Source organism: Balaenoptera ricei, chromosome 16 (genome assembly GCF_028023285.1).
Source record: "Balaenoptera ricei isolate mBalRic1 chromosome 16, mBalRic1.hap2, whole genome shotgun sequence".
NCBI lineage: Eukaryota > Metazoa > Chordata > Mammalia > Artiodactyla > Balaenopteridae > Balaenoptera > Balaenoptera ricei.
In genome coordinates this window covers 110,650,394-111,168,515 of record NC_082654.1, presented here as the reverse complement: position 1 = coordinate 111,168,515, position 518,122 = coordinate 110,650,394, and the positions used below count along the sequence as shown (strand labels likewise).

Genomic DNA, 518,122 nt, shown 5'->3' with positions numbered 1-518,122 from the left:
CATCTTTGTGCGCCCCCTCTCCTTTCCTAGGATTGCGGGGATCTCCCAGAAAGGGGGGTGTGCACGTCTGGGGCTCCGGATTTGGCGCTGCCTGCCCGGGGGGTGCCCTCTGACCACCTGGCTCTGGTGGCCAACCAGGCTTACGTTCCCGGGTCCCACAGAACTGTAACAAGGGGAAAACAGTTCTCAACCAGCTACCACCCAGGCCAGAGCCCAGAGGCAGCAAACTCCCCGGTCTTTCCGTGAAAGAGGCTGTGAGCTTATCTTGATAGCTGCGTCGGGGTGGGGTGGGGGTGCTGGGGTGCGGCTAACTAAACACACATCCTGAGGCTGAGGGCAGCTCTCTCCAGAGACGGGAGCCAGTGGGTGTCACGTTCGTGCTCTCCCTCTGCCCCGCCAGGTCTCCAGTGTCTCAGAGAAAGGAGCCTGTGGCATCTCTAGCATTGCCACCCAGAGGCCACATCCCTTGAAAGCCTGGCTCTGGTGGCCAGCAGGGCTTGTGTTCACGGGTTCAATGGGATGGTAGCAAAGAAACAATTAACTAACACCCCAGGGCTCAGTGCAGAGGGAGCAGACAGAAACGCCCATCCTCCGGTCTTCCCCAAAGAGAGGTCTGTTTGTGTACTTTAAAAGCTGCTGCCTGAGGGTCCAGCTTCCAATCAGCCTTCAGAAAAAAGCCTTTAGTCTCCTAGGCCTTCGCTGACTTCCAACGAGCAGACTCAAGCAGTTACTGCTCAGAACAATAGACTCGCGGGAAGCCTAGTTCCTCCTGAAGGGAAATGCACAACAATTTGATGCAGACCTTTGAGCTGTTCTACAGAAACGACGGCCCCCAACCCGTAGACTCCAGACTAGTTGGAACCGGAAGGTTGAGATTCCGGAAACATCACCCTATTACTTCACCACCAGCCAATCCAATGAAGGTCCATGAGCTGCTCACGCACCCTACAACCTTCTCCCCTAACACTGTCTTTAAAAACCCTGGCCTGAAAGCCATAGGGGAGTTTGGGTCTTCTGAGCACGAGTTCCCCTTCTCTTTGCTTGGCCCTGCAATAAACCTTTCTCTGCTCAAAACTCCAACATTTCGGTTTGGTCTCCCTGTGCACGGGGCACACGACCTTGTGTTCAGCAGCAACTTCTGACAAGCCAGCCAGGAGCCTGTGCCCGTGGCAGGTCGACCTTGACTGGGGGCAGCCCCTTCCCTGGGTCCCCAGGAGCTACTGGGGCTCATTTTGCTCCAGGGAACTCTGGGCAGATGCATTCTGACCTACCATCAGCCTTCTGTTTCATCTGCGGGTAAGTCGCTCTGGCTCGTGCAGGCTGGGAATTACCCTCCTTCATCCAGGCTCATGTCCTTTCGAGAAATGAGCCAATCTGGGCTCTTCTCTTTTGGGAGCGGGGCCAATCTGGTCTTGAGGTCTGCATCTGGGAGGGGGGGATGGAATTGTTAGGCTACAGTTCCATAGTCTGATCTTTTGTCTGTGCGAATGTGTTTGTTGTTTGTATTTCTGTGTATCAGTACTTGCATTTTCAACAAAATGGGAAATACTAACTTCACCCCTGTCTGCCTGAGTCCTGGAGGCTGATCGGGACCCTGGTCACTAAAGGCTTCAGTGAAATAATCTGGGTCCCTCTTCCTGGTTTTGACCCTCGTTAGGGGGTCCTGGCTTTGACAACCCAAAGAGGCCCTGGTTATGACTTTTGTTAGAGGGTCCTGGTAACTTGAATTATTTGTAGAGGGGCGCCAGTTTGCTGTACCTGAACAACCTGAGTGTGCACTTTTAAATTATCAGTTGGAAGAACTTACCAACTCTCTAGAGAAGGAAATTTTCAGTGGGCTGAGAGCAGCCGAATCTGTGTCTCCACCAACACTTATTGTAGAGCTCTTGGTAGGTGAGGGCAAATTCTCAGCCGAGATCCAAGGATGTGGGCACCAGACATCAGTCCCCTCGGACAGCCCATTAGCGTGCATTCTGAGTCATCAGAAACTCTGTGGCTCTACTCCAAATGACAAAAATACCCACTTATTTTCTTTTGTAATACTGTCTGGCCGCAATAACAACTAGGTGACCAGGGAAAATGGCCAGAGAATGGCTCATTAAATCATAGCACCATGCTCCAACTGGACTTACTCCGTGACAAAAGAGAAATGAGGTGAGACTCCCTATGTACAGCGCTTTCTGGCCCTTTACCAGAGCAGAGGCTGCAGAAGAAATGCAGACTTAAGGCTGCTCAGCAATTTAACTCAGGGGGGAAGCCCTCGCTCCCTGTTTTGAAAGGATCCCCTGAAGACCCCTTAGATTTTCCTTTGCCCCTAGCGCTCCAAATACTCACTGCAAACTTCAAAAGATTGCTGTAGGGACCTATCACCCCCACCTACCAGCTGGTTTTCAATAACTAAGATGTGGCAGAAGAAGAAAAAGAAGATGAAGAAGCAAGGCGCCTTCCTTGCAGTAGCGCTGCAGACCACCCCAGGTACCCGGGAGGAGAGAATAAGAAGACTCCACAGGTGAGCGCCCCTGCCCACAACATGGGACTTGGGACACACAGGCCACCAGCAAAGCTGGGACTTAGTCAGTGCACTTACTGCAAGAAAGTGGGAAGGCCCCGACCAACCACAGAGGGGGAAGGCCTGAGCTAAACCCCCTTCCTTTCAGCTCCTGCTAACTGAAGAAGCAGCCTGGGGGCTCCCCAACTGGCCCCTCAAAACACCACCCCCCATCTCCCCCAAGGAGCCCCAGTTACCCCAGAAGTCGGGGGAGAGCCAACTGAGTTTCTGGTAGATACCAGAGCCGCATTCTCAGTGCGGACAACCTGAAGGGGCTCCCTCTCCAAGACATCAAAGGGGTGTCAGGAAAGGAAGACACAAGGAAATCTTGCCCTGAAAATTCCCCAGACGAGCCTCATTTGACAAGAGAAAACTGGCTTTGCACACAGGCATACAAACAACACCAGGAGCTAGGGCAGGGTTGAACAAGATTTATCTCCTACACATCTGCTCCTTCAGGACTGGGAGAGGTGGCTGTTTTATCTGATGCATAGAAACCAACACAGGGAGTCCAGGAACATGAAGAAACAGGAATATGCTCCAAACAAAAGAACAAGATAAAACCTCAGAAAAATACCCTGATGAAACAGAGATAAGTGTCTTACCTGAAAATAGTCATAAAGATGCTCACCGAGGGCGGGAGAATGATGCACTGATGAAATAAAAATTCACATTTTAAGGCAAGACAAGAAAAATATAAACATAAAACGATTTCTCTGCCCGTTTGGGCTTCCTCCCCGACCCCCACCCCCAGTGTGCATTGTGCATCTGCATTATGTGTTACCCAGGCCTCCCCCATGGCCTCCTTCTGGCACCAGCCACATAACTGCTTAGAAGATAGCGTTCGTTTCTCAATCCTGTAAGGGGTCACAGTGACCCACCACTCACCTTTTACATGATGTGGAGAGATACTGGACTGCACCTAATGGAAGTTCTTAGCTTAATTACTTACTTATGATCTCATTAATGTCACTAGCTATATTCCTTGTATTCTGCCTAGTTTACATGCTTATTGTTTCTTGCGTTACCAAATGTGTGACTGAGCCTCAGATAAAATTAATGATGATTAAGCAACTTGCAACAATTGACCAGATATATAGTTCTATAAGAGCAATGATTGTAATAGTGTACTCTAGATAGGGGAAGAAGCAACAAGAGGGAATGATTTCCTGGCCCGTAACAGACTGGCGAGACAGCTGGTCCAGAGGCTTTTGGCTACTGTTAACAGAGCCTAGTCCGGTAATAGCACAGGAAGTGGCCTATCCACAAAATCCTTGCCTGGCCTGGGAATGAGCATCCCAAGCACCGTGGAACACATTGGTCATGAAATGCCTCCCAAACCTTGGCCAAAATTAAGAGCAAAAGGGAAGGGGCTGTAAAATAAAGAATATTGCTTACCACCCAGTTCTACGAGAATCAAGCCATTAGCCACTGCAGTCACCGACCTACAATACACTTTGAAAGGAGTTCAGGGTGAAGATCAGGATGAGGCACTCTGCGCTCTGGGAAAACTGACAGAACTGGCCCTATGATAGATATTTTCAGGAGAAATTTTGTATGAACCCGGATTCTTGTATCTTTCCATACTTAGAAAAGTACTAAAACCATTAACTAAGGTGTCTGTTCCTCATGGCTAGCAGCAAGCTTCTACTGAGACGTGTGTTTGGTTTCATGCACCCTTCACCAAAATCACATATATACTGAACCTCCCCGACCCTCCACCGCTTCGGAACAGTTCTCAGAGCTCTCTGAGAGACTGTCTCCCAGATTATGATCTGCAGTTTGGCTTGCAAAAAATTTTCCGTTTCTTTCTTAGATTGACTATTGATTTTTTGTTGTTGTTGACATTTACAAGAATGATGCATGAACAAAGTGAGAATGTCAACAAAAAAAGAGAAAGAAAATATCAGAAAGTACCAAACAGTTATCACAGAGCTGAAGAATATAATAACTGAACTGAAAACTATAATAAAGGGGTTCCACAACAGACTAGATGAAGTATAAGAAAGGATCAGTGAATCAAAGACAGGAAGGGCAGTGGAACTCATCCAATCAGAGCAGCTAAAAGAAAAAAAGGAATGAAAAAGAGTAAAGAGAGCTCAAGGGACTTGTGGGAAAGCGTTAAGCAGACCAATATTTGCATCACAGGGATCCCAGAAGGAGAAGAGAGAGACAGGCGGGTAAAAGACTTATTTAGAGAAATAATGGCTGAAAACTTCTGCGACCTGGGGAAGAAGAAAACAAGTCCATATCCAGAAGGCCCAGAGAGTTCCAAATAAAATGAACCCAAAGGAACCCACACCAAGATACATTATAATAAAATTGCCAAAAGTTAAGGAAGGGTTACAAGGCAATATTTAGAAAAGTGAGTAGGGAGGAAAGAAATTCAATAGCTTAACATTTGGAGATTGAAACTACTGGAGGTTTTGAATTATCCATGTTACCCTTACTTTGCTGATTATCCTTCAACTATTTCCAGTTTGTCCCAAATTGGGGGCAAAATATCCCCATTTATTTCCAACCTGTCCAATCCTTGGACGGCTCTGTTATTTTTCAATATCCTCCTCAGGATAACACTCCATATACTATGAAGCCAAAGCATTTCAAAATGTTAACAGGCTTAAAACATTGCAGGAGCAGTTGGGGTGGGGAGGAGGGGAGATGGGGGATAAAACAAAACAAAGAATTGCCATTTGAAATAACAATTCCAGATTGAGATCAAAGGGAAACAAAAGAGGTTTCAGGTTCAGCACAAACTGGTATTTTGGAGTATCACACAAAGAGTAGCAATACACACGGTATTTATCAGCTTTTCCCCCCAGGTTATGTCCAATTTTAAACTCCACAATTTAAAAAGCAGCTACAAAAAAATAAAAATAAAAAGCAGCTACATTTGTCAATACAAAATATACACACTTGACTGTACACTGAGTTGGGAAGGAGGTGCCACTAATTTTATTGTGTTATATGAGCTGAACAGAAAAATACATCCTGCCACTTTGGGGATGCTGGGTTGCAACTCAGCTATTTGAGAGAAACTAAATAATACAGTGTGTCCTTTGAGGCCAAAGTGACTAGAAGATCATTTGAACCTGGGCTGCAGTATTCTTGCTCTAGTGCTGAGCTTGTTTTTTCTCTCATGACCAAAGTTAATGAGAGATGAGTTTAGAAAAGAGTGTTTTGTGGCAAAGTTTGGCTGATTTCCAAAGTAAATTAAACTGGTCTTACCAAAATTTCTGAAGGCTGATCACAATAAGTCATTCGTTCATTCTCAGATCTTAATTTTATTAAAAGAGCTTTAAAAATCATTAGAATCCTGTTTCAAGCATTAAGATAAAAGACCATCCTTTCTGAGATTTTAGGAAAAAACTAAACTGTAATTATCATACTTGTTGATATGACCTAAACACAAATGGTTACTTAGCTAATTTTATTATGTGCTTTCTACAGATAATATTGTACATACAGTTTTATTACAACTAAGTAAAATCAACTCGTGTACTCCTAGTTAGATAAGAATTACACATCTGCTTTATATTTGATGGTGGTCTGGAGAACACAGTTGTGAGGTCTGATGCCTCTCAGCCTGTAGTTGAGACTGAAAGAACAGGTGTCTTCCACACCTTTCTAGCCTGTGCATCTTTATACACAAGCATCGTTCTTTGGTCCTCAGTACAGGCATCATTTGCATCATTGCAACTTCAGTTCAGCTGCGTTAGATACATGTGCTTCATACCAGTGCTCACTTAGTGGGCCATCCTCTTCCCCACTGCTTTATGTTAGACTGGTGGTCTCTCTCCTACTGCATTTTCCTGAATTTTAAATCTTTCAATTATTACAATTGATTGTGTTGAATATACTCAGTGTTGAGAAATCTTTCTCCTGTGAACATATATGAGTTTTGAAAACATCCAAAAGTCATTCCGAACTGAATCTGATAAATGAAATATTTGATAACTGTTTTAGTCAAAAACAAAGTACAATTACAAGGTATAAAAAAAAAAAGTGTGTGATTCTGCAGGTAATTCTGAAAGAGGAATTTTTAAATGTTTTGAGCAATTTATAGTATCATTGGAATAGGGTAGATTACGTATATACTGGGAAAGAAGGATGGATGGATGGATGGAGGGATGGAGGGATGGTTGGGTGGGTGAATGGGTAAGTGGATGGGTGGGTGGACAGATACAGTATGTCTCATTTGTTTGTTTCTTTGCTTGTTTTTATTACAGTATGTCTCATTTGTTTGTTTCTTTGCTTGTTTTTAAGAAAACGTTCTAACTCAAAAGAAACAACTAAGTCCTAGGTTACCCTTCCTTATCTTTGGATAATGTCTTTTTACAGAACCTGAAGCCCACACTTGGGTTATCTTCACTTACACATTTTCCTAAGTTTCTTCTTCGCTAAGAAACTCCCTACCATGCAGTGAACTTATTTGACTTCCCCCAAAGAGTCTCTTACCCTCTTTCTTGTCCTCTGTTTCAGTAGATCCATGTTTATCTCAGGATAATTATTACACAAATATAAAAATAGGATAAGAATGACAGAGTTGTGTACACGTGTCCATTCAGGGATCACAATAGCTCCTTATAGATCCACCAAAAAAGGCTCATTTAGACCCCTGTTTAAGACCAAAAAATTTGCTTATCACTCAGAGATGAATTGTGCCAGAAGCAATCAGTCTCTTTCAATCTGGTAATCCTTGTGTTTTCTTTGTGCAACAGATCACTCCATATCAGACAATATTTTGCAGTCTTTATTTATCACTCTATCACTGATCCTTGAAAACTTTTTATCCAGGAAAAATGTTCAAAAGGCAAGGCTTTTTGTAATTTTCCTCCTAAGTGGGGCCAGTCATACACCAAACCGCCTTTGCCAAATCCTTAAAAATATTTAAAATTAAGCAGATTAATAAGGACATGGTTTTTCTTGATGTCCCATTAAACATGGAGTCCCATTTCACATTTCTTAAGCCTCTACAACATACCACACGCAAATATTTATAAGATGGGCTCTTAAAGAACTCATAGTATAGTGGAAAGAGGTATGGTTGTTTTTTTTTTTATTTTGATACAATGAAGTACATTTTATAATAGAGGTTTTATAGATCAGACCGGCTAAAATGGAAAGTGGGGAAGCAAACAGGTCAGGTTTCCCAAAGATATTAGTGATTTAGCCGAATCTTGAAGAAAACAGAAATTTACTAGATTTGGGCCAGGGTAGAAGGAAACCAGTGTTACTGAGACTCAAAGGTGTAAGAAAGCAGGAAGTAGAAGCAGTCCGTGTGTCAGGGACAGAAGGTAAAAGTGAAGGGATGAGGGGAAATTAAACCAAAAAGATAGGCCAAGAACTCCTGCTCCTATCCACTCTGGGGAAACTGGGATCAGACTCACCCTTCCATCATAAACAACTGGAAACTGGAGATACTATGTGAAACAAGGATTTTCAAACAGTGAAAAACAGGCAGCACAGGTCTGCGATCCCTGAGAAAAAGGCTGCAAACTAAGTGAATCCTGTCATTGCCTCAGCTTTCTGCCTGGGGGCACTTACCAACCACGGTGCAAAAGGGGATCCTAAGAAGAATACACAAGAATACATCTTGAGATGAGGATCAGAGATTAGAGTTTGGGGAGGCTGAGAAACTGGAATTTGTGGCACAGAGTTCCATCAGAAGGTTGCTGCCCAGACCAAGAGAACTAGGTTCCTGGTTGTGGAGCCCCCGGAGGCTCTGGCTGAATGCTGTCATTTGTACAGAAGATAAAATGCCCTAGGTCTGAGCAAAGAATGTCCAAGGAGCTGTAAACTGAACAATTCCCAGAGCTCCCGGGGAGTTGGGATACATTTGAGTTCCAACCAATCAGAGAGGAAGAGTTCATTGAACATACAGGCACCCAGTTGAGACCTCAGAAGAGTCATACCATAGTAGGAAGGCTAAACTAGTCCTAGAATAAAGGCTAAAGTCCTTTAAAATAAGTATCCGAACTATCAAACTGATCCATAAGGAAATTAACTGCCTGCCAGGACAAAGTCCCTACTCTTTAAGTCAACAAAATCTAGGCACACAACAACATATATTTACAATGTCTAGCATCTAATTTAAAAATTACTAGATATAGGAAGAAATAAGAAAATGTGACCCAAAACAGTAGAAAACTTATTTCAAAGAAAGAGACCAAGAAAAGAAAGAATGCAATTCACAGAGAAGCATAATAAAATAGCTATTAAAAATATGCTCAATATGCTCAAGGATTTAAAGAAAAACAAATCTAATGAGAAAAAATGGAAGATTAGAAAAATGAAATGCAACTTCTAGAGATAAGCATACAATATCTGAAATTTTAAGAATTTAGGTTTTATGTGACTTATCTTTATTTTTTTCCAGTTTTATTGGGATACAATTGACAACAAACAACCCAATCAAAAAATGGGCAGAAGAACTAAATAGACATTTCTCTAAAGAAGACATCCAGATGGCCAACAAGCACATGAAAAGATGCTCAACATTGCTAATTATTAGAGGAATGAAAATAAAAACCACAATGAGGTATCATCTCACACCCGTCAGAATGGTCATCGTCAAAAAGTCTACAAATAACAAATGCTGGAGAGGGTGAAGAGAAAAGGGAACCCTCCTACACCATTGGTGGGAATGTATATTGGTGCAGCCACTATGGAGAACAGAAGGGAGGATCCTCAAAAAAATAAAAATAGAACTACCATATGATCCAGCAATCCCACTCCTGGGCATATATCCGAAGGAAACAAAAACACTAATTTGAAAAGATACAAGCACCCCAGTGTTCACAGCAGCATTGTTTACAATAGCCAAGATATGGAAGCAACCTAAGTGTCAATCAACAGATAAATGGATAAAGAGGATGTGGTATATATATACAATGGAATACTACTCAACCATAAAAAGTATAACATTTTGCCATTTGTAACAACATGTATAGACCTGGAGGGTATTTAGTGAAATAAATCAGATAGAGAAAAACAAATACTATATGTTAACACTTATATGTGGAATCTAAAAAATAAAACAAATGAATGAATATAACAAAACAAACAGACTCACAGATATAGAGAACAAACTAGCGGTTACCAGTGGGGAGAGAAAATGGGAGAGGGGCAAGATAAGGGTATGGGATTAAGAGATACAAACTACTACTTATAAAATAAATCAACTACAAGGATATATTGTACAGCACAGGGAATATAGCCAATATTTATAATAAATTTAAATGGAGTGTAATCTATAGAAATTTTGAATCACCATGTTGTACACCTGAGACTAATATAATATTGTAAATTAACTATACTTCAATTATAAAAAAAGAGAGACAGGATAAAAGGAATGCACAATAATAGGACAAATAGAAAACAAACAAATAGCAAGATTGTAGATTTAAACCCAACCACATGATAATTACATAAGAAGTAAATAACCCGAACACTCCAATTAAAAGGCCCAGTTTGCCAGGCTGAATAAAAAAGCAAGATCCAAATCTATGCTGTCTGCAAGAATAGAGAATCCCACTTTAAGAATAAAGATACAGATAAGTTAAATGTAAAAGGATGGAAAAAGATACATCATGCAAACACCTATCTAAGAAATCTGCAGAGGCTATATCGGTATCAGACAAAGCTATCAAAACGGGGGGGGGCAAAGGAAGGAAAATGGATGTCCAGGGTCTGGAGCCGGTGTCAGGTGATTGCTGCTAATGAAATAAAATTTAAATTTTAAGGCAGGACAAGAAACTTTAAACACAAAATTGTCTCATTCTGTCCCTTTATGCCTCCTTCCTCCCTCCCTAATGTGCAGTGTGCATTTTTGTTACACGTTAACCAGACTTTCTCAGAGATGAGAGTGCCTGCTGGGCCACAGGTCATTTTTCTCCCCCTCTTTCTTCTAATTTTATCAATGTAAAAGAATAGCCTTCTTTCCCAATGCTAGGGGGTCATGGTGACTTGCTGCTTTGTATGGGCTTACCTGGACTGCATTATCCTTGGGGAACTTTATGTAAAATATCAATATGTCATTTTGATATACAATCTTTTGTCTCGAAAATGTGTATGACTGCGCCTCTGACTTCTAACAGGTGGAACAGTTCTCAGAGCTTTCTGAGAGTGTGTCTCCTGGGTTATAATCCTCAGTTTGGCTCGAATAAAATTCCCTTTTTTTCTCTTTAGTTTGATTGCTAATTGAATTTTCGTCAACACAGCAGTCTTGGGTGATGGACAGAGATAGACAGAATCAGAATCACCTACAGGGCTTAAAACACCAATTGCTGGGCCCCAGCCCCAGAGTTTCTGATTCAGTAGGTCTGGGATGGGTCCTGAGAATGTGCATTTCTAGCAAGTTCCCAGCTGATGCTGCTGGTCTAGGGATTCACTCTGGAGCCACGGGCTCAAACTGACCCTCTTCTTTCTCTTTAAAATGGACATAATTCTACTTTAAGGGGTATTGTAATAAATTAGAAAGATAAAATAAGTGAGTGAGGAATCTGAAAGGGTGGAAACTGATTTCCCTTACAATTGCCTGATTGGGATTGATTGAGATGGGAGTTGGGATAAGAATGACACTGAGGATTCTGCCTTAGCCAACCAACCGGGGAGTGGTGCCTCTGAGTCAGGAAGTACAGGAGAAACAGATTTGGGAGTGGAAATAATGAGCCCAATTTTGGATTTGTTGAATTTTAAATGCAGTTCTCATATATCTTTCTCACTTTTTTAAAAAAGGTCAGTGTAGGGGCTTCCCTGGTGGCGCAGTGGTTGAGAGTCTGCCTGCCAATGCAGGCGACACGGGTTCGAGCCCTGGTCTGGGAGGATCCCACATGCCGCGGAGCAGCTGGGCCCGTGAGCCACAATTACTGAGCCTGCGCGTGTGGAGCCTGTGCTCCGCAACGGGAGAGGCCGCGATAATGAGAGGCCCGCGCACCGCGATGGAGAGTGGCCCCCACTTGCCGCAACTGGAGAAAGCCCTCGCACAGAAACGAAGACCCAACACAGCCATAAATAAATAAATAAATAAAAATAAAGTCAGACAAGAGAAGCGTCTAAAAAAAAAAAAAAAAGGTCAGTGTAGTGGGTATTTACTGGCTGAGTCGCTGTACCATAGTTTAACTCTGTGTCTTTAAATGGGCACTTCCAAGCTGTGACAAAAACCCGTGTGAGATGTTGGCTAGCCCCAGGTGAGGCTTTCTGAGCTCCACATTTGCACTCTATCAGACACTTGGAGTCTCGGAAGGTGAACATTTGTCTGGGGCAAATGTCAAAGCAACGGGGATCAGAGATCCAAGAAACAAGTGATCCTCTAAGAAACAAGCCATTCCTCCAACAAGGAATGGCTGCTGATGGTGGATGAGGACGGCGAACGCAGGTTTTCAAGAAATATTTCCTCATTGTCAACCACGATTTTCTGCTGTTCCTATAAAGGAATTAACATTGGCCTCCTTTTCCTACCAATCTTGCTAACACTGCTCTAAGTGTAACGTAGCTTCCCTATTCCAAAGGTTTTGTATTATTTTACCAGGAGTTGTAACATGGACGGCGCTTAAGCTGTTTTTCCCTAAAGGAAAAGGATTATAACCGAGAGCTTTTTAGTATCTCGATCGCAAAACGCTTACAGTTCAGAAGGAACGAGGAGTCGCCAAGGATTTCCCCGTGGAAACAGCTTCTGCCCTCCACGAACACTAGGAATGTGCTCCCGCCTTCTCGGTCGCAGCCAGGGAGGAGAGCTCGCGACTCGTTCCCACTCCCAACGCCTTGGGCTGGCGTGGCCATCCCTACATTTCCAGTTACTTAGCAACGTCCGGGTAAATGGAGACAATGCCCTGTGAATCTTTACGGGTATTAAACATTTCTCCTTTCACTGCCCCCCTTGGGGGTGGGGTGGGGTATACTGTGTATTCTTTGGTGATGGATGGCAACCGGCCGCGCCTAGCCGGGTTGGTCCACGGAGCTAACCCGCTGGCAAGGAAGAAGATGCCAGAGGCCGAGGTCCCCGAACCCCGCGAGGACCACGGCCCCAACACCCCAGCGTCCCCCATTTCCCCTCCTCCAGCCCCTGGGCGATGCGCGTCCCAGGCGGAGAGCTGGGACGGGCGGGGGTCGCGGAGCCAGGCACGGGGTCGTAGATGGGAGACTAGGGGCGCTGGGAGTGCGCGGAGCCCCGGTGCGGGAGCCCCGGTGACGCACCAGTGACGTCGACGGCGGCGGGAGGGATTTCCCGGCCCCTCCCGGGCGCCCGGCGAGACCCTGCTGCGGAGTGGGCGCGACCAGAGTGGACGCGAGAAGGCGGGGGTCGGCGACACGCACTCTGCACCCGCCGGACCCGGACGCACGCCTGGAGCCCGGCACGGGGGGGTGCCGAGCAAACAAAGTACTCGGCAGCTGGGTGACCGCACTCGCCAGCGGGACACGGGCTCGCCCACCAGCACCGCGCGCTCGGCCTCACGTGGTCTTTCCCCTGCCCGGGCCTGGAGGCACGGGACGGGGCGGGGCGGGGCGGGGCGGGGCTGGTGACGCGACGCGGAGACCCCGGGGGCGGCGCGCGGCGCGAGGCGCGCGTTTCCACCGTGAGCCCGTCCGCGTCCAGGCGCGGGAGCCGAAGCGCCGAGCCGGAGCCGGAGCCCCCGCGAGCCTTGCGCCCGGATTGAGGGGCGATGCCGTTCGGTCTGGCCACCCCCCGTGAGCACCGCTCCGGAGACAAAGCCCGCGCGTGAGCGGCGCCCTCGGCCCGGGTAAGTGCCGGCTGGGGCGTGTCGGTGGGGAACGAGAGGCACCGTCCTTGCTCCGGCGAGCTCGGGGCGAGCCAGAGACAAAAGGGAAACTCGGGCGGGACGGTCTCTGGAACTGGAGAGACGGTTCTGGTGCCTGCGTCTTCCTGCAGCTGTCAGCGGAAGCTCGCGAAACGAATACCTGTGATCATCTTGGCCGCCCGCGGCGAACCCGGCCTGCGCGGCGCCCGCACAGGTGGGCATCATCGGCGGCCCGGCGCCGGCGCGTGCGGGGGCTCCTCGAAGCCAGGACCCTCCGCCGAGCCCTTGGGAAACCCGAGTGCAGGTTTGGACAGACAGCTCGGAACGTCTGAGGGGTTTCCTGGGGGTCGGGGTCGCCCGATCTCTCCGGCTCGAGGCGGGGGAGGCTTCTGGGGACTCCTTTTTCGTATGTAGGTCACGGCCGTTCGTTCTTGTCTCGGCAGGGGCGTCCCCCGTTGAGGAGCGCCGTAATGGGAGGGATGGAGTGGCTAGTTGGTCATTTTATTTGGAGAAATGCTTTGGGCCTGAAGAAGCCCTCTTGATTCCCCAGCACCTGGGACACCTGCCTCGGGAACAGTTCGGGCGGCGACAGTGGACGGAGGGGCGACGGTTTGTCCCTCCCTTATGGCGTCTGTCCCCGAGTCTGGTGCTGAAATGGGCTGCGCTCGCAGCGCGCGCACCCAACGGCACTGGGGGAGCTTTGGTTTAATTTTTTTAATTACCTTAGAAATAAAAACAAGAGGATGGGATGGGGCGGTGGACAGAGGTGTGACTGGAGAAGACTTCTTAATTTAAAAACAAGGAGGACTTATTTCTGTGTATCTTGAGCTAAGGTGTTAGGAAATGCAGAAATGGTAAAGTTTGATCAAGTGATAAAGTGGATCCTGGACACGGGTTCTCCCACCCTCTTCCCAGCTCCCCACCGGCGCCTGTTTTCTTCTCTCTCTGTTGCCTCCCAGGACTGTAAAAGGCTGGCGCAGGGCCGGCTGGGCTGCGCTGGTGTTTCCCATTAAACCGTGTGAGTCTCATCATCTGCTCAGGAGTCCTCACTGTGGTGCTTCCTTCTCATGGTGCGACAGGAAAATTCAGTGGCAAATGCCTCAAAGAGGCAGGGAGGGGACCCGGGCCCTTTGGCTGGCTTCTTGATCCTTTGGGGAAATCCTTTTCCTCGTTTCTGCATGCTGGGGGGGAAGGAGGCAACCGCCATCTGATCTGGCCCCGTTCCCTACTGTGGGAACAGCCGAGGTGATAAATGGAAAGCCTTTTTCAATCCTGAGAAACAAGACACGGTACACTGTAAACTGTGAATTATTTTTGAAGTGTGGGGTTGGCTGCATTATCAGTCGTGATGAGACATGGCTATAGCCGGGCATAACGAGTAGGCGTTAATGTAAGGTGTATTGTGATGCTTTGCTAGTTAATGAGTAGCCGCACCATGGGGTTATTAGGCTGAAATGACTATTTAGGACAATGGGCTTCCTGTTTTCTCCTCCGCCCACACATGGCTCCTATCCTTCAGCCTCCTTAACATAAAATTGTTCAGAGGAAACCTCTAGAAGATGTTTGGGCAGCTGAGAAAAAAAGCAGTGCAAAAGGGTCATTCCCAGTAGTGCAATGATTGGCGGGGCAATCGCCTTTGCCGTTTCTCGTGCAAGTTGATGGTGGAGAAACGAGGAAAAAGCTTTTCCTGTATTCATCTTACAGTTTTTAAAGCCAAAAGGACAGTCCCTGAAGCCCTCCAAATCTCAGTACGTTCTTCGAAATGGTGGAACATCAGGTGGGAACTGGACACTGTCCTCTTGTCCCCTGGTTCCCCGGGAAGCTAGTGCCTGGCAGCTGCCTCAGGAGGATGGGGCTGAGCTCACGGATGATTGTGAATAATGTCGTCTCTCTCACACACGCACACACTGACTCACCACATAGCTACTCCTTACTGAGAAAAGCAGCCGAATGGCTGAGAAAAGACTGAAGTCTACTAGACGAATCCTTCTCATTTATTTATAGCCACATATCACTGTCACATTTTTCTTACCTTGTCTAATTTTTTTGTTCTAGTTGAAGAAGGGAGAATGCCTAATAATGCAATGCATGTTAGTAGATTGACCTTTTTTCTTCATGGAATTTTGAAACAGTGTCTTCAAGATATTACCTGATTTGTTCTCAGAACACCTTTATGAGAATTTACTATCAATATTATCTAATCTTGCAGATTATTCCTGTTTTTTTTTTTTTTCACTCTAGACATATTCTGGCTTGCAGAGGAGTATTATTCAGGTAGAGAAATTGTTCATCAGTTTTCTTAAGCCAGAAGCTGAAATTTAACTTTTTTCATGCACCAAAAATACTACCAAAATATCCTTTCAACAGCTTCAGAGAAGCTGAATGAATGTCAGAAAAGAAAAACAGGGAGATCAATTATAGTATAGAAATTAACATAATATTACTGAAAGGTTTTAACTAGCTGGTTGAAGCCACATGAAGAATAAACAAATATCTTTTAAAAAATGATGAGAAGTGAAAACATGCAAATGAAATTTCCATTTAGGGAAGGAAGTAGAGGCAAGAAGTACTGCTGGAAGAAGAAAAATTACTGCAGAGAAAACAATGGGTACTTAAAAGGAGCTCCATTCAACAAGCTAGCTGGAGCATTCCAAATCACTTTAATTGTCAAGGAGCTTTTGTTAGGTCAAATGGCAGCTGGTGTGCAATCAGTTTTTCTGGTGGAACTTGGCAAACAAAATGGCAGGTCCTGGGACTTCCCTGGTGACTCAGTGGTTAAGAATCCGCCTGCCAATGCAGGGACACAGGTTCGAGCCCTAGTCCGGGAAGATCCCACATGCCGTGGAGCAGCTAAGCCCGTGCGCCACAGCTACTGAGCCTGCGCTCTGGAGCCCGCGAGCCACAACTACTGAGTCCACGCGCCTAGAGACTGTGCTCCGCAACAAGAGAAGCCACCGCAGTGAGAAGCCTGCGCACCACAATGAAGAGTAGCCTCCACTCACCGCAACTAGAGAAAGACTGCACGCAGCAACAAAGACCCAACACAGCCAAAAATAAAGTGTAAATTAATTAATTAATTAATTTTTAAAAAAGTTAGGTCCTGTGCAGATGGGGGAGTGCCGGGTGTGTTGAGGATATGGTGCTTCTGGAAGGGGCCCTGGGTGTGGAGAAGCTAACTCTGTCCCTGAAGCCCTGAGGTTCCCAGGTATCTGCAAGTGAGTCACCAGTGGCCCAGCCTAGGAGGACCAGACAGCAGAGGGAGCAGCGGGGTGGAGGGAGGGCCAGGCTTCACCTGGATACCCCTCGTGGATGAGCCCATTTAATCCTCCCAGCGTACCTGGAAGCTTTCTCTTCAGCAAAACAAAAAAACCCAACAGTGTCCGTAGTGTCCTTTTTATCCAGGGGTATTCGGGCAGGGTACTTGGGGTGGGTGGTGACTTTCTTAACTAACCAAGGAAACGCACATACCAATGGGAGGCGAGCGATTGAGCTGCGTGGAAGAGACCCGCCCCCAGGGACTGCACTTGTGCTCCCTTCCCAAAGAAGAAGATGTGTTCCTCTCACTTCTTAGAGTTCTCAAACCATTTCTCCCTGGGCAGCTGGGTTGACTCTCTCGTGGGACATCTGCTGTGAGGCTGAGGAAGTAGATGGAGGAGACAGAAGATAGAAGAAATGCTTTAAACATCCCTCTGGGGCCCAAGTCACCCTCTCTGCCCCATCAAACGCATGCACGACGCGGAGCAATGGCCCTCCACCCAGTAACTGGCGCGAGCTGCGCTTTCTGCTTTTCTCATTTGTCCCTGTGCTTCCTCCTGGTGCTCCTGTGTAACTTGCCGCTCTGGGGCCTTCTCTGCCACCCCCTGCCCAAGGTCGCCACCAAAGGAAGAGGGGCAGGACGGTAGCAATAGGAAGAAGGAAAACATTTAAAATTGTTTCCAAAATTCTTATTAGAACACCTTTACAACTGCAGCAAAAGGGGTTACCGTGAAACATACATGTGCCCCCACAGCCCCACCACCCGAATTCAACTGTAATTACTTCTTCTGGTGTTTTATCACACAAATATGTAAAACTGAGAGATTTTCGCCAAAACAATACACGAGTATAAAGGTCCAAGTAGGAGAAACGGAATTAGAAAACAGGAAGGAAAGAGCAAGGGAATACTGACAGGGGGTAGAAAGAAGAGCAAGGTAAGGGATTGCTGAGGACAGTCTGTTACAAGTAGGTGATTTTCCACGATGGCCCCTCGGGCTCTGTGGCTCAGCTTCTGGACGCTGTTGGAGAGGCAAGGACAGGGATGGCAGACGGTGGTGTCAGGACCCTCACATCCTGGAGGGATCCCCTTTTTATCTGTGGGACCCACTATCACAGTGGCCTCCACCTTCCCATCTTTCCTTACCTGTATGAGGGTCCAGGCATATCCAAGAATTGGAATTCTCCTCCGGCGTGTTTTTCCAGCCTAATTTGGGCAGGCATCTGTCCTGTTGCTCTGTAGTACCTGCTATGCATACCCTTTGTGGAAACTGTAGGAGAGGAAAAAAACTTCTCCTCTATCTGCTTATGTTCTGTGCCGCCTGGGAATTAAACTGAGGACAGGCAAGAATAACAAGAGAAAAGAGCCAGATTAACAGGGGAAAAGGTTTATTATGCACGTGCACAGGACCTTCACAGGAAAGAAGAGCAAACCCAAAGAATCGGTTAGGCTTGAGAACATATGTACCATTTTAACAAAGGGACATGAGTTGTGGGAAAGTGACAAGACAAAGAAAAAGGGCTTTGAGCTTCCAGGGGTGGTAAATTTTGGGAAGGTAAGTATGTGGCGAAAACTAATGGCAGATAAGGGATATTTTATTTGTGTAGGTTTATTTGTGCAGGCCCATCTGGGTGGTGTCTTTCTCCAGTGATACTGGTGGTTTTTCTCCTCCTGGGTGATGGGAGGGGAAAACACCTTCACAAAGGGAAATTTATATCCTGCTTTTAGGTAGAAAGGGGGAGGCCAGAGATTTCCTCCTGTGTCTGCTGTTTTCTAATTGCCTTCAACTCAAAATAATCCTTATGCCAAGGTGGCATATTTTGGGGTGGTATATTCTGATCCCCTTCAGAATTTCCGGCAAAGTCGAGAGCCCAAAACTGGTGGCCTGCTAAACCAGTGTGAGTAATCCCTCTTTGCTTTTAGTCTCTGTTCCTCAATCTTGGGAAAAATCTGTTTTCTCTGTGCCCCAGTTGACTTCACTTACAACCCAGGGTCTCCAGCTGGTCTGTAGATGCTTATTTAGCCCCTGACACCTGTGGGACCACACAGACAAGGGAGGGTTGCATCTTGGCTAAGGAGACAGATTACTTAAGTGTGTAAGTGTCTGTTTGGTGGTATATATGGGGGAAGCAGATGTTGCAGGGATGTAGAGACACAGTCAGGCTTCTCAAGTTTTAAGGGCTGTGTGGCCAGGAAGGGATGATGGAACTTGAGTGGAGATTTCCAAAGCGTTGAACCTCAAGGGAAGTAACACAGGGAAGCTGACGGTGATAGCAGTCACCAAATTCTTTCTGGAGCAAGGTGAGGCGTAGATACATAAATCAGCCTTCATCGGCATCCCGTATTCTCTTCTTCAGCTGAATTTTAACTAACAGGGACAGGGTCACCGGAGTCTTCTGCTGACTTAGATCTTTGGGTACCCGGGTGACCCCACTACCCCGTCCCTGTCTCTGAGTGGCTTTGCCTCATCTCCCTTGCAGGCGGGGTTTGGTGTTTCAGCTGCACTCGGTCGGTCTTGTAGAATCGTGTCTTCTTCTGGCTGTTTCCCACAGACCTTTCTGTGCTCCGTCCGTCCGTCCACATTGCAGCGAGTGTGACCACTGCCACCACTCTGCCATGTCTCCATGTCCTCAGAACTGCTAAGAGGAGGTTAGAGACAAGCACAGTGTGTCCTGCACGGGGCGGGGTGGGAGGGGACCAGCCCTGACACCCCCCGCCCACCACATACTCTAATGGGTCAAAGTCCTCTGAACTCCCCAGTTTCTCTCCAAACCCTCTCCTCGTGCTAGAATCTGTTTTAGTAAATAGCGTCTGAAATAAGTCGATCGTTGGCCTGGACCCAGGCGCGTTTTCTTTGTCATGGGATTTGTCACCACGGAGTTCTGCCAATCCTCACCGTGACCAGCCTTCCCAGGGTGGTCAGCCTTTCTCTGCTTTCCCTGTGTGTTCCTGCTGCAAACCACGTTCAGCAAGCTCAGGTCTGCAGCAGGCCCTGGAAAGCTGAGTCCCATTTTTGAATCCAGACAAACGAGAAAGGGCTCTCTAAGCAAGAGTGACCAGCCTGTGTGAAGGCTCAGAGTTAGGAAAGTGCAGTGAGGAGAGTGGAAGAGGCAGATGGGAGCCCGGTTAGGAAGGCGCATGAGTGGCATGTGGAAGAGTCTTTTGTAGGAGGAATGGGGATCCAGGGCAGGTGTTTAGCAGATGCAGGATTTAGCAGGTCCCAGCCTCCGCGCCCTGTGCCTGCTGCGCGGGGTGAGTCAGAGGAGCGAGCGGGAGGTGGAGTGCAGGGGGAGCTGGCAGGTGCCTCCAGGTGAGCAGAAATCTGCCTGGAGACAGAGCCAGAGCGGCGGGTACCCAGGTGAAGCCAGGGGGCGGGTGACACTGCCCACTTGTGGGGGGGGCGGTGGTCCGAGGGAAACCAAGTAGGGAGGCTTCAGAGAACAGATACGAAGTTTGGGGCAAAACAGAAATGATTCTGTAGAATGCATACTCTTTCTACTGCAAGTTCTCCTGTTCTGAAGTCCCTTAAGAGGGACCCCCTGCCTAGCAGTTCCTGAGGCTGCTCAGCCCGCCGGCCTCTGCGAAGCAACAGCAAACCGCCGCCACCCCGCTTCCCTGGATGGCTCATTCTCTCTGCGCGCAAGCAGTTGCAGCTCTGCTTCTGGTTTGTGATTCCTTTGTCCCCCTAACGTTACGCACTTGATCCGACGCTGCTCACACCATCTCTCGCCAGTCGCTGACGTCGGGGATTACGGTTTCTTAGCCTTCCGTGAGAACGTGTCTCTGTCCAAGGGTGAGTCTCTGTGTTCTGTTTTTCCCGAACCTCCTGGTCCCCCTCTACCCACCCCCAAGGTCTGGTGGCCCGAGGCAGGAGCTCTGGGCCCTGGCCCAGCTTCACAGTAACCATGGCAACTCACCTAAACCACCCACAGATTGGCCCAGGGCCCCAGGCTAGCTCGGGCTCCCTCTGGTTGTTAGGTGTGAGCTGTGAAACACGCCCCGTGGTGGGGTTTGCTCTCTTTCTTTCTTCCTTTCTTTTTTTTTTTTTAACAGTCCTCACTCTATCCTGCTGTTTTTCCTCACTGCACCTTCTACGTGGGAGGGATACAGCAGTGGAAAAGGCAGGCAGTGGACGGGGAAACAAAAAAATCCCTGCCCTCGTATATGTCATAGTAGAGACATCACACCATAATAATAAGTCAGAAAATGGAAAGTAATTTAAGCAAATAAATAAGCATTTAACAGTATAATCAGTGCTTGGGAGAAAAATAAAACGAAGAAGGGAGATAGGGAATGCCAGGGAAGGGTGTTATGAATTTAAAATGGGCTGCTCATGGAAGGATTACTGTGTTGATCCAAGATGCAGGTGAGGAGGTAAATGAACTTACCTGATCTGTGTGGTGCCAGTGAAAATGGAAGCAGCTGGAAATGTGGTAGACCCACAGGTTATTGATGCTCAGCGGCCTTCCTTGACGGAACAGGGCTTCGTTCCCCTCCTTGCACACTCCCACCGTACAAGGAAGCTGCATTTCCCAAAAGGAGCGTTTGGTAGTGTTGACTGAAAAAAAATGCACAACGTGAGAGTTGAGAATTATGTTTTATTCGATGGATTTACTGAGGACTTAAGCCCAGGACACAACCTCTCAGATGGCTCTGAGGAACTGCTCTGAAAAGGTCAGGGAGGACCAAGGCTCTACAGGAGTTTCTGCAACAAAAACCAGGTAGTTGGAACATCAAAAGATTACTGTGAATTAAAGAAAACCAAACATCTCAACTTAATGAATTTAGCACTTTTCTTTGTGTGGGCAGATGCAAGAGTCTGGGCTCATTGAAATCATTCCTTTGATACGCGCCGTAACTCTCTAGGGTCAGTATCCTGCTTTTCTCCATCCTGAAACCCTTCAGGGTGCACAGCTGGGGGTGACTGCAGTGGCTGCTGGTTTGAGGGTCGCAACATCCTTTGTTTACTGATACGGCAGGTGACGTTCTTCATCCCCAGGAGTATAGCTCGGGGCAGAGGCAGAGACTCTCAGCAAAATAACACACAGCACAGAGATGTCTCTCACTCCAGAACAGCCTGTTTGGTGGACACCCCACCCATCCAGGGACGACCAATGGGCCAAGCAGCTCCTGATGTACCAGGCTCCAGGTAGAGCCCGGTACCGGGGAGTTTACCCATCCCAGAGCCCTCCAGAGGGTGCCCTGAGAGGCTGGATCAGAGACCTGCACGTCTTGAAGATCTGGGGGCTCGCTAGAGTAGAGAGACCACCCGCAGGTCCACTCTTCTGCGGGCCTGGACGGGTTAGGGGACACAGCTCTGTAAGACGGGTTTCGTATGTTCTGGATGCGTGGCCTGCCTCGTTCACAGTAAGTTTGCTTAATGATGAGCTTCACTGGCTGTTCCTTCCATTTTAACACGCCTGTTTAGGGAGCCATTTATTTGTAGCACAGTCTGTCTGTAAAATTCAGGGTAGATCCATCCGTGGTTTCCAAACCTGGCTGCGTAACAGCATTGCTTTGGGTAGTTTTCAGAAATACTGCTTTCTTGCCTCACGCCTGGACATTCTGATTCAGCAGGTCTGGGCTAGAGCCTGGGACTGTGTCTTGAGTTTTACAAACCACGGAACCAGGTGATTTCTGTGGGTCTTTCTTCCTTGTGTCTGATCACCCCCAACCTGCCCAAGCGTCGTGGAGCCCGTTTCCCATGCTGGTCCCTCCCGCCCACCTGCAGCCCTGAGACGTGACTCCCGGCAAACGCCACCCGGCTGCCACGCGTGCTGGAGCCCAGGTCTCCCTTCCAGGATGAACGCATGCATCTGTCGTCCCGGCATTTCATGCGAGAGCCTCCTCGATGGGGAAACCAGCTACTCTCCCTGAATAACTGCCCCCGCGCGGAGCACGATGACCTTGGGACACAGACATTCCCTCCACAGCTCCCCTCCCGCAGGGAGCAGCAACCCGTGGTCTGGAGCACCCCGCAGGTCGCACCCTTGTTTGCTGTGGAGTCAGGAGGGACCCTTGGTTGTTGATGAGACGTGTGAAGGCTGCTGCGTGCCATGTGCCGGGGGTCGGGACGCAGAGGTGAGGAGAAGGCATCCCAGCTCTTGAGGAATTTACGATCTAGTGAGACAGGCGGATGATTATAACACCACAGGGAACTAAGAACGGGTCCCCCCGATCACAAATCTAGCCTGGGTCATGGAAGGCTTCCAGAAGGGTCTCAGGATTTGGCCAGGTGAAAGGGTTGGGGCAGAGCCAGGGAGTGGTGGAGGCTTTCCAGGCTGAGGGTTTCTGCTTGAGCAAATAATAGTAATAATAGTAGCAAACATTTATTGAGTGCTCACTATTATACATGGCAGACTCTAAGTGCCTTCTATTATACTACGTATTTGTTCCTTGATAACTGTTGTGTTAGGAAAAATAATCCCCCCCCCCAAAGATGGCCACACTCAAATACCTAGAACCTATGAATCTGTTAGCTTAAGGGTAGAAGCGATTTTGCAGATATGAGTAAGAATCTTGAGGTGGGGGAATCAGCGTGGATTATTTGGTGGGCCCAATGTAATCACAAGTATCTTTTTAAGAGGAGGGTAGGAGCGTCTGAGAGATTGAAGGTGTCATGGTGCTGGCTTTGAAGGTAGAGGAAGGCCACAAGCAGGGAATGGAGGTGGCCTCTGGAAGCTGGAAAAGGCCAGGAAATGTTACCAAACTCAGTTCAGCTGCTCACCACTCAAAAACCAATAATCGAGAGGCAAGTGTTGGTGAAAAGGAAAGTTGTTTTAATCAGAAAAGCCAGTGATCTGGGGAGAAGGTGGACTCATGTCCGAGACCAACTCCACAAAGATTCTGCTCAGCATGACAATTCTTGAAAAGGGGAAACAATCTCAGTTAATCATTAAGGTGGGAGGTCAGATTCTTCGTCGTTTTTTTTTTTTTTTAGGTTTAATTTTATTTATATTTGGCTGTGTTGGGTCTTTGTTGCTGTGCGCGGGCTTTCTCTAGTTGCAGCGAGCGGGGGCTACTCTTCGTTGTGGTGCATGGGCTTCTCATTGCCGTGGCTTCTCGTTGCAGAGCACGGACTCTAGGCACACGGGCTTCAGTAGTTGCAGCACGTGGGCTCAGTAGTTATGGCTCACGGGCTCTAGAGCGCAGGCTCAGTAGTTGTGGCACACGGGCTTAGTTGCTCTGCAGCATGTGGGATCTTCCCGGACCAGGGCTCGAACCCGTGTCCCCTGCATTGGCAGGCGGATTCTTATCCACTGCACCACCAGGGAAGTCCCCTCGCCATTTTTCCATTGCTGGCAGACTGCTGACTTCTCCTGATCTTCCTTTGGATGCTGTCTTGCCTGCCTGGTTCACCTGCACTTTTGCTAAGGGGGAAGCTGGGGGTACAGAGTCAGTCATTCTTTAACTACTTAATTCTTCATTCTCATGCCTTTTAATCCAGGAAAGGAATCAACAGGTTAGGTAAGGCATTGTGTATGTTCAGTAGGGCAGAACTCAGGAGGCAGGTTAAATGTTACCGAGTGATCTCATTTCTATAAGGTTCGAGGGGAACAGAAATGGGCAAACAGGAAAGGGACAAAAGAGCTGCTTATAGGAACATTCTCCCCCAGAGCCTCCCCCAGCAGCCCTCCTGATGATGTGGAGTTCCAAACTCCAGCAACTATAAAATCATGAATTTGTGTTGCTTTAAGCCATGAGTTTGTGGAAATTCATTGCAGCAGCGATAGGAAATGAATACAGCCATTACTTTTGCCATCTTGCCACTGAAGAAACCAAGAGGTTAAGTAACCCGCCCAAAATTGCATAGCAAGTAAGAAGTAAATCCAGGAACCAAAATTCATCTGTCTGGCCTCAGGTCCTGCGGTTACTTGTTCGCTTTCATTTCTCTCCTGCCTGGCAGAGGTTAAAGAGCATCATGGACCCTGGAGGTTGGCAGTAGATAGCTTTTCTCCGCTATCTGATGGTTTTTACACTCCTCCTTGGCTGAGTGGTTAAGGAGAGACTCGGGTTAAGCACAGCATCCTTATGCATTTAAAATTCTCCTATCTTCAAACATCTGTTCCTACCTCGTAATTCCTTTGTTCATTTATTCTGACTCGTTTTCTCTCTCATATAAAGCATCCCCTATCCCTCTATCTTTGACTGAAATAAGTGGTGAGAGGAATTTTAAGGCAGGGTTATAGGTTTTTTGTTTTTTTTAATATTAAGCACAGTAAGCATTACTTGAAACCACAACTCCAGATACATCTGCTTCACTTATACTCCAGGTATTTTACAGGCTGTGCTTAGATTTCCAAAGGAGCAATAGCTAACATTTCGGAATTTACTAAAAGCATTCATGTCCCCTGTCCACTTGATCTTTTCAGAAATGCTGGGGGGATGTTTATCCCCATTTTTCAATGAGGAAACTAAGGCTCAGAGAAGTTCAATGTGGGGAATTCCCTGGCAGTCCAGTGGTTAGCACTCCGCACTTTCACTGCTGAGGGTGCAGGTTCAATACCTGGTCAGGGAACTAAGATCCCACAAGCTGTGCGGCGCAGCCAAACTAAAAAAAAAAAAAAGTTCAGTGTGGCCGGGATGGAAGCTCTGGGCCTCCACACTTTCTCTACTGTGTTCTTTTGCCTCTTAAAGGAAAAAGAAATTGACCCAAAACATCCTTACAAGGAAATAGGATGCCAGATCCCAGGTCAGATGTGCCCCTTTCAAGTGTAGAAGTAAGATGCTGGGGTATCCACACCAACCCCTCTCGGTGTTTCTGGGGCCCCGCCCTGCTGGAGGGGATGCGTCAGATCCCTGGGCCTTTGCCATGAGAGTGTCACGTGGTGTAGTTTAGTTGAGACTCACTAGTATCTCAGGGCACAGGCGGGAGTCCTGATGAGGACCCACGGTGACATGCAGGTTGCTGCAGGCCTGGGCTCCCAGTGGGACGAGGACAAAGGCCTCAGGTCTGCTTCTCAGTGCTCACTGCTCTCCTTACACGTGGGCCCCCCAGGCCCCTCGGTGGTCCTGTCCTGCTCACCGCCCCTCTGCCAACACAGGGGTCCCAGGGACAAGTCAGTCCTGGCCTTTCTCTGTTCTCTTTCTAGGTGCCTTTGGGGGCCTCCCATAGATGAGAGACCCCTTCATACAAATCAAGAGTTTGGCACCCAAAACTTCTTCCTGAGGAGGGCTCTCAGAACTCACTTTGGAAGTGAAAAGCAGGATACCTCTGTCTTTCCCTTTCTGCTTTAACAATCCTGGTTCCCCTGGAGGCAACACGGATACCCCTGGCCAGCTGAGAAGGGCTAGGTACAGGGAAGCGTGGAGAAAAAGCACAGACCAGAGTGGCAGGATATTCTCTCTCTACACCGAAGTCTGCACTCACCTGTTCAGGGAAAGGAAGGACCCTCAGTGTCCCCCAGATGGAGGTGAGAGAAAAGGTCCCTGGCTTGCTACCTGGGCTGTGTGGTGATGCCGGATGCTCAACCACTAACTGTCTGGTTAAAGGAAGTTAAGGAGGTTAGGTTACTTGCCCTCTGCCAGCCTTCAGCTTCCTCAAGGCGGTACCCAGAATTACTGCAAGAGGTCTCTGAATCCAGGTCTGCACCAGGAACCCTGTGTAGACTGAATGCAGGGTGCTGTGCTTTTGCATAAAGCTAATTTGCAAGTGTACATAGACGCCTCTGGGATCAATTAAGACAAAAATGAATTTAAGTGTACTGCTGAGTTCTTTAGATCATTTTATATCTTCTGAGTCAGTAGATATCAAAAGTACAGCCATAAGGGAAGCTGCATTTTTATTATTATTATTAGGGACCTTATGCTTGAAACCATTGGAACCATGGTCTGCGAAATCCCTTCCATTTCTAATACTCTGTGGTTTATGAACAATGTCATGTTATGGTAAATTCTCTGAATATACCAGAAATGTAGGTGCTGTCGACTTCTTCCACATTGCTTTCTGGCTTCAGAGCAGGAAGCCTCTGTAAGCAGCCGTACTCCTTCCACAGGGCATTGAGCGGAGACTTTCCAGGGGATAGGTCTTCCCTGTGTAGGTGTAGAGGGCCATTCTGAGACTGGCTGTTGGTCCCTCACCGTCCCTGGTAAAGTGGAGGCTAGTTAGTGGCCGGTAAGACTTAACTGTGCCATCATAGGACAGCTCCGTCCCCGGCAGCCCTCTCAGGTTTGGAGTCTCCTTCCACCCACAGGTGATCCTCTTCTTGGACCAGAGCTTCATTTTATCTGCTTCTCAGACTTGGATACTGGTCTTTGCATCCTTCTCTATTTACTTACAGAGACTTTGGGTGTGAGCCAGACCACGTGTACCTTTTTTCTTGCATTTTATAGCCTTTTCTCATTCGACTTTTCCCATCTCAGGTGCCTCTTCACAACAGCTAGTTGACTGCTGGTTAAAAGGAGAAACAGCCAGAGCCAGCCTCCCTGGCACACTGTCTTGCTCAGAGATGGCTCAGAGCTTTCCCAGCATGGTCCAGCCGTATGGTACAGGAGGAGCTTTTTCTCCGTAGGGGTGCTGGCACAGGTCAGATCAGCCCAGCATCTCCTGTGGGCTCTGGCTTCTTTGGCTGCCAGAAGAGGTGGAATATATCCCTGCTTGCTTCCAGCCCCAGCTCCACCTATCACCACGGCCACCTCTCCTACTTAGGGACAATTCACCGTGAACAACTACTTTCCTGGGATCATCAGTGGGCTGTTGACACGTTAACGAAAACCTGGTGTCAGACTCTGCATCCTTTTTCTTGGAAAAAACCCAGATTATTTTTAGGCTTATTTAATGAGTCCTGTTTGGGTTTTTTTTGTTTGTTTTTTTCCTCCACTGCTGCTAACATATGTTCCTCCATGCATAGTTCACTTGAGCCACACAAATCTTTCTGTCTGCAAAGTATGAATAACCACCTTGGAGAAATCCCGTTAATTCGCGTAACAAAGGATCAGCCATGTTAGTGGGTAGCAGCCTTCAATGTCAGTTCTTCTTCTTCTTTTAAAGACAACTGCCTTTGAGTCGTCATTTGGTCTTACAGATTCTTCTCCTCTAGAAGGAAAACTACATTACTGTGTTCTTCTTTCTTTTTTTTTCCCCCAAGATCAAGCCATTAAGTTGTTAACCTAATCTCAAAAAAATCTAACTAGACAAGGTCTGATATTCTACGAATGTGCTGAGTTGTCCTATGGGTTTTGTTCCCACCTGAGGCATTTTACTTGATCCTCATCTTTTGGGGGTAAGAGTATCATCTTACAAAGGGAAAGACAAATGCAGAGAGACAGAAACTTGCTTGAAGTCATACAAGTCACAAATAGCAGGATGAGAATAGGATAGGCTACCCTTCCTGTCTGAAAAAACACTCTTTTTCTGATTGTTTAAGCTTCTTCTCCGGAATAAGCATCGGGAGCATTCTAACTACTTCCCTTGAAGGGGGAATTCTCTGCTTTGGTTCTGGCAGCTTGTTCTGCAGCCCAGGTGTTCACACCAAGATGCAAAGCGTATGAACTCGGCCTCGCCCCTGCACAAGACGCTGTTCATCAGCACAGCCTGCCGACCCTCTTCATGTGGTCTTCTGCGCCCTCTCAGGGTTTATTTTAAATTCTTCCATGATGTGTTCACAAGAAGGAAGTTTTCTTGTCAGTAAAGTGCCTTCTTGGGGTTAGCTGAGAATTCATCCACACATCCCCACTCTTAGAAGAATTAGAAAAAAGTAAATTACGCCGGATGTGTCAACAGTCGCAAGTCAGAAGCCACTTGAGAGCCCAGCAGCGCCTCCTGGGGGCGTGAGCCTCTGTCCCCCCAAGGGCTGTGGGTTCCTAGAGGCTTCCAGTGGGCAGAGCAGCGGATAAGCGGCTGCGACACTGTTTCGGAGTTCCTCTCCCCTAGGGTCCTGGGCCACGCTTCCTAAGTGGTTCTGAGCTACGCCCACACCCCACAGTGTGGCCATCACACAGCCCTTGTCTATGGCACGCAGACCTGCCAGAGGCCTTGAACTGCCGTCAATTTACAAACCCCTGGCTCTTGCTCGAATTACAAGGATGAACAAAACACCCGGCTTTGGCTGCTCTGCCTCGACGGGGCTGCCGCTGCGTGATTGCACTCCAGGGGTCTCTGCCGGTCTTGACTGACCATAGGCTGCCGTCCTCAGCAGCAAAGCTAAGTACTTACGATACTTTGAAGGTGTGTTTCTGACAGCTTGAAGATGCTGATGATTCGAGGATCTTTCTGAAACAGCGTCACAGGAGAATTCTTAAATGTCTTGAGTAAAGAGTAACAGCCTCTTTCATGAGCTTGTGGTTGGTGTATGTGAAGTTACAACACATGGAGGCTTCCAATATCTTACTATTTTTGATAGTAGATTGATAATGTATTTGATAGTATGTTATTGTCGTCCTATTTAAAAAGAAAGGGAGGAGGGACCTCCCTGGCGGTCCAGTGGTTAAGACTCCACGCTTCCACTGCAGGGGGCGTGGGTTCAATCCCTCGTCAGGGAACTAAGATCCCACGTGCCGTGCCACGCGGCCAAAAAAAATTTTTTTTAATAAAAATAAAAAAATAGAGAAGAGTGAACATGAAGAATGTATATAATCTATAACCAAGTTTCTTCCTGGTATGTACCCTAGAGAAAGTCTCTCTCAAGAAACGTATTTACGACATTACGGTACAAATATTACAATATTTGTACAATATGGTACAAAAATAACAAAATATTGTAAATCACCAGCTCTACATCTACAGGAGGAAGGGTAAAGAGAGGGTAAATATACATATATATGTATATATACATATATATGTGTATATATATGTATATGTATATATATATATGGCAGTGAACTGGATAAATCTCAGAAAAATAGTTCAAGAGGATACATAAATATTTTTAAATAGGAAAATAATTGTATTGTTTAGGAACACATACATATTTTTTTTAAACTATAAAGACGTGTAGGTATAAAAAACCAAATTCAGAAGAGTGGGCACACAATTAGGGAGGAGTACCCGGGGAATTTCGACCGTATATTTTTTATTTATTTCATAGGCTGGGTGGGAAATAGTCCAGGGTGTCCGTTGTATGATTCTCTAAATTGTATTATATGTCTGGAATATTCCATAATAAAAAGCAGGTGGGAAATCTACCCAACGCTTTGCTCAGGAGCATAGGGGAAAAAATAATGAACAGATTATTAGATCATAGCAGATATTTATGTAAAGCATAGTACATATTTAGTTTTTGGCTGTTTCCATGCACAGTGGGCCTTAGCTGCCCAGGGACCGTCTCCTGGTCACACAGCCGCGAGGAGAGCAGATCACAACCACGCCCTGGCAACCTGGGGACAGAACCCAGGAACCAGCGGCCAGACTGACGTCCATACAGATAGGTGGACGAGTGGAGATGGGTCCCTAATGCAGCTGTCGAGCACCCAGTCCTAGTTTAAGAACACTCCGGGTCTGTTCCAGACAACAGAAAGCAGCTCTGGAGTCTTAAGCTAAAGGAAGATTTATTGTAAAGTTATGGGCAAGTTCACAGAATCAACAGGAATGAGCTGGCTCGGAGGCCGGGGCTGGGGAACCATCGGCAAGTTCTCCACGACCTGTGAACAAGCCACCACTGCCGGCGGTCACCACCCCTGTGAAGAACATCTCAGCGTCCTTTTGTCCACAGGCCTTGTTAGGAGCGTGCTGGGGCCAGGCTGGTCATTTGGCCAGGCTCTTGCAGGGGCACTGAAACCTGCTCCAACACAGAGCTTTGGGATTCATTCTGTCCTTACGATTCCATGGATTTTTGCAGATGTGGTTGCCACGATCTTAAAGAAGCTAAACAAATATTCCCATTATCTCATTGCACTCTCGCCTTCTAACAGTCTGAAATTCCTCCACCAAATATTGATTTTTTTTTTTTTTTTGGCCTTGCCCTGCGGGCTTGTGGGATCTTAGTTCCCCGACCAGGGGTTGAACCCGCACCCTCAGCAGGGGAAGTGCAGAGTCCCAACCACTGGACTGCCAGGGAATTCCCTAAATATTGTTTTTTAAAGGAGTCATAATACTGGAGCAAATATATGCATGTTTTTCATGGAATTAAGTCAAAGAATGTAGACAAAAATCTTAATTATCTTACTGAAATAACTTAATTAACTTACAGGTGATTTTAACTTTATATTTTCCTGTGGAGTTTGGATATTTTTGTAATGAGCACATAATTAGGAAAAAAAAAATAGGCTCATTCCATTTGGAAACAAATCTACCCTTCAAAAGAATTATCGAGACCTGGAACCTTTGCAGCTGATGTTATTTCAACCTAGGCCACCATCATTTTGGCTCCCATGGTATTGACTCAGAGAAAAGAGCAGACGCTTGGTATTTTAGTTTGGTTGGTTTTTGGTTTTGCATTCGATTCAATTAAGTAAATAGCTACTCGGTGGTAATCCCTTTGCTCGATGTCCTGAGGGTATAAAAATGAACCTAACACACTCCCTGCCCTCAGAAAAGCTGGCAGTCTAGAAAGGAAGAAATTATTTGAATACAAGATTACACGGGCTAATGCGGAAGGCTAGAAGTGTCACAGTAACAGAGGGGAGAGCTTGGCCCCAGGGGCCGAGATGACAAGCCCGCTCAAGGAGCTTGTTTTTGAGAGGGTGGTAGCATCTGAAAGGTACCTTAAAGATGGGTAGAAGCACCTTGTAACAGGAGGAGTTGGGATGGTGAATAAATAAAACACCGGAGGCAAAAACATGACTGGAAAATTTCTAGGCACCTGAGACTAAATAATTCCAAGCCAACTCTAAGGTTGGATTGCAATTATTTAATTTTGAATATTATATGGAGGAAGTTTGGTACCAATTTTTTTGAAGTCTCTTGTATTTGACAGTCCGGAAGACTCAACCCAGCCGTGACGTTAAATGTGGTTAAAAAAATAAATGTGGGCTTCCCTGGTGGCACAGTGGTTGAGAATCTGCCTGCCAGTGCACGGGACACGGGTTCGATCCCTGGTCGGGGAAGATCCCACAGGCCGCGGAGCAACTAAGCCCGTGCGCCACAACTACTGAGCGCATGTGCCACAACTACTGAAGCCCGTGTGCCTAGGGTCTATGCTCCGCAACAAGAGAAGCCACCACAATGAGAAGCCCGGGCACCGCAACGAAGAGTAGCCCCCGCTCGCCGCAACTAGAGAAAGCCCGCGCGCAGCAACGAAGACCCAACACAGCCAAAAATAAAAAAATAAGATTAAAAAATATATATATATATATATAAACGTAATGGCTTTATCTGGGCCTCTGCTTTTTCTTGCCTCACATCGACATCTTCCTCACCTGGTTTCTGATTAACTCCCGGCTTGAAAAACCAAGCAGGTGTTTGACTTCATCACCTCTCCATAAAGTGTGTGCCGACTGTGTTCAAAAAGGGATTGCACAGTAGCCTCTGGTCCTGCTCGGTTCTGTACGTTCGATGGAATCATTACCTCGAGGGACCTCTGGCCGCTGGAGGGTCTGGCACAAAGATTCCAAGGAAGTAAGCCTTCAGAGAGGCAGCCTGGTAATAAATGGCTCATGAGCTACAGAGAGCTGGATGAGGTGCTGAGGCCAGGCGCCCTTAACCGGGTGGGGCTCGTGCGGAAGCCCCGGAATCAAAGGAGGCTGAGGATACAGAACACAAAAGTGAAGGGAAACAGCGGAAGGGGAGGCTCGGCTTGCAGTGGGGGAGCCGTCATTAACCAGGGCCCCCGTCTAGTGGCAGGAGTCAGGGTCAAGGGGGCTGGGGTGACTCTCAATCCACAAACTCAGCTGTAGGGGGAAAAGGTGGTTCTTCTAATTTTCCTAGAACTCAGCTTCCCCTGAAGTGTGTGTCCCATAGCCAGCAAGGAACTTTTGTCCCAGCCTGGACCCTGGGGTTGCCTCAGGGCTCCCCCAGAATTTATGTAGAGCCAGGGTGTTGGGAGAGGTGCCTCTCTGGTCCTCAAGGCATCTGTCCACCGGGTGACCAATGAGACACGGTAGCTGGGATGAGCCCTTGGGACCGGTGGCTTTTGGTGGCCTTGTGTCCCACACTCCTCAGGGCTGCCCGTGACCCTCTCTGCCGCAGGGCATCAGGTGGCCACTCTGTGCTGGGGTCTTACCAGCCCTTCATGCTCCCCCTAAGAAGGCTTTGCAGCCCCCCTGCCACCCAGCAACCCTGGTCCCGGGGGCAACGCCACCCTTCCTCCTGCTTCTGGCCAAGACATTTTCCCCCCTGCGTGCTGAGTTCTTTATTTCCCACCTCCGAGGCGTAGGCTTTTGGAAGCAAAAGCCAGAAGGCCTTTCAGCAGCTGTGTCTGCTTTTTAACCTACCACACCCATCCCTCCGTGCAAGGGCAGGTGTAGATTAATGTCTCAAAATGCCATCCAATTACACGTGTTTGAAGGTAAGAGACTTGGGTTTTCTTTCAGACTTCACTCTACTATGGGTGGTCTAGCTTTCCTCCCTAAGGATATTAACACATAGAAGACTTGCAGTGAAAATTTAAGGAGACCTTGGATCTTTGCAGTGTCACTCTTGCAGGATCCTGAGATGAAGTGCCTCCTTAAATTCTGCACTCTGGGATGCCTTACTAGTCTCCTGATAGTCCAGGCCCTGCACACAAGCATTGGAAAGGGTGGGAAGGTCAAAAGAATGAGAAAACAAGCCACAGACTGGGAGAAAACATTTGCAAAATATATCTGATAAAGGACTGGTATCCAAAATACATGAAGAACTTTTAAAACTCAACAGTAAGAAAACAAACAACCCTATTAAAAATGGGTAAGAGTTCTGAACAGGCATCTCACCAAAAAAAGATACACAGATGACAAATAAGCACGTGAGAAGATGCTCCCCGACATATGTCATCAGGGAAATGCAAGTTAAAACAACGAGATACACACGCCTCTTGGAATGGCCAAAATCCAAAACACTGAAAACACCAAATGCTGGTGAAGATGTGGAACAACAGGAACTCTCATCACTGCTGGTGGGAATGCAACATGAAGAGACACTTGGGAAGACAGTTCAGCAGTTTCAGACCAAACCAAACTTACTCTTACCATACAATCTAGCAATAGTGCTCCTTGGTATTTACCCAAAGAAGTTAAAAACATATAACCACACAAAACCCTGCACACTAATGTTTATAACAGCTTTATTTATAAATCCCAAAACTTGGAAGCAACCAAGATGTCCTTCAGTAGGTAAATTGATAAACTGGGGTACATCCATACAATGGTATATTATTCAGCACTAAAAAGAAATGAATTATCAAGCCATGAAAAGACATGGAAGAATCTTTTTTTAACTTATTTTATTCAAGTATAGTTGATTTACAATGCTGTGTTAATTTCTGCTCTACAGCAAAGTGATTCCGTTTTTTATGTATATATATAAACACACACATTCTTTTCCATATTCTTTTCTATTATGGTTTATCACAGGATATTGAATATAGTTCCCTGTGCTATACAGGAGGACCTTGTTGTTTATCCATCCTATATATAATATAATAGTTTGCATCTGCTAATCACAAACTCCCAATCCATCCATCCCTTCCCTACCCTCCCCCCACCTTGGCAACAAGTCTGCTCTCTCTGTGAGTCTGACTCTGTTTTGTAGATAGGTTCATCTGTGTCATATTTTAGATTCCGCATATAAGTGATATCATATGGTATCAATATTTGTCTTTCTCTTTCTGACTTAACTTCACTTACTATGATAATCTCTAGTTGCGTCCATGTTGCTGCAAATGGCATTATTTCATTCTTTTTTTGTGGCTGGGTAGTATTCTATTGTATATATGTACCACATCTTCTTTATCCATTCATCTGTCGATGGACACTTAGATTGTTTCCATGTCTTGGCTATTGTAAATAGTGCTGCTATGAACCTAGGGATGCATGTATCTTTTCAAATTACAGTTTTGTCCGGATACATGCCCAGGAGTGGGATTGCAGGATCATATGGCAACTCTATTTTTAGTTTTTTGAGGAAACTCCATACTGTTTTCCACAGTGGCTGCACCAGTTTACATTCCCACCAGCAGTGTAGGAGGGTTCCCTTTTCTCCACACCCTCTCCAGCATTTGTTATTTGTAGACTTTAATGATGGCCATTTTGACCGATGTGAGGTGGTACTTCATTGTAGTTTTGATTTGCATTTCTCTAATAATTAGCAATCTTGAGCATCTTTTCGTGTGCCTGTTGGCCATCTGTAAGACGCAGAGGAATCTTAAATGCATTTTACTAAATAAAAGAAGCCAATGTGAAAAGTTAATATACTGTAGGATTCCAACTATATGACATTCTGAAAAAGTCAGAGTTATGGAGACAGTAAAAAGATAAGTGGTTGCCAGGGATTAGGTAGAGCACTGAGGAATATTTTTATAGACAATTTTTTTAGAGCAGTTTTAGGTTCACAGCAGAATTGAGTGCAAGGTACAGAATTCCCATGTCCCCCGACATACATACAGCCTCCCCACTAACCAGCATCCTCCGCAAATGAGGCACAGTTGTTACAAGCGATGAACGTACATGGACACATCATCGTCACCCAGAGCCCACAGTTGACATTTGGGTTTATTCTTGGTGGTGTACGTTCTATGGGTTTGGACAAATCCTCAGAAGATTTTTAGGGCAGTGAGACTTTTCTATACGATACTGTGATGGTGGATACATGTCATTATACATTTGTCCAAACCCCTCCTGGGAGCTACTTTTCAAGATCAGTTCCTCCCCAGGTTCAAGAAAGTCAGCAATGTTTTACAGGTTTTTCCCAAGAGCTGCAATTTACTAACAGTGCTCCTCTTCTGGTGTTCAGGAGCCTGTTTGTAAATAGCACCCTTGACCAAGACAAATAACAGATTGCTGAAGGTGAGAGGAAAACTGTGATGGAGCCAAAGACAACAAAGAAATCTTATTTGACCTGTTTTACTCCTAAAATCTCATAGGAAGTAAAAAGCTGAGAAATAATTGACACACACACGTGCGCGCATGCCCACACAATGTAAAGTAAAATCGGATGCTTTGTAACAGAATCATCTTATTTTTTTTTAAAAGATGAATTCTCCAGGAATGTGAAAATTATTGGTTTGCCCTAAGAATGCTAATAGAAAATTCATTCTTGAATAATGCTAGGAGCGGACATATGACAGCAGTTATCCTTTTCTTGATCAAAAATTACATGGAAAACTCAAAAGTATCACCTTTTCTGTCAGTCACTTCCCACTTTGGAAAAGTAGCTTTTCTGTTGAAATAATGTCATGTCAAAATGAGATTCAACATAGTCTGACGTATACCACGTTCTCTTTCAAAGGACTTGCCTGGGCCCCATGACCCCGCTCTTCTTTCTGATTTCTCCCTTTTAGAGTGGGAATGTCTATCCTATGCCTGTCACTGTGGTATTTTGGAAGCAGATAACTTGTCTGGTTTCACAGGTTCACAGCTGGAGATGAATTTTTGCCTCCAGATGAATCATAAGTCTTACCCATACCTGATGTAGATGATATTTAGATGAGATTTTGGACTTCAAGTTGATGCTGGAATAGATTAAGACTTTTGGCCTGTTGAGATGGGGTGAATTTATCTTTCGTGTAAGAAGGACATCAATTTTGGGAGATCCAGGGGGTGGAATGTTATGGGCTGAATTGTGTCTCCCACCAAATTCAGAATGACTTTATTTGGAGATAGACCTTTAAAGAGGTAACGAATCAGGTCATGTGGCGTTTTTATAAAAAGAAGAAATTAGGGCACTGTCACACACAGAGGGAAGACCATCTGAGAACACAGCAAGAAGGCAGCGATCTGCAGGCCAAGGAGAGAGTCTTCAGAAGAAACCAACCCTGCCAGGAGGCTCTAAGCGAAAACCCATTTTCTTGCCTTTTCCAGCCTCTAGAGGCTGCACGCATTCCTTGAGGCATGGCCCCCTCCCATCTTCAAAGCCAGCAGTGTAGCATCTTCAGATCTCTGGCTGTGGCACCAACTCTTCTGCATCAACTCAGCTTCCTTCAGCATCATGGTCCAGCTTGACTAACTTGAACATGTAACCCAGCAGGCAGAAAAAAGTTGGCTTCATACTCTGTGAGGGCTGACGTAAAAGCAGCAGAGCACTATTAGGTTTTTTAATGCTTGTTCCTCTCGATTAAGACTTTGGACTCCATTTGCAATGCCAAAGAAATACTTAGGGAGTGTCTGGGGTGGAGGATCACAGGGAAGATGGATCTCTTGTTTATTCTGCGCCAACCTGTCAAATGCCCTTTAATATCACAGCTGGTCTGCCAACCTTCTCTAATTTTCTTGACCTTAGTAGGGACCAGATAAGGGCAGTCACTGGGTGACTGGCGACCAGCAGGCTGCAGCATTGTTCAGACTCAGTGTGCTCTTCCTAAGGATCCTTTGTCTCTCAAGTCCACTCCAGTACATGCCATGCTGAATGCTTCTTACCCCTGTACCTGCTTAGCAGCAGTGTGATTAGATGTTATTAGATCAGGCAGATGCTATCAGGCAATCAAGATGTAAACTGAGTAATGGAGGCTCAGATCGTAAAATGCATCAAGCTTGACTATCACTGTATTTAATTTGCAAAGTGGCTGAAACAGGAGTGGGGATGGCCGTGCCCCTGACCAGGGGACCAAGGGGACCGTGTTCCCACCACAGACACGGAGCCAGAGTGGTCTGTATGTGTGACAGCACATGATTCTCTGCCACTCCCCTCAGGGGTTGGGACTTTCAACTCCATCCCAGGATGACTGAGAAAGAGCAAAGTTTGTCAAGTGAGGTTAAAACACCACTTTGTGCTTCCATCTGTACATAGAGGAAGTCTGCACCCTTTGCTGCTGCAGCAGTTATGACTCTTTGGGTGAATTAGTGTCTCCCTCCCTTTTAGAGCCTTTGTTTCGAAGCGAATGTGACCTGCATTACTGGGTGGGGTGGAGGGGGACACTCCAAAATGTGAACTCAGTGTGTGAAATCTTTGTGACAATTCCAAACCATTTCTCCTAAAGCTGGGGAAGAGGGACCCTAGATGACCACTCTGAATGCCAGGAGAACCTGTCCCCAGTTTTCCTGCCAGAAGCAGTGTCACTTGTGGGATTTCAGGGTGACAAAGTTCTACAGGTAGCTCCTTTCACCTATGGGGATTGGACCAGAGAGGAAATCTACGTGAAGACAGGACCAGAAATTGTGGCTCCAGCCCAGGGCATGGCTATTAATTCAGGGTTATTGTTGGGCTCTCTCTCCAATGAGGTGATTTTTTCCTGGGGACACGTGGGGCTCAGCAGGCCCGCCCCACCAGTCTGTGCCCAGAAATGTTAAACCCAAACATGAACACAGCTTCCCAAGGTGGAATCCTTGCTATAATTGATGCAAGGATTGTATTGTATTGGGTTTTCCAAATAGAATTTAAGTTAGTACTTTTTAAAAGAAATTTTTGTCAAAGTATAGTTGATTTACAAGGTTGTGTTAATTTGCACTGTACAGAAAGGTGATTCAGTTATACAGATATATATTGTTTTCATATTATTTTCCATTATGGTTTATCACAGGATATTGAATATAATTCCCTGTGTTATACAGTAGGACCTTGTTCTTTATCCGTTCTATATATAACAGTTTGTATCTGCTAATCCCAAACTCCCAATCCTTCCCTCCCCCCTCCCCCTTGGCAACCACAAGTCTGTTCTCTACGTCTGTGAGTCTGTTTCTGTTTTGTAGGTAAGTTCATTTGTGTCATATTTTAGATTCCACATATAAGTGATATATGGTATTTGTCTTTCTCTTTCTGACTTACTTCGCTTGGTATGATAATCTCTAGGTTCATCCATGTTGTTGCAAATGGTGTTATGTCATTCGTTTTTATGGCTGAGTAATATTCCATTCTATATATGTACCACATCTTCTTTATCTGTTTATCTGTTGATGGACATTTAGGTTGTTTCCATGTCTTGGCTATTGTGAATAGTGCTGCTATGAACATAGGGGTGCATGTATCTTTTTGAATTGTAGTTTTGTCTGGATATATTCCCAGGAGTGGGATTGCTGGATCATATGGCAACTCTATTTTTAGTTTTTTGAGGAACCTCCATACTGTTTTCCACAGTGGCTGCACCAATTTACATTCCCACCAACAGTGCAAGAGGGTTCTCTTTTCTCCACACCCTCTCCAACATTTATCATTTGTAGACTTTTTAATGATGGCCATTCTGACTGGTGTGAGGTAGTACCTCATTGTAGTTTTGATTTGCATTTCTCTAATAATTAGTGACTATGAGCATCTTTTCATATGCCTACTGGCCATCTGTATGTCTTCTTTAGAGAAATGTCTATTTAGGTCTTCTGCCCATTTTTCGATTAGGTTGTTTGGCTTTTTTGTTATTGAGTTGTATGAGCTGTTTGTGTATTTTGGAAATTGAGCCCTTGTCAGTTACATCCTTTGCAAATATTTTCTCTCATTCCATAGGTTGTCTTTTCATTTTGTTTATGGTTTCCTTTGGTGTGCAAAAGCTTAAGTTTGATTAGGTCCCATTTGTTTATTTTTGCTTTTATTTCTATCGCCTTGGGAGACTGACCTAAGAAAACATTGGTACGATTTATGTCAGAGAATGTTTTGCCTATGTTCTCTTCTAGGAATTTTATGGTATCATATCTCATATTTAAGTCTTTAAGCCATTTTGAGTTTATTTCTGTGCATGGTGTGAGGGTGTGTTCTAACTTCATTGATTTACATGCAGCTGTCCAACTTTTCCAACACCACTTGCTGAAGGGACTGTCTTTTCCCCACTGTATATTCTTGCCTCTTTTATTAAAGATTAATTGACTGTAGGTGTGTAAGTTCATTTCTGGTCTCTGTATTCTGTTCCATTGATCCATATGTCTGTTCTTGTGCCAATACCATGCTGTTTTGATTACTGTAGCTTTGTAGTATTGTCTGAAGTCTGGGAGGGTTATGCCTCCTGCCCCCTGCATTGGAAGTGCTGAGTCTTAACCACTGGACTGCCAGGGAAGTCCCATCCTGCTTTGTTCTTTTTCCTCAGGATTGCTTTGGCAATTCTGGGTCTTTTATGGTTCCATATAAATTTTAGGATTATTTGTTCTAGTTCTGTGAAAAAATGTCACGGGTAATTTAATAGGGATCGCATTAAATCTGTAGATTGCTCTGGGTAGTACGGCCATTTTAGCAACATGAATTCTTCCAATCCAAGAGCATGGGATATCTTTCCATTTCTTCGAATCATCTTCAGTTTCCTTTATTTATGTTTTATAGTTCTCAGCATTAAGTTAGTACTTTTGTCTCAGGACTTAAAAATATTTTCAAGGCCACAGTGTTTCCCTCGCAGTCTACAGACCTCTGTTGAAACACTGTATTGGTTAGGGAGATGCACAGCTGCTGTGACAGAGAGCCCCAGAAAGACAGTGACGTAAAATGCACAGAAATATTTCTCTCCATCACCTCCGAGCCCAGAGGCAAGCAACGCAGGTGGACAGGGCAGCTCAGCTGTAAGTGCGTTTCAGAGATACAGGCTCCTTACACTTTGTTTCTCTGTCCTGCCCCGGGACTGTAGTTCTTAGTCTCTCCTGGGCATCCCAACCCCGTGAAGGGCTGGTTAAACCACCTCCCACTCCCAGCGTCTTTACTCAGCAGGTCCAAGTGGGGCTTGAGAATTTGCATTCCCGGCAAGCTCCCAGGTGATGCTGGTGCTGCTGGCCCAGGGACGGCGCTTGGGGAACCAGTGCCCGAGGCCCTGTGCTTGCCTGCCCTGGCTGATCGCAGACACGTCCACGGTCCAGATTATGGGGTGGGGAACGAGCGTGGAGGCATACACGCACAGTTTGTTCAGGCCCAGGCAGGAAGTGGCGCTCTGCATTTCCACCCAGTTTCCACTGGTGAGAAGACTCGCAAGGCCCCACCTACCTGCAAGGGATGCTGGGGCAAGTCTAGTTCGTTGGCCGTGTCGATGAAGATAATCAATAAACAATCTATAGCAGGAATAGAAGAGAGTTTGATTGGATCCGAACTGAAGACTATAGCCCGGAAGACAGCATCTCAGATAATTCTGAGGAACTGCTCCAGAGAAGCATGGTTTTCAGCACAGTTTTACATCTTGTCAGAACAAAGAACATTAAACAAGTCGGGGATCCATTCCTTCAAGCTTTCAGAAAAAACAGACCAGCACATACACAGTGAGTCAGCATGGCCTTGGCACCTGGGAAGGCGGTGTTATCATCGAAGGAGTCCCAGCATTGGTGTCCCAGGAAGGGAGGCATTTAATCTTTATTTTTAACATGGGCATTCTTTACGTCTGGTCAGTGTGCCCTTTTCTTTAAAGCAGATGTGCAGTGTAGGTTTGATAGGCCACAAACAGGCTGTTTCAGTTAATATAAAATTGAAGTTAACGCATGGGGACTCCTGGTGGAGGACCTGCTGGACCCCCCTTGGCTTCTCCAGTTAGGACCCCAATGGGCCCTCTCAGTTGGCTAAGACCAACCAGCAGTCGAGATCCCATGCCACTTGGAAAACCAAATACTTGAAAACAGAGAATGAAGTGGGTTTTGAGAGCATTAATAGGAAAGTGAAAAACAAGGGAATAGGCCAAAAATGGTTTTCTTTTTTTAAAATTTATTTTATTGAAGTATAGTTGATTTACAATGTTGTGTTAATTTCTGCTATACAGAAAAGTGATTTACTTATACATATATATATTCTTTTCCATTATGGTTTATCACAGAATATTGAACATAGTTCCCTGTGCTATACAGTAGGACCTTGTTGTTTATCCATCCTATATGTAATAGTTTGTATCTGCTAATCCCAAACTCCCAATCCATCCTTCCCCCAACACCCTCCTTGTAACCACAGGTCTGTTCTGTATGTCTGTGAGTCTGTTTCTGCTTCGTAGAAAAGTTCATTTGTGTCATATTTTAAATACCACGTGTAAGTGATCTCATGGGATTTGTCTTTCTCTTTCTGACTTATTTCACTTAGTGTGGTAATCTCTAGGTCCATCCATGTTGCTTCACATGGTATTTTTTCATTCTTTTTTGTGGCTGAGAAGTATCCCATTGTATATGTACCACATCTTTTTTGTTTTGTTTTGTTTTTTTGGCCACGCTGTGCAGCATGGGGGATCTTAGCTCCCCAACCAGGGATCAAACATGCATCCCCCCGCATTGGAAGCTCAGAGTCTTAACCACTGGACGGCCGGGGAAGTCCTACCACATCTTCTTTATCCGTTCATCTGTCGATGGACATTTAGATTGTTTCCATGTCTTGGCTATTGTAAATAGTGCTGCAGTGAACATTGAGGTGCGTGTATCTTTTCAAATTATAGTCCAAAAAGGGTTTTCTAATAGCAGAGGATGAGAAAACAAAACAGGGAAGGAGATGAGAATAAAACTCCATAAAAGTCTAACGATCTGGGGGGCTGGGAAGCATCCAGATGCAACAAATTACTGTGACAGGAAGAAACAATCACTTTGGGAACAGCAGGCGTGGGTGTTTGTGAAGCCGTACAACGGGCCCAAACGACCTCAAACCAAAGCGCATTTGGATGCCCCTCTAGCTGGGGGAGTAAACAGCACTGTCGGTCCATTCCTGTCTGGCCTTTGTTTTTGGTCCAAGTTCCCTGGGATCCTGGGAGATGGATGCGCTAGGGCAGGATGCTGGGAGCCCCGGGGGAGGGAGCCCATTGTCCCAGAGTCAGCCTTTCTGGGGGAGAGAGTCGGCGGGGCTAATTGTCTCTCCATGGGGAGTCCCCTGCCTTAAAGCCATCTAATCAAATCATCTCTTCTAAATGTCCTCTGGTTGGAATCGGGTTATTTCCTAGTATGCGTGAGAATAATAAGCATCAGCATGTTAACCAAAATTGTCTCTGGCAAAATGCATTATAGGGCTTCCCTGGTGGCGCGGTGGTTGAGAATCCGCCTGCCGATGCAGGGGACACGGGTTCGAGCCCTGGTCCGGGAAGATCCCACATGCCGCGGAGCAACTAAGCCCGTGTGCCACAACTACTGAGCCTGTGCTCCAGAGCCCGTGAGCCACAACTCCTGAAGCCCGGGTGCCTAGAGCACGTGCTCCGCAACAAGGGAAGCCACCACAATGAGAAGCCCGCGCACCACAACGAAGAGCAGCCCCCGCTCGCCGCAACTAGAGAAAGCCCGCTCGCAGCAGCGAAGACCCAACGCAGCCAAAAATAAATAAATAAAATAAATAAATTTTTTAAAAATGCATTATAATCTGTCTTTATTTTCTTTGCTGTAATTTTCTCTATACTCACATTTTTCTACAATGGACATATCTTTTCATGAGAAGAAAGAAAACATCTGTTCCTGTTTGGCAGAGGTCTGGCTGGAGTGGGGAGGGCGAGCGGGGGTGGGGGAGGGCAGCGTGCAGGTACGGGAGGCCCCAGGTGGCCTGTGGCGTCCAGATGTTCCCCTGTGCCCTTTGTCAGATTGGGGCCTTCTCTTTCTGCCTCTAGCTCACCGTCTCCCCTGCGGTCTGATACAGGAGAGACAGCTGCTGAGCTCGAGGGCAGGGCACGGAGGGAGCTGGGGCTGTCTGGGAGATGCCTGGCTTCTGCCGCACCTGGTGACCCATCTCTGGTTGTGCTTCCAGGTGAGCCTCAAAGCGGGAGCCCTGACTCAGCCTCTCATCTGACGACTGTCAGCTGCCACTGCCGCCAGCCCGTCCCCTGCCCAGGCCTGTCTCTGTGCCATCTCTCAGCAGGTGAGGAGGTGACGTACCCTGTCCAAGCGCAGGGTCTGTCTGGAGAGCAGGTGTCTCTGCCAGCAGTGCACGTGTGGGCCTGGGGCGAGGCTGGGCTGGCAGGCTCCTTGATGGGTGGCCAGGTCCTCACGCCGTCACTTTCTTCTAATAGCAGTTGTCATCGTCGCAGATGTAGGGCCCTCGTGAAGCCCGGTTTACCCCCTCCTCACGTTATCCCTCCTGCTAGTGGATGCGCCCCCTCCTGGGGGAGCATCAGGAGGAGAACCAAGCCATCTCCCTGGGCTGCTGGCCTTGGCTGGGGAATCACGCTGTGTGCTATCCCCACTAGGAACAGAGATGTCACTCAGGCAAGCACCCTTGTCCAGCACCTCGCTGTGACACAGGGGGTGAGGGTCAACCAGCACTCCCACCCAGCCCGCCTTGCAGTCTAAGCTGCTTGGTCCCTTTAGGCCTAGAGGGCTATGCTCACTGGCAACAGCTGTTTTTCAGGCATTTCCCAGAGAGACAGACTGCAGCACTCTGCCAACCGACATATATCAAGGGCTTGTGGAGAGAAGTCATGTTAGGGGGGATGGCTGAAAAGGCACGATGACGTCCACTCATCTAGAAATTCTAAACACTGTATCCCGAGTCAGGTCAGATCGGCAGCACCGGGGATTGAACCACCTTGTGCTGCCCCGCCCCCGACTCTGAGTTTACCCGGTTACACACCACAGGATGCAGCCCGTCAGAACCTCCCTGGGAAAGCTGTCCGTGAGTGTATCCCGTGTGCCCGAGGAGAAAGATGTCTGACCACCGAGGTGACAGCGCCAGTCTCCTGAGTAGTTGGCTCGTTTTCCCTTCCTTCTGCCTTGTCTTCTAAAAAGCCAAGGGTCAAGTTAGTGGTCCACCAGTAGCCAGTATTCATGTTCAGCTTCATTCCGTCTCCATTCTTCCCTACCTCCACGTTTCTTCTTGGGTCAAGGGGGGTGTACATGCACACATACGTATATGGAGAGAGACATCCATCTGTTCACGTAGAGGTACGGTGTCTGGGTAGTCTTGTTACCAAACCAGACTTAGGTCCACTCTCCCGCCCACAGTAAAGCCAATCTGCTGACACCGGGTGGTGGTGAAGGAAAGTGCAGCGTTTTTTGCAGGGCGTCAACCAAGGAGTCCAGGGCAGCTAGTGCTCAAAACACCCGAACTCCCTGATGGGTTTCAGGAAAGCATTTTAAAGGCTGAGTGAGAGAGGGGAGTCCCAGCGTATGTGATCAGCTCATGCACAATTCTCTGATTGACTGACGGTGAGGTCACAGGACGGTGTCACATTATCAAACCTCAGGCCCCAGTAGGTCTGGGGGCTTCATGCTCATGGTCGTCAGGTAGTTAATTTCTTCCATTTGGTGGGGGTTTTAGGATCTACAAAACAACTCAGGAAATGTGCATCAGATACTGTTACCTAGGTGCTTCAGAGAGGAGCTAAAGTGGAGGATATGGGGGAGGGGTCTGTCCCGGGAAAGTCCCATAGGGTCCTTCTGAGTTACAGTCTTGAAAGGGCAGAGATGTGGAACCTAAGAGGTGCCTGACCAGGTAGGGGAGGGAGGCCCTCAGAGACCTTCCCATGGGGTCATATCTTTAAAAGGTTCAGTTGCCTTTAGCTCCATTTGACAAAAGCCATTTCCTTCTCCACGGCCGACTATGTCCCTGGGTTATCTTGCCTACCACAGCGGGTGGGGGAATCCTCCCTGCCATTGCATGCCCAAGTTAGGCTGGGTTAGGATCACTCGAGGGGTGAGTGTGTCCTGGGAGAGCCGGCTAGCCCAAGTGCACGGGTAAAGGCCTCTTAGTGCCCGCCAGGCTGAGGAGGGGTGACCAGCCCGGGCAGCATCGGGGAAATGCTTCCTTCCACTTCCATTAAAGATCTCTGCAAAATTAAGTTCTTTAACCTCCTTGAAAATTCGAAAAATAAAGGGGTAGGACCTGGACCTCTGAGGTCCCTTCCAGTATTAACGTTTGGTGATTCAGAGCCTTGCTACTCAAAGTGTGGTCCCTGGACCAGCAGCAACTGGGGGCTTGTTAGAAAGGCAAAATCTTGGACCAAACCCCAATTCATTTAATCAAAAAATCTGCATTTTATCCAGATCCCCAGGGATTCATATGCCCATTAACATTTGTAAAGGACTGATTAAAGAGTCCTGAAGGTACACGAACACCTTCCAAGGTGATCTGATGGACATACAGGAACAACGGAGTGGAAACGATTTACAGCCAGCCGTGGTTCTCCACCTCTGGGACGTGCCAGAATCACCTCGGGAGGTTGTGAAATACAGGTTCTGGTCTGCGGCGCCACAGTCTGGGTTCTGGGTATGCATGCTTGAGAAACCTTACTGGCCACTTGGAGAAAGAACAGAAACATGCACGTGTGAAGTGGTTTGTAAGTCACTGACGGCAACAAGAGTGACATCCTATAAATGGGGTCAGCGAGCCCAGGGGCAGCAGAGCAGGGGGGTGACGTGGGCAGGCTTGTCATCCCTGTACTGGGGACAGTGCTTTGCATCCTTACTTTTAGCATCTCCACGTTTAGTTACTTAGGGGGCCCTTCTATGTGCATCTGTAGTTACCTCTCCACCTCCTTCCTGAGCAAGAGTGGAAATGGGGGAGAAGGGAGGGTTTTATGTTGTGTTGTTGTTTGTTTGGAGATGATGAAAAAGACATAAAACGTATTTTTATGTGCTGAGAAAGAAGGCACCCAGAGACACTGATGTTACAGGAGAAAGAGGGGTGAGTGGCAGGGCAGAGCCCCAAGGAGGGGAGAGGTCCACCACAGGTGAGGTATCAGGCTTGGGTAAGGAGATGCTTTCAGCTGCAAGTGACAGATGACCCAAGAAATGTGGCCTAGACCGTGAGGAATATATTCTGTCAGTATCAGGGGCCCAAAGTAGAGTGTCCGGGACCCATGCGTCTCAGGGCTCTGGATCTGTTTCTCCATGAGTCTCCTGCCTTTGCCCTGGGTCCATTCCCCAACGTCACTATGGCAACTCTCAGTGAAGCCAGCCAAAGACTGGGGCTTCTCCTGGCGGGCCTTGACTAGGAAGAAAAACCTTTCCTACAAGTCCCCTGCAGATTTCCCCGCATGTCGCCTTGATTAGGACGGGCTTGTGTGCTCTGGTCCTTCTGCAAGGGAGGTGGGAAACGGGCGTGTGGCGTCATGGGCCCCTGGAGCAGAAGGTGGGAAGCTCTCAGGGGCAGCAGGGAAGGGGGCAGCCATGGGGAGGGCCCGCAGCGGGTCCTGATGCAGAGGCACGGATGGAGGGCAGGATGCGTGTGGACGCCGAGCAACCGTGAGAGGTGGAGCTGGAGTCAGGGAGGTTCTGCCCGACGGCTTTTCCTCTATTCCGTGGACGCTGAGGTCGCCTTCCAAGGGCGAGAGGACAGAGGTGGTGAGGAGGTGATGGAGATTGAAGTGGTCAGGAGGGCAGAGGGAGGGGTGATGGGCACGGGCTGAGGTCGCCAGGCTGCCTTGAGGACACGCTCAGGCTGGCCTCTCATGTCTGTGGGCACCAGTCCCCAGCTTTTGGGGGCGTTTCTCCAGCAGCCCTTCCGAGGGGGCTGGGAGGGGAAGGAGTTAGATTGAAAGTGCTGGGTTTTGGGGACAGAGGGCAGAAGGCAAGCCTTGGGAGAGTGATGACGATGCGGGGCTGTGTCATCGAGGCCAGCGGTGGGACTGAACGGGGCCGGGAGAGGCTGTGGTCTGGCGGACACTGTGGAGGCCCCGGGGCTTTGAGGCTGAGGAGGAGGAAGGGGGACACCGGGGCCCGGGAGCGGAGCCCTCCTGGCTGTGGGCGGACGCAGTCTGGAGGGGGACCCGGTGGGGAGAGCGGGGAGGCGGAGGGGCCCGCGGAGGGGACGCAGGAGGGAGAAGACGCGCGGCGCCAGGTGCTGGGCCCACCCCACCTGCTTATTTTATCTCTCGGACATGAAACGGAAAAGGCTCTTTGTCCGATATTAAGCATTTGGCCAGACTTCTCGCTCTGTGTTGAGGAGAGGGGTGAAAATGTGCCCTTTCTCTGTGACCCGGAGAAGGATGAGAAAGCGGCGGAGCAGGGTCAGGGCCGGTCCCGGGGCGGCGGGGAGGGAGAGGGCGGTTCCAGGGGGTCGGACGGGGATCCAGTTCTGCCGGTAACGGTTTTCTATACGCTCACACCCACCCTCACTCACACACACACTAACACCCACCCTCACTCACACACACTCTGTCACACACCCACCCTCACACCCACACACACACTCACACCCACCCTCACTTACACTCACACACACACACAAACACCCACCCTCACTTATACACACTCACACAAACACACCCACACACTCACACACCCACATGCAGTTCAGAGCCCCCTCCCCTCCTCTGCCCTTCCCCCACGTCTTCCTTTCTTCACTCCTGCTGACCCCGGGCTCAGCTTCCTCTCACGAGGCCGCCCTGGTCCCTGCCACCCCTCCACTTCCCCAACTCCTGAAGCCCCCAAGTCAGTGATGAGGGAAGCGAGGGGTGGTTTCAGGAACGGGGCTGGACGATCCGAATCTGAGGACAGTGATCTCAGGGTCCTTCTTCACTTGTCGGTCAGGCTGAGGAGGCTTGGGAAATAGCCTGCATCTTCTCCCTCCTTTTGTGTGGACACAGGGGCACGTACACACGCACGTGCACAGAGGGACCGCCCCGCGCACACAGGCTGGCAGAGGGCATGCGCATCAGGCACGTGGGCACACAGGGCCACAGCCCTGAACACACGTGCAGAATTGCACGCGCATCTCGGTAGAGTGCGGGGGTGGGAGGCTGCCCCCCCGGGTTTCAAAATCCTCAACTACTCATGCTTCTCCTTCCCCTCCTGGGAAATAAAAGTTCCCGGCCAAGGTAGGAACACACACCTGTTACACTCTGGTTTTGGTGGCTGCTCTGTCTTAGAAGAAGAAAGTTTTATTTTTCGAACATTGCCTGTGGACAGATGAAGTTGCCATCCGGCCTCACCTGGGCCAGAGAGTCAGTGTGAATGAGAAAAGCCAGAGTGTGGCCTGCCCACCACGGGACCGGCCTAGCCTCCTGCCGCCTCGCTGTGCACTGCTGAAAACCCCCAGCTCTCGGGCTAGCCCGAGTAGACCTCCTCTGGGTACTTTCTCGTTAGATGCGGTAACGATAACCTACGGCATGTGCTTTGCTGTGGAGCAATTAGCATCACAGGGGTCTTCTGGCAGAATGACATGTTGGGTCAGGAAGAATTTCTTCCCCCTTCTAGAAAAACAAATCTATGCTTGGGATAGGTGTGTATGTGTGTGTATGTGTTCTTGTTTAAAAACGAACTCCCAGGGGCTTCCGTGGTGGCGCAGTGGTTGAGAATCTGCCTGCCAATTCAGGGGACACGGGTTCGAGCCCTGGTCCGGGAAGATCCCACATGCCGCGGAGCAACTGGGTGCGTGAGCCACAACTACTGAGCCTGCACGTCTGGAGCCTGTGCTCTGCAACAAGAGAGGCCACGATAGTGAGAGGCCCGCGCACCACGATGAAGAGTGGCCCCCGCTCGCTGCAACTAGAGAAAGCCCTTGCACAGAAACGAAGACCCGACACAGCCAAAAATAAATAAATACATTTATTTAAAAAAAAAAAAAAAAAAAAAATAAGACGAACTCCCAACATAAAGTCTGTAAACGTTTTGGAATGACAGCAAATTAAAATGAATAATAAGGCGGGACTTCCCTGGCGGTCCAGTGGTTAAGACTCCCTGCTTCCACTGCAGGGGGCGTGGGTTGGATCCCTGGTCAGGGAACTAAGATCCAACATGCTGCATGGCGTGGCCAAATAAATAAATTAATTAAAAGAAAAGAATAATAAAGCAAGCTCATTCAGGGGGAAACTTGCACTTTGCAGTGTAGCCGGCTAGAGGACACCGTGTGAGACAGTGGAAAGAACCCTCAGCTGGGCTTCAACGCTTTGCGTTTGCGTTCTGGGTCCACAGATTGTGGCTGTGGGACCTTTGACTCTTGGCTTCATTTCTCGTGAGTTTTGCACTTTCTTTACTTGTAAAGCAAAACTCAGTCTATTTTGCCAACTTTCAGGGCTGCTAGAGGAGTGAGTGAACAAATGTGTATGAAAATGATTTATTACTAACAAAGCACTGTACAAATATCAAGGTATTACTTACGGCCGTGGGGGTGCTAAGGTGACTCTGGGACCATCTGTTATCTTCTGCTTCCTCTCGCTGGGGCTGAGAAAGTCTGACAAACAGGAGCCTGACGGCTTGCTCCCATCACTCGGATGAAGCCCTCCTTCCTCTTCTCGCAGGAGGGTCTGCCCCCATGTCTCCCTGGCCTGGGAAGAGAAGCGGCAGGGAGTAGGAGGCGAGAAAGCTGAGGGGGGTTCTGCCTGACGTTTGGAACAGCAGCTCTTTCAACCCCTTAACTTTTGGTTGTTTCAGGGGCAGCAGGATGAAAGAAGTCATGTCCAATAATAGCACTGCCAGCATCTCCCAAGCCAGGAAGGCCGTGGAGCAGCTGAAGATGGAGGCATGCATGGACAGAGTGAAGGTAAGCTCACACAAGCCGGCCTGGCCCTCTGTCCAGCGCTCAGCTCTGAACAGTGCCCCCCGACCCCGTGCTCAAAGCAGCCTCACGAGAGCAAGTGCGTCGCCCCATACAGCATCCAGCCAACACTGGCGGCTCTAACATTGACACACGAGCGTTTGCTGTGGAGTTCTGAGCGTGCCTGAGCATCCAGGGGACGCAGAATACACAGTGTGTGTGAATTCCGTGAGGAGTCGCCAAAAATAGACCCATATTCATCTCAGCTCTCTTTAGCTCCGTTGTCATGCCAGTAAGCGAGAGAGAGTTGAACCGTGAGATCCGTCATAGTTTTCCTGCCTGATCCAGGGACTTTGAGGTTCAACAACATCGGGTATTTTGACAGGGGCGCTGTCGGGAGTGCAGCATCAAACCATATGCACGGCATTTGTCATACGCTCCTTTGGGGAGGGAAGGGAAGAAAGGTGCCAGCCGCCGCCCACCATGTTCATTTCTCGGAGGAGTGTAGTTGTCTGCACGCTGGGGGAGCTGACGTGAGATGAAGCCAGCTCTTCTCCAGGTGCCACTTTGAAGCGAGCAGGAGGCCAGGCGGAGCAAGGGGCTCTGAGATGCCACTTAGTTAGGTTCATTGACTGTAATACACCTGGAGGCCCATCGGGAATCTGACAGCAGGAAACACGAGTCCAATGTGTCTGTGGCCTTCTGGGACCCAACACAGGGCTCTCACCCAGGCACTGGGATTCAAATAAGACAGAATCCATGGGGCACTGGGGGACTCCTAAAGCCTTCTGTTGGCAGAGCGAGCAGTCCCTTCCCCAGGCTCCCACCCCCGAGAGCTGTGGCCAGATAACACCAGCTCCTGCTTCCATCAGGATGGTTATCCCCCTTCCCTGGGGACCTCCAGGTACGAGCTGTCCAAGGAGGCAGTAAACGAGTGCAGTAAGCGACACAGTGTATATACCACGCGAGAAGGGGATGCAGGATGATATGCATCGGTCTAAGTGGACCGGCTATGTGTGCACGTACTGATACCAACTACAAATTAGACCTCAGTCCTTGATCCCTAGGCTAGAAGAGGAAGCAAGAAAAGAAACAGTTCTTAAAGAGGGGGAGCCCCAGTGGTGTAGAAATGGGTCTAAGGATGAACACTGCAGACAGTCAGCAGGCTACTGGTTCAAGGATAGAACAGACCTTGCTGAGAGGACGAGAATGCGGTGAGATTCGCTCTTTGGACAAAGATGCCTGAGCGCCTGCTCTGGCCTCAGCGCAGTCCTGGGATATAAACACGAATGGAATGTTCCCGTCATGTTGCTCAGAGAGGACTCCTGGGAGTCGTAAGCTGGGAGTGGGTTGTGAGGTGACACGGGGGAGAAGGGAAGGCTAGTGTGAGCTGACTGTGGCTCATCGCGAGCACTTGGACTTGACGGAAGAGCTGGTAGTTGTGCTGGGAGGGCAGCTGGGGGATGCTGTGTGCACAGGTACAGTTCATGAAAACGACTGGGTGTGCGCCGAGGCTACGTACGGGATGACCAACAACAGTCGATAAAGTTGTCAGAGGCCGAGGTACCCGGGAGAGGCCTCGAGGGGAAGAGAGCGGAGGCAGGATGGAGAGGCTGGCGCGCGAGAAACTCAGCAGAACTTAGAGGGTAAGTGTGGGAGCCGCCAGGAAGAGAGAAGCTAGACCTCAACTGTCAAGTCCATGGCCTGAGGACTGGAAAGATGGTGGGTACCGGTTTTGGCGATAGGACAGTCACCTTGCTGGGGAGTTTTACTTTGGCAAGGAAGATACACTCGGTGATAACAGATCTCACCTGTGACCATCACCACCCAGGAGTCATGGTGGGGACCACATGTCCCCACGAGGAAGGGCCCTTCAGGAGTCATTAAAGGCACATGCACAGTCTCCAAAAGAGGCGGGAGAGATGATAAGGCAACTCAGAGTCTAGTTCGTTACTCAGGTGGCTTCAAGGGATGGGCAGTCCCGTTCTTGCGGTGAGTGGGTTATGGAAATGCGGCTCCTTGATCCTGGGAGAAGCCGCCCAGGGGGATCTGCGGCCTCTGTGGTAATTCCAGGGCCAGTGACAGCCGTGTCAGATTTGGTTCAGAGCTGGCAGAGTGTCGTCACAGCAGAGATGATCCAGGGCTGCCTGAGGACAGAGGTGGCCGTGAGGAACCGCATGCCGGCCGTAGCTTCACAGTCACGTGTGGTTTTTTGGCTTGGGTTTTGCTCACACAACCTTGAACTTTTTGTTTGTTTGTTTGAAATTGTGGTAAGATACATGCAACATGTAATTTACCAGTTTAGCCACTTTTAAGTGTACAGTTAACTAGCATTGCTTACATCCACGGTATTGTGCAGCCATCCATTTCCAGAGCTTTTTTCTTATCCCCCAAAACAGAAACTCTACCCATTAAGCTCTAACTCCCTGTTCCCCCCCTTCCCTAGCCCCAGCAACCTCTCTTCTACTTTCTGTCTCTATGAATTTGACTATTCGAGGTACCTCATTGATGTACATGGAATCATGCAGTATTTTTCTGAATTTTGTGTATGGCTTATTTCACTTGGCATATGCCTTCAGGGTTTGTCCAGTGTAGCACGTGTCAGGATTCCATTCCTTTATAAGGCTGAATAGTATTTCATTATGTGCATGTACCACGTTTTATTTACCCATTCATCTGTTGATGGACATTTGGATTGTTTCCCCCTTTTGGCTATTGTGAAGAGCGCTGCTGTGAATGTGAGTGTGCCCGTGTTTGGGTCCCTGCTTTCAGTTCTTTGGGGTATATGCCCAGAAGTGGCATTGCTGGATCATGTGGTAATTCTGTGTTCAACTTTTCTGAGGAACCACCATACCGGTTTCCGTGGTAGCCGTACCTTTTTACATCCTCCCCACCCCCCAAGCAATGCACAAGAGTTCCAGTTACTCCACGTCCTTGCCAATACTTGTTATTTTCCTTTTTTTTAAATAATAGCCATCCTCATGGGTGTTAAGCTCACACTTTATTTGATATTACTGTTTTTAAGATTTTTTTTTGACGTGGACCATTTTTAAAGTCTTTATTGAAGTTGTTACAGTATGGCTTCTGTTTTATGTTTTGGTTTTTTGGCCGCAAGGCATGTGGGATCCTATTAGCTCCCCGGCCAGGGATCGAATTCGCACCCCCTGCATTGGAAGGCAAAGTCGTAACCACTGGACCGCCACGGGAGTCCCTCACACTTGATTTTAATCACTAGACGCCCCTTGCTTCAGGGCACAGGATGGCTTTGGGGAAAAACCTACTTGATGCAACTCTTTGGCGAAAAAAAAAAAAAAAGTGTGTATTAATATCAATTAGCCAGACAATAAAAACAGAATGTGGAAAGAAAGAGACTCCATCAAGGATACTCCAGACTGACCTTGATAAGGACCTTGAGGAGGGTGGAAATAGGAACAGTGTCACCAGGGAGAAGAAGTGGCCTTTCTAGGGTGGGTGAGAGTTTACTGCAGGAGGGGAAGAAGGAAAAAGGGAGCCTGGGGGTAAATGACCGAGGAAGCTGGAAGGAGGAGAGGAGCAGTACCTAGAATTCACTGACCTCATCCAAACAGTGAGGGGAACGCCAGGTCCAGATGAAGGGGCAAAAGGACAGGCTGACTGCATGGTGAGGATGTAGAAAAAGTGAGTGTGCCGGGCCCGGAGAGAGGGAAGAACAAGGGGAAACAGCTGGAGGCCCCGTGGAAGAAATAACTGCAGTGACAGGTCCCACAGAGCCGGCTCCCAGGTGGAAGCATGACAGAGGGGGACCCAGAGGACAGCCTGGGCAGGACACGTGTCGGGCATGAAACCAGAGAGGAGCCCCATGGCTTGTACGGTGTGTCGCCGACTGCAGAACCCACCTCCGGGCTTCGTAGTTTGCTCTGCTTGGAAGAGCATCTCATGGGGAAGGAAGGATGGAAACTATGGCGTTTGCAGCTCAGGGGAATAAAGGAGAGGTCTGTTAAGGGGAGAGAAGGGAAAAACTACGGCATTAAGCAGTTGTTTGGGTTGCAAATATAAGAAAAAGTATTCGTGTGAACTCAGAGGTTTGGGCAGGTCATGGAGGAAAAATGTAGAAATATCCACTGTCTTCCTGTCTATCCCCCTCAAACATCATCTGTACAAAAGCACTAGTGTCAACATAGACTTTGTTCCAGATTTTGCAGGACGTAGAAGAGAGGCTTCACCATATAGCCCACAGCCAGCCCTCAAACCCACACATACCGCTGCGTTAAGAGACCCTCCCCACACACACCCTCAGCATCCTTCTTGCCTCTCCTTACTGTTACCAAATCGGGTCCAGCTGCTTGCCGCTCATAAATCACTACTGGAGAGAGACAGAGAGACAAACGTTGGTAGAAAGGAAAGTTGCTTTTAATCAGAATGCCGGCCGTCTGGGGACACAGTGGATTCAGTGTCCCCCCAAAACCACCTCCAAAGATTCTGCTCAGCCGTGAAAGGTTTTAAAGGGAAATAATAATCTCAGTGAACCATTGAGATAGGGGGTCCGAGTCCTCGCCGTCTCCCACTGCGTGCAGGCATGTGTGCAGGCTTGTTGATTCCTCGTGATCTTTCTTTAGATGCTGTCTTGTTCACAGCGTTTGTTGTCGAGATTACTGAAGGGGAAGCTAAGGAAGAGATCTGGTCATCCGTTAATTCTTCATTTCGACTTCTTTGATCTATGGAAAGAACCAACAGATTAGGCAAGGTATTGTGTGGTCAAACGATGTGAAAGGGGTGCTAGGGCCGGAGATGAATAGAGCATGGGGAGCATCTGGTGGAAGGTTAGTGACAAGACAAAGGGGGCCGCTGTAGAGAGCTCTTTCCTGTCAAAAGGTGCTTATACTACCTTCATTCCTTTAATGTTTGTTGACTGCCTTCCCCAACTCAGCCGTCTCCCCCAGCATCCATGTGACTCTTCTCCATCCTACCTCAAAGCTCACCGGGGCATTTCCCAACAAAGCTGCGTGTTCCTCTTTGCGAACCTGTATCAGCTGCTTAAAAGAAAATGTAAATGTGTTCCATGCATCGTAAGCACAGGGAGGATTCAGCATAGAACCTGTATGGCCTCCCCAAAAGCAGAAAGTTTAGCAAATAGTACTCAGGATCCTAAAAAATAAAGAAAGAGCACAGGGGCTTCCCTGCTGGCACAGTAGTTAAGAATCTGCCTGCCAGTGCAGGGGACACGGGTTCGAGCCCTGGTCCAGGAAGATCCCACATGCCGCGGAGCAACTAAGCCCATGCGCCACAACTACTGAGCCTGCGCTCTGGAGCCCGCGGGCCCCAACTACTGAGCCCGCGTGCCACAACTACTGAAACCCACGCGCCTAGAGCCCGCGTTCCGCAACAAGAGAAGCCACCGCAATGAGAAGCCCGCGCACTGCAACGAAGAGTAGCCCCCGCTCGCCACAACTAGAGAAAGCCCGCGCGCAGCAACGAAGACCCAATGCAGCAATCAATCAATCAATCAATCAATCAATGGTGAGCACATAAAAGATGACTTGGAAACTGTTTTGGTACCTTGGAAAAGGGCACCCATAACCTTATTCTTACTCTCACCCTTTAGAGGTTCAAGCAATATAAAGTTCTATTGGGAAAGCACATATATGACATGGGTCATCAAATAGGGAAAATTTGTTGAGAAATTATGGCAGATATGAGCTGAGCAAAGTATAAGATTCTTTTTTTTTTTTTTTTTAATTTTATTTATTTATGGCTGTGTTGGGTCTTTGTTTCTGTGCGAAGGCTTTCTCTAGTGGCAAGCGGGGGCCACTCTTCATCGCGGTGCGCGGGCCTCTCACTATCACGGCCTCTCTTGTTGCGGAGCACAGGCTCCAGACGCGCAGGCTCAGTAGTTGTGGCACACGGGCCCAGTTGCTCTGCGGCATAGTGGGATCTTCCCAGACCAGGGCTCGAACCCGTGTCCCCTGCATTGGCAGGCGGATTCTCAACCACTGCTCCACCAGGGAAGCCCAAAGTATAAGATTCTTAAGTGGAGAAAGTGGTTTCTGGAGCCTGACTGTCCAGCCCAAGAGAAGACTTCAGCTGCAGAAAAGGCGTCCCCTGGGGGAGATACAGAGGCCCTGAGCAGGCCAGGTCCCAGGCTCCCAGGAGGGCTTCTGGGAGCTTCCTCTCCACTGGGTACCCCTCAGGGTGCCCTGATTCTCCTGACACTGGACCAACCCCATGGGCTGTGGCCTGTTAGGCTCTGGGGATGGATGCACACCTTGAGCAAACCGGTACCTCTCAGCCAGGGACCAGGAAGCTGACAGACTTGCCAAGCAGCATTAGGCCCATCTCTCTCGCTTGCCTTCAGTAGATAACTTAAACAGCTGTGGGTGTGCTGACAACCCCGAAAAGCGCTGCCCTTGGGATGAAATTAATCTTGTCACCACAAGCTTACAGATGAATGGGTAAAGAAGATGCGGTACATATATACAATGGAATACTACTCAGCCATAAAAAAGAATGACATAATGCCATTTGCAGCAACATGGATGGACCTAGAGATGATGATACTAAGCGACGTAAGTCAGACAAAGGCAAATATCATATGGTATCACTTATATGTGGAATCTAAAAAAATGATACAAGTGAACAGAAACAGACTCACAGACTTCGAAAACAAACTTATAGTTACCAAAGGGGAAAGTTGCCGGGGGTGGGGGGGCGGCGGGTGGTGGGATAAATTAGGAGTTTGGGATTAACATACACACACTATTATATGTAAAATAGATAATCAACAAGGACCTACTGTATAGCACAGGGAACTCAATATTCTGTAATAACCTAAATGGGAAAAGAATCTGAAAAAGAATAGATATATGTATATGTATGACTGAATCACTTTGTGGTGCACCTGAAACTAACACAACATTGTAGGTCAACTATACTCCAATATAAAATAAAAATTAAAAAAAAAAAACAGCACAAGCTTGATTTGCTGATTGTTGACAGACAGATCGCCCTGTTCTATGTCAGCCTCCCTTCTATAGACTGCTGAAAAAATGAGGGCAGGAAAAGAAGAATGGCAGATGACAAATGTGCATAAAGTCACCCAAAGAGATGGCGGCAGTAGTGAAACTAGTGCTGAAAGAAGGAACTGCCATAAAAGAAGAGAGATTCTATCGTGAGAAATAATGACAGCTGTTCACAATCTTTCTCCATAAAAGGTATGAAAAATTTGGAGAAAACAGTGTGGAAAAGGGGAATAGCTTTAGAGAAAGGAATATTCCTACTTACTTTTGGTCTTGGAGATTTTCTCATTTGACGCTTAAAAGCAAATACATGATCAAAAAATATTTTAGTTAGGAAATACAAGGACACAAAAACTGAATTTACGAGTGTTCAAGATAGAGGTTACATATGCTCTACTTATTCCATTTAGAACTTTTTTTCAAACCATAAATATGTGAGAGTGAACTAGACATATCCCAAAGCGTGTAGCATACTTAAGGCTCTTCAAAGAGAAAGGGAGAACTTAAAGTGAGAATGTGAGAAAGTAGGCATCCTTATCTGGGGGCTTTAAATCTTGTCTTGAAAATAATGCAATTTTTCTGTTTATAAAAATAGTACTACTATATATAAAATAGATAATGGATAAGGACCTACTGTATAGCACAGCGAACTCTACTCAACACTGTGTAATAGCTTATATGGGACAAGAATCTAAAAAAGAGTGGATACATGTATATGTCTAACCGAATCACTTTGCTGCTGTACACCTGAAACTAACATAACGTTGTAAATCAACTATACTCCAATAAAAATTTTTTAAAAAAGAAACATATAAAATTTAAAATAAAAAAAAGTACTCATTTATTTTAGGAAGTTTTGGAAAATATAGAGAAGTATGAAGAAGAAAATTTAAATAATCTGTAACCACTACATTTTCATGTTTTTCCATCCAGCTGTTTATCTATTTTTCTTTTTATAAAATTATGGTTGTAATATACATTTTGTTGATGAAAATTCAGTTAACAACCAAGTTAAGAAGGAAAAAAGGGGAATTTTATTTGAGCCAAACTGAGGATTGTAACCAGGGAGACAGACTCTCAGAAGCTCTGAGAACTGTTTCACCTGTTAGAAGTTAAAGGCACAGTCATACATTTTCGAGACAAAGTATCATACGTCAAAATGACATACTGATATTTTATGTAAAGTTCACCAAGGATACATAGTCCAGGTAAACAGGTAGGGAGCAGCAAGTCACCATGACCCCCTACAGCCCTGGGAAAGAACTCTCTTCTTTTAAGAAGTTACATTGCGAACCTCAGAAGAAAGGGAAAAAAATTGATCTTTACAGTTGATCAAGCATTCCCACCTTTGAGGACCTTTGCTTAAACGTGTAATGCAAATGCACACTGCACATTAGGGAGGGAGGGAGGAGGCATAAACGGACAGAGAGGATTTCATGTTTAATTTCTCTTGTGCTGCCTTAAAATATAAATTTTATTTCATCAATTTATTACTTTTTGCAATCTGACTTCTCACTGAACGGTATATTGTGATTAGTAAATACTCTCCTAAAATGTCATTTTAATATCTTCATCTGATGTGCAGTTATTTAACTGGTCTCCTATCCTTGGGTATTTCCATTCTTTCCAATTTTTTCAGTATAATTTCCTTTTTTTAATTGAAGTATAATTGAGTTATAATATTGTGTTAATTTCAGATGTACAGCAGAGTGATTCAGTTATATATATATATTTAAATATATATAATTATATTTTTATATATTTCAGATTATTTTCCATTATAGGTTATTACAAGATATCTAATATAGTTCCCTGTGCTATACAGTAAATCCTTGTTGCTTATCTATTTTATGTACAGTAGTGTGTATTTGTTAATCCCATACTCCTAATTTATCCCTCCCTATCCCTTTACCCTTTAGTAACCATAAGTTTGTTTTCTATGTCTGTGAGTCTTTCTGTTTTGCACATAGAGTCATACGTGTTATTGTTTAGATTCCACATATAAGTGATATCATATAATATTTATCTTTCTCTCTCTGACTTACTAGGTGTGATAATCTCTAAGTGCATCCATGTTGCTGCAAATGACATTATTTCATTCTTTTTAGTGGCTGAATAACATTCCATTGTGTGTGTATATATATATATATATATATATATATATATATATATATATATATATATATATACCACATCTTTTTTTTTAATATAAATCTAATTCCTTTTTTTTCTTTTTTTAATTAATTAATTAATTAATTTTTGGCTGTGTTGGGTCTTCGTTTCTGTGCGCAGGCTTTCTCTAGTTGCGGCGAGCGGGGGCCACTCTTCATCGCGGTGCGCTGGCCTCTCACTGTCGCGGCCTCTCTTGTTGCGGAGCACAGGCTCCAGACGTGCAGGCTCAGTAGTCGTGGCTCACGGGCTTTGTTGCTCCGCGGCATGTGGGATCTTCCCAGACCAGGGCTCGAACCCGTGTCCCCTGCATTGGCAGGCAGACTCTCAAACACTGTGCCACCAGGGAAGCCCTATACCACATCTTCTTAAACCAATTATCTATTCACGGGCACTTGGGTTTCCATGTATTGGCTATTGTAAATAGTGCTGCTATGAATATTGGGGTGCATGTATCTTTTCGGATCAGAGTTTTCATCATTTCTGGATATATGCCTAGGAGTGGGATTGCTAGATCATATGGTAACTCTATTTTTAGTTTTTTAAGGAACCTCCATACTATTTTCCATAGTGGCTGCACCAATTTACATTCCCACCAACAGTGTAGGAGGGTTCCCATTTATCCACACTCTCTCTAGCATTTATTGTTTGTGAACTTTTTGATGATGGCCATTCTGACCGGTGTGAGGTGATGCCTCATTGTGGTTTCGACTTGCATTTCTCTGATAATTAGCAATGTTGAGCATCTTTTCATGTGCCTCCTGGCCATCTGTATGTCTTGTTTGAAGAAATATCTATTTAGGTCTTCTGCCCATTTTTTGATTGGATTGTTCGTTTTTTCCATATTGAGTTCTATGAGCCCTTTATATATTTTGGATATTAACCCCTAGTTGGTTGCATTGTTTGCAAATATTTTCTCCCATTCTGTAGGTTGTCTTTTAGTTTTGTTGATGGTTTCCTTTGCTGTGGGAAAGCTTTTAAATTTTATTAGGTTGCATTTGTTTATTTTTTGCTCTTATTTCTTTTGCCTTGGGAGATGTCTAAGAATGTTCTCTTCTAGGAGTTTTATGGTATCATGTCTTATATTTAGGTCTTTAAACCATTTTGAGTTTATTTTTGTATATGGTGTGAGGGAGTGTTCTAACTTCATTGATTTACATGTAGCTGTCCAGCTTTCCCAACACCACTTGTTGAAGACACTCTTTTCTCCACTGTATATTCTTGCCCCCTTTGTCATACATTAATTGACCATAGGTGTGTGCGCTTATTTCTGAGCTCTCTATTCTGTTCCATTAATCTGTCTGTATGTTTTTGCACCAGTACCATGCTGTTTTGATTACTGTAGGTTTGTAGTAGTTTCTGAAGTCTGGAAGGGTTATGACTCCAGCTTTCTTCTTTTTCCTGAGGATTGCTTTGGCAATTCTGGGTCTTTTGTGGTTGCATATAAATTTTAGAATTATTTGTTCTAATTCTGTGAAAAATGTCTTGGGTATTTTGATAGGAATTGCATTAAATCTGTAGATTGCTTTGGATAGTATGGCCATTTTAACAATATCAATTCTTCCAATCCACGAGCATGGGGTATCTTTCCATTTCTTTAAATCATCTTCAATTTCCTTTATCAATGTTTTATAGTTTTCAGCATACAGATCTTTCACCTCCTCATTTAAGTTTATTCCTAGGTATTTTTTTATGTGATTTTAATTGGGACTGTTTTTTACTTTCTCTTTCTAATATTTCATTGTTAGTGTAAAGAAATGCAGCAGATTTCTGAATATTGATCTTGTATCATGCTACCTTGCTGAATTCATTTATTAGTTCTAATAATTTTGTGTGGCGACTTTAAGGTTCTCTATATAGAGTATCATGTCATCTGCAAATAGTGGCAGCTTTACCTCTTCCCTTCCAATGTGGATACCTTTAATTTCTTTTTCTTGTCTGATTGCTGTGGCTAGGACTTCCAGTACTATGCTGAATAGAAGTGAGAATTTAATGGGAAGGCTTTCAGCTTTTTACTGTTGAGTATTACATTGGTTGTGGGTTTGTCATAAATGGTTTTTATTATGTCGAGATATGTTCCCTCTGTACCCACTTTGGTGAAAGTTTTTATCATGAGTGGATGTTGAATTTCATCAAATGCTTTTTCTGAGTCTGTTGAGATGATCATGTGGTTTTTGTCTTTCCTTTTGTTAATGTGGTGTATCACATTGATCGCCTTGTTCCTACCCCTGGCCCAACTTTCTGTTGTACTTATCTTTTTTGTATTGATTAGTAAGAGTTTCTTGTATATTATATATTACAAATAGTTTTCCCAGTTTGTTGTGTGTGTTTTAATTTAGTCTTTGATTATTTTTGATGTACCAGTGTTTAAAAATTTTAATATGGAAACTATCAATATTTCCTTGTGGACTCCTTTGCTTTATACATAAGCCTCTCCATGATGAAATTAGATCAACACTCACCTATAGTTTTTCTATTTCCTTTATTATTTCAGTTTTTACATTTAACTGTCTAATCCATCAAAATCTGTTATGTCATTTACTTAAGAATCGATATAAGAATTTTTTCAAAGTTTTTTAAAAATTTAAACCAGTTCATAATTAACAACCCATAATTCCCCCTCTTGATCTGAAATGTGGTAACTGATTCTGCTCTCCCACTTTTGAGCAGATACTGACTCTTCAGAGTATTTCTGTTCCTACTTCTGGTCACTCATCCCTGTTTCCATTACTGGATCTCTATCTGCCATATTCACGCTAGTGGTCTCTAGTTTTATCCCTAGCCCGCTTTGCTTTTAAACCTTCAGGGTCTTCTTGGGTAAACTCATCTGCTCCTGTGACTTTTTAATATATGTGTCTCCAGCCCAACCCCCTGAACTTTTATTCTGTATATCTAGGTGCTTACTGGCCAATCCCCCAAAGCCTTAAAATCAGCACATCCAAAACTGACCTTTTTTTATTTCATCCTGTTCTTTTTGTGTATTCTCTCCCTCATTTCTTTATACCACCATCTACCTGGTCTCTCAAACCAGAAACTCTCTTTCATCCCACATAGCTGATATATTTCCATATACTATCAGTGTAGCTCCCTGAACATTTCTGAGATCTCTCCCCTCACCTCCATCCTCATGGTCACATTTATTGTCTGACCAACTGCAGAAGCTGTAGGTGGTTGATCTGCCTCTAGTCTTGCCCCTTCAGATCTGTCCTTCCCCTTTCTCTAAATTAGTCTAGTATAAAAATCTGACTTTGAATCCCTCTATTTAAAACTGGATAAAATAGGAGCTCCTTAGCATGACCTACAAGTGGTCCACTCATGGTGTCCGAGGAACTATTAATACCCCTCCAGGCTCATCTCTTTGTACTCACTTCCACATGTCTACACTCACACTTTCTCCAGCAATTTCTTAAATATGCCCTGCTGTAACATGCTCTTTTGCCTTTTCACATGATAGTCTCTTCATCTGGAAGACTTCTTTCACCTCTGCCTGGAAAATATCTATTCATTAATCATATGCCAGTTTAGGGGGGAAAAACAGACACTGGTCTGTGAGCCTTGGCATTCCACCCACCTGGCTTTTCACAAAGGTGGTCTGCTTGCCCTAAAGTGGGAATTGGCCAAAAACCGAAGATTTCCACCGTGGGGTTGGACAAACTGGGGAGAGTATGAAACATCTTTAAACATCTTTAAAGCACTAAAGAATAACTTACCTGAACTAGGACTTTCCACTGCCTCCGGTCTCATCACCCACTCAAAGCACTGAATGAGGATGTTCCAGCCACACTGTAAAGAGAATATTCAAATATTGCTTCAGCAAACAATGAAGGGGGTCAAAGAGAACCTCCCCATACTGTTCTTGCACAAATAGCAGACTTGGATTAGAACTGCCCTCTTAAGTATAAAAGAAAAAAAAAAAAAGAAACATTGGACCTATGCAAATATTCTGCCAAGGTATCAAGGACCAGACTCTAGTGTATGAAAGGCTAATGGAGCACTCACTTAGGAAGAAGTCTTCTTCCAAAAAAACCAAAGAACATTTTAGGTGACTGCTTTATAGTCTCCAAAAAATGTAAAGCAAACATAGAATCTGTGAAACAAGAGCTCAAGGGAGAGATAAAATAATGAGTTGAAAGGGAGGTAGAAAAGCTAAGGAAAGAATTTGAGAGGGGGTGGGGAACACCATTAGAAGGAGCAAAGAGTCTTTCTTTGTCTGGCTTACTCTACTTAGTATGGTAATCTCTAGGTCCATCCATCTTGCTGCAAATGGCATTATTTCATTCTTTTTTATGGCTGAGTAGTATTCCATTGTATATATGTGCCACATCTTTAGCCATTCATCTGTCGATGGACATTTAGGTTGCTTCCATGTCTTGGCTATTGTAAACAGTGCTGCAGTGAACATTGGGGTACATGTATCTTTTCAAATTATGATATCGCTTATTTGTGGAATCTTAAAAAAATGATACAGATAAACTTATACACAAAACAGAAATAGGCCCACAGACATAGAAAACAAACTTATGGTTACCAAAGGGGAAAGGAGCAGGGGAGGGATAAATTAGGGGTTTGGGATTAACAGATACACACTACTATATATAAAATAGATAACCAACAAGGACCTACTGTATAGTACAGGGAACTATACTCAGTATTTTGTAATAACCTGTAAGGGGGAAAAGAATCTGAAAAATACAGATATAAATGTATGTATAACTGAATTACATTGCTGTACACCTGAAACTAACACAACATTATAAATCAACTATACTTCAATAAAAAAATAAAATAAAAAGAAGGAGCAAAGAGTATAACACATGCTACAGAAAACCAAATTAATGACATGGAGGACAGGCTTAAGAAACTCGCACAGTAAGCAAAAGAAAAAGACAAAGAGTCAGATCAAAGCAGCTAGAGAGAAGATGACAGAAATGAAGACTGACAACAGCATTCCAACATTTGGATACTGATGTTCCCAGCAGAGAGAAGAAATGGAATAGAAAATACTCCTAAGGATAGAATATTAAAAGGTTTCATTGGGGCTTCCCTGGTGGCGCAGTGGTTGAGAACCTGCCTGCCGGTGCAGGGAACACGGGCTCGAGCCCTGGTCTGGGAAGATCCCACATGCCGTGGAGCAACTAAGCCCGTGCGCCACGACTACTGAGCCTGTGCGTCTGGAGCCTGTGCTCCGCAACAAGAGAGGCCGCGATAGTGAGGGGCCCGTGCACCGCGATGAAGAGTGGCCCCCTCGCACGGAAACGAAGACCCAACACAACCATAAATAGATGAATAAATAAATAAAAATAAAAAGGTTTCATTAAACAGAGGAAGATTTGAACCTGCAGATCCAAACAGCTCGTCATAGTCCAGGAAAGAATGCGATAGAAAATGATCAACCATGAAACGCATATACAGCTGAGGTTACTTAACCTCAAAAGAAAGAGCACATCAAGTATACAGGCAGGGGAAGCGATCATTTAGGACAAGTGCACCTGACTTAACACGTGTCAGATGCTTGAATCCTCACGCCAGACCTCCAATATTGGTACTACTGGTACCCCAGACGGGAAAACCGAGGCCCACAGTTGTTATGTGTTGAACTGAGGATACCAACCCAGATCCTTGATTATCATTGCACTACATTGCCCACCACCACCCCCCCCCCAAAGGGTGGAAATATCAGTCTGGACAACATTGCACCTCAGTTCAGAAGATGCCAGCCTAAAATTCTGTAAACATTCTAAAATGCTGCAAAGAATTTGCCACCCAACCAAGTGGTCACATGTGTCCTAGGAACATAAATATATTCTCAATTAGGCAGAAAGTTAAATATAATGCAAACACATGCTTCTTTTCTTTAGCAAAATTATTTCATTCTGTACAGTTGCATTTCACTAAAGGAGATAACAGATGTGCATATTTTGTGATCATTTACATGTGGTGATATTTATTAGGACTGTAAGAAAGTTTCTGGCGAAGTTCCCACTAGATCAGGAATTCCTTCGAGTAGGGGCTGAGTGTCATCTTGTCTTGGGATCGCACACACTACTTGGGTCATAGCAGGTCACACTGAAGGATGGACTGGCTTAGAACAGCCCAAATCAATAGCAGAGAATCAGGGTCAGGTGAGGCCATCCGTGTATCATAGGCTTCGTTCCTACCAAAAAGGGATAGGAAATCTGCAACTACACTGGCTCAGACATCACAAAGAAACAACACAACACCTGCAGGCATGCTTTTTTATCAGGGCTATGAAACAAAGGCCCTGCTTTGGGGAGGGTGTCCACTCTTGCCTTGTGAGGTCTCTAACTTTGTGCTGAGCTGCTAGGACCGCTTCAGTGTCATCTGCCCTACACATCTTCTGGGCAAGGATCCTTCAACTGAAAGCTCAGCCTCTTAAAGGAACTGGACTTGCAGGGTGAGCCCTCTGAATAGCCTGTGCCCAGACCAGTGAAGAGCTCTTCAGGACATCAAAAGCCCCATGTTCATTGGTGAGGCAACAGCTAAGGTCCACTCGACCTCAGTATCCCTTTTGACTGCACTGGTCACTGCTACTGGATGCCCAGATGTCTGGTCATTCTTGATTTGTTTCTTCAAGATACCAAAGCCTTTTTCCACCAAGCCTCAGAGTTTCCTCCGTGTAAGCCTTTGGTGGAGTCCTTCCAGCTGTATCTTTGGGCTCCTGCTTGCATTTTATAGGTTCTGACAGTAGCAACAAGCCCTACCACAGGAGAGATGGGACTAAAATATCAGCATTTGGTGTTAAAAACCTTTTTCATCACCTCACACCCATCGGGACGGCTACTATCACCGAAACAGAAAAAAACAGGTGTTGATGAGGATGTGGAGAAATTGGAACCTTTGTGCTCTATTGCCAGGAATGTAAATGGTGCAGCCACTGTGAAAAGCAGTATGGCAGTTCCTCAAAAAAAATTTTTTTAATGAGTTACTTACAGGATCTATCAACTCCACTTCTGAGTATACATCCCAAATAACTGAAATCAAGCTCTTTGAGAGAGATTTGTACACCCAGTTCATAGCAGCATTATTCAGAAACGCTAAAAGACAGAGGCAACTTAAGTATCCATCAGCAGATTAATGGATAAACAAACTGTATACAGGCATACCTTGGAGACACTGCGGGTTTGATTCAGGTCAACGCAATAAAGCCAATATCGCAACAAAGTGAGTCACACAAATTTTTTGGTTTCTCAGTGCATATAAAAGTTACGGTTATGCTATACTGTAGTCTATTAAGTGTGCAATAATATCACTATGTCTAAAAGAAATGTCACATACCTTAATTTAAAAATACTTTATTGCTAAAAATTGGTAACCATCATCTGACAATGCGTGGTTGTCATAAATCTTCAATTTATAAAAAAAATGCAGTATCTATGAAATGCAGTAAAGTGAAGCACAATAAACAAGATATGTCTGTATATCCACACAGCAGAATATTATTCAGCTTAAAAAAGGGAGTAATTCAAAAATAAATAAATAAAACTAAAAAAAAAAGGGAGTAATTCTATCACTGTTTTTGAAGAAAGCAAACTTAAAATTATTGTAAATTTCAATTAGATAAATAAATGTAAGGGTATCCAGGAAGTTAAAAAAAAAAAGTATATATTTGAGGAGGAAGATATGTAGAATATTCCTACTAGGTATTGAAGTTTATTATAAAATCATAGTACTTAAAGATTTATGATACTCCTTTAGGAATAGACAAATCAATGGAAAAGAATTGGAAGTCCCTAAATAGACCCAAGTGTATTGGGAATTTGAAATACAATCCAGATGGCATCTCAAAGCAGTAGAGAACAGAGTATTAATAAGTGTTGCTGGAAATGGCTTGCACTTTGGAAAACAAAGCTGCATACACCACTAATTTTATCCAGATAAATATCAGATGGATTGTATTCATCCGCTAGGGCTGCCATAACAGAATACCACAGACTGTGTGGCTTAAACGATAGAAATTTGTGTTCTCACAGTTGTGGAGGCTCCAAGTCCAAGGTTAAGGTGCCGGCAGGGTTGTCTGGTGAGGCCTCTCTCCTTTGGTTGCAGACAGCTGCCTTCACACTGTGTCCTCACATGGCCTTTCCTCAGTGCTCATGTCAAGAGAGAGCCTTCTAGATTCTCTTCCTCTTCTTATAAACACACGCAATCCTACTGGATTGGGGTCCCACCCTTATGACCTCAGCTAGCCTGAATTACAGTCATCCCTTGGTATCCCCAGTAAGGGACTGGTTCCAGGACCCTCCTCAGTTACCAAAATTCAAGGATGCTCAAGTCCCGTATATAAAATGGTGTAGTATTTGCATATAACCTACACACATCCTCCCATATACTTTAAATCATCTCTAGATTACTTATAATACTTAATACAATGGAAATGCTATGTAAACAGTTGTAAATACAACATAAATGCTGTGTAAATTGTTGCTGGTGTGCAGCAAATTCAAGTTTTGCTTGTTGGAACTTTCTGGATTTTTTTTTTTTTTGAACATTTTCCATCCGTGTTTGGTTGAATCCGCTGACACAGAACCCATGAATACAGAGGACCGACTGTATCTCTGTGAAGGCCTTCCGAATACAGTTATGTCGGGGGTGTTGTCCTTAAAAAGAAAAGTCAGCTATTTTACCAGCAAAGATGGGTTTATTTGGGAATAGTACTTAATAGACTTGCAATTCAGGACAAGCATGCTACAGCAAAAACTATAGGCAAGTCCAACAAACAAAGGAGAGGAATGTTATTTTATAGAGAAAAAGGAAGACACTGGGAGGGTTGTTTTGAATGGAAGTCCTTTGGAGAAAAGTGAGAGTTCAGGGTGACAGTAGTTTCTCATTGGCCGAGTTTGCTGGGGTAGTTGATTTCTTGTAGGAGATGTCCTGTTGGGACTTGTAATTGAGGGGTCTTTTCCTGTTGCTGATTCTTCTGTTGGGGTTTGAAATTGACAATGCTTCCAGTAATCGACTTGAGTGGTACTTTATGACTTCATGAGAGCTCCCCCTGCTGGCCGCCTCGCTCCATTTTAATGAGGCTTCCCTTTATTAATTTTTACAGGGGTATGGCTTCACCCTCTGAGTTTGGGGAAACACATTTCAGTTCATAACTTCAATCAGAGATTTAAATATAACAAATAGAACCATAAAAATACTAGGAACCAAAAATCAGCATCACAACTTTATAACCCAACACACAGTCTATATATAAATATACTTTAACAATAAATAATTAAAATATTTATTGAACTCTTAAAAAAAATACTAAGAAAATAGGAGCAAGTATTTTTATAATGTGAATTTGGGAAGGCCAAGCATGTTACAAAATCCACAGTTCATTAAGTGAAAGTTTTGACTGGATTTTTAAAAAAATTTTATATGGTAAAAATCTCCCAATTAACAAATTAAGAAAAATATTTGCTACCTGAATAACAAAGGTTAATTTCTTTAAATTTAATTTCTCTGAAAAATCAATAAGATAAAAAAAGAGCCCCCTTTTCTTAAAAAAAAATGCACAAACAGCATGAATAGGCAATTTAAAAAGGAGAGATGTAAAGGGTCAAATATATGAAGAGACATTTACCTTCAAAACTAATATAAGAATTGTGCCTCCGAAAAACACTGAGATCCGCTTGAAAAAACAACAACAACAACAACTGAGATCCAGGCTATTGATGTTTTTCATTTTTGCTGAAATCCAGTGTCATCCATCAACTGTTAAAGGAAGTGAGCAGTTGTTTTGATAGCTGGAGTGGAAACTGGTACCATCTTCCCAAAGGGTAGTTTGGAATATGTGTCAAAATATTTATTGTTCACACTCTGACCCAGCATTCTCACTTCTAGGAATTTACCCAAAGGAGAATCTCATAAAAAATAAAGGACAGTAAGAATTTCATCAGAGCACTATTATAATGTCAAAAAATTGTATTTTTGTCCATCAATAGGGATTGGTTAAATAGTGTCGATGAAAAATTAATCAGTCGATCTAAGAAAGAAATGGAAATTTTTATTGGAACCAAATTGAGGATTATAACCCGGGAAGAGCATCTCAGAAAGCTCTGAGAACTGTTCCACCCTTTACAAGTCAAAGCAGAGTTATATAAGTTTTTTGAGACAGAGGGTTGTACATCAAATGGTGGATTATTGACAGTTTGCATAATACGGATCTGCAGGTACAAAGTGGTGGGTCATGTGACCCCTTACAAGATCAAGAAGGAACGTAATCTTTTTTTTTTTTTAACTAATTAATTATTTATTTATTTTTGGCTGTGTTGGGTCTTCGTTTCTGTGCGAGGGCTTTCTCTAGTTGCGGCAAGCGGGGGCCACTCTTCATCGCGGTGCGCGGGCCTCTCACTATCGCGGTCTCTGTTGTTGCGGAGCACAGGCTCCAGACACGCAGGCTCAGTAGTTGTGGCTCACGGGCCCAGTTGCTCCGCGGCATGTGGGCTCTTCCCAGACCAGGGCTCGAACCCGCGTCCCCTGCATTGTCAAGCAGACTCTCAACCACCGCGCCACCAGGGAAGCCCGAACGTAATCTTTTAAGGTGTTGTCTTGTTGATGCTAGGAGAATGTTGCACTTGATGGTTGCGAGGTATTTCTGTGGAAGGGGAGGTTTGCATGATGCATAATGTGCATACACAGTGCACAGTGCGGAGAGAGAGGCAGCCAAATGGCAGAGAAAATTTTTTATGTCTCAGTTTTTCTTGTCTTGCCATAAAATATGAATTTTATTTCACATAAGTTATATATAGACAGTGTTATACTATAGCATCATTAAATGATGTACATCTGTGTGTACTGAGTGAAAAGCATATTGCAGAACAGGCTGTGAGATTGTATGTACAAAGACGGAAAGTAAGATGTCTGCAAAGATGTTCACCAAGATGTTCCCTCCAATGGCGGGGTTTCCGTTGATTTTTATTTCCGTCTTTCTACGTTTGGAGTAATTTTACAAACAAATAAGGATTATTATTGTAATAAAGGCAACAAAGTATCACACCCCCCCCACCCGGGAAATCAATTACTCCCTCCTCTGAAGAGGGTGGGGCGGGGGGGGGCGGGTTGCCACGTGAGGTGACCACATAGTGCAGGAAACAGAAACAGGGACTCCTTTCCACTCAGGATCTCACCACCGCACCATCAGCCTAAGCCACTTGTGTTTCAAACCCAGGAGTGGTTGTTTTTGTGTGTTTGTTTTTTACTACTGTCAATTAGGTTAAACAAATTCAGTTATCTGCACGTGCATTATTCATTTCGTGTACAGTCTCTGTCTTCCTCCCTATTCCTTAGGTATTAACAGCCAAATGCAAAATCTGACCATATTTTTAAGTAAACACACGGCATAGAAATCATAAACGATATTCCGAATTTAAGTGTGAATTCGCTTGGGATTGTCTTTGTACTAATGGTTCTCTCCAACAGCCTGGATAGCCCAGAGCTGTTTGGTGGAGCCAAATGGTAAGTGTCCGGAAATTTGCCGACACAGCCCTTTGGGCATCAATGTTGTGACTCTTGCTTCACATTTGTTTGTTTGTTTTTTAAATAAATTTATTTATTTATTTATTTTTGGCTGCGTTGGGTCTTCGTTGCTACGCGCGGGCTTTCTCTAGTTGCGGCGAGCGGGGGCTACTCTTCGTTGCGGTGTGCGGGCTTATTGTGGTGGCTTCTCTTGTTGCAGAGCACGGGCTCTAGGCACGTGGGCTTCAGTAGTTGTGGCTCATGGGCTCTAGAGCGCAGGCTCAGTAGTTGTGGCGCATGGGCTTAGTTGCTCCGCAGCATGTGGGATCTTCCCGGGCCAGGGCTCGAACCCGTGTCCCCTGCGTTGGCAGGTGGATTCTTAACCACTACGCCACCAGGGGAGTCCCTCACGTTAGTATTTGAACCGTGGCTCTTTCCTCATAATTCTTCTAACAGATATGTGTTTAACACATATTATTCTTATGTTTTTCTAGCACTTCCTAAGAGTTGTGGCTGTGCTGCCAGTTTGTGAATTCTTTGGAAAGAACAAAATGTGTTTTTATGGTTTTATTTTTCCAGAAGATAAAACATGCACTATTAAGTTTCTGAAGCCAAAGCACAAAATTCTGAAGCCAAAGTCAGTAGTTTTTCAAACAAAAGAAGAGTGAGGCTCGAATATCATGGTATTCCCTGTGAACAAGTGAGAAAGGGCAAAACTGGGGAGATCATCATGTTCTGATAGGTCATAGATGGACGATTAAAAGGGTCTGGCGAAATCCAGGAAAGGGATGTAATTAAGATGATAGATGATATTAAGGTGGAAAGAATGGCATTTCTAAAAGAAAATAAATATAAATTATGTCACATGACCCGCCAAAAGTCTAGAGGCAGTGCTAATAGATTTTGCCTTTTCGATAGGTCTCGTCTGAACTCTGTAGCAACCCTTTCTCACTCCAGCTTCTGCTAGTTTAACAATTTAGGTTTAACCCTTTTGTTCATTTTCCCTTCCTCTGCCAGAAGCATTTATAACCCTCACCCAGACCTTTAGAAATTCAGTGATTCAGATGATAACTTTCTACAATCAAATTTAGAAAGAAAATCAAAAAAGGGGGATACGAATGAGCACTTCTAGAACAGGTATCAGATAAGAGGAAAGGACTCTTTGAATTAAATCAGAGAGTAGAATGTGAGAGTAGAACAAGAACGTGAAGGACTTCCCTGGTGGCGCAGTGGTTAAGAATCCGCCTGCCAATGCAGGGGACAGGGGTTCGAGACCTGGTCCGGGAAGATCCCACATGCCGTGGAGCAACTAAGCCCGTGCGCCACAACTACTGAGCCCGCGAGCCACAGCTACTGAAGCCCGCATGCCTAGAGCCCGTGCTCCGCAACAAGAGAAGCCACTGCAATGAGAAGCCCACGTACAGCAATGAAGAGTAGCCCCCGCTCGACGCAACTAGAGAAAAAGCCTGTGCGCAGCAACGAAGATACAATGCAGCCAAAAATAAATAAATAAATTTATTAAAAAAAAAAAAAAAAAAGGACGTGAAGAGTGCATCCCACTTCAAGAGGACGTTTTGGGTGGAGGCACCACAGGCATCAAATTGCCCTGATCATTTCTGAGAAATGACTTCATGTCTATGGCTCAAACACCCTTCCCACCCTACCAGAAAGTAGCCAAGTGAATAATGAAACAATAACACACTGTATGTATAATAGCGTCTGTTATATCATTTAGCCACAAACCACCAGGTATTGCTATTCCCGTTTACAGGAGTGGAAACTGAGTGCCCGGATGACACAGCTCAGCAGTGCTGAGTGCAGCTCTGTCAGGGACATTGCTTTTTGACTCACAACCCCGTGCTTCCTCTCTAAGACATGCTGTTGCTTTCTAGAATCCCTAGAGCTAGAACCCGCTTGTTATGTTCATCTTTCACCCCTGCGTCAGCCCCAGAAACCTCTTGAGAGACTCACTAGTTTCTGTCACCAAATAAATTACTCTTTTGGCGAACTTGCAAAATGACTGAATTATGGCTTCCTTTGTGGGAAATTGAGATATGTCAAAGCTAAGAGGTGGTCAGAGTCATACAGGACACACAGCAACCTGTTGGAAGTGTTTGGTTAAGTCAAGGTCCAGGGTCAGTCATTCTAAACAAGCTGAGAGCTTTGCGGTTCTGGTGGTGAAGACCATGTAATGACAAGCTCTTACTTAGATTAACTTGGAGATATTAAAACTCTCTTTCAAGCATCTTAGAATTACCTCTTAATGTGCAATCAACTTTTGATGTGGAAAAAAACCTTTATGCTGGTGATAGGAAACAGCAGCTAATCCTCTATTCTGGACATTTGACTTTAGAATTCAGAGACGGACTCTCTGTTATATTATTAATTTATTCACACGTATCTCCCAACCCCTCTGGTGTCCTCTGGGAATAACCTTACTCACAACTAGATGCTGTTTGTGGCCTAGAACCCAATGATTGAGAATTATCTATATTGATCTGGGTCAATACAGAATAGTTGCTGGGAACCAGTGGAAGCCAAATGTCTGCTATAACAGAATACCATAGACTAGGTAGCTTAAACAGCAGAAATTCATTTTGCACAGCTCTGTAGGCTGGGAAGTCTGAGACCATGGTGCCAGCATGGTCAGGTTCTGGTGAGGGCTCTCTTCCTGACTTACAGATGGCCACCTTCTTGCTATGACCTCACATGGAAGGGAGAAAGAGAGAGAGATTCTCTCTCATGTCTCTCGTAAGGGCACTAATCCTGTTACCGACCAGGGTTCTTGGCCTTCTTAATCAATAGAAATTGATCAGAGGCCAGACAAGAAATTCAGGCAAGGCTCTATTGGGGGCCCTGCTGCAGCTGGGGGGTGGGGGTGAGAACAAATAATAGGTTCCCTTGCTTGCTCGCTCCCCAAGGTGGGACGAGCTGGTTCCTTATATGGGGTGAGGGTAGGGGCAGGTCCAGGGGTTGGGCTGGAGGGGTGGCTTAGGTGGTCTGCCCACCCCTTTGGTGATTTTGTGTGCAGAGGGCATGTGCAGACCCTGCTTTTGCTCCTGACACCCTTTTTTTTGCTCCCAGCTCTGCAGAAGTGGCAGTTGGGTTTTTGGTCTTTTTGCCTCTTTCAGTCCATAATTTTCCCCAACTGCACTTTGTACAGTTATTTTTAGTCCCTTATAGTTTCCCTGCTGCTTGGGGAGACGTTTGTCCAGGTGCAAACATTCAGCAAAAGGTCCCAGGTCCCAGGCCTGTCTCAATCCCATTCATGAGCTTTCAACCCTCATGACCTAATTACCCACCAAAGGCCCCACCTCCAAATATCATCACATTGGAGACTTAGGCTTCAACATGTGAATTTGGGGGGTGGTGGGAGGACACACACATTCAGCTCATAGCATAATAATTTGGAAGTATCTTGAGAATGCCCTTAAAAACTGGTACGTTGATCTCAAATACTCTCCAGCATTAGAAGAAAGAAAAAATTCACAAGGATTCACCCTGTAGTGTTAGCTCAGGACTTAGAGGTGAGGCATAAACCTGTGATGTCCTCAGGATTCTACTAGGGATAAACGGCGTATGATTTCTTCTGTTGGAGTGTGTACCAAGTTTGACCTTGTGAAAGATACCATTGCACAATGGGGGCTGCAACCTGGCTGTGCTCTTGACTGTGATCCTGCTTTGTTTTCTTGGGGTGGAGGGAGGAACAGGCAGAGCCATCAAGGATGATTGTAATTGATTCCAAGTAGTATTGTTAAATGGACCAGGCTTGCTGAGAAATAGGTGTGAGTCGCTCTACTTTAGATGCAAAGGATAAATGCAGGGGGTGTCACAGCCAGAATAGTAATTATGTCATCTGCCTTGTCCAGGAATGTGATTTAGTAATTGCAACATTTTCTCCCCATCATTGAAGCTTGTAATTATAGTGCAACTAACGGGATTATGTGCTAACTTGGGCTGTTTCAATCACCTCTTTTATTTTGAAATGTAATGGTAAAATTCCACAGCTGTTCCCAGGCTGCTGATTCTTTTCAACATCTGTTATCTTGTAACTCTTAACAGAGTTCACTACTAAGGAGAGGAGGCAGAAATGCTCTGGGCATTTCATAACAGAGGCCTTTAGGCAGAGCAGACTTCAGGCTTGATGAGAAAGCATAAACAGGAAGGGAGCTTCACATTTCCAACCAGAATAAAATTTTCCCTTTGAAAGTGAATCGTCTATTTTATGTTTCAAAGATGGCAGATGTTTCTGGGATATGGCGAAGTCTGCAAGCCATGTTTTATATGCACTGATTAAGGAAACCCTCCCTTTCAATCTAAGGAGCAGATTTAGGTTAATTAATGCCTGGATACTAAACTGTGTGTTAGGATGTCACCTTTCATGTGGAAGCCTCATCAAGATGTTCATTACGGGACTTCCCTGGTGGCTCAGTGGTTAAGAATCCGCCTGCCAATGCAGGGGACACGGGTTGGAGCCCTGGTCCGGGAAGATCCCACATACCGTAGAGCAACTAACCCCGTGAGCCACAGCTACTGAGCCCGCGAGCCACAACTACTGAAGCCTGTGAGCGTAGAGCCTGTGCTGCGCATCAGGAGAAGCCACCGCAAGGAGAAGCCCGCACACCGCAATGAAGAGTAGCCCCCGCTCGCCGCAACTAGAGAAAGCCCGCGCGCAGCAACGAAGACCCAACGCACTCAAAAATAAGTAAATAATTTTTTAAAACCTATATAAATAAATATTTTTTAAAATACCTGTAAAGGTGTTCATTACATGTATGTATCTTTTCAGATCCCATTACAGCAAACTTCAGGGGTTATCCAAGATACTTTGGTTATACAGGAATAAAGGGACCTTAGACACTGCATGAAATAAAGCTGATAGCGAAGGTGGAAAAAGGTGGAAAACTCCCTTTTGTTGTAAGATGACTTACTCGCTCGTATACCGTACTGTACAGTGTTCTCAATAATCTGAGTGCATCTAGGAAGCTAATATTGCGTGGAGCCAACCCAGACCCACACATTTGGTCTTAAACTGGGCGCCAATTACTGGGCGCTAATACTGACTTGATTCCAATTTCATTCCTGTTGTACGGGTGCACGGATGGAACTCTGCAGTCCAGAGGCGTGCAGTTATAACTAAGCAAACACATCTGTGATCCTAAAATAACAACAACAACAACAACAAAAGGAGGCAATCTAAGAACAGCTTGTTTTCTTGAAAGAAAAATTGTGGCATCAAGTGCAGTGTCACCTTTGGAGGTGACAGAAAAATCCCTAAATTAGACCTGCTTGGAGCTAGCGAGGCCAGACATTAACAACATGGTTTTCAGAGTGTCGTAGACACGGGGCTGGGAGGGGAGCAAATACACAACTGTGAGACCGGAAGGAGACCCAGCCCCATCTCGCCTCCGCGGGCGTCCCCCAACGCCCCATTTTTTTGAACCCTCTCCTCCCATGTCCTGGCCTGATGGTTGGCGATGCAGCGCCCCCTTGCGGTTGCTCCCGGGAAATTACACTTGTCAAATCCACCCACGATGGATGGGTGTTGACAAGCATCTGAACATGTAAACTGATCAAGGGGAAGGAAGCTGTAATGTTGGGATTGGTTGTTAGCAAGCCAACTTCGGACCAGCTGGATCGTGCTGTTAATAGGTAAACTGAGGCGCACTAAAATTTTTGAAGAGTTTATTTAGGCATACGTGGAGTCGAATCCAGCAACGCCAAACCAAAGGTAGTTAGCGGTCCACCGACAGCCATAGGGCAAGGTGTTTATAGAGAAGATGCTGAAGCAAAGCAGCTATTAGGTATAGCTTAAGCGGTTGTCTTAGGTGGGAAGACCCAGCTGGCTGTTTGTGATCGGTCTTAAGTTTCACTTTCTCAAGTTCTCAGGCTTCTTGGTTTTGGTTAGTTTACGAAGGCTACTAAGGAATTAGAGCCAACTCAGTGTAATAACATCCTTGTTTAATTCTCTAACAGCATGTAATGTAGGTCACAGCCTCGAGGGAGGAGTCTCAGGGTGACATTGGCAGCGTCCATCCGGTCACTCCCCAGGGCACGGGGAGAGAAAGCCAGTCCCAGCTGAGGACACTCACCTGTTAGGGTTTCCTTGGCAAGACTGTCCCTGGATTAAACAAATGACCTAAGAAACTTTAGTTGCAAGACTCTTCTCCTACTGGTCACGTGAGTTCCCTGGTAGCTGGTCTACAAGGAGAGTGTGCTGGCCCAGCAGGCGAGAACTTTCCAGACCACCTTACAGTTAAAGTTTTCATGAGCAGTTGATCAGGCAGTTGCTGCAGCATTTAGCTTCTGTGGCCAGACTTCTTAGCTTCAAATTCTGGTCCTCTCTCTTACTAGTTGTATGACCTTGGGCAAATTTCTTAACTTTCATGCATCAGTTTCCTCATCTGCAAAGTGGCTTTAAGAATAGTACTTAGAAGAATTAAATGAGGTCATACATAGGATGGTGCATTTAGCACAGGGTCTGGCACATAATAAGCACTCAGTAAATGTTAGCTATTGTTTTTATTAATGGTTTTATACAGCTGTCTCTTGAACTTGTTTAATATGGATCTGCCACAGGAGATGAGCCATTCTTGGCATGCCAGAAAATCGTGTTTCTGGGTTCAGATGGCTGGGACCAGCCTCTGGATAAAGGAGGCAGGTTGACCAAGGTATCTTCCCCTGTGTGGAAGTGGATGGGGTACTCAGACACCCCTGTCTCCCTGCCCTTGTTCATGGCCCTGCAGTGGTGTGCAGCTATTCTCCTGTGATGTTTTAGCACATACTAATTATTCTAGTGACTTTATAATTTTTGAGTCTTCTCAGTTAGATCTTTAGAGGACAAAAATCCTGCCTTATTTTTTCCCCTATGCCCTCTCAATTAGCTAAAAGATGGACACTCAGTAAATACTTCCCAGATGAGACGATAAGGTTTATAGAGAATTCAGAACAAATGGAAGCATGTCCCAAAAAATGAAATAGATGGGAAAAATGAAAACTAGAGAGGGAATGTTAAGACATTCTTATATTTATTTATTTATTTATTTATTCTTTGCTGTGTTGGGTCTTCGTTTCTGTGCAAGGGCTTTCTCTAGTTGTGGCGAGCGGGGGCCACTCTTCATCGCGGTGCGCGGGCCTCTCACTATCGTGGCCTCTCTTGTTGCGGAGCACAGGCTCCAGACGTGCAGGCTCAGTAATTGTGGCCCACGGGCCTAGTTGCTCCGTGGCATGTGGGATCTTCCCAGACCAGGGCTCGAACCCGTGTCCCCTGCATTGGCAGGCAGATTCTCAACCACTGCGCCACCAGGGAAGCCCAAGACATTCTTAAATGAACCATCTGGAAGAGCTCACTAAAGTCACAGCTAAGAGGACAGGTGGCTCTTAGGGGAAGAAGGTCCCAAGACTGCCGCCCTCTTGTGTGTGCTGGCCTGGGCAGCAGTGTAGACCAGTTCGCAGTGGTTGCCAGAGAAGCCACTGGATGACTTCCGTGGTCACCCTAACAAGGTGGCCACGGAGAAGACCCCATGCCTTTCTGGGCCCTGGGAGAAGCCTGGAACGGAGAGTAGGGGATCGTGACTAAGGCAGTCAGGGGAGAGCACTTGGCTTTGGGTCAGAAGGTGGAAGTAAGCGTGCTGTGTGCCGAGCTCCGTCTCTCGGCTCCACGCCCACGTGCTCGCTCTGTGATTCTGGTTCTCTCGTGTGTCCATCACAGCTTTGTGGGCTTCAGAGTCAGCTTCCCTGCTCGTGTGCTCTAGTTCCTTGTGATGGCTTCACGGGTCCCCTGCAGGCCTATATTTGTGGCCTCACCTGGGAGATTCCTGTATGTGTGTCCTGTAAATCACTGCAAGCTTCACTCTCATTCAACCCAACATCCATTTATTTAGGATCTAAAATATTGCCGTGGTGCTATTAGAGCTCAAATTATAGACTGTTTAGAGTAAACAGGATCTTGGAGATTTCTAACTCACCCAGTCTTACAAATGAAGAAACTAAATAAAGCTCAGAGAGTTTGAGTTACTTACCCAAGGTCACACAGCCATCTTGGGGGCGGAGATGAATGGGGAAGCCTGATGCCCCATTCCACACTCTCAACAAATGTAGACTTTCTCAGGATTCAGGTTGACTCATCGGCTCAACTTTTAGTTGTTTCATTCAAAGGAAAAATTCATTACATATCTCTACTGGAATTATTTGTAGGATTCCAGGCACTGCTAAAATAGGTAGGTCTGGGCTGGAAATCAGAAGAAGAATTTCTGTAAAATTTTGGAAGATGGGCCAGTTTTTAAAACCTGATGGAAGGTGTATGGCTTGTACGTACTGGGGCTTTCAAACATCTTTCATTCACTTGTGGAGTGTTTTTTCATTCTGGAGAAGATTTAGACATGGAATGTACAAAAAGGATTCACTTTGCCTGCTATATACTTACCCTGGCCTGTAGCCTCTAATAAGCACAAGCTAATGGGCAGGATGTTAATTCACAGACCACTCATTTGCCAGACACGTGACACGGACCACGGGCAAAATGAGCTTCCTCTTAGCGAATCCTTCTCGGCACCTGGCCTTCTCCCAGCAACTCCTCCCCTGGAACTCCTGGAGTTGAGCTGGGGGATAGTTTGATCCACAGTTGCCAGGTGTCAGGAGGCTTCAGATAAGCCTGGAAGGAAAATGGAAAGGGTGTTCCGGTCAGGAGCAACTGTCTCCTCAGGGGAGTGGCCATTCCAAGTTCAACATGTGCTTATATGTGCGTTCTATATAATGTGCTTATGATCTGTGTTCTGTTGAGGAGGAATAAGTGGCTGTGTTGGTCACGAGAGTGGATTGCAATAAAACAATGACACTAATAATAATAACTACAGTCACACTGGCTTGGCTTGAGCCAGCACTCGGCTTTATCCGTCTAGAAATGGTTTCGCAGAGTAATAGTGAGGCTACTGGCCTGGAGCTTCCACTTACCCCTCAGTTGACAGGAGGACGAGGCTGTCTGGACCTTCCTGCTGGCTCCTCATTCCTCTCTCGGTATGGATCTACTCTACCACCAGGCGACATCTCTTTGTGTTACCTAGCCTACGCTCATGCTGCCCGATGCACAGCAGGCCAATAAATCGAGAGATAAGGTGTTGGGGCATGGAAGAGTGACTTTATTCAGAAAGCCAGCAGACCAAGAAGAGGGTGAACTACTGTCCCAAAGAACCATCTTCCCGGAGTGAGAATTCAGGCTTCTTTTATACTAAAGGGGCAGGGGGTGTGGCTGGTAGTTGCAGACTTCTAGATGTAGGAATCTTTTGTTTTTGCACCTGTCCCCATAGGTCAGGTCACGGTGTTCCTATAAACCTCCAACAAGACAACTGTTGTCCTCTGTTCTGCAACTTTTTATCTCTATATGAATGGAAAGGTGTTTTACCTTTAAAGGTCAGAGCTTTGAGAATAGGCTGTCCTGTATATTTCAGGCTCTAGGCAACATTCTTTTACAGAAGGTGCAGAGCCAGCATGCCTAAGCACAGGAAACAGTGCACAGGGGTTAGAGCTAAAGGAACTGATCCAATATGGAGTCACGTTTGTTCTTCTCTATTACATTTCCTTGGAAGCATGTTTCAAAACCTGTCTCCTCTGGGTTTGCACAAGTCTACTCTCCAGGCCACGGAATGGCCTTGTCGGTGGTGGTGCACACGACACAGCCTGTCCTTGGGCTTGTCCGCTCTCCAAATGGGCACCTCTGCCTCGGACCCACCGTGAACCAGCCTCTAACCCTGCACCTGTGCTGTGTCCCCCCCCCCCCCCAGGTCTCCCAGGCAGCAGCGGACCTCCTGGCGTACTGTGAAGCTCACGTGCGGGAGGACCCTCTCATCATTCCAGTGCCTGCGTCAGAAAACCCCTTCCGAGAGAAGAAGTTCTTCTGTACCATCCTCTGACTCCGTTTGCTATGAAAACGTCTCCTTTTCTGTCCGTAAAATCCCTCGTAGAGACCGCGCATGCTCTTAGCTTTAGGGAGCTCTGCCCACACCCGCCCCCGCCCAACCAGGATTGCCCAGGCCTGTCTCCTCTTTTCATTGGTTTTCTTCACTGCATTCTGTTTCACTTTTTTCTTTTCGTTTTCATGTTATTTTCATTATTAGAAAAGGAAATAGGCATTTTTGTAGCCAAATAACAAATGTGCCAAGTAGAAATAAGTATGGGTTTAAGGGCTTAAATTTTTTTAACATCAATTCCCAAGTTTACATAGGTCAAGTGTATACATTTCAGTGGATAATTTATTGAGAAGTGGATAATTTACTGAGAAGTGGATAATTTATTGAGAAGAGAAAACAATCCCCCATTCGTGATCATTCAGTGTCAGATTAGATCGTTTTGACCAACTGAAGTATATGGGTAAAGTTTCCATCTCTCTTCCTGGAGAAAGCAGTTCTGGAAGTTCTCTATTTCCTGCTTTTCTGTCGTCCTATTTAAAGAAGAAATAACCTACATCATCGGGTGGTTTTCTAAACGTGGGTCATCCTGGGGCCTTGTGGCCCAGCCCCTGAGGGAGGGTCCAGACCCCTGTTTCCCACTGATTGTCATTGATCCCTTTGGAGGTGGTCCTTCTCCGAATGTAGGTGTTGGGTGGATATTGGAGTGAGCTTAACTGGAAATGTCACACCATTACCTCTGTTTATGTGCGCCAGCCAGGCGGGCCAGGGGCACATGTCTTCTCTCCAAATGCCACCTCATCCTGCTCCCTCCTATTCTGGCTCCTGCTCTGCATGGGCTGCATTAATAAGGGCCTGTTCTGGGCACAGCACTGGGTCCTGTGGGGTTTCACCAGGGTGGCCCCTGCCCCAGAGGAGTGAGCGAGGGGCAGCAGCTCACCACGTAGCTCATCCAGTGATCAGAGCATTCACACATATCCACTTATTTAATCCTCCAACAATAAATAAATGCCGTGAGAGTACGTCTGTTCTAAAGAGAGGGAAACTGAGGCACAGAAAGACCATGTAGTTTCCCCGAGGTTATAGATGGTGAGCCGGAAGACTGGGACCTGAGCCCCTGAGCTCCACTGCTTTCCAGGCTTACCTGTTTGCAGGCAGGTAGGTAGACCTGCAGACAACCTGAGCCACATGCCACAAAGCACCGTTGCCGGGGTCCACCCAGCAGCACACTTCTCTTCCCATCTTCGCCAGGAGCAGGCGTGTTGGGCCCGTATTCTGGCAGCTTATGGAAGGTGAAACGTGGCCTGCTGCTATGGAAGGCTAGGCGGCTCTCGATTTTTCTGAGACAGACTTGCAAGCCCCACCTCAAACAAACTCCTACCACCCCGGATGAAGGAAGGGAATAAACCGCAGGGGCAGAGAGCACTCTGTCCAAGTATGTCCTGTTCCATTTGTTTGGAAACTGTCTCCCGTCCTGGCTCTGGCAGTGGCTTCACTGTAGGGCAAGCCATTGTGTGCCTGGAACCTGCAAACTGGGGATAATGGCAGTTACTCCTCCTGCCTTTCTGTCTAGGACAGAGGGAGGTGCTACATAGATGAAAGCTCTGATTATCATTTAAAACAAATGTGCTAAATGCCAGGCTACAGTATAGGGAAGAATGCATGACTTCAAAGATCCATGGTTCAGTTGGAGGAATCATGTAAAACCGCCTACAAAGAGGCAAATGTCATTTTCAGATCAATTAATGACTTGCTACCCTCATAAATGGTTTTAGTACATTTTTATTCTTTGCTGCTTTTGTTGAAACCCACGCTTTGTTTCATGAAAGCTCCCTGATAATAACACTGTTGTTAGGAGGCTGTGTGCTCAAACTATAGCAGAATTGTATGCTGTCTGTGATAATAGGACTTCCAATCCTCCTCTGTTTTGGTTTATGACCAGGATCTGTTCATTCTGTGGTCCACATCAACATCATGAACCCGATAAAGCAAAGCACAATCCATAAAAGCACATCAGAGAAGCTGGGAAAGTGGGACAGCACGGAAACTGGCTAAATCAGGTCAAGAGAATAATGTACTCCTCCTTGTCTTCACCAGACTTTCTCCCCTTTGTTTTCACTTCCAACATCCCTGCATATTCTGCCTCCACTTTTTCCCTCTTTTTCCTTCTCCTCCTCTCTTCCTTGCATCCCTCCATGAGATGCTTTTTGTCCTTTTACTACGCCTTTTCCTTCCAAACCTATGGCGTTTTGTGTGGCTTGCCCCTTTTAACGTATCCCTGAAGTCATTGCTGCCCTTAAAGGCAAGTTCGTGAACATGCGCTGTGAGACACGCAAACGTGTGGATGAGCCCCTCCCCCGCTAGCAATCGCCGGGAGCTGATGAAGCTGCCTGTAGCAGGCAGTTGTCATATGGTGTTTCTAGCTTGGCTGTCCAGCACCTGACCCCTTTCCTAAAGGGGGAAATCATGAAATCACCCCTATGTATAAATGTAGGGATGCAGTGCCCCCAGCACAGTGGATGCTGAAGTGGGGAGGTCTTCTCTGTCTCTCAGGTGCATCCCCTTTTCCAGCACCAGACCGGCCAGTGACCCAGGGTGAACTCCTTGGACTCCCATGCTTGGGATTGTGAGCCTGGTGCAAGTGACACAGAAATTAAGGGATGCTGAGATTCGTTTCATGGGAGCTGTGGTGGTCCAGGGGTGGCAGTGGTCCAGCAGGGAAAGTGTCTAGGATTGGCAGGCTGCAGGGGTGGTGTGTCCAATGGTAGTAATGTCCAGGGATGGCAGAGTCCTGAGCAGACCGTTCCTGCTTCGTTTCTTGGCCCCCATCCATCTTCCCAGGTCTCCTTTCTAGCTTTCTGTCAATTTTGTGAGCCGCCATGCTCCATCCAATAAATTCCTCATTCTTCTGTGAAATAGCTTGGGTTGAATGTACATATCATATGACCTAAAAACTCCACTCCTCTACCCAACAGAAATGTGTACGTATATTCACCAAAAGAAATGTACTAGAATGTTCACAGAAGCACTGTTCATAATAACCCTGAACTGGAAAGTACCCAAATGCCCATGTTGAATGGATAAATTAGGGTATATTTGCACAGTGAAGTCCTACACAGCAAGGAGAAGGGGTGCTCCTGCCGCCACACACACGGCACCATGTAAGTCTCACAAGAGGAGGCAAGTTCGTACTGTATGGTTCCATTTATATCAAGTGTGAAACCTGGCAAAGTTCGCCTCTGCTGTTGCAAGTAGGGATATGAGTTACTCCTGGGGGAATGGTAACCAGAAGGGCACAAGGGAGATTCTCGGACCTTCTGTTCCTCGATCGGGTTGCTGGTCACCTGGGCGTATCTATAGTTTGTGAAAATTCTTCGAGCTGTACCCTTGTGGTTTGTGCCCTTTTCTGTATGGATGTTGTACTTCAATAAAAAGTTGGTTTTGTGCCTAGCAATGGGGAAGCCTACGGTTATTTTTTTTCCTGTTCTTTTTTTGGCACTTTGCTCAACTTTCTACTCCTGTTTAGGTACAACATCATTAGTGGGGCATTTAAGTGTATTTAACAACATTCTGAAATACGAAATACTTGTAATCCACAGCTCTCTGGACAGAGAATAGCTCTCAGCACAACGCAGACGGTTGCCTATGAATGGGGCATGTGAGTGCCGTGCGTGGAATCTGTGTCTTTGGGGAGAACGGTTGAGGAATCCTCCTGGGATTTCCCACTCGGCTCAGCCTCTGTCAGTGAGGCCGGTGACCTACCCTGAGCCTCTCCTGCCTTCCGACCACTGGAATGAATGGAGGGGATGGCCGGCCACAAAAACCTATTATCAGACACCACCTCTGGGGGAAGGAGCTGCTACAGGCACCAGCTGGCTTTGTGGTGATGCATTTTCTGAATGCAACCCGGTCTCCCAAATACACTGAAGCAGACATGGCTCCCTCAACTCTGCTCCCACCCACGGGGGCACTGGGCCCCCTTCCAAACCTCTGATTGAGTCCGAGGTCCCCCAGGGCTGTCTCCTCGGCTCTCAGCTCCCAGGTGGCCTCAGCATTCTCCTTCTTGCAGCTCTGAAACGTTGAATCCCAGGGTGATCACAGAGTGGCTTCATGCTGGGACTCCTGCTACATGAATCCACAGGTCTTACCTTTGATTCTGAGCGCCAGGCCCACGGAACTCGACAGTGAGTCTGAATTGTAAGCAGCCTCCCTCCGAGGGAGCCGCGGGACGGGAGCAAACCAAAGGTCAGAAGGAATTTTGTTCTGATGACTGTTCCAATTTGACATGAAAATAATGATAACAGCTAGTGTTTGGGGAATTCCCTGGAGGTCCAGTGGTTAGGACTCGGCACTCTCACTGGTGTGGCCCTGGTTCAATCCCTGGTCAGGGAACTAAGATCCCACAAGACGAGCAACAAGGCCAAAACGACAACAACAAAAACAAAAACACAAAACAACTAGTGTTTTGACCTGAGAAGAACATGGTTGTCATAGATTAGACAGAACTGACCTACACCTCCATCTCCTTCAGCCCTTCAGGGTGGCAAGAAGACACCAGTTTTTATGGAGGACCCAAGCGATGCTCTCCACCCCACCCCATGCTTCAGCTCCATCTCTCGGGGGCACGCCCCTCCGCCCTCCCTGGGACACACAGCCAGAGCAGCAAGGGTGGAGGATACGCTGGGTGTCTGCCCAGTGTTTCTGGAGGTACGTGTGGGTGAGCTGGTGGTAACTCCCACTGGTCAAAACCTGACAACCCATCCAGTTTCTAATAAAACCCTTACACTTGATTCTGCATTAGCTGTAAATAAGTTACTGACTTGTAAGATGTTCAGGCCCATGCCTGGTAGTTAACCAAATGCTGGAGTTATTGTGACCACTTAACCTTTAAAATGGATAAACAAGGTCCTACTGGATAGCACAGGGAACTGTACTTCAATAGCCTATGATAAACCATAATGGAAAAGAATATGAAAAAGAGGGTACATATATGTATAACTGAGTCACGTTGCTGTACAGCAGAAAGTAACACAACACTGCAAATCAAGTATACTTCAATAAAATAAATTTAAAGAAAAAAGAGATTTCCCCAGTGACATAGAGTGGCCTCCGAGGCCCCGCCAGCTCTGGCCCTACTTCTCACCAGAGTCACTTTCACACCTCACTCCCCACAAAACCCTGTGCTCCATCCACACTGGCCCTGTTCCCTGCTGCCACAGGATCTTTGCATCTGCTGCTTCCTTGGCCTAGCACGTTCCTCATTCCTCTCTTGGCCAGGTTGACTTATTTTTCAGATCTCAACTCCGGAGGCGCAAGCCTTCCCTGAACTCTCTGACCAAGTCAAATCTGTTTATAGGTTCTTCCTGCGCTGTGAAGCCATCTGTCATTGCCGCAGTTTTACATTTGTACAAGTGATCGCTCAGTGCCCATCTGCCTCCCTGACTATGCTGTCAACGCCACGAGGGCAGAGGTTTTATCCCCGGCACCTAACATACCACCTGGCACATGACGGGCACCCGATAAGTATTATCCCGATGAATGAGTGCAAGTCACTACCAGTCCCCTTTGTGACCCTGAGCGCTTCTCCTTAGAGGTTCTCATAAGCTGCAAACCAGTGCGGATGAGCCCTCAGAAAACACTGAAATAGTAACTAAGGGAAGGAGTGAGGGAAACCGTTATTTGTTGAGGGCTTACACGTGGATCATTTATTGCAAAGAAAAAAATGTACTCAGCCAAGGAGTTCACGTTCTAATCCTCACAGCAATTGTGTTGTAAGATTAATTATCCTGATTCTGGAGATGCATATACCTCAAACGTAAATGAAGAAGCTAAGTTCAAATTAAGTAACTCGCCCAAGATCAGACAAGTACTAAGTGACTGGATTTGAATCCCGATCAGTCCTCCTGACTTACCACCGCTATAGCGCCTGTAGTTAAATCAAGGAGTCTAAGAGCCAAAAGGTTTTCATATCCTCCACCCCACATTTTTTTTAAAAAAGCTTCTTGGAAGCCAGGGAGAATGCTCTTGACTTTATAGTATGATTATGCTTCCTGGCCATTTAAAAACCATAAAGCACCTGCATGCTATAAACCCACCTTCACGCTGTGCAGCTGAACGCTGGTTTAATTGTAGTAATTCAGGCCAGGGGAGGGCAGCTCCTGGGTAAGTGATGAAAGAACAGCTTGAAGAGGAAAGCAACATTGTCCCGTGAAGCATGAAGGGAACATTAGTCAGCTTAGTTCATGCCTAATGCCCATTGTTTGGAGTTAGGGGGTATTGAAGTGTTTCTGTGACAAGAGTGACCTATTATTACCATGGCCAGGTGTGTGCATAAGTACTAGTTCTCTGACTTTTCCTTCCAAAGCATTTGGAAAATTCTTATCATTTACTTGGAGCTTTTACATTTGTTATATTCTTTTTGTTTTTAAGGTAAATTAAACTTCATTTAACTTAATTTTACGTAGAAACCAATCCCCAGGCAGAATATAAGAAACCATTGCCCCGATGAAGTCAGTGCCTTGTAGTTGATGCCACCTGTATAAAACCTGTTTTCTGATCAAATAAGTTATTGTTTCATCTTAGCCCTGCCTGGTCTCATACTCAGAAGTACAGATCGGCATCAGCACATCTTGCTGCGGTGAAAATTACATGAGAACAAGAAAATGCAAGAAGAAAGGAGAGGCCCCACTTGGTCAACAAATAATGATTGAGCCAGGAGGTATTTGGGAGACGAACAAAAAAAACAAAAACACACACACACACATACACAAAAACAGAATGGCAAGGAGCCTGGGTCATGGAGTCAGAGGAACTCCGGTTCAAATCCTGGCTCTGCCACTAACTATCTCGGCCACTGCTCTGAGCTTTCATTTCCTCATCTAGTAAAATGAGCGAGCAACACCTATTTCAGAGGAATTCAATGGAATAAGGTAAGTATTTAGCATTGCCTGGGACATAACACATGCTCAATAAATAGGGACTGACTGTATATATCTTTTATTACTGTGGAAACAAAACCGGCTTCAGAATTTAAAATAAGGCTTTGTCATTTATTGTGGAAACAAGACCAGTTTCAGTATTTAAAATAAGACTTTGTCATTTACCAAAGATGCACCAAAGGAAGGAGAGAAGGTAAAACTTACCAGCCAGTAGCTGAGTACCCATCATACTCCAGTACCTTGATACATCAAAATTCCAGGCTTTTCTATGCATAAATACAACGTAGGAGGCTCACATTCCAGGAACAGCCTTGTGGAGAAGGGGCCTCATGGCAGACAGGGAAGATGGAACTTGTGATAATGACCAATGGAGCAGGTGCTCAAGCCTATAGCTGTAAGTTTGCAAACTTCAGAACTGGTATTTAAAAAGGCAATAACAATATTCATCTGAAGGAGGTCAAAATATTTGCTTGGTAAAACATTCAGGGACCACAGTATTCACCCAAGGAAGTAAACCATTAAGGGTCTCTCTGATGGCTAGAACTTTCTAACTACGACCAGGTAGTGCTGTCTTTGTGTGGTGAGCTGATTTTTCTCTGGTTTTTACCTCTGACAATTTTGAATGAATACACACTGGACCGAGATGGCAGAGGCTGGACTCCTGCTCTGTGATGCCAGGTCACGCAGGGCATGGAGGAAGGGCTCTTGGAGGCCAGGCTGGGCTGGTGAGGAAGGTCCCCCTGCTGTCCCAGCCGGATGCTGGAGGACAGATGGCTGGAGAAAGAAACCAGGGGTTCGAATGCCAGGGAGAGTCAGGGGCATGTCATTGTCCAAGCACAAATTATTTAATTATTGTTACAGACTGAATTGTGTCTCCCTAAAATTCATATGTTGATGTCCTAACCCCCAGTAACTCAGAATGTGACTATATTTGAAGACAGGGTCTTTATCGAGGTAAATCAAATCAAAATGAGGTCTTTAGGGTGGGACCTGATACAATATGAGTGGTGTCCTTATAAGAAGAGATTAGGACACAGACACACACAGAGGGAGGACCGTGTGAGGACACAAGGAGACAGCCACGTGCGAGCCAAGCGGAGACACCTTAGAAGGAACCATTCCTGCCAACACCTTGATCTTGGACGTCTATCCTGCAGAACTGTGAGAAGATAAATGTCTGTTGTTTAAGCCATCCAATCTGTGGTACTTTATTATGGCAGCCCTAGCAAAGTAATACCATTTTCTTTTTTTAAGATTTTTTTTTTTTGATGTGGACCATTTTTAAAGTCTTTATTGAATCTGCTACAATATTGCTTCTGTTTTATGTTTTGGTCTTTTGGCCCCGAGGCATGCGGTATCTTAGCTCCCCGACCAGGGATCAAAACCGCACCCCCTGCATTGGAAAGCAAAGTCTTAACCGCTGGATTGCCAGGGAAGTCCCATAACTAATACCATTTTCAATTTTTATTTTTCGGCTTGCAAAATGTTTTATTTAAACATTTTTTTCCATTTTCAAATTTTTATATAGAGCTTACCAGGTGCTAATCCACCTTCTAAGCACTTTGCAAGTATCACTTTCTAGCTCCTCTTAACAATCCTTAGAGTACTATGATTACACCCATTTTAAAGATGGCAAAATGAGGTACAAAGAAGTGGAGTGACTGTCTTGTCACCTGAGTAGGAACAGGCAAAGCTGGAACCCAGGAAGTTTCGTGCCAGAGTACATACTTTAACCACTTTGCTATACTGCCCTTTAGAGTAAGTGGGAAATATTGATAGTCGATACCCAAGGGTTCAAATGAAAATAGTGGGCAGCTGAACAGGGGTCAGAGGATGCAAGTGATGCCGAAGAATCCCAGCAGGTGGTCAGTCATCACCGGGGACAGGAGACATGGGGGCAGGGAACACATATGCCTTCAGATAGCTGGGAGAAAGCCACAGGGCAGATCACAGGGCCAAGCCCCAGTTGTTATGGGTCTGGTTAGTGTAAGATCCGGATTCATGTAATGTCTGGAGAACTAAAATTTGCCAGAAAAGAATTTGGGGTAGAGACCACAGTAGAAGCCTAGTCCTGCAAACTGGGACACACCAGAGGCAAGAGAACTCAGGCCTGGGGACCCCAGGGCAGAAGCCTCATGAGCAGAAGAGGTGGTGGACGTGTTCAGAAGAACGTCACAGATTTCAGCCAGGTGACAGGTACTGTTTTCCAAGTCAGCCTCATCAGGACGGAATGGGGATAAAAGTCTACACATGAGGGCAGGGCTACTTGAGCACAGATTGGAACTGACTGTATGGGACACAGGAAGCCCAACTCTGGGGACCAGAAAAAGCAGGAGGAGGGAAAAGTAGGAGAAAAACTTTTCCGGGAGCAGCCAACATCCTCTGAGAATGTCCTTTCCTGCCTATGGAGAAGGAGACACCTATTTATATTAATTATCCTGAAGCTTATTGCCGAAGCCGGACTCAACTCCACTAACAGAGAAAGACTTGGAAAAGGTTTACTGCTGCAAGAAAAAGGATTCCCAGAAGCAAGCAACGTTGACACCAGAGTATCAAAAAGAGAAAGGAAACAGGATTCCATGTCCTCCAAATGCCGTTATCTTTCTCCATGTTGACATCTGGCATTTTGTAAACATCATACAAGCAGGCTATATTTTTTTTTCTGAAGAGGGGCACTGTTTGAAGAGATGAACTTCTAAGCATCTTGGTTGAAGAGTTCTCCAATACAAAGAATCCTGGGTGCAGAATCTATAATGATTTTGTGATGATCGACTCTGCATTAATAACACTTTCTTCCTATAATGCAAATGCTGATAAAGTTAAATTAAGATAAACATATTCCACTAATCATGAAAACTAAGAGAAAATAAGTTCCCCCAAATCTACTGAGGATAAATGAAGGACTCATTTAAGAAAACATTGAACTTAAGCTTTGCTAGTAGAATATTTATATTTAAATACACATATGTGATTAATTCATTAGTGATCAGTCAGATATTTATAATATATATTTTTAGCACTCAGATAACAGCAATACATTACCAAGAGTTTATTTGCTCACCAAAGTCTTGACTAACTTGTATATAATTAATGTGAATTATCAGCACGTTTTACTTCAACACAGCTATTTCCATTTTTTAGAACACGTTTGTTTACTGAACTACCAAATGCTGTAATAAACTATCTTTAGAGCCTTTGCTTTAATTGGGAGAAGAAGAATAGAAATTCCAAAGAAGAAATTCTAACAGCTAGCCAAAGGAAATGTATATAACAAAAGTAATCAATGCTAGACTTAGAAAAATTCTAATTTTATAATCATCAGTGCCTCATAAACATTAGACCACACATTTTCTATCAATTATGAGCTAGTTGTTTTAAGGCATTAATTAATCTAAGTGATTTTTTTTAAATGTACCAATGTATGTGCTGGATCTGGCTGGTACAGTGTTTGAAGTAATGGCAAAAAGGCTCTGGACCATGTAAAATGGGAGAAACACCCAGAGCAGCTCACAATTATTGAGTATTTGCCAGCACAAGTAAGCATATTTAATTCAACTCTCCCAGAATTCTCCATGATGTATTCACTGTTACTACTCCTATTTTACAGATGCGGAAACTGAGCAGGGGTGAGCTGGTAAATGGCGATAAGCAGGTTAGGGAAGGGGGCAGGTACCGATTTGCATCGTTTGCCAATTTCCATGGTGTAAATACTTCCCTCAAGGCTGATGTCAAGTTACCAACATGACATCAACAGGCTTGCAATGTTCCTGAAAATTTAACAGTTGGCTGTCATTAGCCAATCAAGTCACTTGCTCAAGTTCACAGGACACAATCAGTAAATGGAAGAGCTGTGATTTGAACCCAGGAAGTCTGACTTCAGACTATGTTCTCAACCACTATGTTAGCTTTTTTTAGAAAGAATAATTCACAAGGGTAAAAAGAAGACAGGAAAAGGACCCCCACTGTCCCCAGAGCTGCACCTGAGCCACAGGCACAATCAGGAGTAAATAAGTGTCGAACGGCTCTAACTGGAGACTTCAGTAAGAAAAAGTAGATTGTATAATGTAATGACCTCTCAGAGGAAGAAAAACTGACAAATTGGACAGCCCTTAAGTGTGAAGAGATGCTGTATCTTTTGTTTCTATTGTTTCATAAAAATGCCCCATTCCAGAGAGATCCTTAGATGGTGGGGCAGACAATGAAGCTGCCTTTATTTGTGGAGTTGCCACAAATTCCTTTAACCTCTAAGAAATGGAACACAATCACCAGTGCTCAGCAGACACCTCCCAGGGCAATGTTCTGGAGCTTTCTTCTTGCTGGCCCCCACTCTTCATTCCTGTCAGAGGTTTTATGGAATACCTTGGGAAGCATAAAAGGCATTGTTTCCCCAAATCAGCTTATGAAGGGCATATACAGGCACACCTCAGAGATATTGTGTGTTGGGTCCCAGACCACTGCAATAAAGCGAGTCACATGAATATTTTGGTTTCTCAGTACAAATAAGAGTTATGTTTACACTATACTGTAGTCTATTAAGTGTGCAATAGCATTATGTCTTAAAAAAGTGTACATACCTTAGTAAAAAAATAATGCTGTTGGAAAAATAGCACGGATAGACTTGCTCGACGCAAGATTGCCATAAACCTTCAATTTGTAAAAAAAAAAAAACCCCAAAAAAAGGCAATATCTGCAAAGTGGAGTAACGCGAAACACAATAACTGAGGTATGCCTATATTCACCACATTTTTATTTACTATCTACTATGCACTTTGCAGCTTGGCACTCAAACGGCAAAGACAGGTGAGATTCCTTTTCTCTAGGAGTTTCAGGCCAAAATGGTTTGTAGGCTGTCATGGGCAGGGCTGTGATGGGGGAGGGGAGTGGGGGGAGGGGGAGGGGTGGGGTGGGATCAGTGGATTCATGTAGGAGATCAAGATCAAGATCCCCATTTTAAGGAGTTAGGAAGGTGGGATTGTATACCCTGAGATACAGACAGAGACTCAGGTTTTGTGGCGCCTAAGGCTTATACACCTCGGCAGACCCACTTTAAGAAAAGGAATACCAGCTTACAAATTAGGTACAAGGGCTTGGCACAGACCTTGAAGCTTCAGCTTCATTAGCTTCATGGTCAATGCTCCGTTTCTGCTACGACTTGAAAAATAAGTAGGAATTAGCCAGGCTGTAGGAACAGAGAGCTGGCCGAGGACCCGACAAACGCAGAAACAAAAGTCCGGGGTGGGAGGGCGGTCTGGGAGCTCGAGGCAGTTTTGGAGCCCTGGACGAGGAGTTAGAAGTGGCCAACGGGGACCTGAGAGAGGGTGGTGATGAGGGGTCTGGTAAACCGAGGCAGGGAGTGTGAACTTTTCGCGGAGAGCAACAGAGAGCCACAGAGAGTTTGGGAAAGGGGTGTGACAAGGTCTGATTTGCACTTTTGTTGTTTTTTGGATTTGCATTTTGGACCCTCACGGCCACCGCAGTAAGGGGAGAGGATTGAAAATCATGTGATTATTCCCCCACTGACCTGACCTCCATTTTCTCTATCCTCCTCCTAAGTTGATCTTTGTTAACACGAGCTGAGTAACCTCGGAGCCGGGCACATGGACCCATGCTGGACCACGTGACCCTCCAGGTGGCCCTGTGCTCACACGTCCTCAAGGAGCTGAGAATACTCTTACTTGCAGGAAGCAGGTGGATGGAAAGTGGAGAGAGAAAGAAGCGAAGTGCCCAGGACCTTCTCCAGGTGTTTCCCATGTTTGGGGAGGGGTGCGGGAGGAGGGCTGCAGCCAGGATGCTTGGTAGGGGATGCGCATGCGCAGGGTCTCCGTAATGCCATTTCCTACCTGCCTGGCGTGCGAGCTTCTTCCGGGCCTCAGAGGCCGAGGTGGTTTCCGGGTGGAGTCGAGTTCTTGCAAATCGAAGACAAACCCCGGAGCAAGATGGACAATGCGGGTTGTCTCAGAGGGCTCAGCGGAGATGCCAAAAAAGATCCAAAGGACCTTGAAAGCAGACAAGCGGGAGAAACTGGAAGGTAGGAACTAGTCGTACCCAACATGGGGAACTTTAGAGCCGAGACTCCCTTTGTGTGTGTGTGTGTGTGTGTGTGTGTGTGTGTGAAAAAACACATAACGTGGGCTTCCCTGGTGGTGCAGTGGTTAAGAATCCGCCTGCCAATGCAGGGGACACGGGTTGGACCCTGGACCGGGAAGATCCCACATGCCCCGCGGAGCAACTAAGCCCGTGCGCCACAACTACTGAGCCTGTGCTCTAGAGCCCGTGCTCTGCAACAAGAGAAGCCACCGCAATGCGAAGCCCGCGCACCACAACTAGAGAAAGCCCACGTGCAGCAACGAAGACCCAACGCAGCCAAATATAAATAAATAAATAAATAAATTTTTAAAAAAATGTAAATTTACTCTCTTCCCAGTTTTTAAGTATTCACTGCAGTATGCTCTATGCTCATTGTTGTACAACAGATCTCTAAAACTTTTTCATCTTGCAAGACTAAAATTCTGTACTCCCGTTTTTCCCTGGCCCCAGCCCCTGGTAACCACCATTTTGCTTTGTTTCCATGACTTTGATTAGTTTAGATGCATCACAGAAGTGGAATCATACAGTATTGTCCTACTGTGCCTGGATTATTTCACTTAGCATTATGCCCTTGAAGTTCATCCATGTTGTAGTATAAGACAGGATTTACTTCTTTTTTGTTTGTTTTTTTAAAAATTTATTTTATTTTTGGCTGCGTTGAGTCTTCGTTGCTGCATGCGGGCTTTCTCTAGTTGCGGCGAGCGGGGGCTACTCTTCGTTGCGGTGCGCGGGCTTCTCATTGCGGTGGCTTCTCTTATTGTGGAGCACGAGCTCTAGGTGCACGGGCTTCAGTAGTTGTGGCTCGCGGGCTCTAGAGCGCAGGCTCAGTAGTTGTGGCGCACGGGCTTAGTTGGTCCACGGCATGTGGGATCTTCCTGGACCAGGGCTCAAACCTGTGTCCCCTGCGTTGGCAGGCGGATTCTTAACCACTGCGCCACCAGGGAAGCCCTTTACTTCTGTTTTAAGGCTGGATAATATTCCATTATATGGACATATCTCAGTTTGTTTATCCATTCATCCCTCCGTGGACATGAGGTTACTTCTGTCCCCTGGCAATTGTGAATAGTGCTGCAATGACAAGGGTGTCAAGACTCCTCTTATAAAGGCTCTAGGCATCTGTCAGTGGAGTGAGCTGTCAAGATTACTGTTAGAATCAGAACATTATGCTGCAGGCACCAGTTCATCTACAAGTGCTGGGGTCCTCCCTTCAGAAAGGGAATATCCAAGTATCCACCCAATAGGATTGTACCTCTTGTAACCTACTAAGAAATTTAAGATTTCCTCTCTAGCATTACATGTACACAAGTACACACATTTATTTCCCTCACTGTGAGCAACTTGAGAATAGGAACTTTGGAAACTTAGTAATTGTTGAATTGATACATGAATTTCCTAGTTAGTCAATAAAATGGTGGTATTATCCCCATTTTACAAATTAGGAAATGACAGTTTGCAGAGATTAAGGGACTAGGATTGTTACCGACCCGGGTTCTTGGACTCTTTAATCAACAGAAATTGATAAGAGGCCAGTCGAGGAATCCAGGCGAGGCCTTATTGGGACTTGCGCTGCAGCACAAGGGAGTGAAAACAAGTAACAGGTGCCTTTGCTTGTGCTCGGAGCGGGGCGGTCTGGTCCCTTACACGGGGTGAGGGTGGGAGCAGGTCCAGGACTCGGGCTGGAGGGGTGGCTTAGGTGGCCTGCCCACTACCTTGGTGGTGCTGTGTGCAGGGATCACACCCAGTTCCCTGCTTTTGCTCCCAGCTCCTCAGAAGTGGCAGTGGGTTTTTGGTCTTTTTGTACCTTGTTTTTCAAAATTTGCTCCAACTGCGCATGCATGCAGTTATTTTTAGTCCCTTATAGTTTCTTTGTATTTTGTTGCTCAAGGAGACGTTTGTCCAGGTGCAAGCACTGCAGCGAAGGGTCGCAGGTCCCAGGTTTTAGGTCCCAGCCTGTCTCAGGACCACTCTACTGGTGAGCTGAGAGCCAGCCTTCAAACACCAACCCATGGAGGCAGGATGTACCTGAATCAGATGCACAAATCAGTTCTTTCCCATGTCCCCCCTGAAGCGGCCCGGAAGTGGACCAAAGAGGGGGAAGGAGCAAGCATGGACCTCACCATTTCTGAGGTGCATGTTATGGTCTGTGTGTTTGCTATTTCAGACTCAGCCAAAGCAAAAAGCCTTCAGAAAGGGTTAACAAAAAGCTCCCAATTCTATTTCCATTTGATGTCTAAGCTCATTGGGGATATCTCATCTGTAAGACAACTTTATTTGTTGAATTTAATGAGTGCCCTTGGTGACTACAGCAACACGTGTGTCAGTCCTTTTCAAACGAGGGTGCTATAGTTTGTTCCAGGATGAGAAGAAGACAATGGGAAGATAGTACCTACACAAATATTCTCAAAGATTTACACCAGTTGTACTGGACATTTATAAAACCAAAAGCTATTCTGTTCTTACGGTAGCAATAGTGCAAAAATGTGTTGAACGTTGTTGGTTTAGGCCAATGTATAGAGTGATATATAGAGTAATACAGAATCCCCTAAGTGGTTTAGCAGGCTAATAAGTGAAATTTACCGGCTGAAATTATACAGAGGAAATGTCCAATTCCTGGATAGAGCGCGCAGCAACATACAGTTGTGTGACAGTGCATTTGTGATGAGAAGGAAGGAATTCAGAAGATTTGACGTGGGCCACTGATATGACGTGGGCCCCTCTGTCTTCTCTCAAAATATTTTCGTAGTCTATTAACCTCCTCTTGGATGATCACAGTGACAGAACAGAGCCTGTAGTTAAGAGCTGGATAAAACATTGAAGAACTATTTAACTGCTCTGAATTCTGTCAAAGCCTCAGAATTGTTCTTCTGATGCTTTATTCCTCAGTCTAGTTAATGCTGTAAAAACTCATCACGAGGAGAGATCTCATCTGGACCCAGCAATCCCCATTCTAGGAAAGAACCTCCGCTCATGTGCATAAGACAGTAGGCATAACAGTAAGTACAATAAGACTTTAATAGGGAAACACCTTAAAGAGGCAGCACAGCTCAGCCGTTAGGATGAAGACCCTGATGTGACAGATAATCTGGGTTTGAATCCTAGTTCTACCACTTATCTGCTGTGTGACCTTGAATGGGTTACTTAGCCTCTCTGTGTCTCAGTTTCCTCATCTGTAAAATAAGAATGGTAATAATAGTACCTGCTATGAGGATACATGACCGAGAATTTGTAGAGCCCTTAGAACTGTGCCTAGCAGATTGTAAATATTGTACACATGTCCATCCCGTGGGAAAATGCCAAAATAAACTGTGACATAGTCATCCAATGGTGCAATCTCATAGTAAACAGCAGCCAAAATGAACAAATTAGGTCCACACATATCACATAAGACAGGTATTAAAAATAGAACGAGCAAGTTATAGAACAATAATTAAAATATGCTGTTTTGGTAAATGTGAAAAGCAAAACAGTATTACATATTTTGATGGACACACACAGAGACATAAAGTGTAAAAACATGAGCCAGAGGCTATCCCCCAAATTCACTATGTTGGATAACTCTGAGAAGGGAACGAAGTTTCAGCTCTACCTGCGACAAAGTTAACATCCCCTGGGACAGAGGGTTTCAAACGTGTGCAGGTAGATGGGCTGCTTTGGAGGTGGTCCTGAATCAGAGTGGCTCTGCCTTTATCTGCTGTACGTATTTGCATGCCACTTAAGGTCCCCACCCCCAAGAGCGCTGCCTTAGCACCCTGCATTGTGTTTCTCTTTTCACCGTTAGACCCAGGGCCTGCCTCAGTGTCTGACTCTCAGCAGCTCCTTAATTACTTGTTGAATTCAATTTTAAAACAGGATATTTTAATTTTTTTTTTTGCGGCAAAGTAAGGATTTGTTTTCAGGGCACCAAGCAAGGGAGTGGGAGACAAATCTCAGAGCCACTCCAACTTGGTCTTTGTGTTAGGGGTTTTTTTAAAAGGGGAAAAACAAAAAGGCTGGGATTAATCATCATCTAGTGACATTCCTTTAATTAATTAATTAATTAATTAATTAATTTTTATTATTTTTGGCTGTGTTGGGTCTTCGTTGCTGTGCGCGGGCTTTCTCTAGTTGCGGCGAGCGGGGGCTACTCTTTGTTGAGGCGCGTGGGCTTCTCATTGCGGTGGCTTCTCTTGTTGCGGAGCACGGGCTCTAGGCGCGTGGGCTTCAGTAGTTGTGACACATGGGCCCAGTAGTTGTGGCACACGGGCTTAGTTGCTGTGCGGCATGTGGGATCTTCCCGGACCAGGGCTCGAACCCATGTCCCCTGCATTGGCAGGCAGATTCTTAACCACTGCGCCACCAGGAAAGCCCATCTAGTGACATTTCTGTGACATTTCTTAGTTATAGTTTCAGGAGTCAGGGAGTCTCTGGTTTATGATTCTCAGGCCAGGTGGTCCGTGGCTCGGGGATCAAAGCAGGACATTTTATGTTTTTTTTAATTTTCTTTATTGAAGTATAGTTGATTTACAATGTTGTATTAATTTCTGCTGTACAAAGTGATTCAGTTTTACATATGTATATACTCTTTCTTTTAATATTCTTTTCCATCATGGTTTATCACAGGATATTGAGTATAATTCCCTGTGCTATACAGTAGGACCTTGTTATCCATCCTCTCTCTCTCTCTCTCTCCATATATATCTAACAGGACATTTTAGTAAAATGTTGAAGCAATTTGAATGTCAAGACATTTATAAATGTGTAGTATAATGAAGTAGAAAGATATGAAAACCCATGCTAAAAGCTGTGAGTTAGCTGTGTGATGGGTTCATCACAAAGGAGGGGGTGGTGGGTTCAAAACAATGAAGGATGTCTTCGCACAATGGATTTCCAGCCATTGCAGAGACATGGAACGAAGTGCTGAGAACTAAGCGCCAGGATGATGGACATGCCATTAAGGCGATTCTGAACCGCAAATGCGTCATCACTTCAAGGTTGTACAATAAACAGAAGGCACAGATTACCTTACGTCTATATGATAAGCATAAGGCCCACATTCCACTAGCTCATCCTTCTGGCTTGTCACTCACTCACGGCCACGTTCATCCCTCCTCTTCATCCCCTCGGAGGGGAGGCCTCCGGCGCACAGATCCCTTACTTCCTCGCAGTCACACAATCCTTTCTTTTCCTCATTTCTCTGCCTCATCAAATTAGAGTCTGCGATCCATCACTTCAACCCCCCTCTTGCCGATTTCCTAGATTCCCTGACCCTGCCTTCTTTGAGCCCACCTGGCAGAATCCCAACCCTGGATAAACCCAACGATAATCTTTTCGGTGCCCTTCACCCTCAGGCTGCTGATCTGTGGAAGAAACTCACGAAGCACGATGTGATGCAGGAAATAACTCTGACGCAGTGGTGGCCTCCAGCTTACCGCCATGCAGACCCTCCCAGAGGCCACAGAACAGAAAGCCCTACATACCACGTGAAGGAGCTTGCGTGGGTTATCAGATCCACTTAAAAGACACAGGAAGAAGCAAGGGGAAAGACAGAGGGTAGGTTAGCACCCTGAGAATGGGTTGCAGGCAGGGCAGAAGGAGCACACCACCGGAACCCTGTGTTCTGCACATTGGGTGTCTTTTTTTTTTTTTTAACCATTTTTAAAGTCTTTATTGAATTTGTTATAGTATTGCTTCTGTTTTATGTTTTGGTCTTTTTGGCCTCGAGGCATGTGGAATCTTAGCTCCCCAACCAGGGATCGAACCTGAACCCCTTGCATTGGAAGGCGAAACCTTAACCACTGGACCTCCAGGGACGTCCCCCCCACATTTGGTTGTCTTGTTTCTCCCTCTGCCACACCATCCTTCCTCGCTGATGATGTGGTTACAAGGGCCAGAGTAGGGGTTGGACGAGAGGATTCAGCAGGTGAAAGGTGCCTGGAGCCAACATAACCTTACCTATCAGAGACTCGGGACAGTACACCCAGCCAGTGGAGCTCCCCAATAGCCTGATCCTCCTCCAGGCCTTTTACCTGCATTTGGGGGGCAGAGCATACATGAGGCAGGGTAGGTGACAACAGGTATGGCCAATGTAGGAATGGCATCACCGTCAACCTAGAGGTGGCAGGACTCATGCCTTATGAATATGTAAGGTCTATTTTGGTGCTCCCAACCCTTCAGTGTATCACTGACACCCTCAGTTGCTTCATCCTTTTTATCTATATTTAGCACCCATGTGCTTCATTTATTCTATCTTTAACATGTCTTACAGTTGAGTCCTTAAAACATTTTATAGTTTCTGCCTCTGCCTCACAAGCTAATTGCTTGTTATCTATCCCAGTTGCTTTTCTTATTTGCTGTACAGCAGAATTGAATTTTCCTATATAATGCTTTAAGCATCTATATTTCTGGGATGCTCTTCCCTTGCCCTTGCTTCACCGAGCTTGCTCCTTCTTCCTCTGCCAGTCTTTCCTCATGCTTTACGCTGGTCATGCCCCCTTGCTAGAGGCTCACAAACACCTTGTCCTTCCTCCGTGGTGACACTGATCGTCCTTTCCTGGACTGGCTGAGCTCCTTGAGGGCAGGAGCCATGTCTGTCTTACACTTTGCTGGATTCAGGCACATAATAATTGTTAAATGATTGAAAAGGAGTTAAACCTATGAGAAGTGGCCAGGCATATAAACAGGAGTTATTACAAGTAAGTCCCTGTTCTCTTTCCCTGTTAGAGTTTACGTACTATCACTTTCTCATTTCTGGTGTGCATGGGCTGTGCTTGAAAACTCCTAAAACATTTCACCTTTTCTTATGGCCTAGAACTTGTACTCAACTCTCATACCGACCCTAGGAGTCGCACCTCCTCTCCGAAGCCTTCCTTAACCTTCCCAAGCTTGGTGTATTCCAACAGCACCTGGGTTTCCTTTTCTCTATAGTGCTGATCACATTTTGTGATTGTTTATTAGCCCATCTATCTACTAGTCTTTGCCTCGGTAGCGTTTCCACTCAGTGCTTGCTACACAGCAGATGCTCGGCTCAGCGTTTACGGAGGAGTGTGCAGAGGCAGGCCTAGGCATCAGTCCTCCTTTCTCTTGGGCTTCCCGATGATCCTGTTTGCCTTCAGAGGTCCAGGCTCTCCTGAGCTGAAGACAGCCTAGGCCAGGGACTTACCTGGTGGTCCAGTGGGTAAAACTCCACACTCCCAGTGCAGGGGGCCCGGGTTTGGTCCCTGGTTGGGGGACTAGATCCCGCATGCTACAGTTAAGACCTGGCACAGCCTAAATAAATAAATAATTTTTTTTAAAAGTTATATTAAAAAAAAATAAAGACACCCCAGCCCAGCCTTGTCCCTCCAAACTCATGGGCAGCTCAAGAGAAGCCCAAGTTGAGGAGGAGAACAGTGGCCCTTTCCCTCCTCCCGCCCAAGACTCCGCCACCCCCGAAAGCATCCTGGCACGTGTCCTCCAGAAGCTCATGTTTTTCCTTGAATCATATCAGAGGTCCTCCTGGGGAGTAAAATGAGGGGTCAGAGGGAAGCCTTTATGTCCTCCCTGAGGCCAGATCAAAAAGAAGAGAATCTGTGTGTGTCCATTAATTCAGGAAGCAGATATTCACAATCAACCTCTTTGTGAATGTCATTCGATAAATGGGTGTTACAGCAGAGAAGTGATTTTCATCGTCATCGTTTGTCTATTTTTAGACCAAGGAGCTCATCTGACACTGCAGGGGCCTCTGTACTGTGTCAATCTCACTGTCCCACTGTTTACAGCTTTGCAAATGTGGAGTGGCTGACACTTTCATGCCACCTTGTCCCTTTGGACCGCACGGACCTCCTTCCTGATCCCTTCACTCAGAGGGTACAAGGCCATTTTACTAGCCTGACCTTGACTGGCCCAGTCCCCTTCCCATGAGGTCTGGGGGCTGTTCTTGCTTCTCTAAGAGGTTGCTTGTTTTTCCCAATTCTCACCCTCTCTGCATGCATGCCCTTAGCACGTGGCGTTCACAGCTCCCCCTGCTGGAGGTGGCATGTATTTCACCGCACGCTGACTGGGCGTGGCCTGTGGGAGGAAGTGACGTCACACCAGTTCTGAGCCTTGACCTTAAAGAGACCTCGCATGTTTTTGCTCAACCCTCCTGTGCTTCTGACTCTGCCATAACAGGGACAGGTAGTGGCTGTCCCTTCAGCATGGTCCCCAGAGCAAGACAAGGCACAGCCACCCCAACCAACTCACAATCTGCAGCTGTCGCCCCTGCTGACTTGCAGGTACATGAACAAGAGGGAACACTGAGCTTTGGTGTGGTTTCTTACGCAGCCGTTGCTAACTAATACAGCTCTCTACCCTCTGTGTTCCTCTAGCCTCGTAGAAGAAAGGAAACTAACATTTTCTAAGCACCTGCCAAGTGTTTTCACATACAGTATTATATTTAACTTTTCAAATGTCCTATGAGGTAGGCATTCTTTTTCACGTTCTACAGACAAGGCAACTGAGGCTCAGAGAAATTAAGTAACTTATCCGAAGTTATAATTTTAGCAAGTGACAGAATTAGGATTCCAAACCAGGTTTTCAGACTTCATGAGAAACACCACTTGCACTGCCGAATCCTTTATAGAAATCAGATGAGGTCACTGGAGCATCTGACTGTCGTCTCCATGGCAGGTAATTATAGGTTTTGTACCCCACCCAGCATGAATTCATCAGGGGAAAGACATAGTCACCTCATTGTGTATAAACCAGAAGGAAAAACTGTTTTAACATTGTGTAAGATGGGATCTGGCACCGCTGTCACAGAGGAAACTCACCCTAATACTTATGTCAATACGAATAATGATCCCCATGCATAATTAGCTATTTGGAATTACCTTTTCTTTTTTTTTTTTAGATTTTTAAAAATACATTTATTTATTTAATTTATTTTTGGCTGCACTGGGCCTTCGTTGCTGCGCGCAGGGTTTCTCCAGTTGCGGCGAGCCGGGGCTACTCTTTGTTGTGGTGCGCGGGCTTCTCATTGCAGTGGCTTCTCTTGTTGCGGAGCATGGGCTCCAGGCACACGGGCTTCAGTAGTTGTGGCTCGTGGGCTCTAGAATGCAGGCTCAGTAGTTGTGGCACACAGGCTTAGTTGCTCCGCGGCATGTGGGATTTTCCCGGACAAGGGCTCAAACCCATGTCCCCTGCATTGGCAGGCAGATTTCTTAACCACTGTGCCACCAGGGAAACCCTGGAATTACCCTTTTATCTTTTAAAATCAAAATATCATCCTGTCCTCTGACTCAGAATGGCTCTAAGATATGCTTGCTGAATTAATGTAGTGTCATTTTGGAAACATAGTACCATCCTCCCTGCTAGCATTTGAAATTCATTTCTTATAAAATTATCGCTCTGCAGTTCACCACAAGGCTTCTCTGTAAAAATTTTGGTCAGAAAGCTTTGAAGTAATTTTAATGGTGTATCTTGGGCAAATATAAAAACAATGTTGATTTTTAACCTAAACAAAACACAGAAGTGTGGGAGAAAAACTTGTTTTTCTTTTTCTTTGATCTCCTAAAAGCAGGATTCCTAACATATCTCAAGGTACCAAATGAACAAGGAGAAACAAGGTGAAAAAATCAGTGCAGAGAAGAGTACAAATGAATCTCTTCCTGTGTGCATAAACCCAAGTCACTCTAAGAGTATTAAGTTATGGAATTTTGTAATTTGAGAAATGTGTACACTAGTCCCCCCTTATACACAGGGCATTATGTTCCAAGACCCCCAATTTCAGCAGTCTGAAACCACAGCTAGTACCAAACCCTGTATATACTATGTTTATTCCTATCCATACATACTTATGATAAAGTTCAGTTCATAAATTAGGCACAGTAAGAGAGATAGAAAATATGAAATAGAACAGTTATACCAGTATACTGTCATAAAAGTTATGGGAATGTGGTCTCTCTCTCTCTCCGTTTCAATATCTTACTGTACTGTATTCACCAGTCTTCTGCTTGTGACGATGTCAGATGATAAAATGCCTGCATCATGAGATGAATGAAGTGAGCCAGTAGAATTTCCTAGAATAAGGGCATTTTCGGGAGTCTTACAGAGACAGCGGACACTTCTTGTTTGTTGTCAAAGCCATTAGTGACTCTAGCTTTGCCAGTTCCAGGCTGGCCGAAGGATCCATCTCCACAACCGTGACCTCTGTAATGTAGCAGGGCATTGGTCGGGGGTAGATCCTCCAGGACTGAGACCACCAGCCATGAAATTTGCTATGGTTGATATTGTGGATGGCTTTTAGCATTTCCATTAAGCTGAAGAGGAAATGGAGGAAGTGACAGAGTAATGCAGCTCCTTAAATTTAAAAAAGGCAGAAGACTCAGCCCTCGAAGTTTGAATTCTGGCCCTAGTCCAAACGTTGCAATTTTTGTCCCCAAATTCCCTTGTAGGGAAACTTGTCCCTGGGTCAAGATGTACCTGAATAATTGGGATCAAGTTGTAAAGTTGAAAAAATTGAATTAATGTATGTCCAGTCCTTTTGGGGGTTTTGTTGTTGTTGTTTGTTTGCTTGTTTTAAAGCAACTGTTAGAATTAATTTCATTTTCTTAACTTTGTGATACATTTTCCAAGGGTTAAGGTTGCATTAGCCTCATTTTAGTCTAGCTGTCTTCATATTCATGCTTAGAGGAGAGCAGGAAACACATTTATCGACTTTACCCATATGTCTTCTTATTTAATGTTCAAAACAACTCACTGAAGTATGCCCTCTGAGTCTCATTTCACAGATTAGGAATCTGAGACAAAGAGGTTAAGTATTTTCCTTGCTCAAGGTCACATAATTCATAAATGCAAATCTGGGTTTTGAACTCAGCTTTGTCTAATGGGCCTGCAAAGAATTATTCCAATTCTGTTTTCTTTTTTTTTTTCTTAAGAAGTTTTCTGAATTTTAAGTCTTTTGATAATTAGATTCTGCCAGAATGGCCTGAATAATGTGTGCTCTTTCACTTTACCATTCTCAACTTCTAAAAGTTTTTCTCTTTTGACATCTCCAGTCTTATCTTTACAGCAAGAATTTTGGTATCATATGTAATCATTTAAAAATATTTATAATCTCTCCATAGCAAGGTCCCCCAAGATCTATCAAAATTGGACTTGGCTAAAAATTTATGTATACGAATAAGAAGTGTGTTCATAGAGCAATGCACGTACTGAAACTGAACTGCTGAACATTGGTAGAAGTTATTCTGTATTAGGAGGAAGAGAGACGTTCATCTTTTAAAGGTAGAATGACTCAGAAAATACAACACAACTAACATATTTTATAATTGCTCAAATATTATTTCCTCTTTGAGAACTGATAGAGATGTTTCTTTTCATAAAAAGGTACAAAATGAATTTTCCCAAAGTAAAATCTAAATTGAAATCTGTTTTCAGCATACGCCTGGGGCTAAACTGACCTTTATCAATACTTAGTTGCCTTTTCAAAACAAAAACAAAAACAAAAAGGCAAAAAGAGGCAAGCTTTTTACTGCCACCTACCGGTAGAAAATGCAATCGCCTGCCAAGTGCAAGGAGGAAAGAGTTGGAGGGAGAACCTGAGCTTTGGATGGGGTGACCCTATGTCCACATTTACAGAAATTCCCCAGTGTCCTGGCATCTATCCAATTTAGCGCTTGTTCTGTCCCCTTTTTCTCTCAAAACTCTGATGTGGATGATAAGTTATATGGCTATTACTGGCTCTTTCCATACATCATATAAAATACTCAAGTTAGTCTTAGACTCCCACCTAAATGCACATACACTTCTTCATTCTGAGCCCTCCTCCTAGCTCTGATCTTCCTCTTTCCTGTCTTCACAACCAAGCTTCGTGAGAAAGTAATCCGTATACCATTTCCACTTCATTACTTATTATTCTTCCCTCAGCTCACAGTACCCTAACTAGCTTAAAACTGTGAGTTACCTAGCAACATCAAATTAGTAGACACCTTTCTGTCTTTGTCTTAGTTAGTTTGGGCTGCTATAACAAAGTACCATAGATGGGATGGCTTATAAACAACAGAAATTCATTTCTCATGGTTCTGAAGGCTGGAAGTCTGAGATCAGGGTGCCAGCATGGTTGGGCTCTGGTGAGAACCGTCTTCCCGGTTGCAGATTGCCAACTTCTTGTTGTAGAAACCGGTAAAAGGGAATGACCTAGCTCTTTGGCCTCTTCTTATAAGGGCACTAATCTTGTCATGAGGGCTCCAGCCTCATGGCCTTACTACCCCCAAAAAGCCCCACCTCCAAATACCATCACTGTTGGGGGTTAGATTTCAATATATGAATGTGGGGGACACATTCAGTCTATATAAGTGTTTACCTCACTTCATACAGTGACAGCACTGTTCACATTAGCTTGTCCTCCCTCCCCACCTCACCCTTGTCTTCTGTGACACTTTCTCCCGTTTTCCTCCTGTATTCTGACTTCCTCTCAGTGTCCTTTGTAATTTCCTCTTCCTCTGCTTGTACCTATAAGCTTGTGTCCCTGCTACACTATCCCTGGGTAACCACACGCCATGGATTACTACAGTTAACTTGGTAAGGATTTTTACATTCATTCACTCAGTCATTCATTCAGAAATATTTATGCAACTCCTACAAAGTGCCATGTTTTGGGATATGGCAGTGAACAAAATGGAGGGGGAAAAGCTCCTGCTCTATGTGGGACAATTAAAAACAAATAAGTAGATCGGACAGTATGTTAGAGGGTGATAGTGATGTAGAATAGAATAATGGAGGTTAGGAGTGGTGGGGGGAGGTTGTAATTTTCAGTGGAAAGGATGGGGAAGGGTTCCTTGAGAAGGCAGCAATTTAGCTGACTTGAAGGAGTAGAAAGAGTGAGTCATGAAGATATCTGGAGAAAGAGCCAAAGGAGCAAACAGTGCAAAGGTCCTGAGGCAGGAATGTACCTGTCATATTCAGGGGATGGCAAAGAGGCCAATATGGCTCTGGAACAAAGGCAATGAGGTGGAGGGCAATAGGGGATGAGGTTAGAGGACCTGTAGTCCATTATGAGAACTTTGGTTTCCCTGTGAGTGAACTGATGACCCTTTGCAAGATTTTAGGTTGAGAAATGGGATGGTCTTATTTACGTTTTAACAGAATCACGGTCTTAGGTCAGGTTTCCCGGGAAACAGACTCAAACTCAGGTAGTGTGCAGGAGGTTTACTGGGAACTGCTCTTGGAGACATGTATAAGGGAGTGAGGGAAGCAGGATTGGGCAGAGGAAGAAGTTGAACTGGGATGCAGTTGCAACAGAGGCCATGGTATGGTTCTTTAGTTACCCCGAATCTTTTCACCCCTATTTAACTCGTCATTGGACGCAGGTTGCCTCAGGGGAGAGAGCTGTACCCTTGGGCAAGGCAGCACCCTTCAGCTAAGAGCAGTTCCCAAAAGGAGATACAACTGAGAGTCATCGGAAGTCCGCTCTCCGTCCAGAAAGGGGGATCTGGGTGGTACACCACTGCATCCCCTCAGTCTACCCTTTGCACCCCTCAGCTAGACCTGGTCCATTTAGTTCCCGTCTGGATGCATTCTTCCACCTTCTGGTTGGCCCTTGCTTCCGTAGCTTGTCTCAGAGTGCAGATGACACTCCTCTTCTTCCTCTCCTGCTCCTGGTAGATACCACCCCCCCCCACCCCCCGTCAGCCAGTCCATTCTCCACACAGCAATGTGAGCGATCCTGCTAAAACATCAGTCAGATCGTGCTACTCCTCCACTCAAAGCCATCAAGTTAGTACTCTCCATTTCAGGGTGAAAGTGAGAATCCTTTTCATGATTTATATCATCTTCTTGCTGGAGACTACATCTCTAACCTCATCCCCTGTTCTTCTCCTCCTTATTCATTCTGTTCCCCTTACACCAGCCTCCATTTTGTAAGACAATTTGGTAGTATCTATTCTCCTATTCTTCTCGGAGAAGCCCTGAACAAGTAGGATAATCAAAATACAAGAGTCAAGATGCCTCAGACTGAGATGTTGAAAGAGTTCCATCTGGTGGTGGAAAAAAACGCTGTCTTCTGCAAAGATTATCTGCCACATCATTTAAATTAATTCTTAACTTAAAAGAATTCAACTATTGGCTGAAAAAGAAAGAGAAGTAATCATTTAAATAGTACACATTACTTGGACAGTGTGTGCCCTAGGCAAAGGCTGTCAAGTAGTCCTAAAACCCTTGAAAAGAATGTGATTGGTTTTAAAGGTTTCCTAACTATTGGCCCAAAGAAGTGAACTTTATTGTTTAAGTGACTAAGCAAGATGGTTTCCTTGGGGAAGAAAGTGTATGATTGAAGAGCTGCAGGGAAACATTAATGACAAAGAATTAGGAGAAAAAAATCCACAGATTTTTGCGTACACAAAATCACACATACTATGCTTTTTTGGCTATTTAAGAGATATTCAAGGGTAATTTTTCCTTCGCTGTTGGCAAGTAAGAATTGGACCCTGTTTTAAAAAAAATGGGCAGAGGATCTGAATAGACATTTTTCCAAAGAAGGCATATAGATGGCCAACAGGTACATGGAAAGGTGATCAACATCACTAATGATAAGGGAAATGCAAATCAAAACCACAATGGGATGTCACCTCATACCTGTTAGAATGCTTTCATCAAAAAGACAAGGAATAACAAGTGTTGGCGAGGACGTGGAGAAAAGGGAACGCTTGTGCACTGTTGGTGAGAATGTAAATTGATGCAGCCCCTATGGAAAACAGTATAGAGATTCCTCAAAAAATTAAAAATAGAACTATCATATGATCCAGCAATGCCACTTCTGGGTATTTATCCAAACCCTGAGTTGTCAGATGATGGTTAGCATTTTTTAGCAACAAAGTATTTTTTAATTAAGGAATGAATATTTTTTTTTAGAGATAATGCTATTGCACACTTAACAGACTACAGTATAGTGTAAACATAACTTTTATATGCACTGGGAAACCAAAAAATTCATAGAACTCGCTTTATTGCGATACTTGATTTGCTGCAGTGGTCTGGAACAGAAACCACAACATCTCTGAGGTATGCCTGTATTGATCAGATCTCATGGTTAGAAATATCCTAAAATATGGAAAAAATGAAAATATTGATTATTTGAATTCATAAAAATTTTAAATGTTTTATGTCCAAAAAGTCATAAAATTAAGACAAGAAAAATGAGAAAAATATTTTCAACAAATATAATGGATTAATATCCTTAATATATAAAGGGCTCTTACAAATAGGTAAGAGGCAAAATACACAGATAATTTACAGAAGAAGAAATAGAAGCACCTAATAAACATAAAAATATTTAATCTCACTAATGAAAAAACGTTTCGCCCCTTGAATTAGAAAAGAATTTTTTTTAAATGCTAAGGTAGGTAGGATGAGATAGAAATGTACTTGTTAAAGGCAGACATACACATTGATACAATGTCAGTATGTACAAAGAGCCTTAGAATAATATTTAAAAAGGAAATCATCTGAAATGGAGGTAAAGTATTATGCGCAGAAGTGCCAGTATTATTTATTATAGTAGAAAAATGGAAACAACCTATACATCTAATGAGAGGAGAACAGGTAAGAAATTATAGTGTGAACAAATGATTGTACAGTTAAGTTATATTTTCTAAGACTACTAATTAAATGCGAAAATGCTTATGTTCTATGTTAGGTGAAAATAAATGGATATAAATTTGTATTTACAGTCTGATTGCAAATATTTTTTAATGGAAAAAAGCAATATATGATTGGTATTTGGTGTGATTTAATTTCTTCTTTATATTCTTCTGAATTTTCCAAATTCCTGTTTATAATTATGTATTACTTTTGTAGTCAGAAAAAAAAAAAATGCTCCTCAGAGCCTGCAGGATAAAATCTAAATTCCTTAGCATAGCACATGATGATCACCTCCTCACCATTCCCCAGTCCTAACTTTCTTAAGGTCCTACCAGATTGCTTGCATTTCCCTAATTGCCATGTCATCACTGTCTCGGGGTTGTCTTTTTTTTTTTTTTTTCCCTCGGCATCTGGGGGGGTTGTCTTTATTATTTATTTATTTTTGCCTAGGATGCTCTTGAATGCCTCCCCACCCTCTGGTCCCTTTTATTTCAATCCTGCAGCCACTCCGTGGGGTGGGTCAGATAACTCCTCCTTTGTGCTGCCATCATTCTCTGTGATTCCTTTCTCATAGCCCTTCTCACACTTAATTGCAATCAGAGTGACCAACCCCCTTTGGTTTGCCTCTCCCTAATTCTAATTCTCTGTTAACTTGTTCACTCCACAGACTGTTTACATTATCTCTGGGTTTTACATTTTTTATTCTTTCCATTATATGGGTTGCCTCTCTTACGATCTTTACCCACTTACGTTTTTCAGGTGGTAAGAGATAACAAGTAGGTGGAATGATGACTGATGATCCTATCAACAGTTGATACAGGCAGCTCCCACTGTGGTGAGAAATGAAGATGCTAAAAAGGTCTGTCAGGTGCCAGTGAAGTTTCCTTCATAGGTTAAATCGTCTTGGTAATTGGAAGGAACATTGTGATTAGTTAATATATTAGGATGGTTTTCTTTATTCCTCCCTTTAGTGCTCCTTGTAATTCTGAACAGTTGTTTAAATACTGCTATTTAATACTGCAACCTGCCCCATGTCAGTCCCACATTCCCAATTCCCGTACCCTGCTCTACTTTTCGTATTTTCTGTAGCAATTACCATCTTCCACGTGCCAGTAAAATGTATTTCTTTATTATATCTATAGTCTGTAGTCTGCCCCTGCTGCCACCATCACAGGACAAGGACCTTTGTTTTGTTCATCAGTTTATCCCAAGCACCTACAAAAATGCCTGGCACATAATAGGAGCTCCATAAGTATCTGATGAATTAATAGATCTGCCTAAATTGGGGATTATTCCTCTTTTGGGGTTAACTCGTTATAAACCTTTAATCACAAAATGAAAATTTTTGGATTTCAAGAGAAGCATTTTAATACTTTTCTTGAGGATAAAAAACAAGACACCCTTAGTGATAACCAATTATTACTTTCTTGACAATTTCTTTACTTGAAATGTAGAAAGCAGGTTAGCATAGTTTCTAAACAAAGAACTTCTAACAGGGAGTATGTAGACATTACGTATTCTCCTTCCTTATTGCAATATGTAAACATTCTGGGAAAAGGGCGCACGGATCTTGGGGACGTTTGCTCAGGAGCCACAAAGATCACAGCCTACTAATTCCATGTTTCCCACAAGAATGACAAATTGTTCTTCATTGTCTTCAGGGTATTCAGGGGCCATGGAGAATACGTAGGGGCCCTGAAGACTCCCAAAACTGTTTACAAACAGTATTGTTTCTCATATTTGCATAACATACTGCCACAGCCGACAGCCGCCTCTAAGATGACCCCCAATCACCCTTGCCTCCTGGTATTCACAACCTTCTGTGGTCCCTCCCACAGTGAATCAGGGCTGGTCTGTGTTGACTGCAGAAGTGACAGTGTGTGTCTTCCAAGCATTCATCATAAAAGGCATTGCACCATCTCCGCCGGTCTCTTGGGTCTCCAACTCTTGGGGAAGCAAGTCGCCATGGTGTGGGGACTCTAAAGCAGCTCATTGGAGGGACTTTCCTAGTGGTCCAGTGGGTAGGACTCTGAGCTCCCAATGCAGGGGGCCTGGGTTCGACCCCTGGTCGGGGAAATAGATCCCACATGCATGCTGCATCTCAGAGTTTGCATGCTGCAACTAAGAAGCCCGAATGCCACAACTAAAGATCCCACATGCTGCAACTAAGACCTGCATCCTGCAGCCAAAATAAATAAATATAAATATTTTTTAAAATAATAAAGCAGCTCACTGGAGAGACCTACTTAGAGAGGAGCTTAAAGAGGCGGAAAGGCAGTACCAACTTGCCAGCCATGGAAGTGAGCCACCTAGGAAGTGGATTCTCCAGCACCAGTCAAGACTTCAGATGACTACCGCCCCAGCTGACATCTGCCTGCAACTTTATGGGAGATCCTGAACAAAAATTTAGCTCTCCAATTCCTGGCCCACAGAAATTGTGAGACATAATAAATGATTATTGTCGTTTTAAGAGTTTGGGAGTAATTTGTTAGGTAGCAATAGATAACCAATGAATATACAAATCTCTTTAAAGGGGAAAAGTTACTTCTGACCCCTTATTAATTAAATTATTTTTATTATTTTACTTGAATAGTACAAACATACAGTAGTAACTCTTTAGGCTTATAGCTTTTATACAACTTATAAGAAATTTTAAAATTAAATATAATACAGGCCATATTACAAAACAATCAAAAAGTAATTTTAATTTCTGCTGAAATTAAATTGCCACTCGAGGGGACTATGACGGTGCCTAAGACGTCTCCTCCTGGACTGTTCAGTGACTTGAACCAATTACCCTTTTTTCCTTAAGCCTGTTTGAAGTGGATTTTCTGTGGCTTTCAACCAAGACTTTCCCCAACAATCTAGTTAACTTCTGTTTCCACAATTTGGGAAAACTTAAAAAGCAAATAAACGGAACACCACAAGCCAGGCGCTCATTTTCCTCCTCTCCTCCGTCTTAACATCGGTACCTTGACCGTCTCGCCCCTTCACCCACACGGCCTCAACCAGGGCACTCGTGCGTTTGGCCGCAGGCGGGTGCGAGGGGTCAAGTCCTCGAGCCAGTGGGCAGTACTTTATCCTTAAGGAGCGCTGCAGGGGTCCTGCCCACAGGTGCTTCGGAGCCCGCGTCCCCTCGGCCCTTCCGGCTCACGTCCTGTAGCAGGTGTGCGTGCGCCTCGTTCTACTCGCAACTTTCCAGCGCTGGTTGGACACCCGGGCACGTGAAATTTTACCCTCGATTGGACCGTCGCTGTGGTACTCCACAGCTTGATCCCCTGGGCGCGGTTTTACTCATCCTGAGTTGCTAGAGGACAGGACCGGGCAAAGAGCCGGGTACACACTGCACCAGAACTAATATACTCGATGATTCACAGCTGAAGGCAACTGGGCTGCCTCGCCCCGATCTCCGGCGTCCGCAAGATCCCATCTCCCACACAAGGCTAGCATTCGGCATAAGGAAGCTCCTGCGTGATTTTAAAAAGCCTTCCCTTAGATCTCCCTTTCAATCTTGGGCAATCAGCACCTTCCATCTCAGCTGTGTTTCCCTCCCGGGTGGGGGCGGCCCCGAAGCGCGGGGTCGCCCGGCACTACCTCCCTTCGGCCGCCGGGGGGCAGTAGACGTCGAAAAAGGTTGCGCATGCTCTGTGTGGGGCCTCGCGCTCTGCCTCCGCAACCGCCGAGTGACGGAGGCGAGTGCGTGCGGTTATGGGAAGTGTGGTTTTCCAGTCACTGGATCACTGGGGCACTCCCTGCTTGATCCCAGAGCGGGACTTCAGCTCCCGGCTGGCCGACGAGAGCGGGAGGGGACGCGAGGGAAGGGGGCGGGGCGAGCGAGAGAAAAGGTGGGCGGGGCCGGGGGGAGGCCAAGGGGAGGGGGCGGGGCTCCGCCCGGCTGAGCCGCTGCCGCTGGTGTTCTGAGGAAGCCGAGGCGCGGGGCCCGAAGCCGAGAGGAACCTGGACGGCGTCGGGCGCGAGGGCGGGCGTCCCCGGAGTCGTAGCGCGGGAGTCGGCCGCCGGCACTCGGCCTCCCTACTTGCAGGTTCCCTCCGGGGACGCGGGAGAGCCCGGAGCGCGGCGGGGGTGCGAGGTGGAGCAGGCGGGGGCGGCCAATGCGAAACTGGCTGGTGCTGCTGTGCCCGTGTGTGCTCGGGGCCGCGCTGCACCTCTGGCTGCGGCTGCGCTCCCCGCCGCCCGCCCGCGCCTCGGGGGCCGGCCGGGCAGGTGAGGTCCTGGGGCCGGGCGGGGCGGGCCGGGCGGCCGCGAGCGGGGGGGGGGAGGTCGGCTCCGAGCCTCCCGGCGGCTTCCTTCGCGGAGCTCCGCCGGGAGTCCCGGGCGGGGGGAGGCCCGACACGACGGTCCGCCGATGAAACAAACGGCCCTTTTCATCCTCGAGGCGTTAATATCAGGCAAACTTGAGGGCGCTTTTCTCGTTTCGCGTCTCGGCCGCTTCTCACCTCCCCGCGTTTCTTAATGGCCACAAAGCCGGTGCCCGCGACTGCAAGCCCTCCGGCTGTCCCCAGGCCTGGCCCGAGTCTCCCGGCGCCTGCCCGCCTGCCCGGGGAGCAAAGCCCCGCGTGTCCTTCAGCCGCAAGCGGCAGCTGCTCACGCCCGGGGTCGGACTACCAGGTTGCTTTCTTCCTCCCCAGGTGTTGGTCTTATTCGGTCAAGACTTTTGAGGTCTTCGGGCCGTGGATCACGTTTGTGCGTGTTTTAAAAGGTGGCTGGGTTTTGCTTTTAAGGAATAACTTTGCTTTGAGAGTATACTGTACTTTGTGTTCCTTGAAAACTGTGATGTAAGTCGGTTGAACAGATCGAGGCATGGCTGCGAGTGGAGTTGTTCCTGGGAACTTGGTTTGCAAAAGCCTGCGAGTGAAATATACACGAAAACATCAAGTTCTTTAATGGTCTTCCCCATTTGCTCTAAAAGTTATTCTCTCGTGAGAAAGAAACCTTTGTTCATGTTCACATCACAGCCTGAGAAATAGAATGCTGTGCCCACAGCCCAGGGGGTTTTCTGTTGTTGTTAATGAATTCCACCGCTCTTAAGACGTCTTCAGGTTTCCCTTTTTTTCTTGTCTTCTTTTTTAAGGGCTTGCCCTAGGACGTGTAATGAAGCCTAGAAGGCTGTTTTAAAGATGAGGTAATAGTCGTTTTTGGTTTTTAACTACGTTGGGAGTTTTTTTCTTACCACTTCTCCCCAAGACAGTTGTTTTCTTATGCAATACTTTTAAGAATTAGAGTTGAATATTTGCAATTCTGAGATGGCTCTCTGCCTTAACTTAGAAGTAGAAAGTACAGAAACTAATTTGGCAATCCTCAAAGCAATCTCACTGTTATAATTGGAGTTCTTTATTCTGGTAACCGTCTCTTAAAATCCTTTTCTATTAGAGAAGCCACAAGTTCTTTGAAAAGGCTGTTTGTGTGACCTGAATGGAATTAAGATACTATTTAAATGATTTAATGAAAGTGCAGTGTTACAGGGCATTTAACTTAACAGGTTAGGATTTTTTTTGTTTGTTTTGTTTTTTAGAGTCTTGTAAATGGAGCTGAGGAAAGTGCTATAGATATATAGTGCTCTGTAACACCTGTTGGGTTTTGCATTTTACAAGTTTCTTTTCTGTCTGATGAGTGAGCTCTACTGGAATTTACTTGTAGAGCATACTTAGGATATTTATGATCTAAATATCTTTTAGGGTCCATAAACAAGCGAAAACCGTACGTTCAAGCGGAAAACTTAGTAGGCCTCCCTGACAATTTCTTAGTTTTTTAAAATTTATTTTTTATGTTTTTATACAATTTTAAAAGGTTACTTTGCATTTACAGTTATTACAAAATATTGGCTCTGTTCCCTGTGTTGTACAACACATCCTTGAGCCTATCTTACACCCAGTAGTTTGTCCCTCTCACTCCGCCACCCCTATATTGCCCCTCCGCCCTCCACTGGTAACCACTAATTTGTTCTTTACATCTGTGAGCCTGCTGCTTTTTTGTTATATTCGCTGGTTTGTTATATCTTTTAAATTATTTTTTTATTTTTTAATGCTATTCTTGTCTGCTTACATTCTTTTTATGTATGTATGTATGTATGTATGTATGGTATGGCTGTGTTGGGTCTTCGTTTCTCTGCGAGGGCTTTCTCCAGTTGTGGCAAGTGGGGGCCACTCTTCATCGCGGTGCGCGGGCCTCTCACTATCGCGGCCTCTCGTTGCCGAGCGCAGGCTCCAGACGCGCAGGCTCAGTAATTGTGGCTCACGGGCCGAGTTGCTCCGTGGCATGTGGGATCTTCCCAGACCAGGGCTCGAACCCGCGTCCCCTGCATTGGCAGGCAGATTCTCAACCACTGCGCCACCAGGGAAGCCCCTTGTTATATCTTTTAGATTCCACGTGTAAGTGATATCATACAGGATTTGTCCTTCTCTGACTTATTTCACTTACCATAATGCCCTCCAAATCCATCCATGTTGCTGCAAATGGCAAAACTTCTTTCTTTTTTAAGGCTGAGTAGTATTTCATCGTGTGTATATATATCACATCTTCTTTATCCATTCATCTGTTGATGGACACTTAGGTTGTTTCCATATCTTGGTAATTGTAAATAATGCTGCTGTGAACATTAGGGTGCATGTATCTTTTGGAATTAGTGTTTTGGGGTTTTTTTTTAGGTTATATAACTGGGAGTGGAATTGCTGGGCCATATGGTAGTTTTTTGAGGAATCTCCGTACTGTTTTCCACAGTGGCTGCACCAGTTTACATTCTTACCAACAGCGTACAAGGGTTCCCTTTTCTCCACATCCTCCCCAGTATTTGTGTTCTTTTTGATCATGGCCATTCTGACAGGTGTGAGGTGATGTCTCATTGTGGTTTTGATTTGCATTTCCCTGATGACTAGGGATGTTGAGCATCTTTTCATGTGCCTGTTGGTCATCTGCATTTCCTCTTTGGAAAAGTGTCTGTTCATTTCTTCTGCCCATTTTTTAATCGGGTTGTTTGTTTTTTTGATGTTGAGTTGTATGAGCTGTTTATATATGTTGGATGTTAATCACTCATCAGTCATATCATTTGCAAATATTATCTCCCATTTGGCAGGTTGTCTTCCTGTTTCTATCGGTGGTTTCCTTTGCTGTGCAAAAACTTTTAAGTTTAATTAGGTCCCATTTGTTTAATTCTGCTTTTATTTCCTTTATCTTAGGAGATGGATCCAAAAGCGTATTGCTGCGATTTATGTCAAAGAGTGTTCTGCCAATTTTTTCCTCAAGGAGTTTTATAGTATCCAGTCTTACATTTACGTCTTTAATCCATTTTGAGTTTATTTTTGTATATGGTGTTAGAGAATGTTCTAATTTTATTTTTTTACATGTAGCAGTGCAGTTTTCCCAGCAGCACTTATTGAAGAGACTGTCTTTTCCCCATTGTCTATTCTTGCTTCCTTTGTCATAGATTAATGGACCATAAGTGTGTGGGTTTATTTCTGGGCTCTCTGTTCTGTTCCATTGACGTATGTGTCTGTTTTTGTGCCAGTACCATACCATTTCGATTACTGTAGCTTTGTAGTATAGTCTGAAGTCAGGGGGCCTGATTCCTCTAGCTCTGTTCTTCTTTCTCAAGATTGTTTTGTCTATTTGGGGTCTTTTGTGTTTCCATACACATTTTAAAATTATTTGTTCTAGTTCTGGAAGCTTTGTGGCTTCATGTCCAACCCTTTTGCCCTTTGCCTGTGTGCCTGGAGCCAGTCCCACCATGCTCACATTTTCTCCTGTAGTGCTCACAGCTCCCAGCCCCAGTGACATTCCCTTTCCCTGAGTCTGCACGGGGTCTCTTTTGTGCTTCCTTCCCCTCAGGTAGCCAGTCTTCCCCTGGGCCACTCCTGGACGTGAGGGGGTTACCTCTTCCCAGTGTTTTTTATTCCTGTGGGGCTCACCTAAAAGTATTAAAAGTAACTTTGTAAAAAAAATGTTTCTTCTTTTTGAGATAAGTTTTTCCCCCTCCATTAGTGTTTCAGTGATACCGTATCTGCTGTCCTGTGAGACCAGGCTAGATTAAGGAAACTAGGAAGTAGACCTTGGAAAGGGCAGGGCTGTCGGTGAGGAGATCAGTACTAGTTGTGTAAATTAACTTTGACTTTAGATGGATATTGTGCATCTAGTCAAATAATAAATTAAATAGAGTATTTAATCTAAGTGAAACCTTGCAGAGTCCTAACTTTCGTTTTGCACTTTTGGTACTTTCAAAACTAAAAACAGTAGAAGCATCTTGATTGCTAAAATTTCCTACAAATTCTTTTCTCATTGTGTTGTCACCAGTTCAAACCAAAAAATTGGAGCATTTTTACATTTTAGCCCTTATCCCTTAAGCCTAGAGTGAGAGAGAAAACCCAAGACTTTGTTAAGTATTCTTCCCTTGAATTTACATTTTAAATTTTGTTTTTGTTCTCTTTTCTCTCCTGCCTCTTTGTCTGTCTTCAGTCTCATTAAGTCGTGGCAGTATTTTTCAAAAGGGAGATTTACCTCCCCTGAATGTTAAAAAAGGCCCTCTGACTTGCAGTTGATTCTACAAATATTTGAGAGCCTCCTCTGTGCCAACTCCTGTTGTAGGTGTGGGATTACAGCAGTAATCAAGATAAAGTCCCTGCCCTCATGCAGTTTACAGTTCAAAAGGGAAGGCAGAACATAAGAAAATAATTATTAAATATCATAGGGGAGAGTGATAAGTGTGGTGACGAAAATAAAGCAGTGTAAGAGGATAGAGAATGATGTGCTGCTGTTTTAAATAGAGAGGTAAGGGGCTTCCCTGGTGGCACAGTGGTTAAGAATCCACCTGCCAGTCCAGGGCACACAGGTTTGAGCCCTGGTCCGGGAAGATCCCACGTGCCGCGGAGCAACTAAGCCCGTGCGCCACAACTACTGAGCCTGCGCTCTAGAGCCCGCGAGCCACAGCTACTGAGCCCACACACCTAGAGCCCAAGCTCCGCAACAAGAGAAGCCACCGCAACGAGAAGCCTGTGCACGGCAACGAAAGAGTAGCCCCCGCTCGCTGCAGCTGGAGAAAGCCCGCGCGCAGCAACAAAGACCCAGCGGAGCCAAAAATAAATAAATTTATAAATAAATCAGTAGAGAGGTCAGGGGAGGCCGCTCTAAAGAGGTCATAGTTGGGCAGGAACCTGAATGCATGAATGAAGTGTGTCAGTTGTGTTAGTACGTGGTACTATTCTAATGTAGTAGCTCACTTTGCACAGGTGAAACCCAGTCAGGGAGAACAGCTGCTGAAGAGCCAGCAGATCTCCTGTTGTGAAATCCAGCACAGCTAGGGGGTGAGGAGAGGAAAATGGAGGTGGAGACAGCCATTTGGGCTAGGGAATAAAGATACAGGATATCTCAATGATAACGTATTGATTTGGGGTTATGCCTTAGCAGGAATTATTTAATAGTTAATTTAGAAAAATGATGTACCAAAAGAGGCTTCTCTTTCTAGGATATTTTGAAAGAAGGAAACCAAAGAGAAAGGAAAGAAACGGATCCATTCAACAAATGCTTAGAGCAGTAGGTATTTAGTCCCTGCTCTCAAGGTGCTCGCAGTTTGTTAAATGGAAACCGACATGGGGCAAGCAGAAGGTCAAAGACAAATTGAGCTTGCTTTGCAGTTTCGCCTAGGGCTGCCTCGTCCAAAATGATCGCTATATGCTAATCTGGTCTCTGTGCTTCAGTTTCCTTATTTATAAAATGATGACCTCACGGGGTTATTGTGAAGATTCAGTTAATAAAACACCCAGAACAGTGCCTGATTCCTCGTGAGCACTCTGAATTTTAGAGAGGAATGGTAGTGTGGAGGTGGCTGATGTCCTTGCTGGTGAGGTGTTTGGGGAGGTACCTGAAATTGGTGAGAGCACGCTGGTAGTGTGTATAGTGATTGTCCTTATCAGTAGATATGTGGTGAACTTGCATGTTTTCTTCATTTCCAAGATTCCTGCCTGTTTGTGGTTGGTGTCATGTGAGACATGCACATGAGAGTGGAAATTTTAGTCTAATTTTTAAGAATCTTTGGGCTTATTTTGAGCAGTCAGTTTTGGAGTCTTTAATAAACTTCTGGATGTCCACTTTCAGTGCAGAGTCTAGCAGGTTGCCAGACTCTCAGGATATACCACGTATTAAAGAAGAGAAATGGTCATTGCCTTCAGGGAGCTTGTGTGGGGTTTTAATTATTCTTGACAGTATGAAGATTTGTTTATTGCTATGTATTTGCCATCTAAAGCAGTGAACATAGGAGGTGCTCAGTCTTGAAGGAATGAATCAAGAGGAGAAAACTGGGAAAGTATGAATGAATTTGTCACCAATAGATCGTTCACATTCCATGATTTACATTTTTTTCTTATAAAAGTAAAATTTTTTATAGAAAAGCTTTGAAATTATTTTTTAAAAAGGAAAGAAAAATGATCTATACTGGGCAATTTTTGAATGTATCAATACATGTAAAACATGGTTGGGGGAATTATTTAGTATTAAAAATTTTTTTTTGATATATAATGTACATTCAGAAAAGTGCACGTAAATGTGAACTTGATGTAGTTTCACAAACTGAATCACCCAGCTAATCAGCACCCAAATTAAAAACAGAAAAACTACCAACACCTTAGAAGCTTCCATTATGCTCCCTTCTTATCGCTGCCAGGAGTGGTACGCATGATCCTGATCTTTAGTGGCAGAGATTTGCCTGCTTTGTACTTTATATAAATAGAACCAAATAGTATCTACATAGTTCTTACAGCCTGCTTATCTTACTTAATAAGATGTAGAACAGCATTTAATGAAATGTTTAAAACAATTTTAATGGCTGTATAGTATTCTAGCATATAGATACACCATAATTTATGTAACTGATGCCTTATTTGTGCATTCATGTATTTTGCAGTTTTTCACTGTTAAGAAATGACACTGTGATGAATAGAGATCTTTTAGTGCATCACTGATTATTTCCTTAGCCTATAAAAAAGTATTCTTAGCCAAGGACAAAAGTTATACAATTCTGAGGTATTTGATGTATATTGGCAAAATTTCCTGCAGAATACTATACCAACTTACATTGCTATTAGCAGCATAGGAGAGTAGCCATTTCCTTGAAATAACTACCTCTATCAAAACATCAGTCATTTGGGTATTATCATTTAAGAAAATATTTGTCAGTTTGAATGTAGGAGAAAACTGGTGTCTTATTATTGCTGTAATTCAAACTTGACTCTTAGTGAAGTTGAACCATTTTTTCATAGGTTTGTTGGCTGTTTGCATTTCTTTTTCTGCGAGTTGTCTTTATTCTTTGTCTCATGTTCACTTCTTAGTTTTTTTGTTGTTTTTGTTGCCTGTTTTCAGACACCAGAATCAAACTAGGTACCCTGTACTTGCAACATTGAGCAGAGGATGATGAAAGTGTAGGGGGGGAACTGGAAAGCTGGGCAGCATTCTTACACAGCATCCACTTTGAGGAGTTTTTGTTTGTTTGTTGGTTTGTTTAATCTTGGCTGTGCCACGTGGCTTGCGGGATCACGGTTCCCCAACCAGGGATCGAACCTGGGCCACAGCAGTGAAAGTGGCGAATCCTAACCACTAGACCACCAGGGAACTCCCCACTTTGAGTTTTATACTGTGTGACACACTACTCACAGGTCTGTTGGACTGATTTACATTGATGGTATGTGGCAGAAGAAACCAATATTTTTTAAAATTGAGATATAATTGACAAATTACATTAGTTTCAGGTGTGCAGCATAATGATTTGATACACGTATGTATTCTCTAATGATCACCACAGTATGTATAGTTAACATCTGTCACCACACACAGTTACAAATTTTTTTTTCCTGTGATGAGAACTTTTAAGACCCACTCTCTTTAGCAACATTTAAATACAATACAGTTGTTTGGTTTTTTTTTTGGCGGGGGGGTCATGCCGTGCAGCTTGCGGGATCTCAGTTCCCCAAACAGGGATTGAACTCGGGCCACAGCAGTGAAAGCCCAGAATCCTAACCACTGGACCGCCAGGGAATTCCCTGCAATACCATATTGTTAACTATTTGTCACCATGCTGTACATTACATCCCCATGACTTGTTTATTTTATAACTGGAAGTTTGTACCTTTTGACCCCTTTTACCCATTATGCCTACCCTCTAGACCCAGCCTCTGGCAAACACCACTGTGTTCTCTGTATTTATGAGTTTGCTGTTTTGTTTTAGATTCTACATATGAATGAGTTCATATGGTATCAGCCTGTCTTTGTGTGACTTATTTCGCTTAGCGTAATGCCCTCAGGGTCTGTCCATGTGGTTGCAAATGGCAAGATTTCCTTCTTTTTTATGGCTGAATAATATTCCATTGTGTATAAAGAACACATTTTCTTTATTCATTCATCCATCAGTGGACACTTAGGTTACTGCCATGTCTTGGCTGTTGTAAATAGTGCTGCAGCAAACACCCCCATGTTCACTATCATGCATATCATCCCCATTCATATGTCTTTTCTAGTGAATGTTTTCATTTCCTTCAGGTAAATACCCAGAAGTGGTTTTGCTGGATCATATGGTAGTTCTATCTTTAATTTTTTGAGGAACCTCCATACTGTTTTTCATTTTTTAGTGGCTGCATCTATTTACTTTCACACCAACAGTGCATGAGGGTTGCCTTTTCTCCACCTTCTTGCCAACACTTGTTATTTCTTATCTTTTTCATAATAGGCATTCTAAGAGGTGTGGTGATGCTTCATAGTGGTTTTGATTTGCATTTCCCTGATGATTAGTGATTTTGAGCACCTTTTCATGTACCTGATGGCAGTCTGCATGTCTTCTTTGGAAAAATGTCTATTCAGATCCTCTGCCCAATTTTAAATGGGATTCTTTGTTTTTTGGTATTGGGTTGTATGAGTTCTTTATATATCTTGGATATTAATCAGATATATGATTTGTAAATATCTTCTCCTATTTGGTAGGTTGCCTTTTCATTTTGTTGATGGTTTCCTTTGCTGTGCAGAAGCTTTTTAGTTTGATGTAGTCTCACTTACTTATTTTTGCTTTTGTTGCCTTTGCTTTCAGTGTCAAATCTAAAAAAATTATTGCCAAGACCAATGTCAAGGAACTTACTGCCTATGTTTTCTTATAGGAGTTTTATGGTGTCAGGTCTTACATTCAAGTTTTTAATCCATTTTCAGTTGATTTTTGTATATGGCGTAAGTTAGTGGTTCAGTTTCATGCTTTTGCACGTGGCTGTCCAGTTTTCCCAACGTCATTTATTTAAGAGATTGTCCTTTCACCGCTGTACATTCTTGGCTCCTTTGTTGTAAATGGATTGACCGTATACGTGTGGGTTTATTTCTGGGCTCTCTCTTCTGTTTCGTTGATCTGTTTGTCTGTTTTAATGCCAGTACTGTAGCTTCATAATATGGTTTGAAACCAGGAAGCATGGTGTTTCCAGCTTTGTTCTTCTTTCTCTAGATTGCTTTGGCTTTTCGAGGTCTTTGTGGTTCCATACAAATTTTAGGATTTTTTTTTTTTCTATTTCTGAAAAATGCCATTGGAATTTTGATAGAGATTGCACTGTATCTGTAGATTGCTTTAGCTAGTATGGACATTTTAACAATATTAATTCTTCTGATCAGCAAGCATGGAATATCTTTTGTTTCTGTATTCTTCAATTTATTTCATCAATGTCTTATACTTTTCAGTGTACAGGTCTTTTACCTCCTTGGTTAAATTTATTCCTAGGTATTTATTCTTTTTGATGTGATTGAAATTGGGAGTTTTATTAATTTCTCTTTCTGATTATTTATTACTGTGTAGAAATACAGCTGATTTTTGTATATTGATTATGGATCCTGTAACTTTACTGAATTTGTTTATCAGTTCTAACAGTTTTTTGGTCAAGTCTTTAAAAACCTATTTTTCAGTATTTCTGGAGGTAGAAGTTCTCTAAAAGACCAGAATCTGCCATGTACTTCTCTTCTGCAAGAAAAAGAGAAGTGCATGTAAAAAGTAACACAGTTCAGTAGAAGCAGCTAAGATGTGGATGAGAAGCAGAGAGGATTGGCAGTGGCAGAGAGAGGTGGAATAAGATTAAAGTACTTTTCAGCGATAATCCATGAGGTTTTCACATACCACGTGGTTATCTTCGTGTCTATTTATGTATTTATTTTTAGAAAAATCTCATGGAGAAGTCTGGGAGAAACTATTAGGATAGCCTTGTAGGTCCAGGTGAAAGGTAAGAATTTGAACTGAAGCTGCGACTAGAATTAATGATAAAGAGAGAAATTTGAGAAAAATTTTAAGAAGATTTTGTCATCAAGAAAAGGTTAAATGATGTTTCATGTAATCCATCTCTAAAAGATTTATTTTGATTACCCGTCAAAAATAAGGTAGTGATGTTTGGCATTTAAAGGGATGTTTCAGTTATTTTGAAATTTTACTTTTGTGCAGCAACCTTGTTTTCTCATGAAGTCAGATAAATGAGGCATTTGGGATGCATATAATTTTTGCTCTTCTAATCTTTTAAAGCTTTTTAATCTTTTGAGAAGACATTTTGAAACAGATGAAATAGAGTATCTAAAGACTGTTTACGGTATCAGCTTTCTCTGATTAGGAAACTGAGGCACGAGGATTTAAGTAACTTCTTACTGATACTGTGCAGCATGTTGGCTGTAGAATCAATGTCAGATATGTCTGGTTACTGCATTTTCCTCACTCCTGTCTATAAAGTGTACTTACCACTAATATTTATCTGTGAAAAAGTAGGGGGAGGGACTAGGTTGTCGTTGCCAATTTTACATAAGCATTTAAATTATTCTCCCTTGAAGAAATATCAACATGTCTGTTGTCTTTTGAATACCTAGATTCTATGGCATATAAAAACATTTCATTTAATACAGTAAAGCTCTCTGGCCTGCAGTAATTTCTTTTTGGAAACATTGTGGGATCAGTTTCCACCGCAGAAGAAAGAGATGAAATGGGATCCCTAATGAGAGCTATATATTAGCTTGTAGCTCTCAAGCTTTGAAACTGGTGATGAAAAACAGGGACAAAGTATCTTTCCCTCTGTCTTTCTCTAAGGACAGTTTTTTGGGGTGGGGGTGGTGTGCGTCTTGTGGGATCTCGGTTCCCTGACCAGGGGTTGAACTGGGGCCACAGCAGTGAAAGCCTGGAATTCTAACCACTGGGCCACCAGGGAGCTCCCTCTAAGGACATATTTTTAAAATGTAATCCTGTGCATTAAATATGATAGTAAAAAATGACTTGTCCCTTGATTTTTTTTTTTTTTTTTAACTAGAAACGTTTCCCCTCCTTCATCCTTTGCACTATTCAAGTGATAAATATTTGCTGGCTGTAGAATTTATTGGCATGAATAAGAGTTCTGATTCTTTCCAGCATGGTAGTCCTTCAACTTCATCTCCCAAACTTAATAACTAATATTCATGTAGGACTTCACCTTTGACAGCACATTTGTTGTTGTTGTTAGTTGCCATTGAATGCCCACTCTTTGCCTGCTACCAAACCAGAACCTTTATACACATTATATCATTTAATTTTTACAACAACTCTGAGAAGTATTATTACACCCATTTCTACTTGAGGAAACTGAGGCTCAAGGAGTTAAATAACTTTTATAACTAAAATAAAAAGCCAGCATTTTATAATTGGCTCTTACTGCCTACTGTTGTATGGTTTATGCCACATTGACCTTCCAAACTGATTCTTACCAGAAACATCTTACTTGTTTTGAAGAATTTACATATATACTTGGGTGAGCACGAATACATACATAGGTGTGGAAGCAAAAAGACTCTGCACCAAAATGTTAGTAGTGGTTATCTCTGGATGGTGAGTTTTATGAGTGCTTTAGGTTTTTTATTCTTTGTATTTATTTGTATTTTCTGCAAATATGAACATATATTTATATTATCTTGTAATAAACATTTTTATGTTACATATTGAACTTAACAGTAATTGAGAAATGACATTTCTAATTTACTATTGCTTATTTCTAGATTGGTTGGCCTTACTTCCCCAGTGGAAATCTAGTCATTATGATGTGGTAGTTGGTGTGCTGTCAGCCCGCAATAACCATGAACTTCGCAATGTGATAAGAAGCACCTGGCTGAAGCATTTAGTACAACACCCAGCATTAAGTCAACGGTACGTTTCTTTTTTTTGTTTTTTGTTTTTTTTTGGCTGCATTGGGTCTTCATTGCTGCACGTGGGCTTTCTCCAGTTGTGGCGAGCAGGGGCTACTCTTCGTTGCAGTGCGCAGGCTTCTCATTGCAGTGGCTTCTCTTGTTGCAGAGCATGGGCTCCAGGTGTGTGGGCTTCAGTAGTTGCAGCGCATGGGCTCAGTAGTTGTGACACGCAGGCTCAGTAGTTGTGGCGCACGGGCTTAGTTGCTCCGCGGCGTGTGGAATCTTCCCGGACCAGGGCTCGAATCCGTGTCCCCTGCATTGGCAGGCAGATTCTTAACCAGTGCGCCACCAGGGGAGCCCCAACGGTAGGTTTCTTGGGTTCACACCTTGCATGACGTATTGAATAAGTGTTCTGAAAAATCTCTTCTTGGAGAGTCAGAGATGTTAATTCAGATATGTGACCTCTTTTCCTCAGAGAAATGACTATTTCATTTTGCTTTTCCTCCACGTAGTTGAGCCCAAAAATTAAATTTAACAAAGATTTTAAGCCAAAAGAGATATACTTAATTTTTTTCAATTCTGTATCATTTGGTTGGTTGTGATCTGCAGTTTGTACAGTTTGCCATACTCTTTTTCCCGACCACCCTTCCAGGCCTGAGCTTCGGTAGCATGTCACATGTTGACATTAGATGGCTCGGTTGTTGGTTAGGAACCCAAGGCCTTAGTCTTCTCAGGGAAAGCAGCCTCTGAAGATTATATAGTGAGGGGCTAGTGGAAGCGAAGCATGGAGTTTGGACTTCTAGTTATGTGACGATTCTTCTCTGCTTATGCAAAGTCACTGATAAGCAGAGAAGGCCCTCAGGATTGCATTCAGCTGGCACGCTTGTGACTGAGTAGCTATACGAGGGAATCGCAATTGTGAATTTTCTTGTCACCAGTAGTGAACATTTATAGATTTCCTATCTTACTCATAGCAGCTTTCATTCCTTTTCAAGACAGGTTTCTCTAGTTCAGGATTGCAATGATAATAGAACCTATTACCCAGCAAGTGAAAAAAAGGCCTCGGAGTCATCACGGCCATCAGAACCACCTTGAAAACCTGCACTTCCTCTAGCCTTTCCCATCTCAGAAAATAATGACCCATCTCTTGCAGTTGCTCAGATGAAAACTTTGGTGTCTGAGTTGTGAGTGGAGGAGTGAGTCCCCCTTGTGGGGTCTGTAAGGGTCGCTCCAGCACGGCAATGGGAATTACACTGGGAGAGGCATCGGAAGTGAAAGGATCTGTCATACTCACAGGTCCTAGAGATGGAGGCCCGGCACACCACACGGGGGGCCAAATGGGAAGAGCGTCCAAGGAACGGGCTCACCGAAGCAGGCGGGGAGCCAAGAGAGAGTGACGACCCGTGGGCAGGTGTCTTTACTTGGGGTCAGGGTGGAGTGTACAAGCAAAAGGCATGAGGGATTTCATTGTTGGGTTTGAATGTCACGAGGTCACTGTCAGGGGAGGGCAAGAAGGGGAACTTGTGGCAGGGAGCAGCCTTGTCACCCGAGTGGACCTGGTCATCTGGGCGGGATGCTCCAGCCTGTTTGTGGGGATGTTGAGGCGTCAGGAAAATATGAGGTTTTTACAGTTTACCGTACAGTGTTATCTTGATCCTTCTTTGTCTCATATGCCACATCGGATCCATTAGCGTATCTTCTCGGCACTGCCTTACATTGTATCCAGAATCCAACTTCTCAACGCCTTTACCACAACTATCAGAACCACCGTCCTGGTCTAGACCACCATTACCCCTCACCTAGACTATTGCAGAAGCCTCCGTATCTGAATTTCCTGCTTCCACCTTTGATCCCCTGTGTTTTATTTTCCATACAGTAGCCAGAGTGATCCTTTTAAAATTAGTCAAATTATGTCAATTTTCTGTTCATACTCCTCCACTGACTTCTCTTCTTGCTCAGAGTGAAATCCCAGGTCTTTACTGTGGTCTTTGACCTTATCTACATCTACTTCCCCGCCCTGGCCACCTCACTGGGCTTCAGTACCCTAAATGTGCTCCTGCCTCAGGGCCTTTGCACTTGCTGTTCCCCCTGCCTGTACCATTCCTCCACTGCATGTCCTCATGGCTCACTTCCTCACTTTCTTCAGGTCTCTGTTTAGATATCATAGCACTATTCCAACTCTGTCTTCCCTTACTTGACTTTATTTTTCTTTGTAATACATATCACCAACTAGCATGTTTATTATATTTAGTTGTATATTTATAAATTGTTTGTCTTTCCCCACTTGACTATGTTTTTATGATCGTAGGGGCTTCAGCTTTTTTCATTGATGTATTTCCAGCACCTTGAACCTAACTTGGCACAGAGTAAGACACTCAAAAACTATTGAGGGAATGACTCAGAGCTAAATATAACGAGTAGAATTAACATTCAGGCATTCACCAGTAATTTATTTGTTATCATAGCATTCTTACTTTAAATTTAGAAGCTTGTTGACTTGTTTTATAAAAATGATGGGATACCTATATAAAAATAGATATTAGCCAGAAACTTCTTCCTGGGGCAGAGTAATTTTGTGGATCTAGTAAAACTATTGAAGATAGCTTAAAAAAGCAAATTTGGTAAATATCTGCAATAATTTAACACATTTATTCATTTCTGTTTATACTTTTATTCTAAATGCTAGTTGTTTATAAAAGGTATTCTGCCTTAATTGGCCGTTCGTAAAAGAAAGCTTTTGCATTTCTGTGGTTATGGCTTACTCTCAGGTCTTGCATTTCACTGGAGCCAGACTCCACATATATTTCAATGACGCTATTTAATTAAAAGCCTTTGTAGTGAAGCTGTAAGTTGTCAATTTCACAAGTATTTATTAAGTATCCTCTGTATACAGGTAGTATATACTATGTATAGTAGAATACATAGATAAATACTTATAGCCTGAGTCTTTATGGGGGCTTGGAGTTTAGTAGAAGGAAATAGATGTAATAGTGTAATAAAATGTTATATGTGCTGTGAATTAAATAGATACAAAGTAGCTTGGAGTGTTTGGGAAATTCCATACAGTTCTGTGTAGCTGGAGTGCAGAGATTATGGGGTAGGGAGTATATGTGTTTGTGGGTGAGTGTGAGAGAGAGCACTTAGGGAAGGAAAGAGAGGCAGAGAGAGCAAGATTATCATATAAAAAGGAAAGAAGGGAGGGCTTATAACTGTTACAACTGTTAGAGGTAGGCAGTGACCAGATTGTGCAGAACAACGTGTTGAGAGTTCAGGGGGCCGGTGAGACCTATTTAGCTCAGCCCCTTAGCAGTCCTTGTCTAAAGTGGTGACCTTTTAAGGAAATACGGTAATTGCATGTAGAACGAGGAAGAAGACTCTAGGATGGTTGCTAGCTTTCTAACTTGGAGAATAATGAAATCATCAATCAAGACAAAATGTATTGATACTAGATGAGAAGAGCAGGTTTCTTGGGGAAGGAGCTTAGTTGTGATTTGTTGAGTTTGAGGTATCTGCAGGTACCTGTGCTGGTAAATGTTTATTCACTGGCTCTCTGAAGAAAAGCATGCTTATATGTATGTATATGTTTATTATAAATTTTATTGATATAAAGACTGGAGCACATAATTGACAGATAATAGGTATATAATGATGCTCTCTATTATAACTTCCATATTGATTCTCAGAATGCGTCATTGTTTGCCAGACTTCTGTATCTATAACCAACCTGTGGCTGCTGTTGACGAGAGTGTAGTTCTGACGTGAATATTTCCTTTAAAGATTAAGACTAAAGTGACAACTAAGGTATGTGACAGAACTCTACTCTTAGTCAATGAAGTGACTTCTTTGCTGAATCAGATGATAGGTTTTGAACAATGGAAGAGTATTTCCTCAATTTTTTGTACTATTCACAATGGAATGGCCACAAACATGTCACATTTTTAAGTTTGATCTGCAATACTAACATTTTCTCCATCACTTTAAGTCTAGACAATCAACAGAAGAATAAATCAAACCCTTATTTGTAGTGCTTGCCAGTTTCCATGCTGTAAGTGTTCCCACCGTGGCCAGTTTCAAGCAACTAATGTGATGTCTCTGAACACAGAGTTGGGGAAGATAGGCAGTGGCACACCATTGTAATATCCCCACCATACAGATACAATGGATACATATAACCTCAGAGATGATAGAGAAATAAGTAAGAAATGATGAATTTGAGCATGTATTTCCTTTGTTTTTAATATAATGTATTTAATTGTAAGTTTATAAATTTAATTTTTAATAAAAGCTGTGCTTAATAACCAGCTCACAAAATTCTTGAAAATTTTGCAGTTGGCCCTCATGACCCAGTAGGAGCAGGCTGTAGCACACAGCTGTCTGTGGGCCGTCTAGGTGAAGACGTACAATGAATTCATGGATCTTTTCCTTAGAAGTTGGGTCTAAACTAGAGATGCTAATTCAGGAATCATTCCCAGGCTGGTTGAAGCCTTGTGGATAGAAATTGTCCAGGGAGAGCAAGTGAAAGAGTGAGTCGAGTGAGAAGCGATCCCAGGCAAAGCCCTGGGGTGATATCCACGCTAATGGATGAGCTGGGCAGGAAGAGCCAGGGAACCCACTGAGCAGGGCCACGTGGAGAAAGAAGAGAGCTTTCTAAGGAGACCTGCATTGTCGAGCCCCAGAGAAGCCAAGTAGGGAAGGGTTGAAGAGGGTCTGTTGACTGAACAGCAGATTGCTAGTTGTATTGGCGGTAGACATCTCGGTGGAAGTGGTGGGTACTGAAGCTAAAATTTCTGTTTTATAAAATGTGTGGGAAATGAGAAACCAGAGGCTGCAATTTTAGATGTTCCTTTGTAGGACTTCACTGTAAAGGAAATGATGGGGACAAGGACGGATAGTAGGTGGGTAGAAATTAATGTCACACTTCATTGTATTTATAATGTGTAGGGAAGGAGCCATGGGTTACAGGTGGCTAGTGAAGCAAGGTCTAGGAGAGGAGAGGTCCTCTTCTGGGATAGAAAGACTACTCAAGCAAAAGGAACACTTTGTGAAATAGAAGAAAGCGAGTGAAGGAGATTGCAGGTATAGATGTGTTTTTAGGTGTGGGCATGAGAAGTTGACTTTACCGTAGTTTGTTGTTAAATGGCATGAGCATTTGCTGGTGGCCAGGCCGAACGTACTCACGCTTGCTTTAATGTAGTCCTGCAGTAGAGGGCTTACACATAAGTCACTTGGTAGTTAGTGACTCCTAGTTTTCCTGTTCCCCCTTTTTGCTAGACTAGAAGAATTAAGTTAGTATTAATCCTAATAAATACTTGTGTCTCAAAGTAAAAGCTCTGCAATGGGCATGAGGAAACGTGCATGTGCAAGGTGAAGATCAGTAACTGATGTTAATGCCAACACATCTCTCAGTGTGCTTGTGAAGTTCATAATAGGTGCTCATGGCTGTGAGGTGCCTGTGGAAGACAGGGAAGATCCTTATTCCTGCAAACTACTCAACATCACGAATCCAGGTAAGTCTTCTTTTTCCTCAGCCTTACGACTGCTGTATACACTGGTCTTCCCTTACCCACGGGGGATACATTCCAAGACCCCCCGTGGATGCCTGAAATCCTGCTAGAACCAAGCCCTGTGTATACCGTGTTTTTTCCTGTACATACGTACCGATGATAAAGTTTAATTTATAAATTAGGCACAGTAAGAGATTAATAACAGTAAGTAATAATAAGATAAGACAATTACAACAACATACTATACTAAAATTTATGTGAATATGGTCTCTCTCTCTCAAAATATCTTACTGTACAAATTTAATGCCTTTTCCATTTAACTAAGCACTTTTCCCGCATGTAGTCATAACTTTGGCCGTTTGAAGTGTGACAGCAAAATTAGCACAAATTTCTTTTTCCTTGTTTACAATTTCACAGATAGAATATTTGTTCTTGCGGTAGATCTTAGCAATGTCAGCATATGATTTTTTTTTCTCCTTATTAAGTGGAGAACTTTTACCCGTTCACTTGAAGGAAGCACTTCATGGCTTCTCTTTAGCATATCTGAATTGCCAGCACCACCACTCTTGCGCTTTGGGGCCTTATTTAAGTAAAATAAGGGTGACGTGAACACAAGCACTGTGATGCCTCGAAGGTCGATCTGACAACTGCGGCGGCTACTAAGTGACTCACGGGTGGGACGTGCTGGACAAAGGGATGAGTCACATCCCAGGGAGGACGGCGATGGATGGCATGAAATTTCATCATGCTGCTCAGGACAGCATGCAGTTCAAAACTTAGGAATTATTTCTGGAATTTTCCATTTAATATTTTTGGACCACAGTTAACTGTGGGTAACTGAAAAGGAAAACCGCAGATGGCAGGTGGGGGAGGGGGGATTACTGCACAGGTTTGATGTTGAGGAAGAGTTGTTGAGCTGAATAGTACCGTGGTCTGCTTTTAGCGGACTAAAATCAAACTTGCCTCAAAATGTAGCTTTCATCCTTCCTGACAGACTAACCACTCTGGGCATCTGTGAAGATTCTTCATAGATAGATATGTAATTTTAGGATCCAGGAGAGTTTATTTTTCAGTATGATTCAAACGCATCTGGAAATTCCTTAAGCATAGACAAATCCTGAGTTACTGAAGTTTAAACTTAAGGAAAACTGCTGATTTCACCAGCCTGCTGATTTATAATAGCCTTGATACAAATATTGTGACTCAACTTTCTCTAAGAATTATTGCCTAAGCTTCTGCAAAAGAAACAAATAGTAAAAAAAATTGAAAACACAAGTAATATTTTTTTATTCCTTACAGTTAAAATTTTGTGGTAGTTCTGATGAGGATGAAGAAAGGTGATCCTAATTAGGTTCTCCGTGTTACCAGGGAACCAATTTTAGAAAGTTGATAACTCTATACCTGTATATCTTTATTTATTAGCATTTCCCATTACGTTCAGCTGTGGTTCTAAGGGAGATGAAACTTTCCCAAATCTTAAATGTACTGATTATGACTTCAGGTGTTTTAAGATTTGTCACACCTCTATAATTATGTGCACCTTGCCTTTGTAGACAGCTGTAGTGTAATGGTTAAGAGTGTGGGTTCTGGAGTCAGGCCTCCTGGCTTTAAATCTAGGCTGCGTCATTTTCTAGCTATATGACCTTCGAACAGTTATTTACTACTCTGTGCCTCAGTTTCGTCATCCGTAAACTGGGGGTAAAAAGTACTTACCTCATAGGGACTGACTTGAGGATGAAATACATTGATACATAAGAAATATTTAGAATAGTTCCTGGGACATGTTCAGTATTTAATATTGTTATTTTTAAAGGACCTGCCTTTTTATAAAATTGGGTTGCAATCAGCTTTTTTAATAAATTTGACCATATTTTCAGGCCTGCATTGTAAAGCAGAGGTTTCTTACTTAGGATGTCTATGAATTTAGTTAACAGTGTAAGCAAAATTTTGTGTATGATTGTTTTTTTCTGGGGAGAGGGTGCTTTAGCTTTCACTGGGGTCCCAAAGGGACCATGAACCTAATAAAATATTGTATCACTGATGATGTAAGAGTAGCCTAGAACAAATTATGTTTGAAATCCAAAACCAAGCCAAACCAAATTTTAAGAAACCTTACCTTTAGATTAACCAGACTTTTACTATTTTAAGCGCTATTATTCATTAATAGTAAAGGAGTGGAGTTTTTCACTAATAGAAAATTTTCATATATATAATACCTAGGTTACCAATTTTTAAAAATAGATATAACTAAATTACCATTGAACCTAATTTTATCTCTTTGATAATTTAAATGGCATTTAGATTTATTTAAATACCTTAAGGTCACCGTGAACATTAATCATCATGATACTCTTGGATGTATAGAAGTGTGATTAATAGCATTATCAAAGCAGCAGGCTATCTTGTGTCCAGGTAGCTTGAAGTTCAAGGTACATTTGTTTTAGATAGAAAATAGTTGTGTTATAATGTGCTTAACCTACTGCCTTTAATGGACATGCTTCACTTTGGATATCCTACTTACTGAGTATATTAAAGAGAAAAACTTTTGTTATTATCCACTATATTTGGAGTCTAGACTCTCCGGCCAGTGCTTGCCCCAGCCCATGACAAAATCTGTATCCTCCTTTTTTCCCTCCTGCTCATGTGTGTAATTGGGAAGGAGCCATCAATTCCATTTAGTCACATGTTATTGAGCATCTTCTAAGTGTAAAATAGCGTTCTAGGAACTCTGAAGTAGGGTTCCAAATGATCTGCTGGAGTATGGGAAGAAAACAGGATTTCTTTTTATCTGAAAATAAAATGTAATCTTTATTAATATTGAATATATTAACTGACATTAATATGTGTACCAATGTTTTTAACTGATTGAGTTGTGTGATCTGTAAAGTTGGAAAACCACAGCTCTAAAAAATAAAAAGAACTTTGATAGAATAATCTTTTAAAATAAGTTTTTATGTTATTTCTCAAGGTGACACTGATATTCTCAGCCATATTAGTTAGCTGCTTCATGTAATCTATCCTGATTCATTTATGGTAACTGAGAAAATTTTCCAAAAAGGACTGTGTTTGGCTTTGATTAGACAGCTCTGCGGGGATAGAAAAAGCACTGAATTCTAAGTCAATAAATCTGGGTTTGATTCCTGGCTCGGCCATTTTCTGTGACCTTAATCAGATGCATCTCTGGGCCTCATTTTCTTAATCTGTAAACTGTAGATAATGTCACAACCACATAGAGTAGTTGTAAAGATTAAATATGATGGGAGATGGCACATAGTAGGTGGTCAGAAATGCTTACTGTATTTGATGTGCTTTTTTTTTTTAAGTCAAGAGAAAATGATATGCTTATCATCTTTTATCAGTACTGTATAGCGCTATAAAGAGTTTTTCAGTGTTATTTGAAGTGATTTCAGTTACTTTCGTACTGTGATAATTGCCCAACATCACAAAAATTGCTCAACAAGACGTAGGATTTTTGGAATTTGCAGAGCAAAACTAAATTTACTCATTATTTATGACTGCAATTAGTACTGTTTTTATTATCCCCATTTATCCAACCTTTCCTAATAGATGCCTTTAAATTTAATATTCCCCTGTAGCGTTTATACATACAGACGCACACATGTATAAAAAAGTTTATTAAAGTAGTTCTTATAATTAAATATTTTACTTAGATGTGGTTGAAAACTTCATTCTTAAATTTCAAAATGAGGTTTTTTTTATGGAAGCAGCCATATTTCTGAAGCACTTTAAAAATTTATTGCCATTTGTGAAAGAATTATATAACATATAATTATCTAGATTTTGCTATCAAGCCCACTTCATATTAGTAAAATAAAAGGTTGTTTTCGTTTGATTATGTAAAACTCCTTTTCTCATTCCTTCCTTAGTTTTGAATCAGGAAATTGAGGCGTTCAGTCTTTTGGAAGACACTTCATCAGGGCTCTCTGAGGACCGAGTTGTCAGCGTGAGCTTCCGAGTTCTCTATCCAATCGTTATTACCAGCCTCGGGGTGTTTTATGATGCCAATGATGTGGGTTTCCAGAGGAACATCACCGTCAAGCTTTATCAAGCAGAACAGGAGGTATGCACTGCTTCGTACATGCTTTTCCCCACTTTTCTCTTTCAAAATCATCAGCTTTTCCTCATGGCAATGAGTAGGTTGGGAGACTTCCACCTTTCTTCCCTTACTGATTAGACACATTATAGTGTAATGTATTACAGTGCTAGTTTGAGGAGAGAATTCCAATGAATAAATGTGTTATACCTAGGAAAGGAGGAGTTGGACCAGATTAGAAATTTCCAACCTAAAATCCCCTAAATCCTAAGGAATTTCAAAAGTTGATAACGAATATTTAAAGTTTGGGGCTTATAGGTATAAGCAAGTCTTACTGCCTCTTTCTTCCAACCCTAAAAGTCTATCACCATAATACAGGCTAACAGCAGCTTTAAATCTTTTTTGTAATAAGGGTGTAGAGGGAATAAAAGTTTAAAACAGCTAAAGTTACTGTTTCTGATATTTGAGAAAACCTAATTTGTTCACAGAGTGTATCTGAAGGAGTGTAGCAAGGAATTGTATTTGAAAAGATCTGTCCCTGGGTTTTAAACTGCAGAAATCTTGAAAGAATTATACAATGAGCACCCATATATCCACCACCTAAATTCTACAATATTTTGCTGTATTTGCTTTATGACATCTATAGTCATTCATTGATCTATCTTTTTTTAAAAATGTATTTTAGATTAACTTACAGGCATCAGTAGCCTTCAACCCTAAACATTTTAGTGTGCATATAATTAACTAGACTTTAATATTTGTTTATGGTTTAAAAAAATTTACACAGTGTAAGGTGCATTCAGTTTTTTAAACTGTGTAAACCTGTGTAATCCAAACTCCTGGTACCCTACCCTGTTACCTAGAGGCTACCACTGTTCTATTTTTTTTTTTTTTTTAACATGGACTAGTTTTGCCTGTTGTAGGATTTCATGTATAAATAGAATCATATACTAAGCACTCTCCTGTGTAAGGCTCCTTTCACCCAACATAATGGTTTTGAAACTCATCCATGTCATTGTGTGTATCAGTGAATTTTTCCTTTTCCTTCTTTTAATTGCGAAGTTGTATTCCAACAATATATGATGTTTATGTGTTCTGTTGATGGGCATCTGGAATGTTTCCAGGGTTTTTCCTCCTTTATTCTGTTACTGTGATGAATTACATTTATTAACTGCAGTGTTAAATCAATTTCCTATTCCTCTTGATCACAACATATTATTCTTGATATATTGTTGGAAATTGTGTTTCTTGTGCATGGCATGTAGTTGGGTCTTCCTTTTTATCCAGTCTGGGAGTCTCTGCTTTTTACATGGAGGGTTATTCCATTTATATTTAATGCATTTATTAAAGTGGTTGGATTTCAGTTTTTCATTTTGCTATTTGTTTTCTGTTCTACTTTTTTTATTTGTTTCTCTTTTCCTCCGTTTCCTGCCTGCGGGTTAATAGAGTATTTTTTACAATTCCATTTTAATTTTTCTGTTGTTCTTTTAGCTACAGCTCTTTGTACTGTTATTTTGTGGGAGCTTGGTTGACATAAGAATTACAATATATATCCTGAACTTTTCAGTCTTCTTTAAGTTAACGTTGTACCCCTTCAAGTAAAATATAAGAACCTTGCCACTATATAATTCCATTTACCATCCCCTGTCTTCTTTGCTCTAGTTGTCATATGCCTTATATCTATATGTGCTATAAATCCCACAACACAGTGTTACAATTTTTGCTTTAAATAGCTAACTGTATTAAAGTAATTTAGAGGAAAAAGCCTTTTATATTTGCCCACTTACTTACCATTTCTGGTGCTCTTCATTCCTCCTGAATGTCTCCTTTAGCCCAAATCAAATCCTTTACCAGTTTTTATAGTGCAGGTTGACTGGTGATGATTTTGCTTAGTTTTCATTTTTCTGAAAATGTTTTTAATTTGCCTTTATTCTTTCCCTCCTTTATTTTTGTGGGATATTTTCTGGATGTTGAAATTCTGGGTTGACATTTTTTTCTTTTCAATATTTTGAAGATGTCATTCCAGTGTTTTCTGGCCTCCATTTTTTCTGGTGAGAAGTCAACCTTCCTTCATACTGTTCCCATGTATGATGTATGTAATACGGGTTCTGTTTTGTTTTGTTTTTTTCCTGGCTGATTTTAAGATTTTTCTCTTTATATGTATTTGGTTTTAAGCAGTTTGGCTGTGTTGTACCTTGGTGTGGTTTTTCTTTGTTCTGCTCAAGGTTTGCCACATTTTTCAATCCATAAATTTATGTCTTTTACCAAATTTGGGAAACTTTCAGCTCTTATTTCTTCAAAAATTTTTTCCCAGCCCCATTTCTCTCTACTCATTCTGGGATTCCAGTTACATGTATGTTAGACCTTTTGGTACTGTCCCGCAGATCACAAAACTGTTTTTTTTGTTTTGTTTTGTTTTTTTCAGTTTTTTCTCTCTGTTTTTCAAATTTGATAATTTCTGTTAATCAGTATTCAAATTTATTGACCCTTCTGTCATATCAAATCTGTTAAGCCTAGCCAGTGAATTTTTTTTTTAGATATTGTACTCTCTAGTTCTAGAATTTCCATTTAATTCTCTTTTGTAATTTATATTTCTCTAAAATTTACTATTTTTCTAAATTCATTTTGAGCATATTTTCTCTGTGGGCTTGACCTTACTTGTAATAAGAGTTTTAAAATCCTGTGTCTGCTATTCTAAATTGGAGTCATCTTGGCCTGTCTTCACTGATTATCATTGTTTCTCTTGCACATGGTAACATTTTCCTGTTTTATCTTACATCGAGTAACTTTGGATTATATCCTAGATATTGTGAATAATTCATTATAGGATCTCTGGATCCTATTATATTCTTTGAGGAGTATTGACTTTTTGTTTCTTTTAGCAGTCAGTTAAATTAGCTGGGCACAGACTCTAAACTCTGTCTTCCTTGTAGTGAGCAGCAGCTGAAATCTCTAGTCTATTCTTTTGGACTTAGATGGGCTGCTTGGATTCTGCTTTGAATATGTAATTCGTGAGTCAGCCACAGATTAGGACAGAATTTATGTGAAGAATTGAGGATTCTCTCTGTGACTCTTTCCTTTCTGGGGTTTTCTTCCTCACTTGTTAGCTGATGTGTTTGTCTCCACCCTGCCTTCTGATTTGCAAACAGAAAGACTGCAGTTTTTATTTCAGAATTTTAGTTGCCCCCTGAGGTATGCCTCAGACAAAGAGCCATTAAAAAAAAAAAAAAAGTGGGGGGCTTCCCTGGTGGCGCAGTGGTTGAGAATCTGCCTGCTAATGCAGGGGACACGGGTTCGAGACCTGGTCTGGGAAGATCCCACATGCTGTGGAGCAACTAGGCCCGTGAGCCACAACTACTGAGCCTGCGCGTCTGGAGCCTGTGCTCCGCAACAAGAGAGGCCACAATAGTGAGAGGCCCGTGCACCACGGTGAAGAGTGGCCCCTGCTTGGCGCAACTAGAGAAAGCCCTAGCACAGAAACGAAGACCCAACATAGCAATCAATCAATCAATCAATCAATAAATCTTTTAAAAAAAAAAATGGGGGAAGCATACCCAGTGTCTTTCTCATCTCCTTGGTATTGCTTTTCCTCCTATTTCTGCCTGCTTTGTGTGCATTCCAGTGCCTTCAGCTCTTTCTTTTTTTTTTAATGTTTTGTCTACTGTTCATAATTGTTATCTATAGGAGAATTGGTCTGATATCACTGGAAGCAGAACTCTGTTCATTTTTTTTAGGCATCTTTTAAAATGTTTTTGTATTTATTTCTTGGCTGCGTCGGGTCTTAGTTGTGGCACACGGGGTCTTAGTTGCGGCATGCGGGCTCTTTGTTGTGGCATGCTGGTTCCAGAGCCTGTGGGCTCAGTAGTTGCAGTGTGTGGGCTCCAGGGTGTGTGGGCTCTGTAGTTGTGAACAGGCTCCAGAGCACATGGGCTCTGTAGTTGTGGTGCGCAGGCTCTCTACTTGTGGCGCACGGGCTCAGTAGTTGCGGCACGTGGGCTTAGTTGCCTCATGGCATATGGGATCTTAGTTCCCCGACCAGAGATTGAACCGGCGTCCCCTGCATTGCAAGTTGGATTCTTAACCACTGGACCACAGGGAAGTCCCCCTGTATTATTGTTAATGTTGATTGTTACTAACAGGTACAATGTTAGAGTCACCAATAAACACACAAATCAATGAAGATTAAATTTCTTGTTTGCAGTTTATCCTATTCCTTTGTCCTCTAAAGAATTTATGTAGGGCTTCCCTGGTGGCGCAGTGGTTGAGAATCTGCCTGCTAATGCAGGGGACACGGGTTCGAGCCCTGGTCTGGAAAGATTCCACATGCCACAGAGCAACTAGGCCCGTGAGCCACAACTACTGAGCCTGCGCGTCTGGAGCCTGTGCTCCGCAGCAAGAGAGGCTGTGACAGTGAGAGGCCCGCGCACCGCGATGAAGAGTGGCCCCTGCTTGCCACAGCTAGAGAAAGCCCTCTCACAGAAACGAAGACCCAACACAGCCAAAAATAAATAAATAAATAAATAAATAAATAAATAAATAAATAAATAAATAAATAAATAAATAAAAAAGAGATCTCTCCACCCCATTGAAAAGTAGCAAAGACAAAAAAAAAAGAATTTATGTAGTTTGTAAGTGTGCTTAATGACATAAATATAAATATAAGAGAGGGAACAAATCTTAGTGATGATTCCAGCCATTATGATTCCAGTGAGAAACGCTTTGTCATGTTACTCAAGTATAGGAGTTCATATATTATTGTGGGTAAAGGTTTCATTGATATCGAAGCTCAAATAGGTAACTGGAATAGCAGTACTCTGAATTCCACTGTCAACCTTATCTAGAAATTAGGATCAATCTTGAATTTTTTTGATAATTAATTTTCTTAGTATATATAGTCTTTTTTTAAACTATTCATAATGTTTGAGTTGTCACTCAAGTAGTTTGATTCAGATGTACAATATTTTGATCATGTTGATTTAGCTTTTAGTTGCCATATTTTTACCCAAGGAGAGGTTAATCTTTGTCCTCAAGGAAGGCCTAATCTCAGGTGGATCATAATGGGTTCACAGGTAGTCACAATGTAAAAAAATATTACCACAGCATTGCCAAGAGCTGATGTTAATGAAAGAACTACGCTAATTCATTAACCCCCTTCATTCTGAACTTCTGCATGGTCTTGGTGGCTTTAACAGAAGCGTCCCCTGTGGCAAATGGGTGTCTAGAATAGGTGTGAGAACAAGGAAGTGTTCTTGCCCAAAACAAGAAGGGCCCAAAGCAAACAGTAGACATAATGAGAATCAGTTCTCTTTTATGTTCCCTTTTTTGTTTTTGTTTGTTCTTCTAAAGGCTCTTTTTGAAGGGGGATTCCTGAGTACCTTTGTTCTATGTAGAAATCTGTGATCTTTCAGTTTATTCTTAACCCTTTGGGGCTAAGCCTACTAAGTCGGCTTAATTTAACACCTTACACTTCCCCTAATGCTCCTCATTTCAAGGTGTCTTTTTTTTTTTAAGGTTGTCTGGATTATATTTAGTGTTTTAGAACTTCATGACAACTTTGGTTATCTTCAGTAGCTTTATTTAATAACCATGATTGCATTAGAAAACCCAAATGATGCCTAAACCACAGTAGAACAATGTTAGTGACTGTGGTTGGGGCCACTGAGAATTTAGCTGACCAACATGTAACTTGAAAACTTGCTGCATGTGCCGTGTCTGACATAGGGTATTTCTTCTTGTCTTTTCCCCCCCCGATCTGTAGGAGGCCCTCTTCATTGCTCGCTTCAGTCCTCCGAGCTGTGGTGTGCAGGTGAACAAGCTGTGGTACAAGCCTGTGGAGCAGTTCATCTTACCAGAGGTACAGGCTGTAGTAAAGAGACTCTGGTCCCAGTGCAGGCTGCTGTCGGCCTGAATACGTGCTTCCAGAGGCAGACTCTGCATATTCTCCTGCCAGGACAGCCCTCCAGAGTGGTGGATGAGGCTACCAGCGGGGATGTACTAAGCTGTAGCACTCTGCATTCCTCCCTCCAGAGAGCTGCATCATGCCCCAAAGGTTCCAAACCGCACTTTGAAAAGCGTTGCATGTTACCAGGGTTTATTTAGTGGAGTAGAGAACTGCATGAGTGCTCTAGTTACAAAGGATAGTAACAGGTGTGGTTGATAGGAAGACCAGGCACAGGTACCATTTGAGTAAATCAAATAGTTTGCTTATCTAAGGAATAGGGGGGTGGAGGGAAGTGCAGACAGGATAATGGCAAAGAGATCGGTCACATTTCCAAGATAAATAAAACTTCTCCAAGTAGTGGAAGATGTTTGAAAACATAACTCTTAGGTAGAGACCACTCCAGCTGCCAGGTGCCCTCATCAGCCCTGGAGTTAAGCCCAAATGTGGTTGTATTACACTGTGTATTACACAGTTGGACATGAACAGATTGTTCATGCATCAACCTCAGCCTTTCCAGGCTATTGCAGTCTTGTCTGAGTACATTTCTGAACGGCATGCTTTGGAACCACAGTGTAGGGGTCAGTTTCCCGGTCACCTCTGGCGGTCACTTTAGATGAGCTCTAGTTGACAAGTTCCCCTGGCGACATGAACGCTGAATTAAGATGTGGAAGCTGGATGATTGACCAGCCCTGCTGGCTAACCGGGAAACATCTTCCTACCACCAGGCGTGTGGGTTGCTGTTCACACTTATGCAACAGCAAAGTCACACATTTTATAAGGTGCTGTGGATCTTTGGAGATGAGTACAGGTAGTTAAACTTTGCATGTTGATTCTGTGACTGTCAAAGAGAGCTCCTTTATTTCACCTACGGGAACCTCTGTTTAAAAGCATTTTACAGAAAAGCAAAACTAAAACATACTGGAAAAAATTTTCCAGTTTCTCAGTGTTATAAAAAAGACTGTAGTGAACATCCTTACACTCTGTTTTGTGTACATAACTGGTTATTTTCTTAGGATGAATTGTTGGTTCAAATTTCTACACATTTTTGAGGCAGGTAATTTCTTTCTGGAGGACAGTTTAGCAGTTTGTATCAATTTGAATAATCAACATTATATGAGAATGCCTACCTATATGACCTTTTCAAATTTCATATACGAACTTTTTTCCTTGTTAAATGAAGTATGTACCATCAAAGGTATCTCTTACTCTTAATTAAAAGTAGTGGCTCAACTAAGTAGTATTGGCCAAGTGTTGGATCTCAGTTTTTGAAGGAAGCTACTCTTTGGTTTGTTTACTCATTGACTCAGAAAATATTTATTGAGAACTTAGTATATGCCAAGCACTGGGGCTATTTGAGACATAGTACAAAGATCCCTGCCCTTAAAGCAGCTTATGTCCAAGTGAGGCTAGAAGAGCCAGCACTGATGTTCTGCTTAACTTGCTGTGTCCCAGGCACAGCTGTAAGCAGATTTCCTGCACTGATTGGTCCGCTCCTTTAGGATTGAAGCAAGGCATCAATGAGAGTCCCGCCTTTCTACTGAGAACCAGCATGGGCGGAACGTCACTCAGACTTTGTGACTCCCAGGGGCGAGGAGTGGGGTTCTGAGGGGACCAGGAGCACTAGCATTGTGTTAGGTGCTCTCCAGAGAGGTCTGGAGCCTGCTGGAGGATTGATTTTCACAGACGGCTCTCGCGGGTTGGCACGAGTAGGAAGGGAAAGGCAGCCGCGCCCGGAAGGCAGCGTGGGGCGGCACGTTCGGGGGCAGGTGCCTGAGCAGCCGCCTGAGGGTGAGTTGAGTCCCTGCGCTGCCTCTCGGTGGCTCTGTGACCTGGAGCAAGCGCCTTCGCCTCACTGCGTCTCTTCCCTCCGTTGTAAGAGGCACGCAGTTCAGAGGGTTACGCTAGGGCATAAATGATTTCCCAGATGGAGAGCGTTTAGAACATGCCGCCCCACGGTGAGCGTTCGGTGAATCAGTGTGTGCTGGCCTCTTCACTGCTGGTCCTCCTCTGGACTTGGGGTTCCTGTTCTTCAAAAGCGGTGTCTCTCCCGCGGGCCGTTTGGCCCCAGGGCACACTTAGCAGTGTCTGGAGACAACCCGATGTGGGGCAGTGCCGCATCTTGTGGGCAGAGGCCAGGGATGTCCGAACATCCCACATCGTACAGGACACGTCCCCACAGCAGAGAGTTATCTGGCCCCAGATGTCAGCGGTGCGCAGGTAGAGAAACTCTAAGAGGAGGGAGTCACAGCGTGGGGCAAGGAGAAAGAAGATAGGCTGTAATATTAACTTCAGGCTCATCACAGTCTTATGGGGCCTGCTCCATTATCTTGGTCAGCCTCATAGAAAGAATTACAGTTTTTGATGAGTCCACAAAAAACCATTACTTTCCCTTAGAATGTCCTTGTCCTTAGGAAATACATGCTGAAGTCAAGGTGAAATGTATTTTTCAAGGGATTCAACAACAAAGAACAACAGAAAAGTATGTGTGTCTAGAGACAGAGATAAAGCACGTGTGGCCAGGGACTTCCCTGGCGGCCCAGTGGTTAAGGCGCCACGCTGCCACTGCAGGGGGTGCAGGTTTGATCCCTGGTCGGGGAACTAAGATCCCGCCTGCTGTGCGGCGCGGCCAAAAAGTTAAAAAAAAAAATAAGGCACATGTGGCCAAATGTTAACAGTTGGTGAGTCTAGGGGATTTGGGTAGTAATTTCAACTTCTGTAGGTTTGAAGCTTTTCAGGATAAAAATTAGGTTGGGGCAAGGAGCTGCCTTCCTTGCCAGTGTTCAGGATGGTATATATGGCAGTAGGTACTCAGGATGGGAAGGACTCAGCCAAGTCAGGTAGTGGCCGTTTTAGTTATTAAGACTTTTACTGGCTAAAGCCTTGTGATCTTTATTTCCCTTGACGCTTTCAGCTAAACTGGCTTTTGGTTTTTCATTACATCTGAATAACCTTTTTTCCTTTTATAAACACACAGTTATTTAATAGTGTCTGCATCTGGGGGAGTAGGATTATGGATGATTTTTATTTTCTTCTTTCTGTGTATCTATTTTCTAAATGTTCTGAAATAAATATATATTAGCTTTTATTAAAAGAAAAAATAAACTTTTAAAGATAACATATTCTTTCCTTTTACACAAAATCCTATTTTTGTTGAAAACCTGTTTAATTTTATATAGATACTCATTTTTGCTGCCTCAAGCCTAATTGGGCTTATTTGCACAGAAAAAATGATAGTGATGAATGGGTTTGCCTGCCTATCATCAGCAGAGAATGCCCGAAGAAAAACAGATTGTGGATCCCAGCTGCGGGGGAGAAGTGGTTGATTTGTTCATCATCGTATTCCTTCCACACTTCACAGTCGGCTAGAGTAACGTCAGCAGTATGGCTTGTCAGCTAAGCAGGGCTCTTGCACTGTTTTCGTCGTGTGACTCACTAAAGCATAAATCTCACTGGGGGTCACAAATTTAAATGGAGACTGCTGTGTGTTTCTTTTAAAATATTTACTTCTCTAATTTCGTATTTCTCTTAGTGCACCTGAAACCTGAAACTAATTTCAATAAAAAGACTATTTGCATTCAACCCGAGTCACTAGAGACAGTATTGTTAGCATCATGGGTATTTATACACTTATTTTTTATGAAAGTTGAAATTCTTTAGAAGTAGTCATTTCTCCAATCCACAGGAAATCGTTAACAGTTACAGGCACGAAAGTACTGTGTATGTGTAAGCTACTCTGGTGGTTTGGATGACGAGTTAGAAATAGGACACAGAAGAATGGACAGCATGGGTCGCACATATAGCTCACTTACGTTATGGGTGAGAGGACTTCTGAGAGCTCATTTTTCCAACCTATACCGTGCTGTTCTTTCCTGCCTTTTAATTTGGTTTTATGATTTTAGCAGGGACTTGCCATAAACAAGCCGTTTCGCATCTGCAGAGATTCCTAGCTTTGTGATTACTTTGTATGAGAGTAGAAAGTAGGCATGTGAGAGAAGTGGGGAATAGAAATTTAACTGTGACATGGAGCAGGTACGGGGGAGGTGGAGAAGGTAGAGCTCCTCCCTCCTCTCATAGCAAAACAACTGGTTATCAGTTGAGTGAATAAAAAAGCAGGATCACTTTTTGGGCCAATGAGTTTTTCTGGTAATTACTCAGTTTAGTCAACATTGTTGATGTTATATCACAACCCAGTCAAACAAAATGGAGTTGGGTGCCGGGCAGAGTCAGGTGCCAAGTGTCAGTTGAATGGACTGGACAGAGAATTACTTGATTTGTCATCATATTTGCCAGATTTGTAGTTTCAAAGTGAAGCTTTTTTGCGGTCACTATAGCTTTTACTTTGGTATGGTTCATTTGGAAGTATAATTGCAAAGATTCCCAGTGACCTAACTGCCACCTCCAGGGAACACTTACCTGGAGTCCTGACCCTAGTTGACTGCAGTTTTCTCTTAGCTTATATGACATGCATTCTTCTGGTTCAGCTTAATGTGGCTCAGTCCTTCTTCCCAGTACATAGCTTCATTATCTCCTCTTCCGTTTTCCCCTTAAACGTTAATCATTAGGATCTGAAACCCAAACTTCTGTTTATTTTACTCATTCTTCCTAGACAGTTTCATCTATTACCACCTGTTTACTGCAGCCCAGATTTCTTATGAACTCCATACACACTTCAGCCACCTACTGAACTCCTCCACTTGGAATGTCCCCTGGGCGTTCTATGGTGATAGCATCTCCAGCCCACCCCTTCTCATCTCCTCCTGTATTTTCAGTGTTGGGTCATAGTATCTCCTTTTTCTCAGGCACCCAAACCAGAATCGTGGGCTTTAATCCTCAATTCTCATATCCAAGCACTCACTAAGTCCTATCCATTCTTTCTCCTAAACTTATTTGGTATCAGTCCTTCCAAACTTTATCACTATTAAAGTTTTAGAAGAAAGTAAAGTATCCCAAGGGGAAGAGGTCGTTGTTGCCAGGAGAAAGACACATGATTAACCCAAAGCAGCCTCACACAGTCAAGGGTCTAGGACTTAGCTTTCGGGTCCTAATGCTGACCTTGCGGAGTGTATAAACCAGAATGTGTATTGATTCATGTTCGGTGGGTGTTAGCTCATTAGAGTGGTTTGAATTCTTGCGGCCAATAGCTAGGAACCTCCTTCCTGATATTTCAAGGCACCTAAAAAACAATCTGAACTGTACTTGGTTTGGGCATTGAATTTGATTACAGCGGTGGGAGGTGGGTGTTTTTGAGAGCTGTCTCATTCAGGTAGGATGTGACCAGAGTGCTTTATATCTTCCAATTATTCTATCTCCCCTTAGACATTGCTACTTGTTGCCAAAATTCTCTCTTAGACCAGCTTTCCTATAGTGTTTTAAGGGATTGGTTTTACTAATTAAGCTTCAACCTTAGAGCTCTTCCCAGTTATTGGAAACATTGTTTTTTGTTTTTGTTTTTTTTTAAAGGAATTCCTTTATTTTTATTATTTATTTATTTATTTATTTATTTATTTTTGGCGTGTTGGGTCTTTGTTTCTGTGCAAGGGCTTTCTCTAGTTGCGGCAAGCGGGGGCCACTCTTCATCACGGTGCACGGGCCTCTCACTATCGCGGTCTCTCTTGTTGCGGAGCACAGGCTCCAGACGCGCAGGCTCAGTAGTTGTGGCTCATGGGCCTAGTTGTTCTGCGGCATGTGGGATCTTCCCAGACCAGGGCTCGAACCCATGTCCCCTGCATTGGCAGGCAGATTCTCAACCACTGCGCCACCAGGGAAGCCCCATTGTTTCTTTTACTATAAGAATTTAATTAGTTCAACTCAGAGGGCAGTCTCTTTAAATTTATTTATTTATTTATTTGAGATATAATTGACATACAACATTATATTAGCTTCAGGTATACAATAAAATGATTCAATATATGTATTTGTTGCAAAATGATCAACACAAGTCTAGTTAATATCCATCACCAGACATAGTTACAAATCTTTCTTATGATGAGAACTTTTAAGATCTACTCTCTTAGGGGCTTCCCTGATGGCGCAGTGGTTAAGAATCCACCTGCCAGTGCAGGGGACACGGGTTCGAGACCTGGTCCGGGAAGATCCCACATGCCACGGAGCAGCTGAGCCCACGAGCCACAACTACTGATCCCACGTGCCACAAGTACTGAAGCCCACGTGCCACAACTACTGAAGCCCGCTCCGCAACAAGAGAAGCCACTGCAATGAGAAGCCTGCACACCGCAAAGAAGAGTAGCCCCCCTCTCACCACAACTAGAGAAAGCCCGCGTGCAGCAATGAAGACCCAATGTAGCCAAAAATAAAAATATAAATAAATTTATTAAAAAAGAAAAATCTACTCTCTTAGCAACTTTCAAATATACAATACAGTATTATTAACTACAGTCACCAGGCTGTACATTACATCCCCAAGACTTATTTTTTTGTAAGTGGAAGTTTGCACCTTTCGATCACCTTCACTCGTTTTAGCCACCTCCCACCACCCACCTCTAGCAACCACCCATCTGTTCTCTGTATCTATGAATTCAGTTCTTTTTGTTTATTTTAGATAAGTGAGATCCTTATGGTATTTGTCTTTTTCTGTCTGACTTATTTCACTTAGTGTAATGCCCTTGGGGTTCATTCGTGTTGTCACAAATGGCAAGATTTCATTCTTTTTAATGGCTAGTAATATTCCATTGTATATAGATACCATATTTTCTTTATCCATTCATTCATTGACGGACGCTTAGGTTGCTTACATGTCTTGGCTATTGTAAATAATGCTGCAGGGAGCATGCATATATCTTTTCGAGTTAGTGTTTTCATTTCCTTTGGATGAGTACCCAGAAGTGGAATGGCTGGATCATATGCTAGTTCTATTTTTAATTTTTTGAGGAACCTCCAAACTTTTTTCTATAGTGGCTGCCTCAGTTTACATTCTCATCAACAGTGCACAAGGGTTCCCTTTTCTACACATCCTCACCAACACTTGTTATTTCTTGTCTTTTCAGTACTAGCTGTTCTAACATATATGAGGAAATATCTCATTGTGGTTTTGATTTGCATTTCCCTTATGATTAGTGATGTTGAGCATCTTTTCATGTACCTGTTCACCACCTGTATGTCTTCCTTAGGAAAATGTCTATTCAGATACTCTGCCCATTTTTTAAAACCAGCTTCTTTGGCTTTTTGCTGTTAAGTTGTTTGGGTTCTTTATATATTTTGGATATTAACTCTTTATCAGATACATGATTTTGCAAATATTTTCTCTCTTTTAGTAGGTTGCCTTTTCATTTTGTTGATAGTTTCCCTTGTTTGCTGTAGTCCTACTTGTTTAGTTTTGCTTTTGTTGCCTTTGCTTTTGGTATCAAATCCAAAATATACCCCGAGACGGATGTCAAGTATCTTACCACCTATGTTTTCTTACAGGAGTTTCCTGGTGTCAGGTCTTATGTTCAAGTTTTTTAACACATTTGAGTTGATTTTTGTGTATGGCATAATTTAGTGGTCCAGTTTCATTCATGTTAAGCACGTGGCTGTCCAGTTTTCCCAACACCATTTGTGGAAGAGACTGTCCTTTCCCTGTTGTATATTCTTGGCCCCTTTGTTGTGAATTAATTGACCACATATGCATGGGTTTATTTCGGGGCTTCTGTTCCACTAATCTATGTGTGTGTTTTTTTGCAAACACCATATTGTTTTGATTACTATAGCTTTGTAATATAGTTTGAAATCAGGAAGCATGATGCTTCCCACTTTGTTCTTCTCTCTCTAGATTGCTTTGGCTATTTGGGATCTTTAATGATTCCATACAAATTTTAGGATTGTTTGTTCTATTTCCGTGAGAAATGCCATTGGTATTTTGATAGGGATTGCACTGAATCTGTAGATTGCTTTGTGTAATATGGACATTTTAACAAGTTTTAATTCTTCCAATCCATGATCATGGAATATCTTTCCATTTATTTGTGAATGGATAAAGAAGATGTGGCACATATATATAATGGAATATTAATCAACCATAAAAAGAAACAAAATTGAGTTATTTGTAGTGAGGTGGATGGACCTAGAATCTGTCATACAGAGTGAAGTAAGTCAGAAAGAGAAAAACAAATACTGTATGCTAACATATATATATGGAATCTAAAAAAAAAAAAAGGTTTTGAAGGACCTAGGGGCAGGACAGGAATAAAGATGCAGACGTAGAGAATGGACTTGAGGACACAGGGAGGGGGAAGGGTAAGCTGGGACGAAGTGAGAGAGTGGCATGGACTTACATATACTACCAAATGTAAAATAGCTAGTGGGAAGCAGCCGCATAGCACAGGGAGATCAGCTCGGTGCTTTGTGTCCACCTAGAGGGTGGGATAGGGAGGGTGGGAGGGAGATGCAAGAGGGAGGAGATAGGATGATATATGTATATGCATAGCTGATTCACTTTGTTATAAAGCAGAAACTAACACACCATTGTAAAGCACTTATACTCCAATAAAGATGTTAAAAATAAATAAAATTAAATTTAAAAAAATTCTGAAAGAACATTCTTAGTATATAAAATATACAGTATTAAGATAATTTATTAAAAGCTTACACAGATTAATAAGAAAAATATAAAACTCAGTAGCTAAATGGCAAAGAAGCATGACAAGGCAATTCCCAGAAGAGACTATAATTCACAAACATCATTAGAAATCAAAAGAAACACCAATTAAATGAGGAACCGTTTCTTTAAATCTACTAAATTAGCTTAACTTCTTTTACTAATATCCCATACTGGGAAGAGGACAATGCAACTGGCATTCTCATAAACTGCTAATGACCCTACAGGTAGAATTTTTTTTTTTTTAATTTATTTATTTTATTTATTTATTTTTGGCTGCACTGGGTCTTTGTTGCTGCGCACGGGCTTTCTCTAGTTGCAGCGAGCAGGGGCTACTCTTCGTTGTGGTGCGTGGGCTTCTCATTGCGGTGGCTTCTCTTGTCGCGGAGCACGGGCTCTAGGCACGCGGGCTTCAGTAGTTGTGGCACGTGGGCTCAGTAGTTGTGGCTCACGGGCTCCAGAGTGCAGGCTCAGTAGTTGTGGCGCACGGGCTTAGTTGCTCTGCGGTATGTGGGATCTTTCTGGACCAGGGCTCGAACCCGTGTCCCCTGCATTGGCAGGCAGATTCTTAACCACTGCGCCACCAAGGAAGCCCTAGAATTTGTTTTTGAAAAGCAGTTTGGCAGTGTGTACCAAAATCCATATAAAGTATCTGTATTCCTGTCCCAGTAATTTCACCTCTGGGAATTTATTTTAAATAAAAAAGTATTGGGGAAAAATAAACATTTACACCAAAACATGCCTCACATTATTTTAGTAGCTATTTGGTAGTATCCAGATGTCCAATGGTAGGGAGATGTCTGAGTGAATCAGGATGCATTCACTCAGCAGTATTGCTACAAGTACTTGAAAAAGAGCAGTTGTAACAGCGGCAGTCGCATAAGGAAACGCCTTTGATGCAATGGGAAATTACAGCAGCATGTAAAACTGTCTATAAGGTCTTTGTAACTGTTGTTTTAGATGTGCTCTAAGATATACACCAAAATGTTAGCATTGGTGTCTTAGTGGGCAGTAAAAGTTTTAACCAATGTGTCTTAGAAAAAATAAACTCTTCTCTAGAAACTTACTTAAAACCTAAATGACAGCAATAAAGAAACCTACTCACTGTTCATCTTTCCACAAAAGAGCTTTGAAGGTACAGTCGTGTGGGAGAGCCAAGACCTCCAAGGCCTTGTGTCAAGAAATCTCCACAAAGTGACAGTCAATGATGGGGGAGGAGTTCTCAGAGTCATAACAGTAAGTCATTCATTTTTTAAAGGTTGTTTAGCACACCTTAGCATTTTTTAATATGTAAAAGTGTTTTTAAGTTTACTTTTACATTAACTCATGGAACAATGAATCTTATTATTTTAGAACATATACACTAGAAAATGTTGAGTCACCATAGTAAAGATGAAAAACTCAAATGTTCTATGATTTTGTAACTTCAACTTTAGTAAATATATAGTTTTGCCTTAAGTCTAGTGCATTTTAGAAAGTGCGATGTTTATTTCTTCATAGTTTTTAAGTTAACGTTCTTTTAAGTTCACTTACTCTATAGTATTCAGAATATTCACTATCTCACTTTGATAGTATGATGTCAGTTACAATACTATAGATAAAAGTATTAGAAAGTAAGGTTGAGTATTCACTTTCATTTATGTTGTTGGGATTTGTGACTTTTTTCATTTACCAAATTTTCTTAAAATTTGAAAGTTTGACAATAAATTTCTCAAAGTAAGTGTAGGATGAAAAAGAAGGTGTAGGCAAACTTAAAATGGTGAACTTTAAGTAAATAAGTGGTATATGTGCTGATGTCAGAATTGTTCTCCTTGATGCTCTGATCTAATGATTAGGAAAGCACTTGGCATTTAAGGTCACAAGCTTAGTACATTCCATTAAATATTAACCTTATTCACGTAAATTAATCCCTGAATTTGAAATGAAAATCATGTGGTTTGTTATTACACGTTCAGAAACCATTTACTGCACACTTGTGAGCCAGGCACAGTCATGGGCAAAATAGGCCCATTACTGGCCCACAGTGGAATTTATAGTCCAGTGAGGGGAAAAGACACTAGGCAGATAGACCCACAAATTCATGTGTAATTACAACCTTAGCCTTGTAGGCCATGTATCAGATTTCATCCTTGATTCTGAAAAGTCCTTTATTTAAGATACAGCGTTTTACGGATTTATAGTTTTTTTTCTTTCCTTATTTTCAAAGCAAGTGCCTTTAATATCTTGCCTCCTTTTCTGTGTATGAAACTTAAAAATATCCAAAACATGCCAGAATTCTGTACTGCTCAGTTGGTTGCACAAAAGGAAATCAGTTTACTTCTGAATTGAGGGCTAGATTTAAATGTAAAGACTCAAGTGATCTGCTCTGGGGGTGAATATGGTTGTGGAGGGCATTGATGGCTTAAACACTCAGCTAACCTAAAAAAAAGTCAGATAACTTAGTAGCCTATTCTAAGAAGCCCGTGTAGAGCTGGAAGTTTTCCTAAGTCTTGCTGCCTTGCCAGCAAGTAATCATGTCAGAAAAATTTTAAAGACAAAATAAAAGCCAAGCTGTGACCTTTTGGACAGAAGTTAATAAACATAAAGTACTGTTAAGTACTAAACAAGCCAAAACAGTATAGATTGTACAATTTAAAAAAAAGAGTGTGCAATCTTTTGTAGACGTACAAGGTTGGAATCTGTAGCGCTCACCTTTAGAGATTTCCTCCACATTCAGCTACAAACCATATTCTGAATTGAATGGCGATTTTCCCACCATCACTGCAGGACACTGTCTCTCTACTGGCTTTATTAAAACATTGCTTTGTACAGGGACAGCTCTGCTAGAAGGATCTGTTCAAAGAGGACTAGCCAGGCAGTAAGCCCTCTTGACCACCCATCAAGAAGAAACGCTGTAAACATGCTGAGGCGTGGCTGTGACAGTCCCATCCAGCCCGCAGCAGCTGGATGGCTGGTAGGGTGTTAAGTTGGGGTGGAACACACAGAGGTGAGGCCCTCACTTTGACTAAGGGCCTGGGGTAACCTGTGAGGTAGAAGAGGTAAATCTCATAATAACCAAAGATGCTCCACACCTTAGCGGCAGAGGGGACTGTCGTTGGCTGTTGGTGCAGTGAGCACCTTCAGCAACATCAGTCGTCAGTACGGCTCGGGCTGAACTGTTTGCTTAGAGGGCTTGTCTCTGCGTGGCAGCTGTCACTTTGAAATGTGCTCGGGTGTATTTGCACTCACGGGCATTTTCAATTTCCACGAAATCAGACGTGGTTATAATTTTTTTTAAGTGGTGGAGTTCGGATGTAAAATAAAATTGGTCTTGGTAATAGTGTTGGTAGCAAGTTCAAGAATACGTGATTCTGTGTAGGCTGGAATTCTGAACACTAATCCGTAGATTACTGTGTGTACCTGATCTTGGACATTGGAATTAGACGACAAAACTAGAATGCTGATGTCATCCTGATAGCGTTAAGTCTAGTGCACCAGCATCTTAGATGGATTTATGTGCTGTGGCGTCACATTATGAATTGTGCCAAATCAGTTTTCAAATATAAGAAATGTATTCTTAGTAACAAAACACCCAGCACTTCTATTCTGGTTTCTTTCAGGCTGGGGAGGGTGCCTTGCCTCATGAATTCATGGAAGGTGTGGAGGGAGTTGCAGGTGGCTTTCTTTATACTATTCAGGGTAAGTCAACTGGTTAAAAGTTGAAAAACATACTGAATCTCGCCTACCTCATCTTCATACTTTTGACATCAAAGGTAATCTTTTTTTTTTTTTTTTTTGGTCATTAAAAATAGTAGCTCTATTGCTACATAATTCACATACCGTATACTTTACCCTTTTAAAGTATTTGATTCAATGGCTTTCAATATATTCAGAGTTCTGCAACCCTCTCCACCACCCCAAAAAGAAGTGGCTGTGTTTGTCTTCTTGAGTGATGCTCCTGAAAATATCCACATCAGTGAATTCCTGTATCAGTGATCTCTAAGCAAAGCTATTGTTGATGCGGTTGCTCTTGGTCACTTGTCCTGATCATCACTTACGGAGCAAAGGTGCCCAGTAGTGCATCATCTGGCTTCTCAAAGCTCTGCAGATCATGGATTCCTATGAAAGAATTAGGACACAGCTTCCCTGAAGGCACACAGTGACTTGGGGAGAGCAGAGGCCGTATTCTGAGAGGCAGGTCTTCAGGGGTCTTCCTTAATAGTGCAGGGTTGAGGATGGGGCAGACCCCTCTGTTTGCGGCCACTACAGGTAGTTTGAAGATGTGAATGGGCTGTGGCTTTTTTCAATTTCTAGCATCTTTATTTATACAGTGTTTCCTCATAGAAGCATTTCTATTCTTACATCACCCCTAAGGGTAGGCTGGAATAGGTACATAGGTTTTACCCACAAACCTGCCATTAAAAATAGAGATTTAAAATTTACGGATCCTTAATTTTAGTCCAGAGATTTTTCATGAAACTGTGAGACCACTCTGCTAGGGAAGGTATGGACTTATTAGCTCACAGAGGCTAATGGCTCAGCCCTGAGGAGGACTCAGATCGGGAGGTCAGGCCAGTTTCGTAAAACAGCTCACACTGGGGGGCCAGGTACAGGTGTTACACACCATCTGACTTCATGTCTAGCGACTTCCTTTCTTTTGCCAGTTAATTCATGTATGTACCATCAAGAGTCTTTAAAAACTTGAGGGGCCCTTGAGACTTCTGGCACTAAACTGTTTTACAGGGAGCAACTACTGTACCCTAAACAACTGTTTGTCTTAAGTTTTCTCTCACTGAGGCGAAAGGATTAAGGTTTGGGTGAGGAAAATTCCTTTCAAACGAGAGAAATATCTCAAGTGTTAGGCTAAAGGAATTAAAATGAATAGATTTTTCTTCTCATGTACTGGATATATCTGAAAATCTGACTATAATTTTTTAAAATCTGAGGATCTACGTGCTGTTCAGAAGAATCACATGGTACACAAATTCTCAAATTTTGTTGGGCATTAGCATCTCTGGCTGGGCCCTACCTCAAGCCTACAGAGTTAAAAATCTTCAGGATTGGAGCTCAGATACCTGTATTTTAATAAGCTCCCTAGATGGGTTTGATGCCTCCAAAGTCTGAGAGGCCGTAAACCACATGATTCTTGTAAATGGCACCTAGACAGATGATCAGATTTAAAACACACACATAGGGACTTCCCTGGTGGTGCAGTGGTTAAGAATCCGCCTGCCAGTGCAGGGGACACGGGTTCGAGCCCTGGTCTGGGAAGATCACACATGCCGCAGAGCAACTAAGCCCGTGAGCCACAACTACTGAGCCCACGTGCCACAGGTATTGAAGCCCACGCACCTAGAGCCCATGCTCCGCAACAAGAGAAACCACCGCAATGAGAAGCCCGCGCACTGCAATGAAGAGTAGCCCCTGCTTGCCACAACTAGAGAAAGCCCGCACAGCAATGGAAGACCCAACGCAGCCAAAAAAAACCCAACACACACACAGATATATTACTTTATTACTTTCTACTCATATTTTTCAGATATATGTAGAATAAACCAACATGTACAATTTGTTAATGAAAAAGCCTGTATTTCTGCTCTTATCTTGTTATCATCCATTCCTATTGCTGCAATTTTATAACACTTTCACTTTCGTTCAAGTGTTAAATTGTGTATATTTATCCTTATCTTTAAAGTGAAAGGACGTTAGAGGAGAGCGTAAGGGTTGAAAGGGACCCGAGGTCATTTAGGCCTGTGTTTTTCAAAGGGTTGTTTGTGGTCCACCTGCATCAAAGTTACAGGAAGTCACAGGTTAGAAATACAGATTCCTGGGCTCTACCCCCAGACCCGCTGGATCTTTAGGCTTGGGGCCTAGGAATCTGTATTTCAGTAGGCATTCCTGAGAACCAGAGACTTAGTCCAACTCCTCCTTTTACAGATGAGAATGCTGAGGCCCAGAAACGCGTGACTTGTCCAGTGCCTCACCGACAGGGGCAGAGGTAGAAATCAGACACAGGCGCTCGGCCCTCACACCCAGTGTTGCTGTGTTCAGTCACGGAGAGTGGACGGCTGGGTTACATCTCGGTTTCTCTCCCCCACCCCTCAGCCACTCACTCGCGTAGTTTTCAGAAATTTTCTAATTTGAGACAGCTGAGAAAATCCTGCGCTAGTGATAGGATTGCTGCCATATTTGAGGACAGTCCCTGCACAGATGTGACAAACGATCCATGAGCTTGTGAGGTGGTAATTAAAATGTCTTCTAAGCACATTGGTCATAAGTTTTATTATAAAATATCATAAATAAACCAAAAATAGAGAGTGCTATATAAGAAACACCCATGTACTTGTTGCTCAGAATTAACAGATGTTTGCATTTTGTCATATTTGCTTCCTTTCTTTGTTTTCAGAGAAATAAGGCGTTACAGATACAGTTGAAGCCCCTTCCCTCCCAGTACTTCCTACCCCCTGTTCCTCTCCCTTCCCCTTGGACAGGAGACCACTGTCCTGAAACTCATGTGTACGCTTCCCATTCTTATTTTTCTACTTTCTACTACATGCATGTGTATACAACTTTTAATAACATACAGTTTTGATTAAAGTATTTTATAATTTATACCTGTGGTATCACATTGTATATATCAATTGGCAAGATACTTTTTCTCACTCAGCATTATTTTTTAGTGCCGTTCCTCTTAACATCCAACATCAGGTTAATATTTTTTTGAATTTATTTTATTGAAGTATAGTTGATTTACAATGTTAGTTTCTACTGTACAGCAAACCAATTCAGATATATATATATATATATATATATATATATACACACACACACACACACACACACACATTCTTTTTCCCATTCCTTTCCATTATGGTTCATCAGAGGGTACTGAATATAGTTCCCTGTGCTGTACAGTAGGGCCTTGGTGTTTATCCATTCTATAGATAATAGTTCACATCTGCTAACTCCAAACTCCCAATCCATCCCTCCCCACCCCCCAGCCCTGGCAACCACAAGTCTGTTTGTTCTCTGTGTCTGTGAATCTGTTTCCGTTCTGTAGATGAGTTCATTTGTGTCATATTTTAGATTCCACATATAAGTGATATGATATCCTATGATATTTGCCTTTCTCTTTCTGATTTACTTAATATGATCATCTCTAGTTCCATCCATGTTGCTGCAAATGGCATTTCATTCTTTTTTATGGCTAATATTCCTGTGTGTGTGTGTGTGTGTGTATACACACACACACACATCTTCTTTATCCATTCATCTGTTGATGGACATTTAGGTCGTTTGCACGTCTTGTCTACTGTAAATAGTGCTGCTATGCAGGTTAATTTTTTTAACTGCTGTATTCCATTATGTGAATATACCACAGTTTTAACCATTCTCCTCTTGGTGGGTATTGAGGCTGGTTCAATTTTTTCACTGTCACAAACAGTGCTGCCATAAATACCCTTGTGAATGTGTAAAATAATGTCTCTGGGGATATCTACAAGTGGACTTAGCGAGTCAAACAGTCCGCACAGCTTCAGCCTAACTAGGTACTGCTGAATTGCTCCCCGCAGTGAGTGTATCCCTTTATTCTCCACCAGCAATGTGTGGGAGTTCCCATTTCCCTACCTCAGAGTTCCTAACAACTGTGTTCTGTTAGGTTACCTTGGGAGGAGGGTTAATGCAATAATGTTACAAGTTCTGGGTCTTAAGTCTGCAATAGCCTTTTTCTTCAGCTCTCTTTTCCTTCTTAGAAGGTGATGCTCTCTTAAAAAATCTTCATTCTCGCCCTCGAAGACTTCTTGATCATATAAGCAATCTCCACGAGGAGGATGCCTTACTGGAGGAGGAAAGCAGCCTCTATGATGATATTGTGTTTGTGGATGTTGTTGACACTTACCGAAATGTTCCTGCAAAATTATTGAACTTCTATAAATGGTAGGTTATAAAAACGTTGGGTAGGTATTGTTTTATTTTTCTTTTGATGTAGAAACAATTTATCAACATCAAACCACTGAGATTTTTAAAAAAACAAACCTAAGAGCACTGTGCACCTGGGACGTGATCTGTTGTACCCTCCTGGTTCTTTATGAGGACTGATCTTCTAAAATGCTGCCGCTTTATTATTTCGATGAGCTGATCCATAATGTGAACAATATTAATGTATCAAAAACAAACAAGGCAAAAGCTGATTCACTCTGAGTCATGCCTACTTACATAGTTGTCTTGAGCCAACATTAGGTGAAAATCAGTGAGTTTGAAAATGGCCTATCTTCAGGCATTTTCATACCCACCCACCTATATCCCCCATTTACACCCAGGTTACTGATCTGAATTCCATTCAGCCGAACATCCACATTGTATTTCCTTTCTCTCCTCCAACCCATTTAAAAACTACCTGCCCTAATTCCAGAAGCTTTAATAAGATGAAATTCAGCAACCCTTATAGTCTACCATATTGTTAACTTCCCAGACCCTCCAGTATTTCTTGGATCTTGGTTGTAACTCCTACTTTTATTATAATAACACCACCAATAATAATATACTACAACAGTGACTCTTCTTAATTGAATACATGTAGTTGTTAATATTATTGTTACTCTAGGGTCCCATAACTTGCTGTGAGCCCCCTGATACTGTCTACCCTGACTGTAGAACTGAAACCTTCTCTCTCTCTCTCTCTCTGTCTAGACCAAACCCATAAAGTATATTCACATCTTTGTCTTTTCTTTTTTAAAACTTTATCAGGGAACTTGTTGCTCGGTGAGCCCCCGAGTCTGTCCCTTCTTCTCTGTTTTGCCCTGAGCAGAATGGGAAATCATCAATCCTTTATGGATATAGTTCCCTGGTCCTGAGGGGTAGACAGTTTAGTTTATGGGTGGTAGTTTCATAGCTGGGGCAAGTCAGTGTAATTCTGGAGTCATCTTGTGGGTAGAGGGCAGAGATAAATGTGAGCTGGAAATGTGGGTATGCCTAGAATACCAGGATTAAGTTTGACAGCTGTGGTAAGAGAAGGAACCTTCTTTTGGCTCAAGGTCACCAGTGGGGTTCCTGTTATGGGTCGGCCAAGGCGAGGGCGAGGGTGTGAAGAGGTGGAGTGGGAATGGGGGTCCAGGCAGTGGGCGGTCAGGACTGCTGAGTTCTAGGGCTTTCTGTAAGGGAGCTGACTCCCAGTTGTGGAAGTTCAATTTGGTCTAATTACACCTTCAGTTTAAGTTTTGTCTCTTCTACTACTTGCGTATCTCTGTGATCTTGGCCTCTCTCCGTAGTCTCTCTGCCACTGTCTGTTCTGGGCCATCATGTGCACCTGGAACACTGCAGTGACCTGATAGGCGGCTGTACGTCTGGACCCGCTTCCCAGTAGCCCATCCCCCCATCTACCCTCCACATCGTAAATGACATCTTTATTTTTCATTCATCTTTATTCAGGTGATCCATCAGTGACCTCGGTGTCCTTTATCACAAAAGTTTATTTCTAATTAGCAAATATTATGTATGGCCTATGCTATTAACTAGAAATGAACTTTAGAAACGTAGGGTTATGCTTTTTGTTGTGGACCCATCGTTAAATTCACCATTTTGTGGCCTAATGAAACTTTCTCCAGATTTCTTTAATTCAAATTTCTGTCTTCTGACTGGTTCCCTTGCAAGCTCTGGGTAAAAGAGGTACAGGGGTTGGCAGTGTGCAATCAAAGAGTCAATTTTGTCTCTAGTTGCCGTTATATATTTTTTAATGTCTAGATAAATGAAATCACCCTCTTGTGCCTTCCAGAAGGTCACTTGTAATAGCTGAATTACTGGAAATCGTTTCCAAGGGAAAACGTATTTCAGTGTTATAACTTAGCATTTTAAACACTGTAAAATACCTGAGTGTACTATCAATAGCAGCATGGAACACATTCTGTTGTATGACAGTGTTCTGTGTGAGAGGCCAGTTATGGCATCTGTCCCCTCATGTGCGTGGCCCTCTCATTAAGAACGCAAGGGGCAAGGTTCACATGCTTAATAGGCATGCTGGCCTGACCTGCGCAAGGCCTAAGAAGCATTTGTTTGATTATATATTCTACTTAAGCCAGATCTTTTTTTCATTGTATTCTTTTTTCCTTATACCTTTTAAAATTGGCGTGGCACCTCTCTGTTATACCCGTTTGTTAATATTAAGTGAGGATTGTAGCTGGCAGCAGCGATGTTCTGTTGGAGCAGATGCTCCCAATATTGGATGGATAAAAGCTGGACAAGCATACAGGTAGTACAGGGCCAGTTTTCATTAAGATGTTAGCAGTGTCACCACATTGGTGTTGCTTTGTTTCCTCGTATGGACGCCCTGACTTTCATATCCCCCCCTTTCGCCAACAGGACTGTGGAAACAACCAGCTTTGATCTGTTGCTAAAGACGGATGACGACTGTTACATAGACTTGGAAGCTGTATTTAATAGAATCGCCCTTAAGAATCTGGATGGACCTAATTTTTGGTGGGGAAAGTAAGTTAAACATTGTTAAGCCATTGGCGTTCATTTCATGTACTGAGCAAATGTTAATTTAGAATGAAATATACAAGTCATTTATCATAAGAAAAATGTGGTTGAGATAGGAAATTTCCCTCTTAGGCCCCTGGGTCACTATATTTTATTAATCTACAATTAAAGGGGAAAAAACTCTCTTAAATGGAAAACCTCAGACTAATGTAATGGAGGGAAAATGATGTGGCTTTTATCCTCATGCCCGACATATTAAGTGCTACTCAAATTAGAAGCTGCTGTACATTAGAATAAATTTGTGACACATTTCTGAAACCATTTTCTATGTGTCTTTAGGAATGCAATAGGGATTGGTGATTTATTTTTCATTTATTTAAACTCCACAAATACAACTTGGAGAGAATTTAACATATCAGTCTTTTATATAAAACACCACTAGATAAATAATTCCTGTCCTTAGATGAAAACAATAATCTCTCATTCTTCTTTCCTTGCTTCTACAGCTTATTCCTTTGTAGTGATAATTAAGGACTCAAGCTTAACTAGTGGTAGGCTATGTGTCAGAGCAACACAAAGAAGCCGACTCATGTTGCATGTCAGTTTCAGATTGAATTGGGCCGTTGACCGAACTGGGAAGTGGCAGGAGCTGGAGTACCCCAGTCCTGCTTATCCCGCCTTTGCGTGCGGCTCAGGGTATGTCATCACCAGGGACATCGTCCACTGGCTGGCTGGCAACTCGGGGAGATTAAAGACCTACCAGGTAATTAAGGATTTCTGACCTAAGAGTACACTCACCAAACCGAGTTTTATCCCACTCAGTATTCCATCATTAAAAGCACAGCCAGCTGATCTTGGGGAGAGGCATGTTATTCATTCTAGATAGGAGTCAGCCCTCAAAGGTTAGGGATATACTCCTATCCCTCAAATCTTGGCTCTAAGTTCTATTCCTAAATCTTTGAGCCTTCTGTTATGTTTTCAGCCTATATTTAAAGGTATAGTCCCTAAAGGAATGTAAAGATTTATATTCATAAGAAGGAAGACTAAGCAAGCTTAAGACTAAGCTTGCTTTTTTGCTGATTGCGAGATAGCAAATAAATAAATAAAACTCTGCCTGGTTCTTAGATCCAGTGCATCTTTCATACCGTTAGTGCTGGAAGTTTAGGGTCCACGAGAAGAGGGGCTGGCTGCTTACTTAGTGTGTATAGTCAGACTTCATTGTGGTGTGTGTGTTTCATGTTAATGGCAGGTAGCTTTTACTTCGTGTATCAGTGTTATAATACATCCTCAGCACTGCATATTACAATAATCACAAAACAAAGAAGTAGATTACTTACGGGAATGGGTGTGGCATTGTCTTTATAGATGAAATAGCATTTAAATGTTTACATTTTAAACTTTATGGGGCCTGTGCAGGGTGAAGATGTAAGCATGGGCATTTGGATGGCAGCCATAGGACCTAAAAGATACCAGGTAAGCAAGCCTGAGTGGGGCTGGCCTCTGGGTTCTGAAGAGTTCAGCGAGGTTTCTCTATCATCAAACCTTGGGCAGAACAGTGAATGGAAAGGTCTTCTGGCATCATCACTGTGCTCTTGATCTAATTCACAATAATCTGCCTAGATCTCATACAATATTTTTCTGAGTCTAAACCAAAAGGAAATGTTTTGAATGGAAGTTCTCCTACTCACAATGAATTAAGTTTTTATACATTTGATCAGAAATTCTTTGCAGCTTTAAAACTTAAAAGGATCAGCTGACCTCAGGTTCTGGCAGTGAGGTGGCCCCACAGAACGTGAGTCCAGCTGCAGGCCCACCCAAGTGCGGGCTACGCTTCCAGATGCTCAGGGGAGACTCCCGCCATCCCACCCGTCCAGGGTCAGGGCGGAGACACACAGGCCTCCTCTGTTTCCTTTAATACCCCTGGAGGCTCTCGGCCCCCAGGGCTCTGTAGGAAGGACTGGTCAGTCTCCTGTCCCCAGGCGTGGCCTGTACGAGGCACACGCTGACTCCAGGCCCTTCTACTCTCCAGTTTCCTCTCCTTTGCCACCAGTTCAGCCATCCTTTAAAAAGACATTTTTTATTATATCCCTCCTTTCTATGTTCTCAAATTGAATGGGATCTATATTCTGCTATATTTGCTGGAAACAGAAGCCAGTCCACAGAGCTGGGAAGTAGGCTGGTGGGTGAAAACTCCGACTCTGAGTCTGACAAGACTCCATTTCGATCCTTCCTACTCAGCCTACCAGCATGAACTTCACCGTGACCTTGAGCAAGTTTCTTCACTCTTAGTTTCTCACTTGTAAAAAGGAAATAATTCCTACCTCACAGGGTTATTGTGAGAATTAAATTGGATAATATTTATAAAGCACTTGGTATTGTCCCCCGAATATTGTAACCATTCCCTCAATACTTGCCGTTGTTCATAATGCTATTTGGCCACCTCTTCTCCAGTAGCAAATACGAAACTCTGCATTTGTGGTTTCCACACCCTCTCTTCATAGAACTCCCTTTGCAAACTCCTCTTAATGCACACACTGCACTGTTTCTTTATTCCACAGCCTCAGGGTCACCGGTGTGTGCTTTTCTTGTCCCCCACAAACTGAGTGGGTTCACACATGCACTTGTCTTTGAAATAACTTCAGCCTCACTGGGATCTGGAAGCTCCTGTATGCACGCTTTCAGCTGTCTTCCAGCAGGGTGTCGGCTCCCAAATCAGCTTTTGTTTCATTTTTCAACAGGACAGCCTGTGGCTGTGTGAGAAGACCTGTGAAACAGGAATGCTGTCTTCCCCTCAGTATTCTCCGCAAGAACTAACACAGCTGTGGAAACTGAAGGAGTTGTGCGGTGATCCTTGTCGGTGTGAAGCAAGAGGATGATGAGGTCAGTTCGCAGTGTTAAAGGTCAGGGTGGGTGAATGATGATCTGAGCGGAAGTCTGAGGAAAGCCCAAGGTTTGGCCGCAGATTATATGGTCTTTCAGGATAGTTCTTGGCTGGCACTTTCACAGGTCACTAATGTGGTATTTCTTAACATTTGCACAAAATTTCCTTTTTAAAAATCAACAGATACTGTAGTGTAAGAAAAAAATTACTTATATATTGGAAGATGATTTGAAAAATACCAAATTGTTTATAAAAGAAAAAAATATTTCCAAGTCCTAGTGCATCATTTCTGTTAGTAATTTATCATTTTTGGTTAAAACTTGGCCTAGTTCAGAAATCTTGAGTAGTAAGTGGAAGTTTGAATTTCAACCTAGATTGCAGAATAGCTCTGGATAGCGTAAGGATAATTAAGGGCCAAAAAGAACTCACAGAAATGCTGTGTGATCTGTGATCATGTATGAGCAGTGGTCACTGACACCAAAGTCGGGTTTCTTGAAATCATGTCAGATTTTGTGGATCTCTCAATGAAGTGGGCAACTTGAAAAGGAACCAATGTAACACTGAGTTTTGGACCTTGGTTTTTAAGTTCATTTATTAAGTGGACTAATTCCACCCAAGTTTCCTTTTGCCATTTAACGTAAATCCTGAAGACCACAGCTTAGTACTCCTATTTTCTTTAAAGTGCTAAAATTTTGTGAATATAAGTAAAATCAAACACGTCTCAGGGTTTTAATGCCGTAGGGAAGGATAGTTCTAAATCCTTTGCATTGAAAGCATCTTGCTTTTCTTCCTTTCATTGCCTAATGTTTACCTCATGTAACTGAATTTCAGTCAGCACTAGTAAGCTTCTGTAGAAGAATGTCGTCTCAGTTTAGGTATAACTGTAGGGAAAAGCATGTAATTAATTTTTGTAAGTACTCAAAAAAACAGTGCAACTGAGAAGAGAAATCATAGCATTTGTACTACATAGAGGATGTGCTTCCTTCAGTTTAAGGGACGTTTCCCAAAATGACCAACCAAATCATTTTGGTAACCTTTTAAACCAGTAGTGTCAATAGCGGATTCCATTAAAAGTCTTATGAAGACATTAACTGTGTTCAGATTTTCTTAGACTAGCGAGGTTCTATTTAGTATCTAAATCTTCTCATAATGAAATACAGTCATGAACTATGAAATAAATTCTGAAAATCGTTACTAGGTGCAAAGCCTTTATTAGGGCTGTTATATACAAGCCTGGAAACGGTCTCTTCCCTATGAAAAATACAGCTGTTTTACACTTAGGGCAACTTGTAAAACCTCATTTTTTTTGGACCAAATTGGCCCAATAAGTCACTTATTTCCAGTGAACCCCAGTCACGATAAACGGTCTAACCTCTGAATTTTATTAGTTGGCTGTTACCATCGCACTAATAGATAGTCTCCATTTTCCACAGAATAAAACTGTAATGACTGTTGATCATTTTCTAGTTCAATCTCTCTGCCCGGCATCTAAAATTAGACAAAGGGGTGCGGGTGATTAAGACAGAAGTGACGAAACCTCCCCCAACAAAGATGTATGGTTTCCATTTAGAATCAGACCATGTTACGTAGAGACATAGCTTAGTAGCAAGTCATACTGTGGGGAACTCAACTTGACTTTGTGTTTTGCTGGGCAACTTACTTTGGGACTTTCGTAGGACAACAGAAGTTCTGACACAGGAACTTTGAGAAGACGTGACAGCAAGCCTTTCACCTTTTGAATTGTCATGGATTCTATCAAGGAAAAGAAAAACCATCAAGTTCTCTCGAAGGACAGTTACCTGTAAAACGAGCTCACGTGACAAGACCACAACTGTAATGACAGCTGTCACTGTCATTTCATACTATCAATGTACCCAGGTAAATGATCAGGGAACGGCTCACCCACCACGTGGGCCACCAGATCACAGTGTCACCACTTAGGGGGTCGTTTGGGAGGCTGGGGGAAACGGAGCCGATGTTTGACCTAAGTGCCCTTTGATGATGAGTTTTCATACCATTTCAGCGGTGTTTAATATTTCCTCCTTAACCTGAATAAACCAGAAATCATATTCTCAGCACAGAAGAATAAACGTGAGTGAAATCATTAACTTTTTAAACCTTTGTGATTACTTACTTACTTACGAGTTACTGAGAGAACGCTGGTGTGGGGCTCGGGCGCCATGAGGACGCGTCTCAGTCTCTCTGGCTTTAGTTTCCTCCTCTGTAAAGTGAGGTGTAGACTAATGATCCACAAGCCCCCTTCCGGCGCTCCCAGTCTGTAATCATTGTGGTTTATGTGTGTAATGCGATACACATACAGGGGACCACCAGGCATGGGAATGTAACTTAATGAGGAAAAGCTTCGGTTTGTTCAGAAAACACTATGAACTTCTCTCCAAAGATGGGTGTGGTAAATACTGGATGTCTGATTATGAGCAATACAGTTTCTTTGAAGCTTTAGCTGGAGGTACAGCAATAGTGTGGTGTTCCTACAACAATCACATGTATTCAAACAAATATTTTTCTATCAAAAACAATTTTTGTAAAAGCTGTTTTTATGCAACTTGTGATAATAAATGTTATCTTTATTTTAGAATAAAAACTGGCCCTCTTCTTGTTTATGTATTGAATATAGACACTAAATAGACTACAGTGTTGATTAACATAATTTGCTCTTTTATTTGTGAATATATGATTGATTGATAGATAATCTTGTCCTTTCAAAAGATTTAGGTGGACTGGCTTTCCTTGTGCAGAGGGTGGTTAGTGCTGGCTTAACTCTGACTGCTGAGTTCAGAGAATATAGGACTCAGATTTGGAATAGCTTGAAGCATAATTATGACATATAATTTCTCTGGATTATTCTTATCTCTGCTAGTTCCAGCTGAAGACGAATGAAACTCAGACCGTGAACACCGTGGGAGGTGGGGGAGGAGCCACCAGCCCATCAGCCCGGGACAGCGCTCTCCACAGTCCCTGACCCAGGGGGCTCTGCGCCTTCCCAGGGGAACCCCAGAAAAGGAAACTTAACACAGCCCTAATGAGAACATTCTTGAGCACGTTCCCACAAGTTGATTTCACGTAAGAGAAGGAAAAATGCAAACACGTCCAAAGCTAACTACTTTTAACAAAAAGTCCTGGTCCTCTCCCACTCGTCTGTCCCCATGCATGCCCTTACTGACAGTAGTTAAGTCTGAAAACAGAATAATGAAGCGGGGACCACTCGTTTTAATTCATCATTATGTAACAGTAGCAACATTACATGGTCACAGGCATAGAAACTGGATTTCTAGTAGGTAAAAATGGAGCAATACTGGTACACTGATACTAGATGATGTTTCTGGATCATAAAGGTACTTCTTTGGGCACAACCAAAGCCTTCCATAAGCAATACCATGATAAGCTTGTTTTATTTGATAAAAATGAATTAAAAAATCAATGTGAATTCACCGCACTGACAGGGAAACAGAAGGGTATTTCACTAGAGTCATTTACGGTAATAGATATTTTATTCCTTCTTCAAATCCTCACTGTGCTAAATTTAGCTGTTTATATTTTAGTATTTAACTGTGAATCAAGTTTAATCTTGAGATTCAGACTGTAATTTTTCTTTTGAGTGACAGTTTAAGGTAAGTTACATTGATCTAATTTGTTGACATAAAAGTATTTTCCAAATAAAACAAAATCAGTTCCAATAGCATCAAGGTTTAAAGTTCTGAAGTAGTTTTTTTCAAAGAAAACCATTTCAAGTGTGTCCATTAAAACAGTGTCCAAGAGCTGTCTCTGCAGGGGGCTCCTGACTGGTAAGGAATAGAAAGCACCCAAGCCCAGTGCCAGCACATCTCTGGCCTAGGAAAGCCCCCGGGGCAGCAGTGTGAGAAGTAACCAGCAGAGGGCCTGGGGGAGGCCCCGAAGGGCGAGTGCTCCCATGCTACTGCCTCTGGCTGAAGAGGCAACCACAGCAAAGCTGTTCTCTAGATGAGCTGAAAGTTATGCGAGACTTGAACTTTCAGGGGGGAGTGATGTTATTAGCATGGTGTTAGCATCTTAGAATGTTGTTAGCATCTTAGAATGTAAAAGCCCACAACTTCAGAAATGAATGAAATGTTTTACTTCCAGCCACCTCGTGTTGAGGGCCAGCGATTCAGAAGCATAAGCAGAGGAGAGAGAGACTCATTCTTACCTGGCAGTCGTTTCTCTATGACTTTCTGATCAAGCTGATTAGGATGTTTTATCTTCAGTGCTTGAAAGAAAAAAGGAAAGAGACGAACTGAGCCCTGCTGTAGGAAGGATTTACATCACATGCACATTACCAGCCAAAGGATGCAGCTCTTCATACAACTTGGCTCAAATCCCACTAAAGGAATAGGATGCTTATTGATGTTTAAAATTCCTTCTATTAATACTTCACTGAATTACTAACAACAACAAAAAAGAGCTGGACCAACATTCTACGGCTTTCCCGTTTCTCCTTAGTACTTCTTTCCTAACGGTTTATCTAGGTTTTCAAGTGTAAGAAAAGCCACGAATTTCCAAATCACAATTCAGTTCACTACTCAGATACTTCCCACATGTGCAACACTGTTAAATGAGTTTAAAGAATGGGAGCTGCTAACATGTTCCAAATCAGAATTTAGATATGTTTGAGAGTCATCATTTCTTTAAAAATTGAACTACTCCTCCAGGTACTTACTTAAAAGAAACAATCCCTATTAGGTCATCACTATCTATTTCAGCATCTAAGGACTCGAATACAAATAAGCGGTCTTTGAATGTGGGGTTCTTACTTAGTAGCTGGTTTTTGAGCAAAAATGGTTGTTGCACTTTGAGTTCCCCATCTTCAGGTGCACCATATTCTGTTTAAGGAGAAATGAAAAAGGATGAATGATAAACGAAAAGGCCACTGTAACGGAAAAAAAAATGTACAGGTTAAGTGTCAACCTAGCCTTTTCCTTTCCCGGGATGAACCCAGCAGCAGCTGGATGCGAACCTGGGATCTGCTTCCTTTTACTTGGTTACCGGTCTAGTGTATTTTTTGGAGGGATGGACAGACAGCAACGGCTGCCAAGCCTGGAACCCTCCTGTCTTCCGTGCATCCCATCACTGGTCCCTAGAGACAAGAAGAGGCTGTGCCTGCAAATACTCAGAACGCTGGTGCGAAACTTCACCTTTGGTCATAGTTCCCTTTGTTTCTGGGACCTGAGAGAAACTCGACTCACAAACACCTTCGCCAGGTTTCAGCCAGTTCGTGCAGGGCTGCTCTGGGCGCCCAGAACCACCGCTGCAAACCAGGTCCCCTGCCAGGAAAAGCAGCCCCCTTCTCCTCCTCTCACTTCTGCCAGGACCGCCAGGGACAAAGTGTCTATAAATACCCTCCACGCGTCTGCTTTGTATTCTACATTCTTAGTGGGGAGATAGTGAGCCATACCTGCAGGGCTGCTTTAGAGCCTTCCCTGCCCTGCCCCCGAGTGAGTCAGAATTCACCTCAAGTGGCCAGGAAATCGGGCCAGCTAATGGAGTCATTTGAAAGCAGTTCCCACGGGAAGCTTCTCTACCTTAAAGATAATGTTCCAGCCTGAAGTGTTTATGCAGCGAGCTTCTCACATTATTAAATATATAAAAAAGAAAATCGCATAAAAGTGAAATTTGGAATAATAATGAAATCAAAACAAAATGGAAAGTACAGCAGGGACAAAGAGTCCTAAAGTCAGAGCTTCAGTGTCCAAGGAGCCGGGCTGGAGGTCAGGAAGCACCTTGCACACCAGGGGCCAGGACTGGTGAGCCCTCCGAACAGAGCACTCAGGAAAACAACTACACTCAGCTCTCAAGAACATTAAAATTACCTGGGGAGCTTAAAAAATACCAACGCCTAGGTTCCACATTAAATGCTCTTCATTTAAAAAATTCCCTAGGGTACAGCCAGGGAATGAGATGACCTGGAGGCCTTCCTGCCCTTCCTAAAGTAGGAAGTGGGACCCACCTCCTGAAATCGAAAGTTCATTGAGTAAATGCTAAGATGAGAAGAACTTCTGCTTAAGAGCTGCTTTCCCCTCCTCCTGCTAAGAGATGCTGCAGATTTATCTTCTCTAAAGACAACTCTTTAATTAATTATCTGCTCCCAACTATCTGCTGGAGCCCCTACTGTCCATTTAGATGAGTATAAAAAAGCCCCAGTGGAGAAAAGCTACAACACTGAGGACCTCCTCTGACACCCAAAGGAAACTGTGTCCTAGTGGACAGTCCCCCCCCCCCGAGCCCCGTGAGGGCCCTGGTGCACAGTACGTACTGAGGCAGAGTGACTGGTATCTAGGATGGGCTGCAAGAAATTCCTCGTTTGGTCTGTTTTTGTCTGGATCTTGATGTCCACCAGCCTTTTTCCATTCGTTTCCGAATGCTTTTCGGTAATCAAGCTCAGCCCCACGCCTTTCCTCTCGTTGAATCTATATGGATGTGAAATAAAAGCAGGTCTATTAAAGCACTTTTCTAACGAGTGTGTCTTACACCCTGTCCTTTCTCCACCGCCTACCCGTAGAGAATAATAAAACTGAAAGGAACAAGACAATATATTTCTACCTTTCCTTTTTAACCTTAACAGAATCGAGGAGTTTCTTCAAAAAGAAAAGTGGATTTCCGTTTTATCCTTTTCTTCGTGGGAGTATCTGGACTGTGCCTGGGGCCCAAGGTCACGACACGAGGTCCTCGGCCTGGAGGAGCTGACTTACTGAGAGTACCCAGTATTCCTCCGCTGCCTCAAATGACAAAAACTGGGCCTGCCAGGGTAGCTAAGCAGCGGTTTTCCCTGCAGGCATCTGAGTGTAACACCACCTCCCGACGAGCTGGAAAAAACTGCCATTGAGAGGAAATAATACCATTTGGAGGAAGCGACATCTGATACCCTTTACGATCTTCCACTGTAACTTCTCTTTACACTGGACCGTTTGGTTTCTAGTTTAAGAAACACCTCGTCAGGACACCAGTACTCACCGCACACTTGTTCAGGGTCCTCAGCTGACCGATCCTGGCGATGATGAACTGCCGTGTGGTCTGTGCGTCTTTGCTGCTTTCAGTCAGGGGGTTTCTGGCGCAGGACAGCGTATGCAGACTCTGTAACTTATCCAGCTCGTTGAAAAACGACCACTGAAACCCAGCAAAAGTAAACATATGAAAATAAACGTGTTTCAGGCTAATTTTTCAGATTATTTGGACGAGCAGCAGAAGAGCAAAAGTCCCCAGTTCCACTGGAGGCACGCAATTTCACCAAGCAGCGAGCACCCACGAGGAAGACCACACATTTTACAACTGTGCCGTGTAAACTGACAGACGGGCTGGTTAAGTGCGAATTAATCTAATTTCTTTCTTAATAGTTTTGGGTTTGTGTGAGGAGTTTCACTCCAAGGAAGCATTTCTCTTTCAATTTAAAATATTCTTTAATAGCAGGAACCTACAAACCGCATCATGAGAATGGAAATAAGTAATAATGTAAGTACATACATTCTGAAGGAGCTCTTACCTGTGATATCCGATTGTCATTTAGTACAAGGTATTGCAAGGAAGGAAACATTGATGTTTTGCACCCTAGAAGAAGGAGAATTAAGTTACACAGTAGAAGGGAAACAAAGCTGAAGTATGGGGGAGCCGGGGGAGGGGTTACTGAATAATCTCATATACCAATTCCAGCGTCTGGAAAATGTATAGAAGAAAGTCCAATGTCAGAAAGGATTAGTTGTTCTAATCTGAAATGCAAAAATGTTAAATTTGATTACATAGAACAATATAAAATGCTATGGGCTATATCAACCAGACTAGATTTGTAAATTTTTTCCTACACCCTAGGTTTTGATCCCATGAGAAATGCTTAGAAACCTTAAAGTCCAATCTGGGGCATGCAAAGTGGACTCTCTGTGCTACATTCTGATGATCCTGCTGTCATCAAACAATTCCTGGGCCTCCTGCTGTGCTAGGTGCTAAATGGGTGTCAGAGAGCAAAGAGACACAGTCTTACTTCCCAAAGTTCAATGAATGAAGACTTTGGTATCAGCACCAGGGCCAAATTATTCATTCTTCAATGATCTAGTACAGACATAGACTACACTGTATGTGGTTCACAAGTCAATTCTCTAAATGAATTCAAATAAAAATTTCCCAAAGGGAATTACTCAATTTGGGAATTCCATCATCATTATCATATTTCCACTGAGAAAGTATATATAGCATAGGATCCTTTCACTAAAAATTTACTAAGAACTATTGTAATAGGCATTTTAGGAGCGGGTTACCTGGGCAGATATGCTATTAGAAACAGCTGGTTTTCATCAATTAATTGATTAGAAGAAAGGTCTAACAACTTGACCGTCTGTAGAACATCAGTCGGCCTGTATGGAAGATAAAATTTTTTCAACATAAATTTAATTTCTTAATTGTTTTCAAAGATACAGCCTTAAAATACCTGCATCTGGTGTTGAGAGGTCAGAGGGTGGGAGGCAAGTATATGATATGAGTATAAAAGGGCACCGTAAGAGATCCTAGTGGTAATGGGAATGTTCTGTCTCTCGACTGGACCAGTGTCCTAGTTGTGATACTGACCGTAGCTTTGCAAGACGTTACCAATGGGGAAACTGGGTAATGGGTACATGTGATCTCTGGGTACTGTTTCTTATAACTGCATGTGAATCTAAAATTACCTCAAAATTAAAAGTTTAATTTTTAAAAAACTACATGTGCCTGTATAATAAATAAAATCATTCTCAACAGTAAATTTTCATTAATTTGAATCCTTTGAGAATTTGCTGTGAATTTGTCCATGTTTAAGTTTGTTTTACATACTAATGATACCAACACAAGAGGAAGATTAGGCAACATATTTAATCTACTTAAGACAAGCTTTTTACACACAGTCATCCCTCAGAATCCATGGGGGATTAGTTCCAGGACCCCCATGGACACCAAAACCTGAGGATGCTCAAGTCCCTTACATAAAGTGACACAGTATTTGCATATAACCTACACACATCCTCCATATGTTTTAAATCGTCTGTAGAGTACACCTAATACAATGTAAACAGTTCCAGTGCCCGGCAAATTCAAGCTTTGCTTTTAGGAACTTTCTGGAATTTTTTTTCCCCAAATATTTTCCATCTGTGGTTGGTTGGATCTGTGGATGCAGAACCTAGGGATATGGAGGGCTGTACTTTGGTACAGTGACCTTAAAAAGATAATGCTAGTTTAAAATCCATTATTTAATCCTTAGGGCATATCCTATAGAACTTCCACTTAGAAACAGAAGTTAAATACATTTATGTAAAACTAATACAATTCATGGCTTCAAAAATATTTAATTCAAGGCTTTTACTCTGATGGGGTTTCCTCAGTTAGAACCTCTTAGTGAAGTCTGAGTTGACATTCTAATTTGTGAAGGCAATGAATAATAAGCATTTCTCTAATTCTTATTTGCAAATCCTCCTAAAACTTAACGTTAGGTATAATTGAGATCATTTATTTATTCAGAGTGACTAAATGATATGCAGCTACTTGTCAGAGAGAGAATGATTATACCTCTTTACCCTTGAAGTTTGGAAAAACTATAATACATAAAAATGCTTTTGAATTAAAAAAAAAAAAAAAAAAAAAGGGGGCTTCCCTGGTGGCGCAGTGGTTGAGAATCCGCCTGCCAATGCAGGGGACACGGGTTCGTGCCCCGGTCCGGGAGGATCCCACATGCCACGGAGCAACTAGGCCCGTGAGCCACAACTACTGAGCCTGCGCGTCTGGAGCCTGTGCTCCGCGTCTGGAGCCTGTGCTCCGCAACAAGAGAGGCCGCAACAGTGAGAGGCCCGCGCACCACGATGAAGAGTGGCCCCCGCTCGCCGTAACTGGAGAAAGCCCTCGCACAGAAACGAAGACCCAACACAGCCAAAAATAAATAAATAAATAAATAAATAAATTTATAAAAAAAAAAAAAAAAAGAATGACTAAATGGTGACCGATGCATTGATGTAAAACCCTGGTTACCTTTCTGAAATGACGATACTGTTGGACTCAAGGTACAGTTTCTCAAGGACAGGACACCCGGAGGCACAGCGGAGCACCTGGGGGGAAAGTCAAGTCAGGGTGAGGCGGCCTCGCTGGTCATTTTCCCCACGTGCTTATCACTAGAACCTCCACACGGATGCAGTTCAGCTACTGTTGTAGAAATAAGTGCCTTTGGGACTTCCCTGGCGGTCCAATGGTTAAGACTCCACGCTTACAGTGCCGGGGGAACAGGCTGGATCCCTATTCAGGGAACTAAGATCCCGCATGCCGCGTGGGGCGGCCAAAACATAAAATGAAACAAGGTAAAATTAAAAAGGAAAGAAAGAAATGCCTTTGGACATTTTGTTACAGACTCTATCTCAGGCCGGGAGTGCCAGTGGACGGCTGATAAAATTACGGTGTTAAAGGGCCACACACTTTGGGCACCTGGAACCAACCAGGATAGGTATCAGCCCATCATTCAGGCATATCCTGACCTGTACAAAGTGGAACTGGAGATGGTGACCTAGCACGTTCTCATTATTGGATACAGTTTGTTTAACCAACGGAAGGAAACATGTGAAACGCCTTTCCTTACTTCTCAATGCCAATCTGGGTTTATAAAGAATGTACTAATAGGACAAACTTTCTCAACAACTATTTCTACATTTTCTCACTGGACCTTTACTGCCATCTCCACCTCCAGAGTCTCTCCGTGCCCTTCCTTCCTGTTCTGGAGGGAGCAGCTCTCAAGGAAGGAGCCCTAGGAAGGAAGTCGGGCAGCTGTAGCCACGGACGGCCCAAGTGAAAGGCCACTTATCTCTTGGGGAGGTGCCCAGGTGGCACTTCACAGATGAACAGCTTTGCTGGGATGTACTTATCTGCACTTGGTTTGAAAGTGGAGTGTTCTGGGTGTGTGAAGTCAGTTAACCTCTGACAGAACTGAGTAGTACCAGATCTAAGTTCCAAAGGCTGCAGGGCCCAGGACCCACGAGTCCACTCTCAAACCCAGCTGTGTACACGAACAGTGGCTTCTAGGAGCCGAACTGCAAACAAGAAAAGGGTGTGAGAACCTTTCTGAGGCTCGGCCTCGGCCCTGAGAACACTCATGGGGAAACTCAGGCAGCTAAAAGCTCAATCCAGAGCTAACTCTAAGGCTTTTCAAAGCTCAGCATGTACTTGGTGCAGACCATCAGGAGAGCCACTGCTCAGGAGACACCAGAACTCATCAGAGGCACCAAGAGAAACAGGATGGATTCTGAGATACCAAATTCTAACTATGAGGATTTTGTAACTCCTTTCTATAAGGCCGTTTAAAGAACCCTATTATCTGGATAATAGGATGATTAAAATGAAGCCACCGTTGGGCTTCAATCCCCCATTAAATCAAGAATTTAAAACTGCTTATTACTGGGTAACAAACCAAAGAAATATGTTTACCTCCGTCCATGTAATTCCTATCCGGTTAAGGACTAAAACCTTCAGTGCAGAAAATGTTCCAGTTGGAGATGGTGAACTGGAGGGAAATTTTAGTTTGTTTTCACTGTGTAGAAGAAGAGACACGATGAGCTTATGGCGATAGAGGAGGCCCAACTGAGACAGTCACTGAAAGCAATAGTTTGGGATTTGATATGAGGAGTCTGGTTTGTTTCAACCTTAAAATGCGATTGTACTAAACACAAAGTGAGTCAAGACTGTCTAATTTTTAATAGTTACAAGATACAACTTGGTATCTGACATGCAGAGATGTGTTTACGGGGTTAGGGCCGCGGTGAGGCTGCAGATTTCCTGAAACACAAGGCTCAGGCATTGATTTGTGAGGTCAGCTTCTGGCTTCACAAGCTGCGGCTCTGGACACTGTAAAATTCAGTCCCGCTCTCAAGAGTCTTACTGACGTGCTAGGCTGTGGGCTAGAATTCTGCTTCTAAACAGAGCCTGCTAACGGGATGGATGAAATAAATTACTGCCCTAAAGTTCTCTCTCAAGATCCTAATCTCAGAAGGTACCCCATATCTTTTTCTTTCTCAGAAGGTATCCCATCTTGACAGTCATTGTGAATGAAGGTACTATTAAAGCCCTAATTTCCAGAAAAGGTGACGCCATGGGTCAGAGTACACTCTTTGCTCTATTTGGAAGGACAACTAATTTAGGCCTGTCCATCTCCTCCACCGAACCTGCCTGAGCCAGGGACAACTCACCTGTACGTGTAAAGTTGGCTCAGGTGTGAAAGGGGGAGCCTGGCCAAGCCCTTGGAAAGTTAGGTTCTGAGATTAAAACTAATCAGATACTCAAGAAGGCCTGGAAAATTGTGACATTAGTAAAATACAGAGCTCAGTGAAAACTCCTTATCAGAACTCAATTAAGCAGCACCCCAATGAAATGACTCATTCCTAAAGCAATTAAGTGCTGGAAGGTTGAGAATGTACAAACACCTTTAATCACATCTCCTTCTCCCCACTTAAATATCAAAGTCCCCAGGTGGGCCATCTTCTATGGTCAGGCCTATAAGAAACATGAAGACTTTCCAGCTTAATATAGTAAGCCACCCCGCCGCGCTGCCCGCATCAAAAGTAAAACACGTTACCTATTAATGAATCACCTCAGGTGACCATTTGAAAAACTAGAATCATCAAAGACTATTAAGGAATGAGCTAAACTTAGATAAATTCAACTAAGCCGTCCTCCCCACGTCACTCCCACAGAGAGGCTGACAGTTAGGCAACCGCACGTTCATACCTGAGATTAAGGACTTCCAGGTGCTTGAGCTGGTCAGCAATATCTACGACTTCATCCCATGATGACAACAGGTTTTTTGACAAATCTATGCTTCTAAGATCTAAATGCACATGTTAAGAAACAGTAATATGGAAAGATTCATAAAAGACAGGATATTAATTACGTCAATTCTGGAACATGGGATTTTTCCCTTTTCACTTTATACCTTCTATTCTGCTTGAAATTTTTTCATGAGCATATATTACTTTTACCCATTTTAATCATCCAGCTGTTCATCCAGAAACTAAAAAGTTCATTGTCACACGCTGCAAGCTTGAGACAGACACAGACAATCAAATGAGTGAGAACCAAATGTCGTTAACGCTAAACCATTCTAGCATTATCCGACAAAAAGAGAAAAACCAACAGTGATGGCAATTGTGATCACCAAGCACCTCAGGTGCGCCCATGGGCCTTGCCCTTGGCACTGAGGAACCCCTGCAGCCTCACACCAAGCACATGCATCTCCTCCTGGAGGGCACCGCTGAGCTCTGTGCTGCAGGAATCCCCAAGTAAGGAGAGGCACCTCCGGGGGCCAACAGGGTTAGTCTGGACACATGTTCAAAAGTGCTAAGAATGGCCTGCAATTCAGAGGGTCTCCTGTGGATTGGACGGAGTGAGTGTGACACCCACCGTCCCTGGTACAGGAATCCAGAGGGGGTAAACCAGTAGAACAGAATGAGAAAGGCACCTGATGCCAGGGGGGAGTGGTGGCAGTGCCATCAAGAGGCCAAACCCCTGGGCAAGAGACAGAAAGAAGCTTGGAGCAGGACTGGACCAGCTCAAGGAGAATCTTACATGCTACTCTGATACGTATAGAAGCTGTTCAGCTCATTCCTCTATTCTGCAAATAATGATTGGGGGCCAGGTGTCTAGCACTGAACACGTCGATCAGTAAGCACATGCATCTCTGGTGTGCCAGATACAGACACACATCAGAGTACCAGCGCCGGGCCTGCAGCAAAGGAGGTGTGTGAGGAATTTATACAAGTTGCTCACGGAAGACCACCTTCTCTATAAGGTGATATGTGAGCAGAGAACTAAAGGAAATGAGGGAATGCCATCCTGGAGAAGAGCATCAGGGCAGAAGGGATGACATAAGCAAAGGCCCAGAGGTCGGAACAGGTTTGGCCTATGGCCGGGACGGCAAGCTCCTGTGTGCCCGGGCAGAGGGGGTGGCGGTCTGGAAGGGAGGTGCCCGAGGCCTCAGGGGCCAGGCCAGATCACAAAGGGCCTTGCAGGACCTTTGTTAGTCTCTGCCTGAAAGGGGAGCTACTGGTGTGAGCGGATTTAGGCCTTTAAAAGGTCCCTCTGCTGCTGTGCTAAGGAACAGACCGCAGGGAAACGAAGACGGAGCAGAAAGAGGAGGCGGCCGGTTCCTGAGCAATCCAGCTCAGACCAGACTGGGGCGCTGGAGGGGATGGGGATGTCGGGTTTGGTGTCCTAACAGGAAAGCGGAGCTGCTGGGACTTGCCGCTGGATTCAGATGAGAGAGGTGAGAAAAAAGGAAGAGTGACATTAACTCCAAGGTTTTTGGCCAGTGCCACTGGAGCTGCCCTTTACCGAGACAGGAAAGACTACAGATGAGCAGGTTTCAGGGGACTTAACGTCCCGGCGTGTTCAATTCGTGATGACCACGAGACACCCAAACAGAGGTATCAGGTACACAGCGGGCAGACAGGTCTGAGAGGGGACGGGTCTGGGCTAGAGGCCGAAGTGCAGGAGCCCGGCATCTGCAGGCTGCACATGTCTCCTCAGGAGCAAGTGTAAACAGAGAGGCCAAGGGTCAGGGGTCTGAGCCTGGGGCGCAGCGACCTCTGCAAGAGAGACTGAGGAGGACAGGCCGATGCAGGAAAGAGAACCAGGATCAAAGAACAACAACCACCTGCATCCCGCATGGTCCGCTGGGTGCCGGAGGCATTCTCCTTTATCACGGAAGGAAAGAACGGAGGCGCAGAGCAGTCAGTGGCTGTGCCGCCTGGTGCAGACAGGTGTGAATTTAAACCCAAATCAGCCTCGATCCAAAGCCCATTTTCTTACAGCCCACTATGCCACAGGGCGTCTTTACGCATAAAACACGGAGAAAGTAGCTTTTAATAAAAACAGTGGCATCAATCGACAGGGTTGGTTGAAGAGGAAAGCCTTTTAGGCAGGTACCAGTTAGGAAGCTCCGTGAGGTGGCAGGAAGAGGGAAAAGAAGGCAGTGGAGATGCACAGAAGGGGATGAACCCAACCCGGCCGGCACCGGCAAGCCAGACCCTGTGCCGGCTCCCGCTGGCTGTGGGTGAACTGGGGCCAGACAGCTAAGGACCGTTCGGACGGCTTTAAATGCTTGTGTTTTAGGCGGTCCTGTAAGCATCCACACAACCTCCTCCAGTTTGCTGGTGGGTGGCAGGCCTAAGCTGTTTACTCTTCGGCTCTTCAGGGAACAGCTTGCCGGCTCCCGACCTAAGGAGACTCTAGAAGAACCTGGGGCGCAGCAGGGACTTGGAAATAACGCCCAGAACCCTGGGGGCAAGATTCTTATGCCCTACAGATGACACACAGAGCAGCACGACACGTCCAAGCTCCGGGTCTCGCTGCCGGTAGAGTGAAGCTCAGTGGCGGAAAACAGCAAAGAAAAGCTGGGCTTTTTTCCCCTAGCAGAACAACTACCACCTAAAGGTGCCGAATCAAACAGAAGGAGAAGCTGCTAGACACCAGCTGGACAGAACATCCTCGGCAGCCACCTGGCCGAAAGCTCCCTCTGAGGGTCTCAGAGCCGCCGCAGGAGCAGAGGGGCTTGACCCCGACGTGGGCGTTCCCTCCGGTCCCCGCAGCGCGGCCCCTTGTGCCGCCCCGTGTCCCACGGCCGCTCCACCCTAGCCGCGGGCCCTCGTGTGATGGCTGAGCCGGGCCGTCTCAGGGCTGGCGGTCCAACTCCAGCCGTCCTTTGTTTCCACCACCTCTGCTAACTCTGGGCCGTTAAGTTGGTGGGAAAGGGTTCGAGGCCACTCATTCTCCACTCAATGCTTTCCATTGTGTAGCCAGAATTATACATATTTCTGCTAGTCTGTACAGAGCACAGGGACCACCTGCATTCTGATACCAACTCCAGACAGGCCAACAGTCGTGACTGTCGTCCCCACACGCGTGTGCACGCACACACACACACACACGCGCGCACAGCCCAGGGAGTTCCTGGTGCTCTTGCTCCTGTGGGCAGAGGATCTTCCCCACGTTCAGAGCCACCTGGGGAGGCATCTCTTCCCCAGCGGAGCTCTCCAACCTGACACATTCCCACTGCTTTCAGCCCCAGCTGAGCGAATGACCTCAGAGAGGAATCAGCTTAAAAACGGTGACTGGATTAAACACACCAGGCAATCCTTCAACTTCGGGCAAGAATTCAATCAGCAAGTGCAAGGCACTCATCACTGAGTCTGCAGATATCGGCGGAGACTTGGTTATCTCACCAAACCTCATTGCCTCACGCCTTGGGGGACATTCTTCCCCAGCAGAGAGAGCGGGTATAAACAAACGAGACGCTGATTACCCAGCACACTGCTGACAACTCCAATCAACCAAACAATTCACACGCCCAAACCCCTCTGCGGACCAGATCTTTTCTGTGTTGAAGATGAGCCTTGAACCGCCCGATTCCCAGTCTTCCAAAACCACTTAGGAGGAGGCCAGGCAGATTACAGAATGCGCTGGGCATCTCTGTGGCTCTCTGCTCCTTACAAGCTCCATTCCACACCCCGAAATGCCCTGACCCAGATGCCTAACCTGCAGAGGGAACGACCTTTCCTGTCACCACAAAGCAGGCACCGCCAGGGTGGTTAGAAACATTTTGCTAAAGCAAGCTACTCTCATCTGCCATCTCTTCAGTCAAGAAACCTGACTGTAAGCTGCTACCTTTTGCATAAACTATTATGTACAGACTAGGCAGACTTAAGGAATTGGGAGAAGACCTTTTAAAGTCAGAGAAAGTCTATTTCATTCGCCACTGGGGTTTTTTTTTTAAGGCCAAAAAAATGCGTTTATTTGGGGTTTGTTTGGACTGCAGCCCAGGAGACACAGATCCAAGCAGCACTTGAATTGTGTTCCACCAGACTACAAAATGGAGCAAGTTTATTGGGAATTTTTTAAAACTTACCTCCTGTATTTTTAGTTGTGGGAATAAGAGTAATACAGGGCCAAAAAAACACACTTGCAAGAGAAGATAGAGATAAGAGATGACAAACTTCAGAAAAGCCTGTTTTGAGGTATTATAACAAAACTGCATCCAGCTGCATGAACAGGAACCTTAATAAAGGAAAGAGTTTATCTTCCTCCCTCACAGGAAGGCAGTTGGGGCTGGCGCAGTGGCCCGGGTACCATCCAGGATGCCGGCCCCTCTCATCCTTCCCTCCCAGTCCGCCCTGGATGGTGTTCTTCCCACAGGTTGGCTGCTGAGCCCTGCGCGTTCTGTCTGCGCTCAAGGCAGGGGAGGGCGGAGGGCAATGGACAGAAGCAGATCCAGCCACGTCTGTCCCCCTTGAAGGAGCCCCAACCAGAAACTCTCATGTGACATCTCCCTGGTCGGGGCGAGTCACACTGCCTCACCTGAAAGCAAAGGGTCTAGGAAGGTAACAGTTTACCTGGGCGGAGACAACCCCAGGTGAGACCAAGTCCCTGTTAGGAGAACGGACACTGGGTAGGCAACCAGGGTGTCTGGCTCAAGTGTCAAAGCCAGTCAGACCCCAGTGACGAGTTCTCATTGGGAAGGATACTAGGACAAGCTTTGGCAATTCCTCCTTTGTCACCAGGACCATTTACTGCGCAGTTCCTCAAAGAAACTTCCTGCAACTTGCTCAGCTGACTGCATGAAAAACACATAGTTCACATGTATGCATAAACACATACGCTATCCATCGGCCCTTTAAAAAATTGAAAAGCATTTCAGACATATAAAAAGGCACCAGAAATAACAAATTCCAGTAGCCACCACCCAACTTAAGAAATAAAGCATTACTTTAAAAAAAAAAGAAAAAGAAATAAAGTGTTACAAACATGACACACATAAGTGAAGCCCTCTGAGTCCCTTTCCATCACCCCCGCCCCTCCTCCTCCTCTGTTCCACGTAGGGAACCAGGGCACTGCGTTCGACGTTGACTTAATCTTAAGCATTTCTTAATAGCTTTACTACATATTTCCATGTCCCTAAACAATTACAGTATTTTTGTATATTATGAAATTTGACATAAATGGTAGTGTACTGCGTATATCCTCCTGCAACTGACTTTTTCCCTCAATAGTACGTTATTCAGCAGTAAGATGTAGCTATGTGGACACGTGCTCCAGAGCACGCACCTTCACACCTTGTAGTTTGTTACTATACGGAGAGACCACAGGTAATTTATTTCCTCCCCTGGGACAGGTAGATTAGCCCCAACAGTGCTGAAGGACACACCCCTGTATAGTTTTTGCACTCACGTGGAAAAGTCTCTCTAGGGATACAGCCTAGAGAGCGTGAGTGCGTGTCTTCAGCTTTTTTAGATACTCTCAGAAGCCACTTTCTCAGTGTAGAGAAGCTGTGTTGTTCTGTTCATTAAAAGAGCCCATGTGTTACAGAACACAGGGCCTGGAGCCAGACTGCCTGGGTTCCAACCCCAATCCCACCGCTCCTCTGGCCTGGGGAGAGTTAACATCCGTGAGCCTCCGAGTCCACATCTACACACCCACATCCACGGCAGTGTCACTCACAACCGTCACATGTGAGCAAACCAAGTGTCCACTGACCGATGAATAAAGTGTGCTCAATCCATACAATGGAATATTATTCAGCCTTGAAAAGGAAAGAAATCCTGACACATGCTGCAACATTGGTGAACCTGGAGGACATTATGTCGAGTGAACTAGGCCAGCCACAAAAGGACAAACACTGTATGCCTGCATTTATATGAGGTACCTAAGTGGGCATCGACTTCACAGAGACAGAAGTAGAACGGTGGTTGCCAGAGGCTGGGTGGGGAGAGATGCGCAGCTCTTACTGAAGGGTTACAGGGTTTCAGTTTGGGAAGATGGAAAGGTTCTGAAGATGGAAGGTGATGACGGTTGCACAACAGTGGGAAGGTACTGAACGCTGCTGAACTATACACTTAAAAATGGTTAAGATGGTAAATTTCGCATTATGTATATTTTACAATTTTAAAATGCTATGATAATTTTTTTAAATTTATTTATTTATTTATTTTTGGCTGCGTTGGGTCTTCGTTGCTGCACGTGGTCTTTCTCTCATTGTGGTGAGAGGGGGCTACTCTTTGCGGTGCGCGGGCTTCTCACAGCGGTGGCTTCTCTTATTGCGGAGCACGGGCTCTAGGCCCGCGGGCTCAGTGGTTGTGACACGTGGGCTCAGTAGTTGTGGCGCGTGGGCTTAGCTGCTCGGCAGCATGTGGGATCCTCCTGGACCAGGGCTCGAACCCGTGTCCCCTGCACTGGCAAGCGGATTCTTAACCACTGCGCCACCAGGGAAGTCCATGCTATGATAATTTAGTGAGTCGGTATTTGTGAAACTCTCAGAATATTGCGTGACATACAGTAAGTCACTTTATAAGTATTTATAAAAACAAACATAAAACTGACAACCTTTGGGGGGAATACTAAGACCACCATGCAAGGCATCAGCTATTACAATCACCAGAAGCTAGGGGGAAAAGACAGCAGCAATGTTCCAGGGCAGAGGCTTCCAAACTTTCTCAGTTCACAGGGCCCTTCACAGTGTTTCAGTAATTTTCCAAGGTGCCCCTAGGCCAAAAGAAACGCCTCACAGTTCCATTTAGTAAGCAGTTAGGGCCAAACAACTTAATAATTATTAATGTCCTACCAAACTAGTGTCTGTCTAGTGGGCACTGCACAACTTCCCGAACCCTGGAATCAGACTGGACCCTCACCACCTCCTTTTCCCGTTTCATGATGATTTTCAGGAGATACTGGCTTTTCTTTCGGCACAAGAACGGCCAAAAACCCAGCTCTGCAGGGAAATGACACCATGGAAAGGAACAGTAGGAATATCATGAAACTGAACTAGCTCCAACTAGTAGTTTGCACCGTGTCCGACAGATGTCACTGTTTCCCTCTAAAATTCAAAATATCCTGTTGTGCCCCAGTGAGTTTCCTGCAGGCCCAGGAAACCTTGGTACAAAGCTTAGGGATCCAGGTCTGAATTCAGACACCACTCCAGGGCCACAGCCATCTCCAAGGAGAAACCACACATAATGGTCTTTATTTGGTTTTGATTCCTTTATTATGTCTTTTCTCGGTGCTACAAACTCAAAGCTGATCAGCTGGAATTAATCAGGAGACAATACAGTGGCTGAAAGCAGAGGTTTCCATCCCCAGCAGTGACGCCTACCGTTCACGGCAGGATCTCAACCGCTATTCCCAACGGCTCTAACAGCTCAGGTGTTACTTTGGAAATGAGGAAGCGGAGGCTTAGAAGCCAGAATTAACTAACTCTAACTGCTGTCAGGGCTAGAAAGTGGCTTAGCTGACACCTGAACCCAGCCTGACTGGCTCCAACATTGGGTCCTTCCCAGGAAAGACACTAGCTAATTACTGAACACACTGATACTCAGGCAGTAGACTCCTTCACCAGAAAACTTCATGAGTTATGCAGCTGCTCATAAACTAGGGGAGGAAAAATCTGTTCGCATCTGTTGTTAATATTCACAGAGCCCATGGTGCTCTCTGAAAGAGATTAACCAATGGGGGGGAAAAAGCCTCTTTTGGGTAAATGATACTTAAATATTTGCATTTTAAATGGAAAAAATAGGGACTTCTCTGGTGGTCCAGTGGGTAAGGCTCCACGCTCCCAATGCAGGGGGCCAGGGTTCGATCCCTGGTCAGGGAACTAGATCCCACATGCATGCTGCAACTAAGAAGTCTGTGTGCCGCAACTGAAGGAGCTCGTATGCTGCAACTAAGACTCGGAGCAGCCAAAATAAATAAATTAATTAAAAAATAAATAAATAAATGGAAAAAATAAAGCAAAGAACTCTAACCCTATGAAGCACATAGCTCTATAAATCAACAGCAAAAACCATTCACGTTAGTTCTCTCTCAGTGGCGCATTAGTCATGACTCTCTTTTGTTCAGTTTATATATTCTAAATCCTCAACAATGAATGTATATTGTTTGTAATTAACAGTCAAGTTATTGCTTTTTCAAAAATCTTGATTTATTTTGAGTATTCTTTTTCTTTTCTTTTTTTTAATGCTGGTCATCTGTGCTAAAAAGCAGAGATATCAAGAAATGAATTTACTGGGAGTTCCTTGATGGTCTAGTGATTAGGACTTGGCGCTTTCACTGCCATGGCCCGGATTCAATCCCTGGTTGGGAAACTGAGATCCCGCAAGCCGTGCAGTGTGGCCAAAATTTCAAAAAAAATTAAAAATTTTTTAAAAAAGAAAGAAATGTATTTATTCTTCAACACTATCCCCATGTGCACTTAAATTCTGTATCATGTTAAATCTTAATGACAATAATAACAACAAGAGCAACAAAAAGATAGCAAAGAATTTTACTCTGAACAAAACCACAGTTCAATTCTTTTACTTTAGAGACAAAGTAAAAGATCGCAGGCCTATGCCAAGTAGCGGCAAATCTACTCTCCAAAGTGGCCACCAGGGGTCATTACTTGGACGCATCATCCAGGTCAGGGTCAAACACCACTCACTGACCATCGCTGCTAAACCAGTGTAACGTGGGAGGTTCGTGTGCAGTTGTGCGCAGTTCTGTGTGAATATCAGCTTCCGCACTCTCTGGTTCACGCGGTGCCTCAGAATGAGCAGTGAGCCTGTTTACAGGGCATCACTGTGTTCAGAGAGTTGGGGAGGACAGAGAAGTTCAAATGCAGCAGTTTCAAAATGCATTATGTAGTGCCCCTCAGACTGCTACACAGTCACCTGCGGGTACTTCTTAAAAGCAAGAGCCCATGCATGGTACTCTGATCTAGTAGGTCTGGGATGGGACCCAGGATTCTGCATGTTTCAAAAGGAGCCCAGGTGATGAGGGTGTGCAGCAGAGATGGGAACCACTGGGTTCTAGAAGGTGCCATCATGCTACACGGCACAGGTAACAATGTAGACTTCTGTTTCCATTTTTGACTTATCATCCAGACGTCAACCTTAGTTCCTTAATAATTAGTGAATACAATAGAGTATGGTATAAATATTCATAATGGGCAAATCAGTGTTTTATTTCCAATCTAGGAAAGTCCTGTGCTAAAATAAGGATTTTAATTTCCCTGAATACTCAATCCTTGGATTCCTCTGATCTCAACTTACTGTTTTGCAGAAAAGATAAGACGACTTCGGGAGCAAAGTTCTGAGCACTGACGTGCAGTCGGCTGACCTTAAATCCTGCACTTTGATGAAACTGTGAAAGTCGGCTCTACCATTATCACTTCCACTTACCTTTGCTGTTTTACAACAGAGTCAAAACCAATGGTTTCCACAGGTTTATTTCCAATTGTAACAATCTGCTCTTTTCCCTCTTCCTCTGGTTCATCCTCTAACGCATAGCGGTTCTTAATCGCAGTGAGAAAGTCTACTCCAAAATTTACTTTGTTTGGACGAATGAAGGATCCTCCTGTTGGATGCCTGGGAAAAGAGAGGAACAGAAGAGAGAAAATATCATCTATGGGGACCTTTAAATAAGATGACACACACAAAAATCCTTTATAAACTGTCACTCTGCCACAAATGTAAAATGCATTTACAAATATATTAGCAAATAAAAGCAATTAAACAATTTTTAAAAAGAAGGAAAAAGAAAGTATCATCCACCATAAGGCAATGTTCTGAAGGTTTTCAAAATTTTCTGTATGCTGAAAAAGTAGAATCAGCATAAAAGGGAGAGTAGTATACTAAAAAAAAAAAAGAGTAATTCATACAATTGATCATAAAGGGTTGTGTGCTGATGCAAGTATGTAAAATCCCAATAGATAAACAGACAAGAAATATGTAACAGATGATTCGCAAAAGAGGAAAGAGAAGTATTAAATCCATGGGGGAAAAGTTTTACCTTGCTAATGATTAAGAAATGTAAATTGGGACTTCCCTGGTGGTCCAGTGGTAAAGAATCCACCTTCCAATGCAAGGGACATGGGTTCGATCCCTGGTCGGGGAACTACATGCTGCGGGGCAACTAAGCCCGCGCACCACAACTACTGAGCTCTCGCGCCTCAACAAGAGAGCCTGCGTGCGGCAAACTACAGAGTCCACGCACCCTTGAGCCCGCGCGCCACAGCTAGAGAGAGAAAACCCATACGCCACAACGAGAGAGAAGCCCACGCACCGCAACGAAGACCCAACGCAGCCAAAATTAAATAAATAAAATATTTTTTAAAAAATAAATGTAAATTCAAGCAATGAAACTATTTTCAACAAATCTAGCAAAAAATAAAGTCCTAACACTCAAAGACTGAAAGGTTGGGTTAGTTCTTGACTGTATAATCCTACTCATGGGAATTTGTCAGCAGGCAATAATTTAAAAATAAAAACAAAATTGCATTTACAAAGATTCTATATAATAGCATTTTTTTGGTAATAGAGCAACTCTGGAAACCATAAAAATTCCCAGCTGGACAGGAACTATTAAGTAAACCAGACAGATGCAGTCATTAAAATATTGTAGCTATAATACTTAATAAAATTACTTACAGAATAATGCTAAGATTTCTAAAAATTGAACCAAATTGTACATGACACAACTACAGAGGAATCATATCTATGGCTAGACAAAGATTGAATAAGGACACAAAGAAATGAAAACATCTGTGGATAACAGGGTTATGTACGAAAATCTTTTAAATGATAATCTGAACTAAATGAAAGTTCAAATATGGGACTAAAATAGAGCATGTGGAAAGAATTCTATAGAAATATAGGATATTTTATCACAATTTATATTCAGGTTTTATAACAATTTTTAGTAATAATCTCTAGAAGAATTTAATAAAATATTAATCATATTGCTGTATGTAATGACTGTTGTCAGGGTTTCCAAGAGATTCAAAACAGATCTTTAGACACATTAAATTTCAGCATTCAGCACTGCATCATGGCAATGATACCTTACTTTCAGGGAAATCTAAGTATGCCTATAAAACAGCTGTAGAGCAGAAGCAAGAAGAACTAAAATCCTGCAGCCTGTGGAACAAAAACCACATTCACAGAAACACAGACAAGATGAAAAGGCAGAGGGCTATATACCAGATGAAGGAACAAGATAAAACCCCAGAAAAACAACTAAATGAAGTGGAGATAGGCAATCTTCCAGAAAAAAAATTCAGAATAATGATAGTGAAGATGATCCAGGACCTTGGAAAAAGAATGGAGGCAAAGATTGAGAAGATGCAAGAAATGTTTAACAAAGACCTAGAAGAATTAAAGAACAAACAAACAGAGATGAACAATACAATAACGAAAATGAAAACTACACTAGAAGGAATCAATAGCAGAATAACTGAGGCAGAAGAACAGATAAGTGACCTGGAAGACAGAATGGTGGAATTCACTGCTGTGGAACAGAATAAAGAAAAAAGAATGAAAAGAAATGAAGACAGCCTAAGAAACCTCTGGGACAATATTAAATGCAACAACATTCACATTACAGGGGTCCCAGAAGGAGAAGAGAGAGAGAAAGGACCAGAGAAAATATTTGAAGAGATTACAGTCGAAAACTTCCCTAACATGGGAAAGGAAATAGCCACCCAAGTCCAGGAAGCGCAGAGAGTCCCATACAGGATAAACCCAAGGAGAAACACGCCGAGACACATAGTAATCAAAGTGGCAAAAATTAAAGACAAAGAAAAATTATTGAAAGCAGCAAGGGAAAAACAAAAAATAACATACAAGGGAACTCCCATAAGGTTAACAGCTGATTTCTCAGCAGAAACTCTACAAGTCAGAATGGAGTGCCATGATATACTTAAAGTGATGAAAGGGAAGAACCTACAACCAAGATTACTCTACCCAGCAAGGATCTCATTCAGAGTTGATGGAGAAATCAAAAGCTTTACAGACAAGCAAAAGCTAAGAGAATTCAGCACCACCCAACCAGCTCTACAACAAATGGTAAAGGAACTTCTCTAAGTGGGAAACACAAGAGAAGAAAAGGACCTACAAAAACAAACCCAAAACAATTATGAAAATGACCATGGGAACATACATATCAATAATTACCTTAAATGTGAATGGATTAAATGCTCCAACCAAAAGACACAGGCTTGCTGAATGGATACAAACACAAGACCCATATATATGCTGTCTACAAGAGACCCACTTCAGACCTAGGGACACATACAAGACTGAAAGTGAGGGGATGGAAAAAGATATTCCATGAAAATGGAAATCAAAAGAAAGCTAGAGTAGCAATACTCGTATCAGATAAAATAGACTTTAAAATAAAGAATGTTACAAGAGACAAGGAAGGACACTATATAACGATCAAGGGATCAATCCAAGAAGAAGATATAACAATTGTAAATATATATGCACCCAACATAGGAGCACCTGAATACATAAGGCAACTGCTAACAGCTATAAAAGAGGAAATCGACAGTAACACAATAATAGTGGGGGACTTTAACACCTCACTTACACCAATGGACAGATCATCCAAAATGAAAATAAAAAAGGAAACAGAAGCTTTAAATGACACAATAGACCAGATAGATTTAATTGATATTTATAGAACATTCCATCCAAAAACAGCAGATTACACTTTCTTCTCAAGTGCGCACAGAACATTCTCCAGGATAGATCACATCTTGGGTCACAAATCAAGCCTCAGTAAATTTAAGAAAACTGAAATCATATCAAGCATCTTTTCTGACCACAACGCTATGAGATTAGAAATGAATTACAGAGGAAAAAAAGTAAAAAACACAAACACATGGAGGCTAAACACTACGTTACTAAATAACCAAGAGATCACTGAAGAAATCAAAGAGGAAATAAAAAAATACCTAGAGACAAATGACAATGAAAACATGAAGATCCAAAACCTATGGGATGCAGCAAAAGCAGTTCTAAGAGGGAAGTTTATAGCTATACAAGCCTACCTCAAGAGACAAGAAAAATCTCAAATAAACAATCTAACCTCACACCTAAAGGAACTAGAGAAAGAAGAACAAACAAAACCCAAAGTTAGCAGAAGGAAAGAAATCATAAAGATCAGAGCAGAAATAAATGAAATAGAAACTAAGAAAACAATAGCAAAGATCAATAGAACTAAAAGCTGGTTCTTTGAGAAGATAAACAAAATTGATAAACCATTAGCCAGACTCATCAAGAAAAAGAGGGAGAGGACTTAAATCAATAAAATTAGAAATGAAAAAGGAGAGGTTACAACAGACACTGCAGAAATACAAAGTATCCTAAGAGACTACTACAAGCAACTCTATGCCAACAAAATGGACAACCTGGAAGAAATGGACAAATTCTTAGAAAGGTATAACCTTCCAAGACTGAACCAGGAAGAAATAGAAAATATGAACAGACCAATCACAAGTAATGAAATTGAAACTGTGATTTAAAATCTTCCAACAAACAAAAGTCCAGACCAGATGGCTTCACAGGTGAATTCTATCAAACATTTAGAGAAGAGCTAACACCCATCCTTCTCAAACTCTTCCAAAAAATTGCAGAGGAAGGAACACTCCCAAACTCATTCTATGAGGCCACCATCACCCTGATACCAAAACCAGACAAAGATACTACAAAAAAAGAAAATTACAGACCAATATCACTAATGAATATAGATGCAAAAAACCTCAACAAAATACTAGCAAACAGAATCCAACAACACATTAAAAGGATCATACACCACGATCAAGTGGGATTTATCCCAGAGATGCAAGGATTCTTCAATATTCGCAAATCAATCAATGTGATACACCATATTAACAAACTGAAAAATAAAAACCATATGATCATCTCAATAGATGCAGAAAAAGCTTTTGACAAAATTCAACACCCATTTATGATAAAAACTCTCCAGAAAGTGGGCACAGAGGGAACCTACCTCAACATAATAAAGACCATATACGACAAACCCACAGCAAACATCATTCTCAATGGCGAAAAACTGAAAGCATTTTCTCTAAGATCAGGAACGAGACAAGGATGTCCACTCTCACCACTATTATTCAACATAGTTTTGGAAGTCCTAGCCATGGCAATCAGAGAAGAAAAAGAAATAAAAGGAAGACAAATTGGAAAAGAAGAAGTAAAACTGTCACTGTTTGCAGATGACATGATACTATACATAGAGAAGCCTAAAGATGCCACCAGAAAACTACTAGAGCTAATCAATGAATTTGGTAAAGTTGCAGGATACAAAATTAATGCACAGAAATCTCCTGCATTCCTATACACTAATGATGAAAAATCTGAAAGAGAAATTAAGGAAACACTCCCATTTACCATTCCAACAAAAAGAATAAAATACCTAGGAATAAACCTACCTAGGGAGACAAAAGACCTGTATGCAGAAAACTATAAGACACTGATGAAAGAAATTAAAGATGATACCAACAGATGGAGAGATATACCATGTTCTTGGATTGGAAGAATCAATATTGTGAAAATGACTCTACCACCCAAAGCAATCTAAAGATTCAATGCAATCCCTATCAAATTACCAATGGCATTTTTTACGGAACTAGAACAAATTATCTTAAAATTTGTATGGAGACACAAAAGACCTCGAATAGCCAAAGCAGTCTTGAGGGAAAAAAACGGAGCTGGAGGCATCAGACTCCCTGACTTCAGACTATATTACAAAGGTACAATAATCGAGATAATATGGTACTGGCACAAAAACAGAAACATAGATCAATGGAACAAGTTAGAAAGCCCAGAGATAAACCCACGCACCTATGGTCAACTAATCTATGACAAAGGAGGCAAGGATATACAATGGAGAAAAGACAGTCTCTTCAATAAGTGGTGCTGGGAAAACTGGACAGCTACATATATAAAAGAATGAAATTAGAACACTCCCTAACACCACACACAAAAATAAATTCAAAATGGATTCAAGACCTAAATATAAGACCAGACACTATAAAACTCTTAGAGGAAAACATAGGAAGAACACTCTTTGACATAAATCACAGAAAGATCTTTTTTGATCCACCTCCTAGAGTAATGGAAATAAAAACAAAAATAAACAAATGGGACCTAATGAAACTTCAAAGCTTTTGCACAGCAAAGGAAACCATAAACAAGATGAAAAGACAACCCTCAGAATGGGAGAAAATATTTGCAAACGAATCAACGGACAAAGGATTAATCTCCAAAATATATAAACAGCTCATGCAGCTCAATATTAAAGAAACAAACAACCGAATCCAAAAATGGGAAGGAGACCTAAATAGACATGTCTCCAAAGAAGATATACAGATGGCCAAGAAGCACATGAAAAGCTGCTCAACATCACTAATTATTAGAGAAATGCAAATCAAAACTACAATGAGGTATCAACCTCACACCAGTAAGAATGGGCATCATCAGAAAATCTACAAACAACAAATGCTGGAGAGGGTGTGGAGAAAAGGGAACCCTCTTGCACTGTTGGTGGGAATGTAAATTGATACAGCCACTATGGAGAACAGTATGGAGGGTCCTTAAAAAACTAAAAATAGAATTACCATATGATCCAGCAATCCCACTACTGGTGTATACCCAGAGAAAACCATAATTCAAAAAGACACATGCACCCCAAAGTTCACTGCAGCACTATTTACAATAGCCAGGTCATGGAAGCAACCTAAATGCCCATCGACAGACGAATGGATAAAGAAGTTGTGGTACTTATATACAATAGAATATTACTCAGCCATAAAAAGGAACGAAATTGAGTCATTTGTTGAGACGTGGATGGATCTAGAGACTGTCATACAGAGTGAAGTAAGTCAGAAAGAGAAAAACAAATATCGTATATTAACACATGTATGTGGAACCTATACAAATGGTACAGATGAACCGGTCTGCAGGGCAGAAGTTGAGACAGAGATGTAGAGGACATATGTATGGACACCAATGGGGGGAAAGCAGCAGGGGGGTGGGGATGATGGTGTGCTGAATTGGGCGATTGGGATTGACATGTATACACTGATGTGTATAAAATGGATGACTAATGAGAACCTGCTGTTTAAAAAAATAAATAAAATTAAATTTAAAAATTAAAAAAAAAAAAACCCCAGCTATAAATGTTAATATCATCATTTGATCATGTTACAGAATAAATGATGAAATACATGAATTACCAAAAATTGTATGATAAACACTATTTTGGCTTACCCCCTTTAACTCTTTTAAACAAATGAAACTTCCCGAGAAGTCACCATAATTAAAGAGGATGAAAATAATACTGATGATAAATTTTGTCAATATAAACATATATACATTTTCTTCTGGGAGGTGGGTCTACAGAGATTACCAGATTGTAAAAGGAACCTGGAATCTCGGAAAGTCAGAGGTGATGTCAGGGCAAAAAGAAGGGGCCCGGAGGTCGTGAGAAACCCCCGAGAGGGTGGTGTCCTGGAAAGCAGTGGACGACCGTGTCCAGGGCTGTGAAAGCCCGGAAGGTGACAGCTGAGTTTGGCCAGTGAAGCTAGCAACCGGGAAGTGACCCTGCTAGAAGCAGCTGGGGTGGGGCTGTGGGACAAGCTCCAGAGAGTGAGAGGAGAGTGGGCTCAGACTCCTCTCATCTGCGGGAGATCCAATGGAAAGGGGGGAGGAGGCAGGGAAAGGGCAGATGTTTTCAGATGGGAGAAAGTACCAAACTGACACGAGACAAAAATAACCCAGTGGAGAGGGGGAATTGTCGATGCAGGAAATTAAATTCTCCGTTGCAGCAGAATCAGGTCCTGAGTCTGTCTGCTGTGATATCAGAGGATCACTGGCTACCAGAAGCTGCCTAGAAAATATTTCGTTTTCTTTTCACACAGAAAAGGCTCCTAGTGTGAAGAACACAGTTCTGTTTCAACAAACACATTTCTATCACTCAGCTAAAGAGATTAAATGTAGCTAGCCTCGTTTTTATAGATATATTTTTTTAATTTTTAATTTTTGGCTGCGTTGGGTCTTTGTTGCTGCGCGCGGGCTTTCTCTAGTTGCGGTGCGCGGGCTTCTCATTGCGGTAGCTTCTCTTGTTGCAGAGCACGGGCTCTAGGCACACGGGCTTCAGTAGTTGCAGCACACAGGCTCAGTAGTTGCAGTACATGGGCTCCAGAGCGCAGGCTCAGTAGTTGTGGTGCACGGGCTTAGTTGCTCCGCAGCGTGTGGGATCTTCCCCAAGCAGGGCTCGAACCCGAGTACCCTGCACTGGCAGGAGGATTCTTAACCACTGCGCCACCAGGGAAGTCCCTAGCCTCTTTTTTCTTTTTTTTTAAGTTCAAACGGATCTACCTAAGAGATTACCTAGTCTAGGACTTCTCAAACTCAACCTGAAAAGCAGTCAGTCACCTGGAAAGCTTACTGGAACCCACCCCAAGGTGTGCACGCAGTGGGACTGGACTGGGGCCCAGGTTCTGCTGTTTAAAACAATGTGCCAGGGGATTCTGATGCAGGGGGGCCTCATGTCCCCCTTTAAGAAACTCTGATCTAATCCAATCCCGTTTCAGTTGGGGATACTGGGGTAACAATCACAGAGGTAACACAGCCAAGACTTGGATTCCTAACTACCAGTGCACTATCCTTTCCTGCGTTTCTGTCTTTATTCTCCTCACTACCACAAATTTTAGTAGTTATTAGATCCATCAGTAGATATTACTGTTATTTAGTAAAGAAATATATATCTCAAAAAGAGAAATATATATCTAACTAGATCATAATTTTAAAATATTTTTGATTACTTCAATGTGACTAAGTTTCCTCTGTAATGCAATGTAGTTTTTTCCCCTGCTTTTGAAAAGATTATGTTATGCCTCCAAAAAGGACACACAACATAAAAAAAGTCCTGGTCTAGTGTGTATTCCACAGAAGAAGTAGAATCTGAGTTAGACCTTGAAACATGAGTAGGAGCTGGATGAAAAAGTGGTGGTACTTGTCCTACAATAAGCATCAAACAGGATCCTACATGAAAATCCCTACGAGAATAGAGAAAGCACAGCAAAAGCAGTACTACTGAAAATAAAACATTTCTAGAACCATAACAATTTAAATAAAACATTATGTTTTAAACAAAGGTGCTTCACCCACAATGTTGGCCGCAGCACTACACTACAATAGCTAAGACATGGAATCAACCTAAATGTCCATCAACAGATGAATGGATAAAGAAGATGTGGTGTGTATGTGTGTGTACAAACACACACACACACACACACTGAAATATTACTCAGCCATAAAAAAGAATGAAAATAATGCCATTTGCAGCAACATGGATGGACTTAGAGATTATCACACTAAGTGAAGTAAGCCAGACAGGGACAAATATCATATGATATCACTTATATATAGAATCTAAAAAAAAATGATACAATGAACTTATTGACAAAACAGAAATAAACCCACAGACACAGAAAACAAACTTATGGTTGGTTACCAATGGGGAAAGGGTGAGGGGAGAGGGATAAATTAGGAGTGTGGAATTAACATATACACACTACTATATATGAATAGATAAACAACAAGGTCCTGCTGTATGGCACAGGGAACTATACCCAATATTTTGAAATAACCTATAAGGGAAAATAATCTGAAAAAGATTATACATACATACATATATATATATATATATTATATATATATATATATAATATATATATATAACTGAATCGCTTCGCTGTACACCTGAAACTAACACGATATTGTAAATCAACTATACTTTAATAAATATAAAATAAAAATAAACAAAGGTGTTTCTTACGAAGTAAATCACAAAGATGACTTGTAGGTTGTCTCGTTTAATTTTCCATTATGACAGCACACAGTCCAATCTTGTGTTTACTGACAACTAAACCTTATGAATGTTAAACACTTTACATGTACAAGGCTGAACTAAATCCTAAGGTATGTTGTTAGGTGTCGGAAAAATAATGCCAGACAATTTAGAACACTCGTTTATGTACCTCATCTATCTAAATGTATACAAACAAATGAGTTTTGCATCTAAGAGACTGTTCCTAGAGTCTCACGTTTATGAAACAGGCTTTGGCTTATGAAACAGTGAAATTTGAAATTTTAGTGAAATGAAATTATGAAATTTATGAAATAGTATTAGTTTTCCTTAAAGGAGTAACACTGGGGGGGTGGAAATAGAAATAGGAAAATGTATTGTTCAAATATTATGTGACTGAAATGTAAAAATAAGTATGAGAGCACAAATTTTAAAACTAGCACATTTATAATAAATGAAAAAACAACAATGCAAAACAAATACCATGGTTTTCATTTCTGTCCTAAATTTATAACAGTGGTAATGAACAATTCAAGAAGAGACCTTTGTTGCTGTTTAGTTTGGCTGCAGGCAGAAGAAAGAAGTCAGGAATGGTGTTAGGTGGGTGCAAAGGAGATGCTGTGCCCTTTACAGATCAAAGGATGACATCAAAGGTCAGTCTCCTCTGCAACATTCCTGGCAGGTTTCTCGGAAAAACAAACAGCCCAGAAAATAAAAAATGCTAGCTGAAGGAGTGCCCATCAATAGCAGTAAATCTTCAAAGACAAACTAATAATTCAAAGATTCCACTGAGATCTTAGATTATTATCAAGATGTTGCATCTGAACACTGAAACCCTGAACCCTACCTAAAAGAGAAAAAACTGGGGGAGGGGAGGGAGTGAAGGGGGAGAGTCCAAAATGTTTTCTCTCGTAAGCATTCGGCTTGTTCAAGTTCCTGCCTCCTTCGGCCCACCAATTACATATGCAGCTAGGAAAGTCCACATCCCAACCACGGCTCTTGCAGAAATGAAAGACTCTCACAAAGCACTATAATCAAGATTCAGTCTACCCAACAGAGTTGTCAGATAAAATTCAGGTGCCCAGTTAAATCTGGATTTCAGATAAACAATCTGAAATTTGTTATATACTTAAAATTCTTCATTATAAGTATGTACGATGCATGTCCCATACTTGTACCAATAAATGATTTACTGCTTATCTGAAATCCAAATTTCACCATGCATTTTGTATTTTTATTTGCTGAATCTGGCAATACTACTCAAAGGCAAAAGGGTCCCCAACAGATTCCAAAACTCCTGTAGTAAGTATCTTTCTTATTGGGGCTTGTTTAGATGCTGGGAAAGACTGGGTCTCTGGGGAGTTTCTAATAAATGTCGTTGACCTTGATATCCTGTTTGTTACAGGCATGCATAGAGCCTTTTCAGCAACACTGCATAACTAACCATTCACCACGAGAGGAGAAATATTCACTCTAATTTAACGTACATTGCTGTAATAGCTAAAGAATTGACCTGGTGAACTCATTTTCCCAACAGAAAAAAAAAAAAGCTCAGTAGATAAGCATCTTTTTGCACACTGCTTCTGAATGTCACAATTCCTATTTTGCCCTGACTCATGGGAAACTTCCCAAAATGAAATATGTCTCTTCAGCTTTTACAGAGATTCACCCTGCCTGTATCCTATCAGAACATTTAGTGATTTCTTAAAAAAGTATCCTATCACTTTATACCACACCAGAATATTTTATTTTATTTTTATTAATTTTTATTGGAGTATAGTTGCTTTATAATGTTTTGTTAGTTTCTGCTGTGCAGCAAAGTGAATCAGGTATATGTATACATATATCCACTCTTTTTTAGATTTCCTTCCCATTTAGGTCACCACAGAGCATTGAGTAGAGTTCCCTGTGCTATACAGGAGGTTCTCATTAGTTATCTCTTTTATACATAGTAGTGTATATATGTCAATCCCAATCTCCCAGTTCATCCCACCACCCCCTAGGAGAATATTTTATACTGATGCATTAATGCTCATTTAAGAACCTCACCTCAGAACACTTTCCAACAATCTTATGATGCACAGAGGATAAGTAAATCGAGGGGCTTCCATTTGTTAAGTTAGCCAGTGTTGTGGACACGGTCTGGACACCATGTCCCCTCTGACACCAAATATTAAACTCCATTCATGGTGCTGAAGAAAAGTAAGATTTTAAGATTTCTTGCTCAACAGAAAAGAGAAGTCATACAATTACTTAGGGAATATTTTCAATAAAAGCTGAGGGTAAAATACTGACCTGCACAGTTCTAAGAGTTTAGGGTATACCCTTTAGTTTAGGTTGAAAGAAAAGCACTGGAAATCTAGGGACAAGGCAGAGAGAAATTCAAAGTTCATCACCTTAACTGAACCTCTCAACTCCCCAAAAGACAAGAGACGGAGAACAGAAGTACCTGGGAGAGACACATAACTGGTTCACAGGCATAAATTTGGGATGAACCTGTACACTACTACTGTAAACCGACAGTGTCACAAATATTAACGGGTGATTAATATATAACCAGGAGATTGCCATATTTACCTTAGGTTATTTAAGAGATCAGATTGAAACTAAAGAGTGACATGAAGTCCTCTGAACATGGGGGCCTTACAAGGTAATCTGGTCCACTCCCTAAACTTCTTCTGTCGGTGTTACACCAACTATTCAAGAAAAAAATTTACCTCATTTTTAGAGACCTACACTAAAGAGGAGTTCATTCATAGCCAGGATTTGAGCTTGAATCCAGTGTTTCGTGCTCTACTCATAACCCACTTGGTCACCAATACCTGTCATAGCCATCTCAAAGAGTCAGAGTAACGAACAAATGTGATAACACGGAAACACTGAAAGCTAACTGTGAAGACGGTTCTTCTCTGGGTTAAAGCCCATCTTACATTCTTCTTGAAGGTCGTTGTTAAAACAGAGGTTAGACCTTGGCAAATGTTATTCTATTCTAAACCGAGAAGTCTCATGAGATCAACGTCAGCTGAACTGGTTGGGAGAAAATACACAGGGAAGAATGTATGCCCTGAGCCGGGCCTTGAAAACCACCCTGTCTGTCCCCAGGTTCTGACCTCAAGCGGCAGGACCTAACCCTGACCGGCAGGGTGTCACCCCAGCAACCTGGGACGCTGGGGAGACTCAAGAAAACAGCTCACCAAACACCTCACTCAACACACCCTAATATCCTGCATACACAGCAGAGGCCAGCAGACTAGCCTTCCCAAGACATGTGCGCCAGAGGGCATAACTACCCTGTTATACTGTGTCTAAGATGCTCAGCCACTTGACAGTAACACACGCTTCTGAAGAGGTGGGATCCGAAATTTGCTATCAATATGACAACTTCTGACCCATTTTCCTCCTTTAAAATGGGTATACCACCTTTTTGCCATTTACCTATTTCACAAGTATAAGATGGGAACATTTATGATCTGACAACTTTAAATTGCTTTGGCTTCATGAAAATAGCATCTAAGCATTAAAAAAAATGTGTACTGTGGTAAAATACATATCGTTATTATGACTTTCCAAGTAAAATTTGAAATATAAAAGAAGACTCCAATGAAGTTACTAAGAGATCTGAATTAGCTTAATAACAAGTACATGTGGTAAATTCTGTTTTGTCTGATTTAGAGATTCTAAGATATTGGTATAATCTTTACTAGTTGAAGCCATGTTCGAACTAATACCAATAGAAGCATTAACAACTATAAAGGATAAGGTAATTCCTTTAGTCTAGACTAGTGGTTCTCCAGCACAACAGAGCCAATGCTCCCTTTTATATTGCCCCAAAAACAATGTGAAATGGAATTACTGACCCACACAGGATTTCAAAGTCAACAAAATGTCATTTCACTGAAACAAAAGTGATTTATAATAACATAATATGTATTTCAACATGTAAATGCTCAGGCATGACTGTACTAGGAAACACAACAAAGCAAGGAAATGCTTATTCCAAGGGTAAGAACCTGAACACTAAGTCTGTGCCCATCAGCACTTCAGGGCAAATCCCAGCTCTGCCAGGACTGACACAAGTCTTCATTTTCCTACTCAGAGTAACCAAGACTGAAAATATCACCATATGCAGAGACCATGAAGGACACGTAACCATGGACGATTTGGGAGGTGCTGGGGCAGGCTCCACAGGGAACGTTCCCTCACTGGAGGTTTCGTGAGGTCATGGTCCAGGCAGGTAAGGGATCAACAGGCCAAGCTAAGAGATTTCTATTTCCACACCTCTCTAAACACATAAATTGCTCCCTTCATCCTCCATGACCTCTTGACAGATTCTGAGCTGGCCTCATGCCATGTCTGTCACCACCGCTGGCCTCTAGGAACATGCCACTTCTTCTTCTATCCTGACTTCCCAAAACTACAGAATGCTCGACTAGGAAACTTATTTTGCTATTATCTGATTTTGACCTTCATTTTAGAGGTTAGTAAATTTAGTCTGATTTAAGGTCGTAAAGATTGTTAAAAGCAAAGCTAGAGGCCTCTTGATTACCAGGCCAGGAGTGTGTTCACTGTACCACATTTAAAGAATGATAAGCTTAATATTAACAGATTCTTCCGAGAAACTGAAACTTCACGAAAACAAACAACAAAAATTTAAAAGATAGACTGCCTGAAATTCCCCTCTATCCTTTCAGAGCTTCACATAGTTTCTCTGAAATCAAGCAGGTAAAAATATTAGTAGATATGCACTATAATGTGTAATTCTTTTCATGATAAGAGCTTTATTTTATTTTATTTTTTTAAATAAATTTTTTAAATTTTATTTATTTATTTTTGGCTGCGTTGGGTCTTCATTGCTGCGCGCGGGCTTTCTCTAGTTGCGGCGAGCAGGGGCTACTCCTTGTTGCGGTGTGCGGGCTTCTCGTTGTGGTGGCTTCTCTTGTTGTGGAGCACGAGCTCTAGGCGTGCGGGCTTCAGCAGTTGTGGCACGCAAGCTCAGTAGTTGTGGCACACAGGCTTAGTTGCTCTACAGCATGTGGGCTCTTCCCAGACCAGGGCTTGAACCCGTGTCCCCTGCATTAGCAGGCAGATTCTTAATCACTGCACCACCAGGGAAGCCCAAGAGTTTTTTTTTAAATAGTAGCCTAGCATTCCACTGTTTGGATGTTCTGTATTTTGCTTAATCAACTGCTTCTTATTGGATATCTAGGCTATTCCTCTTCTAGTATTCACTTAGTGGGTAGTAAACAGTTAATGAATCAATAAGAAATGTTTGTATCCATCCAATTAAAAAAAAAACTCACAAAACAAAAACACAAAAAAGGACAAAGAAAGCAACCCCACTTGCAAGGTTAAGACTGAGAATTTTAAAAACAAGGAAAAAAATTCTACAAATAGAATTGTCTTTTTAGAATACACCAAATTCTACATTATAACTACCCTAACAGTTAAACATGTCTTCTTCTCCACCCCCCTTATTCAGCTATTTAATATTCTCCTAGATAACCATGCCAATTCGCAATGGAAAATTACCTGCATTTAAAATACACAGTCCCTTCGTGGCTTCCATCATGCCTTCCCCTCTCGGGATTGTCCCATTCTACTCCTAACCAGAGTCCTGGCAGAACAAGAAAAACAAAATGAGCATTAAATTAGGACAGAGGTGATGCTCCATTTTTCTGCAAGCAAATACAGTTTGCAATGGAAACCACAGCACACAGATACCACTGGGGGAGAAAGAAATGTCTTTAGGAAAAGACAAGTTAATCTCAGACTCAGGACTTAATCAGCAAATGCAATAGCAAGTTTGGTTCAAAAAGCCAACAAAAAACACAACTGCAGAAAACAACAGTAGCTAAAATTTACAGACAGAAAGTAGAATGGTGGTTGCCAGGAGCTAAGGGGAGGGGAGAATGGGGAGTTCTTGTTTAATGGGTACAGAGTTTCAGTTTTGCAAAATGAAAAGAGTCCTGGAGATGGATGGTGGTGATAACTATGACAATGTTACTGTACTTAATACCACTGAACTATACACTTAAAAGTGGTAAAATGTAAGTTTAGTTATGTATAACTTACCACAATTAAAAAATATATATATATATATATACACACATATAAGATATCTCTTTCAAAGCACCAGAGGGCTAACAAGGCACTGAAGAATTACAAGGCCAAAATCTGAGAGAAAAGGGAAACCCAGAGTTAAATGAAGTCTTAAAGCAAATTTTTCCCCTCAAGGCATCTGCTGATTCTGGAAGAAAAGGCTGAAAAGCTAAAAAGCTGAACAGAGCTTTGGCCAGAGCTTTTGAGGGACTAAGAGGTCAATAATGAAAATTACAGCCTCCCAAGGAAGATGGAGGTTGCAAGAAACTCTCTAGGTTTTGTACTGGAGCTTGAAATGCCTTGATTCTAAGAGTTAAGAAGGAACCAACTCTAAACAGACTAGTCCTTGAAGTGACTGAAGGTCAACTTCAAATAATCTCATTCCTAGATTTGTTTAAGTGATCTGGGATTGCCACGGACCCTCGCCATCTGCTGGAGTTAACTTCAGTCCTCTCTGGAGGAAGCTAACACCATTGCAAAGCTCAAATTATAACTCTTCATAATCTATATCTGGCACTCAAACAAAAACAACCAAGCATAGAAAAAGATAAGCAGCTATGACTGAAAACCAAGAAAAACAACAGCCAACAGCAATAGATCCACTGGGCATCTGCATAATAGAGTTATACATATGTTTAATATTTTCAGGAAAACAAAAGATAAAATTGAAAACTTCAGCAGAAATATTTTTAAACTTTTTTCAAACCCTAAATGGAAATTCTGGAACTGAAAAATTCAATAATTCAAATTATAATTCAATGGATAGTTTTTTTACAATAGATTATACATAATTTTTTAAAAAAACAGGTCAGAAAAAAAAATATACAGAACATAGCACAGTAACAAGTGATGAAAAACAGACTAGCCTGTAAGAGACATAGAGAATACAACGAAAAGGTCTACCATGTATATAGAACGGGAGCCCCCAAAAGAGAGTAGGGAGAGATTGTGGAAAGAGCAATCTCTGAAGAAATAATGACTGAGGCTATTACAAAACTAAAGAAAGCCATCAAGCCACACATTTAAGAAGGTCTAAGAACAATAACAGTACAAATGCAAGACAAACAAAAAACAACCACACAAAAAAAAGAAAACAAAACAAAGCAAAACCAAACTCCACCAGTTGCCATATAACAAAGACAAACAGAAAAATCTTAAAACAGCTCGGGGTGAGGGAGAGGAAACAGATTATCTCCAAAGGAAAACAACCAGAAATAGTTGACTGACTTCTCCACAGAAACAGTAAAAGCCAGAAAGATAAATGAATAATATCTTCAAAATACTGGGGGGGGGGGGGGGGGGAAGTTAAAAACAAACAAACAAAAAAACCCTGGTAATCTGGAACACTGTAATTGGTGAAAATATCCTTCAAAAAAGTAAAGGCAAGCAAGGAGCCCTGAATACCCAAAACAATCTTGAAAAAGAATAACAAAGTCAGAGGGCTTACAATTTCCAATTTCAAAACTTGCTACAAAGCTACTGTAATCAAAAAAGTGTGGTACTGTCATAAGGCTCAGATCAAAGGAGTAGAGTTGAGAATCCAGAAATAAATCCATACATGGTCAGTTGGTTTTTGACAAAAGTGTCAAGTCAACTCAACAGGAAAGGACAGTCTTTTCAACAAATGGTGCTGAGACAACTAGATACCCACATGCAAAAGAATGAATTTGGACACCCAACTCTCATAATAGATAAAAAAAAAATAACTCAACATAGATCAACAACCTAAATATAAGACCTAACACCATAAGACTCTTAGAAGAAAACTTTATTTCTAAGGATTTATTTCTAATCCTAAAACTTAAGGATAAATCTATAAAACCATGGATTTGGCACTGGATTCTTAGATATGGCACCAAAAGCTCAAGCAACAAAAGAAAAAACAGATAAACTGGACTTCATAAAATTTAAACACTTTTGTACATCAAAGGCCATTAACAGAAATGGGTGAAAAATGTACCACTCTGGTGGGAGATGTTGATGATGGGGGAGGTTACGCATGTGTGGGGGCAGGAGGTATATGGGAAATCTCTGTACCTTCCACTCAACTTTCTTGTGAACTTAAAGCTATTCTAAAAAACAAAGTCTATTTTTAAAAGGTTAAAATGGTGTGTAATTGATAAAAATATCAAATCACTATGTCGCACACCTGAAACTAATATAATGTTTTAAGTCAACTATACTTCAATAAAAAGATTAAAATGGTAAATTTGTTACATATATTTTATAACAATTTTAAAATTTTAATGGAAAAAATGGGTAAAATGGCAAATTTTGTTTTATATATATGTAACCACAACTAAAAAAAAAATTTTTTTTAAGGCAACATAAAGGCAACTTCAACAAGGAAATATCAACAAGGGTGATCTTCAAGGAAAAAGAAAATTATCCCAGAAGGAAGCCTGAGGATACAGAGGGGAATGAAGGGCAACAAAATGGTAAATATATGGTAAGTCTAAATTAATACTGAAATACGAAACAACAGTAATATCAACTCTTTGGGTTTAAAATACACATAAATTGGGCTTCTCTGGTGGCGCAGTGGTTAAGAATCCACCTGCCAATGCAGGGGACACAGGTTCGAGCCCTGGTCCGGGAAGATCCCACATGCTGCAGAGCAACTAAGCCCATGTGCCACAACTACTGAGCCCACGCTCTAGAGCCCGTGAGCCACAACTACTGAGCCCGTGTGCCAGAACTACTGGAGCCTGTGCGCCTAGAGCCCGTGTTCCGCAACAAGAGAAGCCACTGCAATGAGAAGCCCACGCACCGCAGTGAAGAGTTGCCCCCGCTCTCTGCAACTAGAGAAAGCCCACACACAGCAACAAAGACCCAACACAGCCAAAAATAAAATAAAATTTAAAAAAAAATTTAAATAAAATAAAATACACAGATTAAAATATCCAACATATGGATAAGGAAGCAGGTAAGTGGAATTAATGTTCAAGTGTTCTAATGTCTTTGCATGAGTCCAGGAAGAGGTAAAATTACTAATTTTTATTAGGCTTTTATAAGTCAAAGACATATGTTTTAATCTCTAGGGTAACCACTAAATAATAAAAATGTATAAATACCAAATTAATAGAGGGAAATTTTAAACTAATCAATCCAGTGAAAGAAAAAAAAAGCAAAAAAGAGCATAGGCAAGACAAATTAGAAAGTAAATAATTAGATGGTAGACATAAACCCAAATTATCAACAATTAAATAAAACGATAATGGACTAAATATTCTAGTTAAAAGAGAGCTTGCAAAAACTGTCCTCGGGATTTTGATAGGGATAGCCACTGAATCTGTACATTGCTTTGGGTAGTACTGACATTTTAATAATATTAACTCTTCAAATCCATGAACATGGGATGTCTATTTATTTATGTCTTCTTTAATTTCTTTCAGCAGTGCGTTATAGTTTTCATTGTACAAGTCTTTTACCTCCTTGGTTAATTCTTAAGTATATCATTATTTTTGATGTGGTATAAACATACAATGCAATATTATTCAGCTTTAAAAAGGAAGGAAATTTTAACACATGGTACAGCATGTATGAACCCTGAGAACATTATACTAAGTGAAGTCATCCAGTCACAAAAGGACAAATGCTGTATGATTCCACCTATATGAGGTACTTAGAGTAGTCAAATTCATGGAGACAGAAAGTAGAATGTAGTTGCCAGGGACTGGGGGAGGGGAGAATGGGAAACTACTGTTTAATGAGTATGAAGGTTCAGTTCGAGACGATAAAAAAGGTTTTGGAGATGCATCACTTTGTGATGGTGGTTGCACAATATGAATGTATCTAATGCCACTGAACAGTACACTTAAAAAATGTGAAAAATGTAACTTTTATGTTATGTGTATTTGACCACAATAAAAAATAAATAAAAATTTAAAAACTGAAATCAGAGTAGGTTCTCTCAACACAGTGGAATTCAGCTGGAAGTCAATAACACAGAATTCATTAGAAAATCCTCATATATTTAGAAATTAAGGAGTATCATTCTAAATTACCTTGCATCAAAAAAGAAAGCACAATGTCAATTAGAAAATATTTTGAACCAAATCGTAATTTGGTTCAAAATCGTAAAAACACTACATGTCAAAATGTGGGGAATGCAGCTAAAAGTTGCATTTTGAGAGAAACTTACAGACTTAAATGTATATGTTAGGTTGAAGATGGAAAACAATCATCTGTCTCAAAATGTTAAGGGGAGAAAAACAAGTTAATTAAACCTAAATAAAGAAAGTAAAAGGAAGTAAATAATAAGGAGCGAAAATTAATAGGACAGGAAAATAAGTAAGACAGTTCTCTGCCCCAAAGCATCTTGAAGTTTTCTAATAGGGACAGATGTGTAAACTAACAGTCATTATATAAAGAATCAATCTTGGAGTAAAAGTAAATACAGGTGTTATGGGAGCACAGATAAGAAGACAAGTTAATATTGCTGGGAGTAGTTATGGAAAGACATACAGAGGTAGTAACACTTGAGGTCAGCCTTGAAGGGAAAATATGCCAGGTGAAGGCATAGTGTGAGATTTCATAATCTGTTTAGAGGACCTCAAAAAATCCTGAGTAGCTAGAGCAAAAAGTGTTGCCCAGAGGTTGCACAGGAGCACGTAGTTCAGGAGAAAAAGACTAAAGGTGTTAAAAGAGATTGCGCCCAACTGTGTCAAAGAGGCTGCAACATGGTAAAAGCTTTAACTTTATCCTGCTTCTCCAGAGAACCCTATTTAATAAGCATGGAGAAAAGAGACATACAGATGGCCAATAGGCACATAAAAAGATGCTCATGGGCTCCCCTTGTGGCACAGTGGTTAAGAATCTGCCTGCCAATGCAGGGGACATGGGTTCGAGCCCTGGTCTGGGAAGATCCCACATGCCGCAGAGCGGCTAGGCCTGTGAGCCACGACTACTGAGCCTGTGCGTCTGGAGCCTGTGCTCCGCAATGGGAGAGGCCGCGACAGTGAGAGGCCCGCGCCCCGCGATGAAGAGTGGCCCCCCCGCGCCGGAACTGGAGAAAGCCCTCGCACAAAAACGAAGACCCAACACACCCAAAAATAAATAAATAAATAAATTTATTTTTTAAAAAAAGATGCTCATCATCTAATTATTAGAGAAATGCAAATCAAAACTACAATGAGGTACCACCTCACACCAGTCACAATGGACATCATTAAAAAGTCTACAAATAGGGGCTTCCCTGGTGGCGCAGTGGTTGAGAATCCGCCCGCCGATGCAGGGGACACGGGTTCGAGCCCTGGTCTGGGAAGATCCCACATGCCACGGAGCAACTGGGCCCGTGAGCCACAACTACTGAGCCTGCGCGTCTGGAGCCTGTGCTCCGCAACAAGAGAGGCTGCGATAGTGAGAGGCCCGTGCACCGCGATGAAGAGTGGCCCCCACTTGCCACAACAAGAGAAAGCCCTCGCACAGAAACGAAGACCCAACACAGCCAAAAATAAATAAATAAATAAATAAATAAATAAAAAAGCAAAAAAAAAAAAAAAAGTCTACAAATAACAAATGCTGGAGGGAGTGTGGAGAAAAGGGAACACTCTTACACTGTTGGTGGGAATGTAAATTGGTTCAGCCACTATGGAGGTTCCTCAAAAAACTAAAAATAGAGTTACCTTATGACCCAGCAATTCCACTCCTGGGCATATACCCAGATAAAACTATAATTCCAAAAGATACATGCACCCCAATGTTCACAGCAGCACTATTTACAATAGCTAAGACATGGAAGCAACCTAGATGTCCATCAACAGATGAACGGATAAAGAAGATGTGGTACATATATACAATGGACTATTACTCAGCCATTGAAAAGAATGAAATAATGCCATTTGCAGCGACATGGATAGACCTAGAAATGATCACACTAAGTGAAGTCAGACAGAGAAAGACAAATACCATATGATATCACTTATATGTGGAATCTAAAATATTGATACAACACAAATGAACATATCTACGAAACAGAAACAGACTCACGAACATAGAGAACAGACTTGCGGTTGCCAAGGCAGGGGGCAGGGAAAGACTGGGAGTTTGGGATTAGCAGATGCAAACTATTATATATAGAATGGATAAACAACAAAGTCCTACTATATAATACGGGGAACTATATTTCATATCTTGTGATAAACCATAATGGAAAAGAATATGAAAAAGAATATATATATTTATAACTGAATCACTTTGCTGTACAGCAGAAATTAACACAACATTGTAAATCAACTATACTTCAATAAAATTTTTTTAAAAAAGCATGGAGAAACATGACCTCAATTTTGAAGGTAAAAACTGAAGCTTGGGGAAAATATGTGACTTGTTAAAGGGAAAACTGTTTCTTCCACTAATCTCACAACACTTCTGACACCAGATGTGTGGGTTTTTCCACACCAAGAGATCCTCCAGTTCTTGGCGGACACGGGGGGTTGCTGCAATTCAACTCAATTCTGACACGGACTGCCTGGAGTTAGTGCAGACCCCTAGGTTAAGGGCTCAGTCCCACAAGACTGCCCCCGCTTGAGACGCTAGTCTCAAGTCCCAGGTTGTCACCTGTACTTCTCACCAACAGCCTATGAATCAGGGGTCTCCACATTCCTTCCTAAAAATTCCTAATTTGCTAGAACGGCTCAGAGAACTCAGGGAAACACTTACACTTACCAGTTTATTATAACGGATATAATAAAGGAGACAGATGAAGAGGTACATAGGGCAAGGTCCGGAACAGTCCTGCGTGCAGGAGTCTCTCCCTGTGGAGTTTGGGGCACCACCCTCTCAGCATGTAGGTGGGCTCACCAACCTGGAAGCTCTCCAAATACATAGTTTAGGGATTTTCATGGAGACTTTGGAGACTTCATCAAGTAGGCATGACTGATTACTAACTCTATCTCCAATCCTCTTCCCTCCCCAGAAGACAGGAATGGGACTGAAAGTTGCAGCCTCTTAATCATGCTGTGGTCTTTCTGGTGACTAGTCCCCAGTCTGATGCTATCTAGGGGATTTCATCAGTCTGGAGATTCCAAGGGCCTTAGATGCTCTTGTGTCAGGAACTGAGGTCAAAGACCAAATGTGAGAACGAAAGAGGCTCCTGGCATCCCCACACTCAGGAAATTACATGGGTTTTAGGAGCTCTGTGTCAGGAACCTGATGCAGAGACCAATATCTATTTCTTATTGTCACAACTGCCAAAATAACATAGCCAAAAAGAACCAGATCCTGTACTAGCACACACACAATTCTTCTGTGTCCTAATCCACTTTTTATCAAACAAACGCCTTTAGATAAGAAGTAAATACGGTTAATGCTATTCATCATAAAAGCCATGAGAATGAGTTAAGTTGATGGATATTACCAAAAAGAATGCACAACACAAGGCCATGCTTCCTCAATACAAAGAACAAGTCACAACTCAAGCTAACACAGGTGGAAAAAGCAAGGCCAGCGCTCAGTTGTGATGAGCCGTGACTCTGATGAAGAATCACTACTGTTTGGCAAAGCTATTGCCCAGGAGCCAGTGCATTAAAGACAGAGCAGCAAGCAGAGAAAGCAGTGTAGTACATCTGAGAGAGCAGAGAGGAGTGGTAGCTGGGCAGGACTTCCTCATCAGTTAGCTCCCAAGAGTGTAAGATCCGGCTCTGCCTTCCACATGCCAGGGGTGATAAGACCTTGATTAGCCACAGTCTAGCACATTCAAATGCACGAAAGATTGAAGCAGACACGAGAATATAGGTTTATTAATTTACAATGATAAATAAAACTGTCACACACAAGCCTAAATCTCTTGACTAACGTGAGGACTCCACTGTCTTCTGGGACATCAAGACACGTGAAAAACCAATTGTAATCAGACCCAACCTCACTGAAATCACAAGATTTAAAAATAATGACTCCAACAGCCCAGCAGTCACACTCCTTGGTATTTACCTAAATGGGCTGAAACTTACGTCTACACAAAAGCCTGCACACAGATGTTCCCAGAAGCTTTACTCATAACGGCCAAAACTTGGACACATGGACAAATATTCCATCTAGACGATGGAATATTATTTACTGCTAAAAAGAAATGAGCTATCAAGACATGAAAAGACATGGAGGAAACTTCAATGCAGATTACTAAGTGAAAAAAGGCAATGTGAAAAGGCTACATATAGTAGGATTCCAACTATATGAATTTCTGGAAAAGGCAAAACTATGGAGACAGTAAAAAGATCGATGATTACCACAGCTTAAGGGTGGAGAGAGGAATGAATAAGCAGAACACAGGAGATTTCTAAGCCAGTGAAACTATTCCATGTGATATTATAATAGTGGACAAATGTCACTGAACACTTGTCAAGACCCACACAGAATGTACAACAGCAAGAGTGAGCTACAATGTAAGTGAGGGACTCTGGGTGATGGAGATGTGTCAGTTTAGGCTCATCCACTGTAACAGATGTACTGCTCTGGAGCTGGGTGTTGATAGTGGGGAGGCTGTGCTGTTGTAGGCATTCTCTGTACTTTCTGCTCACTTTTTCTGTGAGCCTAAATTGCTCTAAAAAATGGACTATTTTTTAAAAAATAATAACTCCATATATATGATCAATATATTCTACTCCTGTAAACATACTAACATGAGAAGCCACACCATAACTCAGGAGATTGCTTGGTGAGCATGAAATACAAACTAGACGAGTTCGATAAATGGAATATTTAATGGTGTTTGGTAAAAGTATCTAGACCTGTCTATCTCATAAGATCAGTAACCTTAACACTGAGATAGGAATCATCTCAAGTCCACTGGCTATAACTCCTGGATCCACCTCCAGCTAGGGCTGCGCCAGGGATACAGTCCCTTTGCCTTCCCTCTTCGAAGTCTAAGATGGGTGCTGCCAACATCTGCCTTGGCGATTCTTTTGTCCTGACTTCCTGGGCTGACCAACTCCTGAGATAACTAACACTTGTTTTTTTTTTCTTTAAAGATATATGACTACACTCAAGTCATCCAAGTGAGAAATTCAGAGAATCTTCCATCTCCATTGAGTGATGTTGCTAATCTGATTCACTGTTGATCTTCACAAAATTACTCTCAGAGAGAGTACCAGCTTAGCGCCTCCAAATACTGTCCACAGCTCATAGCTGAAACAAAAAGTTTCAATCCTCCAACAGCTCGAATCACTTTACTACACGGTTAGTCTAAAAAACCTTGGGGTCTTTGAAATTAGGAAGTAGGTTATTTTTAACACTACCCTAGGCAGTCTTAGGAATATTCCAGTGCCTCCTGGAGGTAGGCTCTTGCTGTTAATCTGTAATCTGTAGCTCGAGAATGTCCTTAAAAGATTTACAATAACATACAATTTTTTAAAATTTCAGGGGAGAGGGCTCCAATCAAGATGGCAGAGTAGCAGGATACATCCCACAAATACATCAAAAATACAACTACAAACAGAACAATTCTCACAAAACACCTACTGAACACAAGTAGAAGACCTCAAACACCTGAAAGCACAAGAAAGATCTCTACGTAACCGGATAAGACGATAGGAAAAAAATAAAAAAGAGGAAGTGGGATGGGACCTGCACCTCTAGGAGGGAGCTGAAAAAAAGGAAAGGTTCCCGCACCCTGGGAAGCCCCATCACTGGAGGGGAGATCAGCCGGGACAGAAAAGGAGCTTCAGAGGCTCAGAGGAGAGTGCAACAACCAGTTTGCGGCAGGCAGACAACAGAGAGACCTACACAGATCGTCTGTGCCACAACCCTGAGTCCCCCAGTCTGAGACGTGCATCCACTGGTACTGGTGGGGGCTGGGTGCTGAAACTCGGGGTGTAGAGGACAAACCCAGGGAGATGACTGGTGTTGGCTGAGTGGAGAGAGCCTGAGGGGCTGGAGTGTGGCACAGCCACAAACGGGGGTGGTTGAGGAAGAAGCCTGGGCCCGCCATAGAAGCATAGTGCCATTGATCAGTGTCGCATGAGGGGACAGCCTCTGGCTCCATGCACAGGCCCCCTGCGGGCTTTGGGAGAGCACACCGCAGCCACTGCCTTGGCCGGCTCCTGCCTGGGCAAGCTCACTGGTCCCAACAGCCACCCAGGCGGGCTCCCATGCCAACCACCACCTTGACAAGCCCCAGGAGCAGAAGCCAGCAGGTTGCCCGTGCACAGAGGTGGACCTGAACCACAGTGGAGCGCCAGTGGTTGCATGACTCAGGAAGCAGAGCTGAAATCTCTCCCTGCAGCTGCATGAGCTGCGGGTTTACACCTCTGGCTTTGTAAATTCAGCGCCTGTGAGACATCTGAACGGACAATGGGTGCTCCCACGGCTGGGACGGGTATGGCCTTAGCAGCTGTGGGCTTTGTGGGCGCGTGAAAATGGGGACTGGGCCAGGACAGGGTCTGAGCTGCCTCTATAGCTCCCACTGCAGGTCCAGGTGCACAACTGCTGCAGTCCTGGGACCTGACTTCAGTGGGTCTGTGCTGGTGGCTTTGTGAAAACAATGCCTGAGAGACACCAGGGCCAATTGCCAGCATACCCAAGGCTGAGGCAGGGCCAAGGGCAAGGGCAATGGCACCAACAGTGTACTCTGTGAGCCTGCACAACAGGTGAAAGGTGACATAACAGAAAAAACTCACAGTGAAAAGCTCTGGGGAATTCCCTGGTGGTGCAGTGGTTAAGAATCCACTTGCCAGGGGCTTCCCTGGTGGCACACTGTTTAAGAATCTGCCTGCAAATGCAGGGGACACGGGTTTGAGCCCTGGTCTGGGAAGATCCCACATGCTGTGGAGCAACTAGGCCTGTGCGCCACAACTACTGAGCCTGTGCTCTAGAGCCCGTGCTCCACAACGAGAAGCCACCACAATGAGAAGCCCGCACACCGCAACGAAAAGTAGCCCCCACTCACCGCAACTAGAGAAAGCTCACATGCAGCAACAAAGACTCAGCGCAGCCAAAAATAAATATATAAAATTAATTAATTAGTTAATTTTTTAAAAAAAGAAAAGAAAATCTCCAGCAGAGGAATACTCAGTGGCTCCTCTCCCAGTGGGAACACTCCAATCCCACCTACCTCGCACTGTAGCTCAGAAACACAGCTCAGAAACGGATCTGAGGGCTTCTACTCCAACAACTAGGGAGTAGACCCGGCCCCTGAAAGGGCAGTGACAACCACAGAGCAAAGAGAAGGCCCCACTCAATATCCAGGGCAGGCTCTGATCACCACAACACCAGTCACACTACCTATCAATGGGATAATGCCAGCATACACTGAGGAAAGAGGTGGCAGACACCCATACTAAAAACAACCCTCACACCATAAATATCAAGCCCATGCAGGCTACACAGAGATGCTCTCACATAAAAATAGCCTCCAAGACTAACAGTCTTCTCTAATAGTCTCCTATTTTTATTATCCACTCGCATCAATGGACAGATCTTCTAGATAAAAAAATCAACAAGGCAACAGGGATCCTAAATGATACAATAAAACAGTTAGATTCAATTGATATTTTGAGGGCATTACATCCAAAAACAAAACAAAAAAAACCAGAATACACATTCTTTTCAAGAACGGAACATTCTCTAGAATTGACCACATACTAGGGCACAAAACAAGCCTCAACAAATGCAAGAGTACAGAAATTATCTCAAGCATCTTCTCTGACCACAATGGCATGAAACTAGAAATCAACCACAGGGAAAGAAATGAAAAAAAAAATGATTACATGGAAACTAAACAACATGCTACTAAAAAACCAATGCATCAACAAGGAAATTTTAAAAATTTAGGACTTCCCTGGTGGTCTAGTGGCTAAGACTCCATGCTCCCAATTCAGGGGGCCTGGGTTCAACCCCTGGTCGGGGAACTAGAGCTCTCATGCCACAACTAAAGAGTCCGCATGCCGGAACTAAATATCCCGCACGCAGCAACAAAGATCCCACGTGCCGCAACTAAGACCTGGCGCAGCCAAATAAATAAATATATATATTTTAAAATATACTAAAAAAACTTAAAATACCTTGAGGCAAATGACAATGAAAACAAAATCATATAAAATCTATGGGATGCAGCCAAAGCAGTTCTTAGAAGGAAGTTCATAGCAATAGAGGCCTTCCTGAGAAAACAAGAAAAATCTAAAATAAACAACCTAAAATACCACCCAAAAAAATTAGAAAAAGAAAAACAAACAAAACCTAAAGTCAGGAGAAAGAAGGAAATAATAAAGATAAGGGAGGAAATAAATAAAATAGAGATTAAAGAGCAATAGAAAAAAAGTCAATAAAACCCAAGAGCTTGTTCTTTGAAAAGGTAAACAAAATTGATAAGCCTCTGGCTAGGCTCACCAAAAAGAAAAGAGAGAGAGAACCCAAATTAAACAAATAAAGAAATAAAAAAGGAGAAATCTCAACCAATACCACAGAAATACAAAAAACCATAAGGAATACTATGAACAATTACATGCCAACAAATTTAACAACCTGGAATAAATGGACAACTTTCTAGAAACATACAGCCCACCAAAACTGAATCAAGAAAAAAATAGATAATTTGAACAGATCGATCACTAGAAGTGAAATAGAATCTGTAGTTTAAAAAAAACTCCCAACAAACAAAAGTCCAGGCCCAGACGGCTTCACAGGAGAATTCTACCAAACATGCGAAGAAAAATTTATACTGATCCTTCTCAAACTCTTCCAAAAGACTGAAGAGGAGGGAATACTCCCGAAGACATTCTATGAAGCCACCATCACCCTGATACCAAAATCAGACAAAGATACCACCACAAAAGAAAATTACAGGCCAATATCTTTGATGAACATAGATGCAAAAATTCTCAACAAAATATTAGCAAACAGAATCCAACAACACATAAAAAAGATCATACACCATGACCAAGTGGGATTCATCCCAAGTTCACAAGGATGGTTCAACATACACAAATCAATCAATGTAATACACCACATTAACAAAAGTCAAAAAACACATGATCACCTCAATAGGTGCAGAAAAAGCATTTGACAAAATTCAACATCCATTTATGATCAAAACTCTTACCAAAGTGGATATAGGGGAACATATCTCTACATAATAAAAGCCATTTATGAAAACCCACAGCCATTATAATACTCAACGGTGAAAAGCTGAAAGCCTTCCTGCTAAAATCTGGAACAAGACAAGGATGCCCACTCTCACCACTTCTATTCAACATGGTATTGGAAGTCCTAACCACAGCAATCTGACAAGAAAAAGAAAGAGAAGGTATCCAAATTGGAAGTGAAGAGGTAAAATTGTCATTGTATGGAAAAATGACATACTGTATATAAAAACCCTAAGGACTCTACACAAAAAATACTAGATCTAATAAATGAATTCAGCAAAGCAGCAGGAAACAAGATTAACATACAGAAATCAGTTGTATTTCTTAACACTAACAATGAAATATCAGAAAGGGAATGTAAACAAGAAATTCCTTTTAAAATGGCACCAAAAAAAAAAAACAAACAAAAAACCTTAGGAATAAACCTCACCAAGGAGGTGAAAGACTTAACATGCTGAGAACTATCAACACAAAACATTAATAAAGGAAACTAAAGATGACTCAAAGAAATGGAAAGATATCCCATGCTCTTGTATTGGAAAAATAAACATTGTTAAAATGGCCATACTACCCAAAGCAATCCACAGATTTAATGCAATACCTATCAAAATACCCATGACATTTTTCACAGAACTAGAGCAAATAATCCTTAAATTTATATGGAACCATAAAAGACCCAGAATTACCAAAGTAATCCTGAGGGAAAAGGAACAAAGCAGGAGGCATAACCCTCCCAGACTTCAGACAATACTACAAAGCTACAGTAATCCAAACGGCATTTGGTATATGTACAGAAACAGACATACGGATCAATGGAACAGAATAGAGAGCCCAGAAATAAACCTACACATCTATGGATGATTAATCTTTGAAAAGGAGGCAAGAATATACAATGGGGAAAAGACAGCCTTTCCCATCAAGTGGTGTTGGAAAAGTTGGACAGCCGCATGTAAATCAGTGCAGCTAGAAAACATTCTCACTACCATACACAAAAGTAAACACAAAATGGCTTAAAGACTTAAATATAAGACAAGACACCATAAAACTCCTAGAAGAGAACACAGGCAAAACATTCTCTGACATAACTCATACCAATGTTTTCTTAGGTCAGTCTCCCAAAGCGATAGAAATAAAAGTAAAAATAAACACATGGGACCTAATAATCAAACTTATAAGCTTTTGCACAGCAAAGGAAACCATAAACAAAATGAAAAAACAACCCACAGAATGGGAGAAAATATTGCAAATGATGCAACTGACAAGGGCTTAATTTCCAAAATATACAAACAGCTCCTACAATTCAGTAACAAAAAAACAAACAACCCAATAGAAAAATGTACAGAAAACCTAAATAGACATTTCTCCAAAGAAGACATATAGATGGCCTATAGGCACATGAAAGGATGCTCATCATCGCTAATTATTAGAGAAATTCAAATCAAAACAGCAATGAGGTACCACCTCACACCAGTCAAAATGGCCATAATTAAAAAGTCTACAAATAATAAATGCTGGAGAAGCTGTGGAGAAAAGGGAAACCTCTTACACTGTTGGTGGGAACGTAAACTGGTTCAGCCACTATGGAAAACAGTATGGAGGTTCCTCAAAAAACTAAACATAGAGTTACCATATGACCCAGCAATCCCACTCCTGGGCATATACCCAGACAAAATTATAATTTGAAAAGATACATGCACCCCCTAGGTTCATAGCAGCACTATTCCAAGACATGAAAACAACCTAAAGGTCCATCGACAGATGAATGGATAAAGAAGATGTAGTGTATACATATATATATGTGTGTGTGTATATATATATATATATATATATATGTATACACTGTATACACTATATATATTCCATTATATATATATATATAAAATGGAATATTACTCAGCCATTAAAAAGAATGAAATAATGACATTTGCAGCAACATGGATGAACCTAGAGATTATCATACTAAGCGAAGTAAGTCAAAAAAAGAAAAATACCATATATCATTTATATGCGGAAGCTACAATATGATACAAATGAACATATCTACAAAACAAAAACAGATTCACAGATGTAGAGAACAGACTTGTGGTTGCCAAGGGGGAGGGGGCTGGGGGAGGGAAGGACTGGGAGTTTGGGATTAGCAGTTGCAAACTGTTGTATATAGGATGGATAAACAACACGGTCCTACTGTACAGCACAAGGAACTATGTTCAATATCCTATTATAAACCATAATGGAAAAGAATATATATATATACATATGTATAACTGAGTCACTTTGCTGTAAAGCAGAAATTAACACAACATTGTAAATCAACTATACTTCAATAAAAAAAATATTTTTTAATTCAGGGGAAAGATAACTGGGTACTGAAAGATCAGAAGCCACTAACAACAACAAAAAAAGTATGGGGGGGAATATAAGAAGCATTAAAAGAGAACAGAAGAGAATAATTGAAAAAGTAGCAGTGAAGTATAAAATAGCTTTGAGCATCCTTGCAGCAAGAAGAAAAAGATGCAATTCTCTTTTTCAATAGTAAAACCACCTCAGTTTTTTCTCTTTCCCTGAGCTAACAGTAATTTGTCAAAAGAATGTATAAGGGGCATCAAGTAAGATAATGAAGAACATATCACACTTGATAGCATCTTTATAACACATTCACTGGTATTTCAGAAGTGCCTATTTCTTAATTCAAGCCTCAGCTGAAGCCCAGGACAAAAAGCTTAGTTTTGTAAAGGCAGTTATACTAAGGGCTCAGATGGTTTTATTTTGCTTCCTGGTGACTTCCTGGTGCAACCTAAGTAATAAAAACTTAGCCTTTCTCAAAATGTGACATCAGAATCATCTAGGGAGCACATTTAAAATGACGAGTCCTGGACCATAACTCCAACCTACTGAATTAGAATCTCTGCATGTCCAACCTGAGAATTCATATTTCTAACAAGCACCCCAGGCACGCTTCATCAGACTCCCCTTCCTAGACACGTTACCTCAGCTGGGCTTCTTTCTACCTTTAAATGACAGCAATTCCAAACTGAAGTCACTTATAATAAACTAAACAACAGGTATTCTATTTGGCTATCCCTAGTTCTACGGCACATGGTTGATAAGGGTTATAGTTTAATCTGACAATTAAAGACCACATTTTCTGGCCTTGAGGGCCAGGAATTACAGATATTTATATTTACTACATTGATGACTATAAATTATCATGCTCTAACAAAAAACAATATATTATGATGATTTTCCTATACACGGAAATTAAGTATTCTAAGAAAGGAGTATTTTTTTCTAATTCACAGTAATAACAACAATAGCAAAAACAATAATCTCTAACATTTAAAAGGTTCTTACTTCCTGTCAGGCACAGTTCTAAGTGCTTTATATGTATTAATTCACTGAATCCTCCTAACAATCCTTTGAGGTGGAACACTTTGCAAGCTTGTGGGCTACACAAATACCACTAACTTACAGGAGCAAGAATTCTCTCTGGGGAAGCAACCTCACATCTGTTCAAAGCCTCAAACCAGTACACACTTGAGTACCAAATTTTCTGCATCTATAAGGTATGGAAGAGGTGACCTGGAGCCTAAAACACTTTAACTTAGAAATTACCAAATGCTTATTTCTCCTATAATAAAATCTGCTACAAATTTTAAGAAGGGCTACATTCCAGTAATAAGTTATAAAATACATCTTGAAATAACAAGTGTATTACCTAATTAGTTACACTAGTTTTTTTACTTGCATACTATTATGTGTCTGTCAAAGACAATGACTTTGCTTTTGACATAATGTTTAAATGTTGTTCTAGACTGCAGTTAGTCAATAGGTTTTGCTGTTCTTCCATCTACTCCCAGAACATGAAAACACATCATGTCATCACATTTAAACACATATTCATCTTTCTGTTACCTTTGGTAGGAAGACAAAAGCATGATTCATCCAAAAGCTGTACCAAAACGCTCCAAAAAGAGCACTTTATACATATTTCATGTATCAAATAAATCATGTAAACTCTGATTCTCAATGGTATTATTTCAATAAAGTCTATGAAAAAAAGAACATTAAAAACTTCGGAATAACAACAGCAACAAAACAACACTGACAAAGTACAACTGACAAATGTTATTTTTAAAAATACCTTGGCCATATAACCTAGCTCATAAATAATGTCAACAGCCTACATACAGTACTGTCAAAATGTTACAAAAGTCGTAAAATGTTAATAAACAACTTTCCTCTTTGGGGAGAAAAGAAGTGTAACAATAGTAAAGATTAGATATAAATTTTCTTTACATGGGATACCAAGAAACCCATATCTAATGTTAATCAAGAAAAAAGCCAGTGCAGAATTTTTGTGGCATAAACAGCAGATTAAAAGACCTATAACTGCTGTATCAAAACCTCATGGTAACTGCAAACCAAAAATCTACTATACACACACACACACACACAAAGAAAAAGCAATCCAAACACAACACTAAAGACAGTCATCAAATCACAAGAGAACAAAAGAGGAAGGGAAGAAAAAAGACCTTCAAAAACAAATCCAAAACAATTAACAAGCTGGCAATAAGAACATACATATGGGTAATTACCTTAAATGTAAATGGATTATATGCTCCAACCAAAAGACACAGACTGGCTGAATGGATATAAAAACAAGACCCATATATATGCTGTCTACAAGAGACCCACTTCAGATCTAGGGCCACATACAGACTGAAAGTGAGGGGATAGAAAAAGTTATTCCATGCAAATGGAAATCAAAAGAAAGCTGGAGTAGCAATACTTGTATCAGACAAAATAAACTTTAAAATAAAGACTGTTATAAGAGACAAAGAAGGACACTATGTAATGATCAAGGGATCAATCCAAGAAGAAGATATAACAATTGTAAATATGTACGCACCGAACATAGGAGCACCTCAATATATAAGGCAAATGCCACCAGCCATAAAAGGAGAAATCGACAGTAACATGATAATAGTGGTGGACTTCAACACCCCACTTTCATCAATGGACAGACCATCCAGACAGCTAATCAGTAAGAAAACCCAGGCCTTAAATGACACATCAAACCAGATGGACTTTTTTGATGTTTACAGAGCATTTCATCTGATAGCAGCAGAATACACATTCTTTTCAAGTGCACATGGAATATTCTCCAGGACAGATCACATGCTGGGCCACAAAGTGAGCCTCGGTATATTTAAGAAAACTGAAATCATTTCAAGCATCTTTTCCGACCACAACAGTAGGAGATTAGAATTCAACTACAAGAAAAAAATTATAAAAAACAAAAACACATGGAGGCTAAACAATATGCTACTAAACAACCAATGGATCACTGAAGAAATCAAAGAGGAAATCAGAAAATACCTAGAGACAAATGAAAACAAAAACACGACAATCCAAAACCTATGGGATGCAGCATAACCAGTTCTAAGAGGGAAGTTTGTAGCAATACAATCTTACTTCAGAAAACAAGAAATATCCCCAATAAACAACCTAAACTTACACCTAAAGCAACTAGAGAAAGAAGAAACAAAACCTAAAGTTAGTAGAAGTAAAGAAATCATAAAGATCAGAGCAGAGGGACTTCCCTGGTGGCACAGTGGTTGAGAATCCGTCTGCCAGCACAGGGGACATGGGTTTGAGCCCTGGTCTGGGAAGATCCCGCATGCCGCGGAGCAACTAAGCCTGTGCACCACAACTACTGAGCCTGCGCTCTAGAGCCCACGAGACACAACTACTGAAGCCCACACGCCCTAGAGGCCGTGCTCTGCAACAAGAGAAGCCACTGCAATAAGAGGCCCGCACACCGCAACGAGGAGTGGTCCCCCACTCACCGCCAACGACAGAAACCCTGTGCGCAGCGATGACCCAACGCAGCGGAAAAAAAAGAGATCAGAGCAGAAATAAATGAAATAGAGATGAAGAAAATAGAAAAAAGATCAATAAAACTAAAGGCTGAAAAAACAAAAAAAACAAAAAGGTGGTTCTTTGAAAAGATAAACAAAATTGATAAACCTTTAATGAGACTCATCGAGAAAAAAAGGGAGAGGGCTCAAATCAATAAAATTAGAAACGAAAAAGGAGAAGTTACAATGGACACCACAGAAATACAAAGGATAAGAGACTACTACAAGCAACAGTATGCCAATAAAATGGACACCCTAGAAGAAATGGACAAATTCTTACAACGGTACAATCTCCCAAGACTGAACCAGGAAGAAATAGAAAATATGAACAGACCTACCACAAGTACTGAAATTGAAACTGTGATTTAAAAAACTCCCAACAAAGACTTCCCTGGCAGTCCAGTGGTTAAGACTCCATGCTTCCACTGCAGGGAGCACGGGTTTGATCCCTCGTTGGAGAACTAAGATCCCTTCTGCTTTGCAGCGTGGCAAAGAAAACCAAAAAAAAAAAAAACAAACAAAAAAACTCCCAACAAACAAAAGCCCAGGACCAGATAGCTTCATGGGGGAATTTTATCAAAAATTTAGAGAAGAGTTAACACCTATTCTTCTGAAACTATTTCAAAAACCTGTAGAGGAAGGAACACTCCCAAACTCATCCTATGAGGCTACCATCATCCTGCTACAAAAACCAGACAAAGATACCACAAAAAAAGAAAATTACAGGCCAATATCACTGATGAACACAAACACAAAACTCCTCAACAAAATACTACCACAATACATTGAAAGGATCATACACCATGATCAAGTGGGATTTATCCCAGGGATGCAAGGATTTTTCAATATCTGCAAGTCAATCAATGTGATACACCACATTAACAAACTGAAGAATAAAAACCATATGATCATCTCAATAGATGCAGAAAAAGGTTTTCACAAAATTCAACAAAGATTTATAATAAAAACTCTCCAGAAAGTGGGCACACAGGGAACCTACCTTAACATAATAAAGGCCATATATATGACAAACCCACAGGTAACAACATACTCAATGGTGAAAACCTGAAAGCATCTCCTCTAAGATCAGGAACAAGACAACAATTTCCATTCTGCCCACTTTTATTCAATGTAGTTTTGGAAGTCCTAGCCACGGCAATGAGAGAAGAAAAAGAAATAAAAGGAATCCAAATTGGAAAAGAAGTAAAACTGTCATTGTTTGCAGATGACATGATACTATACATAGAAAATCCTAAAGATGCCACCAGAAAACTACTAGAGCTCATCAATGAATGTGGTAAAGTTGAAGGATACAAAACTAATACACAGAAATCTGTTGAAGTTCTATACACTAACAACAAAAGATCACAAAGAGAAATTCAAAAGACAATCCCATTTATCATCGCATCAAAAAGAATAAAATACCTAGGAATAAACCTACCTAAGGAGGGAAAAGACCTGTACTCCAAGAACTTTAAAATGCTGATGAAAGAAATCTAAGATGACACAAACAGATGGATAGATATACCATGTTCTTGGATTGGAAGAATCAATATTGTCAAAATGACTATATTACCCAAAGTAATCTACAGATTCAATGCAATCCCTATCAAATTACCAATGGCATTTTTTGTAGACCTAGAACAATTTTTTAATTTGTATGGAAACAAAAAAGACCCCAAATAGCCAAAGCAATCTTGAAAAAGAAAAATGGAGCTGGACGAATCAGACTCCCTGGCTTCAGACTATACTATAAAGCCACAGGAATCAAAAGAGTATGCTACTGGCACAAAGACGGACTCATAGATCAATGGAACAGGTACGAAAGCCCAGAAATAAACCCATACACCTGTGGTCAATTAATCTACGACAAAGGAGACAAGAATATACAATGGAGAAAAGACAGTCTCTTCAAGAAGCAGTGCTGGGAAACCTTAACAGCCACATGTAAAAGAATGAAATTAGAACATTCTCTAACACCATACACAAAAATTACTCAAAATGGATTGAAGACCTAAATGTAAGACGGGATACTATAAAACTCTTAGAGGAAAACATAGGCAGAACACTCTTTGACATAAATTGCAGCAATATATTTTTGGATCCACATCCTAGAGTAATGAAAATAAAAACAAAAATAAACAAACAGGACCTAATTAAACTTAAAAGCTTTTGCACAGCAAAGGAAACCATAAACAAAATGAAAAGGCAACCCACAGAATGGGAGAAAATATATGCAAATGAAGTGACTGACAAGGGATTAATCTCCAAAATATATAAACAGCTCATGCAGCTCAATTAAAAAAAAAAAATTAACCCAATCAAAAACTGGGCAGAAGATCTAAATCAGACATTTCTCCAAAGAAGACATACAGAAGGCCAAAAAGCACATGAAAAGATGTGTGACATCGCTGATTCTTGGAGAAATGCACATCAAAACTACAATGAGGTATCACTTCATGGTGGTCAGAATGGCCACCATCAAAAAGTCTACAAATAAAAAATGCTGGAGAGGGTGTGGAGAAAAGGGAACCCTCCTACACTGTCAGTGGGAATGCAAATTGGTACAGCCACTATGAAGAACAGTAAAAAGGTTCCTTAAAAAACTAAAAATAGGGAATTCTCTGGGCAGTCCAGTGGTTAGGCCTTGGCGCTTTCACTGCTGGGGCCCAGGTTCGATCCCTGCTCAGGGAACTAAGATCCTGCAAGCTGCACAGCGCAGACAAAAAAAAAAAAAAAAAACTAAAGTAAAAATAGAGCTACTATATGATCCAGCAATCCCACTCCTGGGCACATACACAGAGAAAACTATTATTCAAAAAGATACATGCACCCCAATGTTCACTGCAGCACTATTTACAATAGCTAAGACACGGAAACAACCTAAATGTCCACTGACAGAGGAATGGATAAAGCAGGTGTGGTACATATACACAAAGGAATATTACTCATCCATAAAAAAGAATGAAATAATGCAATTTGGAGCAACATGGATGGACCTAGAGATTATCATATGAAGTGAAGTAAGTCAGACACAGAAAGACAAATACCATATGATATCACTTATATGTGGAATCTAAAAAATGATACAAATGAACTTATTTACAAAACAGAAACAGACTCACAGTGAAGTAAGTCAGAAAAACAAATACCATATGCTAACACATATATATGGAATCTAAAAAAAAAGAGGTTCTTACGAACCTAAGGACAGGACAGGAATAAAGATGCAAACGTAGAGAATGGACTTGGAGGACACAGGGAGCAGGAAGGGTAAGCTGGGACAAAGTGAAAGAGTAGCACTGACATATATACACTACCAAATGTAAAATAGATAGCTAGTGGGAAGCAGCTGCATCGCACAGGGAGATCAGCTCAGTGCTTTCTGACCACCTAGAGGGGTGGGATAGGGAGGGTGGGAAGGAGATGCAAGAAGGAGGGGATATGGGGATATATGTATACTTATAGCTGATTCACTTTGTTATACAGCAAAAACTAACATAACACTGTAAAGCAATTATACTCCAATAAAGATGTTTAAAAAGAAAAAAAAAAGAAACACACTCACAGACTCCAAAAATAAACATGGTTACCAAAGGGGGGGACTTCCCTGGTGGTGCAGTCGATAGGACTCTATACTCCCAATGCAGGGGGCCCGGGTTTGATCCCTGGTCAGGGAACTAGATCCCACATGCATGCCGCAACTAAGGAGCCTGCGTGCCGCAACTAAGGAGCCCATGAGCCACAACTAAGGACCCCACATGCCACAACTAAGGAGCCCATGTGCTGCAACTAAGGAGCCTGCCTGCTGCAACTAAGACCCCACGCAGCCAAATAAATAAATATTTAAAAACAAAACAAAACAAACATGGTTACCAAAGGGGAAAGGTGGGGGGGGGATAAATTAGGGGGTTGTGATTAACATATACACACCACTATATATAAAACAAATAACCAACAAGGACTTACTGTATAGCACAGGGAATTCTACTTAATATTCTGTAAAAACCTATATGGGAAAAGAATCTGAAAAAGAACAGATACATGTATATGCATAACTGAATCACTTTGCTGTCAACTATACTCCAATATACAATAAAAATTTTAAAAAAAGGAAAAAATCTAGCATGGAATTCTGATGGCATAAACAGCAGATTAAAAAACCTACATTTTTGAGGGTCAGGGTGCCTGCAACCTGGAAAAAAAAAAAAAAAGACCTGTAACTTTGAAGGGTCGTATGATGACACATGTTAAAGAATGTACCTACTCTACCTTGCGACTAATTTTCAAGGACTGTAAACCAAGAGGTTAATAAGGACACACTTTTTCAATAACCTGGTTTATTTATTCGTTTAAAAGAACTCTATTCACCAATATGACAACATGAACCAAAATTTAAGTGTAAAATATACATAATATTTTGTATATGTGTTTATTTTTTAGAGAAGCATAGTAAAGTATTTAGGGATGAAACGCCACTATGTACATGACTTAATTTAAAATGCTTAAGCAAAAAGTAAAAGAAATGTAGCAAATATGGCAAAATGTTAACTGTTAAATTGACATAACAAGCATACACAGGTGTTTCCTATACTAGTCTGTTTACTTTTCTGTACATTTGAAACGTTTTATAATGAGTACCAAAAAAGTACACATAGCCTCCTTTAAATCTATTCTACTTCTAGGAATTAATCCTACAAATATAGCTCTGTCCACTAAAAAAGGCCTAGAAACAATGACTAATCCAGTAGCAATAAGTACCCTTAGAGCTCAGATTGAGGCCTCCAGGGCTTCCCTGATGGCACAGTGGTTAAGAATCTACCTGCCAATGCAGGGACATGGGTTTGAGCCCTGGTCCGGGAAGACCCTCACATGCCACGGAGCAACTAAGCCCGTGCGCCACAACTACTGAGCCTGCACTCTAGAGCCCGTGAGCCACAACTACTGAGCCCATGTGCCACAACTACTGCAGCCCACACGCCTAGAGCCCGTGCTCCGCAACAAGAGAAGCCACCGCAATGAGAAGCCCGCGCACCGCAACAAAGAGTAGCCCCTGCTCGCTGCAACTAGAGAAAGCCCGAGCACAGCAATGAAGACCCAACACAGCCAAAAATAAAAATAAATAATTTATTTTAAAAAAAAAAGATTGAGTCCTCCAAATGCTATTTGCCACTTAAAAAAAAAAAAATCAGGCTCTTGGAGAAATGGCTGATTGTGATGTGAGGCAAAACACACGTATGATGAACCTTACACATTTGATAGTTTCCTTATCCTATGAGAAATAAGGAAGCTATCAAAAACCATTGGGTCATATCAAAAGTATTAAGGAGCCAGTTTGAAAGGGTTTCTACTTGCCAAAGATGGGATAATTTGAGCAATCAATAAGAATAATAACAGCAATGTACTGAAATTTATCAAATATGTTTAAACCCATGACTTTATAAAGATTGTTTTTAAGTTCACTAGTCTTCTACTGAATCAACTCATTATTACGAAGACTGATAAATAAAAGGAAAAAATCAAACATTTATCCTGCCTTTCAGTCACTCAATTATTTTGGCAGGTAAGTAATTAACACGGGGAAGTTTTCCATGATATAATTCGTCCAGCTACTTGTCTCATCCACCAGAAGAATGATGATAAAAGAAAGAAAATTATCAGAATGTCACCACTTTACAAGCCCAAATGAGATAACGGATGTAAGCCATATACACCAACAGCTGCTACCATATAGCAAAGAGACCCGACCAGACATTATGCACTTCCTGACTCAAATATACATCACCTATAGAGTATTCGTACAAAAAATAAAATATCATACCTGCATCTAATCAAGCCTATACGAAACTACCAACTTACAGGGAATGCAGGGGACAGAAAAACGTATTAATGACATCATGGGAATGCAATCAGAAAGATCCAGAATATGGGAAATTTTACAAGACAAACAGCACAATTTTTTCAACAAATAAATTGTAAGGAAGAAAAGAAAGGAATCAATGCGTGAAATCCTGTATCCAACCAACAGGACTGCCAGAAAAAAAAAAAAAAAAGCAGGTAAAATGGAAAGGTCAAATTACCAAAGGTATCTTAGAAGAAAACTTCTCGTAACTGAAGAAACACTATGACTTCAGACTGAGCAGGATTAACCACGAACACACCAAAGACAATGAATGAAGAAACACCCACAGATGGACACAGCTCCTTTCATAATAAGCCCTTTTGTACTGTATTTTTACTATGGTCACGTTTTATGTTAATAAATACTAAGAAAACACAGCAGCAAGGCTTCCAGAAGATCTGATACTCCCCACGGGGCCCACATACTCTGCTTTGCAGTGTCTCTGGATGCCCAAGGCGTCAGCCCCTGCTTTCCTGGGGTGAAGCAGATCCGCGGAGTTTCACAGTTTAATGAAGGCTGTCCACTAGGAAGCCTGCTGAGCCTCAGGACCACCCTGGGGAGTGTGCGGAGGGGCTGGGATCAGTGCCGCCCCAAGGGGGTGGTGAGGGAGCTCACCGCTAGCTTAAGAGAAGCGTACAGCCGGCTGTTTACACTGAGGCGATTCTAAGTCCGGCGGCATGAGCGGCCAGAGGAACTGGGCCTCTGGGCCCCCATGCAGGGCTGCTTGCCACCCCTATCTGTGCTGCACAGGGGGTCTCCCGGGGCCCTCCTTACTCTTCCAGCTTCCAGAGCTCGGGAGAGAGCACGTCCCAGGCCCCTGAGCAGCCTGGCCCCCACGCACCCTTCTCGCCCCCCACCTGCCCAGCACTGAAGCGGGACTCTCCCAGGAGGGGAAGGCAAAGAAGTCAACATCTCCCAGCTGCACACAACTGACTTCCCTCAGCTCCCGCTGAAGGGCAAGCGGAACGAAACCAGCTCCCCGGAGAAAGCAGCCTGGCTGAGCAGGTGGAGAGGGCGTGGGTGGACTGAGGAGCGGGACCCATTAGCTGTGGCTCTGCTTCCATGGGTCTGGGCGCCTCCTGGTCCCCCTCTAAAGTACGGAGGCACACCTGTCAAACGTTCAGATTCTGTGACTTTAGAAACAGATGAACTGAAGCAAAGGAGTGAAGCTCTTATGTGTGAACAGTGACTATCCCCCAAGTGACAGCCAGACGCAGGAAGGGCCACCCAGAGATTGTACCTGGAGCCTGCGGATAGCAGTGGGAGCCACCCCGTTGGACTTAACTGGGGGGCCTGAAGGAAAGGCCTGGGAGGAGCGGAGGATCAGCCTAGGCAGATGGGACTAAACTGCCTTAGCAAACAGCCCGGCCAGCTCTAGAGGCCCTGCCCAGATCCCCTGCGGGAGTGCCCAGCCCTGTGACCACCTGGGGAACCAACTGGTGAGGGCTGGGAATCTGTGCTCATGAGCTATGCACACACTACTGTGTGTGTCCCCAGGCGGAGCCGCCCACTGCAGCCCTAAAAGAGATAAAACAGAAATCGCTAGCACACAGCAGCAGATCAATCCCCACTACCCGGTTCATTCCTTCCCCTGAACTGACACCTCCCTGAGCACTGTTAACCCTTCACAGCTCCAGATACGCCCTTACTTTGTGTTTCTTCCAAATTTTACTCAGCACAGGGATTAAGAGGCAGAGCACCTGGGTTAAATTCTGCCTCATCAATTCCTAACCAGGTCTACTTAACCTTTCTGTGCCTCAGTGTCCTCTTCCAGAAGACAGGGATGACGCTGTCTGCCTCACTGGATGAGAGATCATTCAGGCCTTCAACAAACATACTGAACACCTACTAGGCACTTGGAGTGCTAGGCTCGGCCGTTCCAGGTGCTCAGCGTACACCAGTAACTAGTCTAAGTGCCTTTAAGCCTTTAGCTCATTTAGTTGTCACAGCAGCCCTGTAACAACATCCAGTGAAGTAACCCCAGGAGTAAGTACTAAATCTGTGTTCAATTTCTCTGCATCTTTGTACCAATCCCACAGGTGATCTCTAAAAGGAATCCAAGAGTAGCACCAACTGAGGTAGAGTAATGGAAAGAATGCCCCATACAATGATATAATTAATGAAGTGTAAATATGCAGTAGTTCCTGCTTTGCAGAATTATAATTTTCAGGAGAAAAAATGTCTGATATTACATACATGAAGAATGTATCAAAATCACAGGCAATTTAATAAATGAAAATAATATATACCACTTTAGATTTGCTAAACTATCAATAAATAGCTTCCATCTAAGTTATTGTACTTGTGAGGTGCCACTCCAATCTGCCTTTAGGAACTGGAACGTATTCCCCCAAGCTGCTGGGCGTACTGGCTTTTGGCAGTTAGCACTCAACTGTGGGCCCTCTTTTAGAATTCTCTCCACTGAAAAAAGCACCTTGCCCCAGAGCACACCTCCTTCCTAAGGCAACCAGAACCCAGTAATAGATTATCATACCTCAACTATGAAAGACTCTGAAGGGCCATCCTATCTTCAGGGTTCCCCCATGGGGTCAGCTAAAAGGCTTATTTAGAATAATCACAGCCCAACTTCTCCCTCCGCCCAATCCACTCCCTTTCATTAGGATCAATCCTAAGAGTACTCCCTAATACACTTTTTGAACAGTAAACTTCCTAAACGTGAATCTCCAACTCAATCTGCTTCCCAGAACACTGGGGTATTAGAAACTTCCAAGAACTGGACACTGACCCAATACTTTCAGACAGCAACTTGGCAATATGTGTCAAGAATCTTAAAATATTCATATTCTTGAGAAGCAATAGAATAGAAATGGTATGGGCTCTAAAGCAGAGATTTAAATCCCAGTTCTTTATAAGAAAGCTTTGAGACCTGAGTCTTGGTCTCCTCATCGATAAAAATGGGACAAATAACATCTATATTTTAGAGTTGTTGTTATAAGGTTAGAGTTGTAATAATGTTCTTCTTCAAAGTGGAAAGCACCTGGTACACAATGTTGCTTAATTAACAATTAATGTTGCACATCAGCTGACTTTAAATATTGATTGATTGGTTCAAGATGGCGGAGTAGAAGGGCGTGCTCTCACTCCCTCTTGAGAGAACACCAGAATCACAATTAACTGAACAATCATCAACAGGAAGGCACTGGAACTCACCAAAAAAGATACCCCACATCCAAAGACAAAGGAGAAGCCACAATGAGACAGTAGGAGGGGCACAATCACAGTAAAATCAAATCCCATAAACACTGGGTGGGTGACTCACAAACTGGAGAACAATTATACCACAGAAGTCCACCCACTGGAATGAAGGCTCTGAGCCCCCCATGTCAGGCTTCCCAACCTGGGGGTCCGGCAACGGGAGGAGGAATTCCTAGAGAATCAGACTTTGAAGGCTAGCGGGACTTGATTGCAGGACTTCGACAGGACTGAGGGAACAGAGACTCCACTCTTGGGGGACACACACAAAGTAGTGTGTGCATCGGGACCCAGGGGAAGGAGCAGTGACCCCACAGGAGACTGAACCAGACCTACCTGCTAGTGTTGGAGGGTCTCCTGCAGAGGCGGTGGGTGGCTGTGTCTCACCGTGAGGACAAGGACACTGGCAGCAGAAGTTCAGGGAAGTACTCCTTGGCGTGAGCCCTCTCAGAGTCCGCCATGAGCCCCACCAAAGAGCCCGGGTAGGCTCCAGTGTTGGGTTGCCTCAGGCCAAACAGCCAACAGGGAGGGAACCCAGCCCCACCCATCAGCAAACAATTGGATTAAAGCTTTACTGAGCTCTGCCCACCAGAGCAACAGCCAGCTCTACCCACCACCAGTCCCTCCCATCAGGAAACTTGCACAAGCCTCTTAGATAGCCTCATCCACCAGAGGGCAGACAGCAGAAGCAAGAAGAACTACAATCCTGCAGCCTGTGGAATAAAAACCACATTCACAGAAAGACAGACAACATGAAAAGGCAGAGGGCTATGTACCAGATGAAGGAACAAGATAAAATGCCAGAAAAACAACTAAATGAAGTGGAGATAGGCAATCTCCCAGAAAAAGAATTCAGAATAATGATAGTGAAGATGATCCAGGACCTTGGAAAAGCAATGGAGACAAAGATCGAGAAGATGCAAAATATATTTAACAAAGACCTAGAAGAATTAAAGAACAAACAAACAGAGATAAACAATACAATAACCAAAATGAAAAATACACTAGAAGGAATCAATAGCAGAATCACTGAGGCAGAAGAACGGAGAAGTGACCTGGAAGACAGAATGGTGGAATTCACTGCTGGGGAACAGAATAAAGAAAAAAGAATGAAAAGAAACGAAGACAGCCTAAGAGACCTCTGGGACAACATTAAACGCAACAACATTTGCATTACAGGGGCCCCAGAAGGAGAAGAGAGAGAGAAAGGACGCGAGAAAATATCTGAAGAGATTATAGTCGAAAACTTCCCTAACATGGGAAAGGAAGTGGCCACCCAAGTCCAGGAAGCGCAGAGAGTTCCATACAGGATAAACCTAAGAAGAAACCCGCCGAGACACAAAGTAATCAAATTGGCAAAAATTAAAGACAAAGAAAAATTATTGAAAGCAGCAAGGGAAAAACAAAAAATAACATACAAGGGAACTCACACGAGGTTAAGAGGTGACTTCTCAGCAGAAACTCTACAAGCCAGAAGGGAGTGGCATGACATATTTAAAGTGATGAAAGGGAAGAACCTACAACCAAGATTACTCTACCCAGCAACGATCTCATTCAGATTTGACGGACAAATCAAAAGCTTTACAGACAAGCAAAAGCTAAGAGAATTCAGCACCACCAAACCAGCTCTACAACAAATGCTAAAGGAACTTTTCTAGGCAGAAAACACAAGAGAAGAAGAGGACCTACACAAACAAACCCAAAACAATTAAGAAAATGGTAATAGGAACATAGGTATCGATAATTACCTTAAACGTGAATGGATTAAATGCTCCAACCAAAAGACACGGGCTCGCTGAATGGATACAAAAACAGGACCCATATATATGCTGTCTACAAGAGACCCAATTCAGACCTAGGGACACATACAGACTGAAAGTGAGGGGATGGAAAAAGATATTCCATGCAAATGGAAATCAAAAGAAAGCTGGAGTAGCAATACTCGCATCAGATAAAATAGACTTTAAAATAAAGAATGTTACAAGAGACAAAGAAGGACACTATATAATGCTCAAGGGATCAATCCAAGAAGATATAACAATTATAAATATATATGCACCCAACATAGGAGCACCTCAATACAGAAGCAACTGTTAACAGCTATAAAAGAGGAAATCAACAGTAACACAATAATAGTGGGAAACTTTAACACCTCACTTACACCAGTGGACAGATCATCCAAACAGAAAGTTAATAAGGAAACACAAGCTTTAAATGACACAGTAGACCAGATAGATTTAATTGATACTTATAGGACATTCCATCCAGAAACAGCAGATTATCCTTTCTTCTGAAGTGCGCATGGAACATTCTCCAGGACAGATCATATCTTGGGTAACAAATCAAGTCTCAGCAAATTTAAGAAAATTGAAATCATATCAAGCATCTGTTCTGACCACATGCTATTGAGATTAGAATTGAGATTAGAATTGAGATTAGAAATCAATTACAGGGAAAAAAGACGTAAAAAACACAAACACATGGAGGCTAAACAATATGTTACTAAATAACCAAGAGATCACTGAAAAAAATCAAAGAGGAAATCAAAAAATAGCTAGACAGATGACAATGAAAACATGATGATCCAAAACCTATGGGCTGCAGCAAAAGCAGTTCTAAGAGGGAAGTTTATAGGAATACAAGCCTACCTCAAGAAACAAGAAAAATCTCAAATAAACAATCTAACTTTACACCTAAAGGAACTAGAGAAAGAAGAACAAACAAAACCCAAAGTCAGCAGAAGGAAAGAAATCAGAGCAGAAATAAATGAAATAGAAACGAAGGAAACAATAGCAAAAATCAATAAAACTAAAAGCTGGTTCTTTGAGAAGATAAACAAAATTGATAAACCATTAGCCAGACTCATCAACAGGGAGAGTACTCAAATCAATAAAATTAGAAATGAAAAAGGAGAAGTTGCAACAGACACTGCAGAAATACAAAGCACCCTAAGAGACTACTACAAGCAACTCTATGCCAATAAAATGGACAACCTGGAAAAAATGGACAAATTCTTAGAAAGGTATAACCTTCCATGCCTGAACCAAGGAGAAATAGAAAATATGAACAGACCAATCACAAGCAATGAAATTGAAACTGTGATTAAAAATCTTCCAACAAACAAAGTCCAGGACCAGATGACTTCACAGGTGAATGCTATCAAACATTTAGAGAAGAGCTAACATCCATCCTTCTCAAACTCTTCCAAAAACTTGCAGAGGAAGGAACACTCCCAAACTCATTCTATGAGGCCACCATCACCCTGATACCAAAACCAGACAAAGGTACTACAAAAAAAAGAAAATTACAGACCAATATCACTGATGAATATAGATGCAAAAATCCTCAACAAAACACTAGCAAACAGAATCCAAAAAAACATTAAAAGGATCATACACCATGATCAAGTGGAATTTATCCCAGGGATGCAAGGATTCTTCAATATAGGCAAATCAATCAATGTGATACGCCATATTAACAAACTAAAAAATAAAAATCATATGATCATCTCAATAGATACAGAAAAAGCTTTTGACAAAAGTCAACACCCATTTATGATAAAAACTTTCCGGAAGGTGGGCATAGAGAGAACCTACCTCAACATAATAAAGGCCATATACAACAAACCCAGAGCCAACATCATTCTCAATGGTGAAAAACTGAAAGCATTTCCTCTAAGATCAGGAACGAGACAAGGATGTCCACTCTCACCACTATTATTCAACACAGTTTTGGAAGTCCTAGCCACGGCAATCAGAGAAGAAAAAGAAATAGAAGGAAAACAAATTGGAAAGAAGAAGTAAAACTGTCACTGTCTGCAGATGACATGATACTAAACATTGAGAATCCTAAAGATTCCACCAGAAAACTACTAGAGCTCATCAATGAATTTGGTAAAGTTGCAGGATACAAAATTAATGCACAGAAATCTCTTGCATTCCTATACACTAATGATGAAAAACCTTAGAGAGAAATTAAGGAAACACTCCCATTTACCACTGCAATAAAAAGAATAAAATACCTAGGAATAAACCTACCTAGGGAGACAAAAGACCTGTATGCAGAAAACTATAAGACACTGATGACAGAAATTAAAGATGATACAAACAGATGGAGAGATATACCATGTTCTTGGACTGGAAGAATCAATAATGTGAAAATGACTATACTACCCAAAGCAATCTACAGATTCAATGCAATCCCTATCAAATTACCAACGGCATTTTTTACAGAACCAGAAGAAAAAAATCTTAAAATCTGTATGGAAACACAAAAGACCCCAAATAGTCAAAGCAGTCTTGAGGGAAAAAAATGGAGGTGGAGGAATCAGACTCCCTGACTTCAGACTATGCTACAAAGCTACAGTCATCAAGACAATATGGTACTGGCACAAAACCAGAAATATAGATCAATGGAACAGGAAAGAAAGCCCAGAGATAAACCCACGCACCTATGGTCAACTAATCTATGACAAAGGAGGCAAGGATATACAATGGAGAAAAGACAGTCTCTTCAATAAGTGGTGCTGGGAAAACTGGACAGCTACATGTAAAAGAATGAAATTAGAACACTCCCTCACACCATACACAAAAATAAACTCAAAATGGATTAGAGATCTAAATGTAAGACCAGACACTATAAAACTCTTAGAGGAAAACATAGGAAGAACACTCTTTGACATAAATCAAAGAAAGATCTTTTTTGATCCACCTCCTGGAGTAATGGAAATAAAAACAAAAATAAACAAATGGGACCTAATGAAACTTCAAAGCTTTTGCACAGCAAAGGAAACTACAAAACAGACGAAAGGACAACCCTCAGAATGGGGAAAATATTTGCAAACGAATCAACGGACAAAGGATTAATCTCCAAAATATATAAACAGCTCATGCAGCTCAATATTAAAAAAACAAACAACGCAATCCAAAAAGGGGCAGAAGACCTAAATAGACATTTCTCCAAAGAAGACATACAGATGGCCAAGAAGCACATGAAAAGCTGCTCAACATCACTAATTATTAGAGAAATGCAAATCAAAACTACAATGACGTATCACCTCACACCAGTTAGAATGGACATCATCAGAAAATCTACAAACAACAAATGCTGGAGAGGGTGTGGAGAAGAGGGAACCCTCTTACACTGTTGGTGGGAATGTAAATTGATACAGCCACTATGCACAACAATATGGAGATTCCTTAAAAAACTAAAAATAAAATTACCATATGACCCAGCAATCCCATTACTGGGCATATACCCTGAGAAAACCATAATTCAAAAAAGAGACATGCACCCCAGTGTTCACTGCAGCACTATTTACAATAGCCAGGTCATGGAAGCAAGCTAAATGCCTATCAACAGACGAATGGATAAGGAAGATGTGGTACATATATACAATGGAATATTACTCAGCCATAAAAAGGAACAAAATTGGGTCATTTGTAGAGACATGGATGAACCTAGAGGCTGTCATACAGAGTGAAGTAAGTCAGAAAGAGAAAAACAAATATTGTATATTAGCACATATATGTGGAACCTAGAAAAATGGTACAGATGAACCGGTTTGCATGGCAGAAACTGAGACACAGATGTAGAGAACAAACGTATGGACACCAAGGTGGGAAAGCGGCAGGGGGTGGGGGGGTGCTGTGATGAATTGGGAGATTGGGATTGACATATATACACTAATATGTATAAAATGGATAACTGATAATAACCTACTGTATAAGAAAATAAATAAAATTTAAAAATTAAAAAAAAATATATATATGTAAAAAAAAAAGATTAAATATTACTTTCTCTTCCAATTTACCAATAATTCAAGTCAAATAAGGGAAGAAACTCTCTCCACACTAAATATCCTGGTAAACCTTAGGTCCATGAAGGCAGAGTCCGTATCTACCTAGTTCAGTGGTTCTCAAACCTTAGTGAACTTATTAAAGTACCCTGGAGAGCTTCTTAAAACACAGGCTGCTGGGCCCCACCTCCAGAGTTTCTGATTCAGTAGTTCTGGGGTGAGGCTCCAGAATTTTCACTGCTAACAAGTAACCAAGTGATGCTGATACTGGTCAGTGACCACACTTTGAGACCCTCCGGTATAAGTTTTTCACTGAATCCCACTGGATTGAGTCAAGCCAGTTCCTAATACACAGAAGATACTTAAATATTTGTTGACTGACTAAAACATATAAGTAAGTCTACTATACTGTTGTTTACAAAAGTAAAAAACTAGAAATTAATGTCTAAAAATGGGGGGTGATTAAATAAACTATGTACTATACTAAATGTAACCATTAAGAAACACAACTAAAATCATCAACAAAATGAAAAGGCAACCTACTGAATGGGTGAAAATATTTGCATATCATTTATCTGATAAGGGGTTAATATCCAAAGTATACAAAGAATTCATACAACTCAATAGCAAAAAAACCACAAATCTGACTTAAAATTGGGCAGAGGCTCTAAACAGATATTTTTCCAAAGAAGACATACAGATGGCCAACAGGTACATGAAAAGATGCTCAAGATTACTAATTATCAGGTAAATGCAAATCAGAACCACAAGGAGCTATCACCTCACACTTGTTAGAAATGCTATTACCAAAAAGACAAGAGATAACAAGTGTTGGTTAGGCTACGGAGAGAAGGGAACCCTTGTGCATTGCTGGTAGGAATGTAAACTGATGCAGACACTATGGAAAACATTATGGAGGTTCCACAAAAAATGAAAAACAGAAGTACCATAGAACCTAGAATTAAACTTCTCAGTGTTAATCCAAAGGAAACAAAACACTAACTCAAAAAGATATTTGCACCCCCATATTTACTGCAGCATTATTTACAGTAGCCAAGACACAGAAGCAACCTAAGTGCCCACTGATGGATGAATGGATGAAGAAGATGTGGTACATATATATAATGGAATATCATTCAGCCATAAAAAGAAAGGAAATCTTGCCATTTGCGACAACATGGACAGAACTTGAGAGCATTATGATGCTAAGTGAAATAAGTCAGACAGAGAAAGACAAATACCATATGATCTCACTTATATGTGGAATCGAAAACAAAAAAGAAAAGAAAAAAGAAAGGAAGGGAAAGGAAGGAATAGGAAAGGAAAGGGGGAGAGACCTTCAAGGTGGAGGAGGAGTGAAACGTGGAGATCATCTTCCTCTCCACAAATACATGAGAAATACATCTGCAGGTGGAACAACTCCTACAGAACACCTACTGAATGCTGGCAGAAAATCTCAGACTTCCCAAAAGGCAAGAAACTCCCCACGTACCTGGGTAGAGCAAAAGAAAAAAGGAAAAACAGAGACAAAAGAATAGGGACGGGACCTGCCCCTCTGGGAGGCAGCTGTGAAGGAGGAAAAGTTCCCACACACTAGGAAGGCCCTTCACTGGCAAGACTGGGGGTGGCGGGGGGAGGGGGGGGCGAAGATCGGGGCCACGGAGGACAGCGCAGCAACAGGGGTGCAGAGGGCAAAGAAGAGAGATTCCCACACGGAAGATGGGTGCCGACCAGCACTCACCAGCCCGAGAGGCTTGTCTGCTCACCCGCCGGGGCGGGCGGGGGCTGGGAGCTGAGGCTCGGGCTTCGGAGGTCAGATCCCAGGGAGAGGACTGGGGTTGGCTGCGTGAACACAGCCTGAAGGGGGCTAGTGCACCACAGCTAGCCGGGAGGAAGTCTGGGAAAAAGTATGGACCTGCCTAAGAGGCAAGAGACCACTGTTTCAGGGTGCATGAGGAGAGGGGATTCAGAGCACCGCCTAAATGAGCTCCAGAGACGGGCGCGAGCTGCGGCTATCAGCGCGGACCCCAGAGACGGGCATGAGATGCTAAGGCAGCTGCTGCCGCCACCAAGAAGCCTGTGTGCGAGCACAGGTCACTATCCACACCGTCCCTCCCGGGAGCCTGTGCAGCCCGCAACTGCCAGGGTCCCGTGATCCGGGGACAACTTCCCCAAGAGAACGCACGGTGCGCCTCAGGCTGGTGCAACGTCACGCTGGCCTCTGCCGCCACAGGCTCGCCCCGCATCCGTACCCCTCCCTCCCCGCGGCCTGAGTGAGCCAGAGCCCCCTAATCAGCTGCTCCTTTAACCTCGACCTGTCTGGGCGGGAAACATATGCCCTCAGGCGACCTACACGCAGAGGCGGGGCCAAATCCAAAGTTGAACCCTGGGAGCTGTGTGAATAAAGAAGAGAAGGGAAGGGAAATCTCTCCCACAGCCTCAGGAGCAACAGATTAAATCTCCACAACCAACGTGATGTACCCTGCATCTGTGGAATACCTGAATAGACAACCAATCATCCCAAATTGAGGAGGTGGACTTTGGGAGCAACTGTAGACTTGGGGTTTGCTTTCTGCATATACTTCGTTTCTGGTTTTATGTTTATCTTAGTTTAGTATTTAGAGCTTATTATCATTCGATTTATTTATTGATTTGGTTGCTCTCTCCCTTCTTGTTAATATACAGTTTTTTTTCCTTTTTTCTCTTTTTGTGAGTATGTATGTGCATGCTTCTTTGTGTGATTTTGTCTGTATAGCTTAGCTTTTACCATTTGTCCTAGGTTTCTCTCTGTCCGTTTTTGTGTTTTGTTTAATATAATTTTTAGCACTTGTTATCATTGGTGGATCTGCTTTTTGGTTTGGTTACTACCTCTTTCTTTCTTCTTTTTTTTTTACTTCTTAGTTTTTTAATTTTCAATGAATTTTTTTTTTAAATAACTTTCTTTCTTATTATTTTTTCCTCCCCTCCCCTCCCATCCCTTCTCTTCCCTCCTTCCTTTTCTTTTTTTCTCCCTTTTTTTCTGCCATGTGGCTGGCAGGGTCTTGGTGCTCCGGCCAGGTGTCAGGCCTGTGCCTCTGAGGTGGGAGAGCCGAGTTCAAGACACTGGTCCAACAGAGACCTCCCAGCTCCATGTAATATCAAACGGGGAAAGCTCTCCCAGAGATCTCCATCTCAACGCTGAGACCCAGCTCCACTCAACAACCAGCAAGCTACAGTGCTGGACACCCTATGCCAAACAACTAGCAAGACAGGAACACAACCCCACGCATTAGCAGAGAGGCTGCCTAAAATCATAATAAGATCACAGACACCCCAAAACACACCACCGGATGTGGTCCTGCCCACCAGAAAGACAATATCCAGCCTCATCCACCAGAACACAGGCACCAGTCCCCTCCACCAGGAAGCCTACACAACCCACTGAACCAACCTTAGCCACTAGGGGGCAGACACCAAAAACAGCGGGAACTACGAGCCTGCAGCCTGTGAAAAAGAGACCCCAAACACAGTACGTTAAGCAAAATGAGAAGACAGAGGAACACGCAGCAGATGAAGGAGTAAGGTAAAAGCCCACCAACCAAACGAATGAAGAGGAAATAGGCAGTCTACTTGAAAAAGAATTCAGAGTAATGACAGTAAAGATGATCCAAAATCGTGGAAATAGAATGGAGAAAATTCAAGAAACGTTTAACAAGGACTAGAAGAACTAAAGAGCAAATAAACCATGTTGAACAACACAATAAATGAAATTAAAAATTCTCTAGAAGGAAACAATAGCAGAATAACTGAGGCAGAAGAACGGATAAGTGACCTGGAAGATAAAATAGGGTAAACAGGGCTTCCCTGGTGGGGCAGCGGTTGAAAATCTGCCTGCCAATGCAGGGGACACGGGTTCGAACCCTGGTCTGGGAAGATCCCACATGCCACGGAGCAACTAGGCCCATGAGTCACAACTACTGAGCCTGCACGTCTGGAGCTTGTGCTCCGCAACAAGAGAGGCTGCGACAGTGAGAGGCCCACGCACGGCAATGAAGAGTGGCCCCTGCTTGCTGCAACTAGAGAAAGCCCTCACACAGAAATGAAGACCCAACACAGCCAAAAATAAATATAAATAAATTAAAAATTAAAAAAAAAATAGGAGAAATAACTACTGCAGAGCAGAATGAAGGAAAAAGAATGAAAATAATTGAGGACAGTCTCAGAGACCTGTGGGACAACATTAAACACACCAACATTCGAATTATAGTGGCCCCAGAAGAAGAAGGGAAAAAGAAAGGGACTGAGAAAATATTTGAAGAGATTATAGTTGAAAACTTCCCTAATATGGGAAAGGAAATAGTTAATCAAGTCCAAGAGGCACAGAGAGTCCTATACAGGATAAATCTAAGGAGAAACATGCCAAGACACATATTAATCAAACTATCAAAAATTAAATACAAAGAAAAAATATTAAAAGCAGCAAGGGAAAAACAACAAATAACATACAAGGGAATGCCCATACGGTTAACAGCTGATCTTACAGCAGAAACTCTACAAGTCAGAAGGGAGTGGCAGGACATATTTAAAATGATGAAAGGGAAAAACCTACAACCAAGATTACTCTACCCAGCAAGGATCTCATTCAGATTCGATGGAGAAATTAAAACCTTTACAGACAAACAAAAGCTGAGAGAATTCAGCACCACCAAACCAGCTCTACAACAAATGCTAAAGGAACTTCTCTAGGCAGGAAACACAAGAGAAGGAAAAGACCTACAATAACAAACCCAAAACAATTAAGAAAATGGTAATAGGAACATGCATATCGATAATTACTTTAAATGTAACTGGATTAAATCCTCCAACGAAAAGACACAGACTGGCTGAATGGATACAAAAACAAGACCCATATATATGCTGTCTACAAGAGACCCACTTCAGACCTAGGGACACATACAGACTGAAAGTGAGGGAATGGAAAAAGATATTCCATGCAAATGGAAATCAAAAGAAAGCTGGAGTAGCAATTCTCACATCAGACAAAACAGACTTTAAAATAAAGATTATTATAGGGACAAAGAAGGACACTACATAATGATCAAGGGATCAATCCAAGAAGAAGATATAACAATTGTAAATATTTATGCACCCAACATAGGAGCACCTCAATACATAAGGCAAATGCTAACACCCATAAAAGGGGAAATCGACAGTAACACAATCATAGAAGGGGACTTTAACACCCCACTTTCACCAATGGACAGATCATCCAAAATGAAAATAAATAAGGAAACACAAGCTTTAAATGATACATTAAACAAGATGGACTTAATTGATATTTATAGGACATTCCATCCAAAAACAACAGAATACACTTTCTTCTCAACTGCTCATGGAACATTCTCCAGGATAGATCATGTCTTGGGTCACAAATCAAGCCTTGATAAATTTAGGAAAATTGAAATTGCATCAAGTATCTTTTCCAACCACAACACTATGAGACTAGATATCAATTACAGGAAAAATCTGTAAAAAATACAAACACATGGAGGCTAAACAATACACTACTTAATAACCAAGAGTTCACTGAAGAAATCAAAGAGGAAATCAAAAAATACGCAGAGACAAATGACAATGAAAACACGATGACCCAAAACCTATGGGATGCAGCAAAAGCAGTTCTAAGAGGGAAGTTTATAGCAATGCAATCCTACCTCAAGAAACAAGAAACATCTCAAATAAAAAAACCTAACCTTACACCTAAAGCAATCAGAGAAAGAAGAACAAAAAATCCCCAAAGTTAGCAGAAGGAAAGAAATCATAAAGATCAGATCAGAAATAAATGAAAAAGAAATGAAGGAAACAATAGCAAATATCAATAAAACTAAAAGCTGGTTCTTTGAGAAGATAAACAAAATTGATAAACCATTAGCCAGACTCATCAAGAAAAAAAGGGAGAAGGCTCAAATCAATAGAATTAGAAATGAAAAAGGAGAAGTAACAACTGACACTGCAGAAATACAAAGGATCATGAGAGATTACTACAAGCAACTATATGCCAAAAAAATGGACAACCTGGAACAAATGGACAAATTCTTAGAAAAGCACAACCTTCCGAGACTGAACCAGGAAGAAATAGAAAATATAAACAGACCAATCACAAGCACTGAAAGTGAGACTATGATTAAAAATCTTCCAACAAACTAAAGCCCAATACCAGATGGCTTGACAGGCGAGTTCTATCAAACATTTAGAGAAGAGCTAACACCTATCATTCTCAAACTCTTCCAAAATATTGCAGAGGGAGGAACACTCCCAAACTCATTCTACGAGACCACCATCACCCTGATACCAAAACCAAACCATGATGTCACAAAGAAAGAAAACTACACGCCAATATCACTGGTGAACATACATGCAAAAATCCTCAACAAAATACTAGCAAACAGAATCCAACAGCACATTAAAAGGATCATACACCATGATCAAGTGGGGTTTATCCCAGGAATGCAAGGATTCTTCAATATATGCAAATCAACCAATGTGATACACCATATTAACAAACTGAAGGAGAAAAACCATATGATCCTCTCAATAGATGCAGAAAAAGCTTTTGACAAAATTCAACACCCATTTATGATAAAAACCCTCTACAAAGTAGGCATAGAGGGAACCTACCTCAACATAATAAAGGCCAAATATGACAAACCCACAGCAAACATCATTCTCAATGGTGAAAAAGTGAAACCATTTCCTCTAAGATCAGGAACAAGACAAGGATGTCCACTCTCACCACTATTATTCAACACAGTTTTGGAAGATTTAGGCACAGCCATCAGAGAAGAAAAAAAAATAAAAGGAATCCAAATCAGAAAAGAAGAAGTAAAGCTGTCACTGTTTGCAGATGACATGATACTGTACATAGAGAATACTAAGGATGCTACCAGAAAACTGCTAGAGCTATTCAATGAATTTGGTAAAGTAGCAGGATACAAAAGTAATGCGCAGAAATCTCTTGCATTCCTATTCACTAATGATGAAAATTCTGAAAGAGAAATTAAGGAAACACTCCCATTTACCATTGCAACAAAAAGAATAAAATACCGAGGAATAAACCTACCTAAGGAGGCAAAAGACCTGTATGAAGAAAACTATAAGACACTGATGAAAGAAATTAAAGATGATACAAACAGATGGAGAGATATACCATGTTCTTGGATTGGCAGAATCAACATTGTGAAAATGACTATACTACGCAAAGCAATCTACAGATTCAATGCAATCCCTATCAATATAGCAATGGCATTTTTCACAGAACTAGAACCAAAAATTGCACAATCTGTATGGAAACACAAAAGACTCCGAATAGCCAAAGCAACCTTGAGAAAGAAAAACGGAGCTGGAGCAATCAGGCTCCCTGACTTCAAACTATACTACAAAGGTACAGTCATCAAGACAGTATGGTACTGGCACCAAAACCGAAATATATATCAATGGAACAGGATAGAAAGCCCAGAGATAAACCCACGCACATATGGTCACCTTATTTTTGATAAAGGAGGCAAGGATATACAATGGAGAAAAGACAGTCTCTTCAATAAGTGGTGCTGGGAAAACTGGACAGCTACATGTAAAAGAATGAAATTAGAACACTCCCTCACACCATACACAAAAATAAACTCAAAATGGATTAGAGATCTAAATGTAAGACCAGACACTATAAAACTCTTAGAGGAAAACATAGGAAGAACACTCTTTGACATAAATCAAAGAAAGATCTTTTTTGATCCACCTCCTGGAGTAATGGAAATAAAAACAAAAATAAACAAATGGGACCTAATGAAACTTCAAAGCTTTTGCACAGCAAAGGAAACTACAAAACAGACGAAAGGACAACCCTCAGAATGGGGAAAATATTTGCAAACGAATCAACGGACAAAGGATTAATCTCCAAAATATATAAACAGCTCATGCAGCTCAATATTAAAAAAACAAACAACGCAATCCAAAAAGGGGCAGAAGACCTAAATAGACATTTCTCCAAAGAAGACATACAGATGGCCAAGAAGCACATGAAAAGCTGCTCAACATCACTAATTATTAGAGAAATGCAAATCAAAACTACAATGACGTATCACCTCACACCAGTTAGAATGGACATCATCAGAAAATCTACAAACAACAAATGCTGGAGAGGGTGTGGAGAAGAGGGAACCCTCTTACACTGTTGGTGGGAATGTAAATTGATACAGCCACTATGCACAACAATATGGAGATTCCTTAAAAAACTAAAAATAAAATTACCATATGACCCAGCAATCCCATTACTGGGCATATACCCTGAGAAAACCATAATTCAAAAAAGAGACATGCACCCCAGTGTTCACTGCAGCACTATTTACAATAGCCAGGTCATGGAAGCAAGCTAAATGCCTATCAACAGACGAATGGATAAGGAAGATGTGGTACATATATACAATGGAATATTACTCAGCCATAAAAAGGAACAAAATTGGGTCATTTGTAGAGACATGGATGAACCTAGAGGCTGTCATACAGAGTGAAGTAAGTCAGAAAGAGAAAAACAAATATTGTATATTAGCACATATATGTGGAACCTAGAAAAATGGTACAGATGAACCGGTTTGCATGGCAGAAACTGAGACACAGATGTAGAGAACAAACGTATGGACACCAAGGTGGGAAAGCGGCAGGGGGTGGGGGGGTGCTGTGATGAATTGGGAGATTGGGATTGACATATATACACTAATATGTATAAAATGGATAACTGATAATAACCTACTGTATAAGAAAATAAATAAAATTTAAAAATTAAAAAAAAATATATATATGTAAAAAAAAAAGATTAAATATTACTTTCTCTTCCAATTTACCAATAATTCAAGTCAAATAAGGGAAGAAACTCTCTCCACACTAAATATCCTGGTAAACCTTAGGTCCATGAAGGCAGAGTCCGTATCTACCTAGTTCAGTGGTTCTCAAACCTTAGTGAACTTATTAAAGTACCCTGGAGAGCTTCTTAAAACACAGGCTGCTGGGCCCCACCTCCAGAGTTTCTGATTCAGTAGTTCTGGGGTGAGGCTCCAGAATTTTCACTGCTAACAAGTAACCAAGTGATGCTGATACTGGTCAGTGACCACACTTTGAGACCCTCCGGTATAAGTTTTTCACTGAATCCCACTGGATTGAGTCAAGCCAGTTCCTAATACACAGAAGATACTTAAATATTTGTTGACTGACTAAAACATATAAGTAAGTCTACTATACTGTTGTTTACAAAAGTAAAAAACTAGAAATTAATGTCTAAAAATGGGGGGTGATTAAATAAACTATGTACTATACTAAATGTAACCATTAAGAAACACAACTAAAATCATCAACAAAATGAAAAGGCAACCTACTGAATGGGTGAAAATATTTGCATATCATTTATCTGATAAGGGGTTAATATCCAAAGTATACAAAGAATTCATACAACTCAATAGCAAAAAAACCACAAATCTGACTTAAAATTGGGCAGAGGCTCTAAACAGATATTTTTCCAAAGAAGACATACAGATGGCCAACAGGTACATGAAAAGATGCTCAAGATTACTAATTATCAGGTAAATGCAAATCAGAACCACAAGGAGCTATCACCTCACACTTGTTAGAAATGCTATTACCAAAAAGACAAGAGATAACAAGTGTTGGTTAGGCTACGGAGAGAAGGGAACCCTTGTGCATTGCTGGTAGGAATGTAAACTGATGCAGACACTATGGAAAACATTATGGAGGTTCCACAAAAAATGAAAAACAGAAGTACCATAGAACCTAGAATTAAACTTCTCAGTGTTAATCCAAAGGAAACAAAACACTAACTCAAAAAGATATTTGCACCCCCATATTTACTGCAGCATTATTTACAGTAGCCAAGACACAGAAGCAACCTAAGTGCCCACTGATGGATGAATGGATGAAGAAGATGTGGTACATATATATAATGGAATATCATTCAGCCATAAAAAGAAAGGAAATCTTGCCATTTGCGACAACATGGACAGAACTTGAGAGCATTATGATGCTAAGTGAAATAAGTCAGACAGAGAAAGACAAATACCATATGATCTCACTTATATGTGGAATCGAAAACAAAAAAGAAAAGAAAAAAGAAAGGAAGGGAAAGGAAGGAATAGGAAAGGAAAGGGGGAGAGACCTTCAAGGTGGAGGAGGAGTGAAACGTGGAGATCATCTTCCTCTCCACAAATACATGAGAAATACATCTGCAGGTGGAACAACTCCTACAGAACACCTACTGAATGCTGGCAGAAAATCTCAGACTTCCCAAAAGGCAAGAAACTCCCCACGTACCTGGGTAGAGCAAAAGAAAAAAGGAAAAACAGAGACAAAAGAATAGGGACGGGACCTGCCCCTCTGGGAGGCAGCTGTGAAGGAGGAAAAGTTCCCACACACTAGGAAGGCCCTTCACTGGCAAGACTGGGGGTGGCGGGGGGAGGGGGGGGCGAAGATCGGGGCCACGGAGGACAGCGCAGCAACAGGGGTGCAGAGGGCAAAGAAGAGAGATTCCCACACGGAAGATGGGTGCCGACCAGCACTCACCAGCCCGAGAGGCTTGTCTGCTCACCCGCCGGGGCGGGCGGGGGCTGGGAGCTGAGGCTCGGGCTTCGGAGGTCAGATCCCAGGGAGAGGACTGGGGTTGGCTGCGTGAACACAGCCTGAAGGGGGCTAGTGCACCACAGCTAGCCGGGAGGAAGTCTGGGAAAAAGTATGGACCTGCCTAAGAGGCAAGAGACCACTGTTTCAGGGTGCATGAGGAGAGGGGATTCAGAGCACCGCCTAAATGAGCTCCAGAGACGGGCGCGAGCTGCGGCTATCAGCGCGGACCCCAGAGACGGGCATGAGATGCTAAGGCAGCTGCTGCCGCCACCAAGAAGCCTGTGTGCGAGCACAGGTCACTATCCACACCGTCCCTCCCGGGAGCCTGTGCAGCCCGCAACTGCCAGGGTCCCGTGATCCGGGGACAACTTCCCCAAGAGAACGCACGGTGCGCCTCAGGCTGGTGCAACGTCACGCTGGCCTCTGCCGCCACAGGCTCGCCCCGCATCCGTACCCCTCCCTCCCCGCGGCCTGAGTGAGCCAGAGCCCCCTAATCAGCTGCTCCTTTAACCTCGACCTGTCTGGGCGGGAAACATATGCCCTCAGGCGACCTACACGCAGAGGCGGGGCCAAATCCAAAGTTGAACCCTGGGAGCTGTGTGAATAAAGAAGAGAAGGGAAGGGAAATCTCTCCCACAGCCTCAGGAGCAACAGATTAAATCTCCACAACCAACGTGATGTACCCTGCATCTGTGGAATACCTGAATAGACAACCAATCATCCCAAATTGAGGAGGTGGACTTTGGGAGCAACTGTAGACTTGGGGTTTGCTTTCTGCATATACTTCGTTTCTGGTTTTATGTTTATCTTAGTTTAGTATTTAGAGCTTATTATCATTCGATTTATTTATTGATTTGGTTGCTCTCTCCCTTCTTGTTAATATACAGTTTTTTTTCCTTTTTTCTCTTTTTGTGAGTATGTATGTGCATGCTTCTTTGTGTGATTTTGTCTGTATAGCTTAGCTTTTACCATTTGTCCTAGGTTTCTCTCTGTCCGTTTTTGTGTTTTGTTTAATATAATTTTTAGCACTTGTTATCATTGGTGGATCTGCTTTTTGGTTTGGTTACTACCTCTTTCTTTCTTCTTTTTTTTTTACTTCTTAGTTTTTTAATTTTCAATGAATTTTTTTTTTAAATAACTTTCTTTCTTATTATTTTTTCCTCCCCTCCCCTCCCATCCCTTCTCTTCCCTCCTTCCTTTTCTTTTTTTCTCCCTTTTTTTCTGCCATGTGGCTGGCAGGGTCTTGGTGCTCCGGCCAGGTGTCAGGCCTGTGCCTCTGAGGTGGGAGAGCCGAGTTCAAGACACTGGTCCAACAGAGACCTCCCAGCTCCATGTAATATCAAACGGGGAAAGCTCTCCCAGAGATCTCCATCTCAACGCTGAGACCCAGCTCCACTCAACAACCAGCAAGCTACAGTGCTGGACACCCTATGCCAAACAACTAGCAAGACAGGAACACAACCCCACGCATTAGCAGAGAGGCTGCCTAAAATCATAATAAGATCACAGACACCCCAAAACACACCACCGGATGTGGTCCTGCCCACCAGAAAGACAATATCCAGCCTCATCCACCAGAACACAGGCACCAGTCCCCTCCACCAGGAAGCCTACACAACCCACTGAACCAACCTTAGCCACTAGGGGGCAGACACCAAAAACAGCGGGAACTACGAGCCTGCAGCCTGTGAAAAAGAGACCCCAAACACAGTACGTTAAGCAAAATGAGAAGACAGAGGAACACGCAGCAGATGAAGGAGTAAGGTAAAAGCCCACCAACCAAACGAATGAAGAGGAAATAGGCAGTCTACTTGAAAAAGAATTCAGAGTAATGACAGTAAAGATGATCCAAAATCGTGGAAATAGAATGGAGAAAATTCAAGAAACGTTTAACAAGGACTAGAAGAACTAAAGAGCAAATAAACCATGTTGAACAACACAATAAATGAAATTAAAAATTCTCTAGAAGGAAACAATAGCAGAATAACTGAGGCAGAAGAACGGATAAGTGACCTGGAAGATAAAATAGGGTAAACAGGGCTTCCCTGGTGGGGCAGCGGTTGAAAATCTGCCTGCCAATGCAGGGGACACGGGTTCGAACCCTGGTCTGGGAAGATCCCACATGCCACGGAGCAACTAGGCCCATGAGTCACAACTACTGAGCCTGCACGTCTGGAGCTTGTGCTCCGCAACAAGAGAGGCTGCGACAGTGAGAGGCCCACGCACGGCAATGAAGAGTGGCCCCTGCTTGCTGCAACTAGAGAAAGCCCTCACACAGAAATGAAGACCCAACACAGCCAAAAATAAATATAAATAAATTAAAAATTAAAAAAAAAATAGGAGAAATAACTACTGCAGAGCAGAATGAAGGAAAAAGAATGAAAATAATTGAGGACAGTCTCAGAGACCTGTGGGACAACATTAAACACACCAACATTCGAATTATAGTGGCCCCAGAAGAAGAAGGGAAAAAGAAAGGGACTGAGAAAATATTTGAAGAGATTATAGTTGAAAACTTCCCTAATATGGGAAAGGAAATAGTTAATCAAGTCCAAGAGGCACAGAGAGTCCTATACAGGATAAATCTAAGGAGAAACATGCCAAGACACATATTAATCAAACTATCAAAAATTAAATACAAAGAAAAAATATTAAAAGCAGCAAGGGAAAAACAACAAATAACATACAAGGGAATGCCCATACGGTTAACAGCTGATCTTACAGCAGAAACTCTACAAGTCAGAAGGGAGTGGCAGGACATATTTAAAATGATGAAAGGGAAAAACCTACAACCAAGATTACTCTACCCAGCAAGGATCTCATTCAGATTCGATGGAGAAATTAAAACCTTTACAGACAAACAAAAGCTGAGAGAATTCAGCACCACCAAACCAGCTCTACAACAAATGCTAAAGGAACTTCTCTAGGCAGGAAACACAAGAGAAGGAAAAGACCTACAATAACAAACCCAAAACAATTAAGAAAATGGTAATAGGAACATGCATATCGATAATTACTTTAAATGTAACTGGATTAAATCCTCCAACGAAAAGACACAGACTGGCTGAATGGATACAAAAACAAGACCCATATATATGCTGTCTACAAGAGACCCACTTCAGACCTAGGGACACATACAGACTGAAAGTGAGGGAATGGAAAAAGATATTCCATGCAAATGGAAATCAAAAGAAAGCTGGAGTAGCAATTCTCACATCAGACAAAACAGACTTTAAAATAAAGATTATTATAGGGACAAAGAAGGACACTACATAATGATCAAGGGATCAATCCAAGAAGAAGATATAACAATTGTAAATATTTATGCACCCAACATAGGAGCACCTCAATACATAAGGCAAATGCTAACACCCATAAAAGGGGAAATCGACAGTAACACAATCATAGAAGGGGACTTTAACACCCCACTTTCACCAATGGACAGATCATCCAAAATGAAAATAAATAAGGAAACACAAGCTTTAAATGATACATTAAACAAGATGGACTTAATTGATATTTATAGGACATTCCATCCAAAAACAACAGAATACACTTTCTTCTCAACTGCTCATGGAACATTCTCCAGGATAGATCATGTCTTGGGTCACAAATCAAGCCTTGATAAATTTAGGAAAATTGAAATTGCATCAAGTATCTTTTCCAACCACAACACTATGAGACTAGATATCAATTACAGGAAAAATCTGTAAAAAATACAAACACATGGAGGCTAAACAATACACTACTTAATAACCAAGAGTTCACTGAAGAAATCAAAGAGGAAATCAAAAAATACGCAGAGACAAATGACAATGAAAACACGATGACCCAAAACCTATGGGATGCAGCAAAAGCAGTTCTAAGAGGGAAGTTTATAGCAATGCAATCCTACCTCAAGAAACAAGAAACATCTCAAATAAAAAAACCTAACCTTACACCTAAAGCAATCAGAGAAAGAAGAACAAAAAATCCCCAAAGTTAGCAGAAGGAAAGAAATCATAAAGATCAGATCAGAAATAAATGAAAAAGAAATGAAGGAAACAATAGCAAATATCAATAAAACTAAAAGCTGGTTCTTTGAGAAGATAAACAAAATTGATAAACCATTAGCCAGACTCATCAAGAAAAAAAGGGAGAAGGCTCAAATCAATAGAATTAGAAATGAAAAAGGAGAAGTAACAACTGACACTGCAGAAATACAAAGGATCATGAGAGATTACTACAAGCAACTATATGCCAAAAAAATGGACAACCTGGAACAAATGGACAAATTCTTAGAAAAGCACAACCTTCCGAGACTGAACCAGGAAGAAATAGAAAATATAAACAGACCAATCACAAGCACTGAAAGTGAGACTATGATTAAAAATCTTCCAACAAACTAAAGCCCAATACCAGATGGCTTGACAGGCGAGTTCTATCAAACATTTAGAGAAGAGCTAACACCTATCATTCTCAAACTCTTCCAAAATATTGCAGAGGGAGGAACACTCCCAAACTCATTCTACGAGACCACCATCACCCTGATACCAAAACCAAACCATGATGTCACAAAGAAAGAAAACTACACGCCAATATCACTGGTGAACATACATGCAAAAATCCTCAACAAAATACTAGCAAACAGAATCCAACAGCACATTAAAAGGATCATACACCATGATCAAGTGGGGTTTATCCCAGGAATGCAAGGATTCTTCAATATATGCAAATCAACCAATGTGATACACCATATTAACAAACTGAAGGAGAAAAACCATATGATCCTCTCAATAGATGCAGAAAAAGCTTTTGACAAAATTCAACACCCATTTATGATAAAAACCCTCTACAAAGTAGGCATAGAGGGAACCTACCTCAACATAATAAAGGCCAAATATGACAAACCCACAGCAAACATCATTCTCAATGGTGAAAAAGTGAAACCATTTCCTCTAAGATCAGGAACAAGACAAGGATGTCCACTCTCACCACTATTATTCAACACAGTTTTGGAAGATTTAGGCACAGCCATCAGAGAAGAAAAAAAAATAAAAGGAATCCAAATCAGAAAAGAAGAAGTAAAGCTGTCACTGTTTGCAGATGACATGATACTGTACATAGAGAATACTAAGGATGCTACCAGAAAACTGCTAGAGCTATTCAATGAATTTGGTAAAGTAGCAGGATACAAAAGTAATGCGCAGAAATCTCTTGCATTCCTATTCACTAATGATGAAAATTCTGAAAGAGAAATTAAGGAAACACTCCCATTTACCATTGCAACAAAAAGAATAAAATACCGAGGAATAAACCTACCTAAGGAGGCAAAAGACCTGTATGAAGAAAACTATAAGACACTGATGAAAGAAATTAAAGATGATACAAACAGATGGAGAGATATACCATGTTCTTGGATTGGCAGAATCAACATTGTGAAAATGACTATACTACGCAAAGCAATCTACAGATTCAATGCAATCCCTATCAATATAGCAATGGCATTTTTCACAGAACTAGAACCAAAAATTGCACAATCTGTATGGAAACACAAAAGACTCCGAATAGCCAAAGCAACCTTGAGAAAGAAAAACGGAGCTGGAGCAATCAGGCTCCCTGACTTCAAACTATACTACAAAGGTACAGTCATCAAGACAGTATGGTACTGGCACCAAAACCGAAATATATATCAATGGAACAGGATAGAAAGCCCAGAGATAAACCCACGCACATATGGTCACCTTATTTTTGATAAAGGAGGCAAGAATATACAATGGAGAAAAGACAGCCTCTTCAATAAGTGGTGCTGGGAAAACTGGACAGCTACATGTAAAAGAATGAAATTAGAACACTCCCTCACACCATACAGAAAAATAAACTCAAAATGGATTAGAGATCTAAATGTAAGACCAGACACTATAAAACTCTTAGAGGAAAACATAGGAAGAACACTCTTTGACATAAATCAAAGAAAGATCTTTTTTGATCCACCTCCTGGAGTAGCAGAGGAATTGCAATTCAAGACAAGCCAACTATGGTGAAAACCACAGGCAAGTTCAAGGAGGCCAAGGGAAGGTCAGATTTTACTAGATTTTAGAAGGAAATTGGGGAGGGCTGTGGCGGGTTTTTTATTGGCTGCAATTATGGGCAGCTTGTTGCTGTGTCAGAAGGAAATTTTCTTTCTTTCCCTGGGGCCTGTAAGATGCAGTGAGTGATGCGTGTGTTAGAACCCTCCCTTCATGGTTTCCCCAGCCCCTTTTGATTTAGGTTTCCTTTGTGCATTTTCACAAGATTATAATTTCAATAAATGAATTAATCAAAAAAAAAGAATGAAATTAGAACACTTCCTAACACCATACAGAAAAATAAACTCAATATGGATTAAAGACCTAAATGTAAGGCCAGACACTATAAAACTCTTAGAGGAAAACAGAGGCAGAACACTATGATATAAATCACAGCAAGATCCTTTTTGATCCACCTCCTAGAGAAATGGAAATAAAAACAAAAATAAACAAATAGGACCTAATGAAACTTAAAAGCTTTTGCACAGCAAAGGAAACCATAAAGAAGACGAAAAGACAACCCTCAGAATGAGAGAAAATACTTGCAAATGAAGCAACTGGCAAAGGATTAATCTCCAAAATTTGCAAGCAGCTCATGCAGCTCAATATGAAAAAAATATCCAATCCAAAAATGGCAGAAGACCTTAATAGACATTTCTCCAAAGAAGATATACATATAGCCAACAAACACATGAAAGAATTCTCAACATCACTAATTATTAGAGAAATGCAAATCAAAACTACAGTGAGGTATCACCTCACACCAGTCTGAATGGCCATCATGAAAAAATCTACAAACAATAAATGATGGAGAGGGGCTTCCCTGGTGGCGCAGTGGTTGGGAGGCTGTCTGCCAATGCGGGGGACACGGGTTCGAGCCCTGGTCTGGGAAGATCCCACATGCCGCGGAGCAACTAAGCCCGTGTGCCACAACTACTGAGCCTGCGCGTCTGGAGCCTGTGCTCCGCAACAAGACAGAACGCGACAGTGAGAGGCCCGCGCACCGCGATGAAGAGTGGACCCCGCTTGCCACAACTAGAGAAAGCCCTCGCACAGAAACGAAGATCAAACACAGCCAAAAATAAATAAATAAATAAATAAAATTTTAAAAATAATAAATAAAATAAATAAATAAATAAATAAATGCTGGAGAGGGTGTGGAGAAAAGGGAACCCTCTTACACTGTTGGTGGGAATGTAAATTGATACAGCCACTATGGAGAACAGTATGGAGATTCCTTAAAAAACTAAAAATAGAACTACCATACAACCCAGCAATCCCACTACTGGGCACATACTCTGAGAAAACCATAATTCAAAAAGAGTCATGTACCACAATGTTCATTGCAGCTCTATTTACAACAGCCAGGACATGGAAGCAACCTAAGTGTCCATCGACAGATGAATGGATAAATAAGATGTGGCACATATATACAATGGAATATTACTTAGCCATAAAAAGAAACGAAATTGAGTTATTTGTAATGAGGTGGATGGACCTAGAGTCTGTCATACAGAGTGAAGTAAGGCAGAAAGAGAAAAACAAATACCATATGCTAACACATATATATGGAATCTAAAAAAAAAAAAGAAAAGAAAAATGGTTATGAAGAACCAAGGGGCAGGACAGGAATAAAGACACAGATGTAGAGAATGGACTTGAGGACACGGGGAGGGGGAAGGGTAAGCTGGGACGAAGTGAGAGAGTGGCATGGACATATATACACTACCAAATGTAAAATAGAAAGCTAGTGGGAAGCAGCCACATAGCACAGGGAGATCAACTCGGTGATTTGTGACCACCTAGAGGGGTGAGATAGGGAGGGTGGGAGGGAGACGCAAGAGGGAGGAGATATGGGGATACATGTATATGTATAACTGATTCACTTTGTTATAAAGCAGAAACTAACACACCATTGTAAAGCAATTATATTGCAATAAAGATGTTAAAAATATATATATATATAAATGCAAAAGTAATAAATACTCAAAATTCACAAAATAAATAAATAAGTAAAAAGAAAAGAAAAGAAAAGAAACAAGAAAGGAAGGGGAAGGAAAGGGGAAAGGAAGGAAGGAAGAGAAGGAGGGAGGGAGGGAGGGAGGAGGAAAGAAAAGAACACATAGATACAGAGAACAGATCAGATTGGTGGTGCCAGAGGTGGAGGATGGGGGGTGGCTAAAATGGATGAAAGGGGTCAAAAGGTACAAAGTTCCAGGTATAAAATAAGTAAGTCCTGGAGAGATCTTAAAATTCTCAGAAATGTATAAGTATGTGTGGTGATATATGTGAAGCAGACTTATTGTGGTGATTATTTTGCAATGTATACAAACACTGAATCATGTTGTATACCTGAAACTAATATTATATGTCAATTATATCTCAATAAAAAAGGACATACAAGTAAAATGATGCTACAGAAACACAGATAAATATATACCGAATCATAAGTTAAAAACGGTAACACAGAATTGTATTTATATCAATTTAAACTACAACATACACATGGATTAATGGTAAAAGAAATTCCATAAATATTACCTCATTTTTGAGCTTAAGATTATGGGAATTCAATATTTTTAGTTAGTGTTTAAAGTTTACTCAGAAGATATTTTAAGGTTGACTTAATATAAAAGAGCAACACTGAATAATTAGATAAGTGTGTAATCAAATAAAGCCATGCATATCACAGGATATTGTCACAGAAGTAAAACAAGTGTATATCAGAGGCACATATAACTTGGTTGTTAGTTTCCTCAAAACTGGTGTTATAAAGCACTACTGAGAAGCCTACCCAGAAACAACTACAAGATAAATACACACACACACACACAAAATCATATATTACCTGCCATAGGAGGGACAATGCCAGAAAAACGCACTGTTGCATGTTCTCCATTAACTTCGACTCTCCGACCAACAACATCTGATGTCAAAGTGTCATTCATTATAACATTGCCAGAATCCAAAATATGAGGAGATCTAGGAAGAAAACACAACATTGACAAGGACGTAGTAAAACTCTTTAAAAAAATTTTTTTTAACTTTACGTAGCTATTCACGAGGTCAACACTTCTACCCAATTTAGTCTTCACATTTTGGTGAAGGGAAGAACCTAAAGGTTTAGGTACCAGACTCTCAGAATTTGATTTTACTTTACTCTCTAACTATATTTTGATAATTTAATCCTTTTTTTAAAAAGCTTGCTTAACTCCAGTTAGCTCACATCACATGACTGTGTATTCTATCATTTACTGAAGGGGGTGGGAAGGGAAGGAGAATAGAAGAGAGGGGGATAAAGGTTACAGAGAAAAGGCAAAGGAAACAGGCAACATGGGCATCGTTCTCTTTCCAGGAAGGAGAAACACAAATAAACAGATGCAGGAAGGAACACATATAATGAAAAATTCAGGGAATTCCCTTGCGATCCAGTGGTTAGGACTCTGCACTTCCACTGCCAAGAGCTCAGGTTTGATCCCTGGTCGGGGAGCTAAGATTCCACAAGCTGCATGGTGCAGCAACAAAAAAAAAAAGAAAAGAAAAAAAAGAAAAAATAAAATTTCAGAACCCTAAAAACAAGGAGCCCGAGAGAAAAGTATTATCTATCTAGGAACCATCACTAGGTCCAACTCCCACTTCAACAAGTTGGTTTCTTCAACAGATGAAAAAGAACGAGATGGAAGGAAAACAAAGAGATTAAAAGAAACTTAAGAGAAATGTAAGCCAACTGCAATGTACAGACTTTATTTGGAAACCAAATTCTTAAAAACTGTAAATAACTTTCAAAATAAATTATGAAAAAACTGAAAATTTGAAAAGCTGACTAGATAGTTGATGATATTCAAGAATAATTGTTTCCCATAAGGCTAAAACAAAATCAATTTATTTTGCGAAAAAAAGGGAAAGAATAATTGTTAAAGTTTTAGCTGTGCTAATGGTATAGTGGTTACGACTTTTTGTAAGACTTTATATTTCACAGAAATACACATTAAATTATTTACAGATTTTTTAAAGCTGTATTTTATACGTACCACACCAGTGGCAGTATAGACAATACACTGAAAGGAAGTTAAAAGCAGAGTGACCAGGTAGGGGAATAGTGCTGTAATTCGGGTGAAAACAATGACAGCTTGAGCCAAGGCACTCGCCTCCATACATTCATTCAACACATACTAAGCACTGACCACATGCTGGCTAATGCATGGACCTCACGGCGCACACAGTAAACCCTACATGTGTGACTCCTGCCTCAGAAGCTTACAGTCCAGTGGCAGTTAGACCTGAGAGAAGGGTATGGATTTGAGAGAAAGTTAAGAGCTAGAACAGGGTCTGGAGATTAAATGGAGAGAAATGGTAAAAATTAAAGACTAGGAAGACAAGATTTTGTCTAGGGTATGTGGTGGTGCCAGACACCAACATGAGTAATACAAGAGAAGGTTTAGGCTTGGGAGGGAAGAGAGTTTGTTTGAGGTGCCTACAGAATGTCATGATGGACTTAGGACTCTAGTTCAAAAGACACGTTTTCACTAGAAATGTGTCTTTGGGAGTCAACAGCACAATTTATAACTGATAACCATGACAGTGGATGAGACTGAAAGTGTATTAGGTGCAAAGAAAAGGGGGTGGAAAGAAAAAGAGAGTCACTGACAGAACCCTGGGGAAATATAATATTTAAAAGAGAAAGGGAAGAAACCCCTAAGAAAGAGTCAGAGGAAAACCTGGTTTTCCTTTATCCTTTCTGGCTTTTCCTCCTCTGACTCAGCAAGTGGTATTGGGAAAGCTGGACAGCCCCATGTAATAAATCAATGAAGTTAGAACACACCCTCTCACTATACACAAAAATAAACTCAAAATGGCTTAAAGACTTCAGACATGACACCATAAAACTCCTAGAAGAGATCATAGGCAAAACACTATCTGACATAAATCGTACCAATGTTTTAAGTCAGTCTCCCAATGCAATAGAAATAAAAGCAAAAATAAACAAATGGGACCTAATCAAACTTAGAAGTTTTTGCACAGCAAAGGAAACCATAAACAAAATGAAAAGACAACCTACAGAACGGGAGAAAATATTAGCAAATGATGTGACTGACAAGGGCTTAATTTCCAAAATTTACAAACAGCTCCTACAACTCAACAAAAAAACAAACAACCCAATCGAAAAAATGGGCAGAAGACATAAAGAGACATTTCTCCAAAGAAGAAATACAGATGGCCAATAAGCACATGAAAAGATGCTCAAAGTTGCTAATTATTAGACAAATGCAAATCAAAACTACAATGCACTATTTCACATGGGTCAGAATGGCCATCATTAAAAAGTCTACAAATAACAAATGCTGGAGAGGGTGTGGAGAAAAGGGAACCCTCCTACACTGTTGGTGGGAATGTAAGTTGGTACAGCCACTGTGGAAAACAGTATGAAGGTTCCTCAGAAAACTAAAAATAGAATTATCATATGATCCAGCAACCCCACTCCTAGGCATATATCCAGACAAAACTATAATTCAAAAAGATACATGCACCCCTATGTTCATAGCAGCACTATTTACAATAGCCAAGAAAGATATGGAAACAATCTAAATGTCCATCAACAGAGGAATGGATAAAGAAGATGTGGTACATATATACAATGGAATATTACTCAGCCATAAAAAAGAATGAAATAATGTCATCTGCAGCAACATGGATGCAACTAGGGATTATCATACTAAGTGAAGTCAGAAAGAGGAAGATAAATACCATATGATATCATTTATATGTGGAATCTAAAATATGACACAAATGAACCTATCTATGAAACAGAATCAGGGACATAGAGAACAGACTGGTGGCTGCCAAGGTGAAGGGGGATGGGGGAGGGATGGAGCGGGAGGCTGGGGTTAGCAGATGTAAGGTTTTATATATAGAATGGATAAACAACAAGGTCCTACTTGTATAGCACAGAGAACCGTATTCAATATACTATTATAAACCATAATGGAAAAGGATATTTTAAAAAATGTATATATATGTATAACAGAATCACTTTGCTGTACAGAAGAAATAAACACAACATTGTAAATCAACTATACTTCAATTTAAAAAAATACTGATTGGGACTTCCCTGGTGGTCCAGTGGCTAAGAATCTGCCTTCCAATGCAGGGGACGCAGGTTTGATCCCTGGTCAGGGAACTAAGATCCCACAGGCCACAGGGCAACTAAGCCCGTGCACTCTAGATCCTGCGCACCACCACAAGAGAGCCCACGTGCTCTAGAGCCCGTACCCCGCAATGAAGAGCCTGCACACCGCAACTAAGACCTGACGCAGCCAAATAAATAAATATTTTTTTAAATATTGCTTTCAAAAATAAATAAATACAGGCAAACCTCTGAAATATTGTGTATTTGGTTCTAGAACACCAAAATAAGGTGAATATCGTAATAAAAAAGGAAGGGGGGCTGAATTTTGATGGTTTAAATACTGGAGGACAAAACCACCACCAACAACAAAAACAAACAAACAAACAAACAAACATGGGAGGACAGGGCAGTCAGGAAGGGGCCAACATCTACATCTAAACTTGCCTAGTAGGGTTGAAAAGCAAAAGGGAAATCAGCCCAGAACCTCAAATTGGTGGGAAAAGTCAAAACAGTTCAGATAAGTTGATGATAAAGTCAATAGGAGGGTGAGGCAGGTGTGAGGAAGCCATGTTTTAGTAAGCTTAGACACATGTGGAGTCAGCAGCTAAGAGGTCTGGTCAGTAGGTAGGGGCCTAATCACAAGCCTGTGGTCAATGGCGAAGTTCTAGCCCCTGAGGAGAAAAATTGGTAAGATCACTGTAGAGCACCATTCCTACAAGAAGTTAAAGTATCAACAGTAGGCCGAATCTTGGTTCCATGAACCGGAGTGTGTGGGGGTTATCCAAACCCAGAAACTCACAACCAGGCCCCACAGTCAGTGTGAAGCTCTGGGCCAGGGCTCGGCCTAAGGGGACCACCTTGCAGATCAGGCTCACAGCGAGAATACCTTGGTGAGAAGAACGGGTCAGTGGTCAACTGGTGATTAGGAAACCAGGTGGCAAAAATGGCAGAAGTGAGTAAAGAAGACATTAGGAAGTCGTCCTCGTTTTCCTTTAACATACGTAAGTAATTCATGAATTATAAAGTTCCTTCACCTGCTCGATCCTATTTGATCTCTAGTAACAATTATTTTTTTTTAAATAAATTTATTTTATCTTTGGCTGTCTTGGGTCTTCGTTGCTGCTTGCAGGCTTTCCCTAGTTGCAGCGAGCGGGGTCTACTCTTCATTGCGGTGCGCGTGCTTCTCATTGCGGAAGCTTCTCTTGTTGCGGAGCATGGGCTCTAGGGCGCGTGGGCTTCAGTAGTTGTGGCTCGCGGGCTCTAGAGCACAGCCTCAGTAGTTGTGGCACATGGGCTTAGTTGCTCCGCAGCATGTGGGATCTTCTCGGACCAGGGATTGAACCCGTGTCCCCTGCATTGGCAGCCGAATCCTTAACCACTGAGCCACCAGGGAAGCCCAGTAACAATTCTTTTCATTCCCATCTCTATGTTGTGCCCACAGGACCTGAGATCATTAGGTAGAAGGTATCTAAGGTCAGTAATTAATTGGCTCTGCATCATGTTTTTGTTTTGTTGGGGTTTTTTTGGCCCTGCTGCACGGCTTGTGATTTTAGTTCCCCAAACAGGGACTGAACCTGGGCCCTCGGCAATGAAAGCATGGAGTCCTAACCACTGGACCACCAGGGAAGTCCTGCATCATGTATTTTTGATGATCCTGTCTAGTCTCTTAACCCTTCTACTAATTGTTTCTTGATACTGTGATCTTCTGTGAGGGTCCAGAAACTGGATCCTTGTCTTGGTGACCTATGCCTTGGTTCTCTCTCCCTCTGGCCAGTCACCCAATAAGTCCCTATATTCTGTTGTTAGACCCACTTGATGTCAGTTACTGCTCCACCCTGGACCTCCATGGCCTGTTGCTAACACCGCCACTTCGATCACCCCCAACCCAAGCCCTCCCTCTCAGTTAGTGTCTAGTCAAACTGTCCTGAAGTCAGGTGCCCACTTAGTTATGAATGGCATGTCACTGTTCCTTGGTTAGGTGCATCCAGGTGCAACCAACTGAGCCTTGGTTAAGCCTTTTATTTAAATATATTGGGCTGGCCAAAAAGTGCCTTCAGCTTTTAAGTAAAAATAAAAGACAATTCTCATTTTCACCGAGAACTTTATTGAACAACGTATTCACCCTTTTGTTCCACTACCTTCTGCCATTTTCCAGGCAACTTCATAATTCCATCTTCCCAAAACTTTTTATCTTTTTGAGAAAAGAACTGTTCCAGGTGCCTTTCACAGTCTTCCAGGGAATTGAAATTTTTTCCATTAACAGAATTTTGTAAAGACCTAAATAAATGGAAATCCAAAGGTACAATGACTCGTGAATATGGTGGATGAATCAGAACTTCCCAGCCAAACTGTAACAGTTTTTGCCTGGTCATCAAAGAAACATGCAGTCTTATGTTATCCTGATGGAAGATTATGCCTTTTCTGTTGACTAATTCTAGATGGTTTTCATCCAGTGCAGCTTCCAGGTGGTCTAACTGGGAGCAGTACTTGTTGGAATTAATCGTTTGGTTTTCCAGAAGGAGCTCATAATAGAGGACTCCCTTCCAATCCCAGCATATACACAACATCACTTTCTTTGGATGAAGGCCAGTCTTTGGTGTGGTTGGTGGTGGTTCATTTCAACTGCCCCACGATCTCTTCCATTCCACGTTGTTGTACAGTATCCACTTTTCATAGCCTGTCATAATCTGTTTTAAAAATGTAACGTTTTCATGACATTTAAGTAGAGAATTGCATGCGGAAATATGGTCAAGGTTTTTTTCCGCTTAACTTACGTGGAGCCCAAACATCAAAGAGATTAATGTAACCAAGCTGGTGCAAATGATCTTCAATGCTTGATTTGGTTTATTTTGAGTATGTCGGCTATCTCCCGCATGGTATAATGTTGATTGTTCTCAATTAATGTCTCGATTTGATCGCTCTCAACTTCAACTGGTCTACCTGACCGTGGAGCATCGTTCAACGAGAAATCTCCAGCACAAAACTTCGCAAACCACTTTTGACACGTTCAATCAGTCACAGCACCTTCTCCATACACTGCACAAATCTTTTTGTGCGTTTCGGTTGCATTTTTACCTTTCTTGAAATAATAAACCATAATATGCCGAAAACGTTGTTTTTCTTCCATCTTCAATATTAAAATGGACAAACACAAAAATTCACCAATATTTATAAGTCTTTTTTTAAATGCACACTGATATGACAGCTGTCACATACAATTTAACAAAATTGTTTCGAATGAAGTTAAAGACAACTAAATGCTACTAGAGCCATCATACAGAAAAAACCAAACGAACTTTTTGGCCAACCCAATACATGTTCACTAATTAATGAAGACAGCCCATTTAATTTTCAAGTGACACCGCTTGCTGGATAATAGTTCTTTAAAAAGAGATGAAATATACCACCCTACCTATCATTTCCACCCACTGATTTTGGTACTGCCCTCTGCAGCTACAGAGAATCAAACTATTCCCTTTTCCAGCTGACATTTAAATATTTGAAGGCCACTATTATGTTATTATTTCTCCTCTCTCCTCTTCCTGTCCCCACCTCCTAAAACCCTTTCCCAGGGTAAACATTCCCAGCTCCACCCTCATGTGAATTCCAAGTTCTCCTCCATAATTCATTTACTGATTCTTTTCTTAAAATACAATACCTAAAACTGGAAACCATGTTCCAAATGTGACTTGACCTGTGTGTGGGTTCAGTGGTTTGAACATCACACATCTAATAATGTAGCCTAATATTACATTTCACTTTTCCCTCTTTTCATGGGGAAGACTGTTGCTTGCTATTAAGATTACAATGAAATAAACTCCGTAGGCATTTTTTTTTTTAAAACGGATCTTTCCATTTTTTTTCTCTCTTTATTTATTTATTTACTTATTTATTTGGCTGTGTTGGGTCTTCGTTTCTGTGTGAGGGCTTTCTCTAGTTGCGGCAAGCGGGGGCCACTCTTCATCGCAATGCGCGGGCCTCTCACTATCGTGGCCTCTGTTGTTGCGGAGCACAGGCTCCAGACACGCAGGCTCAGCAGTTGTGGCTCACGGGCCTAGTTGCTCCGCGGCATGTGGGATCTTCCCAGACCAAGGCTCAAACCTGTGTCCCCTGCATTAGCAGGCAGATTCTCAACCACTGCGCCACCAGGGAAGCCCTGTAGCCATTTCTGAGTTACTATCACTTTCTGATCATGAAATTAAAATGTTTAAATTTCACTATAATTACATTACCCTAAAAAAAGTTTTCAAAAGTTTTAAATGCCCTTTCAAATTTAACATGTAAATAGAATTTTATTACAATAGAGATATAATTTCTGTTCTACTGCTTTTAACATTCTGTAAACACTTTTCTACACAGCCACAGAATCACATTAATCACTTGAATCTTGACATGTAGATACCACAATTGAATCTTTTCTCTTATGTTTTCATTGTTTACTATCCCAAAGAAAACAGCTAAAAACATCTTTCATTTTTAAATTATTATGTCTTTGAAGCATTTCCTTAGGAAAAATTCTTGAGACAATTATTCCAAGTAAATAAATATATTTAAGATTCTAGAAAGCCACGACCAAATTGTCCATCAAAAAAAAAGTTAATTAATGACACTGACACCAAGACAAAATCTACTTGTTTAATTCTTTCTACAAAGTCCTAGGAATTCTCATCAAGAGCTTTCAAATCAGGTCTTCTCTATCCTGTACTTGTATATCTAATGTTTGAGGCAGAAGTTAGTACATTATATTATTATAAATATAGGACTTTACATTTATATACATTAAACATTCGATAATCCAACATATTATCTCTCCCAGCTGTGTGCTGTGCAATTTTTGTAAAAACAAAGACAAAAAAAGAATATAAGACACTGACCAAAGACAGAAATCCACGGGTAAAACTTTTCAGTTACAAGCCTATCCAGCTCACATTCAAGAATGTCATGAACTTTGTGAAATGTTTCGCTGAGATCAAAATACACTGTCAGTCAGAAGATACACTCTTGTCAGTCAAACAAAGGAGGAATGGGGTAAGATAAGGAATACTTTCACTTATTAGCTTATACACCTCTGAGTTGTATAAATGTTTCTGGAACACGTAATTTTTGTTTTTTCTATTAATGAGGAGGAGGAAAAGAAGGATGATTCTGAAAAGAGGGAGGAATAATGCACTGCTCTCATCGAATTCCCCTGGCTCGCCCGCTGGTCACTTAGTAGCCATCTGGTTATCAAATCAACTGTCGACGCACTGCAGTGCCTGTGTTCAAGTGACCCTTATTTTACTTAAATAAGGCCCTAAAGCACAAGAGTAATGACGCTGGCAATTCAGATATGCCAATGAGAAGCCATAAAGTGCTTCCTTTAAGTGAAGAGGTGAAAGTTCCCCACTTAATAAGGGAAGAAAAAAAAAATCACATGCTGAGGTTGCTAAGATCTACAGTAAGAAAAAAACCTATCCGCGAAACTGTGAAGAAGGAAATAGAAATTCCCACTAGTTTTGCTGTCATACTTCAAACTGCAAAAGTTATGGCCACGTGCATAACTGGAAAAGGGATTGAATTTGTACAGTAAGATATTTTAAGACTGAAAAACCACATTCTAACTTTTATATGATAATTGTTCTATTTTATTATTAGTTATTGTTAATCTCTTACTGTGCCTAAATTTTAATTTATAAAGTTTAGGAAAAAACAGAGAATTAGGGCTTCATACTATCTGCAGTTTCAGGGATCCACCAGGGGTCTTGGAACCTAACCCCCAAAGATAAGGAGGACTACTTATTTTTCTCTTTTTTATGTTTAAAAATGTTTAGGATTTAAAGTTAAAACAAATACATTACTAAAAGATGAAAAAAAGAGAAGAAAAGAAAAGAAAAGAAAGAGGGGGCTTCCCTGGTGGTGCAGTGGTTGGGAATCCACCTGCCAATGCAGGGGACACGGGTTCCAGCCCTGGTCTGGGAGGGTCCCACATGCTGCGGAGCAACTAGGCCCGTGAGCCACAGCTGCTGAGCCTGTGCTCTAGAGCCCACGTGCTGCAACCGCTGAGGCCCGCGCGCCTAGAGCCCGTGCTACGCAACGGGAGAGGCCACCATGGGGAAGGGTGGTCTCTGCTCCCCGCAGCTGGAGGGGGCCCGTGCGCAGCAATGAAGACCCAATGCAGCCAAAAATAAATAAATAAAATAAATAAATTTATTTTAAAAAAACAAAAAGAAGGAAGGAAGGAAGGGAAGGAAGAAAGAAAGAAGGAAAGAAAAGAAAGAAATGTATTACTATACCCAAGGAGTAGGCCTTCTTACACTACTTTTTAGTCTAAATCAATCCTAAAGGCTTTTTTTTCTTGTCTTCACGTTTTTTCACAAGTTGATTTTGAGGTTCAACCTTACTGATATTTTCTTAAGAGGTTTGTTCAAGGGTCTAAAAGTCATTGGTTTGGGACTGTTTTTCCATTTTTAGTAATCCCCTTTGCATTTTTCTATGCATATCTTTTTCACCTAATTTTTGAATGGATGATACTTAAAAGTACAAAAAGGAACACACTGAAAGTCTCCCTTCCACTCCAGCCAGTCATTCTCCCTTCCCACTGACAACAGCTTTATTCATATCTTATAGATACTTCCATACATATTTTATGCATATACAAGCAAATATATTCTTTTCTTTCTTTACACAAATGATGGCATACTATATATGTGATTCTATTCCTTATATTTGCATTCAATAATACATGCTAGAAATTTATCCACAGCCATGTCAGGAGCTTTTAAATATTTTATGGCTGCATAGGACTTGTATACACATAACAATTTACATAACTAGTCCTCAAACTGATTGACATTTAGGTTACTCCTAAGTTTTTGCAACTGCAAACAATACTGCAAGGATTAATCCTGCACATTTATCTTTTACACTTGTGCAAAAATATCTGTAGGAAACATTCTCAAAATGGGCATTGCTAAGTCAAAGAGTACATGCATTTCTAATTTTGATGAGTAATGACAAATGCCCCTTTCTAGTGGCTGAACCAATTTACAATTCCATTAGCTGTGTATAAGCCCCCGTATCATCACAACCTTGCCCTTCACAGAATATTAACACACTTTTAGTTACCTGTCAGTCTGATAAGTGAAATACGTATTTTATTTGCATTTCCTTTTATGAGGGAAGCTAAGCATCTATTCACTTTGATCTCCTTTTCTGTGAACTGCCTGTTCAGAATCCTTTGTCCATTTCCTATTGGTTTATTGATTTTTTTCTTAATTTGTTTTTAAAATCTAAACTGTTTCCTGTATGGTCTTAATGATGAAATACTACATAATTCCTCAAATAAAATAATCTGAAAAGAATTGAAAGGAGGGACTCTAGCAGATATTTGCACACCCACGTTCACAGCAGTATTATTCACAACAGCCAAAAGGTGGGAACAACTCAAATGTCCATTGATGGATGAATGGATAAACCAAATGCAGTATATACACACAATGGATCATTCAGCCTTAAAAATGAAGGGAATTCTGCCGCATGATACGTGAATGAATCTCAAAAATATTATGCTAAGTGAAATAAGCCAGTCACAAAAGAACAAATATTGGGGAATTCCCTGGTGGTCCAGTGGTTAGGACTCCACGCTTTCACTGCCAAGGGCCAAGGTTCAATCCCCAGTCGGGGAACTAAGATCCCACTAGCCACCTGGCATGGCTCAAAAAAAGAAAAGGACAAATATTGTATGATTCCACTTAAAAGAGGTACCTAGAATAGTCAACTTCAGAGAGAAAGCAGAATGGTGGTTGCCAGTGGCTGCAGCGAGGGGGAAATAAGGAGTTGTTTAATGGTGACAGTTTCAGTTTTGCAAAATTAAGAGAGCTCTGGAGACAGATGGTGCTGATGGTTGACCAATAATATGAATGTACTTAACACTACTAAACTGTACATTTAAAAATGGTTAAGATAAAAAAAAAAATGGTTAAGATGGTATATTTTGGACTTCCCTGGTAGCGCAGTGGATAAGACTCTGCACTCCCAATGCAGGGGGCCCAGGTTCCATCCCTGGTCAGGGAACTAGATCCCACATGCATGCCACAACTAAGACCCAGAGCAACCAAAACAAAAAACAAAAAACAAACAAAAAAGATGGTAAATTTTATATTATCTCTATTTTACTACAATTTAAAAAATAATTTGAAATTTAATTCCCCAAATTTTAGGTTTCATGTAACTTCGATTCAGCTTTAACTGGGACACTGAATATTAAAAGTATGGTAATTCTCTATTTTTCAAAACATACTTTCCTGATACCCAAGGAAGCTATTTGATTATATTCAACATTTTATTTGTTTAGGGAGACTCTCAAAAATAGTAGAGTTTCGGGATTCCCTGGTGGCGCAGTGGTTAAGAATCCACCTGCCAATGCAGGGAACCGGGTTTGAGCCCTGGACCAGGAAGATCCCACATGCCACGGAGCAACTAAGCCTGTGCACGACAACTACTGAGCCTGTGCTCTAGATACTGGGAGCCACAACTACTGAGCCCCTGTGCCACAACTACTGAAGCCCGCAGGCCTAGAGCCCGTGCTCTGAAACAAAAGAAGCCACCACAATGAGAAGCATGTGCCTGCAACGAAGAGTAGCCCCCGCTCGCCACAACTAGAGAAAGCCCACGTGCAGCAACGAAGACCCAACATGCCAAAAATAAATTAATTTAAAAAAAAATAGTAGAGTTTCTTTTCCCACAATATTTCAGGATCTTCTACTTCACCTGTTTCTTCCTCCTTGTTAATGAGATTTCAAACCAATATAATCTTTCCTCTCATTTTGTTTCTTCCAAGGAATTTAAATGGTCAGGAAAAAAGAAAATCAGATCTTGTCCCTAGAAAGGAATGGGCCTCTAGCAGAACTTAAGATAGTTGAAATCTTCCATCACAACTCTATCTTATTTTTGTGCCACTTGTTTGTCTGTTTTAATATTTGTTTATCAGCACAGTAACAAATGCAGACTTAAGTAGTCCACGACACAGAACCAATCCAGTGAGCAACTCCTATTCCATGCCTTACAGTTAACAGCTTAAGGTATTCTACTACAGGTTTTCACAAGTCCTGATTCAAACCTCTATCTTTTCACAATAAAGTAGATTTGCATATAAAATAAAATACATAAATACTCATTTCCTATATGATGTCTTATAGCCACGTGTCCATTTTAATATATGAGAAGAAAGTCTCTAAAAGCAGTTAAGTATTGGAACTTCCCTGGCGGTCCGGTGGTTAATACTCTGCGCTTCCACCGCAGGGGGCACGGGTTCGATCCCTGGTCAGGGAACTAAGATCCCACATGCTGCACGAAGTCGGCCAAAAAAAAGCTGTTAAATATCAATGTTCCCTTCCAAGAAGGGAAAACAAGTTCCAATTTTTTATAGCAAAAAACTGTGTAGTCTTGGAAAGACTTTACGTAAAAGGCCATGTGGGTAACCTATACAAAATTAAGCTGTTTTAAATTTACAGACAAGAAACTGAACCCAAATGTCTATTCTTCTCTGTACTGCATTTCAGCTAATATTGCAGAGCTAATGACAGTTTTAATAGTTATTACCAGTTCTATCTACTGTAGCAAGATACCTTAAGTTACAACAAAATCTAAGGAAATAACACTGAATAATATCTGTTATAGAAATACCCTACTCTTTACCAACTCCCACCCTCCCCCACCCCTTCAAAATCATAAGCAGCTCTCTGACAGACAAATAACATAAAGAGTTGTGAAAACCGGGACTTCCCTCATGGTCCAGTGGGTAAGACTCCATGCTCCCAATGCAGGGGGCCCCAGTTCGAACCCTGGTCAGGGAACTACATCCTGCATGCATGCTGCAACTAAAAGTTCGCATGCCACAACTATGAAGTCCGCATGCTGCAACTAAAAGATCCTGCATGTCACAACTAAGAGTCCGCATGCTGCAACTAAAGATCCTGCATGCCACAACAAAGATCCTACGTGCTGCAAATAAGACCCAGCACAGCCTAAATAAATAAATAAATATTTTTTTAAAAAAAGAGTTGTGAAAACCCAATTTATGTAGTGTATCTCTTGGCCCACTGTCTGGCCATTCTTTCATGTTCTGCTCTGTTGGTCATATACTGAGAGGCAATACTTCCCACCAAGGGGTCGGCAGGATTACAGTCTGTAAGAGGTGAGCAGATAGAAAGGACTTCAGAAACAGCTAGTGCTGGACTCCAATTATCTTTCAATATGTCCAAGCAAATAACTCCTTGGCTGTTAATATTACAGTTCTGTGCCACTTTTATAATCTGTATTAGGGGAGCAACAACCTTATTCTCCTTCTTACCAAATGATCTATAGCATGATCCATAGATCTCTTCTACTTCTTTCTCCATTTGTCATTCATGTTTTCCACTCTAATGCCAAAACTCTTGGCTCCAAACAAGTATATGTATATTCCTGATAGCCACTATCATTCTCACAAATCTTATACTGGATTGTTTTGAACAAAGACATATATTTCCATTCAAATAATGAGCCTATCCCAGCAAATTTTAGTGATATTCACAGTACTGCATATATCTTCCTAGCAAGGACCACTGAAATCACAAGTTCAGTCACTGTGCTTTTGCCACAATATCTCTTCCTAAATAAAAATTTGGGGCTATTTCTTCCAGGGCTTTGGTTATCTATCGCACTCTCTCTTCCCAACAGCATCTAATTCAATGTTTCATGGGCAACTTTTTCCCTCTCCATAAAATGTTAGCATCCATTCTTCTCAATCAAGTTTTCTTGATTCTTATTGAAAACTATTTTTCCCAGTGCCTCTGAGAGGCAGAATGAAGCTGATCATTATCTGGGAAGACAAGAAAGGAGAAGAGAGGTCAGGATCTGAGTTACTATACATGTTTATTAGGAATAAAATGTGGGAAGGAATATATCTCAGTGGTTAAGTCATGACTACCAGAAATTCAGATTGGAGGGGGGTCAAGGTTAATTATCTGGCTTCAGTGGATTCAAGAAAACATAGATGGACTTCCCTGGTGGCGCAGTGGTTAAGAATCCGCCTGCCAATGCAGGGGACACGGGTTCGAGCCCTGTTCCGGGAGGATCCCACATGCCGCGGAGTAACTAGGCCCGTGCACCACAACTACTGAGCCTGCGAGCCACAACTACCAAAGCCTGCGTGCCTAGAGCCCGTGCTCCGCAACAAGAGAAGCCACCGCAATAAGAAGTCCATGTATCGCGACAAAGAGTAGCCCCTGCTCACCGCAACTACAGAAAGCCCGCGTGCAGTAACGAAGACCTAATGCAGCCAAAAATAAAAATAATAATAAATTTATTAAAAAAAAAAAAAGAAAAAGAAAACATAGATGACTCTCCCCAAAAGTGGGGAGAGCACAATAATAGACAATCCAGGTGGATGATTCTCAGAAACCCAAAGCCTGTCTCTAGGAAGGCTGGTCAAAGAAACATAATACAAGTCATGAGACTGGGGATCAGAGGTAACTATTAAGAGCAAAGTGGGACCAGGAAGTTGGAGTGCTAGGCTGATTACACATACAGAGCCTAAGCAACGTGTTCTCTACCTGAGGTCCATAGACTCTCAAGGTATCTCCAAACTGAAGATTTTTCACTAACTTCTAACTGAAATTTAGCATTTCCTAAATTATAAAAATAAGAAAAAAAAAATCAGGTGGATTAGCAGCACCGGTGATCACAAGTATTTATGTAACACTACAGCCGTTACAGATATCTCAAAATAAACGTTCCGTTCATCACCACTTCAAAATTACAATATTTATTAGACCTGCCACTAGACTGTTATTTAACATATTAATAAAGAAACACACACCATTTAAAAAAAAAAGGACTTCCCTGGCAGTCCAATGGTTAAGACTCCGTGTGCTTCTACTGCAGGGGCCTGGGTTCAATCCCTGGTTGGGGAACTAAGATCCCACATGCCATGCAGTGTGGCCAAAAAAAAAAGAAGGAAAGAAACTCACATATTATATTACAATTTTAAAAGTATTTTGTTAACTTTATTCCACGTAAATGATTTCATTTGAAATCCTGTTTTTCTGTATTTGAAAACATTCTAAGGAGTTCACAGGCTTCATTAGACTGCTAAGAGGTCTCTATTCTAAATAAAGAATCAATTAAGAAAACTGGAGGACATGAGAGGAATTTACTGGTGAGTCTCCAGCATCAATAACAAAGCATATGATTGAAAATAAATTACAGCACTGTACAAAGTACTTTCATTTTCCTTATCTTAACTGCACAATATTTATTCAAAATTTTAATAATTTCTCAAATATAACTGTGGGGTTTTTTTAAAGGTAAGATTATTTTCTTTTCATAAATTTATTTACTTTATTTTTATTTCTGGCTGTGTTGGGTCTTCGTTGCTGCGCGTGGGCTTTCTCTAGTTGGGGCGAGCGGGCTTCTCATTGCAGTGGCTTCTCTTGTTGCGGAGCACAGGCTCTAGGTGCGCGGGCTTCAGTAGTTGTGGCTCATGGGCTCTAGAGTGCAGGCTCAGTAGTTGTGGCACACGGGCTTAGCTGCTCCGCGGCATGTGGGATCTTCCAGGACCAGGGCTTGAACCCACGTCCCCTGCACTGGCAGGCAGATTCTTAACCACTGTGCCACCAGGAAAGCCCCTACTGTGTTATTTTTTAAGAGTGGAAGAATCTTAACTTGGGAAAGGCAAGTAAACAAAGAGCAAGAGTTGCCCCTATGCTGCCAAAATGGTTCTCCCTACTTTCTGCACCTTTCAGCCCAGCATCATCCCCTTTTGGGAAGTGCACTTTCTCTGTCCAGTGGGCTACCATTCCCCCACTACAGGAGTAGACACATGACCCAGGATGGCCAATGTGATGACTCTTCAACCCCGTTTCCTTGCATACAGCAACTGGTCCATGTGTGAAGATCCTAACCCAAACAGAACCAATCTTTTAGGAAATGACAATGAAAAAAATTAATAAACAGAAACCTCAGTTAAATAGTCAGGAGACCAGAAGCGGGGAGCGCTCATGCCCTGCAACCCTACCAGAGCCCAATAGGAGGAAAGACTCCTTTCCCTGAAAGTCCACAGCCAATGGAAAACCATGGACACTGTTTACCTAGCCCTCCCAACTTCCTTTTCTCTCTATAAAAGCCTTCTCCTTCCCTTGCCATGTGGAGACTTGCACGTGGCCTACCATGGCTGCAAACGTGAACTGCAATTCTCTGCTGATCCCAAATATACCCATCTTTGCTGGAGAGATAACTGGCAGTCCACTTGTTTTAGGTCAACAACATCGACCCTTGAAGAGAGGTCTTTCTCTTTCCCAAAATCTTAAAACAAAAGGACCACTTAAACCTAGAATAGTTGAGGAACACCTTTGCCACTATGTGTGTTTTTTATTTTCAGAAAAAACCTGTCAAGGCCAAATAAAAAAGCAGAGTTGACCCAGCTATGCCTAAAGCCTTTCATTAGCCCAGTTAATTGAAACATGAAATTCCTCCTTTTGTTTACATCAGTTTGACCTGGGATTCTTTCTCCTGCAACTGAAAGAATTCTGAAAAATAAGTAAGAATTTAGGTCATATTCTTTTCTATTTAATGTTATATGGACATTATATGCAGCCAGTGGTCTGGAGAGAAATTCTACCTCTTCAACTACATGCTAGCTATGGGAGACTGGACAACTTAACCTCTGTCTACGTTTCCCCATCTGTAAAATGTAGGTAATATTAAGACCACAGGGCTGTTGTAGGAATTAAATGAGTTACTATACATAGAATTGTTCAACATATAGTAAACATGTTAGTCATATAAGATCATAACTCAGACTCCACATATTTTTTTATGTTGTTTTATTGTGGTAAAAGTCACATAATATAAAACATACTACTTTAACCATATTTAACTGTACAGTTCAGCGGCACTAAGTACATTCACACTGTTGTGCAACTCTCATCATCATCCATATCCCGAATTCTTCACCTTCCTAAACTGAAACTCTATCCCCATTAAACACTAATTCCCCATTTCCCCTCCCCACCCCCCGGCCTCTGGCATCTACCAGTGTACTTTCTGAGTCTATGAATTTGACTATTCTAGGTACCTCGTATAAGTGGTCAGATTCTATATTTAAATAAAGGAAAAAATTCCACAAATCAAAAGAAATACAAGTTCAAAATAACAGTAGCTGAGGTTGAAAACAAGACAGCGGAGTAAAAGAACCTGAGCCCACCTTGTCTCATGAAAACACAAAAATGACAACTAACTGCTGAACAACCATTGACAAAAAAAAAAAAACTTGAACCTAACGAAAAAGATATTCTACACCCAAATACAAAGAAGAAGCCACAACGAGACGGTAGAAGGGGCACTTTCAAAATATAATCAAAATCCCATACCTGCCGGGTGGGCGATCCACAGACTGGAAAATAATATATCACAGACGTTTTCCCACAGGAGTGAGAGTTCTGAACCCCATGTCAAGCTCTCCAGCCTGGGGGTCAGGCATCAAGAGGAGGAGACCCCAGAGCATTTCGCTTTGAAGGCCGGAGGGGCTTTACTGCAGGAGCTCCACAGGACTGGGGGAAACAGAGACTCCACTCTTGTAAGGCACATACAAGTTTTCACATGCACTGGGACCCAGGGCAAAGCAGTGACTCCAGAGAAGCTTAGGCCAGACCTACCTCTGGGTCTTGCAGGGTCTCCTGGGGAGGCGAGGGCGGCTGTGGTTCACTGTGGGGGCAAGGGCACTGGCCACTGATGCCCAGGGAATACTCACCAGCCAGCATGAGCTCTCCCAGAGGTCGCCATTTTCGCCCTGAGACCTGGCCCCACCCGTAAGACTGCAGGCTCCAGTGCTGGGACACCTCAGGACAAACAACCAACAAGGTGGGAACAAAGCCCCACACATCAGCAGACAGGCTGCCTAAAGCTGACCTGAGCCAACAGCCGCCTATAAACACACCACTTGAGACGGCCCTACCCACTGCAGGGACAAGACCCAGCTCCACCCACCACTGGGCAAACACAAGTCCCTCCCACCAGGAAGCCTGCACAAGCCCCTGGACCAACTTACTCACAAGGAGGCAGACACCAGAACCAAGAAGAATTATGATCCTGCAGCCTGAGGAACAGAGACAACAAACACAGAAAGGCAGACAAAATGAGAAAGCACAGAAATATGTTCCAGACGAAGGAACAAAATAAAACCCCAGAAGAACAACTAAGTGAAGAGGAGAAAGGCAACCTACGTGAAAAAGAATTCAGTGTACTGATAGTAAAGATGATCCAAGATCTCAGAAAAAGACTCGGGGCACAGACTGAAAGGATACAAGAAATGTTTAATAAAGAGCTAAAAACGTTAAAGAACAAACAGAGAAGAACAGTAAAATAACTGAAATGAAAAATACACCAGAGGGAATCAATAGCAGAAAAAAAGAGACAGAAGAACAAGTAAGTGACCTGGAAGACAGATTGCTGGAAATCACTGCCACGGAACAGAATAAAGAAAAAAGAATGAGGGACTCCCTTGGTGGTCCAGTGGTTAACACTACATGCTCCCAATGCAGGGGCCCAGGTTCAATCCCTGGTCAGGGAACTAGACCCTGCATGCTGCAACGAACAGCTGGCATGCCACAACTAAAGACCCCGCAAGCAACAATGAAGATCCCACGTGCTGCAACTGAAAAAAAAAAAAACACTCCACATGCCACAACTAAAAAGATCCCTCATGCCACAACAAAGACCCCACGTACTACAACTAAGAACCCGCATGCCGCAACTAAGACCCAGTGCAACCAAATAAATAAATAAATATTTTTTAAAAAAAGAAAAGGAGAAAGAATGAAAAGAAATGAGGACAGTCTAAGAGACCTCTGGGACAACATTAAATGCACCAACATTCGCATCATAGGAGTCCCAGGAAGAGAAGAGAGACAGAAAGGGCCTGAGAAAATATTTGAAGAGGTAATAGCTGAAAAATTCCCTAATGTGGGAAAGGAAACATTCACTCAAGTCCAGGAAACGTGAAGAGTCCCATATAGGACTAACCCAAGGAGGTACACACTGAGACACGTACTAATCAAATTAACAAAAATTAAAGACAAAGAGAAAATATTAAAAGCAACAAGGGAAAAACAACAAATAACATACAGGGGAATCCCCGTAAGGTTATCAGCTGATTTTTCAGCAGAAACTCTGCATGCCAGAAAGGAGTTGCACAATATATTTAAAGTGATAAAAGGGAAAAACCTACAACCAAGAATACTCTACCCAGCAAGGCTCTTGTTCAGGTTTGACAGAGAAATCAAAAGCTTTACAGACAAGCAAAAGTTAGAGAATTCAGCACAACCAAACCAGCTTTACAACAAACGCTAAAGGAACTTCTCCAGAAGGAAAACAAAATGCCACAACCAGAAACAAGAAAATTACAAACAGGAAAGTTCACCGGTAAAAGCAAACCTACAGAAAATGTAGGAAATCATCCACACACAAACATGATATCAAAACCAGCAACAGTGAGAAGACTACAAATGCATAATGCTGGAAACACATTTGAAATTAAGAGACCACAACTTAAAACACTCTTGTATATGTACAGACTGCTATATCAAAACCTCATGGTGGGAATTCACTGGTGGTCCAGCGGTTAGTACTATGCGCTTCCACTGCAGAGGGCCCAGGTTTGATCCCTGGTCAGGGAACTAAGATCCCACAAGCCATGCAGTGTGGCCAAAGAAAACCAAAACAAAAACAAAAAAACCTCATGGTAACCACAATCTGAAATTTTACAATATATACACACAAAGAAGAAAAAGGAGGACTTCCCTGATAGTCCAGTGGTTAAGACTCTGTGATCCACTGCAGGGGGTGTGGGTTCGATCCCTGGTCCGGGAACTAAGATCCCACATGCTGCGCGGCACAGGCAAAAAAATAAATAAAATAAAGCCATTGCCAAAATTTAAAAAACAAAACGATTAAGAAAAAGGAATCCAAAAACAACTCTAAAGTTAGTCATCAAATCACAAAAGAAAAAAAGAGGAAGAAAAAAGACCTACAAAAACAAATTCAAAACAATGAACAAAATGGCAATAAGAATATATGTATCAATAATCAACGAAAACGGATTAAATGCTCCAACCAAAAGACATAGAGTGGCTGAATGAATACAAAAACAAGACCCTTATATATGCTGTCTACAAGACACCCACTTCAGACCTAGGGACACATACAAAGTGAGGAGATAGAAAAAGATTTTCCATGCAAATGGAAATCAAAAGAAAGCTGGAGTAGCAATACTCGTATCAGACAAAATAAACTTTAAAATAAAGACTATTACAAGAGACAAAGAAGGACACTACATAATGATCAATGGGTCAATCTAAGAACAAAATATAACAATTATAAGTATATATGCAACCAACACAGGAGCACCTCAATACATAAGGCAAATGCTAACAGCCATAAAAGGAGAAATCAACCATAACACAATAATAGTCAGGGACCTTAACACCCCACTTACATCAATGGACAGATCATCCAGACAGAAAATCAATAAGGAAACACAGGCCTTAAATGACACATCTGACCAGATGGACTTAAATGATATTTATAGAGCATTCCATCCCAAAGCAGCAGAATACACATTCAAGTGCACATAGAACATTCTCCAGGATTGATCACATGCTGGGCCACAATGCAAGCCTTGGTAAATTTAAGAAAATTGAAATCATATCAAGCATCTTTTCCAACCACAATGATATGAGATTAGAAATCAACTACAAGAAAAAAAACAACTGTAAAACACACAAACACACTGAAGCTAAACAATATGCTACTAAACAACCAATGGATCACTGAAGAAATCAAAGAGGAAATCAAAAAATACCTAGAGACACATGAAAACAAAACCCCAATGATCCAAAACCTACGGGATACACCTAAAGCAACTAGAGAAAGAAGAAACAAAACCTAAAATTAGTAGAAGGAAAGAAACCCTAAAGATCTGAGCAGAAATAAATGAAATAGGGATAAGGAAAACAATAGAAAAGATAAATGACACTAAAAGCTAGTTCTTTGAAAAGATAAACAAAATTGAGACCCTTTAGCCAGACTCATCAGGAAAAAAGAGAGAGGGCTCAAATCAATAAAATTAGAAATGAAAATGGAGAAATAACAGCTGACACCACAGAAATACAAAGGATCATGACAGACTACTACTACAAGCAACTATATGCCAATAAAATGGACAACTAAGAAGAAATGGACAAAATCTTAGGAAGGTACAATCTTCCAAGACTGAACCAGTAAAAAATAGAAAATATGAACAGACCTATCACAAGTACTGAAATTGAAACTGTGATTTAAAAACTTCCAACAAACAGAAGTCCAGGGCCAGATGGCTTCACAGACAAATTCTATCAAACATTCAGAGAAGCGTTAACACCTATCTTCTGAAATTCTTTCAAAAAACTGCAGAGGAAGGAATACTTCCAAACTCATTCTATGAGGCACCATTACCCTGATACCAAAACCAGACAAAGATACCACAAAAAAAGAAAATTAAAGGCCCACATCACTGATGAACGTAGACGCAAAAATCCTCAACAAAATACTGGCAAACTGAACCCAACAATTCATTAAAATTATCATACACCGTGATCAAGTGGGATTTACCCCAGGGGTGCAAGGATTTTTCAACATCCGCAAATCAATCAGGGTAATACACTACATTAACAAATCGAAGAATAAAAAACATACGATAGTCTCAAGAGATGCAGAAAAACTTTTGACAAAATTCAACACCTATTTATGATGAAAAATCTACAGAAAGTGAGCACAGAGGGAAAACTACCTCAACATAATAAAGGCCATATATGACAAACCCACAGCAAACATCATTCTCAATGGTGAAAAACTGAAAGCATTTCCTCTAAGATTAGGAACAAGACAAGGATACCCATTCTCTCCACTTATAGCCAACACAGTTTTCAAAGTCCTAGCCATGGCAATCAGAGAAGAAAAAGAAATAAAAGGAATCCAAATTGGAAAAGAGAAGTAAAACTGTCACTCTTTGCAGATGACATGATACTATACATAGAAAATCCTAAAGATGCTACCAGAAAACTACTAGAGCTAATCAATGAATTTGGTAAAGTTGCAGGATACAAAATTAATACACAAAGGGACTTCCCTGGTGCTCCAGTGGTTAAGATGCCGCACTTCCACTGCTGGGGGCACGGGTTCAATCCCTGGTCAGGGAAGCTAAGATCCTGCAGGGTGTACACCACGGCCCAAAACAAACAAACAAACAAAAAAGAAACTAACTTAATACACAGAAATCTGTTGTATTTCTACACACTAACAATGAAAGATGAGAAAGAGAAATTAAGGAAACCAACCAATTTACCATCGCATCAAAAAGAATAAAATACCTAGGAATAAGCCTACCTGAGGAGACAAAAGACCTGTACTCCAAAAATTACAAGATGGTGATGAAAGAAACTGAAGATGAGGGGGGGAAAAAAGAAATTAAAGATGACACAAACAGATAAAAAAATATACCATGTTCTTGGATTGGAAGAATCAATATTGTCAAAATGACTACAATACCCAAGGGAATCTACAGATTCAATGCCATTCCTATCAAATTACCAATGGCACCTTTCGCAGAACTAGAACAAAAAAAATTGAAATTCGTATGGCAACACAAAAGACTCTGAACAGCCAAAGCAATCCTGAGAAAGAAAAAAGGAGCTGGAAGAATCAGGCTCCCTGACTTCAGACTATGCTACAAAGCTACAGTAATCAAAACAGTATGGTACTGGCACAAAGAGAAATATAGAACAGAACAGCATAGAAAGCCCATAAATAAACCCACAAACCTATGGTCAATTACTCTATTACGACAATACAACAAAGGAGGCAAGAATATACAATGGAGAATACACAGTCTCTTCAATAAGTGGTACTGGGAAAACTGTACAGCTACATGCAAAAGAATGAAACTAGAACATTCTCTAACACCATACACAAAAATAAACTCAAAATGGATTAAAGGCCTAAATACAACACTGGATATTATAAAACTCTAAGAGGAAAACATAGGCAGAACACTGTGACATAAATCACAGAAGTATCTTTTTGGAATCACCTCCTAGAGTAATGAAAATAAAAACAAAAATAAACAAATGGGACCCAATGAAACTTAAAACCTTTTGCACAACAAAGGAAACCATAAACAAAACGAAAAGACAACCCACAGAATGGGAGAAAATATTTGCAAACAAAGCAACCAACAAGGGATTGATCTCCAAAACATATGAACAGCTCATGCAGCTCAGTATCAAAAAAAAGGGAACAACCCAATCAAAAACTGGGCAGAAGATCTAAATAATTTCTCCAAAAACATACAGATGGCCAAAAAGCACATGAAAAGATGCTCACCATCTCTAATTATTAGAGAAATGCAAATCAAAACTACAATGAGGTTATCACCTCACAGCAATCAGAATGCCCATCATCAAAAAGTCTACAAACAGTAAATGTTGGACAGGGTGTGAAGAGAAGGGAATCCCCCTACAGTGTTGGTGGGAACGTAAGTTGGTACAGCCACTATAGAGAATAGGATGGGGGTTCCTTAAAAAACTAAAAATAGAGGTATCATACGATCCAGCAATCCTACTCCTGGGCATATACCCGGAGAAAACCATAATTCGAAACGATACATGCACCCCAATGTTCACTGCAGCACTATTTACAACAGCCGAGACATGGACGCAATCTAAAAATCCATCGACAAAGGAACGGATAAAGAGGATATGGTACATAAAGACAATGGAATATTACTCAGCCATAAAAAAAAATGAAGTAATGCCATTTGCAGCAACATGGATGGACCTAGATATCACCCTACAAAGTGAAGTCAGACAGAGAAAGAGAAATATCACATGACATCACTTACATGTGGAATCTAAAAAAAAAAAAAATGATACAAATGAACTTATTTACAAAACAGAAACAAACTTACAGACTCTAAGAATAAATTTATGGTTACCAGAGGGGAAGGCAGAGGGAGGGATAAATTGGGAGACTGGGATTAACATATACACACTACTATATATAAAATAACCAACAACGACCTACTGTATAGCATAGAGAACACTACTTAAAATTCTGTAACAGCTATATGGGAAAAGAATCTGAAAAAGAATAGATATATGTATATGTATAACTGAATCCTTTGCTGTACACCTAAAGCTAATACAACATTGTAAATCAACTATAATATAAAATAAAAAATTAAATTAAAAAAAAATAATGGTAGCTGACATGGGGAAGTTTAAACCCAGTGAGCCTAAACCAACAGTAGGTACAGATTCAGTTACCATGTTTCCTACTTTGTTTAGCCACCAAGGGATCCAAGGGATCAAAAAAGATGTGTGATGCACAACAGAAAAGGTGAAAACACTGGCATTTTGTGAATTAATTTTAGAAAAAAAGTTTTCCAGCTTTACAGACAAGCAAAAGCTAAGAGAATTCAGCACCACCAAACCAGCTCTACAACAAATGCTAAAGTAACTTCTCTAAGCCAGAAACACAAGAGAAGAAAAGAACCTACAAACACAAACCCAAAACAATTAAGAAAATGGTAATAGGAACATACATATTGATAATTACCTTAAACGTGAAAGGATTAAATGCTCCAATCAAAAGACATGAGCTCGCTGAATGGATACAAAAACAAGACCCATATATATGCTGTCTACAAGAGACCCACTTCAGACCTAGGGACACGTACAGACTGAAAGCGAGGGGCTGGAAAAAGATATTCCATGCAAATGGAAATCAAAAGAAAGCCGGAGTACCAATACTCATATCAGATAAAGTAGACTTTAAAATAAAGACTATTACAAGAGACAAGGAAGGACACTACAAAATGATCAAGGGATCAATCCAAGAACAAGATATAACAATTATAAATATATATGCACCCAACATAGGAGCACCTCAATACATAAGGCAACTGCTAACAGCTATAAAAGAGGAAATCGACAGTAACACAACAATAGTGGGGGACTTTAACACCTCACACCAATGGACAGATCACCCAAACAGAATATTAATAAGGAAACATAAGCTTTAAGTGACAAAACAGACCAGACAGATTTAATTGATATTTATAGGACATTCCATCCAAAAACAGATTACACTTTCTTCTCAAGTGCACATGGAACATTCTCCAGGAGAGATCACATCTTGGATCACAAATCAGGCCTCAGTAAATTTAAGAAAGTTGAAGTCATATCAAGCATCTGTTCTGACCAAAATGCTATGTGATTAAAATTCAATTACAGGGGAAAAACAAGTAAAAAAACACAAATACATGGAGGCTAAACAATACATTACTAAATAACCAAGAGATCACTGAAGAAATCAAAGAGGAAATAAAAAAATACCTAGAGAAAAATGACAATGAAAACACGACGATCCAAAACCTATGGGATGCTGCAAAAGCAGTTCTAAGGGGGAAGTTTACAGCAATACAAGCCTACGTCAAGAAACAAGAAAAATCTCAAATAAACAATCTAACGTTACACCTAAAGGAACTAAAGAAAGAAGAACAAACAAAACCCAAAGTTACCAGAAGGAAAGAAATCATAAAGATCAGAGCAGACATAAATGAAATGGAAACAAAGAAAACAACAGCAAAGATCAATAGAACTAAAAGCTGGTTCTTTGAAAAGATAAACAAAATTGATAAACCATTAGCCAAACTCATCAAGAAAAAGAGGGAGAGGACTCAAATCAATAAAATTAGAAACGAAAAAGGAGAAGCTACAACACACACCACAAAAATACAAAGCATCCTAAGAGACTACTACAAGCAACTCTATACCAATAAAATGGACAACCTGGAAGAAATGGACAAATTCCTAGAAAGGTATAAACTTCCAAGACTGAACCAGGAAGAAATAGAGAATATGAACAGACCAATCACAAGTAATGAAATTGAAACTGTGATTAAAAATCTTCCAACAAACAAAAGTCCAGGACCAGATGGCTTCACAGGTGAATTCTATCAAACATTTAGAACAAGAGCTAACACCCATCCTTCTCAAACTCTTCCAAAAACTTGCAGAGGAAGGAACACTCCCAAACTCATTCTATGAGGCCACCATCACCCTGATACCTAAACCAGACAAAGATATTACAAAAAATGAAAATTACAAACCAATATCACTGATGAATATGGATGCAAAAATCCTCAACAAAATACTAGCAAACAGAATCCAACAACACATTAAAAGGATCATACACCATGATCAGGTGGGATTTATCCCAGGGATGCAAGGATTCTTCAATATACACAAATCAATCAATGTGATACACCATATTAACAAATTGAAGGAGAAAAACCATATGACCATCTCAATAGATGCAGAAAAGGCTTTTGACAAAATTCAACACCCATTTATGATAAAAACCCTCTAGAAGGTGGGCATAGAGGGAACCTACCTCAACATAATAAAGACCATATACGACAAACCCACAGCAAACATCATTCTCAATGGTGAAAAACTGAAAGCATTTCCTCTAAGATCAGGAACAAGACAAGGATGTCCACTCTCACCACTATTATTCAACATAGTTTTGGAAGTCCTAGCCATGGCAATCAGAAAAGAAAAAGAAATAAAATATAATTGGAAAAGAAGAAGTTAAACTGTCATTGTTTGCAGCTGACATGATACTATACATAGAGAATCCTAAGGATGCCACCAGAAAACTACTAGAGGTAATCAAAGAATTTGGTAAAGTTGCAGGATACAAAATTAATGCACAGAAATCTCTTGCATTCCTATATATTAATGATGAAAAATCTGATAGAGAAATTAAGGAAACACTATTTACCACTGCAACAAAAAAAATAAAATACCTAGGAATAAACCTAACTAAGGAGACAAAAGACCTGTATGCAGAAAACTATAAGACACTGATGAAAAAAATTAAAGATGATACAAACAGATGGAGAGATATACCATGTTCTTGGATTGGAAAAATCAATATTGTGAAAATGACTATATTACCCAAAGTAATCTATAGATTCAGTGCAATCCCTATCAAATTACCAATGGCATTTTTTACAAAACTAGAACAAAAATCTTAAAATTTGTATGGAGACACAAAAGACCCCGAATAGCCAAAGCAGTCTTGAAGGATAAAAACAGAGCTGGAAGAATCAGACTCCATGACTTCAGACTATACTACAAAGCTACAGTCATCAAGACTATATAGTACTGGCACAAAAACAGAAATACAGATCAATGGAACAGGATAGAAAACCCAGAGATAAACCCATGCTCCTATGGCCAACTAATCTATGACACAGGAGGCAAGGATATACAATGGAGAAAAGACAGTCTCTTCAATAAGTTGTGCTGGGAAAACTGGACAGCTACAAGTAAAAGAAAGAAATTAGAACACTCCCTAACATCATAAACAAAAATAAGCTTAAGAGCTTCCCTGGTGGCGCAGTGGTTGAGAGTCTGCCTGCCAATGCAGGGGACACGGGTTCGAGCCCTGGTCTGGGAAGATCCCACATGCCACGGAGCAACTAGGCCCGTGAGCCACAATTACTGAGCCTGCGCATCTGGAGCTTGTGCTCCGCAACAAGAGAGGCCACGATAGTGAGAGGCCGCGATAGTGAGAGGCTGGCACACTGCGATGAAGAGTGGCCCCCACTTGCCGTAACTAGAGAAAGCCCTCGCACAGAAACGAAGACCCAACACAGCCATAAATAAATAAATAAATAAATAAATAAATGGATCATCACGTTTTTAAATAAATAAATAAATAAATAAACAAACGTAAAATGGATTAGAGACCTAAATGAAGACCAGACACTATAAAACTCTTAGAGGAAAACATAGGAAGAACACTCTCTGACATAAATCACAGCAAGATCTTTTTTGATCCACCTCCTAAAATAATGGAAATAAAAACAAAAATAAAGAAATGGGACCTAATGAAACTTAAAAGCTTTTGCAAACAAAGGCAACTACAAACAAGACAAAAAGATAACCTTCAGATTGGGAGAAAATATTTGTAAACGAATCAACGGACAAAGGATTAATCTCCAAAATATATAAACAGCCCATGCAGCTCAATATTAAAAAAACAAACCACCCAATCCAAAAATGGGCAGAAGACCTAACAGACATTTCTCCAAAGAAGACATACAGATGGCCAACAGGCACATGAAAAGCTGCTCAACGTCACTAATTATTAGAGAAATGCAAATCAAAACTACACTGAGGTATCACCTCACACCAGTTAGAATGGGCATCATCAGAAAATCTACAAACAACAAATGCTGGAGAGGGTGTGCAGAAAAGGGAACCCTCTTGCACTGTTGGTGGGAATGTAAACTGATACAGCCACTATGGAGAACAGTATGGAGGTTCCTTAAAAAACTATAAATAGAATTACCATATGACCCAGCAATCCCACTACTGGGCATATACCCAGAGAAAACCATAATTCAAAAAGACACATGCACCCCAATGTTCATTGCAGCACTATTTACAATAGCCAGGTCATGGAAGCAACCTAAATGCCTATCGACAGACGAATAGATAAAGAAGATGTGGTACACATATACAATGGAATATTACTAAGCCATAAAAAGGAATGAAATTGGGTCATTTGTAGACACATGGATGGATACAGAGACTGTCATACAGAGTGAAATAAGTCAGAAAGAGAAAAACAAATACTGTATATTAACGCATATATGTGGAACCTGGGAAATGGTACAGATGAACTGGTTTGCAGGGCAGAAACAGAGACACAGTTGTAGAGAACAAACACATGGACACCAAAGCAGGAAAGGGGGGGGTGGTGGGATGAATTGGGAGATTGGGATTGACATACATACACTAATATGTATAAAATGGTTAACTAATAAGAACCTGCTGTATAAAAAAAAATGTATTTTGCTTAATCTTTTCTGATATTTGCTCTAAACTGTACCAAAATAATTGGCATGAGGTCTGAATTATCATTCACAGACCGACACCTGTCAAGTAGAAAACTCAACATCAATGGGAAACAGGCTTCACTGAGATTAGGAACTGTAGTCAGTAATCCTGGCTCAGGAACTTACAAGCAGTGAATCCTGACATTCGTTAACCTTTCTCTGTCATGAAGAACATAAGCAAGTAGAAGACATGCACTTATAAGGAACTCAGAGTTTAATTAGAAGAGATAACTAACAGCAAACAATTAAGACCTATAATTAGTAATGTAAGGATCAAATTCAGTGATGAAGAAGAAACAGGTGGGTTAAGAGTGAGGCAGACTCCATGTGGAAACCATTCCCTGGTTAAGCTGACAGAAATGAGCAGCAGAAATTAAGAGAACAAGCTTTCCAGGTAGGGAAATGTAAGAGGGTTTCACTGACATTTTGGAGGTTCATGATGGGAGACTAAAGAAAGCGAAAATATAAGGGCAAAAAATGTCATTTGCTTTTAAATGACCACCTAAAATGTAACAACTTCTGAGTATTTAATAGCCCAATTTTAAAGAATCCCACCTGCCGTCCTTTTTAAAAAGAAATTTGTCATAAAATACACATTCCATAAAATTTATCACCTTAACCATTTTTAAGTGTACAGTTCAGTGGCATTAGCTACATTCACACTGTTGTGCAATCAATCACCAAAACTTTTCCGTCTTGCAAAACTGAAAGTCTCTACCCCTGAAACAACTCCCCATAGCCTCCTCTCCCAGACCCCACCTTCCATTTCTATTAACCGGACTGCTCCAAATATCTCACAGAAGTGGAAGCACACAGTATTTCTCTTTGGTGACCGGCTTACTTCACTTAGCATAATATCCTGCTGTCCTCCATGCACGTCATAGCTAATGTCAAAGCCTGTGTCCAAGTTCTACTACATCCTCACAGTAGTTCCTTGGCCCTCACACACTGAATTGTTTCATCATTTTAAGCAGCTCCTCCAAAAAGCCTTAGGCTTTCTGAAGAGGCTGTAGACCTGTCTTCTCTCTCAAACACCAATGACTGAAATCCACACCAAACCCACAATTTTTATGATACAACTATATGAAGCAGAAATAATAAAATTAATGAACCAATCAGTGCCTTTTCTCTACACACTTTCAAATACCACCAAATCTTCCCAAATCACTCCTCCACAAATTCATTCCAGCTGCTCCTAATAACCAGCAAACTGTTAAATTCCCTCTTTTCTGGTAGCCTCTACCTATTTTCTGGGCAATATTCATTTCACACTTAATAATGTCTATCATGTTATTTTCTAATGGACTCTTTTGCACATTTCCCAGCAAAATGCTAAGGTAGGGAAAGTATCATATACTTTTAAAAAAATAAACTTTGGAGTGCTAAGTATACAGTAAATATTCTATTAAGCTGTATGATAAATTTACTTTAATAAACCAAAAAGGAAAAACATCAAAACCACCAGAAAATAGTAACAACTACTAGTTTTATTGTTGAACGTTTACATCTTATGAAAATAAGTACTGAGATGATCCAGGAAGCCTGTTAAAATCAGTAGCTTACAGGTAAAGACAATATTGTTCTGCAAGGTTAAGATTCTGATTAGATAAATTAAAAGGTTAACCACTATAAGAACAGAAGTAACGTATATAGAGTAACATATCTCCCAAACAAGTAGAAGGGAAAAAGTGAAGAGAGAAAACAAGACAAAACCTCAATTCAAAAAAAGGCAAGAAAAGAGAAAGAAAAAGCACAGAAAGTACAAAGTATCAGATGGCAAAAAAAAAAAAAAGGCCAAATCCATTTTTTCAACAATTATATTATGGAGAGCTCACTAAAAGCCAAATATTGTTTTAGGCACTAGGGATACAGCTGTCAACAAAACACACAAAAATAGCGGCTCTCATGAAACTTCCATCCTAGTGGGGTAAACAGTAATGAACCAGAAAAATGAATAAATCACATGGCAGGTCATATGGTAATAAGTACAAGGGCAACGAGTACAACGGAAATGTAAGGGAAGGCTATGTCAGGGGAGACCTCACTGAGAAGGTAATATTCAAAAAAAAAAAAAAAAACAGGAGGGAGGTAAGGGATTAAACCATGTGGACATTTTGACAAAGGAACTGCAAGTGTAAACATCCTGAGGTTAGGATGTGCCGGAGGCAACAACATAGAGCAAAGGGGGAGAGTAGCCAGAGATGAGATCAGAGGGAAAGCAAGGGCCAGGTCATACAGAACCTTGCCGGCCCCTCTAAAGAATCTGGATTTTAATCTTAGTGAAATGGGTAGTCTGTGGATGATTTTTTGAGAGAAGGGAGATAATCTGATTTTTTTTAAAAAAAAGAATCACTCTACATGCGATGGAAAGACAGAAAAAAGAAAAAGCAGACTATTTAAGTGGCTACTGCAGAAATCCAGGCGAGAGATGACTGTAATTTGAATAAGGGAAGGTGCTGAGAAGGGCTTGGGAGTCTGGATAGACTCTGAAGGCCGAGTTCTTGGATCTGCTGATAGATTACATGTGTGGTGAGAAAGAAATGGGTCAAGGATGACGCCGAAGGTTTTACAGGCCTCAACAAATATCTCAGTAATGACAGTGAATGTTAAGTACAATCAGCCTGCCAGTCAAAAGGCAGAGACTGTCCGCTTGGTTTAAAAAAAAAAAAAAAAATTCCCCATCAATATGCTAGTTACAAAAGCATACATAAAGGGACTTCCCTGGTGGCGCAGTGATTAAGAATCCACCTACCAATGCAGGGGACACGGATTCAAGCCCTGGTCCGGGAAGATCCCACATGCCGCGGAGCAACTAAGCCCCGTGAGTCACAACTACTGAGCCTGTGCTCTAGAGCCCGCGAGCCACAACTACTGAGCCCACGTGCCGCAACTACTGAAGCCCGCGCGCCTAGAGCTCGTGCTCTGCAACAAGAGAAGCCACCGCAATGAGAAGCCCGTGCTCCGCAAAGAGTAGCCCCCGCTCGCTGCAACTAGAGAAAGCCCGCGCACAGCAACAAAGACCCAACGCAGCCAAAAAAAAAAAAAAAAAAAAAAATTATTTACAAAAAAAACCCTAAAAAGATGAAAACAGTTGAGCCAAGTACCAAATGACAATGGCCATGGATATATTAACTTCAGACAAAAGAGAAGTCTATTCTCACCCACAACCTAGAACAGTCCCCGGTTGGTAGTGAGTAAATATGTAAAAGCTGTAAACGTTCTCCACCTACTTAACATTATTTCTCCTGCATCACAAATGTTAAAGGATTTGGACGGTCAGGGCTGTTTCTCTAACCTGACACCAAGTCGTGGGTCGCCTGTGCCAGTTTCACCTCTCGCAGAGTGACAAGTCAGTACGGCTTTTCTGTGAAGTGCAGTGCGGGGCTACCACTCCCGCTCGCCCACCGCGGGCCCCGGCCCGGGACACCGCTCGCCCCCACGGACGCCTCCTCTGGACCCGGCGCAGCTGGGTTCGCTCAAAGCCCCAGGAAGCAGGCAACGCCCGGCCACCTAGGAAGTTTCTAAAGGCAAAAGAGACCGAGAGCCTCGCAGGCCTGCACCGGTCACGAGCCAGCCAGGAACGCACGGCTCCCTCCGCTCCCCAGACCCCGAAGAAGCTCACCTACTTGCGGTCCGCCAGGGTGGTCTGAGCGGCAGCCCCCGTCTCGCGTCTTGCCCCAGGGCGGCTTCCGGCTCTGGGCGGAAGTGCTCCTTTAGGAAGAGAGGAAGTCCCGCCCCCTCGGGAAGGAGCAGCGGCAGCTGGAGCTCAGTGGTAATTATCAGCTAGGGTCTGGGGAGCGGAAGGTGTGGTCACAGCGCCCAAACCCAGCGGAGCTCGCCGCTCCTGTGCTGCTCAAGCGATTCCCCGAAACCCGGGATGACAGAACGACGCAAGGGACGCGCAGGTTCCAGTTTACTTGTTATCACGGAAGCGAGTTACAAGTCCTGTATGAGATTCAGTTCCACGTTCATTGAGAATCTACCACGTAGGAAGCCTGTGGTGTTCACAGAGAAGAATGTAGGGTTGATTCCACAAAAACTAGGGGAAGAAAATTAACTCGCTGAATCGCAAAGCAGGATGAAAGTAAATGCAGTAATAGAAAAAGCAAATTCCGTAGGCATGTTAATTTCTAAGAGTTTTCTCGTATCTCAAGAGTTGTGAGGATCAAATGAGATGATGCATAAATAAACGTTTAGCTGTGGAGCCTGGTACATGATTAAAGCATATAATACCCATAGTATTGTTATCGTTGGTGAAAATAAAAGAGGCCTTTAACCCAACCAAAGGGAAATTGAATAACACTTCAGGGAGGTAGCCTTCCAGCTGAATGTTAAATTTAATCAGAATTTCAGCACATAGAGATACCAATTATGAAGCTGTAAAAACTGCTTTTGTTGATTAATGAAACGGCATAGGCTAAAAAAACTTGTTCCAAAAAAACAAACTTTCAGAAGCTTTATTGTTTGAAATCATATGAGTAATAATGCAACATCCCAAGTCTGCCTGGCAGAGCTGAGTCCTGGGGATCATTTTGACACTTTGCCAGCCCAGGCATAGTGCTTCAAACAAGAAATTTTCAGATATAACATTCCACATTTATTTTAACTTTATGGTTTTCAAGGATACATGACCTTGGAGTCGGCTTCACAGCTCAGGCCTGAGCCTGCTTAATTCTTATCTATTAATACACTCCACCAAATCCTATGCTATGTCTCCCTCTTCCTTTTTGTTTTTTTTTCTTCCAGTTAAACTCCCCCAGTTCCTTTGGTGGGTGGTTTTCCTTGTTTCAGCAACTTAATAAATTTTGTTAGACTACAGGTTTGACTCAGATGGCTTTATCAGATGGGCTTTATCACTATTTATTTTGATCAAGCCTCCTGTACTCATGAAGGTTGGAGGACAAATTTGGCCCCAACTTAGACAAAAACTGAAGCAGAATAAAGGTAAGTTATTTACTGACATTCAGCTGTGTCCTGAGAAGAGCTGTGCACTTTCTAACTGGAGAGTTTTAAATTATCTTCCGGCAGAGAATGGCCACACTTTTTGAAGATTATTGGCATCCACCAAATTCAGACCAGCCCCACAACAGACATAGGACGCATGCACCTTCCTTTTCTTTGTAAAATATTTTCCTGTCTCCACTGAGTTGTGACAGTACTTGCCTGGTTTTGCCTAGAGTGAAAGAATGATCCCTCTCTGCCTTCTGTCCTTTTCTTGAGACATTGATCCTGGGCACTGCTGCCTCAACCATGTTATCTCCTTGAAGTGCTTTCTCTGCTAAAGTTTTTCCCTAAAAGAGATCTATATACCCTGTCTCTCATTCGTCACCCTCCTCTCACTTTAATCTTTTTCAGCCTGGCCTTCTGGCTTCTCTCTTCCCTCCAGTTCTTCCACAATTATCTTTCAAATATCACCACTGACTTCAGATCACCAAGGTGGTTTCTTAGTCCTCATATCCCTTGATTTCTCTATAGCATAGGTTGATAGGGTTACTTATCTGCCTTTGTTGTAAAGATCATATTTAAAGCACTGTCTCAAAAAAGTGCAAACTTGGGGCTTCCCTGGTGGCGCAGTGGTTGAGAATCTGCCTGCCAATGCAGGGGACACGGGTTCGAGCCCTGGTCTGGGAGGATCCCGCATGCCGCGGAGCAACTAGGCCCGTGAGCCACCATTACTGAGCCTGCGCGTCTGGAGCCTGTGCTCCGCAACAAGAGAGGCCGCGATAGTGAGAGGCCCGCGCACCGCGATGAAGAGTGGCCCCTGCTTGCCGCAACTGGAGAAAGCCCTCGCACAGAAACGAAAACCCAACACAGCCATAAATAAATAAATATCTTTTTTTTTTTAAAAAGTGCAAACTTAAAATATCAAATATTTGCAATGCAATTCATTTTAAGTCTCATCATTCATGCATCAGGTAAATAAGTGCCAGCTCTGCACCAAACACTATTTTTAGGCAGTGGAGATCTAGCAGAGAAAAAGAGATGCAATGTTCCAGTTCTGGACAAATGTATATCTTAATGGTATGAGACAGATGATATATAAATAAAATGAATAAGATAATTTCAGATTATGTGAGGTGCACTAAAGGAAACAGATGGTTCTGTGATAATATGTTACAAACTGAAAGTAGGAAGTAAGGGGAGGATAACTTTCAAGGTGACATTTGAACTGACAGCTGCAAGATAAGAAGGATCAAGCAGTGTAAAAAAACGAAAAAAAACTGGAGGAAGATCTTTCTAGTTCTATAGGTAAACAGGAGTGGGAAGCAGGGCTGAGGGAGGATTAAGAGGGTCACTTACGGTGAATTCCCTGGTGGTCTGTGGTTAGGACTTGGCGCTTTCCCTGCCAAGGGGCCTGGGTTCCATCCCTGGTCGGTGAGCTAAGATCAGCGAGCCGAGTGGCCAAAAAAAAAAAAAAAAAAAAAGAGGGGTCACTTATGAGCTATTGTAGTCATTTCATCTGGGGCACAAAAGGAAATGGTGGCTTAAACCAGAGAGGTTGGAGCAAAACTGGAAGACTGTGGGGTCACCGCTGCTGAGAAGTCAAGCTAGATGAGAAGAGAGAACCATTCGCTAGATGTCACAAAATAAATGTCAGTGTCGCTGACTAGAGCAGTTTTGGTAGAGTAGCAGCCTCAGGAGCCAGACTGCAGTGAGCTGAAGTGGAAAGGAGGTTGAGGGAGCACAGCTAAATGACTCTTCAAAGAAGAGACCTTTTATTTATTTATTTATTTATTTATGGCTGTGTTGGGTCCTCGTTTCTGTGCAAGGTCTTTTCTCTAGTTGCGGCAAGTGGGGGCCACTCTTCATCGCGGTGCGCGGGCCTCTTACTATCACGGCCTCTCTTGTTGCGGAGCACAGGCTCCAGACGCGCAGGCTCAGTAATTGTGGCTCACGGGCCTAGTCGCTCCGCGGCATGTGGGATCTTCCCAGACCAGGGCTCGAACCCGTGTCCCCTGCATTGGCAGGCAGATTCTCAACCACTGTGCCACCAGGGAAGCCCAGAAGAGACCTTCTAATTGCCGTACTGATTGAACGTTTTTCAGTCAATATCCTATCGGGTATCTCTACTGCATTACACTTGAATGGTTCACTCCTTGAAACCACATGCTTTCTTTCCAGTGATTATTTTTTGGTTTTGTTTTTCTTTTCTTTTCTTTGTTGTGGTCGTTGTCATTGACCGGGAGTTAAAAAATAACTTTGGAAATCTGATGACAGCTATCCACATACATGCAAATTTCACAGATAATTTCAGGGAGTTAATTAACCCTTTGAAGACAGTTAATGGGCCCCAGAGACATCCATGGATCACAGATTAAGAACCTCCCCTCTTTTCAATTAGCTGGTCTCTTCCTTCATGGTTTCCTTATTCCTTTAATTGTTCCCTCCTTGATAACTGTCCTTGATTACTGCTCTTCTTGGGCTACATCCTCTCTCAGTGACTACATCTACTGTCTTGATTTTTGTCACTGGGACCATGACACCTATTTTACTTTTTAAAAAAAATTTGTTTTATTGAAGTAAGGTTGATTCACAATGTTATGTTAATTTCTGCTGTACAGCAAAGTGATTCAGTTATACATATGCATACATTCTTTTTCATATTCTTTTCCATTATGGTTTATCACAGGATATTTAACATAGTTCCCTGTGCTGTAGGGCCTTATTGTTTATCCATTCTCTTTTTTTAAAAATAAATTTATTCATTTATTTTTGGCTGTGTTGGGTCTTCATTGCTGCACGTGGGGTTTTCTTTAGTTGCAGCAAGTGGGGGCTACTCTTCGTTGTGGTGCGCGGGTCTCTCATTGTGGTGGCTTCTCTTGCTGTGGAGCACAGGGGCTCTAGGTGCGTGGGCTTCAGTAGCTGTGGCATGCAGGCTCAGTAGTTGTGGCTCGTGGGCTCTAGAGCACAGGCTCAGTAGTTGTGGCGCCCAGGCTCAGTTGCTCTGCGGCATGTGGGATCTTCCTGGAGCAGGGATCGAACCCGTGTCCCCCTCATTGGCAGGTGGATTCTTAACCACTATGCCACCAGGGAAATCCTGTTTATCCATTCTATATATAATAGTTTGCATGTGCTAATCCCAGACTCCCTATCCAGTCCTCCCCCATCCAACCACAAGTCTGTTCTCTATGTCTGTAAATCTGTTTTGTAGAAAAGTTCATTTGTGTCATTTTATATTCCACATATAAGTGATATCATATGGTATTTGTCTTTCTCTTTCTGACTTACTTCACTTAGTGTGATAGTCTCTAGGTCCATTCATGTTGCTGCAAATCCATGTTTCATTCTTTTTATGGCTGGGTAGTATTCCATTGTATATACATACCACATCTTCTTTGTTCATCTGTCGATTGACACTTAGGTTGCTTCCATGTCTTGGCTATTGTAAATAGTGCTGCTATGAACATTGGGTGCATGTATCTTTTTTGTTTGTTTGTTTTGGGTTTTTTTGGCTGCACTGCATGGCTTATGGGATCTTATTTCCCTGACCAGGGATTGAACCTAGGCCAAGGCAGTGAAAGTGCTGAGTCTTAACCACTGTTTGCCAGGGAATTCCCAACTATTTTTAGTTTTTCGAGGAACTTCCATACTGTTCTCCATATTGGCTGCACCAATTTACATTCCCACCAGCAGTGCAGGAGGGTTCCCCTTTCTCCACACCCTCTCCAGCATTTGTTTTTTGTAGACTTTAATGATGGCCGTCCTGACCGGTGTGAGGTGGTACCTGACTGTAGTTTCGATTTGCATTTCTCTAATAATTAGAGATGTTGATTATCTTTTCATGTGCCTGCTGGCCATCTCTGTGCATGATGCCTACTTTAGTACACAAGCCCTTTCGAGTTGTAGGGTAACGTAAAAGAAAATCAAGATCAGTTAAACCCATTCAATTTCCGGAGATTTATTTGATTTCACAGTGTCTTACTGGACACCATAGGAGTTGAGGCTATGAATAATTGTTCATAAGGACATCCTGAAAAAGATTTATATAAGAAAAAAAATCAAAAGCTAATTCTTTTATTGTAACATTTTACAATCTTCTTCCGTATCTGTCCTCCTCACAGCACCATCCCAAGGAGGAGTCAGCCTTCCACAGGGGACTTCACAGTGGCAGAGGTTTATCATACCAAGTTCTCTCCAGCCTTCTTCTAAGGAACTTTTGGTACCTTCTGATGTGCAACTTTTCATCTTGGCATGTGGTTGTGAAGGTTAATTTTATGTGTCAACTTGGCTAGGCCATTGTACCCAGATATTTGGTCAACACCAGTCTCAATGTTGCTGTGAAGGTATGTTTTAGATGAGATCAACATTTAAATCAGCAGACTTTTGGGCTTCCCTGGTGGCGCAGTGGTTAAGAATCCGCCTGCCAATGCAGGGGACACGGGTTCGAGTCCTGGTCTGGGAAGATCCCACATGCCGCGGAGCAACTGGGCCCGTGAGCCACAACTACTGAGCCTGCGCGTCTGGAGCCTGTGCTCCGCAACAAGAGAGGCCACGATAGTGAAGAGGCCCACGCATCGTGATGAAGAGTGGCCCCCGCTTGCCGCAACTAGAGAAAGCCCTTGCACAGAAATGAAGACCCAACACAGCCATAAATAAAAATAAATAAATAAATAATTAAAAAAAAAAAAGAGCTACACTTTAAAAAAAAAAAAATCAGCAGACTTTGAGTCAAGCAGATTGCCCTCCATTATGTGGGTGAGCCTCACCTAACTGGTTGAAGGCCTTAAGTGACAAAGACTAAGGTCCCCCGAGGAAGAGAGAATTCTGTTTTTCCTGAAACACATGGCCATGCAACATGGGGAAAATATCAAGTTTCTTTTCATGAAGTAGAAGTGAGGGATGACTGTTAGGAAGATAAACAACAACAGCTGCCATAGATTCAATTCAATATCTCCTCAGATCTCTCCAGTGATACTACTTACAGATTATGGTTTGTCTTATTTTGTTTTAAGGTGTTCTCTGTTTTTTCTGTTTCCTCTAATTTGAGTTTTTCTATATTTTTCTTGTTTCATTTTGGTTTTGCTTTTTTTTTTTTACCTTGGTCTTTCTCTGTCATACTGCAGGTATTCTATAAATGTGTGGGAGTTTCTGGTTGTCCATTTGTGTTTAAGACAGAATGAGGCATGAGAAATGCTAAATGTGAGCTAATGGGAGCTCAGCTTTTCCAAGCAGGGCTGGCTGGCTGACTGGTAAGTTTCAATGTCATGTGATTGGGAAGGGAGCAGCCATGATGCTCCAGGAAGGCTCCCTGATGCCAGAACAGAAGAATGTAGCTCTTTGACACCAATACCTTTCCTATTTGCTCAAATTCTTCTCAGAAACTCACTTCTACTTCTCTAAAAAGATGTCTTACTCTTTTGCTTGAGGATAAAATATCTGGCAGTGATGATTTAGTTTGCCCATTGGGGTGCAAGGAAGAGGTAGCGTGGGGAGATGTACCCTTCCATTTACAGACTATCAATTAATTTCTGTTTTCATCCATATTTATCTCTCCAGTCCTCTTTGTTGACAAGTATAGAGCTGTTCCAGTTAGTTTCCTATTTCCACAAACTTAGTGGCTTAAACAACATATATTTATTATATAGAGTTCTGTAGAAGTCCAACACTTCTCAAGGTATCAGCAGGGCTGTGTTCCCTTCTGGAGACTCCAGGGGAGAATCTGTTTCCTTGTCTTTATAGTTTCTAGAAGCCACCTGCATTCTGTGGCTTGTGGTCCCCTTCCTCCATGTTCAAAGGCAGAAACTGTGGGTTGAGTCCTTCTCATCACACCACTCTGACTTTGGTTCCAATGTCACATCTCATTCTGACTCTCCCCTTCTGCCTCCTTCTTCTCCTTTGAGGAAGCTTGTAGTTACCGGTGGGTCCACCTGGATAATGCAGGATAATCTCCCTATTCTGAGATCATCGATTAGCAACCATAATTTCTCTTCAACCTTAATTCCCCTTTCCCATGTAATCTAATCTATTCACCAGCTCTGAGGATGAGGACGTGGACATCGCTGGGGGTCCATTATTCTGCCAAGTACTTTCAGTTCTCCTGAGCCTGCTGGGTCCTGTTTCAGCCACAACCCCTTCTCTACATAGCCTTAGCTCTGGCCATATCCCCACTGCTTACATCAATCAGCAGTCTTTCTGCTTTCTGTATTCCAGACATTTTTTGGAATTTCTCATCCACTAACAAAGCCCTTCCAATTCTCAAGGTTATTTCGATATTTTAGCCTTTTTATTCTTTTTCTTTCCTTTTAGTATTCTCTCAAGAGGGAGAAAAGATAAACACGTACTCAGTCCAGCATCTTGAAAAGGACGAATGTTCTTTTTTCACTCCCTTCTTGCAGGGCTAGCAGAAAATTTAATCTCAGTCAGTGTTAGGGCCTCCTTACCTCTCAACTGCAGGCATCAGACTCCATTGGCAGGTTTATTATTGAAGCCAACAGTGATCCCTCAAAGCCTGGCACTTTTCTGCTTCCCTGTCTCAGGAAGAGAGCTGGAATGTTACTGTCTAGTCCATCCTCCATGAAGTCTTGCTCACCTCCTACAGTACTACCAACAACCATGGGAACTTCTGGCTTTTGTTCCCTTCCCAGGAATCTCTCCTCTCTCCTCTGTTCTGTTTGCCCTTAAAGTCACTGCTCCTTTTCTCTGTGTCTCCCTTCCAGTACACCTAGCCTGATCTCTTCAACAGGCTCAGGTTGTAGGAAAATTAATTCAGAAAGGAAGTGTTTTACAAGAGCCTTCTTTGAGCTTTAGCATCATAATAATTCCCTGAGGCAAGAAAGTACAAAATGGACTGGGTACCTTTCTGTAACTAAAGATGGAAAAAATAGAGGGAAAAGAACACGAATATATAAAAATTATCTTGCTACTATATATTGTACGTATAGTATACAGATAGTTTTGCCGCATTAAATCACTGAACTGTGACTTAATCAATTCATATTGATGAACATTTGTTACTTTTTTTCTATTACAAATAATGCTGCAGGGACTTCCCTGGTGGTTCAGTGGAGATCCCACGTGCTTCCCGGCCAAAAAAAGAAAACATAAAACAAAAGCAATATTGTAACAAATTCAATAAAGACTTTAAAAATGGCCCACATCAAAAAAAAATCTTAGAAAAAAACAAATACTGCTGCAATGAATATACTTTTATGTACATTTCTGTACAACTAAGGGAGTATATCTTAAGAATATACTCCCTCTTCAAAATGTAAAACAAAGGTACCATATGACTCATCTAGGTATTTAACTTTCTTAGTTGGCTTGGGCTGCTGTAATAAAATACCACAAATCGAGTGGTTTATACAACAGAAATTTATTTGCTCACAGTACTGGAGGCTGGAAGTCCAAGATTAAGGTGCCAGCTGATTTGATTCCTGGTGAGGGCTCTCTTCCTGGTTTGCAGGCGGCCACCTTCTTACTGTGTCCTCACATGGTGTAAAGAGAGAAAAGGGCTCTCTTGGGTCTTTTTTTCTTTGGCCGCACGGCATGTGGGATCCTAATCCCCCAACCAGGGATTGAACCTGTGCCCCCTGCATTGGAAGCACAGAGTCTCAACCACTGGACCTCCACGGAAGTCCCCTTGGGTCTCTACTTGTAAGGAAATTAATCCTATTGGATCAGATTCCCACCATTATGACCTCATTTAACCTTAATTACTTCCATAAAGATCCATCTCCAAATACAGAGATACTGGAGCTTGAGGCTTCAACATATAAATTTTGGAGGGACACAAACATTCAGTCCATAATATTACCCAAGAGAAATGAAAATATATAGCCACAGAAAAACCTGGACACAAATGTTCATAGCAGCATTATTCATAAAAGCCAAAAAGTAGGAACAATCCAAATGTACATCAACCGATGACTGGATAAACAAAATGTGGTATTTTCATATAATGGACTATTATTCAGACTTAAAAATTATTGAAGTTATGATATAAGTAGTATGGATGAACCTTGAAAACATTATGCTAAGTAAAAGAAGCCAGTCACAAAAGACCACGTAGTACATGATTCCACTTATATGAAACAACCAGAATAGGCAAGTCTATAAATACAGAGAGTAGGTTAGTGACTGCCTCGGGTGGGGGTTAGGGGTGGAATGGGGTAAATGGGAGTCAGTGCTAATAGTGATGGTGGTTTCTTTCAGGGGAAACAAAAATGTTATCAAATTAGATTGTGGTGATGATTGCATAACCCCATGAATATACTAAAACCCACTGAATTGTATCCTTTAAAAGAATTATGTGGTGTGTGAGTCAATAAAGCTGTTTCTAAAAAACTATATATAAGTATAAATATATATACATATATATGTGTGTATATATAAGATGAGAAGCAGATTACAGGGAGCTTTGACTGTGAAGCTAAAGTGTTTGTCCTAAAAGGAAATGATTTGTGAATAGAGGCTTAAAGTGAAAGCAAATTAATTAAGATTAGTTTGGCAGTTCTGTGCAACATGGGCTGAAGGAAGAGAAGGGATTCCGGTAAAACAAGTTAGGTGACATTAATTATCCATATATGCTATGATGATACTCCAAGGCAGGAGGAAATGATTGGTTTGATCTTTTGTTTGTTGCAGCAGTTACTAGCTAAATGATACTCCTGTCTGAGCCATGATGTAACACAGTAAACTGCAATAAATTCTCCCAACAACTTCCTCATTAAAGTGATAGTCATGGGACTTCCCTGGTGGTCCAGTGGTGAAGACTCCGTGCCTCCAATGCAGGCGGCGCAGGTTCGATCCCTGGTTGGGGAACTAAGATCCCACACGCCGTGCAGCGTGGCCAAAAAAATAAATTGAAATAAATTGATAGTCATAGGTGACTTGTGGTCTCAATAAATTGAAAATTTCTCCTAATATTAATGACATTCTTTTGCTGAATCCTCTCCTGGTTTCCTCTGAACTACCAGGAATTATATTCAAAATTTTTCTAAGCCTTATAATAGTGTCTAAAATTATATATTTTATATCTTTAGTGCTAAGCCATTTAGTGAATGCTGTCATTTTATTTTTGTTCTTCTTCGATCCAGAGCTTTACAAACTTAAATTGGCCAGGTTTCAGGATTCAATAAATTGAACAAACTTAAAAAAAATTATGCTTTCATGTCTGTTATCAAACCACAAATGCATTTTCATAAACCGTATTAGAAAATCTATTAGTTTGCCTCTTAGAATAGCTACTTTGTTTTGTTTCAAAGGGCTTCTCATTATTTGTTTCAATAACCTTCTGCTTCATTTTCAGTTTTCTTTAGTTTAATTGACTTTTTGACTTTATCTGTCCACTTTAATAAATCCTTTCTTTCTTGTAAAATATGGACAGCTGTTAGAATATAATTTACTAAAGCTAAATCTTTTTAAATTTTTTACTTTTCAAATATTTAACTATTCCCATTTTGCAATTTCTATTATGTGACTTTACAAGTTTTGGTGAGATTTACAAATTACTTTTGTAGCTTACCATTAGTACTGCTTTGCCCATTGAGGTCTAAATAGCTTCCATTATCCACTATACCAATTTTCAATTCTTCAGATATATTTTTCTTTCTGTACAGTAACAAATATAATTCAAAGAAAATAAATGGGTCATTCTCCTTAAGCATAGAGTGCTTTATAAACAACATGCATGACAAGGCAGGTAGTGTTGCAAATGTTTCCCAGATATCTCTATGACAAGATGCCCATTAAACATTCTACACAAATAACTTTAACTAATGGGTTAATATGGAAATTTGTATTACTGATTTTTGCTTACTGCACGTACTATTATAATCTTTACCAAGAGTATAGTAAAATTATGCCACACAACTGTAAGGTCCAATATTGTCAATCACATAAAAGCTGAGATTGCATCATTACAAGATTTAATGAAATATCCAAAGCAAATGTGCAGTTAGCCAACTGGAGGTGGTGGGAGGTTGAGGAGCCAAATGCCAATTGCATTCTGAGTTCATATTATTGTAGGGTTCGTTATCATGAGTCCTTTTCTGTATTCCATCCACCAAATATCAGCCCTGCATGTATGGCAATAAAGGCTGTTCTAAGTGCCATAGTGAAAGTGAAAAGGAAGTGAAAATGGAAAGTAAGGGACAGATAAGAGACATCTCAAAGGACAAGTCTATAGGACTTGGGAGGACTGGATAGGAGGCAAGGGTAAGAAATACACTCCTGGATCACTTTAAGAATGACAATGGTGATAGAAGAGGCGGGGGTAGAAGTGGTTTCATTCCATTATTTAGCTTGGTAAAGGGATAGGGAGGGAGGTATAAGTTGGTTTTAAATATGTTGATTTCAAGCTGATAACAGAAAACTCAGATGAACAGTTAAAATATAGGACTTCAATATGAGGAGGTCAGGGTTTTGATACAATGGTAATTATGGACAAAATTGAAAGTAAACAGTCTAAGAATGCTTTCAGAAGGGAAAACATTAAGAATCATTAGAGAAAGAATTAGAGGTAGAAGAACCACATTAACATAAAAGCTAACACTTGAAGTTTATGATATCTTTTCACGTACATTATATTTAATGGAACCCTTGAGAGGTGGGAGATTAGTTTCAAGTAGATTTATTCATTCACAAGTATTTATTAAGTGCTACTGAGAAGAGGAGGGTAAGTCGCAGTCCTTGCCCCTAATGAGTTTCTAATCCAATGGGAGAAGCAGGCATGTAAACAAGAAATTAGGGGCCCTGATTACAGCACTAACAATACTGTTTAATAATTGGCTACTTACTTCCCAGTCTCCATTACAGGAAAATCACATAAGGCTAAGAGATAGTGTCTATCACTCTTCTATCTCCAAAGCCTAGCAAAGGACTTAGCTTATAGGCACTCAAGAAGTATTCTAAATGAAATGAATGAAAAACAGAATAGTGTCTCAGCAATGACGAACATTATTTTCTGGCAGAGTATAACGTGTGTGGGGAGAGTAAAATATCAGGAAATATGGTTGAAGTCGTTTGGAGATCAGATTTTGGAAAGCCTTACATACTCTGCCAAGGAATTTACAGGTGGCAGTATTGAGGATTCTGAGAATTTAAAACATGGGAATGACATAATCAGATTTGATCTTTGGAAAGACAACTTTGGTTGGAGTGTGAAGGATAGACTGGAGTGGGTAGAGATTATAGGAGGGAAGCTGCTTAGTACATTATTACAATAGACCAGTGCTTTCTAAACTTTTAAACATATTTAAGTGTGCATTTAGAATGGGAGGCCAACAGTACAGAAGAGCAAAGTGCTCTGACCTGTATTCAAGGTCCTGGCTCTGCTCAGTAAATGCCTGAAGAAAAAAACATACAACAGGTGGTACCTAATAGGTCCTTCACAAATGTACATTTTCTTCCCTCTTTTCTTCCTCTCAGTGTACTGATTAAAACAGAGCCAATGGATAAATCTTGAGGATATAAGGCAGGGAATGAAATAAGGCCCTCAAGAGGCAGAAAGAGAGGGAATCAAAAACAGGCGAGCTTGTTTGGTCTAGGGCAGGAGGACAAACAACTTTTCTTGAGATGAAAGGCAGACCTAAATAAGCATAGGGGAGGAAAGTTAGAAGAGTTTACATTTAACAGGAGAAGAATGGAGGAGGAGGAGGGAATGCTAGATTGACAATTTTCATTTATTTTTAATTTTTTTGTAAATTTATTTATTTTTGGCTGTGTCAGGTCTTCGTTGCTGTGCGTGGGCTTTCTCTAGTTGCGGCGAACGGGGGCTACTCTTTGTCGCGGTGCGCGGGCTTCTCATTGCGGTGGCTTCTCTTGTTGCGGAGCACGGGCTCTAAGCGCACGGGCTTCAGTAGTTGTGGTGCACGGGCTTAGGTGCTCCGCAGCATGTGGGATCTTCCAGGAGCAGAGATTGAACCTGTGTCCCCTGCATTGGCAGGTGGAGTGTCAACAACTGCATCACCAGGGAAGTCCCTAGATTGACACATTTTAAACCTCCATCAGGATTAGATGAAAAATAAAAGGGCTACTGAGGTTTTAATACATTAATTTGCAATGGCTACAGCAGTTGTGAAAACGTTCCCCAGCAGCACTTGGCAACGTGGGAGGAGCAAAGCACATGGACCGTTGGATTCATGCAGGATTGGGAACTGGCAGGATGAGAGGGGCCTAAGGAAAGGAGGAAAGTGATCCGAGAAAGCTCTTGAAAGGCTCCCTGAAGTGAAAGACTATAGGTTATAGGTTAAGAAGAGAAGGAAGTCAAGTAAGGAAGTTGACAGAGTGGAATAAGAGAAGAGCTGATGTATTTAAAATCTTGCTGAGGTCTGAAAGTCATTTATAGCAACATAACTAGCCTTCATTCTTTTGATTTTGCCAACACAGAAAATCAATTTGATTTTCTTCTGTATTAACCATCATGACTACGGTTCAAGTGAAAAGAATAGATTTTTGATGATTTAATACATAACTCTTTTTATAAGTCCCCAATTCAATGCCAAGCATTTCTGTCACTGAAAGGCAAGATAAAAATGACAAAAGAGGGCTTCCCTGGTGGCACAGTGGATAAGAATCTGCCTGCCAGTGCAGGGGGCATGGGTTCGATCCCTGGTCCGGGAAGATCCCACATGCCGCGGAGCAACTAAGCCTGTGTGCCACAACTACTGAGCTTGCGCTCTAGAGCCCGCAAGCCACAACTACTGAAGCCCACGCGTGCCCGGAGCCAGAGGCTACTGCAATGAGAAGCCCGCGTACTGCAACGAAGAGTAGCCCTCGCTTGCCGCAACTAGAGAAAGCCCGCATGCAGCAACAAAGACCCAACACAGCCAAAAATAAATTAAAAAAAAAAAAAATGAGAAAAGAATCATGAGTAGCACCAGGCCAAAATTAATTTGATTAGGTAAGAAATAATCTACTTAAGCAATCATTATACTTATAGGTAAATAACTTCATTTCTGTCTATATAGTTAGCATTAGATCTTTTTTAATATCAAGTTTGTTATAGGTTCATAAAAACAAAGTTCAAATATCCATAGTATAACACAAATATGTATGATTTTCAGAAGAGCTTTCCTTGGATCAATTAAAATGGAAGATTCAAATTATTCTAAAAGTTAGTAAAGGCAATACACAACTTTTCAAAAAAAGATTTAGGTTGAGTGCTTTGGTGAGAATTTCTCATACAAAAATATGGTGGTTTGATCTAAGATAACACACTGTACAACCAATCAAGCAAAATGTAATGCTACTGAGAAGTACATACTTTCATTTTGGGATGTCAGTGACACTTCTCATACAGAAATCAGGGTCTCTTTTTTTCATACCTCTTGTGCCGTAAGATGTAAGACGGCTCCAGGGGCTGAGGGTTTAAAATGAAACAAAAGGGATAGTCAGGGTTAAGGCACTATAAAGCTAACTGTGCCTGATAGTGTAGCCTTTGGCTAATTTTCAGTCAGGCACTAGCTCTCAGGTTAACACTTTTCTTTCCTTTAATCATCGAGATTAAAGATGCCTACTTCCTTTTCCATTCAAGCACCAACTGCCTACAGCGGGGTTAACGATGCGGGTGGGAAGGAAAAGGACAGTTCCCCCAGCTTTTGTACTTGTGAGCAAACAGCTCTTTTATGATTTTTACTACTAATGATAAGACAGTATAAAAAGGTTTAAAGACTCCTTCCTAAAATACATTTTCCATGTACCTTTTTTCCCCCCACAGATGGAAAGATACTGCTCTACCCAGATACTAATTAGTTTTGAGGCACAAGTTACATTAGAAGGAAAAAGAATTTGAGCTAGTGTGTAAATATCATGCAGTGGAGACTCCTTCGATAAATAAACAGCAGAATTTGCTGGGTTGGGAGGAAGGAAAAGAGGAAAAGTGACGCTTACTGCTTGTCACTGTCAGCTTTCTCATGGAAGACTTTACTAAGGGAGTTTCCAGGGAGGAGAATGAGCTATTCTAAGCAACGACGTTTAGGAAGAAAGAGGAGTTCCTGTGGTCTTTGGGCCAGCTAGCTATAGAAACTGGTCCCAAGTAGTCAATGGCTTGGAAATGGGGTAGATGAATTGTGAACTGCCCGTATAGTACAGTTAGGAAGTATGTGGATAAAAATTCCTGGAGCTGAAGTCTTCTTTATTGACAGAATCAACAGAACATGCATGGCAGAGTTGGCCACAACGTCCCAACACAGCACATTCTGACATTCAAATTAGACTCATTTAAACGTGGCTCATTTTGATTCCTTCAACTTGGTACTATGATTATCTGTACGCGGGGATTCTATATTGAAACAACCTCACTCACATCACCACTATCACTCAGTTTTTGGAGACTAACAGCTTGGTCCAAATTCTAAAAAAGGTAATAGGCTAAAAGACAAAAAAAAAAAAAGTCAACTAGGCTATCAGGCCTAATCAAGAATGGCTTAATATTATTCATTCTCTTCTTTGAACATTTTACTTAAGTGTTTTACTAGAGCTACTAGCTCAGGGTTCCCACCACATGCATCGATTTGTTCATAGGCTTTAGATTCAAGCTCTTTAAGAGTATTCCGAGTGTATTCAAAAGAACCTACGTTCTCAAGATAATGTACACAGTATTTTTTAACATCTACATTTTCGGTTCTCTGGCGCAAGATATTCTGCACCTGGGTGCTTTCAGGCCTTGACCAAATAGCATGAATAGTAGGGAATGAGAACTTTCCCTCTGTTAGATCTTCACAAAAGCTTTTGTTTTCACTATATTCTTTGGAGTGTAGATTAGCATAATCATCCCTGATTTGGAAAAAGAGCCCAAGTGTATTCAGTAGTGGCTTTAAATCTTCTTTGTAATCAGAGAACAACTGCATGAGACCTACTGCTAATCCAAATAGTCCTCCTGTCTTCTGCAGCACCATTGCTTTATATTCTTCTTCAGTGGGGCAAGTGTAATTATCCCTCCAGTAGATATCCAGGCCTTGTCCCTGATGGAGTTCTAAAAGCTGGCGGGTAAAAAGCTTTACTGCATCTGGGTGATCAAGGGTTAAGACTTTCTCTAGGCCAAGAAAATATACATAATTGGCAGAATTGATGACAGATGGAATTCCATAGATGCTGTGTGCCACTGGAAAGCCACGACGGAGTTTTGAGTTGTCTTCAATATCATCGATGAGTAAACTGGCATTATGCAACATTTCCGTCACTTCAATGATAATCTAACAAGAAATACAATGGAAAAATTTCATTTTATTTGAAATTCAAAAGAGCTTATAAATACTTATTGTATATTAACAGATTATCAAAGTGTCAGGTGCCTCAGTTTTTACAACTAGTTATTACTTAGCGACCTCAATGTAAGATATTGAATGATCATTAAGCTCAATTAAGAGCTAGGAGTATTTTTACATGATATCTATTAATTTCTTGGAGATTAAGAATAAGGTTAGGACTTCCCTGGTGGCGCAGTGGTTAAGAATCTGCCTGCCAATGCAGGGGACAAGGGTTCGAGCTCTGGTCGGGGAAGAGACCACATGCTGCAGAGGAAATACACCCGTGCGCCACAACTGCTGAGCCTGTGTTCTAGAGCCCATGAGCCACAACTACTGAAGCCCACAAGCCTGGAGCCTGTGCTCCACAAGACAAGCCACTGCAATGAGAAGACCGCGCACCACAACGAAGAGTAGCCCCCGCTCGCCGCAACTAGAAAAAGCCCGTGCACAGCAACGAAGACCCAACACAGCCAAAAATAAATAAATAAACAAATTTATTTAAAAAAAAAAAAAAAAGAATAAGGTTAGAATTGCCTAAATACCTGTAGCTTGTCTTCTGGAACTCTTAGCCAATGATTAAACGCCTGTGAAAGTTTGGTTCTCACTTGTTTACCTGCATTTAAAGAATAAAATTTGGCAATAAATTAATATTTTTAATTACAAGAAACATATTCAGAAACTTCCTGTGGAACTAATAAAACTTGACAAATCCAGCCCCACCAATCCATTATCTACTGTAGAGCTTGTCTTCCACTGCTGGGCCCTACTACCTCCCTCCGCCAAAACTCATATCCTAAAATGCACAACCTTTTAAAATTAGGGCAGGCAAAAGAGAGTTCTAGGACTCCAGGGACCCATCAGTTAGCTCACTCCTTTCATCTTAACTTGTATCAACGGTTTTGGAATGGAATGTGCTTTTTTTTTTTTTTAACATCTTTATTGGAGTATAATTGCTTTACAATGTTGTATTAGTTTCTGCTGTATAACAAAGTGAATCAGCTATATGCATACGTATATCCCTACATTCCCTCCCTCTTGCGTCTCCCTCCCACCCTCCCTATCCCACCCCTCTAGGTGGTCACAAAGCACCGAGCTGATCTCCCTGTGCTATGCGGCTGCTTCCCACTAGCTATCTGTTTTACATTAGGTAGTGTATATATGTCAATGTCACTCTCTCACTTCTTCCCATCTTACCCTTCCCCCTCCCCGTGTCCTTTATTCCTGTCCTGCTCCTAGGTTCTTCAGAACCATTTTTTTTTTAAGAGTCCATATATATGTGTTAGCATATGGCATTTGTTTTCCTCTTTCTGACTTGCTTCACTCTGTATGACAGACTCTAGGTCCATCCACCTCACTACAAATAACTCAATTTTGTTTCTTTTTATGGCTGAGTAATATGGAATGTGCTTTTAGGGAATTATGATCTAATTCATTCCTTTTTTTGAAAAGGGAGCCAGTCTAGTTAGTGGCAGTTAATTAGCACCATCCACTTCAGAGGCTATAAGTATTTTTTTTTTTTATTGGCATGTAGTTGATATTCAATGTTGTGTTAATTTCTGCTGTACAGCAAAGTGATTCAGTTATACATATATATACATTCTCTTTTAAAATATTCTTTTCCATTATGGTTTATCATAGGATACTGAATATGGTTCTCTGTGCTATACAGTAGGACCTCGTTGTTTATCCATTCCATATATAACTATAGGTATTTTTAAGTAAATGTACTTTGCTATTGAATTTACCTAATAGAATTACCTCTTAAAATTATCTACCATTCCTTTATACTAAGATTTTAGAGACTGGACAGCTCTGCTTCTTTCCTATCAAAAAGTGAATTACCACTCCACAAAGTATTCCCTTTTAACATCCTGAATTTAGTCAAAAGTTAATCTCTTTATTTTGACTAGGGCCCTTAGTTTTTCAATATTATCTTTTTCTTACACAGAAAGCTCAAGAGAGGTCTTTGGGTAGTAGTCACCATTAGAAGTCATTTTAGCCCAAATATAAAGGAATGGTAGATAAAAACCACAACCAGTTCATTTAATAAAAATGTTCTTTCTATGAGCTTCCTGCTAAAGCGAATGCACAGTAACACCCTAATTTCAGATTAGGTTTCAGGAAAATAGTTACATAAAGTTTCAGTAAACAAAAACAGTACTTTCTGAGTCCTGTGTTTTCTCTGCACCTCTCAGCCAAACAAATGAATACACACACCATTGTCACATACCCAAATGGAACAAAGTTTCACTTTCTGTGAGAAGTCTAAAAGGGAAGGATCTCTTAGGGTTCTGGAAGCAGTATCCTCTGTCTACTAACCCTTAGAATGTGGTCTGAGTAGCAATTATATCCTTTATCCTTCTGATTTACTTTCCAGTTTGACAAAGGTCAATCTGGGCTATACTGAGAAGGCACAACGGTGCAAAGTAATCCTATCACCTTAAAAAAGAAGTTAAGAAGATGAAGAACAGAGAATCAATGTGCAGGCACATTTTCCCCTTCACTTCAGAATGTATTTAGAAAACAGTACAATAAATGGCTTAACTTACACGTACTCAGGTATGTATGTATGTATGTATCTATGTATTTATTTATTTATTTATGGCTGCATTGGGTCTTCGTTGCTTCATGGTCTTTCTCTAGTTGCGGTGAGCGGGGGCTACTGTTCGTTGCGGTGTGTGGGCTTCTCATTGCGGTGGCTTCTCTTGTTGCGGAGCACGGGCTCTAGGTGCAAGGACTTCAGTAGTTGTGGCTCGCAGGCTCTAGAGCGCAGGCTCAGTAGTTGTGGCGCATGGGCTTAGTTGCTCCGCGGCATGTGGGATCTTCCCGCACCAGGGCTCGAACCCGTGTCCCCTGCATTAGCAGGCGGCTTCTTAACCATTGCGCCACCAGGGAAGTCCCCTCAGGTTTTGTTTTAATATTACAGTAATTACTGTTTCCTCTTTAAGACCTTAACGTTACTGACTCCCTTTCTGCAGTCCCTCTTCTTCCTCCATTTCAAAACCCACCCTCCACCTCCCACTGCAAAGGCCTGGGGACCTACACTTCTACACTAGGGTAAATAAAGAAACATAAATAAAAGTCATTCTACTTCACTAATTTCAGAATATCCTAATATCAACAATTATTAATTATTATAACCTCTTACCAGCAAGAGTAACTTTACAATAGAATAAACGGTCTGGCCCATCTTTAAGTCACTTTAGTAACTCTGAAGCTCTCTGTGAAAAATACTTTATGCATAACACAGTTTCCTCTTTCTTTAGGAAACTCTTTTGAGGTTATATTCTATCATGGGTGCAAGAGTATATTTGATTTAAAAAATAAAAAGATGGGATACCTGATGAGAGTCTTAAATATGTTATCTAATGGCCTAAAACATTACTTCCAAATAATGAGGATTAAAAAAAATGTTACAGAAGTAGTTCATTACACAGGTAAGCATTACTGTTAAAATGTAACTACAGGCAGTCCTTGCTCTGCACAGTAGTGGAGCAGAGACACTGGGTGGTGCTAGTTGGACACTTGTCATCACTGGTAACTGGCATATTTTATGGTAGCCCAGTTCCAACCAGTGTTTGCCAGCGTGTAACAAAATAAGTCCAGCAATAGGTGGGAAGAGTACAGGAGAAATAGTGCTACCTTTCTCAATGGGAGACTCTAAAATAAGTAAAGTTACTGGCTGCTGAATAAATGTCACTCAAAAGCAGTCTCTTGGCTTTTTCTTAAACAGTAGGCAACTTTTTCCTTGCATTCTCTGCTTCTGTCTCTCCTCCATTCTTCTGAAGCATTGACATTAACACGTATGTCTCCATGAGGGTATGCCAGAAGAGAAATGACACTAATCATGACGGTCTCCAAGGTGCAGGTAGGGAGCTATCACTCTTCCGGCTTCAGACAACAGTACTTATCCTCCCCAGACTCATGAAGAATAAAAATGCCACTGAGGAGTGCGCATCAAGAAAAGTGTGCACTTTAGAACAGAAATGAAAAACTTTTTATTGTGATTGAGTTGAGATCATCACTACAGTTGAGCCACACTATGGGCTAAATAGGTTTCTACGGTTGTCAACTTATCACCTTACTTTTTTTTTTTTTTTTTTGGGCCATGCTGCACAGCTTGTGGAATCTTAGTTCCCTGACCAGGGATTGAACCCGGGCCCTCAGCAGTGAAAGTGCAGAGTCCTAACCACCGGACTGCCAGGGAACTCCCAACTTATCACCTTTTAGTAACTGGTTTATACATGAAGTTGTATTACAAGAAACCACACTTATCACATGCATGAGTTTTTCCTTGCTACTATCATTTCCCAGAAAAGCTTAAAAAAAAAGAGCAAAATAAAACAAGCGCATACATATGATTAGGCAGGTGTTTCTTTAGGAAGCCATGTCCAAGTGACTCATTTTTATATAGGAATAATGTGGGCTATGCTTCCAAGTAATGTGCTTTGGATGCTTTACTATTTGTCTCTTAAAGGAACTAGTAGTATAACAAATGCAGTGTATGTGATCATGGAAAACCTGGACAGGGAGGTTAAGTGAAACTTCTTCTTGTTTCACAAACTGGCAGAACATCCCCTAATATCTAAAGAGTAGGGAATAGGAATGTGTGGCATCCATAAAGAATAAAACTTTTAATGAGATACTCAAATGTTTTAAGTGTTTTTATTTTTTTAGTTATGTTATAAAATTGGATATTTTTAAAGGGGTGCCTCAAAAACGTGCCTTTTAAGAACAAAAAGTTGTAAAAGTTTATTATTATTTTCCTCATATGTATCTTCTTACAAAATAGAAAATAGAAACTGTCAAGAGTTGGCAATTCTAACCTTTTCTGTATGCTAATATTTAAATGACCATTACTTTATATAGATGACCCTATATGTACTATAACTAAACTGTTACCTGGTAACTGAAGTAAATACTTGTAAGGTTCTAGAAGAATTCTTTGGGCTGTTTCTTGGGTCTTCTCCATTGTTTTTTAATTTCAAAGCTGATCTGTAAAAAAGGAGAAACATAAAGATGATGTAGTTAACTAAATTATCTGAGTATCAAAGTGCAAAGGAATTTGTATTTGTATTTCAAGGTGTTTTAGTAAAGGTAAACTTTCAGTTTGGTTTTAAATGAAAATTCTACACCTATGAAATCTTGAAAACATTATGTTAAGTGAAGGAAGATGGTCACAAAAGGTCACATATTATATGATTCCATTTATATGAAATGTTCAGAACAGGCCAATCTATAGAGACAGAAAGCAGACTAATGATTGCATAGGGCTGGGGACATCAACATCAAGAGAAAACCACAGAATTAGATACTTCTATACTTGATTGATCACATAAATTAATAAACATACTTTTTTTTCTAAGAGCATTAAAATAAGTATGTTTTATACATTTGACCCTTACAACAACAGTGGGGTTAGGGGCACCAACACCCCTCCTCCGCACACACACACACAGCTGAAAATCTTCTGCAGCCACAGATTCAACTAAGTGCAAATCATGTAATACTGTAGTATGTATTTATTAAAAAAAAAATCCATGTATAAGTGGAGCCCAGCAGTTCCCACTCACGTTGTTCAGGGTCAACTGTGTATTTAAAATATAAGGAGAAAATCCTATTCTGCATTTTCTTCACAATCAATCCACTTTAGACATTCTGACTAAGATATGCATTTACTTGAGTGCAATTATATTATTAAAAATATTCCCCTGTAGTGACTTATTATTCTGAATTTTATATTTACTTCAATATTTTCTAGAACATCACTCAGTTTTCCTAGAATCCCCCTTTACTATTGAATCTCTACTATTTCTTTGTAAATATCTATTGCTATTTTTGTTTGTTCTCCTATTAGGAGTCTTCATTTCTGTTTTTGTTGTTTTTTCTCTTTTTGGGGGGATGGGAGGGAGTTTTCATTTCTAATTGGCACACTTTAGAAGGTTTCTCACCTTTGTCTACTTTCTTCTGCTTCTTGGGACAATGATTTAGTCTCTAGGATCATGAGCCTAAAAGATTGAAAAGTGTATTTTCTGTAGTCTACTCTTGAGTATCTAGGTGAAACAATCATAAAAAATCAGCACTTCCCAAAGGAAATCTTTTCAGCAATACGAATCCTAAGAGAAACCTTTCATATAGGAAACTTCTACATCTGCCTTGACCAACAATTAATGTTAAGTATGTTGCAAGGGAAAAAAGTTCAGAAAATATTTCGAAATAATCCAAATACCAGTTTAGTAACCTATTACCTATACTGTTTAAAGCTTGACACAGATTATCTTATTCTTAAGAGATTAAAGAAAAGAAGATGATGCGCAGGAAGAATAATCACTTAGGTTAAAAGATTACTGAACAGAATTAAAAGTAGAATTTTAAAAAAGTATCTCTTATATACTATTCTATTTAAACCAGTTAGTAGCCATCTCTTCCCAACTAGGTTGAGAACAAAAATTATGTTTATCTTTTTCACAGCCTCCAGAACACATCTGACTTAATTTAAAAATCAGTAAGACCATCTTTCAATAATTCTCTTTTGTCTCTGTATCAGAACAACAACATGCTGCTGGACAGATTTTCAGCGCTAATCTGTTTCAATTCTTAGGGCTTAGCTGGTTGATGTTTTGTTCGACTGAAAATATTAGTTATGAACTTTAAAAAATCATTCTTTCCTTTGCTCACTCCGATAAGTTTAAGAATACTCACTTAACAAATAAGTCAATTAATGTTCCTTCCCCAGAGAATGTTTGTATGCAAGTATTCTCAGCAGTGGGAAAACACAGAAGCATCAATTTTGCTAGGTACTGAAAACTAAAGTTTCCTGTCTTCTAAAGAGTCTAAGGGTTTCTACATTACCGTGGCGTATACTCTGATTTGGCTCTTTTTCTTTTCTTCTTTTTTAACCCAAAAGACTCCAATTTATAACACCTAGAAATTTCAGCTATCACATACTGGACCCGAGTATAAAGAAGCATTAATGTGTTACATGAACTCTACTAATTTACTTTTTTAAAAGTAATTAATTTTTAAACTATTTTACCGAAGTATAGTTGATTTACAATGTTGTGTCTAATCTACTTTTAGAACGAACCACCACAGGATGCCTCTGTGAGAGTCTGAAACTACTCATTTTCAAAACTGGGAAACTGCCTTACGTTTGTTCAAACAACGGATGATGAATATTAATTAACACAAAATCAGATTCTCTCCTCCGTGTGGACTACTGAAGCAATATCCCCCTGGTCCTCTACTCTTCAGCCAGTGACCTTTTCGAAATTCAAATCTGGTCCTATCTCCCTTCTGATTGGCAACCCTACGAAGTTATCCCATGGCTCTTAGATAAGAACAAAACTCCCTAACATAGCGTATCAGGTTAGGACAGCCAAGCTCCCGCCCCCCCCCCCACCCCGCCCGCCCAGCCGCTCCTCATGCTTTAAAAAGCTCCCTCCTGTAAGAAGGCTTTCCAACGTGATGTTCTTTCTCTCTGGAATGTTCTTTCCGTAGTTAACTCCCGCTAACCCTTCCACTCTCGGCTCGATCCTCACTGCCTCGGGAAAGCCTTCCCTCATCTCCCTAAGGTAAACTCCCTATTTCCAATTCTCTTATCACCACGAAACTCTCCTTCGTGGCACTCACACCTGTTGCAATATCACACTGACTTGTGTGACCACCCTGCCTGTCTCACTAGACTCAGGCTCACGAAGGCAGGGACCACACCAGGCGGTGGCGTTCAAATGTGGGAAAGACGAAATGAACGAAGGGACGTACGGCGAGTACCTTCCAATGCGTTAGAGGACGAAATCCGGGCACACGCACAGAAAAGTGAAAATATCGTGCAAAGTAACTTTTTATAAAGGAATGGGTCTGGTTTCAGAATTGCTAAATCGACAAAGTGTAAGCGCGGCTGTGAAGCGCGGAATGCATCCTTCCACTCGAACTCCGGGAGACGATGGATGGGTGTGAAGAAAATTGCCAGAGAGGTACATGAAGGGAATTTAAATAACTTCGAGGCATATTTTCCACAGAGTCTTGGCAAAAGGGCTTCCAACGCCGACTCCGTCTAGCAGAGCCCGCAGGGTCGGTGAGTTTCCTGCTTCCTCTCCGCCCCGAGGCCCCCTTCCGCTTCGCGGGGTCCCCTACCGCTCCTCCCCTTCTCCAGCGAGAGGATGGAAAATTCGGACACAATCCGGTTCAGCATCCGGGTCCTCACCCTCCTTTCTTTCTTTCCTCTCAGCTCCGCCTCCCAACCTCCCCCACCCTCACTCCCCATCCGGGTTCCCCCCAGCCGCCACCACAGCCACTCACGGTTCGAGGATGATATCACAACTTTCACGCCGGGGGTCCGGGAGTAGCAGTACCCAGCATCAACTTCCCACCTTATAGTTCAGAACAAGGCTCCCCCGGATGCCTACATGAATCCCTCCCCTCACTTCACGATAGCACTCTCCACCCTCCTCACCCGCCAGCGACACCGCATTGCTCAGTGCAAGAAAATGCGCCATCCCGCTCACACTGCGCAGGCGTCGTTGCCGCCTCCCCTTTGCTTTGTCGCCCCGCCCCCTTTCCCTCCCCCCACCTCCCCGTCTCACGTAGGCGCGGGGCGTTGCGGGTCTTGCAGTTCTCAGGGGCAAGGCCTCGCGCATTGGCCCCAGAGGCTGGACTACATTTCCCGGGGAGCTTTGAGGCGTAACTTTCTGTTTCCATAGAACTGGTGGGAAAATGGCGTCGTTGTTTGTATCGCGGGGACCAATAGGAACAGGGTGTGGGCGGGTTCTAAAGAAGTCTAACCAATCCGAGGTCGTCTAAGAGGCCATCCGGGAAAGAGGTAGGGGTGGGGAAAAAAGTCTAGGGGAGGGGAGAAAGGAGGGAAAGGGGGGGACTTGGGGTGGGGGGGGGAAGCGATGTTTGCCCGTCAGTCGAGTCCGGAGTGAGGAGCTTAGGCGCCGGAGCGGAGGGAGACTCTTGCGCTTAAGCTTGCAGCCGCCACGGCCACCGCCTGGACCTTTGCCCGGAGGGAGTCGCAGAGGGTCTGTCGCCGCCGTCCTCTACAGGGCAGCGCGACTGGGGGCCCGGACCTCCAGTCCAGGAGGGATTTTTCGTCGTCCCCCCTCCCCCCAGCGAGGGAGCCCGAGCGGCCGCCAAACAAAGGTACCAGTCGCCGCCGCGGGAGGAGGAGGAGCCGGAGCTTCAGCTTCAGCAACCGCTGGACCCGCCGCCCTTCTTCCCCCATCTCTCCCCCGGGCCTGCTGGTTTTGGGGGGGAGCAGGGGAGGGGACTCTGGACGTGCCAGGGTCGGAGCTTGCCTCCGAGGAAGGTAGGGGCATTTTCTGGGGCTTTCGCGGTCTCGTAAGGGGGTCTTCGGGGGAGTCACTGGGCCCGGCCGGGGAGCCGGGGAAGATCGCTGGGATGGTGTCCCCCGGCGCCCCAATTCGGGGCCTCGGCCTCCGAGGAACTCGCGCCGCCCCCCTCCCCCCCGCAGTTGCCGAGTCCGAGTCGCCCCCCACCCTGGCGGCCGCACACTTGGCGCTTTAGTGCCCCTCGGCCGCGGTGGGGGGCCCCGACCGGTGGGGGGGCTCTGCCGCCGCCCGGCCCCTCGGCGCTCTCGCCGTCCCCGCGGCCGGCAGACGTGGATCCCGCTCGCACTTGTCGGTGTCCGCCCCGGAGTGGGACGTGGGCTGAGGCTCTGCGGCGGGTCGGTGTAGCCTGCGGCCCTCTGGCCGGTCCGCCGCCCCCGCCGTGCTCCCCGAGGCCCGGCCCGCTCCCGCTCGGACGCGGGGTGCGCAGCCCTTCCGAGGGGGAGCGGCCGCGCCGGCGCGCAGGCCCGCGGGCAGGAGGGCGGTCGACCCCGCGCCGGCCCCCGGGCTTGTAGTGAGTTTCTTCTCTGACAGAAATGGCGTCATTGTCGGAGACGGGAAACTCCGTCGGGTCCCGACAATGGGGACGGGAAGCTGTCGAGCTGTGTAGGTGGTCGGGTTTGCGGGGATGGCGGGTCCAGAGGGGGCCCCGGCTCGGCGTTTGGTGGTTCGGGGACTGACGCCTCCTTTGGCTCCTTGTCGGGGTGCAGGCTTCGCACGGTTCCCTCCGCCTCCGCCGGTGCAGAGGGGTGCCCGTGGTGTTGACGGGGTGTCTTTTGTTTCGCCTCCAGGTGCAGGTGAATCTGGTGTTTTCGAGGGGATCGCGGCCCCAGGATCATCATGAAGGTAAGATCGCCTCCAGAAAGCCAGCCTCGGGGGCTAGAGGATCCAGGAAGTGGGGGGGTTTGATCGGGGTCGGGTGAGCGACCCCCGAGTTTTGCCGAGGAAGGTGTGTGGGGTGGCTTGGGGCCCGAGCTCGTCCCCAGGGACGACGGGGGTCAGCTGCTATGGATCTCGGTGGGCTTTGCTGTGGACTTGGAGCCGGTTATAGGATATCTCGCTGAGGATGATTTTTTTCCCCCGTATAGATCCTCTCTTTTTGCAGGGAATGAATGATAGGAATAACTGCGTGAATTTAAGTGTTTTAAAAGCAGGTCAAGTAATCTGATTCTAGAAACTGGACCGTACTGTGGTTCTATCGGTTACGCCGATGAAAGAACATCTCATTTATTGTGCGAACAGTACTGTGAATTTTTAGTAGAAGACCTATTAGATTAGCGAAATCAAATATAATCTTAATCGAAAGATTTTTCAGGAAAATGTTTGTGATCTTTAGAAAACTCAGAGATAGCAGTTGTTCCTCGGATTTCCGGGGATTTAGGATTATATGGTATGTTTTCCTCTACTGATCCATTTGGTCTCTAAATTATCAGATGCTCTGTTGCATTGTGATAAAACTGATGGGGAAAACCGATGGTCAGGTTTCTCTTAAATGTAAACATGTTAACTGAATGTAGGATGTTGTCTAAAAAGTACAATCTACTTAAATGCTGGAAGAAATTATAGTCATAAAAGGACAGGGTTTTTTTTTCACTTTAGAGAATATGTAATTGAATGCTGTCATATTTTTTTAACGCACTTGAGGATGAAAAGCCTTAGATATCTGAAATGTCTAGATTCAACTGGTGGAACTTAGAGACTAGCAGATATTTTTCATCCATTACAAATTCACAAGTGCTTGAAAGGAGTACAGGGTTTTCACAAGGATAGAAATGCAACAGTTAGTGTGTTAAAATGTGGATGTCATCTACTTTTGATAGTTCCTTTGAATTTTTTTTTTTTAAATTTATTTCTCTTCAGAATCAGGACCGCTTTCATAGTACTGCATTCAGATTAAGATTTGCAATACTTGTGTTTATGGTAGAAAGTGAAAGCTGTGGCCAGTTAAATATTTATCAGTTACACAAAGTAATTAAATTTCATCCAGTTTTTTTGTTTTTTTTTGTTTTTTTTTTTTAGGTTTTTTTATTCTTGAGTTTGGGGTGCTGTAAACTCCTACCTGAAACAGTTTATATCTGCTGAATTACTATTTCACCTTCATGTAAATGAAAAAACAGTGATGTTTCAGACATGAATCCCTTTTGTTAATCACAGATGCTAGCTACACCTTCTGTGACCTGTATAAATCAGTGACAAGTAAATTTATCAGGGAAAACTATATATCTTCTTTGGTGTTGGACAACAATTTCTTAAGAAAAGTGTTGGGTTGAATAATATGTAATAAGTTCAGAAGCTGATTAATACAGAATTTAGTTTGGAATAAATGTTGTAATCTGTCACAGTTTCCAGTGTAGTGCCTGGCACATCTCGAGCCCTCTGTTAATGTTTGGTTAAAAGAAATGTAGTAAGTTGAAGGTCTTTTAGATTTTAGATTTTCTTACCTTTTCTTTCTTCCTTTCATTTCCTTTTTTTTTTTTTCTTCTTCAACTTATCTGTTTAAAAAAATGAAAATACGTTGGAAGCTTCAGCCCTGAAAGTTTCACGGTATTAGGCAAATGCAAATATTTTGGTATCATTTTAGAACTACTCATTTTAAGCGCTCAGCATTTCCATTATTACTGGCTTATAAAAAAAGTTACTAGTAATGTTAAAAGGAAAGAATTGTTAAAGTAATCTTGTAATTTTATGAAAGAAGAACTTCTGTTATTGTCAGTATAGTAAGTCCTCTCTTTGGGAATCTGCTAGTAATCAGAAGTCCTAAAGATGTAGCTTATTTCTTTCAACTTAATTTTTTATGTTGTGAAAGCTGAGAGGCTGCCCATGATTGGTATTTTGCTTTAACAAAATTGCAATTCAAAAAGTATGTAGTATTGATTATATTAGGCTTAGATTTTCTTGTTTGTGTGTTCCCAGTTTCTATATTGTAATGACAACTGAGCTGTAGAAGGATTTATGCCAATTATCGGATCTTCTCTAACAGATTTGTACTTGTAGCAAGCTTTTAAATTTGTAGTATGTGTCCTACTAGTCACAGAATTAAATTTTGTTAAGTGATAGTGTATTGAGGTAATTGAAAGTGTGTAGGAGTACACTTTTTTGGTTGTTGCTTTAAAGTCCCAAAACAAGGAAAAATATATGTAGCATTTTAAGTGCTATATGTTTTAGAAGCAATTTTCCTGTCAGAATTTACTTAAATAAATAAATAAATAAGGCCTCTTTACTGACGAATATACTGTATCTCATGGTATTTTTGCCCAGTGTGTTTTTGAGACATATGACTATAACGTAAAAGCAATTTTGTGCTTTAACATAGATCATGATGTTGGTGTTATGTTCAGTTTATTTTTCATCTTTTTGGTAAACCTTTCAATGTCACTGATAGCACATTATCAGGAAATGATAGATTATTGAAGTTTATAAATAATTCTAAGAATTATGTCAGATACATTTCCTACTTTTTTCTAAAACTTTTTTTTTTTTTTTTTTGCTTTTCTGTTGCGCAGGTTATTAACATCTCTCATTACACTGCAGTAAATTTTGAAGTGGAAATGGGCTGGATAGAGTAGACATTTCAGAATCTTTAGGGGATAAGTGATTTAGGTGGTTGTACTTAGGATCTGGGGAGATGGGCTTTTTCAGATATACCATTCTCTCCTCAGTAATCACTGCCTGAGACCACATAAAAATAATGGGTTGATTACAAGTGCCTTTTTTAATGTCCTTTGCTTGTGTGAGTATTCTCAGTCCCTTTCCCCTTCCTTCCCCCCCCCCCCCTTCCTTTTCCCTTTCCTCTCTCTGGATCCCTTTCTCCCTCCCTCTTTCTCTTCTACCTTTCCTTCCTCTCTTCCTCCTTATTCTTTCCTCCCTCCCTCTCTCCATCTCCCTTCCTTTCTCCCTCCCCCTTTTATAAATCATTCATTTAACAACAACCCCTTCCATGTGTCAGGCAGTGTGGCATGAAGGTAAATATGCTCTCAGACCTGCTGTCAAGGAGCTCACAATTTAGTTGAAGACGCAGAAAAATAAAGCAAACAGTGCATGTTGAATTATAAGAGTATTTTTTGCAATATACAGTATTTGTGATAAGTGCAATGGGAGGACATAAGAGGACACTTAAGGCAGAGAGCCATTGAAAGTTCTCTGGTGGAACTGGCATCTAAGCTGAGGGTTAAAGCTTTTGCTAGGCAAGAAGAGTAGAAGACAGTGTTTCAGATAGGGCACAACATATTGGAAAATAAAGGAAAGAACAAGATGAGGTATCTGGAAACTGTAAGTAGTTCACTATGGCTGGATTAACTTAAAGCGTGATGTATTTGGGGTGGGAATAGGAGGGCAGTGATGGGAGACGAAGTTAAGTTAGGGAGTTGAAAATTTTCTGGAAAGCTACATGGAACCGCTGAAGGTAAAGACACTGGTTTGTACTGTAGAGAGATCACTTTGGTGGTATTGTAGTGAATACGTCAGAAGGGAGATCTGAATGGAAAGTCTGGAGATTCCAGGTGATAAGTCAAAGTGAGAAGTGAATGAGGACCTGAACTCATGTGGTGGGAGTGGAACAGAGGGAATAGATCTGAAATACCTAGGACGTAGAATTCAGGACTAATAACTCACCCTGGGGTGGGAGAAGATGGAGGTTTCTCTCTTGGGGCATGAGATAGATGTTATCGTCATTTGAATCATGCTGTCACTGGAGTAAACATGAATAAGGTTCTGAGTATTTAAGGGACTTGTAGGAGGTCCACATCCAGGTGGACTTACTAATTAAGATGTTAAGGGTAAGAGCAGGTCGAGTGAAGAGAAAGGAGAGGCTTGCTTAATTCAGTGTGAATGTTAACCTGTAGTTAATATTCATAATATTTCAAGGGATTTAGACCCATAATATGGCAAATGTATTTTGTGCTATAAATTTGTGGTCATTTTGATGAACAGGTAATTTTATGAAATAGTGACTTGTTTTCTGTCCAAATTTCTAATCCTTTGCTTATTGTAATTTTAAAAAGTATGCTAGACGAGTACACATTACACTGAAGAGTGTGATTTTGCTAACTTAGCTTGTAAATTCAGTCACTGAAGAGGTATCGTGTGCTTTCTTTGTACCAGACATGGTTGTAGGTATTGAGGATACAGCGGTAAACAAAATAAGAATTCTTGTGGAGTTTACTGTCTACAGTCGACCCTAGAACTGCACTTATATGTGGATTTTTGATAAATACAAATATGCAGTGTAAATGTATTTTCTCTCTCTTACGATCTTAATATTTTCTTTTCTCTAGCTTACTTTACTGTAAAATACATATAACACTCAAAATATGTGTTAATCGACTTTTTATTTTACTGGTAAGGCTTTAGTTAACATTGGATTAGTCATAGTTCAGTTTGGGGGAAGTCAGAAGTTATACATGGATTTTCCACTGCATGGGGGTAGTGGCGCCCCTAACTCTTACATTGTTCAAGGGTCGACTGTATTAGGGTAGACAGACACCAAACCAGAAAAAAAGAAGTGATAAGTGGTATGAAGGGAAGTGAAGCAGAATCAGGATAAGAGGGTAGAGTGACCGAGAGTGTTGCTTTAGATTAGATTGTTTGACCTTGAGATGTTTAAGGAACAGGAAGGTGGCCTTTAGGGCTGGAGTGGGAGGAGATGAGGCTTGAGAGGTCACAAGGGCCAGAACAATGTAGGCCACAGTAAGGACTTAGAGTAAACTCTGAGTGTGCTAGGAAGTCACTGCAGAGTCTGGAGCAAGAGAGTGAAGCGGTTGTGTAGAGAATAGGCTGTAGGGAGCAAGAGCGGAAGCAGGGAGATGAGTTGCACGTCAGTTCTGGTGAGAGAGATGGTGGTGGACCAGGTGTGGGAAATGGTTGTATTGAAGGTGGGGACATAGAGTTCTAATGGATTGGGTGTGAGGGAAAGGTTCTGCTTGCTGCTACTTACACATGACTAACCCTCCCATCCCTGGCCCCTTTAAATAATCAAGAAAATCTTTTTGCTGTGATTAGGTGGTGGATGGGATTCTTGGAACTGAGTATAGCCAAGAAGCTGTTGCCAACTGTTAGCCTTCCCTTACTGGTGAGCAGTGAACACTGAGCTGAGCAGTCCTTTGTTTTTGTTTTTTTGTTTTTGTTTTGAATTTTAGGAATTGAGGTAAAATTCACCCTTTAAAGTGTGCAATTCAGTTATTTCTTAGTCTTTTCACAAGATCGTGTATCCATCACTACTGTCTGACTCCAGAACATTCTCACCTTCCCCCAAAGATTTCTCTCTTCCCTTTACCCCTCCCCTGGCGATCACTAATCTACTTTCTGTCTCCAAGAATTTGCCTATTCTGGACATTTCCTAGCAGCGGAATCATACAGTATTCCTTTTGTGTCTGACTTCTTTCATGTAGCATAATATTTTTAAGGTTCATTCATTTTTGTAGCATATGTCAGTATTTCATTCTTTTTTATTGCTGAATAATATTCCATTTTCTGGATGTACCACATTTTGTTAATCCGTTTATTAGTTGTTGAACATGTGGATTATTTCTCCTTTTTGCCTATTATGAATAATGCTGCTGTGAACATTATTTACAAGCTTTTGTGTGGACATGTATTTTCAGTTTTGGGGGGCGTCCTAGGAGTGGACGTCTCAGTTTTCAGGGTGGTGATACTACCTGTGGTAACCCTGTTGAGAGCTGAGTGTTGGACTTCAGATGTTTTGTGTTGCTGTGGCAAATGACCACCAAGAAGTTGGACATTTAAAAAATTCACTTGGGGCTTCCCTGGCGGTCCAGTGTTTAAGACTCCGCACTTCAACTGCCAGGGGCACGGGTTCATCCCCACTGCTTCTTAGTGTGGCAAAAGAAAAAATTCGCTCAGCATTTACTGAACGCTTACGTGCGAGTCTCTGATCTAGCCATTTAGGATATATCAGGGAACAGGACAGGTAGAAAGTCCTGGCCCTGTGGATGTTACCTTTTAAGGTGGGGAGGTGGGCAGACAAATCAGAATAAACATAGTAAGTAGATTATCTAATCCGTTAGGCGGTCAGCAGTAGGGAAGTAAGCGGGGAGCTCGGTAAGGAGGATTGGGACTGTGGAGTGGGCAGGTTGTACCACTAAGTGAGGTGGTCAGGTAGGGTTCACTGAGAAGACATTTGTGCAGATGCGTGACGGAAGGATGTAAGGGAGAGAGTCATGTGGCTTCAGAGGCATCTGGACATGTTCAGTGAAGTGCACAGAGGCCAGGGTGGCTGGAGTGGAGGAAGGAAGGAAGGAAGGAAGAGATCGGGAGTGGATGGGGTCAGACAGGTAAGGGGGATGCAGGCTGGGGGTGGAGTAGATCAGATCACATCACCTGGGACCTTGCAGGCTTTTGTGAGGATTTTGGCTTTCACTCTGATAGAAATGGGGAACAGTTGTGGGTTTGGAACAGAGGAGTGATGCAGTCTCATTACAGAGTGGCAGATTTTCATTATATTTTTAAAGGATCACTGACTGCTGTGTTACAAACAGGCTGTAGGCAAGTCTACAGGATAGAACCTGACCAGTTAAGAAGGTGTAGTTATAAGGGATGGTGGCTGGCTGCCACCGTGAGGGAGGTGTGGAATGGTCAGATTCTAGATGTGGTTTGAGGGTAGAGCCAAAAGGAGTTCTTGTCAGATTGAATGCAGAGGAAAGGCAAGGAGAATACCAAGATGTTTTGGCTGAATAACTGGAAAATTGGGATTTTATGACGAAGTTAAGGCTGCGTAATTTTTGGAAGTAAACATTTATATTTAATAAATTTATAAGTATATTTTATATTTGTGAAGCATGCTGACTGGTATATTGCTCTGTGAAATGTGGCTGTAAACAAAATGTAGATATGCTATACAGTGGACCCTTGAACAGCATGGGTTTCAACCGCTTGGGTCCACTTGGACGAGAATTCTTTGCAGTGAATACTACAGTCGTACTACACAGTGTGTGGCTGGCTGAATCTGAGAATGTGGAACTGCAGATACGGAAGGCCAGCTGTAAAGTTACAGCGGGATTTTCAGCTGCGCCCCTAACCCCGGTGTTGTTCAACAGTCAGCTGGGTTAGCTTTTTAGGAACAGACGTTTAGAAGCATTGGAGCCTTTCATTCTCGTTGAATTGTTTAAAAGCAGGACTGCTACTGCCGCCTTCATTTTGGTGTCACAGAACAAGGATGTTTCTACATTCATGAGACGCATGCACTAGTATTTTGTGTAAGATGACACCCACAGTCATCTGTGGGTCAAAAAGGATCAAAATCTTTTTGATATTTAAATGTTGCAGATTCTAGAAGGGGTGGATTTTGATAAGGCATATACTGCAAGTAGAATTATTTAAAATTTGTATTGATTACCTAAGTGCAAAGCATCACTTTTAGCTTGTAACTTAATTTGACTATGAAAGACAAAATATTAAAAAAAACAAACGTGTCACTATTTTTCAGTTGGGCCTTCTTTAAACCTAGTGGACATTGAATGAAACATGAGCTATAAATAATGAGCTTTTGTTCCCAAGATGATTGAACTTTTTCATTTATTTACTTTACATCAAAATAAGACAGTATATTTGTTACCTCTTAAACTGCTAATCATTATGTTTAACTTAATTTTAAGAAAGAGCTTTTGTTATAAAAATTATTACATTTCTCTTCTTTTAGGAGTGCAGAAAATCTTGACATTCGAGTTTTCCATGGAAGATAATGTGTTTCTAGAAATCTGATAATTTTCATACTAAGATTGGAGACAGCATTCACGTTTGGGGAGGAAAAATGAGTTTTAAAAAGTATGTAAACAGTTTCCCAGAAGATAAAAGGATCTGCTAGGGTCAGTTTACAAAGACAGAGAGAAACCAAACTTCATGTTCACCTTGTATACTAACAGTCATGTTTTAGGCTGGTTAATAGGACTAAAGGGACAAAATAAAAGAGGCAGTAAAGCAAGTTTTAAAACAACACTTGTCTTACTCTGAGGATAATATCCAACTGTGAATAACTAGATGTACTGAGCTTTAGGGCAGTTGGAGATAAGTATACAATTCTACTGACTCTGCCTGGTGTGTCTTCCCAGCTTAGCATTGGTGCTGGCAGTCAGGTGGTAGAGAGCCTGATTCTCTGGGCCATTATTATGATTTGAAGGAAGAAAATCTTTACAGAAAGTAATGTATCACCTTTAAGTTATAAATTTAGCTATTAATTAAGAGAATAATAATTCTGTACGTAGTCTTTTACTATTCAAATGTGTCAGATTACAGTCCATATGGGACAATGGAATGGATACTTTACCTAGACTTTCCTTATTTAAGCCATTTTTTTCTAATTAATAGATGAATTTTTGGCAGTGTGACTTAACTCTAGGATATCTAAAGTCCTATGTCAAGGTTTTGACAAGTAACAGACTACTGTCTCCTAATTTGATAATCTTGCAGGGCGTAATTGCTTATGAGAGTATAGTCATTGATAACTGTTTAATAAGTTTCATTTAAAGTCACACTAATTTTTTATCATTTTCTTTAATAGCAGAAATGAAGATAATAAACTGCCGAACCTTTGATCAAATGGTACTTAAAGAAAAAACTCATACTGATAGTCAAAGTTATACTTGAAAATGGCTATAAAAACCACTTTGTTTAGTTAAAGTACTCAGTAAATAGTGTAGCTTAGTGATTAAGAGCACATGGCTGGGAAGGAGAGAGGTCTTGTCGCCGCTCCTGTCTTTCTGTGTTCTTTACTTGGCTGTTGACGTTTAGGTAAAGTTATTTATTTTTGAATTGAACGTAAACATCAGTTTCATTTTTTGCAAAGTGGGGTAATAACAGTTACATCACAGGGCTGTGTAAGTACTAAATGAAATTACATTTGACGTACGCGGCGCTCGGCATTGTTCTGAGCGGTCAGTACATGGTAGCTGCATTATTCTGGTAAAAGCCTGTCGTTTCTGTTTTAAATGGATAGAGTGAGGATTCTTTCATCAAGACTGCTTGGGATTGAATTGGGACTCTTGTGCTACCAAGTTGTGGGCAGTTTTCTTAAACTCTTTAGGAGGGCTGGTGTCCTTGTCTAAGATGAGGAATGGTGGTAGCACTTACCTCATGGGGCTGTTGGGATGACTAAGTGTAATAACAAGACCTACTCCATGATAAGTTATTACTTATTATGTAAAATTGTAGCTATTATTATTAGTTCATGGAAAGAATGTGTAAACGCTTGTGAATTTAAATAGGCTTTTGGGGTGATGCAGTGACTCCAGTCTCTTAAAGTTTGATTTGGAAGTTGGGGGAAGAAGTTGCAATTTTGCGATTGAGATTAAAGCCTGTTATTGCTGTCTTTATGAAATCCTTAAAAACAGAGTGTTCAGTGGAAGGTGAAAACCAGATTTCTTTATTCTAACAACTCTTTGCTCCCATTTCAGACCTTTATTTATTCTAGCCCTTCCTGATGCAGAAGCTTCTCTTAGTAAATACAATACTTGTTCTCTCTTCTCATTTGCTGCTGGCTTGCCCAGATGGGATTCTTTGAAGGGAAAAGTAAATTTTACTTCCAAGCCTAGAGGGTGGTTATTGCATTAAGTGAGCTGCAGGAGATCTTCACTTTCTAAGTGGGCATCGACCCCCAGACTTGCTTGTGTGGGGACATTTTTTTTCTTCTCAGGGTCAGATCACTGTCGTGATGTGGCAGTTAGTCACCTGAAGCTGCTCTAGCGTGGCGAGCCTGTGGGGATGGGGCGAACGCGTGCTGGGGCCCTGCCAAGCCTGCGTCTCTACTCGAGAGTAAAAGGAAAACCGAACAGGCTTGACGACAGACAGCTACTGTCGCTGTCAAAGTTTAAATGAGGCAGCTTGGCTTACACCTATTTGGGAGTTTTAAAAACATTTAGCTTTTTATATTTTCAGTTTTATCTTGGTAAGTATAGCTCATCCGAGGTCCCATTTCAATTTTTTATCTGAATATCCTTGTTGAAAGTTGTTCATTGATTTTTTTTTTTTTTTTGGCTGCACCCCACAGCTTGTGGGATCTTAGTTCCCTGACCAGGGATGGAACCCGGGCCCCCTGCAGTGGAGGCGTGGAGTCCTAGCCACTGGACCGCCAGGGAAGTCCCATGTTCAGTGATTTTTAAAAAAAAGTGGTTCAGTGTCGGAGGGCTCTTGACACTTAGTAAGTCACCTAATTTTGCTTTGCCCCAACTTGGAGAAATACTTTTCTAAACTAGTTCTATTCCTAGCAAAATTAAAGAAGTTTTCTTTTTTTAATTATAAAAGCAATACAGTTTGCTGTAAATATTGAAAATTACAGAAATATAATGTATACAGTGAATAGTAAAAGTCATTACCTTCCCCGGTCTCACTTCCTGTTGGCAATTTGATTTAAAAGTTTGGGGTGTATTCTTCCATACGTTTTTCCTTGCACATATAAACGGACATCTGAGTATTTTTTGATATGCTTGGTTTTACAAAAATGGGCTTATACTATGCATATTGTTCTGTGGCTGTTTTTACATCTTTCTATATCAGTATATAACAGATATGTGTCATTCTTTTTTGATGCCTTCAGCAAGGTTTTATTTGCGTTTAGTGTGCTGTCTTCTCTACCACCAAATGATTTATTTAAGGCACCACTGTGTTTCTTTAGCGTTACGTTATGGCAGATATGTATAGGGCTCGCTTAGCAGTGTTTAGCATTCAGTAGATATTCAGTAAGTATTATTAATGTATTTGAATATCTAGTATACTAGGTGGTGAATAGTCTCAGTCATCTGTAACATTTATAATCGTCTCTCATAACCCTATAGATTATTATTACAGCTACTATTAATGAAATCTGATTGCATGAGATTGCTTTTTAAAAATGTTTGTTTGTTTGTTTGTTTATTTATTTATTTATTTATTTATGGCTGCATTGGGTCTTCGTTGCTGTGCGCGGGTTTTCTCTAGTTGCGGCGAGCGGGAGCTACTCTTCGTTGCGGTGCGCAGGCTTCTCATTGCGGTGGCTTCTCTTGTTGCAGAGCACGGGCTCTAGGTGCGCGGGCTTCAGTAGTTGCGGCACACGGGCTCTAGAGCGCAGGCTCAGTAGTTGTGGCTCACAGGCTCTAGAGTGCAGGCTCAGTAGTTGTGGCGCACGGCCGTAGTTGCTCCGCGGCATGTGGGATCTTCCCGAACCAGGGCTCGAACCCGTGTCCCCTGCATTGGCAGGTGGATTCTTAACCACTGCACTCCCAGGGAAGTCCCGAGATTGCTTTTAAAAGGTAAGCTGTGAGAGGTAGTGAGGGAACATCCCGTGCTGTATGGCTGCTTCTAAAGAAGCTAATGTTGTTCTTGGGCTCTTATTAGAAAGGTTAATTTGGGACAGACCACTGTAGGCAGTGACCCCAGCAGATGTTTAGAGTCAGAATATGTGGTTTGTAAAGGATTTTGTAACACTACAGTTAGGTTTTTAAATGGCACATTATGTTTGTAAAGTTTCGTAATCATTAATTATTTCTTATAACATCCCTTTGAGGCAGGTCAGCAGCATTTTTCCTCTTTTATGGTTGAAGAAGCAGATGCAAAGGTGTTGAGTGATTTGCCCACAGGCACACATTAAACTGATGGCAGCATCTGTTCTCCTGTTAGTAAACTGAACCATGCTGCCTCTGCTAGTTATAAGAGAGTAATAAAGGTGTTGCCATTTAGTGACCTTTTGATGGCTTTATGGAATAGTTTAGAAACCTTTTACCTACTTTTATTGAAAGGAACAGTTTTAAAGCTAGGATTTATTTGCATTATAGTATTAAATATTTTAGGGAAATCTGTCCTATTCTCTTATAAAACAGAAAAAATTATATGAAAATATATTAAAATGAACTGCAGTGGACTTAGTTTTCCTGGGAGAACCTATACTGGCTTGAAAATTAGTATCGTAAACTAGAGGAAAACAGTACAAGGCTTTGAAGATATATATTTTTTTAAATTTTATTTATTTATTTTTGGTTGTGTTGGGTCTTCGTTTCTGTGCGAGGGCTTTCTCTAGTTGTGGCAAGCGGGGGCCACTCTTCATCGCGGTGCGCGGGCCTCTCACTATCGCGGCCTCTCTTGTTGCGGAGCACAGGCTCCAGACGCGCAGGCTCAGTAGTTGTGGCTCACGGGCCTACTTGCTCCGCGGCACGTGGGATCTTCCCAGACCAGGGCTCGAACCCGTGTCCCCCGCATTGGCAGGCAGACTCTCAACCACTGCGCCACCAGGGAAGCCCCCTTTGAAGATATTTTAAATAGTAGAAAAATGAATCGTCAGGGTATATTTCCGCAAGTAATTTTGAGTTGAAACACTGTGGCTCATAGAGCCAGAAGAGACTTGCAAAGAATATTTGAACCTGTGGATTTAGACCCCAACTGTTCCGCCATGTAACAACATGGAAGGTTATCTAGACTAAAAAACTTCCTACAATCTTGGTGACATTCCTTAAGTTATAAGTTTAGTTGTGTGAATCATTCTCTATTTACTTGTTAGGACTTGATTCTATTATTCCATAAATTGCTGTCATATTTTAAAAGAATATTTTAAAATTCAGGGTTAATTCCTGTGTAATTGTTTTTTAGAAGTCAGGAAACTATTATGTAAGAGTATGCAAGTTGAATTTTGAGGCATTGAATGGGACAGAGGTTTCTTTTTTTTTTTTTAATTTTATTTATTTATTTATTTATTTTTTGGGCTGTGTTGGGTCTTCGTTTCTGTGCGAGGGCTTTCTCTAGTTGCGGCGAGCGGGACCACTCTTCATCGCGGTGCGCGGGCCTCTCATTGTCGCGGCCTCTCTTGTTGCGGAGCACAGGCTCCAGACGCGCAGGCTCAGTAATTGTGGCTCACGGGCTCAGTTGTTCCGCGGCATGTGGGATCTTCCCAGACCAGGGCTCGAACCCGTGTCCCCTGCGTTGGCAGGCAGATTCTGAACCACTGTGCCACCAGGGAAGCCGGGACAGAGGTTTTTATAAGCAAATCATGGCTAAATTTTACTGCTTACTACCTATGTTCTTCACAACACTGTTTAGCAAATTCTTGTAGAATGGTGACAGATTTAGGCTTTATTTGTTTCATATTGCTGCTGTAACAAGTTGCCACATATTTAGTGGCTTAAAACAACACAAACTTTTTATTTTACAGTTCTGGACGTCAGAAGTCTGAAATGGGTCTCACTGAACTGAATTCCTTGTGTGGGCTCTAGAGGAGATTGTTCCTTGCCTTTTCCAGCCTCCAGAGGCTGTGCACATTCCGTTGCTTGTGTTCTCACCTCTGTCTTCAAAGCCAGCAGCTTAGTATCTTCAGATCTCTCTGGTTTTGACACTACCTCTTCTGCCTCCCTCTTTCACTTATGTTAGGACCCTTGTGATTTCTTTGGGCCCATCCAAATAATCCAGGATAATCTTCCCATTTCAACGTCAGTTGACTAGTAACCTTAATTCCATGTACAATCTTAATTCCCCCTTGCTGTTTAACAACAATTTCAAAGATTCTGGGAATTAGGATACAGATATCTTTGGGGAGGCCATTATTATGCCTACCACAGACTCTTTAGTTCAGCAAAATCTATTTAACCTTTCAGGCTTTTCTGTAAAATGAGATTAATATTACTGTTTACTACAAAGGAATTTAATGAAAATGGCAATTATATGCCCATGCAGACAGACCATGCATAGAATACGCTCAGAAATATTAACTGATGCTTTCTGGGTTAGGTGGATGCTTGCGGATAGGTAGTCTCCAAGGTAACCAGTGAGTGGGCTTGGTAAACTCCAGTCTGAATATCTGGAGTTAAGCTTGGCCTCTGGAAGCAGAACAAGATGTCAGTGAATCAAACGCTTTCCAGAGAATGAGGCTTCACTACTGTTGATAACTCTTCATTTGACTCTTATAAAGGCAGGTTTTTGTTTTAGTATTCAGCTTTTCTAGACCTTTGCGTGTTGAGGACAGTGATAATTTATAGCATAGTGTTGAAAAAAATAGACCAATGCTTAACCATAATTTGTTTTATGGTTGGAATCTGTTTTAGTCTCAAAGATACAACACATTTTTTAAGCAGTAGGCTTTTCTACTTGCTAGGATTTTTCAAAGAACTACTATGACAATAATTAATGGAGAGGCCTTGAGTAAGTGCAGTTTTAAATCTCAATTGCTTATGATTGATTGTTTTGTATGTGCCAAGTTGGTATTCCTTTTTGAAGTTAAACTTGGAGACTTGCTGTGTTTAATGTGATATCCTAATTTTTCTTTGTGAGTCTTTCAACTCTCACAACTGTGGTGTTGTGAGGCAAGATTCACAGGGTGAAGCAGTAGATAGTAAAAATGGCTGTTAGAAAACCCTGCCGAAGCGAATTGTAGGGGTAGATATGTCTTCTTTGTTATTTCTATATCCAGGTTAAAATTTGAGTTACGTAGCTCTAGAATAAATTTAGCAAAACATTTCCGTGTGGTCATTCACTGGGTTACCTTGTAAATAGTATAGATGGAAAGAAATCCACTAATTCTGTTTTATTACAGACCTGTTTCAAGTAAGTAAGTGATTGAAATTTTCGCAGTTCTGTGGTTGGAAAAAGTTGTTTTTTTCTACGTTGCATTATCATGTATTTCTTTGCACACATAACTGCTGATTGAATATGGTTTAAGTTAGAATGTGTCTAAAGATTGAGTTGTAACCAGTCATTTGGTTCTTGTAGCATGACAGGGTCCTCTGACTCTGATTCTAACCCTTCTCTCCTTTGTCCTATCACTATACACATATTTCTAGCAGTGCCCCCATAACACTCTAATGACAGGCAGTAAATACTGGACAACTGTTTATTTACATCCATGCGTCAGTACACAAAATAAGTTTTACAAAGTTCTGTCTGCCTGAGTTGTAAATTTATGCTCTCAAAGTTTCTGTTTTACATATATCAAATATTTTGTCTAGTGTTTCTTAGAATATAGATATATGAATGATTTGAGTTTGATAGTACATATGGTACTCTCTTCAAATTATCTGACTTTTTAAAAATTAGATCTCAGTACCTCATTTTAATGGAGGTGATAAATTCAAGCACCACCCTTCATTGTCAGACTTCATCACAGGTGTATTAGAAGCAAAAGAGCCTGTGTTTCAGGATGTGCTGTTTCTTGCCTCATCACCCTGATGGTTGAGAAATAGTGGATTGAAGTTGTTAGGTTTAAATCCTGCTCTGCCCCTTAACTAGTTGCAGACCCTTAGGCAGTTATGGAAAATGGGGAGAATAATATTTATTCTGGATACGTCATACATTTAAAAAGACTGTCACGGACTCTAAAGGCTTCTGCTGCTCCTAAAAGAAGCGTTAGAATCCTTTGCAAACTAATGCTTTAGGCAGCTACCACCCGTGAATAAGAACTATGAATTCAAACTGGTGTGGGCCAGCCTCCTCGCTTGGATCTCTTGACTCATAATCCAGTGTTCCTGTCCATTATACCGCAGAGAACTGCTCTACTTCTAAACCAGCGCCAGGATTCAGATCTCTTCAGATGGCAAGGTTCAATAATGATAGGCAGGAAGTGTTTTTGTTTTTGTTTTTGTTTTGTATGAGAAAATAACTCCTTGATGTATTAGTGTCTGGTGTTAATTTTTTGACCGAGGCTGAACTCTCAGGATTTGTTATTGTTATTAGGATATTAAGCTTTTGGATAATTTTAAAAACACAGTTTATCCCCTAGAAAAACACTAAAAGCTTCTTACGTATATGAGCTTGGATTAGGTTCAGACTTTAAGATGGCTCTAGAAAGTACAGTGAGAGACTTATAAGACTGCAGTTTTTAATGAATGAAATGCCTCCGTGTATGGATCGAAGCCGGCTTTTTTGGCAAGCATTAACAATGTGGTTTAGTTCCCCATCTCCATGTCCCTCCAGTTATAACTTAAATTGCCTTGATTGCATATTAGCTGTGATTAAGTGTTAATGAAACAAATATAGGGTCCTAATTAAGCACAATGAAGATCTCAAATAAAGTGAAGCAGTATATTACTAAGCACCAATCTGCTAAACAAATATTTAACCAGTCTAGTGGATAGGCACAGTGACTGTTTATAATGCAGGTAGTAATTTATATATGTGTTTAATATGATGTAGTAATTGGCTTTAGATTAATATAAACATATTAATTGAAACAAAGTTTTTTTAATTTTTGGGAAATTCAATGATATTCAAATCTGGGGACTCAAAGTAATAAAAATAGATGGTCAGAGATGAATACACTGGAGGGTAACAAACATGCTGGTGATACACAGCTTTAAAACTTTATTATGGAAATTTAAAACATACTAAAATGAAGTTCAGCTAATTTTCCCATACTTATCACCTAGCTTTAGCCGTTGTCCACATTTTGCCATTCTTGTTTTATCCGTTTCACTCTGCTGCTCCTTGTCTCCCCTCCCCGCTCACCATGTAGCATTTTAAAGCAAATTCCAAGTATCATTTCATTGATATCTTTATCTAAAACATAAGCACAATGCTATTGTCTCAGCTAATAATATTAACAATTCCCGAATGCTATCCTATAGTTAGAAATTTTCAAATTTCTCTGTCTCAAAAATACTGATTGGATTATTTACATCAGGATCCAAATAAAGTCCTCATGTTGCAACTGAAGGATATGTCTCTTAAGCTGAGTCTTTTATTCTGTAAAGTCTCCTCCCTTTTCATGCTATTTATTTGATGAAGGAACCATGTCATTTAACCCATAGAATTTCCCACATTCTGTGTTTGGCTCATTGCATGTTTTTGATTTTGTTTAACCCCTGAATTTCCTGTAAGCTGGTAATTCTAAAGGCTTTGGTTTTATAATTACATCACTCCTACTATATTTGTTCGCTGAAATTCTTCTATGTTTGGTAACTCTACAATACAGAAATGCAGGATAAATGATCGATTATTTTCCCCCTCACTTTGCTGGTTTTTAGATTATGTAATGGGTTGGTGCTCTAGGAACCTCCTAAAACGACCAATGAAGTGTTTTTGCTTTTAGTTGTTTTAGTATCATGGATTTTTATGTACTCTTTGTGTCTTAATCCATTGTGGTTGCTGTTTTTGATATTTTAATTGCCTCATCTTTGGCCATTTGGAGTCCCTTCAAATGGATTCCTGTATTCTTTTGAGTATGATCTGCTTAGTTTTTGATAACTTCCTTACTTTCTGGCACAAGAAATCTCAGGTTCATCTTGTACATTTCTTGCCCCAGACCTGGAATCAGATATTTCTTCAAGGAGCCCTGGTTTCCTCAAGAGGGAAATGGTTTTTAGAAATCACAATCAGGGTATTAGGGGTATTAATTGCTACTGGTTTCGTTATTGCTTCTAGGTTTTTTTTCAGTGTGTAGACCGAGGAAATAAGATTGTTTTTTGTTTGTTTGTTTTTATAGGGTTTTTTTTTTAATTTTTAAATTTATTTTTGGCTGCGTTGGGTCTGTTGCTGCGCGTGGGCTTTCTCTAGTTGCGGCGAGTGGGGGCTACTCTTCGTTGCGGTGTGTGGGCTTCTCATTGCGGTGGCCTCTCGTTGCAGAGCACGGGCTCTAGGCACATGGGCTTCAGTAGTTGTGGCATGCGGGCTCAGTATTTGTGGCTCAGAGGCTCTAGAGCACAGGCTCAGTAGTTGTGGTGCACGGGCTTAGTTGCTCCGCGGCACGTGGGATCTTCCCGTACCAGGGCTCAAACCCATGTCCCCTGCATTGGCAGGCGGATTTTTAACCACTGCGCCACCAGGGAAGCCCCCAAATATCTGTTTTTTAATTTAATTTTTCAAATGGTTAAAACACTTACATGGCTGAAAAGATTTTACAAAAATACATAAAGTAATATAGTAAAAAAACCCTTTCATCCCACCTTTTTCCTCCATTTGTTGCATTTCCTTCTTTCTGCACAGATAACCACCACTGTTTCTCGTGTATCATTCCTGTGTTACTTATGCGTAGAAAAGCAAACACAAATTTTCCTTCTTATTCCTCTTTTTTACCTTCAGTTTTTAAATCATACATACTATTTTACACTTTTCAGTTTTGTCACTTAGCACATCTGGGAAATGTTTCTATACCAGTGCATGGAGAGTGCCCTCATTTGTGTGTTCTTTTAACAGCTTTTTTGAGGTGTAATTTTTGACAGCAAAAAATTAAACTATTATAAGTATAAAAGCCAGTGTTTTTAAAATAAATGTGTAGGGTTGCACATTCATCACCACAATCCAGTTTTGGAAATTTTTATCCCCCCTAGAAAGTTACCTCCTGCCCATCTGCAGTCAATGCTCACTCCCATCTTTAGCCCCACGCAACCCTAGATCTCCTCATTTGTTTCTGCAGTTCTGTGCTAGTCAGTTTTATGGATGTAATGTAGTTTATTTGACTACTCCCCTGTTTTTGGATGTTTGTGTTGTCGTTGACCTTTGGCTTTTACCAACAGTTCTGAAATGAGGTAACTTTGTACATATATTATTTCATACCTATGCAAGAGTATAGGATAAATTTGCAGGAGTAGGGTTACTTGTTTAAAGGGTATATATACCTTTTAGATTTTGATAATTATTGCCAGTTTTTCCCCATGTAGGTTATACAATTTACATTCTCCCCAGCAGCATGATTGCTTATTTTCCCAAACCTTACCAGCCAAGTATGTTACCAGATTTCTGAACTTCTGCCAGTCTGCTAGTGGAAAATGGTATCTTGGAGTAGTTTTATTTGCATGTCTCTTATGAGTGAGTTGAACATCTTTTTATATGTTTAAGAGTCACTCGTATTTATTTTTATGTCAACTGCGTCTTCTTATAATATGTTCATTTTTCTGTTAAGTGGTTAGTCTTTTTAAAAATTATTAATTTCTAGGTGTTCTTTATATATGGGAGGTTAGCTCTTTGTAGCGATATGTATTACAATCCTTTTAGATTACAGTTTGTCATTTGTGTTTCGATTTGCTTGCTTTGTATAGTTTTTGTTTGCTGTGTAGAGTTCTTTATTGCTAAATTTATCAGTATTTCCTTTTATAACTTCTGAACTTTGAGTTTCTTTACTATTTAAAGTAAGGCCTGTGTTGAATATCCTTCCTGAGTTTATTTACTATTTAAAGTAAGGCCTATGTTAAATATCCTTCCAAGGTCATTAACTCATCATCACTTTGAATTAAGTTAGAGATTTAGCCAGATCTACTGACTTACATCTGTGATGAATACCTTTGAACATATGTTATCTCACACATATACAAGCATATTTGTTGCATAAATGTTGGTATATATTCTTGGGGCTGTGGATATATGTGTTTTAAAAATTTTGACAGTTACCATCACACTGAATACATCTTTTTTCCAAGACTATTAAGATATTGCATTGTTAATAACTGGTGAGGAAATTAATGGTGATTTGTGTTCAAGGTGCCAGATTGTTAAACTCCTCCAGTACTACTAGAAAAGCTTTGGTTGAAAATAGAATACTTAGCTGTAAATAAGAATCTTCTTTTTTCATTTTGTGTTGGTCTTCAAGGCACCAGAATTATATTTTAGAAATTCTTGAAAATTTTCCATTATCTCTTAAAATAAAAAAAGTGCCTATTATGCAGTCTTCTTCTTGACATCTGCCCTAGAGCAACACTTGTACATGTGCACAAGGAAGCATGTACTAATATGTTTATTGCAGCCTGTTTGTAGTAGTGAAAAACTGGACGCCACTTATTAGTAGAGGAGATGTTAAACCGTGGTAAATTCCTACAATGATTGTTATCACAAAAGTAATTTGACAGTGTTTAGTGATCAGAAAGATCTCCGAAACGTTTTTTCCATGAAAAAGCAAAGTTGAAAGGCAGTGTGTTAAAATAGTACCAAGTATGAAAAATGTATTCACAGAAATACTATATCTGGACACATATACATGTATATAAATGGAAAAGTCTGGAAAAAAATCTGGAAGGACATATCCCGAAATGATAAAAGTGATTACCAATGGGAAGTGGTTGGGATTGGGTATGGTAATTTAGGACTAACTTTAATGTTTTATTATTTATACAGGGATAAGATATTCATAGATTGTGTAACTAAAAGCTAATTTTACACATACTTTGGCAGTAAAAGTATGCTGTTTGTGCATATGTCCCTGTAAATGCAGAGAAAGGAGACTGGAAGGATATCCTGAAGAGGTGACAGTAGTTGTATTGATGAGGGATGTGAGAAGAGACAATGAAGAGAGACAACGCGTACATTTGTATACATCTGTATTTCTCTATTTTCATACAGCAAATGAATTCATTAGTAATGTGTATCATGCAAAAAAGACTAAAATCTTTGAGACCAAGAAGTCATATGAGGATATGATCTCATTTTGTCAGGCTCATTTAACAGTTCTTTTTTTTTTTTTTTTTTTAGTCATTTTATTTTTATTTATTTATTATTTATTTTTGGCTGTGTTGGGTCTTCGTTTCTGTGCGAGGGCTTTCTCTAGTTGCGGCGAGCGGGGGCCACTCTTCATCGCGGTGCGCGGGCCTCTCACTATCGCGGCCTCTCTTGTTGCGGAGCACAGGCTCCAGACGTGCAGGCTCAGTAGTTGTGGCTCACGGGCCTAGTTGCCCTACGGCATGTGGGATCTTCCCAGACCAGGGCTCGAACCCATGTCCCCTGCATTGGCAGGCAGATTCTCAACCGCTGCGCCACCAGGGAAGCCCCATTTAACAGTTCTTAATGAAAATACTAGCTGCCAGTTGAATCACTAGGTAGAGAATTAAGATATATTTTACTGATTTGCTGATTAATTTACTTGATGTGATGCATTTTCATCACTTTAGGGCAAATACAAGAATAAAAATAAGTAGATCTTTTCCCGTATACCATCATGAATACTAGTCGTTTCTAAAATCATGCAAGATGGTAAACATAGAGCTGTTCTCTTCCCCTGTATCCTCATCTGGAATTTTCTCTTGTTCTCCCCTTTGCTTCTACAACCTCTCCTGCAGTCTGGATCTCTATCTAGTTCAGTTTTCTTAGTTTACCGGCCCAGGATCAGATCTGCTCTTATGAAATGGGAATCGGCAGTGAGAGAAAAAAAAGATAAAATTCTTCTTCATCCCTTTATTCAGTGAGTCACTGCACATAAAGATGTTTCCGGTCAGTCCTTCTGTCTCTATCCCTACCTTATATCTCGTTCTAGATTATGGCAAGAGATTCCTAACTGGTCTCTCGGATTCTGCCTTGTATTCTTCTAGTCTGTTTTCCACATGGCAGCCACAGTGATCTAAGACATACATCAGATTATGTCACTCCTCTGCATAAAATTTTGTAATGGTTCTCCTGTTGCTGTCAGGCCCTGCTTCCCCCTTGGCCATCAGAATGCTTCTCGATATGATCATGAATAATTACAGCCTTCTGTATTGCCACCTTCCCTGTGCACTCCAGTTCTCCAGACTGTATTTCTCATTGCAGGTCGTTAAACATCTTGATTCTTTTTCCTTGACTACCAGCTGTCCTTCCCTGATACCCTGAGACTGATTTATGTCCCCCTTTGTGCTCCCCGTATACAGAACTTGATCACAGTAGTGACCTCTGTGTTGCAATTGCTCACTTGTTTAACTGACTCCTCCACTAGACTTCTTGGAAACAAAGACTAGGCCTTAGGCTATATCCCCATTTCCTAACTAGTCCCTGTATGTTCTAGGCTTTAGGTCAGATGTGCGAATCAGTGAATGGTTAATCTTATCATGCGCCCAACCTCTCAGCTGTTTTCCTCTCTTACCCTTCTTTCTCGTGTTCTTTCTCCACCTAATGATAGAGGGAGTGGAAGAAATAGGGAAAAGGGTAGAGGAAAAAGGAGACTGAAGAAGAATGCAAGGAAAGTTTGCTGCTCGGTTCTTAGTATTCTATGTCTAATTCCCTTTTTTCCCCCCCTCATACTCCAAGGATAAAGTAATTTATTATCATTACTACAAAGAACGGACAGATGCTATTTCAATTTCAGATTTTTGGGCAAGTGATACGGTTTTTAGTTTAAAAACTAAAAAGACGGTATGCTGAAGTATTAAGGGAAAGTGTACCGATGTCTGCCATTTACTTGAGATTCCCTGTCTGAGAGTTCCAACATCTGCCATAGCTGAGTCTGGTCCTGATACATGGTCTCCTTCTTCCAACCGTGTTAGCATGCCTTGTAATTTTTTACTGAAGGCTGGACATGTACTGGGTAAAAGGAACTGAGGCCTTTAATATGAGGGTTTATGTTTATCGTCTAGGAGTTAGGCTGTGTTTACTGTTTGTTGTAGCTGTAGGTGTCAGAGGCTAAAATTTCCTTTGGTGTCCTTGTTTCTGTCTTTGCGTTTTCCTAGAGATTTCTTAAGTAAGGTCTGGTATATGCAGTTCTTTCACTTGTAATCCGCTGTTACTCTGCAGGAGTTCTACGGATATGATGTCAAGGTGTGGGGGGATGCGAACCACCCTGTAGTCCTATGATCAGGTCTCATTCTTGAGTGCGCTGGTGTCCCTGGGATGTGACCCTCGCAGGTGCTTCTCCTCTTTAGATGAGACGGGAAGGCTTGAGGGGGCTGGCGTTGGGTATTGTACTTCCCCAGGTCAGTTAGGCTCTGGAAAAACCCCAGTAGGTTAGGCTCTGATAGCATAGTTTCTCTTGAGGGCAGGCCTTGTTAAGGAAAACAGAATGCTCCGGGCATATTTCAAAATGGTGAAAAGGTTCTCTCTGTCGCTGCCAGAGCCTGAGGGGGATTTTGCTCCGATCTTCTCTGTGAGAACCTGTTCCCATTTCGCGAGGGTGGAGACTGCCTTACTGCTGAGTGCCCTGGCGTGTAACTCTCAGGCTGCCCACGCTGAGGCTCCAGCACGTCATCCCCACACCTGACCGGCTCCGGCGGAGGTTTCCGCGCCGGCACTGCTGCTTCTCTGATAAATTGTGGTTTTCCGTGTTTGCCTGTTCCTCCCTCCAGTTTGGGGGGCACTGGTTTGTTCTGTGACCTTAGTTCTGTGCTGGACCTAAGAAGAGTTATTGATGTTCAGTTTGGTTTTTTTTTCTTGTTGTGGGGCTGGGAGTGATGACTTCCCATCTCCTTACAGGTTAGGTGGGAAACTGGAAGTCTCTGGCCATTTACTTTAAATATGAAGGGTTCACAGCTCGGTAGAGGGGTGGTGGAAAGATGTGTCGTGAAGTAAGTAGAGTGTGGTAGAATGTGTGTGCTCTGACCAACAAAAGGGAAGACAAACACAGACGTTGTCTGGAAACTGAGGAAGGGCTTTATATTTAAGCAGAACTTTGGCGAATGGAAAAACTTGGGGGAGGGACAGATGGCACTGTGGCCGAAGGCCCTCTGTGCTGGGAGAATTTAAAGTGGTGAAAGCCTGGCATGGCTGGAGCATAGAGCCTGTTCCTGCCCGATTCTCACCTCTGAATATTTGACTAGAATGACACTTTACAATGCCCGTACCTCTCTCGTTCCGTGCTTCAGGGCCAGTGCTTGGAGTTAGAGGGCTCATCTGTTACTTTGGCCTTAACCCTCATTTAAAAAAAAAAGAAAAAAAAAAGGCACTCCAGGGGTAATATAATACAGTATAAAAAGTCTTTCTTTCAAACTTTTTTTGAGCACAGATTTTGTATAACAACCCAATATGTGTACACCCACAAACAACGGAAACACAAATTTCCCAAAATAATAATTCTGCCATGTTCATTTCACTCTGATATTTTCTGATCTTTTCTATTTCATTCTTTAAAATGCTGGTCAGTACCCATCAAATTACATTTACAATCCGTTAAGAGGTTGTGACTCACAGTTTGAAAACCACTTGTGTAAGGGAAACTTGGTATCAGTTAGTACTCTCAGAATGAGAGAGAGTACTTTCATCTTCTGCCAGAATTATCCCCAAGTATTTAGTAATTTTTTTATTCCATTGTAAATGGTATTGTTTTAAATTTTCAATTTTTCGTCGTTCTGTGTATAGGAAAACAATTGATTTACCTATATTGATTATGAATCCTGTGATCTTGCTAAAACCACTTATTATTAGTTCCACAGGTTTTTTTGTAGATTATTATTACTGCTTTAAATGTTTCATAGAATTCACCAGTGAAGCTCTTTGGGCCTCGTTTTCTTTGTGGGAAGGTTTTAAACTGCAGATTCAATTTTTAAAATAGATAGAGGTCTGTTCTCAGTTATCGTTTCTTGTTGAATGTGCTGTTGTAGTTTCTGTCTTTCAAGAGAGTTGTCCATTTTATCTTATTCGTTGAATTTATTGGCATGGAGTTGTTCATAATACTCCCTTGTTATCCTTTTAATATTTGTATACTCTGTAGTGATATCACTTCCTTCATTCCTGATAATGATAACTTGAACCTTTCCTCTCTTTTTCATGATCTGTCTAGATTAGCAATTTTATTGATCTCAGCAAGTCAGATTTTGTTTATTGATTTTTCTCTATTTTTGTTTTCTATTTCATTGATATACATGTTAATTTTTATTATTTCCTGTCTTCTACTTACTTCAGGTTTCATTTGTTCTTCTTAGTTTCTTTTTTTTTAAAATATTTTTAAAATTTAATTATTTATTTAAGATTTTTATTTTGGCTGTGTCGGGTCTTAGTTGCAGCATGTGGGATCTTTGTTGAGGCATGCAGGATCTTTCCTTGCAGCACACAGGCTCTTTGTTGCAGCGCGCAGGCTTCTCTCTAGTTGTGGCCTGCGGGGTTTTTCTCTTCTTTAGTTGTGGCGTGCAGGCTCCAGGGTGCGTGGGCTCCGTAGTTGTGGTGCACAGGCTTAGCTGCCCCATGGCATGTGGTATCTTAGTTCTCCGACCAGGGATCAAACCTGTGTCCCCTGCATTGGAAGGCAGATTCTTTACCACTGGACCACCAGGGAAGTCCTTCTTCCTAGTTTCTTAAGGTGCAGGTTGAGGTCATTGATTTGAGAACTTCCTTCTTTTTTTATGTACATGTTTAGTGCAATAAGTATATGCCTAAGTACTGCTTTAGCAACATCCCACACATTCCGATATGTTGTATTTTTGTTTTCATTCTTTTCAGGATACTTTTTAATTTTCCTTCTGATTTCTTCTTTTACCCTTGGGTTATTTTGACACGTGTTACTAAACTTCCAAATATGTGTAGACTTTTCAGAGATCTTTCTGTTACTGATTTCTACATTAATTCCATTGTGGTCATACTTTGTGTAATTTAAATGCTTTCAAACTTATAGATACTTGATTTGCGGCTCAGAATATGTTCTTGGTAAATGTTTTGTGTGCATTTGAAGAGAATGTATATTCTGTTCGTGTTGGGTGGACTGTTATAGATGTAAATCAGGTTGCGTTTGTTGATAGTGTTATTTACCGTCAGTGGTTGGGATTTGTTGAACTTCTTGGATCCCTAGGTTTATAGTTTTCATCTAGTTTGGAAACAATTTGGCTATAATTTCTTCAAAAATTTTATAGTTTTTTCTTCTTCTTCTTTGGGGACTCCAACTGCATGTATGTTAGGCTATTGAAAGTTGTGCCGAACCTTCCCCATGCTCTTCTCATTTTTTGCCGGGGGCGGGGGTTCTTTTTCTTCTTGTTTTATTTTGGATAGTTTCTATTACTGTGTCTTCAAGTTCACTAATCTTTTCCTCATCTAGTGGTTTTTCATCTCAGACATCGTAGTTTTTTTTCTTACTGATTTTTTAAAAGTAATTTTATTTATTTATTTATTTATTTATTGGCTGCGTTGGGTCTTCTTTGCTGCATGCGGGCTTTCTCTCTAGTTGTGATAAGTAGGGGCTACTCTTCGTTGCGGTGCGGGGGCTTCTCATTGCGGTGGCTTCTGTTGTTGCAGAGCATGGGCTTTAGGCACGCAGGCTTCAGTAGTTGTGGTGCACGGGCTCAGTAGTTGTGGCTCACAGGCTCTAGAGCACAGGCTCGGCAGTTGTGGTGCATGGGCTTAGCTGCTCCACAGCATGTGGGATCTTCCCGGACCAGGGCTCGAACCCGTGTCCCCTGCATTGGCAGGCGGTTTCTTAACCACTGCACCACCAGGCAAGTCCCGTAGTTTTCATATCTAGAAGTTTGAGTCCTTTAAAAATATTTTCCATGTCTCTATTTGACTTTCTGAACATATGGAATACACTTACAAGTAATTGATGTCCTTAGGTGCTAATTCTAACATTTGTGACAGTTCTGGATCAGTTTTGAGTGATCGATTATTCTCATTATGGATCATGTTTTCCTACCTCTTTGCATGCCTTTTTTTTTTTTTTCCACTTCTTAAAACTTCATTTTGAAAAAAAAAAGACAATAAAAGTGACCTCAGAAAAGATAATTTTTAAAAAGTGGCAGCAGATCCAGTGCAGCTAAGTAGTTTGATATATGAATTGTTACCCCTCCTCTTCACTCCAACCCCACCAAAAATCTGGAAATAAATTCAGAGGGATAATGGCTTAACACTAAATCATTCAAATTCAGCCTTTTTCACCTAAAAGTCACAACATTTTAAATCTGTTCATCAAATAATTTAATCTTTTAGTCTTTGATTGGATGCCAGACATTGTGAATTTTGCCCTGTTGGGTGCTGGATATTTCTGTAGTCCTATAAATCTTCCTGGGCTTTTTCTTAGTATGTAGTTAAGTTACTTGGAAACAGTTTGATCTTATCAGGTCTTGCTTTTAAAATTTGTTAGACAGGTCAGGAGCTTAGACAAGGGCTAATTATTCTCCACTACTAAGACAAGACCTTCCTGAGTACACTACCCAATGTCCCATAAATTATGAGTCTTTCTAGCCTGGCTGGCGGGAACAAACGCTTTTTTTTTTTGGCTCCATGTGAACACCAGGCAGTGTTTCCTCTAACCCTTTCTGAGGGTTCTTTCCATGGCCCTGGTTGGTTTCCTCACGTGCATGTGCTGATGAGTCCTCTGCTGAATTCTTGAGGGGCCTTTGCCCACCTCCAGAGCCCCCTTTCTCTGCAGCCGTCTCCTCCCTGGCAGTCCGTTGTGTGAATCCTGGCTACTTTGGCCTCTCTAGACTCTTACCCCTGCTTCTTCAAAGGAGTCTTACGGCTTTTGCCTCAGTTCCCTCTTATTGTTCCATGGCCTGATAACGCTCAAGGCAGTAAACTGGGGCAATTATAGGACTCACCTCATTTGTTTTGTTTTTAGGAGAATCTGTCCTGTTTTGCATGGTGTTCAGTGACTTGAAAACCATTGTTTAAAGAATTTTATCTGTTTTTTGTTTTAGGCTGGGTAGTGAGTCTGGTTGCTTGTTACTCCATTTTGGCTGAAGGAGGAGACTAATCATTTCTTTAGAAGAAAATATCGTACACATTTAAAAAAAAAATCAATAAGTCATGATTCCAGAAACACAGAAATGGTGCATCAAAATTTATGCCTAGTGTCTGGTGAACAAATGATCAGTTTAGTTCACTATATTCATGGGATTTGGGCTGATAATATTTAAGTTTGTGAATTAGACAGAAGGTCAGGTTGTCATTAAGAGTTTCATTCCTTTATCAATCTATTTATTCCTCTGCTTACTTGTACCTTCTTTTACATTATCTCACTGAGACTGTGGAAGCATTTTGGTTAGTGTCATAAATGTTACTTTAAGATTTCATGCTGATTATAGTTAATAGAAGGTTTGCATTTTTTTGGTAATATTTGAATAGTTATATTACTTGAGGATGCTATAAAACTTAGGTTTGGGGGAACCTTCGGGAAAAAGTGAGTCACTTCTAGATACTGAGTACAATTTATACCTTTTTCTAACGTTAAGCCTTAAAATTTTTGAATGGAATTCTTATAAAATGTCTTGGTATTTCATATTGTCTAAAAGGTTGTTTTAAACTTAATTTAACCCTATTCTTGATGGTAGTGACTGTATTATTGATAAACCTTAGTGCCCCCTTAAATCTGAGGTATAAAATAGAGTAAATACCATAGTATTTATATGTTGTGTTCTCTGGTTAACCAAATATAATATTTTAACCTTGTGGAAGAAGCATAATTACTTCTTTTTGAAAACCATGGAAATGACAATAGGGCCAGTTATGCAGAAAATAGGGAAATTTTGGCAAAGTTAAAATAAAAACCAAGCTGAGGTGAAAATGTATATCATTTACAATTAAATCACTTAATATTTAGTTGAAATAATAGGCCATAATCACATTGTATTTTAAAGGTATGCTTATCATATAAGTACAAACAGATGAAAGCCAGTGAAATAAATGTAATGAAATTTCTCTATCAGATCAGTTTATCACGTGGCATCTTAAGATGACTTTACAGTGTACTTGGAGAGCAGGCAATGTTAGGCCTTATAGAATTAATGGAGATTCATTTAAAATATAGGATGGATTTCATTTCCTTAGAGTCTAAGTTAATTTTTTTTTAAGTAATTTATTTATTTTTGGCTGTGTTGGGTCTTCGTTGCTGCGCGCGGGCTTTCTCTAGTTGTGGCGAGCGGGGGCTCCTCTTTGTTGCGGTGTGCGGGGGCTTCTCACTGCGGTGGCTTCTCTTGTTGCAGAGCACCGGCTCTAGGCATGCGGGCTTCAGAAGTTGCAGCACACGGGCTCAGTAGGTGTGGCTCTCAGGCTCTAGGGTGCAGGCTCAGTAGTTGTGGCTCGTGGGCTCTAGAGCGCAGGCTCAGCAGTTGTGGCTCACAGGCTTAGTTGCTCCAAGGCATGTGGGATCTTCCCGGACCAAGGCTCGGATTCTTAACCACTGCGCCACCAGAGAAGTCCCGTGAGTTAATTTCTTTTTTTTTAGAAAGAAAAGTACAGTCTTGGCAAGAAATCTCATAACTGACAGCCTTTAAGTAAATATTAAATACTAATGTTTCATATTAATAACTTCATAATAAAAATAAGCATTTTATTTGGTTTCTGGTTATAAAAAACTCATAGAAAATATGGAAAAAATAGAAAAGTAGACAGGAAAAAGATTACCCATAATTCAGTCATTGCAGAGATAACTGCTGTTAACATTTATTATATCCTTTTACGTCTTTACCTCTGTGTGTGAGTGTGTGTGTGTGTGTGTGTGTGTGTGTGTGTATTTAGAGTAGTTGTTAATAATAATTTTTCTTTTAACCATTTTTAACATTGGCTCCTAAATGGGTAGATCAGTTTAATTTATATATTCGTTATAGATAAATTTTAAAATGTTGATAGGTTGTTACTACCTGATAGGCAGCATGGAATAACATTGAGCAGAAATCTGGGTTTAAGCTCTTTTCCTGCCTCTGATTAGTTGTGACCTTAAAACCACTTAAAGTTCTGTCTCTCTTTGTAAAATAAATTACCAGTGGGCAATAATAGTACCTTTCCTATTGCCTACAGAGGTTTTGTTTTTGTTTTTTTGGATAGAAATGATTGTGCCTTGTTTTTCTCTTTCTGACTTAGGACTTCACTCTGTATGATAGTCTCTAGGTCCATCCACGTCTCTACAAATGACCCAAAACAAGTATTGTATATTAATGCATATATGTGGAATCTAGAAAAATGGTACAGATGAACTGGTTTGCAAGGCAGAAATAGAGACACAGATGTAGAGAACAAACGTATGGACACCAAGGGGAGAAAGTGCCGTGTGGGGTGGTGGTGGTGGGATGAATTGGGAGATTGAGATTGACATGTATACACTAATATGTATAAAGTAGATAACTAATAAGAACCTGCTGGATAAATAATAAAAAAATGAAATTAAATTTTAAAAAATGACTATATTACCCCAAAAAACCCAAAACAAGAACAGCAACAAAAAAGAAATGAATGTGCCTTGAAAGATGTGGTGTCAAATGTATTATTTTGTAATAATATTAAATAATATCTAAGGTAGTAAATATTTCCATGTCTGGTTAAATCTGATTAATTTCAAAGCTTTCTTGTTCTCTCCCTTTTTCCCATTTTAATTAGGTAACCTTTATGAAAAGCCATTCTGCAGTAGAAATTCTTAGACTTTTTTGGGTCTGTTGAAAGCACAAGCTTTATTGTATTTGTACATATAATCTCTAAAAATTCTGTCTTTAATTGCCGGGTCTTCAGAGACCTACAGAAACACTTTTATGACTTCCAGGATGACTATGCCTGTATATAAAGTAGTCTTCATCCATTGTTCACAGCACCTTGGTTCACCTACTTGTGCTTCCAAAGTCTGACACACCCATGGAACTAATTTTTGTGTTGACTAAATTTACAAACTGTTATCCCAAAGTCTACCAAACAGAAGGTTGCCTTTAGCTGGTTGTGTTCTCTGGAGTAATCTAGTGGAAAATATTACCTTCTATGAATTAGAGGCAGCAGTGAGGGATAAAATCAGTGCAGTGCTAAAGTAAGGTCTTGGGTTTACTAGACCATGTAAAAAACTTCGCCTGTTGAGGATATGAGTAGGTAAAGTCAAGGCTGTAAACAGTTTCATATGATGTCGCAGTGTTAAGGGCCGACCATTATTAGGCACCATTATGCTTTACGTAGTGATTGCGTTTTTGATGATTTTAATTCCTCCAAATATGCCACTAAATTCTAGTATTTCAGTGTTTGTCTTTATTCCATACTAGATTCCCCCGTTTCCTGAATCATGGTATATATCCCTAGGCCAATATTTTACCCCAAATAGGAAAGTTTTAAAGACCATTTTGGTGCCTGAAAATTATTCCATTATTGATAATATTGATATCTAACAGGATTAGTAATACATTACTTTCTCTTTGTTTGTCTATCTCTAATATTTCTAGCATTTCTCCTTGGTCTTTTAAATGGTGTAAAGAATAGAGTTTTGTTAGATATTACCCAGCCTCCCTAGAGTTGCCGACCACTGAGTTAAATAATAACTCCTGCTCACCTGGCGGCATGCTGTGTAGAGATGCCTTGGTGAGAAGTAGTATGATGGCAAGTCATCCCTTCAATCTGTAGAGTCTGTGACTTTATTTTGGGCTCACGTTTGAAACCACTTTGTTTTTTTTCTGTTTTTATGTCTTAACATATAAACTAACAACTAGAAGTTACTCAGGGCTTTTTGTAACTTAGTTTGAACTTTGAGAGGTCATAACTGTCCTCCTTGAGGTGCTTTCCCAATATCCTTGAAGTAAATTTTGTGTTTGCCAAGGAGCCTGATTTCAGTGGTCATCCTTCATTTGTCAACAGCGTGCCACTTTCCCTTAATGGACTGTCAGTGTAGATGCCCTGCCCTTCACTGGCCAAGGACTGAGCATGTAATTCAAGGTACACTTACTAGATATGTTAAAAAGAATAAGAAAATGGAAATTAAATAATATTAAAATCTTTTCTTTTATGAACGGATCAAGTAAGAATAGTATAAACGTCAGATTTGGTGGGCTTGTCAGTGTTTTTAACCCTGTTATGTGACTGTCAAAGAGCTCATGATTGAAGTAAGAGAGTGTGTCAGGAGTCCTCAAGGCCCCCCCCCCCCCAGGTTTGGTAATTGGCTGAGAGAACTCACAGGACTCGGTGTATAGTTGCACTTAGGCTGTGACTTTTTACAACAAAAAGGATACCAAGCGTAATCAGCAAAAGGAAAAGATGCTTGGGGTGAAGTCTTGGGGAAACCAGGTGCAAGCTTCCAGAGTCTTTGCTCAGTAGTCACACAGGGCATGCTTAATTCTTCTAGAAATGAATTGTGACAACATTTCGCAACTGTTGCCAACAGGAAAGCATGTTAGAGACACAGCACCCAGGGTTTTTACTGGGGGCTAGTCACATAGAAGCCCCACACCGGGCACATATCCAAATTCTCCACTCTGGGAATCAAAGCAGATGTTCAGCATAAACTGTATTATTTGTATATACAGTTTAGGCGCAGTGAGCCACTCTTATCAATTAATTGTGGGAACCCTCCCGAAATTCAAGTTCCCATAACTTCCCAGATGCCATCCAAGGGCCAATCTTGCAAGTAGGCCAAAAATAGCAGTCAGGCCTGCTGTGTTAACTCTTTTCTGTAGAGAAGTTTTAGCTTTCACTTTTCTTAGTTTTTAATTTTTGCATTGATAGTTTAATCTCAGATTCTGATTTATTTGCTAGAACCTTCTTAAGCCACTTTTCTATATTATATTATTTTTATTTATTTATTTATTTTTATTTTTAAATTTTTTGGCTGCGCCACGCCGCATATAGAATCTTAGTTCCCTGACCAGGATCGAACCCGCACCCCCTGCATTGGAAGTGTGGAGTCTTAACCTCTGGACCGCCAGGGAAGTCCTGATATTATACTATTTTAAATGAGTCTGCTTTCATTGTATTATTTCATTCTGTGTGTATGTTATCTGTTTTTTTCATAATCATCATCCTGGCATCTCTCAAGTCTTTAAATGGTAGCCATAATTCCCCAAATTGCTTTTACTTTGGCCGTTCCTACCATAATGCCCCATACTATATTGGTCAGGAAACCAAGCAGAGAGTCTGTTAGTTGCTGAATATATCTATTACAAGTTCCTAGAGAAGTAACCTCTAGGTCATTGGTTTTCAAACTGTGGGGTGCATCAGAGTTCTCTGGAAGACTTGTTAAAACACAGATTGCTGATTCCCTCCCCCAGAGTTTATAATTCAAGATGCCTGGAGTGGGGCCTGAGAATTTGAATTTCTAACAAGTTCCCAGGTGACGTTGATGCCGTTGTTCCTGGGGACACACTTTAAAAACCTCTTTTCTAGTTTATAACATAATCCACAAATTCATGTAAACAAGCATAATGTAATCTGTAGAATTTACATGTGTGAGCATACCTAACACAATATGCTGAAAGTGAGTGAACAGGTGATGGCACTATTGTCAACTCCTGTGTGTTGTGCACCTGCTACTTTTCTCTCAGGACGTTCATAGGACACACAGGCTCATGTATATCAACATAAGAAATGGTATTAGAAAAGCCTACTTTATTATCTTTTTTTAAAAATTAATTAATTAAATTTGTTTTTGGCTGCGTTGGGTCTTCGTTGCTGCACGCGGGCTTTCTCTAGTTGCGGTGAGCGGGGGCTACTCTTTGTTGTGGTGCGCGGGCTTTTCATTGCGGTGGCTTCTCTTGTTGCGGAGCACGGGCTCTAGGCATGCGGGCTTCAGTAGTTGTGGCTCGCAGGCTCCAGAGCGCAGGCTCAGTAGTTGTGGCGCACGGGCTTAGTTGCTCCGTGGCATGTGGGATCTTCCCAGACCAGGGCTCGAACCCATGTCCCCTGCATTGGCAGGCGGATTCTTAACCACTGCGCCACCAGGGAAGTCCATCTTTTTAAGGGAAATAAAAGATTTCTTATGTTTTGTGTGCTCAGTGAATCTTCCCCACACCACTTGGAATTTATCATGTCACCGGGGTACTCACAGTCCAGTGGATTCTCTCTTTAATATTTTCTTGGGGAAAATGGATTAGCAAGCGAAATGCTAGAATTTAAGGTCTTTATTGGCTTTTCTTTCCAGCTGGGACTGCTTTATGGAAGGGAATGCCATTGAAATATGTTTCATGACTTCAGTGGAGTCAGAGAATCATAAGTTGGCAGAGTTTATAGCTGGTGGCAAGGTGGGCATGGTCATCATAAAAGATGGCAGGGCGGGTTTGATAATGAAATTCTGAGAATGTTCTGATCTACGTGGGATCCCTAGGTTGATAAGCAACCTAGTAATTCGCTTGGTATAGTTTTTTTTAAAATCCAGGTTTAATAATGAAAATCTGATGTAAGCTATCCTGTTATAGTGCCTTGAGATTGAGTCTGTTGAAGGAAGGCAAGAGCCTCAGAGCCCATTGAAAAAAGGCAAGACTGAGTACCCTGGAGGGCCTGTTGTATATCCCTGTATGTAGTGTGACCCCCTCCTACCTGCCTTCACTAATGATACCTTGTGTTCATTTACTTTAAATAGCTGTGCTGTGGGGAAGGGGAAATACTCAGTTCTTAAAATGTGGGAGGAACTATTGGATATTGGTTCTAGTGGAATGATAATTTCTGGTGACCCAGAAGACTGCCAGTGTGATCTAGCAGTAAGACTAGGTGCCTGTGGAGAGTCAGGAGATAGAGTTTTGACCTAAGTATATATCTCTACACCTATTTCTCTACACCTAGAGAAAATTGTTTCTCTAGGTGCTAAGTGAATAGATATCCTCAGCAACTAGCAGAATCTCCGTTTAGTGTGATAGAGTATGGCAGAAGTAGCTAACCAAGTAAAGCCATTTGATGCCGCCATTAAAAACTTGAAAGATGCTGGGATGATGATCAGGAGAAAAACCCAAAACAAAACAAAAAAAATCTCTAAAATATTCACACATTAAATATAAGGTATTTAAAAAGTCTCACTTATGTTAGTATCACTGTTTATCTTGTGTTGTAGACTAATAACCTGTAATAAAAGAATTCTTTTGATGAGATGTATTGGAAAGTTCTTTCCAGTTTTAGTGATAGTTTTAATACAAATTGAGACTCCATAGGAGGCAAGGACCATATATTATTATGATTTCATTCTTTAAATAAATTTACTGTTTTCCTAGAGCAGTTTCAAGTATCTAACTTTGTATTATAATGAAATATATACACTATGGTTAACAAGAACTTAGATAAATTATTCAATAAGTATTCAGTTCAGTAAGAAAAGAATAGTTAGTAGATTAATAGACTAGGAGTTAATTTTTTCATATTGCAATCTTTCAGAATTGTGGATCAAATTAGTTTTGTGGTTTCTGAGATTTTTTTTTTTTTTTTTTTACCATCTTTATTGGAGTATAATTGCTTTACAATGGGGTGTTAGTTTCTGCTTTATAACAAAGTGAATCAGTTATACATATACATATGTTCCCATTTCTCTTCCCTCCTGCGTCTCCCACCCTCCCACCCTCCCTATCCCACCCCTCTAGGTGGTCACAAAGCACCGAGCTGATCTCCCTGTGCTGCGGTTGCTTCCCACTAGCTATCTGTTTTACATTTGGTAGTGCATATATGTCCATGCCACTCTCTCACCCTGTCACATCTTACCCCTCCCCCTCCCCATATCCTCAAGTCCATTCTCTAGTAAGTCTGTGTCTTTATTCTCGTCTTGCCACTAGGTTCTTCATGACCTTTTTTTTTTTTTTCCCTTAGATTCCATTATATATGTGTTAGCATACTGTATTTGTTTTTCTCTTTCTGACTTACTTCACTCTGTATGACAGACTCTAACTCCATCCACCTCACTACAAATACCTCCATTTCGTTTCTTTTTATGGCTGAGTAATATTCTATTGTATATATGTGCCACATCTTCTTTATCCATTCATCCAATGATGGACACTTAGGTTGCTGAGATTTTAATTTTAAAGGCTTTGGCAACTCCCCAGCCCCAATCCAAATCATGCTAGCTGGAATATACAGTATTAAATGTGTCCAATTAAGTGTTCTCAGTGTCACAGACCTTGAAGAATTACTTAAAAAAAAATTCTTTTTGACAGTATGGCTGAACTTGTAGGGCATTATGCTAAATCAAATAAACCAGACAAAGACAAATACTGCATATTATCACTTATAAATGGAATATAAAAAAACAAGTGAATAAATAAATAGATTAATTTGAACTTGTAGGGGGAAAATTCTTTTATCTTTAAACATTGATTTGGTTTTTTTTGCTGATTTTCTTCAACTAGATAATGACTTTTTGAAGACAGGAAAACTTTTGTTTTTTGTATATTCTGGAGACCTAGCCAGGAACTGCCTACTGGCAGTTCAATTTTGATTTGGTTTGATTGATTGATTCATTCGTTCATTCATTCACTTAGTATTTTCTTGAGCAGTTATTATTCCTGCCTTTTTTTTTTTTTCTTTTGGGCTGTGCCTCCAGGCTTGTGGGAACTTAGCTCCCCGACCAGGGATAAAACCGGGGCGCCAACAGTGAAAAAGCACCGAGTCCTAACTGTTGGACTGCCAGGGAACTCCCTATTCCTGCTTTCTTCCTGGTTAATGCTCTGTTTTTTTCTTCTGATTTGGTAAGATACTTCTAAGTTTTGAAAAATATGTGTGGAAAAAGGAGAAAAGTCTGTTGAAAACAGAAACTTTTTTAAGTATAAATATATTTTTAATAAGCTGATAAGAGTGTAGGGCCAGACCTATATAGAAAAGGCTTATAAGTTGATTTTTAAAAATTGAGAACCAGAGGTTGTTTTTTTACTGCTGTCTTTTGATGCTACTAATGCTGTAATAGTGACCTGATGACCTTGAATAGCTTTTTTAAAAATCTGGTTTTTCCATGGGAAGGGTAACCAAAATGTACAGAATAATGGTTTCCTCTGTGGAGGAAGCAGGGTCAGTGGTGTTGGGAGTTTTACAGTTGGCAGTAATCTCAAGAATGCTTTATTATGATGTTTCTTTCACATCTAAAACATTCATTACAAATATTTCTGTATTAAATAATAAAGTTTGAATTGCCATAAGAAATCTCTTTTTACTTTGTAGGTCCATATTTCATTATTCCTTATTGATCTTCTAGGATTTTGTATATTGTAACAATTTAGCTTAAAATTTTAAACTGGAATTGGTTTAATATTTGTATGAATAGGATCTAAGTCCTAAATATCCCAGGACATTGTGGATGTTCAGTAAATGTTTGTAGAATTGCAATTACATTTTATGTCTTCTTAGATACGTTTCTGATGGGTTTTAATTAAGGCTCTTTTGGTTACAGGTAATAGCAGCCACCTCAGATTATCGAAAGCAGAAAAGAGAATTTATTTTATGGATACTGAATACCCACAAGCAGAAAGTCCAGTCAGGTTTGAGGAGAGATTTAAGTTTTGGAAAGCTAACAGGAACTAAGGCTAGCGGTTCTCTCAGTGACTCTAAGGACACAGTCTCGCATGTGTCCCTTTTTTTCTCTGCATGTTTGTTTGTTCTTTTTATCGCTCTTCCTCTCTCTCGTTACAGACCGGTTTTCTCTCCTTCTCCCTACGCATGCCAGAAAATGGCTAACACAGGCTGTATCACCTTGCTCTACTAACAATTTGATTAGCATTTCAGCTTTGAATTTTTAGGAGAGAGAACTGCTTTGGCACAGTTTGGATCAGATAGATGGCTGGCGATCTGTATAGTCCACTTCTTGTCAGCAAAGTGTATTGCCGGAACATAGCTCTTTGTTAAGAGAAATAATCTAGTAGTGGGGGCTTGTCACAACTTATTCTTTATGAGACTATGTGGACTTTTTTTCACTGTAAAAATTTGGTCATCTGAGAAGTTATAAAGCGCATTTTAGATATATCAGCATATGACATTTTATGTATAACAAGGTCACAACTTTATTATATGTTTATATTATATAATTTATTTATGATATATATAAATACATATTATATGTTTATTATATTACTGTTATCAACCCCACTTTACAAATGTGAAGCTAGGCTCAGAGAAGTTAAAGACCATGTCCCAAAGGTCACCTAGCTAGTACATCACAGATGTGGAGTTTGAACCCAGATACTCTGATTCCAGAGCTCATGCTTTTGAATTCTCAGTATATAAGATGCCTCCCAATATAAGGTGTTTTTGAAATATAAAAATTTTTACCTTAAGAGAAATCTCATTTAGCAGGGCTTAACTAATGCCTGACTTTTTCAGTTCGGTAAATGATTCCTGAATTCCTCCTATATGTAGGTGCAATTCTAAGACCAGGACATCCAAAGATAAATAAGGATGCTATTTCTGCCTTAAGTTGCTCAATCCAGGAGAGACGACAGATATAAATCACTGAAATGCCGTGTGAAACTTTTACCTTTACAGAATGTTTGTATCCATTTGGGACAAGCAAAGCCAGTATATAGCATGGCAATGAGTACTGTAGCATTGGTTACTAAAGGGGTTAATACATGAGGGCTCTGAAGTTAGAGTGAATTCTGTGACTTAGAATATTTATTACCTACATACTCCACAGGTCAATTTCTTTTGGTCACTAGACAAAGAATGGATAGATTTTCAAACGATTGGAGGTTACTGTTTCCTTTTGATGGCTTCTTTCAAGGTCATACTCTTTTTTTTTCTTTTTGGCGGCATGGCTTGTGAAAGCATGGAGCCCCAACCACTGGACTGCCAGGGAATTCCCAAGGTCATATTCTTGAGAATATAAAACTGAACAAAAGCTTGGTTGGTGGACCACACAGCCATCAAGTGGGAAAACAGCCGTAGCTCCATTAGTGGTATAAGGGGTCCAGATCTCTGTGTGAGGCCTAGTCCTCTGGCCACAGGAGGAAATATACATAGGTGGAGTCCTGTGAGCTACAGAGTGATTGGTGGTGCAAAGCTGTGTCTTGCTCATGGGCAGTAGAGCAGGAGCAGAGTCTGAGCAGATTGTGGAACAGGACTTTTATGTTTCTTGGGTGTTGGTCTGTCGTTTCCCACCTGCTTGAAAGAAATGGAGAAAATCAGTATGAGATTGAACCGAATATAAAATTGCCAATATTTGACCTTTTTTTGATTCATGAAAAATAGCAATTTCATGTGGTTTAATCTAATGTTTGCCAAGTGTTTACTCAGGACCTGTCAGTCTCCTAAAGATTCTAAATATGCTACCTAATTTAATTTAAAACTTGCAAGCACCTTGCAAGATCAGTCTACAGAGAAGAAGCCAAAAACCCAACTGGTGGGGTGACATACCCAAAGACAGATAGTTATTAAGTACATGAATTGCAGTCTCTCTGGTTCCAAGGTCTCCAAATTTGCCAGGGTCTCTGGTTCCAAATTTGCCAGGGTCTCAATCTGTACCTTGAGCAGTTCAAGTAGACAGCAACCATTCTGAAATCATGTAACAAATAGGAGATGGCTTGTATCCGGAGAGCCAGTGAACCAAGACCCAAACCGCAAGTCCACATGGCCAGATATAAATCATAACAATGCCAGTTTATGGTTTTTCTTTGTGCTTCTGATTTTTGAACTGGCTGCACCACTAATTTCCAGATTATTAAAGTTTAAATATTATAAATAAGCAAGGTAGGTTCTGAGAATGATGTTATGCTAATGCAGATTCATTTGAATAAGGTTTTTTTTAAAAAAATAAATTTATTTATTTATTTAGTTTTGGCTGTGTTGGGTCTTCGTTGCTGCACGCGGGTTTTCTCTAGTTGCGGCGAGCGGGGGCTACTCTTCATTGCGGTGCGCGGGCTTCTCATTGCAGTGGCTTCTCTTGTTGCGGAGCACGGGCTCTAGGCGTGCGGGCTTCAGTAGTTATGGCGCACGGGCTTAAGTAGTTGTGGCGCACAGGCTTAGTTGCTCCGTGGCATGTGGGATCTTCCTGGACCAGGGCTCAAACCCGGGTCCCCTGCATTGGCAGGCGGGTTCTTAACCACTGCGCCACCAGGGAAGTCCCTTGAATAAGGTTTTCTGATCTCACTAGCAAGATTACAAATAAGTTTAACCTCTTTTGAGGACAAAATAAATTGACTACCTTTGTGTTAAAAGTGCCTTTGCTTTTTTGGCACATAGAAAAATGTTTTAAATACAAGAGGCACTTAATAAATGTCTTTCCTAATATACTTCTCTCTTACCTCTTTGCTGATGATGAACATTCTAGTTAAAATGTCTTTTGTGAGTTATTTAAGTTTCCAGGAATATGCAGCCACTCCTCTGTTAATATCTGTGAATATGTAGGTATCTCTCTGGTTAATAGATGTGGGTCTAAAATTTACTTATAAATAATTAGTAGTTCCATTCCTCAAAGTGACTTAAATTTTAGGAAGAAAACTAAGAAATATGTGTACCATCCAGAGAAGATTTTTGTGTTTAGGGGAAAGGGTTGATTTTTCTTTTTTAATATGCAAGAACTTTTATAATCCAGTTTAAAAAAAATTAGTAACTCAGACAGGTAAAGAACATAAATGAACAATTCATAGAAAAAATATGCACATGCCTAATAAATATACACTATTTAAAAATTATTTTCATGTAATTTCAAATTTACAGTACAAAGAATTCATATAATCTATGTATGTATACAGATATATGTACCTGTTCTTATTATCTTCAGACTTTTTTAAGAGCAAGCTGAAGACATGATATCCTGTCATCCCTAAATACTCCAGAATGTAATCCCCAACAAAAAGGACACTATTCTACCTATTCTGCATTCACCCATCTAAATCAGGAAATCAGCATTGGTATGATACTACCATCCTATTCTCAGGCCCCTTTTAAATTTCACCAACTCTCCTAATGTCTCTTTTTCCTTTCTGACCTATGCTCAATCCAGGAATACACGTTGCATTTGATTATCACGTCTCTTCAGACTGCTTCAGTTTGAAACTCCCAGTTTTCCCTATATTTCATGTCCTTTGGAGTTTTAAGGAATACATACCTTACATTCTGTAGATCTAATTTTTCTCATTGTCAAAGTTATTCTTGCCAGGTATACCACAAAAACGATGTGCTTTTGTCCTCAGTGCATCACATCATTCCACCACTGATAATTGAATAGTATTCCAGGAATATGCCAGTATCCTGTTCTTCATCAAACCTTCACTCATCAGTTTAGGATCTATTGAGAACTCTGTGAAATCAGTCACCTTCATGATGGCTGCCGAAAGGTGATTCTCTGTTTCCATCATTCCTGCTATATTTATTAACATTTTACTGTAAGGAAGAGCTTTCTTCCTTCTGCATTTTCCTTTTTCTGCATTTATTTATTTATTCATCATTCATTCATGTGTTTGTCAATATGGACTCAGGGATGCGAGTTTTACTGAATGGGTTATAATTTATTATATAAATTATATAATTTATTATATAAATTACAGTAGAATACACACATCTTGAGTCATTCAGTTTTTGTTTTTTTTTTTTAATTCATTTATTTATTTTTGGCTGTGTTGGGTCTTCGTTTCTGTGCAAGGGCTTTCTCCACTTGCGGCGAGTGGGGGCCACTCTTCATCGCGGTGCGCGGGCCTCTCACTGTCGCGGCCTCTCCCGTTGCAGAGCACAGGCTCCAGACGCGCAGGCTCAGTAGTTGTGGCTCACGGGCCTAGCAGCTCCGCGGCATGTGGGATTTTCCCGGACTGGGGCACGAACCCGTGTCCCCTGCATTGGCAGGCGGATTCCCAACCACTGCGCCACCAGGGAAGCCCCGAGTCATTCAGTTTTGACATACACATACATCCCTAACAGGATATCAGGACAACCAATATTTTTTTTTTGATGCTCAAACTTTCCCCCCGTTTGGCCAGTAGTAGCCCTTCAGGGTGGCTCCTGTGTGCCTTTGAAATGTCTGCATTATTTTTTGAGCATTTCCTTACTTTCTGGCACAAGATATTTTACATTCTTCTTGTACTTTCCCTGCCCAACTTTGAAATTAGCCATTTCTCCAAGGATTCCTGGTTCCTTTTAATGTAGGATGGGTTTTAGAAATCAGGATATACGCCACTGATATGCTTTTTGTTTTTTTTGTTTTTCAACTTCTGACATTTTCATTTAACACATTGATTCTGTTTCCATGTCAGAGGAATCAAATGCCGCCAGGGAAGTGGTAGAGTGGCTCTTGTTTCCCACTTGGGGAGCCTGAAAATCAAAGAAGTAAGAGTAGTCAGAGTTGAGCTGTCAGTTGTTCTTAGTGGAGAGAGTTAGGAAAATATATGGATGTATATATGCACACACACAGACATACAAATATATATGCACATACACATATACATCTATAACGACGTGTTCATTTTTGTGTGTGTATATATAATCCATATGTATATATATAATATCTATGTTGTATATATGTAATACAGCCATGAATTCATATTTCTAATTCCATTCCAATACCTTAGACTTCTTTTTAGCCTTGCCCCTTCCTTTTAAATTTCTTTGTCAGTGAGAAAAATGGCCCCAACTATCCTCAGTATATTTACTTACTTGATCATTCAGTTTACTTACTTGGCCACTGTAACAAATCTTCCAACCCTGCTGCTCATTTCCTCTGTCCCTGCTTAGCTCCCAGAACGTTCTCAGCCACAGAGCCTGCCTGTGCTTCCACGTGGCTCCCCCAGCCTCCTCCTCACCACCTTGTATACTCAGCATCTGTCCCTTAGCTCCTGTCCCCAGTACTCACCCCTCACTACCCCATGTCCTTAAAGCGACATGAAAAGGAGGAGAGGGAATGGTTCCAGAGAAGATTTTAAAGTTAGATTGCACAGTTTTCTTATTTTCCTCAATGTACTCGTTTTTTGGTATGTCCTAAAAAATTACGTGTTTTAGTTTTAAGCGTAGTTTTAAAATGATGTCCCCTTAGGTATATAGATGCGTTTTTCATTCATTCATCTGTTGGAATTATCTGCATGATTGTTTTAATGCCTCCTTGGGATTGTCATAAACAAAAAGATTGTTTTCATAGCTTTGTTGTCACACTGTGAGTTTAAATGCATTTATTTAGTGAGGATTTTAGCATCAAATTTAATATCTTGCGTTCTGATTCTCTTGGCTGCATTGGCACTGCCTTAGTAACCAATTTGAATGCTTACTGTTTTTAAAAACCTACCTCAATAAAATGTCATCTAGCATGTTTTGCTTTTTAAAAAATAGATCTTGAATAACTGAATATTTCTTAGGCAGTGTCAGCATTAGCCATTTGAAGCATTCATTCAACTGTTATCATTCTGAAACTTGTATATTTGGTGTACTGTAGCCCAAGGCACATTAGAGATTACTGTTGATTCATTTGGGTACTTATATATTTCCATGGCATTTTGGCTTCTTGAAGGATTATTATCCACCAATATCTAATTTAAAAATTGCTTACGCTTTTAGTATTTCCATGGAATTCAATGGTTTTTAGGTGCCAGTTAGGACATTTGGTAGATTGACTAGAAAAATAATTGTTTAAGCAATGCTGGGATAAGTATGAGGTAATTGTTGCCTTGACAACTGGAAAACTGTTATGTTTGCTAAACAAAGGGATGGTAATATAGTAGTTTAATTTCTTTTTTGGCATGGAGGTGCTATATAAGAACATTTTATTTTAGCCTCTGAGATGGTCTGTATTTTTGACCAAAATCAGAAAAGCAGAACAAAGAGAAGGTAAGAGTTTTGTTGTTTTTTTTCCCCTGGTGATATACATGTACATACACCTAACAGGGTTGGTGTTGGTCAAAGCAATCTTGGTAAACCTGCTGGCATGATTCTTTGTATATCTCTGCACTGGATCACAGTACAGTAGCCTCAGAATAGGTGTGTATAGTCTTGATTTTGTCTTTCTGCCACACTAAAAGACTGTGATAGACTTTATGGAGCGTCCCCACAAACACTTTATCTCTCTTGCTACTAGAATTCAACTTGATTACTTTATTTCTGAATTGAATAGGGGGATAATATTTGAAACACCCCTCCCCCCGTATACACAATTATACTGGCATCTGTTCTGTTTATGTGGGATCTCTTTGGTGTAGGACTCAAATTTTTTTTAAACTCACAATTGTACCCCAGATTATTGAGTAATAATAACAGCCTTTATTTGGTATTGTATGCTGGGGTCTGTTCTAATAAGCACTTTACATGTAGCAAGCGTTTCAGTCTTCATCCCTGTGAGATAGTCACTATTCATTATATCCAGAGGCAAGGTCATCTGGCTACTAAGTGGTAGATTTGAACCTAAGCATCTAATTCAAGAGCCTGTGCTCTTAATTACTGTATTATACTGACTCTCATTAATAGAGTCATTCCAAGTGCACTGGAGAATATAGACAAGTATTAATACGAACGTTCAAAATAACCCATAATCCCATACTTTGAGTATTATAATTGAGTTGATAATTGTGGGAGTCACATTATGAGTATATAGGGGAGTTACTGTACAGTTCTGTCTTCTTTTTTATAAGTTTGAAATGTTCCTTAGTATACATTTTAAAAAGCAAAGGCTACATGCCAATTGTAAAAAACAAAAAGGAACCTTTTTTTTTTTTTTAGAAAAAAAACAGGAAGACATACTTTGGATAAAATGTTTTTATATACATACCCCTCCTTTCCACTCCCTTTCTCATAGGTTAATCCCTCTTCAACAGTTGTTTTTATCTTTAATATGTATGTTTTTTCTATACATATAGTATAACGTATATATTTTTATTTCTGCATTTCTAGAAGTAGAAAAAGTATAATACTTTAAAGACATATACATAGTACTAATTATCCTGTATTATGTTCTCATTAGATTTAATGCTAAAAAATATTGTATTCTGAGGAGTATTGACATTAGTTGAAAAAGTGAGAAAAGTGGTTTAACTTTCTTTTTACACTGACTTAACGGTGAGCAATCATTTAAAATGAGGTTTTGCCTTTCCCATTTTAAAAAGGAAAAAAGGAGGAGGTGCCAATTCTGAATTTACATTGGTTTAATGGCTTATTTGCCCACACTCAGTGTTTCATAATAGTAATTGTGAATAGTTAAATACTTCTGTACTTTCTAATACTGGCCCCATTTTCCTGTTGTGGAAACTAAAGTTTAGGGAGGTTCAGTAGCCTATGAAGACTCATGTAGTTAGCATAAGGAATAGAGCTGGGATTAGGACCTTGTCTTTTGCTTTCAAAAACTGTGCTATATTAGTCTCACATTACACTAATGATAGAGTGATAATTTATGGTCTGCTAAAATTACATACACAGATATGACCATGTAGGTTGTGAGTTTCATTTGTTTTTTTCTGTAGAAATTCATACTTTGGTTAGCATAGTTTCACTTCTAGACAATTATGTGTCTCAGAGTATCCTATTCTGACCATCTTTGTAATAACCTTAGTCCTTTGACATAGGCATGTTAAACAAATGTATACAGAATTCAGATTATTTTATTCATCTAATGATGAGAAATTAGGGACAGAAAAGTAACTTACCTAAGATGATACCAAAAAAAAAAAAATACAGGCAGAAATTAAGATCAGAACATAGACCTTTGCTTTTCCTATGCTCTTTTTGAGAAATTAACCCTGCTCTAACAATGTATTTAGCAGGTTTTTGTTAGACTTTGGCTTCCCTTTGCAAGTATTTTTGTAACAGACGTTTACTTTATATACCTTGCTGATTCCTTTTCATGTGTTCTAGCTTGAAGGAAGGAAAATATTACCCTTCAAAAATAATAATTTGCCCTCATGATATTTGAGCTAATTATTACTCTTTTCTGTCAACATGGATTTTCATGTTAGTAAGGATGTAGGATGGGGCTTAGTTTTGGGGGGAAAGTTCCCTTTCTCAAATTCAAGATGAATAAGTCTGTTCGTTAAGCATGTTTATAGTTTGCTAGGGTTGGAATGTTGCCAGTGTTTGATATTGAATATTAATGAAAAGAAAACATAAATGGGTTTCTGTATACTAGTAGTCTAAATATATTACTATCCTATTCCCCCCGCCCCTTTTTGGTTCAAAATTCTCTATAATAAAAGTACCTAAAAAGCTTATCACTTCTTAAATATTTATTTGTTCCTGAGTAGGCACAAACATGCACTTTTAGATGATCTCTTTTTCTCTTCTACATTTCAGAATTTCTGGTTCTACATTTCAGAATTTTACTGGCTAGTAAGGCAGGAAGTGTTAATGGGAGAGGTTGCAAGTTGTGGAGAGTAATGAACCTTATGGTCATGAAGAGTGCCCCTCCATTTGGGCTTGTCTAGCAGTAACACACAATACCAATTGAACCACAAAGTGGATTGGTATCTTTTGGAAATTTTCCTAAAATTTCTGGGTGAAGTGCTGTGAGTCCCTTTCATATGCTTGCTAAAATAAAGCCACTAGCTTGTCTGGAATTTATTCAAAATTTTGACCTGGGAAGATGATATTTTAAGAGGGCTAATCTGTAAAGTAGAAATGCATTTATTAACTTTAGGTGCAAGAGCAGTACAAAGTTATCAAATTGTAGTTAATTAATGATATCAACAGATTTTAAAAGTAATAATGCAGAAATGATTATCTTTCTATGAGGGTACACTTCTGTTATGGCATAAATAAATTGAAATATAGGCATTTTCCTAAGTAGATTTAAGAAATCATATACTTGATATGTTTTGAGGGTTTTTTAAAAAAAATACTGTTCATGAAATACATAGAATGTGAGGCAAATGGCCATTAAGGAGGGTGACCTGATACTTCTAGTTGTTGCACCCTTGTTTTGGTTTGTGATACCTCCCCACCTTTCAAAAAGTTATTAAAATTGTTTGATATATTTATGGTCACTTTTGTTATAGCATTAGAATTCTTTTTTTGAGATAAATCTCTTCTAGGTGTATTAGCCACAACTATTAGGGATGAATTTATTTTAAGATCCAAATGAAATTGATACATTCATTATTTATTGCTGTATAACAGCATTTTCCACCTTACGGTCTGTGGAATTTCTGCAGGATGTTAATAGATGTTAATTTAAGAAAGGTTCTTTGGGGGCTTCCCTGGTGGCACAGGGGTTAGGAGTCTGCCTGCTGATGCAGGGGACACGGGTTTGATTCCTGGTCCGGGAGGATTCCACATGCCACGGAGCAACTAAGCCTGTGCGCCACAACTACTGAGCCTGTGCTCTGGAGCCTGCGAGCCACAACTGGTGAAGCCCACATGCCACAACTACTGAAACCCGTGCGCCTAGAGCCGTGCTCCGCAACAGGAGAAGCCATCAGAATGAGAGGCCCGAGAACCACAGCGAAGAGTAGCCCCCGCTAGCTGCAACTAGAGAAAGCCTGCATGCAGCAATGAAGACCCAATGCAGCCATAAATAAATAAATAAATAAATAAAATCTATTTAAAAACTTAAAAAAATTAAAACAGTTCTTTGGACAAATAGATTGGGAAATGGTGAGGCAGAGTAGGAATTCATTCAATGAACTGATTTTCCCAAACTCCCAACTCTTTTTCTTTCTGGTGGAGCATCTTGGAATATTAGTATTTCTTGTAAAACACTTTGGGAAAAGTTACTTACATAATCTTTCTTTGGCTACAGAATTGATTAATATAAGTAGAACTCTTTAGAAATAGATCCTGTGCAGAAAAGTACCTGATTATAAAAAGAGCAGCTAGATTAGGACTATTAAAAATTAAATCACAAGTGAGGAAACTTAAAATAATATTTATTGTAGACAGGAAGTGAACAGTGAACTCATGCCAAAGCAGTTGAGACATTTTGGCTGATTTTTTACTTCAGATTTTTCAGACTGGATTTCTTCATGTCGTTTTCATCAGTAGTTTGAATGCATATGGGTTTCCCCCACCCCTTTTATGCTGTTCTACCTTAGCATTGTCTAGATAGGGATATAACAAAGCTATTCTGAATTTGGGTGGCTGCCAAGATATAGCCTAAATATTAAAAGAAATTTTCTTAGACTGTGTTTTAAGGATCTGCCTTTTCTTTCAGTGGTCATTTAATAAAAAATTTTGAATGAATGAGTGGTTGGAGGGGTGGATGGAATGATATACTTGGACCATATGTATTTTATATAGAGAAAAAAGATGGCTTTATCTTTTATAGATGTACGTTTTAGTACATTTAAATAGGCTTTATGATATGTATTTTACTTTTTTTTTTTTAAAGGAACCGTTTTGAGATATGTCAGAGCACACGGTTCTTTTGTTTTTGTTTTTTTTTTTTAATTTTATTTATTTATGGCTGTGTTGGGTCTTCGTTTCTGTGTGAGGACTTTCTCTAGTTGTGGCAAGCGGGGGCCACTCTTCATTGCAGTGCGCGGGCCTCTCACTATCGCGGCCTCTCTTGTTGCGGAGCACAGGCTCCAGACACGCAGGCTCAGTAATTGTGGCTCACGGGCCCAGTTGCTCCGCGGCATGTGGGATCTTCCCAGACCAGGGCTCGAACCCGTGTCCCCTGCATTGGCAGGCAGATTCTCAACCACTGCGCCACCAGGGAAGCCCTTACTTATTTTTAAGTTAGAGTATTTTATAAATTGTTTTTGTTAACAATACATTCATCTATTACAACTTTTATAGCTGGAACAGGATTAGATCTGCCATTCTGAGGTCTGATTTTGGGAAAGAACTAGCAAGTTTAAATCTAATTATATTTGTTTGCATTTTTAGGCCCTTGATGAACCTCCCTACTTGACAGTGGGCACTGATGTGAGTGCTAAATACAGAGGAGCCTTTTGTGAAGCCAAGATCAAGACAGCAAAAAGACTTGTCAAAGTCAAGGTACAGTATATGTAGATTTTCTAAATTATATGTTTAGTATTTGATGCTTAAACTTTTACTGGTAAGTATATTTAAGAATGTTTTTCTTCGCAAGATGAGTTTTTAGTTTCTAGGAGTAATGATTGTAAAAATACCTGAAAACAAAGCATTACTTGTGATTTTATTCCAATTGGAATGAAGTTAGATGATCACAGTTGGTATTTTGAACGCCATTTCGCTACAGACTTGGTATTGTTTGTATTGTTAGCTTTTCAGAACTGGAAAGGACCTTAGAAGTCATGTAGTTTAATTCCTTAATTTTATTGTAAGAAAAATGAGGCTCAGTAAAGGGTTAGTGATTTCTCCAAGGCCATTATGGCAAATTAGTGGCAGAATGGGAATTACCATAGTACATCAGTTTTAAGACTCGCTCCCCATTTTAACCATGAAATTGAGATGTGATTTATAATTGATGATGGTAGATCTAGTTGTTGGTTCCTTATCCTCTACTTTTCTTGAAAAATCTTCCTAATAATTGTTAATTATTTATTGAGTGGCAAACTGCAGGAGGGAAGGAGGATGGGGATATGAGAATAACCCGATCTCTATTTTCAAGGGGTTTATAATCCACATTAGCAGATATCCCATAAAATACTGGTTTGAACATCACTGGTTAAACCGGCCGTAGAGATTTTGTACCTCAGGGGAGCGTGTCAGAGTCTCTTCGGGAGCTTCTTCCATGCTTGTATGCTTAGGTTCCTTCCTTATGCATGGACATGTTGAAAAAAGCTTCCTGGGTGATTCTAATTTACACTGCCAGTTAAGAACCATTGTGATAAGGCCTTTAAATTAACCATAAGCCTGTAGGATGCTATTCTTAGCCCCCCACCCTATCTTTAGTTTTCGCATGCTTGGTGCGCATGAGCTCTTACAGTGGCCTTTCCTGTTCCCGACTTCGTATAGTGGTGTTCCCTGAGCACTCATTTTTTGCCATTACTATCCTAGAGATGAAGAGAAAGCTTTTTATCAGTTTTCTCACTCTTTCAGACAGAGCTACTGCTAGCACATGTAACACCTGAACATGAATTAGACAAAAATCTCTCCCTGCTGGTAGAGACCCTCCTTAGCAGAGCTTGGCCTACAGATAACACTTTTGTGCTGGTTAGAAATGGTGTTCCTTTGGGCAGGAGCAGTCTTACTCCAGGACCCATGCTTCACTGGATTTTAGCTGTGATTTATAATCTCAGCTGGGTGTCTCTGTAATGAATGAACCAGCAAAATGACACATAGCAGTCCTGCCATTTCTTGCTGTCATTGAAAGGAAGAAAACAGTCTATACTGCTTCTGCTGATCGCACAGAGTGCCAGCCAGTACCTTGTGCCGTGTGTCTTGTAAGTAGTGGCTATCTAAAATTTGTTGTTAGTTTTTTGGGCTGCTCTAAAAATCTGTTTATAATTCAAAGCTAATGATTTTCTCAACAGATAAGGTAGTGTATTTCTATATCAGTTTAATTAGTTTATGATTCAGAGTTAATACATTTTTCTGGGGAAGAAGAACAACACTTCTTCCCCATCAGTTTTCATTTATTGAGCATTTACTACATGCCAAGCACTATATCAGGTATTGAAACTCTAATATTAAGACTTGGTCTCCATTCTTAAGTGGCTTACAGCCTAGTGAATGACACAGATATCTAAACACATAATTTAAATAAAGTGTAGTAGTGTGTTGTGTGAGACAGAAACACCTGGGATGCTGTGAGTACAGGACATCTCCTTTCATAGCTGGTTTGTGACCCTGTTACCTAAATTGATCACCACACATATCAGATAAGACCACATTAATGGTTCAATCCCTGTAAGAACTCTTGCTTTGTATAAGGAAAACAACCTTTTCTATACGGAGTACTGGAAGCTATATTGTTTACCAACTAATTAAATATTTAAACTTGATCCCTTTATTTTAACTTACCTCACATCTGGTTTCCCATTCTCTGATTTCTGTGCTGATACAAAGGGAGAGTACAGTAAAGTTCTGGATCTAGTTGGCCTGAGTTTGCATCTCAGCTCCACCATGGTACTAGTTCTGTGATCTTGGACCAGTTACTTACACTTTCTGTTCCTCAGTTTTCTTATCAACAAAATGGGAATAATCATACCTACCTAATATGGTTGTTGTGAAGATTATATGTTTGATGCTTGAGCCTGATACTTGGCTGTCAGTAAGTGTTTTTTGCTACTGCTTATTATTAAGCAAGGCCTTCACAAAATGGTAGAGTACCTAATAGCCTAAGATCGCCACCTCTTTTTTCCTTATTTTTAGGAAAAGAAATTATACAATTAAACTCACAACTAATAGTATTGAATAAAATATGATATGTAAATCGTCAAGTAAATTAGTCTGGGAAGTTGTCTGTTAAATAATAAATTTTTCAGTTAATCTCCGTAGGGACTGAAATATTGTATAAACTAGGCAGCCGTTTGTTTAGATTAGTCATAATAAAAATGAATTCATGCATTAACGAGCTTGTGTTGCTTTTTTTTCTTTTTTGGTGGCTAATTAAATTTATAATCTTTAGGTAACATTTAGACATGATTCTTCAACAGTGGAAGTTCAGGATGACCACATAAAGGGCCCACTAAAGGTAATTCATTTATTCATTATTATTTCTAATGCTTCAGTGGGAAACAGTAATTATCTCAGTCTTTTAAAAAATTCATTGGTTACTCTGTTACTGGGTTGATAAATATGTAATTCTCTCTGAATAGACTAATAGAAAAAAAGTAGACTTAGTGTTCAGTAAAACCTATATGACAGTAAAACCTGTGTTCAGAAGTGAAATGAACATCAAGGAAAAACTGATTGCTTTTTATTTACTCATCTGTTTTGATCTCACCATGTTTCATTTATTAAAAGGGTACAATTTCCAGAAGTAATAGGTGGTGAACTAGGGATCAAGTGATGTAAGTTCCATGATGATGTGAAAATTGAGAAAACAAAACAAATGCTCAGAGCTTTTAATTCTTTGAAGCAACTACTGGCATATGACGTTGTTAAAGGGTCATCAGGCAGTTATAAGTGATAAATATGTTCATATATACAGATAGTTTCATTTCTTTGCATTAGTTTTTCTTCATTGGCCAGTGAAATTAGTGCTGCTTTACTTTCCACTAGTGAGCAAGCTAAAGGGAATGTGCGGGTAGCCACTGTGTGCTGTTTGGTCCTATAGAATGTCTGAAATGGACATTGGCCTAGCTGGGTGAATTTTAAGAAATGCTAACAGAATTGAAGAGACATTTGTAGATGCAAGAAAAATCCTTTCCTAATGAAGCTGTACTTTTCAGAGAACTAGATAGATGTGTGTATCTGCCAGTTTTTGCTGGTGGTTGATTTAAAAACTTTTAATTGGATCCCCAGGGCATTAGTACCTTGCATATATAGTAGGCACTATGGAGGACTAAAACTTGTAATTTTTTTTGATCTTGCCTTGTGAAAATCATTTTCCACCCTTTCTGTTTTATAGGTGCCATTTTTTTCAAATTTATTTATTTTATTTTCGGCTGCATTGGGTCTTTGTTGCTGCGTGCAGGCTTTCTCTAATTGCCGCGAGCGAGGGCTACTCCTCATTGCACTGTGCGGGCTTCTCGTTGTGGTGGCTTCTTTTGTTGCAGAGCACGGGCTCTAGGCATGCGGGCTTCAGTAGTTGTGGCTCATGAGCTCTAGAGTGCGGGCTCAGTAGTTGTGGCACCCGGGCTTAGTTGCTCTGCGGCATGTGGGATTTTCCCGGACCAGGGCTCGAACCTGTGTCCCCTGCATTGGCAGGCAGATTCTTGACCACTGTGCCACCAGGGAAGTCCCTATATGTGCCATCTTTAATTTTACGTGCACATGTATATCACTTGTAGGGACAAAAGGACAAAAACATGCACATGTATAGTTTGATGTTAACCGCCATTTATTTAGCACTTATTAGTACGTGCTAGTACTGTGCCAAGTCCTCTGCACATATTATCTTATGTAATCTTCATAATAGCTCTTTACAGAAGAGGAAACTGTGGAGGGAGGTGGGAGGTGAAGTACTCTGACCAAAGTCTTACAGCCAGTAATGGCAGCCCAAGTTCTGATGGCCTCACAGCCTGTCACTGAAGCGTTGTGCCCCCTGGATGATAAGAACACACACATCTCCATGCCTTATTTGTGTTTTGCCTCATAAGCACACCAGCGTAGCTCTTCGCTGCCTGACTACCCGGTTCACCTGGCACAGACTAGCTGGTACCAACTACAAAAAATGTTCAGTGTTGCAAGGGATAGGAGAGACAATTACTTTGTATCCTCAAGCCATCTTTCTCTCCTATTGCTCCAGCCTCTCTGATTGTGGCATAGTTGGTTTATTTTGCTTGTTTGGTTTTTCTTATTTATTAAAATTTTCTTTGTTTTTGATTAGGGCTTAGGACCATTTTGATTTTGATGTATGTAAGTGTATTAAATTTCAGTCTCAAAATTGTTAAAATATTTCTCTTGCCTATGGAGTTTTTTTTTGTATATAGATTTTGAATTGTTCCCTAGTGTACTTTGTGGCTTTCCATCAGCTGATAGAAAGTATTAGCATTTATGTTTCTCCTAGAGGAAATAAACTTCCCATAGTGATGGTCATTTGATCTCAATATATTTTCAGTGAGTTCACATGAAAATAATACTAGACCACTTGAGTATTAAATTTAAAAAAATGTACTATGTATTTATTGACAGTAGTCCCTGGTGGTCCAGTTGTTCAGACTCTGCGCTTCCACTGCAGGGGTCCTGGGTTCGATCCCTGGTTGGGGAACTAGGATCCCACGTGCTGCACGACGCGGCCAAGAAAAAAAAAAAAAAAAGAAAGTTCTGTTAATTCTTCAGCATTTCCTTCCCTCTTTTGGGCATTGTGTGGGGCTGACAGTCTCTCTTCTGTGAACAAGTTTATTTTTGTTATCACTGCAAAGACCATATACATTTTATTTTTAATTGAGGTGTAATTGACATATAACTTTATTATTAGTTTCAGGTATACAACATAATAGTTCAATATTTGTATGCATTGCAGAAGGATCACCACATTAAGTCTAGTTAACATCCATCACCATACATGGTTGTAAACAAATTTTTTTTCTTGTGACGAGGATTTTAAGACTTACCCTGTACTATCAGACATGCAATACAGTGTTCTTGACTATAGTCACCATGCTGTACATTACATCTCCATGATTTATTTATTTTATAACTGGAAGTTTGTAGCTTTTGACCCCCTTCTTCCCTTTTGTCCACCTGCACTTCCTTCCCAGCTCTGGCAACCACCAATCTGTTCTCTGTGTCTATGAGCTTGGTTTTTTGTTTGTTTTGTTTTTTAGATCCATGTATATGTGATATTGTATGGTATTTGTCTTTTTCTTACTGATTATTTCACTGAGCATAATGCCCTCAAGGTCCAAAAGCTTTTAAGTTTAGTTAATTAAGTCCCATTTGTTTATTTTTGCTTTTGTTTCCTTTGCCTTAGGAGACAGATCCAAAAAAACATTGCTACGATTTATGTCAAAAAGTGCTCTGCCTATGTTTTCTTCTAGGAGTTTTATGGTTTCTGGTTTTTAATCCATTTTGAGTTTATTTTTGTAGGTGGTGTGAGAACCTCTGCCCGTTTCTCAATTGGATTGTTTGATTCTTTTCTAGCTGTTGCATTGTATGAGTTCTTTATATCTTTTGGTTTTTAACCCCTTATCAGATATGTGATTTGTGGATACAATTTCTCCCATTCATTAGGTTGCTTTTTCAAATTTTTGATGATTTCCTTTGCTGTACAGAAGCGTTTTAGTTTGATGTACTTATAAAAACCATATAAATTTATAAGCTATATAAATTATCAGCATTTTCTTGATGAGATGAAAATATTTCAGATGATTGTCACTATTGGTACATTATAACTCATAAGGAGAACCTCAAAGTTATTTGTTAATTTTTCCCCAGCCTTCTTCAAAGAAGAGTCGTAATATGGGGCAAAGATAATCAGTTTCACAGACAGGGACCCCCAGACCTGTGAGGGTTCCCAAGAGCCTTTCAGGGAGATTGTAAGGGCAAAACTATTTTCATAGTAATACTTAGATATTATTTGCCTTTTTCACTATGTTGACATTTTCACTGATGGTGCGGAAACAGTGGTGAGTAAAATTGCTGGCACCTTAACACAAATCAAATCCGTAGTGATTTTATTCTTCACCATCATGCACTCAAATTAGTTTAAAAAAAGAAAGCCAGTTTTTAGTTTGTTCATTTATCTTCTTAAAGTTTTCCTAACTTTTTTTTTTTAATACTTTAGGTCGGAGCTATTGTGGAAGTGAAGAATCTTGATGGTGCATATCAAGAAGCTGTAATCAATAAATTAACAGATGCGAGTTGGTACACTGTAGGTAAGGGAATACATCTTCTTTTTAAAATATATTTTCAATGATAGTACAAATAAAGCAGATTTTTCTTGATTTACTTCCTCCCCTAGTTGCCGTACATGTTATTACTGTTAATGTTTTTTTATCTTTCCAGATCTTTAAAAAATTTATTTCATAAATATGTACATAACATATAGTTTGAAATTAGTGTATATATTATACAATTGGATTTCTAGCTTTTTTCACTTCAGAGTATATCTTACAGAAATTTTTTTCATCTTAACCATTTTTAAGTGTGCATTTCAGTAGTGTTCAGTATATTCATGTTGTTGTGCAACAGATAAATTTTTTAAACTGCAATATTATGTTTCATAGCATTGGATGTACCATACTTTATTTTCTCTTACTGATGATGTTGCCAGTTTTCTTGCTGTTGTAATAAATGCTGGATTGAATGTCTTTTGTACATGGACATTATTCTAATATTTCCCTAGTGTGTACATTGAGAACTAGGCATAGATTGAAGGGAAATGTCCTTTTAAAGCTGTAATAGGTTATGAAAACTGCTTTTCTAAAAGACTGTTAATTTACACTTCCATAAACAGTATATAAGTGTGGTTGTCGTCCTAACCCTTGTCAAATGTGATGTTAGTAATATTTTAAAATTAGTGCCCATCTGGACACAAAATAGTATCTCAGTTTTGGTTTAATATGCTCCTCCCATGATTAGTAATGAGATTGGACATATTTTCATATGTTTATTGAAAGGAACATTATTTCATTTGTATTTTCTCTCGTTTGAATTGCCAATTTATAGTGTCTTCCCAGTCCGCTCCTTTTCCTCTTGGGAAGGTTATTGTTTTCTTATTTTCAGGGTATGAGTTTATATATTTAAATGTATAAAGGGAATGTTAACCTTTGCCACTTCAGTTGCCAGTGTTCTTCTATTGCTTTACTCTTATCTCTGCTATCAGTTTTCAAATCATAGTCAATTTTCCTATGGTCACCTTTTCCTTTGTCATTTTAGCTTGAGTCTTGTTTAAGAAGGCTTTCCTTCCATCAGTGTTGTAAATTTGTTTTCCAATGTATTCTTCAATTTAAAGTTCTATTTTTTGTTTTACAAAGAGCTTCTTATTTCACCCACAGTTTTTTTGAACATTCTGAAATATGATCAAATACTATTTTTTTCCAAATTGATAACAGAGTAATTATCCCAGTATTATTTATTGAATGGTAAAAATTCTTACTGTTTAATGATCTCAGAGATGAGAGTAAACATCTAGTAAAATGTCTTTGGTGATGTCAGAATTTGATGGAGCTTTCAAATAGTACTGATGAGTTTTGTGGTATGAGAAAAAAAACCTAGTGGAGAGGGAAAATTTGATTTTGAAGCGTAAGGATATATTTGCATTTGTGTAGGTTACAAGACTGTGAGCAGTTCTGTGTAGTTAAGTCTGTTGGATAATTAGGCGTGATAGTCTTATAAATGTGGCACTTTTATCATTGACTATTTTAGTTACTACATTTTAAAAAAGTACGAAGCGTTATTTATCCAGTCTCATGTGATGTAAAAGCTCACATTATATATAAGAACCTAATTTTGTTTTTTTGGCAAAAACCTCTGTTTATAAAATCAAGGCCTGGTAACTTTATTTAAAATAGAGGTACTCTCTTCCCGTGATTTGTGAGGAATGTAGTATATGCTAAAATTATATCATAAAGTATACATCTATTCTGTGTATATATAAACTTACAACAAATTTGCTGGGACATTTTAGTACTTTAAATAAGTAGCTTTCAAGTGAGAGCAAATTGGCCACCCAGGGAACATTTGACAGTATCTGGAGACGTTTTTGGTTGTCACAACTGGGAAGGGGGTGCTGCTGGCATCTCGTGGCTGGAGGCCAGGGATGCTGTTAAATATCTCACAGTGCACAGGTCCCCATGACAGGCCCCGTCTGGTCCAAAATGTTAGTAGTGCTGAGGTTGAGAAACACTGCTTTAAATAATAAAAATAGGGTAAGTTTTAGGGGTAGTCTGAATATATAAACTTGTACTGTTATTTTTTGTTTCTTAGGTAGATTTGTCAGTATTTACCAATAGGAAAATTTGCTTTTTCTTTACCATATTGAGAAGGATTAATCAGCATTTAAAAGGTTTCTTTCTGAAATGCTGACTTCTTATTTTCATTTGATGTTTTCTGTTCCAGGGAAGGTGTTTTCATTACAGGTGTATTATTTTTTTTCCCCTAGAAATTGGAAAACATACTCTACACTTGAAGTTGTTTGTTACAAAACTTAAAATGTGTACTGAATTTCAGATCTAATCTTTTAAAACAATAGCTCTGTTTGCACTGAGAAAGTTAAATGATAATTTATGTCATTTTGTTAATCTTTGAAAAACCCTTCAGTAGTTGCCATTTCTACCTCTTCTCACAGTTTTTGATGATGGAGATGAGAAGACACTGAGACGGTCTTCACTGTGCCTGAAAGGAGAGAGGCATTTTGCCGAAAGTGAAGTAAGTAATCACTTAACGAACGAACACGTCCTAGTATTTAGTATCGGGGGCAGTAAAGTTTTGCTTTCTCAACTCAAGCAGCTTACTTGTTAATCAGGAAAATTCGTTAATACATAACAGCATGAGAGTGTAGTCTGTGAAACCTGTTTAAGGCCTTGTGTTTGAGTACCAGGTTCTCTGTGGGTTTTTTTGTCTAAAAAAAAATGTATTTTAACATTTGTCCGTGAAGAAAGAAACAACGGGATTGTTTATTACCCTTAGGCAACTTTTTTATAGAGTCCTTTAATTGTAAATAATTGTAGAAGAGAGATGTCTCATTTGTAGTCTACTTGAACCCCATCATCATTAAAGGCTGTGTAGATACCGCAAGCCATCCCTAGCTACTACTGCTGCCAGCCACTGACATTCACTCTAGCCTCTCCTTGAAGACGGCTTGCCTGACTGCCCTTTCTAAAATAGACCCTTCCATTCCTCATAACTCTTTAAGGTTGCTTTAGTTTTCTTTATAGCCCAGATCATTCCCACCACCAAAATATGTATATGTGCTTAATTATTTATGGTCTGCCTTCCTCACTAGAATGTGTCTCAGTGGCAGAGATTTTGTATGTCTTCTTCACCACTTTGTTCCCAGTTCCTAGAACAGTGCCTGGCACAGAGTAGGAACTGAATAAACATTCGCTGGATGAATAAATGAAGTGTTCATATTTGCCAGGGGCTTTGCTTAGTGCTTTACGTACATCCTCGCATGTACAGCATTACGAGGGAGATACAATGCTTATCTCCAACTCAGAGTTGATGAAAGTGATGCTCAGAACTGGTTCTCAAACCAGCACTTTCTAGCACCAAAATCATGCTCTAAAATTGAAAGATGTTATTAAGTTACTAAGAGTGGAGGGTTCACAAAGTTTTGTAAATCAGTAACTTGCAATTCAGAATTTTAAAAATGGACATATTTGTTGCAAATAGTGTTATGTTCTCTAGTCCAGCCTGTGAATATTAATTAATGCACAGTGTGGCCAAACCAAGATTTCTTTTTTCTAGTAACTGTTTAGAACAGTGTTTTTGTGGGGAATTTTAATATTTCTTTTAAATCATTAGACTTTTTTTGTTATTTTCCCTTTTTTGTTTTTTTGTTATTTTCCCTTCCCGTAAATGATTGAATTCCCATTTCAACTCAGAATTTGGGACAGATTCTCTGTATTATGATTCTGGCCTATCTTTTCAGTCTCATACTCTGCTATTTCCCTGTACTTCTGACTTATAAGACTATTTGGTGTTTCCAGATTATGGCTCATACTTTTTCTTGGTTTCTGCTGAGCCCTGCTCTTTTCAAGGCCATGAGAAATGCTTCCTCCTTCATGACTGTCTTTCATGAGCTCTCTAACCAAATTTGATCTCTATATCCTTTGATGCTTTTCCACTTCTCTTATTTTTATTTTATGGTCTTTTTGGTTACTTTTATCATTTTTTCTATAAAATTGTAAGCTGTTTTGGCGGAATAGCCACGTTTTTGTCATCTTGATGGGCTTTCCTTTTCCCAGTAGTGTTTTCTACACAAAAGCCTTCAGTAAATATTTAATGAATTAATTGTGAAAGTTTAAATATAGGAAATAGATACAGCTTTGGACAAGTACAGTGAATTTGGCTTCTTACACTGATGAAGTAACAGAATTCTTTCTGAGTTTATGTAATTCTTAGAAATAATTTCATTTCCCTTAGTTAGAACATGTGATAATTATGGTAGGTTAATGAATATGGGGACTTGAAGACTTGATTTTTTTTCACCTAAGTGAAGGTATATGTCTTATGTATTTAATCCAGAGAAATATCGAAGATACTAATTTTGTATTTGCCAGGAGAATTGTAAGTTGGAATTGTTCATAAGACAGTTGTAGTATAAAGGCTGAAGCAATAAGAGCAAGTAGCTCAATGTATCCTTTTTAACTTCAGGAAGGATCGGTTTTACTGTGTGTGGCTGTATGTGTTGAACTTCATGTTTTGCTAGAGGGTATTGGAATACTGGTGTATTATTCCTTACCCATTGCCATATGCCACATGCTATGCTAGATACTGGGGGTACATGGGTAAGCTAAGTAGATGTGGAATTTTTCCTTGGGTAACTTATTTTTGCTTCTGAAGGAGACAAAGCATTAATTAATCAAAAATATAAAAATTTAAGGGTACTAGGCACTGTGGAGACTTGGCCAGGAGTATATTTAATCTACCATCTATGTACATTCTTTCCCTTATTTGATATTTCTGCTATTTTCAAAAAACAGTTTCAATTTTTTGGAAGTTTGCTCAGAGAATTGTTATTATTACTAATAACTTTGGCCTTTGAGTGAAAAGCCACATCACACTTGGCAGTATTTGGGGTCAGTAATCCCATTAATAAGCTGCATACCTAAACAAAGACTTAAATTCAAGATTTTCACAATAAGAGATCACCATAAGCGGGTCAGTCAGTTTGAATTCCCACACCAAAATCACTGGTCCTAGCAATAACCAGCTTAGTGAGGATGTTGCCTATTTCCTGACATCTGTTGGAGTGTTTGGGTATTTCTATAGAGCATTCATAATTTGAATATTATCCAAAAGTAGTTTTATCAGCTGGTATTCTCTCTGTGCATTTACTACATGCAGTTGAAAACTCTGAAGAAAATTTAGATGAACTCCCAGCTCCATATTTCCTGCAGCCCATTTTAGGTAACAGGGCTATCGGCGTGTTTCCACCAGGCCTGTGGAATTTTCTTTGAGCCTTTGATATAGCCAGGAGTCTCTGGCTTTGCTTTGTTGGTTTGAGACAAGACAAAGTCTACCCTTACTCTTTTCTTACCTACCTTACCTACCCTTACTCTTTTCTGTCATGTGTAATAAAGGTGTTCCTGCTTTCCAGGATTGGGGCCAGGGACAGAGATATTGCTTCCTATTGTTCTAATTCTTTTTTACATACTAGGGAGAGATTGTGGTTTATTTGAGAATTCCTATATGTGATTCCTAGGTAACTCTTCTGAAATCCTGGATATTTTCTTTCCTAAATCAAGTGAAATGACTAGCAGATACTGAAAATAGAAATCACAGTACTTAATAGAAATCTCTGCTTTCAAGAGGGCAGCCTTAATTTTAGGGGAGGGGCATTTAATTCTTTTGTTAGCTTTACAGAAAGTGAAGCCAAATTAATTTATTTTTCCTGTTTACCAAATACAGTACTTTGAAATTTTCACCCTTGGGAAGCATAATTAGGAGTTAATGACAGGTCATTTCTGAAGAGGTTTTGTCTGGCATATTATTGTATTTGGGCCAGCTTTTGCCTCCACGTATTTTTTAAATGCCCGACTTACAAACTAAATTTGAAAGGTTAGATTTTCAGCCCTATAAAAGTTACGATTTTTGTCTGTCATTACTGCCTTTTTCTTATACTGTATTCTTTGTTGTTGGATATCTATATGTACCTTAAATATATTTACATATATTCTAACAAATTATGCAAAATAGATTAATATGCTTCCCCCTTTCATGTTTTAGTTCATCGTTGTTTCAACAAAATTATCTCAGTTTTAAAAATAAAAGTTAAAATTTTTCTTTTAAATATTAACATTAGTTTGTATTTAGATATTTGATCTTTAAGTTGATGGACACCCTTTTATATAACATTCTTGTTTGTAACTTTGAGAAGTCTTTATCCTAAGTAGTTCCTCACCCTCACTTCCACTCTGACAGTTTTCCTGGGCTCTTTAGTTCCCCTTGTGTTCATAAAAGTATCTGCAATAGCAAAGGTTCTGATGGAGGGATAAAAGGAATAGTAACTGTGGAAAATCATTAAGATGCAGAAAAAGTAAGAATATTACCAACATTGATATTCAGAGAATTAGTTGGGATAGCATCTTCAGATTGATACCTTAACTTTTTAGATATATAATCCTTTTCAGGAAATAGTGGCACGAAAAATCCAAGAAGTCTCTGATATGGAGAAATGAAGGGATTTCAGAATCCCTTTTTCTTCCTTCTGCTTTTAACCAACAACCAGTTCCTTCCCTGGAAATCATTATTTTTGAATGGGGTGAGGGACAAAAGGGTTGACGTGAATTACCAGTTGATAGCAAGAAAGAAGTGTTCATTTGTTTATTATTATCTTCATACCAAGCACAGTATTGGATGTTGCAGATTAAAAAGGAAGGGAAAATAAAATACTAACTGTAGAAAAACTGATTTTTACATTTTCTTCAAAGAAGGTTTCTTACAGGAAATTCCCAGGCTGTCTAGTGGTTAGGTGCTTTCACTGCTGGGGCCCGGGTTTGATCCCTGGTTGGGGAGCTAAGATCCCGCAAGCCGCAAGGGGTGGGGGTGGCAGGGTCAGGGGTTGGGGGAGAAAGGTTTACTGCAGAAAATGTTTGCAAAGTCATAATATAGGGTATCTGAAGCCCTTTTTTCAAGCAGTTGATGCTTATCCTGGTAATTTCGTTTCTGTTACTTATTAAGAATTCTGTCTTGTGGATTGGGATTCCCTATATGCAAAGAAAAATTTGAGCTGCAGTTGGCCCAGCCTAGGGGTTAGGTACTTGCACATAGGTTTCCTATCTCCCAAATCTGTTGTTTCCACTGAGTTTTATTTGTTTTGTTTTATATTTTAATCATTCTTAGAAGTCTGTCAATCCTCCAATAGATAATGAAATTATCTGGAGAGAACAACTAAATTTCTTTTCACTTTTTTTTTTCCAGCCATGGGCTCATTCATCTTTATTCTAATATCTTTGAAATGAGAGTTTTCTATCTTTAGGAAAGTTGTATTTTTGTCTCCCTCAGGGGAAGTTTTAAATCTCAAAATCTAAGCATATTCTTAAACTGATTTGGTTTAAAAAGAAAAAAAATAACGTGCAACGTAATAACTTTTGATGGGTTTATGTTCCTACCCACAGACATTAGACCAGCTCCCACTCACCAACCCTGAACATTTTGGCACTCCAGTCATAGGAAAGAAAACAAATAGAGGAAGAAGATCTAATCATATGTAAGTCCATTTTCATAACTGTTAGTTGAACCTGAATTCATTTCTCCTTCCAGTATTGTTTTAGTAGTTATTAATTTTAAATTGTAACTTGCAAAATGCTAACTGAATGGAAGAGTACTTTCAGACTCTTTGGCATGGGTGCTTGAGGTTCTCCATGCTCAGTCAACTGTAACAGCTATATTATTTATCTGCCTGCCGTTTCTCCTTACATGTATCTTGATGTCATTGTCAAAATGGAATTAGTCAATATTTCCTGAATGATACATCCTCTGTTTTCCTGATATCATGTTTTTTATTCATGCTGTTTTTTTCTGTCTTAAATGCCACCCTTCCATGCCACCGGCTCACTCATTCTTCAGTTCTTAACCAGAAATGCTCCCACATTTATGTGAACCATTTTATGCCTCCCCACTCTTTCCTTAAAAACAGACGTGTTTTTTTCTCCTCTGAGCCCTCTAAATCCTTTGCATTTATCTAATGTCATAGACAATATTTCACCTGTTATTATCATTGTCGTGTTTGTTTTCCCTTCCTAGTAATTTAAATCTTCCTGACAGCTGAACTATCTTATTTTTATGTCTTCTTACAGTTGTGACACATGTTCTACATGTTTAACAAATTACTGTCAATGAAATGTGCATAGGCTCCAAAAGGCTTTAAATTAAAAAGGATTACAGGATCAAAAAGAGTCATGAAATTTCAGGTCATCAGAGAGAAAGAAACAATCTTCAAACAGTTCCAGGAAGAAAAAATAATTTATTGCAAAGGAGTGAGAAGCAGAATGGCATCAGACTTCTCAATAGTAACACTAGATGCTAGTGGTCAGTAGAATGCAGAATGGAGGAATGGAAGTTTCTATTAAAGGGAGGACTTGTTATCTAGTATGATGCAACATTGGGGGGAAATTAAAGATATGCTGATAACAAATAGAGAAAAAAACAGTAAAGGCATTTAGTTACTCCCCTCAAAATTATATAAGAAAAGAACACTATATTAGTAGGATGGAGGATAGAGAGGTTGCTTAAATGTAAAAGTTAAGTCCTTAAAACAACAGGAAGTCAATACAATAACGTCTAAAATGTATAAATATAGAAATAGCGGTATAGGAATATTACTTAGAGATAAGGTATTAACTGTCAGAGCTGAAAGAGTTAAAAGCAGTTGCCTCCACAGAGCAGAAGAAAATGGGAGAGGATGGGGCAAGAGAATGTAGTTTTTAATTTATTCTGTTGGAGGATAAATTGTTTAAAAACGATTTTGAATATTTTACTCGGATAAAATTTTTAAAAATTTAATGTGCCTGAGCCAAATATTGTCAGAGTAGCTATTAAAAATATTGAATTGAATTATTGAAACTTGTAATGTAAGTGAATGTTTTCATTCAAAGTAATAGAGTCAGGTATTAAATCTAATAGGGGCTAAGCTTTGGAGATAAAAATTGGGTAAGCTCTATCTCTCATATAGCTTAGTTTCAGCCTTACAGCGAACTCATGAAGGTAGGTATTATTTTTATCCCTATTAAAAATTGGGGAAATTGGCCTCAGAGACAGCAACTAATCCAAGGAACACAGGAAGGAAGCGACCAGGACTTGAACTCACCCATGTTCCATAGGCCTTTTCCCATTCAATTGATTGACTCTGTTTTGTTTAGAGTACTACAGTTACTTTCCAAATGAGTTTTAACAGGAAATAAATAATGACTCATTTGAGGGAGGAAATTAAAAGACTAATCCTTGCATTGAAAAAATATTTAATATTACTTATTTTCCTACTAGTGATTTGGGCCATGCATTTCTTTTTCTCACATAACTCCGAATATTTTAGAAAATGTTTTTCTCAATTAATAGGTGAAAAATGTCTCTCACTTGCAGTGTAACTTGCTGGTGACTTGATTATTTTTAGGATACTGAGGTTGTAACTATTATTTACTCTTCTTCGTATAACTTTGAAAATATGAGTCTTCTAGCCAGAAAGGAAAATAAATGAAAAATGTGTAATGGCATTCTTAGTATGAAAGAGTCCTCTTGTGATTACTAGATGTTATTGTGATCTAATATTGTTCTCAGTTTTTTCAGAGGGCTATTATATTGCCATAAAATACTCACTGAAGCACTTATAGGTTAAATCTTTTGACATCTCTTTGAAAATTAATAACTTCAATTGTGAATTAAAATTTCATCTACCGTTGATCATTAGGGTCTTCCCGTAGCTTTATAGTCAACTCTTTTTTTTTATAAATTTATTTATAAATAAATTTATTTATTTACTGTTTTTGGCTGCATTGGGTCTTTGTCTCTGCGCGTGGGCTTTCTCTGGTTGCAGCGAGCGGGGGCTACTCTTCGTTGCTGTGAGCGGGCTTCTCATTGCGGTGGCTTCTCGTTGTGGAGCACGGGCTCTAGGTGTGCGGGCTTCAGTAGTTGTGGCGTGCGGGCTTCAGTAGTTGTGGCTCACGGGCTCTACAGCGCAGGCTCAGTAGTTGTGGTGCACGGGCTTAGTTGCTCCGTGGCATGTGGGATCTTCCCGGACCAGGGCTTGAACCCGTGTCCCCTGCCTTGGCAGGCAGATTCTTAACCACTGAGCCACCAGGGAAGCCCCTAGTCAACTTAATTAACTATGATTGATGATGTCAGAACAGTGAGGTGTGGGTGTATTTAATGTAAAATTATTTCATTGGCAAAGATTTTCCACTTCTCTAGCTCTTGAGAGTGGAAGTGTGGCTGAGTTAAGAGTGTGAACAGTAGGGACTTCCCTGGTGGTCCAGTGGTTAAGACTCTGTGCGTCCGCTGCAGGGGGCATGGGTTCGATCCCTGGTCGGGGAACTAAGGTCCAGAATGCCGCACGACCCCCCGCCCCCCGAAATAAAAGAGTGTGAACAGTGGAGCAAGATGGCATGGGTTTGACGCCTGCCTCTGCCACTTCTTTGCTGTGTAACCTTGGGCAGGATGCTTAGTCTTTTCATGCCTCAATTTTCTCATCTGTAAAATTGAGATAATAGTATTCCCTGTCTCTCAGAGTTGTTGCAAAGGTGAAATGAATTCTGTCTTTTAAAGGGTTTAAGTAGTAATCACTATGCAAGTACTGGATATCATCATCGTGTATTGAATGAAAAAACTTTAATGAAATACTAGTATGTAACATGATTTCGTTTACATGTAAAAATGTGTTTATATGTGAGTATGTAAAAATTCTGCTTGCTAGTGCTTATGTCCAACAGGAAGGACTGTTTTTGGCTATATTTTATGAATTTAAAAACAGTATTCCTGTATTGTGTATTATATACATATTATAGGGAAAGCAGTTTTTGAATCAAGAATTCTTTTAATTTTGAAAAAAATTGCATCTAATATTTAGACATATTTTACCTTTCTACAAATGTCATTCAGAAGTGTAAAAAATTTTTTTAAATAAGATAATTTATGGAATATCACATAGAATGGTCTACAAAAAGGACCAAACGGGAATTCCCTGGTGGTCCAGTGGTTAGGACTCCGTGCTTTCAATGCCAAGGGCCCAGGTTCAGTTCCTCGTCGGGAAACTAAGATCCCACAAGCCGTGCAGTGCGGCTCCCCCAAAAAAAGACCAAAAATTATAGTCTATTAAAATGTCTGCTATGTTCCTTAGCTGAGGTCTCCCTTTCTAGTATATGAGAAGAAAGCATGCATTTGTCACTGAGCAAGTTTATCTTTGCTTTCTAAAGACTCTAGCATTCTGAGTTAGTGATTTTCCTGTTGAGAATCTGTGTGTAATGAAAGATTTGCTGTTGGGATCGTGTTGTACATGTGCAAAGTATGAAGGCAGGCAAAAGGTTGAGAATTACTAGTGTTGGAAATGAAGCGCAGCCCATGTGCAATCTTACTTTGCTTGCTGTTCCTTCCGCCTCACTACTGTGGTCTTTCTCACTGCCAAGAGACGTCATGATGTTCATGCTTAGTGCTTTAAGCCTTGGTGTGTAAGTGCCACAGGCAAGTACCACAGTTTAAAGTGCCCATCTCCTTAAATTACGCTTCCTCAAAGTTCTTTCTCCCCTTTCTTCAGAGTGATTTTCTGCAACAAAGTCTGGAACCTGGATCTTAAGGCCATTTATCTGACCTTCATTTCCTCTTCCATTACTCAACTCAAAAAGGTCTTCATTATGGTTCTCTGATTGCCATTTAAAATTTGTACAAAGATAAATAAGGTTATCTCTTACCAGGATTCCCCGGACTCCACTGTTGCAATGCTTTATCACTACCTTTGTTTTCTTTTAAGAACTGTTAATCCACATACCAGTTAATCTGCCTCCAGCTATTCCAAAATTATTTTTGATACCTTCCTTTAATTGTTTTATTTATACTCTGCTTTTAATCCTAATATATTCAGATATTTTATTTTTTAAAGATTATCATCCTCTAGCTTAATATTTTAAAGCAAGTTATTGATCCTTTTGATTATGTATAACTTGAGTGAATTTTGCCCTTATAATTTACATTGTATGCAGAGGTTTTCTTTGATTCTACCTAAAGAATAGAATTCTGAAATTATAGAAGTATTTGTGCCCCTCTCCCTCAAAAGTTTTTTCCAATAACCTGGCAAAAGTACATATGCAACTGCTATTGTAGGAAAGCAGTCTACTTGCTGTTATCCTTCAGAAAAAGGATAAAGCATAATAAGGCTTATAATGATATTTGTTAGAGATTATTTGTGGGTACAGGTTCTACCCAGTGACAGTGCTAAGATTTACCCAATAGACTAGTGATATGTACCTGCAGACCTTTAAAAAAAAATTTTTTTTTGAGATATAATTCACATGTAAAATTCACCCTTTTAAAGTATTCACTGGTCAGTGTTTTTTAGTATATTCACAACATTTTTACAACCAGCACCACTATCTAAGTCCAGAAGTTCTTTTTATTATTCACTGCTTTATTCTGATATGAGAATTTGATTCTAGTTTCCTTCTTGATAAAAATTGGGAAAAAATTCAAACCCTTTTAGTAAGTCTGTACATGTTCTTATGTTCTATATGTTTTAATCTCTAAGAAGCTACACGTTTTCAGTCTTCCTGATACTGACTAATACAGATTTTTTTTTAAAAATATATTTATTTAATTTATTTATTGTTTTTGGCTACATTGGGTCTTCGTTGCTGTGCATGGGCTTTTCTCTGATTGTGGAGAGCAGGGGCTACTCTTCGTTGCGGTGCGCGGGCTTCTCATTGCGGTGGCTTCTCGTTGCGGAGCACGGGCTCTAGGCACGTGGGCTTCAGTAGTTGTGGCACGTGGGCTCAGTAGTTGTGGCTCGCGGGCTCTAGAGCGCAGGCTCAGTAGTTGTGGTGCACGGGCTTAGTTGCTCCGCGGCATGTGGGATCTTCCCAGACCAGGGCTCGAACCCGTGTCCCCTGCATTGGCAGGTGGATTCTTAACCACTGCGCCACCAGGGAAGCCCCTACTAATACAGATTTTTAAGTTACTGTACAAAATTTGAAACTGTGAGTTAGTTGTTTGAAAGAATAAGGATCATTAAAGTCCGAATTGCATTTCAGAGATTGAGCCTCTGCAGCTTCTGGCTCAATTTTATATTTGTACCTCATCATTTGATATTCTTTGGCAAGTGTCTTGTCTAAAGTTCTTCTTACTTGATTTACAATTAATTTACAGTTAATAGTGATATGTGATCAGCTTTAAGTGTCTAGCTGTTAGTTTGTTTGGTAAACATTCTCATGTAATTAGCTTTGTTTCCAGTGGCATCATCAGACGTTATTTCAGAGACAGTATATTATTTTGTTGTGGCTCGATAAACACATACCTGGTACCAGAGAAGCAACAGTGTCAGAGGGGAATAAACACCAAGCAGACTCTCTGCTTGTTCTATCTTTGCTCCCTTAACATATTTCTGATGCTCATTTATTTTAGTATATCAGTTTATTGAGTACTAGTCTTACGTAAACAATTTCCTGGCTAAACTCCACTAAAAGGTAAAGTTAAAAGGAGCCTTAGGTATAATGGTATGGTTAATACTGGTTGTATACATTATACTGATTGTATACATTTTGCGATTTCAGGAGAAATAGAAATCAGAAGTACCACAGTAAAAAGAAATAAACCTATTCAGTTAATTTACTTAGTCAACAAATATTTATTGAGCATCTGCACTGTGCCGAGCACTGTTCAGGTACTTGGGATATATCAGTGAACAAAACAGGCATTTATAAAATCTCCGGGGCACCTCCCTGGCGGTCTAGGAGTTAAAACTCTGCGCTTCCACTGCAGGGGGCATGGGTTTGATATCTGGTTGGGGAACTAAGATCCCACATGCCCTGCAGTGTGGCCAAAAAAACCCCTCTGCCTTTAGAGCTTACATTCTCTCGTATGCGGGGAGATGGACAATACAGAAGAAAACAGAAGAATTAAGTAAATTATGTAGTATGATAGATTTGTAAGTGCTGTGGAAATAATAAGAGTAAGGTTGGGCGGGGGGATTGGGATGGGCAGGTTATAAATTTGAATAAGGTGATCAGAGTAACGTAATTGAGGTGACATTTGAACAGACACTTAGAGGAGGTGAAAAAGTTTCCACATGTCTGGGGATAAAGCATTCTAGGCTGTTTTCTCTGGCAAGGGGAGGAGTAGTTGGTGGAGAAAGTGAGGTCAGGGGATCTTCTGTTTTTTTTAAGTGGGAGAAGTAACAGCATTTTCTTAGAAATAACACTATACTGGTAGGACTCAATCTAGTAGAGGCAGAAAAATTGATACAGGAGAGAGAAGCGAGCATTGCTGGAATAAAGGCCTGAGTAGGTGAGAGGGAGGAGGAAATCTAGTCCACGAGCGGGGAGTGGTTTTGGAGTGGAGTCTGGACATGCTGTGAGGTGGACGGATGTTTTATGTAGCCGGTCAGTTTACATTTCTATATATGTAACTTTCTTGTGTCTGGAGTCTTCACGTTTGTTAAGTCTTATGAAAGAAATTAGAATTTTCTTTACTGTTGCAGATGACTTTGTTAGCCAAGTAAAGCCCAGTTTTCTCTTTCTATGTTTTACAGATTTGATTAATGTTATTTGTGACATTGTGACTTTCTGTCTTGCTAATGATAATGGCATAAAGAGTGTCCATAAAACCCCAGCTGAATGAGTCTTCTGTGACTCCTTTGACAAAAGCAGTAATTATGGTTTTAAGTTTGGTTGTGTTGTCCTTGAGAAGTTCTTCTAATCAAGTAGAAATCAGACTTGTGAAGTCTGTCATTATTATCCCAAGCTTTGTGCCAATTTGTAAGGTTTTATGCTCAGCTAATATGAAGGTATGTTGGTTTTTCCTGCTACCTATTACCTACTTTCTAAGTAAGGGTTAAACTGCTTTAAGTGCCATTTGAAGTACAGTAGTTCTACTCAGTAGCAAATTTTGAAGATTTGGTTGTTTTTTTTTAAATTTATTTATTTTATTAATTGTTTTTGGCTGCGTTGGGTCTTCGTTGCTGTGCGTGGGCTTTCTCTAGTTGCGGTGAGCGGGGGCTACTCTTCGTTGCAGTGCACGGGCTTCTCATTGTGGTGGCTTCTCTTGTTGCAGAGCACGGGCTCTAGGCACACGGGCTTCAGTAGTTGTGGCACGTGGGCTCAGTAGTTGTGGCACACGGGCTTAGTTGCTCCGCGGCATGTGGGATCTTCCCGGACCAGGGCTCGAACCCATGTCCCCTGCGTTGGAAGGTGGATTTTTAACCACTGCACCACCAGGGAAGCCCTGCTTTGTTTTTTTATCAGGGGACAATTTTTGGGTTAATTGAGTGATCACTGAAATTAGATAGTGATATTCCCCCTATCACTCTAAAATGTTTAATAGTATTATAATAGGTTTTGCTTCCTTTATATTTACGTTGGAATATATAAATATATATTGGAATACATTGGAATATATAAATATAAAAGGATGACATTTATATTGTTATCCTGTTTTATTTTATAAAAATATCATTTTTATTTTATTATATTTCTCATTCTCTTGCAGTCTATTCAGCATTCTTAGTATCATTACTTATTCTGGGCATTTTTTTTTTTTTTGATTCATAAAGCTCATTTAATTTTTATTGGAGTATAGTTGCTTTACAGTGTTGTGTTTCTACTGTACAGCAAAGTGACTCAGCTATACGCATACATATGTCCCCTCTTTTTTGGATTTCCTTCCCATTTAGGTCACTACAGTTAGGTCACTGGGCATTTTGAGCACAGTTATTAGAATCTGTTTTCTTTACCCCTAATTGTGGGCTTTCTGGGAACCAGCTTCAGAATTTGTTTTTGTTTTTGTTTTCCTTTTTACTATATTTTCCTCTAACATCAGATGGATGGTTTTGGATAGTTCCTTTTTCTTTTTTCTAACTTACTAGTCCAGTATACAATGTAACTGAAAGGAATTTTTAGCATAATACAAAAGAACCATATTGTGCATCTTAGGAATATGTAGTTTGTGTATATTTGTTATTAAAGACAGCAGTGGTGCTCTCTTACCAGAGTGTTTCCTCTCCCCAGCCTGACCCCCATTAATAAAGATCTGCCTTCCCCTTTTTAAAATTAGCTTTGGAGGAATTCCCTGGCGGTCCAGTGGTTAGGACTCCAGTGCTCTCACTGTGGTGGCCCGGGTTCAGTTCCCTGGTTGGGGAACTGAAGATCCCATAAGCCGTGTGGTGTGGCCAAAATAAATAAATAAATAAAATTAGCTTTGTACTGGGAGTGTAAAACTACCACCTCCAGAATTCCTTTAATTTGAGAGGAGGATCTAGTATATTTTAGTGCAGTACTGGGATGCTTCATATGGAGCCTTTAGCTTTTTGATAATTTGGGGACCAGTGTTATTCTGTTCTGATTTTTCCCTTAATCTTTTAAAATAGCACTAAATAAATCCAGAAGATTTTTAGGAAAATGGATTGCTTTCCTCTAATGATAACCTTTTTAAAATTATTCTTTAGAAATTTAGAAAATTATTTAAAAATTTAAATTAGCCATTCTGTAGGTTGTAGGAAACGGGGTAAGATTTCTAGAATACCTGTTTTCATCAGCTTGGTGTGCTTATTCTTTGTGAAGATAAAATACAAATATTTCATTTTTTTTTCTTTCCCTAGACCAGAGGAAGAGTCTTCTTCATCCTCCAGTGATGAAGATGAGGATGATAGGAAACAGATTGATGAGCTGCTAGGAAAAGTTGTATGTGTAGATTACGTTAGTTTGGATAAAAAGAAAGCACTGTGGTTTCCTGCATTGGTGAGTAACTTCAGTATGAAAGAGTTTAATTTTCAACTATATAAGTTCATGAAGAAAACAGTTGATTTTCTTACTAGTGTTTTTTCATAGGTACAAAATGGGGAAATGGTTTTAGCATCATTCAGGTCACACAAAATTACTTTGAAAGTTATTTCTGAGTACAAAGAACTCCTGCAGTCATCCGAGAAAGGATGAAAATCATGATAATTTTAGAGGCTAGGTATGTTATACTGCTCAATTTTGGGTGAAAAATTCCTCATGCAAACTTTTAAAACTTCTAAATCTACCATGCAAAAGGCTGCAAAAGAAGAACAGAATCTTGTTTTCTACTGTTGTCTACAAATGATGTCAATTTTTCATCCTTTTTGGTAAACACTTTGTATTCTTTATCCCGAGTGTTAAGTGTTTTGCACAAAATAAGTGCCCAATAATTGTCAACTCTTACAGTTATAATTAAAACTGATGAGGGCAATTATTTTAATAAATTTAAATACTTTATGATACGTTTGTACTTCTGCATATATCCATCTATCCATTTATTGGATGCCTGTTATGTGTAAGGATTGTGCTAAGGTCTTTATGCTGATTATGAGGTATGTATTATTTATCCTCATTTAGAGATAAGGAAACTGAGTGTTAGAAGGGTTAAGTAACTTGTCAAGCTTTGGGTTAATGGCAAGCTAAAAACTTAAGTGTCAGTGTATGTGATCATTTCTTTTTTCCTAAAGCACTAAGATTCTTTGGAAGAATTTCTTTTGAAAACATGTTTTAAAAGAGCATTGTGTGTCTTTTTCTAAAACAAAAGGAACATTAAAATTTGCACTTTAGTATTTTCAGTATTAATTTAAGATTCTCTCATCATAATTTCTAAATAGTTTCCTTGATGATGAGAAAAATATTTAAAGATATACAATACTGAAAGGTTAGTAATCTGCTTAGTCAACGATTTTATCATTATTTTAAAAATCTTAGCATTAGTGATACATATTATCCTCCCCACAAATTTGAGATCTTTTGGAAAGTGATAAATAATTTTTGTCAACTAGAGTGTGAAATTGTGTTTTGAGTCAAACAATCTTGACATAGTCACATAAACAGTATTTGCATTTCTATTTTTAAAATTAGTGTTTATAAATTGAGTAAATTTTAACAAGTGCTTGGTAACATCATGTTAGAGAACAATTGCATACTTCTAGGAACTATTAATAGCCACCATGTTTTGAGCACTTTCCCTGGCCAGGCACTGTGCTAGCTTGTTCATGTAAGCACATGGTCTCATTTAATCCTAATTGAGGCTGAGACATAAGTGGTATTTACCCCCATTTTAAGGGGAGGAAATCTTAGCTTCCCTGACTCACGCAGTCCTCTTTTTTAGTTTCCTTCACTGTTTCTCCTCTAACCAAGCTTTAAATGTTGTTGTTCAAGGTTCAGAATATATCACATTGTATTCTCTTTAGGGTGATCTCATCCCCTTTTATAGCATTGGTTGCAGAGATAATAAACTGAAATGTCTTAGGGACCAAAGAAAATCACATGCATGGGTGAATGGGATAAAATGTGGATTGTAGTTCCTGTAACAGAATGGAGAGTGAACCCACTTACACGCCATCGTCAGCACTGGCCAAAGCTGTCACGTGTATGGTTTTCAAAATCCTAAGCTCGTGAGAAAGAAAAAAATGTGTGATTTTGGCTCACAGTTTTAGAGCCCTGATATTTAGACTGTTTACTCCCAAGTTTACAGCTTAGAGTTCAGACCCCTACTCTGAGCTCTGGACCTGGGTATCTATCTATCATTATCTCCACTTGGCTGCCCTTTAGTCACCTCAAAATTTAATAAGACTAAAGCTAAATTTATTCTCTCCTCCCTTATTCCCAAACATGACCCTTCTCCGTTGTTTCCTCTCCCTGTGAATGACACCATTTGCACGAGGCAGAAGTGTAAGCATCCTTTTCTCTGTCATCTCTCCACTTCCCTAATTATCTCTAATATTTCTTGTTCCTCTAATTTGCCATCAGCACCAGTTTACATCCAGGTCACCATCTCTCACCTGGAAGATTTGCAGTAGCTTCATCTCTTCCAACTCTTGTCCTTCTCTGGTCCATTTTCTTTATGACAGTCAAAGTAATCTTTTAAAAGGCAATTCTATTATGACATTATCTTGCTTTGGATCCTCCCCTTGAAGAGTTTAGATTTTATCCTCAGAATTAACATGGCCTACAAGATTGACAAATCTGAGCTCTGCTTACCTCACTCATTTAGCCCAGGCAGAACGTTAGCTACATTGACCTTTTGCGTCCTAGAAGGGGCTCCACTGCTTGCTGTGTCAGGCCCTTCGCGTAATTGTTTCCTCTGCGTGCAGCGCAGCCCTGTGGCACACACGTGTGCACACGTACACCCTTCGTCAAGCCAGTTCCTGCTCAGCTTTCAGAGCGGAGCTGAAATGTTGTGTCCTCAAGAAACTGGTCCCTGACCACCTAGATAAGGACTTATCACAATAGCAGTTAAATAAATGTGCACTTACTTGTTTAGTGCTTGTCTTTCCAGCTAGACTACAAGCTCACTGTGGGGAGGAACGGTGACTGATTAGGCCTCTGTGGTCCAGTACGGTACTTTGATGAAATAGTTAATATTTGTAGAGTGGCTGGATGAATGAATGAACAGGTATTAAGTACTTACTTCTGGACTTTTTTGAAATGATAGGAAAGTTTTCGTAGATGCTAATGCATGTAAAAGACTTTCATGAGTGAATTATTTCATAATGCCATCAACATTTAAGCAACGCTTAATGCAGTGCAGTTACAATTATGGAAATTGTTAACCTTTTAAAGACTGAACTAGAACTTACCTGTTTCTCACTCCTCTCAAACCTGTGGTGAGAATACATGCCTTTATGTACTATTGTGTCATTTTTCAGAGCTAATGAGACAGTCCTTAAAACAAATCTGTCATACTTAGCCCATTTTTCATTAAAAACTATAACTACACTATTGTTCTTGGTATATATAGTGGGCTATCTCGGGATTAAAATAATAAAAATTTATAGGTGTCTTAACGTTAGTATTACCTTTGGGAAGGCATGCTTTATCCTTACTTTAAATAATAGTTGAGATGACTTCAAATAAAATAAATATTTTATTTTGTTCATAATAAATCTTATACAGACTCCAGGAAGGTACCCAGTTTAAAATGCTTACTTTTTAGAGTGGGTAGTATTATGGAGAAATTTTAGCATGTGTTAACGTGTATATTTAAATGTAAATAATCAGTAGAACGTCATCTCTGTCTTTTTTAAGATAGAGACTGCTCTGATTAAGGTTCTGATATCTGATCCCATTTTGGTCCCTGCTGTTCTCTTAGCCCTGCTGCAGATCCTTTGTTAGGACTAGCTCTCCCTCTTTTTCCACCCCTGAGCTACTCTCATTCCAGCTTTCTATTTCTGCCTAGACTTGGTCCACAGCTTCAGTCTAGTCATAGCCACAGTTCTGCTCTCAGCACCGTGCCTGTGTCAGAAAACAATGTGGATAATCCAGAGAGCTGGAAGGATAAACTTAAAATTACTTGTGTGTGTTCCCACATGTGTGTGTAGCTGTTTACCCTCAAACTAAAATTAGTTTTTAAATTTTAAGCTGAAACTATTTTGAAAAGGATTTAAATAATTGATACTTATATAACTATCTATAAATGTGCTTTTAGTTATAATAGTTTCACACTTTTTTTAAAAGGTGGTTTGTCCTGATTGTAGTGATGAAATTGCTGTGAAAAAAGACAATATTCTTGTTCGATCTTTCAAAGATGGCAAATTGTAAGTATAATTCACTTGGTATGAAAAATATGCTGTTTTTCCAGATTGGGATGGTAAATTAGAAATTAGTTATTTCCAATGACCTTATGCTTTTCCTTCTCATCATACGGAATGTTTCAGAGTATGATCATTTTTCGTATTATCATTAAGTATAGTAGTCTTATGATATGTCTTTTCTTGTTCATTTGGTCTTTTCTAAACTAGACTCTAAGTGCTGTCTAATTTGTCAGTATTTGCCTGTGTAATAGCTGATGATTTATTGAGGAAAATTCGATATATCTACCACATCTAAGACTTGATTGATATTGATATATTTATTGTTTTTGAATGTCTAATTAGGATCTTCTCTCATTTTTAATTATGTCTACACGGGTTAGTGTTACCCTGTTGTGTAACATGTGACTTCTGCAGTAGGGCTGAGGATTAAAGTGAGTTACTATAAATGTATGTTAAGTATTAAGAAAGTGACCTTTCATGTAGAACTTTTCTGGAACTGAAAAACTATATTTTTTTCTTTCTTGAAGAATTGTGTGACTAGAAAATCCATGTATTTTATATTTTGCCTTATTGGGTGACTATACTTTAAAAGAATCATCATGCTTTAAGATTGGTGTTCGGGTTTTCAAGTTCTGAAATGTGATTTTTAAAAACAATCTATATGAAACTCACTTTCACAAAATGGAGATAATCAGAGAAATTTGAACATTGAAATTGAATACTGGTTTGATGATATTAAGAAATTACTGTGAATTTTTAAATGTGTGATAGTGATATGGTTATATTTTTAAAAGAATTTTCTTTTAAAGCTCCGTAATGAAATATTATAAATTAAATTATATAATGTATGTCTGGGATTTGCTTCAAAATAATCCAGTTGGGGTGGGAGGTGGTAGGTAGGGGTATAAATGAAACAGTGACTCTGAGCTAATGATTATTGTAGTTGGGTAATGGATATGTGGGACTTCATTGTACTGTTCTGTCTACTTTTGTATATATTTGAAATTTTTAAATAAAAAGTTCAAAAAAGCAGGCTGAAAAATGTATTTGGAATAGTTTTTAGGCTTTTGTGGGTTGGTTGAGACAAACCAAGTGCAGAAAAGATGAATGATGATTTATTAGTGTAAAACAGGAAATATATATGATGTATATGATAGAATGAACCTCTCCCAGTTGCTTGCATCCAACCCCTCCTTATGGTTGCTAAGTTCCATGAAAAACCTTAAATTATATATTAGAAGTTTGCTTGTGAACCTAGAATTCAGTTTAAGAAAAAATTGTTACATTTTACATTATAAAATAGTACATGTTCTTCCAGTCTTAAATTTAGTAATTTCTTGTGCTTATCCTAAGATGATGACCAATTCTTGCTATTTAACTTATTTTTTATTGGATTGATGCATTCTGCTATCCAAACATTTTAATTTATTATTTTCAGTGTTTCAGTATTTTTAGTATTGCATTTAGCTAAGTCCTCTGATATTTGAGAATACCTTGTTGTTTATAAAACATCTCTTAAGGTGGGGTCCTTCTGTAGATGATTACATATTTTAACATCCTGCCTAGCATTTTATTTGGGACTTGCAACCCTGTATGCAATCATTTTCATTGTAAATGTCAGTATTCCCATGTTTTCAGTATCTTTCTGTGGTAGGTAATTGGACTCTTAATTAATCTCTGTTGTATTTTTGTGGGTTTTTTCCTTTAAAATTAAAAAAATAATATAGTACTTCAGTACCAAGAAAGGATGTCCATGAAATTACTAGCGACACTGCACCAAAGCCTGATGCTGTATTAAAACAAGGTAAGGATAATCTTGGAACAAATTATAGTTAATTTAAAAACTGATGGGGAATTCCCTGGCGGTCCAGTGGTTAGGACTCTGGAGCTTTCACTGCTGGGGCCCGGGTTCGATCCCTGGTTGGGGAACTGAGATCCTGCAAGTTGCGTGGCATGGCCAAAAAAAAAAAAGTAAAAAGTATTTTTGAAGATTAAATATTCTTTTGGTCTTAAAATTTTTTTTAAGTCTTTGAAGTTACATTTGGTTCTATGTGACTTATACTTTTGTAAACCCACGTGCCTTTTGTTATCATAGGTATTCTTTTTCTTTTTTTTAGCTTATAATTGGGACAATAATCTAAAAATGGGAAAGAAAAATATCATCAGCTGTTACTGTAGTCTGACTTTTGCCTAGTAAATAAAATATTAGTTCCTGAGGATGGTAGAAACAGGAATCAAAGTAATTTTGATTTGGCATTTCTTATAACCGTAGTTCTATTTTATTAAGGAATACGTGATAATTGCATCTCTTACTTGATTTTTGGCATTATAAATAGCTGTTTATTTTTTCTTTGACCGTGTTCACTGAATCAAATAATATGCTATGTAGACTGGTTAAAAATCATCAAGAATTTATGGTTTAGAATTTATTTCCATGTATTATAAAGTGAGAATAACTGTCTAGCTAATTTTGGTTTAAGCTAATTGTTAATATAACTTTAATTCAGGCTTAACGAAAAATGTAGAGGACATATTTATAGTATATTTTCAGGTATTGTGTGTTATTACAATGACTCTGTGCCTGGTATATAATACTGTTTAATAATCTCTTTTTTTTTGATAAAACAATTAAAGATTTACCTATCTTAAAGTGTTTTTTTACTAGACACTCTTAATTTTCATTTAAAAGAAGAAAACTGCCCCTTTTCTCTTGTCTTTGTTTGAACCTAAGTCACCTTCAAATGGTAGCAGTTTTGCCATCTATAAAATGGGTGGGTGCCTAATGCCTAAGATTGTTAAGATTAAATGAGTTGCTGCATGGGAAAACAGTTAGCACAGTGCCTAGCTCATAGCAAACACTTCATAAATGCCAGTGGTGGCAGCACAGTAGTTTTTTATTTCTCTATCCTGTTAGTAGTTTTAGACAAATCAGTTGTCTTAATTTCTCCAGTTGATATAGTTTATGGTCTCTTTCCAGCCTTTGATCAGGCACTTGAATTTCACAAAAGTAGAACTATTCCTGCTAACTGGAAGACTGAATTGAAAGAAGATAGTTCTAGCAGTGAAGCAGAGGAAGAAGAGGAGGAGGAAGATGATGAAAAAGCAAAGGAGGACAACAGCAGTGAAGAGGAGGTGAGTAAACATGGTTCACGCCTTTTCAAGTGAAGGACGCGTGCTTCCTTTGTGCATTGGGATTTGGCTAAAGTCATCAATCGCTTAAATATTTTTAGCATTAGAAGTATTTCATAATACAGTTGTGCTTGTGATATTCATCGTAATCAGGTAGTTTGCTTGCTTACCTTAAAACAGAAATATGGTCTTGTGAAATTAAAAATATTAAGTATAGTTATCTCAGTAACCTCAAAAATATTTCTTAATCTTCAGTCCATAATGTATGTGTCGAATCAATATGTTATACACCTGAAATTAATATAATATTGTATGTCGTCTATACTTCAATTAAAAAAATAAAAAGGGAAAAAAGTGTTTCCTAATCTTACTGTGCTTTTTGTTTATCAGGTGGTTAAGGAAATCCCTACCTAATATAGGAAAACTCTACTTTCATATGCTTTTTACCATCATGTAGACAGCTGTCACCTCATAGTATGTTTACATCTGCATATTTTATTAAAATACCTAGTAAAGTGTAAAATATGTCTTCCATCTAGTATTAAAGGAATAAATAGCAAAAAAAGTAAAGATTAATATCTCTTTGATTCAGAGAATCTTAAATGACTTTATCTAATACAAGTGGGTAGATAGTTCTAATTAGATCATAAATAAGACATCTGTCAATTTATATGGATCAAGGAGCTAAATTTAGATTTTATTGTAGCTGTTACTTTAGGTCTAGCAATGACAAGTACTGGGAAAAGATGCTCATAATATTACCAGTGACATTACACCACTGTGCTCTTTAATGGTTTGTTGGAAAACTTTATCAAAGTTATTGGGGGAATGGTGCAGATAGTGAAGCTGCAGTACGTGGCCATGAAGTGAATTGTATTTAATGTTTCTAGGAAACAAAGATAAGTTAATGTCAATATGTAATATTTTAGGTAAGTTATGGAATTCTGCCATTTAACTGTAGTAAGCAACTAGTAATGAAATAAGATTGTTTTAGAGTTTATGTTTTATAATATAGTGATCTATGACAGTGTGTGGTGTAAGAGTTTCCCAGGCTTCAGTCTTCTTCCCCACTGCCTTTTATTTAAAGTGCTCGGAGCCATCAGTTCCTTGCTTAAAACCTCTGCAGTTGCTTCTTATCACTCTGAAAATCAAGCTTCGCTTTTAGAACCTCCCTTTGTAGTCCCACCCCTGCCTTTTTTTATATTACTTCCCTTGGTATACACTCCTCCTTTTTTTGGGGGGGGTGGGGGGGTTGCTGCGTGGTGCATCTTGCGGGATCTTAGTTCCCTGACCAGGGATTGAACCCAGGCCACAGAAGTGAATGTGCTGAGTCCTAACCACTGGACTGCCAGGGAACTAACTCCCTACACTTCTACTTATGAACATTATGTTGCAGCAACATCAAATTACATAGCTCGTTTCTACTCACCTCTGCACAAACCAATACCTCTGCCTACAGTGCCCTCCCCCCATCAGCCTGACACAGTCCTGTTCGGTTTTTTAAATCCTACTGACATGTCCCCTCTGTAAAGGGAAACTTTCTGAGAACTATCACCTTCCTCACCTTAGGAAAAGTTAATCACTTGATTTGCTAATCTAAACTACTACTATTCCTTGTAGAAATTTTTGCCTACATATATACGTGTACATACATTTATTTTCTATTTGTTTTCTCTCCTACTAATCTGTAAGCTCCTCAACGGTAGGGACTCTGTCTTACTTGTACTCTGTCGTAGTGTGTAATGTGTAACAGATGATCAATAAGTATTAGTTATCAAAACTTCTGTCACTTAGATTTATGTTTTACAAATGTTTTTGTATAAGCAGATCTGGTTTCCAGTTTAAACATTTTTTTTTAAGTTAAATACAAACTTCACTTAAATTTTGTTGCAACAGGAATACATTTGACAGTTTATGTAAGTCAAATATTGTACCTTGGGGGCATTTAAGATAATATCTACTACCTTACCACAATCCAGTGTATGTGGACCATGTTTAAGTTGAGAAATACAGATTTATCCTGAGCAAACTAATAATTGTCGTTGATTCTTCTCTTCTAATTAGCAAGCATAATAGTTTATCAACATGAGTTTTTGTTGTTTTAACTTCCTTCCTTTTTTCTGCTAGCTTATAAAATAAAGAGGCAAATCTCACTCAAACAGTGGCTTTAGGCTCATGATTTTTAAAACTAAAATGATTTATTTAGACTACCAGTTGAAAAGTATGCTCCTGACTTTTACTATTAGGACTACATTTGTTTCAGCCAGAGTAACTGTAAAGCCTAGGTGTATGTTTTGAATCACTTCCTCTGCGGTTACTCCTGATCATGTTCTGTAATGGCAGGTGCCATCACTTTTTTCTCTTTTATTTGACTCAGCACCTTGCGTAGTGCCTACACTTACCGGTGCTCATTAAATGTTTGTTGAATGGCTTGATAGTCACTGAATTGATGAGTTCTTCCATCTCACCTACTACCCTGCTCCTTGCAGGTTGCTTCAGGACCAGCTCCCTACTGCCACAGCCCCTGGCCACAGCAGCAAGAAGCTAGTCCCTCCCTTGTAATTGATAAATCGGGGAACTATTTTATTACTTGAAGATTTCCCTAAGTCTGAATCTTCAGGTATTGTAGATCAAGTTTGTTCCCCACTTTACTGATTTTATAAGCTCGAAGCACTATACAGTGGGGCCGTATATAATGAAGGATAATTGTAGTTGCAGTTAATGGGACCCACACTTGTTTAGTTCCTTGAGGAGCAATAATAGAGTTAGTTTTGATGGTGAACCCTGACCCAATTTAATATAAGTGAGAGTAGGTCTTCTTGAGCCTATGACCCTGATGAAAGACTAGATCTCTGATCTGGTAAAAAGTTCGTGAATCATTTTGCTGGTCTCATTTCTTACATGAGCATTTACATTTGGAATTGTCACTATTGAGATACCTTTTAGGACATATTTCTCTGTAAAGCATAAAATGTTCAGGCTTTCTGGTTTTGAATAGCTTAGTGTTAAGAAATAATTTTAATTTGGTAAAAAGCCTTTGAAATATTCTAGTATTAGTCTTTGCTGTTGGTAGGAAATCTACTTGTGTTAGTAAAATGCTTAACTGAGGAAAATAATATTCTATTCTTCTGTGACTAAAATTAGGAAGAAATAGAACCATTTCCAGAGGAAAGGGAGAACTTTCTTCAACAGTTGTACAAATTTATGGAAGATAGAGGTGAGTGTTTTTTCTTTTATTCATCATGAATGTAGGTATCAGATAATTAATATCTTAAAATAAGAATTCTGTTTATTAAGCTGCATGTCACTGGTAATCATGGCTATCTTTTTGATTTCCAATCACCAGCATCCTAGTATAGTGTCTGTCACATAGGAAGTGGAATATGGAATTTGACAGTATTTTGATGGATATTATGGCCATGGACCCATAAATTACTGTATTCTGTCCTGTCTGTCCCCCCACTCATTTATGGAAACCCCCCCCCCCAAAGAACTCTTACACTAGGAAACAGTAGCAGAATGGGAATCAGAGTACCATTTTACTTGAGCCTACATACATGCCTGTAGAAAAGCCTCTTCTCTAAAATCACTGTTTGCTATTCCCAGCATGTGTGTATGTTTGTGTATGTGAGTGAGCGAGAGAGAGAGAGAGAGAGAGAGAGAGAGAGAGCACACATTCTAAGATGGGCCTTATAAGTCTTCTTATAACCTAGCCACATAGAACTAAGAACAGAATTAAACCATCCATAGAGAAAGGTGACCAAGTCTCAAGGTGAGCCTGGGCTTAACTTATCGAATCTGCTTTTGTGGTTTAAGAAATAAGAGCATTGGGGGAAAGAGGAATGGATACCTAGCAATAACTTTTAATTTGCAGTGATGATGTAGTCCACCGGTAACTATGGCCCTGTTACTCTCTTTCTTATCTGCTGTTCAGAGTATAGTTTCTCCTTTCCTGGGAAGATGCTAGAAAAGGAGTGGTGAGAGGCAGAAAGCTTTCTAGCTTAAGGAGAAGGACAAAATGAATGAATAATACTTGAAAGTGCTACTGTGCTCTGTGAATTAATGTTTTTTTAATCCAGTTTTGTATTGTTGATGAGTAGAAACTGGCTTGGTCTTCTTTTTGCTCTCATAAATCATAGTGGCTACTACAATGTGGGTATCTTTTTATTCTTCAATATAAAATGTCCTTGATTCCTATATTATTTATTTGTATGAATGGAGGCTTGGCCTAAGAAGGCAGGCTATTTCTTAAGCTTTTTTGTGTAAGATAAATAAAAAAGTGAAGAAAATGAATAAAATCTAATACTAGAAAAGAGTGAAAAATGTGATTATGCCAGTCGTATGTTTTTTGGAAAGGGCAGTAAGTTTTGTATCTCTATCCTGTTGTTTTCTCTACCACATCCTAACAGTTTGATAGTTTTAGTGTCCTTCTACATTTTCATTTTTCACATGTTAGAATAAACAACACTATAGCTTTATTCTAGAATTATTCTTTAGAATAGTAGAAAATTAGTAAAATACAAAGGAAGTATCATAAAGATAACTCTCATTGTGACGCAGTTGCCCATCAATTATCTCAAAACTTTTTTCAGTTCTACCAAACCTTGTTACCCTGATTTTAAAAAATTTTTGTTGGTATTCTGTTTTGCTTCATTTAGTATTTATTCTTTTGCTCATCAGGGGAATGAAAGTTGAATGAAATCATATAAATAAGGTTTCAAAAATCTGATATAGGAAAAAAAAAATTTTAATGAAATGGGTTTAAGTACTAGATATCATGTTTTTGATTAACAAGGGATTTTTTTCCCTCATATATACAGACTTTGCACTATGTATATTTGGTGGTAATGTGTGAATCTTTTCAAAGTTTAAGTTAAAAATATAGCATGGTTCTAATATATTTCGTGTTTCCTTTAATAGGCACACCCATTAACAAGCGACCTGTACTTGGATATCGAAATTTGAATCTCTTTAAGTTATTCAGACTTGTACACAAACTTGGAGGATTTGATAATGTAAGTATTACGATCAAAAGTGAAACATGTTTTTCATACATGTTTTCTCATCTAAAAATTATCTAAAATTGTCTATTAATAAAAACCTAAGAATAAAAGGAAAAGAAAATGGAGAGTACAAGTTAGAAACAGCTAGCTTCCTCAGTCCAAATTTAAATTTAATTAAAGATTTTAAAAAATGAGCTTTCTGATTTACTGTTAAATTTGTCAAACTTTCATAAACTACCTGAGTTATAACACAACCATATTAGTGGAAATTCTTTCTTTCTCTGTCTCTTTTCCATTAGACTATAAGGGATCTGTCTTAATATTCTTTATATCCTTAATCTCTACCACTGTGCCTTATATATGTAGAAAACATTATTTGCGTATATATGCAGAAGATCTTTGTTGAACTGAAGAAATTATCTTAAGGTTGCCATGATGTATGGTGCCCATCCAGTTAAGACTATTCTGGAGGAAAAAAAAGTATTCTGCATTACTAAGATTCATCAAATTGCTTTGATTTATTATCTTATATATTTTATGGGAAATCATACATCATTAAAAATTTTTTATCTCTGTCTTTTCATTAAGATTTTGATTTAGGAATATGGATGTTTTCTTATTTATTATATATAGCAGGGTTTCTTTAAAAGTCAAATGGGGACTGCTTGGCAGTCCAGTGGTTAAGACTCCGTGCTTCCATTGCAGGGGGCGCCGGTTCGATCCCTGGTTGGGGAAGTGGGATCCTGCATGCTGTGCTGCGCGGCCAAAAAAAAAGAAAAGTCAGATGGCCTAGTATTTCAACATTTGTAATTCTCTGAGATTTGTTAGAATACCAAAACTTACTTTAAAACATTGTTGTAAACCAGATTTTTGATTTAGAATTTATCAAGATTGATATTTTTCATTCCTTGAGACTGGAACCAACAAATATAGGAATATTTGTGTGTATACACACACACACACACACACACACATATACACATATATAGTATTTATCAAACTTTTATCACATTCCCACCTTTTAATTTGGGAGTTTTCATTTCACTCTGTCTGTTAGATTGAAAGCGGAGCTGTTTGGAAACAAGTCTACCAAGATCTTGGAATCCCTGTCTTAAATTCAGCAGCAGGATACAATGTTAAATGTGCTTATAAAAAGTAAGTAGGTGTACTTGATATAGCTATATTCAATATTTTACCTAGAAAGCAGGATGGAATTTACCATATAACTGAGGCTAGTAATTTCTTCTAAGAAGAAATCCAGAGTTTTACTAGAGTAATCACTCTATAATAGCGTTTTCTAGAGTGTATTCCATGAATAGTAGATCTGTGAGAGTGTCTGTGAAGAAAGTTTTTGTGGCCAAGTAAATTTGGAAAGTATGTGTAGAAGTTAAAATGCCAAAGTTTTAAAGTCAAATAAACCCAGGTTCGAGTCCTGGTTCTGCCGGTTATTTGCTTTTTGTGCCCTTGGACCATTTATTTGTTCTCTCAAGCCTCAATTTCCTCTTTTTTTAAAGGAGATGATACTGTTTGCCTCATAGGATTACTCTGATGAGTTAATGAAATTTTACATGCACTCAGAGGTCCAGTGCCTGGCATATAAGAAGTGCTCAACAAATAGATGCTATTACTAATTCTTCTAATAGCTACTGTTGTTACAATTACTACATTTAAGAGGATGACTGTCTTTTCACTTTTAGCATCTTTTTTTAATGAATTTATTTTTCTTTGAAAAATGTTTCTGTTTGAGTAAAAAAGATTGGGAAGAACTAAACTAGAATAAATTTGAATATTAACATAGCTCAATATCTGAGCACTTAAACAGGAGAAACGAACACATATTTTAAGAACTACAACTCTACAATAACATTTCAAAATGTTTTCCCAAATGTAACTTCTTTTCATATTTCCAGATACTTATATGGTTTTGAGGAGTACTGTAGGTCGGCCAATATTGAATTTCAGATGGCATTGCCAGAGAAAGTTGTTAACAAGCCTTGTAAGGAGTGTGAAAATGTAAAAGACATAAAAGTTAAGGAAGAAAATGAACCAGAAATCAAAGAAATAAAGATTGAAGAGGAGGAGAATGTAATACCAAAAGAAGAAAAGCCTACCGAAGAGGGTATTGAAAGAAAGGAAAATATTCAGCCCTCTCTGGTAAATAGGATACTGTTGATAGTCCTTTGCCTTCTTTGGTGCATTTTCTACATCCTCTGTAAAGATTACATAGTTAATTTATTATATAATTTTATACTTTATTGTTCATGCACTTTCTTCATTAAGTGCTATTTTTGTGTTTAAAATAGCTGTTAACTATTTTTGCCTAGTGTTTTAGGAGTTTCTTAAAATAACTTTCTCGATATTAGTATTCGTTGGTACCTTTTTATGCTAACAATTAGATAATGGAATTAGGTTGACAAATTTTACTTTTGTTGGTATAGTTCCTCTGATCTTTTTCTAGGGAAGTAAAAAGAATGTATCAGAATCTATACCTACACAGTCTGATCAGGAAAAAGAGGTTAATGTGAAAAAAACAGAAGAAAATGAAAATCTGGAAGATAAAGATGATGAGACAACTGGGATAGATGAATCCCTCAGCATAAAGGTAGAAGCTGAAGAAGAAAAAGCAAAATCTGGGTAAGAAATTTGTTTTTGGTTAAGATGCATTTTGGCTGAATGAATTCTTATAATTTGCTCTTTGTATGTGTGTGTGTATGTATGAATCTAAATTTGACAAAATAAATGAGTGATTTAAATTTGCATTTATTATGTAAATAGTATTTGCCTCCTTCAGAGACCCTACTAATGCAAATTTGTAGCAAAAGATCATATTTTTGATCCATTATTCTTGCTCTCATCATGGAAATTTATGAAATTTCGAGCTAGAGAAGCGCACTTCTTACTGCCTTAACCTCTGCTGGATAACCAGATAATATAAATTTGGGAAGATGGCCTTCTCCAGTGTTTTGTAGATGGTATGTTGGCTCTAGATTTTGAGAATTGTAACCATTTTTTAAGCAAAAAATAAGAATGGAAAAGTGCTAGTAATTAGTTTTTAAAAAGCCAGAATTGTTTTGTTGTGTTTTATGTGATAGTAGCATTTACTTGTTTTGGTCAGTTTGGGATAATGAATTATTTAGCAGTGTAATCTCTGTACTGACAGTGGACCCCTGGATTTTATAGGTGATCTTTGGCATCTGATTTTGTGTCTGAGGTTTAAAAAACCTAAATATTCCCATTGTTAGTGGTTCTTTTAAATAAGTACAACCAAATATTTTTTTGATCATTTTCATATTTTTCTGAAATTTGGCCACAGCATGCAGACAAGCAGGGAAGAGAAAAAACCATGCTTAGATAAATATAGTAAAAGGTGTTTATTATACTTTGTAATATAGATATCTGTGTGTACAAATGTGTATTTCAAGTACTCCTTACTGATATTGGAAATTATTTCAACTATTAAGAAACTTAGTAAGTATTCAGCTCTTTGCCTAAAATCTCTGCTCATTTTAGTGTTCTTCTGAAATTTTGGCCACAACATGCAAATATACATGAAAAAACGAAACAAAACTGGGTTTAGATGAATATAGTATAAGTGTTTGTTCATTTTACGTGGCTATATTTCCGTGTGTGTTAAATGTATATTTGAAGTACTCTTGCTGCTACTTGGAGACTGTTTTAACTATTAAGAAATTTAGTAAGGATTCAGCTTTTTGCTGAATTTTTAAATACGTAGACATTTCCAGAGCATCTACTGTGTGGAAAGCCCTGTGATTAGCCTGTATTTTCTCTTTGTTACTAATAGTTATCTTAAATTTTCAAGGTGGAACTTCAGCTTATTTTATGGTATAAACTATATTTTGCAGAGTTTTAAAAAATCTTTCAACTATATGGCCTTTTTATTTACCACAGATATTTATAAATGTATCATACAACAAACTGAAATTTTCCTGTTGTGACTGCTTTAGAAGCGTTATGGGTTCTTCAGAAGATTTACAGGTTAGAAATGTCCAAAACTGATCTCTGAATTTTATTAGATAAGTGCAATAGAAACTTTTACAATTATAAAGAATTAATGTATAAGTATTTTTCTAGTATATAAACTTTCTCTAAGTAATTAGCTGCTACCAAGAACTTTCAGTGTCCTTCCCTCATAGTCCGGGTATGGGAGAGTGAATCATTTAATTTATGTAAAATGTCTGGTTCAGTGCCTGGCCCATAATAGGTACTAATAAACTGAAGTAGTTTTTTTGTTTTTAATTTGTTCCATTGTAAATAAGGAATATGACATCAAACTTGGGAAATTTGATATTTCTTTGTGAGTTCGGATGAAAAGTTCCTGGTCGATACATTTGGTTTCCCAAACTGTAGTTCTCTAAAAGCTAACTAATGGGGCGTGCGTGCGTGCGTGTGTGTGTGTGTGTGTTTTGTGTTTGTGTGTATGTGTGTGTGTGTAATATGTACATCAACTTAATTTTTTTAGCCTGTGTACTGGCTGCATTTTATACTTTGAAAGGCTCTCTTTCTTGGCATTCTGTGTTCTGTTTAGTTTAGTGCATTTACCTCTGATTTTGCCACTAAGAGGAGGAGGAGGAGAATATTTGCTTTGGCTGATAACCAGTAATTGTGTTGTTTGCTTCTCTATAATTCAGTGTGTTATTTGAGTGATTCCTATTTGCTTTGCGTCTGAGGTTGTACATTAAATGAGAATTTTTAATTTTTAATTTTTGACTGCTTTTTAAAATTAATACAGAATATTAGGTTTTTATTCCAGATTAAATAAAAGATTGTCCTGGCTGCCACTTTAAGTCAGGTTGTGCTTGCTGTCATTGGCATTTACCAGTTGTGCTCAGTGCGTTATATCATGTAAGATACAGTTTAGAGTTAGTTTTCGTTTTAACAATTTTAGACTTTTAATCTCTCATATATCTTTTATCTCTTTTATGATGATTCTGAGGTGCATGACAAATCTCTTTGGTACATAATCAATCTCTGTTGTAGCCACCAGAATACACTTCCTTTTCTCCCTGATGTGCAGGGGTATACTTTTATGATTTAAACAAGTAGTGTTCTTTCAAAAAAAAGTCTTAACTGTTTTAATTTTATATATGTATACTACATATATAGTATATATAAATCATTTACTTAAAGTTGTTAATAATAGTTTATCATCCGTAACGCCCTTTCTGATAATTTCTTAGATATTTTAGCCTTACTAATAAGTTTTTCTTCATTGTAGAAATGTTAATATATTTTCAGTAACAGAGTTCATATTTTTTATCTCAGATTACAGCTTGATTCATTTAATTTTTTAAGTACCTATTTATTTGACTGTAAATGAGTCTTTAAAATAGGAATAATTCTCAAGGATCTTTGTAGACTTTGTGATGTATTTCAGAGAAAATTGGCTCATTTGGTACTTTAGCATATAAGAATATAAAACTCAAGTTACCAGTGGAGGAAGACTTTTTATATAAATATTAATAGCCATTAACTTTTAAAGCTTAATTACTTAAGTTGTCTTGTGGTTCTGTTTTATGACATTTATTCATTTGTCAGCTGTAAAGTGATGGATTCTTTTTGAGAGAAAACTGTTGTAATAAGTATAGACATATTGCAGAGCAAATTAAAACTAAATATAGTCCAGAATTTCCTATTGAAATTTATTTATTTTTTTTGTAAATCTAGTGCCTGGAAGGATTTATAATTTAAGATTTTCTCCAATTTGTTGAATACAGATTTGTGGCTAATATAAAATGAATGCTCAGCTTTAGAAGGTGCATGATATTGAGAAGACCAGAATGGTTTGCATTGCTGCTTCTAGAATGCAAATGACTTTTAGTTTCATATTATTTGGAATTGGCCTCTCATATACCTATTTCTTCAGAACTTTAAAGTTGAGAGAATTGGTAGAAGAGGACTTGCAGTAAATATGTGTTAGAGAGAGCAGAAATTGTGTTGAAGTTTAGAAGAATAGAAAGAAAAAACCTGATGTGATAGTAATATTAAGTTAGTAGGATATTCCTGTGAAAGGTAAAGTAATATTTCATTTAGTATAACTTTTGAAAATTTAGTTGGAATTATTTTAAAGTTATTAAGACTAGCCATTTGGCTAGTAAAAAGTTTTGTTTAAACATCCTGAGGTTGGAAATATTTGAATGAAAAATAATTTTTAGTCAGAAAATGGCTATTAGGTGTGATGATTTTTGTTTTTGTCAACTGAGATGTAAAACACTTTTACAATAAAACATGAGAAAAATGTTACATTCGACCTTACTAGTTTCTTGCTATTCAACACAACTTCTATTCTTCTGGCTGTTGGACATTTTCTTTTAATGCACTTACTTTTCCGTTTTCATTTTCTCTGAATGTATCTTTCTATAACCATCCATGGTCATCCTACACAGTTTTAGTTTTTAATATTAAATTGAAACTCAGAGAATATCATACACTTGGAACCTGCTGTTCCCGGAACAATCACAGCCACGATTTTTATCGTTTTATGTGGTTTGGAACTGAAAAGCTTATGAAGTGTCTTTTATTAACTGCAATTTTTTAAACCTTTCAAGAGATGAAACGAATAAAGAGGAAGATGAAGATGATGAAGAAGCAGAAGAGGAGGAGGAGGAAGAGGAAGAAGAGGATGACGACAACAATGAAGAAGAGGAGTTTGAGTGCTATCCACCAGGCATGAAAGTCCAAGTGCGGTATGGACGAGGGAAAAATCAAAAAATGTATGAAGCTAGTATTAAAGATTCTGATGTCGAAGGTGGAGAGGTCCTTTACTTGGTGCATTACTGCGGATGGAATGTGAGGTAACTTGAGTTTTAGCTAGTGATTACTACCTAAAAACACTTGTAAAATAATTTCCTATTTTAATATTTAACGAATTACAGATATATTAGTATTCTAATTGAGGGCACAGTATACCCCACAAAAAACATGTAGTTTTGGCAAGTAAGTGCCTCGCTCAGTGACTTCTTACTTGTTGTTTTCAGTAGTTCAAAAGTATCCTTAGTGTCTGGAAAACTGAAGTCTATGTAGCTGATTTTTATGTTATGCATGTAGATTAATAGAGGCAACATTATTAGTGAAATGATAGAAAAATTTCTTTAAAAGGTAAAAGGGCTTTGAGCTTCTTGATGTCTACAAGCCAGTCAGTTATCAGGCTTCTTGCTCTCTTGCATTTTCAGCCACCTTGCTGCAGTAACCTCTTCTTTGTAATCTTCGTAGATCATGTTTCTTTCCTTTAGTAGGCAGGGATTTTAGAGTTGTGATTTCTTAGGAAGCTTTAGCTACTTCAAGAAAGCCTTATCTCCTCATTAACAGCTCTTGCATTACAGCCTTGTTCACAAGCCTCCGAAATTAATTTTTATGTTTGAAACAGTATCGTTGAAATGTTATGAGCAAGTCCGCTTGACTGAAATAGAGTGCACGATCCGACTGCTACTCACCTAGGGAACTGAAAGGCGAGACTGAATTTTCTTCTTGTACAAGTTTGCTTTGGTTTATCCAAAGAAATTTTATGTTTGAATTTTATCCAAAGTTGGCAAGCCAGTTTTGGGATCTGAGCATTTTGATATCTTTTAAGAAAAACCTTGTTTATTTTGGAATGTTTGATATATTTGAAGTAGCCTGTGATAGACTTGTAGCCCTTGAAAAGGTAACCATCGAAGTTTTCAGTGGTAGTTTCACGGTGTGCCTAGTGTCTTCTTCAAGGAGGAATACAGTTCTCATGCTTTATATTTAAATTGTATTCTGTGGTTTGGGAAGTTTTTAAGAAAACATCATCGCAAATTCTCTGTTTCTTAAAAAAAATACACTCTCTGTTTCTTAAAAGAACAATTTTTGTTGTCCTTCTGCAGCAGTAGGAAGCTCTAGAAGCATTATCTTCTGATTACGTTTCTTAATTTGAGAGAAGTACAATTCTGATCCATTCTGGAGCTTGGAAGAAAATAGCAACTTAAGTCATAAGGAAATGTTTAGGAGTTTTGTTTGGGACTTTTTCTTTATTATTTCTACCAAGAAGGTTAAAAAAGTTTTGGATTTTAAGAATGCCTATCATCAGTATTGTCCTGATGAAACATAAGCTTTCCAGATACCTCTTTCAACATCGTGTGTAATTTATCCTTTTGGCTGTTGGTTCTTACGCTGCCCCTGTGGTGCATGATTTTCCTCACCTGAAGGGCTGACTATTAATGATCATGTTCAAAGGAAGATACTTGAGATCTCAGATAGAGCTGTTATCAGAATATTTTCCTGTTTTTGATGTTTAATCATTTTGATTTTACTAAATGATCTTCCTGAATATAAATGTAGAGGGAGTTCCACTTTGGCATAGGATGTAAATGTAAATGTTGAATATGTTAGTTTAAAGTTAGGAAGGAAAAATTGAATCAGCAAAAATTAATAATTACTAAGTAATGCCCACAAGATGGATAATCTGAGCTACATCATCTTTTACCTCTTTTTTCCAGTTCTTTTCTTCTAGTTATTTTGCTAGTTTATATAATGAGGCAGTTTTCCTAGTGGCCTTTATAAAATGCTTTAAATTCTGTGACGAACGGATAGAATTTAGGCGTTCTCAAGTTTCACTGTAATGAGGGCTTGATTATTTTCTGTTAATTATCTCATTAAACAGAAGGGGCTTTGTAGATATAAGAATTGAGACATTCATAAAATTATTCTACAATTAAGATGCAACTTCGTTTTGTTAAGAAAAGATTTACTAAAGGACAGCGTAATCCTATCCTAGGAGCACTTGGATTTTAGAGGGTAAAAAGAATGTTCAGTACTTGAGCTTTGAAATTGATAGGGGGTTGGGTAGGGTAAGGGAGGATTTTAAATTGAGGCATTCAAGTTTTTAATAATATAGAAAAGAAAAACAAGACCTAGTTCAACAAGACATGCTTGTGTTAACGAGAAGGATGCCATCTACTTCTGACGACTCACACGTTTGTATGGTATGAACGTTCAAAAGAAGAAAACTTAACCATCTTGATGAAGACCTGTAGGGTGGATCTCTACAGACTCCAGCGTCATAGAGAAAACAATTGTACTTCAGTAGATGAAGCAGTTAATTTTCTTGTAGTCAACATAACAGTATTCCTATTTCTCTCTGGATTAATAACCAAAGAGTCTGTCTTATTGATGAATAAGCAATAATTACGATTTTTTGCTGTTCCTTCATGTCTGAAGCTAATCTAATGAGGACCTCAACAAATCCTCATCAGCTCTACAACTGTTTTCCTATTATTTTGGGGATCTTCAGCTTGATCTCTGAATTTACACTTGAGATGTGCAATTAGAAATGAAGATTTATGCATGAAGTTTCATAAAAATAGTTTTATCTTCATTGGCAGTCGTTTATTACAACAGCATTTTGGAAATTTTGTATGGAGATGTTTGAGTTTTGTTTGATGTGAAACATTTTCCATCAAGCAGGTTTTTCTTAAAGAAAATAAGAATATCTTTCTTAGTTAGAAGAATACTGTTTTTCTTGTAATTTCTACATTTTTCGTTTTTTTCTAAAGTGCTGTCTAAACTTTTACATTTTCATTTATACCCCTATTTCACAACTGAAAATCTTAATTTTTTTGTTACACAAGATAGCATTTGGGCCAATTTTGTTTTTACTACTACAATGAGAAAAAAAGACATTCTTACATACTTACATCACATTTATGGGAAATAGCCAGAATTCTGGATCCTAAACCACATAATGACTTATAAATGGTACAGTATTGCTACAGAATTTTTCAGATATGGTGGCCATATGTAAAACTATTGTCCAATGCTATAGCATTTACTAGTTCACCACATGCTTTTTTACAGAATTTTTAAAAACTCGTCTAAAAATAGCATTCAATATAGAAAAATGAGAAAGTACGTAAAAGAAAGGATCACTACTAATACTGCTGTGTGTTCTCTTTTAGTCTTTTAAAAAATATATCTCCATACATTTAAAAAATTATAGTCATACTTCAGTAATTTTTAATTGTAGGCTCTCTGTTATATTTGTTTTAATTTCTCTTAGTGATGTTAATATTTTATAGATGTTGTTAGTATCATTAGCTAATTGATCCTTTTCACTCTCAAGTTTCTAGGTCATGCCATAAAACATGAGATTGATGTTTGAAAATGAAGTTACACTTTGAAATTCACTGGCCATAAACTTGAGTGTGTTGGATTTATCCTTGTTCAGTAAAACAACCAAGTGTGTTGGAACTATCTAGGCTACTTGGCATGGGATTTAAAATACATCAGTATCTTATTATGTATCGATGCTGATTTATTTTTCTCCATTCATTTCTACTTTGGCTTTCCATAATCAAGGAGTTGGGAGTTTGATTAGAGAATTTTTTTTAATATTGATGATTCCCAACTGCATTAAATGATACCCTTACGTAAAAGAAAAAGAAAAGAGACACTAAAATTTCAACTGTAAAGCTCTGAAGTAACTAACAGCAGTTAGTCCTAGTCCATATTACAAGTTATAGAAAACTGAAAGTAAGATGAATTATACTTAAGTATATTATATGAAGTGAAAATGTATTTCATTTTTAAAATACCTTATTTTTCTAAGCAAATTGGCTCCTCCTTGGAGAGGGAGTGGGTGGAGTGGGAACTAGTAAAAAGCTTTCACAAACAAATGGGTTTAATCCCATTTTTTATGAACATGCAGCTGCTTTTTATCAAATATCTTCCTTTATTTGGCAAACATAAGTTCAACCGCTAAGAAGCCAAATACTGTGCTTGGCACTAAAGGTACAAAGAAATAGTCCCTAGCAAGGAATTCATTGTCCAGGTGAGGGGAGAGCCTCTCCAGCATGTACAGCCCCCGTCTCCCCGCTGCCCTCATCCTCTCCTCGTGTTGCTCGCATTCTTCAGTCATTTGTCAGAATCTTTTTTTTTTCACCCCCATGTTCTTCTGTTGCTCTTGTATTGTTGCGTTGTAGTACCTGCTTGACAAAACCACAAGAACGCTGATGAAATCTAACACTCCTCCTACTCGCTGCCTGCACCTGGGCAGCTGATCCTGTCTGGAGGAAAGCAGACAACCACAATGAGTGGTCGTATTTTAAATTCGTAACTGTGAACCTCAAGTGGGCGCTGTATGTCCTCCTTCCATGCCCTTTCTACTTTCTCAGACTATTTCATTTTTTAAGGGAATAATTTTTAATTATTAGTACAGTTTTTATTGGTATAATTCACATGCATTATTATATTAGTTTCAGGTGTGCAACATAATGATTTGATATTTGTATGTATTGCAGAATGATCACCACAATAAATCTAATTAACATCCATCACCATACATAGTTACAGAAAAAATTTTTTTCATACTGTTTCCTATCTCCTCAAATCCCCAGCAACTCTTCCCCCATCTTTACTTTCAGCTGGTGACCTCATTGAAAAATTGAAATAAGAGAATTTCTACAGAATTCCACTACATCACCTTCTTACCTACATCTGCTGCCATGTTTTCTGCCTTCTCATCTTCAGCCTTAGGTGAACAAGCATGCTACTATCTAAAACCCATCTTCCAACTGCCATACCTTCTTGCCTAAATCAGAGATATGGTCCCAGAAATTCTCCCGTTTTTTCTCATTTTCTCGCTCTGTTCTAAACCATTCCCATCCACATATAGACCTGCAGTTATTTCTCTCATCTCAAAGAAAACTCATTTGAGCTTCCCCCTACTTTCCCTACTGTGCTGTTTCTTTGCTCCACTTCCGTCCAGCAAAAACAATTAGAGTTATTTACACTTGTGATCCAGTTTGTCTCCTGTTGTTTTTGTGTAAACCCAACCCAGTAAGGCTTTCGCCTCCACCACACCTCCAGAACGGTCACTAGGGACCCCATCTAGCCGAATTCCATACCTTATTTCTTGACCTCTTGTTACTTGCCTTACCTTAGTGCCTGACCCAGCTGATTGCTCCTTTTGTGGTACTTTTCACGTGGGTTCCGGCTGCTGCAGCTGCAACTACTTTTCTGGTTTATTTTCCTTTTCTACTTTTCCCAAATTGAAAACCACCCCTCAGTCATTCTGTCGTTTCTTATCTTTATGTGTTTTCTCCCTTTTAATTGTTCCCTTCTTTTATTCTTCTGGTATCCATTTTAACTTATTTTACATTCTGTTCCTGATTTTCCAGTCCTGATTTGAGTCGCTTTTTCTGATATTGAATTTTTCTGAATTATTTTTTGGAGCCAAAGGGATTTGACCTCCTGGAATATAACTTCCATGTAGGACTGTGGGTAAATTTTTTTCCATTGTTTAAACTTTTTATATTGGGACCACATTACATTTTGGAAGTGCATTTAATTTTAAAACATGAAAAAAAAACCCTCAATTTTCATATTCGTTCCATTAATATCCCTTACCACATCTAGAATGTTCTGTACATGCCTGGCATATGGTAACTATTAAACAAATATTGAACTAGATTGGACCTCCTGGCAACAAAATGGACGAAGAGCAGAAATTAAAATCTAAAAAAAGGGGACTTGTATATAAAAGTGATACCTATGGAATACAGAGACTAGTGGGGAATTGGGACAGATGTGGCTTAGTTTTCTCACTGGAACCTCTTCTGTATTATTTTACATATGGTAACTCTTTGCTTAACTTTTTGAGGAACAAACTGTTTTTCACAGAGGCTACACCATTTTACATTCTTACCAGCATTGTATTAGGGTTCCAATTTCTCCATATCCTTGCCAACACTTGTCATTTTCTGTTTGTTTTTTTAAATTAATTAATTAATTTAATTTATTTATTTTTGGCTGCGTTGGGTCTTTGTTGCTGTGCGCGGCTTTCTCTAGCTGAGGTGAGCGGGGGTTACTCTTTGTTGTGGTGCGCAGGCTTTTCGTTGCGGTGGCTTCTCTTGTTGCGGAGCATGGGCTCTAGGGCACGCAGGCTTCAGTAGTTGTGGCTCCCGGGCTCTAGAGCGCAGGCTCAGTAGTTGTGGCGCACGGGCCTAGTTGCTCCGCGGCATGTGGGATCTTCCCGGACCAGGGCTCAAACCCGTGTCCCCTGCATTGGCAGGCAGATTCTTAACCACTGTGCCACCAGGGAAGCCCCTCATTCTCTGTTTTTAAAAAAGTGTTTATTTATAGCTAATCTAGTGGGTATCTCATTGTTGTTTTGATTTGCATTTCCTTAATAACTAGTGATGTTGAACATCTTTTCATGTACTTAATTGTATATGATCATTTGTATATCTTTTTTGGGGAAATGTCTATTCACGCCCTTTGCCCATTTTTGAATTGGTTGTTTTTTGTTGTTGTTAAAGAGTTGTAGGAGTTCTTCATATATTCTGTATACTAATCCCTTATCAGAGATGTCATTTGCAAATATTTTCTCCCATTCTGTGAACCCACAGAATTGTCTTTTCACCCTTAATAGTGTCTTTTTAATTTTGATAAAGTCCAATTTATCTATTTTTTCTTTGTTCCTCATGCTTTTTGTGTTGTATCCTAGAAAACATTGCCAAATCCAGTGTTATGAAAATTTCCCCATTTTCTTATAAGAATTTTATAGTTTTAACTCTAATACTTAGGGTTTTGGTCCATCTTGAGTTAATTTTTATATATGATTATGGTAGTCAATTTTTTAAATGACCTCTTTGGGTAATATACAGAGCCCAACTCCTAATTAGCAGCCAAAATGGGATGGAGAGTAAGAGACTTGAATGAATGTGATTGGAAGTGCTCGTGTCCTGTGACCTTTCTTCCAGTCCCTGTCTCCTTTTGTTCCTTTGAAGAATTTTATGTCACTTTTTCAGCTTAATTTCCCTGTTCCTTCCCTGCCATACTTTCATTGTACATGCCTTTGGACTTAGGAATATTGATAAGAGTACAAAGTTGTTCTACTCAGATGCTTTGAAATAATTATTCTGGTAATGATAGAAAGGAAAGCAAGGTACTCTATCTAGGAAATTGTCTGCTTTATTTTTATAGTTGAAAGTTAAAGAACTATAAATGAAGGCCATTTGACAATGGTTTCCAAGGAAATATCTGTCAGCCTGTTTTAAGGGGAGAAAGGGAACATTGCCCATATCTCTTTCACCAAGTCTTCCTATTCTCTTTGCACACTGCGCCTCCTCCTGTGTGCCATTCTTCTTTTCTTGATACCTCACTGCCATCTCCAAACTCTTGTCTCCATAAACCCTTATGTCACAGTCTCCTAGCCTGTTTACTTCTGTTTATGCTATAAAGCATTAAAATTAAAAACTACTTGGGAAGTCAAAGGACTGTATGTTACTGCTCATGTGAAAAATTCTTTTTCAGCATGAAAATGCTTGGTATCAGGCAGTCCTACATGTAGAGAAATTTAAACGAAAGCTTATAAACAATGAATAAGGTGAACATAAAAATAAATTTTTACTTAAAAAATGACTTTCGAGTTGATTAGTTTTTCAGCGCAAGTGAAAATAAAAATTTCCTTTGTGAAAAAGATTAATAAACTCATATATTTTTGCACTCAAATGGCCTCTCTCTCTTTCCTTCTTCCTTTTTTCCTTTCTCTCTCTCTTGCTCTCTCTCTGAGTGTTTACTTAACTGGGCCTGTTCCGTTCAATATTTTTTGTAGATTGACAGGTACATTTAATGTAAAGCATTAACTTGGACCTATTCCATTTCATAGTTTTGTAGATTGGCAGTTACATCAGTATGTTTGTCTAAATGTGCACAAACATACTAATCCCCTAAGCTTATCAAATATTAATGAAACAGACTTTGAGGATACTTTTAGAAGTCAGTATCTACATCACAAAATACAGTGAGTGCCAGAGTTGTTAACCATTTGCAGTGGTCTTTATAAGCCTGGTACAATGCTCTGATGTGTTCTTAACATTATATATTGATAGTACCTCTGCCTGAAGACCTATACCTTTGTTTCATTTTACAGAGTTAAATTCTCTAGGAAAACAGATCTATATAATTACAGTACATTTCTCTTGGGCTATTTGTGTCAAATCTTTAATATGATGGTGCTATAATATTCATGTTTTTATCATTCTACTATTATATTCTTTATTACAATGAACACCATTCCTGTTTCTTTGATGTGGATTTAACAGTGTTGTATGGAGTGGAAATATGAAATGTTAATAGCATGCTTAGAATTTTATTTTTTCAATAATATGATGCTTTCATCTTTATCTTTGTTTTATCCTAAGTACATGACTAAAAGCGTTAAATTGTAGTCAGTAGGTCTCTATAAATTTTGCTTTAGATATTCTCTCACATTAAAAATAAATATGTAAATTGAGATTATTATAGAAAATTCATAAAGTAGGTAAATATTGATTAAATTGCGTATAAAGTTTATAATTGATAATAACTAGTGCTGCTCTTCATCATGACTTGGTCTTTTTTTCTATTACAATGTCCTATTTTTTCCCTCATATTTTCTTACTCAATTAACGGGGAAAGAATTCCTTTCCATGCTAAAGAGGGCCTAAATTTCCATTTTAGATGTGAGGTTTTTAAAAGCTAAGTTAGTTTTATGACATATATTAAGTTTTTTGCCTATAGATAGGCAGGATATAAAATACGTATTGTTCAGCAATTATGAAATGAGTCTCTCCATTACAGAAAACAAAATACAAATGATGTTAATATTTCACTTATATTAACGGTTAGTTATTAGATTTTATCTTTTATAATCTGTATGCATATTTTAAATAATGAGTTTTTAAGTATTTTGTCAGTTCGGTTTTGCTGATGAAGTTATTTGTACAGTATCCTTATTCTGCATGTAATTATTGTGTGGGTTTATATTAATACATGGCTGATAATATTTCTTTGAAAGTGGTTTAGTTAGGTTTAAGCAGAACCAAAATCTGAACTGGTGTGGGCACAGTAACCATTTTGGTATCTTATGTCTGGTTGACTAATGTTCTTTTCCATTTTTATTGTTGCTAAATGATTTCTTAGAGAATTTGCCAACACATCCAAAAAAAAGTCAAAACGTTTTCTTTTTAGAACTCTGTTTTTCTCTGGTGAGAGCAAGTATGCTATGGTCTCTGAATGGTTCCTTTTAGCTTTGTATAAATATTTTAATTCAACACATTAAAATTTCAGATATTGATGTAGCTACTTTTTTCGAATGGTTCAGAAGGTTGGTACTATTACTTATGTAATGACTGATTAGTGTTGTCCTCTCTGTTACATTGTGAACTCCTTGATAAGGAGCTGTGGTGCGTTTATTACCCAGTGCCTAGCGCAGAGCCTGTCACATGATAGGTACCTCAGAAGTATTTGTCGAAGGAATAAGCCCTCGTGTAGACTTTTAGTCTGGGAGTTTCATACAATTTTTTATTTTGGGGGATCATCTGTTCTACCTTCTTCATTTTATGTAGGTCAGGGAACAGACCGCTAGAAGTTAAATGAGTTGCTCATGCATCTGTTCATTCATGTTTATTCCGTTAGTTGAATGTTAGATGATCTCAATAGACTGTTCTCAAATAAGTCAGTATATTCTTTGAAAACATTTTCCTTAGTACTTTAAATATCAGATAAGATACTTGTCTAGACTCCATGCATCAATTACAATGAATTTATTGATAACTGAATTGAAAAAGTATGGTCTAATCATTAACAGACTTACTCTTCATTTTCAAATTCAGTGTTTGTTAATATTTGTTCAAATATTTGTTTTTCTTTGTTTTTTGATGTTTGTTTTTAAATGGAAGCATTTAGTGATCTTCTTTTCCTTGTGCCCTGGCAAACTATATTTCCTTTTGTCACAAACAGGCCAATTACTCTCTTCTGTTCGTAATTTCTAAATTTAAAGTCCAACTGAAGGTAGTATAGTTTATATCAATAATCCAAACTTCCTTGTTTTCCTCAGACATTCTCATAAAACTCTATTGCTTGGATTAAAGTTGCAGGTCATTTTGTTTGTAGGCCAACCACTTAGCTTAAATTTCTCTCCTAGTTTTCAAGCTACATTATCACAGAACATGAGAGCTGACAGCAACAGGCTTGCTAGCCTTGGGGAGAAATCTAGGTATTTAACAATAATGTGGTTTCTTTGAATACCTGTTGCCCTAAATAGCTGTTCGTAGTTCCTGCATGGTAGAGAGACCCCATCAGAATATGCGTTCTAATGTCTTGATTCCCTTTGTGGTACTTAAAGCCGAATCAAGAATATTGGAGAGCCACTGTGAGGGAAGGACAGCATGTCCATGTATTTGGGAATGTTTGAGAAAAGGATGGAAGCATTTTAAAACCAAAAAATTTATATTTGACTTAGTTTTTTAAATTCTTGTATTCTTTAAGAATGTATTTTGAGGGATGAATGGATACCGTACTTGGTATGGTGCCCCAAGGAGAAATGAGAAATATTTCATGGTCTTCTATTTCTTAGCTGCAATTTTCTGCTGTTTGCCACTTCCCTGTAATTTCAATTTCTATGATGTCCAAGATATTTGAATTTGAACTAAATTTTCCCATTTTCTATCTTCTTTATTTTCTTATGCCTAAAGTAAATGTGCTGTAATCTCTTTTTAATGTACATTAAATAGACTATATAAAAAGTTTAAGTTTATATAGAATAAACAGAATCAGTGGCAGCTTTTTCTGTAGTTCTGAACTAAATTCCCTTCATTCAAGTCTTTATTCTTGGTATTCGTTAGGGAATCAGAGATCTTAACCCACTAATATTACTTAATTTAAATTAACAAGCACTAGTAAAATAAAAATTATATTGGCCTAACTCTTTCTTATATAATTTAGTGTCAGTAGGAAATGTTGCCTTTCAGGGTGTATCGTTTTGCTTTTTTCCCACATGAATTTATGTTCCTCTCCTTCCTGGTCTTTGAAAGTATTCTGTAAAGAAAATAGAACTCGTGGACTTCCTTGCTGGCCCAGTGGTTAAGACGCCAGGCTTCTAGTGCAGGGGGCGCGTGTTGGATCCCTGGTCGGGGAACTGGAATCCCACATGCCTTGCAGCCAAAAAAAAAAAAAAAGAAAAGAAAAGAGAATAGAACTCCTGATTAATACTCTAATCAGTAATTACATAAAGGGAAAGAACATTTCCTATTTTTAAAATATATACAAGGATCAGTTATAGCTATGAGTTTATTTTCTGATCATCGTTTTTTTTTTTTTTCCTTGTAAGATTAATCAGGCAACTAAAGTGCTACTTGGAACCTCATTACATTCTGAAATATTTCTGTTAATGTTTACATCACTGGTCTCAACCTCTGTTTGGTTAAAGGCATTTGTAATTTGAAAAAGCTACCTTAACCAAAATTCTCACACATTGTTTTCACCTGTTCTCCCTCCTCGTGGATTGGTTCATACTGTGCATTCTTTTTTTTTTTTTTTTTTAGAGAAAGGTAATTTTAAATTTATTTATTTATTTATGGCTGTGTTGGGTCTCCATTTCTCTGCGAGGGCTTTCTCTAGTTGCAGCGAGCGGGGGCCACTCTTCATCGCAGTGCGCGGGCCTCTCACTATCGCGGCCTCTCTTGTTGCCGAGCACAGGCTCCAGACGCGCAGGCTCAGTAGTTGTGGCTCACGGGCCCAGTTTCTCCGCGGCATGTGGGATCTTCCCAGGCCAGGGCTCGAACCCGTGTTCCCTGCATTGGCAGGCGGATTCTCAACCACTGCACCACCAGGGAAGCCCCATACTGTGCATTCTTAATGAGGCTTTTTCAGTTGCTGGTCTGGACTCTTCTGTATGCTTACTCTGAGCAGGACCTGGCCTGCCTAGTAGTAATCATTCTAGTATTACACTGTTGAACAGGCAGTCCATTTCCGGTTCTTCTCCAACTCCTCACATAGTGGTTTTTTTTTTTTTAAAGATTTTTTATTGATTGATTGATTGATTGCTATGTTGGGTCTTTGTTTCTGCGCGAGGGCTTTCTCTAGTTGCAGCGAGCGGGGGCCACTCTTCATCGCCGTGCGCGGGCCTCTCACTATCGCGGCCTCTCTTGTTGCGGAGCACAGGCTCCAGACGCGCAGGCTCAGTAGTTGTGGCTCACGGGCCTAGTTGCTCCGCGGCATGTGGGATCTTCCCAGACCAGGGCTCGAACCCATGTCCCCTGCATTAGCAGGCAGACTCTTAACCACTGCGCCACCGGGGAAGCCCCACATAGTGGTCTTTGGCAAGCCTGTAGCTTGCAAGGTGAGTTCGCTTCCATGGTTTGAGTTTCTCAATCTGTGAAATAAATTCTTGATAGATTTTTAAGGCATGTTCTAGTTCTGAAGGGTATTAATTATAATAACAACAACGTTGTGTTATTACCTTTTATGAAAAGACAGCATAAATCTAGCTGAAAAAAGAAAAAAAATCTAAAAGAATAGTATTAGAACAAGGGAATGCCTGAACAAACAAAAAACACTGAGAAAGGAGAATAGAAAGAGGCAAATAATAAAGGAGTCACAATATAATATTAGCTAATACTTACAGAACCATACATTACCGTGTAATTGCTCTAGTAGGAAACATATCTAAAGAATTTCCCAAGGAATCTCCTAAAACCATACAGAATATTCAGTAGTTTTCAAACAAGATTGTTATGTAGAATAGTAAGACCCTCGTGTTTAATTACTGCTGTTCAAGTATTTTAGAAGCGTATATAGTTTGTTTCATCTAATTCCAGAATCTTTCTTTTTTGTTTCCTGCCTGGCTCAACACTCTTTCCACCCGCAAACTCACTAAAGTTCTTCTGATAACCAGTCCTCTTATATACCATCCTTAGTTTATGTTTGGGTGGAGGAGAAAATGATTATCATATAGTGTCTGTACTCTAGTGGAGCTTAGGCAGTGAGCATCAGCCTGTACCATGTGGAGTAACCACTATTTTATTTAGGTATATGTTCCTTATACCTTGTTCCTAAGATAATTTAAACAAAATACATTACCTCTAACTCATAAAGAAATCTTTCTCTGTCACAGTGAACATTGTAACTATGGAGACAGTAACTATTTTTTGCTTGTTTGATGTGTTTGGTGCTCCATCAAAGCTACAGTATCTTGGTGATATTCTTGCATTGAAAGCTACTGTTTCAACTGAATTTGAAATATAATAATTCATGTCAAAAATCCAAGTGGAATTGAATAGTAATCTTACTGGTAGTCAAAATGTCTGGTATTACAAAATTCATTGTACAACAGGTAGTCTTTGGTTAAGAAAGGTAAAAAACTCATATCTTCGTTTAGCTTATGCTGATGTATGTGTAACCATCATGAACTGTTTTTTGTTTATCTCATAGGAAGATAGAAAGCTTGTTTTGTTTTTTTCTTAAAGTACATAACATTGATTTCCATAACTATATTCAAGTAAGAGCAACTTCTAGAAGTTCATATTCAACTTTGTAGAGGGCATATATATTTTCTGTTCATTCTTCACCTTCACTAATTTTGGAAGGAACTAAATTGCTTTCTTGTCAAGCGTCATGCAATTTTGAGTATTAATGGGAAAATTAAAATTACTATAAATGTACAGGTAGGTGCTAGCGTTGCCAGTATAAACACCAGAAGAGTGTGTTTAGTAGGAGAATAATATTTGACTTAAACTGTTTCATATATTTGATCCTCCATATGTGAGGTGCAGTCTTATTTTTTATTTTATCTTTTTAATGTGGTCTTTATACAGAACGAACGAAGTCTGAGGTTGAGAACGTCTTGACCAGGGCCACATAACTAGTCAGCAAGGATGTGTAAAGACTTTTCTAGAACTCATTCCATTCTTTCCTCATCCTCTCCAGTTATCACTGTGGCCCTCAGCAGCTTCCAGCAGACGCTGCTGTAACCATTGTGGGGCTGAGCCCTCAGCTTTGCCGCAGCCCGTGGTTTGCACCAGCAGTATAGCTCTGCCTGGGACTTGCTACAGATACAACTAGGCCTAGCTAGAGCAAGAATGTAATTTATTAGTAAGCTAATGACCCAGGTCATTTGCTTCCTGACTTAAGGTCTTTATTACTTCACTTAATACCTCTGGTAATGAGGACATTTTAATTTAAAAGCTCATTTTCAGTTGTTCATTTTCTTGAGTTAAAAACGTCAGTGAGTTTTCCCATTTTCCAGAATAAATGTAGATAACTTTCAAACATAAAAAGAGGTTAATTTGTTTTTAATGTTTCTTCTTTCTGGCTGAGTTTTTACAAAAATAAACTGTCTTTTCTTTCCCCCCTTTAAACAAATAGATTTATTGCAGTCAGTAGTGACTTGCACTCTGTAAAATTATGCAGACTGCCAGCACTGAGTGGAGAGGCCATCACGACTGCTGGCCCTCGGCTGCCTGCACACGTAGGAAGTGTCTCAGCACTGGAGGCTTGGCAGAGCTGTGCTTCCCCTTACAGCTTCCTGACACGGTTAGGAAAAATGGGCTACTTGCTGCTTACGAACACAACAAAGTATACAAAAAAAGTACAGGAAATGCTGGGATTTCTCTTAATAGCTATTGCACAGATTTGGTTTCTCACGGGGGCAGCAGAGCAAGGAGTGCTAGTCCAGGAGTCAAGAGGTCAGCCAATAGTTGACATTGTGTCCTTGGATAGGTTACTTCATCTCTCTCTTTGAGCCGTGGTGACTTTATTTCTTGAACCAGGAAGTTGAACTAGATGGCCTCCAAGGCCCTTTGCAGTTCTGAAATGTTCTGATTCTATTTACGAGTTTCTCTTTAATATGGCATGGTTCCTTCTGTGGTATGTGTTTTATATTTATGTTAATTTCCTTCAATTTTAGATATGATGAATGGATTAAAGCAGATAAAATAGTACGACCTGCTGATAAAAATGTGCCAAAGATAAAACATCGCAAGAAAATAAAGGTAAGTGCTTATTTTGCTGTATTATAGATCTTAATTAAGGAACTTTACCTCCAAAATGAGTATTAAGGGTGTGTGCATTAGTGTTAGTAGAGTTGGAAATGCTCTCCTGAAATAGCAGATTTATCAAATGCTAGATTTGCGTACAATTAAGATTGTCAGCTTATGGAAAGGCATTTTGAAAACAGTACTAAATGATCTTTGAGGCTTTTTCAGTTCCAACATTGTATAAGTCCACTCAGCCAGATTTCACTTACCAATTTCAACTGTTTCCTACACCTCTGGTCTCCAACTAGGAGTCATTAAGTTGTGTGGCTGGGATCCCTGGGGTTACTGTAATAGCTGTAAACCATTAGAGGAAGAGAAGGAGGTGTCTGAAGGCAGAGGAGAGCCTATCTGAAGCTCTTCTTTTTTCTTCATCTTTCTCTGACTATATAGGTAGTGCCTTAGAATGTGTTCACAAGACCCTGTTAGGCAAACTCTACATAGATACCGTGGGGATCTATTAATGAGCTTGTATGGAAATTAAGGTTACTTTTATGTATGATAGAATTACGCTTATTAATTCTAAGACTAAGTCTTTCTAATGTTTTATTAGAAAGTAGAACCATTAACTAGGTTTTAGAATATTTTTTAATCTTTGTAATGGCTCTTTTATACTTTGAATGGTATATATATAGTTGAAGTGTTTAATAGTTCTCCTGAAATTCAATTTTCATATTAAAAGTGAGGAGCTATTTACTTTCTGGCTAAATGATACCCTAATGCCCCTAAATACTGAAAGGTTTCCCCTAGAGTGATTATTCTTTTCTCACTGTGAAATTGGGTCCGTATTTTTAAAGTTTTGGTATAGCAACTCAGTAGCTACAACTAAGGATACTCTTGGTCTTTATTGGAAGTCATGCTACATTTAGCATTGCTCTAAGCTACTAGAAGAGCTGTGTGTGTGTGGCACTAAAAAGCCAGTTTCCTTACACAGAGCAAGTTTTAGAAGTAGTATTTCTCAGGTAGAAGATAGGGTAGGGGTAGGAGAAGCAATGTTAGAATATTACACTTGGGGAATTTTTTCTAAATATTTATTTAGTTCTCAATTTAGTTCTCGGCCCCTTCCAGGCATTTAAAATTCTTGGTCATAAGGGAAGAGGCATGTGAATTTTGAAAAAGCTTCCTAGAAAATATTTAATATTGTATACCCATCACTCGATCTCATCTGACTATGAGAACCACTATTTTCAAGGCTGTCCTCTGATAGGCGTTAAAAGCCATATTTGAAATTTGCATGGGGTAGACTATTTCTGCCTTCATAATGCATGGTGTATTATGATCTCTGGTATAAAGTGATGAAAAGGCTGGCAAGAATAGGAAAATGAGAACAGCACTAATCATTGAGAGGTTTTGGTAGTCTTCCTACACAAAAGCCGCCTCAGTGCATCCAGAGAATTCAGCCCAGGTGCTCTAAGTCAGTGGATCTCACACTTGAGCATGTGTTACAGTCACCTGAAGGACTTGTTGAAACTCAGATTGCTTGGCCCCATCCCCAGCGTTTCTGATTCACTAGATCTGAGTCTGGTTCAAGGAGTTTTCACTTCTAACAAATTCCCAGAAGATGCTAATGTCGCTGGGCCAGAGTCCACACTTAGAGAACCACTACCCTAAACAGAATAACTTCTCTGTGTATCCAGAATGATACTAATTATGTACGATCTTTGGGAGAATTGTGAAAATAGCCACTCACGTTCTGTATTCTCACTATATAACAGGACTTCAGAATTGTTTACGTCTACGTAGTGCTCTACATTATCATTTAGAAGCTTGTCTAAATTATTTTTCCTATAAATTTTTTTAAAAGAATTAATTAATTAATTAATTAATTTATCCTTGGCTGCGTTGGGTCTTCTTTGCTGTGCGTGGGCTTTCTCTAGTTGCCGTGAGTGGGGGCTACTCTTTGTTGCGGTGCGTGGGCTTCTCATTGCGGTGGCTTCTCTTGTTGTGGAACACCGACTCTAGGCCCACGGGCTTCAGTAGTTGTGGCACAAGAGCTCAGTAGTTGTGGCTCACGGGCTCTAGAGCGCAGGCTCAGTAGTTGTGGCGCACGGGTTTAGTTGCTCCGCGACATGTGGGATCTTCCCGGACCAGGGCTCAAACCCGTGTCCCCTGCATTGGCAGGTGGGTTCTTAACCACTGTGCCACCAGGGAAGTCCTATAAATTATTTTTAAAACAAATTTAAAAAATAGTTTCCAAGAAATATATTAACCTCTGCTCATCTATTCGTAAATAGAGAATTTCAGAAAATTTCTCATTTTTTCCTGAAACATTATCAGTGATACAGGAAGCTTGCCCCACTGACTTGACTTTATAGCAAGTCATTTGTTTGTTACTCCCAGCTATCGACTGAATGAAGATATTTGAAGTTGTGTCATTCCCAACTCTCATTTTATATTGAGAATCTTACAGGTTTTAGAACTACCAGCTTGAAATTATGTTTCTTTTTTTTTTTTTAGTGAATATTTAATTTAAGCCTATTTTGATTTAATTTTTACAGAATTTGTAACACCAATTTTTAGCAGTATGGAAGTTTGCTAGTCTTAATTGCCTATCTGATTGCTAATTTATTTCCACTATTAAAATACAAATATTAGACAGAAACTTATTTCTCATCCTGTAGTATTTGTTAAATAACTTTGAAAAAACATTTCTGACTGTTTTGTGGGCCTTTTTGTATTCTTTTATGTTTTTTAATAATAGTCTGTAACGTTGAGTTAAAAATGAGTTTTAACATTGTTACTAATAAATGCCTCATGATGTATTATGGCTAACATGGGATACCTTTTTTTTTTTCTTAACCTAGAATAAATTAGACAAAGAAAAAGACAAAGATGAAAAGTATTCTCCTAAGAACTGTAAACTTCGGCGCTTGTCAAAACCACCATTTCAGACAAATCCATCTCCTGAAATGGTATCCAAATTGGATCTTACTGATGCCAAAAACTCTGATACAGCTCATATTAAATCCATAGAAATCACTTCTATCCTTAATGGACTTCAAGGTAAGCATAACAAGCATCCTGTTGCATGCAAGTATTTGTTTTAATTTTTGTGTTAATTTTTATAAACCAAATTCTATAAAGGTAATTCAGTGACAGTATCAAATTCTCTTTTTTTAATTGAACCAGAATTTTGTTGACTCTCTTATTACTTGAAATAAAATCAGCCATTGATTGAGGCTTGGAAATATTTCTGTTATTAGTAGATCTGAGGGCACCATTAGATTTTAGTTAAAATTTAATATTCAACCTCTAGTACTATTACTGTGTTTTTTTCAGGTACCATCCTTTCTGTAGCCATGTAAAACATAGTTTGTATTATGCAATATCAGACTATAAAATTATACTGAACTTTTTGTAAAGAATACCAAACTTTGCTTATCTTGATTATATTTATTATGATCTCTTTTATGATGTCCTGAGTGCTTACTGTTTAAGGCAGAATGAAGTTTAACAAATAATAAAAGTGATGAGTACTGGAGGGGAAGATTTTTGTAAATCTGACTGGCAGGGAAGAGAGAATCTGATCTATCAAATGAAGTAAAAGAATGTATCTCCATAAAACTACTTTACATTTCTTAAAAAAAAAACAAACTTTACATTTCTTATAACTTAAGAGAGTTTGGATTTTTATTGATTTTGAATATAATGGAAATTGTTTTTGTCTCTTATTTCAGTTGGATATTTATATTTATTATTTGTAAATATCTAAATATTCTAAAGTTCATTTTTCATAATTTTCTACTATATCAGATATACAGAACAGTATATGGAAATATATGTATAATTTAAAGAATAATGATATTGTATGTCTACCACAGTGGTGAACAAGTAGTATTTACTTAAAATAGTTATGTCTCCCTGAAAAGTAATTAATATTCTGACTTAACCATTCTTTTACTTTTCTTTAGAATTATATTAAACCTATATATATTCCTAAAGAGGATATTATTTAGTTTTCTTGAAACTGTGGCGAGCGTAAACCTAGCTATGTAAAAAAGGCAGTATTTCCACTTAGATGAAGGCTCCCTGAGAATGTTATCTGAATAGACTCTCTAGGTCATATTAAGCTTCTTTGTGAGTCTACAAAAGCCTCTGGAAGGGAATTCAGTGGGGCAAGGTAATGAGGCCTTTCTGGGAGACATCGGGGCTCCCCACAAGAATATCTGACGTAGTCTCAGAGGATGACCAAAAGGAATAAGTTCAGTGGGAGTAGGAAGGTCCTCTGTATCTTCTGATTCTAGCCTTCCCAAATATACCCCTAGCTTTCAGGTGTAGGTCAAAACAAAATGTTTCTGCCGGGTAAAATGATGTCATTATCCGTCATTATCCGATTCAGGTAATGGCACACAAGACATTGAGGGGAGAGCTGGAATTTCATCACCAAATGGTGGAAACAAGCTAAAATACATACAAAGAATCTAGTTGATGGCAGGAGGCATCTTGGTGATGATAGCCCTCCATATGACTTTGGAAATACACTGCATGGTCTGGACTGGTTTCCTTCTACATCTGATGCACAGTTCTCTTCCTGGGAACTTTTTAGAGCTCTCTCTTCAAAGTCGTCCCTAGAATTTCTTTGTTTTGGATATCTGATGGTTTTTTTTTAACCTTCTTTGGTATACTCATTGTGGTGGAGCACATTCTCTAGTAAATTTTAAGAACAAGTGACTAAGAGGGAAGGTACATTTTTAGAGACTGTCCATATCTGAAAACATCTTTATTCATGGTTTAGCGGGGTTGGACGTTTTTCCTTAATTCTTTTATTGACATTGTTCCACTGTTTTTTTGCTTACAGTGTTATTTCTGTGACGTCCAGAGCTCTTCTAGTTTCTGATTCTTTGTATGTGACTTGTTTTATTGCTTGTTTTTGCCTTTCCCTTTTTCTGGAATCTTGAATCTTTGTTTCTAATGTCCTAAAATTTCACAGAGATTATACCTTGTGTGGATGTATTTTTATCCGCTGTGGTGTGTACAAAGTTGTTTCATTCTAGAAACTTGTGTCTTTCTGTTCCAGATAGTTTTTATGAATTATTTTGTTGATTTCCTCCTCTGCATTTCACTGTTCTCCCTCTCTCTCTCTCTGTCTCTCGACCTGCCATTATATTGCTATTGAACCTTCCGCAGTATACTCTAATATTCTTATCTTTTGGTGGGGACATATTACTTATTCTTTTTTCTTTTTCCTCTAATTTCTTAGAAATTTTCTCTAATTTTCTTTATCTTTTAATCCTTTTACTGTTTAATTTACTGCTATAATGCTTATTGACAGCTGTAATGTTTTTAATTTGCAAGAACTCTGTTTTCTGCATGCTTTATACAATTCTGTTCTTGTACAATATCTTATGTTTCTGATTTTATTCTTTTTTTTTTTTTTTTACTGAAGTATAGTTGATTTACAATGTTGTGTTAGTTTCCGAGTACAACAAAGTGGTTCAGTTATACATATATATACATATTCTTTTCCATTATGGTTTATTACAGGATTTTGAATATAGTTCCCTGTGCTGTACAGGACCTTGTTGTCTATTTTATATATAGTAGTTTGTATCTGCTAATCCCGAACTCCTAACTTATCCCTCCCCACCCCCTTTCCCCTTTGGTAATCATAAGCTTATTTTCTATGTCTGTGAAATCTGTTTCTGTTTCATAAATAAATTTATTTGTGTAATATTTTAGATTCCATATATAAGTGATATCATATGGTATCAATATCTGTCTTTCTCTTTCTGACTTACTTTGCTTAGTGTGATAATCTCTAGGTCTCTCCATGTTGCTGCAAATGGCATTATTTCATTCTTTTTTTATGGCTGGGTAGCATTCCATTGTATATATGTACCACATCTTCTTTATCCAGTCACTGTCAGTGGACATTTAGGTTGCTTCCATGTCTTGGCTGTTATAAATAGTGCTGCTATGAACATTGGGGTGCATGTATCTTTTCAAATTATAGTTTTCTCTGGATATATTCTCAGGAGTGGGACTGCTGGATCATATGGCAACTCTGTTTTTAGTCGTTTTAAGGAACCTCCATACTGTTTTCCACAGTGGCTGGACCAAGTTACATTCCCACTAACAGTGTAGGAGGAGGGTTCCCTTTTCTCCACACCCTTTCCAGCATTTGTTATTTGTAGACTTTTTAATGATGGCCATTCTGACTGCTGTGAGGTGGTACCACATTGTAGTTTTGATTTGCATTTCTCTAATAATTAGTGATGTTGAGCATCTTTTCGTGTGCCTATTGGCCATCTGTATGTCTTTTTTGGAGAAATGTCTGTTTAGGTCTTCTGCCCATTTTTCAGTAGGGTTGTTTTTTTTTTTTATTATTGAGTTGTATATTTTGGAAATTGAGCCCTCGTCCGTTGCATCATTTGCAGATACTTTCTCCCAGTCCATAGGTTGTCTTTTCGTTTTGTTTGTGGTTTCCTTTGCTGTGCAAAAGCTTGTAAGTTTGCTTAGGTCCATTTGTTTATTTTTGCTTTTATTTCTGTTGCCTTGGGAGATGAACCTAAGAAAACACTGGTACAATTTATGTCAGAGAATGTTTTGCCTATGTTCTCTTCTAGGAGTTTTATGGTGTCATGTCTTATACTTAAGTCTTTAAGCCGTTTTGAGTTTACTTTTGTGTATGGAGTGAGGGTGTGTGTTCTAACTTCATCGATTCACATGCGGCTGTCCAACTTCCCAACACCACTTATATAGAAAGTGTGGCAGAAGGGAGTAGAGGTATTAATAAGAGAGAAAATCCTCACTGCTTATACGTATCAACGAATGGTATATTATTAAGAGATAACGATAGTAACTATCAGAGGAAATAGTTACAACATTTTGGAGGCTGGGGAGGGAAGAAAAGAGCTTTTGGTGTTTTATTATGAGTCTAAATTGTTTTAACCATGTATATGTATTGCTTGAATAATTTTAAAAATTCAGTTATTTAGGAACACATTGAAAAGATTAAATGTTTTTAACCATCTTAACTGTATCAATTATTTTTTACTTTTAGCAAATTTAGCTAAAGAATATACATGGACTTCTCAGTAGAGTGTAGCGTAGTGAAGATTCTAAATTCTGGAGTCAGACGACTTAAATTTAGATTTGATCTTGACTTATTTTAGCTCTTTGGGGTGGTTTACTTAGCGTCTCTAAATCCTAGTCTCCGAAACTATAAAATGGGGCTAATGACACGTTCATAGGGTTATGGCGAGATTGAGTGAGATGATCTGTGCAGAGCATTTCAAGGTACCTGACATGTAACAGTTTCTCAATAAATGGTATGTTAAAATCGTAATAAAAGCTATCATTTTTTAATGGTTAATTGAATTTATTTACTAAAATGAACATTTAAGAAATAAATTCTGTAGATACGTTTATATAAAGTCTAAGTTACTTAATTGTGTTGTTCTTTGAAGCATCTACCATGGAAATACATTGTTCACAAAATCTTGGAATGATCATTGCTACATTAAAAATGAAGGCTACACTTTTATAAGAATATAGACTTTGGAGTTAGAACAACCTGGGACTACATCCTCACTCCCCTATTTTGTGCTCATAAATTTGTAGAAAATTCTTCCTTTTTTATAATCAGCTTTATTGAGGTATAATTTACAAACAATAAAAGTCACGACTTTTATGTTTACAATTTCATGAGTTTTGGCAGAAGTATTCAGTAGTGTCACTACCAGTATAGTCATGATATGGAACATTTCCATCATTGGGTGAATGTCTTCACTTTCTGAAGCTCACTTTCCTCACTTGTAAAACGAGGATAAAACCTAGCAGCCTGGGGTAGTTATAAACGTAGGAGCTAATCCATGTTTATATTCGCTGGCACAGAGAAGACGTTGCTGGTGTTCTGATCACACTCATTGTCTTCTCTTTCTTTTCTAGCTTCTGAAAGTTCTGCTGAAGACAGTGAGCAGGAGGATGAGACAGGCGTTCAAGACTTGGATAACAACGGCAAAGCAGAATCTAAGGTTGATCATTTGACCCACACCAGAAATGATCTTATTTCAAAGGAGGAACAGAACAATTCATCTTTGCTAGAAGAAAACAAAGTCCATGCAGATTTGGTAATAGCCAAATCCATGTCGAAATCTCCAGAAAGATTAAGAAAAGATATAGAAGGATTATCCGAAGATACTGATGATGAGGAAGAAGATGAAGTCACAAAAAAGAGGAAGGATGTCAAGAAGGACACCGCAGATAAATCTTCAAAACCACCGGTAAAACGTGGTAAGAGGAGGTATTGCAATACCGAGGAGTGTTTAAAAACCGGGTCACCTGGCAAAAAGGAAGAGAAGGCCAAGAACAAAGACTCCCTCTGCATGGAAAACAGTAGCAGCAGCACTTCAGATGAAGATGAAGAGGAAAAATCAAAAGCAAAGACGACACCAACTAAGAAATACAACGGTTTGGAGGAGAAAAGAAAGTCTCTGCGGACAACTGGTTTCTATTCAGGATTTTCAGAAGTTGCCGAAAAAAGGATAAAACTTTTAAATAACTCTGATGAAAGACTTCAGAACAGCAGAGCTAAAGATCGAAAAGATGTCTGGTCAAGTATTCAGGGACAGTGGCCTAAGAAAACGCTGAAGGAGCTCTTCTCCGACTCCGACACCGAGGCTGCGGCCTCCCCGCCGCATCCTGCCCCGGAGGAGGGGCCGGTGGAGGGGTCCCTGCAGACCGTGGCCGAGGAGGAGAGCTGCTCCCCCGGCGCGGAGCTGGCCGCCCCGCCGCCGCCCGGTGCCGACGGCAAGCCCGCCGAGGAAAAGCCGGCGGAGGTCAGTGACAAAAAATCGGAATTTCCCAGTAGTGGCAGTAACTCAGTGCTCAACACCCCTCCCACGACACCCGAGTCGCCTTCCTCAGTCACCGTGACGGAGGCCAGTCGGCAGCCGTCTTCCGTAACCGTGTCGGAGCCGCTGGCCCCAAACCAAGAAGAAGTCCGCAGTATCAAGAGTGAGACTGATAGCACGATCGAAGTGGACAGTGTGGCCGGGGAGCTCCAGGACCTGCAGTCGGAAGGGAACGGCTCGCCCGCGGGCTTCGACGCCAGCGTGAGCTCCAGCAGCAGTAATCAGCCCGACGCGGAGCAGCCCGAGAAAGGTGAGGCGCAGGGCTCCGCTGCCTTACGGGTTTATCGCATCTCGCGTTACGAGCGTGAGGTGTTCACACGGAGTACTTGTGTGAACATGGCAGGAACGGAAATTTGGGAGGCAGTTTGTGGTGAGGAAGAGTGGAGCGTGTTTAAAAGCTTGGGAAGACTTGAGTGTCCTCTGCTTCAGCCGCCCGTGCCGCTTCACAGCGGACCAGACACATGCTAGAAACTGCACCCGGGCCCACATCCAGACCTCCCTGAGAACTCACGATGCACTGAGTGACGGCATGGCGTGAGCGGCTTAAGTATACTTGTGTAACATTGTTTTTGCACTTGCCGTGTGCAGTTTCTCACAAACATTTTGATTTACTGACAGACCCCTCCACCCTTAACCAAACACTGCGTGTGGGGGGCTGGAGCAGCCAGCTCTGCAGGCACTGCTTTCCTCAGACAGCCGTGCCAAACTGAGTTTCAAGCCTTTGTAAAGGAATTTGATGCTTTCTTAGATGCAGAGCTTCCAAATTGAAGGACCAGTGTCTCTGTTAATAACCTATAGTAATACTCTTGATTTTTCCGTGAAGTTGAAATTAGTACTTCCCGAAAGTATTAGTGCCTTTTTGATGGTGCCTTAGCTGTACTTTTGTCATCATTTTACTTAGGAACCACTTCACTCAGGTGTCTTTAAATTAATATGCTCTAGGCTGACACTTGGCTTTGAAACACACTTTTCCAGTATAAAGATACAGCACTAGGGTATGTATTTTATATAACATACCAGATTTTATTATGCTAACTTCAGGTTTTTAGCTAAACTTAAAAAAGAGATATGATCCAGACCAAATTAGTTAGTTCCAAGTTTTCTCACACAAACCTTTTTTTTTCCTTTTTCTAGTTTCCTTGAGATATAATTGACATAACATTATCACACAAATCTTGACTTAAAACATTTAAAAAAATTAAGTAAAAAATATAGTTGCAATAATTTTTTTTTTTCTGTACATTCACACACACAACTACTGTGATTGTGTTTGTGTGCCATACTATCTCATGGAACTGAATTATCCAGGCATAAATAGAGTAATCCTCAAAATGAAAGAAGCATTTATCACAGATGATTAGAGAGGCTTTCAACTATAATATGATAAACTTTTTTTTTCTTATAAATTTATTTATTTATTTTTGGCTGCGTTGGGTCTTCTTCGTTGCTGCGCACGGGCTTTCTCTAGTTGCGGTGAGCGGGGGCTACTCTTCGTTGCGGTGCGCGGGCTTCTCATTGCGGTGGCTTCTCTTGTTACGGAGCACAGTCTCCAGGTGTGCGGGCTTCAGTAGTTGTGACACTCAGGCTTCTCTCTACTTGTGGCAGGCGGGCTCCAGAGTGCTCATGCTCATTGGTTGCAACTCACGGGCTCTCTAGTTGTGGCACGTGGGCTCCAGGGCGCATGGGCTCTGTAGCTGTGGTGCACCGGCTTAGTTGCCCTGCGGCATGTGGGATCTTAGTTCCCTTACCAGGGATTGAACCCGCGTCCCCTGCATTGGAAGGCGGATTCTTAACCACTGGACCGCCAGGGAAGTCCCAGAATTCACTTGATTTTAAAAGTAAAAATGTAAGGGACGTCCCTGGCGGTCCAGTGGTTAAGCCTCTGTGCTTCCACTGCAGGGGGCATGGGTTCGATCCCTGGTCAGGGAATTAAGATCCTGCATGCCTCCCGGCACGGCCATTAAAAAAAAAAAAGTAAAAACGTAAGTTTTACAATTTAGATTTAGGATTGCCTTCCAGTTTAGCCTACAGTAAGCTTTTTATTTCTTGTAGCTGAAAGTTTCAGAATTAAACTCTTGGAGAGAAATCTGGCAATTGTTTTTAAGATTCTGTACTTTAATATAGATAATATCTAAATCACTTTCTTTATGTTCCGCTTTGTTATATTAAAAGAACATTAGGAAAAGTTATCTATTAGATGTAACCCATAAAAAAAAAGAAAACTGAGAAGTTACAAACAAAACATTTAATAGCCTGTTCCATTTTTTACCAACGAAGCCATGTCTTGTATATTCATGGTTGATTTTACCATTGTAACAGGACTAAGAAATATTTTGTTTTTAAAACAAACATGGCATAATTTTATCATGGTATTAATTATATTGTATCATTATAGTATCTGACTTTGGAATGGAATAGAGATAAGACTTTATTAATCTCAGGAGAAAGATTACTGTATAGTCTGAGAAACAATGCATATAATTAGGAAGATATAGAATCACAGCAGATGCTGAGGATCAGATTAGTAGCTGAGAAACTATAGTTTGGAGTAGTGATTGATCATTGAAGGCTGGGCATCGGGGAAGGTAGGACTTGGGCTCGTCCTTGAAGAACGGGAGACATTTATAATATTTTGGAATAACTTCCTGCCAAGAAGATGGAACGTTTCTTAGAACTACTATGCTAGATCTGTAAATGGTATACATGTTAACCATTGCCCTGGGAGCTAAGTTATTGTTGTTGTAAATTTATAATAAATTGTCTTTATAATAAATTTGTTATTATAATTAAGTGTGAATTACTACTAAAATGTATTCCATTAATATTATATCATTAAAATTTTCATTAATATCATTATAATACATATAATGACTATTTTAACCTGTAATTAAATCTTAATATTTTGGTTTTATTGAATTTTAACAAACTTCAGCTTTTGTTTTCAGCATATACCTTTTTTTTGAATTACTAGACTCATAAACTCCCAGTACTATACTGAGAACTATATTCAGTTTATATCTGATTTTTCTAAGAAGGATGTGCATACTTTGTTTGCTTTTTAAAAAACTCTAATTATGTGTAATAATTCAGCTCATTAATGACGGTTTATTTTAAAAATTGTAGTAATTTCTATGACAAATTATAAATCTCATAAAGAACATGTATAGTCTCAGAATTGGTCTTTTCTTCTAGAATGTGGAATTAATTTATACCTGGGGCAAGCTTGATTTTATTTTGTGTTACTTAATAATTTCTTTCCCATCAAAGCCTGTACAGGTCAGAAAAGAGTGAAAGAAGCTCAGGGAGGAGGAAGTTCATCAAAAAAGCAGAAACGAAGCCATAAAGCAACAGTGGTAAACAACAAAAAGAAAGGCAAAGGCAGTAAGTGTGAAATCTCTAAATTTTTTAAATATAAAGATAATGGTAGATATGTTTTTTTCCCCATTAAGAAAAGGGTATTCAGGATACGGGACAGTTAATATTTTGATTTCGTCTCTAACCACCCCCTCAACCCCCCAAATCACACAGAAGTCTTTTGATCCTAGGTAAATTCTAGGATTGAGCAGTTTATTATTCAGCAGTGGTACTGATTGCTGATGAATAATCAGGTAATCTTTTAAAAAATAGTAGCCAATATAATATAAACATCAACATCTTTGTTAGTTTTATGTTCAACAGTTCTTTTGCCATTATATATATTACATATTATGAAATGCTTGAATTATATATTATTTTTATTACAAGGAAATTGATTGCCTTGTAATTCTTCCAGGCAAAATCAGCCTGGAGGAGAACAATCAAGATAGCTTTAGAGCTGTAAATCCAGTAACTCCCGTGCACTACCTTTATCTTCGGTATCCTAAACTACGTATCTAAGAGCAGCTGTAAGACTACTCTGGTTAAATATGTTGTAACTCATGACTTTAGCAATGATTCTGTTTATCAACCTACAGGAATATATATACTGTATTTCTCCTGAGAGCTGCACATTTTATCTCTCTTTTGTAGACAAAGTAAGAAGCAGAAAATATGTAAAGAATTTCTTTTCAGGTGTCCCACACTGACCTCCTGCTGCTCTTCCAGGAGACTCCTGCCACCTCCACTGCCTGACCTTTGCTATCGGCCGGCTTGGCTGCACTTCAGTGCAGAAAAGGGTTATGCGGCCAGTTCCCCGAGGTTCTGCTGAGCCCATATGACTTCCAGGCGGTGAATATGGCATCCTTTGGGGCCCCGGGCGGCTGTGTTCAGCAAGGCCATGAAAGCCAAGCTGAGGCAGACCACTGCATCAGAGTGGGCCCAAGCCTTGGGTGGCTTAGCTAGGAGTTGCCAGGGGTTCCAGAGCAGCAGTGGGGGGACTGGGAAGGGATTCTTTAAACGTATGTATAAGAGAGTGGTGGAGATTCTTTATTCCCAAAACACCACAGTGGGAGGAGTTGCTGTGTGTCTTTCCTATCTGGAACACTTCTCAGGCTTTTAGAGCTTAACTATACTTTTTTTTTTTTGGTTGTTAAATGAAGAATCAGGAAATGAAAATCGATAAATTTGATGCCAAATTGATCACTTATTTGGAGTAACTGACAGGATATTCAGAGTGTTTTTTATTACACTCTGATGTTTTTATCTTCAAGACTTTTAAATGACATTCTCTAAGAGGGCTCATCTTCAGTAAGTCATTAACATATTCATATAATTGAGAGATAATAGCAGTTGACCGCATGTTCTCCCGTTTTAATTATTGGGCCTACATCTTGTTAAGTCAGAATGAGGAAACAGTTCTCTGAGAATAATTTAGTAAAGTGAATTAACTCTCATAGAATCTACAATAATGCTTTGTATCCAGAAAGAGGTAATTTATGGAAATACCAGTCCCATAACCTGTTCACATGTCAAGGTGTTAAGCATTTCCATTCTAGTCCTGAGGCTTTAATCAGCAATGGCAGATGTAACATAATTATTACATAGACTTCTGAATTTTTTTTATAAATTACTGAATATATTTACCAGGGTAAAACTGATGGTTTATTTTAGTCAACAAGCTATGATGTAGGAGTTTCTTAAGGAATCACTGTATGTATCAAAGTTCAGAGTTTATTCCCAAAGAATTCTTTATTAAATATGATGATTGTGATCACTGTTTGTGGCCATAGGAGTAGGAAAGTGTGATATGTACACAATCTGTACACAGTTTAAAATATGAAAGTTGAGGTTTCCATTATGAGTCATTTTAAAAGATGCTGTATTCTACTTTATATATATTAACATAATAGAGTTAAAAGCCATTTAAATAATTACTGTATATTTGATAGTCTACCAGGTATAATGAAAGATTAGTTTGAGTGTTTTTTAAAAATATGTTATTGGCAATTCAGGTAAGAAGAGTTTTTGGTTTTGTTTTCCTTAACTGAGATACTGCTGTGTTTATACTTAATGGTTTTCCAGGTTTTTAGGCAGGGTCTGTAAAGCAAGTTGTTTACTGTAGTAATAAATTCAAATGGTTAACTTTAAATTGTCCACTAAAATCTGTGACAGATATTCTTTGTTACTTTTCTATTTACTAATGCTTTTCTTTTTCTTTTTCTTTTTTTTTTTTTTCAGCAAATAGTAGTGATAGTGAAGAGCTTTCTGCTGGTGAAAGTGTAACTAAGGCTCAGCCCGTCAAATCTGTTTCCAGTGGAATGAAGGCTCATGGTACCAAATCTCCTGCCAGGACGCAGTCTCCAGGAAAATGTGGAAAGAATGGTGATAAGGATCCTGATCTCAAGGAACCTAGTAATCGATTACCCAAAGTTTACAAATGGAGTTTTCAGATGTGTAAGTGACATACATTAAATCAGCAGTTAAGCGGCAGAAACTGCATCCTAGTAATTCCTGATGCCAGTAATTCTGGAAGAGTGGCTGTAACCAGACTGAGAGACATAATAACCATTCACTGCAGTATAGCTTATTTGGATCTTGATTTGAATAGAAAATTGCCGAAAGATAACTTGTAAGGCATTTGAGGCACACGTCAGTGTTGATGAGGTATTTCTGCTGTGTCAGCAGTTTGCTGTAAAAGCCTGGTGTTGAGGTGGGGAGTGGGTGGAGGCATAAGTGAGGCGGCGTCTGCCACGAATCGCTGGTCACTGCAGCTGCGTGACGGGCGCGCGCCACTCCGTTATCCTGCTCCTCACCCTTCTGTATCCATGAGAAACAGCCGTGAAAGATGTTTTCTGAAAAAGAGACTACCGCAGTTTCTCACGCAGGGAGTCTTAGGGGACTGAAAGTGCTTTAGAGCGTGTGACAGCTTTCCTCCAACCTAAAAGTATTAGAAGAATCTAAAAAAGAACAAAAAGAGGGGACTTCCCTGGCGGTCCAGTGGTGGAGACCCCGCGCTTCCCCTGCAGGGGGCGTGGGTTCCATCCCTGGCCGGGGAAGTTCCACGCACCATGCGCTGCGGCCAAAAAAAGTTGATGGGACATGCATTAAGAGATAAACTTTAAAAAAAGAACAAAAAGCGGACGAAAGACAAAAATGTATCCACAGTCCTAACGTTCAAAAAAAATGCAAATTAATGTACTGTGGTGATACTGTACATGAATGCGGGATTTTTCTTTTTTGGTAAATGTGGAATTTTTAACCTCTGTGTTTAGGTCATAAGATCTTTAATTCTACACACTCATTCATTCAGAAAGTGCCGTGCATGTGGTAGTGCCGAGCATTGCTCTAGGCTGGGGGAGAAAAATCTTCGGCAAACAAATGTTTACAAGCCTATTTTTAGTTTATCTGTCTTCCTCATTTTACAGCCACACTATATGTTCTCTCTTATATATGAAAATTGTGTTCACAAATGCATATTAATGAAAGTGTTAAATTCACAGCGGACCTGGAGAATATGACAAGTGCTGAGCGTATCACAATTCTTCAAGAAAAACTGCAAGAAATCAGAAAACATTATCTGTCATTAAAATCTGAAGTAGCTTCCATTGATCGGAGGAGAAAGCGTTTAAAGAAGAAAGAGAGAGAAAGTAAGTGTTTTTACCTTACTTTACTTAAACCTAAAGCAGTTTGCGACTGTGCAGTTGGGCTCACGTGAGTTGTGTTTGTGTATCTTCAGGCAAGCTCTTTAATCCCTCTAGCTTATTTTCCTCATCTATAAAGTGGGAAAATTTATCTAAAGAAACAGTTATCTCAAACCATAATATTCACTTTCACGGAGCTTACAGTCTGCTTCTCCGCCAGAACTAATAATATTTCAGACTGTGAAGAGACTAGAGCAATGTTAAGGCAGTGATTGGGTGGGTTGCATTAGATTACCAATGGCTGGGACATTTTCTTTGAGACCCAAATGACCAGAGGAAGTGAGGGGGGTTAAAATCTGAGGGAAGGGCGTTGTCTTAGTTTTCCGGGGCTGCTGAAACAAAGCTCAGGTCTACCTCGGAGATGCTGTGGGTTCTTTTCCAGACTACCACAATAAAGCAAATATCACAATAAAATGAGTCACATGAATTTTTTGGTTTCCCAGTGCATATGAAGGTTATGTTTACACTATACAGTAGTCTGTTAAGTGTGCAACAGCATCATGTCGAAAAAAAGAAACGATGTACGTACCTCAGTTAAAAATACTTTGTTAAAAATGCTAACCATGATCTGAGCCGTCATTGTGATCTTTTTGCTGGTGGAGGGTCCTGCCTCGATGTTGATGCTGCTGACGGATCCAGGTGGTGGTTGCTGAAGCCTGGGGTGGCCGTGGCAGTTTCTTAAAATAAGACAACAAGGAAGTTTGCTGCATCAAGTGACTCTTCCTTCCATAAGCAATTTCTGTGCAATGCTGTTTGAAAGCATTTTACCCACAGTGGAACTTCTTTCCAGATTTGAGTCAGTGCTGTCAAACCCTGCTGCTGCTCCGTTAACTAAGTTTATGTAATATTCTGAGTCTTTGTTGTCATTTCAACAGTCAGATAAGTTCACTGTCTTATATGGGCATGGTTCATGGCATCCCAAAGCAATTACGATAGTAACATCAAAGATCTGTGCTCACAGATCACCATAACAAATGTAACATAATAATAATGAAAAAGTTTGAAATACTGTGAGAATTACCAAAATGTGACACAGAGACACAAAGTGAGCAAATACTGTTGGAAAAAATGCTGCAGTAGACTTCTGGATGCAGGGTTGCCACAAACCTTCAATTTGTAAAAAACACAGTATCTTTGAAGGGCAATAAAGCAAAGCATAATACAATGAAGTAGCCTGTATCACAGGCACAGTTATCTTGGGAAACTCTTTGATTGTGTGTTTGGAGAACTAGCTACTTTTAGTTCTGAGAATAGGTCCCAAGGAAGAATATGTGGTCGCAAAGAAGTTTGTTATGGTAATATTTATAATAGCAGATAGAAATCATTAACTTGTATTCTCCAATAATATATGCAAAAGACTAGGAATTAGATTAGTTACAATTCATAAATATAGTGGAACACTATTCAGCTTTGAAAAGAAAAAGAGGTAAATCTATATATGTACTGATAAGGAAACATCTCCTCAGATTGTTAAGTGTAAAAACCAAGAGTCAGACTCTATACTGTGCTTCCACTTGTGTTTTTAAAAGCGAAGTTACTAGTGTTTTCATTTTAAATGTGCATATCATATCTCTAGATTCTACGGAAAAAATTCCTCTAGAGCCGGGGTTGCAAACATTTTCTGTAGAGACAGATAGTAAATATTTTGGGCTTTGTGGGCCTTATAGTCTCTTTAGAACTACTTGACCTTATGAAATCTGCCATAGGCAAGATGTAAAGAAACGGGCATAGCTGTGTTCCAATAAAATTTTCTTAACAAAAACAGGCAGGCCAGATTTGGCCGTGGGGCAATAATTTGCCAGTTCCTGTTGTGGAGTTTTAAAGATTGTGAAGCAGCTGGTAACAGTGGGGAGGGGAATTTGGAGGGTTAGGAGGGTCCTGGATGAGAGGGAGATGAGCTTTTCCACCTTATATCCCAGCACTGAATGATTTCGTTTACTTTGTGCATGTATTCCTTAAAAAATAAGTTTTCAAACACTGATTTATAACAATGAGAGAATTTCTTTGAGGAAAATAACTGATGTGTCATTTGCTTTATAAACCAAGTGGAGGAAAATGCAGTAGTTATGATGTGATGTGTGGTAGTAGTTATTTTTCCCAACTTTAAGAAGCAATTAGCTTTCCCTTCTCATCACCATTTAATTTCATAAGGAACTCCAGAAGCAGAAACATACGGGAATTGGGAGGGGGAAAAAGATGTGGGATGGATTACAGATTTTTCCTGTTGAATTCCAAGATCTTTTTGACATTTGTTTCATTATTACGGAAGTCTGTCTTCTGTCTTATTTCCATGTCTCTGTAGACTGAGAGCACCGTTCATTCTCCTCTTTGATTCACGCAAGAGCGTTCCCTGGCCTGTCCTTTGTTGTTGCTTCTCCTGTGATTTGGCAGTGCCTCGTTACTTGAGATGCACTAGGTTTTCCTTTCTTTACATTATGGTCTTGTAAGAAGTGACTGCTCTCGTAGTGAGCTAAATGATTTTGGAGAAGACAGCAGAATTTTAGTTTAGAGGACGAGTGCTTTACTTCCTTCTGCTGTTGTATATGCGTGTTATTAAGCTGTTGGTTTCCCTTCGCCTTAGGTGCTGCTACATCCTCGTCATCGTCTTCACCTTCGTCCAGCTCCATAACGGCTGCTGTTATGTTAACATTAGCTGAACCGTCAATGTCCAGCACGTCACAGAATGGAATGTCCGTTGAGTGCAGGTGACAGCAGGACTTGCTAAAGCACTTTGCACTTAATGGCTGTTGAGAGCCACGTCTTTTTTTATACTGCACAGTGGCACAAAAAAAAAAATCAGACAAGCACTATTTTATATTTAAAAATTGTTTCTTGACAAGCTGACTTGGCACTTAAGTGCACTTTTTTTATGAAGAAAAAGTACAATGAACTGCTTTTCCTCAAGCAATAATTGTTTCCAACTTGTCTGGGAATTGTGTGTCTGGTAACTTGAAGGCCTTCCACTGTGGCAAATGGAGGCTTTTCACTGCCTGTAGAGACAATACAGTAAGCGTAGTCATTGGGCGGCCACAACATGTTAAGATAACTTACTGTATATGTATTCCCTTGTATTTTGTTAAAGCTGGAACATTTGATATTTTTCCATTTATTTATGAAAAAATATGAACCTATTTTCATTTGTACAAGCTAATTGTTTTTTAAAGCAAGTCACCTTAGGGTGGCTTTAATTGTATAACTCAAGCACATGTAATAAATTCAGAACCTGCAGTTAACAGGATATTAGACATCAATCCTGATAACCAAATATTAAAGATTCTCTTTAAAAAAGACTGAACATGTTTACAGGTTTGAATTAGGCTAAAAGGTCTTGCAGTGGCTTTTCACGCCCCTTCAAATTGGAATGGAACTACTGTACTTTGCCATTTTTCTATAAATCAGTATTTTTTTTTAATTTTGATATAATACATTGTGTGAAAAAAGAAAATGGCTAATAAACTGTATTAAATCTTAAACAATGTGTAAAGATTGTACTTAGCCAGTTCAAAGTGTATATTTATTCATAATGAATTATAACAGTTATATTTTTGTGTTTTCTTGTAAATGTTTCTTTTTCCTTAAATACAGATAATTCATTTGTATTGCTTATTTTATTATGAGCTACAACAAGAGGACTTCAGGAACAAGTAAACTTTATCGGTATGGTTCAAGGCTGTTGCTATGAACTGTCTCAAAAGGATGGCTGTTATTTTAAGTATAAATAGCTAATCAGGGTGGTAGGCCTATAAAAATTAAATGCCTTGTATAAAATCCAAAATGAACGCAAAATTGTTTTCACCTGTATTGACTTTATGTTGTATGGTTCCAATCTCTGTTCTGTTTGGCACTTGTATTTAATTCTACACCTTTGTAAGACATTTGTATATTGCGGATGTGTTCATTCAAGCTATTTAATACCTGGCACTGTTAATACACAGTACTTTACTGTACAGACTGTTTTACTGTTTTAATTGTAGTTCTGTGTACTTTTTTTGGACGGGGCTGGCATGTTTTATTTGTTTTCTGGCAATACGACGTGAGAATTTCGAAGCGTTTTGTTGTAGATGCTAACGTGTCAGAATCCTTTACATTCAACTTTTCTAAGAAAAGCATTTTCAGTCTTGCAGTGTGTGCTTACAGTAACTAATTTTGTTGAAAATGGTTTCAAGTTATTCAGATTTGTACAGGACTGTAAAGATTTGTTGACAGCAAAACATTGAAGAAAAGCTTATAGAATAAAAGCTATAAAGTATATATTAGGATCTGCAAACAATGAAGAATTATGTAATATATTGTACAAATGTAAGCAAAGGCTCTGAAATAAAATGCCATAGTTTGTGAATCCTTGATTTTGTTTCTAAAAGATTAAGTAATTTTAGTTCATTTCTGTCTCTGATGCCTGACCGAAACACATATCTCCAGCATATATTATCAGAAAGGGTAAAATTGACATCCAAAAAAGGGAATATTCTGCCTTTAGGAATTAAAAGTCCATTAGCCAGATTTATGTACAGGATTTGTTAGGCATTCTTATATCTTTGCATACACAATTTAGCTTGAGTCTGAAGATGAATACTTCTGACTTGGAGGTTTGTCTAAAGAAGAAAACCAAGATTTTTTTCTTTAATGCTTGAAACCATTACTAGCGGCTTTTTTTTTTTTTTCCTTTTATTTCTTTTCTTTTTTTTTTTTTTTGGTCTTTTAATGTAATTGGACCTTTGTGGCTCTCTTACACTTTCAGTGCACTCTACGCCATTGCACTGTGGAATCATCTGGGTATTGTTAAAACAGTAGTCAATACTCCAGCCCCACCCTCAGTCATATTTAATTGGTCTGGGATGGTACCTGGATGCTGGTCTTCTTTTAAAGGTGGCCAGTGATCTTAATACTCATCTGGGTTGAGAACCAACCACTGCATCCCTCCAAACCTTTAAAATCAATAATTAGGTTTTCTGCCCCGTTTAATGAACTTCCCACCAAGAGAAAATTTTTTCTTTAAAAAGGAAACTTTTTAAGGCCTAAAAAGGCCCAAATGTGTATTTTTGATGCACCTTTTTGATGACCCTTTATTTTCACAGAAATCAGTTTAACGTTTAAGGGATGAGTTTTAAAATCTATAGAACAGTGCTTCTCAAAATGAGGTCCTAGAATACTGGTACCTGGAAATGCTCTGGGAATTTATTACCAAACATATTTTGGAAATGCTATATATAGCACATCCCCTTCTTAGAGTTTCAGTGTTCGCATGTTAAAAACTTTAAGAAGTTTTTTTAAGGAAGTGTTTTCATTTAACCTACTGCTTTTAGACTTACCTGATCATGAAACCCTGTTTTTCAAGGAACTCCCAATATCACCTACTTGTTGCTTTACAGAAACAGTGCTCTAAAGGAGAGTGATTCCAAACTTTGTTGGAGTTGAGGTTTATACCCTTGGGCTTTTCTGCCTATTTCTCCCTTCCTCCCAGCTTCTCCGGAGAGTTTGAGAATTTCATGGCATTACTAGAATTTGACTTAAGTCTTTCCCTGGTCCCCTAAACTACATTTTACCAAACTAGTTTACAATCTCTGATAAAATTAAGATGGTACTTTTTTTTACAGTGTTCTCCAAAACCTTTTTTTTATTCCTACTGAAATAACCTGAGGGTGAGGTCTTGTTAATTTTAATAACCTGGGAAGGTTGGGGACGGTGGACCAGATTCCAGAAACCCCTAACATTTTTTACAAAATGTATTTGTATTTTTTTTAATGAAAAGAGCCCCTATAAGTTTAAGAAACTCTTCAAAGGGGTTAGTGATCTCTAAATGGTTGGAAAGCAGTTCTTAAGAACAGTGGGAATCATTTTTAAACTATCTCCAGCCACAGTCTCTTTCATACTTATCACCTTTTCCTCTAGAAGTGTGTGCTGCCTTTCATTCTTTGTGAGTCCATTTCTTCACCTTTCGTTTTAATTTTAACCTGCTATTTAGGGATTTTTGTCTAATGTCATATGATGGGTTTTGTATGTGTAAGATGTAAACCCCACGGAGGAATAGTTTCATGGTTTAGTTGTGGAAGTAATAGATATACAAGAGATCATAAAATTAAGCACTAAATTGTATGGGCAGGGAAAACACATGCATTAGAGTTTAAAGAGGGCAGTGTATGAGCACGCAAGGAATGTGATGACTGATGTGATGGTGACATAGAGGAGATGGCAAACCTTAGCATTTAACTGAGATTCATCTGGAAATGGAATGCATAGGCTAGAGTGGAGAAAGGCCAGATTCAATGACATTGCGGTGTTCCAGAGAGGAAGTGATTCTTGGAATAATGGTAGGGAGAGTGAGGAAGGAATCTGATTGGAAGACATGCTGAAAGAAAAATGAGTAGAATGTCTTCATTGGACGGTATAGGATAGATGGAGATGCTAGAGTTGAAAACATGGACAGTTGAGTTTTTCTCATCTTTGTGTGATACACAAGCCAAAATAAGGGACTCAAAACCAGTGCCAAGCAGTTGAATATTGTTTTTCCATCACATTATCTGATGTGGACTGTAAAAAAGATCACATATATTCCCAGTGACTTCTATTAAGCAGCTCTCCAAAATTAGCAAATCTGTTCCCATAGATTCAAAGTCAAGTTTGATTTTACCACTAAAACTACTGATTCAGTGATTTATCTAACGATAATCTAATATTTTTTATTGCTTAAAAGTCAATTTACCATATATTCACTAGGTACGGTGAATGGGGATACAGAGCACAGGCTGAATAAGACAACCATTTACATCTAGAGAGACTGTTGTATCTCTACTGTAAATAGTTGGGAAATTTTCCTAAGTGAGCTGGGCCTTGAAGGATGGGTACAATTTTGCAGGTGAAAATGAGGGGTAAAGAGGGGGGCGACTGTGGGGGAAGGAATAAAAAGAATAAGAAGGAATGACAAAAGGTGAAGGAATAAAGAGGTGGTGGGAAAAAGCGGGCTTTGCGAAGGTAGGCCAAGAAAACAGCATAGTTTCGAGAGCCGAGAGCCCCTTTTCTTGGTAGAATAGAGCGGAGCAGGTTACAGCTGTGGTCTCTATTTGTTTTTAACTTTATTTTGAAATAATGTCAAATTTCAGAAAAGTTGCAAGAGCAGTACAAAGGAGTCCCATGTATCCTTCAACCGGTTCACCAGTTGTTAATACCGTGTGACATACATCCCTGTAACTTCATTTCCGGACAAACCTCCCTCCTTCCTCTTCGACAACTCAGGGGTTTTCCTAAGTGTTTTCCCTTTGCTTGGACTGACACCCCAGTCCCTGCCTGGCTGATTCTTATTCGTACTTAAGGCCTCAACTACCCTCGGAAGACTTACCCCCCAAGACTAGGTCTCAGAGGTACAAACTGGTCCGGAAGCCTGGGCTCGGCTCCTCCGCCCGCCGCCTCCGCCGCCATGCACGCTGTCTCGCCCCGCAAGCCCGCCGTCTCCGCCCCCATGCCCACCGTCTCCGCCCCCCAGGGCGTCCGCCGAGACTCCCGGGGCGGAAGGGGCGTGGCTCCGAGAGCTGAGTGGCCGGGACCCGGAAGTGCGGGCTCACGTGCTGCCGCCCTCTCGGAGGCCTCGGATAAGAATGGCCCTGGAAGAGAAGAGCAAACGGAAGAAAAAGCGGAGTGCGCGGGAGGGGTGAGTGGCGCGTGGCTCGTCTGCCTGGGCCGGAGTATGCATTCGGGAGCTCGGGGCGCGACGGGTGGGGCGTGGCGTCGTGTCGCTGAGTCTCTGATGTCCGTGTCTAGAGAGAACCCGGAGGACGGCGCTTGTGGGAATCTGGCAGGAGACTATGAGGTTGGACAAGTCGCCAGTAGTTTATTCCACGGCAGGCGGCCCTCCAGAGGCAGCACGGGTCGGCTGGCTTCCCTCTTCGGCTCTTTGGAGCCTCAGCTTCAACCCATGTATGTGCCTGTGCCTGAAGTAAGTCACTGCGTTCTACCCCGAATGGCCCATCAGAACAACTTTAGAAGCAAGCTACCTTGCCGGGCATGCTTTCTAAAGTGGGGCAGATAAGGATCAATTTTAAGTAACCTTTCATTATTGGACATACCAGTGAGAGAGAAAAGATGCTACTTTAGAAAGACCACTAAATTATTAAGAAGGATGAGGTCTGAAACATACCTTCAAACTTTTAAAAGGAAACCACCAAAAAAAGGAAACGGGATGAGGAGGAAGAAAGTTCATCCCAAATCCAAAGACCGCTTTTGCAAGAACCTGCGAAAAAAATGAAACTGAAGAAGAAACTTACTGATGCAGACCGAAAGTTGGCAAACAGGTTGGTAAAATTTCTCTCCTAGTTGATGTTAAAGAAATTAGATGGTAAAGAAATTAACATTCTTATACCACTAATGTTCATTTTAATTTTTTTTCTCACTTCATAGTTATAATTTTAAAATTTTTATTATGGAAAGTCACATACATATTGAAAAGTTGAAAAGGATAAGGAACCCCATGTACCCAGCATCAGCAGTTATTAATACTTGGCAAATCTTGTTTCATCTTTACCCTATTCATTTCCCCCTCATTATTTGGAAGCAAACCTAAGACTTAGGTTTCATCTATAAATATTTCAGCATGTATGGAAAAGATGAGTTTGGTTTTCTTAAACTTATTCAGTCAGAGATCAAATTTCCCCCATTAGTTTAATTTTTTTTAAAAAACAGTTTATTTGAATTGAGATCCATATAGCAGTACCATTATAGGTTCCTCGTTAACTTTCCTCAGCCTGTCAGGCCACTGTCTTCATGCCCTTTATCTCTCTTTTCTGTCTTGGCAGGTGATCTTGTTACCTATTCTGAGAATTTTTTTTTTTTTTTGGCTGCACCAGGGAGCTTGCGGGATCTTAGTTCCCTGACCAGGGATTGAACCTGGGCCCCCGACAGTGAAAGCCTGGAATCCTAACCACTGGACAGCCAGGGAATTCCCCTGAGAGTTATTTTTTTTAATTGCTAACAGTTGTGAGCTACTACTTCTGGTTCTCTTACTGCCTGTAACTATGCACATCTTTAATTTCTTCCCCTTTCAGAGAAGGGTGTCTTCCTCCTCGTCCAAGATTAATTCAGTCACCTGTGCTGTTTATATGTACCACATACCTCTTCTGCCTCCTTAGGGTTTATGTCATCAGATAGATAGATAGATAGATAGATCCTTTTTTTTTTCTTTCCTGTATCTTTGATCTGTCCTCTCAAGATTCTCATCTTCAGAAAAGAAATCCAGCAAAACCCCATCTGCAGTCATGTGTCCCTGTTTGCTCCATCCCCTCAAACCTTCCCTTCATCATCAAGCTTTTAGAAAAAGATGTCTATACTTGCGCTCTCTTCCTTTTCTTGATCTGTTTTCTCTTCCACGAACTTGCACTCTGGTTGTTTGTTTGTTGTGTTTGTTTTTATGTGATATGACCATACTTCTGAAACAGTGCTCAGGGAAGCCATCCTGACCTAGGTGCCATATTTAGTAGGCAGTACAGCCTTTGTCTGAGTCCTCGCTTTTACATGTCACATGGTTGCTTTTCTTCTCGAAGCTGTTGGATTCTTTGATAGCAGTCTCTTCTCATTCTCCTCTTGTCTTTCTGCTCCTTCTCAGTGGTTTTGTGGGCACTTTCCTTCTGACTGTTCCTTAAATGTTGATTTCCCTCGGGATTCTGTTCTTGGTCATCTTCTCATGACCTTTTTCACAACCTTCATTCTGGGCAGTCTCCCAGTCCTCGTGGCTCCACCATTCTCATTTCTCCTTCTTGATCTATAAACCTGTATATCTGTTTGTCTACTGGCATCTCTAGCTCTGTGTTCATATACACCTCAAGTTCAGGATGCTTCAGACCGAGCTCATTATCCTCATCAAACCTGTTCCTCTGCATGAGTGGTACCATCAGCCTTCCTGTTGCCTGAGCCTGTGACTTGGGAGTCATCTTAGACTCTTTCTTTTCCCTGCATATCTAATCACTTGCCAAGTCCTAATGATGCTGTCTTTTAATCTGCTTCCCCTTTCCACCCTCTCCCTTGCTCTGGTGGGTCTGTTGTCTTCTGAGATGCCTGCAGTTGTAACTGTCTCCTTACTGGTCTCCCTTATCCAGCCTTGTCCCTTTCATAATTGTCTTCTGCTCTGCTGCCCAAATGATCTCTTTTAGGCACTTTCAGAGTCTTCAGGGGCTCCCCATCCTCTGTGGGATAAAAATCTAAGCACTTTTGCATAACAGGCATGGTCCTTGACATACTGTCTCATTTCCTTTCACTCCTACTAGGTACTTTATATACCATAGTGAACAAAAAACTAGACATTGACCCTCTCCTTACTGGAGCTTGTGGTCTAGCGGAGGGATGAAACGGTCAACATTTACTGAGGACTGACTATGTGCTATACACTGCCTTTCCTCCTCTGAGAGCCTTTCTTGTTTCTTTTATGTTTCTACACCATGTATTATACATGTTACCATTTTATGGTGAACCTTGCCTATCGCTCCAGAGACTGGACTACTGCAAGGCCTCTAAAAGTCTCTTTTATCTTTGTATCCCCAGAGGCTAGAACTGAGTAGTAAATATTTATTGAATGAATGAATGAATGAGTTTTATGACTCCTACTACCCATTCTCTCCCCTCACTCCTAAGTTCCTGTTCATTTCTCTTTTTGGACTGGTGCACTTACCCAAGTGCACCAGTACTTTACAATATTGGCGGAATTTACTTTTGACAAGCAGTCCTATAAATATTGCAGTAGGAAATCTGATTTCTCCTCTTTGCCAGATTGCTTTTACAAAGTTAAGTACTTTGCTGGTATAGTAATCTTCATAGACCCCCTGGGAGTGCTGCAGTAACCCTAGAATTCTAGAGTAGAGAATAGAATTTGGCATTGGTAGAGTGTAAACTAAATCCCCAAGAGCTTTAAGTGAGCCAACTTCTGTTTAAATGAACTTTTGTTGCTCTGCTTATTACCTGGCAGTTTTAACCTATCTTCAGAAACTGACCTTAACTTTTTCTAACTCTTGAGTTTCCTAAAGATACCAGTCACTTTTTGATAATGCTGTTTAAATGTAGATGTATTTGTGAATGGTAAGTTGATATGTAGGAAGGCCAGAAGTAGATGGGAAGTGTTTCTAATCAATGTGCTTTGTCAAATACTAGACCTGACTTCCATGACTTTTTTTTTTTTTTAACTTAAAAAGAGAAAATGCTTTAGCAAGTGCTGATTTAGAAGAAGAAATTCACCAGAAACAAGGGAAGAAAAGGAAAAATTCTCAATCTGGTGTTAAAATTGCCGATAAAGAAGTACTTGATGATGTAGATCAGACAGTTGTAAATCAAAGAAAGAAAATTCAAACCAACCAAGAAGAGAGATTAAAGAATGAGAGAACTGTGTTTGTTGGGAATTTGCCTGTCACCTGTAATAAGAAGGTGAGTGTGTAGTCTGTATACTGTTAACATGCAGAGAAATTAGTAATTCATGATTTTGTTTACTGTCACTTTATTAAATAAGTCATTAATATATAACTTCATTATAAATGACTACATATATCATTCTGTAGATTGATTCCAGTATCCCCCTGCTCCTTTCCATTGCCGAAGTCACTGCCCTAATTCAGGCTTTTGCAAATCTTGTCTGAACTACTGCAGTGGTCTCCTATCTGGTTTTTTCCTCCAGCTCTGTCGTCTCTTACATGCCACTAGAACGGAAGCGCCATACGTGCAGGGATGTTTACCTCTTTTCTTCACTGCTCTATCCCTAGCACTTGAAACAGTGCCTGGTGGGTAGTAGAGGCTTGTTGAATATTTGTCATGTAAATGAATGCATACATCCTAAGTTTCTTCCGTTATGTGGGGTTCACTAAACCAAGACGTGCCCTTTACTTTCTGTGTGTTTACGTGATAGTCACCCTGGTGGCAATCCCTTCGGTCAAAATCCTGCTTATCTTTTGAAGAACAATTTCAATTCCACTTTCTTAAAAACAAAACAGTACTAGAAAGTTACTTCCTGGTTTTTCCCTTTCCCCCTTGCCCTTTTGTCCCCTAGCATTTGATGTGTGATTATTTTGTAGAACATAACCCATTTTACTTTCTAGCATAGTTTTGGTTACTTATCTTCCTCAAGGGAAGGGAGTGTTTGTGGTGCTTTACACATTTAATAAGTTATTTTTGGATTAAAATTGCTTATAGAAATTATTGTGCAAGCTGTAAAACATATACATTCTTCACATCCTGAGCCAGTCATAAGAATAATGTATAAAATTCATCCTAAGACTTTTCTTCAATCTGATGGTCTTAATTCCAGACAGTTGGGGAATTTCCCATGGTGACATAAGGATCCTTAAAATCCATTTCTGGTTTAAATAAGCCAGTGTGAAAAGATGAGAGAATTTATGGAATATATAATCTTAGTTTACCTGTAGTAAAGATTATAAAAGATTGAAAGAAAAAATGTTGTGTACCTTATAGATACTAACATGAACTTGAATTGTGTTTTCTTTTTATATAAGTTTCAGTAAAAGTTTTTTGTCTTCTAACTGAATAGTTACCTAGTTTTCCTGAAATAGTCTGAAAACATGGCAGGAAAAGATTATCAGACCGTTTTACTTAATTCCTTTTTGTGGTATTTATTTGATGTTCTGAAAGTGGACTGAAATATATATATATATATGTGTGTGTATATATATATATATGTTTTTTTTATTTTAGAAGCTGAAGTCATTTTTTAAAGAGTACGGACAGATAGAATCTGTACGATTTCGTTCTCTGGTATGTGTTCTGCCCCCTTAAAATTGCATAATCTTAAAATGTTTTGCATTTAAATCCGACTTATTCATGTGTTGGTTTTAGTGAGATGGAGGAGCCCTTGACTTTAACCTTTAGAATCAACAGGCTCAAATCTAGCCCCAAAGAAGAATCACACTTAGTATCGATTGCTGACTCTTGGACTTTGTTAGCTAATTTAATGAGTTCAAACAGTAAAATGCTGTCCTTACTAAGTGTACTTTGGAGGGTGGATGGGTGACTTTTGTTTGTGTGTCAATTGAGTAGGTGGAAACGTTCACACCTGTTGAGTAGCATTTCTGGAATCATAGGTGTTCATATGAGGGGTTTGCATGACGCTGCAGAGCAGTACTTACGCTCTGACATAGAAAGATAAAGTATGTTTTAATCAATTTAATGTTAAAACTTTATGGAAATAAATGGTATCTGATTTCACCAACTGAGCACTCTGTAGACCAGTTATAGCCATGTTCCTTGGCGCATGAATAAGCATCATTCATATGTGTTTTAATGTAATTAATATGTATGAATATAGTATAGGAGATGTTTGTTCCTTGTTTCCAACTGCTCTTTCTCAACGTGATTGTCTAAAATGGGGTTTCTCAACCTTGATACTGTTGACATTTGGTGCTGGTTAGTTCTTAGCTGTTGGGGGCTGCCCTGTGCGATGTAGGGTCCCCAGCCTCCGCCTGCTAGGTGCTGGTAGCCTCCTCCCCACCCCAGCTGTAACAGCCAGATATATTCCCAGACGTTGCTACGTGTCCCCAGCGGGCAAAACCGCCCACTTCTCTGAAAGTAGACATTTCCCAAGGTTTTGGTGCAGTCTCCATAATTCCTATCATGGTGTTTGTTCCTCACGCTTATCACGTGTGTATTTTGTGTGCCCTTCTGAGTCCCGTTTCCTCATACCAGATCCTTGCCTGACACATCCACTTGGGTGTCCTGCCCATTTTCAGCACGTCTGTGCTTTACCTCCGTCAGTCCCGCACCCCAGCCTATGCCACCTGCTGATTTTCTGTGATGTTTAGTGCCTGTTTTTCAGCTGTGGTTTCTTCCCAAGAGGAGTCATTCCTTTCTTTTTCCATCGTCCCACCTGAGTGTTCACTAGCTCTTGCAGAAGGGTTGCAGAGGCCTTTTACGGGTCCTGCTTTCGATCCGCCTCAGGTGCATCCATCGCACCACCGTCAGCTTAGTCTTCCTAAAGCACTTCCTCCTGACCTCCTGCCCAGAATTCCTCCCCTCCACCTCCCCTCCCATGAATATTATACACACCGCCACCCCTGCCTTGGCCTGAAGTTCCCTCTGGGGGGCCTGCCCTGATTCTTCCCTGTCCCTGGATTATCGGTATGTCAGGTGACCCTGCTGTGCGCCCTCCAGCACCTCGTACTTCACTGTAGTCCTTACGACACCGCGCTCTCACTGTTAACGCTGCTCCTGTCCCACCAGACTGTGGGCTGTGACTACAAACACCCTGTCTGCGTGGCTCCTCCTTGGGTCACTAGCACCTGCGCCTGGTGCACATCAAATATGTATGGCGTTCCCTAGACGCTTTTCGTTTTTCTCGCTGTCGGTGTCCTTGGTTCTTTACCTGACAGCCTGCACAGAGTGGCCCTGGGGCCCTGCGTTCTTCTACGTGGGACTGTCCTGCAACCCGGGAGCTGCCCTCATTGCCGATCACATGCTTACGCTTTCCCACCCTTGTCCTTTTGCTCAGTTCATTTGTTTTTTTTTTTAATTGACGTCAGATTGGTATATAACATTATGTTAGTTTCAGGTGTTCAACATAACAGTTCAGTCTTTGTTTACCATGCAGTTGACCCCCTTCACCCATTTCACCCACTTTCAACCCCCTTCTCCTCTGGTAACCACCAGTCTGTTCTCCGTATCTCTGAGTTTTGTTTTGTTTGTTTCTTTTTGGCTGCGCCGCTTGCGGGGTCTTAGTTCCCCGACCAGGGATCGAACCCAGGCGCTCGGCGGTGAGAGCTCGGAGTCCTAACCACTGGACCGCCAGGGAATTCCCTGTTGTGTTTTTTTTGATTGCACATATAAGTGACATCATACAGCATCTGTCGTTGACTTACTTCACTTAGCATAATACCCTCAGCATCTATCCATGTTGTCGCAAATGGCAAGATTTCCTTCTTTCTTATGGCTGAGTAGTATTTCACTGTATATACTTTTTGTACTTCATTGCCTTATATTTATTAATTCGTATCTTTAATAACAGAACACAGGTCCTTGAGAGCTCCTAGAAGGCATCCAATAGATGTGTTTTGATGACCAGCATTCCCATGTCAGTTACTCACGTGGGCATTTCTCATGTGTCGTACTGTTTTCCTGTCTATATTTTGAGAGTTTGACCGTATGTTAGTTTGAGCAGGACAGACTGAGAAGAAATAGTTCAAGTTTCTTAGTTTTACTATATAAACTATTGAATGACTAAAAGAAAAAAGTCTTCCAGAGGAGATTTATAGTAACTGCCCTAAATGGGGTTGGCATTTATAGACACCCCTGGACTTGTGAACTTGCAGTCTGTATCCTTTTACCTTTGTGTTCTCTGTACCTGGTGGTATTTGCCACACATTGCTGACAGTCACAGTTGCTGACTTGAATTTCCACCTCTCTGTAAAGTTTTCCCTACCTGCCCCCTTCACTCTTAGGTATGACCCTTATATGACTGACAGTAACGTGACTCTGAATATAAAGGAGATTCCCTTATTTGTCCAATTACAGATACTGAAGTAGTATCTTCTTATATTATTTATCAACTTAGTTAGACATATTTAAAATCATATAGCATACACAATATTAATTTAGAAGTGTCCCTTTTTTCCATGCTGATTTTATAAAACAGTTTTCCTTAACACTCTTCATGTGTGTCTTCAACATCATTGTGCGCTTACGACCAGAGACCCCTTCAAGTCATTTGTAACTTCCGCCTGGTTTGAGAGTCACTGCCTGTGAAATCTGAATGTGGCACTATCATTGGAAATGTTTGTCCTCAGCCACCAGGTCCTGTTCATACAACATTAGGACAGTTGTTTCTGATTCAGTGTTTCCTTAGAATGTTTTTAATCACATCATATCAGACTTAGATATTTAGAATTCAATTAATTAAAATATAGTTATTTTGAAATAATATTTCAAACAATGATTTTTCTTTAATCCTTTTTTTTTTCCTCTTAAAAGATTCCAGCGGAGGGAATTTTGTCCAAAAAGTTGGCAGCAATAAAGTAAGTTTATAATTAGAGAAAGGGAGTAGTCATAAATTCTCTTCCATTTTGGTTAAAATTGAGATCATTTCTTAACCTCATAGATGTTTATATTTGGATAAAACATCATGTTTTATTGTTTTCTTATGTCTGTAATAACATATAAATTTGTCAGATGTTCGTCTTCAAGCCTCAACGTAAATTGTAGAGTCAAGGATAAGAATTGCAAAATAACTTAAAATGTGCCATGAGATATGAGAAATTTCAAGGACGTTTAATCAGGCATAGTGTTTGAAGAGAATAAGAAAGTTTTGCACCTAAAAATTCTATTGTAAATCATAAGTATCATATTTCATCAATTCTAAGGCGACATTTCCCATACCTTAACATTTTAAAAATCAAAATGCATCTTAAAATCAGAGGTGCCTCATGGTTGCTATGGCTGGCCAGGTTTTTCCGGGGAAATTATATAGGTCACACTATAAGATGGAGAGATAAATGGGGAAACCTACAGATTAAACAGGAGCCAGACGTTTCAAGTTGAAAACTGGACAAGACCAAAGTATGTCTAGGAGTAGACACTTGGGTGATAAAACCACATAGACACGCAGGGAAGTGGTTCCTATAATTCCCTAAGCTGTACATGTCTGTGTAGTTTTTATTTTACAGTAAAAAGGAAAAAGAGCGTTGTCTTTCCCATCTGTGTGTGCCTTAGATACAGAGCTGCAGCTAAGGTGATGTTGGGTTGGCCAAAAGGTTCATTCGAGTTTTCCCGTAAGGTGTCACTTGAACGAACTGTTTGGCCTGCCCAGTAGTTGTAGCGTGGTGGGTTGCCCGGGGGCGCCTGCTGGTCTCTCTCAGTGATGACTGGTAAGGAGGCCTGGGCCATGTGTATCAGCCCATATCTGTGTAAGTTGTGTGTTATTTTTTTGAGTTATTACTAAATATTTATTAAAAGAGATGAAACTCCCCCCAGAAATTATTGTTATATGTGTTGAGAGTGGAAAACAAGCTATATTTATTTCAGTGACTTTGAGATGAACAAATTTTACATTGTCTTTTTTTTCTTCTTTTCTTTTTTTTTTTTTTTGGTCTAGACGTAAAATTCATCCTGATCAGAAAAATATTAACGCTTATGTTGTGTTTAAGGACGAGAGTGCTGCTACAAAAGCACTGGAAAGGTAATTTCACCTCTTTGAGGTTTGGACAGAATTATTGTAATTTAAGTGTGTATGAGTCCATGCTTTTATTCTTTGGTTTCACTTCAGAGCAAATATCCCAGGAACTCAGCACTTGCTTTTAACAACAATTTTCCCTTCGTATTTATACCAGAAATGGGGCCCAAATTGCAGATGGATTTCGTGTTAGAGTGGATCTTGCATCTGAGACCTCATCTGTGAGTAGTTCCTCTGAGCTTGTGCTGGGAGAGCAGTGGGGTCAGCAGGGAGCATGCGGGAAGCACAGAGGAGACAGCCTTTGCCCTCTGTGGTCTCAGCTAATGCCCTCTAAGTCAGCATCGGCTTCAAGAAAGTGGTTCCCACCCCTACGTTAGATCTGGTAGTCCTAGAGAGGCCAGAAGTTACGATAGAGGGCATCGGGGCCAGCACCTGAATTTACAGACTGAGGTCTAAAGTTAAATCAGTCATTAAACAGTTTTTGAGTCCGTCCTCTGTGTCAGGCATTCGGTGCTGAGATACAGTCTCAGTTCTCTAGGAGTTCACAGGATAAAGGTAAAGAAGAGCAGACGGTTTTATGATAAATACTGTAGTAAACGCACAGGATGCTTTGTCAGCTCAGGAATGGAGCACTTGATTTGGGGGGTTGCCAGCAAGAAGGGGCCAAGGAGGGTCTCCAGGAGAACAGGTGTTCTGTCAGTCTTGCAAGATAAGTCTGTTATCCAGGCAGAAACATGTTGAACAGTGTGAATGGTGGGGGCCAAAACCTAATTTGCGGAGGGAGTGGCGAGAGCCTGATGTGGTTACTAGTGGCTGGAGCGTGAGGAGGGGCAGGGTAAGAGTAGCTGTTGGAGAAGTAGGTGGAGGCCAGTCTTGAAGACCCTGGCCTGCCATGGGGAGGAGTCTGGGTTTTGTCCAAAGCTGTTCCTCAAGGTCTCTCGAAACGGATGAAGCGTGAGTTGCAAGAACTCACCGCAGAAACAGAGTGCGTTACTGTCGGTGTCAGGGTGACTCGTTGAGAAATGACAGAGGCCTGGCTGACAGCCCTGGCTTTGATTGTGGACCTGGCACGGGGTCCGCAAACTGGCCTGAGGGCCCAATCTGTTTGCGGCCCGTTTCTGTTAATAAAGCGTCACTGTCACCCAATGACACCCACTAGTTATGTGTTATTTTGCTGAAACAGTAGAGGCAAGTAGGTACAGCAGAAACCACGTGGCCCACAAAGCCTAAAATATTTGCTTTCTGGCCCTTTCCAGAAAAAGTTTGCCCACCCCTGGTAGAGCAGGCCTTCCTTGAGCACTGCCGTGGGTCAGTGCCAGCTGCGAACAGAAGCACTTCCTGCTCCGGGGCTCGCTCACACTCCAGCGGGGAAGGCGGGGAAGGCGGAAGAAATGGCATCAAACAGGGGCCGGGAGGGCGGGGAAATCAGGAGATGGAGCCCCGTTGGATGTGCGGGGTGAGGGCAAGGGTGGACTTTAGGGTGACTTACGCTTTCTGCTCCATGGGTGATTTTTATTAACCCTCTTTGTGTTTCAGAGGGACAAGAGATCTGTATTTGTGGGGAATCTCCCATACAGTAAGTTTGTTTAAACAAATGAAGTACCTGTTTATCACTGAAGTAATGCAAATAACATCTGAGTTGGTAACATAATGTTTCCCTTTAAGACTACCTTTAAGAAGTGCGGGGTGTAACTTGACTAATTACCTTGAGGCTATGCTTACCCTTGGTATATTAGGAAACATCGCCAGCTTCCTAAGGTGATTCCAAGTCCTCACTTCCACTGGGGTTGAATCTGTCTTTATTTAGAAGCTGAAGAATCTGCAGTTGAGAAGCACTTTCTGGACTGTGGGAACACTGTGGCTGTAAGGGTTGTGCGGGATCCGGTTACAGGAGCCAGCAGAGGCTTCGGCTACGTGCTCTTTGAGGTAGGGAGGCTGATGTATAGTCACTGTCCGTGAAGTGTGCCCGGAGAGGCTGTCACCGCTGTCCCGTCCTTCAGACGTAACTGTCACCCTCAAAATTCCACCTTAAGAAAACTACATTCATAACCCGCCACAGTATAGCAGACTCCTGTTCCTATAATTGCATCCAACCAAGAGATGTTCTAGTTATTTCTCCACATTAATGTTATTAAATAATGTTTTAGATACTGGATAGTAAAGGTATTAAATCTCTGAATCTCCACCTTCTGTAAAATGGAGAGAAGAACTGATCGTTCACTCAGGTAGAAGAGAATGTTAGTCTGTACAAAATTGGTTATATTTAGTTCACTAAATATTAGCCAGTGTCTCATGCCTAAAATTATTAGAATACACATGTGGCCCTACGGCCCTTATGTTTTCTTCCCTTCACAACAGCCCATCCGTGTACTTCCTTTCAGTTTTTACCTGCGCCGCCTTTTTTATGGTCAAGCTTAATATTTGTGAACATAAGATTCTGCAATCTGCTTTATGTTGTTTTCTGTCGTGTAAGTATGTTCCACTGAGCGTGTATACTGTCTTTTCCCTAGTGTGTCCCAAATGTTGCATGTTTGCAGTGTTCTCTCTTTTTCTCTAGTAATGAGATCAGAGTGGTTATGTTTTTTCCTTCAAATGTTTGCCTCCAGTTTTGGATTACTTCTTTAGGAAAGCTCCCCAATGGGTTACCACTAACCAGGTCAAGACGTCTGACCATCTTTAAGGCTCTTAGTATGTATGACCAGACGGCTTTGAAGAAATGTCACAGCCTGCCATCATGACTGTGATGTAGTTATCTCACTGTTTCTCTGCTCTGTCTTCTGACTATTGATAAGTTTGTAAAGTCCTTTAACAGACATGTCATGAATATTCAGGGTGGTTAGCATTTAGTGGCTCTCTATTAGAATAAAAGAATAATAGAATTTTGGACCTAAAGGGAACCCTACAAGGCATGTAGTCCAACATCTCAAGGACTGTAATAGAGAGTTCTCTGCTCTCAAATCAACTAATACAGCAGGGCTTTTTCAGGAAGAGCCTTGTGAAGAGGAGGTTTATTGGTTTAAAAGACACTATAGGACTGACCTCGTTAATTGAAACTTCATTTTACATTGAGAAAAATGAAGCCTCTTGGATTGTGACTTATCTGATTATTTGACAGGGCAGCTTGAGCGCTTCCTGGGGAGAAACTCATGAGAGGGAGCATGATTAAAACTAGAAGAACAGCTGCTTGTAGTTCAATATTTCGGATTGGACTTCGTGGCTGTGGAAATGAGAGGGGTTTCTACATGCAAGCTTGAAAGTTGTTCTAATCCAGAAAAGTCACCATTTTACTCGTTTCTTTGCATGTGAGTTTCTGGTGAAAATTTAATATTTTGATTTTATTGCAGAATACAGATGATGTTCATCTTGCTCTGAAATTAAATAACTCTGAACTGATGGGAAGAAAACTCAGAGTCATGCGTTGTGTCCATAAAGAAAAATTAAAACAAAATTCAAATCCTAGTTTGAAGAATGTCAGTAAACCTAAGCAGGGACTTAATTTTACTTCAAAAAATGCACAACATTCTAAAAGTTTGTTTATCGGAGAAAAAGCTGTTGTCATGAAGAAGAAAAAGAAAGGACAGAAGAAAAGTGGACGAACTAAGAAACAGAAAAAACAGAAGTAGCTATCCGAAGCCTTTTTTTTGTTTTCCCCACTGACTACTGGTAATAAAATGTGGTAAATCCATGTATTGAATTTCAGGATTTTTTTACATATTGTGAAACATGGACACTTTTTCAGTTATTCACATTGTAATAGTACCTTTGAATCATTTGTTTTAAGGTGTAGGCAGATCACTCACCATGTTAATACTGCTGATGGTATGAGAGATGATTTTAGATGTAGGGTGAACATTTAGAATTTTAGTGGTTATGTATTATTTTACCATATGTTGGAAATACATAATTAACACTTCAGAGAGTTATTTTAAGAATTACTTGGGATGAGACTAAATTTAAAAGTGAGTAAATTTAAAGAAAAATGAAGTAACCTTAATACTGATTGTATCTAGACAAAGTATCTAAATAAAGTGGGAATACTGATTGATCTAAGGTCAAATCATAATCCCTAAGAAGTAAGGTTTTGAGGTCTGGTATATAATAGCCACTCATTTTTCTTCCTTCCTCTTGCACTTAAGATAAGTGGAGTTCTGGGTTTTAATTTTATTTCATCAACCTAATAACTACCCAACAGGGATTTTGTATAAAATGTTGCTCTGATTTCTTATTCTTAATTGGTGATTAGACTGGTTATTAAAGTTCTTGGTAAATTGGCTATAAAGCAGATTTTTACTTCTATTTTTTTTTTTTTTTAATTTATTTAATTTATTTTATTTTTGGCTGCATTGGGTCTTCGTTACTGCATGCGGGCTTTCTCTAGTTGCGGTGAGCGGGGGCTACTCTTCGTTGCAGTGTGCAGGCTTCTCATTGTGGTGGCTTCTCTTGTTGCGGAGCGTGGGTTCTGGAGCGCAGGCTCAGTAGTTGTGGCGCACGGGCTTAGTTGCTCCGTGGCATGTGGGATCTTCCCGGACCAGGGCTCGAACCCGTGTCCCCTGCATTGGCAGGCAGATTCTCAACCACTGCGCCACCAGGGAAGCCCTTTACTTCTATTTTTTAATTTGAAAAATATTCTCCCAGGAAAACTTGTGATTCTTTTTTTTTTAATATAAATTTATTTATTTTTATTTATTTATTATTTTTGGCTGCGTTGGGTCTTCATTGCTGTGCATGGGCTTTCCCTAGTTGCGGCGAGCAGGGGCTACTCTTGTGGTGCGCGGGCTTCTCGTTGCGGTGGCTTCTCTTGTTGCGGAGCACGGGCTCTAGGCGTGCGGGCTTCAGTAGTTGTGGCTCGCAGGCTCTACAGCGCAGGCTCAGTAGTTATGGCACACGGGCTTCAGTAGTTGTGGCTCGTGGGCTCTAGAGCGCAGGCTCAGTAGTTATGGCACACGGGCTTCAGTAATTGTGGCTCGCGGGCTGTAGAGCGCAGGCTCAGTAGTTGTGGCACACGGGCTTAGTTGCTCCGCAGCATGTGGGATCTTCCCGGACCAGGGCTCGAACCCATGTCCCCTGAATTGGCAGGCAGATTCTTAACCACTAGGCCACCAGGGAAGCCAAAACTTGTGATTCTTAACGTCACTCAGTAGAATGAAACAATATTTTTAAAAAATCGTGTTTAAAGGAAACATTTGCTGAAAAAGTATGGTAATGAAGTCACCAAGTGTAAAGTTCAACAAAGGGAAGGAATACCACTGCATTTCCTTGGGACTTAACCTCGTGGTATATAGCTGGTGCCCCCTCCCACAAACCTTGCCGAGCTGGGCCTGTATCCAGGAGGGAGGAGTGGTGGTAAACCAGGGGCCTGATCTGAGGTAGGCAGATCTGTGATACACGCATCTTATTACTTAAGAGAACTGGGGGATACTGAGTTATTGGTGATTATTTTGAAAATCCTGTCTTTTGGGCGTAGCACAGGGAAAACCTACTGGATCTTTAAAATGTAGCTCTGTGGAAAGCAGAAAGAGCTCCATTTTCCTGTATCCAAGGACTGGATATTTTATGCTTAGTATCTTCTATGGTGCTTAGAATCTTGTTTTTCATTAAGTAGGGTTCAGTAAATACTTGTCACTTGATAGCTCTTGAACGTTTTTGCATATATTTCCAGTTAAATTTATATAAAGATGCTTTATCTGTAGACTACATAGACTATCTCTATAGACTATAATTTCACTGTATTTTCTTTATAATGTATATATTCTTTATATGCTTTTTAGTGTATATAAATAGATATAATTTTAGTGTCCTTAACATAGAGTGTTGGTCTTTAGGTTTTCATGTAAAGAGCCCTGGAGTGGGGTGTAAGGACATCTGATTCTTGACCCATCTCTCTGGCTGTTCATGCATGACCTTGGACAAGCCTCTCAACCTCTTTATCTAAATATCCTGATTGGTGAAATAAGGGGCTTGCACTAGATCAGTGGTTTCCCTCTTTTTTGACTGTGATCTGCAGTAGCTTTAATTTTACACTGTGATCAGTACAAACATTGGTATATTTAACTGCCACACAAGTTTCACAAGACAGTACCGGTCCTTACTACATGTGTTGCCATCTGATATTTTTTATCCTATTTTATTTAAAACACTGGTGATGGTCCACTAAGGTCATTCCACAACCCATTAATGATTCCACTCACAAGCAACATGCCTCAGGGATTTCCAGGCTGTTTCTGTTTCAGGATTCTATGCTTATAGGTATTTTACAAATGTAAAAAAAAAAAGTATTAAAAACTGTAGGGTGGTTGAGAGATTCAAAGGCACGGGTGTTGCACTAACTGTGCTTTGTATAAACGTGTTGCCTGGTTTATTGGACTCATAGCAGTGACCTCACATCTACATGGCATTTACTCTGTACAACACAGGGATACAGAAGAACAGCATGTTCTTTGTTCAGAGTCATAATTTAATGGACACAGTCTCAAATTTCCAAGAGGCCTCATGTCATCTGTGTGGCCTTGTGAGGGTCTGTCCCAACACCCCTGAGGCTCAGGACATACCTGTATCAGTTGAGGTGCACTTTTTTGGGATAGGAAGAATCTGTATGTGTGCAGGATATAAAGAAAAGCTTTTTTTTCCTGTTGTGTGCAATCCTCTGATATCAATCATTTGCTTTGCTTTGGTGCATATGCCTCTTCGCACCCCACCGCAGTCCTGGCAATGCACATGTACCTTTGATCTAATTTCCAGTCTTTTATAGGGTCTCAGGTCCAGGCAGAAGGGCTTTCCTAGGCTTTTGGACTAGGTTAGGAGCTCCAGCTACATGTTTCCATAAGTACCCTTGCAATAACTTCTGACACCAACTACCCCAGAGTTGAGCCAAACTAAATAGGTTAAGTGGACAGTCCCCTACAAGACTGCCCTCATGCACCAGTCACACATGTGGGGGAGGGGTGGTGTCTCCAGGCCACTCTTCTGACCAGCCAGCTACTAATTTGGAGGTTCCTACTACCCTCTCAGGTTCAATAACTCACTGTAAGGACTCAGAACTCAAGAACATGCTATACTTACGATTACAGTTTTATTATAGCAAAAGGATATAAATCCAAACCAGCCAGGGGGCTTCCCGGGTGGCGCAGTGGTTAAGAATCCGCCTGCCAATGCAGGGGACACGGTTTGAGCCCTGGTCCGGGAAGATCCCACGTGCTGCGGAGCAACTAAGCCTGTGCGCCACAACTACTGAGCCTGCCGTGCCACAGCTACTGAGCCTGCACTCTAGAGCCCCCAAGCCACAACTACTGAAGCCCGCACGCCTAGAGCCCGTGCTCCCCAACAAGAGAAGCCACCGCAGTGAGAAGCCCACACACCGCAACTAGAGAAAGCCTGCACACACCAACGAAGACCCAACACAGCCAAAAATAAAAACAAAAAAACAAACAACCCAGCCAGGGACTTCCTTGGCGGTCCAGTGTTTAGGACTCAGTGCGTTCACTGCCGAGGGCCTGGGTTCCATCCCTGATCGGGGAACTGAGATCCTACAAGTCCCGTGGGGCAAAAAACAAAAAACAACCAGCCAAAGGGAAAGACGAGGGGCACAGGGAGGGGTCTGGGAGAGTCCCAAATTCAAAGCTTCTGTTCCCTCCCTGTGGAGACCGAAACTTCCCCCTCCTAGCGCACGGCACACTGATGTGTAACTACACAGAGCAGTGCCAACCTGGGAAGCTTACATGCTTCTGTGTTCAGAGCTTTTATTTGGGCTTCACTGTGTAGGTCATGAAGTCGAACTCCCTGAAGTCGATCTCCAGCCTCCTTTCCCTCTTATCCCAAGAAATAGGGCTGATAGAACCTGGATCAAGTCCCAACCCTCTAATCACAACCCTGGTTCTTCAGGTCTGGCCAGACCCCATCATGAACCATCTCCTTAGCCTAAACTGTCAGGATCCACTATGAATAACACATGCCTATCACTCCAAGGTTTTAAGAGGATCCCGCCTCTGCCTCTTTAAACTACATACATAATGTTTTCAGTGGCTATGACAACTTGACAACTCAACGTTTTCTATTTTTTTCCTTCAATCTCTTAACCGTTACACTTTTCCAGGAATCGCTCCATTTAATTTTCTTCCACTCCTGAGGCTATACTGTAACATCATTTTGAAATCGTATCATTTTGAAATCGTATCACTACATTATGGTCCTTGGGGCACAATGGATTGTGACTGAACTTGAAAAGCAAATTCAATTAAAATCAAGAGTCACGGGTTACCTGCATTCTATAAAAAGATGAAGCATTTGTGGTCAGCGACCTTCCTTCTTTGACACGGGGAGGTCAGCTACACACGCTTTGGAGTGTGCGCACGACCGCCACGTGCCGCCCTGGTTACATCACGCTCAGTGGCTCTTAAGGGAGTGCGCGGCCTCCCGCAAAATCCCGACTCCTACGCGAACAGCGGCAGCGACGGCGGCGGCGGCGCCCAAGCCCCTGCGCAGGCGCAGAAGCAGCGCGGGAGTCTCCGCTCAGGCACTGCTGCGGACATCCCCGAGGGCCTCGGCCACAGGGGCCGGAAGTGACGCATGCTCCGCCTGTCCGCGTCCCTCGCGGCGGGCTTCGGGACTGAGCGGCGCAGTCCGCTCCGAGGGTTCTCAGGCAACGGCTGCTTTGCGGGCTCCGCCGCCGCCGACCCCACTCCTCGTTGGAGAGAAGATGGTGGGCCGGAACAGCGCCATCGCCGCCGGCGTGTGCGGGGCCCTTTTCATCGGGTACTGCATTTACTTCGACCGCAAGAGACGGAGTGACCCCAACTTCAAGAACAGGCTGCGGGAACGTGAGTGGGTCCCCTGGGCCTGATGCCTCCCCACCCGACCCCGGCGTCCCCATCCCCTCCTGCTCCTCGCCGGGCCGCCGCGTGCTGGCCTACCGCGTGGTGCTGCCGGGTCTGGGGCGGCGAGCGAACAAGCCAGAGAAAGGTGATGGCGCTGGCCGCGCGCTCCCAGGGCTGCTCCCGGCCCTTGTGCCCCGCACGAGTCCCTCCATTTTGGAGGAGCGAGCTTTCCCATTTTGTTTTCCCCAAAGATTTTCGCCGTGTAGATGCATATTTGTTTGTATTATGATTTAGGGCGAGGGGTCGTGGTCCTTTTTGCTGTTGATCTTTCTAAACCTCTATTTCTAGCTCGAAAGTCGCGGGGTTTTTTTTGTATTTTACGAATTTGCGCTTGAGACCAAATCTGCAAATCCAGCTCGGTATCGTTCTCAAACGATAAGGTTGCATTCTTAAACCCTCTTGGTAGCTTCGTTCTAAAGGCTTCCAAGATATGAGTGAATGCTATAGAGATAGCAGGGGAGTCCAAAGGGCTTTGCTTCTCCTGTGGCTCAGTCTTATTTCATACCTGCGACATCTTTTAAGAGAGATTTACAAGAGGGGAATCGTGTCACCAAAAGCTTTGTGATCTTTGAATTTCGGAGGTATGCTCGTTTGCAGCAATAGAAGGGCAAATTTGTTGCATTAAAAAATAACTTTTGTAACTTACCTAGATTGCTCAGTCAAAACAGTTCCTAAAATTAGAATTTATATGTAAGTTATTAAAGCCCAGGAAGTATGAAGAAGTGATTATCCGATTTAATGATTTACCGCTTAATTAAGCTAAAATAAGGCATTTCACGTGTTCTATAGTCACACGTGGCTAGTGACTACCTTACTGGAAAAAGTGTTCTTATATCATCTACAGTATGATATCTGATTTTAGCTCTCATGTCTCAGGAAGAAAGGGATATGGAGATAATTTATTTTATTTATGGTTAGGTGGAGTAATGGAAATAGTGCTGTTTTGGATTCAGACACTGAGTTTTCCTGGCCCAGGTTAGTCACAGATTAGCAGCATAATCTTGGGCTGAGTCTTAATTTTCTTAGCTTGCAAAATCAGGTAATGCCTCTAGTTGGTTTTGTGAAGATTAAAATGTTTGAGGTGCCTATCACCATTCCTGACATGGAGAAGGCCCTGTAAATGCTGGCTGTAAGTGTAACTGTTGGAATTTAGATAATTTTCCTGTAGTTTCAAAAACAGCTGGGGGGTGATGGCGTGGATGCAGAGCTCTGTAAAGAATGGATTAACCTTTTTTCCCTCTGGAAACACGACAGTCCTGTTGTTCAACCTTGAGAAAATGAATTTTTGGTCGAAGAAATCATGAAACTGTCGTTTTGAACAAATTGAGAAATCTGTTACTTTCAGAATTTCTTTTCCATCATTCTCAATTCATAAATTTTTTTTCTAGTTTCAGCAGTGTCCTGGTGACTTAAGTGGTCAGGCTTGAATTAGTAGCTGAATAACCCTTGGGCAACGGATTTCAACCTTTAGGTTTCCTCTGTTGTAAAATAGTGTAATGTAGAGTTCAGTACAGTACCCCTGGCACATGGTAATGGATGAACGCTAAAGCTTGTTTATGAATATAATTATTTGATATTTTCTTTACCCAGTAAACCTTATTCAGAGTAATTTTGCAGTCTGTTTAAAGTCTGTATGGTTGACCGATTTTAAGAACTTGAGGGCGTTTTGTATTTGTGGAGCGAAATTGATTTCAGTTCAGTTTAATTTTGTGTTTTTCTAACCTCATTCCTAATAGAATATTTACATCTGTAATAAAAGGGCAGCGTTTTTCAAATCAGTGTTTCTGGGGTTTTGTTTTGTGTTTTTTTTTTTTTTTTTAAGGAAAAGAGACTTAAAATGTTTAAAATAGGTTTGAGGTTAGATCTGGGATTCTAATTTATTCAGTTTTTTTTTAACCTTCCATTAGTAAGAGCAGATTACCAGAACTCCTACAGCATAATTTATATCTAAATAATCACTAATAAATGAAAATTAATCTACAAATTATAGTGCCAGCTACAGATGTTTTTCATTATACAGCACTGTGTAAAATGATTCATCATTTTAAGATATATTGAGTAATCTTCTCATTTAAATGAATGCTTTAAGAATGATTTAGATTTGGGGCTTTTTGTAAGTTCATATTTTATGTGTTTTTTTTTTAGTCTGTTTTAACTTGTTAGGTTTACACAGTAGCACTTTGGACGGATTTCTAGCAAATATTGAGTCGATTTGCTGATTGAATGTGTAACTCCTTGGTTTTTCAGTGTGTTCTGTGTCCTCTTGTCACACAGATCCTATTTGGTACTGTCCCTGAAAATAAGTTAATGTAACAAAGTTAATTGTCTTATAAAAGTAAAGCCACAATTTTAATCTTATAGCTGGAAATTTATACAAGTTAATTGTCTTATAAATTAAAGCCACAATTTTAATCTTAACAGCTGTAAATTTAAAGCAACTAAGCGATCTTAAAATTTGGTGATTATCAAACATTCAACAACAATCATGCGTTCTTCTCCACTCCATTTTTTTAAAAAAACCTATAAGATTGGAAACTAAGTTTCCTTCTACTGTTTCATTATCATTTTTGTCATTTTCCATAATTCTGACTTAGCATATTGTATTTTTCTCTGTTTATTCCACAAACTTTCCAGGTTTACTTCTGAGGTGCTGTAACATGGCGATGATAAAGGGTTACTATGAGGATAAAATAAACTAATTAATAACATTTAGAATAGTGTCTGGCATGTAACATCTAAAACAAGTGCTTACCCTTAACATCCAAGTGTTCCAGGTCCAGTTCCTCTGTGAAGTCTTTCTCTTCTAGTTGTAGTACCCTCTCTGCACTGGGCTGTACCGTGATACTTAGTCATTAGTTACTATAGTCTAGTTATCAGTCATTATTTTCTGCCTAAAGAGGGCTGAACGAAACCCTTAGTTAAGCAAATTAGGGGTAGAATATGTTATGCATTCTGTTTCCCCACAGTTGCCCAGTGATGAACACCTAGCAAAGGTAGCTGGTGGGGAAAATAGGCAGTCTTCAAATTAATATGTAAGATAGCTTTAACCTATATTTTTTTGTTGAAAGTGCTAAGATAGTTTTTAAGCCTTAGAGTTGTAGCACTTTATGTAATCTGGAGGCTAGAGTTGCCCAGAGACACTGGTGTGGTTAAACCTAGTAAGTGTAGATAAGAAAAGGTTCCCTGACCGTAGTAAATTAACCATCTGTCTGCACTTAGGCAATTCCCTGACCGTAGTAAATTAACCATCTGTCTGCACTTAGGCAAACAGGTCACTGCCTCTTTAGTCATGTATTGAAATTTGGATTTATAGAATGCTTTAAGGTTTTAAGAGGACATTTGCACTGTCTCAATACACTGAATGCTTATATCTCAGGATACCAACCAGGCACTGTTTAAAAATACATTAACTCATTTAATCCTCATATCAACTCTGAAGCAGGTATTGTTCATAAACCAGTTGTTACATACAGAAAAGGAGAGACACCAGTTAACTGTAACTTGCCCAAGGTCACACACTGCTAGTCAGTGGAAGATCTGGTATATAAAGGAAGCCCGAGCTTCCTTGTGCCAACACTTTTCACACAGGGTGTACAATTAAACAACAACTTAAAATACTGTTAGTGTCCTATTATTGATTCGGTCTTAAGGGTTGACTAACAGATTTAAACAACATCACTTACTCCTAAGATGTGTAGTATTGCTATTTCATATCAAAAAACAAACAAACCAAAACAACTTACAGACTTTAGGCAGAGGGTTTTTTTTTTCTTAACTAGCTGGCAGTAGTTGAATTAAGAATCATTTCTGAGTGCTACCCTTCTTCCCTCTTATTTTTGCCAAATGCATAAAAGCTATGCTTTTTTTTTTTTTTTTAAAGAAGACTGTCAAATGCTGGGGGTTTTGTTGGTTTTGCTTTTTGTTTTTGTTGATTTGTTTTTTTCCCTATTTAAGAATGCCAGGTAGTTTTCAAAAGTCAGTAAAGACAGAATCTGTTATATTTCAGCAATAAAGCTCCGAAACAACAGTGGCTTGAGTCTTGTTGTGTTTCATGCCCTGTGTAGGTTGAAGGTGGGAGGAGAGGCTTGCTTTGCTTATGATAATTACTCAAGAGACCCAGCTGCTGGAACTGTCTCTATCTTGTAAACTGCTGACTGATCCTGGTGCCCGAGAGGGAAGGAAAGCGCTCCTGCCCAGAAATGTCCTATTGTGCATAGCTCATTGACCAGAACTATTTTTATGACCCTGACCAATCACAAGAAGAGAGCTTGAGTCAGGCATGTTTTGCAAATAGAATGAATGACTGCCACAGCATTTAGACTTCCTTTGATTCCCATTTTAATAATGATGAAATGAAAATATTACCTTTCTTGCAGGAAGAAAGAAACAGAAGCTTGCCAAGGAGAGAGCTGGACTTTCCAAGGTAATAATCTCTTTTAGAGAAACAGTTATTTTGCAGTCTACTTCAAATGTGTATTTTGAGAATGCTAATTGGTATCAGACATTGATTTTCTGTTTTAAAATATAATTTGTTGTTTTTAAGAGTACTTATTAACTCTGTTCAACTGCAGATTTTCCAGTCCTTCCTTATTTTCCCTTTGTCGGCCATCATAGCTCATAACTTACTTTGCGAGCAGTATTTAAGGGGTGGTAAGATGATAGGCCCAGAAGACATTTATAGTAAAAAGTTCAAACTTTCTCACTTAGCTGCTGCAAAATAATAAAATAAAACATTTATTATTAATTTAATTTTCCTTCCTACAAACTTTCTTTAAAAGAGCCACGTTATTCATTTTGAAAATTACATAAGATTATTCACACCCACTGATCCAAAATCCCACCACCTGTCAAATTTTTACCTTGTAATACGTAAATGTAGACATAAATCTTCTTATTCATTTTTTTCTTTTCATAGATCCTGTGTTCATGATTATTTTTAATGACTAGATAGGTTTATCTGCTTTATAAAACAATGTGTGACATGTGTAAGTAAATTAAGAAGTAAATGTTAATCATTGTGCATACAGCTTTTCTTTTTTATTGAAATTAGTTCCATTGTCTGTATGCCCAGCACTTGGACCTACTGGATCAGTAGTGGTTCTTTTTAAAGCAAGTTGAAGCAATGAAAAAATTAAATCAATAAATGTTACATTTGAGTAATTTAACACAGCTAGCTGACTGGATGTGATAATAGTGAGGCGAAACTTGGAGGTGACCACTTTGTTTTCCCATTATCTCCAAACTACCTTTCTGAAATACGTAATATCTTCATTATGTTTTCAGTAGCCTTTTCTTTCTAAGGATATAGGAAAATGGATATATTGCAGGCATACCTCAGAGATACTGCAGGTTTGGTTCCAGACCACTGCAGTAAAGGGACGTCAGTAAAGCGAGTCACATGAATTTTTTTTTTTTTGGTTTCCCGGTGCATATAAAAGTTGTGTTTACATTATACTGTATTAAGTGTGCGTAGCATCATGTCTAAAATAACTGTACGTACCTTAATTAAAAAATAATGCTGTTGGGAAAATGGCACCGATAGACTCGCTTGACACAGGGAACAGCACAGTATATGAGAAGTGTAATGAAGTGAAGCACAATAAAATATCTCTATGCCTGTATAGCCATGTGCATCAGTGTGTGTTTTTAGATTCAGGTATAATCATATTCTTGCCATGTGCTGGGGTAGTCAATGAAAGATGCCTCCACTTTTAGAAATTTAAATTTTTTCACCTATGTTGGTAATAAGAGCATATATAATAATAATCAAGAACTAAAAACTTCCATTAATAGAAGTCTAGGTTTTTAAATCAAAAGGGACTTTTTAAATACTTGTTTTACATTTTTTAAAAAGATAATGCATATAGCTGGTGGCTATAATCACCATACCATAATCATTACCATAATCATTCAATCTGGTAATATGTAACAAACTATAAAACAAAAACGCAGAAATGCAAAATTATTTAAATAAAGCTGTTTGTTTGTAATAGCAAAAAAATTAGAAGCAGCTCACATGCCCAACAGATAGATCATTATTATGCAGTCATATATTCCTCAATGGTATGTTCTATTGCTATTTAAAAATAGCTAATCTTATAGATGCGTGTAAAATCTATACAAGACAGTGTTGGATGAAGAGAACAAATTGATTATAGTTATATAAAAATCTATAATAATGACCATCAAAAAATAGCGTAAATTGTAAAGTGCATATTTTATGGTAAAGATAAGTGTACTCTTTACTTATTACTTTGGGTTTGATTCAGTTTTCTAAGAACAAATACCGGTTTGATCAAAAAGTATTTTTTCTTGCATTTATTTGAATGTAGATACTAACCTCTAATCCTTGCGAGTGTTGTTGAAGAGTGAATTTCTTTTTGTCAGTTTTCATAATGAGCTATTCAGGTTTTTTTTAGTGGCATGATTTTTTTGTATTGTTTATATCCCTGGAGTAATTTTGGTATCAGTTACTAGATATTCTATTTCTAAACAGTTACCTGACCTTAAAGATGCTGAAGCCGTTCAGAAATTCTTCCTCGAAGAAATACAGCTTGGTGAAGAGTTACTAGCTCAAGGTAATTAATATTCATTAAAAGACTAGGAAACAAGATAAAATTCTTCACACTAATATAAACTTATGGTGATGAGGGGCTTTTTTAATGTAGTGTGGCTATTTTTTTTAGAAGATACTGTAAATATTTCAAGACAAGTTTTTAGGCATTTAATAATATGAGACATTTAATTTAATAATATGAGGACAATAAGTAATCTTTACAAATGAGGTTGCTTTTAAGTACTTTAGAGAATACAGTCATAGTGTAATATATAAATAGTAACTGAAAGAATATCTGGGAGTATAATTCCCTCAACTCCATCTAATCTTCAGGTCTTTTCTAGTACTTATAGGAAGGAATGGCTAATATAATAAGTCCCAGAGAAGGTTAATTTACCTGATCAGAAGTATTTATAAATATTTCTACTGTCAAGTTAACTTTTATCTCAAAGTAGCTTTGAAGTAGTTGCTGTCATTAATAAAAATAGTATCAAGTGTCAACTTGTTTTTCTTATTCTCACTGTTATAATAGATTTAGATAGTATTGAACTACATGATGCAGGTCATTTGTGGGGTTTTTTTTTTTCTTTTTTTTTATGGGGAGAGATTAAAGGTTTACGATGGTGATATCATTACTTTTTATCAAGTCTCCTGTTTCATAAGAAATAATTCTTGAGGGAGGTAAGGGAGGCAGTAATTGTTTTTTATTTGAATGGTATAGTAAGCTGCTAATATTTATAAATTAAAATGGAAATGTCTTGTTAAGAAATAATTGACTTTTTTCACAATATAAGAAAAATATGAAGTTTAATCATAGGGCAAGGTAAAGCACTTAAATCCTCATAAGGATCATTTGAGAGGCTATGATTATATTACTTTAATATCTGAAAAGAAAAATAAGCATGTATAATGATATGTGTCTAAGGATAGAGCGTATCTTTGGGTTATATTGGAGATCCATGTACTGTGGGCATCTGTCTATTTGTCTTGAGCCTTTAGATCCAGATGGAAAAGAAACGTTAACTCGTGGTGGTGGGGGGATGGGGGGTGTCAAGGAAGGATAGGGAAGAGTTGTTCTTTTTCCCAAGCTTGTGTTGTTCCCGTTTCAGCCCAGCACACCCAGAGGGGTACTTCACTCAGCTGCCAAGCTGCCTTTTCTTCTGGTGGAATCTACCAACCCAGCCCGAGGTAGAAGACTCGGGTGGTTAGAATTTGGGAAAAGTAAGCCATGAGAAAGCATAGCAGCTTAGGCAGTGAGCTTCATTGCTTGGCAAGGCCTCCTTCGTCCAGGGCTCTTCCGTAAGCATAGTCGATTAGCTGAGCAAGATCTCATCTCAGGATATGTCAATGGAATCGAAGCTGCAAGGGCAGAGAGGAGACGGTTTGTTTATCTTGCGCTGAATTGCTGTGGTTCATGAGTGGTTTCCAGTGTGTTTAGAAGTTTTAGGAGGTGTCTCAGAGGATCCCCTGTGTTCTACACATACCACTCTGGTATAGCCACTCTATTTCCGTTTAATAATCAGAATTCATATCCTCAGACAACAGTGTGATCCCATCTATTGCCTGTAAGTTCAGTGGCATGAGGATTCAGTGGCCATGTGACATCTTAATTTCCAAGTCAGTGGAGCCATTGTGTCCCCGATGGAAGTCCCATCCTATGTGGAAGACCTAAGTCTTATATTTTCCATTTTTAATGCTTCTTTGTAGAGTTAATGCTTTCTTCAGTTTGAATACTTCAAGTGAAAATGCTAGGTAGCAGGCAGTTCTTTCTCATTTACCAGTCTTTAGTCCCTTATTTGGTCACATTCTTACTCGGGTTGGAAAACTTTGTTTACTGGTTTATTATATTTGTTTTTTTTTTTTTAAGTTTAATTTAATTTTTTTTTTTTTTGGTTTATTATAAATGATACTACTCAGCAGCAGCCAGATGGAAGAGATGCATAGGGTTAAGGGGTGGGGAACTTTCATGCCTTCTCTGGAGGTGCCACCCTCCTAGTACTTTGATGTATTCACCAACCCAGAAGCTCAGGAAATAATTTCTTGACATAATTAGGATTTGTTCAGTTTCACGGAAAGAGTTACAAATGGCATAGTCCCTACATTAAATTGCTAACAAACTAAGATTAAAAATGAGTGAGTAGGAGAACCAATGAAAAAGCCTACAACAGAAAATGAGTTAGCTACCAATCAGGGAAACGTTTTTTTTTTTTTTTTCACACACACACACACACTGTATTTTATTTTTACAAGAGATAAATCGACTGACACCAAGCATTGTACATGGATGACCACAACAAAAGCAACAATGATTGCAATTACCAAACATGAAACACACTCATACTATGTCATAGTATTGACATTCAGTCCAGTAATCCTCCACTGTAACAGCTCCTTTACTTTGCAGTGAAAATTGATTTGTATATTCTTTGCCTCTGAGTCCTTGTGGAATTTTTTTTTTTTTTTTTTAAATTCAGACAGAAAGTCACAAAAATTATACTCATCCTCATCAGTTCACTCAGTCCCATGTAATTAATTTTTTTTTTCATCTTGATCTTTTGTTAGCACTTTTATGAGTTCATCAGTTTTTCATTAGAGTTCTGAAAATGCTTATTCATTCAGTTCAGCAGTACAGTCCGTTACCAGAAACCTGTACTTGTCAGTGTCTTTTCCATGTATTTCTTGAAGATGAAACCCTTTTATAGGAACATATTTGCAAAATCATCAGAGTACACCCACAACTGTCTGTAAATGACAAAAGACTTAAAAATGACCACGGTTAAAGATTTGATGACAGTTCATAATAATGCAGTTGACAAGAAAATTAGTTATTTCTGAGATATACATTTTAAAGTAATAACTAGGATTATTACTTATAACATTATACCAGAACATATAAGATTTTTAGAAATTTCATGTAATGTCTGAAACATTTATATTAACATATTTCCATACATATTTCCATACAAGTACAAATATAAGATTTTTAGAAATTTCATGTAATGTCTGAAACATTTATATTAACATATTTCCATACATATTTCCATACAAATACAAATATGATTTTTAGAAATTTCATGTAATGTCTGAAACATTTATATTAACATATTTCCATACAAATACAAGATTTTTAGAAATTTCATGTAATGTCTGAAACATTTATATTAACATATTTCCATACAAATAACCCAATGAAAGTTTAGTATTAGTTGTTTTGTTTGTTTTTTTATACTGCAGGTTCTTATTAGGCATCAGTTTTATACACATCAGTGTATACATGTCAATCCCAATCGCCCAATTCAGCACACCACCATCCCCACCCCACCGCAGTTTTCCCCCCTTGGTTAGCTACCAATCAGGGAAACGTTTTCACGTCTCCTTCAGGCTGCACCTTGAACTCCCTGAGAGGGGGCCTAAGCACTGGGGAGGGGAGTGCATTCGGCTCGACACAGCGGTGTTTCATACCAAATGGCGACTTCCATCTTGTAACACTTGGCTTGTTCTTCCTCTGCTGTGTCATAAAGGGATTATATGATACTTTCAGTGCTGTTGGTATTATAAAACATACCACTTGATATCTGGCTGTCAGGTCAGCAAAAGTTGTAGCAGCATCACCTGTGAAGGAAGCTCAAGATGGCAAGTTGACTGCAGTTGAGGTCCTGTAAACGTATAAATGTATCCAGGCTTGTTTGGCATTGTTTGCTGTTGGATCCGCAGAGAGGATGACTGCCAGTGATGACTAGGTTCAGAAGAGATTAAAGGCCTTTAGGGTGTCTGCTGACATGCGATATTCATATAGGATAAGGGATTCGTTTAAAGCAAAATTGGGCCTGTCTGCCTCAGTCCCCCAATCTTCCAGTTCTCTTTTCTCATAGAAAATATTGTTTCATTGTTAGCAATTTCTTATGTATTCTTAGTATATAAATAGTAATAAACTTGGACATTTCTTTTTTTTTTTTTTTAACTTGGACATTTCTGTACCTTATTTTCCCCCCTTTGTATGTGTGTTGGAGTCCCTTCAATATCAGTACATATAATCTGACTCATTCTTGGTAATGGCTTCTTAATCAGTTATACGAGTGCACTATATTTTCTAGGTTTTACTTGCACAGTGTTTTTGGTCATTATCACTTGGAGATACAGTGAAGACTTCAGGGTTGAGTTTTGGACAGAGGCAAAGGCTTTTCCAGTCTCATGTTATGTTTACGTAAATCTTCCAGGTGAATATGAGAAGGGTGTGGACCATCTGACAAACGCGATTGCTGTTTGTGGACAGCCACAGCAGCTACTGCAAGTGTTGCAGCAGACTCTTCCGCCACCAGTGTTCCAGATGCTTCTGACTAAGCTCCCAACAATTAGTCAGGTAAAGATTTGAAATGTTATGAAATAAGTGAGTAGAATCTGAGAGTTAAATGTTTAGGGACATTGGCATTTTACAAAGGAGCCTAGTGAACATGATGACATCATGAAACTCTCCTGCATGTAATGAAAATAGTACAGGAGATGTCAGTGCTTGACATTTTCTTCCCTAAGAGAAAAGCATCCAAATGAGGGGGCATAAAATCTAGTGATTGTGCCCAAGAGGTCGATTAGGAAATATGTCTCTTAGTGTTAAATCTCAGGCCTTAGTATTCAAATCATCAAATTCAGGCCACTCCCAGCTACTTTCTGAACCTAGCTTTCTGCCTCTTGTGTGAAACCACGCATTCAGTTAAGGGGCCTGGCAGAGGACAGAGGAGCCAAGATGGCATAGCTTGGAAATCAGATCAAAAAGGGCTATGGGTTCCCTCTGATCTCACTTGTCTGAAGGCCCCACCCAGTGTCTCTGCTTCTACTGAGGTGGGCTTCAAGTTTGGAGCTATTCAATTACATCCCATTTAAATAAGAGATTAAGCATAACTTAAGAGTTTATTAAAATGCATTCCATTCAATTTAAATCCTTCTCAAGGAGCCTGAATGAATCTACTTTTTGGAATATCATGTCTATTAAATGAATTTTCATCGTTGATATAATTAAAAATTAGTAAAATGACTGGTTAATTCTTTAAACTCATCTTTACAATTCTTTAAACTCACCTTAACTCATCTAGCTTGGAAAGGGACTGAAAAGAAAGAGGTTCTAAAGATTTAAGGGAATGGACCTAGAGTCTGTCATACAGAGTGTAGTAAGTCAGAACGAGAAAACCAAATACCGTATATTAACACATATATATGGAATCTTAAAAAAAAAAAAATGGTTCTGATGAACCTAGGGGCAGAACAGGAATAAAGACACAGACGTAGAGAACGGACTTGAGGACATGGGGCGGGGAAGGGTAAGCTGAGATGAAGTGAGAGAGTGGCATGGACATATATACACTACCAAATGTAAAATAGATAGCTAGTGGGAAGCAGCTGCATAGCACAGGGAGATCAGCTCGGTGCTTTGTGATGAACTGGAGGGTGGGAGGGAGGCTCAAGAGGGAGGAGATATGGGGATTTATGTGATATATGTATACATATAGCTGATTCACTTTGTTATACAGCAGAAACTAACAAAACATTGTAAAGCAGTTATACTCCATTGAAGATGTTTAAAAAAAAAAGGATTTAAGGGAAAGAGTTGGAAAACCAAGGAGTTTTAATCTTTTTTATTTTAGACTACTGTGGTTCCCAGTCAATTGTCAGAATCCTCTAAGATTATCTGTCTTTTGAAAGACAGCATAGCATATAGTGCTTTTGGAAAATTGACCTGAGTGTGATGTCTTTGTATAATGACTGACCATTTACAGGCAGAAAAGGGAAATGTTTGAAGGATAGAATGATCACTACAGCACTAATTGGTATTTGTTCCTGTGGGAGTGAAAAGAAATCTTAAATCCTTTTTGGTTTTAGTTACAAAATTGACTAACATGTAACACGATATAATGTTATGGTTCCTTTGTTGACTTGAATTTTGAGATGGGACTGACAATGATCATTATTTTCTCAGATAAAAAACAACGTATGAAGTGTTAAATGTTGATATCTCAGTATGGGTTAAACCTCAGCAAGATTTGATTCAGAGATTTGATACAAAGAGCATTTTATGTTGAACTTAGAATCCTGATTAAATGCTTATCATACTTCTAAAAATTAAAAATTCTTTTCTCTTTCAGAGAATTGTAAGTGCTCAGAGCTTGGCTGAAGATGATGTGGAATGAGAAATAAATGTCAACATAATAATCTCAATTAAAAAATATTTTTAAAATCTTAACTTGGAAGATGATCAGCTCTGGGGGCGTAAGGGCAAATAAGCTTGTTATGGACTGTCCTACACTGAAATCTACCAAAGTTAATTTTTACTTTGTGTAGATCCATTTGTGTGTTTTATTTATTTTTCTCAGTGAAAAGTGTATTTTGATAGGTTTTCATTTTATAAATACACTCAGTTACCGAAATATGGATTTTGTTTATTCCTAAAACGTGCAATTAGAATGTACATATATAACATCACATTACTTACATTAAAAATACCCAATGCTCAGTTTTGAAAGATAGGCCAAAAAAAGTGTAGAAGAAAACTGAAGAATGCACTTTTTTCTTTTAAGCTAGTGCAGTTCGCTGTACATCAGATGATTGGATGGAAACTTGATTGTGTATTAAAACTGAGCATTAAAATCTTTAAGAGATTCTTTCCATTTAATCTTTTAAATATGTCTAATGTGCTGCTGTGCTATAATAACTTCACTCCCACCGTTGATTAAATCAGTGGGCCTAATGTGTTCCGGATATTTATCTCCTTGTATTTTAGATATGTGTAGTTGCAAATAGCACCAGGAATTAGATCTGTGTACACCCTTAATCTAGCTGAGTAAGCTTCGCCAGTTAATGTCTGCCCGCATTTATAAAATGAGGGAATTGGTCTGCTGATTCAGCTTCTAATTCCTTTGGTTCTGTTTAGCATTTTCAAATCCCTTTTTCTGAGGGATATATCTGTTTGGGCAACTAGCCCTTGCATTTTTTAATACTCTGAATTTTGCATGCTTGCCTGACTTAGTATTTCTGAATTGATTTTTTTTTTTTAAGGTATAACTTATGTTGATTTTCACTGAAATCATGGTTCTGTCACTACTTTTGTAAATTAATCTGAAATTTAACCTTCAAGGTAACTGGGACAATATGCTTGTAAAAGTGTGTGTTCCCCTTTGCTTTTATCATCAGTGTACCTCCTGAATCCCCTTCCAGCCTGATTCACTTATCTTGTTATGGGAATAAGGTATAACTTTGTGGCTGAAGACTTGCAAAGAAGATAATGGGACCTTTTATTCTCAAAATAGTGACATTATCTGCAGCCACAGATTCAGTATCAGACCTGAGAATAAAGATCCTTGGTACTTAGCGGTGTCTGTTGAGCATTTCTCGTTGTACCGGTTGCCTTTATTCTGTCTGAATGTAGAGAGACCTTTTCTGTGTATTGGACGTTTTATTTTGTTTTTCTTAAAAACTTTAACTGTAGGGTTTTGTGGTGTTTGGGAGGTAGTGGGAAGAGTTTGGAGTGTGGTTCTAGTTTCTGCCTCTTGGATAGCTGCCAGCCTTGGGCAAGTCCACATGACATCTCAACTCCAGTATTCTAATCTGTAAAATAAGAACATCAGACTAGGTCCCTTGCACATTAAAGGACTCTTCCTCAGGAACCTTCCAGGTTTGTGATCCTGAACCATAAACAGTGTGCTTTTTTCAGTGACAAGCCTGCATGCTTTTTGGGGGGTGAGGTGGAGTGGGGTGACCAGTTCAAACGTGTTGGTAGGTTCATTTTCCTAGTAGGATCCCAAATCCAAAATAGTAGAGTGGTGATTGGTCAGTGATTGACCGTGTAGCTAGGAAACACTCTTCTGTCCTGCATCTTCCCAGACAGGATGGACTTGGGGCAGTCAGAGGGACTGTAGGTGGGGAAAGAGCAAGGGGCAGACAGCTTGGCAAGAGAGGAATGGACTCAGGAAAACTTAAGGACTGGCTGGAGGAGTGTGAGGGGTCAACTTAGGTTTATTTTAGGAGGGAATGAAGACTATGTGCCCTTGTGAACTGTAGTGCACCCCAAGCTGGGTATCACTTGGCTTTCTGAGAAATAATCAGCGTTAATGCTTATTGAAGGTAGTGATAGCCTTACTTTAGAGCTGATTATGCCAAGTACATCTTATTTGAGTGACAGCTTTGGTGCTTTAAAATTAGGTACCACTTTTGAAAGCCAGCTATGTTGTGTTAAAAACAACAACCAAGACCAAAAAAGTTTTTTCCGTCTAGACACGTAATTGCTGAACACTGTTTACTATCTAAAGTCTTACACGGTGATGGAACCAGGCGGTGGGGATGCTGGCCGAATGGTGGTCAACCCAAGATTTAAGTAGAGTGATAATAGCTTGGTTGTTCCCATGTGCTAATGTTGCAGCACACTTAGGTCTTTGGAAATGGAAATGTTAGTGCACATTGGCATGCTTCCTTGGGCAGAGATCTATTGTTTCGGTTCTACAATTTGTGCCTAAATTCTTCAACTCTTATTTGGTTGGTCTTTATGTTTACTAACTCTGCTAAAAACTTATTGGAACTTCTCGCACTGTGCATCCATTCTTTTCCTGAGTTCTTGGATCATCTTTACAGTCGTTACTTGAGCTCTTTCCAGTAGATTGGCTATCTCCACTTTACTGCTAAATTTATACCTAAATTCACCATATCTGTATCTAAATTCACCAGTTCCACAGCTGTGAAAACTCCAGGCTTTGCCTTCGTTTCTGCTGATTCTCGGAGTCGCTGGCACCTTCATGGTCCCTCGTGCCTCTGGCTTCTGGGTCTGCGTGTGCTGTCTCCGCATCAGCCTCTGTCAACCCATACGTAGTAGCTTAGTTACGTCTCTCGACCTGGGAGAAGTGGCTCTCTGTGGGAGATGTCCTGTGTGTCCCAGTACGGGACCAGGGTAGGTTCTGAGCTGTGTTTGCAATCAGTAGTTCCCGGCCGCTGCGGTCTGCCCCCTGGTGGCCGAGGCTGGTCTAGAGGTTTGTGCGCGCTTCCTGCCGGTGCCCGGAAGGGGAGGGGCTGGTGCCCGCCCGCTGCTGGGCGGGCTGGGCCTGGGCCTAGGCCTAGGGGCGTGTGTGGAGGTGGCCCTGGACTCCAGTGAGGCGGCCTGTCAGCTCATGGGTGGGGCTGGGTGCCCGCCCTGTGGGTGGTTTGGCCTGAGGCGCCCCGGCGCTGGAGCCTGCAGGCTATTGGGTGGGACCAGGTCTCCGGGACCAAGGACCCAAAATGTCTGCCAGCAGCATTTATGACCGCAGAGAGAGCTGCAGACGCCCGCCGCCTCCCCAGGAGACCCTCCAGGACCCGCAGGTAGGTCGGCCTCAGGCTGCTCTGCAGTTATGCCGTTGTCACGCGAGGGAGGTTGCGTGCGCCCTCCCGGAGCGGAGTCTCCTCTTCCTTCCCGCTGTCCTGTGGGGCTCCTGCGATCGAGCCGCACCGGTCTTCGCAGCCAAATGCCGGGGGCTCCTCCCGATGCCAGACCCCCCCCCCCCCCCCCCCCCGGCTGCGGAGCCTGGCGTGGGGCTCCGTGCTCACGCCGGGGCGAGGCTCTGCGATGTAAGTGTTCTCTAGCTGGGGGTCGCGCGCTCAGGTGGTGTGGGGCTTGATGGTGGCGAGAGGGCGCCCCTCCGACCTTCTCGTGCTTTCTTCTTTATGTCTTTGGGTGTAGAATGTCTTCTTCTGGTAGCTGCCAGTCGTTTTAATCGACGGTTGTTCAGCAGTTGGTTGTCATTTTGTTGTGCTCGTGAGAGAAGGTGAGCTCAGGTTCTCCGCCGTCGTCTCCACAGTTTATACTTCAAGAGCACTTAAAACGGGGGCTTACCTGGCAGTATCAGCGCTGTTCTGTTAGATAAATAGAACTTAGGTTCACACCTCACTTTTGTAAAGTGTGTAAAACCTGGCACAGTGTGTGTGGTGGGCAGTCGGCAAACATTTGAGTCTTCTTCCTCCTCAGTAAACTTGGTGGTTTCTCGTGTTGCCTGCCTTTCTGACCTTGTTGACTCAGCCTATGGACCAGAGTGTGTGTGAATGTCAACGCAGAAGAGGTTGTTCAGAAAACTGGTATATCATGCAGATACACAAAATTTCCTTTCTTGTAACGTAAAAAATGCAGTTTTATTATTGCTTGTGCCTCAGCTGCTTAAGTGATATTAAAGGGCTTGGCGAAAATTTTGGCTTGGTGTATGTTTGCAGAAGCGAATTCTGCTGAATTTGATGATTCAACGTAGAATCAAGTTTCTTGGTTACCATCCCTTTGAGAAAGTTGACAGCTCTGCAGCTTCTCCCCAGGAAAATGCACACTTGCCTTTGACTTAAGGGGGATTACAGATCCCAGGTTAAGAACCCCTGCTTTAGTGTCAACAGGTGAGGATTCTGTAGTAGTGTTTTCCCAGCCTTAGATGTATCAGAATCATCTGATTCCGATGGAAGCCTTGTTAAAGCAGATTGCTGGGCCTGACACGTTGCTGGCCAGCAGGTCTGGGCCAGGAACACGTATCAGTCAGCATTTCTAGCAAGTTCCCTGGTTTTGGGGATGTTGCTGGTCTCGGGTCATGAATGTGACGCAGACGGTGACGCTCAGTGGTGAAGTGGAAAATGTGAATAGGAAATCCTTATTAGAGAACACCAGCTGTGGTAAGGTCACAGATGATGTACTGTATGTAGCATTCTAAAAGTGAGACATGTGCTTAAAAAAACCTGCCGACTGTAGCGGAATGTAATTATTTGGGAGCTCCTAGTACAGACCATCAGTTATCAGACTTTATGTTCAAGATAGGCCAGGCCATTAAAAAAATGCATTTTAGGAATTTTTTTCAGAAAATAACCCATCGACTAGACAGGTCAACTAAACAGAAATCACATTCCCTAAGCGTGTAAGTTGTGAGTTTTAAAGTTTTTACTCCACATTTATGTCTTTGAGTGAATCAAATGGATTTTCTCCCTTTTTAGATTCAGGTTTTCTGGAACATTATATATATATATATATATATATATATATATATATATATATACACATATATATATATATACATATATACATATATATATACACATATATATATACACATATATATATAAAATGTTTATATGTATATAAAATGTTTATATATATAAAGATTGTTTAAATACTAATTATACTATGTATTTAAATTACGTAATAAATTGTATAATTTTGGGGGTACTAAATCCTTGTTTAATTTCCACTAATATTGATAAGGGAGTCAAGTACTTTGACATAATACTGACAGAGAAGCTAGAGGTGGGGAGTGAAGGGGAGAAAACGGGGACGAGAGGCTGTGGTGAAGCTGGAGCTGGATCTGAGAAATGGAGTGGTGCCTGGCACTCAGCACGCGTCTCCGTGTGTCGTATGCCCGCGTGTGCTCTGCACGTTCAGAGAGAGAGAGAGCCAGAACAACTGCATCCCCCTGGAAGTTCACCGAAGTCCTCAAATCCAGGTCCCCCTGCCTTTTATCACATAAGAAAGTAGACTGAGCTGGCCTTTCAGTTTGTTCCTTGGTTGAGTGGGCATCTTTGAAGTTATAAAACCAGCGCCTGTCTCAGTTGAGCCAGAGTAATACACCAGACTAGTCCCCAGAGAGGCTGAACATACTGACTCAGTGACCTCTGGACAGTGTTCACGTCACACATGCAATTGCTCTGCCTACTCACCATTTGAAGAGGACAACTTTGGTTGTCAGCAGAGACTGATTCTTTTCTAGACCTCTTTTTTTTTTTTTTTGGCCACAGTGCTTGGCTTGTGGGATCTTAGTTTCCTGACCAGGGACTGAACTTGCACCCTCGGCAGTGAAAGTGCGGAATCCTAACCACTGGACTGCTATGGAATTCCTTATTGACCAATTTTATCCATACCCCATTCCCAGCGAGCACTGCGGCGGTTTATAAAAGCTTCCTTTGCAATTCCCTGTATTAATTAGGACCCTAGTAGCAAGTATAGACACCCAACTTGAATAAGCTTGAGAAATAGTGGCATTTGTTAGCTCCTCAGGAAGACCTTTACGATTAGCACGAGGATCTCCACACCAGGACAGCTCCTTCCATCTCTGCTTCTCACTGGGCTTGTGTCATTTTTACAAACGGATTTAAAGAGGAGGCTGGAGCTCTGGGCCCTGGCCGCTCCAGGCACATGTGTGTGATGACAGTCATAGTTCCTGAGCTCTAGAGTGTATTAACTCGCGTCTCCTTGCAGTCTTACAGGTGTGCCCAGTGTTGCATGGTAAGTGGAAGATTCAGGATTTATTGAAGTAAAAATTGTGTATGTATATTAAATGTATAAGATGTACAGCGTGACATTTGATGTCTGTAGCCCTTGTGAAATAGTTAACCACCGTCCAGCTAGTTAACATCTCCCATCACCTCACATAGTTCCCTTTTCTTGTGTGAGTGGTGAGAATACTTAAGACCTACCCCCTGCAAATTTCAGGTAAATATTAACTACAGTCACCATGAGATATGTTAGATCTCTGGAACTTATTCATCTTATAACTGAAAGTTTGTACCCTTTGACCAACACCTCCCCTTTTCCCCTGTCCCCCAGCCCCTGGGAACCACCATTCTATTCTGTGTTTCCATGAGTTTTGATTTTTTCAGATTCCACATATAAGTGAGATCATGCAGTATTTGTCTTTCTGTGTCTGGCTTATTTCTCTTAGTCTCATGTTCCAAGTTCATCCATGTTGTTGGAAATGGTAGAATTTCCTTTTATAAAGGTGTGTATCACATGTATCCATTCATCCACTGACAGACACTTAGGTTATTCCCGTGTCTTGGCTCTTGTGAATAATGCGGCAATGAACATGAGGGTGCAGGTACCTTTTTGAGAGAGTGATTTCATTTCCTTTGGGCTTAATACCTAGAAGTGGGATTACTTGATCATGTAGTACTATTTTTAATTTTTTGAGGCATTTCCATACCGTTTTCCATGTGACTGCACCAGTTCACATTCCCACTAACGGTGCACGAGGGTTCCCCTTTCTTCATGTCCTCGCAAACACTTGTTAACTCTTGTCTTCTTGATGAAAGCCATTCTAACAGGTGTGATACTCGTGTGGCTTTGATTCACATTTCCCAGGTAACTAGTGATGTTGAGCGCTTTTTCATATACTTGTTGGCCATTTGGTTATCTTTTTCAGAAAAAAATGTCTGTCTAAGCCCTTTGCCTATTTTTAAGCTGGGTTATTGTTATTTTGCTATTGAATTGTATGAATTTCCTTATATTTTGGGGGTATTAACCCCATATGAGATATATGGTTTGCAAATATTTTCTTCCATTCCGTTGGTTGCCTTTTTCATTTTGTTCCGTTGCTATGCAGAAGCTTTTGGTTTGATGTAGTCCCAGTTATTTATTTTTTTTATTTTGTTGTTTGTACATTTGGTTCAAATTAAAAAAAAAAAAAATCATCACCAAGACTGATGTTGAGGGGTTTCTCCCCTAGTTTTACTTCTAGGAGTTTTACAGTTTCCAGTCTACATTTAAGTCTTTAATCCATTTTGAGTTGATTTTTTGCATATGGTATAAGGTAAGGGTCCAGTTTCATTCTTTACATGTAGATATCCAGTTTTCCTCACACCATTTATTGGAGAGACTGATCCTGTGTATTCTCAGCACCTTTGTTGAAGATTAGTTCACTGTATGATTCAGAACTTGAATTAGGAAGGGCGACTTGCACTGTACTTGGCTACCTTACCTATTTGATAGGGTAAAGGAGGAAGACTGGGGCATTTCTGTTTTTTTTATGTTTTTAAAGAATGGGGGTACTTTTCACCAAAGGTGAGAGACATGATGAGCAAACAGGACCAAATGGCCACTATATCACTGAAGTTGCGCATGGGATGGATGCCTGTTTCTTGTGAGAATACAGAGCCTGAGGAGTTGAAAGCACAAAACACTGGAATCTTACATCTTTTTTAAAACGAGAGGTTTTTTGGTGTGCTTTCTGCTTTATAATTTTGCAGTGTCTAAGATAAAAATCTCTGCCGTCTCCCAAGTTACTGACATAAAGGTAATGCTTCGGGAAGGTTGCCACGACTTCTGAGCTCCTGTCACAGACTGGACCAGATAAGTGGGAGCAGAGTTTGGCGAGCAGATCGTCTCGGGGGTGTGGGATGAAGCTGGGCGAGAGCCAGAGGCCGTGGGGACTGGGGCTCAGGGCTGGGAGTGAGCCTCTTGGCGTCTCTTTCCTGGGATTCTCCCCAGTTTCTCCCTCCTTCCTGGGCGACTTCGTTCTCTGTGGCTGAGCGGCGCCTGTACCCGATGACCCCCTCCTGAGCTCAGGCGGGTATGGCTGCCTGCTCGCTCAACATCATGTGGATGTCCACAGTCACCTCAGATGACATGTGCAGAGCTGACTGCATTCCACTGAACCTGCTCCTGCTGCACCGCCCTCTGCCTGGCTGTTTCCTGCTCACCACATTCCATCAGTGACCAAACCTGCCCCTCCTCTTTTTTTTTTTTTTTTTTTTAAACTTATTTATTTATTTTTGGCTGTGTTGGGTCTTGGTTGCTGCGCACGGGCTTTCTCTAGTTGCGGAGATCGGGGGCTACTCTTCGTTGCGGTGTGCGGGCTTCTCATTGCGGTGGCTTCTCTTGTTGCATAGCACGGGCTCTAGGTGCGCGGGCTTCAGTAGTTGTGGCACGTGGGCTCAGTAGTTGTGGCTCGCAGGCTCTAGACCGCATACTCAGTAGTTGTGGCGCACAGGGCTTAGTTGCTCGGTGGCACGTGGGATCTTCCCGGACCAGGGCTCGAACCTGTGTCCCCTGCACTGGCAGGGGGATTCTTAACCACTGCGCCACCAGGGAAGTCTTGCCCCTCCTCTTCTTACTATGTCCCTAATCCATTCACTTCTCTTGACCTCACTGTCACTCTCTTGAGTCGTTTATCTATATAGTTACTGTACAGCCTCATCCCCTCTGATCCATCCTGCTGCCTAAGGAATTATTGGGAAACATTTTGTCCCTCATGTAGCATCCAAGCCCCTTATAATCTGACCTGAGTAATTAACTCTCTAACGTCATTCATCACATGTCCTCCTCCCCTCCCAAACACACAGAAACAGAAGTTCTGGTCAAACTGAACTAGCTTCCCCCAGAAGTACCTTCCTCTGCAGCTAGGATCCTATCTATTGCCTCAGGGCTCTTGCGCATGATATGTGCCCTGTGCTAACCGCCAAGGATCTCTGGATAAACAAAATAGTCCCTGCCCTCACTGACTTTACCATCAGGTTGAGAGAGAATTAGTGAAGGCTTCCTAGGTGCAGGGGTAGGTGCCCTTTGTTGGAGATTCTGTAGAACCCTGGGATGTTCTTAACCATGGCATTTACCAAGATTACTGTAATTTCTTGGTAACTTGGCACTCTTTCCCACTAGACCACTCCTAATCCTAAGGACGTATGTCTTACCAACCATTGGATTTCCCAGCATAAAGCATACTTAAATGCTTAGTAAATATTTAATGGATGAATGGAGATTCAAATGGGCAGAAGTTGGTTGGGAATTTTTCACAATGAAATTAATATAAAAGATTCTTTGACATTACACATGCAGGGTAAGTGGAAGGAAAAAAGCATATGATTGTGAGGAGTGATGAGGTCTATTTTAAAAGCTGCTTACTAAGTCACTGTGTTAGAAATAACACAGTTTGAGAATAGAAGGGAACATATCTATTTAGTTTTCCTCATATTTCTTGACAGCCTCCTGGCTTAACAAAAGGCCAAAAAAAAATTTTAAAGCAAATCTGGCAGCCATTGAAGTAGCATTTATAAGATTAAAAAAAGCAACTAGGAGTCATTCCAAACTGTTCATCCTTTCATTGAAAGCTTGTCATATGTGGGGTGAATTATGTGTAGTTATCACTTAAATCTTTTATTCTGTGGGCAGTCCATACTCTGCCCAATGCCTTTGAAAGGACAGGAGTGTTTCGTTATGTTTTTTACCTATCCTTTGAGCAAGAAGAACTTTACACAGCAGTCCAGGGAACTTGGAAGACTGGGAATCTGACCTGTATACTTTCACAGATGACTCATTTTGAAATTCACTTTATATTCAGGAGAAATGCTAGCTAAAATGACCATGCCCTCACTAAACGTTTGTGATGAAAGACAAGACTTTCCAAATTTTCTTTAACTTCGTAGGTACTACATTAGACATTCAGCAAGCTCCATTTAAATAATATTACTACTTATAGTAATATTTTGAGTGACTGTAGTCTCAGTCATAGGTATTGTGGTTTGTCATGTACTGGCTGTCTGATAGTAGGTCCTTTAATTTCTTGGGTACTTCATTACTTAGGAATACTTTCTGAGTCTTGGGTCCTCATCAGTAAAATGGACAAAAAGTGAAATGACATATTATAATCATTTGCTTAGATGCTGTCTTCCCTGATAGACCAGGAGTTTTCTTGACATAAGAGCTAGATCTCATTTTCATTTGGATCCTGAGTATCTACTCTGGCTTGTCAGTAGGCAGATAGTAAATATTTATTGAACTGAAATCAAAGAGGATGGACTTGTTAATTTGACCTGAATTAAAATATTCTAGCACCTGACAAAATTAGAGATGGCTTTCCTTTCTGGGCTAGGCCTTGCACTGATTCTTTTAATTAAATAGAAGTTTCAGGATGGGATGAGAGGTCAGCCTAAATGTTTTTACTACCCTTTTATTTTATCAAAGACAATGCCAAGCAAAATTCAGATATTTCTGTTAATGCTTTCAGGTCTCGGTTAAACTTGAGATTTCTTCCTAATGCTCTTACACCCAAATATTCCTTGATTTTGAGAATAGGCACAGGTATTTATCTGAGGCTCACACTAAATTTGCATGGAGTGGAAGAGGTGGAAGGGGAGGTGTCCTGACGCTTAATTTCCTCGCAGAGAAATTGTTGGCCCATAGTCCTTACATTTGGGCCTCTGAGAGGGGGTGTATTTCTCTTGATGGTCAGTAGAAACACAAATTGCCCAGCCAGTATGCTTTCTAAATAAAGAACTTTGGAAATTTGCAGGATTTACATGCTCTTTCTTTTGCCACATGCAACCCTGCAAAAGGGCATACAGATCTTACTGTACTTGCTTAAGAAAATAGACAGAATTAATATTCTACCTGTTTCCTATGAAAAAGGAAAGATCATTCCCTGTGAAGCCTCGAGGTGATGGGGTTAGCTGTCAGGATGCACGCAGGGAAGTGGGGAAGCTGAGCGCACCAAGTCATCTCGGGGCGGGGGGCAGGGAGGTGCGCGGCGGGGTTGTCACTCAGTTCCATTGATTCCTCCTCATCTGGGATGCACCACAGGCCTCGGCAGCCTAGACAGCGCATCTTCAGGACACGTCTTATGTCTCGTCTTCTCTGTGTGTCTCACGTTCATCCTACCTCCTGAGAGAGGCTCTGGATTGTCCTATATTGGAGAGTCACACAGAGACACCTCAGAGGCCGTTGACCTCTCGTGTCGCCTCTTCCACGGTGGCCTTGAGCTTGGTCAAATCAGAACAGCTTGGGCTGGCAAGGCTGGTTTTCATTCTACATTTCTGGGCAAGCCAGTCCTTTTATGCAGAAGATCTGCCTAAAGCTACTCTCCAAGGGAGGCTATCTGCTAAGAGGACACCTAAAGCTCATGGGTTCCTTTTTAGGGCTGACAACGTGCCTCAAGTCTGACCTCCTTTAAGAGATATTTAGAATATTCTGCCTTCCTAAGATTTTGCTTCAGAGAAGTAAATAATGGCTGAAAGTAAATGGTACTCCAACCTCTTGGAGTTCTGGCCTAATCTTACAAGTCTTTTGACTGATTTTAAGAATCATCAGTAATCAAGTGTTCCCTTATTTTAGCTTATCTAATGCTCTCTTTAAATACTAAGTTTTGTAACATAAAAAATATAAACCTGCATTTGTGTAATGTTCTTAACGCTCTAGATGTTTTATCATTGAATTCTCAAAGCTATGAGGAAGGTAGGATATTACCAGAGGATATTAACTGAGGCATGGAACTGTGACAGGAGTTGTTCTGAATCACCCGAATTAACGATAGAAATGAGTTCAGGCTCATCTTCCTGGTTTGTACCCGAGCCATCTCAACCATAGGTCATGCTACATCATGATGCTTTGAGGACAATAAGTTAATAAATATCCTATCTTAACAGGGTGCACAGTTAAAAACTTACTTGGCGGTTTCCTCTGGTAGGATGTAAGCTTTAGGACAGCAGTGTTTTTGTTTTTTGTTTTGTTTGTTTGTTTTTTATGATTTTTGTTCATTGCTGTATCCCCAGTGCCTAGAATGGTTTCTGGCACAAGATGGACACCTCATTAAAAGCTAAATGAATTAATTAAAAAGACAGTTTACACATACAAAAAAATTTATGGAGTCTGACAGAAAAGGCTGTTATTAGTATTAAAAAAAAAAAAGAGAGAGAGAGAGACTGAAAGAGAAAAGGACATGGGTTCCCAGGGGTACTAAGCAATATGAAATAGTTCTCATAGTCAAGGTGACATCTCCTCAATTATACTTTACCCTGTTACCTCAGCTATCATCTCCCAAAGCCAAGATATTCAAGTTAACTTCAGCATGAGTTAAGATATGTGATAAAAATAATTCCAGGAAGGACTTCCCTGGTGGCGCATTGGTTAAGAATCCGCCTGCCAATGCAGGGGACACGGGTTCGAGCCCTGGTCCGGGAAGATCCCACATGCCGCGGAGCAACTAAGCCCGTGCGCCACAACTACTGAGCCCACGTGCCACAACTACTGAAGCCCACGCGCCTAGAGACCATGCTCCGCAACAAAGAGAAGCCACCCCTCACCGCAACTACAGAAAGCCTGCGTGCAGCAACAAAGACCCAACTACAGCCAAAAGTAAATAAATAAATTTATTAAAAAAAAATGATTCCAGGAAACACCTAAGCCAGCCCTGCAAACATCGGCTCTAGAGCCACGGTATGCCTGGAAGTCTCCTATCGTAAACAATATTTACTCTGACTTGTTTAAAATAGCTTATGATTAAAAGTTTATTTAGTTTATTCCATGCTGAATAGCGTTTTCCAGATACCCTACAGTGAAAAGAATGAGCTCTCAAGTCTAGAAAAAGCATCTCCCTTAACCAATTGTCAAAGGAGTCTGGGGTGCTTTAATTATAGATAATATTCTTCATATACGGAGCTATTGCACCTTGCTGTCCCGGCGGCACGCACGAGTTTTTCTCAAGGATGGGCTTGTCAACCACAGATTACTCTTTCAAGCATCTGTAAGCTGGTCATGTTCTGTGCCACGGTGGTGTGTCACCATGGAACAGAAGAAGTAACAGGTGACCTCATCTGAAGATGATTTAACGCCACCCGCTGCTCCACGGGGGAAATTCCGTCTCCATCGCACAGGGGTCAAGGCAGCTGAGTTATTGGACACTGGACCAGTCCTTGTGAGAAGCAAATATCAGCAAAATGTGTGTCCAGTAGTAGTTTTACAAAGGCTTCTTCCTGCCTTCTCCCTGCACCCACTGAGTCCTGCACTGCCATTGGCTGAGTGATCCCGGCCGCTCACGGGCTCATCTGTCAGGCAGAGGAAGACGCCCGCTCCATCAAGTCAGGAGGAGGACGGAGAGGACCACGGGCGGTGTGCTCTCCCCGCTCCTCTGCTTCCCAGCCGGGGCGGGGGCGTTGGACACGTGATAGAACGCATCCTGTGAGACGTGCGGGTGCTGAGCGATGCTCGCTGCTGAGCCACGCCGGACGGGACCGCAGCCCCGTGAGAATCCCGTCAGGTTAGAAGCGGAGGCGAAGGAGAGTTCTGGTGCCACCTGGTGGCCGCGTCCCCGCTAGCGGCCCGAGCGCCTGGCCGCGCCCTGTCCCCGGGCTCCGTGGTCCTCCGGGGGCACTCGCCACCCGCTAGCCGGCGACCTGGAGCAGACAGCCCGCAGCCTCCGGGCTCCGGCCCTCGGTTTCCCCTTGCAGGGAAATGTGATTCTGTAATGTATACCGATCACTAATAGCGAAGTGAAAATGCTAGGACACAGAGAGGGAAAAAAAAGTTCAGCCTGGAAAATGTACCAGCATGGCAATTTGTCAAGTCTTGTTTTAGGTCCCCATAAATTAAAATTTTATATGGGAACATGCCAAGTGAGAGAATGTAATTCAGAAAAATAGTTGGAAGGACTGCTGACTTGTCAAAGAAGAGGCATAATTCCAGGTTAATCTTGCTTCAAAGCAGCATATGGATCTTTTATAATAAAGGCAAAGAATAAAATTAATGCATATATGGGGAATCTAGAAAAATGGTACAGATGAACCTATTTGCAGGGCAGGAATAGAAACGCAGACGTAGAGAATGGATGTGTGGTCACGGGGGGAAGGGGAGGGTGGGATGAACTGGGAGATTAGGTTTGACATAAATACACTACCATGTGTAAAATAGATTGCTAGTGGGAACCTGCTGTAGAGCACAGGGAGCTCAGCTCGGTGCTCTGTGATGACCGAGATGGGGGTGGGGTGGGAGGGAGGTCCAAGAGGGAGGGGATATATGTATACATATAGATGATTCACTTCATTGTTCAGCAGAAACTAACGCAACATTGTACAGCAATTATACTACAATTAAAAAAAAAAGGAGAAAAATGAGGTAGAGGGTTTCTTTAACTCCTTAACCTCCCAATTCTGTATGATCACCATGCAAAAAACAAACAAAAACTTTAGAATCAGAGTCCTGGGCTTGAGTCCCAGATCTGCCACTTACCAGGGACCTTACCTTCTTTGAGGCTCAGTTGCAAAGAGAAGATAGTATCTTCTCAAAAGGAGAATTAAAACTCCGGCCACACCTACCGTCTACTGTGCCCATACTGTTACCTTTCCCCCTATTCCTATGGATTGGCTGTCCATGCTTCTCTCTGATATCCATCCCCTTTGGACCACTCATGGACATTGCCCAGCAGTTCTTCCTCCCTTCTGCATCCTCAGTTTCCCCCTCTCTACCAGATAACTTGATTGGCACACAGACATGGTATAATTTCTCCCATGTTAAAAAGATCTACTGGCTCCTCATCCCTGCAGCTAGCTCCCCATTTCTCTTCTCACATTTATATCATGGAAAAATGTCTCTGAAGTGCTGTCCATACTCACTGTCTCTGCTTCTCCCATTCTGTCGTGACCCACCCTATCAGACTTTTTGCTGCTTTTGCCAAGGAAACCAGTGGCCTCCTCATGCTGAATTCTGGTGTCAGTTCTCAGTCTTTATCTTCTGCGATTTATCAGCAGTATTTGACATGATCATTCCCTTCTCCTGGAAACCCTCTGTCCTCTTGGCTTCAGGACACTACACTCTCTTAAGTTTTTTCCTGCACTGGCCATTTCCCAGTCTCTGGGGCTCAGTCCTTGTGTGTCTTTTCCAGCTATGCTCACCCCTAACTGACCTCATCCAGTCGCAAGGCTGAAAATACTATCTGTATATTCTGAATGCTCCCAAGTAGCATCACCAGTCTGGACTTGACCCCTGAGCTTCTGGCTTCCGACTTGACATCGATGCTTGCTTGTCTCAGAGACCTCTTAAACGTAACATGTCCACATTGAACTTCTGACCCTCCCTTCCAGGCCTGTTCTCTTTGGGGTCATCTGCATTCTTGTCAATAGTTTCTTCAGCCTTCTGGATGCTTAGGCCAAATATCTTGGAGCCACGCTTGACCCCTCTGTTTCTCTCACACCCCGTCTCTTTCTTCCTAGTGTATCCTGAATCCATCATTTCTCACCCCGTCTGCTATCACTGTGGTCCTGCCCTACTGTATTTTTCTCCAAAGCCCATATGTATACTATATATTTTGTTCTTATTTATCTATTTAATGCCAGTCTCCTCCACAAAAATGCAAGCTCCATGAGGACTGCTTCCCCTCTCACCCTAGTTTTGTTCATTGCTGTATCCCCAGGGCTTCAAATTGTGTCCTAATTGGTCCTCAACAAATACTGGCAAATGAATGAACGAATGAATGAATGAAGCAATTGGCAAATAGCAGGTGTTTAATAAATGGATAAATGGTAGCTATTATTTTACATTATCCTTCTTAGGTATCTAATATGAATAGGAAATTAAAAGAACAAAATGCACTGTGAAGGAGCCATCAGACACATCCAGAGATGGGATATTGTACCGGACCAGTTTCTTTCAAATAGTCAGTATCTTTAAGAAGGGGGCTGGTGGGGCAGGGGACTGTCCTGGATGAAAATACATTTAAGAGATGGAATTCCCTGGTGGTCCAGTAGTTAGGACCCTGTGCTTTCACTGCCGAGGGCCCAGGTTCAATCCCTGTTCGGGGAACTAGGATCCCACAAGCCTTGCATTTGTAGCACAACCAAAAAAAAAAGGAAAGAAAAAATACATTTAAGAGATAAAACACCAAATATATTGTGTGGTCCTTGATTGAGCAAAAGAACTTTAAAAGAAAATTTTGTACTATTTGGGGACGATGTTGAAAATTACATTAATTGTATTAGCTGGTTTAATACATAGTTGTGATTATGTATTATAAGCATTTCATTTTTATATAAAAATATCCATATATATGAAATTTAGTTTTTAGGGGTGAAATGTGATGTTTATAATTTACTTTAAAATACAAGAAGATAAATACATGAAGCAAAGCTGGCAAAATGTTAATTGTGAAATCGAAGCAATGCACACGTGGGTGTTTGTTATACTATTCTTTCTGTATGTTTGAAAATTTTAATAGAAAAGTTACACAAAGCATGCTATGAGCTTTAGTGGGAAACTGGTTGCAACAGACTTCGATGGTGCTATTGCTTCAAAGCGATCCGGGGGCTGGGAACTGCTGGCAAGAGACCCACAGCTCTGGAGGACTCGTCTTACCTCCCAGGGCCGTGCAAAGGAGCATCCCAGCAGCTTGGCAGGCTCCGCCCCGCCTCCACGCGGCTTCCAAAGTCGAAGGGCCAGCCTGAAAAGCCAGCTGCTGCTCCGAGACAGGCAGCTCTCAGTCAGCTTAGCTGTTGTAGCAAAAGGCCTTTGGTGCCGGGCCAAGCCCAGAGTTGGGAGCAACTCCGACACCGTGTCTCTGGTTTCTAGTAGCGCAGATTTATGACTTTTGGATTTGGAAGGGGAAAAGATTCCTTAAATCCAAGTCAAAAGCTTGCTAGAACCACCCTCCTAAGCTAAACAGAAACAGACGAAACACTTTCCCTCCGTGCAGTTTTTTTTTTTTTTTTTTTTAGCCCCGAGGCTTGAGGGATCTCAGTGCCCCCAGCAGGGTTAGAACCCATGACCCGTGCAGTGGAAGCACAGAGCCCTAACCACTGGACTGCCAGGGAATTTCAATCCTTCTGTGCAGCTTAAATGGGATAACTCCAGGTGGTGTCGGGTTTTGTGTGACCGTACATTTGAAGGTGCTCTGGGATGGTGTCTTTCCCTGTCTTCAAAGTAAACTTGGGGTCCATTGTCTCATCATCTCTAGGTTATGGGATTTGGGGGTCATATTTTTTTCTTATTTATACTTTGCTGTATTTTTCAAAATTTCTGCCATCACCACATACTCTTCTCCCAGTAAGCTTTTTGGTCTCTACCTGCAGTATCTGCTGGACCCGTTCTGCTGTGACTAACAAATCCAGATCAAACTGAAGCACACTGGGAATTTGTGGCTTCACAGGCAGGGGCGGGTCTTGGGTACCGCTGGGCCTGGGTGGGGGTCTTTCTCTCTCTTCATCCTGCAGGTCTCCCTCTCGAGTTGGCTCCAGTCTCAGGCAGATGCTTCCCTTGTGGTCACAACACAGCTTTAGACTTGCCTCTTTCCAGCGTCAAGTCTAGTGGGAAAAATTTCTGGCCCCTGCATGATTCCTGGCAAAATGTTCTTTGCGTCTCCTTGGCTCATGTACCCACCTAAAAACCAATGCTGGGGCAAGAAGGATAGAGCAACTGATCAGTTCCCGTCCCCTGAGATGGAGGTGGGACCACGCACATGGGCTAGGAGAAGGAAAGGTCATTTCCTAGAGGCAATGTGGTGTCCAGTTAGCAAAATGAGGGAATAAATGAAACATAACCAGAAAATCACACATACTTCGTCTTCCTACTCCCAGAAAGGATTTACAATAATGCAGGAAGGAGGATACTTAGGCTAAGGAAAGCTGCTCTAATTGAACCCAAAATTTAGCTCTGAGGTTCCTGGCAACCAAGGCAAAAGGGAAAGGCTAACTCCTCAGAACGAAAGAGTAAGTTAGGATCAACAGCCCTGAAGATGAAACTTTCCTAAGAGTCCAATGCTCAGTTAAGCTGTCCTCTTCCGCTGTCTTCTCTCTCCATTTCCAGTGTTTCTTACTGTTTCACTTTTTGTCTCTCTTGGGCAATCTCCACCTTTTTTCTCATGCCGCTGAGTCCTTGTCCCCTGTCTCTGCCTAGAGCCACCATATGGTCTGTTGACCTTTCTTCATATGTCTGTTGAGTTGGAAACCATAAGGACCTCCAGGGACTTAGACTAGTGCTGTGATAACATTTCCTTATGCTCCTGAAGGGAGGGGTTAACCTTAAAACTAAAGGCTAAAAATCCACTGCCCTCGGAGGGTCAGCCCGGAGTTTAGTCCAGTTTCTCTTTTCGAGTCATCTACCCTCCCTGGACTCTTGGAAAAGGGATACACTGGATCGGATGCCAACATCCCCGTGTAACTCTGCATAGTGCTTTACGCGGTGGGAAAGTAGAATTCTCCTACTGAACCCCATTTCACGATGTCTTCTGCATCAAAATGGTTTTCAGAGATTTTCTGCCCAGACCACGCAGTTTCTCACAGATCCTAAGCGTTTCACACTCCATTCTTCTTCCTGTGTTGACAGCCGGAGGAAGCACATCTGCTCCGGGGCGGGCGTGGTGCTGGCGTCCCCTGCCCTGTTCTCCCAGGGCAGCCAGCAGCTGCAGATGTACAGAGGGGCCGGCCCTGTGGGAGCCTTGCTGACAAACACCGCGGGTGCTCTGGGGAAAGAAAAGGTTGACCCCTGTTTCCCACTCCTAGGCTTCAAGTTTACAGAGTAGCTACAGGCGACTGAGGGATCCCAAATATGGGGGAGAGAGGGGCACCTTTTGGCCTTACTCCTGCTTGGGGTCTTTTCTTTCCTAGATTTGTTCTATTTACACCTTTTTAATTGCCAGCATTTTTTTCTCCCCCCTGGAAAAGGTAGACAGGAGAACAATTTGACTGCGGCAAGGGAATGATTTGTAACCATTCCTCTATAATCTGTCAAGTCTCTTTTTTGTGTTATTCTTTTATTCTTAATTAATTAATTAATTTATTATTTATTTATTTTTGGCTCATTGGGTCTTCATTGCTGCGTGCGGGCTTTCTCTAGTTGTGGTGAGCGGGGGCTAGTCTTCGTTGCAGTGCGCAGGCTTCTCATTGCGGTGGCTTCTCTTGTTGCGGAGCATGGGCTCTAGGCGCGTGGGCTTCAGTAGTTGTGGCTCGCGAGTTCTAGAGCGCAGGCTCAGTAGTTGTGGCACACGGGCTTAGTTGCTCCGCACCAGGGCTCAAACCCGTGTCCTTTGCACTGGCAGGCGGATTCTCAACCAGTGCGCCACCAGGGAAGTCCCTGAGTTACAGTCTGGATTTAGTATTTAACTTGGAGTTGTATGGTCTGTGGAGCATCTGTTCATTTTACTTCACAGAACATATGTGACGGGGCAACAGCCACGTTCATCTCCAAGGGGAGAACCATTGCTCAGAATTGGTCATAATTATTTCAGCTTTTTTTTTTTGTTTTTTTCAACCCCAAACTCCCAATCCATCCCTCTCCCTCCCCGCCCCCCTTGGCAACCACAAGTCTGTTCTCTGTGTCTGTGAGTCTGTTTCTGTTTTGTATATAAGTTCATTTGTGCCATATTTTAGATTCCACATGTAAGTGATATCATATATGGTATTTGTCTTTCTCTTTCTGACTTACTTCACTTAGTATGATAATCTCTAGTTGTATCCATGTTGCTGCAAATGGCATTATTTCATTCTTTTTTATGGCTGAGTAATATTCCATTGTATATATGTACCACATCTTCTTTATCCATTCATCTGTCGATGGACATTTAGGTTGCTTCCATGTCTTGGCTGTTGTGAATAGTGCTGCTTTGAACACTTGGGTGCATGTACCTTTCTGAATCATAGCTTTGTCCAGGCATATGCCCAGGGGTGGGATTGCTGGATTATATGGGAACTTTATTTTTAGTTTTCTGAGGAACCTCCATACTGTTTTCTGCAGTGTATTTCAGCCTTTTCTTGGGGACAGGATATGACCTAATAAGGCTATGCCTAGGTTGTGTGTTGTGGTAGAAGGACATCCCTACCATACAGAACTTTTTCTCTGCTGCTCTGTCCCTTCATCCTCTCCCAGGTGGACCAAGGGGCAGGCCACAATGGCTTTCTTTCAAGACAGAAGCCCCACTAAGTCACTAATGTTATCTAGTTAGAAGCCTTATTTTAAAAATTGGATTGCAAAGTAGAGTGTATCTCGTATGATTAAACATGGTTTTTTCCTCCCAGTGGTTTTTATGAGTCTATTACAAATGGACAGAATTCGCTTTAAACAAAAGGTCTTTTATTACACTGACCATGTATAAACACCGATTAAAGGTTTTTTCCTGAGAAGGGTTGTTTAGAAACACCAACACGGAAGAATCCTGAGTGATTTTACTGATGGCGGAACCATTGGCAGTTTTATGGTGAAAGAAAATAATTTAGCAGCTAAAGCAAGTTTGTGCCTCGCCCAACAAGGGGTCATTTACGAAACTGCTGCATCTGTGTCTCCACCCTGGACTTTCTGTCAGTAGGGAGGTTGTAACAATTACACTGAATTCAGGAGACTTCCTTTAAACAAGCAAAGGTTTCTAGTTGACAACAGGAGTGTAAACGTGACTCCAGTTAGTGAATTTGCTAACAGAGCTTTCCTAGCTGTGATTTTAGCTGTGAGCAGCTGAGAGAGTGAAATTTCTCCTTTGTCTTCCCACTTACTCATCTCCAGTTAAATTTCTTACAATCAATTCACAGGCTTTTAGGGATTATCAGCTAATTTTTAAACATTGACTAAAATTCTTCAAACAGTATACTTAAGCCCCACAGTTTAGGATGGTGCCCCAGAAAGTTAGTTTATAACCACGATCATGGGTCATATTCCCTGCACTGCCTTCTGGGGGTGGTGCATGTGGGAAAAACACACTGATAGTCTAAACTTTGGATTTTTGAGGGGAGGAAACAGGGTTTTGTTCTAGCACTTTGCATTCATTACAGGGCTACTAGGAGAGGACAAGAGAGAGGCAGGTCTCTGAGCAAGGTCACGGCCACTCTGGACCAACAGCTCAAAGGGTGTGTGTGGTGATTAATTTTATGTGTCAGTTGGAAGGTGTTTTTGGATGAGATTAGCATTTAAATTGGTGAACTTTGAGTAAAGCAGATTGCCCTCCCTAATGTGGGTGGGCCTCATCCAATCAGTTGAAGGCCTGGATAGAACAAAAAGACCTGATTCCCTAAGCTGGAGGAAATGTCCAGCTGATGGCCTTTGAAATTCATCTGCACCATTAGCTCTCTTGGGTCTTCAGCCTGTCAGCCCACACTGCAGATTTGGGACTTGCCAGCCTCCATAATTGCAGGAGCCAATTTCTTATAATAAATTGATTTCTATACATATCCTATTGGTTCTGTTTCTCTGGAGAACCCTGATTAATACAGTAGGTCCTGCTGAGGCTGGCTCATTTGTGCAAGATTGCAGACTTCCTGTCAATGGGATCTGTGGCAATCTTCCTTAAAACCCCGAGACCAAAAAACACACACCTTCTGCCTGTCTCAGAAGCATCTTCGTGGTGTGCTTGGCTGCCATCTAGTGCCCAATTTAGGTACTGCAAAGTCTAGCCTTCCCTCTACTCACTGTTTCCATCCCCATCATCACAGATTTAATTCCCCAAGCACATATTAGTAGACCTCCATACTCATGTACATCTTTCCCTCTTTTATTCACTCAACAAACACTTAGTGAAGGCTTCCTTGTGCACAAGGCTTTGCAGCAAGCAGTCTCTCTCCTTCACGGAGCTCACAGCTAAGCTGGAGACACGGAATAAAAGCAGATGATTGTAATCACGTATGCTCAGGGCCAAGCAAGAAACGTGAACAAGGAGCTAAGGGATGAACAAGGAAGATTTGAGGGTGAGCACTATGGGATGGAGTGTTTTCCTCTGCTCCAGGCACAGTGTTGGCTCTGGACAGAGGGGGTCACGGCCACTTCCCTCCAGCAGCTTTGGGCCTCCTGGGCCCATTCACCTCCCCTGCTTGCTTCCTTCCCAACGCATGCATCCTACAGTGAGCATAGCTGTGCCGGCCAATGGCAGGAACTCAGCTACACTGTCTCCTTCAGTCTCCTTACTCTGTGCTTGAGGCACGGCGGCCGCAGAGAGGCACGTAGCCCCGAAGTGAGGACGGTGGGCTTTGGAGGTAGACTGTCTAGGAGCAGACCCAAGCTCTGGAGAGCTTGCCTTCATTTGCTCGTCGGTTAAATGCAAAGAATAGTATTGCCTGTGTAGGGTTATGTTAGGGGAATTCAATGTGATAACATGCATGACTAGTCTGAGTTTTTTGTTGCAAACACCAAAAATCGAACCTGGCCAACTTAAGTAGAAAATGTGGTTTCTTGGGGAAATGTCAGATAGCTCACAGAAATGGAAGTGGACTTAGAAGTGTTTCTATTAAGTTCTAGTCTCTCTCTCTCTTGGCTCTTTTTGTTTCTTTTTTAATTGAAGTATAGTTGATTTACAATGTTGTGTTAGTTTCAGGTGTATAGTAAAGTGATTCAGTTATACATATATATATATGCACACACATCTATGTGTATATATATATATGTGTGCATATATATATATATTCTTTTTCAGATTCTTTTCCATTAAAAGTTTTTACAAGATACTGAGTAGAGTTCCCTGTGCTATATAGTAGGTCCTTGTTGGTTATCTATTTTAAATATAGTCGTGTGCATATGTTATAATCCCAAACTCCTAATTTACTGACCCCCCTTCCTGCCCCCTCACTCGCTATCCCCTTTGGTAACCATAAGTTTGCTTTCTATGTCCAAGTCTATTTCTGTTTTGTGACTAAGTTCATTTGTATCATTTTTTTAGATCCCACATATAAGTGATATCATATGCTATTTGTCCTTCCTTGCCTGACTCACTTCACTTAGTATGATCATCTCCAGGTCCATCCGTGTTGCTGCAAACGGCATTATGTCATTCATATTTTTGGCTGAGTAATATTCCATCTCTCAGCTCTTATACTTGTACCAGCTTTGTTCCGGCCTCTCTCTGCAGAAAGACTGTCTGTTCCACAGTCTCCGTGGAGGACGGCAGGGCTGCTCACAGCTCCAAGTTCACACACTGTACGTTGGTCCTCTAGGGAGAGACCACACCTCTCCGCAAATCAGATTCGTGGGCAGGGATCCTGAGCAGCCCGGCTCAGATCAGGTGTGGGTTCCGGGTGCACCCGGACGCTCCCTCCTGTGAGGCTGGGCAGAAGGCAGGGCCGGCGAGGAGAGTCCACAGGGGCTGCCCTGGTGCCGGTCAGTGCTGCGGGAGTGTGGAGCCCCCCTCGGTGCCGGTGCCGGTCCCCTTGGACTGGCTCTGGGAGTCCATCCTGAGATGAGGGAGACGAGAGTCGCAGAGGGTCCACTCTGCTTCCCGGGGTGGGTGGTGGGGAATCAATGGACCTGAATCTTCCTGCAAGTCCCCCCTTTGCCCATCAGGACCTTCTGCTGGGCCACACGGTCCTGCCCTCATGTCATCTTCCTCAGCGCCTGGCCTCAGAGCCCTGGCCCCCCAGGGAGCTGCTCTGCCTCGCCCCTCACGGTGACCTTCCTGCTGATGTGCGACTCTTGTTACAGGCAGGCCTGGCCTCAGCGCTGTTTGGATTTGGTGTCTCATAAACAAAGCACACTTGGACACTGTCCTTCAGGCACCAGGGTGATTTCCTTACTTCTGCCAGAGTGTGGCAGTGGTTCTTTAAAGATCAGGGCCCTGCACTCCTAAGCACCCTGCAATGCCAGTGGGGGAGCTCTTGGGAAGGGGGGGGGGATGTCCCTCATGAACCAGGCTGTGGGGCTGGGGTGAGGGCTGGACCCAGGGTGGGCGACCCCTCTCTCCTCTCCCTGGCGGGGTCTCTGCCTCCTGCCCCTACTCAGACCCCCCGAGGTCACCCTCGCTCCCTCACACGGCCCCTTCCCGCTCCCGTGTGGAGCTCACATGTGCTGAGTGAGTGTCCTGAGGCTGGAGCGGTGCTCCTTCAGGCCAGACATGTTGGCACTGCTTTATTGGAGAAGCCATCTTAAGCCCATGGTAAGGACCATGTACTGAGCACCAACTATATGCTGGGTGCTGTGCTGGGTGCTTTCCACACGATTACATTCCCTCCAATATCCTGGGCACTTGGTGGGTGCTTTTGTCTCCATTTTACAGATGGGACGATTGTCGCAGAGTATGGGGGTCGTTGAGGCCAGACAAGCGTGAGCAGCAGATCGAGGTCCACCCGGCCCCGGGCTCTTCCCACTCCTTGACCTGCTGCTGGAGAATCCCAGATAAATTCAGGCATCATTGGACGGCCCCCCGCAGGGGCTCATGGTGGGTGGGGTATGGTCACCTCTTCTGAGATCCTCCCCCCACCCCACGGGCGGGAGGGCTTGCCTGCCGCCTCCAGAGTCTCAGGCCTAACGAGGGGCCGGAACCCGACTCACCCATCCCTTCCCTAAGCAGTCTGCTCTGTGCTAGACGCTGAGACCCCCGCCAGGAAGATGCTGCCGTGTGATGACCTCCGGTCGGGGGCGGCCTGGGGACGCAGTCGGTGTCCACACACTCAGGCTCGTCCTGAGGATGGGCCCGTCTCCTGCAGGCAGCTGAGAGCTGGAGCTGACTGCCAGCCTGCCAGCCGCTAGTGACTGCCAGAAACCAGATGCTTTAGAGTGGGATATATCTTTGTCTCACTCTTCATTTTATTCCATGATAAGCTGACTTATCAGTGAATTCATTGGGAACCCTGACTTTGGGAGAGCCAGGTTCCTGGACAGGATCTGGGCTTGGCCCCGGGTGGGTCTGGGCCACGGAGAGAAGGGCCAGTACGCCTCACCCAGGGCAGGCAGCTAAACCAAGCTCTGCTTATACGCAGCAAAAAGAGCGAGCGCTCAACCCCTCTTCCTTTTAAACCGGTCCCCGGGCCACATGCATTGGAATGCTTTGCTTGCCACATTGCTCTTCCTAGACGGGGACCCGTGATTTCCCAAGAGCCAGGAGGAGGCGGCCCTGCTCACTGCAGCTTTGCTCCGGAGGGTCTGCCCTGCTGCGTGTGGTTGCTTCTGTGTGGGAGGATTGGGGCTGCGTGGTCTCCACCTGCACATTCCACTTGGGAAGGTCAGGGTGCCTCAGTCGGCCCGCCCTGCTGGCTTCTGGTCAAGGAGGAGCCGTGTGGCTGTGGTGACAACCACAGCCAGTGGGACTGGTTCTCCTGCTGAGCTCCCCCTCTGCTCAGCTGAGCGGAAGTGATGCACCAGTTGCCCAGGGTCACTACCATTACGGCTGCTGTAGGCATTTGGACCAGTGGGCTGATGCCCTGCAGGGGCCCAAGCCGGCACCGTGCGAGGGAGTTGAAGGTGGCTGCGGGTTTTGCCTGCAAGTCATGGATCATTTGGGAGCCTCAGGTAAGAGTCCCAGCCGGGCTGCCCGGTGACACAGAGCCTGCCTCACACTCCCCTTCCTGCTGAGAGGCAGGGGCTGCTGTGGGATCAGGACGGAGTGTGGTACCTCGTCCTGCTCTCTGCTTGGAGGGACCTTGGTCTCAGTGTTCTGGGGGCTGGGGGTGGGCGGTGGTGATGAGGGAGTGGAGGATTTTTTTTAAATCTATTTTTTAATGGCAGATGACCAAGCGAAGGTGCTTTCCCATTGAGAGGCTGGGTCAATGGGGGGTGGGAGGTGCAGTGGAGGCCTTGGGGTGAATTCTCAGAGCTCAGCCACTGTTCCTGGTTATCTGAGTGGTCCGTGTGAGTGAGGGATGGAAGCAGAGAGAGGCAGGGTGACAGCATCAGGGACCCGGGCCCTGGTCTCCATAGCAACTGCTTCTGAGGAGGTGAGCCTGCTGCATCCTGGTTCCCAGTCTTGACCTGGAAACCTAGCTGTGCTTTGGTGACACGTGATAGAGGGCGAGGGGCCCCAAGGGTCTATTCTCTCTCCTCCTCCCTGTGATCATCAAGGTGGGCACCTGGGCTCTGGGTGAGGTGTGTGGGTGATCCGTGGGGATGGTGGGGGAGTCCCAGTCCCAACAGGGGTGAAGCTGGCCACCAGCTCTGGGACCAGGGTGGGAATGAGCTGGGGCCGGGCAGGGTTTGTGGGAACAGCAGGAATTAGGATAGGAATCCTGATGGAAGGGCCAGGCATGGAACATCGGGTGAGGGGATGTGTTCCAGATTTTTATTAACACTAAACCAGTTCCTTTCCTCTTGGGACTCACAGGTCAGTAAAGCTGAGGGACATTCCCAGAGGGCAAGGCAAAGGGGAGCTTTTGCAGGGGAGCATAGTTGAGCTCGGAGGCATGGGAAAGCTGTCCCACGAGGAAGTGGCCAGATGCCCACTGCTTTTGGTCCTCAGCCCTGGCTGGGGCCACTCGTGTGGACCCATCCTGGAAATCACCCAGGACCTCCTTCCTGGACGACATTTCCTACAGGCAGCAGAGGTTAGAGAGGGAGCTCTGACCGGCTCTGAAGACCTTGGTTCTGTGGAACCTTGTATCTCACTCTTGACCTCAGTTTCCTCATCTGTGAAACGGGACTTTGTAATTCGCAGGGTTGTTATGAGGTTTCAACAATGTATATTAGGGACTTCCCTGGTGGTCCAATGGTTAAGACTCTACGCTTGCACTGTAGGGGCACGGGTTCAATCCCTGGTCAGGGAACTAAGATCCCGCAAGCCGCGCGGCCCCCCAAAAAACAAACAAACCAACAAACAAAAAACCAAACAATGTATATGAAAGTACTCCAGATGTTGGAGCACATTGTGGAAATATAAGGGCTGACTTCCCATTCAGCAGGTTAAACTTTACACTGTTTTTTTTTTGATCTCCCCATCCAAGGGGGACGTCACCACGCCCCAGCCCAGGCCTGTTACCCGCAGATGACAAGACTGAGGTCAGGGAGGTAGCTGTCCTCCCCGAGAGCCCCCAGCAGCAGGCAGAGTGGGGCTGGAGCCCTGGCTTCCTGCCTGTGGTGCACGGGGCATCTCCACCCAGGTGATGATGGGCTTTGAGAGGCCAGAGCGTCCCTTGTCCTGTCAAGGGGCCAGCGTGGGTGGTGGAATCGAATGACAAATCCGGCCTTCGATGTGGGAAACTTCCGGGTCATGGGACACCCCCCCTCCCCGCCCTTAGCAAGGTTGCGTGTGTCCTCAGATCCAGAGCCTGGGTCTGGGGCGGCTGGGGTGACAGCCCTGCCACCTCCTCGTGCAAATCAGAGGCTTGCTCCCTCAGACAGCGGATCTTCTATAACTGAATAACATGCACCCAGCTTTCCCCGCCGGGACCACATAAATCTTCTCATTCTTGCCGTATCACTGGCTCTCGTGACAGCTCAAGATGTTTCTCTGCTTCTGAGTATCCCTTTTGTTAAAAGACGTTGGAGCCCTACAGACGTGTTAACCGGCGGCCCCGCTGGCACCCCCGGCCTCTCCGTTTCCCCAGCTCAGCTTCTGCCTCTTCGCTGCTCCCACAAGTCTTTCCACATCATTCATTTTGACATTTAAAAGTTTCCAAGCTTGTTCTGAAATGGCACAAACACTGCCTTTGTTATTTGCCGGGCTGGAATGCTGAGAATCCCAGGACTGGGGGAAGGGCGGGCCTGCCTGCCAGGTCAGGACGCAGGGGGCCCGGAGCCTTTGCTGGGAGGTGGGCTTCGGGGTCCAAGAATGTGGGGCAGGGTCGTGGCTGCTCCCGCCTTCTGCAGGGTCCCACCGGCCGGATGCTGCTTGCCTTTCAGGTTTCTTTCCTTCTCACCATGCCAGGCCCTCGTTTTTTGCTTCCGGAGGATCCCAGAATCACTCCCAGTGTTCCATTTCTTCAGGAAAGTCACTCCTATTTACCGGATGGCATGATGTCCTCACCTTCTACCTGGTTCCTGCTCATAACAGGCCCTCCAGTTTTCAGGAGAGGACGTCAGAGGAAACAAACCCAGGCGTGTTTGGGTTTCCAGTCATGCAGGTGTTTTCTGATGGTTCTTAAGCAGGTCTGAATGCGAGGGCCATGTTTATAAGACTTCACGTCCAGTTTGCTTTGGCCAGAGGGGCTCATTTCCCAAGCACATGGCCTCTTACACCGATCGGCTAGTTTGTGGACATCCGGGGGTTCCCGGGGTGCACGAGGGGGTGGGCGAGCCTGGGCTCCGATGGGATCTGGAATCTGGAAGGCCATGTGCAAGCCGGCCTGCTGCCTTCCCGGGTCTATGTGTGAGCAGCACACAATGCTCCTTATAGAAGGGGCACCCCTTGGAGTTTCCAAGACTATGAACGAAAGGCAAGCACTGCTGTACCTCTCATCTTCACGTGGAACAAATAGTGCTTTCCAGTTCTGCTTTAAACGGCGCAGAAATCAGCAAGACACCCTTCTGGCTTTTACTAGTTGTTCCCAGGCTTTTGGGTCCCTGGGCTAGAAAAAATGATGACAACATGGAAGGCATAGGTAACCAAGTTTTATTTTTGACTGCTGAACGCATGAAACAAAACAAGACAGAACTACATACACAATCACAATCAGTCTCACTTCCTAAAGCACACTTTATGCCTAAAAAGTAGTAGGAAGGGAATACAATCAGAGTGGAAGACAACTCTTGCCAAGAAAGGACAAATTTCACACTGACATTTTCATATGGACCAATGAAAACTCTACCGAAGCTGGGTGTCAGTTAGTGGACCAGCATTTCTGAATCGGAGCTCCTCAAACTTTAAATGCATGCACCAATCTCTGGGCCCTTGTTAAAATGCAGATTCTTATTCATTTAAGTCAGGATGGGGCTTGGGAGTCTCCTTTTGATAAGTTCCCAGGTGAAGCCAAGCTCCGAGTTCCAGGTTTTGAGTAGCAAGATTCTGCCCTGTACTGTGCCCCAAATAATCTTGAGGTTCTGTCATGCCTGCAAAGGACAAAATCAGGGAAAATGGTTATTTTGTGTCATGTAAATAAAAACATCACTTAACTAGATTCTCTGCTATTGCATGGCCTTGGCCATGGCTGTCCGAGACCACTGACCGCTGTCCTGCCAGGGGTTCAGTGCAGTGATGGGTGAGGACCTTTGTAGCCCTCACACCTGTGAGAATAACGGCTACTGGACTGTGCTCATCGTCCAGGCCCAGCACCAGCGCCACCGCAAGTGACTGGGGGTTTCAAGCCTGGCTTCCTGGGCTCCGCTGATCCCACCAGCCACCTGCCCCTCGCCGCCCCCCAACCCACAGTGAGACATGCATGTGACATTGTCACCCTGCACATCCGTTTATATGGCTGAAATCAGGTTTTAACGTAACAATACTTAGCCTTGTTGCATGTGACACACTCTAATTTAAAAGAAAAAATCTAATCGGTAATATGTGGAATCTAAAAAAAGGATACAAATGAACTTATTTACAAAAACATAGAAAACAAACTTATGGTTACCAAAGGGGAGGCGGGAGAGGGATAAATTAGGAATTTGGAATTAACATATACACACTATATAAAATAGATAACCAACAAGGACCTACTGTATAGCACAGGGAACCATACTCAGTATCTTGTAATAACCTATAATGGAAAAGAATCTAAAAAAAGAATGGATATATGTATATATATAACTGAGTCATTTTGTTATACACCTGAAACTAATACAACATTGTAAATCAACTGTATTTCAAATTTGTTTATTTATTTGTTTTTGGCTGTGTTGGGTCTTGGTTGCTGTGTGCGGGCTTTCTCTAGTTGTGGCGAGCAGGGGCTACTCTCTGTTGTGGTGTGTGGGCTTCTCATTGCGGTGGCTTCTCTTGTTGTGGAGCATGGGCTCTAGGCACGCAGGCTTTAGTAGTTGTGGCTTGTGGGCTCAGTAGTTGTGGCTCGCGGGCTCTAGAGCGCAGGCGCAGCAGTTGTGGCGCACGGGCTTAGTTGCTCCGCGGCATGTGGGATCTTCCTCGACCAGGGCTCGAACCCGTGTCCCCTGCATTGGCAGGCGGATTCTTAACCACTGCACCACCAGGGAAGTCCAAATCAACTGTATTTCAATAAAAAAATTTTTTAAAAATCTAAAATGCTGGTTCTGATCCACTAAATTGATTTCAGGGTCCACCATTAGGTCGTGACCCAGGGTTTGACAAATACACGGGCGCCTTGAAAGCCTTTTCTCAAATTGACAATATGTGACTCTTTGATCTGTTGTGGAGTAAGGCACAGGTCTTCTCTAATGTAAGAAAACCTAATTTAGGAAATACCCACTTAAAATTATGATTTCTTCAAATTCTACCCTGTAAGCTCTTTTAAAAATTTGTTTCTTATTCCTTTTTTTAATTTAATTTTTATTTTATATTGGAGTATAGTTGATTTACAGTGTTGTGTTAGTTTCAGGTGTACAGCAAAGTGATTCAGTTATACATATACACATATCCATTCTTTTTCAGATCCTCTTCCCATACAGGTTATTGCAGAGTATCGAGTAGAGCTCCCTGTGCTATACAGCAGGTCCTTGTGATTGTCTATGTCATGTATAGTAGTGTGTGTATGTTAATCCCAACCTCCTAATTTATCACCCACTCCCCCACTGCTGCATTCCCCCTTTGGTAACCATAAATTTGTTTTCAAAGTCTCCCAGTCTGTTTCTGTTTTGTAAATAAGTTCATTTGTATCATTTTTTTTTTAGATTCCCCATATAAGTGATATCATATGATATTTGTCTTTCTCTGTCTGACTTACTTTGCTTAATATGGTAATCTCTAGGTCCATCCATGTTACTGCAAATGGCGTTATTTCATTCCTACCCTGTAAGCTCTTAGTGAAGGGATTTTTGTCATCTGTTTCTTTGGTAGATCTCAGAGCATCTAAGAAAATAGATGAATGAAAGAACTAGCATATTTACAGATACTTAAGTCCTCGGATGGAAGATTTCAGGACTAATAGATTTTAAAAAGTGTTATCGGTAGGTGTGGTCCGAGGAGATATGAACAACAAAATGTTTTTGAAATTAAAATGTATAGCAACGGAACAATATGATCGATTTATAAAGGACTTTTGAATATATCAATAATAGAGGTAATGATAATGTTGATACTTACTGAGTTATTATATGCCTGCTCTGGTAAACATTTTTGTTCATAAGATTACATAGTCTATTTAGAAACTGCCCTTAAAAAAAAAAACAAACAGAATGTGGCTCTGGGGAGATGAGGTTTATCGCACTGGGCTGGGTGATCTTGCTGTTTCCTAGGGACGGAAAGAAGCTTTCAGAGGGTCTTGTCTAGAGATTTGGAAGCTTTTAACCTGGGAAGTTTATGCAGGGGAACGTAGGGCGGGGCACTGTAGGGAGTGGAAAGCTGGGGCTGCTGTCAGGCCTCCTCCATCCCATGATCCCAGACGGCCACCCCCAGTGGCCACTTCAGCTGTAACGGAGACTGACTTGGACCCAGTCTGACCTAGTTTCACATTCTGGGGAGGGGAATCAGGTTGGCTCACCAGGAGCAGGTGTCCGTCTCTGTGCAGTCAATCATCATCCGGCTCTGCAGTCATGAAGTACAGAGTGTTAGGGCCTCAGCTCTGCTGGCGGGGTGGGCCATCCTGAGAGTCGTGGTCTGGGCAGGTGCCTCAAAAGTGGCTATGACGGGGACTTCCCTGGCGGGCCAGTGGCTAAGACTCCGTGCTGCCAGTGCAGGGGGCGCGCGTTCAATCCCTGGTCAGGGAACTAAGATCCCACAGGCTGTGTGGCGTGGCTAAAAGATAAAAAAAAAAAGAAAAAAGTCGTCATGACACTGTGGAACCCTTTGTTCACGTAAGGTCTTACCTAACAGCCAACTAACTATGAAAGATGGATAAAGGCTGAGTTGCTCTGGTAAAGGAGATGGTGGCCAAAGTCCCACCAAACTGGCATCCCTCCCCTGGGGCTGAGGAGTGGAGTTTTGAGAACCGTGGCTCTAGCTCTGTCCCCTGTTTTTACAGAAACGTGAGGCTGGAGCATGAGGTTACCTCCTCAGAGGTACACAGCAGCCTAGTGGTAGGGCTTGACCAGCATCCGGCGCCTGGACCCCTGGGGGAATGTGCTCCCTGAGCCTGGCTCCTTCCGCTCCTCGGTTCCGGTACCAAATACACAGCTGCCGGCAAAGTCTCCTGTTTCCGTAAAATGTCTCTCTTTAGAAAGAAAACCACTTGTGGAGTTCCAAGGCGAATTGATTTTGATTTGCAGAGTTAAAAAAAAGAATGCAACTACAGTTAAGTGAAATGCCAGAAGACTTGTGTCCCTGGCCGGAAGTTTAGCTTGAGGGATGCTGGCCAGGCTTCCCCAGGTGCGCTCGCCTTGCCTAGTCTCGCCCAGCACCCTTCGGCCCTCAGCTCTCCTTTGAACATAGACAAGGGTCTGATGGCCCAGACAGGCTTGCTCTGGTCACTGACCGCTTCTCTGGTTGGACGTGTACTTCTGTGCCTCCCGTGGGACCATGACTTTTGTCCTGATGCCTCCCAGTGATGCAAGTGTGTGTGGGCAGAGGCTAAATGAAACAGGAACCTGGTGAACTTGGTCGCCGTCTCCATTGGGGTGATTAAGGGTACACTTGAGTGGCTATCTCCCCCACCTCCTTGCAGGCCGATCTAGGGAAAGGTGTTTGGCTACGCGGCTGAGAGGCGAGAGACTGGCCCCTGGCAATCAGCAGGGTGCCCTTTGCAGAGCCCCGTTGCTCCCCTCTCCACGGGGTCAGCGCGGGCTGCCCGGAGGCTCTGCCCTGCGCCTGCTCGCACAAGCCACTTGATGGCACTGTTAGAACTGGAGAAGAGAGGCTGCTTCCCCTGAAACCGTTTTCCCTCATTCTAATCCTCTCCAAACTGTCATTTCCACCCACCTCCTTCCGAACAGAACAGAAGAAAATCATTTCATAGCCTGTTCCCTCTGCTGTGCACCGCCCCCCCCCCGCACCCCATCCATCCCTGACCGCCTGCAAAGATGAGTAGTCCGTTGCCCTCTTCCCCGCCCTCAGGGTCCCGTCCTTCCATCCTCTTTTCGGATCTTTGTCATTCTGTGTGTTGTGGAGGCCCCTAGGGTTCCAGGCAGTCTACGGAACGAGAAAGGGCCATGAAAAACTTATAAGGACCTGGGGAACTAAAAGAGAAAGCAGAAGTGCCTGCAGTCCTTCTGGCCGCATGACCTGTGTTCTAGGAGAAAGAAGAAACTCGTGCTGCGTGCACAGAGGCTGCGTGGAGAGGGGTCACTGGGAGAAGGTGCTGGGGAGGGAGAGAGGGAGAGGGGAGGAATGTGTGGAGCGCAGGCAACGGGCTCTGGGCGGCGGAATCTTGGCATCAGGTTGCGCCGCTTAAAGGCTTTCTGTTCTTGGCTTCCCAGCTGCCGCTGCGTCAGAATCCCCCTCCACCGTGTGGTCCTGAGCGACCCTCGCCTTCCCCCACTGGTTTTGGCCTCTGCTTCCCAGTTCTTGCCGCCACTTCCTCTTCCTGGGAGGTGTGAGCGGGGAGCAGACCAGGAGCTGGAGACGAGACAGCATAGCCGTCACCGGCCCTGGCACCCTGACCTCGGGTCTCCTAGGCTGCCCAACACCACCCCAGCCCGCCTTCCTCCAGAGGAAGGAGAAAAACGGCATCGCGTGGCAGAAATTTGCCGTGAGAAAAGCATTTTCCCCTAACAATGACCAGGAAATACTGTCTCGACTGATATTTTGGAGGTAACGCTGCCCTTTTGGCGGAGTCATTTGGAGGCTTATTCAACCACGCAAACGCCCATGACACATGGTTCCCAAACTCCGGGCCCACATGGCACAGGCCATGGAGGCGTGCTGGCCACACCCCTCCCCTTGGCCAACCCTGACCTTGAGCAGGGACTCGGGCCAGCGCGCCCAGTCTGCCTGCAGGTGGGAGGTCTCTCTGCTGACTCAGGCCCAGACTGGGGCAGGTGCCTGCCTTCAAGCCCATGAGTAATACCCTGCTTGCCATCTTCAAAGGGCCTTCCCAGGATTAACCAATTAGTCACCCCCAGGAAAGCCACAGAGCAAGGTATTATCATCCTCATTAAGGCCGGGGTGGCGGAGGGAAGCAAGTGGACGCCCCGCCCCTGGGCCAGTGAGAGTCTGGATTTGGGTGCAGGCGGGCAGTGGCTCAGGGTGTCCCAGGGTGATGTCCCTCCATGGTGCAGGGGAGGCTGGAGCTTCTCACGGGGCAGCTTCACCCACGCAGGGGCGAGGGGAGGGGTTGGCGTCTCAGGCCAACGCGAGTAGATGCGACAGTTTGACACGGGCTCAGCCACGCGGCTCCACCGTCTGCTCTGAGCGATTCAGAAAGTGCTGCTGATGGGCCCCCCACCCCTGAGCCATCCAGATATTTGTGAAATGTGCCTCCGAACGCTTTCCTTTTTGTGTCTGCGTGGGGATTTCGAATGACTAAAAATGTTAAAGCACAGGTCACTAAAGCAGCTTGCAAATCAAAAGTGGGATGTGAACGCCTAGAACAGCAGGGGCCCCATGTCCCTCCAGGTCACGCCGCCCCGTGGGTTTGTCCTCTTTCAGGTGCACGACGCAGAAGGTGAGTTTTAGGCGGTAAGTCTGTGTCCTGGTGACAGACTGAGGACCTGAGCACCTTCTGGAAGCCAGACAGCAGAGCAATCCTTTCGGTCAACCCTGTCTGCAGCTGCTTTTTATAAACTTGGCATAAATATGTGCTTGGGAAAGCCAGGGCAGCGTATCTGGAAAATATTTTCTACCATTTGAAATCACACACACACACACACACACACACACACACACACACACTTGGAAAGGAAAAAAAAAAACACAACAGAAATTGTGCATAATACAGAGTGGCTTCACTTGTGGTTTTTTCCATTACTTCCTCAGTTCATTTTTCTGCTGCCAATTTTAGAAGGCCATAAGTCATACTTGTTGTTAAACTTTGTCAGTTAAAATGTAACTCTAAGAACAAGTCATATGATACATCGGAGCCAAATGGCCTTTTGGAGAGCATGGTGGTGGGATGCAGCCCGCATGAGCCCGTCCTGGCATCTCGGGTCTTCTCTGCTGTGTTATGCTTCGTCACGCCCACAAGGCAGCAGAGTAACTTCTGCCTTGGCTCCAAAGGGCCACCTATAAGAGGGAAGGAGGCTTTTCAACGCTTACTTTGTGTGACCTGGGAACAGAATGTGGTCATATTGAAGGGTGATTCGTTACCAGTTCCTCACTTTTCTTTCCCCTAGAAATGGCTGGATCCATTTTCTCATAAACTTCAACCCAGCAGACTCAGAAAGTTAGAGGCAAAGGAGAGGAATTGGCCATTGGAGGCTGGGACTGCCCAGTGCCCCCTCCCATCTCCTTGGAGGAGCTGCAGACCCCGGGGTGGTGATAGTCCGGTGGGTGCCTCTGTGCCACACAGAGGTGGGTTGCGCTGGGGTTTTCCCACCTGGCATCACCGCTGGGCTGGGAGCCCTGTGTTTCCCCAGAAGTCCTGGTTTGAAGGCAAAGCCAGGGATGCAAACAGCACTTACAGATGCTTGTGTGTAGAACCAGGATAAAAGACACAGCAGCGGATCAGCCTTCAGAGGCCCCTTGCCTCACGCGGTCCCCATTTTTTGCATGTCCTCCTGTCCCTTTTCCTTTCCCTCAGTCAGTCTCACCGTCACTGAATCCGCCTTGGGGTCTCGGAGGAGAGCAGGGGAAGCCGGGCTGCAGAGCGGGGAGGCTTTCTCAGTGGCCAGGCCCCGAAACGTTGAGCCTGTGGGTCATCTTTGTGGGGCTCAACCGGAACTGGGACCATTGCTCTGAAAACCAGATTATTGCTTTCGTGCATGAGCCCATCAGGGACTTTACGGGCAGGACTGACGGGTCTGATTCCAGGCTCTGCCCCTGAATTGCCAGGATGCCTTTAGGATAAAGCGTAGCTCTCCCGGGTCCTGAGTGTCCATCCGTCGCAAGGGTGTTGGCCCCCATCTGCTGCCCGGGGGTCCATGCCCTGCCCACGCTGCACAGAACCTTGACAGGAAGGGCAGAGCTGCCCCAGGCCCGGCAGCCGGGCCCCCTGGCCGTGGAGGCTCAGTGTGGGCTGGCTGGTGCCGCTGGTTTCAAAATGAACCCAGCTGTGTCACAGCTGGCGCGCTCGGAGTTGCCATGCGTCTCTCCTGGGCCTTCTCTCCTCCTTTCAGGCGGGAGTTTTTGATTCATTCATTCATTCCTTCACTCATCCGACAAATACACACGGCAGGGCTGCTGTGCTCGTGGCTCTGTGCTGGTCCCACACACGCCGGTGAGAAGGCGCGTCCTTGTCCTCGTGGAGTTTTTATCCTAGTGGGGCAGATAGACAGACAGACAGACACAGGCCAGCTCGCCCCGCAGTGCCATTTGCGCATGCCAGCTACAGCCCTGAAGGAAGGGGACAGAGGGCTAAGAGAGCCACCCGGGAAAGATGGCTTAGTCTGGGGCAGAGGGTGGGATGCCCTCGGATCCGCTGCGTACCCGCCAGAGCCTCCCCTGTGGAACGGGCGCAGTGCCACTGCTCCTGGGGTAAAATAGCATGTGTGAAAAGCACTCCGACACGCGCTGGCTGCTCCCGTAACTCCCTCCTGGGTCCCTAAGTTATCAGTCACCGGATCCATTTTCTGCCTCCTCCTTCAGATAAACTGAGTTAATCATCCAACCTGGCCTGGACAAACAGGCAGACCCATTCCAAGAGCAGCTTGCCTTCATGGCATTTCTGGGGACCTGCCCCCCCAGGTCCTTCTACACACCCTGTCGCTGAATCTGGTTTCCCCGCTGACGGCCCGTAAAGAGCATGGGTGGGGACCAAGTTCCGCTCTGCACCCCAGGTGTACTGCCGCCCAGAGCCCGCCTTGCCCTCTGGTCCCGGCTTCTCAATGCTCTGTCTATGGAGAAATATTTAAAAGACTCAGGAAGTGAACTTACATTTTTTTTTTGTCCTCCCCCTCCTTTTCCAAAACAGTGCAGCCTTCCTGGAAGAAAGCAAACAAAACAATGTGACTATTTTAAAAATTGTTGGAAACCCCGTTCTGAATGCTATGGCTTTGAATGGCTCCCCTGGGTGGATGTGTCGCCTTGGGTTCCCTTTGCTCCTCACCCCACGGTGTGTATGTGGCGAGAAGGTAGGGCAGCCGGGCGCCTTAAAGGAGGAGGAGCTGATGGGGCCCGAGGAACACCCCTGCCCCGAACGACCATGTGCGCCTCACACACACAGACGCGGAGGGGAGCGCACACGTGTGTGTGGCCCGCGTGCGCTGGCCGGACGGCCCAGTGGTCTGACCGCCTCCACAGTGTGGACGGCTTCTGCCAGGCATGGGGGTGACTATCCTGGGTTTCTAGGTGTTCACGGTGTTGTTAGAAATAACATCGTGGGCTGTGTGGGGATTGAAGTTGAAGTCTTTTCATTTCGGCCATCTGGGCAGAATGCTTTTCCTTTGATGAGGAGAAAAGTCTTTCCTGTGTTTCAGCTGGCACGCTGCCTCCCAGTTGAGGTGACGGCAGACGCCGCACGGCCCTGTCTCTGCAGGAGGAGGAGGCTCTGCCAGGCTGTCAGGCTCTCCGGCGGAGAGAAGGCCTTTCAGCTGCGCAGGTGCCCACTTGAGGGGCCCCGGGGCCAGCCACCTCGCCGTGGTCAGCGGTGTAGCCGGCTCAGCTCAGGTTTCCCGTTGTCAGGCGGTGACAGCCATGTGTTACAGACACCCTTGGGAGACATGGCTCTGCTTTCATAACACCGAAGGATTTTTTTTCTGACTCATCTTCAGAAGATCCCCCTCCCCGCCGCCCCCCTCATTTGAAAATAAATATAATTAGTAACAGGCAGACATACTGTATATAGCCAGCCCTTCCTATCCGGGAGAGTTATAATTAAATGTACATGCTGTCTGTTGTTCACCGTCTGCTAAATGCCTTGCCACCCGCTTTAGGGAAGCAGCAGCCCCTGGGTGGAGGCTGCAGGGAGAGAGATCTGGGGGCGCTGAGTCCAATGTCCAGTCGGATGTGAAGGCCGGACTGTTGGCTGAACAGCAGGTGTGTTCCTTGTCCCCTCGTACTGCCCACCCCTTGGCCTTTCTCCATCATCAACCTCAAGCTGCTCTGGGAAATGCCTGGTCAGTGCTGGGGGCCGTCCCCTCCGGGGGCGGGGGACAGAGAGATGGTTGCCAAGTATGGTTGTCATGGCAACGTGGTGGCCGCTGCATCTGCAGCCGATGAGGGGCACCTGAGTGCCTGCAGGTTGAGATCTGTCCTCCCCAGGCCAGGGGCCAAGACCGAGTTCCTCTGTTCCCGGCTCCTGGCCCGAGAGGCTGGCACCGAGGCCTCAGCCCCACCCCGCGTGGCCAGAGCTCGGGCAGGTTATCCCCAGGTAACCCTTGGCTCTCCTTCCTGACAACAGGGCAGGCTGGGCACTCGGTGGCCAATGTCCAGGCCCACGGAGAGCTCATATTCTGCTGAAATCAGTGGGTCAGGCGGCCCCAGAAATGCACATGCACCTCGTGGGCTTATTCTGGGACCACAGTGTGGCCAGTAGGCTTGGTGACACAGGCCTGGTGACACAGGAGAGGCTGCGCACCTCCCATCCCTCAGGCAGGCAAGGCGGTGACCGGATGAGTTGGCAGCGGCCCTCCCGGGCCTGGACCGAATACAGCAACGTCATCTGAACCACAGGCACCTTTACCCAAGTTGCTCAGAGTGTTTTCCAAGCAAACAGTAGTTTCACAACACCGTGAGAAGTAGGTGGGGTGACAGAGCATCCTTTGTCCCTGTCTTGTAGATGGGGAAATGGCGAGGCTTGCCTGGCCGAGTGGTGAGGCCAAGAAGGGGAGAAGGGTGCTATCCTCCCTAGGGCTCTGGGGCGTGGGCGGCCTGGAGGGAGGGGGCCGCCCCTCAGAGGAGGAGGCCAGGGGTGGAGGAGCCTCAGGGCTTCTCCTCAGCACTGACGGGCCTTGGCGGCCACACCGGGAACCCGGTCGCAGCCCTGTGGTCTGAGGTGTTGACACTGGCCGTTGGTGACCCCAGGAAGTGTCAGTGTGCTGTACCAAGCCCAGTCTGCTCGAAGTTACTGGGCTCTCAGAGGTGGTGATTAAGTACTTTTTGAGCAGCCTGTGCTGGCTCAGGAATGGCTCCAGGTGCCAGGGATACGGTGGTGAATGAGGCAGACATGGCCCCTGGCTTATGGGGCTCACAGGAGACAGCTAATCAACACATCAGATGAAAAGGAAAATAAAAATGCGTGACGTAACAGAGATGGGCTGGAGGGGAGGCTGGGAGGGGAGGACCGACTTTAGATAGGGGAGCAGAGCAGTCTACATGAGCTAATCCCAAATGATGGGGAAGAGCCAGACCTGGGACGAGCATTCCAGAGGGAGGGGGCAGCCGGGCAGAGGCCCCGACAGGGAAATGAGGGTGGCCCGTTCAAAGGTTAGGGAGAAAGACACTGCAAGAGGCGATGCTGGGAGTAAGCGGGCCGTTGGCCAGGGGACCGGGCAAGGGGAAGGAGTACGTGAGCCCGGATTTCTTGGAGAGGCAGTGCTGACATACGATTCTGATGGACAGGGCACTGGGCATGAAGGAGGGAGGAATTAAGGATGACTTCTGGGTGTTTGCTGGAGCTGGAGCGTGGAGCCGTGCATTGAGATGGGGAGGACTTAGGAAGAGCACACGGAGGGGGGAAACGAAGAGCATGGTCTTGGACATGGGGCATTTGAGATGCCACCTTCTAGCTGGCTGCAAGTGGGGCTTGGGTATTGGCGTTTCTAAACTCTCCCTCTGAGATCATGGAGAAGAAAGATGGACGGTTCTTCTGCAGCTGGTTTTGAATTTACTGGAGCCTTCCAGTGCCCACGCCCCACATATATATATATAAATTTTTTTGGGGGGGGGTGCCCACACTGCACGTGGCATGCGGGATCTTAGTTCCCCGACCAGGGATCGAACCCGGGCCCCCTGCAGTGGAAGCGCGGAGTCTTAACCACTGGACCACCAGGGAAGCCCCTCACACCCCGTATTTTTCAAGGAGGATCAGATTCCTACTTTCTGAGCTGGGGGAGGCCTCTCCTACTGCTGGGGAAGGAGACCAGCCAAGACGGGTGTGTGTGATGTGGTGAACAGCCTTCTGCAGACCCAGCCTGCTTGTCCCTTCCTGTCTAGCCCACCTCTGTCCACGGCCATATCCTTGGTCATTTGTCCTTGGGCATCATAATTTAGGCTGATGTTATTACCTGTGGGTGAGGAAGGACCCGAGTCTTGCCTCTCTTTTGGTTGATAAAATGGAATGGTGAAAGGCTAGCAATTTCTTCTAAGAAGAGGCATTTGAAGAACATGGACCCATGTGAGCAGCAAGGGTCATTGACCAGGAGGGCAGGATTCTTTGTGCAACTTCAAAGCATGTAGCTTCGAAGAACGTGTTCATTCTTCTCTCATAGTATAAATTGTAAGCTACAAAAAGACTTGTTTCAGAGAAAACAGCCTAAGGCCCTGTTGGGCCCCAATACTGTATCTCATGGCAGGGTCAACTCATAGCCAGTAGTGCCATGGAAGTTCCAATTCTGGGTCTGCAAGGAATTATTTTGGAGCAAAGAATATATTATGATGTTTACATCTATGGGAATCTCCTGGCATCTTATCATAATGCTCTACAGTGTGGCATGGAGTTTATATTTTGGATTTTACCCCGGAAATTTACTTGCTGATATACTAAAAACATTGAAGTGGATTCAGGGATATCAGTTCTCATATCCCAAGAGCTCCTTACGTAAAAACTCAAAAGTTCACCCATTAGGATCAATTTTTCAACCGGACAGAAGGACTGCCACTGGTGTGGTGCTTTCAAACTAACAAAGTGCTTTCATGGCCATTTTCTCACTCGATTCTCCCCACAACTCACATGCGGATACAGATGCAGCAGCTCAGAGAGGTTGAGTTATTCGTCTAAAGTCACACAGCAAAGGGAGAGCTGGGAATCAGCCCCAGTCCTCTGGCATCTACCTCCCCAAGGCCCTGCCATTGCACCTTCTGTGGCAGCGGGCCAGGGCGGTTCTGGCACCTGGACCGATCGTGTGACAGTGAGTTTGGTAAGCCCAGACTGGGAGGTGTTTGAAATTCCCTGAGCTGGCCCTGGGAACTAGTTCTTCCTTCCAGAGGGCTGTGTTGCAACGTGACCAAGAAGGTTGAGACTGAAGGCCATTATTTCACCCACATGAGTCAAGGTCACTCATCACCACAGGAAGCACGTGGACCTGCGATGTTCAGGAGGGAGACGCCCTGCTCCTGAGCGAAGGCATGGTGTGGCCTGGCACCTTTCCATGTGGCGGGGAGAAGGGGAGCTTCCAGAAGGGAGTGTGTGCAAGGAAGCCAGGCCCAGGAGCCCAGAGCCCCGAGCCCCGAAGACCCTGGCCGTACCTGAACCAGCCCCTCTTCCGGGAAAGGGACCGGATACTACGTGGGGTTCACACCCAAGAGCTGGGGCAGGGGTGCCAGTTACAGGAGCTGGCTGACTGCCACCATTGGCTGAAGTCTTTTGCATCCTGTGATGGATGTGACTGGAGGGGCCCCTGGGGAAATCGGACCAACTGTGAGCTACCGGAGTGTCCTCGCAGGGATGACCTCTCTTCCCAGTTGAGCAGGCCGTGCTTGCTTTCCTTTTGTGAGGGAGTCCACAGCGTGCCACCTATGCTGGCGCCCACGAAAGCCCTGTGCCTCAGGGGCCGGGGCGTGGGGACAGAGGCCCGTACACTGTGGCAAATGTTCCGGGCAGTGGGCGTCTGTATCTTTTTTTGGCCAAGGGATCTTAGCTCCCCGACCAGGAATCGAACCCACGCCCCCTGCCGTGGAAGCTCAGAGTCCAAACCACTGGACCGCCAGGGAAGTCGCGGGCGCCTGTATTTGATGAGCTGGGACAGTGCCGGGGCCTTCTGCCTCACGCCTGTGACCTGGCCCTCCGTCATGGCTTCCTTTGGGGCTCTCCTGCTCAGGGACCAGAGCTGAAACATCCTTGCAGGTCATCACTCAGGCCTCAGCTCGGTGTCCCTTCTTCAGAGAGGCTTCCCTGATATGAGCACCCCATGCCCCCAACGATCTCGATGCTCTCCATGGCACTTACCACCACCAGAACCTGGTTTCTTTGTTTGCTTCTGACATCTCTTCTCACCAAAAGGTGAGCTCCATCAGGGATGGGACGGTGTCTGGTTTACCTCCCATCACATCCCCTACACCTGGCAAAGCCTGGCACTGGGAACGTACGGTACCTATCCCCCCGAATGAATGAATGAATGAATGCAACCAGGTCGCTGACACGGAGGTAGGTGGGCGGGGGCGGGGTGGGTTCATGCGAGCAGGCGCCCAGCAAGCGCCCTCGAGGATGCTCTGGGCACCAGCACCGGGCAACCTGTGCGCTCCTAGACCCCTGCAAGGCTGCGCCTGGGGCTGAGCTGGAGGTGCCTCCCAAGCGCACGGCCACTCCCTGATGGATGAGTGGATCGTGCAGAGGAGTAAACAGGGACTGGCCAGAGGTCAGGGGTCGTTCAGCCTCAGAAACTGCATGTGTCAAAGAATCAAGGCGCCCAGGAATGTGATTTCGTTGATGTAAACCTGCCGCAATGGACCACACCTGCTTCTCAGCCGAGGGACGTGGGAAGGAGCAAGACACGGTGCTGGAGGAGCTGGTCATAGTAGAAGCATGCCCTTCCTCTGACTCAGAGCGGGTGCCCTGCTATTGCCTCAGGACTTTGGGGACGTCGGTCCAGGGCTCCTTGCCCTTCCTCGTCGGCACTCGGCAAATCACATGTTCCGACAAGTACCCGCTTTGGGGATGGGACAGCCTCTCTTTTGCCCAAAACTTTCCTTTGAACTCAAGATGTACAAAAAAACCTTTCCAAGAGGAAAATAATGCGATCTGAACTGAGGAGACTATCTCATTTGGACACCCAAGTCCTCAGCTCTGCCCGGAGGGTTTCTGTCATCTGCTCCTCTGGTGCCTGCATCACACCCAGCCTTTGGGCTCCCAGCCTGGCGCTCCCGGCCTGGCTCCCAGCATCCAAGGTCTGCTCCTTCCCAGGACGCAAGCACATTTCCCGAATCTTCTTCCTTTCCTCTCCCTGCCCCCAGTTATCCTGCTAAGAGGATGTGGCAGTTGAACAGTGAGCTTCTGGAGCCAGAAGCCTGCCTGAAGACCCTGATTTGATCCCCCAAACTCTTGAGGCAGAGAAAGCAGGACTCCTGAGAAGCACAGCCAGAGAGTGACTCGCTGAAGGGCTGGGATCCGCCTGGTGCCAGGGGACACGCTCAGCCCCCTCCCTTCAAGTCCTTTCTCTTGCCCAAGTGCTGCTGGTGGGGAGGTATGAGCTCCTCTTCTCAGGCAGTGGGAGGGGCTACCTTGCTCCACTCTGGACCACATCCCTTATCTCTCACAGCGCCCCTGTCTGGCAGTTGCTGTACTTGCTCCTGTCCTCAGCGAGTGATGGTTTAAAAGCCTGTAGCCATGGCGATCCACTTTGGATTCAACCTACATACCAAGGCTTTTGTAAGTCTCCCTTTGGTCAGATGAGCAGTTTGATGCCTTGGTTCTTTAAAATACTGGAAATGTTTATTTCGCCTTGCTTCTTGTTCTTTCAAGCTTGAGATTTCTCTGCACATCAGAGTCTTCAAAATGCCTTCAAATTTGTCTCCAGAGGCATTTTTACTTTGCTCTGCGCGATGGGAGATGATTCTCCTTTGGGAGGTTGAAGCTTGTGTTCTGCTCTCGAGTTTGGTGATGTTTGGAAGAATAGATACCAAGACAGAGAGCCTTTTTCTCAGATGAGCAGAAATTTATGTTATATTTTCATGGATTTTGATTCTTCTAAATAGGGGTAGCCGAAGTCTACGTGGTGTTCAATATGCAGTGGTTTTAAAACCCGCTGGAACCTATTGTCTTTATGGTTTTAAAGAATCTTAGTAAAATAATTCAGTGTTGCCAGATCCAAGAGGAGTTTTACCCTATGGCATTTGGTGTATCATGAATGTATGGGCATACGCTATGGAGAGGTATGAGCATATTATACTTAGAATTAGTTTATCTTTCTAAAGATTCTCTTACCTGGTCACTTTAAAGTGTAACCTAATTACCTAGATAACATTTTCATTAAGCCCATTTTTTATAAAGAAGAACAACATATAGTTCTCGATTTCTTGTCCCCCTTTGTTTCAACTTACCAAGTGATGTCTGCTCTCATGCATCTGTCTCTTGTTCTCTCCAGGAACTGAGAACAAGCTGCCCTTTCCTATTCCTGGCCGCCCATCTGCATGTATGCCTGCATCCTGGCCCCAAGGCCACCCCTCACTCCCTCCGGCTCTCTCGTGTCCCAGGGAAGTCAATTCCGTGGCCCTGCAGGACTTTGATTTTCCTTCTCTTCACCCTTAGCTGCACTAACTCAGGACTTGTCTACACTCTTGTTTTCACTTTCTCACAACTCCCCTACCAGCCCATGGAAAACACGCTTGCTAAGGTCACTCATCTGTGCTCTCTTCCACACTAACATTTCCAGGTGTACGAGGGGCACCTGGACAGGACAGTCCCACGGACATCTCAAATCCAAGGTGGCCAGGAATGAACGCACCATCCTCCTAAGTCTGCTTATCTCCTGGTATTTCCCACGTCAGTCAGGGACGCTACAACTCATCCGGGGGCGCAAGGCAGGAAACCCGGATGTCATCCTCGACTCTGCCGCACCTTCCCTATTCTAGTCTCTTGGTTGAGTTTACTTTCTAACTCGTGTCACCTGAGTCAGTCCTCCCTTCAGCAGCTCGGCAGCCCCACCTGGGTCCACATCTCTCTTGCCTGGACTATGGCAATAGCTGATCTGTTAGTCTCTTTGCTTCTCCTTTGAAACTCTCTCCAGACTGTGAGTAGAG

At 41.4% G+C, this 518,122-nt stretch overlaps 7 protein-coding genes and 1 non-coding gene across 24 annotated transcripts; 6 read left to right on the top strand and 2 right to left on the bottom strand.

Annotated features, from left to right (window-relative positions):
• Nucleotides 1-49,724: 49,724 nt before the first annotated feature.
• Nucleotides 49,725-80,346, top strand: GNG4 (G protein subunit gamma 4). Its single transcript, XM_059900178.1, has 2 exons — nucleotides 49,725-49,823; nucleotides 80,218-80,346. Exons 1-2 carry the CDS (start codon nucleotides 49,725-49,727, stop codon nucleotides 80,344-80,346), a joined length of 228 nt encoding a protein of 75 aa, XP_059756161.1.
• A 32,476-nt stretch (nucleotides 80,347-112,822) lies between these two features.
• B3GALNT2 (beta-1,3-N-acetylgalactosaminyltransferase 2) lies at nucleotides 112,823-164,620 on the top strand. Of its 2 annotated transcripts, XM_059900553.1 has the most exons (13): nucleotides 112,823-113,165; nucleotides 124,959-125,106; nucleotides 130,494-130,594; nucleotides 134,479-134,672; nucleotides 140,404-140,499; nucleotides 150,305-150,415; nucleotides 152,779-152,857; nucleotides 156,910-157,093; nucleotides 159,512-159,637; nucleotides 160,235-160,394; nucleotides 161,048-161,104; nucleotides 162,370-162,511; nucleotides 164,189-164,620. In XM_059900553.1, exons 1-12 carry the CDS (start codon nucleotides 113,054-113,056, stop codon nucleotides 162,505-162,507), a joined length of 1,506 nt encoding a protein of 501 aa, XP_059756536.1. In that variant the 5' UTR covers nucleotides 112,823-113,053; the 3' UTR covers nucleotides 162,508-162,511; nucleotides 164,189-164,620. The 2 variants fall into 2 exon arrangements, with proteins under 2 accessions (XP_059756536.1, XP_059756537.1); XM_059900554.1 differs by lacking the exons at nucleotides 161,048-161,104; nucleotides 162,370-162,511; nucleotides 164,189-164,620 and having other exon boundaries at nucleotides 160,138-160,321.
• On the bottom strand, nucleotides 163,087-289,459 carry TBCE (tubulin folding cofactor E). Of its 7 annotated transcripts, XM_059900550.1 has the most exons (18): nucleotides 286,397-286,568; nucleotides 253,794-253,927; nucleotides 199,758-199,842; nucleotides 184,730-184,915; nucleotides 180,047-180,135; nucleotides 175,257-175,356; nucleotides 173,961-174,063; nucleotides 172,521-172,597; nucleotides 170,789-170,884; nucleotides 170,181-170,245; nucleotides 170,023-170,087; nucleotides 169,497-169,649; nucleotides 168,799-168,952; nucleotides 167,300-167,368; nucleotides 166,696-166,755; nucleotides 164,173-164,264; nucleotides 163,885-164,000; nucleotides 163,087-163,393 (listed from the first exon to the last, which is right to left on the bottom strand). In XM_059900550.1, the coding sequence occupies exons 2-17, from the start codon at nucleotides 253,891-253,893 to the stop codon at nucleotides 163,908-163,910; spliced, it is 1,587 nt and encodes a 528-aa protein (XP_059756533.1). In that variant the 5' UTR covers nucleotides 253,894-253,927; nucleotides 286,397-286,568; the 3' UTR covers nucleotides 163,087-163,393; nucleotides 163,885-163,907. The 7 variants fall into 7 exon arrangements, with proteins under 7 accessions (XP_059756533.1, XP_059756534.1, XP_059756532.1 ...); XM_059900551.1 differs by lacking the exon at nucleotides 163,885-164,000 and having other exon boundaries at nucleotides 286,397-286,569; XM_059900549.1 differs by lacking the exons at nucleotides 163,087-163,393; nucleotides 286,397-286,568 and adding an exon at nucleotides 289,402-289,459 and having other exon boundaries at nucleotides 163,704-164,000.
• An 8,167-nt stretch (nucleotides 289,460-297,626) lies between these two features.
• On the bottom strand, nucleotides 297,627-311,818 carry GGPS1 (geranylgeranyl diphosphate synthase 1). Of its 6 annotated transcripts, none has more exons than XM_059900224.1 (6): nucleotides 311,592-311,739; nucleotides 308,193-308,285; nucleotides 303,833-303,903; nucleotides 302,901-303,236; nucleotides 301,307-301,402; nucleotides 297,627-297,651 (listed from the first exon to the last, which is right to left on the bottom strand). In XM_059900224.1, the coding sequence occupies exons 2-5, from the start codon at nucleotides 308,260-308,262 to the stop codon at nucleotides 301,346-301,348; spliced, it is 534 nt and encodes a 177-aa protein (XP_059756207.1). In that variant the 5' UTR covers nucleotides 308,263-308,285; nucleotides 311,592-311,739; the 3' UTR covers nucleotides 297,627-297,651; nucleotides 301,307-301,345. The 6 variants fall into 6 exon arrangements, with proteins under 6 accessions (XP_059756207.1, XP_059756206.1, XP_059756204.1 ...); XM_059900223.1 differs by lacking the exon at nucleotides 297,627-297,651 and adding an exon at nucleotides 297,675-300,021; XM_059900221.1 differs by lacking the exon at nucleotides 297,627-297,651 and having other exon boundaries at nucleotides 301,075-301,402.
• Nucleotides 311,819-312,186: 368 nt separating this feature from the next.
• On the top strand, nucleotides 312,187-438,803 carry ARID4B (AT-rich interaction domain 4B). 4 transcript variants are annotated; one of them, XM_059900451.1, is made up of 24 exons: nucleotides 312,187-312,434; nucleotides 313,432-313,486; nucleotides 361,544-361,654; nucleotides 364,212-364,277; nucleotides 367,977-368,067; nucleotides 370,482-370,561; nucleotides 375,478-375,569; nucleotides 384,651-384,789; nucleotides 388,513-388,592; nucleotides 390,317-390,393; nucleotides 391,567-391,721; nucleotides 394,863-394,935; nucleotides 396,639-396,733; nucleotides 397,779-397,876; nucleotides 398,632-398,875; nucleotides 399,180-399,355; nucleotides 403,288-403,425; nucleotides 418,425-418,509; nucleotides 421,356-421,554; nucleotides 426,442-427,656; nucleotides 430,674-430,787; nucleotides 433,002-433,217; nucleotides 434,264-434,410; nucleotides 437,046-438,803. In XM_059900451.1, the coding sequence occupies exons 2-24, from the start codon at nucleotides 313,481-313,483 to the stop codon at nucleotides 437,171-437,173; spliced, it is 3,825 nt and encodes a 1,274-aa protein (XP_059756434.1). In that variant the 5' UTR covers nucleotides 312,187-312,434; nucleotides 313,432-313,480; the 3' UTR covers nucleotides 437,174-438,803. The 4 variants fall into 4 exon arrangements, with proteins under 4 accessions (XP_059756434.1, XP_059756432.1, XP_059756433.1 ...); XM_059900449.1 differs by having other exon boundaries at nucleotides 403,288-403,533; XM_059900450.1 differs by having other exon boundaries at nucleotides 312,187-312,600; nucleotides 403,288-403,533.
• Nucleotides 438,804-441,988: 3,185 nt separating this feature from the next.
• RBM34 (RNA binding motif protein 34) lies at nucleotides 441,989-455,283 on the top strand. Of its 2 annotated transcripts, XM_059900034.1 has the most exons (11): nucleotides 441,989-442,106; nucleotides 442,217-442,391; nucleotides 442,610-442,746; nucleotides 445,630-445,858; nucleotides 447,137-447,196; nucleotides 450,401-450,444; nucleotides 451,521-451,604; nucleotides 451,756-451,819; nucleotides 453,135-453,174; nucleotides 453,406-453,524; nucleotides 454,943-455,283. In XM_059900034.1, the coding sequence occupies exons 1-11, from the start codon at nucleotides 442,054-442,056 to the stop codon at nucleotides 455,219-455,221; spliced, it is 1,284 nt and encodes a 427-aa protein (XP_059756017.1). In that variant the 5' UTR covers nucleotides 441,989-442,053; the 3' UTR covers nucleotides 455,222-455,283. The 2 variants fall into 2 exon arrangements, with proteins under 2 accessions (XP_059756017.1, XP_059756018.1); XM_059900035.1 differs by lacking the exon at nucleotides 447,137-447,196.
• Nucleotides 455,284-460,133: 4,850 nt separating this feature from the next.
• TOMM20 (translocase of outer mitochondrial membrane 20) lies at nucleotides 460,134-474,380 on the top strand. The gene is made up of 5 exons (XM_059900454.1): nucleotides 460,134-460,411; nucleotides 464,845-464,891; nucleotides 466,965-467,046; nucleotides 471,242-471,384; nucleotides 473,159-474,380. Exons 1-5 carry the CDS (start codon nucleotides 460,291-460,293, stop codon nucleotides 473,201-473,203), a joined length of 438 nt encoding a protein of 145 aa, XP_059756437.1. The 5' UTR covers nucleotides 460,134-460,290; the 3' UTR covers nucleotides 473,204-474,380.
• On the top strand, nucleotides 460,850-460,984 carry LOC132351366 (small nucleolar RNA SNORA14). Its single transcript, XR_009498302.1, has one exon. It is a non-coding gene; the product is annotated as a small nucleolar RNA SNORA14 (small nucleolar RNA).
• Nucleotides 474,381-518,122: the final 43,742 nt, after the last annotated feature.

Bases quoted from the DNA above. Each gene is read 5' to 3' on its own strand.
- GNG4 (XM_059900178.1), top strand. From the start codon at position 49,725: ATGAAAGAAGTCATGTCCAATAATAGCACTGCCAGCATCTCCCAAGCC. The intron at 49,824-80,217 runs GTAAGCTCACAC...CCCCCCCCCCAG, and splicing joins CATGCATGGACAGAGTGAAG to GTCTCCCAGGCAGCAGCGGA.
- B3GALNT2 (XM_059900553.1), top strand. From the start codon at position 113,054: ATGCGAAACTGGCTGGTGCTGCTGTGCCCGTGTGTGCTCGGGGCCGCG. The intron at 150,416-152,778 runs GTAAGTCATTCA...GGTTTCTTTCAG, and splicing joins GAGTTCTCAGAGTCATAACA to GCTGGGGAGGGTGCCTTGCC. The intron at 161,105-162,369 runs GTAAGCAAGCCT...ATTTTTCAACAG, and splicing joins TAGGACCTAAAAGATACCAG to GACAGCCTGTGGCTGTGTGA.
- TBCE (XM_059900549.1), bottom strand. From the start codon at position 253,893: ATGAATGACACTTTGACATCAGATGTTGTTGGTCGGAGAGTCGAAGTT. The intron at 175,357-180,046 runs GTATCCTTCCCA...ATGTGCATTTAG, and splicing joins AATTGCCAAAGCTTGTCCTA to ATCTTAGAAGCATAGATTTG. The intron at 172,598-173,960 runs GTAAACATATTT...CTTTCCCCCCAG, and splicing joins TAGGAATTACATGGACGGAG to GTGCTCCGCTGTGCCTCCGG.
- GGPS1 (XM_059900219.1), bottom strand. From the start codon at position 308,262: ATGGAGAAGACCCAAGAAACAGCCCAAAGAATTCTTCTAGAACCTTAC. The intron at 303,904-308,192 runs GTAACAGTTTAG...CTTTAAATGCAG, and splicing joins GTATTTACTTCAGTTACCAG to GTAAACAAGTGAGAACCAAA. The intron at 303,237-303,832 runs GTATTTAGGCAA...ATTTCTTGTTAG, and splicing joins TTCCAGAAGACAAGCTACAG to ATTATCATTGAAGTGACGGA.
- ARID4B (XM_059900449.1), top strand. The intron at 368,068-370,481 runs GTAAGGGAATAC...CTCTTCTCACAG, and splicing joins TGCGAGTTGGTACACTGTAG to TTTTTGATGATGGAGATGAG. The intron at 403,534-418,424 runs GTAACTTGAGTT...CTTCAATTTTAG, and splicing joins TACTGCGGATGGAATGTGAG to ATATGATGAATGGATTAAAG.
- RBM34 (XM_059900034.1), top strand. From the start codon at position 442,054: ATGGCCCTGGAAGAGAAGAGCAAACGGAAGAAAAAGCGGAGTGCGCGG. The intron at 442,392-442,609 runs GTAAGTCACTGC...AACTTTTAAAAG, and splicing joins TGTATGTGCCTGTGCCTGAA to GAAACCACCAAAAAAAGGAA. The intron at 451,820-453,134 runs GTGAGTAGTTCC...TTTGTGTTTCAG, and splicing joins TTGCATCTGAGACCTCATCT to AGGGACAAGAGATCTGTATT.
- TOMM20 (XM_059900454.1), top strand. From the start codon at position 460,291: ATGGTGGGCCGGAACAGCGCCATCGCCGCCGGCGTGTGCGGGGCCCTT. The intron at 460,412-464,844 runs GTGAGTGGGTCC...CCTTTCTTGCAG, and splicing joins CAAGAACAGGCTGCGGGAAC to GAAGAAAGAAACAGAAGCTT. The intron at 471,385-473,158 runs GTAAAGATTTGA...TTTCTCTTTCAG, and splicing joins AGCTCCCAACAATTAGTCAG to AGAATTGTAAGTGCTCAGAG.